General features: G+C 40.8%; 3 protein-coding genes and 1 long non-coding RNA gene across 19 annotated transcripts; 3 read left to right on the top strand and 1 right to left on the bottom strand.

Annotated features, from left to right (window-relative positions):
* Positions 1 to 47,790: 47,790 nt before the first annotated feature.
* CDK8 (cyclin dependent kinase 8) lies at positions 47,791 to 127,622 on the bottom strand. 7 transcript variants are annotated; one of them, XM_051617934.1, is made up of 13 exons: positions 127,289 to 127,622; positions 99,264 to 99,339; positions 88,205 to 88,315; positions 85,287 to 85,427; positions 70,034 to 70,091; positions 67,168 to 67,299; positions 64,093 to 64,236; positions 62,060 to 62,129; positions 60,535 to 60,607; positions 55,441 to 55,538; positions 53,994 to 54,072; positions 53,716 to 53,874; positions 47,791 to 49,079 (listed from the first exon to the last, which is right to left on the bottom strand). In XM_051617934.1, the coding sequence occupies exons 1-13, from the start codon at positions 127,414 to 127,416 to the stop codon at positions 48,954 to 48,956; spliced, it is 1,395 nt and encodes a 464-aa protein (XP_051473894.1). In that variant the 5' UTR covers positions 127,417 to 127,622; the 3' UTR covers positions 47,791 to 48,953. The 7 variants fall into 7 exon arrangements, 5 of the variants coding, with proteins under 5 accessions (XP_051473894.1, XP_051473902.1, XP_051473912.1 ...); XM_051617942.1 differs by having other exon boundaries at positions 53,716 to 53,871; XM_051617952.1 differs by having other exon boundaries at positions 127,339 to 127,411.
* A 314-nt stretch (positions 127,623 to 127,936) lies between these two features.
* On the top strand, positions 127,937 to 132,400 carry LOC127380004 (uncharacterized). Its single transcript, XR_007888405.1, has 3 exons — positions 127,937 to 128,088; positions 128,966 to 129,266; positions 131,390 to 132,400. It is a non-coding gene; the product is annotated as an uncharacterized LOC127380004 (long non-coding RNA).
* Positions 132,401 to 134,642: 2,242 nt separating this feature from the next.
* Positions 134,643 to 143,188, top strand: RNF6 (ring finger protein 6). 5 transcript variants are annotated; one of them, XM_051635747.1, is made up of 4 exons: positions 134,643 to 134,657; positions 138,273 to 138,485; positions 139,097 to 139,204; positions 140,351 to 143,188. In XM_051635747.1, the coding sequence occupies exons 2-4, from the start codon at positions 138,293 to 138,295 to the stop codon at positions 142,057 to 142,059; spliced, it is 2,010 nt and encodes a 669-aa protein (XP_051491707.1). In that variant the 5' UTR covers positions 134,643 to 134,657; positions 138,273 to 138,292; the 3' UTR covers positions 142,060 to 143,188. The 5 variants fall into 5 exon arrangements, with proteins under 5 accessions (XP_051491707.1, XP_051491687.1, XP_051491677.1 ...); XM_051635727.1 differs by lacking the exon at positions 134,643 to 134,657 and adding an exon at positions 134,669 to 134,919 and having other exon boundaries at positions 138,278 to 138,485; XM_051635717.1 differs by lacking the exon at positions 134,643 to 134,657 and adding an exon at positions 134,669 to 134,919.
* Positions 143,189 to 158,972: 15,784 nt separating this feature from the next.
* On the top strand, positions 158,973 to 492,181 carry ATP8A2 (ATPase phospholipid transporting 8A2). Of its 6 annotated transcripts, XM_051638602.1 has the most exons (38): positions 158,973 to 159,027; positions 197,213 to 197,357; positions 211,316 to 211,415; positions 211,991 to 212,089; positions 212,879 to 212,924; positions 216,955 to 216,995; positions 218,814 to 218,887; positions 221,623 to 221,692; positions 222,938 to 223,065; positions 225,508 to 225,619; positions 226,279 to 226,444; positions 228,776 to 228,903; positions 230,106 to 230,183; positions 231,776 to 231,864; positions 232,626 to 232,670; positions 233,969 to 234,044; positions 241,205 to 241,310; positions 242,695 to 242,777; positions 244,832 to 244,881; positions 246,994 to 247,063; positions 248,759 to 248,843; positions 250,087 to 250,226; positions 253,030 to 253,168; positions 258,848 to 258,912; positions 291,608 to 291,780; positions 344,257 to 344,440; positions 348,630 to 348,740; positions 384,441 to 384,515; positions 387,162 to 387,284; positions 388,324 to 388,402; positions 391,479 to 391,540; positions 391,885 to 391,941; positions 396,131 to 396,238; positions 455,219 to 455,307; positions 461,181 to 461,285; positions 476,423 to 476,514; positions 484,931 to 487,090; positions 491,603 to 492,181. In XM_051638602.1, exons 1-37 carry the CDS (start codon positions 158,985 to 158,987, stop codon positions 485,026 to 485,028), a joined length of 3,534 nt encoding a protein of 1,177 aa, XP_051494562.1. In that variant the 5' UTR covers positions 158,973 to 158,984; the 3' UTR covers positions 485,029 to 487,090; positions 491,603 to 492,181. The 6 variants fall into 6 exon arrangements, with proteins under 6 accessions (XP_051494562.1, XP_051494581.1, XP_051494571.1 ...); XM_051638621.1 differs by lacking the exons at positions 396,131 to 396,238; positions 491,603 to 492,181 and having other exon boundaries at positions 484,931 to 486,487; XM_051638611.1 differs by lacking the exons at positions 476,423 to 476,514; positions 491,603 to 492,181 and having other exon boundaries at positions 484,931 to 486,487.
* The last annotated feature ends 6,916 nt before the right edge of the window (positions 492,182 to 499,097 follow it).

Below are 499,097 nucleotides of genomic sequence, written 5' to 3'. Positions count from 1 at the left end.
CGGCTGGCGGGCGGGCGGCGCGGGGGAGGGGAGGTCCCGCCTGCTGCCCGGCCCGGCGCCCCCCCCCTGCCTGGCTGCCCCGCGCCTGCCGCGGCCGCCGGAGCCTTCGGCGTGTGGAGGCTGCCCCGGGGCTCTGGCCGCCCCACCACAGCGGGGCCGCCCCCCCAGCGTCTCCGTGCCCCCTCAGGAGCCGCCCGGCGCCGCTCCCCAGGAGGCGGCTCGGCAGCCTGAGCCCGGCGCCAGCTCCCCAGCGGGCACCCCCTTCTCTCAGGGCTGCGGGGCCGGGCTGCTGCCGCCCCGCCACACCGCTCCCCCCGCCCCATTCCCGACCCAGCGCCCTCGCTTCGGGACGCTCGTGTCCAGCCCGGGCGGCAGCGGGGGCCGGCCGGGCTCCCCCTCCCGTTCCCCCGTGCCCCCGCCAGGGCCAGGTGCCGCCGGCAGCCGCCGCTCCTGCCCTTCGCCTGCCCTGCCGACCCGCTTCCCCCTGCATCCCGCTTCCAGCCACCCCCAGGCCGGTGCAGACACCCACCCTCCGGCTGGGGGGTTCGGCGGGGCTCGTTCCGGGCGGGGTGTTTGCGGGGGCCGCAGCTGCTGAGCCAGCCCGAGCCCGAGCCCCTCCTCCCCGGGGGTTATCCCTGCCAGCCGGGCTTTTGTGGCTCGCCGCAAAGCCTTCAGGAAAGAAATCAGTCGGACTTTATCATGTGAATGAGATTTTAGGGGGGGTTGGGGGAGGGTGGGACAATCGCCGGACGGACTTTAATGGCCCAAGGCGCTTCAATAAATAGTCAGAGCTGAAAGCAGAGGCTGCCGAACGCCGTCTGAAGTCCATCACCTTTGGCAATTGAAAGTTTCCCGAACTCAAACCCAGTTCTGCCACTGGCTTCAGTTCACCACGCTTTACTTACGGGGGAGTGAAGCAAAGACTCGGGCCCACAGGCACCTCTTTTTCACAAAACAATAGTATGCAGTATTGCTACTAGATTGAGAAAAATTACGTGTATTTAAGACACCAGCATCGGTCGTGGTAAGAAGTAGCAGCTGAGAACCACTGCTGCAATCGCTCAGAGTCGCAGGGCAGGGAGCAGCAAGCCAGCCATGTGGCTTTCCTACACTTTGAAGTGCAGATGGTGACAGCTTTATGATGGCTAGCAAAGCAAACAGAGAAGGAGTCATTAAATAACATAACCCTAAAAGAAGGAAGTGGCAGTCTTTTTCCTCAGCGTAAGAGCCCACTAGGACAAAAATCGTACGGGGAAAATGATCCCTAGGTTTTGAGAAAAAGTCACTCTATTCAAAAGAAGAGGATTTTCCCTTAAAACGTGTATGCAGCAAGAAAGAGGAAATTCTTCAGAGACTGTAAAATAAAACGGAGGAAAACGACCTGGCTTTCTTAAAACACAGCTGCATTCGTGCTCATTCAGTGATGCTTTTTTCATACTGAAAATGAGATCTCGATGTTTGAAAAAATACTAATTTCAAACAGACCTATCACTACCAGTATTTTTTTCTGCTCCATGAGTTCAAATAAGCAGCCCATGTGATGCGAGGTATTAATGAACATTTATTTCATTCCAGCTGCTTTCCAGGCTTTTGAATTCCTTTTCAGCTTTCATTTTTCTCCTCTGTATTCATGACATTTTTAATGCTATTTTTACTACTACCTACATCTTGTAAAAAAAGATCTCAGGCAGAGCTTTATTATGGTCATTTTGACCTTGCCTTAGAACCTGCAAAACCTGTTTGCATTTAGTATGTACTGTTTTTATTAGGAGGTAGGGGGGGAAAAAAAAAAAAAAAAGTAGTTAAATTATCTGCAACTAGTGATTCAATCCGTTTTTGTTGGAACCATTATTTTGTTTTTTAAGTGAAATCGTGCTTCGGAAAAGTCCTCTGTGGCAGTAGATCCAGGTTTGGACTAATACACCAAGAGATGCCCATGTCCAAGATTCATCTTTCTCCTATTAATTTCACTTGAGGACAGAATCAGGCTTCAGAGGTTAATGAAAAGAGGACTGAAGCCGAGTTAGTGGAAGTAAGCATGACATTTTCTTAATAACTGCTTCTGATATCACCAAGATAGGTCAAATCTATAAGGATCTGATTTTCTTGAACAGTTAATTTCGTAAAAAAGGTACAGCATATGAAGAAACAATATTTTAAAAGTCTTCCATAGTGCTTGTTGCTTCCTACTGAAGAGCATATTTCACGATACAGAAATCTTTTTGTCTTTCAGAAAACACGGAACTGCTGAATAGTGTTAAAATAAATAGCGTTGCACAAATGATTTACAACACCACTGATAATCATTGCAGCATCTCTGATTATTAATGGGACATTGATGGGCCCTTCAAGAGTGTCTTGCTGAATCAGCTTTTGAAACAAATTGCTTTTCCTCTAGCTGCAGCCGCACCCCAGAGGAAGGGGAACCATGTCTTGACTGAAGTCATTGATTCAGGACAGTGAGTGGATACATGCAATGCACAACATCAGATGCTTTCTGAGTTATTATGTCTCTGTTAATGGATTTCATTTTCTGTTAATTTAAACTATTATTTATGTTATTATACTCTTTGTATTTTCAATATTGATATTTCTATGCTATTCATATTTTTCAGTAATATTTTCCTGATACTATTAAATATATTACCTTTTTTTTTTGTCTTCCTTTTCATATCCCTGGATCACTGGAATACTGAAAGGATAGCAAAGTATCTGAAACCAAGATGCAAGGAGATCCTCAAAGGAAACATTTAATATAAGTTCAAAGAGGCACTGTGTAATCAATCCTGAGGAAAAAAATGCAGGCAAACAAGTACAAAAGGAAGCCTAATAACTTTTCAAGACAGCTACTTTCATCGACTCAGCAAGAGTTGTAATTCTGCCAATTAATAGTAACGTCCATTAACTGTAAGTCATAAAAAATATTTGCTCTGCCAAACACTCTTTTTTTTTTTTTTTTTCCTGGCTCTGACACTTTGGTAGAGCAGTGTAGTAGGATATCCTACAAAGCTGGGACTGGTGATCTACAGTGGGAGCAGACATAGTCTCTCAGTGGTTTTACAGCATCACCAGTTGAGCTAGCATCCTTTTTAAAAATAAACACACAAAAGACAGGATTCCAGGTTCCTGGGAAGATTAAATAATTATATACAGAATGCTGTAATTAGTAACAGACTGTTGACTTAGCAGTTGTACAGTGCAGGGCACAGCTAGCACTAATGGGATGAAGGTAAAGAACAAGAAACATGGAGTGAGTATCTAGGCTGTGAGAAGAGAAGGTCAGCTCACGTAGATAGCTGGGGTTCTACAAACAGGACTGTGTGAAATGCTTCAAAGTGTGTTGCACCAAACTCTTCCGTCAGCTAAGGATGAGCAACATTACAGGCTCGGGAAAGAGTGGCTGGAAAGTTGCCCAGCAGAAAGGGACTTGAGGGTTCTGATTGACAGGCAGCTGAACGTGAGCCAGCAGTGTGCCCAGGTAGCCAAGAAGGCCAACAGCATCCTGGCCTGTATTAGAAACAGTGTGGCAAGCAGGACCAGGAGGGTCATACAGTCCCTCTGTACTCAGCATTGGTGAGGCTACACCTCAAATACTGTGTCCAGTTTTGGGCACCTCAATACAAGAAGGACATTAAGGTGCTGGAGTGTGTCCAAAGAAGGGCAACAAAGCTGGCAAAGGGCCTTGAGAAAAAGTCTTATGAGGAGTGGCTGAGGGAATTGAGGATGTTTAGTCTGAAGAAGAGGAGGCTGAGGGGAGACGTCATTGCCCTCTAGAACTACCTGAAAGGATTTTGTAAAGAGGTGGGCAGTGGTCTCCTCTCACAAGTAACTGGTGATAGAACAAGAGGAAATGGCCTCAAGCTGCACCAGGGGAGGTTTAGACAAGACATTAGGAAGAACTTTTTCACTGAAAGGGTTGCAACAGGCTGCCCAGGGAGGTGGTTAAGTCACCATCCCTGGATGTGTTTAAGAGGCATCTAGATGCGGCTCTTGGGGACATGACTTAGTGCTGGACTTGGTAGAGTAGGGTTAATTGGACTTGATGATCTTGGAGGTCTTTTCCAACCTAAGTGATTCTATGATTCTATGAATTTTATTCTCCTGTTTGGATTCACTATAGCCATACAATTTTTATGGATCCAGCAGTCCTTTCCTAAACATCTGTGCCTTGTCATATGACACCAATCATAACAGAGTTATAATGTCAAGGGGAAAAATAAAATTTCTTGCTAGGTAAAAACAGGCTCATCTGGATAAAATAAAAGAATAAGGAATAGCAACATGTTGCTCAGTGTCAAAAGATTTATGTAGTCAAGTTCTGGGAAGTCCCTAGCTGCTTTCTCACTCTAATGAGTCCATAAACAGACAAGGATATTGAAAGATTTATGATAACTATGTTTGGTTGCTCCCAGCCTGATGTCCAGTAGTTACTGGTAGTCACTGTATCTGATTTGTCGGTCTCTTTTGTAGCATCATGAGTAAACATTAACTGTAATTATCCATTTGCACCTGACTTCCAGTGAGAGATTATTATTTAGTTCCATTGAGTGTCGTTAGAAATCTCTCTTCTCCTCCACAGAAGCACACAGAAGACTGAGTGCATCAAAGTGTACTCCACTAACATCTTTGACTTCAGGAAGCCAAGGAAACAGACACAACCAGAGCATGAAGATAAGCTATCTGTCCATCATATGGCTTTGGCTTATATTTGAACCTCTCTTTTTTTGCCATAGATATGAAGATACTTGGAATGAGTTTGGATGTGCAAAACTTCAGAACCAAACCCAACCTTGCTCAAGATCTTGGAGTGTCTCAGAAACATCCCACATCTTTGGCCTAATGTTAGCTGCAGTCTAGGGTGTAAGGTAGGCTAAGGGAAGAATAATGAAGGAGATGGCTGTGATGAAAGGGTTAGTTACATTAAATTATGTTGGTGGTGGTTTTTTTTTAATTCAACTAAAAAAATCACAGTGGGTGCCACTAAATATGTGCTCCTGGAATTGTTGGGAGGCATATTGCAAAACAAACAAACATGGGGACTACAGTCAAAAATGAAAAAAGATATAAAAAAATATGAAAGCATCCCAGTCTTTCTACCATACAAGTGTATGTAACTCATCAGTATAAAACTGTCAGGGGAACACCTTAATTACTGACCTCAATGTCTACATCACAGGAATCAGCTTCTCTATATGCACAGCCACTTATCAGCCAGCTCTTAGGTTACAGTCTTTTCATGGCAGAGAGCAAATGTGTGTATAATTTTGCAAAACAATGAGCACAAAATGCTTCTGAACTTTCCCTGGCACAATGTATGAGGCCTCTTCTTAGTAGTCCTATGGCAAGTGCACTGTTATATCCTGTTACTTGGCAAGACCATCTCCTTTCCTCCAAGCACCTTACCAACAAGGATATTTTCCAGCTGGGATGCCCTTCTCCAACTCCTTTACCCCAGCTGCTAGACACAGCTGGATCACAAGTTGAGACGTGGCATCTGGTGTCACAAAGTAGAAGAAACTGAGATGTAAATGACTGAGATATGGAGGTAAAAGTAGGAGAGCACCGGAAGAAAATTACATTCAAGAGTATCATATAGTTTGGATGAGATGAGGCAGATTTGTCTTGAGACCACCCTTTAAAAATAAATGTAAATAAACTACAAATAGAAAAGTTCACACCAAAATTAAACCGAGAGAGTAGTGATACAGAAAAAGGGGGGAAAGTTACATCAAAAGGTCTCTTCCTCCATTCTTTTGTGCCAAGGCTGTATAAATTAAAGCTACAAGAATATGGACTGATGTATATTTTATTATTTTAAAGTACTTAATCTAAAGCAGAGAATTCCGCAATTTCCTCCTGCCCTGTTGCCTGGTGTTTATTGTCAGAAAGTTTTACTAAGGTCTAATGTAACTCTTCCCTGATGTAATTTTAGCACATTCTTTTCTTGTGTTGTCCACAATGGGCTTGGAGAACAGATGACAGCCTGTGTTTATCTGAAGGCTTCCCACGTCTCTCCAGTCACTCATTCAATACCCCTGGCTCTTTCATTCTTGCCTCATAGGACATGATTTCTAATCCTCTGGTCATTCTCCTTTCTTTCTTTTGGACTGCCTGCACATTTGCAGAAGTTCACTGTTCAGAACTAGACATGCAGAGCTCAATAGCAAAGCCACATGTTTGCTTTTACTGTAATAGTTTGACATTGTTGATACATACTCCACTTGTGAGTCACTGTAACCTCAACATCTTTTTTCAGCAAAACTTCTGCCTAGTCAGCTGTTTCCCATTCTGTGTTAATGCACTTGATTCTTCCTGATTAAGAGCAGACCTTGCATTCTCCTTTTTGATGTTCATTCTGGTATTTTTTACCAGCTGTCCCATGTGTCAGGACCATTTTGATTGCTATTCCACCAGGCTTGTGACATCTGTAAATGTGCTAAACATACTTTCTACTTCATCATCCAGGTCACTGAAATAAATATAAAACATAACCAAACTTGGGACACATTCCTGGAGAATATCAGCTCACAGTTTTCTGTTGTAACAACAAACCTTTGGTAACTATTCTCTGATTACTGCTTTCCAAACAATCTTCTCCAGCTTTGTAAAAGAATGTCATTGAGACACATCACATAGTAAAAAAAAAAAAAAAAAAAAAGCAACAAACCCTATCTAAACCAACATTTTCAAGGGAGTTGAAATTAAACTTTTCCTTAAAATTCATGTTTATGTTAAAGTTGATTACATATCTTTTGTATCTAGTAGAGAACACTTATATTTGTGCAGGAGACACCAAATGGTGTTTCAGAACTGCCAGTGAAGGCTGGGCATTTTGGACACCAAGCAGGGAAGTGTTTGGTTTTCACTCATGTAAGGTCCTTAGATTTTGAGCATTGGTACATAATTTATATTGGAGTGTTTGCTCATACAGCTGAGGGTCAACATCCCTGCTACACAGATGAGAAGGCCTCCTTCCACCTCTGATGCTGCAAATGGTCAGTTCCCTATGCTTCTCCAGTACTCCTCAGTGCCGTATCTGGCAGTATTGCATTCATGGAAAATATTAGCCTAAAGATGAGCAATGAGTTAGATAATATTACAAAATTTTGCCTAGACCTTATTAGCAGTATAATATTATCATGGTAAAAGCTGGCCGTGGTACCTGCTATGAGAAGGAGGGACTTTGGCTGTCTTCAAGGGGCTTTGATACCCAGCCTACCCCCTCAAATAGATGTATTGCTGTAAATATATTTTTCCACCATAAGCCCTCCAAAGGTTTCCTTCTTTGGTCTCTCCAGCTGCTACAGACTGAGCTCTCTTTTGAGCAGCCCTCTGGTGAAAGAAGATGCCTTGATTAAGGCAGAGCTGAATGAATACAAAGATTAAAAGCAAAGTTATTTCCTGCTTCAGAAGTAACTGTGATTTAGCTTGATCAAAAAAGCCACTAGATACTAATTTTGAAAAATAATCAGAGCAAAAGTTGTATCTTCATCAAAGTACTACAATAGTTGAAATGCTGTCACTTTGAAAGACCAGCTCTAAAAATAAATAGAGATGAGATGGGTATTTGAAAATGGACCAACTTTTTTTCAAGGCAAAGCTTTATGCATAATTAATATGTCACTGGGGTATTTTTCAGCAAATAAATATAAAGCTAAACTGCTCAATTATCAAGATAATTTCACCAATTTAATCCTGCCTTTTCTGGCAGGACAGACTTCCACAGGAGTCTGTAGTGTTACTGAAATTAGCTAAAGCTGAGATCCAGCTGATATTTTAATATGCAGAGCTTGAAAACAGAAGGGGAATTAAGGCTTCTTTTCATAGACACACTTTTAATCTTGAAAACTACAAGATTTCATTGTAATGAAGTTTGGAGGTATTATATTTATAGGATTTCTTTTGTGAAGCATATTCTTTAATTGACCTTAACAACAGAGCTTCAGCATATGGATTCTCTACCTTTTATTCTTGTTTTTGGCTAAAGTTAATGCAATTCATCTACGGTTTACATTTGAAAACAAGACAAATAATGCTTTTCCTCAAAACACAGTGCACATTTCATTATGCAATGCTGAAGAGCAATCAGTGTGTTAGGTTTCCATCTTGCACATTGTATCCTGAGCCTCCTGTTGTCTCCAATTACACTTGTGTACTCACAGAGCATGAAGGGTGAGTCTCTTCAGCTATCAGTCATGCATTCAGTCCTGCTGACTGCAAAGCTCCTTTGCCCTGGTGTTACTGCAGGACCTTTTGGCTGAGCTAAGTGGGGTTTTAAAAGTTCTACCCGTACTTTCTGCATCAGTATGCTCATTTCTTTGCAGTATGAAACCTTATATTAAAAGAGCATGAAAAGTACCATCTTCTGTGGGTCTTAAGTCTGGATGCCTACAGTCTTCAGGGAAGATGTCTACAGTCTCCATTCTCATATAGAATTCATATACAAGTGCCCCAATGCACAAGCAAATCTTATCCATGTGCATGCAAGCTGGAACAGGCAAGAGGCATTGCAGTGCACTCTGAGTGCTTGATGTGTCAAAAGGAACAGGAATGCAAGCTCCCAACGGTAATTAAGCCTTGCTGGGAAATCGAGCATATGTCATATAGAATAGGCTGTCTCTTCTGTTTTCCTTCACTCCCTCCCTCCCCCCCACCTCAGCCCTATTTTGGGTAGAAAGGAATCAAAATACAGAATGAGGGGGATATCTTTAGTAAATCTTAACAGCAGCTTTTCAGTTTTAGGAAAATCTGTTGTTTTAATAACAGCACTAGGGAAGGAATTCTTAACTGACACAGAAGAGAAACAAGCAGCTACAGCCAGACAGGATAAAAACTCGTCAGAATAAAAAAACCTCAACCAACCCACAGAAAGGGCAGTTGGGAGGCTCTATGAGAGGAAGAGAGTGGCAGAGCCCTTATGCAATGTAGATGTTCAGGGAGGCAAGGCAGAAGGGAGAAATAGAGGCTATTTGCTCATTCAGTGTTAGCTGGAATCAGAGATGGCTGTCTTTCCAACCATACATCAAATTGAGCTCCAGAACTCCGGAACATAAACAGTTCAATACAGCCTGTCTGCAGCTATGTCTTTTTCATTCTCCTTTTTCAACCAATGCCTCATGGGAAACCTCCCCTAACTCCCAAAAAAAGAGTCAGATTAGAACCAACTGGCATTCATAGCACATTTCCTTCATTATAAGGCACTTAAAGAACAAGAAAAAGCTATCTGCAGTAGCTTGGCTACCCTTCCTGTATTAGGTTAATCCACATTTCTGGCTTTTTCATCATCATTCCCAATTAAATCCTTCTCCAAAACAAGTTTAGATGGCTTTACAATTTTTATTTAAACCTCCTTATTCGATTCCAGTTGTTTTGGCAGGGTATCTGTCAAAATCATCATATCGTATACTAAATATTTCTGCCTAAACTTTGTACACATCACTGGTTTTCCCAATTTAGAATGATCTCTGGGGAAAAGGACTGCAAACTCCCATGTGACTAATAGCCCATTTTGTGCTGGATGCTGGAGCACAATGGCATCGTACCATACCTTGAATTTTACATACTTCCTTGTATGGAGTTCTTGTGTGGAGTTTTCTGTTCACTTCCATTTCTAGGAGGCTACTAGAAGAAGCTTTTATATTGTGCTCTGTAGAGAAAGAGAATTGCATGGTGTCCTGTCTCTTGAGGAGACATTTGATTCTTGTTCTGTCTAGTTCTGTTGTGCCTTAATCTAATACAGAAATGTCTGTGTAGAGAACAGAATGATGGGAAATGCTCACCCTGGAGTTCTAATGCTGTCTCTCGTATTTCAGTCTTGTTAATGAACAGCAAAACAAACAAGCCAACAAGTCTGAGCTTCTCTGAGATATCACAGCAGGCACATGGAATAGCTTCTCCCAGGCACACTGATGGCTTTTACCACATTTAGAGTACTCTAATAAATGCTTCTTGGAGACATTCCAGACAATTGTGATTAATTCTCAGTAGGATGCTCATAGTGGTCACCCCGGATCAGAAAGGTCAGGACTTTGTCTGTGTCTTTACAACAGCAGTAAAAATTAAATACCCGCTTTCCCCAAAGGTCATCACAAGACAAATACATGAAAAGATCAGTCTCAATCAGTTTCCCATTCTCTGCTGTTTCTCATTATTTCTGCAGTTACCCTAAAAATTAGAAGTAAACATATAAACAAATGAAAGCAGAGGCTGTCTTCAGTGTTGATCTCACTCTCTGTCTTACACAAGCAACTGATAAAGATATAAACAGGAAAAGTGAGCGAGCCCCTGAACATGTGAAGAGCCATTCACCTATGGGGACTCTGGCTTTAATTAATCTCCCTGACTTCTTAGGATGGCTAAAAGAGGAAAATCCAGGCTGGCAAACATCTGTTGCACAACACAGACAGCAGCAATGCAAGGTAAAAGCCTACGTAACCTGAAGGGAAGCGCTTCCCCCGCGCCATGGGCGCGGTGCGTGGAGCTCGGCGCCCTTCAGCACCGCGGACAGCGCGCTCCCGAGCCGCCCATCAGCACCACGGACAGCGCGCTCCCGGCCCCATCAGCACCACGGACAGCGCGCTCCCGGCCCCGATCAGCACCGCGGACAGCGCGCTCCCGGCCCCATCAGCACCACGGACAGCGCGCTCCCGGCCCGATCAGCACCACGGACAGCGCGCTCCCGGGCCCCATCAGCACCGCGGACAGCGCGCTCCCGGCCCCCCCACCCCGCTGGGGCCCGCCCGCCGCCCCGGGCCGGCGCGGGGGGACCCGCCGAGGCTGCCCCCCGAGCCCGCCGGGCCTCCCGGGCATGGCCCCTGCTCCCGGTGCTGGCAGCCGGCCCAGAGGGACAGCAGGCTTGGCAGCAAGCGTCGTTATTTACCGCGTGGGTTTTACAGCCGGGGCTTTGTTTCCCATAGCTTGCCATGCCCTTTGAAAAGGGCAATGTGAAATAGGTTGTGAGTTTGCTTTCTGTCGTTTTTCTTTCCTCTTTTTATTTTCTGTTGAGAAGGCTCCAGAGACATCTCTTGCGGCCTTTCAATACTTAAAGGGGGCCTATAAGAAAGATGGGGACAAACTTTCTGGCAGGGCTTGTAGTGATAGGTCAAGGGGTACTGGTTTCAGGGTAGAATTAGACTAGATATAAGGAAGAAATGTCTTACAATGAGGGTGATGAAACACTGGCACAGGTTGCCCAGAGAGGTGGTAGAAATCCCATCCATGGAACCATTCAAGGGTCAGGCTGGTTGGGCCTCTAAGCAACCTGACCTATTTGAAGAGGTCCCTGCTTATTGCAGGGGGGTTGGACTAGATGACCTTTAAAGGCCCCTTCTAACCCAAACCATTCTATGATTCTCATCCTATCATTTTTCCTTTCCCTTCCCTTCCCTTCTCTGTTCTGTTCTGTTCTAACCACTCAGTTACTCAAAACTATGGTCTTCTGAGGGGGAGAACATCAGTCAGCTTTTCCTCGGTGACACTGGTGTAAATCCAGGTGTCTCTTTTCAGTATCATTGGTCTCTCTTTCCAGTGCTAGAGAGGTCAAAATTAACCTCGTTGTTTTTATAAAAGAAAAAACTAAACATATTATTTTTACAGCTATTTTTTTTCCCCCTCTTCTTCCACTATATTGTTCCTTTATTTGACAAATATTACCTACTTTCACTGGCCTAGTGGAAATCTTGACCATGACACCACTTCTGTCAGAAATGAAGTAATTTTTCTTGTAAATGTCAAATCCCATTGTTCATCATGGGAAGAGCCAGCCTCAGGGCCAAGGCAGCCAGGTTGGCTTAAACAAGTGCAAGAAACAGTCTCCAAAGACTGTCAGACACAGGGAGTCATTACACTGCTATTTTGCCTTGGGACACTCTCCACCTCTGCTTATGAGCTTCTCACAAACCCCTGCAAATTCTGAATCTCAGCCTCACTGTCCTTATGTCAGTCTCTGCCTCCCCCTGCTCCACCCTATTCTCACTTGTGTGCATCTCTCTCACTTTGTTTTTCTGTTTAGTGACTGTGCAGTAGTGACTATTAAACCAGCCAAGGAAGAAGAAAACATTCAAGCCTCACTGTCTTTTCCCCACAGATCCACGTGCCTCAAAAATCCAGGGAGCCAAACTAGTGTGGATACCATCCCCTCCTACATGATGTTTTACGGGGTATCTCATATATTTTATTTACCTCGACTGCAACTCATCAGGCAGTCAAACTCTGAACATTACAATCTTGATAGATCTTTGGCTGCTGCAGAAGCACAAATGAGAGGAAACTATCTGTCTTCAACTTGCACACAAGATAATTTCATTGTCCATCAAATGGTGGTCTTGTAAAGATGCAAACAGATGATTGACTCTGGCTGGTGATTAATACATGAAGTGCAACAACTCCTATGATGCAGCCCTCCCTCTCTGCTCTATCTATTGATTCCCATCACATAATTAAATTGTGAACCCTGAAAGGGAAAGCCATCTTTCATTTCAAGTGCTGATCAGCATCTAGCCCACCGGGGCTCTGAGCCCTTATTAGATCTCTGGTAATACTGCAATGCAAATAGTAAGAGAGCTACATCTGCCTTCTCACTAGCCCCAAGACTCCACGCTTGCCATATGCAGGGGATCTTATATATCCAACAACACAATATCTGGAGTGACAGATCATTAGAGTGCTATTGTGCCAGAAGTGTTGTTATGAGTATAAAGGATTGAGCTGGTTATGAATCATCTCAAAACGTTTTACTCTGGCACCAACATAAATCACAGCACTCCATCTAGTTGGGTAATTACATTCTGCCATAATAAATTCCTTCTGAAATTTCCACCAATAATAGTATTTTTCATTTATGGTCCTAAACTTTGTCCTTTGTTGCTTTACACCACTAAATAGCTGATGTATTTCTGTTCTGTGGCCTTCCATGGAAATTCACGCATATACAGAGCTGCACTATGTTCTTTACATAGTCATCACTGAACAAACTTTTATTTGTGTTAAATTATGTAAAAATGCACAACTTTCTTACTCTAAAGAAAATGCATGAATGAATTTTAGCAACAGAGCTCTTCAGGCAGCTTTTTTTGAACGTCAAAATAGTTAGCACTGGCTCCTAAATCATATCAATTCCTTGATGTCCTCAAATCCAAAGGCAGCCAGGAAGGAGATAAAATATGCTGGTCTCCTCTTAAAGCACCTTTCAAAATCTCCACATTATTTGGACAGTTCTGAATATAAAATAGCCATGTCATTTGCAACTGGCTATTCATTATTTAGTATACAGGGCTGTGTAGCTGTGCATTCCTTTATAATACATGAAGGGAGCTTTCAGTTAGTAAAGCAAGGAGGATTTGGCCCTTTAGACAGCCACACTTGTGAACATTTGAAAAGCCTTGCTCAGCCACCCTTTCTGAAGACTTGCTCTGCTATTCACGGATACCACTTGTGATTTGTTCTTCAGAGGCAGAGGACAATCCCCCCTGACCTCAGTAAAATGTTTGTGAAAATGACACACTGGAGCACGTGGTGCTAGTGGCAGTGCATGTCATTTCCTTTAAAAACCAAAAGAACAAAACAAAACCTGCAAAGCCAAACAACAAAACACAAACCCACCACTTGCTGTTTGCCTTACAGAAGCCCTGAGGCACTCCTTCCTTAGATCACCTTCCGAAGAGAGGATAAATGGATCATGTTTTCAAAACAATGCCTTGAAATTATGTATAACACCTGATATCATCAGTTTTGCAGCTATCTTTGCAAGCTTCTCTGGTTTAGCAGCAAACTAAAGAGATAAGCAAACAGACACCAGGATCTGCATCGTTGCTTGGAAACAATCAGTTTGGGAATGGCGTGATCCTATTAGTCTAAAGAAGACCAACATTTTAATAGACTTCATGCAATTCAGATGTAAACTCTTTCTCTCAAATAAAATTTTACTACACATATATAACAGTTTTTTCTCTCTTTTCCCCCCCTCTCTGTTAAAGGTCATACATAGATAAATGTCTCATGGCATCACAACAATGAATAATGATGTGCTAAACCTTTATTGATTTGCTTGGCATTCTCAGAGGCTCCCCACTCCCGAAACATATGCATTGAATTACACACTCACGTGTGCAGTATAAAAAATACATTACATTCAAAAGAGAAGACTGAAATGCTTAAAGGACTGCTAATGGTATATAGAAGTCTGGATTATTCAAGCTGGACTGAGCACAAGAGCATATCTGGGAGCAGAGGAAGGATGCTCATACCACAGTTTTAAGCAATTCAGTTAGTTAGATTAGCCTAGTTAGAGTCCTGCTGTTGTAAATGGAGAAACATCAGCATCTTCTGTAACTGAGCCAGACAAGGGGTCTAACTTACTGTCCTACTCTTTCTCTGCTGAGTTCCGAAGAAACCCAGTTACCTAAAAAGATCACTGAAATTGTGCAGAGCAGTCTCAGGCCTACTCTGATGTGTTTTCAGCTGCCTCAGGAGTCAGGTGGACACTCTGGGACTGCTGCAGCACAGGGAAGCCCTGTGCTCCAGCTGTGATGTCATCCTGGAGGGTGCTGGAGCAGCAGGGAACTAGAGAGAGCCCAGTGGAGGGCAACAGAGATGACTGGAGGATTGGAGAGTCTCTCTTATGAGAGACTGAAAAGATCTGGCTGAAAGATCTGGCACTCTTTAACCTGGAAAAGAGAAAGCTGAGAGGAGGCCTTACAAATGCCTACAAGTATCTAAAGGGTGGGTGCAAGGAGGATGGAGCCAGACTCTTTTCAGTAGTTTCCAGTGACAGGACGAGGGTCAATGGGCACAAGCTGGAACAGAAGAAGTTCCACTTCAACATGAGGAAAAGCTTCTTTACTGTGAGGATGACAGAACACTGGAACAGGCTGCCCAGGGAGGTTGTGGAGTCTCCTTCTCTGCAGATATTCAAGACCCGCCTGGATGCAGTCCTGAGTAATGTGCTCCAGAGGATCCTGCTGTAGCAGGGGAGTTGGACTAGATGATCTCTACAGGTCCCTTCCAACTCTGACAATTCTGTCATTCTGTGATGACTTGGTTCCTTATCCCCAAGATGTAGGTAGTTCTAGTAGTAACTTAAGAAGGCAACTTTCCACCAAGTGGTGCAGAGCATCATGAAAGAGAAAATGAAGCCTGTAGTCTTCCATGGCTAGAACTGCATTTTCAGAAGTACTGAACTAAGCACTGAAATCCATCTTTATTCAGAGGAGCTCCCATTTACACACTGAACTCATATCTGCTTCAGTGGAGAAACTTGTGTAAAGTGTACCATACACACAAGTACTTTCCCACTGAGATTGCCTCCTGCCTCATGGTCATGGCTGCTGGCTTCAACCCAGCCAAGAACCATAGTCATCTAACCTTACTGCATTCAGGTGAAATTTGCTTATTGACCATAGGCAGCTCCTTGTGAACAGATATCAGCATCAGACTACCATAACCCAGGTTTGTTTCATACCTAGGCAGCAGCAAGGCAGAGGATGGGAACAGCCCTACAAGCAGGCATGCTTTTTCAGCTCAAGGCACTTCTCTTCAAGGCAGTGTTGACACATGCAGGGCAGAAATAATGCTAAGGCACCTACTGAGATTGATGGGTCTGAACTCCGTTCCCTCAGGCCATGAAGCAAGCCTGTTGTGCTGGTTTGGTTTGGTGGGGTTTTTGTAGTGGGAGAGGGGCCCCAGGGGTGCCACCTGTAAGAGGCTGAGAAGCTCCCCCTGCTCCAAAACTAGCCAAGGATCCATTAGAGGGACAATAGATGCACCTCAGCAAGTAACATATGAAAGAACTTATATGAGACCAGAGTAGAGCAAGCAGTTAGAAGGAGCTGAGCTGGAGAGGCAGAGCGGTGCTGGTGGTCAGTGAGGAAGAAGGGGAAGAAGGTGCTCAAGCAGAAGTTTCCCTGCGACCCCCATGGAGAGATGGCAGGATGTCCCCCTGCGCTTCCTGGCTTGTATTAGAAATAGTGTGACCAGCAGAAGTAGAGAGGTGATTGTCCCCCTGTACTCAGCACTGGTGAGGCCACACCTGGAGTATTGAGTCCAGTTTTGGGCACCTCAATTCAAGAGAGGTATCAAGGTGCTGGAGCGAATACAGAGGAGGGCAACGAAGCTGGTGAAGGGCCTAGAGAATAAATCTTATGAAGAACACTTGAAGGAGCTGGGAATGTTTAGTTTGAGGAGGAGGAGGCTGATGGGAGACCTCATCACTCTCTACAACTGCCTGACTTTGTAGAGAGGTGGGTGCTGGTCTCTTTTCACAGGTAATCAGTGACAGAACAAGAGGGAATGGCTTCAAGCTGTAACAGGGTAGGTTTAGACTGGATATTAGGAAAAAAATTTTCACAGAAAGAGTGGTTAGACTCTTTAGTGGAATAGGCTGCCCAGGGAGGTGGTGGAGTCACCATCCCTGGATGTGTTTAAGGGTCATTTGGATGTGGTGTTGGTGGATATGGTTTAGGGGAGAACTGTAGGGTAGGGATGATGGTTGGACTCGGTGATCCCAAGGGTCTTTTCCAACCTGAATGGTTCTACGATTCTATGGAGGAAAGTGATGGAACATTCCCTGAAGGAGCCAGGAAGGGTGAACTTGGATTTGCTGCCAGTGGACTTGGATTATGCAGCTGTGAAAGACCCCGGCGCCAGGCGAGTTTGTTCCCGAAGCACCCGTGACTCTGTGGGAAGCCCAGGCTGGAGCAGCTCTGGACCTCGTGGGAAGGACTCATGAAGGAGAGGTTCGTGGAGGACTCTCTCCCGTGGGAGGGACCCCGTGGGGAAGCAGGGAAGGACTGTAAGGAATCCTTCTTCCTGAGGAGGAAGGAGCAGCAGGAACCACCAGCCTGTGAACTGACTCTAAACCCCATCCCCTGTCCCCCTGTGCCGCTGGGGGGAAGGAGGGAGAGAAACCAGGAACAAAGTGGTTTGGGCCTGGGAAGAAGGGAGGGGTGGGGTAACATATGCATGCCCTGCTCTTTGTGTTGTCTGTGTCCTGTGTGTGTTTGATTATTGTGAAATTAAATTAGTATTTTTCCTCAAATTGAGTCTGTTTTGCCAGTGACCTTAATCGGTGAAGAACCCTCCTTGTCCTTTGTCTCGACCCATGAGCTTCTAGCTGGGTTTGTCCTCCCCATCTCAGTGTTGGGGGGGGAGGGTTTGACTGAGCAGCCACATGGCTGGTTCTTTGTTGTTGTGTTAGGCCCAAACCACTGACATATGTGCTTTCAATGGGTGCAATATTCTTATTAAAAGCATGAATTGTTAAAGTACAAGTGGGACATGATTGTCAAAAGGCGTTTTTATAGCCAGCAGAAAGCTTCATGCCAGTTACTTTAAAAGGGTTTGAAAGTTTTCCAAGAAAGCACAACACAAGCCCAGATCACTCCTACCAGTTTAGCTCCATAATTGCCTTCCCTTTCAATACTGATTTTTGTCTTCAGCCAAGTGCCTCCCTGCCTGCCACCCAAGTGCCCTCTCACTGCCAGCATTGCTTCAGAAAGGCCTGAATGGAGCTTCTCCTCCCACCCTGAGGACATGGCCCAGCTGTGCCACATGTTGCCATGGAGAGAAGCACAGGGTGCATTTACCCAGGTTTGCATTTACCCTTTTTTTTTTTTTTTTCCCAAAATACTTCCAAATTTCCCAGCATGAAGTATTAGGGAGAAAGTCCAGCCCTCAGGCCCAGCACAGCTGACTGCCAGCTCCTGGAACATGGAATGATCCCACAGCATTTGGCAATTTCTGCTTTGCCAACACAACTCTTGCAAAGCTTAACCTATTCTGTCACCAAGAATTACATGACCAGCTGAGAGAAGAAAATATTTGTGTTTCAGCCAGCCCCTCTGAGTGTTGGGTTTTATAGGTTTCTGCAAGAAACCTGAATAAAAGATCATACTCTGAGCTCTAACACAAGTTCCCAGAGTTTCCCAGAAGCCTTTTTCCTCTATATAATGTCTATTCTCAGCCAGTGCTGAGTATCCCATCAATTTTTAAATGCTGTGTTTGGATCAGCTGTCATTTCTGTACAAATTGCAGAAGAGCTAGTCTGACCTGAGCTCTCTGAGACTGTCCTCGAGACCTTTACTTCTTCATTAACTTCTCTGCTGACATTAGACCTTGTGAATTCCACTTTGAGATCTCCAGTGATGCTGTCCTCACTCCTCTACCAAAGCACTGAGAAATGTTTGAGCTAGCTGCTTCAGAAATGCAAATCAGTGGCTGAGAAGATAACTACCTTTTCTCATTTGTGTTCCTTAACTGATTTTTCTGTTAGTAAAAAATCTGCTTTTCTACACCTTCAGCACTTCAATGATTAGTCTACTTCTCATTTCTTCCTCTTTGGATTTTTTAAATATATTACTAACACATTTTTATTTTATAAAGGTTTCCTGGGTTCTTCAGTGTCTAATAATGAGATTTTTCCTTATTAATGTTATTGTTAGATGGTTGTGTTATAAATGTCTATGTGGGATACTGCTGTTCTTGCACCTGACTGATCCTGAGGGTCAGCTTTTGCTGGGGAGAGTGATGATGTCAAAGTAGCTCAGCACTAATTTTTTTAAAAATTTTCTTCTCTGTTTTTTCTTAGCCAAAGTCTGCAAGGGCCTTTCTACTCCGAACTTGTAGCCTCCCCCATCCCATATATCTACAAGGACTAGAGGAGTCTTTCAACTCTGTATTTGGTCTGAGCTCTTTTCTTTGCTTGCCTGTCCAAGGATTGCTCTGGATGCAGTTCACATGGAAATGTCTGCAGTCATCACAGCACACATTTTGGGAATATGGGGCCACTATACAGAGCAGAAGCTGACATCAGCAAGGAGACACAGATGAGGCAGTTGCAAGGAGCCCAGCTGAGTGAAAAGGGGAACAGCCAAGGAAGTGAGCCTGGTGTTACCAAGGGGAAAATTGCCTTTACAGTGAGGCTGGAGGCAGCAGATCATGGCAGAAAGCAAATGTCCACATGCTGAGGAGTTAAGAGCTTGCCTGTTCGTCACAAAGCATGATGAAGCTGAGGACGAAGAACAAGAGCTAAGCTTTCCTGAGAGGCTTACACATTTCAAGTACCAGTGCCCATAGCCTTGTAACCACGTAATTACAGCTCTGCCTCTGCGTGTAACTACCTGTTCTGTGCCCTGCTGAGTTTGCAAGGGCTCAGGACTGAATTTGATCAGGCTTTTTTTTGTCTGAACTTGTCTTAACCTGCCTGGTGCTTTGTTTTAAGCCTGATTAACTGCATCTGCATTTATTTCTAATATCCAGGCAGCTGCGCTTGATTTGCTGTCCTTTTGCTTATTTTTGCATGCTATGACCATAATGTTTACACTGATGGTAGCAACAAATAGCTCTTTCATGCAGAATGAAACCTTCATGCCTAACACGAGGAGATGGTGTAGGGGAAGGCAGGTTGGACATGATAGTGGAGGCCTTGAACGTTGGGACACAGGACATGGCAAACAGGAGTGGGCTGATAAGAAAAAGTGCAGAGGCTGACATGGCAGAGCCCAAGGCTATAAACTACTTATCAATGGTCAATCAAATAAATTAAGATGTGGGAGATGGAAAAAGCATGTTTCAGTGGTAGCAAACAGAGAAAAGAACAAGTATCTACCAGAAGCAGAAGGTACTACATATGTTAATTTAGTTGCAAAGCAGAGTGGCAAATCAAGATGTGAACCAAATTAGCAAACTCATAGGAATGATCCCAGGGAGGAGGAAGAAACAATCAGCCTGGCAAGGGACTCAGGGGTGCTGAAGCATCACCTCCATCCCCCCAGCTTGAAGCCATCAATCTGAGCACCCAGAAGGGCAACAGAAGGGCCTGCAAAACACTGGAAAAAAGACCAGAGATTAGGACTGGATGTAACAACATTAGCTGCACTGTTATTATTCAAGATTTTTCTATAGTCATATACCTTTTTTATTTATTTATTTTCTTATAAAAATTAGATCTAGATTAGTAAGAATTATTTGATTAGATCATTTAGATTTCAGTTATGCTAACGGTAGATTCTTAGCTCTACATGTGAAGTGTGTTTCCTTTTTTTTTGTCCATAACAAGATTTTGAGCTTAACATATTCAATAAATCCCTGATGCTTTGGGGACCAAGGTGATTTCTGATTTCTCTCTCTCTATTAACAGTTATGCACACCAGACACCTGAAGGCACTAACAGTCCCACCATTCTCCCAGAACAATGTGAATAAGAGCAGGAAAGAGACACTCAGCAGTCGCAGAGCATCCATTACAGCCACTCGGCCAGAGCAGCAGTTTCACTGAAGCCCTACACAACTGCCTTAGTATAAAGGATTTCTAATTCCAAATGCAAGAAGCATTACTCTTTCACATGACTCTGCAGTGCATGCAGGTAATTCCCATCACCTCCTCGTATCTTTGTGCTATGTGCTTTAATGTGCTCTCCCTGCTTTTCTGAGTATGATAGAATGAAGTCCTGAAAAACGTGAGATCACTCCCAGTATCTTTTTTTCTGCACTGTGACAAAGGAGCTGTAGGATTCTATTAAGACAATATTTAGCCAAGCATCACAGAGCAGAAGAAAGCCCCAGGTGATATTGGATGTGTAGGATTCATTATACTGGTTTCTTGCCCACAAAGGCACAGTCAGCTTTTACCTGTGCTGGTTTTATGGTCATTCTGCTCAAGGAGAGCAATTTAAAACAGGTGCAGCATCACCAAGAAATGAGGCCAGTGACCTGGAGTTTCAAAGGGGTTTGAGTATCTAGATGGAAGCACAACCTTGCTGGAACTACCTCACACTCCTCAGGATACTCCTGCCTCTACTACTGACTACTTGGAGTTGCTTTTCTCCTGGTTATTTCAGCACTTCCGACATTTGCTCAGAAATTCCCAGATTGGATTAATTTAGGAGATTAAATGTCAGGTTTTCCTTCTAGAATCATCATGGTAATCCATTGAATTTCCAAAGCTGTTACCTGCAAGTCTCACTCAATAACAGGAGCTCCAGCAGAAAGCAAGTGTCTCTGAAAATACAGCAAGGAAAAAAAACAACAGGCTACAAACCAGAGAGGATATCAGTGAATGAATGAAATGGAAGAATAATGCTCTGAGAGATGTGGCGCCCCCTGGAGAAGAGGATGCCTGTCTGGCTGCTATATGGATTTTCAGGTTGCTTTCGAATAAAAGTGTAATTATTAATATGTTTAAAAACAAATTACATTGGCAGATTAGCACCTAAATCATTTGAAGAAGAAGTGAATTAAAGAGGTATTTGAGTGAGGAAAGAACAGTTTTTGGGGACAGGAGAGCAACCCCCTACATACAATGTATGTGTTCTTATGATGTTCATGCATTTTCTTTGCATTTCCCAACTTTCTCTCTGCCCTCTAATTTAAGGTTTCATGTTCATCATATGCATAAACATCTCACAGCTGCAGAGAGGAAGTCACAAACAGCCTGTAATTTACTGCCAAACATCACTGGGAAGAAGTTTGCAATTTGTGATAATGGTATGGTTCCCTCAGTTCCGTTCTTGTAGCTCCTCCTTCATTACACATCATGCTTTCCAAAGCCTTCTGTGATGAGCAGCATTAGCCCCTCAAGCAGGAGATTACAGTAAGAATATTTAAAATTTTATTACTGCAGCTATTTTTTTAAGTCCCTAGTGGCAGTAAGTACAAGGTATGAGTGGGTAGTTACAGGAAAAATCATTCTTGCTTGTATCAGGCAACAAATAAACCCCACATGTCCAATAAAGTTTGACATAATAAACCCTCAGTGCAATTAGTCCTTAGATTACTAATGTTGTAATTCAGCTGTTCAGCAGTGACTCAAACTTGTTGTGTGTCATCTTTCAAGTAGTGGTATAAATAGCTTTAACAAGCAAACCAGAGACCTGCATTTTATTGCTTCAAAAGGTACTTTCCCATTACACATCTCCAAGCTTTTTCCTGATAAAACTGTCTGAAGATGATTTGGATTAAATGGATGGGCTTTACCCAAAGCAGTCTGAGGCTCAGCTAAGAGTGTATAGTCTGTGTCAGCACTGAATGGACTGGGAAAGCATAGCCTCACCCAACAATAGGCCATTTATCTGCTAAAGAATTTGCATTTTACAGCTTTCCCAGGCAAGATACATATCATCTCTTACCTCTGAGTGGGGGTGGGGGTGTGTACTGAGAATTGCTGCATGGAATCACACAGGCAGGATTCAAAGCAGATGGGTTTGCTGTTTCTTTAGGCTAAAGGCTGCGTGAGGTCTGCTTCTAATTATGATACTAGTAAATCCACAAAGGATTCAGATTTGCAAAAACCAAGGGGTTTACATTGGCTGGTTTTTTGGGTTTTTTTTAATTTGTTTTGATTTGTGATGTTGGTCTTGTTGAGTTTTCCCATCTAGGACTCCTCCCAGAACAATTATTTAGTGTCACCAAGGGCCTCCTGAGGAAGGAGGATCATTCAGCTCTGCTGCAGAGCAGTTATTCACCAACCATATGCAATTGCTCAGGATCCATGACATTGTACTTTGCTCCCAGATTATTCCTGTATTTCTGGATTGCATCAGTACCCAAGGTATCCTCTGGAGTGTTACTGCTTCCTTTTGAAGAGCCTGTGTTTTAGCCTAAATATGATTTTACCCTCTGGGTTTATAAATCCACTTTTTAATAAAATGTAAATTCCACTGCCTTGTACCCCATGTCTTTCTTCTCACCTTAGTATCACGAGAAAGAGGGAATCATACAGGGTAGACCACTCAGCTACTTTATCAAGAACTGACACAAACTGGTAGCTAAGGAGTTGTACTCTTACACATGTCCTCTATTCAGTAGATAAAAGTTTTTTCTGTCTCAAGTAATACATATCAAAAGGAACAGGGCTCCTGGGAGACCACCATAGTAGACTGTTTCAGTTGGTAAAAGAGAAACAGGAGTATGAATGATCTATCTCTTTCATAGTAATCATTAGCTACATTTAATTGAACACAAAGTCAATAAAGCTTGGGATCTGATAATTTCTTTAAGTGGAATGAACTTTGACTAGGCAGTCAAGTTGATATGCTATTTGTCAATTTGGATTTACTTATCAAAAACAATTTTGGTAAGGTTCTGTAGGGCTCATGTTTGTTGATGTCAGATCCTATTGATATTGGATCCTAAGCTGGTGAAGGGTCTGGAGCACAAGTCCTGTGAGGAGAGGCCGAGGGAAATGGGATTTTTTAGTTTGTAGAAGAGGAGGCTGAGGGGAGACCTCATTGCTCTCTTCAACTACCCAAAAGGAGGTTGTAGGGAGGTGGGTGTTGGCCTCTTCTCTCAAGTAAATGGTTAGAGGAAATGGCCTGAATTGCACCATGGGAGGTTTAGACTAGATATTAGGAGGAATTTTTATACCGAAAGGGTGGTCAGGCACTGGAACAGCCTGCCCAGGGAGGCAGTGCAGTCACCATCCCTGTAGGTATTCAGGAAACATGTAGATGTGGCACTTCAGGGCATGGTCTAGTGGGCATGGTGGGTTTCTTGTGCATTGTGTGGTGGTGCTGGTTTTGTGGGGTGTGCAGTTATGGTTTTGTGTGGGGTTTTGTTGCTTGTTTTTGGTTTGGTTTGTTTTTTTTTTCTCCTGGGTGGACAGTTGGTCTCGGTGATCTTAGAGGTATTTTCCAACCTCGAGGACTCTGTGATTCTGTGATGTTAAATATAGATGGAGTATAATTAGAAGGTAGTTCACAGTTAATCAAGATTATAAAATTCTTCAAATGCTTTGGTGGATAGATAATGTTCTATAGTTTTAAATAAAAATTAAAATATGTTGAGTAAAGGTCATATTATCAGAACAATTCGTTGGCTCTTTTGTTTTTTATTTTTAATGCATTGTTGTCTTGTTCTGCCAAGACAAGAAGTGCAGTTGCACAAGAGAGAAACTGCTCCAAGAGTGTGCTTTGTGAGAGTGCTTAAAAATCTGCTAACAGTAAATGCTTGCTTTGCTTTCTGATTTCTTCAAGAAATCTGTAGCCTCGGTCAGTAATTTATGTTTGATTGGCCAGGAGTAAATCTAGCAGAAGTGTTACCCAGCCTCTGTCGCATTGCAATGTGACATAAGTAAGAAGTATCATCTGTGTGATTTTTTTCCCCCTTTTATTATTAATATTTATACCTTAAAGTAGTTTAATAAATACAGTATGTTTTATTGCACTTCTGCCAGGTCCTAAAATAGAACTTTTCCTTTGTTTTTTCAGGGTACGGTGTCTGTAATTTTCAGGAATATGTAGCACACAGAGCCACATGAGACATCTGTGGGAAACCAGGTCTGTTTTGGCAGCCCTTATGTCCAGACTATTGTCCATCTTTCATCAGTTAAGTAAGCAGCACGAAACAGCAGAAGACATTGTGGAACCTGCATGAACAACATATAAAACACCAGTTGCAGAATAATTACTGTCCTTTCATCTTTGCATGACAGGCCACACGCAGTCTCCTTCTGGTGACCAACAAGCTGCGATTTCCACCTCCTATGTGAATAAAGATTGCAGGTCTTGGATGCAACACGAGGTCTCAGTGGAACACAGAGAGACCTTCAGAATGGCACTGTGCACATTTCTGAGACTGGACTGCACAGGCTTCTGGAAAACCTTGCTTCACAGGCTGCTGACTTCTGGGACCGTGATTGAGAATGTGGTGTGACATGGTTAGATAGGGTGATAGTTCAGGCTTGCTAGTAACAGTGGGAGACATTTCAGCGAGTAGCTCCTCATGAAGAAGGGAGGCTGGGAAAGATGTTGCTTCTGCTTGCTGACAACAGGTTTCCATTAGAACTCAGCATTAAGAGATATCAGCCCTAGGAACAGCCTTTTGCAGATATTTTGTCAGTCCTTAGGGGTGGATCACATCTCAGGGTGAAGGCTCCTTCCCATCTCTCTTTCTTTGTGAAATCTGAAGATCAGCACCTCACCCTCACATGACCAGCCTCATCCGAGCCCACCTCAAGAGTAAACACAGGCTCCCTAGCAAGACAAAGCCACATTTACCCACCCAGAGATAAGGTCAGGTTTATGTTAGAAGACTGCAAATTGAATTGCCAGCAAAGCATAAATACAGTTTTAATCTCAGCCCTGCAACACAATGTGTTTATTTGCTTAGACTCTCTTGCCTAGGACGTATCTTGGCTCTCAGAAGAAAAGGATGAATGCACAATCTCCTCTGCTGTGCAGAAGCAGAGACCTGCTCCCCACCATGGAGCTGATTTATAGACCTTAGGACTGGAGTCAGAGGTAAAAAGGCAAATGCTGAGGAGGATATTTAGCATTCAGGCTGGAAATTAAAACTACCTTCAGTATCTACAAAGTATCTTTCCTCTGCTCTCTGGAACAGACAACATAATACGTTGCTGTCATGTACTTTACCTGTAATTCATCCCAGAAAAAAAAAAAAAAAGTGAGGCTTATGTAGTTTGCTGCATATTTCAGCTCAGATGCCCATTTAAATATTGCCTGATGTTTATCCTTCTCCCTGCAGCAAATGTCACAGCGAGCACAGCAGAGCTTCTGAAGGTCTTGTTTTTCTCCAGTAGCATGAAGCAGCCCAAGTAATATCAATAGGCTGTGTCTAAAAAGCATTGCCAGGGAGGAGAATTAACCCAGTTGAATGAACATGGGTCAGCTTTGGCTAACACCTCAGGGTGAAATCTCTAGGTCACTTGAGCTGGAAATGATGGTATGAAATGGGTCAGACCTCCAGGCCTCAGCTCTTCCTGTTTTCCAGGCTCTAAAGTCAGTCTTCACAGGCAAAGTAAGCAGGGAATGGTTTCCTGCTGACCCAGTGGGGTTAATGTACACTGGGTGGGCAAGCACTGAAGCCTCTGGAAGAGAAGGATGGAGAGAACCATGCTCCGGAAGGGTAGGACAGTAGAGAGGAGGCAGAAAGGAGAGCATTGTTGCAGCAACAGTGAGCTCCTGCAGCACCACCCAACTGCGCCTCGGTTCTCTGCACAGTTGATATACAGATAATTGTGTTTTGAAAAGGCTGGTTCTAAAAGACACAATAAATTTCCTGGCTGACACCTCCCTGGTAAATGTGTATAAATTCCCCTGGATAACATGCTGCTTGGACAATTACAGGCTCTGAGTGCCTGGGTGTTTTACTGCTTCGGTTTCTGTAGGCTGGCTAATGGCTGTGAAATTCCCTGCTAGCTCTTAGTTTGAGCACTGATTCCACGATTTTAAAAGCACTCACGTGTTTAGCCCTATGTTAAAGAAAGAAGCTTCATGGGCTATATGGTATATTACTCTCCTTGATGCAGATAGAGGGACAACAGAAAGCCCAGCCCATCAGCAAGGCTATAAACTTAAGTGAATAAATACACAGAACGGCTTCTTTGTCAAAAACCAGCTTTGAGCTCCAGGAAGAATAAAGTCCTAATTCTGCAAAGATATTATCAGCAGCCACCACAGCACCTATTGTTTCTATTCATAAGCTCCCTCCTGTATCTTTGCCTCTTTTACTACATCAGTTTCAGGCTACTGAGAAATTCCTCCATTCCTAAAACATTCTCAAGCTACTGTAACCCCTGGAAGCTGATTGAAAGCAGCTGATTCTGATTTGTTTCTTTCTTTATTATCTCCAGTTTCCTCCCTCGCCTTCTGGAAGAGATACCATTCAAGCATTCTGAAAAGAAACTCAGACTTGCTAGTTACATAAACTTTCAAACAAAAGACATGCATAATTAGATCACCCAGTTCAGTGCAGCAGCAGAAGCCTTATTAACAGGCAGCAACCCTAGAAAAACGTGGGGGTTTTTTCTCAACCAAAGCAAAACTACAGTCCGCTGAGGCTGTGATGCTGAGAAAACAGACAGTACTCATCTCCTGCAGTCTCATAGATGCCGTAATGCTGCTAATTAATGGACTCCAGAGAGTTTTCTTGGTTTATCTTTGTCTACAAACACATTTTTTTTTAAAAAAACCTTTTCTGTCTCTGTCCTGAGCTCTCTTTTTTAGGGACCAGTTCTGCTTTGTATTTGCTATGGAGACAAACACCCTGTACCTATGTAGAACACAATAGCTCTGCAGCCAAATGGGGTTGTAGGGAGTTCACTCAGCACAGGGTAACAACTCCATGTTCCTGTCCCTTAGCCATGACAATGTATCACACATCAGACAGCACTAGATGTTGCACACACTTGCACAAAGCAAAGTTAAGGCTCAGTTAACTATGGCAATGGTCATTTGGTTGTTAGACAACTGTTGTTACTGCTCAACAAGCAAACAGGAGCTCTGGGCAGATTATTGCTCCTCCAGACATGGCTGTTGTTAAGTTTATAAAAAGCCTGTGACCTGCTCCTTGACATGGGACTACCCTGCTTGCTGGGCTACTTGGCCATCATAGGTAGCAAACAGCATCTCTTCATGTTTTTGTGAGGCCATAGAGCAATTTGTATCTTTACGACTCTTTCCAAAGAGACATCAAGTGAAGCTGACACTGTCCACGGGGCATATGGACCTAGCCACCGTCTGAGGCTGTGAAAGGCTCAAACAGCTTCATTGAGAAGCCTGTCCTCTTCCATGGGAAATGAGGAGAATGGAGGCAAGGAAAACCATCCTGCAGAGCTCAGCTCCTCTGGAAGGAATCCAGTGGCCTTGCACAGGTGCAGCATGGTGTCTTTGGAGGGTTGAAGAGTGTGTTTGGTTCTGATCTTGCATCCCTGCAGATGCATAGCTTTGGTGTATTCTGTGTGAAAGCTGTGGGTGCACAAAATCATAGAATCATAGAATGCCAGGTTGGAAAGGACCTCAAGGATGATCTGGTCCAACCTTTCTAGGTACTACTACAGTTTACATGAGATGGCTCAGCACCCTGTCAAGCTGAGACTTTAAACTGTCCAATGTGGGGGAACTTACCACTTCTTTAGGGAAACTATTCCAATGTTTGACTGTCCTCATGGTGAAAAATATACATCACAAAAGGATGAGTTGAAAGCACAGCCTGGCCCAGGCATGTGCAGGGACATGGAGCGTGTTGGTGTGTGCAGGATGGTGGAGGACTATGGCATCTGGGTGTTCCCCTGCAAGGTGCTTGCTCAAGGCACTCTCTGGCTCTTGAGGACGATTTTACTCCTCTTAAAATAGACATTAGCTTATCCAAGTTGAATGCTTCGCAGTTGCAAAACAAATGTCCACTCTGATGTTTTGGTTGGATCATGAACGAGCTTTAGAAGTGATTCTCTTGATCAGTTACAAGGAGATTTCATGGACACTGAGAACAACCTAAATACTCCTCCCAGGATCCTCCTCCGTGTTTTAGGGGGAGCTTCAGGCAGACAAACAATTGTCGAATTTCAATGCTTGATAAAAAAGCTATTTCAATGCTAGAAGAAAGTAAACTTTGTTCTTCCTGAGCAAGAGCCCTGAAGTCTGATTAATGGTGTGTGACCATGGCAAAAAAGACAAACCTGAACCAGGGTGTCAGTGGCACATGAGGTGAGGGTGGATTTAAGCCCCTGTGCACCTCATGGCTCTTGAGCAAGTGCAGACCTGACTGTTGCCTCATGGAGAGGAGATGAAGGCCACGGTCACTGGAGCCCTGGTCCAGCTGCCAGACTAATGGGCAGCTCCCATCATTCCTTAATTCGGCCAAGGGCAGAGCTGGGAAGGAGAGTTTGATCTGAGCACTGCAGCTTGGTGAGGAAGTATTGATTCCTCATTCCCTTGTATTTCTGGGCAAAAATTTGTCACTCCAGCCTATTTTTTGGTGGAAAAGAGAAAGTTTCAATGGATATTCCTCTGGAAGTTAAAATGAGAACATTCTCATGAAAAGAAAATTAAATTATTTGGGATCACTGGAAATTAATCTCCACCCAAGATGCAATTCAATGTCAAAAGGCAATAGGTGTTGAATTTTAGATTTTTTTAATCTGTGTGGGTGCTGGGGAGATCCTCCTTCTCCCCCTTTGCCAGAGGGAGATGGTGCTGGGGCTGTACATGAGAGCTCTGCCTGCACTGAAGGGTCAGTCACCCCTATTTCCTCCATCCAGATGATTCAACTTTCTGCAGAATGACCAAGCGCTGCCACCTCTCACTGCTGCTCTGGGCAGGTCCTCTCCAGGGCTTGGACCAGCAGTTCCATCTTGGCCACGTGTTTTGGAAAATGGTGTGTTTCTGAGAGAGAAACGTGGTGCTGGTGTCAGCTCCCAGGCAGCCCCAGCCATGGCCCACATCAGGGGCTCTTCAGTGGGCCCCTGGAATGTGTTTGTGTGTTGTCGCTTCTCCCGTACTGTGAGCACCTCAGCATAGGCAGCAACTCTTTACACCATGAAGTTTAGGGTGGTCTGTTTGTTTCTTTTTTATATTATTTTTTTATTTTCCAGATGGGAACCCAGAAAGCAATACAAAAAGAAATACAAGAAGAAAGCAGAAGGTGATATTGCAAGCCATCTGATGCAAGCTCTTACTCCATGGAATCATAATGAATATGTTTTACTGAATTAAAAAATAAAAATTAAAATGGGGATTTTCTCAGCTGGCCATGGAAATGAAATACAAAAGTGAAGTCAGTAAGAGCTAAAGATTTGTTACCTCATCCAGTCAGACCATGGAGTGCCAAGAATATTTTTTCTAATCACTTAAATGAAGGAATTGTGTGAGCCATGGGACTAATAAATCCTGATGTCCTGGTCCTTCTTCTGCATAGGTCTCTACTGTCAAATGAGGGGACAGTCGTTATTTTCTCCTTCCAGAAGGGAGGGAAATTCACTCAGACCACTTGACACCACTTCATCACTGGTTGCTGAGATAAACCAGGAGGGGTAAGAGCTTCAGGAGCTCCCTGGAGGAGCCTGGTAAGTCTGGAAACACCATCTGCGATGTAGGCCAGTGTCCTTCCATCTCTTTGTCTTGCCTAGAGGAACTGCAGTTCTTTGGAAAAGCAATTGTGCTCTTGCAAAGCATCTAACATAAAGGAGTTCTGACCTGAGTAGGTGCTTACTAGAGGAATGGGGTGATCCAACCTTTTCAGAAACTTCCCAGTAGGCTGCTCACTCTGCCACTTTCTCTAGGGAGATATTAGAAGTGGCACTGCTCGGGGGATCTTGGTTTTTAGCTGTATGTTCACAACTCTGCCTTCTTGCCCATAAAGAGAAGGCAAGTCCAGGCCTGCCCTTTGCTGATTTATTCCCAACATGATGAAGTAGAAACTTCTTGTGACCTAGTGAAACTCCTGCAGGGAGATGGCAACCATTTGGAGAGCAATCTGATGAAGGGAACAGATTAACAGCATGTTCTGCAAAGCCTGTGGGAGTATCCTGGAAAGCTTCTTCTCTCTGAGAGTCTTTGAAGAATCCTACCTAGAGTCCCATTTTTTGGCAAAATACACTTACAATTCCTGTTCCTTTGTCTTGTTTGAGAAAGAGCCAAGGGAAACTGCTAGTCACTCTCCTTTTGCTCTCCAGAAGTCCCATGTGATGTCCTGCTTGGAGCGTGGTTGTTCCTAGACTCATCCTCGAGCTGTTCTGTTTCTTCTTTTGCAGCACCAGGAGAAGCAGTGCAGAAGTCTCACTTGACTGACAAGTCAATGAACACTGAACTACTTACCTTTCCTGCAGGGTTCACCACTTGTGACAGCCAAAGTGCTTGGGGAATACTTGTAGCTGATGGATCTCTCAGGAGTGATTAGGCTTGTCTCACTCTTACCTCAGGGAAAGGGAAAGATGAGGACATGCTGTCACTGCTGGTTATTTCCATCTGTCCTGCTGCTCCAGTCAGCCTCGTTTGTTGTTTTCTTTCATTGTTCTTTTTTAAGGTGCAACAGAAGAATTGTGAAGTGCTGTGGGTGCTGTCCTGGTGTCTCTGGTCTGCTGCCACTTCCGTTACATCACGTAGGAGCTGCAGGGTCATGTGAAGCCCTTGGAAGAAATCTCTGAGTTTGTCTTTGTTACCCTGAGCAAACTTGCTGCCAGATACAATGTTTCAGTCTCCACTTCGTGCTTTGCAGTAATGTACTCTGAGAGCTGAGAGAATCATAGAATCACAGAGTCATCCTGGTTGGAAGGGACCTTGAAGATCATCAAGTACAATCATAACCTAATTTACCTGTTCAGATCCCTCAGTCTCCCACCAGTGCTCCATGTTAAACTGAAGGGCTGCAACATTATCACTGCCTCATCTCTCATTGTCCAGGACCTGCTGCACTCTGCAACCTCCTGGCACAAGATCCCAGGCTCCCAGGACCTGCTCCACTCTCTCCTCCCTGTCCCACCCTCAAGCACTTCCCCAGTCCCATCCCTCTTGCTTGCTTGGCCTGTTGATTTTTTCCAGCATCTCTTGAAGTCTCCATTGTCCTGCTGCCTCCCCCCAGAGGCCTGGAAGCCCTAAACCCTTGCCCAGCAGAGATGCTGAGAGGTTTCCACTGCAGCAGGCTGCTCTCCTTCCCTCTGCCCTGTTCCTCAAGGCTTAGGAGGCCATGCAGATCACCCTGAGCCAAGCAGCCAACAGCAAGCAAGCTTTTTAGTGGCTGCAAACATTTGCTGCTAGTGCCAGGGTGCAGAGGGCGGAGAGGTGGGTGTCCCATGTTGGACACTACAGCCTGTTCTCGGGCTGTTGCAGAAACTTCTGAACTTGGCCAAGTTCAGGGCCTTTCCAGCTTCAGTCTTGGCAAGATCAATGTCTGCAGTTCAGGAGATTGATGTGGGCTGGAAGAAAAAGGCAGTTCATGTTATTCTGCTCCTTACCCTCTTGAGACAAGGCTTGAAGAGAAAGAAAAAAACAAAACAAAACAAAACAAAACAAAAAACCAACCAAACAAAAGAAGTGTGATGGAAAGAGGAGGAGGAGGTGGGAAATAGTTCAGCACTTTAATGAACGTTTTTCAGAATGTCTCACACCTTGTCCCTGAATTCAAATCTTCCAGAAATGAACACTGGGGAACATGGTGCCATTGCAGGAGACAGCCAGGGGTGACAGGGTGATAATGCAAGATATCTGCACTGGTACCTACTTCTTGGTTGAACCTTTTCCCCTTTTCATTCAGTTCAAGTTTAACATGATTCAAAATGTGCACTTCAGATGTTACGAAAAATGTTCCTCCCTGTGGAGGAGGAAGGCTAATTTTGTGACAATTTTAATTTTTTTCTGCTGTTGGGCTATTAGAGACTGGCTTCACAGAGAATCATGTTTGAAATAGTTCGGTTGGAAGTGTTCAAAACCCTTTTTGTTCTGGAACACACTGGAATACCTGAAATTCTCCTGGGGGTGTAGCAGCCTTTCCTAGACCCACTGACAACCTCCTCCCGGGATAAACTCACAGAACAACATCACGCTCCTCAGGTGAGGGATCTTGCAATGTCTCCTTCTTTTCTCTGCCAGACCTCCGTGCCCGCCATGGCCCACCTTTCCCACGGGCACCCACTGCTCAGCACAGGGCTACGGCTCCCCCCGCAAAATCCACAGGGACTCATCTCCCTCTGACGGTGCGATCCCGTACTACACCCGAGTGCTTCTCTCCGGCTTCCCCAGCGTTTTTGCTGCCCCGACGGGCGCTTGGAAATGCCGAGCAAAGCGGTGGGAGCTCATCTGCCCGCGGGGCAGGCAGGGCAGCAGGCAGGACACATGGGCACCAAACCATCTCAGATGAGGAGGTCTCCAGTGGGGATGGGCTGGAAATTAGAAGGGGATATAACTGCCGGCAGAGGAAAAGGAGGACAGGAAGGTGATGACAAGGTTGCTCAGTTCATGAGTGAACCTGGAGGAGCTGATCACCTGCAGCTGATGAGGACTGGAACCAGTGAGGCAGAGCTCCCACTTGGTGCTTTACACACCAAATCCAAAAACATTCCTTTGCCCTGAAGCTGTGCTGGCTGTGGCAGTGCTGGGACATGTGGTCCCTCCTCCAGGAGAAGATGCCAGGGGTGTGAGAGCACGGGTCTGTTTGCCCATGAGACAAGCGAACACTGGCCTGGCAGGACTCAGGGCTGTGGTGGTACCTTCACCACAGTGTCTTACAAATCCTGTACAGGTCTTGCTAGCTCTAACCTCTTGTGATCACCATAGCAGACCTTGTAGATCTCCACCTGATGTCTGCTCTGGGAAGAAGTTCCCAACCAAACTTGCCAAACCAAGAAGCACAGAGAAGGCTGGGTCTGCACTGGCCTGCTGGGACATGCCCATGTCACTCCAGGAGACCCAGCTGCCTGGTTGGGAAATGCTGCAGCTCCCAGCTGGCCAGGGAAGCAGCTCTTCTCCTGTGGCACCCAGCCTGGAGAGAAGCCGGTGTGTGCCCGGGTCCTGCCTAGAGCCCCTTGCCTGGGGCTGCCAATGTGCTCTGATGTTGCCTGCCCAGAGCCCCCAGCACAGCCATCCCAGACCAGCCTTGCACAGAGGCTGATCCTGCTTTTCAGCACCAATCTGGGCTGTAATTGCCCAGTTTGAATATAGAACAAAAGTAAACAGCACTGGCAGCTGAGTCACCCAATTGCAGACCTGAAGCACTTCAAAGTTAGGTCTAAAAATATCTTCCATGCTTCTAGAAGCCAGACAGTTTTGTCTCCAGTTTGTTCCATCAGCAGCCCTGGGTCAATCTTCTTGTTCATCTCACCCTTGTCTTCTGATCTTTTAATGCATTTTTGTGTACCCCTTAATGGGGCTACAAGTGTCCACTGACCCCTTTTAGATGAGGACTCAGCAAATCATTTGTCTATAACACATTTTATGAACATCCTGAATATTTTTGTGTTCCCAAAGCCAGAAGAGGTGATGGAGGAGGCCTGGGAATGGCAAATAGGCCATGACCACTCACTGCCTCTTCCAGGTGAATGCCTTGGAGATGTCAAGTGAAAGCAGCTTCAAACTGGAGAGGTGCTTTCACATAACTTTGTTACATGATGGAGCTCAGCCACAGGAGACAGTCAGTGCTGGACCACAGCTTCAGAACATGGCAGGAAAAAATATTGAAAGAAAATTAACCTAAAGGCTATTGCCTACAGAGACATTAACTTGGGTCCCTAGAGGTGGGGAGGAGAAGCTGGGGTGGTGCTGCACCAGGTTCACCCAGTCCTCACTCTCCTCCCATGGTATCTGCTGCTGGTAGGGACAAGCTGTGGGGTTGGAGGGACATTTGGTCTGGCCAAGGGTGACTGCTCCTCTAAAATAGGAAGTTTCATGTGGCTGGGGGCAGTTCTCCCTGACCCACCACATGAAGGTCACCCTGTGGCTGCAACCTGTCCAACCCACATGCAGAGAAACACACTGTGCTCACCCCCCCCGACTCCTGCAGCACAGCAGCACAGCTGGAGCCTTTTGATGTGAGATGCATTTGTTTCCATTCACCTTGACAATCAAAGCTGAAATCTTTAAAGATTCAAAAATTAGCAATGAAGCAAAGTGAGTGAGCAGAGACACCAAGCAGGGTTAGAGGAGGGGACAGAAGAGGCAAAGGTGCCCCAGCCCCTGGGGCACCTGCTGTTTCTAGCGCAGCTCCTGCTGCTGGCAGCAGTGTGGCAAGAGTGTGGGCAGCACTGGAGGGAAGGGGCTGGGGAGCTGTAACAAGAACTGGCAACAGCAGAAAGGAGAGCAGATGGAGGAGAGGATGAAGATGAGCAGGGAGAGCACCCCACCTGTGCAACCCATTGTGGTACACACAGCACCAGGTCCTGTTTCTTCCTTCTCTCCCCAGTATTTGTGTCACTGGAATAAACAAGCCAGGTCTTCTCAGCCCTTGTGGAGGCTCCAGTGCTTCTGATGCCCACAGCCCTCTCAAAGATCCAGCAGCCAGTGCTGGAGGATGTACTGAAGAAACTGTATGTCTTAATTCTGTTCCAACATATCACTGCCACAGATGGAGCTGGCACCAAAAGCTTGGGCTGAGGCACAGACAGATGCTCAGCTTGTCTGGGATAGAGCTCTTGTGATGACTGGAGCACTGTGAGGGATTTTCCAAAGCATGTGGCACAAAGCTGTCAGTTTTTGTTTTTCTGGCCACTTTTAGAAGGGACTTTCCTTGGCGTTGAGCTCATCTGTTTGTAAGGTTCAGCAAGGGCAGCCAAATGGCTCACCCCACGTGGGCTGCACGGCAGCCTCCCTGCCCCTTGGTCCTCTCCAGGGCTGAAGGAGGAGATGCCTGGCCCTGGCATCCCACACCTCCTGGCCCAGCCAATCCAAGGAGCCAAGCAGCTCAGCAAGAACTCCAAACATCCTCAATTGGGTGGGGTGAAACTGTACAATTTGGAGGGACATGTTACAGCACCACAGCTAAATGCAAACGAACAAGTCTGCCTGAGCCCTGGGCCCAGGACAACCTCCCAAGGTAATTTTTGTGCCTTTTGGCACAAATGGTTTGGAAAGTACATTTTTCTCAGCTCATTCAAACAAAGACTAGCATTGATGCTTTCCCAAAAGGTTTCCAAATAGGTTTTTGAACAAAGCTGTACAGACCAGGAGGGGAAACAATAAGAGAGTGCAAAGTCCCTGGAGGGTAGAAAACCTCTTCTAGGTCACATTTGCTCTTCAGTCTTTCCAGAAGGTACCTCACTGAGAGTTTTTTTCCCTTTGGTTGTCTTTCTCTTTGGTTGTTGAAATGTTTGTAGCTGCCATTTATGTAAAACAACCCCCTAATGTTTGTCCCAGCTGCCTTTTCACTCAAAATCCACAGAAATAGTGCATGTTGTATCCAGTACTGATCCTCTTCTCGGTACTTTAAACTTGCCTTTTTAGCATCTCTGTTCACTATTTTGCTAGCACACACTATTGTCACTATTGTCACCCCACTTGCCCCCAGCAGCAGTTCCCCAGTTGCCTGCACCAGCCGAGTCCAAAGCAAAGGAAAAACCTGAGGGAATATGAAAGACACAGTAAAAATGGGAAATCTCTCTCCCTCTCTCAACGGATTTGAATAAACCAACCCCTATAAATATGTAGAATAATAAAATCCTGAATGCTGGGTGATTAAAGAGTTCTGGTCCCTCAGCAACCCACACCGAGTGTCTTTCTCACAGATTCACTCCCACTTGGGCACAAACTGCCAGGCTGGATGTGGGAGCTCCCAGCTGTGGTTTTATGGCTGGTTTTATACCAGAGGTCAGAGCGGCTGATGGTAATGGCCCCCTTGGCCTTACAGTTTATGAATCCATGAATTTCAAACTGCTCATTCACTTGTAACACTTGTAATTTATACCAAATTAAATGTCACCCAGTCAGTGTCCAGAAGCAACACCACGTGGCTGCTGCCACAGCCCAAAGCAGCTGGGAGAGGCAATTTGCCACCAGTGTGGATAGGACATGGAGTGTGAACAAAATACCAAGTGACTCTCACAAATCACTTTACAGGTATTTTTCCTCCCTCTCCATCACCACCTTCCCTTAGCAGTAGGTATCATTCTTGCTCTTCCCTTAAGCTTTTTTTCCCCGTACTTCCCATGTTAAATTACAACTTCAGTAGGACATGTCTACCTCTGCTTGCTTTCCTATGTCAGTCATTCAATTTCATAATCTCCATTTTATTTTCAACCATCTCAGGGATTGTTATTCCAGAACAGCAAATAAATTCTCAAGGTTCTTTTTTTCCCCTCCCATTTCCCTATAAATGGAATGTGACTAGGGATGTACCCTGTACCAAGTAAGTGAGAGGTCCTGTATAACCTTCCCCCAGAGGGCATGGGGGAACCAATACGTGGCAAAGTTGGCAAAGGGGACCTTTCTTCTGCAGGAGACACGTGGTAGTGAACACTGGTGTTTCACTGGGATCCTGAAGAATTCATTACAAATGAGGCTCCAGGATTTATAGACACCTATCTCCTGCTTCCTGCCCTAGTTTTGCAGTGATGAACATGTCTCTGGGCCCAGGGATTTCACCAAGAGAACAGTAGGGCCAGGGCAGTAGGGGTGACCATATACAGCTTCTCCTGGAAGCAGCAGAGGGGAGGTACCTGAGCAGTTTGGAAGTGAGTAGCTCCCAACTGGTTCTCTGTGTCCGTGGGAATTCAGGAGCTAGGTTGCTTTTCCTAGCCCATAAATCCATGCCATTGCATGAGAACAGCAGCTTTCACTTTTGCAAAAAGGGAAATAATTAGGGAAAACTTGTAAATGGAAGACATCATATATATTGGGATATCCTTTTAAATTAATTACATTTGTTGGTGATTTGTTGAGCAAGGTCAGGAGCCTTCACACTGTAAAGATGTAACTAAACAAAATGAACAGCATCAGAGAACTCGGTCACCCTTCCAGTTGGGATTGTGAAGGGATGGCACAGACAAAATATAAACCCAGCTTCAGCTGTGCTCAGCTTTTCCTCTTCACTGCTGCTGCAGTGCATCAAGGTGATTTAATCTGAGGGCAAAATTTGAAGATGAGGTCTGGACATGGGAGCAGCCCATGAAACCTGGCACCAGCCAGCAGCACTGCTGGGAAGCAGGAGCAACCTGTGAGTAACTCCCAGGTCCATCTCAAAGGATAAGCACCTGGCTTGTAGTGTATTTAATGAGCTGTCACATTAGCTGAGCTGCAGGAGATATGGATGGGAGGTGGGAAGGGAGAGGAGCTCTGTGGAGGGGCAGCAAGTCTGCCAGGAGCTGCAAAGGGGACATGTGCCAGTGTGTGAGGCTCTGGCACCTGTGAGTCCCCCCAGGCTGCTGCTGAGCACTGCTCTCACACCCCCTTTTTGGGTGCTGCTGGTGTTAACTGGACACAAATTGTCCAGCTTAAAAGCAACCAGTCATGCATTCATAATGTTTATGAAAATCACAAGGTGTGAAGAGCAAAAAGGGGATAGCTTGATTGTTTCAATTAATGTGGCCAGTCTCACTGTGAATTCTTGTTATTCTAGGTTGGCTTTTCTCTCTGAATATTTACCATTAAGTGGGACCTCCCCAGGTGCCCTGGACTCTTTGAACAACACAGTTACCTGAGCACAGGGAAGCTCCTGCATTCCTTGTTTAAAACTGATGCATGGGCATAGCAGAAATTGCTCCATGAAAGTTTCCCATTGGGAATCTATTTAAAGACCATATTCCCTTGTCTTGCCATCACATAGTTTGCATGTGGCACTGTCTGTAAAGAAGCACTTTGTGTGTCTAAAGGTTTTCCAAAGCAGGTGGAGAATGAAGCTGTGGGCTGTTATACCTCTGTCCTCTGGCTGCTTGTAAACCCACCTGCCTGTGCCCTTTGTAACACCACCTTATTTCAAGATGATCCGGCACACTCTGCCAGGGATGCTCCCCAAGATAACAGCTCACAAAGGATTGCTGCAGGATTTGGGTCATGGATGGAGCGCAAGGTGGCGTTTTCTCCCTAATGAAAGTCTCTCCCACAGCTTTTTCCTTTCAGATGAAGAAATCTCTGCAGTTCACAGAACCATTTGTACTGGTTTAATGATCCTAAAGCCATCTATCCTGGGGAAGGGTTCTGCTTGAGCTCCCTGTTTACTTCAAACCCACTTATTTATAACATCCTTTCCTTCAGTTCCTGCATCCTTCACCTGCACAAACATCTCCTTTAGCTCATCTTTATTGAATACAGTTAAGTGTAGCTCATGGGGTTATTGAATTACAGGCATGAACTTCAGAAAATTAGATAAATCACTCACATATTGGCCTCTCTCTATTAAACACATCTCACCCTGAGGCATTTTCCCACAGAACAGATACTATATATCAGTGCTTGGATACCTGAAGTAGCTAAAGCGGGTTTCTCCCCTGGAGAAGGCACCAAGGGGAGGGCAGCAGCCCTCTCTGAAGGAAGCTCTACTACCAGAAGTATTTGTTAGGAATAACACCCTCTGTATGAGACTTGAATGTAAGAGCTGGAGATGGAGCTTGAGCTACATTTGTTGATACCAGATCCTCCTTCATATGGTGCAGGATCCAGCAGCAATGCATGCTGGCCTTTTTTCAGTGGCAAGACAAGAGGTAATGGGCACAAACTTGCACATAGGAAGTTCCATCTACACATAAGGAGGAATTTCTTTACTCTGAGGATGATGGAGTACTGGAACAGGCTGTCCAGAGCAGTTGTAGGGTCTCCATTCAAAACTCACCTGGACGCCATCCTGTGTAACCTGCTCAAGGGAAGGGGGGTTGCACTAGATGATCTCCAGAGGTACCACACTGCAGTGTCACCACCCATCCTCAACACCTGCCTCTGCCCAGCCCTGGCACGGGGGGACAATGTTCTCCCTGGGGTCACTTACTGATGTGCCCCTGCCAGGCACTGCACTGCCCCCACAACTCACCAGCTGTAAGAGAGATGGTGATTGTCCTTGTGAGATATTTGAGTGTGATTGGGAGGGGTGGAGGACTGGGAAATGGTGAAGTTATTTGGGGATGTGAAGGGGACCTGGCTGCATGCTCAGCCCCCAGCATGGTGGGGAGCAGCAGACCCTGGTGCTGCCCAGCACCAGCCCATGCCACTTTCTTGCCTGCCCTGCAGCACCCTTGGATTCGTGCACCTGAAGAGCATCTCCAGACCACTCATTTGCCTTTTTCTCTAGTTTATTTTCATGCTGACACTCCTTTTAATTTCTCTTACCTCACCTTTGGTATTTTCATCATACCTGCACATTTCTGTCCCTGCCTTGTGGTTTGACAGGTCTTGGGTTTTTAGCGGATTTTTTTTCATCTAGCAATCACCCTGAGTTGGAAGTCTGAGGGAGTTTGATGATGTTTTATCCCAAACCGTATCTGCTGACTCTAATCCACTGATGCTGTAAGGTAACAGAGCTTCAGCCTGAGGCCTGTGAGATTAAGGTACAACATCATCCCCCACAACTTGGCCAGGAGTGTGCACAGTCTCTCCTGTGGGTGCTGGTCTTCTGCAGGGAAAGCAACACAGAACTACCTCCCCTTTGGTGCGTTTCTGTCCAGGTACAGAACTCAACAGGAACCATCAGTGGCCTCAGATTAGAACAGATGCATTTAGCTTGTTTTTCAGCCTGTTGAGAAACGACCAAAATCTCTGCAAAAATCCTGTTTTGCTAAATCCTCCTATTTTCCATTATTTTCAGTAGGTCAAAGTTTGAATTATTTTCAGATAAAAGGTTCACTGAAATACAAAAAGGAAAAATCCCATATATACAGTAATTTGCCCTGATACATCACCATGAACCTAAGTAACCTTTCAGGAAAAGGCATATTCACTGTAGCATTGCTGGATCCCCGCTCCTTATGCACAGGACTTTTTTCTGAATTGCTTTTGGATATTAATGAAAATTGTATAAATAACTAGCATAATCAAGACTTTAAAATCCTGGTATTGTTAAGTATTGCTAAGGATCAACACAGGTGAATTTGTAAATGCAAGGAGCATGAACTACCCTGTTTTAAGTAAGTTGTCCCTCTCAAGGAAAGTAATTTTTACTATCAGTGAATTAGGTTTCCAGTGGAAGTGGTTTTCAGTGTGGATGTTTAACGTTTTTTGTCTGAAAATGCCCTTAATTAAGGAGTAAGTTGTAAATTTGATAACAGTGACATCTATATATTACTGCCTGCTGTCCACAAAACCCTCTTTTGGGAAGATTCTGGTTGGACACAAGAATAAGATTTTTCACCATGAGACAATCAGCTATTGGAGTAATCTCCCCAGGGAAGTGGCGAATTCCCCAGCATTGGAGACTTTTTAAGATTCAGTGGGACAGGGTGCTGGGCCATCTTGTCTAGATCACATTTTTGCCATGAAAGGTTGGACCAGGTGATCCTTGAGGTCCAATCCAACCTGGCCTTCTATGATTCTGTGATTGATTCCAGCTTGGATTTTCCCCCTTCCTTTGAGGTATGTGCATGTTGTCTGTTTATAGACATCATATGAGTTACTTCATTAAACCTCAGTTACCGTATTTCTTGCTCCAAATGAACTGATTTCATACTTTCAAATTTCTGTTAAACCCCCCACCCCCAAAGAAAACCAATACAGCAGACAAATCTTCATGTTTGTCTTTTATGTTGATTCATTTTCACTGTTTTCTCTCCTGGTGGAAGCTAAAATCACTCCAAGAGCCAACTCCCACTCTCATACTTTGACCATTCTCCATCCTACACACACACACCCCTGCTCGCTGCTTGTCAGAGCGAGGTTTGGTGCCTGTGTCACCAGTTTCCCCAGTGGCTCCATCTCACTGTACACATTTGGGGTGCTGCACTCCTGAGAATTTGCCAGACAAGGGCATGAAGGCTGAGAACAGGATTGCAGCTCACAGGAAACTCTTAACTTCAAGCAACACAAGCAAGCAGATGCTCAGCCAGCCAGCTGTAGGCCATCAGGTGGTCTCCTCCTTGAGTCCCCCTCTGGGCAGTTTGATCTGCCTTTGAGCATCCACGTGCTCTTCAACTTCCCAGTTGGGGAAAATGAGGTTTTCCAGCAGATTGGCCCTTCTGCCAGTGGGTCCCTGCAGTGTTTCAAGCCGTGGCCATCCCGCTGTGCCCCAGGGTGCAGGTCAGCCAGCACAACTCACCAGCACTTCTCTGTGGCTACCACCCTCCCTCAGACCCCACCAGTGACGCCCGCGCCTCCCGGGGAGCCGGAGAAGCGTGACAGCCCCAGCTCCTCACCCAGGGAGTAAGGGCTGGATGAGATGTAATCCAGCAGCTCCTCGTCAGCCCCAGGCACTCAGCAGGCACAGGCTGCTCCACCTCGCAAGTCCCTGCAGGGCTCTGCCAGCAGAGAGAGTCCCAGAGAAAATCCCACCCCAGAAGAGTCTCCAAATCAACTGGGGTGGGGTTTTCCAACCAGCTAGTTTTGTCCGGTGTGCAATTAAATTGTGTGGGTATCTTACATACCTGCATGGCTGGTGGCAGTGGAACATTTATCAGGAGTTTATATCAGGATTTTTAAGTTCCTGGGGTGGGACATGATACTCCTCTCACCTTTTTTTGATTTTCTGAAGGAAGGACAAGGCAGAGAGCCATGGCAAAGCCTGAAGCCTGTGCAGAGAGGACATCAGGAGTGCCATGGCTCTGTATAAGCACGCCTCAGAGCACACAGCTGCCCCTATGACCATCCCTGCCACCCAAACTCAGAACTGATCCCCAAGGAATCCTTCTTCAAAGCTTGCTGCTAATCTCCATATTCTGATCCAGATCTACAGAAATACATGGCTGAAGTGAATGTGAATCATGCCAAACAATTTATTCTATTGTCTTCACTACCCAGTTAACGGGAAGAGCTCACTACGGTGGAACTTGGCTTGTGTAGGAAGCCTTACAGGTTCCTACATACATTTCAGAAACACCGTAAACAGCAAAAGATGGTCCCCCTGTGCTTGGCACTGGTGAGGCCTTACCTCGAATCCTGTGTTCAGCTTTGGGCCCCTCACGACAAGAAGGACATTGAGGTGCTGGAGTGTGTCCAGAGAAGGGCAACTGAGCTGGGCAAGGATCTGGAGCACAGGTCATATGAGCAGCTGAGGGTACTGGGGTTGTTTAGTCTGGAGAAAAGGAGGCTGAGGGGAGACCTTATCTCTCTCTACAGGTACCTGAGATGAGGTTGTAGTGAGGTGGGGGTTGGTCTCTTCTCCCAAGTAAGAAGAGACAGAACAAGAGGAAATGGCCTCAAGTTGTGCCAGGGGAGGTTTAGATTGGATATTAGGAAAAAATTATTCACTGAAAGGGTTGTCAGGCACTGGCACAGGCTGCCCAGGGAAGTGGTGGAATCACCATTCCTGGAGGTATTTAAAATATGTGCAGATGTGATGCTGAGGAACATGGTTTAGTGGGGTCTTGTCAGTGCTGGGGGAACAGTTGGACTTGATGACCTTAAAGATCTTTTCCAACCTAAATTATTCTATGGTTCTATTAAAAGAATATGAACTTAAAAAGTTGATCAATAAGAATAGTTCTGTGCAGACCCTGCCAGCGTCCTGGGGGAAGACCAGCCAGTGGATATTAAAGGCAACGCTGCATAAACTAGAAACACAAACACAGGACATGGTCAGATTTTGGCACAGTGACTTGGAGAGGGATGAGGTCCCATAAGACAGGAGTGCTATTTACACCTTATGGGGTAAGAAAATACTGCTTTGCCTCTCATATAATGCCTCTAGGAAAGACACAACAGTGCCTTCCATAAGCATCTGCTCAAGGCTTTTCTGTGATCTCAGCAGTTCCCTAGGACCTCTCCTCACACAAATCCCTATTTCATCTCCCTCCCTTCCTCAGTCAGCTGATTGCTTATGTAGCTGGTGGGGTGGCAGAGGCTGCTGCTCCTCAGCCAGTGGGTGAAGCATTGTAAAAATCCAAAGCTCCCACAAATATTAATCAAGGGCACATGGTGGCCTTCCCACATCCCAGGCTCAGGAAATAGAAACATTTCCTTGAAGTGGATGCTGTAAAGGCTATCATTGGTGCTTCTGTGGGCATCTTGTTATGGGTTACATACCAAGATGTGCTGTGCTGCTTAAATAACAAGCACTTCTGAACCAGCTCCTTCTCCATCTCACCTGGCTCAGGTGGAGTACCCAGCCCACCTAAGTAAAACCAGAAATGGAGAGGGAGGGCCAAGGAAAGACACCCTAATCCTGGCAGGCTGAAAAGAGCAGTGATGGAGCTTGTCCAGGTTCCCACCCTGGGCTGGAGCTGGTGTGCACCACCCTAGGGCAACGGCTTCATCGAAGTCAGTGCTAGTGCCAAGGTCTACAGCACAGGATCCTTTTTTCTAAAGACAGTCCTCTGGAGAGAACTGCTTTCTGCCAACATTCAAGCCATCCACCAAGATAAAGGCTGCTCAAAATCCTCAAGCAGAGAAACTTATCACGAGTCCTGATGGGAGGAACAGATTTGTTTCTGTTTTGCTTTCAAAATGCAAGCACCTTTTCCCACTACCTCTTCTACTGCTTGAGCAGTTTGTACATGCCTGTCATTCAGATGTCTGACACACCATTTCATGAAGTGTTCTTTATCCATAGCTGTGACAAGCAAATTACACTGAATTAAGCTCATCTGCCTTGGTCTCAAGGGACACTAGCTATTAAACTGTCTCAGAACTGGCATCCTGAAGCACTGAAACCACTCAGCCTGGAGGAAGATGCTGAGACAGATGCACTACCCAACAAAAAAGGGCTGCTCTATTTAGGGGTGTAACTAAAATAGCATGTAGGGAGCTCCACACTACTCAGTCCTTCTGCAGAAAATAGGCTCAACATTTAGTCCAAATGGCAGGTCTGCAACTTCCCACTGGCTCCAAGAAATAATCTGTCTTTCTTTTCTGATACACAGTAACAAATAAGAGATCCTGCAGGCTCCCTCCCACTGCCATTATCCCAGACGGTGGCAGGCAAACTGCTTAACCATGCTCATAAAATCAACAGCCATTATACATGAAAGGCAGAGATTACAGCTTGCCTTGTAGGGAAGCCAGGATGGGGTGGGGGACATACAACAGGAGATGCTTATCGTTTAAAGAGCAATTTTAGAAAGAAATCAATGGACTCCAGGGAACAGCACAAGTAATTTCTTCACATAAAACCTTCAGTTGCAACTGACTCCAACCTTTGTTCTCACTAGCTGCCACCTCTGATGGGTTCTGAACAGGCAAGAGATGTAGAGCAATGTGAAAAAGATAGGAACAGCTTCCAAGATCTTTGCTGACAGAGCCTTAAGGCCATCTCGTGTGACATGGCTAACTCCTGCATGCTTCACACACACTCCACTCATGCTTTGCTGTCTCCTATACCGTCATCTTCTTGTTTCAGTTGGAAGACAAGAATTGACAACATTTAATAAAATAATACTTGATAAAATAATATCCTAGTGGTCAGTCTCACAGAAATACCTGCTCCATGTTGTGGAGAAAGCTTTGTGCAAAGCTACCACGGGCATGGTAGCTGATGAGACATTTGGGACGCCGATGGCTCTCAGCAAAGGAACACAGAGGAACTTGCTTTTCTTTTTTGAAAGGAGCCCATCCAGCAAAAAAGAGACACCAAGGGCTGCAATAGTGTTTGAACAGGCAATGGCACATCCCTGCCACCTGCATTAAGTATCTCCCCAGAGAAAACAAAGCATGGAAACAAAAATCCCATATAAATTAAGTATTGCATAAAGAAAGTAAAAAGGAATTGAGAGATGTGTTTTGTTTACTCCTCTCCAACTCAGGCCAACCTAACTGCTCAAGGAGTTTGCCACCTTGAGGTCAATCACTCCAGACCCAGGAGAGACTGCCCAGCAGTGGCTTCAGAAGAAGGAAAAAGGAAGCTGAAGGAAAACCTGCACTATCACCAGCCTGCCCCTCAGCTGGGCATTGCTTGGGCACTACCACAGGCTATTCAGTGAGCACTTTCCGATTTACATAGATACACAGGGAAGGACACAATCAGTCCCATTTCCTTCCTCAGACTGCTCTTCCCCACCAGTAATGCCAAAACCCTTTTTGGAAGATTCTGATTAGAGAGAAGAGGAAAATTTTTCACCATGAGAAAATCAGCTATTGGAGTAAACTCCCCAGGGAAGTGGTGAATTCCCCAACAATGGAGACTTTTAAGATTCAGTGGGACAGGGTGCTGGGCCATCTTGTCTAGATCACATTTTTGCCAAGAAAGGTTGGACCAGATGATCCTTGATGTCCCGTCCAACCTGGTATTCTATGACTGCAAAACTTACTCACGTCTCCTTAAATAAGCTGGGTTCTTATCAAGTACAATGCATTCAGAGCTGCCACAAGCTAGGCTTGCTGGGAATGCCAAGGTGAAAGTGCACAGCACATTTATCCTCACAATCAAGTTAAGTTAAGCTTGTAGCCCATTTTCAACATAAGCCTATTCTAGAAAAACAATGTGTTCTTTAATCATAGCAACAAAGACAGGCTCCCAGACTCCAGCTATTTGGAATTCACTCAGCTTGGTCCAGATAACAGTTGGTGAAAAATGAAAAGCTTTGAAGTCCTTGAGCCTAGTAACAAGAGCTGAGAGAGGCGAGGAAAGAGGCTCAGCTCATACACTGGCCGCTGCATCCCAAGCTGCCAGCTCCCTCATGGGAATCTACAACTGCTCTAGGAAATGTTCTCAAAGGTGCTTTCTTTCTCCTCCCCTTTCAGTGACCCTCACCTAAAAAGCACAGAGGAAAAAAGGAACAGGATTATTTTATTTTTTTTTAACAATTCAGGATAGTCATTCAGAGCCTTGCCCTCAGTATTCCTAAACCAGTATTAAAAAACTTACTTGATGCAGATGATCATTTGTAATTATCATTAATATGACAAGATTACCTTTATCTGCAATAAAATTATACCCCATCTTGAAGGTACCAGAGGTTATACCAAGCACTGAAAAACCTTTTCTTTCTGCAGTTCTAGAGAAAGAAACCCAAAAAATCCTTCTCCCAAAGGACCAGCTGACTCAGACACCAGAACAAGTCAAATATTAAAACTTCACTTCCCTGTAGGAGCTCAGTCTGTTAAGGTAATCTGCAATATGTCTACTAAAAATGGAGTAGAATGAATGAAATTACTGCAAACGGAGTAGCAGGCTATTTAGAACTAAATGTAAATATAATTTAGTTTTATTATAATAAGTTGATCAGCTGTGTCTCCATCTCAAATACCTTCTTAACAGGAAAATTAAATTCAAGTGCAAACTAATGGCAAGAGTTTTTTTTGTCAGTTGGGCGCATTTCCCTTTGCAAAAACAAAATTAAAGCCAGTCTGCTACTTTTAAACAAAGTATTGGAGACATCACAATATACTGGTATCAAATAAGGTTTGCATTAATACAAATAATATTAACTATTATGCATTAATATGAATAAGCATCAAGAGATGAAAAAATCAAGACCAACAGTATTTTAGCCCCAGAAGTTACTTTTGTCACACTCTATTTAAATATGAGAAAAAACTTCTTTACTCTGAGGGTGACAGAGCACTGGAATAGGCTGCCCAGGGAGGTTGTGGAATCTCCTTCTCTGCAGATATTCAAGACCCACCTGGATGCAGTCTTGAGTAATGTGCTCTAGGTGATCCTGCTTTAGCAGGGGAGTTGGACTAGACGATCTCTAGAGGTCCCTTCCAACTCTGACAATTTCAGTAGCTGGTAAGAGTCTAGAAATACTAAACAGGAAAGTTCAGAGTGTATATATAAAAATTAAGAAAAGGATGAAAAAAAGGCTTTCATTTGAAAAACAAACCAAAAAGAAATTTAAGGCACTCCCACCTATATATTAATTTTTATTCCAGAAACTAAGGAAAGTCAGATTTTGACAACACCCCTGTCAAATTATCTGATTATCAGACATTATTACTGAAGCAGCATTAACTGCACTCACATTTTTTGTTTAGTTTTAAGTCTCCTGAGTACTTAAACCTCTATTTCATTCAGACAATTTCATCTTCACCTCACACATGTTGGTTTGTGTTACAGGCTGGCTACCAATTTGGCTTTTCTTTTGTCCCCATCAGCAGCTCAGTGCATCTGAATGACTCACACTAATTGATACTCACGCTACATGAAACACTTGCAGGAGAAAAACCCTGCATATATTTGTCATAAAATTATGGTGTGATATTAGATACCAAGAGAAAAATGAGTAACAGAAACCTTAGAAGAACTATTCAGACAGGAGCATCTCTAAATTTTGCAGATGAAAAGGAGCCAGCTGATCTACAAAATGTAGATAATAATAAAGCCACGTTCAGTGTATCTCCAGCTGATCAGGTACATGTATGCAACTAGGGTAATGACATTTTACCAAGGCACTGGCTTTTCCTGCTATTTAAAAAAAAAAAAAAAAAAAATCCTTCACAACAGTTAAGGGAAGCCTGTCCACTTGCAAGAAAAATCCATGTTAGACACTTTCTCAGGACACAACCAGACAGAGATGTATGATGGGGGAGCAGGATGGTGGTGTTGATAAAAAGGAATACAGGCGAAGGTCATATGCAGATTTATGAAAAATAAATTTATTACATAACACCTTGTTTTAACAATGTTTGATTTTTTTTTTTATTCAGAATACTTGCGTCATTCATGTAAAATAGTTTGATACAGTACATTGTATGTAAGTTTTTCCTCATAAACTCTAAGGCTTTCCTAACACCTTGATCCTCTGCTGTAGGAATGGCACCCCTAAACAATGTGTGAACATTAAAAAAGAAAACAACTAACTGAACAAAATTTAAAATCCACTACACCAAGCTGGTTCTCAAAATCATGACGAAATATCTGAATGGATGCCAAACCTTTTTAGGAAATATCATTCATGCTTTTTAAATCCCAAAGCATGCTCACAAATCATTAACACCAACAGGAAAAAAAAATAGAACACTGTCTATGACAATCATTTTCGTTTGTTTGCTGAACCAAACATGTTTATATCAATGACAACATAATTATTTTACTATCAAATAGCAGCTTTAATACCAGTCAAGTCATAGATTTAAAAACAAAACAAAATATGTTGGAAATAAATCTTTGGGACACTTGTAATTGCTGGAAAAAAATACAAATGTTTTCATGTCCTTAAAAAAAACCAAACCCTCATCATAGCAATCATGTCGGTCATAAAACATTTGATCTAAGTGGAAAATGAGCCAACCCACAAAAGTCACTAAAAATAAACATCTATCAAAATTGTCTCAATCGGAGTCACGGTTAGTTTGCTTTTTTGCCATGGTAACATATAGTGTATGCTTCAAGTACCAGTTCAAAGATGTTGTGTATTATTGGTCAGATAAAGTTGTTACATCAAGAGAATTCACCACATACGACAACAAAAATGCTTGCCCCTAGCACATTTCACAGCTTCAACTGCTACAGACTGTCACTGAAAAAAAATGCATCGATCAGTCTGAACCATGTCAAGTAAACTATGGAAGTAGCATATCCACAACACAAACCGTGCTAGCACTTTCTCTTCAAGTCTAACCCCAACAGGTACAATTTGGGAGCCACTGCTCCGCTCTGTGGAAGGGGGTGGGTCGTGGCGACCGGCCGGGTTGGAGGGGTGGTTGTAGAGGGCATCCCGTGGCCCAGGCCGGGTTGCAGGCAGGCAGGGCCAGTCCTGCAGCATCAGCAACAGTGCATGGACGCTGGGGCTGCAGCTCAGTACCGGTGCGTCTGGTGCGAGTACTGTGGCGGCTGCTGGGAGGTAGCTGAGTAACCCATGCTGCTCTGGGGCTGGGATGTGCTTGGTCCGGGGTTGGGGTAGGCAGCGTGGGGGTTGGAACGCTGCAGAGGGGTAAAAGCAGAGGAAACACAATCCTTTGTAACGCGTACATTGCAAGACACTGTCACGTACTGATTTGTTTCTTCAAGAGGTACCAAGCACACACAGTCTCAACTCAGCTTCACTTCCAGGCTTCCTTTCACTTAGTCTGATTACAGCAGATGCAGGTACGAACATCAGGAATACCAGATAAGAAAGTGACAGTGACCACCCTGCAGCTGTCCATCCCAAATACCTCCTGTGAATCTACATCCAGCACAGTCAAACCTCCAGCCAACCCTGCAGATGGCTGTGGTACACACACCTGCATGTTACACCAGGCTAACACCACTCATGGCAGTGGTCTTCTCCCCTTGCTCAACACACAAGAAGGTGTGTTGCAGTGGAGGCCCAAATGGTGCATCCTACCACTGGTGAGCCACTCTGCACTATTCTGGAGATATTCCTATACACAGGGTGCATTTGCCACCCTTCTGTATGACCTAGGAGTAAATGCTGAGAGAGCTGTGATTAGTTAGGCTAAGGTGTCATCTAGCAGCAGCCTTACAAATATTTGAAGGAGAGCTATGGAACAGCTTCACACTTCTCAGAGAAACCAGCTATTTCAGGGGGAAATAGCCACAGGTTGTGACTTGGGAGGTTCAGGTTGGACACTGGCAGGGAGTAGGTAGAGAGGGGAGAGAGAGGACGAGTGTGTGAGGAAATCACAAAGAGGCCAGAATAGCACTAGAAGAACTTGCCCAGAGAGGCTATGAAGTCTCCATCTATGGAGTTTTTAAAGACTCAGCAAAACAAAGCCATGGCTGACCTGAATTAGCATTAGCAAGAGTCCTGCTTCAAGTGGGAGACTGGGCTAGAAGGTCTCCGGAGGCCCCTTTCTACAATTACTTATTGAGTGAAGCATTCATCATTGCAAGAAGCTCTGAGCAAACCAGCAACTGCCTACTTCAATTATAAGCTGAAAGTTATTTACATGCTGTGCATCACAAAGAAAAAAAGGACTGCATGTGAGATTTTCAATCTAAGCATACGATCATTTAGCAGAATTTAACTTTTAATTAAAATAACAAAACTTTGGTACGTTACTGTGCTGTTTTACATTTATTTTAAGATTTACACACACACAAATTCTGCAGTGTTTAAAAACTGCTCTGTAACTTCTGAACTCTTCATATTGCATGATAATCAGTATTTGTGGCAAAAGCAGCTTCAAGTAAAGGTCTTGAAACTTCTCAAAGGTGACTATGCCAGGACTAGGGTATTGCTATCGAGACCTAAATATGCAAAACTATGGTAACCTAACATCCTGAAAAAGTAAAATATTAAAATAGCTTTACAGAATTTATCAGTTGCAACATAAAACAATAAATAACCACTCCATTTTTTCCTGCCATTCAGCATTTAGAACAGAAGCTATAACCAGGATGCCGAGATGATTGCAGAAATAAAAAGGCAAACTCTACTTGTTACCATAAGCTCACAGGACTAAGCTAATTCTCTTGGGGTGTAAAGTGACAGAAATGGCTGGACCAGCACTTAATGCCAGAGGGAACAAACCAGCACTGCTGAACTGCACCGTTAACAGAGTGACTGAGCTTTTGTGACATGTGCCTTCAGTCTTGAGAGATGGACTAAGTCACTTGTCAACAGAAGCACACCACAGTTCTGGGTCACCCTTCACCATGTAACAAATCTAGGATGTACTTCAGAGAGCTAAAATCCCTGAATGCTCTTTGTGCCCAAGCATGGCTCCTGTATGTAGGGAACTATCACAAGTTTAACCATTTAAAAACTGACCAATCATGTAAATTGTAAACACCTTCTGCATGCTGACTTCTAAAACAGCTCTGACTGTAAGATGGAGTCAATTAAAAACCACCAGACTCTTTCATGACTCCCAGTACAATAAATAGCTTTGTTTAAGAACATATGTAAATATCCAGTCCTTTGTAAGTGCCATTAAGCACCCAGAGGGTTATGACAAGCAAAAGCTTGAAGTAGTGGAACTGCTCCAGCCTATTTAGTCACATTGCCTTTGGAAGTGTCACACTGCAGATTTAAATGAGAAGGCAAGGAAGTCTGTGTGCCATGTGCCTACTATTTTATGCATGACAGGAAAGGATACAAGGTCAACTTGCTCTGCAGAAAGTAATTTGACTTCTGAGTGCATGGAGAAACTGTCTTAGTATGCCTTGCCCAGGAGATGGCAATCCTTCTTCACAGGCTTTATATGGGGAACTTGAGCAAATTAAACGAAGAACAAAGGAACAGGTGTTTGATTGAAACAGAGGGCTGCATTGTAATATTTGTTTGCCATTTCCTCAAGTTGCAGGATCAGAAGCAAAAAATGTGAGGAATTTTTTTCAGGGAGACCTGAAACCACCAGTAGGTAGCTTTTAAGTGCTTTTTAAGTTCTACTGCCATCAAGTTCAGGTCTCCTCTCTTTGATTACCTATTTTCCAGGTCCCTTAATCAGAAAAAAAAACTTCTTGCAAGACTGGGGGGAAGATTTTTTTTTATCTACTTTTAAAAACCAGGCATTTTGCCTCCTAGAGAGACAGGAAAAAGATTAGTCAGGAACAGCCAAGTTACCAGTAAGAGCTCCTAAGATAGCAAGGTAGCTGTTATCACTATCTTAAGGCAAAGCTATTCTGAAATTATGTTTGTTGATAAGGGCTGTCCCCAGCTACAATCCTGGGATGGGTATCTGAGTGCACAAAAATTTTGATGAGGATGAGCTGAAAACAAGCCAGCATCAGCTCATGCTGAGGCAATTTGAGTCTTCTGACTTCTCAACACGCAAACCTCAGCTCTTGCTCACACAAGTGGAAACTGAAGTTTGCTGAAAATGCCAAGCTGCAGCAAAACGAGGTGAAGGGCATTTAATCAGGGCATGTAAATGGGGCTCCCTGACACAGAACATGCAACCTCCGTGTCAGTCTCCTTAGATATGACTCAGCATGAGGGGAAGATGGAGATTTTTCATCTGCATTTGCCTTCTTAAATATATACACAGAGAAAAAGTGGTAGAAAGAGCCAGCTAAAAGGCCAAAACAGTGATTGGCTGCAGATTGCCAAATGGAAAGGGATGGATCTCATGTAAGAGAGTGGTCTGTGATGCATAATCCAATTAAAAGAACGATGGTGTTTATACCTAGAGCCATCCCACACTGCACACTGTAGCTAAGGCTGATCACTGCTTCAAACAGCTCTAAAAATTTACATTGTTCAAGGCGAATTACTTGAAAACTGATATGCTATTGATATCCTGAGCAAAGGAACTTTGAGGACTACATAAAGGGTCTCACAATAGAGCTCCTGAAAATGACCTTATTTTACGTTTTTTAGTACTTTAAAGTTTTGGCCAATGCTGTAAGGGTAAGGGTAATGCTCCCAAGCAGCTTTTGAAGATAGCTGGTACTCTCAGGAACAAACTCAGAAATGCAAGATTTCAAAGTCCATTGGTGTTTATGGAGAAACACTGTCAAACTGATAAGCAAGTTGACAGCAGCACTTTTATTGACATCCTTCTTCAACCCTCCCTAAATTTTGCTATAGAATACAAGCATAGCTAAGTGTGTTTCTAACAGCAGGGTCTCAGATGTAGATATTAATCTTTGACTGAAAACATCATCAGTAATTTCTGACTTCCCCATCTTTTTATTTCATCCATGGCTCTCTTCCAATTTGCCTTCTGTACTATGCATTCTATGTGAACCAGTATGTAACAGTCCCTGCAGGCTAACATTTCCACCAGCATGCCTCCTCTTGAAATCTTCTCTTCCCCAGGCATCCAAAATCTGCCACCTCTCTAACTGCTCCTACGCACACCATTTGAAGTCTTCCTTGCTCCTCTTTTGTAATTTCTTAGCTTGCATCAACTAAAGATTCTGTCCTTAAGTCTCTTCTCCCCATCCTCCAGGAGTAACCTCATCCAGACCCACAAACTAGGGTATCATTCCCTGGAATGACTCTCAGATATTCTTCTGCTCAAGACTCTTCTGAAATCTGAATGTTTGACCACAAGCTCAAATGCAAGAAGGCTAGAACACAGTTTTCAGATTTTCCTCAAGCTTTTTTCATACACTGCTCCTCATCTTCCTCACTCATCGAATGCCACCATCTCACCTGTCTCTTCAGATCTGTAATACTGGGCTTACTCAACCAGGAGTCTCCCTTGGTCTTCAAAACAGAGATTATGACAGGATTATGTCAAGTCTTTCTGTTTGTAATCCAAAATACTGCATTCCCACCCACTTGCCCAACTAACACTCTTGTTCAGTTTCTTATTTCACCACTTGTTTTCTGTGCTATCCTTTGCCTCCTACCATTACAGGCTTGCTCAAATAAGGAATGGCATTTTTAGGTGACAGAACAAAAGGCTCCTGGTCCACGATCAGTATTTCCTATTATGAAGGCAATACATTTGTAATTGTAATAATCTCTGATCCTAGTCTCCTTATTGCTAAACTGAAGAGCATCAGTGTATCAATTTACAGGCAAAACAACAAACAGATCTAAAAGACGCAAAAAGCCTCCAGTCAATACAGTGACATTTACAAAAATACTTCCTTAGCTTAAAGAAACATTTCTGTACACATGAGAAACAAATTCACAATGTATAAGCAGAACAAATACCTGATAGTCTGAGGTCATAATAAGTCCACCTGAGGTAGTGGTAGGAGGAACAACTCTCACTTTTTTCAGTGGGGGTCCCTGCGTGTGACTGTTGTCTTGGTTCCCTGGATGACCAGTTCCATTAGTATGGTTATTGCCCTGCTGCTGCTGCTGGTTCTTCTCAATTGTTTAAACACAAAGAAAAATTTCAACTCAAAAGCAGTACATGAAATAACATGAAAACAGGAAATAGTGTGAAAGCCAGTAAAGCATGATGATACTGTTCTTCCAGTACTTACTTTGTCTCCTTTATCATCTGGTTCTTCTTCTGTTAAAAATTCCCGTTTTGGGTAAGGGATTTGACAACCTGCAAAAACACTGCCCCCCAAAAAAGTCTCTTTATCACTGTTTTTGAACAGGAGGGTTAGACCTGTAAGTTTCATACTTCCCACGCTAGGTTTAAGTTGCCTAAATCTAATACCTGTAACTGATTAGGAAGTTTTCCCTGTCTTACTTTCATATATTCTAAACTTAGTAAACCTATTCACACTTATTTTTTGATCTTCTTACACACTCATTTAAACTCCTATTAGTATTGATGGTTTCTGGTAACTGATGACCAAACTGGTGGCTGGAAATGTATACCACCTGTTAGATATCCACAATGGCACAAAACACTATCTTAATCCAGCTGTTGTGTAATTCAGTCTCAGGAGTAACTTAAAATACTCCTGGAAACTCCACTGAGTACTAAGAAAACCATCTGAACCAAAATTCAAAAATAACTAGACATTTCATCTGTCAATTCATATCTCATGGTCCACATGAATTTGCTACTGCTAGTGCAAGCTAATATTTACCTGCCCTTAATCCGTAAAACCTGTTTATAATGAAGTCTCTGTTAGCTTTACTTATTGTGAATTCACATTAAAATGCCAGTCTAAAGTTGATAAAAGAGCCAAACAAGATCCTAAAAGCAGTTTTTGCAAACATAAATAATTCACATGACAGCATTAAATCATAGTCAGGAGCTGTTATAAATAATCCAGTAGGTTTTAGTGAAATAACTTCATTTTTAATTAATTGCTTACATATATACATACCATATTTTATACATTCTACTCTAGATAATGGTAGAGAATCATAAATAGAATGAACTAATAGCTTTCCTAAAAAGGTGTATGGTCATGCTTACTGGCTATTCTTTTAAGAGGGGAGCTTAATTTTTAACAAAATCAATTAACTGTCCCTAATTTTTCTTCCTTTTGTAAATCTCCCTGTGCAAACAAAAAAGCAGGAGTGTCTACAGAAAATTGATGTAATTTGTTAAGGACGACAGCACAGAGACACAAAGTTGACTTCCCCCACCCACTGAATTTACAACAAAGCCCAAGACAGAAATATGTAAACTAATTAGTGTCATCTGGCATTCTGGAGCAGAGAAGTGGACCTGCAGGCACTTAGCAGTTGTCTACAAAGATCTGTAGCATGCATAATCGACCTGTCAGTGAATAACGAGATTAGTGTTGTGACTAATAGGATCAAAGTTCCATAAAGCAAGAGATTAATAAGAATGCTACTTAATTTTAAAAACCACAAATGGCATTTTAGTGGTTATAGCTTTCTTTGGTTGTTAGACAGTAAGTATTAAGCTTAATATTCACAAACATACTTATGGTAGAGAGAAAGCACTAAGTTTTAAAGCATCTCTGGATGTGCAGATAGGTTAATAAACTGACCACTTACTCAGATGTGGGAAGAGGATCTTCTAAGAAATAGGGATCCTGCATAGCCTGTTCTGAGGTAATTCTCTTTATTGGATCCATAGTGAGCAATTTCTGAAGCTTCAAAAATAAAAGACAAAAAAGCCATGCATTACTAAAACCATTTATGAAAACTCTACTGTATTATCCCTCAAAGATGAGCTGATACAAAGGCATCTGAACTTAAAACCCTAACCATAAATGGCATAACCACATTATTCTTTCTCTCTTGTTAAAATAGTAATTTCCCATTGAGGAACACCTATTTTCACTTGCAAAGTCCAAGACACTCAGTTCCAATTACAAAAATGCTAACAAAAACATTCAAATAGTTTCCACAACGTATGAGGAATTTTAATCATAGAAACAGACTGGTTTGGGTTGAAAGGAACATTTCAAGGTCATCCCCCCTGCAATGAGCAAGGACATCTTCAACTAGATCAGGTTGCTCAAAGCTCCATCCAACCTGGCCTTGAATGTTTCCAGGAATGGGGCACCTACCACTCTCTGAGCAACCTGTGCCAGTGTCTCACCACCCTCACTGTAAAAAATTTCTTTCTTATATCTAGTCTAAATCTACCCTCTTTTCATTTCAAATCATTACCCCTTTTCCTATCACTACAGGCCCTGCTAAAAAGTTTGTCCTCATCTTTCTTTAAGGCCCCCTTTAAGTACTGGAAGACCACTAAAGAAGTCTCCCTGGAACCTTCTTTCCCAGACTGAACAGCTCCAACCCTCTCAGCCTTTCCTCATAGGAGAGGTGTTCCAGCCCTCTGATCATCTTTGTGACCCTCCTCTGAACTGCTCCAACAGCTCCGCATCTTTTCTGTGCTGATGACTCCAGAACTGGACACAGTACTCCACGTGGGGTCTCACAAGAGCAGAGTAGAGGGGCAGAATCACCTCCCTCAATCTGCTGGTCACACAGCCCAGGATACAGTTCTGAGCTGTGACGGCACATTGCTGGCTCATGTTGAGCTTCTCATCCTCTAGTACCTCCAAGTCCTTCTGTCTTTAATGGTCTGTTCACCTCCCACACTATGACTTAATATGAATATATTTAGCCTGGTTTCTTGAACTACCCTGCACGTAACAGGAAGCAACATAATATCCATCTAAATTCAAGTAATTCTTAGCAATGAACACACAAAAGTGATTCTGTGTCTGTTATTGCTCATTTAGTATTTTCATATTAGTACACCTCCATCAGTACTATGTCATCCATAGTATTTTAAAGATGTTACATGAAATCACTCCTTAGAAAGTCTTTATGATGTAAAGCAAAGTAGCAATCAGCACGCCCAAAAAACCCACCTGGCCAGATAACGTTTTATCACCCGCTTGCGTATGTGTCTGTGGAGCTCAGACACACCTGCTGTGTGCTACCTGCTCTTCAAAAGAGCAGTTATGTGCAATATCAAATTTTTGTTCATTTTTTTTACAGTACAAAATACAAAATGATATGATACAAAATAAGCTGCCTCCTCTGTAAGCATATCTAGTCTGAGTGCTGTTCCACCATCAGCGTTAAGACCTTCACAACAATACCTGACAAATCAGGTATTAACTACATGGAAAAAAAAAATCTTTCCAAAATGCCCGTGTTGGTTACAGACAATGAAAATGACCACAAAGTATAAATACGCAGGAGACAAGGCAAATCATAATGTTTTACAAAACAGTTGAACTCAGTTCAATTAAAAATCCAGCAAATCCCTACCCTCCGAGAATGCATCGCTGACTCTGAAGGGAAGTGTTAACTGAGGGCTAAGAAGCACACAAGGTGTTTGCTGCCTGATGCCCAACTTTAAAAGAAAGGCATCCAAGATGTTTCAGTAACAGCAGAGCAAAAATCTTAAGATAATACACAGATGAAAAGAAAATAAAATTGACCTAGCCAAAGCCAAGTGAAAAACTGATACAAAAAGTTACAAATATTCTTACTTAGATGGACACACCATTAAATACTTAGGATACATAGTCAAGAACTCCTCTTCAGTAACTTCAAATATCAGTAACAGACATGAAGTTTAAATACGGGACAACATAAAAGACAGAAAGATAATTGTAAAACCTTTTTTATTGACTGTACTGTTTTTTCTCTTCCACTCTCATTTTGCACTTATGTAAACATTTCAGAAGCTGGCTGGACTTTATACATTTGTCACCATCATTGAATCTCAACAGTGAGTTTCAACAAAAAACACACTAGAAACATGCAGTCTCCACGGGCCTGAAGATTTTCCTCTGTTTTAGGAACAGCAGACCAAAATGATTTTATTTAAGTCTAGTACTGAACTGCAGTGGTGCATTCTAAAATAAGTGTGTCTTACTCCAAAGGTCTGGTGTAGACACATATACTTCTCCTCATCCACCCAGTAGTTTTCTGGAAAACAGCTGTGCTGGACAAGCAATACATATATGGGCAGAGTAAGAGCCCTCAGATGCCACACAGAAAAATTAAAATAGCGAGTCTTCATGTTTCACCATAGGATACAGTGTCCAAGGCAAAACTACACCACGACATATTGTAAAAAGAAATTATCTTTAAAAAAATACTACCTTCCATCCTATAGCTTTTTTCTATGATGGGTCTGCCGCAAGCCGGTACCGGGGGGCTAACCAGATATGTAGAGACTACATATGCACTTATTAATTTTACATTTGCTATTCATACTTCTCATGGGATTAAATTCACCTTCTGATGCAGATAGCTAAACTTAGGAAAGTGCATTTTCTCCCCTCAGCCTCCAGTTTTAATGGCATGGTTAGAGCATAAATATGTATTATCACCAATCCAGTTTTGTTTTTCACATCATCAACAAGGACAAATAAGTTTTTTTTAGCTCTCTGAGTCTGCATGTAGTCTTTGTAGCATATCAGTCTGAAAAGAACAATTCTTGTTCTCTCAAACAGCTCAAAAAGCAATCCCAGGAGCCAGAAAAGGGGAAGGAAAAAAATGAGAAAGATCTGCCAAAATGCTGAAGAACATCACAATGAAAAAACATTGCAAAATTCTGGCATCATTTCTGGCAATTAGTTTATAAATCTGTCTGTCACATGCTGACAAGATGTGAGCAAACTTGGTCATAATCAGCAACAGAAAACAGAAACCACAAGTAAGTTTAATGATTGCATAACCATTATCCCACAGGGGAACAAACTCCTAATTTTGCCCCTTTGTTCAGGTCAACAGAAGTCAATATTTGATTTATTATTCAAGTATTTTCTATTTTAAAAAGTGTTCAATTAAAATATCATCTGGCTGAATGACATAAAATATGCAGTAAACTTTACAAAACATCAGTGACTGGGACAATCACTGCAGTTCATTGGAACCAAAGTAACCAAATGGAAAATGAAGTATCACTTAATTAACCAGGAGCAGCAGCTATGTACCCACTTTCTTGGGCATAAACAAGTAAGAAAGAAAAAAAATCCAGAAAGGGGGGCAAAGTAAGCTGCTAAAGCAGGATGGGGCTAAAGTTGCCTCACGTTAACGTATCAGCTCTGCATGTGAAAAAGGAAAATACGCATGAATATCAGCAAAGGGGAAAAAATTCTGGTTAATCTGAGAAATCAAAACATTTATTTTTTGGCAATGACAACAATATCTGGATTTACTAGTTCTGGAATTATTAGTTTTGGCATATTTTACAATAGTACACATAAATAGATTTGTAATCCACACAGGGTGTGGAAGAGCAAGATCTTGGAGTACTTCTGGAAGACCCAGTACCAAGAGATTAATTGAATCTGCTCAGGTTCTGGTGGAGGGGCCCAAGACATTAATTAATCTGTAGTTCTGCCTCACCTCAAATAACACAAGTGGAAACCTAAGGAACCTTCCTTTTTGACAGCACCTGAACAGTGTTTTAAGATGTTACTTCAGAACGATCAGGGTTTTTAAAAGTGATTTGATTTTCAGTAAATTGCTCTGACAGACAGCAGTTAGCAGAAAACTGAGAAGCTAATTAACTATGAACTTAAGAGTACTTCCCTCACAATCCATTTCTGTGGGATATACAAAAGTACATGGCTATGCCTACACTGCTAAATACTGTGCTTTTTAGCTCGTGTGACACTGACCGACACCCTGCCAATCGCGCAAAGCTCGCTCTCTTGCTATCACTTTTGTCAAGGGGAGGTGGGTGGAGGTCCAAAGCAAAACAAGAGGGTGAGGCAGCATCTGAGAAGTGTGTTCAGTGAGAGGTCCACAATCAAACTCCCATTCTGCTCCTCTTGCTCAGCTCATAATAGAAGCTAATTCATTCTGATAAAGCCTTTTCATTGACCACCAAGGTGCACAGCAAAGCCTCAACTACTCACGTGACCTGAGCCTGGCGTTAACCCAGAAGACTGGTGAGTAAGTGAGAAAGAAAGTTAAGGAATCAAAGAAGGAGAAAAGTACTTTTATTACTTGAAGATGAAGTCTCTGGCTGTGTTATTCAGGTTGTTGCAGAGAAAATAATTTTACCTCAGATTGCCTAGGTACTACATGAAAATCTAATGCATGTGATTTAAATAGGCAGAACTGAGTTTTCTCAGCTACTCACCAGTAGTGATAAATTGGCTGCTTTTGGATTTTGTAGAGCAACATACGCTTAATTTTGAGAGCTTTAGACTCCAATTATGTCACAAGTCAATTTTGTAGGTGACAAGAAACATGTTTGTTTTCAAAGAAGCTCGAGTTAGAAAGTTAAGTACTGATGCACACAGTTGCATAATTTTATAGAACACCAGCCTGTTAAAAGTATGCAACAAAGCAGCAAAATGGGTAAGAGGTGCAGCAACTCTGCAAATATAACTACAAGCTTAACATGAATTAGATTGAAAACTTCTGATATACTCCATACAGAAACTAATCCAGTGAATGACACTCAAGACTCTTTATCAGCATAAGAGGATAAACTGTTTTTGCACTTTCCAGATTAGAGAGTATCAGTTATTCCTAACTTTATTTATAAAAGAAGGTATAATATTTATAAATTTAGCCACAGAACACTTGACACCAGCTCAACTCAAATATCTGTAACTTACAAGACTGTTTTGATTCCTTATGCATGCAGGTACTTACCAAGTGGAATGCCTTACTATCTGGTTTAACTTTATGTTTTTCCATATATTTGATAAGGCTGCAGTTGGTATACCTAGAGAAAGAAAAAATGTGACACTTCTAATATGCAAATCTGATGGGGTAAAGCTCTCTTAGTTGCTATGAAACATTGGTAATATTATTTGAGTCTCCATTGCTAATCCACTAAGCAGGGAAAAAACAAAACTACCATAGAATCATAGAATCACAGAATCATAGAACCATAGGGGCTGGAAGTGACCTCTGAAGATAGAATAATAGAATCATTCAGGTTGGGAGGGACCTTAAAGATCATATAGTTCCAACCCCTCTACCATGAGCAGGGAACCCTACCACTAGACCAGGTTGCACAAAACCTCGTCCAACCTGGCCTTAAAAGCCTTAAAAGGGATGGGGCATCAACAACTTCCCTGGGCAACCCATTCCAGCTCCTCACCACCCTTATAGTGAAGAATTTATTCCTACTATCTAACCTAAATCTCCCCTCTCTCAGTTTAAAACCATTAGCCCCTGTCCTATCCCTATCTTCTTTGATGAAAAGATCATCAAGTCCAACCCCCCTGCTGCAGCAGGAACACCTAGGGCAGATCACACAGGAATGCCAATACCAGGTATTGCTTAAAATAATTCAAACACTACAGAAATGCATCTACTTCCCTCACATGCTTGTAAAACCACATCACAATCACACAAAAAGCACACCTGTAACCCACATGCAGACACCAAACTATTCCTTGGATTTAAACTGCCTGTTAGCAATTTTACTACTGTACAGTTTCATTCTGTATATTTCTATTAACAGAAAACAGGAAGATAAATACTAAGCCAATCTTAACACTCTCCTGTAATGTACAGGTTGCTACAAGAACATTCATGAATTCACTTTTTGCAGAGAAGCTCAGATATAAGGTTTCTAAATGGTTGCAATAGCATGGCAGATGCAAGAAATGTAACAGTACAATCTCAAATCCCTCAGCATGGAAACAAAGCAACAGCATAGGGTCTTAAGTGCAGGTATTACACTCCAGCAACGTGACAGGAAAACTGAAAGGCATTATTTTCTTCAGCCTTCATAAGCTACTCCAGACACCAAACCTGACAATTACACAGTTTGCTGGAGACAGTAAAAGCTTATCAGATCCCTTTTATGCAGCTATCACAGAAAAATAATTATCAGTACCACAGATTTGGAACCAGCTGTGACAAACTACACTCAGCAATGTTCAGAGGTGTGTGGGGTCTTGCTCATTTCACACCTGCCACCTTAGCATTTACAGTTTATCTCTGGCTACTCTTCTGATTCACACTACCTCAAACAGGCCAAGCTCACCACTATGAAACAACCCTAGTTTTGTTCTGTTTTTCCATCCCCACAGTCTAAGTCATAACCATTTCATAGTTCTTGCTTGGCATCTACACAGAAAACAATCTGAGCTACAAGAAATTTAGGGTAGTAGAGAAAAATAAATATGCTTTCTTAAGAAAGCTCAACTCAAAGCAGACTTACGTGTTTCTCCGGAAATCTTTCATTAAAGTTGAATGTTCGGGCATCTTTTTTATGTCTTCCCAATCTTTATCTGCAAAATCAATATTTATTAAATCTTTTTCTTCCCCCATGCCTCCTTTGCTCATATTCCTTCATCATCTCTTTACAACAGATTTTTCCAATACCAACATCTAAGAGGTTCCAGTGTGTGCTGACTGACTCAAGAACTTCAAAAAAACAGCTGCCAGCTACAGTGAAGATCACCATGTGCCCAAAAGACAACATGGAAGAAAAACACGTCAACCACTGTACTTGCCCCCTTCTGGATTATTTGATTTGTTCAGGCACAGCTGTGATCTTGGGACAGGAGTACACAAGACTCCTGCAAACGCTGTCTGCTTCTAAGGGATCTTCCACTCTGACAGCACTGTCTGCAGTTACAGAAAAATGCCCAAGGGTACTGTGTAAAATGTCTACTGTTTAAACTCCTGTTAGCCAACAAAAGGCTAAGAAAAAGTAACATGTGCATACTCAAAGAATATTTCAACTTCTCCGTGTAGGCAAAGCCTGAAAAGGATTTAAAAATAAAACAAAGAAACGCACTACCTGCACTTAACCTCAAATGTATTGCACTCTGTAACTCCTGAAAAGGCTCTGCAGGCAAGTAGACTGATACAAGTCAAATCTTTACTAAGTCTTATCATAACTGCAGAACACTGGGAGCTTAGAAATATTAAGTGAATAAATAAAAGAGTTTATTTATTTCAGATTCTCCTTTCTCTACCTCCTATTGCAAAGACATGGTAAACTGCTTCAAATATAGCAAGCGTCAACTAAAAAGGAAAAAACTTGCTGCAATTAAAAAAAATTTATTTCTTTGTAAGAACCAAAGAGTTAAAAAAAAATCAAATGTAGACCACTAGAAAGGATTATTTAAACCAATCAGAAAATAATACTTTAAGTATCATCTATTTACGTAAGCTACACAAGGACAATGTAAAACCCAAATGAAGTAAGGAAAGCATAAGAAAAGTGTACAATTCTAGACTTAAAGCAGAAAAGGACAATATTTCTTAAATAAGAAAAATTAAGAGGGATTTTCAAGAAAATAAACGTATTTATTATGCAAAAGCAACCCTTCCACCAATCTCATACAGCAGTATAGAAGCAATGAAGTACATAGAGGACAAAAAATAAGTCAAAGGGGAAAATAAGAGTGAATTTAGTAACAAAATCCTAGAATCACACAAACAAAAAGACCACAAAATTCATGTGATAGGAAGAAGAAAGACCACCAGAATAGTAAAGAAAAAAGTTATTAATAGTGAATGGACAAACAGCAGGAAACACAAGCAGTGAGGAGAAAGATGACCAAAAAGTAAAAATAAGGCCCCCACTATTCTGACATCCACAATCATGTGAACACCAGAAGACAAAGCATTAACTGAGAAGATACAAGACAGCCTGCAGAAAAACAAGATATGAGCAACACTGAGGGGAAAATGCAACAAGTGATATCCACATTGTGATTTGTTTTGGTTCATGCAATCAGTTCTTTGTTCTGGTTTGGAATAAAGAAATTTCGTCCATATCACAAGCCTCCTATTAGTGGGGGGAGGGGGAGGAAAGACAAAACAACCTCCCCTGCTTCCAAATGCTGTGTTTAATTTAGCATGATTTTAACATCTGCATAATATTCACTAACTGCACAGATTTTTGCTTGATTCCATACAATCATCCATACAAATCACTTTCCAAATCTACAGTCAGTACTGAAGAAATGCAGAAACATTCCTTCTGATTTTTAATCACCCACCATTAAACATGATCCTTTAAAATTAAAAAGTATTGGTACATATACATGCAAAGATAACCCTTACAGTCATATAATTGGAAAAAATATCTAGTATGACCATTAGATTCTACATTCATAACTCATTAAATAAAGGTTGTGTTCAAACAGCTTTGTTACTCTGATCAGCTGCCACCTTTATATGCAAAGAAACCAATAAAGGTATCTTTCTTTGAACAGCAGTGATTAAAAAAATATGTACCTGCAGGAAATCCCATTACATTGAATATTCTGTCCAGCTGGTCATGGTGATAAGGATTACTAGTTTTGATATCTTCTTGTCGACAATGGAATATTGGCTCTGATGTTAGCAGCTCTGCAAATATACACCCTATGGCCCAAATATCTTGAAAAAAGGAGAACAGACATAACAAAAAAAATCAAATTAATCTTTCCAAAAGCATTTTGGTGACGTAGAATGTTATTTTTTTTAGCTTATCAGAGATAAGGTCCCTTTGAAAATTTCAAGTTTCTGATATAGAAGTGCAACACTTCCTCAATTTCCTTTGTATCTACAGATAGAGGTACACAACTCAGTAGCTACAGGGGTTGTTGATTATCATACAAGTGTTTGTGGGGTTTTTAAAGTGTAGTTAACATTTAGTGCTGTAAAAAATTTGATTAAAAAATAATAATCAAAGCAAACTGTTTGTGTAACTGTCCATGCATTAAATACAAATGAAGAGCCCACCAACATCCTGCCCATCCATTGCTACACTGTCCCAATGAATAAGTGTGCCCTTTCTGATCAGCCACTGGATTTAATAAGTATTAAGTGACAAATAAAACCACAACAACAACAAAAAGAGCAAACTTAAAGCCATGATAGTAGAAGAAACCAAATGCTAAATGCTATCTATAAAACCTTCCAGAAAGTCAGCAACAAGAAAATCACTCCATGCCCACATACCTCAGCCTTTTTTTGTAACATTCATTTTTAAAACAAACAACAAAAAACCAAAAACCAAAGAACAACACAAACCCATTTCTGTTTTAACTGTTTTGTCCCAATCTGCAAAGACCAGATAGCCTGAATTTTCCCAGTTGTTTTCTCATTTTTCTAGTACATACAAATGCAATTTTTAAACTACATGAAATAATGCTACACTGAACCTTAAATGAACAAGAACAGGTCATGAACAAGGACAAAAGGAAACGATGCAGAGAGCACAGCCCCATTACTCAGTGTTTGTATATAGTAATTTTTTATCTATGTTGAAAAATTCTATGTCCTCGAGGCTATGACCATCCATGCAGTTCCACATGCTGCAGACAGAAGAAAATGCTTGTAAAGTGAAAGAAAGTGTCAACACAACAAAAAAGTGGTTTTTGTATTAACAGAAAAGTAAATGAAAATACATTTAAGTCATAAATGTTCGCATTTCTGACAAAAACACCGACATGATCCTAAAAAAATAATGCTGAAGGTCTGATGAAAGAATTTCAGGTTACAGAAACTATAACATACATGCTGACATACAACCTCCACATCTGTGCAAAGTAAGTGGAGCATTGCAAGGGAAGTTATTTCTCCATAAAGGGTTGCCAGGCTTTAACGTATCTTTAAAACCAGCCAGCATGAAAAAAACTTCCCAGTGCACTTTCCTACAGTCTCTCTCCCTTCCATGGCAAAGCTGTTCACATCCACTGAAGATGAACCACCTTCCAGCCTGCTACTGGGCTATTCTCAAAATCACAGAATCATCATGGATGAAAAAGACCTCCAAGGTCACCGAGTCTTTTGGTGAAGATATTCTTCCTAATATCTAGTCTAAACCTCCCCTTACACAACTTCAGACCATTTCCTCTAGCCCTACTGCTATTCTCTTGGGAGGAAAGGCTCTACAACCTCCTTTCAGGTAGCTGTAGAGAGCAGTACGGTCTTCCCTCAGCCTCCTCTCCTCCAAACTAAACGATGCTAGTTCCCTCAGCGTCTTCTCATAGGCCTTGCTCCAGCACCTCGATGTCCCTCCTGTAGTGAGGGGCCCACAACTGCACACAGTGCTCGAGGTGCAGCCTCACCAGTGCCGAGTACACAGGGGCCCTACTCCTGCTGGCCACACTGCTCCTGATACAGGCCAGGATGCCATTGGCCTTCCTGGCCACCTGGCACATCGCTGGCTCATGTTTAGCCGGCTGTCAGCCAGCATCCCCTGGTGCTTTTCTTTTCCCCCAGCCTGTAGCGTTGCCTTGGGTTGTTGTGACCAAAATGCAGGACCCGTCACTTCGCCTTATTGAACCTCATACGATTGGCCTTGGACCATTAATCCAGCCTGTCCAGGTCCCTCTGCAGAGCCTTCCTACCCTCTAGTAGATCAACACTCCCACTCAATTTGGTGTCATCTGCAAATTTACTGAGTAAGCACTCAATCCCTTCATCTATATTATTGATAAAGATACTAACCAAGACTGACCCCAAGACTGAGCCCTGGAGGACACCACTGGTGACTGGCCACCAACTGGATTTAACTCTGTTCACTACAACTCTCTGGGCTCGGCCACCCAGCCAGTTTTTCCCCACATCCTACGGCCACAGCCGCCCCTGCCATCAGTGATCTCTTACCCCAAAACTGGCAAGAGTAGAGACTGGCAGAGCAAAGCCAACTGCACCATGCCAAAGCCGTTGAAATTCAGTCTGGTAAGAATGAATGAAGTGGTGAGGAGGATGGAGCTTTAAGCTGATGTAACTAACGCCATCCTTGACAGTGTCTGCATTCTCTGAGGCTTCTGTTTTTCTGGATATGCCTACTGCAGCTTCACAGCTTAGCCTGTTGCTAAGTTGTGACCCTGATCTCGTCTCACTACTTCAAGCAATTCCTGTTCACACTTGTGCTTTGAAAAAGACACAGAGAAAAGCTACAATACAGCTTATTTTCAGTCTAGTTTCAGTGCAGCCAGTATGCAGTCCATTCTGTACATCCCTTATTTCATGTATTTATTACATCAGGTAAATACCGCTGAAATAAAATTAACACACTGTGCCTCATCATGATCACACAGATTCTACTAATGGTTTGAAGATGCATCTAAATTTGGTATAACCTCTAACAGCATTTATGAAAATCTTATGTGAAAGCCATACAAAATTATACTGCATCACAGGGCATTTGAAGTCAAAACTTGTAAACATTTCATTCCTATATTTAGCCAGAGACCATAATGTGCTAAACAGTTTGCCAAAGTTGAGTAGCTCCTTTGTGCTATTTATCAGTGCTTCAATATTTGGGTACACTTTGCATAAAGAACAAAATAGTACATTTTTATCCAATTTACTTACCAATAGCTTTGGTATAATGCCTTGCTCCAAGCAGCAGCTCGGGAGCTCGATACCAGAATGTTACAACTACTGGATCCAAGTCTGCTAAAGGCTTCAGAGGTGAATTAAATAATCGGGCAAAGCCCATGTCAGCTGAAAAATTCAAGAGAGATGCTTCAAAATTTTAGGAAAACTATTACATTTTTTTTAAAATGAATTGATTGAGTTTACTTGTTAGTGCTACCATCATTGTGCTAAATAAAACACAAACGCAGACTGTAGCAGATATGAGTTCCATAAGCAGATTTCTTAAAGCTTTTGTAGAAGTTACTGGATGTCATTACCTATGAAGTATATCATTATAAATCATTACTAACATGAGCCATTTAGAACAAAGAATTAACCATTGTTCTCAAAAAGCGCATCAACTCACTTCTCTCAGGACACTCATAAATCCTGGCTCATTTTACCCAATATTCTCTGGTAAAATACTCTGTCATTACAGGCTGGTCTTTCAAGTAGCAGCATTTTAAATGTGAGCAAAGCGCAAGTTCTGCAAAGGTTAGAATGATTTATAATACATACATGCATATCACAAAAGCTTCCTCCTCAAGAAGTTAGCTGTAGCAAGGTTTCCTTCACTCAAAAAAGCAACTGAGCCTACAGCACCTGCCTCCCTGCCAATTTTCTGTCAAGACATATTTCCAGTATGTAGATACCAGCACTAAATACCAATTAGGGTATGATTTTAAAATTCTGTTTGGGGACATTATATAATTAAAAACTTTTTTAGAAATGGTGGAATACAACTGCCTAGCAAGCTGTCTGAACCGCCAAATGTAAGTGACACAGGGAAAAAAAATGGGCAGCAACTAAAATATGCACTTTCTCCCACCAAATCTCTTTACCCACCCACCACTCCCAAATCCCAAGAAAAGGGCCTCTGGTGCAGGAATATACACATGTTGAGAAAGACTCAAATGGAATGAGATGAGGGAAAAGGTCCTATATATTACAGCTCACTGGTTGAGGGAAAACTGCAGGGTAAATATGGGTCTCTAACTTGACTACACAATGTGGGTTTTTTTTCATATGCATTCCTATTTATGATTGTTTTAATGCATTTAAAAAGAGAAACATTTTACAGTTTTCTTCATTAAAATATTGATTACTCAAGATATGATCAAGTCAATAGGAACTATAAAAAAAAGAAAATTGTTGACAGAAAGTGAATTTATGACTCAAAATGACACAGAAAGCCTATAAAATTATTTTAAGTTAAATACCAGTTATGTATTTTTTAGAAAAATCAGTTACACTGAAAAATTGGAAGCCCTTGGTATGGGTGTAACTTCTGTATTCTTTTCCTGCTGTGGTAATATATTAATAAAATAAATTTAAAAATCTACATTTTGAGAACACACTTAGAAATGCAGGGTCCCCCTCCCTCTTTCCCCACTGGGAACGGATGGCTCAGAGGACTGGTGGTCCGATACAGAATCTTTCACCTGTCCATTAATAGAGTCCGACTAAATTTAGTTGTGCTCTAATTTATTCCCAAATTAATTCAAAACTATCAATTAAGAAAGAAATGGGTGGTCTAAGTGCAATTACTAGCAAGCAGTTGTATACAGCAAATATCACCACCACAGTTGAACATGAACATGCCCAGAGAGGATGACCCACATTATCAATTTTGGAAGCAACCGCTCTGTCAAGAATAAAGGAATAGGAAGAGGTTTGCCCTTCTGCTGTCCGTGCTGTACCTGATTTGTACAAAGACCTCAATTGCTATTGTCAGCCTTAAACCTCAGAAGGGTTTCAGGGTAGGATCTGCAGAAGTGTTCAGCCCTGGCCCATCTGCTCCTTGGATTTCAAAGGGAAGCACCAGAGCAGCACTGAACGCCCTGAGAAAATCCTACCCCAAATTGTTATACTAGTGATTAACAATATAGTTCAGATAAACAAAACAGTAAGAGTACAGAGCAACAATGCAGAACAATCTCAAAGAAAGCCAGAGGGAAGTGAAAAAGATGAACTAGCTTTAAAGAACCCTTCCAAACAAGGATGCTTTACCACAAGAAATGTAAGTAGGCTGTGCATTAGCAGTCTGCTATCAAAGTACTGCCACGCTGAAGCACAGCACAGTATTTCTTATTACTGTTAAGACTACAGTTAATTTTAATTTATTTATTTGCTTTAATTTAAAACAACTGAAGTTCTACAAATTATCCTCTCAAAGGGAACATTAACTCCCACCAGAAAAAGTTAAGAGTGGGGAAAGTCTTGAGTCCTTCCTACCCTGGTACACCCCAGTATGAGCATTTAGCAGTAGTTCAAACTAAGCATTTTGGCTGAATTACGGTGCTCTCTGAGCTTTAAAGATCCCTTGTGTTTATCTCCAAGGGACCTGTCTACCCTTTCACAAATATTTTGTAGGCTAAAAGCCACCTTTGATTCCATTATAAAATTTAAGGTTTGCAGCAATGAGTAGTTCCCTATTTAGATTTTATAAGCAGCAACAATATAATGTCATGGCATTACTGGGGGAAATGGAGGAAATTTTAAAAACCCATTTCTTTATCCTCCTGTCCCCTGGCTAGCTCTCAGCTTTGTCCCCATATCGAAACCCCCACCCCACACAAACACCCATTTAAACAAAATATAATAACATTTTCCACTTTTCATTGATGAGGCTACAGCATTTCATCGTCAGAACTGGTGCATGGGGCTAGTGTCAACAAGCCAGTCACTCAGAAAACAGCATTTAGGCAATGTGCCTGGGCACATACTAGTATTACAGTGACTATTTTAGGTGGTACAACTGCACCTTCAGAACATTCTAGCTTAAATGCTACACTGGGACTTATCAAAGATATAAACATACCAATTTTTACTCTTCCTCGCTCAGGACCTTCACCCATAACTAAAATATTAGCAGGTTTCTGTGGAAAAAAAAATAAATACACAATACATATACCACGATAAACCTAAACATTAGTCTCTGAAAAGTTAGTTACGCTTTGTTTTGCCAGTTTTAAACCAACTTTGTTTTGATAAAAATGACAAGTTTTTCTGTCACAGTAAAGCTGTGCAAGGACCCAGACACAGGCTCTCCCTGACTGCATCCTCTTCACATTTCTTTTTGGCACTTCTGTGTTCCAGCACCATGTTCACTGACACCCTGGTGTCTGTCCTCAATCTGCACAAGCTGGCAGTTGCTGAGCCACCAAGACTTCTATCAGAACTGCCCTAAATCCCTCTGGCAGGAGGCAGTCCTGCTGCTGTCCACCACCCTGCACCCCCAGCACCAGACAGGAAGCCAGCTCTACAATGTTTTGCCCAGAGTCAATAGGCACATTTGCAGACACATTTTTCATTTAAAAAAAAAAAAAAAATACCTGAGTGAGATACAAATTCAACATTAACATAATGCTTTATATTGGAGAGAAAAATCATCTATATTGTTCCTATTTACAAGTGTATACCAATTCAGACAGCTGCAAAACTAGAACACATTACCTTTTCATTATTTTTCCCTCCATCTTCCCTTTCTTTCTTTTACTAGGCAGGTGAGCTATAAAATTGAGCTAGAGTTCAGCTGGCTAGAAACATAACCACTCACTTCTTAATCCTGTATTTTCTGCTGTCCTGTTTCTCATAATACATTCTTGGCATCTGCAGTCAGAAGATTCCTCAAATGCTAACACTTTTTATATAAAAAATCAAACCCACAATGCTAGTTTTGAGGGGAAAAAAAAGTAAAGAAACTCACAACTAAAGTTGAAAATTTACATTAGACTTGTTTTTAAACTGAGCAGTTTAGATCTATCCAGTTATACTGTAAATCCTGGACAGACCAGGGGCTCCTATTCAGTTGTGAACTGCTAGATTTACAATAAGGCTGAATTACAGCTCTTAGTTTGCTTTTCCAGTTTAAACTGACCTGAAGAAAAAAGTGCCCAGCAAGATAGTTTAGGCTACCTAAAAGTTAATACAATAAATCCTAATGTCTTAGTGTGATTTACCAATCATATATTCTAGGAAATTCTTAAGTCTTCTTGAATCTATCAGGCTCTGGTGTAACACACTCAAAGAGACAAAAGACCACGATCTGATACCAATCTACTAGTAATTGATACTGTGCAAAAATTAATAATCTAGCAGAAAACTTCCTTGAGAAACTTAATACTTATGAAAGGCTCCAACATGGGTTTCTGAAACTGTAGAATCCACCTACAAAAAATGTAAAAGGAACTTGAGGTGTTCCATCTCTTCTCTGAGAGCAGATTAAAGATGGAAGAAAATGTTATTGCTTGACGATATTCAAAGAAGTAAGATAAATCCCATTCATTATCTTTCCAACGGCCATAACAACATAACCTACTTATGCTGCATTAGCTCAGCAATATGCAGAAAATCATTTCACACCACCACCACTCCTTTTTGTTTTGCTTCAACATAAAAAATGCAGTATGTGGGAGCACAGCTCACAAAGCATTCCATTTTGATTGTTTCTGGAAAAAGTGCTAGAAATAAGTAAGTAGCATAAATCTTTTAAGTTCGGAGTTAATGTTGAAGTGTAAAGCAACTGAAACTGCTAGGCAAGAAAACACATCATTTCACCACAGAAACCATTTTATTGCTGTGCTGTGACCCAAAGAGAAAGTATGCATATCTTTTACAAAAGCTGCTTCAATTTATCTGGGATATTAATAAGCTACATACCTAATTAATACTTTTTGAGTAGAATTGATATATTACACAGGCACTAAAATCTTTAAGATAGATAAAACATTGACTTAAAGATTCCCCCTTGCATTTTCACTGGTTGATAATACTTCACAAAAATGCTTGTAACATCCTCATGATATTTTAACCTTAGAATATTTTTACTGCTTGGATTTTGATAGGGACAAGAAGTCATATTCACTCCACTATGCCAGATGATTAATCAGCACAACACTAGGTAATAATTCCTGCCTCAAATACCTTCTACCCTAAGTTCATGGCAGGTTCAGATGAGAAGAGAAAGCACAAAGATGACACAGTACTGGTTAGCAAATTATGTACCAACAGCTTCATTCACACTGAGATTCTTTTTTTCTTCCCAGGCTTTACATAAAATGTTTTAAAATGCAGTCAATTTAGAAATCTGTGTAGGAGTCTTGCAAAGCCATAAAATGAAAAAGAACCCAAAAACCACTCAATCAATCTGGAATAACCATTCACAGCAGTTCACCTCTTTTCTAGAATCCAAGACCTTTCACTGAAACAACTCTGTTTGAAACAGAAGATTCTTCTTACAGACAACAATATTTATAGTCACATCACTGTAAAGAGATACATCATCACAGCTAAAGATTTAATAAAAATAAAATTAAAATCAGATGTCTTATTCTGAATTTAAGTTCAACAGAGGAGTACCTATCAGATTGTAGTGCAGGGACAGTACTGGTGTCCCTAAAACATGCCATTTTGAGGACTACCTGAGAAACATTCAAGTCCACTAGCAAAAAAAAATCTAACAAGAAACCCTGACCCATGTTTAGACATCTGACTCAAGTCCACCATGTGGAGAAAGAAAAATCTCCCCAGATGTGTTTCTTTGGGCAACTCATTACATACTAGAAATCTTTTTGCCAAGAAAAATAAGCAGTCATTAAAAAATAAAGGAGTAATCTGGACAAGCTCCATTTTACTTTGTTACATTCCAGTTTAATTTTAATTATCCAGAGAAAACAAAAGTTTAAAGTGCTTATTCAAATAACTTGGGCTGAACAAGTGAAGAAAAAAAATCTTCCAGCAATTTGCATGTTGTGTTCTGAAAACAGACTACTTTTAAAACAGCTATAGTTTAATAACTACAAATTAACAACTTTTTTAAGTTACTCATTTTTGTTCTAATAGAGGCATATTTACTTTTGCCTTCAAGTAAAATAATTTGCTTGTGCCAGACAAATGCAAATGAGAAAGCTGTTCTGTTCCTAAATCAAATGTGAAGAGCCATGCAGTGATGTACAGCTATGTACTCCAGAGACCAAGAAAACAAATTTCTGACAACCCCAAAGAACAAAATTGAAGAACAATCACCCTCCAACCTGGCCCCGAACACCCCACCTCAGCAGCAACAGAATCATTAATTCTCACAGAAGAATGGCCTTTTGACCACGGCACAGCATTACATTTGTCCTAGATCTGGTTGTGTAGGGCTCTTTGTGCAATTCCCAGACAAATCCTAATCTTGTGCATTTAATAACTAGTACCACTGAAGAGAGAACAAAGATCCTCACTGAAATACTTTTCGGTAATTCTAATTTAATCATTATTTGCAAAGCACAAATAGAAATCCTATGCAGCAGGCTAACTTCAAATAAAGAAGTTAAAAAAACAGAGGCTATATTATCAGGTTCATAGATCTACAAAGAACGGTTTGGGTCGGGTTTGACCTTCAAAGGTCCTCTACACCAACCTCCCCTGCCATGGGCAGGGACACTTCCCACTAGACCAGGTTGCTCAAAGCTCCGTCCTATCTCTCCTTGAACACTTCCAGGGACGGGGCTTCCACAACCTCCCCAGGCAACCTGTGCCAGTGTCTCACCACCCTCACACTAAGGAGTTTCTTCTTAATGTCTAACCTAACTCTCCCCTCTTTCAGTTTAAAACCATTAGCCCTTGTCCTATCACTACATGACCTCAGAAAAGGCCCTTCCTAGCTTTCCTGTAGGTCCCCTTCAGGTACTTGAAGGTAGTTTAAGGTCTCCTTGGAGCCTTCTCTTCTTCAGGCTGAACAGCCCCAATTCTCTCAGCCTGTCTTCATAGAAGAGGTGATCATCTTCACAGTCTTCCTCTGGACTCACTCCAACAGCTCCATATACAAATGATACTCCAGTACTTTTCTGGAGTTAATTTATTTCCTTGAATTCAAAGATGTGCATTCACAATTAAAAAAATTAATTTCAGTCACATCTATTAGCTGATTTTGGGGTTTAAATTAAGTTATCAATAAGACCACCAAAAACACTGGTGAAAACGATGACTCTGCAGAACTCAACATGTATTAAATCTAAACATTAAAGTCTTATTTTTAATTAAAAATACATTAAACAAAAAAGCACTGGAAAATTTTAAAAATCTATTTTAATGTAATAGTTAATGTTAGTTATCTTCTTATAAAGACCATTTCAAGGTTGTTTGAAAAAAAAAAAAATCAAGCATCTAAATAAATTCTCATTAAAATCAGGAACCATTAAAATTACCAGTACCAGACAAACAAAAACCTAACTTATCAAAGCACACATGCTCAAAAATTTTCAAAGGACAGAAAGTATTTGGATAGGGCAGAAGATAGAGGGATGCCATATCCATGCCAGGAACACCTTCTGCCAGTTACTACCATCATATACTATCTCTGTTCCAGCCTGATGAAATGTTGGCTTTGCTCTTACATTCTTGTGCTCTAAACACACTCCAAGAATTTCTTTCAGTTGTTGTCACTCAATTACTGCCAACTTGGGGCAACGTAACTTATTAAAGTCTGTGCATAGCCTAATACACAGGGGTTTCGATTACTTCCAGTGGAACTGAATTAAGAGTTGAAAGAAAAAAATCTAGTTACACTTTACAAGCCAAATCTCCCCCTCTGTAAAAAAAGTGTATCAGGACAAGCTGCAGGGTATGGCTTTCTGTACTAAGTTCAAGGAAGGAAAGGTGAATACGATAGGCAAAAACTTACAGCAACTCTGCAGGAAAATCTGCTAGCATGTCAAAGATCATTAATATGTCATTTAAGAGTGTCATAACGAACATAATAAATAACAAAAAAAAAGTCTTGCAGAAGTATATTTCCTGTGTGTTTTGCTACATGAGCAATTCCTCTGTTCATAGGTCAGGACAACTCTGGATTCTGGGGACACATGATCACAGCAGGATCAAATGCAAGAGGAGAGTGTGCACTGAAACTGGTTTTTAGGTTATTACGAATATAATTTTATCTTCTTTTTCAATTCAGAGTTCTGCCTCAAAAGTGAGGATTTTGAATGGGTAACAAAAACACCAACTATCTTTTTTGCTCATTTATTTTATTGTAGCAGCTTCCACATTTTGACAGGCATTCAGCAGTATTGTAATCTCACTCTGATTTTTTCAGTCAAAGGAAGAAAACTGCCATATTTACTCTGTGGTTTGCACGCAGCTGCAGCAGCCCATATCATCTTCCTTAACAGCCCTGTTTTATTTTTCTCCTTCATGTAAATACTATTCTCATCACCATCTCTTCCGTATCACCCTACTGGAACTGTTGACTAATATGTAATTCCTCCTGCTTTGGATGCAGAAAAAATAAAAAGGTGAAGAACCTAAGCAATTTATTTCTATGCACTTCCCAGGGGTTGCCTGGGCTCTGTTCTTGATTACTTGTTAGATCACCTTCGTGCACATAGTATTTCAAACAACACCCCAAAGATTAAGCTTTGTGTCACTCATACTGAGAGGAAGTCAGATAAAGCTGGTAGTTCAGACAGAGTCAGCTTTTGTAAGGGATAAATGTGCCTTACGTATAGAGTGAATTTTTCACAGGCTATTTTGAAACTGCTCAGATTTAGGGTTAATCAAAGGACTGTTTTCTTGTCACCTTGCCAATTTAGCCTCTAGATTATGAATACAGGTCATTCCTATAGATCATGGCATGTTCTTCCTTACAGCAAGATGCAAAAAAAATTGTTATGGCTTTTTCCTGTACTTTGAACAATTTATATTCATGTCTGCTACAGCATTTAATGCAGTGGACAACTTTGCCACAAACTCAACAAGTTACCTAGTACTAAAAAAACCCCAAAAGAACTGCATCCAAGTGTTTCTAAAATCATACTCTAGGGTTTTTACTAAATCCTACTGCAGTGGTTTTATTGACTAAGCTTACTTCAAAGGTACATTAGTGATCAAAGAGCTTCTGGTCCTCCGTCTCTCTCCTATGTCAGAATTAGGAGTTATGTTGATACTTTTCCATCTGGCTAGTACAGCTCATTACCTTTCTGATGGAAGAGCTACTAGAAATTAGACCTGAAGTTTCTAAAATGTTACTCCTCTGTGTAAGTCTTGCTTCTATATTAATGTATGTGGATATGAGAGTTATTTCAGCCAGTTTACCTTTACCTACCACTACTGTGCAACAATGCATCAGATCACTGAAGGATTACTTATGTTACTCTCTTTCCAGGCCATAAATGGGTATCTGGCAATCTTGGAAAGCCAGCATATTAAAAATCAGACTAGTAACATGAAAACAAGTTTAGAGCTATAGGTAAGAAAGAAATGTAGTACAGGCTGCCCATCAGTTAATTAATTTGCATCCCAAACGCTTCACTTACTTCAGGCAGGATCTTTGCTATTAAAAAGATAAAAACGGATTCAAAATACTGTAAAAAAAATCCTTGTATGTATACAGATATATAGGAGTTGTTAACAGGAGTTGTTAAGTAAGATGAGTTGATTTAATCTTATAGGCACCAAGATATCACAGTCTGATCAGCCCTTATTCTCTTGGGGAAGGGGTTAAAGGGCACTTGTGAGGTTTCAATAAGGAACAAAGATAAGAAATATTTGTTAAACGCATTCACTGAAAATATATGTATTTTTTAAAAATCTCTTACCTACTTAATGTGTTATTAATGCCTTGGTTCTCTTTTTTATCACGAAATCTTTCCATCTGCAGAATATTAACAAGACGAGATGTTCTCTGATGGGTGCAGCTTTTGAAGCTCACATCCTCAGCCTCTAAGTCCTCGATCTTCCTTCTGCATTTCTCACTGCACATATTCCAACTCCCTGCTATGTCTTTCTTTCCCACTTTCAAAATCCTCAAGCTCCTTTTCCACCTGCCATCTGTTCTGATGCCCAAGCGCACTGGGCCAGCGGAGAAGTAGCTTGCACTAGGAATAACCAGTGAACCACTATCTTTATAGAGTACCAACCAACCCAACTGAAAACAGCCTTAGTGCAACTCTCAGTACACTTCTCCCAGAACGCCTGTCCTCCTGTATCTGCCATCTGCTTTTAATGAAATTTGAAATAATTTTACTGTTTTGATACCATATGTTTTTATGAAACATATCAGCAATTTGCTAACAGATAAACAACTTTTTGGAGGGAACTAGCAATAAACCAGCATGTCCAGGTAAGATGTGTCTCCTTAAGCAGCCAGGTTATGCACACACAGTATCAGCAGACTAACATAAAGGTTTTTTATTGTGGAACAGGCAACACCATTTGCATTTTTTCAGCTACTTTTCCTAGAGACTGAAGTAGTCAGTATCATTACTCCTATCTAAAATTCTAAAGCACCATCTTGTTTTCAGTTTAGAAATCCTATGCAATATGTGGACAGATGTTTTTTCTGGTACTGGCATTAAATGTTCCACCAAACAAGGACAAACTTTTCAAAAGCCATTACAATGACACTGATCCTTGATGAAAGGCACCAAAAAGCCCTGCCTTGATTTGATGCCCTGTAAGGTCAAGATGCAAATGGTTATAAAGACCAGTCATGAAACATTCCATCTAAGGAGGAGAGAAAAAAAGGCAGTCCTCTTCACAACAGCATTTATAGCCATATGAAGAAAAAGTACAAGTCATTTTCAGCCTCAGATTTGCAGTTCCCATTTTGCAACAGTTCTTCACTACCCACTAACTGGCCCGAGATCACAGGCTAAAAATTATTCCGTTTACAAAGACCCAGAAATGTCAGGAAAAAGTACTCGGCTGCCATTGCTTCTTGTGTCCGTTCTGCAGCAGGTAAGTGAAAAATCTCACTAAAGTATCAATAATCATGTAATGTAACTTCATGTCTCCAAATACTCACCTGTGTTGCAGTCATTTGTTCCTAAGACACTTGGTGGTTAAACAAGTAACCTTACTTTTTCCATTTCTTTTTTGCACTTTGTACTACTTTCACAAAGTTTTCAGTCCCTATGGAACTCCAAATCCAGAAACTTTTACCTGCATTTCCTCTTGCCAGTAATAGTCTAAAAGCAAGTCTGCCTAGGTTTGATCACATTAACGGCTAATGACCTTGCACTTGCTTAGAAGATCGGAGCTTAAAGACAATAAACCTGTAAAAAGCTATGAAAGATTATATTAATATTCAAGAATGGCTTGAATGGAGATGGCCTATGTGAATGAAAAAAAATCTGTTCACGATCTTTAAAGATGGGCAATTTACAAAATCACCAGGAAGTCTTGCAATGAAGACTCAAATAGATCTGGAGAAGCAGACTGAATATTGTATTTTAATTTAGCTCTTCCAGTTGATTTCAGCGGTTTAGCACGATAGGGACAGTATTCTAACTAAGAACAAAAGATGTGGGACTAATCCAAGATAGGTCTAAAAATATGAATCTTTGTTAAACTTCAATCCTATAGAATTGAAAAATCCCTCAAGACTTGGGTATTCCTTTCTAGACATACTGCAGTTACAGAAGTGTTTTATAACCAAAGCTGGTTACAATTTGATGATCAAGTAGAGCTGTATCTTTCATTTTATGACCACACAGCTTCCAAAAAAATTTTGCAGATACATGATCTTTTTTATCTTGGTCTTGGGAAAAGAAAATGGCACCATATCCTCGCTCCCATCAAGCTGCAATCAAGATATATAGCAAAAATGTCCTTCACTGCAAAGGTTTTATATTTCACTGCTTTCTTCACATTGTTCCTAATTCCATATGAGCCCTTTGATCTTTCATGTTCTTCTTACTCACACCTGCTCCCACTTTTTTTTTCTCCTCCCGCACAGCTTCTCTTCTATTGATTTGTCATGAGCCGGATTTTAGATTTTGAAAAAGCAGTAACTGAGTTTTTCAAGACAGACCAAATGGTGAAGATACAACACATTTACAGAATGGCTGAGGTTGGAAGGCACCTCCTGAAATCCTCTGTCAACTTGAGTGTGCTCTGTCCCACTGTTCAGGTTTTTAATGATAAAAAACAGCACTGAACCCAGTATTGGCCCTTGTGACACTCCACTAGTGACTGGTGTCCAGTTCAACTTCGTAGCACTGATCACAAGCCTTTAAGCCCATCAAATCAGCCAGTTTTCAATCCATTTAACCAACTGTACACGTACCTAGTCTGTATTTCATTAGTTTGTCTACAAGGATGTCATGAAATACAGTGTCAGAAGTCTTACTGAAGTAAGCAACATCCGCTGCTCGTCCCCCATCCATCCAGCTAGTCATTGAAGGCTTTCAGGTTGCCTAAGCATAATCTCCCCTTCACAAATCCACACTGACAACTCCCAGTCACCTTCATATCTTTCAAATGGCTTCCAGGAGGATTTGATCCATCGCCTCCCACTGAAGAAAGAAAGAGTGACTGACTTGTAATTTCCCAGATCCTCCTTCTTGCCGTTCTTGAAGACTGGAGTGACATTTGCTTTTTTCCTCTCAGGAACCTCCCCTGATTGCTATGACCTTTCAAAGAAAGTGGCCTCACAGTGATCTGCTTATATGAAGCAGATTATTTTATCTATCTCTGTAGGCTTCTCTACAGTGAATTCAAAGATGTCTAAGCAGTACACCTTTTACTGTTGTGAGTGAAAGGCTGATAGTACTGCAGCAATACACACTGTATTTCTAGCTTCAAATCTGCATTTGTACAAAGTTGACAGACACTATTCAATCAAGAGCTCGACCTAACAGGCCATTGCCAAAATAACGTCCAAGAAGAAAGCAACCCACATGGATTCTCTTTTCCACAGCAGTTCTTAAAAAAAAACAACAAAGCGTTTACTTTGGTTTTCTGGGGCTGTGGTTGATTTTTTTTTTTTTGTAAAAGTCACTGGCATGAGCATCAAATACTTGGTTTTACAGTCTCTTCTGATCATTTCTACACTTTGATTAGTTACTGGTTTGAAAGGTCAATCTAAACTATAGATAAAATGCTCTGAAAAGCAGGCAAGGGAGTAGTCATGTTCCTTGTAAATGGAAGCATAGAATCATAGAATCATAGAATCATAGGGGTTGGAAGGGACCTCGAAAGATCATCTAGTCCAACCCCCCTGCCAGAGCAGGGTCACCTAGAGTGCATCACACAGGAAGGCGTCCAGGTGGGTTTTGAATGTCTCCAGAGAAGGAGACTCCACAACCTCTCTGGGCAGCCTGTTCCAGTGCTCTGTCACTCTCACAGTAAAAAAATTTTTTCTGATATTCACCTTAAACCTCCTATGCTCCAATTTGTATCCATTACTCCTTGTCCTATCACTGGTCATCACTGAAAAAAGCTTAACTCCATCTTCTTGACACCCTTTACGTATTTGTAAACATTGATGAGGTCACCCCTCAGTCTCATTTTCTCCAAACTAAAGAGACCCAGCTCCCTCAGCCTTTCCTCATAAGGGAGATGTTCCACTCCCTTAATCATCTTTGTGGCTCTGCGCTGGACTCTTTCCAGCAGTTCCCTGTCCTTCTTGAACTGAGGGGATTGCATTAAGAAATGCCAGATAATTTTACTTTAACTATAGAATGTAACTACAGAATATAGAACCACTCTGCTTTCAAAAGATGGAAACTTCTTTCTAGTAATGTGCACAGCTTTTCCTACTATTGTTTTTAAGCATTCCGGTTAATTCCTTCACTGACCACAGTTTTGTAAGCACTACAGCAGGATGGAAAGGCATTCCTGTATTTTTGAAGTAATCCTTCAATACTGATGAAGGAGAAATCCTTGGATTCAAGAGCTCTAAATGTGGAGAAAAGTAAATCGGAAGAGTAAAAGTTCCATGTTTTTAATTTTGCCTAAAGCACGTACTTGAGTGATTCACTGCCAGATTCTGGAAAGATGCTGTCTACAAAAAATCACCCTGGCAGTGGCTTCTGCTCATTTATTGTTAAAAGAATATCTTTAATGTTCCTGCTAATCCCGAACCTGGCAGCAGGTACCCTTGGGAAGAGTCCAGGTCCCAGGAAGCTACCTTCCAACTGTATTAGAGCTTATCTGCCTGAAAGCTTATTAAAAAACAGTGCTCATCCCACAGCAGCAGTTTAGCTGAGCTGCACACCAGGAACACACTCAATAGGCTGCAGTAGTATCCTGTGCTAGCACTGGCTTGCAAATGCTCATATCCAGAGCAACGCAATCCCAGACTAAGTAGGACATGGATGTTACTTGTCAAAGGCTAGAAGACTGTCATTCCTTTGGCAAGAGATAGGAGGAGGGAAATGGGAAGCAGGAGCCCAGCTCCATACCTGGGTTGCCAAGTGGCAATTCATCTCTTAGGCACCCACTCACACTGTGTACAAAGAAATAGACCAGGGAATTTCAGATGAAAATTTCAGAACAGAAGATGCTTCTTCATAGTGTCTCAGCTGCAGTATTATAAATAAAAAACTGTGAGATGTCCTCTGGGGTCTGTTGTTCGAGTGAGGTTTTTTGGGGGAGCTGGTGGTACGTTTTTTAAGTATTGCTGCACCACATGAGCACTTTAAGTAGTTCAGTGCAAAATACATTATTGCATATTATGCTAAATATTACTAATTTAAATTGCAGACTAATCTTACCACACAAAACTAATGGAGTGGTGCTCATCTCTTAAATGAGACTGGATCCTGACTATGTGGACAGGACTGCTACAAACCAATATTAATAAAAAGGCACTTTTAAAAGCTAACTAGCCTGGCATAGAAGTTGCTGCACCATGCAAAGGGACCTCTGTTTCAAGTGCATAACTTGAAGAAATCTTCCAAGTACGCTGCAAAGTCCATCCTCTCTTTTCTCTCACTGTTGAAGCTGCAGATAGATGAAAACAGATCAGTCTTCTGCTGATTCTCATTTTAAGTGTGGAATAAGAACTTGGAGTAAAGGAAGAAGTCCAATAGCTGGATATCATAAAGTAGAAAAAACACTAGGAAGTCAGCAAAATGCAGTATGTTTCAAGCATGCTTGATAACTAAATTCAAAATATTATTAAAACTATAATTGATGCATTTTATGGTAATTATATGGAGTGTTCTTATTTCCTTCCTGCTACAGTCAGAGCATGAATAAACAATCTGCTTTCAATCACTCTCAGTCATGAAATGAAAAAAAGCTGAAGAATATGCAAATCAAAGAAGAAGTTTTAAAAGAACTGACATTTATTTCTTGAAAAATTTCACTGGTCTGTTTCAAAGACTTATGGAAAAGCTACGTGCTCAAGGACAGCACTTTGCAAAGCTAACAAATACAATCAACATCTCTCACTCTGATGGAAATGGTGAATTGGCTTTCATGTAACCAGTGATAGAAAAAAAAACAGCAGGGAATTAATTATTTAAATAAGTGAGTTATTGCTAAGATTTGTAAAAGACAAACCAGGATTAGAAAAAACACAATAGACTATTACTGTCTTCCTACAGTTTTTGCTGTTTCATACAGAATATACTCACTTTGCACAAATGTTAAATGAATTAAGATTCCTCCATTCCACCATTATGAAGACAAATTTCAGCCTAAGTTTGTGATTTTAATAGCCATTAAGTTTTACTGCCTGGCTTGTGGGTGCTAGCAAGGATGTATTTATGACTTATTTTGTTTCTGATTATAAAATTCAAGGTCTTAAAATACACCAACATTACCTACCTAAAAGCTAATTTCACTAGGACATCTTAAAAAAAACACACCAAAAAAACCCCCACAAAACCCAAAAAACAGAGCATTGCACTTAGATGGAGGACAATTACTTGCCCAAGAGATGAGCATTCTTACCCTTCAAAAAAAAAAAATCCCTCTCCTGTGAGAGAGATGTAGCAAAGAACAGATTTTTCTGCCAAGGCATGACATTCTTTAGCTTCCTGCCACCCCAAGAACCATTGTTCTTACAATAGCTAGAATATAAAATTAAAGCAAGCATGTTACTTTAGCAGCTCTGTATGTGTATCTGTGCACACCTAAATCTAAGGAAACATAAACCATGCAGAAACTACACCTATCATCTTAAAGGCACAGTAGGAGAAACATAATAAATCTGTCCAGCCATCTAGTCAGGAGTTAAAATGTATGATTTTACTACTATGCCTGGAGGCTAGGAATACCAACATCAGTTATTTTGCTTTGGATCAGAATACACATGCTAGTGAAGTCTCAACTTGCAGGCTTAACTTTGCACCATATGCCCCTGCCTTGCTAAGACAAAACACCAGGTAGAATCCTTTCTGCTACTGAGGCTACTTCCAGGGACACTGATAAAAGGAAGAAAGTATGCAACTGACACAACTCTTTTTCCTGCATGAAACATGTGCCTTCTAAATTCAGCTTAAATGGAATGCTGTCAAGATTACAAACACAAAGGTCTCCATGGAGGAGGCAGCACAGGCAGCCCCTGCACAGCTTTTATAGGAGTCTCACCAACATGGCTTGACAAGGTTCTGGCAGGAAGACCTCTCAAAACTCTGCCACAAGCTATTGGTCTCTTCCTCAGATTATTGAAAGATAGCCAATTGTGATGGTGGTTTTTCTGCTGGAAGAAAACTTTATGCTGGACTGAGACCACCAACTCATTTCACATAGGTCATAAAATGAAATGGTAATAGCTTTTCACAGTTGCCAACTTAAACTGTATTTGAGCTACAGACCTAGATGTGAAAGGCTCTGTAACAAATTACCAATCTCCTGAGCCATCCAGTTAACAACGTGAACGTGTTTTTTTTTTTAAACTCAACTATGTTTCAGTTCATAAATTTGCTGAAACTGTATAAAGTAAAATATCAGAAAAATTTAGATTCTTGATGACAGGTCATTTGTTTTCTGTATGCCTCTTAAAAATATACTGAAGAGTACTATTGGTGGCAGAACACTAGAGTAAGACATTACATTTCAGTTTAAAACTAAGTATGTCTAAGCAGTAACAACCACTATATATTCCTACATTATGTTATGCTCCACTGTTTCATGAGTCATGACAAAGCCACCGCAATCTTGTTGACTTTGTCCCTCAGTGCTGTGACTTTTCTTCCATTTCTAAAACCAGGAGCAAATTAGAAACAATACCCATACAATTATTTTAATAAAGCAATGCTTCCTTGTATTTTGGTCCTGAAAATGCTATTTATCAAAGACAAATCTTTTCCCAACAGTTTAAACAGAGACTGGCATTCTGTAAAACCATTTATTGGCCATGAAAATAGAAGACAAGTAACGAATTATTGACTACATTTCCAGGAACACTATTAAAGCTATTTTAAAGACAAAAAGTGACTCTGGAAGAGTAACCAGGAAGCCAGGCTTGCTGCACCAAGCATAGAATAGCACTGGTAGTACTGACCCATGGGAATGAAATGTCAGACTAATGATATTCTCAAGCACTAATGAAATTCAGTAATTAGAAGCATCATATATAGATAGTATCATACTTCAATAGTGTTTTTTTCAATTTACTTCTAAGAACGAGAGTTACAAATAACCGGGTCAGGAAAACTACCCATTTTTAAGACAATAAAATCAACTCAGCCAGCTATGGGCAGGTTTCAAAGGCAAATATATAAACATTAGTGAATCTCACCTATTTAAAACATTTACTAGAATTTGCTGGTTAAGAAACACTAACTCAGGTCCAAAATATTCTATTTATACTGTATTTTGGATAAATATTGGTTTACTTGCAGAAATCTTCAAAAGTTGGCATGGCTATATTTCTGATACATTATACATGTTAGAAGATAATGGCCTTAAAAAGTCATCTTTGTAAGTAAAACTGATAATTTTGGGGAGTTTTTATTTTTTCAGCAGTTCATACAGCCAATCATCTTCTCCCCCACCTACATACATGCTGTATTTAGTTATTTATCTTGCCTACAGTGATACTACCAGAGGCATTTTCTGTACCTCAGCATGCCTGTTATTTAAATCAACACATTTAAAAATTGCTTATTTAGAAAACCAAAAAAGGAAAACAGCCATTTGATATACTTTGTTGTCATAAGCATATCAAATCATAGCCAACTTCTAAAATTCACTCTATTAAGCAAGGCTGTCTCACTGCCATATAAATTATATATTTATTCGTACATGCCCTTAGCACAAATGTTTTTGTCTCCCAGCAATTTGTATAAAAAGTAATCCTTGCCCTCAATCATCAACCCAGTGCTAACACCCATTGTGGATCCACTTACCAAATCCCTGTGTAACACCCAGTTAGCATGCAGGTAGTGAATACCATCTAGGATCTGATATAACAGTGACTTCACCATTCCCCGAGGTAACTGAACTGGTTTCTTGTTTGCTTTAGAAGCCCTGTGAAACTTGATTATATGCTGTAAAGGAGAAAAAGAAATCAAAATTTTAAAAAGGTAATGTTTTGATCTAGAGCATTACACAAAAAGATTGCCAGCAATTCCTTGTACAAACTTCTTATATTATTTTAAATCTTTTATAATTCATTTTCAAAACTAGAAACATGTACCTTCAGTACTTATAAAATACTATATGAGGTAAAGTGATGACTGACCCAAGGAAATCTGTCAAAAATTAAATGAGCTGTTGCTGTGGCTTAACCCTGGCAGACAGCTAAGCCCCATACAGAAAATTGCTCACTCTCCCACAGTGGGATGAGGGAAAAAAACCAAGAAATCTGTCAAAGCATATCCCCCTGAAGATCACTGATCTTGGAGGTTTTAGGGTTATTTTTGTTTAGGGGTTCTTCTTATTAAGATAGGCTGATAATCTTGGATATAAAAGTGAATTACTTAACTCCTATATTATTTTACTTTTGGTTTTCTCCTAGAGTAATTACGACATTGTAATATTCAACACCTAATACCAGACAACTCTTACAAACTGTATTGGGAGTTTTAAATGTTTAAATTAGAAGCACAGATTTATTTGTTCTTTATTTACTATACCCTTAAAGGACAGTACTCTCAAAACAGAAGCTGTTGACAGAGCAAAGCTATAAATCCATCTATCTGAAAGTCAGCTACCAAGCCAGAAACAGAAAAGTCCCTTAACAATTGGAAGTGTGTACAAAGGCAATGACATCTAGCAACAATGAGGAGTCCAAAAGGACACGTTGTTTTAGCACTTGGGTCCCAGGTGCCACTAACTTGAATAACACAAAGGTGTGCCACAGTCATGGTAGCTATTTCCATGTTTGCCTCCTTTTGAGAGAGGTAATTTCTAGAAGAAACTTCTTCATGCATTCACAGTTCTTTTCTGTAATGGCTCACACTCATGTGATCATCAAAACAGCCCTGATCTTGTCCATCTAACACCTGGCACTAAACTTCTACCACATGCTCATCCCTATGTTCCTGAGCTTTCATATTCTGGCAGCCAATTAGGTGCCTGACAACTCAAACCCCTTCTGGAAATTGCCTCTCCCCTCTTGCTGCCTCCTTTGCTTCAGGCACTGAGCTTGGCTTTCCTGGGAGGAAAAAGTACATCCCTGCTCTGCCAAAGGTAAAAATGGAGCTGCATGGAGAAGTGAAACATCGATGAAAAGGTGACAGTCCCTGCCCAGTCAGCCAAGCACAACGTGCATGAGCATCCCCCAGCCTGGGCCATAGGTTTCACCTCCTCTCACCTTCTACTTGCACTGACTCCAAAGCAAACATCATTTTTCATGCAGTAGCCACAGAAAAGTGAATCTTCAGGGACAGAAAGACAGATGGCTCTACTGGACCTTTTTGTTCCTGCTCTAATATATTTTGTGTCCTTTTCCCACTCTTGTTTGAGACCTGCTGTGCTAGATATGCTCAGCACTTGAGGACTTGGTCCACAGCCGGCTCTCCAGGGCACAGAGCCAGCCTGGTCACTGCAGCTTAAAGTCTCTTGCATCCAGATACAGTGAAAAAAACAGAAGGTGGTACAGCTAGGGAGTTCTGGAGTTTATACAGGTATGTGCATGTAAATAGAAAGGTCAAAACTGAAGGTCATTCCCTTACATAGAAGCCAAAGCTTTATTAACAGAAATACTTCTGCAGTGATTTTAGTTAAGTATGAAGCAATGCAGAAATGTGTAAATACACACAAGGACAGGTCACTATTAGTCACAATCATACAAATACAAACTCTTGCAGCACATTTTGAAATACAAAAAAAATAAAAGTCACAAGAAACCACAAACTAAAACATTCCTAAATTTCCATGGCTTCCTGTATAACAAATATGGCAGAGCAGTGAAAAAAAAAGAATGCGCTTTAAAAAGTGCATTAATAAAACCTTTTACTCCATTTCCTCAATATTTTATTTCTTTGGTTTTGTACATCAGCCTTTAGAACATCTCAGCATTTCAGCTGTTCAGTAACTTTTTTTCCCCTCTAATTTTATTTTGGTAACAAAATCTTAATACCAAGTATCAGAACTTCCAAGACACTCAACTGGGAGATAACATCTTCAGTTCAGCTTAGCTGATGGAAAATTGACACACTAGTTCTTAGGCAAACACTGCTTAATTATTCCCAACTGCAAGGAATACCATTTTCAAAATAAATTATTTTTACTTTGGTTTGTGCTGTCTGTCTGAACTACACGCAGAGGAAAAACCAACTCATGAATCGTACTGCACAAATCTTACATGAACACATACATCAAAATTTCCATCTCATTCCAACTTGCCTCTGTTGTATCCTTTGATCTGAATCTTCTGAATACCTTTTAAAGTTAGGTTAGTATTAAGATACTTGTTCTATTGAGAGCAATGCTCAAAATGAACAACATGCAATGTAACTAAAACTCCAAATTGCCGTATCCAGCAAATAAGTTTGTAATTTTTCCAAGGGAATCTACCTGCATAATCAATTACATTTTCCTGCACCCTACTTTAGCTGTAATGGAGGGTTATAGCTGCCTTTATTTAACTGCATTTCTAGCCACTGAGAGCTGAATGTAGATTTTTATGTCCTTAAAGAAGTCACAGATAAACTGTGTAGTGTGCTCGCCCAACATTTTCCATTCCTTTTCCTTTGGTACCAAAAATGCTTTCAACTAACATGAGGTGAAAGGCTACCCTGTTCTTATGCATCTTCCCTGACCTTGCCCCTTTTCTCCAAGTAAAATTCTAAGCCTGGTACTTACAAAAAAATCACCTTACCCAGAGGTCATGCTCAGCGTAGTCAAAGAGAAGCCACACTTTCCTGTCAGCATGAGAGAGAAACACCTTTTGCAGAGAAATGACGTTTGGATGCTTGAGTTCCCGCAGCAACTGCAAAATAAAGAAAGTCCACAACAGTTACATCCACACATCCAGAGCTGTGAAAGGGCTGGAAAGATGAATACTTTAATAGTCTTTGCTACATACTCTACAATACAAACAAAAGAAGTTGAAATCTGCAAGTCATGGAAAACAGCACATTTTTCTAATTAAAAACCAGCCACTAGTTTGAAATCAAAGCTGAAAGCAGGTCATAACACCCATAGGGCATTTACTTCCTATTCATTTCCTGAAAGCTGAAGTCTATGTAACCCTCACTATTATCCAGGATCAAGAATACCCTGCAAACAGCCAGCTGTGGCATCTGCCCTTTCCCATAGGCTGTAATCTTTGATAGACCCATTCGGAGTGTCAAATTTTCTCCTGACTCCCAATTACATGAAAACCCTGCATTTTGTTTGCAGTCATTCAAGGCTGAGTGGGATGACTCACTCAGAGCCTGGCAATGCAGTCAGCTAAATGAAGATGTCATTTGTAAGATGGAGTCAGCTGCTCTACAAGGTCACCACCACCTACAGAAGAAGGTCCAACTCCCTCCCACAACATATATTACACCAGTTGTGGCACTCACAGAAGCCATGCACGAAACAGCTCCCAGGTCAAGAGAAAACTAACCCCCCCACACAAAAGCATTAATTTTCTGCTGAGCTCCTGAGCTGAAATGACTCACAGCACCAACAGCAGACCAAGTACTAGCAGACGGACACAGCCAGGAGCAAGAACTTCTTTCAACAAGGGACAGCCATTAAACCAGTTTGGCTGCTTTAGAAACTGTATCTTTAACCACCACCATAAGGAAAACAGCACAAAAACTGAATGCAGACAGCATCAGTCTATTTGAGCTCTACTGGACATGTTACAACTATACTGTACTCACATAATTGCTAAGAAAGACTAAATGAGTTATTGCAAGCTCAGTCTGCCAGAAATTGTGACCTTTTTAATAAAAGAAATGTCTAGGGGTGTTTTTAAAGCCAAGGACAATTTTAACTACTATTTGAATACAGAATAGAATATTAACATTTTATTTCTGAGATCAACTCTATTTTCAATAAAATACAGTGTTCCCACTACATAACAGAAGAAACATTCATTCCTTTCTAGTGATACCTTTGTCACAAGTGGCAACATTTGAGCTGCTACTGAGATTGCAAAATTGGAGTGGGCATCTGCATGTTTGTTTCCTTCTTTTCTATTTCATTTGAGAGAGCTGCCCATCCCTACTCACTGACGAGTCTTCAGTGTGGCATTTCTTGAGCAAGGACCTACCACCTCATAGAACTTTCATCTCAAGTATGAGGTCATGCAGGGAGACAGACAGTTGAGGAGACAACGCAACATTACAAATCAATGCAGAAGGTAGTATTTTCAGCATGTTAAATCTCTTAAGATTTATTAAAGCATTACAAGAGGAATTTTGAGGCAGAACATGCAAGAAATAATGTGGAATTTTGTAAATGCCTGTAATCCCTACAAGGCATAAAATCAGTATGGGGAAAAACCAATAAATGCTTATTTACCATTTTTTAACAATAAAAGGTGGGGACCACCTGCAGCAGACTGACCCCAGCCAGCAGCTAAGTGCCACACAGCCCCTTGCTCACCTCCTCAGTCGGATGGGACAGGAAGAGCAAAAAAAACCATGAAAATTTGCAGGTGAGAGTAAGACAGTTTAATAACTGAAGGAAAGAGGAATTAAAAAAAAAAAACAAAACAAAACAACCACCACCACAAGTGATACAAAGTGATACAATCACTCCCCATATCCCAGTAGCAGCCCAGCTGGTAATCCCAGCAAGGCTACATTCCCAAAGGGAGGAGGGCAGAGTGGGAAGGAGAAAAAGCATAGACCACTCAGCAATCTCCAGACCAGTGGTGAGTTATCAACACCCCTCAGTCACAGATCCAAAGCACAGCACCATACAGGCTGCTCTGGTGTCAAGGTTTAAGGCTGAACTGCATCCCAGCCAGACACAGTACAGCACCAGACCCTGGGAGTCAGCCTCTTAACAGCAAATGAGACCACAGGTTTTAAGGATATATTGAACCAGTCTTTATAGCAAAGGACTTTTTGTTGAATCACTGTAAATTCACAGCTTAAATTCATGCTAAAAATGTTGATTAATTAACAGTACCCAGAATACTGCATGACAGTTGAGCAATCGTGTCTGTACCAAAGCGTTATGAGATTTCCTGAGGCCTGATGACATTCCCACACTAGACACAACAGATTATTCCTAGATCAAAGCAGCAGACACTAGTAGAGCTCCATAAAATAACAATTTTCCCCTTTCCATCTTCCTGTTCCATTTTAAGTCCACCTGGACGCCTTCCTGTGTGATGTACTCTAGGTGACCCTGCTCTGGCAGGGGGGTTGGACTAGATGATCTTTAGAAGTCCCTTCCAACTCCTAGGATTCTATGATTCTTTGACACAGTCCCCCACAATATCCTTCTCACTAAATTGGAGAGATATGAGTTTGATGGGCAGAGTGTTCAGTGGATAAGGAACTGGCTAGATGGTCGTGTCCAGAGGGTAGTGGTCAATGGCTCTAAGTCCAGACAGAAAACAGTGACAAGTGGTGTCCCTCAGGGGTCAGTGCTGGGCCCGGTGTTGTTTAATGTCTTCACTAACAATATTGATGGTGGCAATGAGAGCACCCTCAGCAAGTTTGCTGATGACACCAAGCTGGGTGGTGCAGTCAATATGCCAGAGGGACAGGATGCAATCCAGAGGGACCTGGATAAGCTAGAGAAGTGGGACCAGGTGAACCTCATGAGGTTCAACAAGGCCAAGTGCAGGATCCTGCACCTGGGCTAAGGTAACCCAAGATACAAATACAGGCTGGGGGAGGTCACGCCTGAGAGCAGCCCTGTGGAAAAGGACCTGGGAGTACTAGTGGATCAAAAGCTGGACATGAGCCACCAACGTGCAGTTGCAGCCCAGAAGGCCAACTCCATCCTGGGCTGTATCAAAAGAAGCATGTCCAGCAGAACAAGAGGTGATTCTACTCCTCTACTCTGCCCTGGTGAGACCTCACCTAGAATACTGCATCCAGCTATGGTGCCCCCAGCACAAGAAAGATCTGGACCTGTTGGAACATGTCCAGAGAAGGGCCACACAAGTGATCAGAGGGCTGGAGCACCTCTCTTACGAGGACAGGCTGAGGCAGTTAGGGTTGTTCAGCCTGAAGAAGAGAAGACTCCAAGGGGACCTCATAGTGGCCTCCCAGTACCTGAAGGAGGCCTACAGGAAAGCTGGGGAGGGTCTTTTTACAGAGGCTTGCAGTGAAAGGACAAGGGATAATGGTTTTAAGCTGAAAGAAGAGAGATTTAGGTTAGAGATCAGGCATAAATTCTTCAGTGTAAGAGTGGTGAGACACTGGAAAAGGCTGCCCAGAGATGCTGTGGGGGCTCCATCCCTGGAAGCGTTCAAGGACAGGTTAGATGGGGCTCTGAGCAGCCTGTTCTAGTGGGAGTGCCCCTGCCCATGCAGGGGGGTTGGAACTTGATGATCTTTAAGGTCCCTTCCAAGTGAAAAAATTCTGTGATTCTGTATATCCAAGTGCAAATGCCATCAGGCCCTTTCATCCAGGTTCCAGCTCTGGCCTTGGGTCTCTCCAGACTTCAGTCTTCTGCTTACTGGTTCTGCCTGCTTCAAGTTCACTAGTAGGTCACACAAATAAGCTACCAGGGAGAGCTGTGTGAGTATTTATCTCCTCACCTCCGTCTCTCCTGTACCCTGCTTCTACAGACCTATGGAGGTTCTAGCCTTTGTTAGGTCACTGATAGGAGCTGTTGTGGCTTGTGCATTTCTGTGCTCCATTTACCATTCTTGCTGGTCTTTGCCTTTTATGCTGAATAACCGTTAACTACATTTTGTTGAAGTCTGCCTAAAAAAACTGATGGGTTTGGTCAAAGCTAGACAGCCACAAGCACCCCAGTGAATAGGACAGCTAATATACATCAGCAAAACCATCAAAATAAGGAAATGATTGCTGCAGTGGTGACAGATGATCCCTGAATCACTGTCGTGGAAAAGCTGAAATGCTCCAGGACAGTGATACAAATTCAAACACTGTCTCAAGGACAGAAAGAGCTCATGCAGATGATAACACATTACATGGGCTGTAAACAGCATTTCCAGCAGCCTCACTCTCCATGAACCAGGCTTCTCTAGTCCATATGCCACATGCCTTTCCTACCAGATGACTTGCCTTGTGTCCAACAGCTGACCAGAGTTCACTGGAGACAAAGCAGACCACAAGAAACACAGTATCCTCATCAGTATATGCCTGCTAATCATAAATAGCACTCTTTGGCCTAGTGACTCTGATATCTAATTGCTTCTCTCCACTTTAGTTGAGTTCTATAGAAAACAAAGAAAGGAGACCAAAACTACTTGGCTCTCACTTAGATACTGTTCTTTTTATTTGCGTATCACACAATGATTCAAGAGCAATTCCACAGTCAGAAAAAGGCATCCCTTACGTTAGCTGGCTTAGATGCCCTTTATAAGGAAGGGTCACTCAATTCACCTTCAAAAAAAACAGGAATCAGCAACTGATGAAGACGCTGATTCATCTAGTTTGACTTAAGTCTTATAACCCCATGTTGCCCCAGTCTAGTCTAGCCCTCACTTTCATAAATACTGTACAATGCACAGCAAAGAAAACAGCATCCCTATGTGCAAGTCCTGGGTTCACACTAAGGTTCCTCTATTTCCCTCTTCAAATGCAGAAATAATCATTCCACAGCCATGAGGCTGTTGGGGGAGGCACTACATGAAAGCACCCTATCAATGCATAAAATTGTTAAACTGCTTCGCAAACAGGGACAAAGTGGAGTAAGACAGGACATGATTAAATAATCAACTGCAGCATTAAGGCAGCCTGGCAAAGTGCTGCAGGACTAAGGCAAATCTTTTCTTGCACAAAGACACTAACAATACTTACCTTTCACATAAAATATGAGCTAAACTCAGCATCAGTCTTGGTGAACATGATCTCCTTCCTCCAGTGTTATTCTCTCATTTCCTCTGCAGCTCTCCACCACTAAAGGTGCTTCTCAGGAGCCAAGACACCACACTGAATGAGCAGGTTCAACAGACTGCACTCTTCGCCTAAGTGAGTATTTCTAGCTCTACTGCCAATGTCATTCCACCCCCCCTTTCAATGCTTGCTACTACTTGGGGTTCACAGAAAATGTAACCTGCTTAGTGTTGCAATACTACCACTCTTACTCCTATAATCAAGCACAGACTCTCTAGCTAGACCAATTGGCCAGGTGACCTGAAACTCCTGAAGGAGCTTCTCTGCTGTCCTGTCTCAGGACATTAGCTATTTTAGAAAAGGCAGCTTTCTTGCTCTTATTGCCTTCCCATGAGGGTGAAGCAACACATGTTTCTCCCACAGCTTAGGACAGACAGAAATCTGGGTGGACACAAAGCCATGGACAGCATCAAGAAAAAACACTACATCAAGCAAAAACCACTATAGTGTCATCTTGCTAGATTCAAAATCTAATGATCATCTCATGCTTCAAAAAGGTTTGCATCAGTTCCACCAAGTGGAACAACAAATAAATCAGGTATTAATAGTCCTACCATGGCCTTAATACGGCAAGTGGGCAAATAGGGACTTGGAACAGAAAGTAGATGGCACTTAATGGAGAAAAAGGTGATTTTCAATCCAGAAGTCAACTGATTAAGATTTAGTCATCCTGTAACACAGAAGATACCAGGGGAACTACTGCTCCAACAGATGACTATAAGCAGTGTAGCGAGACATTACCTGAAACGCTATGCGCAACTCTGGCCAATTCAGGGAAGATTAATTCCAGCAGCAACAGGGCAAAGAAAGGCCAAGCCTACACCCAGGGAAAGGGAGGGCCTAGTGGACAACAGGAAACTGACAAGCCAAGCCAAAATCCTTATACCCTGACAAAACAAAGGCAGAGAAAGAAACAGTCTCTCTCTGTAAAATGAAAGAGGGAGAGAAGAGATATTCTAAGTAACTGACAATATTATCGTAAGTACAAATGAGTATGAATTAGTCATGATTCCTTTTGGCTTAAAGGCTGAATCATGTTTATAGAGTCATTATTAGAATGAGATTCAGGAACTGCCTTCAGAGATTTTTCTTTTCTTACAAGTTTAATTTACAGTTTGCTAAAATTTTGAAAGTGTACTTTGCTTGTCTGCAAGATTGGGAGCAGAATATGAAGACTCCAGAGGTTTAATCCAATTCTACATCCATACACTTCTAAAAAATACAAATTTTTTTTTTTAGAATCACAGAATCACCAAAGCTGAAAAAGACCTTTGAGATCATAAAGTCAAGCCTATGACCTAACACCAACACATCAGCTAGATCATTTACCCTCGACGCTTAACCATAGACTTATTACAGTAGACCCTTACCTTAACCTTAGACCATTTAATCTAGACGTTTACACCTAGACCCTTGAACCTTAACACTAGAGTCCTAATCCTGGACAGAATCGTCCCAGACCATCATCTAGTCTAGTACAAGTTCTTAAAACCCAAGTTGACTTAACTCCTATCCAGTAGACTCAAGATCTGTTTTCAATGTAAATATGATTTTACAGTTTTATATTCTCATCAGTCAGATATTCCACAGTATCAAAAAAGAACCATATACCTGTTAAAAGTTCATTTGAACATTTTTTAAAGGAAAACAGCATGAAAGCTGACAAAAGCAATGTAAGAGAAGAAGTTACAATACTGCTCACTACGAATTTATTATGAAGCTGACAGTACATTTTTGAAACTCCAGTTCTTCAGACATACAACGTGTGAAATTGTCGCTTTTATTCTGTTGTTTTTATTTTTGAAGTCCTGAATGTTGCAAAAAAGAAGCCTGACAATACAAAATTTCAAGCGGGGGAAAAAACAAGCAAGCACATTTCTGGCTTTAACTTCTGTGGCTTCCAACACAAATGAGTCTTACATGATCACACATACAAGTCAGTATTTATTAGCACTTCTTATGTGCAAACACATTCAAAGTATTAAAAGAGGTGTTACTAAAGGTTCTCTGAAAGTCAGAAGATGAAGAACCCTGCTGAGACAGATACTGGATGTCAAATACTGCTGTTCACAGAAAACATTATGACTCCTAATGATTCCAATTTTTAACATGCCATCAGCATCAGGAATGCTCAAATGCCTCCAAGGCACACTTTAGGAGTGGAAATGATCAGAGAAGACAGCTACTTATTCTGTAGTTTTCTGTCCCAAGCCAGGCAGACTGAAGGCTGTTCTAGCTTGTACCAACCGACTATGGTGATTGAAGGACACTACACAGTCAGGAGACAGCCAGAGTACAGCATCATCCACCCCAGCTCTGCTTTGTCTCATTCAGCACTTCCGTCAGTGTCTGCCACCATATCTAGCACTTCTCCAGAGCCAAGTCAAAAATTGAGTGCTATCACATAATACTATCTGCTGTTTTTACATACAAACAAGCTTTCCTGGGATATTTCTGTCAACCAAACCAGGCATCAAAAAACAAAGCTACATAGGAGTCCTGCAAAAAAGTAAAAAAAAAACCACAAAACAAAACACAACCACACAACAAACAAAACAAACAAAAAACCACCACCACCAAAAAAAAACAATGCAAGGTGAAACACAAAAAAATAATCAACCCAAGCAACTTCTCCCTAACCCAAGGAAGCACAGGCAAGTGAGGTACTGTTAAAAGTTGAATGGAAAATGCTAATTAAAACTGTCAGAAAGTCACTTGATTACTTTAAAACCTAAGACTCCTGTATAGGAAACTGCCCAACTCAAAATCCTGAAGCCCAGTTAACTACTCCAGCCTCCTACAGCCTTGAAGAATTCTCCTGCTTTGTGAACTGTGAAATAGCATTTGCTGCACTACTTCAGGTGCATTGGCTTTAATTACTTTCTTCCTTGTGATTAAATTAGAAGAGGAAGAATCGAGTGTTTGGGCTTGTATGTTTTGTAAATTTTTACACACATCCTCTCACTATTCTGTCCCTCTGATCTCCCACCTAATACAAATCCATCTCTCAGTTTGATGAGTGTGCAGTTTCAGTGTCTGCTTAAATCCTCAGAAGTGAAAGCACAGATCACAAAAAAAGATATCCCAGGCAATACGCAAATCTGCAGAGAACAACAGATTAGCAGCCAAACGTTCAGTTAACGTTCTGGAAGAGGCAGGATTCACAAATACTTACCATGGTGGATGAATCAGGGTAAGATGAGGATGGATAATCACACTGTAACTATCTTGATAATAAAAATACTGATTCAATTACCACAATTAGCACAGTAATTGTTAATACTACCAGTTAAACAAATGTTTTACATAAAATAATGGGGAAAAAACCCTCTAATTTTAATAGAGTGTGAAAGACTAGCTAGGTTCTTCAACATGAGTTCTAAGTTCTCATACTACAGGAAGTACTGAAACACAGAATTCTTTCATACACATATATATGCTGATGTCACCCCATAATTGAGTTCGCTGCTTCAACTCAGGTCCCTAACCCAGTTCAAGCCTTTCCCTGCAATTGATGTATTTCAATAATGATTTTATTTTTCTCAAGATCTGACACTGTTCTTCAGCTTAGGTGTCTGCATCAAATAGATGTCTTAGAAGAGTAGGCTACGGGCACTTTTAAAACACGTAAATTACTCAACAGTGCAAAACTGCAGTTAGTTGTCACAAACAAGACAAAAGTTTTAAAAACAAGGGAGAGTTTCACTGGAATTTATATCAAACTGCATTTTTTCCACATAGTCACAGAGTAATATAGACAAGCTTGAACTCTCCAGAGAAAATTAAATCCATTCACCTCTTATGCAAAAAAGTCATCCTGGTTCCTTTTAATACCACCCTGCTCACAAAATGCTTTAACCGAGGAAGGCCAGAACATGTTGTAACAACGTCTGGCATTCAGCCTTTTTACATGACAACAAATAATTTTATTAATTAGATGTACATATGACATTTTAAGCTACAACACTGCTGATTAACTCTGTAGCATTTTCATGTATACATTACACATACTCACATAATATAAACAGTATGGCTACTATCCTCAATTTGATCCAGCTCCATAAGAGGTACCTTTTTTTCCCTTTACAATGTTAATTATTAGAAAGAGGAAAAAAAGATCTATTTAATAGAATTAAAACTAACAATACACTTCAGTGAAAAAAATTTCCTATGAACTTCAAACAGCAACAGCAGAAGAGCAGTAAGGAAAAGATAATCCAACCCTAGAAGTCCACGGTGAATTATTAATTCAACTTCAAGGAAAATTCAACCACAGTATCAGTACTTGCAAGCCTGAAAGCATAACCAGAAGCAAAGTTAACAACAGCTCAAGAAATAGTGCTTCAGGTTACTCTTTTGATCCCTACACTTGCTTTTGGATTCCACTTCCCTCTTTCTCTTGGTGCCTTTTTTCTTGGCATCTTTGGTGTCTTTGTACATTCTCCTCCCTTTCCCCACTAAGCCTGTTCCACATGAGTACTGCATTGTACTGCTGTTATATTAAAAGGGTGCTGCTGCAGCAACTCAGAGGAATGAGAAAGCCTCCTTGCTTCTTGCTCCTCCACCACCACTACTGGGGACCTTGCTGCCCAAGAGGAACAACCGCACAACACTCCTCAAGTCCTGCAATGAGGCCAAATCCTTCCTGACCATCAGCCAAGTTAGGGGTCCTCTTTCAATAGAGAGAAATAGAGTCAGGGTCATATCCAGAGCAGAGACACCTCCCTAACACTGGCCAAGCTTCTCCTGTCAAATTCAAGCAGAATAAACTCTTCAAAACTCTTTAGGTAAATCACTGCAAAATGATTAACAAAAAAAATTCCCAAATCCCTCTGAAATGGTAGCTAACACTTCCCAAAAACATTCAGCCTGAAGGAGCCACAGTATTTGGAAGTTTTCTACCAAAATTGTTGAAATCAGCAAAATTTAAGACTGTGTTTTCAGTTCCTTCAGTTCACTGTGGATGTCCACAATGGCAAGGAGGCTCAGCTTTAACCAGTGGACAAGAGCTTCTCCTGAATCATATTCTTTGTGCTTTTTTTCACTTCACTCAGTTCATAGGCTAACATGCTTGAAATTACAAAGACAGCTGCAAGTTGATCAAGTAGGAAATCCTGGTACTCACTTCAATCAATAAAAATGAAATTGGGGTGGATCTCATTTTCCACTCTTGAGGAATACATACTGAAAGTGAACTATTCACTTCCCACATACACATAAGTTAAGTGCATATCCTTTTAGTAAGCAATTCCAGTTGAAACATTAAGAAAAATAAACCTAAGCATCAGCATAACATATGACCATAAGAGTTAAACTTCAGTGTGGGTTTTACCAGTATTTCTTTGCAAGCTCGTCACAAACCATACCTAGACCACATGATTTATCAGTTTCTAAGAACACCGATTATGCAAATATGAAACTGAATAACCTAAAAAACTGCTTGAATAATATTCATGAGTGTATTACAGACTCCGAGGCAACAACGTCAGTTTAGTTTGAAATCTTCACTTAAATAGAATCTAACACATTTTAATTGTTATGAGCCAATCAGAACTAATCTCTTTAGGAAAATAACCTAAGTACTAATGCAAAGATCAGGCCAAACATGTACTTTAAGCCACTGACTCTAATAATGTTTTTAAACTGCCACTTTCAAAGTTAATCTGTCCAAAGACAGACAGTAAACTGTAACTTAAAAGAAGTCTTTTTTAGACAGCAAACATAACAGGTGCACAAAATCTTCCATGACACATGTACTTATTTTATACCTCCATGATAAAAATATAGCACCCATGGTAGAAAAACATAATTCAGGAAACAAAAACCAGCATGCACTCAAATCAATATTAATAAGTCTGTTTACTAGTAGAAAGAACTAATGTTACTTACTGCTATTTCTCTGCATGCAGACATAGAAATTCCAGTACCTTCTATTTGCTTTAAAGCATAATCTTTATCATCTTTCCTGTGAAAGAAGAAAATAAGTTTTTTTTAAAAATTGCACCATGAATTCAAAGTGAGCTCTTTACCACCATTCAAAGGACAGTTTCTAATTAATACAAATTCTGCATCTTATTTTAATGGCTGGATACCCACCTAAACTGTAAGCTTGATAAAGCTAAAATATAAATTTGCCCTTCACTACATAGAGGGTGGGGTTTTTACTGCAATTACCAACATTCCTTTCATTCCTTCCTTCTCTTATTAAGAAGAAAACAATGCAAACATTTAGTACCAACTAGAATTAAATCCAGCTAGGACTACAGCTCCCATAAATACATTACTCTGGGACACAGTAAGTCTTCACTATATTTTAATGAATTCTTTAGTAGCCCAGAAGCAGCATCACATCTTTTCCTTCCTCTAGGTCACAAAAAGTGCCCTAAAATTTTGTTCCTACCAAACTAATAAAACTACCAAGATTAATAAAATATCACAAGATATCTGTGCAAGCTGAATAACCCAGAGAAATGTTTGTTCAGCTTTAAACATGTATAACACTTAAAAACACCACCACCCATACTTTAACTAGCATATACCTTATAGTCATTTATTTAAAATGCAAGCCTATTAATGATTCCAGCTACCAAAAGCAAAATTAAGAAGAGATACATTGCAGCAAAGAAGACATTGACCTCTCGGCCATCCTCAGCCTCAAAGAGCTCAGACTTCAAAGAGGTGGAGTGCACGACCTTTCCACCTGTGTCTGGCATCCTCAGCACTTCTGGGGGACATGGCATTTAACAGTATTGCCTTCAATATTTGGAGTACTTCTATAAGCCCCAAATCTCCAGGTTACATAAAAATCCTTATTAATTTTTAATGAAACCAGCTTTCACAGCTGTGAAGAGCCAGCCTGAAAAAGCTTCAATTCAAACATCCTAAAGGCAAATAAAACAAAACTGTAGTTAAGCTATTAAAATATAAGCACTTGTTTCCACCGGCTCTCGAGAAAAATTTGCGTGGCTTTGAATTGCTGCATTCCTACCTGAAACATACACTTTCCCCTATTCATCACTACTTATTTAATGCCTCAAAGTACCAGGTCTGCCTAATAGATTTTTTCATAAGGTTCAAAGGCAACCCACTGTAAGCAATAACCTTTCAAAACAGCAAAGAGAGAAAAAGTGGGAGATTAATGGACAAAATCTGAACACAGTTATTGAGCAGAAAGAATGAAACAGCAAGTGGGAGAGAGCACATTTCAGTAAGACGGCAATTACGTGGATTCAGTAGGATAAAAGAGGAAAAAGATACAGGATCTATCACAAACAGGAAAAAAAAAAAAAAAACCACACCAAAAACCTAGGGAGCACAACAACACAAGGCATTAGAAAGCCTCCATATGAAAAAAACCTAAAACCTCCTTGTCTGGAAGAGAAGGAGTAAATGCTGAGCACAAATTCATACACAGAATCATAGAATGCCAGGCTGGACGGGACCTCAAGGACCATCTGGTCCAACCTTTCTAGGTACTACTATAGTTTATATTAGATGGCTTAACACCCTGTCAAGCTGAGACTTAAAACTGTCCCATGTGGGGGAATCTACCACTTCCCTTGGGAGACTATTCCAATGCTTGACCATCTTCATGGTGAAATATCTACCTCATGTCCAATTAGAATCTCCCCAGGAGCAACTTGTGCCCATTACCCCTTGTATTTATTATATTTGTAAATAGGGAGTCTCCATCTTCTTGGCAGTCACCCTTTAAGTACTGGAACACGGCAATAAGGTCTCCCCTAAGACTTCTTTTCTCAAGGCTGAATAACCCCAGTTTTCTCGGCCTCTCTACATGGACAAAACAAGGTGGGGATAGGCAACAACAATCCTCTGTTTCTCACTTTAGAGAAAAATAAGTTGCATGAAGCCTGAAAACAAGAAACCATTAGGGTACTAAGCTGAACTGCACAACTCGTGATGACACAATATTATAGGGAACAAAAGTATAAATAGATTTCAAAACAAATAAGAAAAATTTGTGGTGAGTTACGTGGGAAGTTACAGACCACTCCATGAGAAACTACTGAACATAACCGTAATCTGGTTTCCAGCATAGAGACTTTCTATGCTGCTGATAGATACAGGGAAATTTTCTCAGCTAAAAATCATCTTACCTTCTATCTGCCTTAGCTAGCAATGGCTCATGGCCATTACTGGACACAAACATGAAGAAAAATGCATTGGACCAGAGGTTATTCTCATTCCCCTTTGTGCTCATCTACTTAGTCTTTGAGGTGTTTGGAGAGATCCTTTTTCATGACAAGTGCTACCACACAACTGCTACCGTTACGAACATTAGCAGGGACAAAATATGGAGCAAACGGGTCAGACCAAAGGTTATAATCACTGTCCTGTTGCTTATCTGCTTAGATTTCAGGTACTTGAAGGTGAATTCAGCATAACAAGAAGTACTACCATACAACTGGTATTGTTACAAGCATTTCTGGTAGCACTGTCTACAATGAAGCCCGTCTTGCATTTAAGATCCTATTACTATTTTTAATTGATCAAGTTTTTGCCAAATTAAGTCTGGACTAAAATTTTCCATACCAGATGGCAGACTTTCTCTGGAAATTTTTAGAAAAAAAATACTTCAACTCTGTCATAGAAGAAAACTGGAAGAACACACTTCCAGTTGCATATGTCAACTCTTTTACAACCATTGCTTTAATACTGAAATTTGACAGCATGGTTTAAGAACATACCATTTCACAGAACGGTTTGGGTTCCAACACCCCCACATGGGCAGGAACTCCTCCCACTAGACCAGGTTGCTTAAAGCCCCAACCAAACTGGCACTGAACACTTTCAGGGTTGAGCTATCCACAACTTCTCTGCGCAGCCTGTCTCTGTGTCTCACCACCCTTACAGTCACAAATTTCTTCCTAATGTCTAATCTAAATCTACCCACTCCCAGCTTAAAAGCATTACCCCTCATCCTATCACTACACATCCTGGTGAAAAGCCCCTCCCCAGCTTTCCTGTAGGCCCCCGTCAGGTACTGGAAGGCTGCTATAAGATCTCTTCAGACTCTTCCCTTCTTCAGGCTGAATAGCCTCAACTCTCTCAGCCTGTCTTCATAGGAAAGGTATTCCAAGGCCTCTGATCATCGTGGCCCTCCTCTGGACTCACTCCAAGAGCTCTATGTCCTTCTTTTGTCGGGGACTCCAGAGCTGGACAAAGTACTCCAGGTGGGGGACTCACAAGCACAGAGTAGAAGGGCAGAGTCACCTCTCTCCACCTGCTGGCCACACTTCCATTAAGTCTCCTCAAAACAATGAATAAGAAGTCTCTGAAAATTCATCTTCTCACATTAAGAGGTACCTAAAGAACTGAGATCCAGAGACCCCATGCCCAGCCTTGCTCTGCCCTTACAGCAACCCAGCGCTGTGGGGGAATTAACCACTTGCTCCTTTGCTCTGCGCAGGCACTGCATGAAGGAACTCAGAGAGCAAGTGGCCTCTGCCCTGTCCTCAACCCACCCAAGCAGTTTAGAGGAAATCTAAGCATGGTGAAAAGAAGGAAAAGAAACTGCAACATAGGGACCAACCACATTTTAGCACCACACTACCCTCTCCTCCAGAATCTGAAAAATAACCAGACTTCAAGGCTTAAATCTTCTGACCTGTGCATGCACAGTTCAGATACAAAGTAATAAAACAATTTCTAACCCTCTCTAACATTTGTTCTACACTGAGCTGGTAACACAAAAGGCCAGAATAATCAAGCTTAGTTTAAGCAACTTCCAAAAATATTTTGCCCATAGCCTGTTTACATCATAACACTTGCCTTCTGCATGTTTTGGATATGGGGAATTTCCTTCTTTAAAGACATGTTCAGTGAAAAGAAAAGCAAAAAATAAGAAAAAAAGAAAAAAAAAAAACTGTTTATCAACATCTTCCACAGCTAATTGAGCACTAGCATCAGCCACTTATCAACTTAAGTTATGAACTTATAAAGGGTAAAGTAAGACAATGCATAATTCAAGCAAATTTATCTGTTGAAAGGTCCTGTCCAGTTTGCTACCTGGTAATGAGGCATTAAGTAACTTTCACAAATCCTCCACCTAATAGCAGGCTTTGAAACCTGGTCAGTCTGCAAACTTATTTTCATACTAATATATTCATATGTTCCTGCACTAAGTGCTTGCCTCTTCAACACCGTAATACTCCCTGCCAGTAACAGTCAGTTGTGGGAGCAGTAAGAGAACTTGTGGTACACAGCTGCTGGGAATAGCTGAGTTTATTGCATTCACAGGCAAACTACACAACCTTGTTGTCATTTGCTCAAGAGGGAAAACACTAACATCAGAGGCAAAAGCCTGAAAAAGCTGGGTAGCTGCAACATCACTTAATGACAAAAACAAATCTAGTTTTGTTCTTACAGCTGGAATAAACTAAAACAAAAAATGCCATCTTTAATGCTTCAGGATGCCCTAATATTACTTTAAGTTCTACTAAATTTGGAAGTGCAATGGCATCATGAGAAACATTCAGTTTATCTGAATAAAAAATATATCCAAATTAGTAGGAACAGATGCCTGCTAGATGTGAGCACATGGCAAAGCTTCAGTATTAAAATGCCTGGTATTTATACTCCTCATTTAGAAGGATACTTTAAGCACAAATCTGTTCAGCAAGTGAGAAAAAACACCCTACACATAGATAAAAAGGAGGCTTATTCCATAAAAGACAGTTAAAAAACCCCAGTATTTCATCTCACACATAATAAATTCTGTAGAAATGAATTTGCATAGTGTTACAATATAACCTTTATTCAGTTCATTTGATTAGTTTAAAATTCAATTGAGTAGTAAAAACAGCACAATAAAGTACCTAAACCTTAAAATCAGTAGTCATAATTCTAAATTTATATTACAGTTGAAAAAATATCTCAAATTCAAAATTAGCTGGTCACAATTTAGAAACAGTTTTGTCATTATAAACAAGGAAACAAAATTGAACCACAGTTAAACTTCTGAGGGGAACAGGCTCTACAGGTTTACAACTATCACAGGGAACTGTAAATGCAGCATCTTTTCTACAGAAAAGTCTAAGGAATCTGTTAATAATTTATGGTTCTTACTCCCTAAAGAATATGAAAATCCTGATAATTAAAATATAAGCTTACCAATAAAACACGAGTTGGTTTTGGTTTTGGTTTTGTTTTAATTCTACCCTTAAGAATTCCATTAACATCAATAGTAGTGAATGTAACACATCCTGAGTCAGTACAACTGTCACACTACTGCTGGAGTGATTCAGCCTCCGCAGCACTAACTCAAAATTCTCTGAAGACATTAAAACCAGCATTTTGATTTTACCAGCTGAAAACGAGTTTGTGCAGTAGAGCACCTTAGCTTTGAACAACTCACTTAGATGAACACTGAGTAACTCCAAGCCCTGAGTAGTATCTCATCTTCACTATTAACAGCAAAATACAGACAGGAGCTATAGTAGCCAGGTAAGCAAAAAATATTAAAGCTTTATTAGCTAGCAGAGCATTAAGAAAGGAAATAGATGAATCAGAGGTTTTATAATAGCTTACTTACAAATACTACACATTAAAATAAAGATAACATGGAGAGAAACTGTGGTATTCTTACTAGTTTCCTTTGTCCTTCCTCCCCTATGCATTTTACTAAAATTTGACACGGACTTACTCCACATGTAGATTTGAGATGGAAGGAGAACATAGCAAAACACAGAGGTATAGGCTAAAATATGAAAACACTTATGACAGCAAATTATGACATATAGGAACCCTGGCATTTTCACTTTGTGATGTTATTCCCTGCCTCCTCCCCCAAGCATTTGACACTGTCTCCCACAGCATCCTCACAGATAAACTGAGGAAGCATGCTCTTGAGGGTCAGGTAGTGAGGTGGATCAAGAACTGGTTGAAAGGAAGAAGTCAGAGAGTTCAGACAGAATCTAGTTGGAGGTCTGTGACTAGCAGAGTCCCTCAGGGGTCGGTACTATTCAATATTTTCATCAGCGACCTGGATGAGGGAACAGAGTGTGCCCTCAGCAAGTTTGCTGATGACACTAAACTGGAAGGAGTGGCTGACACACCAGAAGGCCGTGCTGCCATTCAGTGAGACCTAGATAGGCTGGAGAATTGGGTGGGGAGAAACTTGATGAAAATCAACAAGGGCAAGTGTAGAGTTTTGCATCTGGGGAAGAACAACCCCATGTACCAGTACAGGTTGGGGGCTGACCTGCTGGAGAGCAGTGTAGGAGAAAGGGACCTGGGGGTCCTGGTGGACAGGAGGATGACCATGAGCCAGCAATGTGCCCTTGTGGCCAAGAAGGCCAATGGCATCCTGGGGTGCATTAGAAAGGGTGTGGTTAGTAGGTCAAGGGAGGTTCTCCTCCCCCTCTATTCTGCCTTGGTGAGGCCACATCTGGAATATTGTGTCCAGTTCTGGGCCCCTCATTCCAGAAGGACAGGGAACTGCTTATGAAGGGAGTGGAACATCTCCCTTATGAGGAAAGGCTGAGGGAGCTGGGTCTCTTCAGGTTGGAGGAGATTGAGGGGCGACCTCATCGATGTTTACAACTACATTAAGGGTGAGTGTCTGGAGGATGGAGCCAGGCTTTTTTCAGTGATGTCCAGTAATAGGACAAGGGGCAATGGATGCAAACTGCAGCATAGGACGTTCCATGCAAATGTGAGAAAAGAACTTCTTTACTGTGAGGTTGACAGAGCACTGGAACAGGGTGCCCAGAGAGGTTGTGGAGTCTCCTTTGCTGGAGACATTGAAAACCTGCCTGGACACGTTCCTGTGTGATGTACTCCAGGGGATCCCACTCTGGCAGGGGGTTGGACTTGATGATCTTTTGAGGTCCATTCCAACCCCTGAGATTCTGTGATATTATACACCAATCATCCAGCCTCAATTCTTAAAAAGATTATGCAGCAAATCCTCCTGGGAAGCTGTTTTCAGGCCCACAAAGGAAAACAGATGACTGGGAACAGCTCACAAGCATTTTCCAAGCATGAGCTGTGCCCGAGCAATCTGCTGGTCCCCTATACAATGAAAGGACTAGCTCTGTGGACAGTGGAAAAGCACTGGACATTACCCTGACCTTAGGAAAGCTTTTGACGTGATCTCACAGTCCATCTGTAGCCAAATTAGACAGAGAGCTTGGACAGCTGAATTACAGATTTAAAAAAAAAACAACATATCAATTGGATTGCCAGACTTAATTGCTTATAATCAACAGTACATAACCCACAGGTTGCCAGTTACTAGCACATGCCTCAGGGGCAGATACCAGGGCTGATATGACAGGATGAAAGGCATCCTCAGCAAATCCATTGATGATGCTAAATTGGGGACAATGGTTGATGAACTGAGGAACTGAGCTGCCATTTGGATAGACCTCAACAGATAGGAAAAATGGTCACACAAGAAGCTCAGAAAGTTCAAAGAAAAGTGCAAAGACCTGTCTCTAATTTGAAATAACCCAACACAAGCGGACACACTGTCAAATGGGTCAAAAGTAGCCTTAAAGAGAAAGATGTGGGGATCCTGGTGGAGAAGCTGAACATGACAAAGCAATGTGCTCCTATGGCAAAGGCAGCCAGCCAAATCCTGGGCTGTATTAGGAAGACTGTACCCAGCAGGTGGAAGAAGGCAGTAATTCCTCCATATTCAGCACTTGCAAAACTACATCCTCAAGTTCCATGTTCAGTTTTAGGCCTTCCAGTACAAGAAAGACACTGACATACTCAGCAAGTTGAGCAGAGCACCACAAGGAGTCTGAAATACATGACACGTAAGGAGAGGTTGAGAGAGCAAGTGAGGTTTGTTCAGCCTTCAGAGAAGGCTAAGAAGGGATTCTTTTGCTGCCTGCAGTTAGCTAATTAGAGAGGCGTGCAGGGAAGGAGACAGGCTCTTCCTGGAGGTGCCTAGCAAACTGATGAGAAGCAACAGTCAAATGACAAGAAGAGAAGTTCCAATTTAATATCATAAAGACAAAAAGTAGGCAGCCAAAAAGTGGAATAGATTTGCTAGAATTCTTGGCGCTCAGAGATACTTAAAGCCCAGCTGCATAAGCACCTGAGCAGCCCAAGCCAATTTCAAAGTTGATCCTCCTTTGAGTGGAAGGTTGGGCAAGATGCATTCTAGAGATCCCTTCCAACCTAAAATATTCTATTTGGGATTGTGAGATAGAGTACTACTTTGTTGATAATTCAACTGTAACTAGTTTCACAGCTCTGCACGACATTTATTACACACTTGCAAGACATACAGTTATTCCTAATGCTGTTTTTCAAGTCTGACATTTCCAAAACTTAGCTAGAAAAGACACAGAGCTATTGTGGATGCCTATGTACATAACTCTGAGGATGATTTACTATAGAGAGATTTAAAACTTTTCACACTTTCAATATAATTTAGATTACTGTAAGGACACAACTTTGAAATTAATGGAACAGTAATCTTTATTCAGTATTTAGAGTTTGTTCTAGTATTTACTATGTGTGCAATGTTAATTGTCTCCTAAAAAGAAACCCAAAGGTTAATATTTTGTATGAAAATGAATAATCCTTTATAATTGTATTTAGACTTAAGAGTATAAACACTGGTAGCTGAACCTCCAGATCTTAACACAGACTTGTATGGATGCCACCCAAATCAAGAATGAATTATTTCTACCCACTGTATTTCAACAGATCTCACACAGATTCCACAAACTCACCCATGAGCTCTGAGCTTTTACACAGAGACCCTTTCACTGCGAAAGGCAGCTGACTTTGTCCCCAAAGACCACTGCCCTATGATATGATCAGTGTATTCCAGCAGCAGACTTGCTACAGCACTGTACTGATTTTGGCTGGGATGGAGTTATCTTTCTTTACAGTAGCTCCTATGGAGCTATATTTTGGATTTGTGATGAAAACAGTCTTGATAAGGAACCCATGTTTTGTAGTTACAGCTGAGCAGTGCTTTTTCTGCTCCTCAGACTGCCCCACAAGCAAGTGGAATAGGGGTGCATAAGAAGTTGATAGGGGACACAGCCAGGACAGCTGCCCCCAGCTGACCAAAGGGATGTTCCATACTGTAAAATGTCATCCCCAGCAATAAAAACCGTGGGTAGGAGGAGGAAGGGTGTGCATTTGGAGTTACAGTGTTTGTCTTCTCAATAACCATTACATGTGATGGAGCCTTGCTGTCCTGGAAATGGCTGAACATCTGCCTGTAGATAGGAAGTAATTAATTCTTTATTCTGCTTTGCTTGTGTGCACAGCTCATGCTTTACCTATTGAATTGTTTTTATCTCAAAGTATGAGGTTTTGAACTTCTACTTTCCAATTCTCTCTCCCATCCCACTGCAGGGAGTGAGCAGCTGTGTGGGGCTGAGTTGCCTACAGGGTTAAACCTCAAAAAGCACATCCAAGATATAGCCCAGATAACCAAAGAATGCAAAGTATTAAGTTTACTCAGGCTTATAGTCACAGTCCAACATACTTTTAAATGTACAAAGCTGGACAAACATAAGCCAAAACTTCTGTCAAACTATTTAGTATACACAGTAGGTCTGATCACTGACCTTCAGGTAAACCTATTAAAAGGAAGTATCTATTTATTGATTTTAGAGAATAATTTATAAATATGAACTAACAGTGATACAACAATAACAACTTAATCTTTTTGTAATTCCAGTTTTAAAAAACCTGCTGTGTTTCATACATTTAAATGTTTTACAATTATGTGTATTAAAAGAACTGAAAGCTAATAGTGAAGCTTTGCACAACAGCTTTGAGTCAACAGTTTGCTGCTCAAATGACCCCATCTTCATCCTCACACATACCCCTATCCTTCATGCTAGAAGGCCAGAAACTTATTTGCAGATGCAGATGAGCTTATTCACAGAATGGAAAGGTATTTCCAGCCTTGTTTGGTATGCTTTCTGACACACTAGTAAGTTGAAGTGACCTGCTGAATGCTCACTGGAGTTATCTAAAGGCAGAGAGCAGACAGCAGAGACACAACAGTTTCTGTCCACACTGGGGGTGAAGTTAGTTTATCTCCTAGTAAGTACTTTCTTTCCATGTGAGCTTGATGCAGTACATTCATCTTTGCCAGAAAGCCGCAGGTAAGCGCTACAACCACTGCAGAAACAAGCCTGTTCACTGGAGAACCTCCCCATAGCTAAAGTAGTAGACTTTTCCAAAATATGAAAAATACATAAACTAGAATGATGTCCTTCACTTCTAGCTCTTTGAGGGTCACTTTGATGTTACTTCACTTTCACTGATGCTCTATGAATTTTTATATATATATATAACTTCCAAAATGAGATTACTCTAAAAATACTTGAAATAAAAAACACACTTCAGTTTCATTGGCTAAAACAAGTTGGATGAACCAAGACTAGAAGATAAACATTAGCTCAAACTACTGCTTCTTCATTTAACGGAATTTAAGAACATTCTGAAAAAGGAGGTGGTCCTAAAACATGCATTAAATCTAGAAAAAAAAGGTTAACAATCTTCTTTACTATAAACTGCATGCTGCACCATCAAAGCATGCCTATTTTCAAAAGTCTGGATTTATTCAAGCCCAGAGTACTTAAATGTATTTACAACCAGCTTAAAATTTATCCCATCAGAGATTCTGGCTTGTTCCTTTCATGGAAGAAATCTGCCAAAAATCAGACGAAAACCCAGATTCTGTCATGAAAGCCTCTTATGTATTAATAAATGAGGAAGGATCATGAATAATGTAACCCAGCCATAAAAGCTGAGCGTCCAATGTACTTTGTCAAGGATTTCAGGTTATAACAGTAGTTCACACCTATTCTCTCTTCTACAAAGTTACCTGAGAAGACTTTCCAGCAAAGGACAAATAAATTAAAGAACAATGGGTACTAGTTAAACTGCAGATGAGGATAAATACAGTTCATAAGGTAGCGTGACTTCTTATATTTTTATGGTTGCCACAACAAGCACTGCCCTGCATTCATTCTAATGCAGCTGCTGACACCAGTACATGCTTTACAGTTTCACACACTTGTAACAGTGCTCACTCCCAAAGGGAAAATTTCAGAGCGTTTCCATATTTCTACAGTAATAAGTGTTACCTACTTTTTATCTAACTTCAAACATGAGATATGCAAGAAAAACATGAATAAAAAAAATACATGGAAGTATGTGTAAAAATAACATAGCATGCAGCTGCGTAGAATCAGCTCAAGCTGGGGCCTACAGATTACAGAGCACCCCAGCCACACGGGACGTCTGTGCACAAGCAGGCGCAGAGCCGGGCTGGCACACAGGTCTCCCAAAGACCCCAGGCAGTGGCTGGGAAGAAGGAGCAGCCAGCGCAGTCCTCTGCCAACTCCAGCAACCACCTCAGGAGTCAGCGCTGGTCTACACCCATAGCAGCACAACCCCTGAGGAGCTCCTGTCTTCTCCAACAGCCACATTTCCATGGGCATGTCCTCATTTTCTTAAGTGTTGCTATTGGGCAGGGGCTCTCAAGTTATATTGGTATTAACTATTATCAGGAAGATCAGCTACATCTTGCTTGGTGTCACAGAGAGAACGTGACAGACTAAAGCAGAACAAAATTAGTGTAAGGCAAAAAAAAAGCATCACATCCTTGATGCCATTAGGTTGTTTTTCCTTTGTGTTTAAAAAGTGCAAGAAAAACTACAAGTGAACAATACAACAGAAACCAGAACCCCAAATTTTAATTTCACCTTAGGACAGGAGGTTCTAGATACCAGGTGAAGCAGAAATGTGTCAGCAGGAAAGCAGTGCTACATGCCTGCTGTAGTCTTGCTTCGTTTCCTAAAGATCTGCTGAGTTCACTGTCAGAGACAGCTGGATGGACCTTCCTTATGATCCAGAGCAACCACTCCCTTTAATCAATACAACCCTTAATTTTACAGACATGTCATAGATTACAGCTACACTGAACCATTTCAATCAATGTGCTGTATGATCACACTAAGTTTGGTGAGCCTTAGCAAGTGCTTGCATAGTCATATCATTAAATTTAAATAAATAGTAGAATTCAGAGAGAAACTTCCTATTTAATTTTCAATACTCTGCTGTTCTCTCCTTTCCCTCTTTTTCTTTCAGATGGGTAACAAAAATATACTACCCTACTGCTAGGCAGCAATTTACCTTCAAGTTTGTTAATAATTTCTAGCTGAACTGAAATTTAATTTAAAGAAAGTCTAATAGAACGATCACATATAAATAGAAGTACTGAAAAACCTAGCAGTAGAAAGAATTTAATTATTTACTTCTAAGGTAACATTTCAAAGAATTTGCATGGTTAGGGTTTTTTTTTTTTTTTCCCTTTTAAAGATATGTATATGATGCACAGAAAAGCAAACAGGTAAAAGAAAGCATATTCACAAGAAGGAAAAAAAAAAGCCAGTGTGCTCTCTCTTGTCGCTGTTAGCCTTCCCCCTCAGAAACACTAATTTTATCCTGAAAGAAGAGTAATGCTTTAGCATTACTAAGTCTTGAGAACACTTTAGTATAAGATTTTTAGATAGTGTCCTTCAAGAAAAAGACAAAAAAACCCTTTGCAAAAGGATAGAAGGGTACAAGGAACACGGTTTGTGACTGAAACACATTTCATGGACTAGGATCTGAATTTACAAGGTGTCATGTGAAAATAAAAAGCCCTATTATTCACCAAAATGTTAACACAAAGAAGTTATTGCAGGGGACGACACACTAACAGAACAGAATTTATTAAGGGTTTAACTTATTCATTCATATTTTAGCCATCCCCAAATACTCACAGGACATGGCAAGATTACTGTGCCAGAAGAGCATCATTATTCTTACCAGATAGCAAGGCTTATGCTGAGAGTATTTTCTAGTTCAGAACAAATCCTTCAGTAATCAAACCTTGTTGTGGGTAAAGAAAAGGTCATTGCCCACAGCTGGAGGAAAAACCACCAACAGCAAGCCAATAAACACTAGCACTTCTGAGCCAGCTGATGCTATGTGGTAAGTGGCAATTACTGATTCACTTTATTCCTTTTGTTCTTTGATTTTTTTAAATTAACACCTTTCACCACAACATGTAGTTTGGCAAGAAGTTCAAAGCAAGTTCAAAGCAGTGACAGACTGTATATGTGGTTCTTCTGATCTAAAAATTTGCTGCTGTCAAACAAAAAGCCTTTTCTTGACATCTCTGCCTTCCTGCTCCTAGCCAGAAAATCCTGCCTTACATCAGCTCTGATTTGTGCCACGCTTCTTCATGGCGTGGTTCACCACCTGCACCTGGCAAAAAGTTACCCACTTCTTTTTTCCCCGAGTTAAAAAATTCTGTCTCCAATGGAGTATGATGAGTATCAAAACCAGCACCAAGGTACCCGGTCAAAGGAAAAGACAATGAAGGGATGGAGAGAGGAGAAAGAGAGAGAGAGAGAAATGGAAGAGAAAAAGCAAGATGCTGCTCACTTCACTCTTTGCTTTGTGGTTGTAAAACCACAGGGAGCATGTTGGGCATAATTTTAAAAAATGAACAAACAGAAGTAAAAAAAATTAAAACCAAACCACCACCACATGCCTAGCCCAGCAATTAACTTAAGTAGGGAAGTTCCACAGAAGCAAGAAGAATCCCTGGGATTTTATCATCTACACCTCCCATCTCCCACAAAATTCTAATTTGACAGCCAGTCTAAAAACTAAGTTTTAAAACCACAAAATTATGAAGATCATTCCAATGAGGAGAGTAGTTGATGGACAGCAATACCCACTCCAGACTTAAAGCTCTGTGCTGCTTTATTTAATGGACACAGAAGAGCCAGACTCTTCTCAGTGATGTACAGGGATAGGACATGAGGCAATGGTTGCAATGGAGCACAGACATAAGGAAAAACTTCTTTACTGTGAGAGTGACAGAGCACCGCAACAGCCTGCCCAGAGAGGTTGTGGAGACTCCTTCTCTGGAGACATCCAAAATCCACCTGGACTTGTTCCTGTGTGAGCTACTCTAGGGGAGCCTGCTCTGGCAGGGGGGTTGGACTAGATGATCTTCTGAGGTTCCTCCCAACCCCTAACTTTCTGTGGTTCTGTCTTACTGGTACTTTTATATAAAGCAGTACAGTTGGTACCTCTACAAACTGTCTATAAAGGAAAAGACTGATGTATTTCATTTGCACTTTCCTTCTTCTCTCAAACTGATCTGGAGTCACCTCAATATTCATACCACTTCAGAAACTAGAAGCTGCATAAAGACTATACAGCATTTCCAAGCAAGCAAACAATAAATAGGGCCAAAGCACTAAACTTCAGAAAACCATAATTTCATTGGGTAACTTCTATTTCTAGTACATTTTTCTTCAGTAATCAAATCTATGAAATCATTTGGCTTACATTGAGTAAACAACCTATTTGCTGCTTTAAAAATAACTCTGTGATGAGAAGCTTTTCAAGTCACAAATCTGCCTAAGAGACAAAAACATTCTTCACTGTGACAGTGGTGAGATACTGACACAGGCTGCCCAAGGAAGCTGTGGATGCCCTTTCCCTGAAGTGTTCACAGCCAGGTTGGATGGGGCTTGGAGCAACCTGGTCTAGTGGGGTTGAAAATAGATGATCTTTAAGGTCCTTTTCAACCCAGATCACTCTGATTCTATTATATGATTCTATGATACTACTGTAGGTGCTAAAGGTTCACAGATAATTATTTTCTCATTTAATAGCCCTGAACAATTTATCTTTCATTCATTTATCCAGTCACTGAACAACTGTTTGCTATCTTCTTGATAACACTCAGGATTTTAGAGACTTCCCTCATCCCTCACAGACACAAAGGAGTCCTCAACTATGAGAACAACTGAAGTTTTTATACAGACACCGCTCCGTGTTGGAGTATCCTACTTGGCCCTCCTTAGATGTATTATACTATGCCTGGAATTAAGGGATTAGAAGTGCCTACAATAATGAAAATAGGATTCACAGCAAAAATGACCCCATGCTTTGCACTCCGCTCCACTGCCAGCAAGTCCTGCAATCATCTCTGCTTTTCAGCAATTACTTGCTCTCAGCTGGTATTGTCACAAAACTGTCACTATAAACTCCAAAACCTCTTTATTAAGTAATAATAAATTCAGAATCCACTATTGTAAGAGTAAACAAAGGATCATTTTCCCATACTCACCAATTCACATCAATGAGCATGATATATTACTGGGAAAAGGGGTTTGCCATACTGAGGGCCAAGCTTTCACAATCACTCCTTGCCTTCACTACCCCAAGGAACTCACTCTCATCAGCAAACCTATTCCCCAACAATTTACAAGTGATTTCCAAACAAAACTTTTGAACACCACAGATTCCCAAGAAATACCACTAATGACCCCCTACTATCAACTTACATCTTTAACTAGATTCTCTATCCAGAGAAAGACTGTCTCTATGTCCAGCTTCAGTATTTGGTAGGGAACTTCACAGAATGCCTTTTGGAAATCTAGACAGGTTACATCAATTATATTACCTTAACCCATATGTTAACTCCATCACAGAGTTTTAATTGACTTAGATGGATCCAAAGCAGCTTGCAACATTCTACCTTCTCAGGTTTCTTTCAACTTTAAAAAGCCTCCTACCACCACCTTCCTTTTTCCTTTTTTTTTTTTTTTTTTTTTTTTTAACTGAAGTGGTACTTCAGATTTCTTAACTTTATATAGATTCAGCATCACTCCAAGAGCAAAGTATAAACCACATCTGTTACAGACAGCCCTCAGTAGTAAAAGTTTGAATCTGCTCTTTCATCTCAGACCCTGTTATTCAAATCCTCCCATTGTGGGTGTCCTGAGTAGCTGTTTCAGTAAGTAGCTACTCACTGTCCTGAAGTTTTACCTTGGCATTTCTCCCTTGACAGAGCATCCACCCAAATGAAATGGTGCTAATGAGCCATTCATTGCCATCTTTTCTGCTTAGTAGCCTCTCTGATCTCACACAGCAGAGGCAACCTAGTCAGGCAGATGGAAATGCAGTTCTAACATTACTTTTGCCCCTTACATATGCCTGGAATTCTACCCATAGAGCTTTCAGTGTTGCAATATCTACTCTTCGAGTCTTTTAGTATCTGACAGTCATCTGGCATCTGACATTCACTCAAAGAGAGTTTGAACTCCCAGCAGCTCAAGTACCAGAAGTTATATAAGATTCAAATTACACTTGGGGACAAATTCCACACTTTGTTGTTCTGAAGTCCATCCAGATAGAGCTTGCTCCCATTGTTTTTGTTACGCATCTTGCACAGTAGTTCCGTGAGAAAAACCCAGTTGATGAAACCTGACTTCCCAAGACTTGGTTGAGCAATTACCCAGTGTCTGAATGCAAACTTGTAATTGAAAGCACACCTGCAGCTCAGGCTTCTCCTCACAGGGTAAGGCTATGCCTCTCCCAGAAAACACACCTTGGCCAGAAACACAAGGTGGAATCGGGTTTGCTGCAATTCAAAGCTTTTTGTGTTCCAACTTCTCAACCACAAGTATTATTCACACAGACAGTAACGAATTGAGTCTTCTTTTTCAGTGCAACTCTCAAGTGTCCTTTATTCAAATGTCAACATCTTGTATGCAAGGTGTTACAAGCACAAAGCACAGAGCCTTCCCAGAAAAACAGGCAGATTGTTTCAGTGACCTTTAGTTGTGTTCCTCCCTGTTCACAAAATGTGCATTTTTTCAAGACTAATTTTAATTTTGGATGTTTAGGTTATCATCTGTTTTTGAGAGAACCACTACGTTCTCTTGAACATTTTGTCCTTTAAAGAAAATATCTACAGCTTTAATCCTGGCTTATAGTTCTTTTCCTGTACATTCTAAACAGACTGCACAATATGTTTTGCCATACTAGCACTTAATACTCAAGGTAGTTAAGATGCAGTTGAAGAGAAACTGTTGCCTTAACAGCAGTATCTTTTTGATCAAGTATTGCATACAACTTTACGACAACTCTTCAGCATCCCAATCTTCCTATGTTTAAGCCAGTTGTTCACAAGGACATGCAAAACACACACAATAGGGCAGCATCAGTAGCATTCTCCGTAAAAAAGCAAAATATTGAATTGTCTATGCAGTACCTTTCCTCAAGGACTTCATATGCTTCTGTGTAAAATTCAGTATGTTTATTCAAATAGCTATTTCTAAAATGGGAAGCCTGCAATACACAAAAATTAGCAACTAGTTCACAAGTGGCCTTGTACTTAACAAAAAATTGTAGCTGTGAATAAAGCTATGCTGTAACCTACAAATGTGCTATTATGGGAGCTTGACAAGCTCTCAGGAACCATTTGTTGAGCCTCTGAGGAGACGAGAACAGCAGGCTAGCTAACCAGAATACAAAACCCTCCTGAATGGTTATCAGCCTGCACATAGCAGTAACATGCAGCATTACTTGCCAAGCTCACAAAGAAAAGATGGAGGGCAGAGGGATGGAGAGAGCACGAGAGTCAGAGCACTGGCTGAGTCTGAAACTGAAACCTTATTCCCACCCATTCATGACAGGTTTCTCTAAACTCAAGACTGCTTTACAGTGAAAGGAGACCAGACAGAAAAAGCTTTTTTTTTAGCAGCAAAGTTAAGTAATTTGATGTTCCTGCTTCAGCTTCATTACTTTAGCTGGACATACTTAGATGAATTTGGCTGTACTGAAGCTTAAAGGAAATTTCCAAAACTTAAATTAATAGAGGAGGGTGAACTGATTACCATCATCTATATAAAGTTAGCATCCACCATTTTGAGTATTTAAAAATATTACAAAACAAACTGGCTGTCTCAGTTAATACTTAAAACAGGTATAAAAGAAACAGCCGATTATATATTGATTAAACAAACCTAACACACTTACTCAGTTCCAAAGGGACAACTTTGAATGAGATTTGACATCTCTTTAGCCTGGGCACTTCTGTAATATTTATTGGGACTACCGCTGTTTAGCATCTTTGTCAACATCGTGGACAGTGGCATTGAGTGCACCCTCAGCAAGTTTGCTGATGACACCAAGCTGTGTGGTGTGACCAACACGCTGGAGGGAAGGGAGGCATCCAGAGGGACCTTAACAGGCTGGGAAGGTGGGCCCATGCCAACCTCTTAAAGTTCAACAAGGTCAAGTGCAACGTCCTGCACATGGGTCAGGGCAATCCCAAACACAGATACAGGCTGGGTGGAGAATGGACTGAAAACAGTTAAGAGGAATAGGACTTGGGGAGTGTTCGTTGATGAGAAGCTCAACATGAGCTGTTAATATGCACTTGCAGCCCAGAAAGCCAACCACGACCTGGGCTGCATCAAAAGATGCATGGTCAGCAGGGCCAGGGAGGTGATTCTCCCCCTCTGCTCCACTCTCCTGAGACTCCACCTGGAGTACTGTGTCCAGTTCTGGAGTCCCCAACACAGGAAGACCAGGGAGCTCTTGGAGCAAGTCCAGAGGAAGGCCATAAATATGATCAGAGGGCTGGAGCACCTCTGCTATAAAAACAGGCTGAGAAAGTTAGGGTTGTTCAGCCTGAAGAAGGCTCCAGGGAGACCTCATAGCAGCCTTCCAGTACCTGAAGGGGGCCAGGAAAGCTGGGAAGGGGCTTTTAAAAAGGGTGTGTAGTGATAGAACAGGGGTAATGGTTATAAACTGGAATAGAGGGGAGATTTAGGTTAGACATTAGGAAGAAATTCTTGATTGTGAGGGTGGTGAGACACAGAGACAGGCTGCCTAGAGAAGTTGTGGATACCTCAACCCTGGAAGTGTTCAAGGCCACGCTGGATGGGGCTTTGAGCAACCTGCTCTAATGGGAGGTGTCCCTGCCCATGCAGGGGGATTTGAACTAGATGAACGTTAAGGTTCCTTCCAACCCAAACCAGTCTATGATATATTTTAGATGTCTAGAAACGGGCAGTTCCTCTTCCCTCAACACATGCCCAGAAAGCACAACATTTTTATTTCAAATAATTTGAGCTGATCAAATATAAAATTCTTCATGGCAGCAGACTAGCAGATGACACATAGATGATAACTTGTGCACAACACACTATCTCATCTTAGGAGAGAACCCTAGCTGTAAGTACACTTCTAATCTGAACTTGCATTTATATAGTGGATAATTCCACAATAAAACAGACAGCTTTTTATGGAGAATAAATAAAACCAGGTTCTTTAAGTGCCATTACTCACACAACTACTATGCAAGCTACAAAAAGCTGCAGCCAGAACTATTTCAGCCTGTGTGACTTGTAAGACAGCAAGGGTGCAAGTCCATCTTCAATTTTCCAGTATCTCAAAAGCAGCTAATATCTCAGATCTCTTCATACAAGGACTCTGTACAGCATCAGAATTCCCTGTGTTTTAACAGTTTTAGAAATACAGAGGTCCTTGGTATGGCTAGCTATAAAATCAATTTTATTTTTTTTTCCCCTTATGGTTAAGACATATCTGATGTTTTTGCAGACATACTTGAAAGCAGTAGTTTCCATAGAGTAGTCATCCCCTGCAGAGACCGCGAGCAACACTGTTTAAAGTCAGCAGAAAGGTTAAAGAATACATCCAGATATTAATGCACTTCACATTACTCTTTTAGAATTTGTACTAGCCCCCAAAGGTCCTGCAGAAGCATGAAAGGTGTTACAATCTCATCACACACACCCTTAAAAGAGAGGGAGACACCACCCTTAAAAGAGAAGAGGACACCACCACACTCTCCCTCTTTCTTTGCCCCTGAGAATGAATCCAAATACTGCTCTATGCTGATCACCACTTTCACACCCAGGAAACTTCCCAAGTCTGACATTTTTCTGTGTCTCCAGATTGTTTGTTAACACAAAGAACCCACTGTCATAGCTCACATCTAGTCTTGCTGTACAAACTGGTGCTTTCCCATGCAGATATTATGTTTAAGCTCTGAGCTCCTGAACCCTGCTGAGCTTCCCATAAACCTCACCTCTTCTCTCACCTTCACCTGAACAACTGTTTAACTGCAGGTTCATCTCCACTTCCTTAACAACAGACAACTTATAACATCCACCACTTTGCTTCAGTTCACTAAACAGGTGCACACATTCTGCACTGCTGTCACAGAAGCAGACATTTTCAACAGTAGTTGTTTCTAGCATGCCATTACACATCTTGGTATCAATGGATAGCTCATGCTTGTCTTTCACCTCCACAACTTCCAGCGCATACTGTCATTCCCAGTTTCACTCTTCCAGGCACTGCTCATGACTACATGCAGTCTTCATGCAGGCAAGGAAATGGAATAGTCCCTTCTGCCCCGAAGTTCCCTCTGAATCTTTCAGAAGTCTGTGAACACAAACAGGATACAAACCCCCACAGGAATCATTCTCCCAGGTGACTAAGAAATGCAACACAATAGTTTCTAGCACATTCATTTGCCCTTCAAAAAAGCTTTTGCATACTGAGAAGTACATGCATGAGGGTTCATTTTTAGCACAAGAGAGGGACAAATAATCAAAACAAACACAAGAACTAACTCTCCACTACACTTTGCTGTCAGTCTTGACATTCTGCAGTCAGCCACGTTTACCAGCCACTTCCTTTCCATTCTTTTCATATCCAGTTACATATCAACTTAATGTGTGCAAAAGCTAGGATGGCATGAGGCTCTCAACACTGGAAATCAGTTGTCTTATGTATATAAGGAGTCTAGAGGGAAAAGGACTGTTTAAGAAACTTAAATTGTCTGTCTGTAACCAATGCTACTTTTGTTTTAAAAATTTAAGCAATTTTTTTCACTCTCCATACAGAAGACACCACCAGACCATTCAGCTATTCATGTCCCTCCTCCCTTCACCCATTCCAAATCAGCACACTCTATATGACCATCACTATGAAAAATAACTATCACACTTCTGCTGCTTCCAAGGCAGCCATGAGAAGAAGCTAGAGAAGTCCATCTATCACTCATATTTCAGACTGTTGTAGGAAAATTCAGATTAATAATATTCTCTGAAATTAAAGGATTATCCTCCAAAATTAAGAACTGGAGCCAAGCTTGAAAGACAGGCTGCATCACAAGAATACAGACACAGCAAATGTTTTATTCTAAGTACATCAGACAAATGGTGAAGACTGAAGACAGCACTAATTTTGCCAGCACAGAACTAAGGAGATCTGTCAAGGACATGAAGACACCTCTTTTCAAGGCTGGAGCCCAGCACTCCAGTATTCTTGCTTAAAAAACCCACACTGGTATCTAATTGTTAGGACCAATATTCACGATCCTGTTTTCCAATTCTCACTAAACTAATTTTATGTTTAAATGCAAATAAAAGAAGATGAAAGGAGACTGCACCCTTCTGGAACTGGACTTAACTATTAACTAGAACGAAGGTAAGAAGACAGAGACATCAGCAGCAAAGCATGCTTGATTCATCTAACTACAGCAGCACAGTCTCCTTCCCAAGTAATCACAATCCACAGTGATAAGGGTCCACAGTAGAGAGAAAGAATCCCAATCCCAAGAAAGCTGTTGTGGGGGGGAGAAAGAATAAAATCATTATTTTATTTAGAAGATGCTGCTATCCAGACCTTTGCAATTGATGTCCTGCTACTTGTCTGTGTAAAATTATTTTGGTCGAAAATGGAAACATCTCAGTATTAACCCGCTATTCAATTATCTGCTTCTTCACTGTTTCAGGCACACCAACTAATGGCTTGAAAGTCAGAAAGTTCAGCCAGATTTTTATCACCATTTTGATATTCACAGTTGCACAACAATCACCTTTTAATGCCAAAACGGACACATTCAGGCAGTATAAACTGGAAGTCCTCTGAAATGCGCATCACCATGTCTGCTGTGTGTGGCAAGGCTGTACTCCAACAGTGTGCAACAACAACCCTGAGTCACTGTACCTTCGTTATGATTCCACTGTAGTCTGCAAATTTCAGCATAGCTAAAAGAACCTATTCTTAAGAAACAAGAGATCTTTCACAGCTTCTGCTCCAGCAATCTGCAAATTAGAGCTCTTCAGATTCCAATGGTAATAAAGGACATCTCTGTTGGTGTGTTGTTGTTTGGTTTTGTTTGTTTAAAAAAAAAAAAACAAACAACTTCTAAAAGACTTCAAACAGAAGAATCAAAGAATACCTAAGAGCTGTAGTGAACATACTACCTCACTACCTTTATAATCAGCACCTTCAAAAAGTATCCCCTATTTCCTCCAGGAAAACAAGCACAGCAGTACATGCCCCCATTATTTACATGTATTATTCTAAGTTATAAATCCAGAATAAAAGCAAATACAGATCTTTGGTGTTTGGCAATACTATTCTCACACCCTCCTCCATGCACTTGCCAAAGGCTTCAGTCAGGAATGAAACAATAACTCCTGGCTGTGCCAGCTCCACCTCTGCTGCTGACTATGAAAATAAATCAACACATTTGTGACAAGGTAACAAAAGAACACACAAAAAAAGGTCTAATGGCCACAGAAGGATTTGCTCAACTACATGACCTTAAAAGCCTTTAAGGCTTGGAGCCACCTAACTGGGTGAGAAGGGAAGAAAGCAGATGGGAAGACAGCTATGCGAGTGGTTAACCATAAAAATTAAGAAGAACAAGACTTCATGCAATACATCATGCATACCTCATTATGTAGATATAGTTTAATTAGGAACTTTAACTACTGTGGTAATGGATCCAAAAAATACTTAGGGCATATATTTTAACAAGATAATACCACATATTACATACATAAATAAAGCCTGTGGCATTTAAAAATTCCATGCTATTGTTCACAGGAGTCACAAGCCAGAGGCTTGCATGTCGACTCCACAGCTCTCACCACCTGCCTGTGATCTGCACCAACTGCTTCCGTTCAAAAGAGTTAAAATCAACACAGATGAACATTCAGCCAAAAAAACCCAAAACACTCCAAAACCTTATGTCTAGTAAGCTGAGAGATGACAAGAGTTGTTTAGGAGCTTTTCTGAAAACTAAAAGCATGAACTTCACAATACAACACCTGCAAGGTTTGGTATGGAATGAATCAAGAAGTTGTAAGTCACAGAAGTGGAGAGTCGTTGTTTCACTTCTTGCCAATTAAAATTTCTCATTAATCCAGAACTAATCTGGTACCAACCTTATGAAAGGTCAAGTGTTCAAATAAAAAGAAACCTAAATTCCTAAAGTAAACAAAGGTGGGCTCTTCTGTATGCATTACAGAGCTTGGTCTGATCTCTTAAGACAGCAGCCTAACTTAAAGAGAAGAGCATTCAACTTGTTAAAAGTTAGCCAGAAGTTACTCTTTTTGTTAACACGACCACATGGACACTAAGCTCTTGCCTTTTTTCCTTTGATAACAGGTTATGCAGTTTATCTATGTTGCAGTAAAATATTTCTTAGTTGATCACCACAAGAAATCCATGCCCCTCTTCAAATATTGTGAAACAATAGCACCAGCATCTTTTACACTACCCAAATAATTAATTATTATATCTAATTTAAACACGTTCTGCCCTCTCTTTTTTTCCAAGGGAAATACTCCCAGTCTCTTTGTTTTATTTCTATTCAAAAGTTTTTGAGAGATAATCATCATGATTCTTGTAATGTCCTTTTAACCAGTAAGCAGAAACTACGACAGACTCAATCAGAGATTAAGCAAACCAGTAGTTTTTGGACATCCACTATTTTTTCCACCATTCTGTTTCTTATACAACTCACACAGACCCTCAAGGAAAAAAAAAGTGGATATAGGTTGGATTGTTTAAAGCCTGCAAGATGAAGTCCAGTATTTTCATCATTTCCATTATAATGTGCCAGTATGTCTAAACGAAAGAATCTGTCCCTGCACCTACAGCAATACCTCCAACACAGAACTATACTAACTGAAATAAAATTTAAAAATAGCTCCAACTGCACTTGTGTTTGGGACCTCTCACAGTTCCCAAGAGTGACTACCAGAGCACTAGTTTGCTTAGTGTTGGTTCCCAACCAACAGACTTTCTGAGAGACTAAAAAAATCTTCCAGTAAAGCACTGGGGGGTCTTAGCACAGATCAAGATCTTCAATTATCTAATTTTTTGCTGATGTAATTCAGAAGCCAGATGCTGCCTAACAGTGACATTTAATAGTTTCTTATTCTCATCGGAAGTACATTTGATAAACAGGAAAAACTAATATTTGGAAACACTCCAAATTGGCACTGAAACAGTGACAAGGCAGCCCTGCTCCACAGCATAGGCTTCTCTCTCAGATCCCCAACCTGTAGCTGTTTCATAAGAACAGAAGGGACAGAAGACTGAACAAAAGAAAGCAGAGCAAGATCAATCCACTGAAACTGGGTACCACTACAGTTAGCCCAGAACCAGTTAACACACTGTCAGCACAGAGAGTCCAGCCTGGCTCCAGCCCCCTCATGCCCTGCTACCTCAGCCTGCTCATACCTGGCACTCAGTTCCCAGTGAGCTTTCAAGGAGTCTGAGCTGGTCAATTAAAAAAACCACACAAAAATGTATGTTAACCAAACAGACTGAAAATTGCTGGCAAATTTGCCAAGTCCAGCATAACTCAAATAAGTAGATTTAATACCTGGGTTGAGCAACATTCCTGAGGGAGCATCAAAATAGCACATAAAGCAGATTCTGTGCAGGAAATAACTAATATTTTCTGGGCCCAAAAAGAAGTAAACTACCACACTAGCAGTACAGATGAGCAACAGCTTCTTTATCTGAAGACTGATGTTCAACATCCCATGACTGTGTTTCCTTCCTGGTATCTGCCCTTAAGAGCTAACTCCCTTCTTGCACACCTTTCTGCTATAAAAATATACCCCATCAATTCACACAGTTTGTCCTAAGTAGGTTTTAGAGCCCACTACAGGTGTTGCACTGATGAAAAAAATGACAGGGCCACCATTTAATAAAAAGCCAGAAAGATTATTTTCAACCACAGAGACCACAAACTTAAAAACAAGAGAGACTAAAGTAAGCATTTGAGAATGGAATGCAATTTTGCTGTGGGTAATGCACAAGGTAGAGCTCAGCTTTAAGGCTTGACATTGTTACTCAGCCGATCTGACGTTCATTTTTGGCAGCAAATACATAAGAAACCTCCATGGAGCTGTACCTGGTGATCCTCTAAGACAGACCAGTCCAGACGTTGTGCCTCAACACGTGGCAAAGGACACCCCAGGACTGGGCTGGTTTTCTTGTTGGAGAAGGGCATAAAAAGCATGTCACAGCCTCAGCAGGTCACTAAAGCCCAGACTATAGAACATCCCTTCCACTCACTAGGAGGATTTTCACTCCATCAAGACTCCTGTGTCACTGTCCCCCAAAATGCTGCCGTATAGTTTTAATGACATACAATTAACTTCTTCAATTAGGTCACACATCTGCTATCTAGTTTTCAACTGCCACACTGCATCTCAGAGGCAGCTGTAAGAGGAACAAAAAAAAAAAAAAAGGAGGGGGGGGGAGGAAATTGCAGTCATACTAAAGGCATTAACTCCTACTACTATTAAATTAGATTTTTATCACCAAGGGCTTTTAAACATACTTTGCACAAACTGAATTATTAAAGTATAGTTGTTTTCTGTGCTTATTCTATTCATGAAACATACATTTGTAGATTAAGTCATTTAAGAAAAAACTGCCCCAATATTTTTCAACAAAATATTTACAGTCCTGCAGTCTGTACCTCAAAGTACCCTAAAAAATTTATGGTGTATATTAACACACTTTAAATACTTGTGCTATTTAAAATAAAAATTAGAATCATGTAACAAAGTTTGCTTTGAACTTAAAAGGTTCAAAGGAAAAAAACTGTGAAAATTAACTAAAACACGGCAAACAGTATGTAAAGAAAGCTATACATACTACAAACGACTCAAAAAGCAGGTTATTCATCCATCAGTATGTATCATTTGGAGAATACTGAAACAAAGAATATTTTTTTCAGTATTTGCACAGTACAATACAAAACCACTGAACTCTGTTTCATACTCCCCCCAGTGCAAGATATAACATCTACCCAAATGTTACCACAGCTTCAGAGAAACAAAATGTTATTACACATTTGCTTTTGCAATTTAACTGATTCCTTTGGATAAAGGGATATAAATAGAACCCTTAACTTTAATCCTAATTCCATCCATATAATTTAAGAGCAATATATACCAGTATACTACAATCTACAAAAGCATCTGTTTCTTTTTTAAGTATTTTAGTGATTGTCCAAGGGCAATTACACAGCATATTTAAAAGTTTTCAGAAATCTGGTAGGTAGACAGAAAAGAGAAGGGAAAGGGAATGGAAAGGAAGCACTAAATGAACAAGGCAAAGAAGAAGAAGACGATATACATTGTTCACCTTTTTTTTTTTTTTTTTTTTTGCAAACTAATGAAGTATCTCACACTCACCAAGGAGTGAGAGGATTTAAAATCATAAATTTAAATCATACCCGCTCAAGAACTGAGAAGAAATTCTACTTTAAAGCCACCTTTGAGTAACTATCCATTTTTAAAGCACACAATTCCACTTCTTTGAAATGTCTCAACACTACTACTAGCCACTCTAAACACACTCAACCCAACAATATCAAGCAGACTGATGATTTCACCAAATACATGTTTGAATATATATGCCTCCCCAGAATCACAGGCTGAGCTCCCTACAGGCTGCTGCAGTCCAACACACTGAACAGCTGCAAAGATTAGATGCAAAACCTGATGCAAAGATTAGAAATGGACTCGTACCTTTCAGTATCTCAATCTGATTTTCCTACTACAGGTCTCCTTATCAGCACTGAAACCAAGGCTGGCTGTCCCAGCAAATGTAAAGAAGATTTGAGCTTGTCACACTCAAACCAGTTTCTTTCTCTTCTCCTCCCAGCAAAAAAAACAGAATGTAGGCAAGATAAGAATTTCTCCTATGAACAGGTTGAAGGATCAAAATTTCAGTAGAAAGGTAGTTGGCTGGCTCATACCAGCAAACAAAATTCAGGCTAACGTAACTGCTGCAATTAATATCAGCATGTTTGAGACACAGACAAGACAAGGTGCAACGAGTCCCACTACAACTCTTCCACAGGTAAAAACTGAAGCATTTCTAGAAATAAAGCTTATGTAAACAGAACCGGATCGTATTTCAGTTATGACTGACCACAGCCCGCTGTAAGAGGTTTTTTATTTATCAGATGCAAAAATAATACCCAGACTTGAACTACACCTTATTTGAACAACAGCACACAGAGTACCCCTGTGATGAGACTGTAACAGAATTAATGGATGCTTTTTGAAATTTAGATCCTGTTAGAAGAGCAGCCCGTGCCTCTCCCTGCCTCTCCTGCTGCCTACTTCTTTTGTTCTGCTGTTCAGCAAGTGGTGCCATGTCATGGACGAGGGAAACCGAAATGACAGTTTAGTAAATCTTTCTTCAAAAGGTTCATGCAAATAAATTCGTTTGCTCAGGTCTGTGCTGAAAACTGGTCACGCAAAAAAGCTTTTTTTAAAGCACACTAGAGCCCCGAAGGGCCAGCACACTTCGGCTCCTGGAGCTGCAAGCACAAATACCCAAAATGGTGACTACAAGTAATAACTCAGAGAAAAAAGGCATTATAAAAAAACGGAAAGAACCAAACCCCGTTCTGCGAGGCCGACGGTCAGGCGGAACGAACACAGCAAGTGGCTCCCTGCGCTTTCACCATCCCTTAACTTCAGCCTCTTCCTCAACTACCTCCATTTCCTCCACGACCTCCCCGCACCCAAGCGGGGCTCCCGCGCTGCCCCGAGGGACGCCCGCCCGCAGGGACCCGCGGGAGCGGAGCACGGCCCGGCAGCCCCCCCGCCGGGCGCGGGGCCGCAGCCCAGGCCGGCACCGCCGGGGGGAAGGGGCGGGAGGCGCCGGGCGGGGCGGGAGGCCCCGGGGGGCCCCGGGGGGCGCGGGGAGCCCCGCTCCTCACTCACCCGTCTTTCCGCTTGGCTTTGTAGACGTGTCCGTAGGTGCCCCTGCCCACCTTGCAGCCCTCGTACTCGAAGAGGTCCTCCACCCGCTCGCGCTCCCCCGTCAGCTTCACCTTGAAGTCATAGTCCATCTTCAGCGCCCGCCGCGCCGTCCCGAGCCGCCCCCGGCAGCCGCGCCCCGCCCCGCCGCGCCCGCCCGGCGGCGGCAGCAGCAGCAGCAGCAGCAGCAGGAGGGCCCCGAGCCGCCCCGCGGACCATCCAGGGGCGGGCGGCGGGGCTGCTGGCTCCCTGCCTGCCCTCCCGCTCCCGCTGCCCGCGCCCGCTCCCGCCGCGCCGGCCGCCCCACAGCCGCTCTCCCGGGCGGAACGCGGCGGCCGCGCCTGGCCGCACTGCCGCAAAGCGCTGTCGCAAACCGCGGGCGCCTCCCCGGCCGCGGGCGGCGCCCCACGTGGGAGGCGGCGGCCCCCGCCGCGCCCCGCCCCCGGCCCGGCAGGCCCTGCGGCGCGCAAGGCACGCCGGGAGGTGTAGTTCGGCGGGAGGGGCGGGGCGCAAGGCACGCCGGGAGGTGTAGTTCGGCGGGAGGGGCGGCGCGCAAGGCACGCCGGGAGGTGTAGTTCGGCGGGAGGGGGGACGCGCGGGCCGTGCCGGGCGGGCAGAGCCGGGCCCCGCGTGCGCTCGTTCGGTCCTTCCGGGCCCGGGGACCAGGCCTCCCAGGCTGGGCTGCCGGCAGCCGGCGCAGCACAGGCCCCCCGCAGCCTGCCGGCTGGGGCCTGGGAGCCGGCAGTCACCGCAAGCAGGTTATGGTGAGTATTCGGGTCCCCAGGTAACTCCAAAGCGGGGAACAGACTGGTTGGCCTCACCTGCTCTGCCTGCCTGTCAACGTCTCTGTAATCAAGAGAATGCCGTTACTTCGGGCACAGGTGCTCACGGATGGCTGCAGGGCTGAAACACCAGCTCTGTGTGGCTGTGGAGACAGGGAGAGGTCTCAGTGCCTGATGCTGGGTGCAAAAGCATTGTATTTAGCATTATTATATTATTATATTTAGCAAGGCCTCTGCATGTAACCCGTAACCAGACGCTTTCCAGTTCCTCTCCTCGGCTGACAGAGCTGAGCTGTGGTTACCAACCCAACACAAGCCAGCTAGTCATTTTATAGAACAGAGACCTTGTAACTAAACTAAAGCTACAGCAATCTTTCTAATTACAACCCAGCTTTGGGCATTTTTAGTAACCATACACATACATTTCACATTGCATCTCGAGAACACAATGTGGGTAAGTGGGCACTCCAGTCCCTAACTTAGGCACAAAATGTCACACTGTGTCTTTCTTCTGAAAGAAGAAACAGGCTTTTCTGGCACATTCTGAAGTCATCTCCATTTTGATTTAGAAATCCCAGTTTTCGTTGACACATTGAGGTTGATTCATGAGCTTAGGGGCAGGGGTGTGCCAGCCTCCTCAGCTGGCATTAATCAGGCTGATGTCAGATGCCCAGTTTGCCCTTGCTATGGTATGTTGCTCTGTAATTGTAAGAGACATACATGAGATAAAGCAATTAGGCAGGTGTAAGGAAAATTACACACAATTGAGAGAAGCAGCAAAACTAAATTTTAATTGCTCAGCAAACCAACTAAATTATACAAGAATATTGCATAGTGACTCACTTTGCTAATCGAACAGGAGCAGCTCAGGGCAGCCCAGCAGCCTGTAAAGGTCAAATAGTCTGGAAGATGTTATCCACCTCACAGAATTCATCCACCTCAGCCCAGAGCAGACCAGCACGAGGCTGCCCTTGGGTACACCCGACTTCCGGGACTTCTAAGGACACCAGGAAAGCAGCTTGCATGGCCAAACGTTCAGCACCTCCTGCCGGCCGACAATCCTCAGCCTTGTCAGCAAGGAGTGGGGGAGCAGAAATAACCACACTTCTGTAACTGTGTGCTCTCTTCTTTGCGTTACTAACCACTCTTCCATGGAGGCAGTAAGTATCTAAACTCATTCACACAGATCCAATTATTGCATGGTAATTAATGGTGAGTTTAGTCTGTCCTGACCAGAAACACTGCAGGGTGTGGAGGAAGAACAACGTCTGCTCAGAGAGAAAAGAGGGCATGAATAAAAACAAAAATACCAAATCTAGACTGGTTTTCTAAGTACCTGTGCTGTGTTTTACATGGTTACATAAACTGCTTAGAAAGAATTCCATACTTTTATAAATATGCTCTGAGAAGTCAAAACTATAGTAGAAATAACTTTTTCCCTCTTTCAGATTTTGGTCCTTTGGTACGAATGTTTAGAAGTCTGCCTTTCTGCAAATGTTTATTTAATTAGTTTTTCATAACATTTGGATTATGTGTCTTCCAGATCAAGTGTAGCTGTAAATCTGCTGCTTCTTCATTTTATTTTCACTTCATATACTCACACTGTAGGCAATGTTCAGTTTCATCAATTCAGATAGATGGTCCCCAAGTCCCAAGAGATTTGAAACAGAGAGCACACCTTGATCTTTAAAAATGTTAAGCAATTAATATTGATACTTCAAGGTCAACTTTTAATTCTGTATCATGGAAAGCTGCATACCTTCTGTGCTTTGTTTTAAAAATCAGTCTCAGTACAATATAATTTCAAGAAGAAGTATAATTTTGGTGTCCATTCTTAAAAATAAGACATGACCAGGCCATGACTGCTCTTACTGACTTCTGGGTCCCCACCATAGCCATTTTAAATGATAGGATTTCTTATCTCTTAATGTTTGTTTTGTACTCCCTTCATTGTGCTGTATCAGAAATCAATTTGAAAATACATGCTTAACGTGTCCTGCTGAATTGGACTCTTTGGAGCTTTCCTCTTTCTCTTTTTTCCTCTGACATTCACGGCTCACTTTACACTATCTTTCTGTTACCAGTCTGTGTTGTTTTTAGTGTTTCCTGCACACACATACTTTTTACATTTTTTGTTTGAAATCACTGCACCTGTAAGGAAAATCCATGTCCTCCACAGGAAAGTGACTGTTAGTGTGTTAGCAGCAATAATGTGCAGAGGGCTGGAGACAGTTACCAAAGAGAGCCGTGAGGAAACTAGTCAAGGAAGTTTCACATCATTAAATGTCTCTGAATGCAGGGAACTGTATTTCAGGTGAAAGCCCTGGCTTGTCTGAGAACCAGCTGGGTTGTGGTCATAAGCAGATTCTGCCTGTTGAGGTCCAGCACCAGATAAAGCAGGTTCTGTACCCAAGCTGGAGCAGCAGTACCAAAAGCAAAGGTGGTTTTGTTGTATGTGTGTTTGCATACTGATGGGCACAGCTTCAGCACTAGAACCAGAGTTTGTGAAGGAAAGCTTACAGCAAGCTACTTACTCTGTGTTTTGCAGTCTTCATAAATAGGAAAAAAAACCAACAAAAAACCAAAAACACAGAAAAGTGTATCTTTAATGGCTCAGCTTTCTCATCTTTCTAAGTGAGTAACCTACAACCCTCAAACACATCCCCATGCTGTTAGAATATCCACTTGCTCTATTTACTGATTTGCAAAATTTGAACACAGTTTTGCTTTTCAGAGAATTTTTCATGAAAGAGTCATTACCTGCTAAAAGTTCACCATATCCCAACTCCTCAGCAGTGTTACTAAGGTGTTCCCAGCTTGGTACTGAGTGAGAAAGGGTCAGCCCTGCCAAGTGCTACAGATTTTCCACTGTGCTTTAAACTGGGGAAAGCTGAAGGCAAGTGAATCATGTGGGGTTTGTTTTGTTTTCTGTATGGAAAGAGAAAGAAGCCAGCATGCTTGCAGAGTTTGAGCCTTTTCCAGAAACCTCACAGTTGTTCATGTGCAGATGAGTTAGTTAGCTGAACACCGGCAGCATTTAAGAATGCAGTTTACTTAAAGCAGTTAAGTCAAGTGCTGGTTCTACATATAGTTTGTATGTAAAGCAATGTGGTTTGTTTGTTTTGGTTTTGGTTTTATTTTGCACTTAAATGTACTTTACTATGAAGTTGATCGATTAGTATAAAGTTGATCAGACTAATGAGGTGCTTGATCTAACAAGGTGGTTTAGATTCTGGCAGGAATGCCAGTTACTAACACAAATAAATCACTTCTTTGGATCCAGGTCCTGTACAGGAGAGAATTGAGCTTGCAGTGAGTGAAACATCTGTTTGCCAAACTCAGGACCACGAGCAGTAACCATCAACCTGACTGTTTTATGCTCCCAAAGAAGCAAGAGAATTGGTTGTCAAGTCACCACCACAGGCCTTGAAAATTCATCCTATGAACTCCTGGTTACTGTTGTTATTGAAAAAGAGTCCAACCTGAGGGGAAGTAAACCCTGATATTTAATATTATTTTATATTATTTCAGTAAATGGAATCACAGAAATATTCAGGTTGGAAGGGACCTCTGGGGGTTATCTGGTTTAGTATCCTGCTCAAAGCAAGGCTATTATTAAATTCAGGGTGCTTAAGGCATTGTCCACTTGGGTCTTGAAAGCTTCTGTGGAGGGAGATTCCACAGCCTCTCAACCTGATGGTCCTCAGGGTGGACAGTGCTTTTTTTTTCCTTCTATCCACTCTGAATCTTCCTTCTTTCAAATTAATGATCACCGTCTCTCCTCCCACTGTGCACTTTTTTGGTAGAAATCCTGGCTCTGTCTTCTCAGTAGCTTCCTTGTTGGTACTGGTGGGCTGCCTCTTTTCCCAGTGCAAGAAGACCCAGTGCCCACAGCCTCTCTCATGTGGCAAGTGCTCCAGCCCGTCACCAGCTTGATGCTCTTGGCTGAACTCACTCCAGTTTGTCACCAATTTCGTATCAGTATTGTTCTACTGGAGACCCCCAAACTGAGCATTGTATTCCTTTCCACCAGAGACAGGAAGTAAGCCCCCATCCAGTATTGTCCCACAGGGCTGGTCACTCCCAAATGAAGGACCCTACATTTTTCCTCATGGAACTTTGTGAAGTTCCTGATGGCCCGCTCCTCCAGCCTGTCAAGGTTCCTCTCAAGCACATCAACTTAACATCATGTCTTTGGTGTCACATGCACGTACTCAGAACCAGTTTAAAAAAAAATGATGGTCAGGTTCTGCCTTATTTATATCAAATAATAAAAAACAGTATAATTAAGTTACTTGCTAAAGAACTTCAATGACTGAACGATCAAATTAAAACCAGGGTTACAGATTTCCAGTTACTACAAAACTTTGTAATTGCCTGAGGTTTGCTGCCCTCCATCGGCGATTTCTATTACAGTTCCAAAGACAGTATGTTATTGGGGAAAGCACTGCTACAGTGAAATAATGATATTCCAGGGAAGACCCACTATTGTTATTTTATATTAAGAAGACCGCATAAAATAAACAAAGACTGTACTCACAGTGCCCTGCTCTGAAACATCAGTTGGAACAGGAGGTGAACACAGAATTCTGCAGTGGGGCGCAGGGCAGCAGAAAATGGACTAATTTGGTAAAGGTTTGCAGTAAGGGAAGTGTAGATACACAAGTTCAAGGCCAGGCTAGATGGGGCTTTGAGCAAACTGGTCTAGTGGGAGATGTCCCTGGCCTTGCACGGGGGTTTGAACTAGATGATCTTCTAGGTCCCTTCCAACCCAAACCATTATACGATCCTATGATTCTATGAATATGGATTCATGTATCTATCTAAAACACATGACAACCTTCTTCTGGATGAGCAGCCCTTATGTGGCCTTGATACCAGAGAAGTTGTGTTTGACTGTGAAAAGATGGTTACTAAAAACAGACTATGAGAGGAAATTATTTCAAAAACAGGACAAAAGATAATTGTGGGAAGAAATGGACTTTTCAAGGGATCCAAGCCCTGCTTTATTTATTCTGACTTTTATTAAGACAGAAAAATTAATGTTCAGGAAGGACATATTTTAAATGCTCATTAATAGCAATGAGGGTTCCAATTTTTTAATCTGGTGAACAGGAAGGAGTAGTCCCTGGTCTGGCCTCAGTGCCAAGAACATGTCCCAGCCATCAACCTGTCTCATGCAAACCACATACTGGCATAGAAGCAGCATTAACTGATGCAAAACTTAAATGCAACACTTTTGTAAACTCTATTTCTCAGCCAGAGTAAAGAAATCCTGGGGTGTGTAGTTGAAGTGGGAAGTGGCGGAATCTTCCTGGACACCAGCTGGAGCCTCACTTGTTAGTGGTTTGCCTTTGCATCCAGACCAGTTGCACAAAAAACACACAAACTTTGTTCTGCTAGTGAACAGAAGAATGAGCAGTTCAGGTATCTTAGGGGTGAGGTGCTTTTAGAACATCCTTTTCGTGAAATGCTCTCAATTTGCTGATTCAATTAGTTTATGTAAGATGAGGGACGTGCTCCTCTGCCACAGCCTGCCAGCTTCCACCACACCTTCAAGCAGCCTGCAGAAGCAACTCAGGAAATAAAGTTTGTGGGTGCTACCAATGCATCTGCAATTATCGTATGTGAAATTTGTAAGACGACTCACATCCCATGTGAAAACTGAAATTACTAAAATCACGGCTTTAAACACAACAGTTTCTGTGATGGCACTGAGCAATTAATGGTTTGTTTTAGGGATCTGAGAAGGTGGAGGGGGATTCCTGCAGAAGGAAAGGTAAGCAGACAGGAAGGAGAGTCTGAGAGTCATGGAAAAGTCAGAAATGCACCTCATCTAAAAATGCAGGCCTAAGAGGGAAGAACAACAAAAATTATCTTATTCCTTATTAGATTTATTCTAAAGTATCAAGCAAGCAACTGAAGCTGCAATCTTATGCTGATTTGGCAAAATGTAACATTTAAATTTAAATGAAGAGGTTAGAGATGCTGGGGTTGCTCTGCAGTTGAGCAGCAACCTATGGCGAAATCCTCCTTTGTTTATCTACCTCTACAAAGGTTCACACCTACCGGGGCAGGGATGACCACGGGAGGTCCGACCGACAGTGGGCCTGCCCGTGCAGGGCTGTACCTGCAACGACTGCCAGTCCGTGTTTAAAGGGGAGACGGGCTGTGAAGAACGACAAAGAAGCAACCCCCAAAGCTTTACTGAGAACCCACCGAGGCAGAGCACACAGTGCCCAGGGCAGGCTCTGGGGGCTGCCCGGGGGCCGCGGCAGGACCAGCCCGGGGCGGGGGGGGGGGCAGGCCGGGGGGGGGCAGGGGCCCCCTCAGGCCCGGCGCCGCCTGCGCGCTCCCGAGCCCGCGCGCGTGGCCGCCGCCGCGCGCGCCCCGCCCCGCCCGAGGCCGGCCGCGCCGCCGCCGCCGTGCGCGTGCGCGGGGCGGGGCCTGCCCGCGCGGCCGCCCTGACGCGCTCGGAACCTGCGCCGGCGGGTCCCGGCAGCCGCCCGGACCGCAATCGGGGCTGGAGCGCGCCGCTCGCACACCCAGGGGTCGGTCTCGTTCCGGCGCAGGCGGCGGTTGCACCTGCCGTTGGGAGGGGAGCGGAGCGGGGAGCGGGGCCGGCCCGCTGCCGGGGACACTCGGCAGGGACGGGCTCTCGGGGCTCCCCGGCTGCTCTCTTGGCAGGCTGTCGCGGGGTAGGCGGCGGCATGGAGGCCTCCCTGGTGCGGCGCAGCCGGTGATGCCGCTCCCCGCGGCGCGGGCAGACGCGGGTGCCGGCAGCGCTGGAGGGAGCCGGCCCGGCCGGTGGCGGTTAGTGCGGGGCCCGGCGGGGGGGGCGGGGCGGGAGGGCATGGGCTGCCCCGCCCCGCCCTGATTGGCTGGCGGCCGCGAGCGGGCCCGGTGATTGGGCGGGAGCCGCGTCAGTCACTCCCCTCCCCCAGGCGTCTGGCAACAGGCGCTGTCTGGGCGGCCAGGCCGGGGCTGCCGGTCCCGCCGGGGCTCCTGCTCCTGCGCCCGCCGCGCTCCCCGCCCCTCCCCGCCCTGGGGGCGCCCAGACCGGCCCCTGGCCTCCCGTGGGGCAGGGACAGAGAGCGACAGCCTGCCGGGGGCTGGGATTCGCAGCCCCTTCTGCTTTCCTGGGGGGAGGCGAGCGGCTCCAGGCCCTGGGCATGGGTCGCTCAGGGTGTCCTGCGGCCTGTTCCTGAATCACCTTCTGATTCTTCCTTTGTCTTTCCTTCACCTTCCTTTCCTTCCCCAGGCTCTAGGGTTTTCTGGGCTTAATTTTTTATTATTATTATTTTTATTTTTTTAATTCGGTGAGATCATCTCGCCTGGAGGCTGCAATGTGACAGAAATACTAAATATCCCTGTCGCTCAGGGAGGCTTCCTCATCGAAACTCTGTAGTCGTCTTGCTTGCAGTCAAGTGGTAGTCTTTCAGAAAACGAATACATAATTGAATTGGGGGTAGTAATGAATGGAAAGAAGCCAAAACCTAAAAGCATGAGGTATATCTTGCTTAGATAAAAGTGAATGTAAGTCTTTGAGAATGGGCTAGGGTAACTATGATTTAAGAATTAAAGGAGTTAGTCTTAAATTGAAAATTCTAGAAAACGGAGATAAACTGTTGGCATATGACACCTGTTTCTTTGCAAAGGAAGAGTAATCCTGAGTCATAACTGGATTTCAGTTTTTTATGTCTTTGTAGTTAATGCCCTTCAGCTTGTCAGTACTCTGAAATATTTTACCTGCCAAAGTGCCTGATTTTGATGCAGTTAATACTATTCAGCTTTCACTACTCTGAAACATTTGAAGTGCCAAAGAACTTAGTTTTGATGGCATTTGATAAATTTGGATAGTAGCTGTCATCCGTGCAATTACACTAAATAGATGGGACAATGGAACACTTCACACTTCTTACTGTTTCTAAGTGAGTCACTAACCATCCTACGGTACAGTTGTCAACAAAACAGTATCTTTTTTCTAACACCCACAAAATCAGAAGATTTCCAGATTCTCTGTGGATGAGAAATGAATAGTAAAGAATATCTCTTCTGTGCAACAGTTCAAATTTAGGTTGATGGGGACTACATCTGATGGTCTTTTCATCTTAAGAGTGTATATGTCATTTTTTCAGTGCAGCAATATATCCAGAAAGTCGATTAACTTACTAAGGTCATTATCAGGCAACATGTTAGTTGTCTTAAGGCTTTCATCTAAATAGCAATATTATGTGAAACTAAACGAATTTTAGCTGTTCTCTTTCCCTTCCCTTCTTTATTTGTCTCCAGTTGTAAGTAATCGGGGACTCGGGCACAGAGGCACTTCACTCTTCAGTGCCATAGGGATGGGACATTTTCAATATAATAGTCGTGATGGTCGTCATCAGGGTCATAATAGTGCTACCTGTGTGTTGGGAAGGGGGGAATTGCATTTGTTTTGAGGAAACCGGGGTAGTAAAACAAAGAGCTAGCTGAGAAATTTGTGTTTAGACGTGTAATGAGAAGTGACCTGGGAAATGGGAAGACAGCAGTTGCCTACAGCTTGTGAGGCTGAGCCAAGAGTACAGTAGTAAATTTTAAATTCCCACAAATACGAGGGGAGCAGAACATGTCTCAAAGAGCAGATACTCAGATTTTATTTCTTTTTCAGGTAAGTGAGTTAACAAGCTCGGAGGGAATTATTAAATACGTGGAAATGCAGTATTGGGCACGGGAGGCGAATGAGAAGACTGGGGGGGGCTGTTTACAAGTGCAGCCACCTGTGGGTGGGAAGAGGTAGCGTATGGGGTGGAAAAGGAGGAGACCAAGAATGTATCAGAGCGGATCCCACAAAGAATGTAAGAAAGGTATATTGAATGTATGCCTGCTTCTGCTGTTGGCAAGTACATTTTCTGATACTTCATATCTGTTGGCAGCGTTGCTAAAGATTTACTTGTTATTGAATGTATGTCTAATAGCTGGTTTGGTCTGTCTGTAATCACCTTTCCTGTGAAGACTAATTACTGATCGGGTGTGTGCTGCAAATGCTGTTCTGTGTTGTCCTCATAATTAATACTTGAGATTATTTCAATAAGTTTGTTAATTGACAAAAGAAAAAAAAAGTATTTACCCAGTAGCTTCCTCTCCACGTGTAAGCAGGATGGTTCCACATGGTTGCTCTTTGGCCTGGTGATGCACTTCTTAGGGAAGCAATCTCCTCTGTCAGGTGTCTGCTTCTTTTGCTGAATGAGCAGCCCCATTGAAAGGATAATGCTTCACTTTCTCTTCTTTCAAATTGGATGTTGAAGAACAAGTTTTCTTTAGAAAATAGAAAAGTTGGGGAGTGCTCTGAGAGCCAAATGGACCAGGATTGAGTCCTAACCAGAGAGGTGGTGATGTCAGAGAAACCAACAGATGTGATGCCTTTTTCTGCCACTAGAAGGTTATTCATGCCTTCTGATAGTGTGGTCCCAAGGATTCAGTATTTGCAAAGTGATGAAGAACGGTGGCGTAAGGTATAGCCTGTTGTCTTTGACACCAGTTTTCTGGGAGTGGGTATCCCTTTGCTAGCTAATCCTTGGGATTAGAAAGGGCAAGGAAAATATGCAAGTTCTATCAGGATGTTGAAAGAGTCAGTTTTGCCAAAACTGTCTGTACGCGTTGTGCTGTGTGAGGGGTAGCCCTGACTGAGATACTAATGTAGTCTTAGGTGCCTATCAGTAAGTGTTTCAAGTGAAAGGTAGTCGTGTCTAAAGCAGTAGTTGTGGTTGTCAGAATTCTACACTGGATAATTACAGTCCAATAATTAGAGAGCAATATTTTCAGTGATATTTTAGCTTTTAAAATACTCTTATGTTGCTGTTTACGTGGAAGAAGGAAAATAGATTTTGTTAATTCTTCAACTTTCTAGAGCATTTAGCAAAAAAAACCCACCAAAATCTGTCATTGCTTTTTTATTTTAAAGTTGCTGTACCAACTGGTACGTCCTTTCAGTGAGTGAAGGGGACTCGTAGATATTTTTCAGCAAAGCTGGAAGCAAAATAATTGCATAGTAAGCTACACTCTTGACTTGGCAAATAACAGGTAGCTTGGTTCTCCTTAATCCTCTTCAGCTATTAATAAACTAATTTCACTGAAAATTCTTACTGTAATTACTGTGTGTTCTAACCTCTGGTTTTGTTCAGGACAGCCTGGCCTTGTTATTATGGATCGCTCTCGGCACCGCGCGGGAAGTGGCCACGAGCAGGCACCTTCACGGGAGCGCAGTCACAGTGAGGGTGAGAGGCAACGACAGCTGGAGCGCCTCAGCAGGGAGGAGGCCTATTACCAGTTCATTAATGAACTCAATGAAGAAGACTACAGGTTAATGAGAGACCACAACCTGCTTGGCACTCCTGGTAAGATGTGAATACCTTCAGTAGAAAATATGTAATGGGAAGTAGTGCTACTGCTGTGACACACTACACGTGGTTTTGTGACTCAAGGAGCCTTAGGTCTGTGACTCTGAAAAGGTAGTGACTCAAGGAGCCTTAGGTCTGTGACTCTGAAAAGGTAAAATCCTTAATTTCCCTTCCAAAATGTATGAAATGCAGTAAAAATAACAACTTAAGGTATTAAGGCTGGAGTAAAAATGCAGTTCTTTCAAATGCAACATCTCCTTAAGACAGGTAGTATTCAAACCCAAATAATTAACATTTGGTACACTGAAATCTATCTCTTGTTATGTGGCAATTTTAGGGGCCTCTGAGTTGCTACTGAAATTTGGCATACTCTTGGCACACATTCAGCATCTTTTTTCCCCTCCAACCTAGTACCTACTTCTTCTTTTATCTTTGTACCTGCCTTAGAGTCTCACACTAGTGCTGTTTTCTTTTTGATTTAATTAATTTTACCTTATTTTTGAAGATTTTCTTTCAAGATAGAAAGTATTTTTATTTCTGCATGGCTGTGTTGAGGCAGTAGTAATGTCTATTGTTTAACAGCATGATCAAAATGTACATTATTTCAGGGGAAATAACAGCAGAAGAGTTACAGCAACGCTTGGAAGGGGCTAAGGAGCATCTGGCATCACAGACTGATCTGGATAACAGAGAAGGTGAAGGTAGAACTGTTGGAGGTAAACATTCTTTGTTCATGTACATATATATATGTACAAATAGTGCAAGATGCATAAATATTGTTCTGTACAGATATTGAAAAGAAATGCTGATGGATTTCAGTACCAGCCATTTCAAGTCTTGTTTATTTCATTGTGCCTCTGGATTGTTTGAAAAGTAAGAGAGGAATCCCAGTTATAAGAAAACAAACTTTAAATACTTAATGAAAAATTGCTGATGTCAGCCACAAATTATTTACTCCTCTTTTCCTAGTTTCCCTTTGCTAGTAAACTTAATAGCACAAAAATAATTTTCATTCTTCTAATTCTTTAAAAGGTTTTATCATGTATTAGAGAACTTGGAACAGAGGAGATAATTGGGAAATAGTTGGCCTCTCCACTGTGGTGGGTTTTTTTTATTGTTTCATTTCACTTTGTTTTAATGGCATGAGGCAATGTAGAAACAAAGGTACAAGACTTCTTGCAGCTTTCTTGGAAATAGGGAGATGATGGAGTTACAAGAGATTAATTTTGATCTCTTCAAGGGAAAACCTTCGCTGTGATCATGACCACTGACTTTCTTTATACACGTAGTTGGCACTAACCACGACAATTCTATCTGTTACTGAGCTTGTAGCTAGAGGAGATTTGGGAATGGAGCTGTGGATATGGTAGTAGGAGAATGGTCTATTTGCACAAAAAGGTCAAATTTGTCAAAACCACACACCATTTATTCCACTCCTTACAGAATACATTTTTTGAAACGTTTTCCAAAAGAGGACAAGATCTGTCACACTTTTCCTTGCTTTATCATTGGCTAGGATACCCTCAAATTGATAGCTTAAGTGAGGGACAGGTACTGGACAAATAAAACTGACTTTGGACTGCCTAAATCTGACCACTTTCTCAGAAGAGGCCATCTGGGCGTATTAATTTCTCTGTGTATCTGCTGGTGAGACAAGAGTTCTAGGTTGAACTGCTGAGGATTGGTGATGTTTTCACAAACAGCATATTTTCAACAAAACTGCATTAGCATAGCGAGGTAACTGGTCCTGCTACTGGAACGTTTCTGAAGTCAGGGCCTAGCAAGCATGGAGGATTTGGAGTGCCTCCTAGTATCCTGAGCATGCAGTTGTACGAATGTTTGCAATTCTTTGTTTTTCTCAGATTCTGATGTTCTTGGAGAGAACTCAAGTGGTGACTCCTTGCTTGAATGGCTGAATACATTTCGTCGCACAGGAAACGCCACTCGCAGTGGACAGAGTGGGAACCAAACCTGGAGAGCTGTGAGTCGAACAAACCCGAACAGTGGGGAGTTTCGATTTAGTCTTGAAATCAACATAAATCATGAGCATAACAGTTTTGAAACTGCTGGTGAGGAGTATGTGGGTATAGATAGCAGCAGAATGTATTTAGAAAGAAGACATCAAAGAGCTGTCAGTCCATTAACCCCACGAACGAGGAGCAGGACTGCAAGAGAGGCAAACAGTGAGACTTCAAGCACTGCAAGGACCAGGTCTGTAAGAAGTTCTGCAGCACAGAGCTCTGAAGCAGCCTCTCGTCCGATCTCAGGGAGGCTCAGGAGTAGAACAAGGGAGTTGAGAGGCCTTTCCCAAAGAAACACAACACGTAATAATACTGCAGCTGCTGGTGAACGAAGAGAAACGCCAGAAAGAGGTAGAGCTAGAACTAGTGTTCGAATGAATACAAACCAAAGACTAGAGATTCTGCGGCTGAGGTCTACTTTAAGTAGTCGAAGCCGCTCTCCCCTGCAAAGGCAAGGTGATACTGCTCATTCTGAGGAACCTGGGCAGAGGCAGGATAGAAATGCACAGCAGGTCAGAAGTAGAAGACAAACAGCTCAGCCTTCTCCACAGCCTGCCGAAGAACAAGCAAGAAGTAACACTCAGACTCCTCAGCATTCCGGTGTAGCCCCATCCTTAGGAATAACTTTGGAGGAGGAGGAAACTAGTAGGCCAGTAGCTGCTGTTAGAAGGCATCCAACGATTACATTAGATCTTCAGGTGAGAAGAATTCGTCCTGGAGAAAACAGAGATCGGGACAGTATTGCCAGTAGAACTCGGTCGAGGGTAGGAATGGCAGAAAACACTGTTACCTTTGAAAGTGACAGCGGGGGATTTCGGCGTACAATATCACGGTCAGAACGTGCAGGTATCCGAACCTACGTTAGCACTATCCGCATCCCTCTGCGTCGGATATCGGAAACTGGGCTTGGGGAACCTTCATCAGTAGCTCTTCGATCAATCCTTAGACAAATTATGACAGGCTTTGGAGAACTGAGTTCTTTGATGGAAACTGAATCTAACTCGGAAGTGCAAAGAGGTGGTCATCGCTTACCAGATGTACAATCAGAGCAGAGTAACTCAAGTTCAGCAAACAACAGCAGTGATCCGAGTGAGGTTTCATCTAGAAGTGGGCACGTAGTAGAAGGCAGCAGGGAAACAAATGGACAGAGCGATGATACTCAACGCTACGGTCGCAGTAATGAAATCCAAGATAACAGGCAGTCTCAGGATGCTAACAACCTAGTGGAAAATGGAACACTGCCCATACTTCGACTTGCCCACTTCTTCTTGCTGAATGAAGATGATGATGACGATCGTTTAAGAGGTTTAACCAAAGAGCAGATTGACAATCTTTCTACCCGGAACTATGGGGATATTCACACTGAAAATGAAATAAGTAAAACGTGTAGTGTTTGCATTAATGAATATGTAACAGGGAATAAGCTAAGGCAGTTACCTTGTATGCATGAGTTCCATATTCATTGTATTGATCGCTGGCTTTCTGAAAACTCCACTTGTCCAATTTGTCGGCAGCCTGTTTTGGGGTCTAATGCCACAGACAATGGCTAGAATCACTTATACTGCTCAGTGCTCAAGGATTTGCTTCTGCTCTATTTATGATGAGCCAGATGGAATTAATTGACTTACATAGGGGTTTGTTTGTGTTGGGAGTTTTGTTAAACTTCTTTTAAAAGAGTAGGAAACTTGTCTAAATCTAGCAATGTAAATACTATTTTTCTCCAAGTTCAGACCTAGGAGTACACATAGAACCAAATGATATCAGTAAAGTTTATATTTTTTTAGGTAATTTTGTTATGCTAAGCACTTTTGTAAATACAGAAATGCAATAGTTAATCAGTCTTGCTTAATGTATGTTTTTTTTAACAGCGTAATGGACTCACTTTATTTAGATTACAAATTGTTTCACACAGGCTTACCACTGTGTTGAAAAATTAGTGTCTAAATAGCCATTCGTTAGCTTTTTGTTCTAAGAACAATTTCTGTTACAGAGAGTCTCTTGCTGGACATGTTTGCTAAAGATATTTAAGTTACTTGAAGTGCTCATTTTAATAGACAGTATATTTTTTTTAACATTGAAATATCCTTTCCAAAAACTTGCGTATTTGGTTCTATTAAAAAAATTCTATGGCAGTTTTTGCATGTGGTTTTACACAATGCTTAATGCTGATCAGTTCATATTCAAAAGCAGATGGGTTAGTGACATTATGAAATGTACATTATTAAAGGGTGTCTCTGACAATCGCTGTCTTTTCAATGCAGACAGCAATCACATCAGTAATCATCCCAAGAGGGCATGTCTTACTGAACAGGATATTTGCTCAAAGAATACATGAGCACTGAGGAAGCCTTTTTACTCTTCCAGTTAACTCAATTGATATTCATGGTTTTTTAACTGCCTTAGTTTAAAGAGGGAAATATTTCCTTGACCATTATATTGTCTACAATATGCATGATTTGTGCATCCTACTCAGAAAAAAAAAAAAGGCTTGAAGTGGTTTTGTACAGAAATTTAAGGTACACATATAGTAGTCCTCTTAAAATCTGCCTGAGAACCAAATGCCAAAAGACACTAAAAAGAACAAAATAAGCTTCCCTTAAAGTCCCCAAGTTACTGTATAATTAGATATTAAACTTTATACCAATAACTTATAAAGAAATAAAGTTGCAAACTAAAGAACTGAGGCTTTGTGTGAATTACTGTTACACTATATCCTGTAGATAGGTAAGAATTACCATTCCTGATGTTCAGTCTCAGTTTCCACATTTTTACCCTGGTTTTCCCCAGCTGTGTAATTGTTTCCACAACGTGTGTGAGCTGTTATGGTAGATAGAAATGCAAGGCAAAGCACTCTTGGGGCTTCTGGAAGTAAGCTGGATGTTAGAAAACCCATCTTCTGAGCAATGTTAATCTCAGTCCTGAGAAAAAGGCAGAATTGTGCAGTACTCTTACATGTGTGTATTCTGAGGGTTAGAAAGAATAACTGAAAGTGAAAAAGTCCTACTGACTTTCTCTGCCTACAGTTGGCCTTGACAAATGTGCTTCTGTGCCAGGTGCTTCAGTTAAAACATCTGCTCATGGCATCCTTGAAGGGAAACTATAACATCCTGTGTTAAGCTATTGGATGTCTGCTTCAGTTTTGCAAGTGAAAAACTGGTGTCAGGAGTTCCACAGAAGTGCTTCTATTCCTGAAAGTAGCTCTAAGAAATTATCTTATGAGATTTAGATGAGTTTAAGGATATGACTTAAGATTTCTTCTGATGTTATTTGGGCTGCTAATTCTTGCAAGCACTTGACACCTTTATTGAATTTCTCCTTAACTGTATTGAAGGGTGAGGAAATTTAAACATGATTGTCAGAACTAGCTTATTTTTTGTAATTTTTTTTCCTTTGCTCCTGTTAGCTTCTGATGGTGATTCAAGACAACATCCTCTATTACAAGGTGCTTGTAACTGAGCTGCTGTGGGAGGATATCCATAAGTACAGTGAGAGCTTTATGTAGAAACTATAGGCTATTGGATAGGACATGTGAAGTCTCCTCTGCTGTATTCCTGTCCCACTGCATGTGAATTGTCAAGTATTTCTCTTTCATTGGAGGGGCATGGCATTTTTTCCTCAACTTGGCTTCTGTTACCTGAGTTCCTGTGATGCTCCTTCAGTTCTCCACACACACCTCCAAATACTATTTTACTTTGCCTATTTATGTTCCAACAATCATATCTCTGTGTTTAAGAGCCTTGTTAATTTATTCTCCATGCATTTCCTATTGCTTTTTAAACCCATCTGTTTCAAATCTCTGCAGCTTCCTATTGCAGAGCAATTGGCTTTTGAGAAGTATTTGTATTATACTTTCTTTTTGGTGTCTTAAATTATGATTTCTAGTTGCACTGTAAATAACACCTCCCCATTCACTTTGCTAGCATCTCATCTCATTCTCTATTTAATAACTGAGAAGTCCTAATTAATATCCTTTTACACAGAAACTCTTATAACTAATTGCTCTTTTGAAATGGGGGAACTGGTGCTTGTGCAGAATTCAAGATGTGGATGCACAAGGCATTATGTGGTGATATCTTCCCTGCCTGTGCAGGGGGTTTGGATGTAGATGAATCTTTAAGGTCCTTTCCAATGCAAACCATTCTATGATATAACAACTGCTTTTTTCCTCTTGGTGATCTTCCAAATAATTCCTAAAATTCTGGGTTTGTTTCTGATTGCTGCTCAACACTGAGCTGTTATCTTAACAAGTTCTACAAAAAGATTTCACAGTCACTTTCTAGAATATTAACTGCAAATTTAGAGTTGATTATTGCATGCTTTTTTGTGTGTACTATTGTGTGCAGTTTTGGTTTTTTCTCTTGGATTATTTTGTGTTGTGCAGGTCATTTTCTCTGCCCTTTTATCATCCTGCACACCCTGCCTCCTGTGATTTGTCCCAAATAATTCTGTACCTTTTACAGATTTTATTACTTGTTTATTTCTTTTTTTTGATCACTTATATCAGGAGCAGTCAACATGGATTTACCAAGGGGAAAGCATGCTTGACCAGTCTGATAGCCTTCTGTGATGGCATGACTGGCTGGGTAGGTGAGGGCAGTGGATGTTGTCCACTTCGACTTCAGAAAAGCTTTTGACATGGTCTCTCAACATTCTCATAGGTAAGCTTTGGAAGTGTGTGTTAGATGAGTGGACAGGGATGTGGATTGAGAGTTGGCTGAATGGCAGAGCTCAGAGGGTTGTGGTCAGCAGCACAAAGTCTAGTTGATAGAATCAAAGAATGGTTTGCGTTGGAAGGGACCTTAAAGATAATTTAGTTCCAACCTCCCTGCATGGGCAGTGACACCTCCCTCTAGACCAGATTGCTCAAAACCCCATCCAGTCTGGCCTTGGACACTTCCAGGGATGGGGCTTCCACAACCTCCCTGGGCAACCTATGTCAGTGTCTCACCACCCTCACAGTGAAGAATTTTTTCCCTAATGTCTAACCTAAATCTACCCTGTCCCAGTTTAAAGCTATTACCCCTTGTCCTATCACCACATGCCCTTTCAAAAAGTCCCTCTCCAGCTTTCTTGTAGGCCTCACTAGGGCAGAGTAGAGGGGAAGGATAAAATCCCTCAACCTGCTGGCCACACTCTTAATGCACCCCACGATGCCTTTGGCCTTCTTGTCCACATGGGCACATTGCTGGCTCATGGGTAACTTGTCCGCCAGGACTCCCAGGTTCTTCTCCCCAGAGCTGCTTTCCAGCAGGTAGAGCCCTAACCTGTACTGGTGCATGGAGTTGTTCCTCCACAGGTGCAGGACCCTACACCTGCCTTCACTGAACCTCATGAGGTTCCTCTCTGCCCAAGTCCCCAGCCTGTCCAGGCTGAATACTGCTCAGCTCTCTGCTGTATCTACTTCTCCATCTGACTGTCTTCTATTGAGGTATTTAGTAGAATATAGCCTACGTGAACATAACTGTATGGCATGAAAGAAAGCTAAAACTAAAGAAATGTTAAAGATTAACAGCATTTTCAAACTTAGTATCCTTAAACTATAGAAAATGTCCTCGGCCATCTTTGGTTGATACCCAATATACATTTTCTGCTAGTCATCATTTGCTCCAGGGTGAGTGTACAGCTATTGATACTGGCATCAGGCCAGCTGTGTTTCTAGAAGGAGTAATTAAAATTACTTTTATTGGTGACATTAAGAAAAGTAGTTAATTTTTATGGTAATAAATAGAAAAGTGTGGGTAGACATTTTAAAAATAACAATTTATTTCAATCAAAATACTAAATCCAGGTCAACTGGTAGCACTAACCCAGAGTTTCTTCAGAAAGCCTTGATGTGGAAAACGACCTGGAGGGCATGATTGGACAGGGCACTTGAAAAGAAGTAGAGAACTATCAGGCTGAGTTAATAGGTTTTTCCATTTCTTAAATCTGTGATGCTATCATTTACTTTCTAGCTAATATTATGGCCCTATATGCCTCTCTAATAGTCTCTTCTTTAATAATTTATGATGTAGAAATGGATTCCTGTGTCACCAAATAATTGCAAACTGGGCAGAGTTGTTTAAATTCCATCCTATTCCTCAGACTGTCTCCAACTTACTTTTTCTTCCCTTCTGTATTCCTTAGATCTTTTTGTACACCTGTAACCATTTCTGAGCTCTTTTTCACTCTCTCATCTTATGAACAGACTATTTCTGCAAAATACTTTCCTCTGGCACTACTGAAAATTTAATGAGTCGTGTACTTGTCTAGGAAGGGGATGAAATTTGGGATAATTGGAGCACCATTCCTGTTTTTTAGGGTTTATTGAACACAGAGTGTCCCAGAACAGCTCCAAAACTAATACAAGGGCATCATACTGGTTTGGTATCATATTTGTACCATAACAGCTATATTTGCTTTATGCTGCACCATAACCCTGAAAAGCCAGACCAGAGAACTGTGAATCAAAATGTACAACATACATTTGCAGTGCTGTGACCCCAAAGGTTTGCTAGACACTCTCATCTGAATTAACCAAAATAATGGTTACAAGAAGTTACAACTTGTGCAGTGGCATTGCCATGAGAGGCTGCACAACCCCTCTTGGCTTGCCTCAGTGTTCAGTCGTCATGTTCATTGAATCGCAGAGTTGTTTAGATTGGAAAAAGCCTTTAAGGTCATCAAGTCCCAACAGCAACTCTAACACTGCCAAGTCCACTGCTAAACCATGTCCCTAGGCACCACAGCTATATGTCTTTAAAATACCTCCAGGGGTGGTGACCACACCTCTTCCTTGGGCAGCCTGTTCCAGTGCCTGACAGCTGTTACGGTGAAGAAATTTTTCCTAATTTTCATGGTTTGGCTCTAGGTTGTCAGTCACACCAGTAACAATAATGGTCTCGATCCCCCCCTGTCCCCCAAGGTAGGGAAAGAGCGAGAAAAAATGAGAAAGAGGCTTTCTTGGTTGAAAAGTGAAACAAATTAATTTTAATTATTAGTGATAATATTCATGATTTTGTGGCAGAGCCACAAAAAATGATTAAGGGAATGGAACATCTCCCTTATGAGGGGAGGCTGAGGGAGCTGAGTCTCTTTAGCTTGGAGAGGAGGAGACTGAGGGGCGACCTCATCAATGTTTACAAATACACATCAGGAGGATGGAGCCAGGCTTTTTTCAGTGATGTCTGGTGATAGGACAAGGGGCAATGGGTGCAAACAGAACACAGGAGGTTCCACGTAAACATCAGAAAAAACTTCTTTCCTGTAAGAGGGACAGAGCACTGGAACAAGCTGCCCAGAGAGTTTGTGGAGTCTCCTTTGCTGGAGACATTCCAAACCCACCTGGACAAGTTCCTGTGTGATGTTCTCTAGGTGACCCTGCTCTGGCAGGGGGGTTGGACTAGATGGTCTTCGTGGTCCCTTCCAACCCCTAGGATTCTGTGATTCTGTGATAGGGGAATATATACATTTGTAAAGGGTTGTGCAACACCTGATCCCCTCCCTCCTTCCCCAGCAACTCTCGCAGACTTCAGGCTGAAGGGGGAGTGTCCAGGCACACGGACAGGGTCTTTGGATGTCAGCTGTGAAGAAAATGGGAATAAAATAGAGCCAAAGAGAGGGCGATAGAAGTGACAGCAGAAAAAGAGACAGAGAGAAAGGAAACAAAAGCTTGACTTCCATGATGTCTTAACCTATACCAAAAGCCAGATAGAGAAAATACTATGAGAAAGGAATAGTCTGATTTGTTGATCCTGTCTTCAGTCTAGTCTGCTCCCCCATGGTGGGGGGAGGCTGCAGACAGGAGCTTCAGAAGTGCCCTTGGTTGTTATCAGTCCACTGGTGCTGGTAAAAAAAGTTCACTGAAAGAAAGAAAACAAACAAAAAAAAACCAGCAAAGAAAAAGTTTGCTTCATCCTGGCTCAAACCATGACACTAATATCCAATTTAAACCCCTCTGGCAAGTTGAGGCCATTTCCTCTTGTTTTATTACTTGTTACTTGGGAGAAGAGACCAACCCCCATCTCACTACAGCCTCCTTTCAGGTAGTTGTAGAGAGCAACGAGGTCTCCCCTCAACTTCCTCCTCTCCAGACTAAACAACCCCAGTTCCCTCAGCCACTCTTCCCAAGACTTGTGCTCTAGACCCTTCACCAGCTTGGTTGCCTTTCTTTGGACATGCTCCAGCACTTCAATGTCTTTTATGTTTTTAGATTTCTAGAAATACAAGGAGAGAATTAGTTACTTAGGTGTTTTGTTGTTTGATATACAATTGAATTATAAATGTAGCCTTTTCATCTAAAAACAATAGCTAAATGGAAAATGGAACATGAAATGTGATAGTTTGACTGGAACATACAGGATAGATTATCAGGCTGGTTTTGGCATCAGTTATCTTGCTAAGTCACAGGCATAATTAAATTATGTTAATATAAATATCACAATAAGGTTTGGCATAGACATTGTTGAAATTCTCCAGCCAAGCAGAGCTGCACCACCTCATTCTATTAATATTAGGTGGATTGTTAATCAGTATAAAACATACGTAAACACATACAGAAAGGAACCAGAGGCATGTGTGAGAGTTAAGTTTTCTGGAATTAGTAACATGACAATTGGCAATGTGCAAAGTTGGAAATAGGAAAGGAGATGGTGAATTATATCAGGTTATATATCCTGCCACTTTCTGCTTTTGCCTTGGTGGGAAATAACTGCTTTTAAAAGCAGATTCTGCTTCCGCACGTCTAAGCTGCTGCTGAAGTAAGTCTGTGCAGTCTTCTAGTAACTACCAAGCGATTGATCAGAGCCAGCCAACCTAGTGAGGAAACCAACCTGACCACCAGGCCAACTAGGAGCGATGCGGGGGTTGACATGACAATCTACAACCAGGTGAGTGAGTGGTAGACCAGGTTGAGAAGCAGAGCGTGCAATGTGGACAAAGAAACCTCCTTATCGACAGAAGAGAGTTGAAGTGGGGTAACTTCAAGTGTGTGCATACAAATAAAGAAGGGCCTACAGGCCAGCGTGGTGGTGACAGCTGTCATGCCTTCTCTGGGAAATCAGCATCTTGGCTGCCTGTAGACCAGTCCACATAGTGTGGGGAACAAGCAGAAGGAATGAGAGTTCTGTGTGCAGTTACAAGGCTATGATCTCATCAGGGTCACAGAGAACTGGTGGGGTAGCTCTCACCACTGGAGTGCTGCAATGGATGGATACAGGCTCTTTAGGAAGGGCCATCCAGGATGGTGATGGGGTGAAGCTGCTATTTGCATGTAAAAGCAGCAGGAATGCATGAGCTCTGTCCTGGGATGGATGAGGAACCAGCTGAGAGCCTATGAGTCAGAACTAGTGGGCAGAACAATGTGGTCAATGTTGTAGTAGGTGTCTGCTATAGACCACCTCATGAGGAAAAAGTAGATGGGATGGGACCTTCTTCAGATAACTGGAAGAAGCCTCATGTTCACAGGCCCTGGTCCCCATGGGGGACTTTAACTACCCTGATACCTACGGGAAGAGCCACACAGCAGGGCACAAGTCCAGAGATTTCTGGACAATTGTTTCCCAAATTACAATTAATATTCTTGACAGTTTCCTCATCCCATCAAAATGTAAGCACTGTTGCTTTCAACGTGCACCCCTGAACAGAAACACTGACATTAAGTTGGTTGAGGATTTCTAGGAATTGCAAGTTCCTGAAAAGGCCTTTGAAACCTGAAAACCTGACCCTCCTTTTGAGTGCAGTGACCATACATCAGTGGAGTCGGCAGGATTTTAAGGGAGAGAGGGAACAAATGGCAGAAAGCTGTGTGTTGTCCAATGGTTGTCATTCCAGAGCTGTGCACACCCAGCTTTGATCAGAGCAACATACACAACAAAAGAAATGGACACACAGTGCAGCACTCAGAGATGAGTCTTTAAAATTAAATGTACCATTTGCTCTCCTGAGACACTATGCAGCTAATCTGAATTCAGCTTGTACACAAACATCGTCAACAATGGGCAAGTACCAAAAGGCACCCTGCAGTCTTCCCTCAGCCTGCTCTTGTTTACAGTGGAAATAGGGTTAGCCCACTTTTGGGAGGTACAAGGTACCTGAAAGCAAAATTTCTTCTGTTTTCTTTCTTTCCCTGGGCTTACACTGAACTTTGACTACTCTAAATGAGACTTGGGGCAGGTTCACCAAGTACCAGCTCGGTGCGAGTTGCTCCTTGGCATTCACACTTATTCCAGAAGGTGTTTATCTCAGTACTAAATTAATCTTTAGTGTAATGTAAAATTGCCTGAAGTGCAAGAATGAAATGTACACAATAAACCAAAACAAACACAGCTTTGATTTTCTTCTACAGGTTGAACAGCTATAATGGAATATGAGTTCACTTTCTACTATTATTTTAAGAAGTCCTTTATAAAGATCTAACTTCAGGCATTTATGAAGCAAAGTCAGGGGAGGAATGTCAGACAGATACAGTATAACCCTTACTCCTGCTTCCAAGAAAAGCACTTTATTTTTGTTATCTTGAACTTTTCTGTCTTATCTTTATTATTAAACCTTCATATAGGCCAGTTCCACTATTATGTATTTCTTGATGCAACATTAGTTCTACTGTGCTGAGCATTTGCCATACCTTATGCAGCCTGTAAGCTATTTTTGCAGTTCACACAGGTTTGAGCTACATCAGTAATGTCTCACCCCTTCAAGCATGTGTGCTCAGGAAAGCATACCATGGTGCTATTTTAATACACAGGTTTTGCCCTTGGCTGAGCGAGTGGTGCATGAACAGAGAACTTTGGCATTTCTTTTTCTGATTCACAAACATGTTTTGCATGCAGTTTATTCCATTTGTTCAAGGTGAGTGGTGTACATATAAACATTTAAAGAACAGGAAATGCCAATATGTGCATGAGCATACAGTTAGTGTGAGCACCAACATGAACATGCATACAGTGAGAATAAAGAATCATGTTCATTGTAGGTTATGTCCTGTGTATTTGTGTGTGTGTGTATATTAAATTCTGCAGGAAAAATAATGTTATCAAAAGGAAAAAATATAAACTTCATAGTGTAGTGACTGTTAGAATTACTGCATGTCTGGGTCTGGGTTCCTTTGTGGGGCTACTTTAATCTGTCATCATACAGACACTACAGTTGGGGGCTGTCTCCAATATCATGACAGCTGAGACCTTCTTCCGATTTAGGTCGATTATATTGTTTCTTTAGTTTGTTTTTCTTGACATTTTCTGTGAGATGTGTCACTGAAGTAGAAACCCAGGTTTGCGGTTATTTCAGGTAAAGGTTTCTAAACTTTTGGCTCTTATTTTTTTTTTTTAAGGCATCTCCAAGTCTATTTCAATTTTATACTTCATTTTTTTCTTGTACCTGGATCTCAAACAATGATTCTAGTGTCCCAGCTGTTGTCACCCACTCTGCTTACATTATTCTCTCGTGTCCGTGCTGTGCTCTGGCCCATCACATGAATCCAGTTACAGCTCCTTTCCCACCTCACCATATGAACCCACCTGCCAGACGTCCCTGGGAGAAATGCAAGCTGAGAGACCCAAACCCGCAGAAAGCCCCGTGTTGTGATTCATTCTGGCTTTGATGGTGGCAGCCGTGGGGGAGGCAGAACAATTCGAACGAGACAGACTGTTTGGGACAGAAGCGTGCTGAGAGGAAAAGCCCGGCCCCGCGCCCCGGAGCCCGCAGGAGCCCGGGGCTGACCCCCCTGCGCTGCCGGGGCTTGCTCGGGACCGAACCTTCGCTTCCAGGAGGGAGCCGGCAGGAGAGGGCGCCAGGAAACAAGGAGCAAGCTCCGGCCTCTCAAAAGGGGGAGACGACGCGGGGAAACGGCCCTGGGAGGTGCGGGGTGCCCTGGGGAGCGAGGGGGCCTCGCTGCTCCTCCCTCCAGCCGCGACTCCGTCTGTAAAGGGAGGGGGGAACAGCATTTTTGGGAACACAACATTTCCCCTCCCGCTCTGCTGGCCCGCGCGGTGCCGGGCAGGGCAGCGCGGCCGGGCGGCGGGAGGGGAAGCGGAGGGTGACACGGCATCCTCTCTGGGGCTGGAAATACCGGTTTGATGAACATCGCCTTAACTGAACGCTGCTTCTGAAATAAACTTAAAACAAAACAACTGCATTTTAAGCAAGACTGAGCAAAGCCAACCGGAAAATCAACCGACGGATATTTTGCTGGCGCAGCTTTCAGGTTCCTTCTGCTCTTTAGCGCTCGGACCCCTCTGGCCTCTGCGCGCCGAACAACCAGCGACCGCGCACGAAGCGAAGCGGCCGAGGCCCCGGCGGGCAGAGCCCCCGGGCGGGCAGAGCCCCCGGGACACACGGGCCAGCAGGGCCGACGGGCCAGCCCCGCCGCGCCGCCCGCGCCCGGCGGGAGGCGGCGGAGCCCGGGCCCGCCCCGCCCGCGGAGCTCTCCGAGGTGCTGCAGGACGCGGCTCCGCGGGGCCTCTGGGTTCCCTGCCTGGGCTTGGTTTGCCCAGACACCCAGGAGAAATCACCGTCACTCTCTCGGTCTCCTCTTCCCTGGGAATGATGATGCTGCCGTCTCCAGCCGGCAGAAACCGCTCTCAGCAGCGGGAACAGCCTGTTGGCAGGGCAGGGGTTGGACCTCTTTCCTGTGCAGCAAGAAGGGCAGAGAGCAACGTGCCTCTTACCCCAGTCAGCCAAACAGCTGCAAACAAGGAGTGCCACGAGTTCGGGTTCCTCGAGAACACAAAATGCTTCTCTGTTATATTAAAGAATATTGCAGAGGTTTAAAACCTATTTTTTCTCTTATTCTGTATTGTACATGGCATTTTAATTTTTCTGATACCTAAACATATTAAATAATCTGTAAGTAACAGATACACTATAAACTGATTCACATCAAAAGATGGCTTGGCCATAACAGCCGGTTCAAAACATATTTTGGAGCATTTATGCACTTGCTGCAGGGTATGGCTTAATCTTAGGAAGTGTGTCAGTTTTCTCAAGCTCCCTTTCAGCCTTTCCAAACACATCTGATTGGGACCAACTTTTGCTTTTCGGCATGTTTTTACAACAGTACAAAGTGAGCACCACCAAATCAGCACGGCACTGTCATATGCATGCCTTGGATTCCCTTTGCACCAGTCGTATTGATAACTTACTCAGGCCAGAGAACACTGGACTTCCCTCAGCTAGCAGCCTAGCTGACAAGGCTGTGGGACAAGGCAGTGAGTGAAAATAATGAAAATTCACCTCATGCATTCTGAAAACTATTTCCATTCTGGAAATGAATCTCATCTTAAGCATTTCTTCATTAAGCTTTTAACTTTTTCAGTATTGCTCTTCTTTGCTTAACAATACAATTTTTTTTTTCATTACTAGTTCATTATCAACTCGGCTCAGTATAAGCTGAGGGAAGGTCTCAGCTATGGTTTACGGTCCTGTATGTCCTCTCTGTGCAAAGCATTTGTAAGGGTTGTTCTACACAGGTTTCCATCACCTGCCAGCCTGATTAATTCCTTCTGTGGACACCATTATAACGGAATCAAAATAACTCATTCTGATTTTGCTTACTGCATTTTGAATGTATGTTTAAAAGCATACAAACTTGGACTTCTTGTGGTAAAGTAACAACACTGATCTTTGTTTCCTGAATTAACTTGCAGATTCTAGAAAGTCCCAACAGCTGTAATAATAAGAACTTAGCCTGGAGTATACTAGAAAAAAATTACATTGTTTTTCTTTATTTAGTTTCACCGGTTTTATTTGTGTCAATTTAGAAAGGGTCAGTATTTTTCAGGCAAAGTAAAGATCACTTCCTCCTACAAAATGAGTTCCAATTTCAGTTTCCAACATCAATTTGATTATTCTACTCACTGTAATTTTATTTACATGTGTCATTATTCAAAAGTCATCTGGAAAACCCTGATGTGCCTGCTGCTGATTATTTTCCATTGGATAGAAAATATCCACGGGAAATAAGAAGAAAAAACTGTATAGCCTTGAATGAGCATTGAATGGGACTTGAAAAATGAAGATGCCTACATTTCCAAATCTTTGTCTTTTATTTCCACCATTGCACTGATAGTAATGGTGAATTCCTCCTCCCTTCCACCTCCCTCGCATGCACCCATTGCATGTGCAATTCATCATCATTTTTTTCCACATTCAGGTTAAATCTGTGGACTATAATTAACTGTAGGAGCAGTGTAGTGAGTGAAGCCCCCTCTGCACTAGGAAGTATAGGAGACTACTAAATCCTTTAAAAAGTTATGTGTGAGCCATGCATACATTAACACACGTTAATGAAATATCTTATGGCTGATCAAGATTTCCGTATCTTTGGTCACATCCCATTTCTCTCTACAGAGACTCAGCATCTTGGCGAAGAAAGTCCATAAATTATTTCATAAATTTTCTTAAGTGGAGTGATGCTAAGCACACTTGCTGAATCCAGAAGTAGCTTCCTCTGTGAATCCAGAAACAGCAAGTGCTAGCTTTTTGACCTTTTTAAAATTGTCATGATGAATGACAGGCACTTCCCAAGTATCTCAGCAAATAATTTGCATCATGCTGCTTTTGATCCTGTGCATGTAAGCCAGGGAAAAGCAGTACAGCACAAAGATTTGTTTTAAGGCCAAGACAGTCTGTTGTATTTTTTTTAAGACAGCAGTGTTACACAAGCAGAACTCTAAGCCTGTAGCTCAATAACACCATTGCCGGTAGGAGGCCACAGGCTTTGTACTGACTTTGCAAGGCCTCAGGAATCATAGAATCATTAAGGTTGGAAGGGACCTTAAAGATCATTGAGTTTCAACCCCCCTGCCAGGAGCAGGGAACCCTACCACTAGACCAGGTTGCACAAAACCTCGTCCAACCTGGCCTTAAAAACCTCCAGGGACGGGGCATCAACAACCTCCTTGGGCAACCCCTTCCAGTTCCTCACCACCTTTATAGTGAAGAATTTCTTCCTAATATCTAACCTAAATGTCCCCTCAATTTAAAACCATTACCCCTTGTCCTATCACTGTCTTCTCTGATGACTGGGACTTGGTATTTTTTGAGCTTTTATTGACCTCTCTGTGGATTTCTTTCTGCTTTCTTTAGCTGTAACAGCAATTTGTCTAACAAGCAAGCAGGTATGTCTAACTGTTTTACCTTTGCTTAACTTTGCATGGTACAACTGTAGCTTTTATACAAATAGTGACAAGTTACCCTGTGTAGCATGAGATATTTATAACTAACATAATGATGTAGTGTAGATGAACACAGGCCTGGTATGACAGCAGAGTTCCCTGAACACTGCAGAGGAGGCATAAAAATAGTGGCACAGCCTTGGCATTAGAGGACCCAGGGCTATGAAGAGCACTCCAGTAGTCAGCTAAAACAGAACAGACCTGGAAGCTGGGCAAAGCTGGTTTAGGGATAACAAAAAGAACAAGCATGTAACATGCATAAATGGCATTGAATATAGTAAAATTAGATGTAATGCGAGTCTGTAGACAAATGAAAAAGAGCAAAGTGTAAAGGTGTGCTAAAAACATATAACAATAGTCACATAATAGTAATTCACTTTGCTCAGCAAAGAACTTGTTGGGATGACACTGATGACCAGCTGAAGCCCTGATACCCACTGCTTGAGTGAGGCTGGCACTGTCAGCCCTGTGTCCCAGAGGGGCAGATGAAGGGCGAGCACAACACCAAAAAAAGGACAGATGGGAGGAGTGTGTCTACAGAAAAATGAACTGCACTATTTTTTTCTGATATTTTTTGTAGGAGCATTCTTTAATTTATTTCCCATTTTTTCTTTCTTTTTCTGTAATCATTAGCTCTCACCTATTAGTTCTTTGATTGGGCTGTTAAGTTTTCCACTGTACTACTCATAAATTCTGAGTAAGGTGTGTTTATTTGTTTGTTTCAGAACCAAACTCTGCGCATAACACTGGAGTAAAGGATGCATCTTTCAGAAATTTAGGCTTAACAGTCTCTCCAAGCTTCCAGACGGTATCTGGCACAGTTAGAAATAGAACAAAAATATCCTGTCTCCTGGTACATTAACCACAGGACTATTCTTCCTGAGTTTGCTTTATTTATTATATTGAAATAATTATTATGCATACTGAGCTCTTTGAAAGTACATTGCTATAAATACTAGAAAAGCAAGCACATTATAATTTGAAAAATACCAACTCCTGTTTTTTGGTACATCTTTCAAACCATGGAACCATTATGAGAGACCTCAGGGAATCATACTGCCATTACTCATGGTCTGATAATATACAATTTAGCATACCGCAGCACTATGACCAAGACTGGTGCTTCATAGTAAAATGACAAAGGTGAGTCCTGCACAGCTGAACCTTGTTTCTTTTCTCAAAACTCAGGGCTAACCTGCTACTTGTCAGCTGGTTACTAATGAACATGAGCTTTCAGAAACTCAGCCAACTCACATTCCACACTGAACTGCACACTTAGCTTTCCCGCAGGTCCTACTCTTAAGCCTGCTGAGCAGGACTCAGGGTCTTCCTCAGTTACCGAGATTATCCTGCACACTTGATTTCCTTACAAGACACTTTTACAGTCCACTTTCTTCTCTCAACTTCCCATTACACTAAGGTACTATTATATCAGCTTGTGACTGGGCTACAGGAAAGCTGGGGAGGGACTTTTGACAAGGGCATGGAGTGATAGGGAAAGGACTAATGGCCTTAAACTGAAAGAGGGAGATTTAGATTAGATACTAGGAAGAAATTCTTTCCTGTGAGGGTGGTGAGACACTGGCCCAGGCTGCCCAGATGGAGAAAATAATCTTCATGAAAATAACCATCTCCACATCATGGGCTTAAAATGGGAAAGGCATGCAGGAACACCAGCATTTAGCATTGTCCTTACTGGATTATTTCATTCACAAAAGCTCTTGGGCCAGCTTTGTCCCAGAGTGATAAAATTCACAAGAGTAAAAGCTTCTTGTGGGCCAAGAACTACGTGTCTGCAGTAATCCTGTCCCAAAGCAAACATCTCCAGGTGGATAATGGTGCATCCAATGAAGTGAGTGTAAAAGGCCACAATTCTATAATACTTTGCATTTACAAAACACAAAGCAATTGGGTTTTATATTACTATTTGCAACTTTGTAGCTGGAAAGTATCAGTTCCCATACTATATGTGAGGACACCAAAGTACAGCAAGATTCAGTGGTTTAGCATGATTTACAGGTTTTGAAATAACACCCAAATTCTCCATCTTGTATGCCAGCCAAATCCATATGGTAGAGTGCTTTAGATAGAGATTTAAGGGCCATTTTCACAGACCTTCAGGATACTGGGGACCATTTCTTATCCAGTAGGTCTTCCCAAAATTCAATACACCCTCATTCTGTGGGAGCTTCTGCCTCATTTAAGCCATCTTACCCCCAAGCTCACCTCTCAGAGAAGGCAAACCCTTAATATGTAGCAACCACTGGTAGCTATGGCTAATCAAGACCAGCATCTTTAAAGACTGAGAGGCTTCTTTTTAGTTAATTTTTTGCCCCTCAATTTCATTCCTTCTTTGCTTGTCCTTGGTAGGTAAATTATCATGCTTGCAAATGTTTTACATGGAGAGGCGATGTGCTGGAAGAGTTAAGTGGTTTATTGATTAAGCTTTCCTCTATTTCTTTTTTTATCCTTGACTTACCAGATTTACCAGATATTTTGAGAAGGAACGGTATCTTTTGTGAAGAGGCTGGCAGGATGCCACAGTGATGAAAGATGCCCTTGTAACTGGGACAAAGAAGCCCAGTTAGGGATCCTGATCCCAGCGAGGGCTTTGCTGGGATGCTTTATGTGCCTAAAAAGTCAGCAAAACACTAGTTTCAGACAGACAATAAAAAAAAACAAAAACAAACCGTAGGCCCTGATGTTATTGTACCTGATGTAATGATTCACACGGGGGTAAATGGCGTTGTGAGACGCTGTTACCAGAAGAGCCAGCACTTCGCTGGGGTACACGAGGCTGCAGGACAAGCGGCAGGGGGGAACCACCGCGAGTCCGTCAGTCACAGGCACAACACGCCCGGGCCGGCCCCCCTGCCCGGGGACGCCGCCGTGTCCGTGAGGAGGCGGGCGGGACGCGGCTCCGCATCCCGCACTGCCCCGCGGGCCTTAGCGGGGGGGCCCGGCAGGACGCGGAGCCGCGGTGTGCGGGGCGGCCGGCGGGGCCCTCCCCGTGCCGGGCGGGGAAGCAGCGGCCGCCCCCGCTCCTGAGGCGGCGCGTTTGACCTCGGCCCCGCGGGGAGCGGGGGGGAAGGACGGATCTCCCGCCGCGCCGCCGAGGCCTCCGCTCGGCAGGGCGGCCCCGCGGCGCCCGGCAGGGGTTAGCGCCCCGCCCGCCCCCGCAGCCCGGCCGTGCCCGCGCCCGCCGCAGCGCAGCCTCTGCCGGAGGGGCCCATGGCCAGCCCGCCGCCCTAGCCGGCCGCGGGCCTCGCCTGCCGCCCGGCCGCAGCATGCCGAACCGGGCCGGCCTGGACACGGCGCTGAGGATGTCCCTGCAGCGGAAATCCTCCAAGATCCACTCCTCGGCGGGTGAGGAAAGGGCGAGACGAGGCGGGAGCGGGAGCGGCGGGGGGAGGAGGCGCAGGAAGAAGCGCGAGGGGATGGAGACGGCTCCTCCATGTCCCGGCCGCCCGGCCCCGCCGCCCGGCCCCCTCCTCCTCCTCCTCCTCCTCCTCCCCGCCGCCCGCGCCGAGGGGTTTGGCGCGGCGGGGGAGCCGCGGGGCAGGGCAGCGCTGCCCCTCCGGTCTGCGCGCCCCGCGGGCAGCCGCGCATCCTGCCCCCATCTCCGTACCCCGGGCCCAGCACGGCATTTCTCGGGGCCGCTCCAGGCCGCAGGCACTGCACCCCCGGGGCCCTTGCATCCCGCTGGGCACCCACCCCACAGTGCCCCGGGCTCCTCCAGCAGCCACGTCCCCCAGGGATCCCAGCCCACGGGGCCCAGCAGGGCGCGGGTCGGGCCCGCTGCTGCGGGGGCCCTTTCCTGAGCCCCCGGGGCGGGGCGGGTATCGGACAGCCCGGGCGCTGCCAATCCGTGACAGCACCGCGGAGGGGGCAAGGTGCTCTGTCTTGGTTCTGATCGTTTCTGGCAGGAGAATTCCTTGGTGGTCAGACTCGAATACCTCTGGCAGATGGGGGGGAGGCAGGAGTGCCCCACACCCCGCCGGCCTGCTCAGGGCAGGAGTGGGGAGAGCAGCAGGCGATGTACCTGCAGAGAGGTCGATTGTAAGGTTTGTCAAGAAATCAATTTAAGAAAACGCTCTTCAACTTGTTCATAAGAAAATAGAAAAAAAAAAAGTGAATATTTTGAAGGTGCAATTCTAGTCCCAAAGGATTTCCACTGACTTCAACAGGACCCCGGTGCATTCAGAATTCACTTGTAAAACCTGTTTTACTTAGGGACCTCCAAAGGGTCAGTGATGTTTTCTGTGACTCAGGGACAGGTCCAGTAAACGGCTGAGACATTTGTTCCTGTGCAAAATATTGAGGTGCCTACAACAATCCTTGTGGTGAGTAATGGTGCAATATGATGCTCCTTCAGCACTTTTTTTTTAGAGCACATTTCCTGATGGGCTATACTTTGGATTAAATCTCAGAGCACCTTGGAGAGCATTTGCTGGATTGCCTTTGGATGATGCTGAACTGGAAGATGTCTTCCAGCCGCTTGTTGCTGTTCAGCCCATGAAACCAGGCTAGAGGTAGCTTTCAGAAGGAGCCACCTTCCCTTTGGCTCCTCTGCACAACCTGATTGCCCTACTGATATTCCCCTGTTTGGCCTCACTGCTGGCTAGTAAGGACAGAACCTCAGGGACCTCTGCAGAGCTGCTGAAGTAAGCAGGATCCTGATTACACATCTCTATGTGTAATGGTAGCTCATAGGAAATGGTAAGGCTTCTGACTAGGATTTAGCACATTACCAGCTTTACTTATCTTCAGTTTAAGCCATTCAGATTAAACAGTTGCAGTTGAGCGTATTCCATCCACTCTCCAAAGTTTGGGGTTGTGTCTGAGGCTCCTTTCCCAGAGTTGCAGTTCTTGAGATCTGTTTGCAACCTAATGTTTGGAATCTAAACATGCTCCTACCCATAACCAGCCCTTCACATGCTGAATGCGTGGCACCTGGAGAATGTTTATCTTGAACATGGGATACATAAGGAATTTAAGCTTCAGTTTTTGTAAATTGTACTTGTGGATGTTGGTGGTTAAGTTGCACCTCAGTCATGCTCTAGATGCCTGAGGCATCCAGATCTTATTGCTGGGATTTATCTATACATGCTTTAGACTTTTACATGTTCCCTTCATTTTGCATAAGTGAAATTAAAATTAAATTATACTTTCAAGAAAGATGAAGGTTGCTGGTTAGCATTAAGATCACTGCTCCTCAGTTGTTGAGCAACGTATTTCCGATTTAGAATATTTTCCTGAAGTATACCAGAGTAATATCTAGTATAGGTATATATGATGCCTATAAAAATCATATAATAGAGATTTGTGAAACTTATTACATGGACTTATTAAAGGACATGATTGTAGTTTGCTTAGGACACCAGAGGCTTAGGACAACTAGAATCAATCTCTCTGCCAGCCAGGTGAGGGAGGGTCCTGCTTTCCCCCTTCCTGGGTATTTCCATGGGCATCAGCATTAGCCATCAGGGGGTTACATGGCCACCTGGATCCATGCTGGTACGGCTCTCAAATGGCAGTAGGGAACAGACACGTAAGGGCAGGAGTGCTCTGTTTTTCATGGCATACAGTGACTTGGTGTGCAAACCTGCTGTCTGTGCGGACTAGACAGGTTCTTACTGGGGGCTCTGGGCTGTGTGAGCCCAGCTGTAAAAGCACACCTTTGGGGAGCCACTGACAGCTGGAAAGCAGTTCAGATGTAGTTGTGTGGTGGCATTGCAAAATCTGAAGACCGTTCCTGAAAATGGCGTGGAGGGGGGATTGTCACCCTTTTGTCATTCTTAGTTAGGGCCAGGTAACACTGTTTTCATCCACTGTGGATTTCTTGGCATGTATGTATCAGTACATTCTACCTTTCCTTGCTAGAAGAGACGACGTTCCCTGCTTTAAATACTTGTAGATCATTTGCTAGTCCTGTTTACTTTTGAGGGAGTTTTGGTAATCTTGAAGTATTAGCTTTCAGTTTGGGTCACAGAGATTTCTTTTCATGCTATGTGAAGTATTTCAGTAGCTTATAGATGTTCTTTAGTCAAGAAGAACAGTACCTCTGTCATGGTCTAATTGTGTCTTTTCACATCAGATCCAGTCGTGATTTTCTACCCTGTTGCATTTGGTGGTATGGCTTTCATATGTGCTAGCACAGTGTAAAATGTAATTGGTTTATTTGTTAGAGTTTTAAACTCACTTAGCACTGGTACAAAGGACTTCACAGAAGGTCAGATGATGTGAAAAGGAGAATATAGAGATGACAAGTCATCTCCTGCCACTCAAATGATCAGTCCTTTTTAATGCATTTTCTCATTAATCGATTTGTTTTTTTCTTTGTACAACTAAATCTTTTTGTTGCTGTAATGTTGTACCAGCTGAGCTAAATTGATTAGATTTAAATTATTCTCAAAGAAGTCTCCAGATCTTTACTGTTGGAACCACAGACATCAAAGACTAACCTGTTCTTCTCCTTCCTGTCTCCTTAAAGTCACTAAAAATAAGCAACTGTCAATAACACATTGGATGATAACACAATAGCATTTTTATTTTTAGAGAAAAAAAATTTGAATTCCAACTTTAGAATGGATTAAAGGTACAAATGATATTGATGTCTTTTACTGTGGTCTTTTTCAATGGCTCAGTGGTGCACATCAGCAAGAAGAAACATTTTTGGTGTAAAAGTAGTGACAGAATCTTCTCCCAGGACATAAGGAGCTGAATTATAAACATTATTTCATGATATAAGCTCTTTATATCTTTTCTGTCCACATTTGCCTTGAAATATTTGCTACATTTTATGCTGTGTATTTGGTCTTAAGAATAAAGACTGTCTCTTCCAGTCCTACTGCCTTCTGATTGTAAAGGATCCGTCGTTTTCTGTTGTCAGAGGAATGTTTATGTATGGACTTCTTTGGGCTATGTCCTATTTTTGTGTTGCAATAGTACATTACCATGATTGCAACTGTTGGGAAGCGTCATATGGAGCAGTTTTAATTTTACACAGGCACTTCTGTTTTGCTCAAAGCTTTCATCTGTAGTCATTTACAGGTTAGACATAATTCCTATAGATAAATGAAATACGCACAATAGCTATAGGCGAAGCACTTAGTATTTCACAGGTATATATATATATTGCTGTTGCTGCTTCAAATAAGGTGTTTTCTGGTATTGGGGAGGTCAGGTTCAGACATTATAACAAGTACAGTGAAGGCTAAAGCTTTCACTCTGAAGCTTACTTAAGTCACCTGTACTCATGGGATACCTACATCATACTTGGCAGGTAGATCAGCAGTTGTCCTGAATGCATTTTTAAGCAAACAAACCCTATAAAAGGGGTCAGCACAGTGCTGAGTTAACAGTTTCCTAAAATATTAACATTTAACTGTTTAACTAAGAGCAAAAGCCCTGTTCTGCTGTGAGAAATGTACCTGGCAGGTACAGTGACAGTGGGCACTAAGCAGAGGGATGTACTTCCTCAGCAAATTAATTAAATGCTAATTAACGTTACCAAGAGCTACAGAAATACCTAGGAAGACACTTGCAACCATAGTGTTGGCACATAGAAATTCCACTCTACGATGATAAATATTTCCAGGTGAAGACTAAGGGATGTGTGTTTATGCACTCAGACTGTGTGGTGGTAATTACATATAAGTGTTATAGAGCTCCAGTTTCTTTTCATCCATGTTTAACTGGCACATAACGCAGTATAATGTGCAGCTTATTCAATCACACCAAAGGCCCGACCCTATTTCCATAAACATCAATGACAATTATGCCTTTTCAGCAAAACCTCATCACAATAAACCCCATGTTTTACTTTACCATGTTTTTATAGTAGCACAAAGTGGAGTCTTCTCAAGCCATGTGAGATCTTGCTCAACTGTGAAGTGAGGTGGTGACAGTGATGGGGCTAACTGGAGGCCAACCTGAGCTTCTACTGTCTTGTGTAACACACTTAAGGCTTGTCTGGCTGTGAGAGTTAGTTTTTATTGGGATAGGAGGGGATTTAAAATACATCTGCTTATGACACTGAATTAGGTCTATGTGCAGTTACTGTGGAATAATTTTATATATAAACAAGGTCCTAAGTAGTGTGCCAGAAGAAACACTTCTGTGGCAGGGGAGGTGAGATAATTAATAAATCCATTGAAGGTCAAACCACTCAGATGATGGGGAACACAATTATTTAGAAGTTAGTTGAAGAAATTTAGCTTTCAGTTTTTAAGATTAAATTAAATGAAATTTATTTAAGAAAAATTTAAGTTTCCACTCCACTGTATAGCCAATATATGAACTTTCATGTTATTTGCCTGTATTCATAACGCCATTGAAAACAGACACATGTACTATCTATTTATTGTAACTACTTCATTCCTTCTCTGCTCTGCTCTCTCTCCACAGGACTTTTGTTTCTGATTTCAGTTTACTAGCATTATCTGCTTTTAGTGTAGTTTCCTTTCCTTTGTGAGTCAGGCCCTCTCGTTTTCTGGGTGGATCTAAAAGTACTGCCCTGCTAGTGTGATTTGGCAGTAATGCTGTTGGAATGCAGGATTAAAACACTTGGCAGTAAAATGATTGCAGAGTAACCTGCTTGTCTGGTCAGGGTCCTAGGATATCTCCAAGACAATTAAACTGTGCTTACTGAGTACAGAAAGAATAGGTGTTCAATGTTCCATTTTCATTGCCACGAGCTTTGAGTACTGTCTCGATCTCTGCCATCTCTGTAGGGAGTTTTAATGTGGAAATCTATGGCTTCAGAAATTATGCTGATTTTAAAGTGCTGGGGGTTTTTTGTGTGTTTTGTTTTGGGGTTTTGTTTGTTTGTTTGTGTGTTTGTCTTAAATAATTAATTATTCCTCCCTCCCCAAGAAGTTCTAAGCTGACAGCTTCTATTGACTCTATATGATGTTTTGAATGATCATCTGAAAATTGATGGCAGCTAATGATCACTATCTAATAAGTTACCGATTCACAAAGTATTTTTATTGTAGTGAAGACTTGCCGAGTGCCGTGTAAACCACCATGTCCTTAGTTTCTGCTCTTCTGGAGGGTTTTCAAGTGATACTCTGTAGACTTGCTACATGGTGGTACTTGTTATCTGTTTCATTTCCCTTTGACCATTCTTCTCTGAGTTGTCTAAATAATTGTTGAATCTGAGAGGACTGATTTGCTCCTTGTGAATGAATACTCTTAAGTGCCTAGGTTAGCTTTATTACTATAATAGATTACTGTTTCATATTTGTTTTCCTGCACCATGTTGCAATGTGGAACATTTTAATTAGTTTGTAGTAGTACAAATACCACAATATCTGTTACTGACAATATCTATAGAGCCTGATTGCTGACAGGTTCTTTTAAGGAACAGTTAATCACAAAATGTCTCTTGTGTATATCTGGTACAGAAGGGCAATGTATTACACTTTGAAAAGGCAGTGAGCATCTCTGCAGCAATGGCTTTCTGCTTCTAGGACAGCCATTAATTAAGTTTGGCTTGGTGTTTTCATCAACATAAATGTTTTCCTTTCAGTCTCCCATCTCTTCTAGCTAAGCCTTTTGGAGCAGTTGCAGATATACGAGACATGACATCTAAGAGCTTTAGATAACCAGTTCTCAGCTGGTACACTCAAAGGATAACTTGTGAAAGATTGTTGACCTGGTGGAAGATGGAGGAAAAAAAAAAATATGTATAAAGGGTTGGGTTTTTTTTGGTTGTGGGTTTGTTTGTTTGTTTCTTTGTTTGGGTTTTTGTGTGTGTGTGGTTTTTGTTGTTTTTTTTAAATGCAAAATAAAAAATGAATTATCAGTATTGAAAACGTCTTACTCAAACAGTTACTCCAAGTATGTGTTTGGAAAGCTCTCAGATTTTTGATTAGTGTTATTGCCACCTTTTCAGAAGGAATTCAGTCTGCTGGACAAGTTCTTGGGCAGTTTCTTTCCAGCCTTAGGAACGGATAACTGCTGGCCTGTTTGGAAGCTCTCAGACCACTGGTTGAGACCCATGTCTTACCAAGGTAGTAATTCTTTATTCTGGACATTTTAAATTTGAATACCAAAGCTAGAATGGAGCAAGCACACCTGAAAATGCAGATGCTAAGTTTTGTATTTTGAGCCAAGACATAAGGCAAAGCTACACATGATACAGATTTTAATGAGTGACCCCATCAAACCACCTTATTTCCCTCAGAGAAGTGACCTAATAAAGATAGACTATCACATACGTGTATATGACATTCAGCAGAGGGTTTTCATACAGCTAGAGGTGTTAACAATGTAGTTGTCTGTGCAGTAAGCACTAAAACCAGTTTGAAAGAACATGAAGTGCCAGTAAATTAGTCTCAACAGCTTCATGTTATGATGAAGAATCACAAGACATACTGTATATTTTTAGTACACTTCCACAGCTTTCCAGTCTCACATAGGATATTTTTGTTATTTTTAGTTCTAATTAACAAGTTGTAAATTGTTGTGCTGGAGCATTAGTGCAAAGTGCAAATGAATGAGAACTTGTATTCCACTTGACTAAAATGGAAGAGCCATTATTGGCTCAGACTTGTAATATATAATAAATCCAACAAAGTATGCAAATTTATTTTAGCCAAGTGTTTGGTCTGATGAATTCACCTTCTTTTAGAGTGTTGAAAATTGGTATTAACACTACTGAAAATGGTGTATAGGTTCTGCTAGGGAGAGAAGGCAGCTTTCCATCTTGTTTAAAACTGATGGAAAGGTCTTGATTTTTAATTCCTAATCTCTTGAATGCAGATGACCAAACTCATTTATTTGATTTCATTAAATAGCTGGGTATTGTAAATAGTGAAAGCAAACATGTTTATCTCTTTACAATAACACCACCCTGACTCATTTGCTGCTTTGAATAGAAGGAGGGCTCAAGTGTTATCTCCTGCTGACCCAGCACTGCTTGGTCTATTTATAAGAAGCACTGTGAAGCTAATCTAACATTCTGTGCCTGTGAGATCTAGGGACCTTCAGCCTGATTCTTACATATGAAGCAAATACCCCAGGTTTTTGTGTGCTTTTAAAGACTCTAAGCAAACATCACCGTAACTTATTAGATGCATTTTGTTTGTAAATGAGGGAGGCAAAAGATGCTGAAAGAACATGTGCAAAGTCAACAGCAGCCATCATAATTCTGAAACAGATACAGAGGCTTTGTCTCTATTTGTCGTACCAGTTGCACAGATGGGAATCAGGACTTGACCTGGAAGCTTTTTACTGAAAGCCAGTTGTCATTTACTCAACATTTCTGCTTCACTGGGAAGGCTCAGCATTGTTCCTGCTTCAGTGGCCCTGTGCTTACTGAACTGAAATACGTTGACCTAAATCCTGGTGCCTTGTTTTGAGGAGGGGCAGAATGACAGGGGAATTAAGATTTGCAGGTGCTTCCCAGACTGGGGAGAAGAGCAGTCCTGCTTTACAGATTAGCAGTCAATTCTTGTTGACAGAGTTTCACTAATACAGATCTGCACTTGGAAGACATCCTGGTGCCTTTTGTCTGCTTGGTTGTAAAGGGGAAAAAAGCTTTTATAAGAGTTTACCAGACAGACAGGAGGAGAGAGTGCTATCCTTCTCCCTCCTTGTCCCCAGTCAAACTCATCCCAATCTTGCATGGCCTGAAGAGCAGGGATTATTCTCTCTCTACTCTTTAACAAAAATTCTGACCCTTGCTGAAGTTTTCCCACAATCTTGAAGTAAGTAAAAAGGTTCTAATCCTCAGTTTTTTATGAAAGTAATCTTATTTACAAATCTGAAACTTGCTTGTCCTTTCAAAAGAATGTAAACCCTACAAATCTTCATTAGGATAGCAAAAGGGGATGATTTGTCTTCAGAAAAAGAAGTGGTTAGAAAGAACTGAAATATTTAAGGAGAAAGAGTTGATTGCTTACAAAAAAATCAATTCTTACAGAAAAAGAAAAAATATGTTGGGGTTTGGGTTCCCAAATTAAGACATTTCAGGAAAGTGCAATAATTGGTAAATTTAATAACATGCAAATGAGCAAATTAATTAATTATTTTAGAGTTATTTTAGATATGTTCTGTCTTGAGAAGCTGGAGTTGTATATAATTTCAGGTGTTTATATATAGCGTTGAGCCCCTATAATAAGGATTTAAAATACATTTTCTGGAGGGTGTGAGGGCAGTGTGGTCTCATAACATACGACATAGATCCGTATTACAAAGGAGGCCACTATTGTTGATATTTTGGTTGTGAGGAAGCTGTTCAGGACAGAATATGGGCCAACACTTCTGTATTTACTGTGAGCTTCACATTCTTTTGGTATTATACTTGCCAGCTACCAAATGCAAGCTTCTGTCAGCCTACTTACCATCTATACAGTTAAATTTCTGCATGTATGTTGTCAAGACAGAATATTGCTGGTGCAAGAATGAACTTTCAGAGACATTTATTCTGAAAGTAATAAGCATATTTCTTAATACCAGACAACTGTTGCAGAGGGAGCGGTGGAAAAGAAGCCTAACTTGATCTCATAATTGAATTTGATTGGTATATGTCAAGGGCTACAAAATAATAATCTGAAATAGGAGGATCTGAATTTTGAATGCAGTTTATCAAGAGCTTCCTACTGTGAATTGTAATGGATGCTGTCAACCTAAAATTGCCCAGTTACACAGATGATGCTTTCCCTAAATACATGCCAGGGAGCCCTTCTATCGCAGGTCTCTGCTAGCTGGGACTTCATGTGCAGCATCTTCCATAAACAGCATCTCCCTCATAACCATTTTGTCTCTCTTGGCAGAGTATCTCATAGGAGATCTGCAGAATCCCAGATCCCACAGTAAATCCAACAAGGTCTCTAGTTGCAAGATCTCCATTGAAGGCAGCTGACAAGGAAGTCTTATTTTGTCTCACAGTAGAAGCACCTGCCATTTCAGTTGCTATCGATTTCCATCACTGACTCCATGCCATCTGCCTTAAGTTTGCTCACCCACCTTGGTTGTGGTAGGAGTTTGAGTTAGATGCAAAGGACAGTGTGTGGCATGGCATGGGAGAGAGCAGTATGTGTTCCAAGCATGAAATATAGGAGAGACCTTGACGACCCTAAACTTCCACCATCAAGAAAGACTGTTCATCCAGGGCTCCAAAGAAGAAGATTCTGCAGTCCTCAACACTGGATGGTTTTGTTGAAGTTTTGGCCTGCCTGCTGATTACCTAAACCATTTTCTTTGAGGGCTTTTTGCCAAAACCCCAAAGAGAGAAAAATGGGAATAAAGTAGCAGTAATAATAGGTCTGATAGGATTTCGTTGAGACAATGCAATTTTGTGTTAGTGCTAAACAGCATGAGATTTAAATAATTTACTACTCCTTTTCGTACTTTTTGGTTCATTAGACAGGCAGTTCCCCGGCTCTTTGTACTAACTGTTCCTATTCCTGCTATGATGGCTGTTGTTTAAAGAGGCATTAAACTTTTATCAGGCTGTCACTGCTATCTCCTGTGTAAGAGATCACTGACAACCAGAGGCAAGAGTTGATCTTACACCTTCCTACCAGACCCCTTTAAAAAAAAAGAAGTCCCTTATAAGACACCCAGCGCTTTACACACAAGCATGTTGCTGAATTTCTGCCTCATTCTGTTACAGGCTACAGATCAAATCAGGACATCAGTTTTGCCCACTGATGAGATGATACAGGATTTATATTTCTATGTCCCACTTCATGTCTAGACAGGGCAGATGGTACTGTGGGAGTATACAACATCATTAATTTGGGGTGATGCAACTGTAAACAACCATATATTTTATTTGCAGCAGAATTACTATATGAACTAGCATTCAGTAATAAAATATTAGTACTCTAAGGAGAAGCCACAACATTTACTGAAGTGGAGGACAACAGTGATGTGGTGGTTTCTGTCTTCACAGGGAATTAAAACTGTTTCACTTCGGTTCCAAGTATTCCAATTATTTTGTCATTGGTGTCTCCTGAGCAATAATTTTAGTTAGCTACTTCATAGGGTCAATATGAAGATTACAGGCAGCTGCACAGTATTTGTGTAGTGCAGAGAAAGAGAGGATGGTAGATTAAAAGGTTTATTTAGTCAATAAAGTCTGCAGCCATTAGGGTTACATTTTTTTAATAGTTGCCATCTGTCTGGTCGTGTCAGACCTCCTGAAACCAAGTCCTCATGGATATTCTGGAACAAACAGAGCATGACCTTTAATTTAATCCTTTATTTCTTGTAAAGGTTTATTTTTATAAGGGCATTTTATAAGCTATATTTCTGTATTTTTTGCATTATTTCATGTTATTTAAATACCTTATTAGCAATGATTCTACTCCTACATAAATGATTCTAGTTAGAAAATTGTTATATCGGGTTTTATGGACTAATATTTGAGAAGAGTGATTAATAGCCTGAAGAAGGGGAAGTCCTACATTAAGAAGATTGGCAGACCTTCAGCTAGAAGACTATGCTGTGACTGAAGCCATAGCCAAAAATAGAATTGGATTAACAGAAGAAAAGCAAGTGGCTAAAACTAAGGTCAAAGCAGGAACAGATACTTTAGAATTGTCTCATAGACCAAAGTATAGGAAGAAATATTTAAGGAGTTTTATTATTACATACACCTGAAAAAAGGAAAATCAGGTCACACTAGGAAGAACTGTGAAAGAAGACTCAAATAAGTCAATTAAGAGATCAAGAACTAAGCTTTAAAATATGAAAAAGCTAAAATAAGTTTTTTTGGGTTGTTGGTACAGGTTTTAACATGTATACTACTACAAGTAAATAAAAAACTATCTGTAAAAGACAGCTGTAATAATACAAAGAATTAAAAAAAGGAATAGTAAAATTAAGTTGTCTGAAAATTTGTGTTCAGGTGAGGCAACACAGTCACTATTCAAGCTGAATAGGTTGTGCTTTCACTTCTTACTAGAAAGTAGGCTTAACTAGATACAAGTTATACCTGATGCCAATTATTACAGCACTAATGATGCCCAGCCCCCTACTTTGTGGGTGTCAGAAGATAATGCACACAGATAAGAAGACTTTAAAAGAGGGGAAAGAAAGTGGAAGGTCATATCTGTAGAGCTTTTAGTCAGAGAACCTGTAGCATATAGGAGGTTTGTCCTTTTAGCTTTGGATTTCAATCAGGTAAGTTTATTTTAAGGTTTGAGGAAAGGTTGACCTTATTTAAAATTCTATTTTTAATGTATTTAATACACTTTGTCCCTAGTGCTCTGAGGTAGATGCTTACTACCCTTATATTTTCTTTGTTTTCCTCTGTGAAAAAGCTGAAAGCCTATTTACCTGATAGGAAGATCTACTCAGAAGTACAGGGAGTCTTGTAGTAAGCAAAGCCTATGTCTGCTTTTACTGTAATGGCTTTGTTCTGTAACTGAATGGAAGGGATTTCTCTCTATTGAGTAGCTCTACTATTCACAGCAAATTAGATCAGCTATGTGGAAATAATGTGGTAGTGGTATTTCTGAAGACTGCTAAACATGGTATAGCAAACTAATGCTTACTCGTTGGGACTTCTGCTCTTGTATGAGCAAATAGCTTCTGTGAAGGGAAAAGAAAGAAGGCTTTTGGAAAAACAAAGCAAAACAAAACAAAACAAAAAACAACAACTGCTATATGAAATTTGTTCCCAGTAATTCTTTGAGAAAACTGGCTGCTTGCTTTCATCTTATGATAAAAAATAAATAAATAAGTGAAGCTTACGCTGGAGGTGGGAATGACTATTTCTCTTTCAGGAAGTGTTTCCTCCTTCATGAAGGGATGAGAAACTTTTGCAACCTGAATCTAATCTAGGAATGGATATGGCTCAGCACACTCTAAAGTCTTAAATTCTTGCCTGAAAAGTTTAGAACCACTGTTGGACTCTGTCTTAAACCATTCCCTGCACTGAAGAGAAGGAAAGAGAAGAGTCACTGAAGTCTGTCTGATAAGACTTTCTTAGGAATGAAACAGCAGTGTTCTCTGTCCCTGGGTGGATACACGGCCATTGGAAATTGAGTCAGCTAGGTGGTGGTGTTCAGCTTCCAGCAGTGGCTCATTGGTTTGGGTTTTTTCCCCTCTTCTCCCTAGGGCTACTTTGTTTTGAAAAACTCCTTCAGTACTAGCATATGAGTCATAAGCATAATTTCCTCTAAATCTACAGCAGCCTGTGCAATGCTAGATAATTAAATATTGAAAAGGTCTGTGATTTTTATCTTTGCTTATTCTGGTAGCAGTGCCAATAAAACTCTGCCTCTTGCAGGCAGGTACTGCAATGTCTCAAAAGTGACAGGCAGATACAGTACAAATGTACTTAATCCTCAGCAATAATGGAATAGGTCAAGCTTAATCCTGATCTGATAGAAAACAAACACTTAATGTTTTGGCAATGACAAGCCTTGCATGAACCCTAGCAGAAGACCTGTATGGTCATAACCCCAGCTGCTGCATTCAGCATAGCTCTGCATAAATCAAATTTACTGTTGCCAGTCTGCAGCAGTTCACAATTTGATCTACAGGCTTCCCAGAAAAATTAAGCACCACAACATATTTTTTAGATTTCAAGCCACTGAGATTATTATGTGTTTTGACGAGGGGGGAAAAAATAAAGTGTGGCAGGGGAAAAAAGAGGAAAGAATGCTTCTGAAACTCATCCAGTAGAGATGCTGTAGACAAGATGGCTATTCCAGAACAAGTAGCATGAGGAGACTTTAGAGGCTGGGATTTCTCCAATAAAAGTATTTTATTGGGGAAAATATTTCCAGCTATACTTACAGGACAGGACTTGAGCATAACAGAAGGTGGATAAATACTACTGATCACTGCAGCATTAAAATAACTGGTAATTTTATTTTTTCATATCATGTGCTTCAAAAGGAAAGATCCACATAAGGTTCTAGCTCATTAGGCTTTCTTCTCATCCCTGATCTGACTGACGCTGTAGAGCAGAGATAAGACTGGCTGATACTGTGAAACTTCCTCTCTGATCTGTCAGTCGTGCTCTCTTCCTGCGGGGGGCAGGCAGCTTTTCTCTTTCTTGGTTAAACATGGAACTGCTGTTGAATATTCTGCTTTGGAAGTCTGTCTTATGCATCCATTAAACTAAAAGTAATCTTGTCATACACTGAAGATTTTTATTAAGTTCACAAGTCTGTCCAGAGCTCTGTGCAGATTTATGCCTTTGTTAAGCTGCCTTTAACATTATATGTGTTCTTTTTCTGTTAGTGCTTGATGATACAGAGAAATGCAAGTGGTTCTGCACTGGATTTTTGAGTCCAGGAACTACTTTTCTACATCCAAATATAAGAAACATGAAATGCAGACCCCCACTTCTCCTCCCCTTGCTATAACTCTTCTGTTGGGGAGGTGGGGTTTTGAATCTAACCTCTAAGTCTTTTAGGTACTGCTAGGTGGTGGAGAGGGCTAGTAATCTTCACATCAGCATAAATTCTCTTGTTTTAAGGTGTCTTAAAAGGAAGAGATTATTGGCTAGTACCAAAAAATGAGTCTGAGAAATGCGCTACCTCTCTGCATGCTGTATCCATGATGTGTTGGTGATGTAGGATAGCAGAGTCATTCTGTGAAGTGTCTTACTCATAGAGCTTCAAAAGAATTACCCTGAGGCTTATTTCTTCTTACTGCTGTTAATAGTCAACTCTGTGTTCACTATGCACCAATGATGGTGTTTCTTGTTTCTCTTGCTTGTATCAGAGAGATGGTCTGCTCATGGCTCTGGGATTCAATGCAGTCCTTTACATGTATGTGGAGTGTCTTCTCCACCATGCTGGGAGTGCTGAGTAGTATTTGGTCTGAGGGTGGAGAGCTAAAATATTCTGTCTGATTAAAAAGACAGTATTAATCTTGTTCCTGCATTATGCCCAATTTCAACATAGTAGGTATTACATTAGAGTTAAATAAGAACATGATAGCCTGATTTTATTAGTTTCTACACTAGGCAGTTACAAAGATGCTTTCTTCTGCAAGACATTTGGCTGCTGCATAAGATAGCTGAAAGTATATTGCAATTAGTGAGAATGAATTGGTTGCAAATTTCCTCTCTTGAATGGTTCCATTAACAGTCCCACTAGCAGTTCTAGTGAACCTTTAATGAATACAATAAGCCACATAACCCACATGAGTCTGTGTGGCTTGGTACATGGTGTGTTCTTAATGTTACCATGCAGTCAGGTTTTCCATCTGATTTAAAAGACCTTCATCAACAACTTAGTATGATTTTTATTTTTAAAATGTTGCCTTAGTGAGGAGAACAGACTATAACTTAATTTTTTCCCCATTGTTTCTTTAATAGCTATTTTTTTGTGTTAAGCACACTTGAAGAAATGCAGAACTATGAGAGCAGGAGTGAGGATATAGTGGATTAATTTTGTGCTCTTCTTAGTTCAACATTTTATCATCAGAACCTGTATGTCGCAGAAGTACCTTCTTGGGTAGGATCAGTGTGTTACAGAGGCATTTTGGTGGCTTGTGCAAGCAGTGAAACCCTTCAGCATTGGAGGCAGAATCTGCTCCGTGCCTGTTCAAAGGTGTATCTGTGTATCTAAAAGATAAGTACTTGGATGTGTAAGCCTGTACTGAAAAGGAGGTCCTTCTAAAGAAGGATAAGGTAAAATTAGGCCTTTTTTCTGCAACAGCTGTGCCAAAATGAACTTAAGAAGATTCTAGTCTCATCTTCCTGCTAGGAATCCTTCCCTGTTGTCTTCTGCAATACATGTAACACAGCTGCCAAGCAGAGAAGTGGTTTGTAGAAATGCTGGCAGGGAAGATTACAGTTGACTGCTTAATTGGTACTCATCAGTCAGTTCTTAATGATCAAACAGTTATTTCTGATTACTTCTGGATCAGTCTTGGTAGGCTTTCTTCCTCCCCCTTACAGAATAAGGGATATATGGATTTGAAACCCTGTGGTTCAAGGGAAGTTGTATAAACCTTAATTCCCAACTTTGTAGTCAGATGTCCCCTTGAAAAGACAGCCTTAATTGTCTTGTGGGCATATTGGCATGCTTAGGGTATGCCCACATGGTCATGCTGTATAAATGTTTTCCTCAAGATTGGTTTTATGGTAGCATCCTCTTGAGTGTGGATTGGTTGGGGGGGTTGGGATGTTGCTGTTTTAGACAAATGAGGGGGTAAAATGAGACATGAGGGATTCTGTAGCAGTGAGTTGGGAGTTGACCTTAAGTGCTGAAGGAGTCCCACTGTCTTCCAAAGCTGGTTCCACTTTGTGCAGGGCTGTCCCCTTACCATGCTATAGCTCAGGTCAGCCTTCAAGATGTGGCTCTGTCCCAGCTGTTGGTAGCACTAGTAAGGAAACGGAGTTCACTGGGACATGGCTGGCTTTCTGCTGGTTGAGCCCTTTCCAGTGACAGCAGTCAGCAGTGGTGGGATGAAGACTTGGTCAGACAGATTGTCTGCAGTTGCCAGAACATAGCTATCCTCACCTTAAAACCTGTCTGCCCGCTGTGGTTTCCTTTGATTTTTTTTTTTTTAAGCAATTGTTTCTGATATGTAATTTCTGATATGTAATGAGCTGCTCATAAAGGAGTTTCTATGGATCCATTAATTGTTACAAATGTTACGAGAAGATTCTCAGGGCTGCATCAAACCTGTCTTGAGAACCTGTAGGGAAATGTCTGTGTTCAGTTTCTGTGCTTAGAACTGTAGCATCATTTTTGAATCCTTAACTTCTCAGTTGGACTTTGGCCAAAGGCTGTAAGTTAGGCCACAAGGCTTTGTTAGGCAAGAAGTGATGCAGTTCTCTCAACATGAGGAAAAACTTCTTTACTGTGAGGGTGACAGAGCACTGGAACAGGCTGCCCAGAGAGGTTATGGAGTCTCCTTCTCTGGAGACTTTCAAGACCTGTCTTGGATGCATTCCTGTGTGATGTGTTTCTGCTGCAGCAGGGGGGTTGGACTCTGTGGGACTCACTTTTGGATTAGTGCATGGCATTTAGTTTTAAAAGGCATTTTTGTACAGTGTTTCAGATAGTAAATGAGTTCTCTTCTGGCCTGGTAAAAGGGAGTGGTGTCAGGCGTAGGCCAAGTTCTGTGAAGTGCTACTGCCACAGGTTATGAGGAACGCATTTAAATGTTGCCACTCTGCTCCTCTTACAGTCTAGTGTTCTTGCCTCTAGAAATGAAAAATTAACTAAATCAACTCTATATCACTGTTAATGTTGGATTAGTGTAAGTGCAAATAAATGCAGAAAGCTGTAGGGGCTTCAGGCTACTTAAAACGAACTAGAATTATCTGGACATAGTGAATATTTGACTTTACATGTTTATTCAAGAGGCTATTAAGAGTAAAAGGATGAAAGAAAAATGCATGCTCTTTTTATTGATAGTATTTCTTGTTTGCAAGTACTTAATCTTCTTTATCTCCATCAGTATTTTTAGCTTTCTGAAGTAGAAAGCCTATTTAATATGGAAGCAACTGCATTAAAAAATTGAGACAAAAGCACTGAAAACTGGTTTGCAAGGATTATATATTAGTACTGGTGCTTCTTTAGTTTACATTTTGGTGGTCCAGAGAACAAGCCAAGTGTCAGGATACTAGGTCACAAAAGCTGAAAACAGTTCACTATAAGATGTATTGCTTCTGTTTACTTAAGGTCTTAGTTTCTGTGCGTTTGTTTTATGTTAACTGGAGGGCAGTTCCACCGTTGCAGTTGGGATGAAGAAGAGTGAGAGTTGCTTTTCCTGCCAGTGAAATCTAAGACCTAATTTGCCAGTTTTGTGGTTGTGTTTTTGTTGTTGTTGTTGTGGTGGTTTTTGCTTTTTCTCCCAGGAGTGTTTGTAAATTAGTATTTGAAGAACTGTCTTGTGGTAGTCCTGAATGTGTTTCATGGAAGCCATAGATTACTTCAGCTGACAAAGCTGGGGTGGTCTTGCGGCACAAATACAAAAGCATCTTTGGAGGTGCAACTAGCTCCTGTATTGTCATATGTTGGCAATGCTGCAGATGTGGACACCTTTACAGTGAGAATAGATGTGATCCTGCATCTCCTCCATTTCAAGACTGGAAGACTGCTCTGCAGTAATGGGAGAACCGAGGGTCACTCTGTGGTAACTATTAATGTGTGCCTCAAGTTTTTCCAGCCACTAGTACAGGAATATGAGTGACTGCTATCCTCTTACAGATTTTCCTTAAAGATAAAATTAATGGTTTGGACTTAAATTTTGACTGCAGTTGCTTGATGGATAATTCTTTATGGAAAGGAGAGTACTTTGTAAACATCAAGGGTACTTGCAGTAGGTAATATCAACATAATTTAGGAAGACATGGCTTTATGGAAAGGTGATTCTCTCTCCTTTGCATGCCAAGTATCTTAGGAAACGCCTTTTATCAAAGATGCCTACACAGGAGTATGGATAGATGGGACAATGTTTAGAGCTGTGTGCCACAGGACACCTCTAGAGATGCATACTTACACAGTAAGTGGTAAGCAAGGAGCACAAATGTGGTAAAAGTTGGAAAAGATTATTCTTGTTGCTATTTTGTTTACTTAATTTTGTGGTGTGCTTCTGTTTATTTGTGAATAAGTGTGAAAAATCATGCTTGAGCAAGCTGCTCCTATTTCAGACAAGTTGTGGGGGCTTCAAGTCAAAGAATTATCTCTGTGAGACTTGGCATGTGCCTTTGCTGTAAACCTTAAGATCAAGGCCTGAAGTCAAACTCTTGATGAATTAATTTTTCAGTACCTTGCTGGATTTCTGGTCAGAGATGTCACAACTTGGAGAACTAAGTTCTTGAAACTAGAAAACTTCTCCAAGCTGCTGTATTTTGAAACATACTGACTGAAGTGTCAGTTGCTTTTGGTGTTGAACCAATTGATAAATACGAACCTAAGAGAGTTTATGAACTGTCAGTCCAAATTTTCTGACACCACTGAAAAGGTGAGTTATACCATGCCAGGGGCAAAAAGGGAGAGAAAGAAAACCTTTTGGAATGTGCAAACACAGAAACATTGTCAAATGTCCTATATAATAAGACAGTATCTCAATAACTGCTTTGAACTTGTTTATATAACAGCATGATTTCTCACAGAGAATCTGGGAATGTGTGGATAGCATGAGGTAATTCTGCTGGTTTGCAGGTTGGGTGCATCTTAATTTTGTGTGTGTGTATATAAAAATCATAGAATCATACAATGTTGGAAGGGACTCAAGGGTCATCTGGTCCAACCTTTCTAGGTAATACTGTAGTTCATATGAGATGGCTCAGCACCCTGTAAAGCTGAGACTTAAAATTGTCCAACATGGGAGAATCTACCACTTCCCCTGGGTCACTATTCCAATGTTTGACTGTCCTCATGGTGAAAAATTTACCTCTTTTGTCCATTTGGAATCTCCGCAGGAACAACTTGTGCCCATGACCCCTTGTCTTTTCCATGTGACGCCTCGTAAATAGGGAGTCTCCATTTTCTTCATAGCCACCCTTTAAGTACTGCAACATTGTAATGAGGTCTCCCTGAAGCCTTCTTTTCTCAAGGCTGAAAAAACCCAGTTTTCTCAGCCTCTCCTCATATGGCAGGTCCTCCAGTCCTCTGATCATCCCTGTGGCCCTTCTCTGAACCCTCTCCAGACTGTCCACATCCTTTTTTTTTTTTGTAGCAGGGCCAAAACTGAACACAATGCTCGAGGTGTGGTCTGACAAGTGCAGAGTAGAGTGGGATGATGACTTCTTTATCTCTGCTGGTGATGCCCTTGTTGATGCAGCCCAGCCTCCTGTTGGCTTTCTTTGGTGCTGCAGCACATTGTTCACTCATGTTGAGGCTGTTATCAACCAAGACTCCCAGGTCCCTTTCTCCAGGGCTGCTCTCCAGCCAGGTGGATCCCAGCCTGAACTGCACTCCTGGGTTATGTGTTACACTTCTCTCTGTTGAACTTCATAAAGTTCCTGCTAGCCTACTCCTCCATCCTGTCCAGGTCATCCTGGAGAGTGGCTCTCCCTTCTGGAGTGTCAGCCTCTCCACTCATCTTGATGTTGTCAGCAAACTTGATCCCAATATCCAGGTCACTTATGAAGATGTTAAACAGCATTAAGCCCAATATCGATCTATGGAGGACCCCACTTGTGACTGGTTGCCAGTTTGAGGAGAACCCTTTAGAGGGGATGAACCATTTTTGCTTATCTAGGAGAGTGTTCTTGAAAAACTCCCAGGACTCATTTGCTCCTTTACCCTCCATGAAAACTTCCATGGGATCCCTTCCAACTGAGCCCTGAGAGAGCTGAAGTTTGCTCTTCTAAAATCTGAAACCTTTGTGCTGGAATTAACCTTCATCGTGCTCAGCAGTATCCCAAACTCCACAATACTGTGGTCACTGCAGCCAAGTCTGTCACTAACCAAGATATTACAGCACAGGTTTTCTTGGTTAGTGAGTAGTAGTAAGTCCAGCTGTGCCCCATTCCTGGTTGGCACATTTGTATGGGGAAGCAGTCTTCTATACATTCCAGGAACTTGATTTATGTCAGGTGAACTGCAGTGTTGTTCCTCCAGCAAATGTCTGGGTAGTTCAGGTCTCCCTTAGGACCAGGTTTTGTTGACCTGAAGCTTGCCTGAGCGACCCAGGTATAGCTTCATTGGTCACATCGTCTTGATTTAGAGGTTGGTAACAGGTATCTACTGTAAGGTCTCCCTTGGAGACCCCTCTGATTTTGACCCAGAGGCATTCCATAGGGCTACCACAATTACCATAGTTGACTTCTACACATTCAAGGTTTTCCTTAATGCAGATTGTGACTCCTTCACCTCTTCTTCCCTTCCTGTCTTTATGAAACAGCCTATAGCCATCTGTCACAGTCCTCCAGTCGTGTTAATTGTCCCACCATGTTGCAGGTACTCCTATGATATCATAACTATCTGACTGGGCATGGAGCTCCAGATCCTCCTGTTTATTTCCCAGACTGCGTGCATACACTTTGGGTGGCTGATCTTCTGGTTCTCATTTTTTGAGTCAGCTGAGGTGTATTTTACACTACTCTGGTTGGCCTGGTTTATTCCCAATCAGTTGTAGTGGTGATGGTGGTATCATCACTGAGTTTTGGATCCCTCCCCCTGGTACTGGTGTTCTGTTCCTAGGCTCCTCTCTAGTAAGCCCAGTTTTACCCCCCACACCCCCTTCACATCTAGTTTAAAGACCTTTTTATGAGTGCTCCTAGCTCCTGACCCAGGATACTTTTCCCCCTTTGGGATAGCTGTACCCCATCTTTTGCCAGTAGTCCTGGTGTCCTGTAAAGCAGCCTGTGGTCACAGAACCCAAAGTTGTGCTGATGACATCAGTCATGTAGCCAGGCGTTGATTTGGAGTCTCCACCTGTTTATCCCCTCACCAATCCTTGCAACAGGTGGGATAGAGGCAAATGCTACTTCTCCTCCTGATCCCCTAACCACCTGTCCCAGGGCCCTGAAGCCTCTCTTCATGACTCTTTTCCTCTTTGCTGTAAATAAAAACAGTTAAATAACTTAAAAATCTTAATGTTTAAGTCTTGCACATTCTGGTTGGTCCTTCATTCTGTGATTCTTTAAGTGTTCAAGGAGAGATTGGATGGGGCTTTGAGCAACCTGCTCTAGTGGAAAGTGTCCCTGCTGATGGCAGGGGTTTGGAACTAGATGATCTTTAAGGTCCCTTCCAACCCATTTTGTGATTCCACTGGAGGAGAAACTGTAGTTCTTTCCATCTGTCAAATCAGTGGGATGCATTTTATGCTTTTGGGCTACCTCTGCTTTCTTCTGAGCAGAACCTAGAGCAGCACTGGGTTTTTCCTCCTGGGCTGTGTGTACTACATATCTGGGTGACTGAATTGAGCCTTTGTCTGTAGAAAAAAAGATCAGCAATCTTGCCCTGAGAAATTGTAGCTATTCCATAAAACTATGGAAACCATATAGTGTTTATCACAGCTATAGCTTTTTGTGATCAGATTTGACTGCTTAGTTTAGATGTCAGAGCCTGAAGTAGTGGCTGAAGGGAAAGTCATGCAGAAAGATGAGTGGAGTTGCAATGAGGGAAGAGGATGATGTAAGACTACAGCAGGTGTTACAAACTGTGAGAAACAAGGCAACCCAGGTCTCCCTCCCGCTTGAAATTTGGCAGTCTAGGGAACAGTCAGAAGTGCTTGTAGAAGGATGCCTCTCTCACAAACAAGTGGTAGCCCAACCTGGTTGTCTTCTAAGGCTCTTATTTTGTGCTGAAAAACACACTTGCAATTACTTTGTCCCTTGTACCTTTTGAAAAGGAAGTAGTATCTGAAGTAATTTTTGCAGGTCAAAGACATAGCATAAAAGGGAATATAGGAAGGTTTCCTGTAGAAGGTTACTTGATGATGAATCTCATGTTTACTGATTTTATTATATACATATCACTTTGCTTAAAATACATAATATTAAAACCAGAGTCCTTTGTAGATGTTGTGGCAATATGGGCTTTGGTGCACAATTGAGGAATCAAAATTATTAGTTACAATTTTTCCCATTACAGTTCCATAAATAGTAATTTACTCATCATTGGAGACCTTAATCTGACTCAGATAACATTAGAGCACAGAGTAAGAGGCTGGAAATTGATTTTTTTTCCTGTTTGTACTGTATGTGTTTGCATGTGCTTACTGTTTGCTGACTCTGAGATATGATATTAGCAGCTTGGAGATGATCTGATAAAAATTCACTGGAAACAGGAAATTCTCTTACTAAATTACTAGAGGTTGCACTGTGGTCTCCTTAGCCCTTCCCAGTCTATGGTAGAGAACACAAATCTTTTATTATACAAACTAGGCAAACATATTTAAAAGAGAACCTACAGCTACTGTTTCATTATTAAAAAAAGCCAGTTAGAAGAATTGCCTTCCTGATGCTGCAGGCAGCTCTATGCACATCTGTCCATGTGTGTATCATGGAAACATAAAACTGGTGCATGATACAAGTGCTATCTCAGGAGTCTTTTGAGTGGGTACTTTATATAAATCTTGAAGGGCTGAATCCTGGAGGAGGGCAAAAAAAAAATTTCTGTACTTGAGCAACATCCAGCCAAGAACAAATTGGTTATTAGTGAGCTTTTAGCTGGAAAATACTCTGAAATGCAAATGGCTTTAGCAGTTACTGTGCTGCTGTTACCTGCATTTGAAAAGTTGATCTCATGATTGGGGAAAATGAAGCTTGAAACAGTGGGGTTTGGTACACCAGTAAAATCAGCTTAAATTACTGGAATATAATGTGTGGCAAACCAACAGTACAAGACCTGTGTTTTCAATGTTCAACCAGTCTGTTCTCTGAACAGCAGCCTCAGGGAGAAGGGATTAAGTCTTTTTTAATCAGATGCAACCCCACCAATCTGATATGTTTCAAGTTAACATGCTAAAGCTTTTTAACCATTTAGAATGAAACAGAAGGTAAGCTAATATTGGGTGGGAGTGTGAGGTGTAATGAGTGGAAAACTTGTCAGTTCATCCCAGCAAAACTTCCAGGAACATCAGCAATACTGGATCTATCTTGAAATTACTCAAAACTCAGGCTTTGCAACTTGGTGCTTAAACAAAATGACGTATTTCTATTGTGAGGTACTGAGAATACAAATTTTTATAAAACAAATATAATTTATGTCTAAATAGAGCTGCAAAGGACCACATTCAAGACTTCAGAAGTCATTAGATGCTACAAGACTTAAGTAATTGCTAATTGCTATGGATTTGGGCCAGTACTCAGGAAGTTACCAGAGCAGGAACAAATGCACTCGAGCCAGTTGTGCTGTCTGGTTTCTGACTTGGTAGTCCTTCTCACTGGCTTGCCAGAAAGCTGACCTATGCATCTACTCACTTTCCACATTGAAGTACAAAGAATGAAGAGATATTTGCTAATTCATTTAGTGGAACTCTAAGTTTTTAATAACTTGCTGTGTTCTGAGCCATACTTGAGACTGGGTGCTGGTCTGGCTTCCAGTGCTATTCTCTCTTTCCGTGTTCCCCTGACTGTGTGAAGACGAGGTGCCTCTTTGGAAGCAGGAATATTGGAAACAAGTGGGAAAAGCCTGGCCCTTGATATGTGAGGCATTTCTCCTGTGCTGCTGAAGTGCTGCCCAGCTCCAATTCTGACTTTAGCTGGCTGTGCCCAATGCCCTGGCTGCAAAAAAAAGGAAACCTGGTGGTGAATCATAGAATCATAGATGCAAGGTTGGAAAGGAACTCAAGGATCATTTGGTCCAGCCTTTCTAGGTACTACTAAAGTTTATATGAGAAGGATTAGCACCTGCTGAGACTGAATTAATGTTTCTGAATTAGGTGGTTAGAGATTTCCTTGTGGTGTGCTTGTGCTGGTGACTATTTAAAATATTTGCTGTTACCTGGTACTTCCTCAGTAAATAATTTAGCTGTGCATTCCTGGCTTATCCTAGCATGTAGCTCTGATTATCAGGATAAACAAGATGAAGATCACAAGATGGCTTTATGAACAGGTATAATTGTGTATATATAGTACTGCAACCAACCTGGTATTCAGTCACTCTCCATGGTTGTTAATAAACTTGTTCAAGTGTGAGTGGTTTCCCTGGGGAAGGAGGGAGCTAAGGAACCATCTGTTGTTCTGTTTGTAAGTTTGTACTTTTAATCAAGTCCTTCTAGTCCTTTCATATGCACGCTAAGTAAGTGAATACTGAAATTACAAGAAACTGGGGAGGAATTTTACACAAAAATGGAAACTTCTTTTCAAGTTTGCTATTATACTAGAATAAATGTTGGACTCAAATACTTGTACTGAGTGTATGGAGTTTAGTGAGAACAAAAACATGGTTTATGTCAGGGCTGAAATTTATCTTCAGCATTAAGACAAATTCCAAGTACTTCCAGCTTTCATGATACTTCTGATCAGCCCTGTGTTGAGCCTGCAGCTCACTTTTGAGGTAGCAGGTGGTGAGGGGAAGCTGCATTGCAGAACAGTCCACTTGTGATTGCAGACTATCCTGAAAATGTGACACGCGTGTATTATAAAGGGCTAGGGGTGATAAGATGAATTTTTTTAAATGAACAAAAGCAAGCCTCAAACCCCAAGATTCTAAACATCATGATGCCTAATAAAAAGGGTTTGTAATGTTTTGCTGTGCAACTCATTTTTGTCAATGCCTGGAGCTGCTGATACTTTGCATTATGTGTGGAATCATTTCCAGTAATAATACTAATACACAGCAGTTCACAGTTGATGGTAAATACACCAACAGTACTGTCCTTCATGGGAAGTACTGTGCAATTTGGGTGGAAAGAACATGTTTTGTATTTTGTACAATTTTGGAATAATTAAAAAAAATCCTTGAGGTTATTGCTAGGTATATGTTGAGATACTCTTGTTTTATTGCTGTTTTTATAAATAATGTGTAACAAGTTCCTACTTGTCTTCAGGACAACAAAGTAAAACTAGTCAATATAGAAAACATCATGACAGCATGGTTGGTTGTCTCTCTAGCCGCTTCACTGAGTATACTTGTCTATTACATCTGTCAAGGAAAAACAAGTGATTTTTCAAAATTAAGTTATAGTACCAGTGCAGTGTAAGTGTTCAGATGAGGCTGAATAGATAGCTCAGGCTTACTGATCCAAAGGTGGACTTGTCTGATGTGAGTATGATCTATGAAGTTTTGAAAGATCTGAGGGGGGCTTTTTTAGGGAGCATGCAGTACAAATACATTAAAAATGCTGTGGCTAATTTGTGTTGTGCTTTCATCTAGAACAATGTTAGGCAGTTGTTACTGAGACTACATTTCAGCAGATGAGCCTTTGAAATAAGGTAGATTGAGGGGTGGCTATGGTGGCTGTGGCGAGGTGGCAGAGCCCAGGACAGAAAGCAATGGGTGCCTTGCCAGACTGATTCTAGGCCTGGCCAGTCTGGTGCTGTTAGCTCACTCACCTCTGGCTGTGTTAACAGTGTCTCTGCTGCCAGAGCTCACTGGCCTGGAAAAGGTGAGATAAGCAGTTTTTGGTTCAAGGTAGGATATATGAATAACCTATAATAGGGACCTGCTAATCTATGCTAGCCTAGTCAGATGGTGAGCTTTTACTGCTTTAGTAAGAAAAAGAGTTCAGCTATATGCAGAGGACAAATGGATATGTTACTGTCTGTTTCTGCATTCATCTGTGTGGGGAATAGATAATGTTCTCAAGCATTGTTCTCAGATGTTTTCCTCATGCATTATGCAATACACTTTCCTAATGAAAGCTGGATGAGAGCAACTAAAATTTTGAGTTACCTTCCTCTCCTGAGTAAAAAGCACTTACTTGTAGCTACGCGTGTCTTCCATGGTTTCCTGTTATTGTCTTGCTCATATATAATTCATACCCTTTATGTGATGATCTTTTACCAACCTTAGTTGTGCCAATTGCCAGGTGATGTTCTGACTTTATACTCTGCCCAGCTTTCTGTCAGTTGTAAGAGATGGGCTTGGTACACCTCTCATGTGGAGTCTGGCTTTATGTTCTGACATAAACAAAACTAAACTCTGAAGTTGCTGGTGTAATGTTAGTGTGCTGAAATTCTGAACTGACCAAGCTGCAGTTGGTGGTTAATAGCCAGTGGGGGTCCTGGACCTTTAGTGTGGTCTGCCTTTCAGAGCACAAAGGTGTTGTAACTGTTCTCTGTTGCTAGAAATAGCCACTGGATTACTGAAGTGGGCCTGAAGGCCATAGTGAAGTGTTCTGCAGATCCAGTACTTCATTGGGATGGTAACTTCAGATTCAGGGCAAAAAGCCAAGTCTTTGCTTCCTCATATATCCTTCTTCTAAGGCTTTAAGCATGCTGCTGTTTCCTTTTCTGTTCCACATGCACAAAGCAAGTAGATAGTCTGGAGGCAGGAAGTAGGAAGGGGGGCAGACAGACTGCTAGGGAAGTCAACTGAAAAGCTGCTGTAAGGGCTGTATAAGCAGATGTGAGTCTAAAGAGAGGCTTATGTGAACTGGGTTACTACAGGTTAAAAAAAATGGAGACTATTCTCTCCTTTCTTAAAGGAGAGAGATTTTTAATAGTTGAATTAATTTTTAACCTTTTAATTTGAGACTCAAACCACTTTGCTATTAAACCTATTCAGAGGCAAGGAAAAGTAAGTTTAAAAAAAAATCTTCTATACCTGCAAACATGAGTGGATCTCGTGACCTGTAACATCACAGAATCTCTAGAGGAAACAGAACTTGAATTCTACTGTGTCTTTCTACTAGGATTTCACTTGAAGTTGTGCTTTGAAACTTGGTATGGGGGGGAGGGAAGGGGGGAAGAGTGACTGAGGGGTGTCAGAGTCCAGGAACTAGTCAATGGTTGTTTCAAGTGCTGAAATACTACATGATGCTGAATTCTTCTTTTTGCTAAAATGTATTAGAATGTTCCAGTGAAAGCCACAGCTGTATTTTTGTGCATGGGTCTACACAGACATCTACTGCACACTTTCCTTTTGTGAATCCATTGCAGAGCAGTTTGAAAGTGCAAAACATATATTTCACAGATTACCATGGGGATCACTTTAATCAGCTTTGAGACCTGCTAATGCTGTAGAGAACTTTGAAGGACTACTGCTGTTCATCTTCATGCAGCCAGTACAAGAAGGACTGAACATCATGTCTCTGTGCCGTCACTGGAAGAGATGCTTCTCTCTAGGTAACTGTATAATGGGCAGTGGCTTTTGTTGGGCATCACACTGAACTATGGGTGCACAGAAGTAAGAACAGCAGCTTGCGGAATGCTTTAGAGCAAAAGGTCAGTATGTATTTGGTAAATCTTTCTAATCTAGTGTTGGCTGTAAGCTGGTGTTACAGGCCTCTGGGCTTTTAGTAGAGGAATACATATAACTTTACCTCATGAGCATATAAATGGGAAAACATTTCTGTTGTTCTCTTAGAAAGCAAGCTCAGCTGTGCTTGCAGCTCATAAGCTTAGAGCTGTTAGTAAATTGTTATAGGAACAGATGCATTACAGAAATGAAAGATGCACCTGTATGCCAGAGTACTAATAGAATTATGATGTGCCAAAGATATTTTTAGCTTCAACCAATATTAATACAGGGAAACAAGTGGGAGGGTGGAAGGCTGTAAGTGCTCCGTTCTGAGGATTAGCTGTGACTGTCAGTTGTGCTAAGGAGATTTCTGATGGCTGTTTCTGAAATATTCCACTAATCACTTAACGGATCCAGTGTGCTTGATAGTTATGTACATGCCCTACAAATAGGATTGCCAGTCATGGTTATCCAAGATGTATCTGACACAAGTGCTAGAATTCCACAATCTTCCTTGAGCAGTGGGATTATTCAGAGGAGGTGTTTATTCCTGCTTGAAGCAGCAGAATCCAGTTTAGCTGTAACTCTTACCGCCTCATGTTCACTTCTGAAAATTGCTTTAACTATCAAATCTCTGATAAATCCCAGGAATTACAAATAGCAATACTGGAGGAAGGGAGTAGAATTGCTCTTGTGCATTGTTGAATGCTGTGGTTTCACGGTTAAGCTATATTTGTTAGCTTTTTTCCCCTTCGCATAGGAAGATGCCTTGAGCTGAAAATTCAAAAGGAGCATCTTTGTAAAGTTATCTTCATCTTGGAGGCTGAAAGTGCATGCAGAATGGACACAGTATGTGTTTTGATATGTTTGCACAGTGGAATTTGCATTTGCAGTGTTCCCTTGTACAGAAAATGCTCTGAAGTGATGTTAAATAAGAAATGTCCTCCAAACTGTATCAAACACTGAAGACTTGTTCAGTGCTTTCTAATGAGTGCAAATGTGTTTTGAGCTTTTCTGATAGCTGCTAGGCCATGCTAGTCCAGGAGTTTAAAAACAAAAATTACAAAAAGAGCAGAGAAACGTCACCAATCATCTTGAAACTTGTAAGCCCAAACAGGGAACAATTCTGCCTAATACATCAAGTTCTCACAGAACCAGTGCCTCCATTACCACCTTCAAAGCTGCCTTGTTGCTGCTTATGTGGCTTCTTAAGGTTACATGCTGTTAATTGTAAAAAATTGACAACAAATTTACCATAGGATACCTTGGTGCCTTTATAGTATTTACTAAGTTGTTGGAAATCTGGAATATATGGAACTCATAGGTAGTTTTCAGAGTTGAATCCAAGTTCTTGAGAAATGCACATAATTTGCACCAGCTCTTAAAAAACCTATTGCATATGACGTGTTTGGATTTGGACTTGCAGGATTTCAGAGAGCTTGGAAGGCTCCTCTGGCTTGCTGGAGTACTTCTTGCCTTTTAAAAATTCTGATGTTGAACAGTAGCTGCTGAAGCTGAGTATTCGACTTTGTGTCAGGCTATAAGATCTAATTTATCTGCTGCCTGAAACTTATTTTTTTAGGCCCCAGATGTATCATTTATTCTCATAAATCAGACACAAGGTTGTATACCAGGAAGAGCCTCCTTGAAGTCCAGGTTATGGTGACAAGCTGCTAGCAAATACACAAGTGAGTTTGGAGAACAACTAAAGAGAGTGGAATAGGAGTGAAGCTTCTAGAAAGACCATCTTTTTCCAATCCAGAATGGGAAGCTAGAAGCAACAACAAACTACTTGTTTTAATGGGTGTCAATCACTAGTGCCCCTAACTTTTTAATAAACTTAACGTGGAAGCTGGGGCAGGGAAATAAGGGACTAACTTCTTTTTAATTAATAGTGGTATAGGTTCAGCCTTGGAATTTAGTTGACAGTTATGGCTATGAAACATAAGACAGAATAAAAATAGATTGTATTTGTCTCATGCAGCTTTATTAGCTCCGTGTTATCAGCAGAAGCTGCTTGGTTTTGACATTGTGATCAGGTACAAAATTACTTGGGAGATGGAGAAGAGCTAATTTAGACAAAGTGCTCTTCCCCTTGTGGTCTCACTAAGGCTGCATATGATGATTGTTAGAGGGAGTAGAAACATCAGACCTTTACTTAGCCATTCAAAGAAGCAAAAAAAAAAAAAATCACCAAGGAGACCTTAACTCAGACCACAGCAGCCTTAGGCACCTTTGTTCTCCCATACCCATATATTTTGCTGCTTCATTTTTGCTTTGAATAATATGGCTGCCCTCTATTCATACAGAGGGAAGTGAATTTTATTGGGTAGACTTGTTATCCTTTGCCTCAGTAAGACTTCTGTCTCTTGAAATACACAGTATTTGTGTGTGATCTTCATGCATTTGAAGCTTCTTCGCTGTATATAGTTTCTGCTAAACTGCATACTCTGCTTCTACAGTAGCATAATCCTGGTTGCTGCTTTTTAATGCTCTGAAATGTCTCTAGTGATCTGCTGGGAATCTGTTCTGGTCATCAGTGGCAAGATTTACCTATTTCATCTGAGTGAATTTGGGTAAATTAATAAAAATCCAGGCTCCAGCTGTGTCTGCTTGTGGTATGCAACTCCATTCAAAAGTTTATCAAGGCTGCTCTTCAAAACTAGATGTGCTTTGTGCCTTGAAGTTCTTGCAGTTAAGAACCTTCTAGTTAATAATTTAAGATTGCTCAGAAAGACCTTTTTCAGTGTCATGAACCTTAGCTTAAATCAGGGATCAACACAAGAAAGAAGCGACTTAACATCACAAGTCTTAATTTCACTATTCCTGTTCAGGCTAACATTAACAGGGCCAAGGAAATTGAGGTTTTTCCCCCTCATTTCTGTAATCTCATGAGTTGCTTTTGATTCAGCTTTTGGGCTACAGGAAATCTTTCATGAATGTGTGCAGTTCTAGTTTTCCACTGTAGGTGAGAGCTACTGATGTTGCATGTCTGTTGACATGACGGATCAATATCCTCCTATACTGTGAGTATCTGCATCTATCATAACACTCCAGTTTGTCTGTAGCTACATCAGACTGGCAAATCAGCCCTCCTTGGATTGACCAGTATATTCAAGCTTTTCTTTTTGCTTAGTTGAGCTCCCAACTTACAGCAGCACTTTTTCCCTGAAGTGCATAGTTAGGTGTTTGTAACATGGGATTTTTGACGTTTATGTTTCTGAAGACCAGATTAATGCATCTGTTTAAGACTAACACTTGTTCTAAACTGCATGTAGCTCTCCAGTCTACAAACTAAGCAAGCCCAAACTAGTGACCAGTTGTCTGTCTTGAGTTTTTGACTGATTAAAAGAAATGATCCCTAAAATTGGTCTCAGATTAGGTTGACAAGTGACCTCTTTCCAGCATGACAGATAGAAGTGCCTCCTGTATGGCAGCTTCTCTTGCAGAACAACTCACAGTCTCTTACAGGCAAACACTCTTTGAGTTTTAAGCAAATTCTGAAATCCACGAGTATTAATTGGCTGCCCAACAATACCCTTCTTAGCCTTGCTAATTTTGATAACCTACACACATTGCATAACTATCAAGAGAAAAGGAGAGAAGCTACAGACCTGTGTCTCATTTCCTTTGCAATATTTGGGTTAGCTTGATTGATGACAACTTTGTCCTTGCATCTTAGAGTTCAGAAAATAAGCTTCCTTTGCTCAGTCCTCTCTTTTCATGTTTCTGAAGCATTATTTACCCTTAATATCCTTTTGGGGGCTGCTGTCTTCATCAGATTCTCAGGTTTCTTTATTGGTCTGTATCTAGCACAGAAAAAATTTCCTATCTTCAAATCCGATTTTCTGCTGTGCATGAAATAGCTTTTATTCCGTGCTGTGCATCTCTAAAACATCTGCTGCAAAGGTATGGATGTCTTTTTGTATTCAGACTTGAACAGAGGGGTTATCTGGGAGCTTTAATTCCCCCTCCCCCAAGTTTGACTTGTAGTAAGACTTTTCCATAGCAATTTCAAGTTGCTTGACCTGAACACAAGGTTTTTCCACTATGTCTTTAGCTGTTGGCAGACAAATTCAAGTTAACTTTCAAGAAAAAGACCTTATTGAAAAACTCTGAAATTGTTTTGCTCACTCAGTATCCTGGTTGTTGGGCTGAAATATGCAACTACTTTAAAAAACCCACCCCCCAAAAATAAAAAAAGATCCCCAAAAAACCAGCTACAAGCATTTGGAGAATGTGCCTACCAGTTAGTGTCTGAGCTGAGTTAATTCCCAACTTTTCAGTTTTGTATGGTCTCTAGCCTTTAAGAAAAACAGTACCTTCCCTGGGATTGCTTCTGTGTCTTGCTTGTCTTACAAGCTGCTAACTGGAGGGCCTTTATCTGAGTACTCACCCAGTTACTAAATGCTCATATAGACAGCTGACTGTACTAATTTGATGTCCATTTTTAGTGTTGCATGGTAGTAAACATTTCATCCTATTAGTGTAAAAGACCGGTTGCTTGGTTCCTAGCGGCAGGAGACGGGGATAGCTTTTAAGTCCAGCACCGCAAGCATTTCCTGATGATACTCTGAAGGTTGCATACATGTGTTCTCCTATGTGTTACATATGTTGTGGCTAGCAACCATCTTCTGTCACTAGAATTTGTCATGGCCTCCTTGTTATCCTAGACCAAAGCACTGAATGTTAGTTTTCTAGTCTAAAAAGATGTTAACCACTTATGCTTAGCCCTTGTGTTATCAGAACTGACATTATTCCTTTTTTAGGTAATGCTTTGCCAACTTGATTAGACACTCCTAGAGCAGATGCTCAGTGCTAGTGAAGTCCTAGGCTAATTCATACAGTACTTTCCTCTCTGCTCCTTTTTCCTACTTGTGATTTGCATTCTTGTGGAAGTATTATACTTGTTACTATCACATATAAATGAATGGTTTTGGTAAATGGCCTCAACAGGAGTTCTGGTTGGCCTCAAAGCCCAAGGAACTCCCTTGGGAAAGCTGAGGAGAAGGGTGTCCTTTCCTGCTCTGCTTTCTAAACGGCCTGTGAAAACTGACAAGATTGTTCGTGTTTCTATGGTCAAAGTTAAACGAATATCAGACTACTTAGCTCTACCTGCTGAAAGCTTTAAATTCTTGAAAGAAGGATGTTAGTAACATGGTAGAGCTTACAGAATTTGAAAATAGCTTGAAGTAAAACAAATATTTTTTTTTTAAAAAAAAGACTAAACACATATTAGCAATATTTATTGCATGCAGATGACCTAAGGACATCTTACTTTGCAGGACATACATCTACAAAGAAGGAAGCTTGTTCAGAATTATCCTTTAACAGAAGAGCTAGAAAATAAAAGCTCCACTCTGGATTGTTCCAGCACTTTCTTTATTCACACTTGACTATGTCTGAACAGTTGCCTACAATATTAAACTGTTAAACTCTGTAGAACTTTTCTACATTCTAAAAAAAACGCCAAACACACACAAAACAAACAAACAAAAAACAAAACAAACAAACAAAACCAAACAAATGAAAAACCAAAAAAAAACACCCAAGAAACACCACAAACCCAACAACCTTAATGCTGCTGAGGTTTTCACATGAACTGGTTATAACTCAAGGTTAAGGTATCCCAGTTCTGATGGGAGCAAAGCTTTCCTGGAGAACCTGGTAGCTAAGTTCATGCCCTGCATCTCTTGTGAGAGCATGCTGTGCTCTGCCTGTTTGAGCTCTTACTTTATGTACTTTTAGGTTCAAGTGCAATTCTGTTGAACAGTAAGGGCAGGTAATGATATAGTGCATGAAAGAATGAATTTCAGGTAAAACCAGCTCACTTAGACAAGCTTCAAAGTCACTTTTTATATATGAACTTGTTGACAATTCTCAACTGCAGAACTTCTGGCACTCTGTGAAGATAATCCTGTGAAAAGGATGTTACTGCAAGAAAGTGATGGTGAATCACTGAATCTGGGGTGGCTTGTTAAGAGCAGACTTTGTATTTCAGGGCAGGCAGAAATCAAACTTGTCTGCCACCTCTAAATATGGGTATTAACTTCTCAGATGTTCAGTTTGCTAACCCTTCTCTTTAAGGCTAAGCCTGAAACAATAACACCATGTGTTATGTAAATTACAAAGTTGGGAGGCTTTTGGTGACTGTTTTTCACCCTGAGGGAAGCTGTCTTTCAGATGATTCATTATTGAAAACTGCCTCTTAATACAGTTGGGGGGACACAAGGAACTCTGGCTGCTTAAACTTTGACTTGTGAGTGTCTAAGCTTAGAATCACAGAAGTTGAGGTTAGAAAGGACCTCTGGAGACCATAGTCCAACTTTGCTCAAGCACAGTCAGCTTCTTTAGATCAGTGTCCTTTCTTCTGTTAGACCCTAGTCCTGCAAATAGTGTGCCATGATTTTTGGCAATACCTTAGTATTGCTTTAAGTTTTAAACTTGACATGATGAAGCCTATCTGGTAACTTCTCCATTACAAACCTGCTGTTTCTCATATCTTGTGGCTCTGCTGTCTTGGTGAGTTGCTCAGTTGCTCTATTATCACTTGTTTCTAAAAATGGAACAGATGTTAGAGCAATTGAGCACCTCACCGGGGTAGAAGACAGGAGTAGTAAGTAGCTGGCTAATCTACTTAAGAGAAAAGTGATAAAATTTCAGTAAGGTTCTCCTGTGAATTCTCACAGTTGGCAAGCATCCAAAGTGACTCATCTATTAAAACACTACAAAATTCACACCACTTTATTTACTTAATCATAAAAGCTATGATTATTACTGTGCAGACATTAAGGAGACAGATATACATGGAAAATGCCATCTTTGCAGGCCCAGTGAAGTAAGAGTATTAAATTATAATTCATTCCTTTCAAGTGATAACAAATGCAATGTGAATTTGTCAGGGCATCAAGCCTGGTTTAACGATGAGAGAAAGCTATAAAATCTCCATTTTTGTCAGGCTTTAATCACATCTTTTTTTAGAAAACAAACTTGTTAAATAGTGTGAAGTAAGAGCCTTGAAGAAACAAATGGGCTTTATAAAAGGCAGTAGATAACTCAGGTCTGACTTATGGAACTTGTAAAGCACAATGTGAAACAGTATTAGACTCCAACACTAAGTATCTTGTGCCTTAAAGTGAAGCCAAATATATTGGACACTTCAAATTCTGTAAGGATCTAAGTTCCATAAAAATAGATAGTAATCATAGTGTGTTATTCTAATAATCATGCTGATCCACCAGCTCTTTCATACTTTCACAGAATACCTATGGGTAAACTGGCTTGCAAGTATCCTCAGGTTTTTTGTCAGGCTCCCTTGTTTACTTTTTTTATCTGTTCTGCTCTAGTCTATTGAGATGCTTCAAGGCTTCTTTCCTGAGGATGAGTGGGAACAATCAGTCATAGCCAGTACAAAAATTCTGCTTTCCCTTTTCCCTGAGGTACAAGTTACCAAGCTAAGAGAACAGAGTAGGTTGTGGCACTGAAGATGGATTTTCATTATTTCAGAGGTGGGCAGGAATACTGGGAAGAGGACTAGGAAGACCAACACCAGAGCTCTGGAGATAAAAGCTGAGACAAATGCCATCTTCAAGTGAAGAGCTGTTCTACTCACACACCAAAACTGTGCTATGTTGTTCTTGCAGAATCAGCTTCCTTTTATCAAATTGTCTTAACTTCTAAATGTCTTAAAATGAATACATAAATTTATATGCAGGGTGTGTGAGATGATATAGTTCTTAAGATTGATGTAGCTGGAAGATCCAAAATCTGATGTTGCTAAACACAGTAAATAAACAGGCTGTGAGGTACAATGGTCTACCATTAATATGCTTTTCTGAGCATCAGTAGTTTTATCCAAGGTAAATTACATAGTGTTGCAAGCCCTTGGGCAAATAACAGGAGATAAAGGTCTTACGGGATAGAAACCTTCCCAGAGTAAAATGTTGGTCTGCCCTAAAGTGAAGTCAGTGAGTCTGATCCCTTTGGATACAGGGAAGTAAACACAGCTGAGTAAGAGCTGCTCTGACTTCAGTTTTAAGTCTCGCCACTGCTAGAGTTGGTTAAATGTGTGCTGTCTTTATCCGTAGCCTTTCTCAAGTAAGGAGCAGAGGTGCAGTTGCTTTCATGTGGCTGAAGTGATGGTCTATATATGGTCGGGTGGTCTTGAGGGGGATGCCTTTTGAAGGTGGCATAGCCTCTGGGACTGCTGCCCACCAGGAGCCCTTCAGAAGCTCAGGACTCCTTGTTTCTAAATGCAGGGAAGTAAAGCATCTACAGCCATAGCATTGGTCACTGTGCCTGCAGGCTTCTGGGTGTGATCTGCTTAATAACAGGGGAGGGAAGTGGAAGGCATTCCTGATGGGCAGGATTATAGGATAATCTTCCAAAATGAGGCTTATTCCAGTAAAAGTTGAAGCAGCTGATTCGAGCCACTTGGAAAAATGAAGACCTTATTAATACAGATGTTTTCTATGCACTTACAAGTCTGCTCTGAAAATATTTTAGTATATTTAAATAGTAAGGCAAATGCTGCTGTACTAGGGGCACTTATCTTGGAGAGAGCAGCCAAGAGCAGAGTGTCTTAAGTAAACCTAAATACCTCTGAACTTTATCAGCTGTATTGACTCAGTTAATCCTTAAAGTTGTGGGACAGCTTCATGATGCTTGGCAGCGAAGAGAGCTAATAAGCAGGAGGATTTCAAGCATGAGAGGGAGTAATGAAAAAGTGAAACAAATAAGGTCTTTAAAAAAAAACCACAGTTTTTACAGTGCATTTGTCTTAGAATAATTGCACTTGTGTTTGGGAGCTTGACTAGGAAAACAGATGAAAGCTGCTTCCTTGCACTTAATGCTCTTAAGGGTGCTGTTGTTTTATCTCCTTTGCAGTTACACAACATGAAATCAATGGGAAAGAACAGAGAGTATCCAGTAGTGCTCTTAGCTCTGTTTTTCTGAGGGGGAAAATACCCACTCAGCAAGGTTGAGTGGTCCTCTGTGTTGTGGCGAGTTTCGTCAGGCTGAGTAAACTAATTTTGCATTATAATGGCATAGTCTTGCATAATGTATAGTCTTACATATTCCACTTCCTAAATTTGTCCTTTTTCACAAGGTAAATACTAACAATTGAGCATATTTTTGCTGTCTGAATTTGTGTCAAGTGAAATGGAACAAAATCAATTCATTTGCCCCACACTTAAAGTTCAGCTTAATGTCTCCAAAGTATGAATTCACAATGTGCAAAATTTGCTTTGGGCCAGAGAAAGTGCTCTTGAAAGCATATTAGTTAGTTAATTACATTAGCCGTGGCCCTTTACTAGCATTGCGAAGTTTTTTCCTCTGTTGGACTATCTTGTAAGATGAATGGGTAATGTTGCCCTCCAGTGGCTGATGTCTGGAGGTTGCAGAGCCTGTTTGCACTAGCAATAAAAGATCAGTCACTTGGGAAGTCTGGGATGGAAGAGTAGGATGTTAGCTTAGACCTATAAATCTCTTTACTGGTACTTGTCTCTATTAATGTGTGAGAACGTAAGTGCCTGATATATGATGGTTATATTAGGATTGAAGGCTTTTTTTTTTTTCCTGTAGTTAAAGACATAATTTAAGCCTCCTCTTCATTGAAAGAGTCCTTTTTAGCCACTGATTAGATCATGATTTTTTGCAGTATGATCTTAGCTGGGTACAGAAATAATAGCTGCTGAATTTGGCTTTAGTACAGTTGCTTCTCAGTGTTATCTCTGAGTGGGCTTTTCAAATAACCCTAAATTAACGTTTTAACTAGCTTCTTATGAGACAAGTTGTCTTATCTAGAACTACCCATGCTAGCTTGTAAATCCATGGCTTGTTTAATAAACTGATATTCTTATCTAATGTATTTACAGCTCAAGCAGTGTAAAGTATCTTCATGGCTCAGAATGGAAGGGGAAAGCAGCAAATCCTTCAACAACTTTGGTAACGTTTTGAGGCTTGGCTGAGGAAAGGGCTAGCTCCTTTCCCCTGTAATTTGGCTTTCTCTTAAGGCAAAGCTGAACATTGTTTCATAGAACTGAAGCCGCTCCAGACCAGCTAGAGATGAAAATTACTTTAAGTGGAAGATTTGAGCTTTGAAGCTGTGGGTGTAAAGAAAAATGCGTTGCTCTTCTCAGTCTAAAACCGGTTCTTTGACGGCTCTGCGGCCGCGCGGTGCGGGTGCTCGGTGGGCAGGGGCAGGGGGCAGTGCCAGGGGCAGGGGGCAGTGCCAGGGGCAGGGGGCAGTGCCAGGGGCAGAGGGCAGCTTGCCGAGCAGAGCCGCCCGTCACCTGCCCTGCCCGCGGGGGCCTGGGCCCGCGGGGAGCGGAGCGTCCCTCCGGTTTGGGCTCGGACGCAGGAGCGGAGCGGCCCTGGAGGCGGTGCGGTGGCTGCCCCTGCCGCTCCCGCGCTGTCCCGCACCGGAGCCTGCACGGCCGGGGCACCGGCCGCGGGCCCGTGGCGAGCATTAGCCCGGCACAGCCGGTGGCGGCAGCGCTGCCGCCGCGGGGCCCGGGGGCGGTGCGGGGTCTGCGCCCCTCCCCGCGGCGTCGGGGCGGGGCGGGGGGAGCGGGCCCCGCGCTCTGCCCCTGCCAGCTGACTCCGGGCGGGCCCCACCGCCCCTCTCCGGCCGGCCGCTATTTATCAGCTGCTGCCGCGGTAGCGCGGGGGCAGGGCGCGCCCGCAGCTGCCGCTCGCTGCCCGCCCGGCCCGGCCCTTCCCCGCGGCGCGGCCCCGCCGGGAGCTGCCGCGGCCCCGGGCGCTGCCGGCCCGGCTCTGATCGCCTCCTCTCGGCGCTCTCCCCGCAGGACCGGTCTGTTCCCCCTCGGGCTATAAGAAGGCGGATGATGAGATGTCCGGAGCCACGTCCTCGGCGGATCTGGACGAAGCACCAGCCCGCACCATTTACTTGAACCAGCCTCAGCAGAGCAAGTTCCGCGACAACTGGGTCAGGTACGGGGCAATCCCTGCGTCCCCCTTCCCGGCGGCTGCGGGCAGCGCGGGCTCCGCTCCCGGCCCAGGCCCGCTTTTCAGCGCAATAAGTTGAGCTTCTGTCGAGGTTTGTTGGCTGGCGTGTGTGCTCGGGTTGTGGCAGCAGTACAGGGGAGGGGCAGCGAGGAGGGATCCAGCAGCGAGGGGCAACCTTCCTGGGTCAGCAGCGGTGAGAGCTGGAGCTCGGAGGAGCTGTGTGCGCGGGATGCGCGGAAAGGTCTTCACCTGCGGCTCTGGTGGGACCACCGGGTTTTTTAATAACAAGACCTTTCACACAGGGGGCATCCCATGAATACCGTTTGTGAGATTTAGATAGAATTGAGTATGTAAGCCCCACGGAGTGTCCTCTTGGAAAGCAGCAGCAGCTTCCAGCTGTAAGAATAACTAGATGAAGTAAAAAAAGAAGTAGACTAGGAAGGAGGAAAAGAAAGTAATTCCAACAGAACAAGAATAATTAAGAGTTTACAGTCCCACGTCCCCATGCCTACAAGGTTGTGGTCCACTTGTGTTCTTCAGTTGAAGACCAAATGGAGTTGTCTTTGGCATTTGGAGCCTTTTGTTGTAGGGGTGTGTGTTCAAGACTTCTGTTGGTATGATTAATGCCATGTTATTGCAGTTTGGAAACACAGATAATGTGCTCTGAAACATGGAACATGAGGATGCATAATGCAAGTGAACTGTGGCAGTGCTTGCCACACTTGCCCTGGGTTAGCTAGGTGAACAGATGGTGCCTGTCATGACTGAGGAGTGTTATTTAGCAGGCTTCTGTTTGTTAGTGCAGATGTTTGTGTTATTGTTCAAAGGATGGTTTACACAATGAGCGTCTTTATGAAAAGAGGGGAACTTTATATCCTGCTGAGATGGTGATTTCCATTAGCTGGTTTATTGTGTGTATTAGCAAACATAATTCTAAGAATAAATACCCTCCGGAAGGATGTTGGTGTTCTGAATAGTGCAGCGGCTTGTATTAACATGGGATTTTCTCCTCAACTTTGACTTACTATGTACTTGTCTGGGAAAGCCTGTGGTCTAGGAGCAGTTAAAATGACAGATTTTCTTAGTGCCTTGCTTTTCTCTATGTGGGCAGCAACGTTTGATGTTTTCTCACTTTGTTTTTATTATTGATTGACAAATTTTGAGCTGATTTCAACCATTTTCTGTACATAGACTACTTCTGCTTTTTCTGTTTTACAGAAAGAAAAGCAGAGCATAGAGGATTGGAAGAATCTATAGTTCAGGTTTTCCTGAAGGGGTTCTGTTCTTGTCTGGCTCAGTCTTATGAGCAAATAGTGTGTGGCTTTGTTACCAAGAACTTAAGAGTCACAGAATTGGAAGGGCCCTTAAAGATAATCTAGTTCCAAACCCTCTGCTGTGGGCAGGGATGCCTCTCACTAGACCAGGTTGCTCAAAGCCCCATCCAACCTGACCTTGTATACTGCCAGGAAGGGGGCATCCACAAATCCTCTGAGCAACTTTATTCCAGTGTCTAACCACCTCATAGTGAAGAATTTCTTCCTAGTATAAATGCAGCCACTCCATTTTAAAACCATTACCCCTTGTTATATCACTACAAGCCCTTGTAAAAACTCCCTCCCCAGCTTTCCTGTAGCCCCTTTAGCTGGAAAGCAGCTATAAGGGCTCCCTGTAGCCTTTTCTTCCCTAGGATCAAGAACTTCAGCTCTCTCGACCTGTCTTCATAGGAGGGATGCTTCAGCCCTGTGATCTTTGTGGCCCTCCTCTGGACTTGCTCCAGCAGGACCATGTCCCCCTTATGTTGGGAACTCCAAAACTAGACACAGTATTCCAGGTGGGATCTCACTTGTTCCCATTAGTGCTATTACCAATACCTGAAAAAGCTGCTGTGTCTGATTCACAGTCCAGAAGCCATCTCTTGGTAGCTGTAAATGTTTTTCAATATCTTGCAGCTTTGCCTTCTGACAAGGGCAACTTGAGTTGAGTTGGAAACCCTAACCCTTGGTGTGTGAGGGATAGGATAAAATGCAGGTGCTGTAGTGGGAAAGTTACCTGATGAGGGATCTAAGCTCCGTAGAGTAACTTGGAAATTAAGTTCACTTTATAGCAACTTGCTGCTCCTTATTAAGAAAGCTTTGGATCACTCTGACTTTAAAAGAGTGACTGGCTTTGGCTGTGCTCTATCCATCCTTGGGATTAGCCTTTTTCCCTCAGCCCACTGGGAATGAAGGCAAAGGCGACTTGAGCTTGTGATATCCGAGTAAGATTGTCTTGTGTGGAATGTGAGTGGTGGTCTATTTATTCACTTGCTTATGTGTATTGGAGATTCTCTTGAACTGCAGTTCTGTGTTGCCCTTGGACTTCCTTACTGTGTTCAGCTTTTGGAATTCTCAGTACCATTGGAATTCAAGGTTTGTTGTCTCCATAGGAAGCTTCAGTGTACAACAGCACAAGGTGGTGTGTAAGCAGATAATACCTGTACATATGGGCTTATGGAAAACTGAACTGAAGGAGAGAATAAATCAGTTTGTAAATCGTGTAACTTCTGACTGTCACCTTTTTGGTAGATGCTGAGGGTTCTCTGAATGAGTAACAGTGGAAATTGGAATGTTCGTGAAGTTTTCTAAGTGAAGGAGAAGTGTGAAATAGCTTGCTCAAAACTAAGCAAAATACAGCAAGAAATGGAGGTGCAGAGGGGGAAGGTAGGTCAGTGGTATGGCTTTTTTGTTTAAAATGTTCTAGTCACCTTGAGCTCTAACTTTTTGAGGGAGAGAGGCACTGTTAAAAGTGAATTGCTATGTTTGTAGGAGCAAATTGATAAGTAACAATGGGTTTTTAATTTCTGACGAAGTAAGCAAAATAGATAATTCCCTAATACTACTTCTAAATAGCATACATATAGTGCTGTTGCAAAAACTGGGTGAAGGGCAAGATGGGATAAGACACTGACACTTCCAAAAGCCTTGAAGTGTGAGAGTGAAGATGTAGGAAGGAGAATGGTTTTTTTTTTTTCCCCTGTTCCCAAGCTTTCTGGTGTAATAAGTGAGATTATGAGAACTCTGTAGAGCAATAGTGATAATTTTTCCTGCTCTTTGCATTTTGTCAGAAACTATTTCAAAACCTAGTGCTGTTAAAACTGTGTGTTGTAGACTGAATTTAGCTTGGTCCTTCGTATGTGTGTATATTTGGCTGCCACCATTTGTTGTTACAGTGCTGCAGCAGTGATTCCTTCTTGTAGGAACATGTCTCTTCTACCTGCATTAGAAGCTGCTTTTATTCCTACTGTGTTCAATTTGAAAAACTATGTGTATTTGTAACTCTTTGGACCTTTTATTAAAAGGTAAATTATGTTTCGTTTTCAGCTGAACAATTTTAGAGGCTTAGAAATATGTAAAAATGGAACAATTTTTTTTGTCCGACAGAGAAGTAGTTGTGGTATTGGTATGTATGCTTTTATGAAAGTTAACTAGCACCTGTTTTGACTTATACAGAACTTAAATATTTATCACTTTAATAGGAGCATTTCTATACTTTATTTTAAAATTCTGTAAGAACCGAGGCCCCTGTTCTGAAAATTGCCAGCCACTCTGTACACAGCTCTGCAGGCAATGATTGCAACCTTCTACTCGTACATTCTGTATTTGAGGACTGAAGTCCGCTAACAGTGGTCATAAACTGAAGGCATCCCTGGCTACAGGCAGTGTGAGATAGTAGTCAGACTTCTATAGAGACCCCAGCCAGGAGTTGTTTTTTTTTTCCCCTTGCTTCTAATATGCCCCAAGAAAACGTTTTCCTTGTTTTTATGTAAAATACTGGCTTTTCCTTCTAATCAGGTGTGAAGCACGAAATGGTAGTGAATCATTACTGTTTCCAACCTCTAGCTATTCTGCTGTTGACATGATTCAGTGTGAGTGATATGGTAGTCCATATGCTTGTTATGTACCAGATCAGCACAGTATGAAAACAACTGTTTAGCAGAAGTGCTAAATTGGCTGGTAGTGGTTTTCACTTGAAAAGTTTTTTTGTTCGGTTTTTTGTTTTTCTACCTGAATTTCTGATTGTTTGAACCATAACTCTTTATTTACTAAGTTTGATTTATAATGTTATTACATGAATGATGGAGGAGGAGACTCAAAATGTCTTTACGTGACAGTTTGAAAATAAACATGCCTAGTGCCTTGTAAAATACAGATGAGGTGTGAAAGTGGTTTGAATGCTCTGACAATATTTCTGAGATCACTAAACTAAGGGCATGAATAGTTTTCCTAAAGTACACTCAACGGCATGTGGAAGACTAGTTTATTTTGCTTAAAGTGAGCATTTTCTACAGATCTGGCTTTCAAGTAAATATAATTCCTTGATGTTTCTTACTAATACAGGAATCAACTCTGATATTACTGGCTTATATCGAATGCACAACAGTACTGTACTGGAACTTTCTTCCAGTGCATGCAGTAAATATCATCAGTTAAGGGATTTGAGCACCTTATTGCATATATACTAAATTTGATGTAAAATAGTTGGAACTTGTAGTTTCTTGATCCAGGAGGAGCAATAGTGCCAGAAAAATTTATGTACATTTACAGTTCTCTTAGAATTTTCTAAGTGCTTTACATTTCCCTTTGTAACCATTGCTTTATGTAATATTCTTAAATTCAAAGCCTAGTAGTACATCTTGTGCAAGTCTGCTTTACATTTGTATCAGGACTCCAGCCTTCAGCCTGGATACCTGGCTTGAGGGGAAGGGTCAGGGGCAGAAGCAGCGGTCAAGGAAGGGCAAAATTTTACTTGTATACTTTTCATGTATCTTGAATCCAGAAATCTGGTTGAAAACTTATCAGGGCAGAATTTGGTGGCTTGATCTTATTAGGGTGGTCCCAAAAGGTGCATTCTGATATCCAGAAAATCCTCTGTTCTGAGACTTTTATTCCATACAGGCAAAAGTTAAATTCTGTGAGGATAGATAAAGACCGAGAAGCCTTCAGCTTTCACTTTTAGGCTGTACAAGATGTGAAAACTTAAGTAAACTGCTGAGAAGGAGTTTCTAATTTTGCAATACAGAAGCACTAGGAATTTGGTACTGAAGGGTGTAAGAAGGCTTCTAGTAGCACCACAAGCCCTGTGCTAAACACTATTTTGTATCTCTAGTTCCAGACTCTCCCATCAGTGTCTGCAGGATGCTTGCTGATGACAGAGTTGTAGGCACAGTCTGGATTTCTTCTTTAATTTCAGCTCTGTGTCACAAATGAAAGTAAAGTGTTTCGCTTTCTTGGCTTGTACATAGATACCGTAGAAGCCACTTGTATTTTAGAGCAGTTGGTGCTTTTTGAATATGCGGAGAGGTACTCACTGATGCTTTGTGAGTCCCTCTTGCTGAAATAGGAGTTGCTGGTGTCACTAGCCAATTAGTATTGACCCTTGTAACATGCAGATCACAGTGAATGCTACTTGGGGATATTCAATTGAAAATGTGAATAATATTCTATGTGCAAGTGCATTTATCTGCACTTATGCTGTAGGCCAGCATTACTCTTACACTAAAATGTATTCTTGCTCTGTAAGTAAAACTGCCCCTACTTGTGGTGAGTTCTGCTCTTGGTAGAGTTGAGAGACAGTGGCCATTTTTACTAGTGTTTCTATTACATCTGGAAATCTCTTCTGTTGTAATGTGAACAGATGGCTTGCCTGACTGCAGAAAAGCATTTTGGAATTCTTGAAAGAAGGGAGCTTTTATTATATTCTGAATGGTACAAGTGAAATAACGTATTAAACTAATCTTCTAACTTTTTAGTTCTGGGGTAGGGACTGTTCTTAACTGGAGAGAAATACTCAATGCTATAGACTTCTCATAAACATCAAGTACTTGTTTTTTTCTGCAGTTGAGCTGTTGCTGATTCCGTAATCTATCACAATGAAAAAGGCTTGAGTACAGCTACAGAAGAATTATTTTAACAGTTAAAGCTCACTACAAGTAACTGGTATCATGTGCCTTGTGTTGGATTTGTTTCCATATTGTGACAGTTTATTTGAAGTTGGTGCATCTTTGGTCTCTGTGTGCTACTCTTGGGGCCAGAGCTGTTGAACTCCACCCAGATAAAATGTCTGGATGAAAATAAACAGATGTGAGTTTTAGTGCTCTTCCACCTGGTGCATGCTGAGCTCTTTGGCATCCTGAAATTGTTTTTTTTTATTTTGGCAGTGTAGTGGATTTCATAAGTCAGCAGTAGCAATCAGCAGGAGAATTAAACTGCATCCTTTTTTTTTTTTTGGATAAGGTCACTGTTTAAGCAACTTTCAGACTCTGGAGCCGAAGCTTAAATGCAATCTGACTTCATGCAAACAAAGTTGCTTTCCCACATTTGTTGAATAAATATTGGCCCATATTCAGCAGTGTCTATTTCCTTGTGACTCTGCATTTCTACATACTCAAAACAAGTGTCTTTCAGAACTTGGAGGTGGTGTGTACACTAGACCACACTTTATGAAGTCTCTTGCTGTTTACAGTTGTGTATAGCCTTCTGCTCAGTGCTACAGACATCACTGACTGCTGGTGGTCTATAGAAAAGTAAGAAATTATCTTAAGTTGACCTAAGTGGAGCTTAAATACTGCAATAACTGCTTTCTGTGTAGTTTCTGTGGAGGGTGAAGGTATTTGTTCATTTTTGTGAGAAATTAAAATATTAATTTCTTCTACCACCCCCTGCTTGTCACTCGAACAGCAGCTGCTTAAGTTGTGGTCACCCTTGGAATTAATGGCTTTAAAACTGAAGTTAGCACTTGGGTTTTAGACAGCTAGGTAATTTAGGTGAGTTGTTGAGATTTTTTTTTTCAGTCATCCTTGTAACAGTGCTGTTTGTTTGCTGTGAAGCCTGTTTGGGGTTTGCACAATAACTGCATGGGGTACTAAACTTCCTTTATTAGACAGTAGCATTTCTAGGTTAACTGTTCCAGTCAGCTCTATTCTATGCGGTTATGTTTGCCAGCAGGGCTTACTGAAAAGCAAGGGCATATTTCTGTAGTGATGACCTGACAGTATTGAAGCATGCTGAAACAACATATTGCCTACAGAGCTTTTAGTGTTGTTTCTAAACAGTCTTTGTTTAATGTATTTGTTACTGCAAAATAGCCGGGAGTCTGTTCCTGTTTCTGTAGGTATCTTATGAATAGAGAACAAATGGAAAGGCCTTTTCTGTTTGCATGCTTTAGGAAAAGCCTCGAGGGTACAGGACTTGGAAGCAAAAATGGTTATCACTTCTATTAAGTGCAACCACGAGGTCTTGTTTTCAGGTTAAACTGAGCATAAACATAAGAAGTTGTACTAATGCCTGCTGTGGATTAAGACTGCCATGAGTAACTACTGTAGGAGGTCTTTCTTGTGGCAACATCCATTACATCAGTTTTTGCAGTCTTTCTGTGCCTGTTGTATGGCAGAAGCCCTGCTGATATTGGAGCTTTTTGGTACAAGAGGTTAGAAATTTTGAAAAATCCTTGCCTGGTTAGGAGTTGATCTTACTGAACTATAGAGTAATAAAGCTATTGTGCTTCTGTGAGCAATGTATTTTCATGTACTTCTGTCTTAACAGTGATCTATACAAAGATGACAACCTAAATGCAGCACTTGAAGATAAGCTTGTTGCTGATGCATCATCTTAGGAAGTGCAGATAGCTTAGCCAAGCTGGGTTTGTCAGCCTAAATGTCTTGCTCCTTAAATGAAACTTGTGCATGAAGGGCAGATAACTTCTTGCCAGCAAAAGCAATGGTAATCAATGAATATTGAACTTGACACACTGTCTTTATTAGGTTTTGGTGTAGGACATGACACCAGTTGTGTATTACTATAAAATTACGTAAGAATATATTTGGAACGTATGCACTAATGTAGATCTCCTCTGGTGTAAAACACTTAAAAATCTCATTGGTTGGTTATTAAGCTCTCTACTTCTTTAATTTGGTTAGGCATGAGGTCTTGAATTTAACTTAAAGTAAACTCTTCTACAGAAGATTTTCAGCATCATATTACAGCAGACCCAAACTGCTCTAGTCCATGGAAGACAAGTGCTGGTGGACTTTGACCTGTGGAAGAGCTAGTGGGCTGGCTTGGAAAGTCCTGAGTCTTAAATCCATGTGAAATTATTTTTTTTTCTCCTCAAATAGTATCATTTGAGAAAAGAGGGCTCAGAGATTCAAAGATGTGATTGGACCCTCCTGTTACAAAACAAGGGAAGAACGAGTCTTCCAAACATGCGGTGGTCTTTAATTGCTTCTGGTGTGAGCTCATAAAATAAATGAAGGAATCCTTCCACTAAGAAAGGTGGGGAAGTGGTCCCACGTGTAAGAGTCTTCACAAGTTACCAGGCGTTGCAGTTTGAAACCTCTAGAAGTGTTTTTTGCCAAAGTTCAAATGGTTTAATTCTAATACATGTGCATGCTACTAATCAGTATCATTGTGTGGGTATTTTAGGACAGCAGATTTATCCTTTTTCTACAGTATTGTAACAGCTTTGTTGAGAGATCTTTCAGGGTTTGATGTTTCTTTCAGTGGCTAGGGAGAAGAATGTGCTGTAAACAGTTACGACCTGTTTCATCTTTTGGCAATATATGAACTTGTAAGATGCCATTTTAAGATGTCATTACAATTATAGAGAAACTGTATAGAAGTGCAGGAAAAGATGGAAACAAAACAGGCATGTGGACTATAGACAGTGGTTGCTCCATAGCTGGGTGACAGATACCCTTACATGTTGACTCTTGGTTCTTTGCCTTGCTCTGGCAAGCTTTAAGCAATAGTATCTTGTAGGATTTAAGTCTTGCACTTTTTACTATGCAAGAGCAAGTGTTGCTCCTTTTACACTCTATTCTGACCTCTGCTCAGAGTCTGTGTCAAACTGTCTAGAATATTTAAGCACCACATACTGTTTTCTCAGCAGACAGTATGGTACAGGCCATGTACAGAGCAGTAAAACCTTTATTGTTTGGTATCTTCCTCTGCAGGAACTGTACTCTCAACGATTCATCTGACAGAGTGAAGCTCTTGGATTAAATTGGGGGCTGCATTGGTTCAGGCAGAAATTGCTGCCCTCTGTAATAAAGGAACACTAGTTGTTTAGGACCTAGTTTCTAGTCAACCAACAGTAATTGCATAGACATATAAGTAATTGCTTCTTATAAGCCTTCATTGTGTGTTCTTTTGGAATTTGTAAACAGTTGATTTTATGTCTAGCAAGTTTCATGATAAAAATACACCATTTTTTGCATGTGCAAGGAGGTAGGTGTCTTTTCACAGTCATATATGCAACTGTTAAAAACTTTGTTTGTGATGCTTGGATTTGTAACAACCTAGCTGGGATTCTGCATGGCACTGGTGTTTGTTGGTGAGATGTTCCTATGAATGAGCTTTCTGTGTACCCAGTGTAATAATTGCCTGTTGGTTTTTGAGTTAATGTAGTTAAATATGACTTGAAATATATAAAGCTTGCTGCTGTGCCTGTCACAGCAGTGGTGACTGTCTGGAGCTACAGCAGAACCTCTGAAGCTGATGTCAGTCTTGCTGTTAGAAGAAGTGTCATGTGCCTGCAGGACTTCAGCTTGCACACACAGTTCCACTGAAAACAGTATTTGAGCCCTTAATTGAAGCAGATCATCTTGGTTCTTTATTTTTTCTTCCTTCTCTGTTACAGAGCATCTGATCTTTTGTGTGTGTTAATGGAAACAAAGCCTGCTTGGTGAGAGAAGAGTTCAGGTCCTTAACCTTCGCTCTAATTACCCAGCACCTCTGCTGTGGTTCAGATGTCTCTGCCTGGCTTTCTTAGTAATTGTTCCTGTGAATTAATGTGTGTTAAAAGCACTAATGTCAAGCAATACTCATTCTTCAGATGTATGTCAGGTATGTGAACAGTGGAAAGGATAGCTCTGAGTTTAGTTAGGAAAGGGCAGTTTTGTTATACTTAGTGTCATTGGAAATGGGATCACGTGTCTCAAGGAGATCCTAATTCTCAAGGAAGGGGTGGAAGTGTTTTGCACGGCTGACTGAGAAAAATTTAGAGCTGGATTCAGCTGCATGTTGCCAGCATGCACACCTTTCTCAAGGAATTAACCTCCCTGCCTATACTGCTGGCAAATTTTGCCTCTTCAAGGATGATTCAAGAGAGTAAAACTTGACTTTATGAAAAGTTTTGGGGAAACTGGAAGGATGTAAACTGTGGGAGTTGCTATGCAAAAATTCCATGTTAATAAATGGAGGAACTACACTGGAAGATAATTACCAAGTTTCTCAGTGTACTGTTAGCTCCTTTTATTTTGAGTGATGTCAAAATAATGAACTAATCCTTGGTACTTTAGGAGCACGGTAGTGAGTTAAGGTATGTGAACAACATTAACTTCTTTCAATTTATACGGTGATAGCTTTCAGAAAAATCTCTGCATTGCTCTAGGAACAGTGGGGCCAGATTCCTTCACCTGTACTAATGTGTATCCAAACACATTTAACAAACTTTGGTCGTGTTCCTCCTGACTTGCACAGCGGTGTAACCTGATAGCTTGCATGGATTAAGCTGCAGATATAGAGGAGACATATTTTCTGCTGTTGGCACACCTGTTTAAACATTGAGCTTGTGTAGTTAAGCAAGGCTTGCATAGTTAACAGCTGTCACTTTGAGAAAAAAACAGTTGTTTGGTTTCCTGGATGTGTTCCCCTCCTCTCCCTGCTGCAACCTATTCAGTGAGCTGTAGTGCTCTGGTGTTCTTGTAGCTGGGTACCAGGCACTTCTCTGAAGACGGCTCTGATTTGGGCTGGTCAGAGGGCTGAACTTTGCAGATATTTATCATTAGTGACCAAAAATTGTGCTGTGAATGAGCTGCTTGAATTTTCTACCTGTGGATTTTAACTACTGTCTGAGATTTGATTATCCTGAAGTCTATCTGCATCTATCTGTTGTGAGGGAGTACAAAGCTTTGTTATTTCTAACTATTGTATTTGTCCTTTAGAGAGCTGTTCTTCACAGCCAAATGAATCAAATACTGCCCAGCTTAAGTATTATTTAGCTTGTCATAAGAAGCTTTCTTTTGAATAATAACATGCACTGCCATTTTATACAAACATACAATTACTGTTCTGGGTCTGCATGGGAACAGCTGAATATGTTCCTTTCTAATTAGAACTACCTGTTTTCTGTAGGCATCTGACAGATTGCTTAAGCAGTGGAGGGGGTGACTTAATATGTATAAAGCTTATTCAAAAGAGCCTTATTGTGTTGACATTAACATAGTCATTAGATTAAGAATATTTTTTGCACCGATTAGCTGTAAAGTTGCTAAATGGTAGAATGTTGTTTAACAAAGTTTCAGCACAATTGCCATTAAACAAATTCTTGCTCTAATGTAGTCATAGTAATGTGGTATCCCTGGGAATACTGTTTTGATATAAGTACCTGCCAACTCTTGATTCCTATTTAGTATTGCTTGGGGAATTCACTTGTAGGGTAACTCTAAACTATTAACTTGATTAACATATTTCTAAAGTCACAAGGTGCTTTTGAGACATGTATGTTTAAATATGTTCAGTATTGTTACACATGGGACCAAGTGAATGTGGCTTAAAAAAACCCCTCCACTTAGTTGGAAGAAACTAATGGCATTTTAAGGAAATAATTTCATTTATGCCATAAGTGTACTACATAGAATCGTAGAATTGTTTGGGTTGGAAAAGACATATAAGATGAAGTCTAATAATTAACTCAACACTGCAAAATCCACCACTAAACCATGCCCTAAGCACCACATCTACACATATTAAGTGTCTCCAGGGGTGGTGACTCCACCACTTCCCTGGGCAGCCTTTTCCAGTGCCTGACAACCTACAGTGAACGTTACATGCTGTAAACCATGGGTGCATGTTTTCACTCACTTGGCCTGGTGTAATTTATGTTGAAGTATGACTACCTATCACTTTTGTAAAATACCACAATGAGTATTTTAATACATGATTATGCTGAGGAGTAGCAGCAATAGGAGGTCTATAGGCTGTAGTGCTAGAAATGCTGTCATGTTGGGGTTTTTAGAGCTCTGATTAAAGTAATAGCTGATTTGTATCAAACCTAGTAGGAGTTTGTAATTGTTCAAATATGAAACCAGATGAAATTGAAATGTAGGTACTACAGGCTGATAAGCTGAAATATTTTTTTTCAACTGATAGTTTTGTTTAACTTGCCCCACTGATTCTACTCGTAGTGTCCATAGAGCTTCATATAACACATTGTGTCATGTTAACCTTTGTTGCTGTTTGATGAAAGATCCAGCAGTATATCATTTATGGGAGAGGGAGAAGAAAATGGTTAAAGCAAATAAATGGTCTTGGAGAATACAGTTATCTCTAACCTTGTATGTATAAAGATAAAAGAACTGCACTGAATTTAATCACCTGTGGGTCAAGGTTGTAATAAGTTTTGTGCATAACAGTCAACTGTGAAAGGTAGATCGTTTAGGTAGAGCCCTTCATGTATGTAAATAGCAATGCCATGGTTTTCAATTGATGTAGAAGGCTTGTTGGTGGGAGGGAACATAAAAAGTGTTTTACATAAAGGACCAGCCTTATTGGAAAGGTGCTCTTTGACACTTACAGGAAACTGCCATTAAAGAGCATATTGTCTGTATTTGAGGAGTTGTTATTAGTGCTTCAGGAAACGATTTTTCTTATTTTTTTTGAGAGGAGTATTTTAGGGTTCTCAGTTCCTTGGAAATATAAGCCTTCTTAAAAAAAAAAAACAAAAAAACAACACAAAACCCCAGACCAGAAAACCCGTGATCCCTCTGCCCCTCCCCCAACAAAATTATACCCCAAAACAGAAAAACTCCTGTCCCAGGTTGTCTGGTTCTTGCAGAGCTTACATTCAGTGTCTGGGGGAAGACACCTGAACTACAACTGCAAGCACTTGGCCCTTAGATCTCCAACTTATGCTGATTCCCATTAATTAATAGTGGGGAAAGCTGCTGTGCTAATTAGGTGAGTGAAAGTAAGTCAGTGTTGCTCTTCTTAATCTAAACATTGGGGTTTTTTTACCTGTATAATGAAACTCTACATACTACTAGATAGACTCAGTGTCTCATGCTGCTCAGATAATGCAAGGAGACTCCTCGTGCTGCAGAGCATGCAGATGACTGGGTTGTAGCTAATGTGTTCAGAGAGCAAGGACTTGGATGTATGAGTCTAAATCTTTAGGATTTTTAATTAACTTGACAGCATGGGGGTGACTTACAGACCTCATTAAAATAATTAGTTGTCCAAGATTACAAAATTTAACTTTTTTTTACCCTGAAGTTACACTTGTGACCATCATGGATTTTGATGTAAGGAAGACAAGAAATTACATGGATTGTTGAGGCTAGTTAGTATGGTATACTGTTTGTTTTAAAATAGGAGTAATAGTAATATAACTACTCAGGGAAAATAGCCAGGGAAGATTAATGTAAATAAAGTGTATATTGTTCTGGAGGATTATTTGTAACAGTTTAGAGTGGTTCTGAACTGGGAAATGAAGCATCTTAAAAATAGCACTGCAGAATTTCTCATTTCTTGTATGTTCAGCTCTGCACTTAAGTGGTCTTTTGTTAAGGGGTAAGCACTTGATCAAGTGCTTGGAACTGAGGTAAAAGTTGTGTTTGTGGTGTTGAAGTTTGGAAGGGTAGTAACTTACCTGGTGGTTTAACCAATACGAAAAGTACCTGTGATGAAAGTGGGACTGTGGGTCTTTTGGGTCGATGTGACACCTTCCTTGTTCTGTACAGCACCTTCCTCATAACACAGGCAACTTACTTCCTCCAGGTTCTGTATTTGTCTTTACCCTGTGTTCTTTCTGACACTCGATTTTAGAAGCTTATTTTAAACTTTTTGGTTATAATTCCTATGTCACTTTCCAATGAAGTACTAAAATCAAAATCTTGTAACCTGCAGCACGGCCAAGTACAGCGTGGTGACATTTCTACCTCGATTCCTGTATGAGCAGATAAGAAAAGCTGCAAATGCATTTTTTCTCTTCATTGCCTTACTGCAGGTATTGTTTTATTGGTTTGCCTTGCTTATAAAATGAAATAGTAATGCAGTGAAAGTTGTTTCAGTTGTTATGCTAACTGTAAAGAAATTCTTAGGTATATTATCAGTAGTAATGCTAATGAGGTGTATATTTTGTAATGGAAATTAGAAGGCAATTTAGAGACTTTTTCCAATGTAGTCTGTAAAATCAACTCTTAAGACGTATAAACAAGAAGTAGTATTGTAAAACATGAAGCTTTTGACCATACTGGGAAATACGTGGGAATTCCTGTGAAGCTGCTGACTGTTTAGATGGTCCAAATTATCGCTGCTTCCAGTTAGTTACATCAGTTGAATTACTTGCTTGTGAAGAGTGGAGATACAGAATAAAAGTCATGTCAAACAATTTTATTTTCTAACTTTATATTAGTAGTTTTATTCCAATCTGCTGAGAGCTTAGGGTAGTTTCCCCAATTAAATGGGATGTCAGTAAGGCATAAATTAAAGCTTTGCATTGTCTCTCCTGAGACAATTTCTGAATTTGCTAGAAAGTAATTATGAATATAAAACGGTTATCTCTTCTTCCTCTGTTCACAGCAAATTCCAGATGTCTCTCCAACAGGAAGATATACCACCTTGGTGCCATTGCTATTTATTTTAACAGTTGCTGGCATCAAAGAAATCATAGAAGACTATGTGAGTATGGTTATGGGGATGGCTGTGCTGAAGACAACATTTCAAAAAAGCCACATGTCACAGAGTTGTGGATCTCTGAAGTCTCTTGAGTCATTGCTGAACAACAGTAAAAATACCATTTTTGCTTTCAAAGTTCTGAACTCAACTAGAAATTTCAGTAGCACACTAAGATAGTTTAAGTATTTTTACTATAGGTGGTGAACAAGGAAACAGTAGAAGTCAAGACACTTGTTTCTACCTCTTCAAGCTTTTTTATTGCTTTTGTTAAAAATTACACTGTAGAATCCTGACAGGTGATTTTTTTCAGTTGATTTTGCAAATGGGTGGAAGGGAAGCATCTTTAGCATAGAGCAAACTGTTCTGGGGAAAATATGCACTAACTTAATACCTTTTATAATAAAGAGGTCTGTCTTCTTTGCATAGTTCTGATGAATGAAATAATTTACAAATCAGTCTAAAAAAAAAACCAGTACATGCCATAGATAGTGCAGCTGTCACCTGAATATACTGTTCCTCTTGTTTTTCTTCCAAAAATCAGTTTTGGAGACTTAGGTTTTTTGCTCTTGATCAGGCTTGAACCTGACTGCCAATGTGGGGACTCTCACTTTCAAGTTCAATTATTTTTTTTTTACAAACCGCTTAGATGATCTGTAGTTGGGTTTTTTGTTTGTTTGTTTTGAATAAGGGCAAAAATAACCCAATATATAATCTTGCAATTTGTCATGTTTCTAGCTTTAATGCTTTTAGAATCTGTAGTGAAGTGTAACGGAATGCTTTGTTTCCTTGCAGAAAAGGCATAAGGCAGACAGTGCAGTGAATAAAAAGAAAACAGTAGGTAAGACTAAACAATCCTTAAGTTAATTATTTAATACAAATAGTGGGTAAGAACACTTTGGAGGAATTCTGTTGCTTAAACAGTCATGACAGTGGAGAATGTTTATCTTTTTGGATTGGATAGTTACTGATTTGTTAGGATTTTACTGTATTCAGTGTTTGAGACTGATGCTGATAGTGTGGCACTTGGGGGTGAGGCATGGGGGGGGAGATCATAAGAACTTATAAGTTCATATAATGTCAAGGTTGTCCAAAATTATATGTTTCTTAGCTTATACAGTTTCTTCTCCAAGAAAACCAAGCAATTTTATCCCCTGCCAAACTGTATCCTGATCGTTCTTAAAAAACCCAAACTACCCCCAACAAAAAGTCCACAAAACAAACACCCCTTCCTCTAAAAAAACCACCAAACCAACAAACCCTTGAAACACTAAAATTTGGTTTCAAAGAAATTTTAAGTCCTTTTTGTAAATGCTGCTGTGCTTAAAATAGAGGAAGAACTCTGGTGATTTTGTGTATTTGCTTTCTTTAAGTGTCACTGAAGGAGAATTTGACATTTGATATCCTTTGAATGCCTACAAGTTTGATGGCCTCCCTATGATCAGTGTGTGTTGCACCCATGGGATCTCTGTTCCTGTGTCAGACAGCTCTGCACTGCTCCTTCCTGGAGATGTGTAAATGAAATGGAAAACACAATGACTTAACCTTTGAGTAGAGCCCCTGCCTCCAAAAAAACACATCTAGCTTTGCTGTCAGGAAGCTAGAGAAACACTTAAAGGATCATGAGGAGCTGAGCAACCTGCTAGCTCCATGCTTCAGTTAACAGACAAAATGCTTGTACAACTATTTTTAGTGAGTTGTTTTTCCTTCATGCAAACAAAAAAAGCGTTGCTTTACCAGTTCTTCAAGGTATGCAAGAGTCTGGGAAGGGGCTTCAGGGGCAGGAACACTGTATTTATTAGTAATGAAAAATCTGCAATTAACTGACTAGCACAACAGGCATTATTATAAGTAATATGAAAGATTGGTTGTGCAAAGGTCACAGAGGCAGTTCTAATTCATTTGTGGTTAGAGAACATGTGCTAGCAAACACTTCAGGGGAGGTTTATCACAGTAATTGTGGAGAGTCAACCTTAAAGAACACAAGGTATTCTTGCAGATTTAAGTGGAACGTAATGCTTTAAATTATTTGGTTCAAGTTTTATTATTTTCACATTTGAATACTCTAAATAGTTTTCAAAATTGTACTTAGAGTTGTCCTTACATTTCTTAACAGGAAGGCTAAAGAGGCTCATTCTTGAGACCTGTATGATGAGAATGAAAAACTAATTTATGCTCAGGCTGGAATTAAGATTAATTAAATTTAGGTTCTATAAGTACCGTTATCTTCCTTGTATAACTGAGTGAGGTCTAGTCAATGCAACAAGAACAAAGAGTTCAGCTCAGTCAGAAGTAGACATCTACCTCCTGCTTAGCTATGGTCTGAACTAAATTGACTGCAATGACCAGGTGCTTGCTTTAGCAATACGCATGTGGACTTCGCATTTATCTTCATGTGTAGTTTTTTGAGCAGTACTGTATCTTCAAAGCACATTTCCTGTATTGAATTTCCCATTGAAATTATTGGTTTGCTTTGCAGAATGGCTTTGGTATGTAGAAATTAAATTCCCTTTGGAGGAAACTAAATTGAATGTTCTGCTCCAAGTGAGCACTATACGTCTCCATTAGGAGCTGGAACGTGTTAGGCCCTGAGCCAGTGCTTCATTTCTTGGACAGCTACACATAGTTTATGTGGAGATGACATTGAATCTGAGGTCCTGAGTAAATGTAATAATCCCAAGTGGAGCTCCTGAGCAGCATATTACATAGACATAGAGAGCTCAGTATCAACTCTTTTGGTGTATTGATGCTCTCATTGTCAAATTGTAGAATAAACCACAAGCTTTTACTACTGTATGGAATGCCCTTGAATAGCAGACAAGCTGAGGGCTAGTGACATGTTGTACAAAACTGATGGGAAATGCTTCCCCTTCAAATGGCCCTGCACACATAGGTGTGAGTAACAGCATTAAGGCCCATATATAGAACATCAGTACTCTGTGTTTTAGACTTTAAGACTTTTTATGTTGAGACTCTTGTTTTTGAATGGGAGCAGTCTATTTAGGTTCTTTGTTACCTTAATAAAATACATTTGACAATGAATAATGGATCAGTTTTGCCCTCCTACAAATATTCTAGAGAACACTATCTTTTCTGTCCTTTGGAGTATTCCTATAAGGCTGGGGTAAGCAGAATAGAAGGTGTAGAATTGCAGTGCCAAAATATCGAAAGTTTTGTCTAATGGAAGGTTTCTCTTTAGATTGTGGGGTTATGAATTGAAAAAATAACAGCTGCTTCAGTAATTTGCTTGAAATTAAGTAAGCATGAAAGCTAAATTGATTTCTTAAATAAATTGTCTGCAAGACCAAGTTTGTGGCACCTGAAGCTACAAAATACCTTCCTTGCATGTGAACATACAACAGTACGAACTGTTCTCTGAGATGTCTCAATTTTTTTTGGAACTATTCAAAGCAAGGCACAGGAGATATGCTAAGTGTTGCAATTCCTCTCTGAGGGCTTGGGCTTTGAGTTAAGGCTGCAGGTATGTGGCTTTTTCACTTGAAATTCTGGGTTCAGGCCATTGGTCTTCTGAATCAAGCAGAGCTCAATTTAAGCACAGCTTATGAGAGGGAAGGAAGGGGTGCAACAAAGCTGTTCTTCCTCTGAACTGCTTATAATTGTTTGGGTGGAAGCTCAGCAGTTTAGATGCATCGCTAGCAGTGCTTCTGTTGGTGCCCCCACATTTTTTTATTAAATAGTTTACTTCACTGTCATGCATCTGCTGTCATATTAAATCTCAGGATTCAGTACTCTGAAATGTGTTGCCTGAGGACAGGAGTCTAGAGATGGGTTTGTTGTACTTGATCTGACAAATCTTACATTCCTACTTGGGAAGTGCCCGAACCTGAGTAGGGCAGCTGAGGCTGTATCCAGAAGAATTGTCTTCTGGGAATTTGTATTATTTTCAAGTGAGCTACATGTGAGAATTGCATAGAACTGAGGAGAAAAATTAGGCTGGCCTCTTCAATTTACAGGTGTTGAACACTACACTTTTTGAGCATATTTAACAACTGGCTGCAGCTGCTTTCAGTGAAGGGTTTGAGTTTGTTTAGGTGTTCATGGACTGGATTTAGTTGCTCAGCAATGATTAAGCAGAAATTTTTTACTGTACTCTTGCAGCTAGGGTTGTATTAAGTATTTGTAGAAGCATCTGGAGGAACTGCTTGGGTGGAAAACCATGTTGCAAAGTAGATTATCAATAAGTACATTAAAACAATTGTTTAGGACTTGCGCATTACAGAAGCTAAGGCCTTTTTCAATGCCTTTTTTGCTTTTTTTTTTTTCCAATGTGAGCTTCAGCAATTGGGATTCTTCTTCTCCCAAAGCTTATATTTGCTTTTGAGTAGGACTTTGAGCCTGCTTGACAATTAAGTCTCAGCCCTATGAGACCAATATATATGGTAGAGAGATTGGATGTGGTAGAGTCAAAACAATGAATAGAATGCAAGGGAAAAGGTGAGAAGTGAAAATCTGTGGTTAAGTCATATGTAGAGATGCTTCCTGGTATTGATTGTCATTGGGCAATAATATAATGCCCTTTGTTTTAGGGAAGGTCACTTTACAAACAAGAAACACTGCCCATCTGCATGTTAGTGTGAAATGATGCCAAGAAGAAATCAGGCCACCAACTGTTGTCTAGTGGGTGACAAAAATATTATATAATTTAGCTATTAAGGGCAGATTCTTCCTCTTTGTTGGATGCACATGCCTACAGTTGTTGGCAAAAGTGTGGTCCCAACTTTAAAAGATCTTTTTGGATGCGTGTGTTAGTTCTCATTCTGGTTAACGTTCATTACAGCTGATACAGCTGTTTTGAAATTTCTCTAAATTTTGGGCATTCCTTCTAATCTAACTCTAAGCTTTCTTTCCAGTTTTAAGAAATGGGATGTGGCAGAACATCATGTGGAAAGAGGTAAATAAAATGGGCAATGGGAGGGAATGTAAGAAGGTATTCAAGAATTATTTCTGCTGGAATAAATTCTGGGGCTAGAGTTAATGCAAACTATGTGAGAATTTCCTTTGACTTGGGGTGGGAGACTTCCTCTCTGTTGCAGTAGTGAAAATTGCCCTGAGCAAGGCACCAGAGAACTCATCTGTAAATTCTAGTACCATGTTTCTGTCAAATGCTAATGAAATGTTAGAAGAGTTCTTGCTTGGACAGTTAGTACGCTCCAGGTGTAATCAGGAGTTTTTCAGCCTACATCCAGAAGAGTAACTTTCACTGTAATGCTTACCTCCACTGGAAGTCATAGCAGACTGCTACATATGCTAAAAAGTTCTTAGATTTTGAGACTAATTAGTAAGCTGTTGGCTCAAGTAAGGAACAGAAGCCCTGCTGCAACCTCAGGCACTCAAGACCTGTGTTCTGTGAAGCCCTGTGCCATGACCTGATACACTTTATTTCTAGAACTTGCTGAAGTATCTCAGGATATTTTGATCTAATCATGGTTCTTAATGCTTTTTAAAGGAGAAAATCAGCCTTATTAACTGATAAATGAGCAAAAAGTAGAGCCTTTTAAAATCTCTGGGAAAGGAGACCTGCCTTGAGACCTAAACCAAATCCTGCTGGTGTTAGGCTACAGTAGAAACTTAAGTTTGCCAAGTCTTCTGATGGCTAATGCTGAATGCCTGTGCATACTGTTTCATGTCCCCTTTGTAGTGAGAACACTGAACTGAAAGATATTTAAAGGTGGACCTGAAATATGGTTTTCTTATACCCTTAAGCACTTACTGAATTGGCCTATCTGCATGTTGTCTAGGTGTGCGTTTATTTCTAGGGATAACAGTTCTGTGCTGTCCACCTGGATTACATTAAGGCACTTAAGGCAGACTTATGGTGGTTTTTTTTGCTGAAATTGTTAGGGAATTAATTTGCAGTGAGATTAGAGTAAGGCTAATGAATCTGTCTGTCCAAACATGCCATCTGTTTCAATTTTGAAAAGTTAATGAGTTAAAAATATTTCAAGCCTATTTCAGGCTCTCAGGAGTGCATTGGTGCTAAGCAACCTGGTACCTGTCAGGCAAACCTGGCTGTTTGGAGAGTGCTGTGTGGTGCTTCATAGAATGAAGGTCCCATGTATGTATGACTCCTGTTAAAGGTGCCAGAAACTCTTAGGTCTTAAGTATTCCAGAAATTAAGACTTTGCACATCTCGAGTGACTAAAGGTTAGGGAAGAACTGGTCGATACTATCTATCCGTACAGACAATGCTCCTTACTAGTGACTAGTACAAGCAGAGCATCTGAAGAGAGCTAAGGGAGAATGATAGTGATGACTAGGTAGGCAAGTAATATGGAGGAGGAATAGGAGAAACTCTTAATTCTAGAGGAAGGTAAAGCTTTAAGAAAACCTTTTTATTAGGAAAAAAATCTTTCTGAAGGTTAAATAAGACTAGAGAAGAAAAAACAAGCTCAAATTTGAGTAATGGCAAAATTATAGAAAACTAATTTTTACAAAATAAGCCACAGAACTTCACACCTTCTAATTGAGTGTATCTGAGTTGTTTTAATAGATAATTGTTTACTTTCCATTCAGAAAAGGGAGGGCTTTTGAAACTTCCAAAGTTGCAGTGAAAAGTACTCTTGACTTTCAGAAGCACTGTCTCTGGCTGTACTGTGCATGATCCTGTTCTTTTGACTGGGTGAAAGAAAATAACAAACTAACATTCCAGGCAAGCGAACTGTTTGTTTTTCTTTTCCATGCTACTGTACTCCTGTCCCTGACTCAACAGGTAGCAGTAGGAGATATTGTGAAGGTCACCAATGGGCAGCATCTTCCAGCAGACATGATCATTATATCATCCAGGTATCCTGAATGGGTGTGGAAATGATGTGTCTGATGAACTGAGGTGCAGGGGACTCTGATATTAATAAAAACAGACATCAGATGACGCTAATCTAAATCTCCACATCTAAATTTCAACAATGTCAAATTTGTGCTTTACTAGGCAATGATTAATGTATCATTGTAGGTGGATTCTTAAGAAAGAATGCTTCTTTAAGACTTAATAGTATTATCTATTACCTATAATTCACAAAGGATATACTTGAGTTTGCTGGAAGGCTGAAGGTCTGGGGACACAAGCTTCATGCAGTCAGTTGCTTTATGGCCTTCTGAGATCCTTCCATTTAATTAAGGAAGATTTTTCTTTCAGTTATTCCACTGAGTTTCCAGCATATTTTTCTGTCCCTCAGGAAAGTTTTCTTTCAAACAGTAATTCAAAAAAGGCTAGTGCAGCCAGCATATCATAACTAGACTGCAAAATAGCTTTTGAACTTTATATGTTTACTTCTTGTCTCTTGATATACTGCATGTATAGCCCACCTCTAGTGTGGTTGCAGCAGTAAACTGTTGAGTTTGGATTTTTTTTTGTGAAATATGGGACAATTTCTTTGATACCAATGTACTGGCAAACAAAAATTGGTCACTAGTTCCTAAAAGCTTTTGAGTGGTACTTTGCTACTAATCTAGATCCTATATTGTATTAAAAATATTGAAGCCAAATAAAGACCACTGTCCACTTAGATTAGATTTAAACAAGACACAATAGTGCAGTTTTTGTTCTTGAACTTTGTTTTCTTCTGTCAAACCGTATGACACTTTGCTCTTCTCCATAATTTCGTACTGTTCACATGCTTTTCAACAGTGACTGCAGGTTGCTCTGATCTTCAGTTTACAGTTCTCTTAGATGACCCAATTTCTAAAGGAACTTGTTTTCTAAGCTACTGCATTTTCTGCTTCATTCTTCTTGTCTGTTCCAGGAAGCTTAATTTTCTTTTTTTTTGAAAGCTGTATGAGGAAGATTAGTCTTTTTGAACTGTCACATGTTGAAAAACAGAGGTATCTTCAGTGCATTGTATGCGATATTGTATTTTTAAAAACAAATGCCAAATTTTAAATAAGCAGAGGCCAACCTTAATGTGCAGTTAGGCTATACTTTGACATGAGTAACTTGCTGTTTTGGCAATGAGGAATATTTGTTCTACCTGAGAACTTCTCTAATGCATTACGCTAAAAAACCTTTTAACTTGCATGGGTCAGCTTTTTGTTCTACGTTATTCTACTAACCTGCTGTCATTGATAATCACATAACTGGATAATTTAACCCAAAGTATATTCAATTGGGAGAAGCTTTGCTTGAAGTAAATAGCAATTTCTAGACAGTTCTGCTTTACAGTTGATATTATTCCCATGGTTCTTTTAATTGATAGTATTAAGTATCCTCAGTTCACCAGAAGGCTTTGCATGCTCTGAAGGAGTGGGGTCTTTTGTGTGTTAAGATTGTGTCTGAGCTGTCTGTCAGAGTTTAAATAGTTGTTTTTGTCTTGATTATTTCCTCCCCCCCCACAGAAGAAAGGTGACATCAAATGAATTTTATGTAGAGAATACATTTGCATGAAGGGGAAAAAATATTTGAAGTTGAACAAAACTTCATATGGAGACACTTAAACATTTCTGTGGAAATTAAGGGAGTTGTATTGCAAGATGTCTCCCTCCTGAGTTGACAGGCTGTAGTAGGCAAGAGGTTATCTGGAGAGAAAAATCTAGTTGGTTACTGTGTTATAAATGTACCTGTCTTAGTTTTTATCCTAAGGAGGCTTTATTGCTGACTCTCTGGCTGATTAACTATGTTTCCTGTAAAAGCAATTAGTTTCTGTGGGGGAAAAAAAAATTAGCAACATATCAGGAGTATGGAAAGTGATATGCTGAAGAAGCACATGTTTGGTTCCAGATGGTAAACTGATAGTCCTTAGCAGCCTGGTAAGACAGTCAGGAAAAACAGTTTTGGTGGTGCCATACAAAATCTTGAAGTCTTAAAGGGGCATGACAGGAAAAGATCCACAATAGAGGTATCCTTAATCATCAAATGTGCTACTTAAGCAGATCTCCTTCATGTTAGGTGTCGATAAGAGAATGGAAAGTTTGCAGTTCTGTGAGGAAGACATCCACCTCTCCTTTGGCAAGGGCAGAAGCATCTCTGGAAGATGCAGATTACAGCCCTCAGTTTCAATCTTATGTACCTTTTCTGATTCTCAGCACCCCCTCTCACCCAGCTGATTAGCAGTGACTTTAGATGTACCTCCATAAGCCCTTCAATTTTAAGGTAATCTTCTGGCCATGAACTTTCATGGGTACAGTTCACAGATGGAGTTCAATAGCAGAGAGAACTACCCTCTTCAAGCACATCCCCCTTTTTAGACTTTCTGATACTTAGTATTTTATCTATGGTTCTTGCAGTCTGAAGCAATTTTAACATGGCAATCAGTCCATTTTGGGTATCTGAGTTTGACTTGTTGAATTATTGTAAACATTCTGATTTAGATTTGTCTTTCACTATCAATTTTTGGACAAGAATGTTATATCTAAAGATGTCTCTAAAATGTGTACTTTTAGCTGGCTTATTCATAGGTGTATATCACCAATGTGGATTTTTGTCTTCTGCAGTGTCTTGAAAAAGTGTAGACCATTTTAATGAAAAAGTAGTGTAAAGTGAGTACTAGTACTGTGTTTTAATAGTGAGAATCTTATGCATGTTACAGTGAACCACAAGCCATGTGCTATATTGAAACAGCTAATCTTGATGGGGAGACGAATCTCAAAATACGACAGGTAAACCAAAATTAATTTCACCTTTTTTTCTTTTTTCCATATAGGTATCTGATATTAGCTACAAAGCAGAGTCTAGCCTGCATGATGACAATATAAGTACTTTTTTTTTAAAAAAAAGCATTATTTCTATCCAGGTGGCTGTAGGCTTCTTTTCAATAGATACAAACCCAAGCAATAGTGTCATGTGCAAGTGTAAAAAGTAATCTGGAGGAAGTGTTGTAACCTTACAGAGGCAGATGAAGCAGATCTTGACCGTGTTTTGTCAAAGTAGAACTGAAGTATTAAAAAAAAAACCAGCATTTGTGTTTGTAATGAGAGCTGCAGTTTCTGCTGTCTCAGATGCTGAGTTGTCAGTTGCTTCTGCCTCTATGGAGTACTCAAAAGAACCTTTTTATGTCCTTATGTAGTTCTCTCTGTGGTAAAAAGTAGAATTTATTTGGATGTGTCTAGTTTTTTGGAAGAAATATTGTTCATTATTATTTTAAATAGTTCAGAATCCTTGCCCTCTTTCATTACAAAAAAATTTGGATTAGGATTTTGCAATACAGATTACTTTTTTTAAAAAAGCTGTACACTTGCTGCTTGTTTGCCACCTTTGTAGACATGTGACTGTTCTGGTTCAGCCCAGTAGATCAGATCTTGAGTTCTGTCAGATTTTAATTGCTTCAGGACTCTTATTAACACATAAAGATAAGGTTGTTCTGGCTTGCGGTGCTGCAGTCAAAATCTGGCAAAAGAAACACTAACCAGAACACACCCAAGTGGAGGTGTTCATAGATGAAAAAGCAATGGAGTGTTGTGTGTGTGGGCTGGAATGGAGTAGCAATATGATAGGGTACAGTTGTATGATGGATTGATAATTAACCTTGAGTAGGAACAGAGAATAATGGCTGCAGTGACCCAGGAGAAACTACACTTAGGAGTGACTATATTTAGCAGCAGTAACGCATCAGTGGAGCTACACTTTGAAAGAAAAGCCAGGCATGTTTATGCTGCTTTTTCTTACTTTCTCCTGCACATGTGCAACTCCATACTTGAAGGATGCAATTTTCCTCTTGGTTACAGAGAGATCATGTAGTATAACTTTATCTTGTAGAGGGATTTAAACCAATCCTATATAACCAGCATCATATGTGTCCATAATGAATCTTCTTTGCAGGAAAGAGTTATTAAATAACTGTTAAAATACCCAAATGAAAAAAAAACCCACCAACCAACCTGACAGAAAACTTCTGATCTCTGCAGGGATTGTCTCAAACTGCTAGTCTACAGTCAAGAGAGGAATTGATGAAAGTATCTGGAAGGATAGAATGTGAAGGACCCAACCGTCATCTTTACGACTTCACTGGAAACCTGCGCTTAGATGGTCAAAGGTATTGACTTGGTGACAAAGCCATAAATTCATTTGGTTAAGAAAAATGCTACCTGTGTGCTTCTAGTGCTGAGTCATAAGTTTGTATTTGCTATGGAAGAGGAAGCTAATAATGAAGTTGTCAGTTGGAGCATCTCCCAGTATAAGAAGACATATTTCTGTCTTCCTGTTGAGTGTTCTGCTTGTTATGGGAGGGTTGGTTTCTTTGGAACGGTAGAGCTTTTAGTCAAAAGGAACACCTAAAGAGTGGCAGAGTGGGGGATATGGTTGGGGTTTTTAGGGACTTCTTGTTACAGGGGGATACACATAAGAAATAGAATCATAGAATCATAAAATGTCTTGAGCTGGAAGGGACCTATAAAGGTCATCTAGTCCTACATCCCTACAATAAGCAGGAACATCTCATGCTAGAACAGTTAGCTCAGAGCCCCATCAAGCTGACCTCCAGGCATGGGGCCCCCACCACCTCTCTAGGCAACCTGTTCCATTGATCCACCACTCTTATTAAATAACTTTTTCCTAATGTCCTACCTAAATCTACCCTTCTCTAGCTTGAAACCATTACAGCTTGTCCTATTGTTCCATGCCCTTGTGAGCGAGTCTTCCCCAGACTTCTTATAAGCCTTTTTCAGCTATTGGAAGGTCATTGTAGGGTCCCCCTGGAGTCTTCTTTAGGTTGAACAACCCCAATTCCCTCAGTCTCTCTTAAGAGAGGGCTCCAGTCCTCTGATCAATTTCTTTGTGTTCTTCTGGACACGCTCCGAAAGATCTACATCCTTTTTGTGTTAGGGGCTCCAGAGCTGGATGCAGTACTCCAGGTGAAGTCTCACCAGGGCAGAGTAGAGGAGCAGAATCACCGCTATCCATCTGCTGGCCACACTTCTTTTGATGCAGCCCAGGATATGGTTGGCCCTCTGGGCTGCAATTGCACATTGGTGGCTCATGTCCAGCTTTTGATCCACTAGTACCCCAGGGTCTTTTTCCACAGGGCTGCTCTCAAGCATGTGTTCCCCCAGCCTGTATTCATATCTCTGGTTGGCCCAGCCCAGGTGCAGGACCCTGCACTTGGCCTTGTTAAACCTCATGAGAGTCACCTGGACCCACTTCTCCAGCTTGTCCAGGTCCCTCTGGATGGCATCCTGTCTCTCTGGCATATTTACTGCACCACACCATAGCTTGGTGTCATCTGCAGACTTGCTGAGGGTGCTCTCAATGCCACTGTCAATATCATTAATGAAGATATTAACACTGGTCCCAGTATGGACCCCTGAGGAACACCACTTGTCACCATTTTTCATCTGGACTTAGAGCCACTGACCATTACCCTCTGGATACAACCATCCGGCCAGTTCCTTATCCACTGAACAGTCTGCCCATCAAACCTGTATCTCTTCAAGTCAGAGAGCAGAATGTTGTAGGGGACTGTGTTAAAGGCCTTGCAGAAGTCCAGTTAGATGACATCCATTGGTCTTCCCTTGTCCACTGATGCAGTCACTCCATTGTAGAAAGCCACCAGGTTGGTCAGGCAGGATTTGCCTCTAGTAAAGCCATGCTGGCTGTCCTGGATCACCTCCTTGTCCTCCATGTGCCTTAGCATGTCTTCTGAGAGGATCTGTTCCATGATCTTCCCAGGCACAGAGGTGAGGCTGACAGGTCCGTCATTCTTGGGGTCCTCCTTTCTACCATTATTAAAAATGGGCGTAAAGTTGCCTTTCTTCCAGTCACCAGAGACTTCACCTGATGGAAACCTTTCCCTTCCAACTAAAGCGAAAGGTTGTGCCAAGCTCAGATCTATAGAGAAAAATCATCCTTGAATCTGGAGTCTTTATCAGTGGGACTTTGATCTTTTGCAACTCCTGGAAGAAAATACCTCAGTTTTAGTAGTTGAATTCATAGAACTTAAAAGGTTGGTAGGATCATATCGACTTCATCTTGCTCTACCTGTTTTCATGCACAAAAACAGCACCTTGGGCAAAAGAGCTGAATACTGACAGATGTAAGAGTAGAAAGAAGATAACTGCCATCTCACTTGAAAACCACATGGGTAATAGTTTTCTCAAGATGCTTGTTTAATACAGGCATATGTGAGGTTATAGTGTGCTTGGACTGGATAGTCTGTTTGCAAGTGTGATGCTTCTCTGTCCTTGAAGTGAGAGAGCATATGAGCCAAGATAGTCCAGAGTAGCCTTAGGGCTGCCACATAAGCTTTCAAGTTTTGGGTAACCAGAACAACTCCCTTGTATAACCTTTGCCCTACTGTGCTTTAGTTGGGGTTAGACTTACACAGGTTTCTGTGCTCTCTTTAGTTGTGTGGACAACATAAGTTCATTATATTATTTTTTAATGATGTTATTGGGTTTTTTTTGAGGGGTAAGTAGGGGTGGAAGGTATATTACTTAGTGTTATCTAGAACTGAAAGATACACATACTTCTTGCTTTGCAGCCCTGTTCCTGTTGGTCCAGACCAGGTCTTGCTAAGAGGTGCACAACTGAGAAACACTCAGTGGGTCTTAGGTATTGTCGTGTATACAGGACATGATACAAAACTCATGCAGGTAAAGTTTTAAGGAGATCTAGAGCATGTTCTGATAGAAAATGGTCATCTTTCCTTTATGGTTCTTGTCTTTTGAACCTGAGTTTATGAAATGTTTTGACTCATTATAGTTGTTTAAGACCTGGAGATTGAGGAATACAAAGATACTGTTGTACTTGAGGTTGCATGTGTGTACGTACAAATACTTATTGAGGTATTTGTCTCAAAACATTTCAATATGTAAGCAAAAATGACTTATCTGGTAGCTGGACAGTATTTAAACTGAGGTTTAACAGCTGAAGTAATGACCACCTCTTATTTTAGCACTTAAAGATAATGAGGTTAACACTATTGTCTCTGTATGGCCTTAATGGCAGAAAGTGTCTGGAGAGACCAGTGACGTGCTCCTTCTGCTGACTGTCAGTGGGATGGACAGACAGGAGATGAGCATGCTAGGTCTTGAGAATTGAATGGTTTTCTTAACTCCAGTCTCCTGTCAGTTTTCGAGTCATCAGGAATACTGACTCCTTTTATTACCTTGTTGACCTTTGCATACAATACTGAGCTACATCATATTGAAGTAGAAAATTCTATATGGACTCTAAAAATTTAAAACTGAACTTACCATTCCTCTTTTATAAGGCACTGCTAGCCTCTTTTTTTTTTTCTGCTACTGTTCAGAATTCAACCAAAGCACCCCTGAAGAGATCAAATGTGGAAAAAGTGACCAACATGCAGATTCTGGTTTTGTTCTGTATTCTCCTGGTGATGGCCCTTGTGAGTTCTGTAGGTGCCTTATTATGGAACAGAACACATGGTGAAGTCACCTGGTACCTTGGCTCCAACAGTGAGTATGCAGACAGCCTGCTGGGGATGTATCAGACTGTAGGATTGGCCAGGCTCTTAGCTTTCCTAAATGAATGCATAAAATAAGAAATGCAAGAAACAAAGCCTGTGGATAACTTTTAATGGCCTATTTTTTTTTTATTTTTTTTAGATTTGGCTGGTGTAAGTTAACTTGCCAGTGAGGCTTCTGTTAATAAAACCTTCTAAAGGTTAGGTAAATATCACTGGGCTACCACCCAGTGAGCAGCTAAGAAACAGAAGATGGGCAAGAAATATTCTTGGGTATTTGGTGTTCAAGTTGTTGCAGCTCTTTGGAGATGCCATATGTGAATTTTTTCAGAGCAGGTCATGTACTGCTGCCTTACATATCAGATTTAACTACCTGACTGCAGGATAGCAGGCATCAATCTGATGGTACTGACTTGAGCTTTATGCGTATGTACAGAAGAAGCACTAGCTCTTATTCAGTCATAAATGCTGATCTATCTTTGTAGAGAGAACTGTTAAACACTCAATGTTATGATTTCATATTTATTGGGTAGTGTTTCAGTTGTTTTCACTTCTGACTTCTGTTACTTTGTAATTAGAAAACTGATCTTTTAGCATGCGTGTTAAAGGGGTTTATTTAATTTGTACTCACTGAATTTATTCAGATATCAGAGATGGGCTTTATACAAACACTTAAAGATTAAATATATTGCTCTCCAATAGACTTGTGACTTGAGTGGTTTGTTAGCTAACTATAAAATGTGTTGTAACAAACATCTAGAGATGCAGATCTGCAAACAGTTCTTACAAACCATGAATGGTCTTTCTGCTGATGACTGCAAAACAGATGGCAAAGCATGTCTCCTGGCAAAGGGTGAAGTTTAAGAACTGCAATTATTATAGTAATGAAAAAAAAATTCTGGTAGGAGAAGCATGAAAGTACTTCATCTTTGAGTTTGGTTTTTTGGTAGTTGTAATGTCTTGCAGTAGTATCAGCACTTTCAGAGCATCTTCCCTACCTTCCCTTTATTTTTTAATGAGGCAGTTTATTTTTGTTCCTCTCAATCACAGAAGTAATACTGGAAAAGGTGAATGGAGCAAACTCTTGAACTTATGCTAATAAAATACACATTACCTGTAATGAATTAGCATGACATAGTAGTCTGAATAAATTCTTTTTTGTAAATAGAACACACAATTTCTATCCATTCTGTAACTGCCACATATGGAAAAGCATTTTTTCAGGCTAGGCAGGTAGATGTTAAATGTTTGTTAAATGTCCAATTTCTGTTAAGATGGTATTGGAAGAAACCTTTTCCAATCAAGTGTGCTTGTAATCTTTCTACGAATGGACCAAATACATGGCATTCATGTGTGCTCATGCTTAGAGGTGCCTGGGTCCAAACTTCAAGTTTTAGCTTTTGTTAGGCTTCAGCAACAGTCTTTGACTTCTGTCTCCTCCTAGTTGGCTCCCCTACCTTTTTACTATCTTGAACACTGAAAACCCTTTAGTTGTGGGCAGTGACTCTGTTGTGCTGGTTGGTCTGCATTCTGACTGAAGTGCCTCCCTAAGGTTCAAGAACAGAGGAACACAGACTTTGGATGTAAGAGAAGCTGTGGGCAGCAGTATGAGCAGGAGCCTTCCTCCTGTGTTTCTGCTGAACTGTGTCCATTCTGGCCTGCTGTTTGTAAATGCTTCCCTTCTATTTAGAAGCAGTTGTGCTTGCAGATTTTTTGGGCAACTTGCCTGACACCATCACCATTAGTAACAGGTCCTGTGCCTAAGCAGGATGCCTTAGCTCATTTACTAGGTGTCTATTTAACAGTCAACTTGTTTTCTTAGATACCTTTAGTGTAACTTCTTAATTCTGCCAATGCTGGTAGATTTTAGAAGAACAAATTTTAGTCTATTTTTTTGTTTTCTAGCTTTGCTGAGCCAAGTAGGCACTTTCTGAAAGGTACTAGTGATATTGATTCCTCTTAATTGGGGCAATTGACACATCAGATACATCTCTAAATTTGGGTTATAGTGTGGAATATCATGCTTGTCACCATCTGTTTAGAAAAAATGGTTCAGAAAGTGTTTTGTTCCCTAATATATATCCTCCCCAAACTTGCCCTTCACCTGGCATAATCTGCTGTGTATCTGGGCGTTTGTTCTGTGGGTGTTTTATATGTGTACTGTTGAAATCAATATTAAGGCCCTTGTACTAGGCCTCAACACACTTGCTGATTATTTTAGCGCTACTAAATCTGATCAGGTCAACTGCAGAAAGATGATGGCCCTTATTCTCTACCACTGAGACTGCCTTCTGTCTGATGCCTTGTATCTTTTGTCCCACAGAAATGCTGTCTGTCAACTTTGGATACAATCTGCTGACATTTATAATCTTGTACAACAACCTTATTCCAATCAGTCTTCTGGTGACATTGGAAGTTGTCAAGTTTACTCAGGCTCTTTTTATAAATTGGGTAAGTAACAAGAATAAATGTGTTAACATCAGTTGTGCAAAGTATTATTAAAAACAAAATCCACCCTCCAATCTTTATCAGATTTTCTGAAAATTTTTCTGATAAAACTTCTAGGATGGGAGGAAGAAGTTCAGAGGATTTAAGAATTTATTCTGAGTCCTGTGTTCCATAGGAAGTGAAAAGATTTTGTTGTAGGAAGATCCCTTGTGCAAATGATAATTCTTGTATATTTTAGGCTTTCAGGGTGAGAAGAAAGGCTTAGCTCTTTTGGCTAAAGGAGGTGTCTCAGCTGATGCATGTTCAGTAAATATCTTTTGAAAGCTCTTCAGGACTTGGTAGCTTCTCTCGGCCACAGCAGAGGGGAAGACTAGACTTGAAGGAAAGGGCTTGGGTGGTTTTGTTTTCCTTTTTTTTTTTCTTAATCCTCAGGGTGCCTTAAAGGTCAACTGTGGTGTGAATCATAGTATTTCTGTAAGGAGATGAGCTGATGGTGCCTTATGCAACAAAACAGTGATCCCTCTGTTCAGGCAGCTTTGACATCAAAGTGTGTTTCTCTTCAGTTGCAGACCAAAAATACTGTAGTAATGTCTCTTAAGCTGAACAAAACCAAGAAGAATATTTTGTCTTTGTATGCATTAATCCTTGGACCTTCAGTAAAGTTCTAGTGGTTCCTCTAAAATACAAGTAAATAAGGTCTAACATGTCTATTCTTTGAACTGCCTGTAATGTATTGGAGGTGCTTAACTAGCTTATCTATGAAATTGCTGTAGTTCATGTAGTAGCTGTTTTGTTCACTCTCCCAAGTAAACATAGTAATACAAGGAGTTGTTTTCAGAATCTCTTGGATTGTCTCTCCAATCATGGATGTGACTTGAGTGAATTGCATTGTTGTAACTGAAGACCTATGATTAACAAGGCTGCTGCCTGTTAAAATGTATTCCTGCTGTACTAAATTCTTAGACTAGAGATGCAATGAAGAAAATTATAATTACCTCTGATTGGATCTGGTTTTTTTCCTGTACATGTAGTAGTGAGAAACTTTGGAAGGGAGGCACCCTTGTTCAGCCTGGGATGCTTTTTGCCTCTCAGGCCTTCAGAACCTCTCCCAGTGGAGTTAAACCAATCAAGCCAAGTTGGAACTGACTAAAAGAAGACGGGAGACTTCAGTGGATAGCATAGGTCTAATTTTGTTGTCATTTCAGGACATAGATATGTATTACCCTGAAACAGATACACCTGCAATGGCCAGGACCTCAAACCTTAATGAGGAGCTTGGGCAGGTAAGACAACATTTTCTTAAGTGTCATGTTTGTGTTATGTTCTGTGAAAGTTAAAGATATGAGAGCATGCTGTACAAACGTGATTTATTCCAATGCTCTGTGGCTCAGGTTAATGGAACTTCTTTACTTTCGTTAGTCTAGTTCTTCGAAGTAAAATAATGAGATATGACCCTAACTTTTATCCTGTGGTGTGGGCAACTTTAAGCCTGGGAATGGAATCTTTATTTCTTGTGTTCACTCTAAACTGACTTTTTCCTCAAGTGTGTTGAAGAGATGCCTCAGCCTCTCTGTTCTTAGTTCTTTGTATTTCTGACCGCCTCACGGGAAATGCAAGTAAAAAAGTTCAGTTCTGTTCCAAATTTAGGTTGTGTTCTTCTGAGCTTTTCCATTTTCCTTTCAGATAAAGATAGCTGTATGTTATCTTGTAGTTTTAAGAGATTTGTTTTAAATTCTGCAAATGGGATTTTTTCAAAACAGAAGGGCTTCCCATAAAAAGGTTACTAGAAAACTTTACCAGTGGAATTTTGTAGTACCACTGAGAAATCCTAGCTTTTTTCCTTGCTGAAATTATTAATGAATGTCTTCAAGTTCTACAAATGTTTAGGTATTCAGTTTGGAAATGCAGCCTGTGCAAGTTTAAAGTTAGTGCTGTATTTGGAAGCAGTGTAGTGCACAGCTAAAGGATCACTTACCTAGTGATGTAGTGCTCTGTCTTGAACTGAATAACAAATATTGAAGGAAAGCTTTTTTGCAGCTCTAGGCAAAGTATTCTTGTGTCTAAATTGGCTGACGGACTCCTATGCTATCACAGTCCCTTCCTACCTCTTGCTGGTTTAAAATCTTACCTGGTGGAGAGGTAAAACAGTGTGGAATTTAATTTGTAATTAATACTGGTCTGTTGTGGACCACTGAAGTTGGGAATCTTAAGTCTGCCAGTGCTCCAAGAAGTCATATTGCTGTGTTTGGGTCATCTCCAAGTTCTAGCTGAAAGTCACTGGTTTCTCTTGGGGATGATTACCTTGGGCAGTGCTGACTGTGGTGGTGCATCTTGCACTTCAGGACTGTTCACCTGGATGCCAGAAAAAAGGGTGTGTTTGCCTAGAGAATACTGCTCAGACTTTAGGATATGCCTTGCACTGTGCTGTTTATGTGGAAAAAGCCTCCCAACAGATTCCTGGTGATCTCTGGAACACACAATTTCCTCAGTGTGCTAAATTCCAGTGTTTCTTCAACAATCTTAAAATTCTGTGCTTTAATTTCCAGCCTTGCTGTTTGAGATTAGTACATTTAAGCATTTGGTGAATGTTCCACTAGCACAAGCAAGTACCTCTGTATTGACCACACTAGAGCCTTGGCAATTGATACTTTCTATTTGGGCCTTCCTGCATTTAGGAATAAAGAGGAAGTAATGCTGTTAAATAACTTTCCTGATTATTTTCCTGTAGCTTTTGTAAGACAAACTAAGCTGCCCTGGCCCATACTGTAACACTTGAGCCATATGCCTCTCAGAATTTTCATGATATTTAATCAGTTTTCCACTTCGAGAGTTGTTACTTTGAAGATAGAAAATCACAATTTTTTTTTTCTTTCAGGTAAAATACCTGTTTTCTGATAAAACAGGTACCCTAACATGCAATATCATGACCTTTAAGAAATGTAGTATTGCTGGAGTGACGTATGGGTAGGTATGACTCTTAGAAACTCCGTAGCTTAATGCGTGCTTATTAGTGGTACATATTTCTATATCAAGACAGGATTAGAACAATTCTGTTCTTCGATTTGTATTTTAGTATCTTGTGGTCTCAGTTACTAGCTTTCATTTTCATGTTGTGCAACACAAAGTATGACATGCAGACCTGGTGAGTACTTCAGATCAAGTAAAGAGAAATAATTGCATGCTTTCTAACTTACCTAATCATGATTAAACTAAAGCAGGAGTGCTAAAGAACCTTTGGCCTTTCCAGAGAGAAAGAAGATGCAGCTTAGGGGTAGCAATTGTCAATCCAGGTTTCTGTTACTTCAGGTGAACCAGAATTTCTTGACAGCCATGTAGCTGTAAATGTAGTTGTATATTTTAATATTCCCTGCATGGGAGGGATACCCCCCTATTGTTTCTCTTCTGTTTCTGTCCAAAGGATCCCTCTGAGGCAAGAGCGTGTTTTGTAGCACTTGGCCTTTTGAGTCTTGAATACTAAATCTTAGTCTTTGCTTAGTTTTAAATGGGTAGTCTTAAGATCTCTATGCAAGTAAGCTTTGAGTTTCATGATAGCTAAATTAGATACCTCAAAAGGCAGAGAACTTAGTTCAAATGTGTGAACAGCTGAACCCATGGTTTCAGCATATGTTTGTATGTGTGACTCATTGCTCTTTACTTTATACCTACTTTTTGGTTTGCAAAGTGAAATAAATGTTTGTTTTGTTGTTGTTTTTTTTACCCCTCAGCCACTTTCCTGAGCTAGAAAGAGAGCGTTCATCAGAAGACTTCAGGTAAATAGATATTTAAGATGCTTATATTCTGCATAGCAGAGTGGGGAAAATATAAACACTGCTTTCCAGTTTGGAACTGGAAGAAGCCCAAGGGAGCAATGTGTTTGAGTAAAATGCTCTTCCAGCAGGAGTCTAATGCAAAGCTGGTGGGTGGATCTTCTGCATAGGGAGATGGTAGATAAAGGGGGTTAGAGGGATAGGCAGTTGCTGGGGTGGCTAGGATTCATGCTAATGTAGTGCTTATTTATAACTGCAGGCAACCAAGTTGCAAGCTACAAGTAACCTCCTTTACCTCACCTCTAGCTGGAAGACTGAGTGTTACTCTTGGCAATCACAAAGTTCAAACCTGACAAGGAAAAGAAAGGGAAGTTCTTTATTAAAATGCTGTGCTTTAATGATTAAGCTGGAAAAGAGCTTGATATGGAGGTATCTCATGTCAACAGAACCTCTCCTTTATTCAGGGATTTAATGAATAGAGGTGATGGTTCTGTCCCATTCTACAGAAAGGAGTGAAGTGTTACATGGGTGTTGCTGTAGGGTGTTCAGATTAGTAGGAAGACGGAGAAGAGCCAGAGAGGGCTGTTGTGGTTTTGGCAAATACAGGTTAAGAAGTGAGTTCCCACTGAAGAAACAGACACTGACTGCTGTTAGCCACTTTCTGATGAATTAAGTTAGGCTTCTCCACTGGTCCGTCTCATTTCTATGATCACCTTTTCAGAAGGTGATACAGTATGACAGTAGGTTGCTACTTTGGCTGAGATGTGATTTCTGTGGTGCTCCTCTTTTTGCTCCTCTTTTTTTCAGTAGTTGCTGTTTCCTTCATTGATGTATTTTCTGTCCTTATACACTTCTAGTCAGTTCTGTGGAAGAGTTTCTTCCATGTACTAATTTGTGGTACTCAAAATCTTTTGGGGATTAACTTAAAGCAGAACTGGCTGACTAGAGGGAGCTTAGGCATACTGATCTTTTGCCTGTCTGGAAAGCAAGTCACTTGAAATCCATGTATTTCAAGTAGGATTAACAGCTTCTGCTGTCTCTGTCCTGGGAAGTGCGTTGACATTTGAATCTTTTCACTTACATTTTCAAGTGTAACCATTTTGGATTACTTGCTGCAGTTCTGAAGAAGCAACTGCTCATTTTCATCACTTTGTGCATTACTCATTTGATCTTTTCTCAATACTTCCAAAGACTGTGGAATCTTACTTGGTTTTTCCTTTGCTTCCCAACAAAATAGATGAAGTATTAAGATTGGAAATTTTGCCACTGTTATGTTTGAGTATGCTTGTCTTGCTCTGCAGCCAGCTACCTCCTTCCACCAGTGAATCATGTGAATTTGATGACCCAAGACTTCTGCAAAACATTGAAAATGACCATGTAAGTCTACTCTTCGAATATCATGTCTCTTAAACACCTTATTCTAGGCGTCTTTGAAACTGGATACTAAACAAATCTAGTTGTGTGATCAAGTCTGCTCTGATGGTGTGTCATGTAATCACAGATGCAAGGATAGAGTGGGGAAAAAGGAAACAAAGTAGCTGCTACAGCCCCTTTCTGTTCAGTTGTCTTACTGCTGGAAGGAAACCATGAGCTAGATATGGGTACCAGGTAGCAACAAAACAGCTTCCTATAAGCTAGTGTATAGGGAAGATAGTGTCTTACAGCAAATGATGGTAGAAATTACAATTCTTAAAGTGAAAAACTACTTGGAGTGTTCAAACATCCATACTGTTAAAATACTATTTTAAAAAGTAATCCAGAACATTACAAGGTGGTTCTGGAGTGAGACCTGCTTTAAATACTGCAAATGTTGAGAGTTTCAATGGCTTAGAGGATGTAAGATAGACTTAATTACCTGCTTAGGCTTAGCCTGAGACTTAGTGATCTTAGCCTAACTGCTTATGTCCCTGAGGGACCTATTCCTTAAGAGAATGTCAGTTCATTGCTTTTTCAGAAACCATACAGCTAGGAAGGTCTGACTGGGCAATGGACAATGTAAGTCAATTGCTAGAATTAGAACCCTTCTATTCTGCACAAACTTTCTCTCTCAGTAGGAGATCTGAGTATTGGCAAGTACAAACTCAATTAGCTGATTGCTCTCCTTAGACTGTAACTTCTAACTAGACTGGTTAGGTTTGAGATGAGCATCTAAAGTACAGTTAGAACCTACTGTTAAAGTGCATCAAAGCTTTTCTTTTTGTTTTGCTTTATGGTACTTCAGAAGTTGAAGTGCAGCATGGTGTAAAGGTCTGAAGGAGTATTTATTTTGTATGTCACTACATATTCCTTTTGGAGATAGAGCCTGAAGATGGCTCCTGTGCTCAAACCTTCAGGATGGTGGCCCTGCCAGGACAATGTGTTGGTTTTCCGTGTGGCTTTTGTAATTGTGTGTTATGGGAAGTGCTTCCAGTGCAGATTACTTGCAGCCAAGGCTTGTGTTGGCTGTTTCTTTTGTGTTCTATTTCTTTATATATGGGTATAGTTACGGTTTATGGCAGTTGCTGACTCCAGGTACTGATTCTGAATGGAAGGCTACTGGTTTAAGGGTAGACTACAGATAAAGTGTGTTTAAGCTCTTTCTCCTGATTGTTGCTTTAGGCATATACACAGAAAAGTGCTTTGGTACATTTTAATAAACTTAGGAAAGCAGACACACTAAGTGGACTGTGAGATGGACTTTCTCATCTAGCCTTGAGATGGTCCTTTAGCTTTGGGGTAACTGTTCTTTGATCTCCTCTGGGTAGAGCTTCTACTTTCGGAGATAGAAGGACTATTTGCTGTTGTATCAGGCAAATAAAGGATTTTGGTAGCTTCCTTTAGTGCCACATAGTCTAGACAGCTTGGATAGAAGTCTTTGTTCTTTACATGTTGAGCACTTATGCATCAAGTTTCCCTTTGGCTGGCAACTTGAACAGAAATGCTGTTGTCACTGTACCGCTGACTGTTGGGCTGAGCACGCTGTTAACTTGGCCCTTTGACAATCAGTGGGAAAACTTCTGGCTGATAAGACTCAAGGTGTACCTTGTGTAGGTCAAAAACATCTTTCGGAGTCTGGCTGTACTGGAAGGATGGATGCCACCCACTGACAAGTGGTGATTTAGCACAGACACAAGAATGTAAGGACTGTGTGTCACAGTTTGCTTAGGAAGCTGAGATCCATTTGTAAAACTGCATCAATGTGTTGAGGTCAGCTGTTAGGCATAAGGAAGCAGTTTATGCACCTTAAAACTCCTTAGTGTCTTAGTTTTCATAGCTAGTAGGTAGTTGCATTTACAGATGTCTGACAGTCTGTACTCATTTAGGGAACTGAAGTGATAAAACTAAAGTGTTCTAGCACAAGCTGCTTTGTGGGGTCAGATGATGCTGTACGCAGCTGGGCAATGAATTCCCTTTCAACATTTGCCCTTTGGCAGCTGAAGTTGTCACTTTACTCTCTCACAATCACTCAGTATGTGCTTGTTGCTCTGGTCTTGAAGATTGTGTTTTTTTCAATCCAGTCACAAGTGTTAAGAGCTGTCACAGTGCCAAGTAATTTTCTTTCCAAGTTGAAAATAAAAATTAATGTGCTTGTCCTCATGAGTCTGTCTTCCATCTGCTAGGAAGATTTTTAACATCCTGCATTGCCTTTAAATTTCATAGCTCTTCTGGGCCACTGGTGACTGATGGCCAAGTCCACTTTTGATTAACAGTCAAAGAATTATTGCCCTGCAGGAAGTGTTCCAAGGAAAAATAACTTGTCTTAAAAACATGTGGAGGTTTTTCTTGGCTTCTCTGGGATTTTAATGTGGAAGAAAGTACCCAGGTTTGTCTGCCTGTGCTTTCTCCTTGTAACAGCTTCTGTTGAACAGATTGTGCAGAAGTGCCAAGACCATGATGCTGGCTTGTTTCTGTAGGGAAAATGGTGTTAACTCTTAGTAGAATAAGAAAAGAACAGTTAATTCCGAAAACTTAAAAGACAGTTTGCTGAATATGTTAAGTGGTCTTCATCTTGTGCTTGAGAGTTGCTCATGTGCTGTGAATAAACTCAGAATGGAGATGCGTGCTTGTTTGGTGTGGGGTTATTTTTTACCCTGATGAAATGAGAGTGGGGAAGAAGGTCAAGAAGTGAAAGAATTAGTAAGCTTGGTCCTGTCCTAGACTTCTATTATCTTCCTGGATTGTCTTTGAACTTCCTCTATTTCCAATTCACATAGAAACTCTTCTGTGGCCTGCAAATTACTGCTTAGGCAAGAAGCAGCAAGTTGTATAGGTACAGATGCATGAATTTATTCAGTAGTTTGTGTGATGAGTAGTTCAGCAGCTGGTCAGGCAGAAGGAGTAACTGTTGTGTTCATGTTGAGCCTTTACCTCAATGAAGGTGTTCATTTAAATCTCCCATATTTCTGCTTATTTTCATTAAGTGTTGGGAACTAAATCTTATCAGGCTTTGTTGAAATGACTGCTCTTTTCTGCTGATTCTTAATTCCTTAGGAAAGCAGGACAAGAAAAGCATATCACTGCTAAAATGAAAAACTGGAATTTAAAATAGAGTAGGGGGAAAATACACTCAGGTGGTGAGAACCTCTGGGAGGCTTCAGTTCAAACAATAACTGTTGCCTGAAAACTGTCAAAACATACTGGTTTACAGATGACTAATTGTTATAGCTTGATGAGTAATACTTTTTAGTCTTCTACTTTTGCCCTTATTGCACATGGGACATTTACTTTTGCTCAAGTACAAGGCAATATCTTTAATAGTAGATCCAATTTGGTGTCTTTGGACAAGATAAACTTGCATTTAATTATATTGATTTTAAAATGCTATTGAGTCTGTGCTTGAAATATTCTGATCATCTCCAGCCTTACCAACTTCAGTGTTTAGATATGTCCAACATACCTGTGTCCTCACACGGTTCTTCAGGTATTTTAACGAACAAAACAGTGGAAAGTTCACATCTTTTTGAGACAGTAAGTCATAATTCTTCCTGGTAATGAAGTAGGTAGGTATTTTACTAGCTGCCAAAATGTGCTGTATTTATTCATAGTAATAAGTAAGCTCAGGTTGTTATACTCTACCTTAATATCCCATTGGCTATTTCTAGGCCACATACTCAAAAGCCTCTCACTTCTGCTCATCTGCATGTACTGTGAATGGAAGCACTCATCTGATACTGCTATAATAAAAAGGAGAGGTGAATAAATATATTTAACTTCACATGCAACTTCCTTGTAACTTTATCAGGCTGTGAACATCTGGCTAGAATAATGCATTTTCTGTCTCCAGTGAGGAGGCCCAGATAAGGACACGTGTGACAAATGTGCAGATATGTAGCTCTGCAGAGTGCAGTTTGCTAACCAAAAGACCAAGTTTCAACTCAGGAGTTTAGAGAAGTTTCAACTCCTTTAAACAAGGGAGAACTCAAAGGGATGAAAGCTTGTCATACAGCTGCCTGACCAGTGATCAGTGCCTTGCTCGATAAGGGATAATGTTGTGCCTCCTAGACAGGGAGTTTCGCTTTTGGGGTAGATAATATTTTGTAGATAATCCAGAAACTGCTTTCAGAAATACGAGACTATGTCTCAATGTGTCTGTAGCTCTCTGCTTGTAGGGGCAGAGTGCAAAGTAAGTTTAATCAGTTGTGTATGTTGCCTGGGATAGTTGGTTGTACACCATGTGTTCCATGGATCTTTGCAAAAACATTAAGAAAGAAGCAATAGCTTTAGAGCTGTTGGCACACAGAAAGATATGGGGAAGGCACTTAGAACGAGAGCTACCTGTGGAGAGATGAACAAGAGACTAAAATATGCAAACTTTGTGTCTGCTACAGATAAATAGAGAAGGGGAAAATGGGGTGGGAAGAAATAGAGCTGAACTTGACAAACGAGCAGGCAAGGAATGTCTTGGATGCCATCAGTAAGAATTTAAGTATCTTTCTTTAACAGAGGAAAATAAGTAATAAAGCAGAATCAGGTAGCCCGTGGGACTTCTGTTTCATGCTGTGGTTAAGCTTGGTCTGTTTTGCCATAGAAGCCATTAATAATTTTCTATTCACAGCTCTGAAGTAGGAATTTGAGTTCTCTGTCCTGATGCATTCCAGCACTGACAAGAAATATTGTCAGTGCTGGAACAATATAGAAAGGAAACAAATGACAGCTGTGTGGAGGAGCTGACATGATAAACTTTGCCTCTGTCTGGTGATCTCTTGCTATAGAATTGGAAGATTGCCATGTAATCCATTGTGAGCTGTGAAAATACCAAGACAGCAACAAATTACATTGCTAGCTTGAAAGCAGAAATATGTATGTAGGAAGGATTAAAATCTATTACATGACCGGAGACAGGTTGTTTCCAGCTGGTGGAACACGTGTTATGAAAGGGTATGGGACTAGGTGGTACATGTGTAGGAAGGACATCAAAGGTCTGGAGCAGTGGATGCTGAAATGAGAATCTGGCAGGCTGTGCGTTTTGAGATGGAGTTACGTTCATTACTTTCACTGGAAATAATAGAGCAGCAGTAACCTCTTGACCAGCAATTTGCTGTGGACTTAACATTTCACACGCCACTCTCTGGTTATATTCTGTTAATTTTCTTGAACACAGCATCTGCTCTCCAGCATGTCAAAAGCTACAATTTGTTATTTTAGTGGCATGTGAGCATACAGTTTGGAAGTTTTGGTATGCAAAGATAAAGGTCCTGTGTGAAATAGTTATTTTGAAAATATTAATGTCAAAGCACATTAAGTAAAAAATATAAGTAGTGGATCTGCAGTCTCTTTATTATGCTTCTTTCTGGTAAGCTTTATTTTTGTTTACATGCTTTAATACACTTGCTGGTTGACATTGTTTTGTAGTTTTATTGTAATTTACTTCCTACTAATTAAACCTTGCTGTTGTGAGTGTGTTTCTGTCCTACAAGTATGCTATGTGCACCATATTGAAAAAACCCAAACAAACTCAAGTTTTTGCCTCTTCTTGGTGTTGTCCCTGACATAGGACCTGAGATGGACCAAAACTTTGTTTTTGTCACACAGTTTGGCTTGGGAAGAGAAACATTAACATGGCTGATAGGCAGTTGTGGATGCTGCTGGCTTAACTGTGAGAAGTTGCATTTTCAGTGCCCCTCTAAGTGGGAAATGAAGGAGTCTTTAATGTCTCAGTAGTTCTGTGTAATTAAATGGTTTTGTAAAATGATTGTGTGGTGCATTTCAGGTAGTAATGCAGCATATATTTCTAGAAAAATGTATGTAATACAAGTCTCTAACATAAGAGGATTTTTGGAATCACGTAGCTCTCACAGGAAAAAGTTTCTTTTGAACATTGTAACCGTTTTATGTTGTGAAACATGCCAAATAAATTGTGTAGAAGCATCTTTTAATTCTGTGTTTGAAAGAATTGGATCCTATTTTACTAGAATATTCTGTCTGACCTTCAATTTACTAATACAGTAGTGGGGTTTTGGCCTGACCTTGCACTAAGAGCTCTTGTAATGCTTTTGATTTTGTAGTGGCTCTGTTAAGGCAGAGTATATATAAAGTATTCTATGCTAATGAAAACTTTGGAAACTAGATGGTATTTCCATATGCAAAAAAATTCTGAGTTCACAAAGTCAGCCAAGGCTTTCTGCAATTCTGTAGAATTGCTAAGTTTGTCTGACTCAGTCACTGAGTAAATGGCTGCTGTGACTTCAGATTTTGATGCTACCAACTGTGGATGCTACAGATACAGCAGAGTGGAAGGGGAACGTGTTCACTTCAGCTGTTTCAGCCAAGTATCTGTGTGAACTGTGGATGAAGTTGTTAAAGAAGTTTGGGAGATGGGCAGCTGAGTATCATTCTTGACGCTGTGAGATGGGAAATGCTGTGCCAAGGGCAAAGGTGGAAAGAATGGGATGGGGGACTCTGTTTCAAGTCACTGTAGCTACAGTCACCAGAATTTGCTGATTAGAGGCCTGTGATTTAAGTGTCGTAGCGTCTTCATTGAGTTGTAGACCTGGTGTCTCTTTTAGCACTTTGGGATGGCAGTTTGTGAACAATGTTTTATATTGTGTGTTCTCATGATGCTAAATGTGTAGGGACCATCAAATTTCTGCTTGACTGGATAATGTATGCCTGTGGAAGAGCACGTGATGTTGCCTTCTACTGACTAATAAACTGCTGAAAGTTCTGAATGCTCATTACTAGGAGTGCAGTGAAAGCTACCAAAGTAGTATTTCCTATTGCTTGATTATGATCAGTGTCTTGTGCCAGTCATCTTTGCCTATATGAAGTTTTGGGATCTCCAAAATGAATGCTTTTATATTTGAAGGTGGGTGAATATTCTGGCTTCCCAGCTCTCTGCAGCTTAAGTGGGGTCTTGATCATTAGCATGCTAGTTTGCTGCTGCTGGCCCTTAACTCTGCTGTATTGATGTTCTGTGACCAAGACAGCTACTATAAATAGAGGACAGAGTTGTGGTGTTTTTTTGTCTGTGGTACCTAAGAGGTCTTCTCAGGTTAGTGAACAGCTGCCTCTCAGTATGTGTGTAATACTAAACCTAACTCTCCTGATGTCCTGTCTAGCCCACAGCTGTGCACATAAAGGAGTTCCTGACTCTGCTGGCCGTGTGTCATACTGTTGTTCCTGAGAGACAAGGAAATACAATAATTTACCAGGCCTCTTCTCCAGGTTGGTTGTTCTTGTCTTTCAGGGGAGGGAAGGAGTGAGGGGGTAGAAGTGGATGGATGGGGATGAAAAGCAAGTCCAGACATTTTTTTAAAAGTGATTGAATTTAAAACAGGATGTCCTCCATGACGCTAGCAGTAGATCTGTCATCTTCTGCCACTAGCACACAACTGCCTTTGAATACTTCATACAAAACTTTCAAATCCATGATGTTTCTGTAGAGCTAGGCAAGGCTTATGGTCTCTTCTGCTGTCATGAGACTGTCTACTCTAGCCTCTTTCTGCAGGGGTGAAAAGCAAAAGTAAAGCTTTCAGTGACTTGTCTTCCTACATAGACCTGGCCTATGGAAATACTGTTGGTTTTTGTCTTGGTTTTTTTTTTTTCTGCAGAGAACAGTTACTTGCTGCATTTGGCACAAGTACAAACTTTTTCTTCATCTAGAAGCTTCCCATGTTGCTTTACACAGATAGAATACATTTATACAACAAAGAGCAGAATCTTGGCTGTATTTGGGCCTTCTCTTCACTCATTTCTTCTTTCAGGCAACACAGTGGTACAAAACAAGAAGGGCCAAAATGCAGAACAGAAGGCTATCCCTGCTCCCCATCAAATTTGTTCTATTTCTGGGGATGTTTTTAGCGTTGTGGTAGTGATGTTTTGAGTCATAAAGCAGCAGCATTTCTGTTTGTCTTAATGGAAAGTCTGGAGAGTTAGGTGAGCAGCCCATGTAGGGTAGCTCTAGTCTGTGTTGATGAATTTGATGAGCAGTGTTGATGAGAGGAGACTTAAGGAAGCTGTAGAGACATTATGGTTGCTTGAGCTGAGCACTAAATACACTTCTGTGGTGGTTGTTCTTAATGCCACTTGCTCTTTAGTGAAGCTGTGTAACTACATACTAGGGACAGAGGTGTTGGCTTTGGTTTCAGCTTGGTTATTTAAGCTCTTAAAGACATTGGCCAGTTTAGTCTCCAGAAGATAATTACTATTTCTATAGCACCTGAACTTAGTGCCTTTACAGCAGGAAATGGATTAAAGGACTATTGTAGAAACTGAGAATAACACAGCTTTGATCTTGCTTTCAGAACAGGTATTTCTTTTTCATGTAGAAAAGTATGAGTCCTCCACAACCATAGGGTTTAATGCTTCAGTAGTTACAGGATGTTTTATACAGATTATGAAGTTTGTGTAGTTGGTATGACATGGCCTTGGTAGTTCTCAAGTGTGAATATTATTGCAGAAAAGTGTGCAGAGCTACTCTAGCAACCCTAAGGTGTGAAAGTATGTGGGGAAGAGGGGCCTTCTGTGTTTCAGCAGTGTGGCATATCTAAGTGTTTTGCTGACCTCTTCTACATACCAGATTACATTTAAGCTTTTCTTGTATTGGCAGATGAAGGGGCATTAGTGAAAGGAGCAAAAAAACTTGGTTATGTCTTCACAGCACGGACTCCACATTCAGTTATCATTGATGCGGTAAGTAAATGTGCATGACACAGGCTGCCAAGCTCATGCAGAGTGTGAATGTCTCCTGTGTGGTTCTTGTGAGATTGCCTTTAGGATGCTACATGCAAAAGGCTTTTTCATACTGGGAAGAGTTTACTCTATTTTTAAGTCCTCTGACCTTCTGTGTGGGACGGGCAATAGGAAGCTGCAGGTTTTACTGGTACATTTCATAGACCAGAATAGAAAATAGTTCTGGTTGAAAAAGACCTTCAAGGTCTTCAAATCCTACCCTTAACCTAATACTGTCAAGTCCCCCACTGAACCATATCCTTAACTACCACATCTACATGTCTTCTAAATACCTCTAGGGATGGTGACTCAACCACTTCCCTGGGTACTACCAGTGCCTGACAAACCTTTCAGTGAAATTGTTCTTAATATGCAATCTGCCCACCTCCACTGGTGCAACCTGAGGCTGTTTCCTCTTGTTTTGTCACTTGTTATTTGGGAGAACAGACCAACACCCACCTTGCTACAACCTCCTTCCAGGTAGTTGTAGAGAGTGATAAGGTTTTTCTTCAGCTGTTGCTTTTCCCAGCTAAACAGTCCCAGCTCTCTCAGCTGCTCCTTGTAAGATTTATATGGGAAACGATAGCAGTTGTGCTTGAAGATAATATCCCTTGTGTGGCTAGCACAGATGTGTCTGGAAGATTTTTTAACTGTTATGTTTAATCATTACTGAAAAATGTTTGATTTCTTGTATTAAAATGGAATTTTTCTTCTGCATAAGATCTCCAGTAGAAGAAGCCTAGCAAGCTCTGTGCAGGCACGTGTAGCTAACGGGTTAGTGTTGACACTGGCAGTCTCGAACTCATGGGGCCATATTCTGACTTAAATTGCAGGCTAAGTGAAAATGGCTCTAGATTAAACAGGTGCAACTAGTATGAGAACTTCGTCTCTGGAATACATAGTAAGGAACTTAGTAAGAATAAGTGATGTATTTTTGTCTTCTCAGTGTTCACTTTCAAGCTTATTGGTACACTGCCAAGCTAAGCACTTGAAACATCTATCTTTCTGGGACTTGGCATAAACTATTTAGAACTACTCATAAAACTGCTGCTTAGTTTAAGGGGAAGAGTTGAGGATGAGTAGTAGTGCAATCTAGAAATACCTAGGCTCTTCTGTCTTCTGCAGGAAGACCCAGGGACACCTCACCTTAACTCTGTGCTCCTCATACAGGCCAAGCTGGGAGCATGCTCAGTCTTTAAAGCTAAGAAGAAAAGCTGTTGCTCCCAGTGGTTCTTGTCTCTCCTCATTGTCTTGCATCTGTGGTAGTACATGCAACATGGGTTGGAAATAGCTTTTGTCCTTGGGGATACTGCTAATTGGTATGTGCCTCATAGGACACAACTCTGTACTGTGATTAGGTTTTGCTACAGCCCTTTCTTTAACCACATGCTACATATATATTGGAGTTCTGAGACTCAAATAACTCCCATTGCCCCGACTATCTGTTGTACATTAGGAATGGCAAGGCATTTCTGAGTCCTCTGCACTCCTCAGGCTCCTCACACTCAACCCCAGCAAACAGTTGTTCATGATAACAGGAATAACTCCTCAATTAACAATTTTTTTTTGCCGCAAAAAATAACATCTGATTGTAAATTCAGGTAAAAGAAATATTAAGGTAGTTCAGCAAAGGTTATTGTCATACCAAATCTGGACAGTGTGTTTATTTTAACTTGGAATAATCCTCACAGTCTGTAATATGCCTCTTAGTTGACAGCTGTTAGGAAGTAAATATGCAGTTTAACTTTCAGAGCATGCTTGTACGTCTAGAGTAAGGTATTAGTTCCTTAAAAGAAAGTAAAAATAGTAAATGGAGGAAACGATATTAGACTTTGAAGTTATTAGAATGCTTTCATTAAATAGCGCTCTGTATCACTTTCACCAGAAGAGGGAGCTATTAGCACATTTATTTACCCTGGGCTGTGTAAACAAAGATGTTTAACCAACTTGCATGTTTACACGTGGGTGAACGTACTGCAAAGTATACCTATAATAGTACATGCTTTCTTTTGTAGCTCGGAAAAGAAAAAACGTTTGAAATTCTTAATGTGCTGGAGTTTTCCAGGTAAGTTTTTCTCTGATACCCTGAATGCAGGGTGACAAGAAAACCATGTTTGTTAATATATTATGGAGAATAAAAAGATTCAGCTGATGCAGTACAAAAGCTGAATTTCCTTAATTTTTTTTCTGCTCCTTCATCTCCTTGTTTCCAATATAGGGCTATAACAGAGCTTCTTACATACTGGTGGCTTTTGGCATGTGAGCGTGAAGCTCTCTTTGCCACTCCAGCTCTGTTGGCTTATTGAGAAATTCCTGCCCTGAAAGTGTCATTCTGTTGATTTTCTGGTATGTCACTTATCTACTTGAAGGACATGGTTTGAGGTTGCTGTTGCACTTTTTTAGTGCTTCTGTAGATTACTTGGTTTTAAGTAGGTGGAATCTACAACTGGAGGGCTTCCTGGTGCCCCTTCTGAAGAATCACTCCAGCTATGAAAAACTAAACTTTGCAAGCACTTCTAACTTGTTAGGATGGGTAGCAAGAAGCTTTATGTGATGAATTGGGCCCTTAAATGACTGGAGATGATAAAAGGTGCTTGGTCTTTGTCAGTTGATAAAGTTTTGTCAGTTTGGGTAGTGGTAGTCAGCAGGATTTCTTGCTGGTTTTTTTGACTTTCTGTGGCTTCAACCCTTGAAGTCATTGTTTTTTGCCCTCTTCAGATTGGCTTGTTCTGCTCTAAAGGAGTATGTAAAACTGAAGTCAGGGAAGAGTTGGGTAGCCAGCTTTTCTTGTGTCCCAGCTTGCTTTGAAGATTATTGGCTACTTTCCCCTTTTCATTCCAAATGTAGCTACTTAGGCTACTTGTGGGAATATTTAAAAAGGTGTTAGAAGGGTACCTTTTAGGGTTTCTAACAAGTTGACCACTACCTTGGTGTCCATAGTAGCTGTAGTCTGCATGCAGCAGAAAACAAGCTATCTTACCTCTTCACTGTGTGTAGCAGCTTCCCACTTGACCAGCAAGGGAGCCCCTATAATTAGATTTCAAGAAGCACAAGGAGGTTTCTCAGTGTCATTAGCTTGCTGCAGAATACCTGGGCAGAGCTGATTACTCTCCTTCCAGACTTTCTTTAGAAAGTCTCAGAAAGGATTATTTTATCTGATCCTACATGCTAAGAGCTTAATTTCTTACCCATGGCTTTTGAACCCTGAAAAGGAGCTAGATCTCCCAGAGCAACTTCAGAGGAGAAGGAGGAAGATTGCTGCACACTCTGATCATATTGGCAAGAAAGGAATGAGGGAGGAGGATGCTTCCGAGTTCTTCTTTTGCTAAGGAAAATAATTATAGTTACAAATAACTTATTTTGAATATGAAACCACATATTCTTAAGGTTCTCTTGATGAAATTTGACTTGCTTGCATCCTCTTACAAGGTGCATTTTCCACTGGCCCTTTTAAAGGAGAGATAAGTGCAATGCCAAGATTGATCTTTAAAAAAAAGTAATATATTCTTGCCTACCTTCCTTTGTTAATCATTTATGTACAGTATGCTACTGTTTACCTTTATTTTAAAAATATGCCCCAAACTTGACTGTTTTGATATGCAGCCTTGCTCAGAGCGTCTTACTTTGTTCTACACAATCCCAAATATGTATAGATCTTGTTAGACCAATATAAAGAACCTATAGGGAAGAAAAGAACTGGTCTATACCATAATTCCTTTGTATGGCATTTCTGCATTATTTTGAGTTAAGATATTAAGTAACTGCCCTTGTCAGTGGGTTGTTATTTCAATGTCTGTAACACCTATAATAAATACATATTCAGCCATAATGATTCTGTTTCTAACCTGACGCCCCAAAACAATTTTGCTTTGAGGAATAAGGAAAAGTTATGCATAAATGTGACTGCCCTTCTTTTAAGGAGATATTTTTACCATCTTGCTCACATTTGGGTGCAAGTCTGTGTTCTGTTTGAGTGCTCAGGAATGGGAGCCATAGGGCTGAAGCTGGAAATGGGCAGTTTAGTATTTCTCCTCACTGTCAAGGACTGTGGGATTTTAAGTTACTACTGTTATATCTTACCTGCTCTCAGATGCACTAAACACATCTGAAAGAAATTCACTGGCAGAGCAGGACTCTCTTTCATTAGTCATAGTGATGAGTATTTTTCTTTCAATAGCAACAGGAAGAGAATGTCAGTGATTGTTCGAACTCCAGCAGGACAGCTGCGTCTCTACTGCAAAGGGGCTGTAAGTAATTATGGTATCTAATGGAGACCTAACACTACCAGTTACTGTTTCAACAGCTGTGACTGATGCTGGCATTTCATGTCTCATACATAATACCTGTTGGCTTTCTGTGTAGGGCCAAGTGATGGAAAAGATCTGTCATTCTTCATCCGACTCTTTTTGCAGGCAGGAGGATTGCTCGGCTTTCTACTGCCCCGATGAAATCCCGAAACAAATGGGAGCAGTGCTCTTAACTTACACAAAGGCAGGGTTTCACCCAGCCGTGCAGCAGCAGTTCAGGAGCGAGACCAAATGCTGTTGTCTCAGCCTGTTACACTAAAACCCATTCTCAAGTGGTTGACTCTTGATCTGGCTCTGTTGCATCTCTGTATGTGCTGCTATTTGTCATTGTGACTTGCACCATGTTGTGCTTCAGTTTTCCCTGACAAGAGTAATAACTTAAAGTACAAAGGCTGCAAAACTAGCATGGGCCACAGACAGAGACTGGTTCTAATTTCAATGGAAAACTGTGGAGGTGGCTTTTTGCCACTAGGAGAACTATATTCTAATTTTTGTAAGAATGTGGTTTACTTGAATTTGTCCTGACATACAGTTCTGGGTGCACTGCTCTGTTGCTTCATTTTAACTCCCCTGATTTGGTAAAGGTGTGCCAGCTTCACGCCGGTGTGGCAGTAGGACTGCTCAGGTCTTCAACTGTTGATCTTCAGTCACTGCTCATACCATGCTTGTATGCACAGTTTATTGAAGTGCAGTACTGGAAGGGATGGTGAACAGGAGAGTTTATAGTAAAAAAATGTCATGCCACCCTCCATGTGAGCAGATTTGGACTTTTAAAAGAGCAAAAGGGTTGTAGTAGTAGTAGTAGTAATACAGTGTTTTGTCTTTTATGTTCTGCTGCATCCACCACTCATTAAACTAAGTTAATTGCCTATTCTATATGAACTCTTCAGTGTTAGAATATTTTCCCATGCTGTTGCTTTCATTATAAATTACTTTTTTTGTGTGCCTGTCTCTAGTCAGTGATAGATGTAGGCATGTTTATTTTACTTAAGAGTACATTTTTGAGCAAAACCAGGCTTTATCTATTTTACATGTATGTAGCAAGTGGTAGTTGCAGAATAAAATCCATCAACTCTAGATACATGGGTGATGGTGCTGCCTTTTGATTTAAGCTGTTATCTGTGCCTTTTCAATTGCCCTTTTATTTAGAGATCAAGAAAGTCACTGCAGGACAAAGGTTATTTCAGAGAGGATTTTGTGGTAGAACCTGTTCAGTGTTTCTGCCTTCTGTTTGTTAACATCAATAGGAATCTTTTCTAGAAAGGGTTGCAAGAAGCTTGTGTACTGAGTAAGACTAGAGACTTATGTTATGTGAAAATCAATATATCTGCTTATTAATTAGGAAGTGTTCTGTACTACCCCGCAATGGAGACCCCTTTATGGAAAGAAGGGATGAAGGAAGAAAGTGCTTCTGTCCCCTTTATTTGAAGTGGATGTAGTGTTTCTGCCACTGGGCACAACCAAGATTACTTACTGAAACCAAAGTCTCTAAAACCCACATGCGTTACTTGTAAATATAGTCTTGAGTTCTTATATTGGCAAGTCCACTCAAGTTACTTCACTTGATCTTGTAAATAAGAAAATCAGAACTTCTTATGTAGACTTACTCTGTTGTAATGAATTTGTTTTTAATAGGATAATGTAATTTTTGAGAGGCTTTCAAAAGATTCCCAGTACATGGAGCAAACACTGTGTCATCTTGAATACTTTGCAACAGAAGGTAAGAGAAATAGCGTGCCGTGAGAATTCCATTGATCGAATTGCTTGCAGCATATTCTGCATTGTCTAATGTTTGCAGTGCCAAATATTTATGAAGATAAAGTGGTGTGTAATCAGCATTAGCAACTCTAGGCTAATTTTAAGCCTAAGGCAGTTCATGCCCTACTCCTGTGTGCTTTTGAGTAGAGAAGTGGAGTTTGGAAGGAAAAGGTGGGATACTGTGTGGCCATGATGAAGGGACAGGGCATGAGATCTAGTACCCCAAACACCTCGGTTACTTTGTAGTTAGAGGTGGTTTTTCTTGAGTGGTCAAAGGGTAAAGTCCTTGGCTTTATGAAGCAGAATGATAGCCTGAATGTGCTGAGAAGCCTGGAAGACCAAGCCATCAAAAACAGTTTGAAATGGTCTCTAGTGTCTGTTACGACTAATGTAGCACCTCCATTTGCAGTGAAGTACTTGGCTTTGTTCCCTCTTCTGCAGAAGCAGATAATATTCGTATTATAGTAAAACCATGATCCCTTGGTTTTCTTCCTAAATCAGAAAACATTATTTGTACAGCTTCTTAATTTTTTAGCGGACTCCCGCATTATCAGTAACTGAACTCTTGTATTTTATGGCACACACTCCTGTTCACTTATGCCAGGAAAAAGTCATTACTTCTGTATTTTAATTTTTGTCAGTGATCTAATAAAATTGTTTTCATAGTTTATAGGCCCTGTTCTCTGTTCCTTTGTGCATGTGTAACTCCCATTATTAGTGTGAATTATGTGCATACATTGAAGGAAAAAAGTGTCTAAAAGGAAGTGTTGGTTGTGCAGCGTGTTTGACTAAGTAATACATCCAATCAAAATATGTAGCCAGTTCTTTGTTTAATTTGATCTTCTTAAAAATACATGATAGCCAAGCTTGCTTTCCTATTTGACTTAAAAAGATTGAAGGTGACCCTTTTGCTGCTCTGGTAAGACCAGACTGCAATACTGAAACTAAAGGTAAAGCCATTAGGCTCCCTTTATTCACACCAACATTAGCGACCTAAATGAGCCAGGTTATGTTTTTACTGTTATGAAAACCCAAATGCTTAAAAAATGTACAGGGAGTTCTTCTGGAATTCAGAATTTGAGTGTGCATTTAAAGCTTCTGTTGGCTTCAGCGAGTGGGTTAGAGTTTATCATTCATTAGGGCATTAATAATTTGCTGATCCTCGGTGTAATTTTACTGTGTAATGGTTGTCTTCTGTTTTGTAGGTCTGAGAACTTTGTGCATTGCTTATGCAGACCTGTCAGAAAACTCTTACAGAGAGTGGTTGAATGTCTACAATGAAAGCAGTACAGTTCTGAAAGACAGAACTCAGAAGCTAGAGGAATGCTATGAAATAATTGAAAAGGTAAGATGTGTACTTCTTAGATTAGCAGATACAGATTCCCTTACATGTGTCATTTCCTGTGGAATTTGGGCTTCATACAGTAAACCAAACTGTTAATTTAATTCATGGAAAATTGAAAAGGCCTTCTTAGTTGGCAGCCTGTTCTGACATCTCAAATTTTAGTTTGTAAATCGGAGGCTAACTATAAAAGGTCATTGCTACTTATAAACTATTTTATCACATTTTTATCTTGTTATATTGTGTAAATTAATGTAAATATAATGTATAAAATCACTGTGTTGTATCAAGTTCCCATGTACTAGTGTATGAGGAGAAATCTGTTCCTATTTGTATAGCACTTACAGTTCAGGTTTTCTCAAGACTGTTGTAGACACTGTAGACAAAACGAAGTTCTCACCAAGACCTGGATTTGCGTGGACTGAAAAAAGCTGAAAAGCTGCTCTCCATGCAAGATGTGAAACTTGTAATTCTGGAAGAGAGAAGTAGATATTGGAGAACCAGCTTGAAACTTTGTCATCCAGTACCGAATGAAGTGTTAGAACATCAACACTGGGGGCCAGTGTTTCTTTGGTACTTGTTGGTCCTACTGCTTTCTGAAATGTTGGTAGGCATGCTTCTCATCTGCACTTTTTCATGCTTTTTCCCCCCACTCCAGTTATTTCACTCTCATTTTATTTAGTGGCTTATTTAAAACTCTCTTTAGACTTCAGTTTCTTTTAAAAATTAATATTAGTATTAGTACAAGTTAGTATTAGTAATATTAGTAATATTAGTACAAGTTAAGTTCTGGAGTGCTGTTGGTTATTTAAGTTAGTTGAGGCCGAAGAGGGAAGGAGGTTGAGTCTAGGATGGGAGCTAACTTTCTTTTATAGAGTAACAGAACTCCAAGACCTCTAAGTAATAGCTGAAAGATTTGGTCTTGCTTTTTAAACAAATACCTGAAGTAATCTTTCGTGTTGGTCAGTAGCAGTGTGATTTTTCTAATCCTAAATTCTGTATTAGCTCCAACCTCCTTCCAGCTTTCTGCTTCCTGTGCTGTGTTATCATACTTCTCATCTACTACCACCCCCAAATTCTTCTCAGGACTGCTCTCTAGCCATTCTCCCCCAAGCCTTTATTTATGCCTGGGGTTGTTCTGACCCAGGTGCAGGACCCTGCACTTGGCCTTGTTGAACTTCATGAGGTTGGCACTGGCCCACCTCTCCAGCCTGTCAAGGTCCCTCTGGATGGCATCCCTTCCCTCTTGGGTGTCAATCTACTTTGCACACTTGGATTGCATTTGTAACCTTCAAATGTTGTTAGCTTATATTTCATCAGGAGGATATTTTTTATTATGAAAGTAAATTATTTAAATGAGTTGATTCTACTACCTTTACCTGCTAAATATATCATAACAAGAATTAAGCTTTATCAAGACCTGAGCCTAATGCTCAGCCTTTCTACCTGTGGGAATAACAACTTCACCTTCTCTTTATGCATACATAGATGCATACAGGCAGGAGCTGCACTAATGCCCTCTTCATAGAATCATTGAAGGGTTTGGGTTAGAAGGGACCTTTAAAGATCCTCTAGGATGTGGGTAGGGACATCTTTCATTATTAGTTCAAGCGGCTAAAAGCTGCATCTAGCCTGGCCTTGTACACATCCGGAGATGGGGCATCCATAGCATCTCTGAGCAACCTATTCCAGTGTCTTACCACCCTTAGAAAAGTTCTTTCTCTGTGTTCAACCTCAGTATACCCTTTTTCAGTTTCAAACTGGTTTCCCTTATCCTACCACTACAGGCCTTGATAAACAGTCTTTCTCCATCCTTCTTGGAAGCCCCTTATATATATTGAAAGGATACAGTCGTGTCCCACTGGAGCCTTGTGCTCAGGCTGAAAAACCTCAGCTCTCCTAACTGCTCCTCTTAACTTCCTCTGTTTTCACTTGTTTTGAGTAATTATAGCTCCTACAAAGAATAGAAGCTGTTACTCTTGTTGTGCAATTCCTGAAATTATTCTGTATAACTAAAGTAAATTTGTATCAATGTGTTTTAAATTGAAGATCTTCGCATGTCTTGGCAATCATTAAAGTGCTTTTCAAGTTAAAATCTGCTGAGTAGATTGTGCCTTTTGATAAGGTTTATTTTGTAGGTATTTTTGTCTGCCTAACTTTATTTGTAACGTGGCCAAATCTCTTAAAGCAGTTGCTTTAGAATTGCAGAAGAATATGGCTAGCTTTTTACTATTAAATTTGTTCTGAGACCAGATTTTCTGGCAAACATCTGTATGTGGACTAGGAATACTTGGATTGATTAATGTTCATACCACTTGTATTACATAAATGTAGTGATTATATCCATAAATAATTGCAAGAAATTTTGCTTTGAGTGATTATATCCAGTCTGTATGTACATTTTATGGGAGGGAATTTAATTTAAATTGTGATGCCAGGTGACTTTTGTTTTGTGAGCTTAAATATATAAACTGTGACCACTCATCATGTTGCTGTGGTGATCAGTGAATACTCTAGTATATATGTTCATCTATAGGGTAGCTTTGGAGTTGTGCAACTTCAATTAATTGCACTTGAAACATTGCCACCTTTCTGATCAGAAACAGTTCTGTTCTCTACCTCTTGAAATGTGAATTGTATGCAGAGGAAGTAGAATAGCCACACCAGAATCTTATTGTAGTGTCTATTGCTTGTCAAAATGCTGTATTAGCAATGATGCACAACATACTGTCTTTAATTCCTTTTTGACTGTGTTCCAAACAGAGGTTTATCTTAAGACAACCATCCCTCAAATTCTTTTTTCCAGGATTTACTGCTTCTTGGAGCTACAGCCATTGAAGACCGCCTGCAAGCAGGTGTTCCAGAAACAATAGCCACACTAATGAAGGCAGAAATTAAGATATGGATTCTGACAGGGGACAAACAGGAAACAGCTCTCAATATAGGTATCTGTTTTTCTGGTTACGTTGAATTTGTCTGATACATGGCAGGTTACATACAAGATCTGCTGTGTGGAGTTTTAAACAAATTCAAACTGTTTTTTTTTTTTTATAGAATGATTCCTTGGTAGCAGACAGGCATGTGGTAGCTTTCACTTTGGAGAAGGGAGAAGTTCAGAGTAGAGTCTTTGCTCTGAGTGTCAGGTGCTGTTCAGCTTTTTTTAGGGCAGAAAAGACACTTCTCCTTGCTTAAGTGCAATTCTTGTATGGAGTGAATATAAGTAACTACATTCTGATGAAAACTGGAGAGCTCAACCAGACTGTGGTGTGTGCATTATATCAAACTCTTTTACAGCTTTTTTTCTTACTGACTGCCTTTTCTAGACTTCAGTGGAGTTTGGAATATAATGGGACATATGGTAGTACAAAGCATATAGCTTACAATTTTTTGTTAATCTTGTCTCTGAAAGTAAGTGGATGCTTGAGTAACTTCCTGCTGTCACTTTATGGCACATCTGTTAGCTGAGTATGTTGTGATTGTTTGTGGAAGTGTTGCTGTTGTTAAGTGTACTGATAGTTTAATAGGGGTTGTTTTATCAAGGCACAATATGGATATCCTTGTCTCAAGTTTGTTTGCATCTTAACTTACAAACCACACTCTTCATAATGCAAAAAACACCTTACAATGATGTGAACAAAAAGTAAAAGTGTTCTTGGGTTCTGATAGAATAGGATGATAACCTACTTAAGACATAGGTATTTCTTTGACTTCCTGTTTTTGTAGCATAAAACTGGAATTTTTAGCACTGGAAGTTTAGTTTTGTTGTTGCAGGTAGCCCTTAAGCATGGTTTTCTTTTAGGCCATTAAAGTATCTGATAAAATCAATCTATATACCCAACTCTAACTGTAATTTGTCAAATACAAAGTTTTTACTATAAGGCTGAGCTGAACTGGAGGTGAACTCTGTCATTTCAGTCCTGTCACAAATAGATCTTGTGCTTTGTAGCACTTGTGCTATTGTGCCAGTCTTGGACCTGATGTGCTGTTGCTGAAATTAAATTACATTTAGCAAAACTTGGGGTATTTGCTGGTTTTGCTTGTTTATTAATATTTTTTGCTTTGGTTAGTTAAGTGGAATTTCACATTTTGGCCTGCTTTACTGATGAGAATTTTTGTTTACTTATCAAAACTGAATCAAGTTTCATTTATCTTTGTATATCAAGGTTGGTACTAAGTGATGAAATTACTTACTGAACTGATACAGTTGTAGAAATAAGGTGGATGGCTTAGGCAGACATTTGATATAAATGCTAGTTACCTGGTTTGAATTACTATCTGCAGCTTTTGCTTTCTTTAAAAGCAGTCAACTTGAGGAAATGAACATTTTTCAACAAATTAAAAAGTAGCTACAATTTTTGGTATAAATACCTGAAATAAGTTGTAACATTAACTGGCAGCAACTAGCGTGAACACAAGTACTCTGAAAATTAGCTTCATGTTCACGTTGGCTTGAAAGTGGCACCCTTCCAGCTTTTCTATTAAAGTTGTAATAAACATTAAATTTAAAACCCAATCTACATGTACGCTTCATGCTTCAGGTGTAAGCGTACTATCCGGGGAATAAAATGTATTTTCACTTCCTCATGTGTGGAGGTTTTGCTTATGGACTCTTGCTTGCTGAATGCATATGTATTGAGGGACATTTATGCACTTGGTAGTGGCCCCAAGGAGCTGGGGTACTTTGTTCTTCCAGCTTCCTCTTTATTTGGCCTGCAGAATTTGCGTGTGTCTCTGTCACTTGACTGCTTTCTTGACTTCTCTGAAGACTAGTGATTGACCTTGCTGTGGGGTGGTTGCATGCCTTCCACTCAGCCATGGTGCCAGCCAGTAGTTTTGCAGGTGAGGAGGGTGTTCCTGATAAGCCTTAATACTTATCAACCATTTGAACTCTCTACCTATAACAGGAGTTCTGGGTTCTGAAACATGTTTGAGGATGACATGGTGTTCAGCTTTCATCAGCCTAACATGTCCTTAGCCAGTGTCTGCAAACAATTTGAGAAGGCTTAACACAGTTCTCTTCGTTCTTTTAATAAAAAATCTGAAGGCTGAAGGCTTTGCCTTTCAGTGATGCAAAAAAACCCCAACATGGCAGACTTGTACTTGCCACCATCCTGGTGCTCAGCAGGCTCCCAAACAATCAGAACTGATGTCTTTCCTTTCTTAGTAACATTTTTTTCTGAGAATGGGCATGTAGCATTTACTGATCTGCATCCCTCTCTTGGAGCAAGGAATTGATCCCTACAGTTGAGCTACATGCACTTGAATCAAGTATGGATTCATAGCTGCAAGCACTGCCTTACAGTTATAGCATCATAAAATGGTTTGGGTTGGAAGGGACACTTAAGATCATCTAGTTCCAGCTCCCCTGCATGGGCAGGGACACCTCCCACTAGATCAGGTTGCTCAAAGCACCGTTCAGCCTGCCCTTGGACACTTCCAGGAATGGGGCCTCCACCACCTCACTGGGCAACCTGTTGCAGTGTCTTGCTGCCCTCGCAGTAAAGAATTACTTCCTAATGTCTATTCAAGGTCCACTCTCCTTCAGTTTGAAGCCATTACCCCGTATCCTGTCACCATATGCCCATGTTAAAATGTCCTTACCTGGCTTTTTTGGCCCGCTTCAGGTACTGGAAGGCTACTATAAGGTCTCCCAAGAGCCTTATCTTTTCCCAGCTGAACAACCCCAACTGTCTCAGCCTGTCTTCACAGTAAAGCTGCTTCAGTCAGCTAATCGTCTTGATGACCCTCCTCTGGACTTACTCCAACAGGTCCGTTTCCCTCTTGTGTTAGAGGCCCCAGAACTGGACACACTGGACACTGCCAAGCATGCTTGCCTGTATCCCTGTGTGAAGTGTGAGCAGGGGATGGTATGTGCTCTCCCTGAATGCAGCGGATAATAATTCTTGCCTCAGATGCTGGATTCTTTATGCCTGCAATATGAATGTGCCTGTGGGCTATGATCTTGAACTCTGGTTCAAGCAACCTTTCTCCCAGGACACTTGAAGGGAAATAAGTCCCAAAAGTACCCGATTCATCTTCTTCACGGACTTTTAGTCAGACTTTTAAATTAGAGTCAGATATCAATTTACAGGTGTGGACTGACATTTTATACCTGGCACTGAACCAGCAGTTGATCTCACTCTGCTCAGAAGCATTGACAAAAATAGGCCTTGATCTTAGTATATTTTTGCTTGCTATGTTAGTACTGCCAGCAGTAACTATTATAGAACTTTAAAATATGACTATAAATGTCACTTCTAATCTTATAGTTGCCAGTTACTCTGCTCTATGCTAGTGCTAGATTAACATCATCATAGTCCTGAAGTTGTACATAATGTCTAGATCTCTACAAACTGTTGTTAGATGTGAATTACATTCTTCTATTCCAGTCTTGTTCTTTCTGTTTAATGTGGTGACAGGACACAAAAATACCTCAATTGCAGGATTAGTAGTTCTGACTCCATGACTTCCAAGATGCACAGCAGAGCAACTATTTTCCACGGTTTGTTTTTATTCACACCTTCACTTGTCAAGCAGCATCTTGTTCATTTTGAAAGAGGTAAAATGAAACAGTGAGCAGGCACTTAGAAATCACAGCTTGCTGTTGCAGCTGCTATTCCAATCAAATGCTACAAGAAAATCCTTCTCAATTAGTTCTACTGAATTTGTAGCAGCCTACTGCATAAAGCTGTTGCCATTCCCTGGAGAAAGAATAACCCAAACATGGAGGGAAGTGCTTAAGTTTGTAATAATGTCCTTCTACTCAGTAAAAATAAGGTGATTCCTCAGTCTGGGACTAACTTTTAAAAATGGTAAACTGACTTTTTTTCCAAGTCAGTGTTTGTTCTATACCTGCTGAACCTTCATCCCTCAGTTCTGTAGTACTGCCTAAGACTTATGCAGGGCAGGGTCAGAGGCTATCTGCAGATTTTTTTATGTTGTACGTTGCACTTTGAATGTATTTAATCCTTTCCCCACACGTGTGCATGAGTTCAGTGTCATTCTGTATTGTTCTGTAAAGCTGAAAGTAAACCATGGCTCGTTAATACAAATAAGATGAAAATATACCCGCAAGGTTGCACCTGCTATTCATATTCCACAGGGCAGTGAAAATGGAAGAAAACCTCTGCAGGTAATCAAACCTGATGCCTGCATGTCTTCCACAGGGGAAGATGAGGAATTTGCTTTCATGACAGAAGTCATTCATGCAAACTGGATTATACCTACAAAAGTAGCCCAATTATAAAAAGTTCTGTAGCCTGAGGAAGTGATTTGCATTGCAACTGATGAGCCAATATGGCATTCCTAAGGAACCAAGAATCTTAGAAAATAAACTCATGCCTCAATTGTTCTCTTGCTGTTATGAGACATGGGGAAAGATGCTTAGTCTCTTTACATTGGCTATAATGTTTTGCTTTTCAGCCTTGCAGTGGTTCACCACTGGGATATTACTTTTACATTGCAGGAGCTTCCTGTCTCCATTTGAGAAGAGTAAAAGACTTACTGAGACCTTGTTTTATGACAGCAATTTATTAAACTTGCTGTGATGCACTTCTATGCAAAGGCATAGTAGAAATGCAAAATTATTCAATTGTATTTCCTTTTCCTGTGTAACTTAGATCAGCAATAAAAGGCTTCTGCTTCAAATAAATTAATTTTCTGCTATTTTATGAAGCTACATGGCTGTGCCAATCCCAAGAGAATTTGCATGAGCTCTTAGGATAATGTAATGATGTCAGTCTCCTAAGAGTTTACATTTGTCTCTTGTCATTAATATGAGCTGGAATTAAACTTTCTTCTGTAAATGCCAAGTATATATCCCGGATATTACTTTGTCTCATGTCAGTGCCAATGGTGTGGCAGAGGAACTACCACTTCAGTGGCACTGAGTAGTACTGCAGTCACTGGCTTTAACTATTAGAAAAATAAGAGGATTTTTTTCTGTGTTGAGAATTTTTGCTTTGAGTTTTGATGTCCTGGCAAATGTAGGAAACTGCCTTTCAAGTCCTGCTCCAGACTACGGTAATTTGCTCTTGTTCTTTCATGCCCCAGTCCTACATTAAGAATAATCCAATATAAATATTTGATGCCTATAGGAGTTGGTAGGGGCTCTGTGTCATGGAAGTATAGCTTTTGATGAATCTCGGGACATTCCACGCTCAACTCTGGGAAGTAAAAAATGCTCATTTAACTCCAGTATGGACTAAGGGGACTGGGTAGCACCAGTGGATTCAATGCATATGCTTCCAGAAATGTGGCCCTGTATGTTCAGATCTGTTCCTGTAACATGTTGTAGGCTGTTCAGCCTTTATGTATATTAAAAAAAGTTTCGATGTAGAAATATTTAATTTTGCTGTAGGACTGTAGCCTGTATTTACTGCATGTAGTTCATATGGTGTTTTCTTTGGTTTCATTCAGAAATGCAGATAAAATTCAGCCCCTGTTGCTGGTAACATTGTCAAGTTGAAGTGTGTCCTATACCTAAATCTTTTCAGTAGTCTACGTGATAGCAGTAACTGGTCTGACAATAAATTGGAACCTGACCTATAGGTGCTTATCTTAAGGTTTAGCTAAACATTAAATCCTTTTCCAAAAATAAATCTTAATGTTTTTTTCTCTTACAGGGTACTCTTGCAGGCTCATTTCACAGAGTATGTCTCTCATCCTGGTCAACGAAGATTCACTAGATGTAAGTGAGCCAATTTTGGTGTAAGTCTTGACAGAAAGAGGTGTTGACAAAAGGGGAAGTTGTTGAGCTTTCTAATTTTCTTTCTCTTGCTAGCCTTTAGAGGTAGAAAGATAAACAATTCTTACTAAAACAGGGATGGGTTTTGCAAAATGTACTCCTGAGATCTCTGGTCATAAGCTGCAGAGATCAAACTAAAGTCTCAGAACAAGGAAGTAATTAGGTTCACAGGTTGGATTCTATTCTGCTGCCAACTGATGAATTCTGCAGTGTGCCATCAGAAGTATAGTTAGGTTTAAAGGCATAGGTATAGGAGTAACATCCTTGAAGAAAGAGAAAAGAAAACCAAGCTGAGACATTTATTTCAACATAATAAACCATCTTGATCACTGCATGGAACAGCTGTAACCAAAGCTACACCCGAGTAAACTGCAAAAAAAAGGAAAAAAAAAAGGAAACTTTGGTGTTTGTTTTGTTTTCATGAATGTATTGTGAAGTCAACCCCCAAGAAGGAAAATGGTTGTTCTTTGTTTTAATCAAAAAAACCAACCAAACAACAAAACTTTACACATTCTGAAGTGTTTTTTGGTTTTTTTTGACCCTAGAAGTAAGGCTTTTATTTCAATCTGAATTAAAAGTAGGTCCTCTAAATTTTCCAGAAACAAACCATTTGCCTTTTGTGATGCTTGTTCAGAAATAATAAACATTCTCTATGGCTAAAGCAAGGAGTGCAAATTGAAGATGGAGCAGAAGTTCTTGCAAGAACATCTGGAAATTGGATGAGATAGTCCTCCAGCCATGTTAACTTGACACTTGACTTTTCATGACTTCCGGTTTTGAGTATGGTGATACAGGGAGAGATTTTTGACTACCTCTGTACTGAGTACGACCTAACAGCTTTAGCACCTGCTTTTAAATTGTGACTTCAATAATTGGCAGAAAGGACCATGAGAGGGCAGGATGAATCATGAAATGGCTTGTTACGTGTGCCCTAATAGGGAATGTTTTAAACCATGGGGTTTTTCTTTACATGTCAAACAGCAGTGTATGTAGAATGATTCAAGGACTTGCAATAAGATGCAAAATGACCTTGCCTCTTCTAGGATGAAAGGCTGTTCTTAAGTAATAGTTGAGAAAAATGTGCCTAGATCTTAATCCTTTTTTTTCCTCCCTTCCTGTCTTCAGCAGCAGGAACAGCTTGCCCCTGGCCTCTGTGCAGAACCAGCTCTGATCTTCTTTACAAAACTGACATAAACTCACTGAAATGCATATCATGTAGCAGTACAAAGTAATACACTTAGATATATTACTGTAGGGTTTTTAGACTCCAAAAAGGCTTCTGCATTTTATTTTTAAAACTCTGTTTTTCATTGCTTTCGGGAAGTAGGGGGTTTACAAAGCTTATCTACGCACTTGATATTCTAAAGTTGTATTAGATCCTTCTGCTTTCTGGATCACTCTACAGTGCCTCTCTTGACACATGAGAAAATGGAGGCCTATGACAGCTGGTCTTGATTCAGTAGATCCTGTGTGTTGTTTTAAAAGTGCTGCTTTAGCAAGAACTCATGAGACCATACTACTTCAGCTTGATCTGCTTGCAGTTGGTGGGCTGAGTATGTGGGTTTTGGGGAGGGCATGCTGACAGTCTCCTTACCCCCCTCTTTTGAGATGCTTTCAGAGGGTCACCTGCCTCTGACATCTTCAGTTGACAACCCCCTGCCTCAGTATATATGCTAAATGCAAAACAAATTTTAAAGTGAAGCAAAAATGGCTACCAGAGAGAAAACAAAACTGGAGAGAAGTAAGGGCTAAAGAATACAGGTTACAGAAAATCCTGAAAGGCAGGAATGAGTGTACTCTGAAAAAGTATAGAGGGACTCTTCTACTTTAAAATACCTGAAGGCGTATTTTAATTCCTTTCTGTACTTAGCATATGCACTTTGTTTTTATAAATTCAGCTTTTGCCAAGAAGTATGAAGGGTAGATAATGGGAACTGAACTGGGGGAAAATGTCATTGACCCAAGCATCTCATCTCGCTTTTCCCACATGCCAGCTTTGCAAATACTGTAGAGTGCCAAAAACTTCACTTGGTGTGATAGACAGGACCTCTATGTAAAGAAATTAAACAAGTTAGTAGAAGCTAAATACTTTCCTTTTGAAAGGAAGGGTAAGAGGAAAGGTGACAGATCTACCTACCTACTTGCTGAATCTGAAATTCGTTGCCCAGTGTCAGATGGAAGTCTTCTGAGGCAGTAAGGGGAGGGCAGGAATGTAGATCCATATCTGCTGCTTAAACAGCTGGAGTACAAATAAGAAAATGGGTACAGATTAAAAAAACCTGGACAGGGTCATAAACTGCCAAGCTGAATGGACTGAACTGTCTAGGAAGATTTGAGGTTGTATTAGTCTTCATTATATGGATTAAGATAAGGAAAAACTCTTTATTGATAATCTGTTCTCTTACTATGTTGAAAGATTGGCAGATCTAACTAATTAACAATCTCCCCTATGAACACTAATCAAAGGAAAATTGACAGACCCTATGATAGTATAGAGGGTTCATTGGTCACATGTAAAACATATGACAATATTACTGGAGTCTCCTGCTGTCTTGATGCCAAAAAGGACTTTGGATATATGGGGATGTGGACCTCATTTTAAATTCCTTGAGGACTCTGTGTTTGTCTCTAAAGATTGTGTGGGGATGGGACACTTTCTGACTCTACAGAATACTGGCCAGTAAGATGGATCTGTTCCTTAAATAAGAACAGATAGTCATACTTGTAGAGCATGGGAGGTCAAGGATGACACCATCAGTACCATAAGCCATTTTATATGCATCTTGCCACAAGGCTCACTCTAATGACAGACTAGAATGAGAAGCTCTGATCAAACATGGGTTGACAGAGAAAGAAACCCCTCCTCTTTTTTTGCCTGACCTCTGTGTACATGGAAAAGAAATATCCAATCAATTTTTTATCAAACGTACTTCAAAATCCCTAAATGCAGAGGAGACTTTTAGAATCATCTTCTCTCACCTGCTATCTCCAGTTATGTAGTTGAATAAGTTCTGTGGAGTACAGAGAACATAGCAGTTAATCCTAATTTTTTGAGTTGGGATTTCTAGTGTTGCTGATGATTCATGTTGAATTGAATGCCTTATGCCTTGACTTTGGCCTCAACTGTGTTGACCACTAGTATCACAATACACTTCAGGATTTACTCTTGCAGATAAGCTGAAGATACTTCGCAGAACTCAGTGCTAAACAGTTGGTAGGTTCACGTTACATGGTGCTTGGTGCACATGATAAGGTAGTGGTGGGACAATGGGGAGTGTGAAGAAACAATAGAGGGTTTCTACCTGCAAACAGCAGTGTATCTTCCACACCTTCTCATTTTAGCTCATTCCTTCAGGTTTTCTTTTCATGAGCCAAAAATGTGAGCTAATACAATAACAGTTCTAAAAAATGTAAAAGATGGGTGTCTTTATTTTTCATTTATGTAGCTTTGTCTTTGAAATAACGTCACTTAAAATTTGCAGTTATAAAAAGCTGAGAATATCTTTCTGATCCTGTAACTTCAGATAAATAAGAGCTGGAGATGACAAACAATCTCAGCTGTACGCCTTTCTGGCAGGGGTTCTAAGGAAGGGGTCATGGCTATTGTTAGAGTTGAGTTTGAAAAGTGATAGTTGCTGAACAACATCCCCTGTGCAAAGTTGAGAATTTACTTCAGACGTACCACGCGTTGATATTCTTGGAACATTTCATTGTGAAGTGAAGATTTTATAATTGAAGTAGCCTTTAAAACATATAACCATGGCTGATTCATCTTGAGTAGTACAAAGCCATTAACAAGTCAGTAATAAGTGGATAGGTTGTAGTAAAAGCAGCAGGTGAAATCGTATCAATTCTTAGTTTATTCTCAGTTTTCATTAGGCACTTTCCACATTGTGGAAAATGAGTGTTGCATGTTCTCATTTTCCTCATCTAGTAGATGTTCAAATAATTTAATGTGTGGAAGATTTTGGTTCTAGAATCCACCTGTAAACTAAGACAACAGCACTGGAAGATTTTTCAGTAAATGTAAGAACTATTGGAAGCTTTCACAGCATTAAAAAAAAACAACAGAGAAATAGAGAACCATGGCATGTCAGATGAGTGAAAAACCTTCACTGATATATAGTTGCTTGTCTTTTAAGTGAAGAAAATGGGTGGTTACAAGGTACATCATGAAGAAATATCTGCTATTGAAGGTGACAGTGATGCTTTATCTCAGATAACGTGTTTTCGCATAATAGGAGCACAAATGTGTGGAGCTTCTGCACAAATGCTTTGTATTACATAGACTTACTTTCAAACCAAAGTGATTCTGTTTTTTTCAAGTGTTTTTACCACTATTTTTAATGTAGAACTGAGTTTTGCTTAAATGTAAATATAAAACTAATGGGTGCTTTGTTAATAATTGCCACTGATTCTTTTAATTTGAAGTTAAGTGTCTTTAGCTGTTTACTGCCAGTTCTTCAGAGTTAGATCTCCATAGTAATACTTATTTTTGTATGTTGCACCTGTAATGGAAGCTGACTTCTGTTCAACTTGCCCATAATTGATCTGTAGGAGATTCTCACACTGAAGTTCTGTAGCATTATAATTAATATATTCCACCTCTGAAATCTGTTACTGCAAAAAATGAATTTTTACAAGATCCAAGTTAAGCTTAGAGCCTTTAAATATTGATACACTTTCCCCTTTCTGCAGTCCCTGTGTGACTTTTTTCCCCCACTCCTGCTCCTTGGCATGCAGCAGCATGTGAGATGTGATCGAACAACTGTCTTGGCTTGTTCTTGAGAGCTATTTTTTTTTCTAAATCATGCACTTGAGGGAAAAATCAATCGTTTCTCTTCTCTTCAGGGAACTACAGGGAATAGAAAGGGCTAATCCCTAGTTTGATTCAGCTGAATTCTAGAAAGTTAGCATAATCAGCAAGTGTTTATTCCTTGTAGACTTAACTGCATGCATACATATGCACAGTTGGTTTTTCTTTCATTTTCCTAATGAAGCGTTTTCAAGTGAAAATATTTTGAGCATGAGATTTACTTCAAGTGTAATTTTTGGACTCAGTTTCTGAGTAATTTGGAACACCATAAAGTCTTATTGTGCAGCTCTTAACCTGGACAAATTTCTTTCACTTGCATCTTGTAGATGTTGAGTTATGAGAGCAGTGAGGGAAGGCTGAAGGGGGGAAAGCAGATGGCCCAGGAAAGCCTGAGATAAGTGTTGGTATTACAGCCAAGGAACACTGGGTGTGTTCTCCCTCTGCAATGCTTCAGAAAGAAGAGCTAGGATCTGTATCGGTTGGTTATCACACTGGGTTGTATTTAATGGTAGTGGAATTGCAAAATCAGAGGGACCCAATTCTGAAACTGGGGATAGTATTTTGCTGTAAAGTAATTCTTTTGATATAAGTGGAGCTACACAGTGAATATGTCCTGTAGAACTCATGCCTGGACTGACAGTCACTGTCCTGTGTTATACATAGACATCTAAGTAACCACAAACTGATACTCAAGTATAAGAACCCTCAGTGCTGGTGTCTGAGGATTATCTGACTAGAAGTATAAACACAGAAGCAGAAGCTGGCCTCCCTCTCTTCTCTGCCTGCTTAGCTGTATCTTTTTCATGCTTCACTCTTTGGCTGAGCGTCTTTCAACTTGAGCATGGATAAACCTGTTTGTTATTGTGGTATTGTGTAGTATTCTTAAAAACAGACAGAACTTCACAGTGTATTGTCTGTAGTCAGTGTATTGACTTCCCAAACTGGGTCTTAAAGAGAAGCTTTGTGTTCTGTACTCTAGTGGTGAAGAATAAGGACCCAGAAAACTTGTTTATTTTGTCGTTATTCTGTTTTTGGATCATGATGCTCTTGTTGTTGGAAGTAAGGGCATCTGTGCCTTGTCAGTGATGTCATGCTGATTACTCCCAAGGAATAGGAGTACAGTAATTGTCAGCTTCTTAGACTAAAACCAAAGTCACCGACTACTGTGAGCTCCAAAGCATTGGTATCTTGCACTTCAGCCCTAGTAAAAGGTAATAAGGTATACAGCTAACTGCTGGGAAGGTGAGAACAAGTCTTGTACTGCTAATGACTTGTAGATGCTTAGAAGGATTACATCTTGTGTGTTGTGCAGTAGAGGAAACAGGGATTTCTTTCTCCCCTGCTATCATCTGCCCAAATACTTTAAGACAGAATTAGTGTTCTGGAAAACTGATCAATGTGGACAAGCTCAGTTTTAACCAACCATCAGCTCTCTTTCAGAGAGGCATCTGGGATACTCCTCTGGTGTCTTGTGGCTAATAAGTTAGGCTGGAATTGTAATCAATCAACCCTTCTGTCTAGTACTGGGAATTTGCTAAGGAAGCTAATTAGGAAAACTAGAGAAAAAAATACACTTCTGTTGTACTAAATTCTTTTTAATACTCACCTGTCTGTCTTTCTTAATCTAGACAGACATCAAGCTAATAAGTAGCTACATGGGGAATAGTGTCCAGTAATCGGATAAATTTTCAAATATATTAGGTAGAAGAGAATTAATGTTTTCTCTTGTTTATTTTTGAGGAACAAATAGAATCTTTCAGAACTTTGGGTGTTTGATAATCTGCATAGAAAGTTGGTTGTATGGATGTGGAAAATACACAGCTCTTCAAATCAATGCAGCTTTTCACATGAGCCTACTGTGTAGAAGTACAAATGAAAGAATATAGGTGTTACCTAGACCTGTAGGTTTATGTACACACAGGACTGTGTACCTTAAATATTAGATTACCGTTTTTTCAGGAAGTAATACTAATAGGTTTGAGCTGTGAGTGGTGAATGAGTTGGGCTGGTATTTTTGTTTCATCCGGCTTTCCCTTTTGAGCGTTCATTAATGGCTGTTTTTCCTTATCTGTGGAGCTGTTTTTTTCTGTTAGTGTTTTCTGGCACTGGGATTATTAGTTTGGATGAAGTGGGGGCACTTGGACCTTAAGGAATGCAAGGACCTTTAGGGGTCCTAAGACCAGGTTTCTCAATTACTTCTCTTTCCATAGCTGGAAGGGGGCTGTTAAAAACAAGCAAACAAAAAAACCCACAAAAAACCACAACACGAAAGCCACAATCAAACACTTTTTCTAAGTTAATTTTCCCTTAATTTCTTCAATTCTAATAGTGATCACACTTGCAAAGACCCAGAAAAGATCTTTCAGCTTTAGGCTGCAGGTACTGTAGCTACTGGGTGCTCATTCTGCTAACGCCTTTCCGTGCTACAGGACAGTAGATCCTGTGCCAGTAAAACTGCAAAGAAAGTGTTCCCTGAATTCCATCTAAAGTTTGCTGTCTCATTTGTAAGAGTTCTCATATGACTGGGAACAAACACTCTTTCTCTTAAAACTGCTAATGATCTTCACATCTGTGCAGGCTTCTCTCTGTGGTCTCTGAGTGTTATCCAGACTGGTTTTGTCCTGTGTAAGTAACAATGTAATAATGGCATCAGCTGGATGATGAAGGAAATACATGTTTGTTTTAAAGATGGAATTCTCTGCAGCATACTGATAGACCTCTAACTAACAAGCACGAGAGACCATAAAAACATAAGGATACATAAAGAAGTGAAAGCAGCTTTTTGTTAAAAAGAGAAGCTACCTGTGATAATAATGCAGTTTTTGCATACAGAATCATAGAATGGTTAAAGTTGGAAGGGACCTTAAAGATCATCAGGTTCCAACCTCCCTGCTATCAGCAGGGGCACCTCACACTAGACCAGGCTGCACAAAACGTCATCCAACCTGGCCTTGAACGCTTCCAAGGAGGGGGCTTCCACAGCCTCCCTGGGCAACCTATTCCAGTGCCTTACTACCCTCATGGTGAAGAGTTTCTTCCTGATATCCAACTTAAATCTCCCCTCTTTCAGTCTTGATCTATTACCCCTTGTCCTGTCACTACCCTCTCTGATGAAAAGCCCCTCCCCAGCTTTCCTGTAGCCCCTTCAGGTACTGGAAGGCTGCTATAAGGTCTCCCCAGAGCCTTCTCTTCTCCAGGCTGAACAGCCCCAACTTTCTCAGCCTGTTTTCATAGCAGAAGTGCTCCAGGCCTGTGGTTGTCTTGGTGGCCCTTCTCTGGACCCTCTCCAACAGCTCCATGTGTTTTCCTGTGCTGAGAGCTCCAGAGCTGTATACAGTATTCCAGGTGGGTTTTCACTAGAGCAGAGGAGCAGAATCACCTCCCTTCCCTGTTGGCCACACTTATTTTGGTGCAGACCAGGATGCAGTTGACCCAGACTGACTGGCTTGTAGTTCCCCAGATTTTCCTTTTCCCCTTTTTTTGAAAATAGGGCCTATGTTCCTTTTTTTCCAGTCAGTGGGAACCTCACCAGACTGCCATGACCTCTCAAATATGATGGACAGAGGCTTAGCAACTGTATCTGCCAGCTCCCTCAGGAGCTGTGGATGGACCCCATCAGGTCCCAAAGACTTGTGCACCTAATGATGATGATGTGTATTTTAGGGGAATGGGACACATCTGTAGTAACAACTCAGGTCTGTCTTTTATATCAAAACTGAACACTCCTTTTTTCTGTCAATATACTAATTTTTATATGTAATCCTCTCCTTTAATTGAAGGGGTTGTAGGCCTTGTTAATGCAAGTTTGTGTGGGTTTTTAAAGCATAAGTAGTCTTCCTTTCTTGGTGTGGGGTCAGTCTAAACCCATGGGATTGACTCACCTGCACTGTTAATAAAAATAGTGGACTGCTTCAGTGTAAGAATTAGGGTATGTCTGATCATGTCTTCAGAAAACGAAGGTAAAGAAATACAGGTATCTACAGTCCTATTTTTGTGGTTCCCATGATGCTGTCTTACTACTTTGATTAACCCTTTTGTGATCATTAGTTCCTTTTTCTTAAGAAGCTGAAAATCATTATTGCAGCTGAAGTTTGATTACTTCAAGCTTGCTCCTCCGTCACATAAAGGAATAAACTTTCTTTCATGTGAAAATTCAGGAAGAATTTATATTTTTGATTGAAGCTGGAAAAATTCCCAATTAATTTTTCTGGGCTGATTAGTTTGTCAAACTAGAATTAAGCAATCCTCTAGCTGTATGAAGTTAGTAACTGCCTATGTTTGTGTTCCTTCTGCCTTTTAACCTTTGGCATAGAGTCAAATAAATCAGAAATCTTTTCTGATCTTCTGGACTTCGTGTGCCTTTGCAACAATGAGGTATGCTTATTTTTTACTGAAAAATGCATCAAGATGCATTTTCACGTGTAACTCCAGTCATTAGAGGTAGTGATGCTAGGGAGTCAGTTTCAGTCTGTTTTGTATTTAGAAAGTGATTTGTTAGAGATAAGCTGCATGAAGTTAAAGAGAGCAATCTTCTCTCCATAGTTTAAAGACAAAACTTGAGTATCTTGCATTTTCATATAATTCCCAAGTCTTTAATTTATCTTGACTAGTGTTTTAAACAGGCTTCAAATTACAGTTCTGAAGTGTTGGAACTTAATGCTTTTTTGGAGAGCTTTGGGAATGAGTGTTAATCAGAGCTGAGGTGATTCCAATGTCGTCTTGAAGCTTCCGTCATTTTAGGTTCTGTTGGTATATATGCTTGTTGTATATATTTTTTTCAAACTAGCCAGGCAAGGTACGAGTGCACTTGTGAAGTGATGTAACAGTTTGCAGAGTTACTTACCAAGTTCTGTGGGTAACTGTTCTGCTGTTGTCCTAAGTAGAACCACAATAGGTTCCATAAACTAGATGACAACAGAGTTCTCTGCAAGTAGGACTGCTGGAAGGTGTGACTGCACCAGTACTCAAGGGATGGTTGGGTACATGCTGGGATATTGAGGCCCAGAGAAGTCTGAAGAAAAAAAAAGTTTATATATAATGGTTAAAGTGTTGTCCTTATGGTGTCCTATATCCTGGAAGTACAGTGACCCATAGACAACCTGTGCTGTGCAGTCACTCATGACAGTTGTTTACTGCATCCTAATAATTGAGAGCAAAATTGTCAGTTGCAAGCTCAGTTTTAATAGCTCTTATTCCTTATGGGCTTTGGAGAAACTGCACCAGATCCTCCTGCTATTTACTCCAGAATAATGCTGTTGAAACAATGGGGAGTTCTTCAGACACAGCCCTGAACTTTATTAGTTTTCTTTTAATTGCACAAAACTTGCTCTCACTTCCTGTGGCAGGGCTTCTGTTAGATACTGGTGCAGATTGTGTTCAGATGGTAACATGTTCATCCCACAAACAGAGGGCAACCTCTCAAAGGACTAATGTTTTCGGTTGTTGAAATTACTAACCATTGATAGCTTCTGCTGGCTGAGATGAAGACTGTAAAATGTTTCTAGTGTGTGCAGTTATTTCACTCTACACATTCCCATTCCATTGGGAGTTAATTTCGTGCGTGTCTCCTGCCTTTCTTGAAAACCTGTTTTGGGAAAGCTGTTCTATGAAAATGACTGTAAAGCCTTGATTTTACCTGCCCTGTAAGCCTGGTTTGTTCTTTGCTTTTGATCTCCTGATATGTTCCCAATTTATGATGTCACTGAGGTTAAAACTTTGTTTTGTAACTAGGGGATTTCAGTTCTAAATCTGAGAAATGGGGTTTAAATAAATAACTCTGTAGTGAGTAGATTGGTATTTGGGATCAGTGTGTGCTCTTAGAGGCTGAGTTTTATATTCACATTTTATGAACAGCTGAGAAGGGGGCATGTGCATGGAATGGCCAGCTTTTTGTCTGTCTAGTTGTATCCTCAGAGGTTCTGGAAAAGCTAAACCACGATTATTATCTAGGTGCTGTGGACTTCAAGTCTTTCTCAGGGAAACTGCCTTTCTTGTGATGCAGTGCTTCATAACAAACATTTTTGCTGGTTTGTCTCACCTGAACTTGAAGTCTGAAAGCTATAGCTTTCATGTAATTAATGGATTTTTTTTTTAATTAGAGCTGATTATGCTCTAACTTCAGCGTTTAATATGCTCTTCCATGTGGAACTAGTTGCTGGTCTTTGATTAAAGGCTTTATGGAAAAAATCTTTTAAGCGATCCAGTATGACAATTCACATAACAAAGCCCTCAAAAATCAAAAAGGCATGTGTCTTTGGTGCTCCTTTCTGGTCAGGTAAGGAGAATTGTTCAGGTTGGCTTTACTTTTTCTTAATTATCTGAAACTTTAAAAACAAGTAACTTCATCCTAGAAGGGTGACCTAAACATGAGCTCAGTCTGTTTGCATGTCCCTCTTATTTGAAGTGTTTCCATAGGGCATTGACCTCTCTCAGAGAAATCCCTGGATGCAAATCTTGTCTGAGGCAAGAACTGTTCAGCTGTGGAGGATTCTACTTTGGGGCTTCTGCTGGCTCTTTTAACAGTGCCTGTAGGGTAGAGTTAATACTCCTGCAGACCTTCTCCATTTAAGCACTTGTTTCCTCTTTTGGCTGTTATGTATAGTATTCAACTCTGATCTGCTGTGGTATTCCAGAGAGAGAAAGTGACCCCTGAGACAGATAAAGGTTGAAATGTGTTTTAGCACAGGATCATATTGATAATGGATTAACATCCAGATTGCACCAAAAGACTGAGGAATGGTGATGAGTCTTCAGGCAGAAATTGGACATAAAAGTCTTTGTTTTCTGTGTCCAACAAAACCAACGCATCACAAGGAAGCTTTCATCTGTTTTGAGAGATGGAGAAATTTGGTGTCTAAGTCAAGTTCCTTTAGCTAACAGAGAATTCACTGAAAAGGTACTGAATTCCGCAGAACAACTGGGGACCATTTGTGTGTAATGGTGACCAAAGTTGTCTTTCTGGCTTCAAGAATTTTGTGTTTGTGGAAGGGAAAAAGGACAGTAGAGCATGTACTTCTGCATGTGAACTTTAGTAGTCTGTAGACATCTGGGAAAATGTGGATGAATAAAACAATATGTAAGGGGCTTTGTAAGATCTAGGTTGACATGGTAATATTTATGTATTTATTATAGAATTAATATTGCCCAGTTTATCTGTAAATAATGTAAGGGAGGGGGATTCAAAGTGGGTTCAAAATGAACTAGCTGATTTATTTGAGGAATTCTACTTTCTTTTCAAGTTATTAAACTTCAATTGCTCTGTCTATATTAGTTTTAATATCATCAAGTTCTCAAGGGATTTATAGTTATCCAGAGTTTGATAGACAAACTCTACAGTTCAGTAGATAGAGTTAATAGGTTTAATAAATACTAATAAAATAAATCTATTGTACAACTAAATCTTTAGGGAAATGACTCTGGTGGTTTAATTTTAAAAAAGAAATATGATCTTGATGATTTTGTGGACTTTTCTTATTAAAATTATTTTTAGTAATTGAAGTGGGTATCATATTTATTAGATAAACTTTAATAAAAACTTCAGATGTACACATGGGGTAAACTGATAGGGAACTAAGTGGTGTGTTTTTAAAACTCTGGAAAAAAAGGTCTTTGAAAGTTAGTGTTCACCTTAGGGAATGGTGTGTATTTGACTAGAAACGAGAAGTTTGCCTGGGGGTTTCTTCCATAGCACTTTTATATTCTTTGCTTAGGTAATAAAAAAAAGTAAAAGAACAGGAAACCATTAGGATGAAAGCGAATCAGGTGTTGTGTCCATCTTCTTAGTTTAGTGGGTACCAGTGTCTCTGCTGCTCAGCAGTTACACAGTGTCAGTTTTTTTCCAGTTCTCTCTGAATTCAACTAAAAGCTGTCAGATGGTGAGCAGTGCAGCAGCAGAGCTGCTCTTGCTTCCTGAGATACCTGTGGATGTTAGGGAAATGTCAATTTGCATGAACGATATACGGGAATAGAACAGTTATTTGTTAGGACTGGGATCAGCAATGTTAAAACTTGGCTGGTTTTGGATGCAGAGATGCACCTGAGCTTATCTAATGCATTGGAGTAGTTAAAGTCGAACAGAATCAGCATCTACATAAAGGCTGCCCTGTGACCTTTCTGCATCATGCAGTGTAGTAATTCCTACCAACAGCAGTTGCCAACAAATGTATGGCAATTTTGATTTTGTTGTTGTTGCTTTTTCTTCTACAATAGCTAAACAAACAAGTCTGCACAGGGACATAGAATGGGTTATTTGTGGGAGTCTGGCAGGGTATGGAGTATGTGGAAGATGATATTCTTTTGTCTATGGTTCTGAAGAGAAGGCTCCAAGAAGACCTTATAGCAGGCTTCCAGTGCTTCAAGGGGCCTACATGAAAGCTGAAGAGGGACCTATTATAAGGGGAAGTAGTTATAGGATGTTTTCAAACTGAAGGAGTAGAAGGTGTCCCTCCCCATGCAGGGGGGTTGGAACCAGATGATCTTTAAGGTCCCTCCAACCCCAACAATTTGATTAGCAGTTTTATTGGAATTTGTGTTGCAGGTGGACAGCATTTTGGAGAAGTCAAGTAAGAATATTGGAGAAATCCACTGTGCTTGTTTTAGAGGGCAAAAAGGCAGCAGGTTTGGGGTTGTTTTTTGTTTGTTGTGGGTTTTTTGTTTGTTTGGTGTTTTGTTGTTGTTGTTTTGATATGATGAAAGTATATGAAACTAAGAAATTGAAATTATTTAGCTACTTGAAGTTGCAAATAAAATAGACCTTGTAACAGATTATTTGACTCAGTTTGTCCAGTATCTTGGAGTCCCATAAAGCTTCAGTAAGTAAATCTGCAAATCAGAAGGGTTTTTCTGGTTTTAAAAAAAATGCTTAGGAAGTATGCTTGCCAAGAATGAGTCATTTCTGTTTGTCGTTATGCTAGGAGAGTGCTGTGCTCAAGGAAATAAAATGTTGTTGCTGTGGCTGTTGTACAAAAGTGTAATAGAATTATTAATCTCCCAAGAGCAATATAGATCTTCAATACAACTTTTTGAGGTGGTCACCTACAGGAAATTCTCAAACTAAACATTATTAAAAATGCATCTGAAAGTGAATGGTAGTCACGTAAAACCAATCGTGCATTCAGCACATTTCTTACCCTTCCAAGAGATGAAGCAGTCCTACTTGTACTGCCTTAGTCTCTGTGTTAGAAACTTAGATCCCTACACAGGAAAGGTAACTAACTGCTGGGTTCTGCCTGCTCAGTGAACATCAAGTCCTGGATTGCCTCTAGTTTTCAGTCACAGCAGCGTCTACCAAAAAATAGCATGGTTTCTTGTGGAGATTTTTGGCTATTCATATACGTACTGTCATTATTGCAGTCATCAGTATCCTAGCATTTGTTTTTCGATGAAGGGAAGATTGTTACATATGTGTGATTAACAGAAGCCTGGTGTTAATAAGGACTAAAGTAGATTGCATATTTTAAGGACTAAATAGTCTAAATGATATGGTTTAAAATAGGAAAAAAACCACTTTTTTTATTCCAATATGATATCAAACAGAAATACATTTTGCTAGAAAAATTGTCAGTATGGTTTTAAGACCTTGTCTACTGCCTCATAAATGCAGCTTCAGTAAGTCCTGAGTTTAGGCTCACATGTACAAAGGACTGGTTATAATATTCTTTTCCATTAACCATTTTTTAAATGTATAATGTTTTATGAGCAAAGGTTAACTACGGCCTGGAGGAAGCTCGCAGCAATGAGGACCATTGGCCAACCTCAGAATTATTACTGTTAGATATTATTTAAAGGTAGGCTGTAGCTCAGCTCTGCCAGTGTCTTCCAAAAGATGCTGTTCTGCCCTTGCTTCTGTCTAAAGTAATTGTGCTAATCCCCTAATTACCATGTGATATGATTTCAGTTCACGTAGTCAGAAAAGTAGCCAATATAAGAATGAGTATTTTACTCTTAGAGTTACGAATATTGTTACAGGCTGAGAAGGTTGGGGATGTTCTGGAGAAGAGAAGGCTTGGGGAGACCTCATAGTGGCCTTCCAGTACCTGAAGGGACTACAGGAAAGCTGGGGAGGGGGGCTTTTTACAAAGGCTTGCAGTGAGAGGACAAGGGGTAATGGATCAAAGCTGCAAGAGGAGAGATTTAGGTTAGACATTAGGAGGAAATTCCTTAGTGTGAGGGTGGTGAGACACTGGAACAGGTTGCCCAGGGAAGTTGTGGAAGCCCCATCCCTGGAAGTGTTCAAGGCCAGGTTGGATGGGGCTTTGAGGAACCTGGTCTAGTGGGAGGTGTCCCTGCCCATGCAAGGGGGTTGGAACTAGTTGATCTTTAAGGTCCCTTCCAACCCAAACCATTCTATGATTCTATGAACTGTGTTACTCTACACTGACGTTAGAGCGCTGAAAATCTTTATGGTGCTGCCTTTTGAAATTGTACATTTGTATTGAATTTTGTTTAGTAGGTGATCATAATCACCTTGTCAGATAGTGGAATCAGCTTTGGAGGCATGCAGTGCCTGGAGCCTGGGGAGGCTGCAATAGATGACGGCTCAGCATCCCTGGGAGTCACAGGGGTCTTGCATACAGTCTGAAAAACTGTTGTGGTAGATTTCATTGTTTTAGGTAATTCTCATTCTTGTCAGGTAAAGCATTTATTTACTTTGGCTGGGAGAAGGCTTTATGTGAGTTTTGGTTTATGTCTAAAGTATTAAATTGCTGAAATGGGTTGTTACATGATGTTAAGATTATATATTTTAACACTCCCTCAGTGAGTAATTATCTGTTTGAGAGCTCTTCGTATATTCTCATCAGTACTGGAACTTCAGGATTACTTAAATGGTTGTGTGAAGTGATTTTAAATTTGACATTAGTGTCTGACATCAGGACAGCTCTTACAAAATAGTCCTTGGATGAACTGTTCTGTCACTCAAACAAGCAAATGTCTCACTTCTATCCATCTCAAACATGCTACTTGGTATTTTTGCCTCCTGGGTAGCTATAAAAATATGAAGACACGAAATTGTCTGCTAGACACATGTAGGTTTTCAAGTTTGCAATTTGTTTGAAATATCAGTGCTGACTGTGTATCATGGCTGGTGAAGAAATTGCCTAACCATTGCAGGACATGATGGCAAGGGCAAATGTAATTTTTATGTCCCTTAATGTAACCTTATGTAGTATTAAGAAGGACTCTGTTTAGTAAAGGCCCTTTTTTATTTCTGTGCAGCTTGGAGGTGCTTGGAATGCTGAAATCTTTACTATATTTTTTTAAAACAATCTTAGTTAACAAAATAAGTAGGAATGTTGTCTAGGGAACAGCTGAATGGAGGCACTCGCCTCCTTTGATCTGCGAGGAGGCCAGTGGCCAAGCTGGCCTCGTTGTGGCTTGTATCCTTTTCCACACTAGGTGAGGATGTTGCAAGGCCAGACCACAGGCAGGCAGTGCCTCTCTGAAGCTCTGTCAGGAGTCCTGTGCTGCTTCATGCATGTCACACTTCCCCAAGGGTAAAGCCTGTGCCAAGTATGTAACACTGTTTGAGGGAGTCATGTAACATAAAATAACCTTGGGCTACTGACTGATATCCAAGAAAAACCTTGGTGCCTTGTATCATCAATTTTTAAACCAATTTTTTTGTTGTTTTTTTTTTTGCTTCTTTTAAAACACTCCAGACAAGGCCTCAGACTCTTTAGGGACATCCAGCCATGCACTTCTACCATTAAGTTAAAGCTGTGGTAGTAGAAAGTGTTTTTTTTTTTTAAAAAAAAATATTAAAAAAAATATGCACAAATATTAGTTGAATTGTGGCAATTTTATTGCAACCTCTAGACTAGCTATGGTGATCTGGTCGATACATCCAGGCCCCACTTCTCCTGAGACAGTGAACTTCAAGACGTGGGTTGTGGCTGTGCCCTGCTGTTGGTTCTTCACATGCCACATGGCAAGAGATCAGTTGGAGGAACTGGCTGCCTTGTGCCCAGTTTCAACAGTAGAAGTGGAGGCAGAAGGCGAGATTCGGAGCTGTGCCACATCATATTTGATGTTGCTTACACGTGTGCTGCCAGTTGAAGTAAAATAAGCTCTTCTAAGAAAGCTTGTTGGTATTTGCTTTTTCAGAGCTTTCTATTTTTATCCCTGTCTTGCTCATTAATCTGCTGGACTTGAGTTGCAAGACAAAAGGTTTGCATTTCTTTCGGTACTTTCAAGATAAGCAATAGCACCGAACATTAATTGATCTTGGTAGAACTCTATTAGCAAATCCACTGTTCAGAATTCCTCTGACTAAAGCATTAAAGCTGGACAGTTTTACTTGATACTATTTGCTGTGTAGTACTAATCTTGTCATCAAATTGTAGCAGAAGAGTTGGCATCTTGAACAAATCTTACTTGAGGAGAAGTAGTAACTTGATTCAACAGACTGGCTTGCATAAAAGTGGTTGGATAATTTGCTGTGCTTTTTTTGTTTAATGATGTAATGCTTTGTAGATAGTTCAGCTACGGGTCCTGTATAAGCTGAAGAAGTATATAGCTATCTCTATTTCCTGTGTATGTGCGTAGCACTAACTGGTTCGGTTTTTCTGATCTTTATACATTCTCTGCTAATGTCAGTGTTGCCCGTTGCTTGCTGAAGGGGTTAGCTCAGGCAGGAGGGGACACTGCCTTGTGGTCTGGTTGCTGGGCTCTGTTTTATTAGAAGTCCGGAGAGGACACAGATGGGACTGAGGTCACAAACTAAGTGGTGAGAATAGCCTTTTGCACTCTGCCTACTCCCTTGGGCATCTGCTGAAGGGTAGGAAGCCTGAACTAATTCTTTAATGAGTCAAAGTGATGTCCTGGGACTGTAAATGAGCTCAGGAGTCCTTACAGCAATCCCAGCTGGATGGGACCAGCCAACAAATGGTCGTGTTCCCCATTTCCAGGAGACTTGGAAAAGAGGTGAGGTCATGGGAGTACAGCTTCTATCAGATCCTTCTGAAAGCATTTCTGTGTGTTACTTTATTGCCTAGTCAACCATGGGTAAGAAGGAAAAATACATAGTCCAAGAAGCATGAGTAACTTATGCTTTTCATGCTTTAAAGGTAGAAGTAAATCTCAAAGGGTATTTAAAGAACTGTAAGTTCTCTCATATTTCTGTTCAATACCTGTATTGTGTCTAAGTCAAAACCAAGGCTTTAAGAAAACAACTTCAATTAAAAGCAACTTGCTTCTTAAAAGCCAGTTTTATTACAGGGCTTGCCTGTGCTAATCAGCCACTCTGGAACTTTGTCAGCCTCACTTGGAGAACAGAATTGATTGTACACAAGCACTTGAAAAGAAGACTAATATGACAGGTTGGCTTGTTGCATGCGTGGGATTGTCTTGAGTAGCTTTGCGTTTATAGTTTGCTTTTTGGCTTAATGCTCAAAGCAGTTTCCTTTTACTAAAGTACTGGAATAACTTTGGCTATGAGCTCTGACAGAGGTATGGCCTCTGTTACTTACACTAGCATGCAACTGAGCAATTAACTACACAGATGCTAAGTCTTTTTTTCAAGAGGGATTTTGAAGAGGAAACTGAGAATGGAAGACTAAAAGTAATTGAAGCTCTGGCTTTCCCTAGCCCTTTTTAAATTTTATTAATCTATAGAGAGGAAAATTCTGTCCTTTTAACTTTATTTTGATGTCTTACAGATTGATGCTACCTTATATGAAAAAGTAAAACCAAAACTTTTTCATGGTACAAATGTATTATGACTTGAGAATAATAAATGATTTTTTTCCTGGTGAACACTGTTTTTGGAACGAGCGTGTGTCTGTACTGGCAAGATACTGCAGTCTAAGAAAATCATGTTGAAGCAGTCCTGTCTTGTACAAATCAATCTTACTCAATACTCTGTTTCTTGCATATAGCATTCTTTTGGAGAAAAGATGGCTTCTGCCATCTAGTCTGCATTTTGTTGTGGCTAGTGTTCATTCTTTTACAGACTAATAAACATGGATTCCTTATTTGCTAGCAGTGATAAAGCCCCTTGGGTATAGTCTTGTTTACATTGTTGGCTGGTCTTTGTCTCCCTTTCAGGAGAAGTTACTCTAATCTCATTGAATCAGCATGAATATATTTTATATAGATCAACCTAAGGTACTGTAATAGAGATAAGTACATATTACTTGGCTTTTTATATACACACAAAAAAGTTGATATCCCTTGCTGAGGGCACCCTACATGCATATAATGAGAAAACACCACTATTTTTTTTCCTGGAAGTAAATTGCAGGCTGATTTTTATGTCCACACACAAGTGTAGTTTTCTTGGCTGAATTCTTACAGTTTGTGAGCATCTGTGTACTAACAACTTAAAATACAGAAGAATGTGGTTAACACACTGTAACACAGAATCCTGTATCTATCTTCATGATCTAAAGTGGAAAGTTGTGGTACCTTCTTGATCTTAAGATTTACCCAGTGAGCTGAAAGGTTGGCTTTTATCTTTGGGAAATTACTTAGCAGAAACATAATCTCCTTGGAGGTCTAAACAAGAGCTTGTTCCTGCTCTGGAAAAGCTGGACTGTTATACTAGAAAGAGAAAAAGCAATTGGGACTTGTTTGACAAACGTAGAAGGAAATAAAACAATAAGCCTATTCTGTTAAATGAATTTAATAAAGCTAAAATATCAAAATATGAAGAGACTGAGGCATTCTAGTTTGTTAGCCAAACTAACAGACTGCTTCCTCTTGTTAGTTTTGTTGTTTTAAATAGTTACACAGATGTATTAGTGTCCAGAGCAAGCATTTCTTTCTTGCCTTTTCTGTAGTAGGAGTTACAAACTGTCTTACGTGTACTGTAAACTAGTCTGTGGTCAAACATCTAATATGTATTGAAAGCAATAGAGAAACTGCCCTATGTAGAGCATTCCTGGAGTAAATGAAAATCATGTAGTAAGCTTAATCCTTTTCCTAATGTTACGAGAACAGGGGTTTAGCTATACTATTTGAAATTCCTGGTCTTCCCAGGGTACATGTGTTTCTTGCTAAAGTTAGAAATATTGAAAAATAATGTCAAACTGAACAAATGTGGTATTGTCTTTCATAGCAGTTGAAGAACATCTGATGTTGATGAATTGTCCCTTTGACTCCAGTTGTTTCTACAATTGTTTCTTATGCTGCAAGCTTTGCCCTCTGAGAAGGGTTGCAAAAGGCTCATGGCTTTCAAGATGGTGCCTTTGGCAGTTGTGTTGCACTGGATGACTACTCAGGATGTCAGTTACTTGGGCTGAAATGTCACTTTTCTGGAGTTTTAAGAAATAAATTCAGTATTTTAATGAGAGTTTACAGTGAAGATTGGCATTTTGAAGATGCCACGCCTATAATCAGTGTATTTCTCTTTAGTATGAGGAAGAATACTGTTGCAGGAATCAAAAAGGCTACAATACTAGGACCACCACTTCTGGCAGCACATACTGCTGTGAATATTAATCTGCAGCATGGAAAATGACTGGTTAGGGAAATCTTGAACAAATCAGTTTTACCTCTCAATTTGCGAAAAACCTTTCTTCCTTGCTACTTCTTCCTCTTCCCCTTGAGGCCTTAGCTTATGGGATGCAAGGGGATGTCAGACATTCCTTGATCAAGACACCACTTTTCTTAATTGAGAGTCATAAGTTTAGCATGCAGCCATCTGGCATTCTGCATTAAATTTGATTTTAATACTTAACCATGTACTTTTTAAGTGGTCAGCTGTTCAGTGCTGTTCTTCACTGTGATCTTGAACTACCTGCAGTGCTTTGTACAGGATATTTATTTGAGGTGCTTCATCTTACTGATGTGTTTGGAGATGAGTTTTTTGTGATCAAAGCAAGCTTGTAAAAGATCTTTGTCATTTTTCTTTTTAAACTATGTGGAACATGCTTGGAGATGAATGTACTGCTGACAGGACAGAGATGCCTTCAGGGTATATTTTCTTTCCTGTTTACCAAGTTCCCCAGCTCCTGCATAATCAGTTTGTTACAGAACTGAAAACATCCTTCAGTAATTACCTACAGCTCTTGTTATAGCTCTTGATGGTCCAATTCCTCTGGACTTTCAGCTGCCACTGGAGGCATAAAAGTTACGGATATGATTTATCTAATTTTTTAAGGCAAGATTTGGTCTGTATGTGATAACCTGAGACTTGCTATGCAGATTAAGGACCCTTTGTATATAGATGTTTTAGATTACTTAGCTTACTGTGAAGGGATTTCACGTTTAAGTTAGATTTAAAGCTTTGAAAATTATCTGAGTGAGGCCATCTAATATCTCTGGGTTGTCTGTATGATATTTTTCTTGGCATAGTAGGAGACGATCAAGTAGAAAATCATGGTGCTTTAAGTAAGCAAGTACTGCTGTGTGGAAGCAGTGACAGTCATTTGATTGACATGTTTAAAGAATGAGTTCTTGTCTTGCCTTACATTTTTAGTGATATTTGCACTTGCTTTATAACAGTATTTGCCTAATATTTTATATGTTATGGTTCTTTAAATATCATGGTGAGCTTATTCAAAAGTGAGTTTGTGTGAACAGATGACACTGCTGGGGCTGTTTGTGTGTAACTGTGGTATCTGAGCTTATTAAATACTTTAGAAAGGTAAATGCAGCTGTTGCTTGATCAGCTTCTACAGACTCTCATGGAAAGGCAGACAATGACCATAATGACATATTTTGGAAAAATTACCAGCTTATACCACTCAGTTAAATTTAAGCTTCCAGGGGCTTTGAGAGGAATCCTGTTGGGAATTATTTGAAAACTGCTGGTTTTCTGTATGGTACCCAAAGAAATTGTAGAGTCATAGAATGGTTTGGGTTGGAAGGGACCTTAAAGATCATCTAGTTCCAACCCCCCTGCATGGGCAGGGACACCTCACACTAGACCATGTTGCTCAAAGCCCCATCCAGCCTGGCCTTGAACACTTCCAGGGAGGGAGCAGCCACAACTCCTCTGGGCAATTTACTGTGAGAGGGGTGAGACACTGGAACAAACAATTTCTTCCTAGTATCTAAATCTATTTTCCTTCAGTTTGAAACTGTTGTTCCTCATCCTATAACTACATGACCTTGTAAAAAAGGGTTCAGAATACACTTTTTTCCAGCTCTTGTACATACAAGCTCTTGTTCTCACCAAGCTCTGGGAATATTAAGCTAGTTTGGCGCTCCTTTTCGAGGAATCAGGTATCAAATGTCTTAAACCAGTTCAGGCTGAAGTTTTGTAAAAATCATGCTTATTTTATATTAGCAAGAGAATATGGGACACTGTTAGATCTTTCAGTCTTTCTTTGGACGATTGCTTCTAAGTGGTTAAGTCATGTAATTGGGACTTAAAAGATCGAGTTAGTGTTTACTAGTGTGAAGTGTTACTGGAGTGCTCATAAATTGTTTATTCTCACATACCTCTTCAAGTCAGCACCTGACACAGGCTGAGCACTGCAGTAATACCTAGCAACAGCTGTTGATGAGCTTGCATTTTTTTTGTTAAACTTTGATCTTACTGAACTGAGTTAACTGAAGGTAGTCAGCTGTGATCTGATCTTGACTCATCATCCTTTTGCTGAGTAGTTTTGTGTGTACGGATTGAATTTTAAGTGAATACTGTATTTTGATGTACTCAAGGCTTCCTGAACTGGGAGATGCTTTTAATATTTCTTTTGAAATGTCAAGTGGCCAAGTATTCACAGTTAGAGTTTCCAGCTTTTGGAAGTTCTCTTGGTGTTGGAACTGGAGAGTGTCCTTACAATTTGTTTTTCCTGTAAGGTTAAAGAGTGGATGGGCTCTTAAAATTGTGTTTTAGAAATGTGTAATGTTCAGAGGCATCTCTGCATAGCATTGTTTTCAGTTAACTAGAATCTAAAACCACTTCACCACTAGTACTTCTGCTTTTGGTTGTGCAAGAGCCCTACAGGTAATGAGTTTTCATATGGAGCTGCGTAGTGTGTCTCTTGGCATGTATTACTGAGGTATTTTGGTGCATAAGCTTCTTTTTTAGTAGTCATCGTAGGCTGATTTCTCATTCCGGCTTCTCTGCTGCTCATAGGTGCTAATATTACTGCTCTGCCTTCAGATATGTTTGTCTTGTGAGACTTTCAAGTCCCTCATGACTCTCAGAACTTGTCTGAGCACCTGACACCATGTTCCTGTTTTTCTAGTCTTTTATCTCACTGCTTCTAAAAGAAGCTATGGAAGAATGGTTCTTCTCATTTTAGGCAATGTTTTGTCATTCACATTCAAATAGGTAAAAAAGGACTATTCCTGCATTACTTGATCTTGACACGCAACAACATTCAGCTTATCTAAATGGTATGTGCACTTGGAAGTCTTCCTACAACAAAAACTGATTTAATCAGTATGTGCCCCACCTGATTTACTCTGTAGTTGTGCAAGAGGGTCTGATAGTCAAACCATGAAAATACACGTGGTCTGAAACATCTGGAGGCAAGAAGTCCTTGCAGTTCTATAGTTCCAGGAAAAGGAGGAAAAAAGTATGTAGAGCCAAACACTTAATGGCAGAACAACTTCAGAAACAAAAATAATTGTGTAATCTCCTGGTACCCTTCTTATATTGTCACAACCTGAATTGAATCCTCTGTATGTGAATTAATTTGTACATTAACTGTTGTACATTCTTACATCTCCTGATCTGAATGCTGCTGCAGTATCTGAAAGTGGAATTCCACATATCTTTCTTGCCCCTTTGCATTGCCACCTCTTTTGCAAAGACCCCAGAAAGCTAGAGAAGAATTTGCAACAAATCTTAATTTAATATACAGTAGAAGTAGCAAATTCTTAAAAGTAGTTGTTCATTCATCAAGAGATGATGGGAGAAGATCTGGACCCACATAGCATCCACTATCTTTAAAATAAAAATAAATCTTTCAAGAAGGCTGTCAAAGCTTTTTAATGCTGAGCAATCATAAGATTCTTCAGAAATGTGTATTGGTGTTAGGGAATGGTTGCATCATTTTTTATAGGTAACTCATATTTCACAAGTACTTAAGTAGTTCTTACGTAGAGCACAGCACTTCAGGTTTCTGTGTGAAGAACATTAATATACATGAGCACTTTGCCTTGAATTCTTATCTTACTGTGGAGGTTTGTAATCTGTTGGTCACTATATGCAAGATGCTTCTAAGTGAAGTATATTCAAAAACTGCTTTGGAAATTGACTGCAAACAGGAAAGTCTTTTGCTGAGGAGGGACAATCCTTGGCTGAATATTGTTTAGCAGCCAAATGAGTAGGCAGATGCTACCAAGCTGTGAGGTTCCTTGTGCCTGTTGGGGTTTCCAGTGATTTGGATTAGGTCTTCCAGTGATTTGGTCAGACAGTGGCCTGAATGAAGTCAGATGCAGCTGAACAGGAAAGGTAAGACCATGCTATTACACAGAAGTTCTCAACCATTAGAACACAAGATGACAGTGTACTTTGCACCCTTGCTTAAAACTGGGTCTTTGGCAATTGCTTGTCTCCTTTCAAAAACTGGAGTTGTTTGCTGTCCTAGTCGAGTTTCATGCAAAACTTGGAAGGTTGGCAAAAGTAAGTATCTGTTCTGGGAATGAAGTGGTGTTTCTTCCTTGGTTTCAGGCGAGGTTTCAAGATTAGCACTTGAACATGTGCTATTTATTGTGAAAACTTCTGCCCAAGAGGTGTTGCTCTAAATGCTTGTATCATGTTTCACCAGCTTATGTTTAAGTGTTAGTTTGTCTTGCCTTTATGTTCGTTATCCCTATTCTCCTGTAAATTTGCTTCTGCTGAATGTCCTTACAGATCCCTCAGGCAGAGCAACTAGATGGTCTGAAGTGAAACACTTCACCAAATATGAGGTGAAGCTTCTAAGTTGCAATTAAGATACAGTGGAAAATTTCCTCTTAAATAGGGCTGGCAAGTGCTGTCTTGGATGGGTTATGCAGTGAAGTCTTCACTTTTTTTAAGTCCTCCTTGGAATATTTTTTATTTCACACTGGGGAGGTAGGGGGCATGACTGGTATTTTACTTGAAACCACTTTTTTCAGCACAGTAAAAGAATTGTTGCATGTGATTATTCACATTATCCACATGTAGAAAGGAAACAGCAGAAGCTATAAAAAGTAAATTCTTGGATTGGTAAAATAGGTTGAGCTGGCACTCCAGAACAGGTTGGCAGATTGTGTAATTTACATCATCTCCAAGCTTTAGTGGTTTGGAAGTGAATGACAGGATGATGGAAGAACTTGACTCGGAAAAATCTTTAAAGTGCTGAAGCAAGCAGTACCTTCTAGATTTACAACAAGTAGTGTATGCAGTTGAGTCAGCTTACAGTTAAACTAACATCAGTGTTAGTTTAACATCTCTTACTGCAGGGGCTTCACTCTTCTGCTCCTCCGAGATGGAGGAAAGGCCATGTAAGAAGAGTGTGTGAAATGTAGATGTCCAAGAAGGCCAGAACGTAAGGCTGATTTAGGCTTAATGACTGTGTGTGTCTCAGAGGTCCAGATCCAGGTGTGAGTAATTTCCTTCAGCTAAAGAGGCTTTCTTGTCTATGTGATGCTACTTGCTGTTTAGTTTTCTTCCCAAGACCTTCTGCCTTGTGGGCCACATATCACTCTGTGCTTTGAATGAAACATGAGGGAGGTTGCTGCACAAATGCGGCTTCATTTTTTTTTTTTCTCCTACTATCATCTCAGTGACTTTGTGAGTCTTTCCAAAGGAAATCAGGGGTGGAAGGGGAAGGAGGAGATTTGAAGCTGATGATCTTACAGCAATTCTCCAGTTCTTCTCTGGTTATCAGCTTGTTTGCAAGTTTAAATTTAGGGAATTGCTGTTATCCTGCCAAAGTCTTTTGCACTCCAGGTTTTTACAAATCTGACTTTTTTTGCCTTAGGAAGTGTCTGATACTGTTGTTCTGTGGTAGATACCAAATTGCCCAACATAGTAATATTTCTTGCAGTAATATGCAAACTTCACAAGCTCTCATGGGTATGAATGAGCTGTATGGTGTGCTGCTGTTTTTAAAAAAACAACCAGAAACAGAAAACCAACAAAATACCCCCAAAACAAACACACCCCCTTACCTACCGAAAGTGCCACAGTCAAAGGCACACAATCTTCTTTCTCCTTATTTTTTTGTTATATGCTTGTGATAATGTTTCTAATGTTTTTATTACGGTGTGAGGAGACAACTCTTATTTTCAGTGAAGTTAGCAGAGCTTTATTTAACTCTGTTTACATTTAATTTCAAATACACTGTAAGCATATATGTGAAAATTATTAGTATTTGCTCTGTTAAACTACAAAATCATAGCCTGGGAAATTTGTCAGTTTTGTTTCTTCAATACAAAGCTGGGCGTAGCAGGGTGATTTTCTGAGGCTTGAGGAAGTGAGAATATACAAACATGCTATTAAAAGGTTTGTTTAAGACCTTGAGAGTGCAGTCCAGAGAAAGACCACACAAACTCTGCTTCAGGATGTTTTTATTTTCTGCCTGTCAACAAATTACACTCTGCTGTGGAGATTTACAATAGTGTACTAATAAAGTGACTCCATGTTCTGGATGGAAACTATGCTCACACAGAACAATAAAATCTGAGAGTTGGTTTTAAGACAGTCATGCAAGTAAATCCTCTGCTCAGGGTTTGCCTTTGGGACTGTGACTTGTTAAATTGGAAATGGGAAAACAAACAGGAAGAGCAGGTGAGGTAGGTTTGTTATGGAAAATACCGCCATGTCTAGAATTTAACTCAAGCGTAGAGACCATAACATTAACCCTTAAATACATTTTTGTGAGTCAGAATTGATATTTTTAGAATCAACTTCTGCAACTATGTCAAATGTGCATGAGTAGAATACAAAAGAAATGAAAAGCTCATTTCCTTAAGCTTCCTCAGTTTGAGGTCTGCAGTTAACTTTTTGCATTACAATGTTTGTGCTTTGATTCACTTGGTGGTCTTGTATGAATGGATTCCTAAACCCTTGTGAAGCTCCAGTTAAACTGATGATGTTGCTCTGACTGAACAGACAGCTTAAGCATGTGCTCATGTTCTACTGCCTAATGAAGTGTCCGTGTTTATTTGAATAGCCCACTGAATCAAGACCACTACACCAACAGACTTCTCAGTTGATTCACCTTCTGACCTTTAAGGCAAACTGTATCTGTCTTTTTAATATTTGGTGGAAACTTACCTGATATGCCAGTACAAAAAGATCTAATTGGCAGGCACCTCTCCAGATTTCCCCAGAGTAGCTGGATGCTCTGTATGTCTAAAGGAAATCTTGAGGGAGGTAAAACCAAGTTTATTATGGGTAAGCAAAGTGCCTGTGATATTCTTTTCTGTAATATTTAATTTTCATCAGAACATCTGACAGACTTTCCATTTACTCCTGAGGGGTACTCAGTAAAAATGGCAGGGATATTCCACAGGTCTGAGTTTATACAGAGACTTTCTTAATATCTGGCTAAAGTAGATACTATACTTCCTTATCATTTTTTTCTGCTCCATCATGCTTGTTCTAGTAAAGGATTGATTTATTCTTGCTTGATGTGACTCAAAGAAGAAACCTATCCATTGATGTCTAACACAGGAAATGCTTAGGTATCAAAATAAAGATTTTTACTCTACTTATCAGTAATGAGTTGCCCACAGAAGGGTGTAGTTCCTTGCGGTTTCAAAATGTTTGTTCATCTGCTTATTTAGGAAGTCTTTTCATATACCCAGTGAAATTTGGAGCTAGTTTCTTTTGCTTAATTGTGCTGACCTACAGAAGCAATAGTTTGGTTTCTTTTTAAGTCATACTATTTGTAAGTAGTTGGAAGAAACAGGAAATAATATTTAGTGCTTTTCTACTGTATAAGTTGTTAATCTGTACATTAGCTGTGCGTATGGAAGAGTATGTTGAGAGCTTTATGAAATGCTCTTTAAAATGCTTTTTAAGTGAGGTGCCTGATTTCTAATCCTTGATTTGTAGCTTTTCTAGGTATTGTTAACCCTGTTACTAATTCTGTGACATCTTATATGTAAGATGAGTAAGTTCAGTGACCAGGACATGAACTGCACGAGGCTTATGCATAACCACAAATATAAACTATGGAGAGACTAGTAGTCTTATCTATGAGAACCGTCACCTTTTGTAAGGCTTTGCTTCCAAGCGACATTTTCTTCTGGGCAACAAATTGAATAACCTTCCTGAACTTCCCTCAGGTTCTTGTCTACCTCTGCAGGAAGGGTTTGTTTTGGGCCCTTGTCCTTCACTTTCCTTTGGGTCAGATGGAGAAGCAACAGGAAAGTGAGGGTCTTTCCTATTAAGTGCTAGAAGGGCTAGACAATGAATAAGGAGAGGTGCTGTCTCCCTTGGTTTCAAATAGTTGTAGAAGCTTTTAATCCTGTGAGTGGACTTGAGAAGGAAAGGGGGGTAATTCTGCATTTGAGAGCAAGAAAAAGGTTTAAGCAAGATAGAAGCAGCAAAGAAAAAAATTACACTTACTCTAAGATCATGGGGGCAACGATTCTTGGGTTAAAATTCTGTTCTGTTATGTCCAAACTGTATTCCTTACACCATTATTGAGATTTCTGTGACTTTTATCACTACACAGTAGTGTTGAAGGTAGATGAAACAACTTTCTTCTCCCAAGAGATAGCCTTGTTTTCCGTGTAGTGCTTTAAGCATAGTCATCTGTCTTGGCAGTCCCAAGCACAGGTACAGGCTGGGTGGAGAATGTATCAAAAACAGTCTGGAGGAAAAGGACTTAAAGAGTAATGGTGAGTAATGACGAGAAGCACAACATGACCTGGCAATGTGTGCTTGCAGCCCAGAAAGTCAGCCCTGTCCTGGGCTGCATGAAAAGATGCATGGCCAGAAGGTCAAAGGAGGTGATTTTCTCCCTTTATTTCACTCTTGTGAGATCCCACCTGGAATATTGTGTCCAGTTCTGGAGCCTTCAACATAAGAAGGACATGGAGCTCCTGGAGCAAGTCCACAGGAGGGCCACAGATGCATCTCTTCTGTGAGGCTGAGAGAGTTGGGGCTGTTCACCTTGGAGAAGGGAGGGACTTTTTGCAAGGGCTTGTAGTGAGATAACAAGAGAAAATGGATCAAAAATTGAAGAGGAGAGATTTAAGTTAGACATTAGGAGGAAATACTTTAGTGTGAGGGTGGTGAGACACTGGAACAGTTTGCCCAGGGAAGTTGTGGAAGCCCCATCCCTGGAAATGTTCCAAGGCCAGCTTGGACTGGGGCTCTGAGCAACCTCTAGCAGGATTTGACCTTGCCCATGCAGGGGGGTTGGAACTAGTTGATCTTTAAGGTCCCTTCCAACTCTCAAACCATTCCATGATCTACTTTGTGTTAACTTTCTCAAGTACGGTGCAAATAAAGCATACCATGAAGTAATAAATCTAATCCCTTGCATCTTAATGGGGAAGCAGGGAACGATGCAGTCACTCTTACAATGAAGAAGGTGAAAATGTAGTATGTGTCTGAAATGGCTGAATTGTGCACTCTGTCATACTTACTAAATTATTCTGTAGATTTACCTCCAGTTTGGGGCTAGTTTCTTAGTGATTCAATGAGTTTGTTTTGACTACCATACCAATGAGTGGGGTGAGAGAAAATAAATTACAGAGCAGCTTCTCCCTCTTTTTTTTTTCCTCCACTTTCTGTGAAAGTGTCTACTTCCACCTGTTTGTCCCAGGAAAGCTCAGTCATTCTGGCTACCTGATCTTTCCTCTCAGCTTGGTAACGATGTTTTGACTGCTGTCATGTCCAACTTTTTCAACACCCAAAATTCATTAAATCTCCAATGTTTCTTGGGATTTCCTCCTTACCTACATGCTTTTCTGCATCCTGCTTTACTCTAGAGGAGAGGTGACCCCTGTCCCCTTGCTAACTTTTTGATCTGCTTCCCACATTTGATAATGGTAGCTGGGAATCAAGAGCTCTGGCATAACAGACCCTGCACCTGTGTTAGTAGGTCCTTGAGCTGCCAACTGTGGGGCCCAGAGGCTCTTCTGGGAGTGCTGGTATATGCTTGCTGCATTCTTGCACTCGTTCCCAACTGGTTGCTTTTGGCCGCAGACATGGTCTGGTTTGAGTGTGGCTATTTTTGTCTTTTTATATTACTGGCTTTGTTTGTGTAAAACTAATTTAGTCAAATTTCAGAACTTTATGCAGCAGATGGCTGGAAGTGCTGCCATATTTAGCAGTTTTGCCATACATTTCAGACTTCAACATACTTCTTGAGTTTTGTACGAGAAGCATGGTTCAAGGCTAGAAAAAATAAGTAGCCTCTAACCACCACAGTACAGTCAATCTTGCTTCTTGGTTTGTACTGTGGTGTCTGTCTTGATAGAAAACAGATTAAGTTCACTCTGTAATGCACATAGCATTTTTTTTAATTATTCAACTTGGGAAGCTGTTTTTCTGAAACAACATGGTTCTTCTTTGAGCTGGAAATAAAAAGATAAAGGAAAAAATAATTTACCTTATGAACACGGGCATCTAAAGATCATTTATATAATCCTGTAGTAGGAATCTGTCAAAAAAATGTATATCCTTAAAAGGGGGACATGTGTTGCTGGTTATTGGAATGGTCAAAGTCCAAAGTATTTGGGGCAATCCTGCTGTTACTGTGACGGAAGTGACATTGGGACTGGTTGTGGTTGCTGATGGCTGCAGTCAGGATACCTTAAAACTTTGCTGTGTGACTTTTGAGCTGCCATAATTGTGTTGGCACTTGGCCTCTAGCAAGCATGAGGTAACTTAGGTTAGTTTGACAGTTGGACTTTACTGAACTGTAGTAGTAAGGGGCCGGGGGGGGGGGGGGAAGGAGGTGGGAGGAGGGATGGGTGAGGTTTTCTACTGTAGTGTAGAACCACTGCATGTGGTTCTTTGTCCTGGTGGGTGTGGAGTAGCTCTCAGTCTCCAGCAGTTTGACACACTGAATTAATTTATCTCAGCTTCTCTGAGCATTGTAGTAGTGCCCATCTGGTTCCCTGTTCTGGGTGTCCACAGGAAGGTGCTGGGAGCTGTGGGGGCATCAGTGGGGAGAGGCCAGGGCTGCCCTGTGCCAGACACAGCCAGTTCCACAGGGCACAGCTGGGCCCCTCAGCCAAGATGGCAGCACCTTTGGGAATGTGTATTTAAGAAAGGACAAAATGCTGCAGAGATGGTGAGGACTGAGGGGTAGGGGAAAGTGAGGAACAGCCCTCCAAGCACCCAGGTCAAAGGAGTTCTTTCTGTTCTTCAAAGGAAGTGCAAAAACAGCTTGTGAAAGCTTACATCAAGAAATTAAGATGTGGAACTAGGAAGCTCTTAGTGTTGTTTTTTCACATCTCTTTCCTTCATGTTGAATGCTGGAAAGATCAAGTATTTTAGGAATGTAAACGTTTCCACTATTTTAGTAGTATGATATGGAACCTGAGCTTTTTGGCTCACGTGTCTTTGACATGAAAGAGATGAGCTTTAAATACTACTTTTGCCATCTTTGTAAGGGGTTCACATATGCATGTTTCTGCATATCTTTGGTTTCCTCAGCTGTGTGCAAAAGATCCTAACTCAGTTGAATGTAGAGAGAAATCCAGACTCCGCATCAGTGCTGGCCTTCAATGAGGTAACCTGTTCCTCAGGACCAGCAGGTCTGTAGTCCAGAGTAACTACTTTACCTACCTTAGTTGGGTTTGTTTTTTAACACCTGTCTGTTAATCTGGAGCAAGTAGGAAAGGCATCACTTAGCAACAACTTGTCACTTTGCAGTCTTCTAGAGAAATCTGGACCTATAAAACAATGGGTTGCAATGAGGTATAGCGTTTTCATTTCTGACAGTTATAGCTCCATTATAGTGTTTTATTTCTTTTTTTATATAAAGGCAAAAAATATTTTGTTTAGGCCAATGCAAAGAGATTGCAAAACAAGTATCTTTAAATATCAATAAGCAGAAGGATGTGTAGCACTTGAGCACAGTTAATTCAAGGTTTTGCAATTAGGAAGAGCAGGAGTGCATTTTCTTTTTTTGGTTGGTTTAAGAGTGGAGATAATGCTAGACTGGAATCTGGATGGGGATTTGCTAAAACAGAAAGCAATTATTTTTGTCTGTGCCACTGATACTGTTTTTTGAACAAAGGGGAAAAACTGAAAAATTATATAATCCAGCAGTTAGGGATTGTTTGTCACCTAAAACCAGGGTTTGACTGGTACTGAGGTGTGCTTTTCATGTTCTGCCATCCTATGTCTTGTGTGTCAAGGCTTTCTTTGTCCAGTGTGTGTACACTTCAGAGCATGAGCAACTTCTTGAACTATTTAGTGGTGGTTAACTGAGCTGGAACTGATGGCTAAGCTAACCTGCCTGGGAGTGGAACAGATTGCTTTAAGCATGAATTTCACTGCAGTAAGATGGTTGAAATATTTGGGGTGACAATGAAACATGAACACTTGATTTATTTTTTTTTTACCAGCGGCAGCTGTCAGTGAAAATATTTTCAGGGTAGGCAATACTGTTTGAATAGATACTAGTACTCTGAATGGTGTCAGAAGCCATGAAAGGCATTAGGTTATACCTGCCCCACAGCAGATGTATCCCAACTACTATAGGCACATAGATCATGCAGGGGAATGTAGTGGAGATGACAGACAGAGTCTGCGCTGAAACAAGACATGCCCTTCTAGGCAAGCCAGTGCAGCTTTTGCTCATTTGTGACCCAAATTAATGTACCTGTTCGAGGTCCTGTTAAAACACTAACTCATGTCAGTGCCAGTTTGGGTGCATGTATATTGTGCTCCATTGTGTAGTCCAGAGATGCCTTGCTCATGTTTGGATGCACTTTTCTTATACTAAGAAGAGACATGATTTATTTCTGTTTATTCTTCAGGCAACAAGAGCCTCACTGACTCAACATTGTACCAGTTTGGGGGAGTCACTGGGCAAGGAAAACGATATTGCTCTGATTATTGATGGCCACACACTGAAGTATGCCCTTTCATTTGAAGTCAGGCAGAGCTTTCTGGACTTGGCACTCTCCTGTAAAGCAGTCATTTGTTGCAGGTAAGAAACTCTGGGACTACTGGTAACAAAAGAGGTACAAAGTCTGTGAAACTTGACCTAGTATGTTAACTTTGCTTTCCTGCTTATAGTGATTGCAGGTAATTAGGGGAAATGGTGTGATATTCAAGGAGAAGCAAGCTGCAGTGGTGAGCCAGTTTGTGTAATTGATTTTTTTACTGTGTAACTATTATAAAGTGAGGCTGTGCTGGAGGAGTAAAGGAGGACTGTAGAGAGGTATTCTTCCTATACCACAGACAAGTGAAAGTGTTTGTAAAGTTGATTGTAACAGGCTAACAAAAGTTTGACATTTCAGTTCTTCCTGCTCTACAGTGCAGCAGTAGACTGTGTACATCTTCAAGGTGAGCATTCCATCAGCTGCATGTCCCCTGCTGCTGGTAGAACTCTTCTATTTCTTGGAAGCAGTTTTGTAGGCTGGAAAGAAACTTGGGTGGTAGTTTCTTTCCTGCTCCTATGGAAGAAGAAGCACTAAATTTAAGTGTCATCTAATAATGCAGTTCCCTCTGCCACACAGTCCCAATGGAGACTGTTTTATAAAACAATGAAAGATGGTGGGAAAATATAATATCTAATTTCCTGAGTGTAGTAGACACTGATGAGATGGAGTGGTATGGAAGTGGTCATTTTCAAGCAATGGAAATTGGCTAGTAAGAAGTTTGTGTGACTTGAATTCAGCTCTAGAGAGGGTCTCTGAAAAAAATGTAAGTTGTCTTGAATTTTCAGTTATGATTGCTATGCAAAAATGTGTGTAACAGTGCAGTTTGCCCTATGTTAGAGTACCACTTGCTTTACTAGGTCACAGCAGATTTTGATGCTGTTTGTGTTGACCATGTGATGTGGTGACCGTAAGCCAGCAATGCACCCTAGCGGCAAAAAAAGGCCAGCAGCGTCCTGGATGGCAGTAGGAAGAGCATTGCCCGCAGGTCGAGATAGGTGATCCTTCTTCTATACTCAGCACTAGTGATGTCACATCTGGAGTACTGTGGCCAGTTCTGGGCTCCTTAGTGTAAGTTACAAACAGGTTTAATGGAGAGAGTCCAGTGCAGGGACACAAAGATGATTAAGGGACTGGAGCATCTTTAATACAAGAAGAAGCTGAGAGAGCTGGGACTAGAGAATAAAAGGCTCAGAGCAAACCTTGTCAGTTTGCATAAATACAGAGTAGGGTGAAATGCAGATGAGGGAGCCAGGCTCTTCTCTGTAGTGCCCAATGACAGGACAAGATGCAACAGACAAAACACTCATGTCTGTCTGAGCACAAAAACTCTCACTATTTTAACTGTGAGGATGATTCAGCACTGGAATGGGTTTCCCAGAGTGGTTGTGGAGTCTGTTCTTAGAGACATGGAAACCCAACTGGACAGCATGGTGCTGGACAACCTGCTCTAGCTAACCTTGTTTAGCCAGGGATGTTGGGCTAGCTGATTTCCAGCAGACTTTTCCAACCTGGATGATTCTAGGATTCTGTGGCTGGGGTCAAATGTCTCATTTTCCTCTGCCCTTCTCAAGTCATGTTGGAAAGGGTTGTCGACTACAATAACTTTCCTAACTTGGTCCTTCGGTAGCAATTATTTTGCTATCACTGATTGAACTGGGGGGACAGAGGGACAGAATAGAAGGAGAGTGGGTGAGTTATTAGAAGATGGATCTCACTTTTGCAACTGTTTCCTGGGAGTGAAGAAGAGTGTCTTACAAAAGGTGGCTCTCACAGTTGTAGCAGTCTCCTTTTGAATGCATCAGGCACAGATGTAGGGCCAGTGAGATCAACATTCTCCTCTTAGTGCTTTTGAAGCCCAAGATAACTTTGCACTAAGTGCCCAGGAAGGGAATTGACCCTTAGTTGCTGTTGTATTTGAGGGTGAGTTAACAAACACTGAGCAAATAGAAAGCCCTTTCTTTCAAACTCTATCACAGTGCTTTGATAGAGATCATTCCAAGGCAGTTTGTTAGTGTATTACTCAAAAATTTGGCAAGCTAGGTCAAAAACCTATGCAGCTAAAACAAATTGTAGTTATTAACATTATATTGCGTTAGTATATGTAATTTACTGAATATAATGAATGGTCCTGTTTTGCAAAAAGATGTATAATACTGGACACTTCCTCTCCTGTTAACCTCATGACCAAGCCAAAAGAAATTTTAATTATTATTGAATTAGTAAATGGAGGAACAATGCAGAAAAAATACTGTAAAGTGTAAATCAAAGGGAAAAAGATGATGTAATTTCAGAGGCTTAAAAAGAGGGCTAAAAACAACTGGGTTTTAAATCCCCAAGGAAAAGGAGGAATGCCTTTAATAGCCTTTAAGGTTTCACAGGAACCTTCCATTTACTTGCCAGGTGCTTGATATTGAAGAAAGAAAAACACGTTTTTTTTCCCCCTACTTTGGGCAGTTTTTAATAGCACTTTGTGTGTCAAATAAGACAGTGCATTTAAGCTTTACAGGAAAAAAGTTTTTAAATGTAATTGGCATAGCAAGGGGAAATTTCAAATTAAACAGAGTTAGTCTTCAAACAAAAATGTTACCTGGGAAGGGGGATCTGAGTCTTTAAACTTAGTGGTATGATGTTTAACTTCTGTAGGAGCTGTGTTGCTATTCTCAACATAGCATAAACTCGTGGGACTGAATATTTCATAAATTTAATATAGCATTTTCATCTTCTCAGGGGAGACTCAGATGCATTTGCCACTTAAAGATTTTGAAAAATATACTTAAGATATACTGTATATTCATTTGCTGAGCTTAGGCATAAACTGTAGTTGAACTTGATCCTCACGGGTAATCTCTAAAATGAAACTGTAGTAAACCTGGCCCCATTTTGCATTAAGAGGGAGAGATGGTATCTTCTAATGGGGTTAAGTCTTTTGCTGTTACAGTGTCTAACAGGGCACTGGCACAGTGGAGGAAAATAAACCCCTCAGGAGACTTGGTGAAGCTTGCAAAATCAAACCAAACAATTCTTTAAGAAAAAGCTGTGTTTGTTAGGAGTTCTTCCAATGACTGTGGTGGGTTGACACTGGCTGGATGCCAGGTGCCCAGCAAAGCTGCTCTATCATTCCCCTTGTCAGCTGGACAGGGGGAGAGAATGCAATGAAAGGCTCATGGGTTGAGGTAAGGACAGGGAGGGATGCATGACCAGTTAGCATGACAAGCAAAACAGACTTGACTTGGAAGTTAATTTATTACCAATCAAATCAGAGTAGGATAATAAGAAATAAAACCAAATCTTAGGAATGCCCTCACTTCTTCTTGAGTTTAACTGTACTTCTGAACTTCTCTGCCTCCTTCCCCCCCAGCTGTACAGGGAGATGGGAAGTGCTGGTTGTGGTCAGTTCATCACATGTTTTTGCTGCTCCTTCCTCTCCTCCCCATGAGGGGAGGACTCCTCATGCTCTTCCTCTGCTCCAGCATGGAGTACCCCCACAGGTGACCCTGCAGGGTCACAGTTTCTACCAGCAAACCTGCTCCAGTGTGGGCTGCCCACAGGGTCACAGCCTCCTTTGGGTGTCCATGTGCTCTGGCATGGGGTCCTCTGTGGGTTGTAGGTGGATATCTGAAAGACATTGGGGTGCTGGAACGTGTCCAAAGAAGGGGAATGAAGCTGGTGAAGGGCCTTGAGAGCAAGTCTTACAAGGAGTGACTGAGGGAACTGGGACTGTTTAGCCTAAAGAAAAGGAGACTGAGGGGACACCTCACCGTCCCTGGATGTGCTTAAGAGTCGTCTAGATGTGGTGTTTGGGAACATGGCTTAGTGCTGTACTTGGTAGAGTAGAGTTAATGGTTGGACTCGATGATCTTAAAGGTCTCTTCTGACCTAAGTGATTCTGTGATCTGCTCCACCGTTAACCTCCATGGGCTGCAGGAGGACAGCCTACCTCACCATGGTCTTCACCATGGGCTGCAGGGGAATCTCTGCTCTAGTATCTGGAGCACCTCCCCCCCTGCTTCTTCACTGATCCTCTTAAATACATTATCACACAGGTGATACCACCATCACTGATGAGCTTAGCCTTGGCCCGTGGCAGGTCTGTCTTGGAGCAGGCTGGCACTGGTTCTACTAGACATGGGGTAAGCTTCTGGCAGCTTCTCCCAGGAGCCATCCCTGTAGGCCCCCTGCTACCAAAACCTTGCCACACAAACCATGTACAGACTGACAGATCTTAATATCTTCCCTCACACTGTCTGGGATATTAGTATGTCAAGAGCAAGCAAAGCTTACTGTTCAGTGGAAGTAAATGTTGATTGGAAGGCAGCTGAATTCATGATTTCATATTTGGGATCTGTGCTGTTGATTGCTTGTGTCTAGCTGTCAAATGTTCCTTTAAAGGACCTGTTTTTATTGGTGTTTTGTAAGAGCAGAAGAATGTTAAGGCTTGAGTAGAAGTGAGTTTTGTTTGGTTTTTTATAATATTTTTATCATTCATCTAGTGTTTATACCTCTGAGAAAGGTAGATGGCTGTTTGGCTTTAAATATAAAAGTAGCAGAGAAATATGTAGCTTGCATGTTATAGCAATATTTAATTTTCTACTGAAGAGGCTGTCTTGACTTGAAATATTTCTACTTAAAATATGTCGTGTTTCAGAAGTAAATTTTTATGACTTTGTATACTTTGGGAATAATTTTTGTTGTTGCTCAGAAGAACTTTCTGCAGGTGACAGTGATTCTGCCTTTGTATGGGTTTAATTCTGTGTTAACAAGACTTGCATCAGGAAGAAGCAATTCATTGACATCTTACAGATTAAATAACTAAGCAGTTTATAAGGACTTCCATACTTTAAAATAATTGTTGGACAGCAGAAGCAGTCCTTTAATATCTCTCACAGATGGAAGCACAATGAAATAAGCATCTCCAGAGATGTGTGGCCTGAGACTGGGACTACATCCCGTCTTGGGCTGCCTTAGGGTGTTTTTTGTTCTTTTGCTTACATCACTGGCCTTTTCTGCAATACAGCTTGAGGTGATGGTGCTGGGATGTTGTTTGAGCAAGAGTGTTAACTCTTTCCAACACGTATCTACAGAGCAAGAATGTTGTATCCTGCACCCCTTTCAACGGAGTGAACAGTGAGTTCATGCCTTTGTAGGAGAGGGCTTGGGTCTTTGTAGCAAAAGACCCCCATCTCCTTCTACTTTCCCCCATCTGATTGTTCAGAACTTCTGTATTCCTAAATGGAGATCACCTGGCATACAGTGTTTGGATGGTAGTCACTCACCTCAGACATCCATTGCATGTGATTTGAAGCAGATGCCAGTCCAAGTTTTATTTAGCTACTTCTTAGCAAGTTGTGAGATTTGCTTGTACAAGGAAATTCTCTTGCTCTATCCTGTCCCTCTGAAGACACTGATGCTTCACTGAATCTGATTACACATTCCACCTTAAGTTAATGAAGCCACTTCTTTTCCTACACTAATTGCATAATATCTCTATTGGAACACCTCTTCCCATTCATCATGTGTGTTTTCCAAACCACTGCTCATCTGCTTCTGCTGTTCATGTTTTGCTGGTGGAAATCAGTATAGCCATGGGGAATACCGTGAAGCTACGATGACTTCATCAGCCTGCGGGCTGTTCTAGGGACACCACAAAAGTTGTCTCAATTGCTGTACAATCTCTCAACTTCTCTGCCCTTCTTTTATCAGATGTGCTGTTCCACAGAGTTCTATGAAGTGGCACAGCATGAACAGAAATTGAGGAAATCCAGCAACAACAATTTCCAAGGACTGTCTGCAATTTCCACAGCAGCACTTGCCATTTCCTGGCTACTACATCAGCATAATTTTGCTGGCTTTTAGGTATGAGAGGTGTGCAGTTGTTGCTCAGTATCTGAGCACTGACTGGAGGACTTTTCTGCCCAGCTTCACCAACTACCTTGTTGGGTGGTAGTGACACAAACTGTTGCTTTCAGTACCTTAAGCAATAGTGGAGCTGTAGTGATAATGGTTTGGAACTGAGGAAAGAAATTAACAAGGTCAGAAAATTCACATCCTCTAAACAACCTCCACAGAACAACCAAACTCCCCAACTGTTTTCCCACTTGTATTGCTGTTTAAAATAGTGGGTGGGGTAAGGACGTAAGCCCACAGAGGGAACAGACACTAAAAGACAAACCATTTGACTACAATGTGTCGGTTTGGGTGTGGAAAGGGAGGGGATATCACAAACTGAAAACAAAAAGTGGGGGAAAGGAAGGAAAGAAGCAGCCTATGAAAAGTGCCTGTTGCTAATTGCTAATGTCACTTTATCAGCTACATAAGAGGAAGAGGGATGAGTAGAAAAGTTGTCACTTGCCTCTCAGTTGTAAGGCCACAGCTTGGATACTTCTGGTCTTCCATCATCATTTAGAAGCAGCATTAATAACATAGCTCATGAAGTGAACATCTGGTATACCTCTTAAATATTTATGCCCCGAAGTCTCATATTGTTGCTGCTGTTATTTGACAAAGTGATTCTTCTGTGCTGTAGTTCAGAATGCGTTTCTGAAATGAAAAAAGGTGTATGTTTGCTTTCATTAGAAAAGACCTCCATTCTCATGGCAGAAAATTGCAACACAGTTGTGATTAAGAGTATGCAAACCAATTCTAGCATTAATTGGTTCCAAGGAAAATTATGGTTGTGTTATGTCTTCTTGTATGTACATCCTGTGTTTTCCCTTATCTGTCATCTACTACATGATCAATGCTCATTCTCTTGTTCTATTTCTGACAACTCATGACAGCAATATTCATGTCATGATTCTGAAAACCATGAAGGAAGAACCATTCTGGCAGCTTTAATGTTTGTAGATAATTGAAGTGGGAGGAAGGTTTGGGCATTGCATGATGTGATGCTCTCTGTTGCTCTTTAATAAAGAATATTTACAAATGATGAGAAACGATTGCCTAAACTGTCCAGTGTGTATGTAGGTGTGTGTAGAGCAATCCTGGGATCCTGTCTCCTGATTGCTCTTCCTAAAAGCTTCTTTGCTGTTTGCAAGAGCTAGGTAAACTTGCAAAATGCCACCAGTTCTGTGTTGGAAAGTCAATATGGGGAAACTCTGGGAGAAGGCTGGTCTTAAAAATTTTGGCAATTGTGTTTTGAGTGACAGAGTGAGTTTCTGCTGAATGTTCTGGCTTCTCTTTTGTTTTTCTTCATCAACGTCCTGAACTAGGACAGTTCCTGAGCCTCACATTCATAGTTCAAGTCATTGAAACACATAGCTAGCGTTTAAGGGCAAGAAAATACTGTTAATTCCAGTCACTTGTCTGGTCAACTGAGAACCCAACAAGCAAAGACTGGACTCTAATCCAAAGTACATCGATGTTACTCAAAAATGTTGCACTATCAATTCGATACATGAACCAAGGTAAATATCCCAGACTCAGGGTAGTCCTCTTAGAAGGAAGTAAATGCTTATCAAGTCAGAAACATCTGTGAATCACTTTCCTAGGATTATTTTTATTTACACTAAAACAAGTACTTAAAGGTACTGATTTTAATGGTATTGTTTGGTTTTTAAATGACTAGGTGAAGCACGTTTTTAGTCTTTTTCCTGAGTAGCTATTCCATTGCCTGACAGCCTGGACTTAAATGAATCCTTCTACATGGCCAAACATTTCTTTTGCTTAATGTCATCTTATTACTGTGACTATGATTATACTTGGAAATATTTTTATTTTCTTCTTGTGTATCTGAGATAAAGAAATAATTCAGATGAAGTAATCTCTAAGTTGAACACTACTCCAGTTTCTATTGTTATTTACAATTTGGCAGAATGTTGGCTTTTTTGAAGTTATTAATGAAAAATAATTTAATTTGTGTTGTTTTTTTGATCTAGTATGCTTCAGATTGGGCACATGCTTTACTGTTGGATTTGGTTTTATAGTGGATGACTAATGGAGTGACTTCTCATGCCCATAACTGAATGTGAACGAAAAATTTGTTCCTGAAATGTTCCACTACATTCACCTGAACTTCTTATTTCTATAACCATTCTTACTAGAAAATTCACTTATCAGCATGTATTTGGAAAAAGCTGGAGGAAAGGTATGAATACAGCTAAAAGCAGCTGACCTTTTAATTTTTCTTTGGGAACAATTTTGTAGGAAAAATACCGTATGTTCTGATAAAAATTAACAAGTTCCTCCTTCAAGTACTGTCTGCCTTACATGTTGTTTTTAAAGTTAATTTTTTTCTTTTTTTGCATTGTAAGCCTAGTGACCAGAATCTTAGTATTTTGTTTGACATGTTTCATGAAGTGCAAGTGAAATTTCCATCCTGAGCCGTGATGTGATAACTCTCACAAAGAGTTCCAAATGGTATTGGTATCAGTTTCTTCACCACAGCACCTTGTCCAAATTGCTACCAGCCTTTGCAGTTTCTGAGCAGCAGCAGCCAGCAAAGGTATGTTTAGTGTTACATTTCCCAAATTGGAAAATAAACATTCCATAGATACTGCACATGAGAAAACACTATGCTGCTGGAACGTATGCTGTTTTAGAAGAAAGATAAAACTGTGGTTTGGAATACCTTCTGTTCCCTGAGAAGTTCATAGTACTGGTGTATTTTTCTTTCCACAAGTGTTAGTGTGTTAACCCCTGTGTTTTGGCCAAGTTCCAATTTGAACAATTACTTTCTTTTCACTGAAATTCCCACTGCCTTCTCTATGGAGTATGATATTCTTCACTTCCTACTCAAAGCTTGTAGTGAGGGTGTCAGTGGGAATGCTGAAGATTGCCAGGTTTTTACCCAGAGATACTACAGCAAGGTTCTGCTTGAAAAACCCAGCTCTAACTGTTGGTGAGCCTTGGTTTAAGCCTTTTGGCTTAAAATTTCTGAAGTTAAAAATAATTTGTGGGGTTTGGGAGTTTCTTCGAGGGTGGAGGGATTCTTGTTTGGTGGTTGTGGTTCTTGTTGGGATTTTGTTGGTTTACAGTTGAGAGACTGGATATTTACCCTGGGATTACTAAAGTCCCCCCATTTTGCCAGTGCAGTTGTAAATTAACTTTGTAACTGAACTGCCATCAAAATCTTTGAGCTCTTGGAAGATGCCTTAAGTTGCGTATCTAGTATATGGTCTCTGACAGGATGTACAAACACATTCAATGGTATATACTTCTGTAACTGTTAAAAACAGTTTCTTAATATGCTGAAGCATGTAGGCTAACTGTCCTGTCTCAACTGAAGCTTCTCACCAAACCAAAGTTTGTGAGAGACACTGATTCTCCATTGGACTTTATTAATGCAGAATTTTTCCAGTTCAGGCATTCTGGCACGATTCCTCTCTTGACATAGTTCTCTTATTTCTTACTGTTTCTTGCACCAAATGCCCCTTTCCTGAGTTCCTGGAACAGTATGTTTCCTGCCGGGGAGTGACTAAATGTTTCCTCTCAGGGAATTCCCTGTTGGTCCATCAGGCTGGATGGAGGCCAGGGGTCTGGTGTCTTCATGCAACCTTGCAACTGGTTTGTAAAATTTTCTGACTGCATAGAAAAGATACTTAATTCCTTGTTCACCACGGTGCAGCTACAAGGAAATATTTTCCTTTTTCTGTGCTCTTCTAATGGTTTGGAGAATGTTTTGAGGGAATAGGTAATTCTCATTTTGATAATGGCTTATTATTCTGAACCTGAATTTCCTTGTTTCAATATTGAATAGTTTTGAAAGATCTTAGAACTTCTGGGAGGAAAGGATTTGAGGATACTCATTGCTTTTCTTGAAATACTTATTTTTTTTGTCTTATGAATGTAATATTTGAGTTTCGCCAATACCCAAATGTGTGAATGTACAGAAGATGAGGGCCTCTAAAGAATATGTAGTGCTGCACTGCATGCAGAAACAAGATACTCTTTTCTTTAGATTAGCAAAGTCTTATGCTCCATCCCACTTGACCAGCTTGTATACTGTATTTTCCATTGTTTAAAAGTTAAGGATATAAAATTATAGAGATAGAAACAGTCTGTTCTGCAAGCTTTTTAGTGCTGCTGGGAATCAACTTGATGAGAACTCTGAGCTTTAGTGCACCATAGTAATCCTGGGACGGTGTGCTGGTAAAATGGCTCTGGTTGAAGGTTGCAAAAGTGCTTAGTGTTGGTGGAAGCTGACTGGAGTATGACTAAATTCAGTAGGAGCATAGCTGAAAACATACTAGATACTTGGAAAATTGTGGCCTTGCACTGAATAGAATGGCTAAGCTTAAACTTCTGCTGTTCATACCTCTGAAGTAATGGTAATTAAAAATAAAACTATGCTTGAGGGGAAATGTAGTAAACCTGATTTGATTAATCAGGCTAGAATAGGAAGCCAACTCTTCTGTTTTTTTCATGTGAGCAGAAAGGTGAAGAGGCACTGGCTCCAGTGGGTTATGCCTTTTTCTTTTTGGCATGCTTATGTGCCTGAAAAGTGTCAAGATTTATGGACTTGCCCTTTCTTTAGATGTGTGAGTAAATTCCACCAGTTTGCAGGGCAATCAAGGCTGCCTGATTGGAAGCAATTTTGTAAAATAGCCATCCCTAGCTGTGGTGGTATGGTAGCTTCTGGGGGATTTAGACTTGTCTTGGCACAGTTGCCCAAAAACAGCAGAAGGAATTCTTTGGAGAATCTCCTATGTATTGGAATCTGCTGCTTGCTAGCAGTCTTCTGTAAGTGATGCTCACTCTCCTTATGCAGAGCAATACTCAACTCATCTTTCAAAAATGAAAATATTTTTCTCCTTGCCAGTAGTACCTTTTTACTTAAGAGAAGTCAGTGTTCTGAAAAACGCCAGTGGTCTGTTGGATACGGTGTTGACCTCTAGGCTCTTTTTGGTGTTTTCTCTGAAAAAACAAGTTTAGATGCCTCTGCCCTATTCTGGGAAGGCTGGTTTGCTGTCTCCTTTTGGTGTCTGTGTTGCCTTAAGGGTTTTTTTTGTACCCTTTTAAACTTGCTTCTCCCATAATATGTAGACCAGATGATACAGTCATAGGCATTGAAAATTAAAACTTTTTTACATCTTGCTCTTTCATATCCCCCCTTCTTTTACTGTTTAACATGTCACTGCACACATTTCAACTTTGAATTGCTCCATCTCATGAGTCTTCTGTGTGAAGTGTCTCACTTTATAAAACATTCTGTGCATTTCTAGTATTTTTACTTATGCCCTGCATATAATTCTTGTATACAAACAAAATCTCAAGTTCCTACAGGGATTTCTTTGATCAGAGCTTCTAAACCTGGGTAGGATGTTACCTGTCATTGTCTGTCTACATTTGATCTTGAAAGAGCTCTCACTTATGGCCCTAATACAGAATCAAAAAGTCTTAAAAAAAAAAAGCCAGTGATGTTAAGGTCTCAAAATGAAGACAAGCTCCTAATTGGATGCAGGTGGGATGAAAACATCTGTTTAGGAACTCAAATACCTATCATCTTTCTGAAAAGCATCATCTTATTTTTCAGAAGTGTGTGCTGAGCATTCAGAGGCTGCTGGCTGAAGAGCTGGTCATCCTGAGCAGAGAGGCAGATCTGGCAGCCTCTGGAGGCTGGAAGGTCAAAAGACCTTTCCTGCAGTTCAAGAAAGGTTACTTTGGGATGTATGTAGTATTGCTGTAGTGCACTTCTCTTTGGGGTCTCTCACAAAGCTTTAGTCTTTCATCTGGTGAAGTGTTAAGCTCAGAACTGTGTGTACTTCGAAGGTGGATATTCAGTGTTCAGGTTAGTGCTGAGTTTCTCCAAAGCTTTCTACCTGTAAAAACTTCCTATCTCTTTGTTCCTTACCCTGCAGGTGGGGTTTTTCTGTATGCCTTGGGACTGGGTTGTACAAAACCAGATCATCCAAATCCTGTCTGAGTTGTTTCATTGGTCTTGTGGCAGTGTGGTAGGTCAGTGATTTTTGTCCAGGAGGTGGAATGACTCTGAACACTGCCCTGGGGATATGAGTGTGACCAAGGCTGAACTGTGATGACATTGAGATCACTGCTCAAGGAGCAGATGGGTGCATGTCTTGACTCTGTTGAGGGATACTTGTGGGACCTTTGTGTGTTCTCCTCCCATCCCCCAAATAGTATTCTTAAAACTGACAAAAGTAGTATCCAGTTCATAAAATCATTAGAGTTAATGTAGACATGTTTTGTGACCAAGATTTTGCTTTATAATTTCTGATAAATAGAAAGCAGCTGCACTGTTGAATTTTCTGCTGTTCAGATCAGGTCTTTATACTGGTTGGTATAGCAGTAGCCAAAATGTAACCAACTTAAATTCAGAGCTGGGGACAACCCCCATTAACAACTGCTTGATTATTTTGATCCTCTGCAACGTGTTTGTAGCTGCCTTACTGTTGGTTAAGAAGTTCTAATTGCATCTCAGAAGGAAAGAATGGACAACACTTGTAAGCAGTTGTCAAGGTACCTGATCCTGTTGCTGTTAACCCTGGGTTGTGACTGTCCCTGCACTGGTGCTGGATGGCTAACTTGGCTTTATTTTTTCAGTACAACTGGTTTTAAGGAAGAAGTGTGAGAAGACTTTCTCCCTCATTGTTTCTTGTGTCTGTTGCTTTTGATAACCATCTTGTGTGGGCTGGAAATCTGAGCTGTGCAGGGATATTTTGTTAGGGTAGGCTTTTAAAGGCAGCATAGAACTAAGTTTTATCCTGCCCAAGTGTAAGGATCTAATGAATGTTTTCATTTAATTGCTGAGGTCGGGAGTTCTTATATCCATGGGATTTTTTGGTTTTGTATGGCTAATTGAATGAATGAAGTAAATAGTGATGATATAAAAAAAGGTGGCTGTGTAGCCTGCTTCATGCTTGTTCACAACAACAGAGCTGTTCTGGGAGACTGTCGTGTTGTACCTGGTCATCTAGAACCTTACTGAACTGTTTTGGCCATGTCTGCTTCTAATGATGGACTTGGGGTGATAGCTGGTGACTCTGTCATTTAATTGACTACTGCAGCCACTAACTTTTCTGTGTTTTGGAAAGTCTAAGATACGGTGAAGTAATTTCTACCTACTGAAGAGCTATTCTGAAAACTGTGCACTGCTTTTGTGAAAGGTTCAGTACCTCATTGTATGGTAACACTTAAACTTTGACAACATTTCTTCTACCCATGACAAGGTGACTGGTATTCACATACCACTGAGCCTGGGGATCAGTGGTGATGGATGGAAGGAATCCTCCCCAGATGCCAGCCATGGATGGAAGAAGGGAAGAAGAGGCTTGACTTCCATGATCCCTGACTTTATACCGAGTCTTTCATAAATAGATGGATGTAATATTTGGTTAGTTTTGCCATCTGTCTAGTCCACTCCTCCCTACATGAGGGTTGCAGATACAAGTCCTGCTTTAGAAGTGACTGAAGTAGCAAATCCAACAAGTAGAGCAAAGTGTCTTTGATCTCTTAGTAGTATCTATAAACATTCCACTATTATCAGTCCACTAGCTGGAAAACTTTCTGCTAGTTTTAGCAAGTATGCTGCTTAGAAGAGAGTTCACTGAAGAAAAAAAAACATCAGTAAAAGGAAAACTGGCTTCATTCTGGCTCAAACCAGGATAACAGTTAATGTTTTTTGTGACTAACCTGGAGATCAGTAAGGACAGGATGCAGCCATCCCATTTAGGCTGGTACACCTCGTAAAAGCAGGGCATGTGCCAGTGGAGGGTGGTAAACCCAGCAGCTGTTCTGCTGTGGCACTGAGCTTGCTGTGCTTTTGGAGGTCCTGGGCTGAGAGCAACTGTATGCATTAAAAAGTTGAATTCTGTCTCTGCCTTCCTCTGCACAGTTTCTAATATTGAACTAAATGTTTTGAGGAGGTATGTGAATCTTTATTGTTGTGGATTCAGGTCAACCCTTGGGATACTCCTTGCAGAGAAAAGACTACTTAGTTCCTGTCCTTGGCTAAGAGATCACAGAATCACAGAATGTTAAGGGTTGGAAGTGACCTCAAAAGATCATCTAGTCCAACCCCCCTGCCAGAGCCAGGATCACCTAGAGCACATCACACAGGAACACATCCAGGTGGGTTTTGAATGTCTCCAGAGAAGGAGACTCCACAACCTCTCTGGGCAGTCTGTTGATGAACTTGCCTTCAAGTGCTGTGTGCTCCTTGTGTCAGTGCCTACTGTCACTTACTAGGCCTTTACCTGGATTTTTAAAGCATTTAACATGATGTCCTGATGGGATTGGAGAGTGAAAACTACCTCTGTCAGAGCTGATAATCTAAACTAAAGTGGCGGAGATGAAGGACATTATAAACAATATCCAGGGGTTGGGAGCCCCTCAAGCATCACACAGTAGTTGTAGCCCTCCACAAAGCAAGCATTGCTTTGTGATTTCAATTGATTTCAATTTAAAATAGAAAGTAAAGAGCTGCTTAAACAACTATTCAGTTTTTATAAACTTGTTCTGTATAATTACTGCTGGTGTAGTAATATATATATATTTATACATACACATAATAGTGGTATTTTTTAATTGTTTTGGTCATCCAGAAGACTAACATTTTACGTGATGCAGACAAAATGTATTTGGTACCTAATCTATAGTATGGTTAGTGGTGTCCCTGCCTGTCTCAAGTCTCCCAAATGAAGATTTGAGGACCAAAGGAAATCTAAAATTTGACTCCTCAACCACCACCTCTGAATCATTGTTTTAAAACAGTAATACATCTACTTCAAACAGCAAGTAGTAAATGCGTTCACATTAAACTCAAAAGAAACCACATGCAAAAGAAATTGAGTCTAATTTACATGACAAAAGGAAATGCGGAGTTGAAGTTCAAACTCTACTACAGCACAACTTACTGTACCACATGTTGCAAAGTTCTGGAGATCCTTGCAATATGTAGAAAGAGTTGAGACTAAAGGATGCAGTCCCAGTTTAAATTGTTCTGCTTCTAGTTTCCTCTTTTGTCTCCTTTTTACGGTATTCTAGAGAATAGTAGTTGGTGGGGGTAGGGAGAGGATTGTATAGAAATTTCAGAGTCCAGAAAACAGATGGCAACAGTTTCTTTAGAGCTTTTGTGGTTTATTATATGAATAAGTATTTAGGGACCTTTTAAAAGCATGTAGCCTGGACCCAATACCATATCCTTAGTCCTGAGAGCTTAATATTAATGTTTTGATACAGTTGGGATCTATTACAGTATATAAAAAGCTCCAGTTATTTGGAGCTCTGAGTAATGCATATTTGTGCCTATTATCAAAGGTTGGCTCCTGATGTGCAGCTCATGGCTGTGCTGAAAGGGGAAGAAGCATTCCAGGAGCTCTGGCTTTTTCACAGGCATCTCTTGGGGTGAAGCCAGTACTTGGTCTCTGCAGTGCCTTGCTTAAAGGTGTAATGGGAAGTACCGCAAGTGGTACAAGGAGTCAGACTTGTTGTTCTTTCAGTAGTTGGCAGCTTGCAAGAAGTCTATTTTAAAAGTATATGAAGCACAGCAACATTCTCTGTACCTTGACATTCAAGAGTCAGATGAAGTTGATGTGTGAAGGCAGGGAAGAGGCTGAGCATTTACTTGTGGTCCTAGGTGTCCTGTGATGTGATAAAGGCAGGTCTGTCATATCAGCATGGGCTCTACAGCAGTGCAGGTTTTCCTGGACACTCTTCATGGCCTTTCCTGGCCTGTGTCAGAAGTAGTGTGGCCAGCAGGACTAGGGAGGTGATTTGTCCCCCTGTACTCTGTGCCGGTGAAGCCACACCTCAGATACTGTGTCCAGTTTTGGGCACTTCACTACAAGAAAGACATTGAGGTGCTGGAGTGTGTCAAAAGAAGAGCAGTGAAGCTGGTGAAGGGTCTGGAACACAAGTCCTGTGAGGAGCAGCTGAGGGAACTGAGGCTGTTAAGTCTAAAGAGGAGGCTGAGGGGAGACCTTATTGCTCTCCACAATTACCTGAAAGGAGGTTGAAATGAGGTGGGGGTTGGTCTCCTCTGCCAAGTAACCAGTGATAGGACAAGAGGAAATAGCCTCAAGTTGTGCCAGGGGAGGTTCAGATTGGCTATTAGGAAAAATTGATTTACCAAGAGAGTGGTCAGGCATTGGAACAGACTGCCCAGGAAAGTCTCTGTCCCTGGAGGTATTCAGAAAAAGTGTAAATGTAGCATTTCAGAACATGGTTTAGTTGGCATGGTGGTGCTGAGTTGACAGTTGGAGTTGATGATCTGAGAGGTCCCTTCCAACCTGAATGATTCTATGATTCTGTGATCCATGTAGAGGGTGTTCCAGAGAGCCTGGGGAGGTTTTATAAAAGATATAAGTTGCTGGGGTCGCAGCAAGGAGCTTTGAGAGTGGAGAATGCAAGGGGGAAGAGATTCCTTCAGCCAACCTGGGAAATGTGTTTTGCTCAGGTTTTATACTGGCTCAAATGTTTTTGGTTCATGTACAAGGCCTTATACCTCTCTGACCCTCATCAAACTTTGCCTGTGGTTTGTATTTAAGAAGGGAGCATTTTTATTCTGTGATGGGTTCTCCGAATTTACACTAAGTTGTGCAACCATTTTACACAAGCCCTTGACTATTTTCTCATCCTTTTTTTAAAATTGCGTTTTTGGTTGTTTATACAATTATTGGTTGTATATGTAACTATTAAACTGTTTCAATGTGTATGCTAAAATTTCTCAGGGCAGATGTGTGATAGAATCATACAGACCATCACTGGTGGTCCTGTAGAAAAGCTGATCCAGGATACTGCTTTCTTGTAGCACCCTTGTAGTAAGAATTTTAAAGATGTAACAAACTTCATCATTCACAGTCTTCTTTTCTTGTCTGACTCTCCTGTAGCACAAACCCTGTTTGCATTCCCATTTCCCCATACACCTTCCCACCTTCATGTTGTCTCTTCAGTTCATTTTTGGATGCTAGTCTTGCATCCCAACCTGACAGGCTGATCTGTTATGTGTTTGTGTTTGCCAATTTGCTGTGTCTAGTGGAAAATGGATTTTTATTTTTTTCTTCTTTAACAGGTATATACTGCTGAATTCAATGTTTTATGAGATAGTGGAGAGCAGGAACAGTGGCGGCAGCAGCAATTTAGCTGAAGTTGCAGCCAGCAAGCCCAGTGTGCATGCTCAATATTCACAGTCCAAGCCCAGAATGGGAGAGTTGGAAAGAATTTTGGGTTTGGCCTGAAAACAAGAAAAGGATTAAAACACCAGTAAACTTATTTTAAGTTTGCTTTTTGAGAAAGAGAAGGAACTGAGTGTAGAATGGAGTACAGTATAGTGTTTTATGTAGTGATGACTGAAGATCATAAAAAGACTTCTATTGTCAGTCCTAATTGATGGCTGGCACTGATTATCAAGAGGAAAAAAAGTCTAGGAAAAGAAAGACAAATGGGGGATTTTATTGGATGGAAAGCTGCAGGACAAAAGAGGACTTCTGTTCCTGTACATTCTAGTGGTGTTAAAGAAATGAGCTTCATGACTTTCAGTCACTTAGAATTATAGTTTGGTTAGCATCATGCAGAGATCAGATTCTTTAGTTGTTTTACTTGTTTAGTTAAGCTTTTAATGCCTTGATCTATTTTGATGCCCAAGTGTTTGCCTACAAACTGTTGATTATTCTTTCTCTGACTTGCTTTAAAAAATAAGGGGGGGGAGGGGTGGGAAGAGGTATGAGAGCAAGGTAACTCTTTCAAAGATGATCTTGTAGTATGGTTTGTTAGGAATTCCTATACTGTGAGCTTTTGTCTTACCATTCATGCAGTGGTGCCACTGACATGAATGAATATTCTGCCTTGGACTCTGTAGCCATGTAATTAGATATCTGGGACCATATCTTCTGGCATTATGAGAAGATCCTGTCGGAATGTTGAACATTAAGTGCTAACAGCATGAAGGCTGTATTTCTGAGTGCAATACATTTTATAGGCCTGTGAATTATTTATATTTGACTCTTAAGTCAGCATAAGTTGGCCTAGATCTTCTAATTTAATGCAAACTTGTAGAGGTTGAGTCTGCATGTGGCTTAGTCACTTACACCTTAATTGAAAAAAAGAATCTCAACAATGATGTGAAAGTCAAATTGTAATACTGAAGTTGGCAGGCTGCAGGTGCACAGGTAGTGAGGCAGAAATTACTTACCTGGAAGGAGACAGGCTGTGAAATCTATTTCAGGTTTTTGCCTTCCACATTCTGAGGAGTTTTCAAGGAGCTGCAGAAGTAACTGGGTGGCTTTGCATCTGTGATTCTTGTTTTGGAAGGCTGAGTACCTCATTGGTTTTCCACATTTCCTATGGAGACTTGAGACACCTGGCCTTCCTGTAGCTCAGGCCTCTAAAATCAGGGTTCTGTATGTGATGATGCCTGTTCCTGCAGGCTTTGCGTCATGGGAGGTTGTGTTAAAAACTCAGTTTTCCAAGATGGCTTCAGACAATGGAGCAGTTCTGCAGATACGTGGGTGGGAATCTGTTTCACAGCAACAGTGAAAGAACATCTGTAAATGAGGAGTAGCTTTATTTTTAAACAAAAGTGATTAGCTACTGAATTAATAAAATTAGCAAGTGGGTTTTGAAAGGCAGGTGATAGTAGCAGATAGGAAAAAGCACCAGTATCTTGAAGTACAAGAAAAACTGCTGTTTGGCTGTGGATTTAATTAAATATCTAGCTGGCTTAGATGCTGAAAGTAGCTGCAGCTGCCACCAGCTTTTTCAGCAAGATAAACTACATAGTGTGAAGTCTAGGCTCCTGTAGCCAGGCTCTGTGTATCTGCTCACCGGAGTGTCTGCGGCAAAGAGATTGGCTCTGTGTATGTATGTTAACAAGAGTCCTCAATGTTAATTCCACATCCATTCTTACATAAAATGTTAACACCACCGACACTGGAAGGTAGATCTTTAATAGACTTGAAAATAATAGAACTGTGACTGATAAACTGCTGGTATGTATAAATCAAAAAGCATACACTTTCCTTCTAAAAAAACAAGTTACAGTATTTTACAGATAGAGGAATACTTTATGCAGGGAATATTTCATCAAGCTGTTTGGAAGAAATTCTACATAAAACTTGGGGAAAAAAACCCAAACTTTATTTGCCTAAATTTTGCATGGACTGGAAACTTGCTGAAGGGCCTTTAGCAAAAATAGTGGATACGGCAATAATTTGAGCTGCAGGGCAGGGAACAAACACTTGTAGGGTAAGTATCGGGGTCAGTTAGATTGAATATCTTTATTAATGATTTAAAGGAGGAGGCTAAACAGCTCATCAGGTGAATTCAGAACTCAGTACTAAATGGGGATTTTTTGCAAGCTCAGATGGAAAGAAAACATGAGTACAAAGTACGGAGTGGTTAGATCTTAGGGGAGGCAGTATAAAAGGCTGAGAAAGATGTGTGTTAGTGAAGAGAGAGAACTGGCATGTTTTTATATGAAAGAAGTTTGTTAAGCATGTTTTATCTGGCTGTGTTTATTCCTCTGCTCTACTAGTTCAGGGACGGACGTGCTTTGGCAACTGTAATTAGTGTTGAATTCTTATTCTTGCTGAAGACTATGGGTAAGAATTAAAATTGGGTCATAAATACTGTAACAAATTGGAGGCTATTGTTCAAAAGACTGTGCTTCTCTAAACAGCTGTCTGATTCTGCAAAGATGCTGAGGGGCCCTATCCCTTAGGACTTATAACAAATGAGGGCATTTAATACTTTATAAAAACTCATTTTTAAAAATTTGTCTCACAAAGAGGTCGTTACCGCAGTTTATGCCCTGAGCTAAGCTGTAGTTCAGCCTTTTCTGACTTGATGTTTATGCAAACTGCTGTCTTTCAAAATATTTAATAGTAAATGACTCAATGAAACAAGTTGTCTCCTATGCTGACTGTAGGGCATTCAGAGGAGGGAGGAAGAGGCCAAGTGTTCCTTCCCCAGAAATCTCTGTGTTTGTGTATGGTGCCTGTGAGGTATTTCAGAGAGGCAAGTGAATGATCTCTGGTGTATTTTTACATTACAATACACTTCAGCTTTGTAGGCAAGAAGTAGGTGATATTAACGTCCTGTTCTGTGATAGGCTGTGTAGAGGCAAGAGCACTGATACAGTTTCAATAGATCCCCAGTTCAGAACTTCATTAGCTTTCAGGGAACAGAGCAATTCTGCATCTAATAGTGCTATACTTGTCAGTCTTGCCAAAAACATTTTACTAGATGCTGTTGTAACTGATGCTTGATATTATTACAGCTTGGGGAGTACATTATTTTATAAATTAATAAAATAAGTAGTAATAAGAAAATCCAATGTTAGCAATATTTAAATTGGTCATGCTACGTATAAAGAAAAGTTTACCCTCACTAATGGAAAGTACTGAACAACTTTCTTCAAAAAGTCCACTGATGTTCTGCTTGATTTAATGTAGATAGGCAAGACAGACAAACATGAAAAAAAAACCCTTAACATTTGTTGTTACTCTTTTGAGTAATTACATTATATACAATTTTTTTCAAAGCCCTCCACACTTCCTGTAACAAAGTGTTTTGAGGAGTTATTCCTATGTTAAAACTTTCAAATTCCTGGTTAAATCCTGATATCATCACTCTGCTTTATGATTGGCTCAGAATATCTTCAGAATAATTCTTAATGTCTTGCATTTGAAAAACTGTCCAATAATTTTTGTAGCAGTACTGTGATGCTCAGAGTTTTGCCAGTACTGAAGAAGGGAAAAATCCTTCAGCTAACAAAGGATGGAACCTGGGTGGGCTCCAGCAGGAAACGTTGCATCAGGCAGCTCATAAACTTCTGCCAAGGAGCTGATCCTTGAAAAGAGACAGCCATTGGCTATGGTGGGTTTTGTGCTGCTTGCAGTTGTTACAGGATGACTCCAAATGTTGTTGTGAACCTTAGTTACTGGATGCTTCATGACTCAAATTTTCTGTGCATATTGCCACAGACTGGTTGCTGCACTGAAAGAAAAAATCTGGAGGATAAAGTAGATCGTCTGCGGAGATCTTATGGGGAAGTACAGAGAGCAAAAAGGGAATAAGCTGAGACAAAGTGTCTTCTGGGGAACTTGAGAGATTAGTTATGAACAGCTGAAGTTAAGGGTAGGCCACTTCATTTGTAGGCAAGATATAACAGGTAAGCCAGGAAGGATGTTGAAAATTAAATGAGTCTTAGTTGAGGACAGAGTTTGATAATGAGTAGTTTGATCATGAATTTCTTAGCAGCACCATTTTATGTTGCTTTGTGGGAAGGCAGGTGTGTAGAAGTGTTAAGGATTGCAGTAGCTCATGGAAGGTTGTGAGGATTGGAGTAGGGGTTCCTATTTTGTCCTCAGACTTGGAGGTGTTAAGTATGGCTCCTACTTGAGAATCCAGAGTAGATTTGAACTGAAGAATTCCATGCTACTGCTTAATAACCTTTCCATGCTGAACAAACACTTCTTGAATAAGCTTCCACAGTTGTCTAGTTTGTACACTCTTACAATGGGCAGGGGTGTAAAAAAAAAAATCAAACTGGAAGAATATCATAGTTACGTGGAGTATTGTGCCTGGAATCTATAGGGGACGTCCAGTTTCTACAATCTGGGAGCTGTCGTAGATGTACCTGACCATCAATCACAGGAATCAACAAGAGGAGCATGAAGTGTGAGTTGTTGTACACTGGACATAGCTTTTCTCTGACACAACACATGAGGACAGGCCTAACACAGTTTTCTTGTCTTTTCAAATGAAATTTATGGCCAAATACGAGTGTTCCTGTTAAGTTGGAAGGAAGAAAACAATTGAGGTTTAAATATGGATTTACTGTCAAAATGTTATCCATTCTCTTCATGCAGCCTTGTGCAGGTGATGAGTAATTACTGAATTGAGTAACTGAGTTGGAAAGCCTCTTGGAGAAAATTTAGTTTGACATTGTGGATCTACCACAACCTTAAACAAGTCTTTCTAGTGCCTTCTTAGACTTACTGTTCTTAGAAAGAAAAGATCTTATGCAACTTCACCAACTAGACAGTGATTCTGCTGTGACATTTGCCAGCCTAGATCAGAAAGTGGTCAGCTTATACAGTAGTAAAGAGGACTTGTCCAGTTGTGTAAAGACTAACTGAATGGATATTGATGCATTAAAATTACTGAGCTCCTTAAGTATCTCAGTGTAAGGAAAGTTCTCCGCAGACTGCTGTCTCTGTGATTTCTGCATTTTCTTTTGTATCATTAACTTTTTAACTCGACAACAGATACCTTTGGAAGGCCTGACATAGAGAAATCTCTTGTCTGCAGTAAATGGTTATTGGTTTTGGGACTGTAATCAGATCTGTTGGCTGGATTTTGCTGGCTAGTAAATCCTAAGTTGTAAATTGGGGTCTGTGTTTTGGTGATGGTTGTGGTTTTGGTGTGTCAGTAGATAATTTTGAGTGTCAATAGCTTCAGAGGTTGCCACATGAGATGGTGGGAAATTTATCTCTAACAAATGGTATAGTTCTCTGGAATTCTGGAAGTGGAATACTTCTGAACAGCCAGTCTGCTGCGATGCGTGTGAGCACATCTTTTTTCTTGTGATCAGCTTTTTTAAGAGGTTTTGCTTGCTTGCTTTCTGTGGTTTTCAAACTTCCATGCTACACAAGCAGCATGAAGAGAAGTAGCATAACAGCTTTTAAATCAAGCTCATGGGGTCTCTACATTTCCCCCTCCTGAACCAAAAGCAGCAGTAGTTAGTGGCGGAGACTGTCTCTGTATACTGAAATAAAAAAGCAAACATCCATACTACAAAAGTTTTTTTTTTAAAAAAACCCAACTATTTAAATTTAAAAAAAGTTAATTTAAAAAGAATCTTTAGTGTGAAGGGTATACTAGATGTGGAGTAGTCATTTTAGGAAATAAACCAGTGGTTTGTGTGTAAGACTGTAAATGTAAGAACTAGGCATGAAGTTGTCTGCTACTAGAAGTGCAGCTCAAGCTGGCACCAGAATGCCTTGGGGGAAAGGAGCTCTGTGGTGCAAGAAGCTGGATCAGTGATGGACAGTCAAGAGAAGGGGTGGTTCTTCCCAGAAGGCTGATCCCAAATCATGACAAGGTATCAGTAACGGTTGGAACAAATTGTCTTATTTCTTGTGTCCTGTCTCCCAACTCAGGTAACATTTATACCCTGATCTGGTAAAATTATGCTAGTGCTAATTCTTGCAGTTGAAAGAGAAAGCATTACTTGTACCTTTAAAAGTAAGAAGCTTCTGGTTTTTTTCTATTGCTTTACTGCTGGTTGAATTGTGTACATAAGTGTCAAGACAACATGTTAAAGAAACCTCGTACTCTGAAATGTACTGGAGAACTTTTTTGTACAGCATTATGACTAGAGGGCTTTAACGACCCTGCAATCTAAATTTAATCTTACATCTGAAAACGACTATGATTAAGGAAGATAACACTGAAAGATAATTTGAGGCATCCTTATATTTTGCTTATTAGCCAATTCTTGAGCTGTGAATTTTCATGAGTTATTCTATAGTGATCCAGGCATGAATACTCTAGAAGTCAGCTGCAGTAGCTTCCCAGTCCCCTGAGGATGGCACCCTTGTCATGTATACTGAATTGCCAGGCATGGCATTTATCTGGAAGTGGTTTTACAGGTGAGAATTAATCTCTCCCCTCCTGCTGGCCTTGTCTTGGCTTTTATTTCTTTGTTTTCTTAGGATCTCTGGGCTCAGTTTTCCCAAGTTCTGTGTCTTTCAGAATATTTGTGTACTAAGCATCATCTTTGTAGAAGAAATAAGTATAAATCTATCTTGATATATAATCACATAAGACATCAAATTGCTTATCCACGTTCTTGTCATTTAACCCTACCGACCTAGCTTTATTTCCCAGATGTCTGAACAAGAGCAGCTACTCAGTTTTGGAAGTTTCACAAAAGTATTTCCCAAGAGGTTTGGTATCAGAATGCTTTGATTTTATCAAAGTGACTTGAAAGGCTGTGAAGGAATTGGTGCTTTATTAAGGTTAGTCTTTGCCACATGTAGCTTTAAGATACTGTGAAGGTGGAGGAGTTTTTCATGAACTCAATAGAACTAGTATGCATGCTGGTGTGATTGCAGCCACTGAGAAGTAATCTCAGACATGGTTTTCCATACGTTCTACAGCTGTCAGGGTCTAAGGAATGTTGAGAAAGGTGATTCCCTGAAGGTAACTGATAGAGAGAAATATATGAGTAGGTGAGCCTCTCTGCTGCTGCACTAGAAAACAGGGTGAAATGTCTGCACAGGTAAGGGCTGTTGTGTTCTCTCTGGAAATGCTTCAAATTTCCTTCATCTTCAGAATAGTAAAGCTCTTAGAAACATCTGCATCTCTGCCCTTCGCTTGCTTCTGTGTGGATAACACCGGAGCTGTGCTTTCTTTGGGTGGTAATGTGTTGGGGAAGAGACCATGTTAGTGGTGGTGGGGATGTGAGCTATTACAAAGTAGTAAAATACCTTCTGGTTTTAAACCAAGTCAACAGAAGAAGGAAGGAAAAAGCAGATATTGCCTGGTGGTGCCTTTGCCCTTCCTTTTTCTCCCCAGTAATTTTTAGTATTTTCTACTTAATTCTTCTTTACCTACCAGGTGTCAAATTATGTTTTCTGATGGTATAAATTTGACCCTAGATGTGGTTTAAAGACTCTATAATAAATTTTTTCTTTACTACTTGATTCTGTGAGGTGCTAAATACCTACTGTGAGATGCTAAGTACTAGACACAATGTGGGATTAGGATTTTAAATTAAGTTTATGCAGTGATGGTCCTCTGAGGCTTTCATTAATAGCAACCAATGATAAAAGGCTCTGTAGAATGTTTGAAGTGGTAAAAAGATAGTGTTTAAGGGATAGTGAAATTCAGGAGTAATTTCAAGGGTGTTTACACTCGTGAAAATGAGATTTGACTTTATTGTAAAAGTTGATTCAGCATCTAAGGTGTTACATGGTTTAAAAAAAAAAGCCAGAATGAGCGTAAATACTACACTGTCCAAGAGATTGGTGTTAATTTCTCTTACTGCCTTTCTCCCTAAAGCAGAAACATGTCCAGGGGGGGCTTGGTTCTGATTTTGGGGTGGTTTTGCAAACATACTGTGTACTAAACTTAATGAGTCACACTAGATTGAAATGTCAAAGCGATGCAATAATGGATATCTGGTTAAATGTTTAAGAGCAATCTTAATACATTTTACTGAAGAAAATTCTGGACACCAGTTTAAAAATAAGCATGCAAAGCAGGAATACCTTCAGATGATGTTACAACTTCCCTTGAGGTCAGATACAGCAAAGCATTGGGCACCTTCAGGGTAAATCTGAATATTCCACTAAGAAGCATGGGAATTTGATTTGGGGAAGTTTCTTATTTGCAGGCTTGAATCTGTGTCTTTTCTGGATTTGGCATAACTGCAGTCTTTGGGCAGTTGGTTACTTCAGCCACCTAAAATAGCCTTAAAGACTTTACTGCTTACTCATTTGAAAGCAGATGGCTCATCTTATAGCTTTTAATTTAAATATTTGACATTGCATTCTTGACAGTAGTGGCAGGGGTCCTGTGGTGTAGAGGACCAGACTAATTCAGAGACACTAGCCATACAACAACAGTAGCTAACTTTAGGTACTGCTTAAGTTTTTTCCTTAAGTTTTAAATTATTTTGTCATAAATACTTTCTTTTGTACATCAGTATTTTGTACTTCAGAGTAGGTCGTAACTTTGGTAGAAAACAAAAAGTTCTATAATCCGTTAATGAATAAATTGCCAAGAAATTCTGATAGGCTCAATTTCTTATTGTAAATTCCGTCTTTATCTTGTCATCAGATTTTTAGTGATATGGAAAACTTTGATAAAATATTCCATTATATTCCATTACTGTGCAATATAAAGATGGGTTTTAGTACTATATTATGTCTTTGCCAAGCAAAAGCTTGGCTTTTACACAGGTATCAAATATTTTAATTGCTTTTATGGTGAGGTTTCTTCAGCATCCTGTTGTAGGCAGGAGTGTATAAACTCCAGTTGTCTTGTTTGAGAGTACTTGCTGTTTAGATTATAAATATTTGCAAAATTACTTGCATTGTGTTTTTTGGATTTAACTATACTGCTATTTCATGATGTATAGGAATTAAAATAAATGCATCTAGTTATCTAGTTATTTTTCCATGTAAAAATACATTCAGCACTTCATACTCTTCCCATGAATGATGATGAATTAAGTATGTTCTCTTGTGGGATTGGCTGGGTTCCTAATTTTTTGATATAAAAGTGGTTTGAGAGTCAAAGATGATTCTGCTTAGTGGATTACAATAATGGAAGAATTTTGTTGTTGCAGCTGTATTAATAGCAACTTACTCCGGTTTTCATAATGATGTTATTAAACTAATAAGGTAGAATGTGGCATGAAATTCCTGCCTTCCTACTATTTGTAACCTGTTATTAGAATTGGTTGCCCTACTGTATTGAGTTATGGGAGCATAATAGAATTTTTTGAGTAGTTGTTTGTAGGTCAAGAGAAGCAATCATGTTTTTACCTGTCCTTTCAGGATGGTGAAAATATCTTTGCTTCTAGTATAATGGAAGCTTGTGGCCCCTTTTATATCCATGAGGAGACAGACTAATTCATAAGGTGTGTTTTGGGAAGGAAGACAGTGAATCCTGTTTATATGCAGCAGAGGCAGCTCTATGCTACAGGATGAAATTCAGAGCACTTGAATTTTATTGCAGCAGTGAGAAGAAACAGTGGGGGGCTTGTTTTTCTTTAGTTGGGAAGTTGTAGTTCACAGTACAAAGCAATGAATTTGAAGCACAAGCTACAATTCAGTCTCCCTTTTTTCCACTGCCCTCAGCCCTCAAAAAGTCCAACCCCAACAAAACCCAAAGGAACCCCCCCAAGCATTGTGGTGTGAGTTAGTAAAAACAGCATCTGTGCTTGAGAGATGGCCAAGATGGAATTAAAGTATTACTTGAGAGTTAACGTTGTTTTGTTACCTTGAGGGAAATAACCCTCAGCAGAAATGTTTTGCTTCTTAATTTGAACAATTTACACAAAGCAATGTAATGTGTATTTTGCCCTTGCTGTGACACTTGCATTCTCAGACACAGAAGATCCCCACCAGCCAGGGGAGGGATGCTCAGTGCCAGCTTCAGATACTGAGAAATGTGAGAACTGACATCTGTCTGAGACAACTCTTCTCAAACACTGTGACACACAGAGCACTGCTCTGTGGGATTTAGCAGGGGAAATATGTTATGGTACAATAATACCTGGTTACAAATATGGGTAACAAGCCTGGAAACACAAACGAAAGAGCTCATGCCTAGGTCAAAAAAGGAAAGGGAAATAATATGTTAGAATATGTTTGCGAAGGTAGCTACTGTTCTCTTTCTAATATTTTTGTAATAAACTGTGGTTAAAAATTAGGTTTTTGGTTACTCCATTGATGCTTCTGGTATTTACACTGTTAAACTTTTACTTCTGCAATTTTTGCACTTGGTTCATTACAAGCAGCTATCCCTTTTCTTCCTAACTGGAATAACTTGTGTATTTTTGCTTCTAGGTTTTTTAAAAAAAACCAAAAAGTTCATATTTTACTTTATGTTGTGGTAATGCCATTGAGTTAATGAAGATCAAGACAGGACGTAATCAGTTAAAACATTCTGAGCTTGGAAGGCACCAGAGATTAGTCTAAGTATCTTGTTGTCATGTAATCTTTTAGCTTATCCTTGTTTTGTGCTGAAACAGTCTGCCAATTCCTTACCTGTTCTGTTGAAAAAAACATTTTGAACATATTGTGTGCCATATCCTAACCAGTTTTCTTCCTTGAGCATGAATAACAGCTTTGAAAAGTGTGGAATATTAAAAGACTCCTAATAATTTTCCATTTTAAAAAGTAACACATTTTGCACCGTAACAGCAGTCACAGATTCTGCTTTGGCAGAAGCAGGGATGTACTCCTGGGCTTAGTGCATGCGGATGCATGGAGCAATAGAAAAAAAATTTGGTTCTAGAAATATGAAGATTGAGACTGTTCAGTCTAGAAAAGAATTCAGGGGTGTAAAAGCTGTTGCAAAGAAGAATAGAATTATTTTGTTCTCCTTGTCAAAAGTGAAGACTTAAATTGTATTGATGTAACTACATAAAATGCTGGAGGAAAATGTTAAACCAGGAGGTAGTGTGAAGGAGAAATCTGGTGCATCTCTTAATGCATTGAATAGTGTTGGTCCTATGAATTTTTCAGTCATCTTTTTGGCCCAAGAGCCAAACCTAGTCTGCCACCCAGGAGGATCTAGGTGAGGAACTCCTTGGAGAAGGAAGGAAGCATAGCCTTCATCAAACTTTTACAGCCTGGAACCAGAAACTGCCCTCTTAGGATACATTTACCACCAGTTTCTAGCATATTAATTTCTTCAAATCACATGTAACAGGTGGGGTTTAGGGGGAGGGTGTGTGTGTGGGGTACAAAGTGGACCCCTACCAAATCTTCACCATTTCTTGCTCCTGTCCAACTCAGGTAAGTCTTTAAGCTGTGGCTTCACTAGATGATCCTGCTATGCTTTTTGGTGTTTTGGGATAGTGTGAGACTGGGCTGGGTAGCTGTGGAACATGATTCTTGAGCCACTGTTTCATGAAGGTAGATGCAATCAGATGGCTCGTCTGAGCTGTACTGAAGGGTCAAATAGTGCTGATAAGAATTTATGCAACTGTGCAGAAATACTGCAAATGAGGATATAAATTTCACACCGCTGGGTTAGTGTCCCTTGTAACTGATGATTTGAAGCTTTTCACAAAGATGGAGATGAAAAGCTGTGAGGTAGCCTAGTCAATAAAAAATAAACCAGAGGAATCTTAGCAAGGTGGGGGGAAAAAGTGTATTTGGTATTCTGCTGTGTCAAGTCCTTGAGCCTGGGTGATGGGCTGGATGAAACACCAGGCAGTGTTCCAATGGACCACTTGCTTTGGATCCCCTATTTTATATGTATAAAAATGAAAGTTGGACAAAGAGGTTTCAATTTTTTTGTAAACAAAGCCTGATTGAAACATTAAGAGATGTGAATACATTCAGGTGAGTGTGAAAAATATCTATTTGAGAGCTGAAGAACAAAGAGCATGTGTTTTGAGGGTTGTATTAATTTCTATTAAAATGTAGCAAGGAGATTTCAGTAGGGAATATGGGAATTGTAAATGCTTGTGGGGGTTTTGTTTTATTTTCATTTTTTTTGAGGAGGTATTTAATCTTGCAAGGAACAAACATTGCTTTACCAGAACTTTTTACTTCCTGGGATGGAAAGTGAAGGTGTAAAGGCTTCTGAAACCAAAGTACTTAAGGAATCAGAAACTTGCCCTTTTTAGGTCTGCAGTATTTGTAATGTATCTGTTCAAGAGAACTTATTAGCCAGGGGAGATGTAAGTTGGACAGAATTCCTGCCTTTCCCCCAAATCTGCAAATTACTGAAGAACAGATTTCTCTCCACATACTTAAGATGTGGATCCATGGTGTCCTTAAGTAATGTGTTCACCGGTGGTTTGGTTTGGGTCTGACAAACTTGCTGGGCTCAAGCTTTTATTCCAAGTATTCTTAGAGGGAAATAGTAAGAGGCAAATAAGAGGGAAAGCAAACAACAGAACTGAAGAGGTGATGTGCAGGTCAGACATTCATGTGGGGTGTATTGTGTTGGGCTACTGCACAGCACAAGACAGGAGTGTGCTTCCACAACTAGAGGTCCCAAACACATCTCACCTCTTCCATGAAGATCTGCCAAAACCGGCTTCGAGGTGCAGTGGATCAGAGCGGGTTGGATGTACGGCAGGGATTAAAGGCAAGAGCCCACAGAACTGTGTGTGAGAGGAGGATTCTTGTCAAATATGTTCATAAATATCACTGTGTTTATCAAAATGAAGCAGTGTCAAGGGAAAACAAGACTCCTCTAGGAAGTTGCCTCCATTTGTGAGAACTGGGGCATTCATACAGGCTCAGTTCAAGCCCTGTTAACCAGCATATCATCTGGTAGCCTCTGTTGGCTGGTAACAGGTAACAGCTTAATAAGGTATGTGATCTTAAAGCACTGCAAGATAAAGACTGAGACAGTGACAAATGCATTAATGAAAGTGTTGTCAGGCCACGAGCAGCAGAGAACAAGAGACTTCAGTCAACTGCGAGGAGGCCTGTGAACATGCTGAGGTAATTTTTGCCAAGACCAATGTTTTACACTGTGCTAATAAGATGGGAAGGGCTTGTCTGAGGAGAGTTATCTGCTGTGACTTATCTGATAGACTGGAGGCTGAGCTAGACTATGAAGGCATAGCTTGTTTTATTCTCTTACAGCACTACCTATTGCTCAAATCTGAGATTACTTTGGGACATTTCAATTTGATGTTTCCTTAACTTTATATTAGCAGGTCATGTAGCAAGGCTCTGAGCTCCTTCTGGAGTTATGATATAGAAAAATTTGAGAGTTAATGAAATCACATTCTTAAACTGAAGAGGAGTAGACAAAACACCTCTTTTTTGTTTATGTGGGGGGTGATGTGCAAATGAATGGGGCTAAAATGATGCTGTTGTTCAGTGTATAGTGGTGACTTGTAGTGATTGAGGAAAGTCTTCAGTACAAAGCACGTTTAACTGAGGCAATCACTTTTGCTAGAATAAATGGGCACAAGCATTGTTTTATGAAGAGGACTGGCATAACATGAAAGCTGGACAATAGACAGCACATTCTTTTAAAAACTAAGGGGATGGGATGCAAAACAACTGTATGAATTTAGTGTTTAGAACAGTGTTCAGAAAACTTTCAATGTACAGTTATTTGCTTGTGTTTAGTTCTTTCTTAATATGCAAGTGGACCTAAGGTGAAGAAAAAGAGGAAACAACACTGAACTTAAAATAATAGAGCACCACTTGCCTGGAAGAGATTTTTGTTGTGTTTCGAGGTTTTTTTCATTTCACGATGAAATTGTCTTTGGGCTCAGTGTGATCCCAAAGTGTCTCTTAATCATATCTTTGACACCAAGGTACTGTCTTTCCCCTTGGGGAAAAAAATCTCACTCTGTTTTCTACTTCTGTATTAGGCTACCGGTGTTTGTGCAGAGCTTTTACTGGGGGAAACCCCCTGCCCCAAAAAAATAACCCTTGCCCTTTTCTAAAAGCGAGAGCATTTTTGGCATTTCAACTCTTGGAAAGTTTGATTTACATTATCCTAAATCAGTTCCCTTGATTTTAATCAATACTTCCAGTTTTAAAACAGGAAATAGCTTCAGTCTCTGTTTAAACCCTGCAATGTCTCATGTCATGACCTTTTAGTAGTTTGTTCCTTTTCTCCCCCCTTCCCCTGTTTTTCCTTCTTTTCTTTCTCACAAAGGCCCCTCAGCCTGTCTTTGGGCTTTTCCTGAACTCTCCCTGAGCAGTTGGAGCTGTGGATATTTTCAGTTCCTGCTTTGGGTACTTGCATTTTACAGGCTTCAGCACCAACTTTTTCACCTTCTTTGGTTTTTGCTTTCCTTTCCCTTTCATATCATGCTGTATTTTTCCCAACTTTTCAGCTTCTTGCACCTTCAGCCCTGGGGTGTAGATAGGTTTCTAGTAGTCTGAAAACCCTCTGCTCCATCTGTGGAGATAATGAACTTCTTGACACCAGCTGTATAAATCACTGTTGTAGATGATAGTGTCAAGTAGGTTGGAGCTTATGGGAGGCTAATCCTGCTGTCCAAACAGGCTGTATCAGCACCCAGTGACACTGTGCATTAGGAAATGGAAAGGCTATATTTCTTTGTGGCATTTCTGTTCGGTAATTCAATAGTGTTAAATCCGTTCCTGAAGGGGCATGGGTACACTTTGTGTCTCTCCATTGGTTTTCATTTGTTTCGTTTGGAGGCCTGACAAACCGAAAGTATAGGAGGGCTGTTAGTCTTAGCTGAGTAGATGTATTGAAAGAGCCCTGTACATAATTTTTACAGACCTCGGCGTAATTAGTAGGATCTTCTAGGAGGGGCCCCAGGGCTAAACCAGGCAGAGTATCATGCTTAGCTTTCGCAGACATGGAGAGTGAAGGCTCCTGGCAGGGCAGCTAGCTGTCTGACAGCCGGTGCAGTGAGGAATGCTGTTAACTTACCCATTCATGTACCAGAATAAACAGATGGCACCATTAGACTTCTACATATTTTCTTTCCGTTTGGTGCAGATATTTAGTGTCTTTATGAAGAGAAAGTTAAAAAAAAAAACAACACAACAAGCAGAAGAAATGTATGCTAGCTTACTGACTACTTAATTCATTTTTCCTGGCCTGCAAGACTTTTTTTTTTTTAAAGAGCCAAGTCTCATGAGTGCTCTCCTCAAGTTCAGTTTCCTGGTTGCAAATCTGCATACGGTAATGCAATATTCTTCTCCAGGAAAGATTTTTATGGCATATGTAAATGAAATAAGACCAGCCCCTGGTGGTATTGACAGGATGCTGAGAAGGAAGCTGACTGTGTATTAACGTGCTTGCAGCTGAGGTCATTCTCACCGAACCCTGCAGCTCTGTGAGGTTCAGCTGCTTCGTGGAGATGACTTCGCATTCTTTCAGTGACCCTTTGTGAAACATTGTTTCATTAATGAGGAATATTTTTTTTACAGGCACCTCTCCCTAACTGTAGAAGATACCTAATTGGACTTGTAATAGTTCTAGTTATACAGGCATAATCAAATAAATATGAGAGGGAATCTGGCCAAAACCTAATGTAAACATACTACAATGGGAATAATCACTTTCTTTTGTGATCACTCAATTCTCTGGATCAAACTGGTCTCTCCAAATTTTAATCCCTTGGGACTGGTATGGTTTCCTTTTCTTAGACTGTTCAGAGGAACTTTGATTTTGATCAATGTCTTTGTTTCAAAAGCAAAGACTTTCACTAGGAGTAGAATGAGTTTTCAGCAGACACAGCAAATGATGGGTATGTGGGTGTGCTCACTGTGGCATTAGATATATTGCCCTTTTAAAGAGTCTTCATTTGTGTCTATAAGTTGGATTGAGGAAACTTTACAGTTCTCTTTCAGGAACAGGAAAAAATTGTGGGCAAAACTGATCCTTAGTGCCTTACTGTGTACTTCCTAAAATACAGTGTGGGTGCATTTTTTGAAGAAGTCATCAAGTTGTCTTATTTCTCAGCTGGAAGCTTCCTTGGGATTCTGGAACACTGAGAGTATTTATTTCCTGTGTTCAGGAAGCAGTAAGTTTTTTTGTGCTTTCCACACCGCTGTGTTGAAAGCAAAAGCTTCATGCAGGTTCTTTTCCCTTTTAGCAAAGCTGGACAGGAGAAGGGAAAATATCCTTTAATGAATTAATTAGTTATTTCTTCCAAGTGTTCTCTCCATTGCTTTGTCTTTGCTGTTTGGTTTGCTTTCTGGAAGGGTGTTAGGTGAATTAGGCCTATAAGAAAAACTGCTACCAAAGAAAACAAGGAGCAAAATACAAATAAATGCTAAATTATGTGGATGACAAATTTAATTCTCCTTGTTAGATGTCTGAATTATTTTAGGAATGGCAGTAGCTGTGTTGTTTTTTTTTACCAAGCTTCTTATTCTTAAGAGGATTTCCTTAATACTAACCATTAAAGTCTGTAAAATCCTCAATATTCTCCTTAAAACTTCCCATGATAGTTGCATGTTCTTTGTTTTAATCTGTTAGCACTGAAGCAACATAGCTGTGATACAAATGCCATGGAGTAAAGTTAGATCCTTTAATTTCTGTATTTGCAGTTAATTTTCTGTTAATAATCATTAGCATGGGATATTTTTGTGTAGATCTAGATTATCCTGTTATAAGATTTGATACCTAGAGGTTACTGCAACCCTCGGATATGTATTTTTAACAAAATGGAAGAGTTGCTAAGCCTGGAACAGAACAAGAGTGAAAGGGACCCTATACACAGGAGCATAAGAACTGACCTATGCTCTGCCAGATGTAGAAAAGGCCAAGCCAGAGGCAAGGACATGGTCAAAGAATCATAGAACTATTCAGGTTGGAAAAGACCCTTGGGATCACAGAGTCCAACCATCATCCCTACCCTACAGTTCTCCCCTAAACCATATCCACCAACACCACATCCAAATGACCCTTAAACACATCCAGGGATGATGACTCAACCACCTCCCTAGGCAGCCTATCCCAGTGTCTAACCACTCTTTCTGTGAAAAAATGTTTCCTAATGTCCAGTCTAAACCTCCCTTGTTGCAGCTTGAAGCCATTCCCTCTTGTTCTGTCACTAATTACCTGTGAGAAGAGACCAGCACCAACCTCTCTACAATGACCTTTCAGGTAGTTGTAGAGACTGATGAGGTCTCCCCTCAGCCTCCTCTTCCTCAGACTAAACATTCCCAGCTCCTTCAAGTGTTCTTTCATAAGATTTATTCTCTAGGCCCTTCACCAGCTTTGTTGCCCTTCTCAGTACTGGTTCCAACACCTCAATATCTCTCTTGAATCTAGGTGCCCAAAACTGGATGCAGTACTCCAGCTGAGGCCTCACCAGTGCTGAGGACAGGGGGACAATCACCTCTCTACCTCTGCTGGTCACACTATTTCTAAAACAAACCAGGATGCCATTGGCTTTCCTGGCCACCTGGGCACACTGCTGGCTCATATTCAGCTGCTTGTCAATTAGAACCCCAGGTCCTTTTCTGCCAGACACTTTCCAGCCACACTTCCCCAAGCCTGGAGCGTTGCCTGGGGTTGTTGTGGCCCAAATGCAGGACCCAGCACTTGGCCTTGTTGAAACCCAGACCATTAACATCAGCCCAACGATCTAATCTATCCAAGTCTCTCTGTAGAGCCTCCCTGCCCTCATGCAGATCAACACTCCCACCTAGCTTGGTGTCATCTGCAAACTTAATGATAATACACTCGATGTCCTTATAAAGATCATCAATAAAGATTTTAAACAATGATAGCAAACCAAGCAGATTAATCCATACTGCTTATGAAAAAACTCACTTCGTGTTCTGTTAAATCCCCCTTTCCCCAGAAAAAAATGTGAGTATATATCATGGCATAAGCCCAGCTGTTAAGAAAGAACCGTGTGGCCACTCAGCTCTCACCCCACCATGTGATAGGGAGGAGAAAATCCAACTAGAAGCTCGTGGGTCGAGACAAAGGTGAGGGGAGGGCTCACTCACCAATTCTGGTCACAGACAAAACAGACTCAAGTTGGGAATAAAATAAATATAATTTACCACTAATCAGATGCAAACAGGACATCAAGAAAACAAAGACCAGAGCTTTAATACTTCACCCCACCCTTCCTTTTTTCCTGGACCCAAATTATTTTGTTTCTCATTTCTCCCCCTTCTCCCCAGCAGCACAGGGGGACAGGAAAGGGAGTTTATGATCAGGATGTCACATGTTTAGTGCTGCTCCTTCTGTCTCAGGGAAAAGGATTCCTCACAGTCTTCCCCTGCTCCACTGCAGGTTCCTTCCCATGGGAGAAAGTCCTTCACAAACCCCCTCCCCTTCCCATGAGGTGTAGTCCATCAGGAACAGACTGCTCCAGCACAGGCTTCCCACGGAGCCACAGGCTGGTTTGAGAACAGTCACCTCCCCTGGCACGAGGTCCTCCACAGCTGCAGGTTCACATCTGCACCTCCATGGGTTTCAGGGAGACAGCTACAATCTCGCCATGGGCTGCAGGGGAACCTCTGCTTTGGCACCACCTCCCTTCCTTCCTCACCAAAAGGGTATCTCTGCTCCTCCATTGTTCTCACCTCCTGCTTTCCTCTGCCCTGAGGTCTTAGTTCATTTCCCCTTCTTGAACACGTTAACTACAGAGGTGCATCCACTGTCACTGATGGGCTTGGCCTTGGCTGGAGGTGGGTCGGATTTTTGGAGCCAGGGGAACTTTTCAGGAGCCACACCTGGATTCCCTCCCCAGCTACCAAAACCACGCCACATCAACCCAATGTGGTAGAAAAAAAACTTGAATTCTGAGTCCATAGATACTGTTTTTTCAGAATCTCAAACATTTAAGCCTTTACTAATTTTTCAAGTTGTTATCGTACACTGTTAATAACTGATTTATTTTTGTCTAGAAGAAAAACTTGTAGAAAAGCAGGTGTACTGCTGTCAGGATTTCAGTTCAAAGCAGTAAGAGATCAGTTACCTGACATAATGCATCATGTTTTCTTGCACAAATTGCTCTCTAGCTGATTGCAGTTGTAGAAAGAGAATATGAGTTGGATTCTAACTTTTCTGTTCCAAGAGGTTTTCAGTAGGATATGTCCAAATTGAGTGGCTAATACATCAGTAGAGCTGTTCTTTGACTAGTGTTAAGTCTGTATAGGAACTTGCATTTTTTTGTAGTAGTCAGCTAGTGATCTTCAGCCTGATTTCATATATTAATGTCTGTGTTTGATCAGAACCAATCTAACCCAATTTTCCATTTAAAAATGACCAGTAGTAGTTGCCTGGGGAATGTGTCTATAATTAGCAAATATGAGATCTTTCTTGCCAGCAGCTGTATCTGCATCCTGTTTCCATAATCCTTGGTTATTTTTTTATTTCATGAGTTTTAGATCTTTTATCCTGAATGTGTTTAATCTTAATTAGAGATTATAGACTAATCTCACCTTGAACAGAGGGTGGTATGTAATGTGCAGAGAAAGTATTTCCTTTTGCTTTCAAATCTGCCTGATGATTTTATTGGATGTCATAAAGGTCTTGCATGTTAGAAATGATGAGTAATTATTCCCTGTTTGCTTTTCTTCCCCCCCCACCTCATCAAATTAATCTCTTGACATACTGACTTTTAGTTGCCTTTTTCAGCTAGAGGATCTTTTTTCAAAAGCACCTTCACATATTTGGTCTTCCCTGCCTTACTGGTTTTAGACCTCTTCTATCTTACGTTGATAAAAACGTAATTCTGCCTAATATGAGTGGCTGCACCGTGGATTTATGCACTAGTACAGTGAGGGAGTTTGTAATTTATATTTTCTAGATGTATGAAGTTATTTTCGTTTTACACATAAGTGAATAATTTCCTTACATGGAACTGAGATTCCTAGATCTGAAAAATAAAACTTACTCCTAACAACTAATTTGCTGAAGGTCTGTAAGCATCTGACTTCTAGCTAGTCACAGGCAAGGCCAGAGGCGCTGAGACAAAGGGCTTTTGGTAGAGCTGACAAGTAACTCTCATGCCAGAATTTGAGATGCATGAAATAGGCCTCCATATGTGTAAATGCTTTTAAGGGCTAGCACAAGTATCTGTATGTACTGAAGATACCCCATGGGGCAGACTTAAGCCAAGTGTCCTCTTTAGACTGTTGGAGCTTAAAACCATAGCTACCCTGTATTTTTTTTTTTCTTTTGAGACCAGTTTTAGGTAAGGTGTACTGCCCACCCCCTCTTGGGCTACTTAAAGAGGACAGGGAAGTGGATCTTGATTTCTAAATCCTATTTCTGTTGTTGTTTCTACCAGTTACTCAGAGGGCAAAAGTGTCTTCATCTCCTCTGGACTTATCCCTGTCCCTTGAAGAGAACTTAGTTATCTTTCTGCAGCTAAAGGAACAATTCTGTTATCCTTATGTGTTATGCATCTGGGACATGGTCAGTTAAATCTAATGAGAGATTTGGTTTTCTAGCAGTTTAATATCTTCCACTTACAGATTGCACTTCAGAAAAAAAAATAATTAAAAAAAAATGTGCTGAACTCTTGAGAGGATAAAACATAACACACTGCATCCAGAGTTTGTACTTCTTGTGACACACTTGGAAGAGTGTTAGACCCTTTATTCAGATTTTTTTTCTGCATGTGTCTTAAGTGTTCTTCTGTAAGCACTGTAGCAGCTTTGTAGAAAAAGGGGATATTTGGACTAGTTGAGAGCTGAAAATGTTTTCACAAAAGTAATGCCAGAGAAGTGTGTCGCTGGAAGCTCTCCAGTGAAAAGATGTTGGAAGAAAGGTGAGTCAGTAAAATGAAAAACAGAAGGAGTTTTAAGCAGCATAAAAAGGAAAGAGGGAGGTACATGTTTGTTTTTCCTAATTATCATTTCAGGAGAGTAAGTGCTTGCAAAATTACTTAATTATCTTGTATTTATTGTAAACTCTTATGCTTTTTCTGGAGACACCTGAAGTGCCTTTGCTTCATAAATCACATTCAATCAAAGCACTTTCATTATATTACAGAGCTCTATAAATTGATGTCCCAACTCAAGAAAAACACTTTTATCTGCAAGCACTTAAGAACGCTGCTACTTTCAGAACAGTGTAAGACATTAGTAGCTGGCTTGTTCAACTCCTCTCAGCTTTCATGCTGACACATACCATATTGAAGACATTGGTTGTTTGTATAATACTTGGTTTGATCTTTTTTTCCTGGTACTTTCAGTACTGTTGAATCAATCAAAGGAAGTTATTGCTCTGTTGGGCATTAGCATACATTTAGATGTTTCTGCATTAAGAACTGTTCACAGAGGAAAAGGCTTTTATGTCAAAAAGGAGAGTAAACAGTGTGACCGCAGCTGCTTTGAGCTGTGCTGTTATTTCTGACCCATGTATATTTGATAATGAGCCTGTTTGTATTAGCAATTACTCAAGTTCAGGTCATGTGGTTCTGGAAGTTCCTTCCTCCCCCTCCTCTTTTTAAAAATTTTTATTCCTTTAGTCTTTCTAGCAACTAACAAGTGCTACAGATGGGGAGAGGAAGCGAGTGGCTCTTGTGGTGGTTTGTTTCATACATTGGTTAGCATGCACAATTAAGTTAATTTCTTCACTGCTGCATGATGTACTGGGAATAGTAATGCAAAGGCAATTACTAATGTTAAATATTCAGGATTTCTGCTTGACACATGGGTGTGACTTTGCTTGGAAACTTTGTGTAGTGAACTTGTTGGGAGAAATGAGTCTACAGACGACTTGACTGATGATGTGGACCTTCTTCAAGCCTCATTACAATCCATGGAAGGCTTAGCTTAAGATTGGGCTCACAGTGATTGTCAGCTATTAAACTGAGTAAAGCACCACTGAAATATATCTGTGGCTTTCCTAGTAGTCTTATTTATGTTGCTTTATATATGTCACATGTATGTAGAAAAACATGGGAAGGGGTAGAGAAGAATAAAGTTTCTCAGATATAAAAGGCTGAGAAAATGTAGAAGTTAGCATTGATCATGATACTTCTGGTGCAATGCAACTGTAAATGATTTTGCTTTTCTGAGAACCTCCATGTCTTCAGTCAAACCTGTTCTTCACTGTAAAACCCAAATATGTGACATAGTGTTTAGGAGCACACCAACTCTAATACATAGCAGCTGTTATCCAGTAAGGAAGCTAATGGTCAGTTTTGCTAATTCTGATCAGTTTTCTTACATTAGAATTAGATCTATTTTTTGCTAGATTTGGAAATAGTAATGTGGAGAGCATGTCTAAAAATTAAATCTTTGAGAGCTGACCCTTTTGGAAAGAATCTTTCCCATGTGGATCAGGGCAGTTTCTGTTGAGTCTACACTGGCTGTCTAGCTTTCTCAAGAGATCTGTTTATTTCTTTTGATGGATTGGCTTTTATGCCAGATGTTTGTTTTTTTCCTGAAGAGCCTGTGGCATAAAAATAACCAAGAATGTTTGTAGTGTCTACCCAAAGCCTTGTTAGCATGAAGTTGCCAAGTCTGATGTATCCACTGTTAAAATACAAAAATCTCAAGTTAAGGAAATTATGCACAAAGATGTATGAATAACTTGAACACTAGTGGGTTATTCGGGTAAAAGAAAGGGGATGAGTCTGAAGTGCTGATGGATGAGGAAAAGGTAAGGTTGGAAGAAGACTGTTTAGCTGAGGAAGGTGCCCCAATAACATGGGGTGATGACTACATACAAGGGGGAAGAGATGAGATCACTTCTCTGTTGAAGCACACAGTTACACTGTTTGTCATTGGATACCTTTAGCACACAAGGGAGCATGTGTACTAAGCACATTAGCTTGAAATCCAGGTCTCACTGTGTGGCAGAACCACATAGGAACGCTCTTCAAGAACATTGTCAGTCCTTTGTTAGGAAAGTGCCTCTGCTGTCACTAAACTGAGACTCATGCATAGAACAGTTTAGATGGAATGGACCCTTGAAGTCCTAGTCCAAAGTCCTGCTCAAGGCAGGGTTGTCATCTTCAGTAGATCATGGGAGATAGGACTTCTGTAGCTGAGCAATGGAAAATGCTTATGGGCAGAGATTCCTCAACCTTTCTAGCAAATTTTTTCCACTGTTAACTTCTTCAAGAAAACATCTGATACCCAACCATTGGCCTTTATTTTACTGTTAGATGTGAATGAATTAAAGTAACTCCATGTTAAGCAGTAGTACACTGTTGTTAAATTACCCCTTACCTGCACAAGCCCAGGTGACATACCTCTTCTTACAGGTTATGTATTTTAGACTCCTGACCATCTTAGTAATTCTCTACTGGATTCTATCCAGTTTCTCTTCTGTTTTCAGCCTGGGCTCTAAACCTGAGCTGAGGAGAGGGCTGATAATAACTTCTGTACTTGTCCTGGTCAGACTTGTGTACTGGGTCACTACCCAGCACACAGGATGACTTGATCACACTGTTGTGATCATGCCTTGTTTCTCAAAGTGTCTTTGAGTAAAAGCCCTGTGGTTCCTTGTAATTTAGTCCTCTTAGTTCAGTGTCTTCTGCAGACTTGCTGAGGGTATCCTTTTTGTTAGCATCTGGCTTACAGCTGATGTTAAGCAGGTTGGATACTCATAGTACTCTGACCAGTGCCATTTGGACACTGAATATTTGACCTTATTCCTGTGAACTATATTTTATCCAAAGAGTAATGTATTAGTTATGTCTCAAATACATTAAAACAGTTGGATCCTTACTTGGGCTAACAACTCTGCCATGCTCCAACATGTTGGCTTGCATTTAGAGTGTTATTTGTACTGGATATGAAGAATGTGAATGAGAATAAAATATCTATTCCTAAAAACTAAGCAGCAGCACATCTACTGTACTATTATAGCCAAATGCATTCAGAAAGTAAGCAGGTTTTCTATTCCGTGTAAATTGTTTGGGATTTTTTACATCCAGAAGATTTAGTAATTTACTTTTTTTGGCATTCAGTCTGTTTTTACGGAGTTTTTTTAAGCCGCAGTGTTAGCTTTCATTTGTAAGTCATGATCAAGTGTGAGTGTAAGGCTATTAGTAGTCTGTAGTGTTGACATTTTTCCATTATGCTCATGGGAGAGCTGGTCATATAATATCTCTCCATCTTCATGAACTGAGTGTTTTGACCACTTTCATGTTAGATCAGAGTGGCTGAGTCCATCTGGAATTTTGCAGTAGTAACCTTTGACTATACCTTGCAGATCACTGCCAGCAGCCTTCCAGCAAGGCTGCCCTGTGACCCTATTTGGAGAAATAGGGTATAGAGATTTGTATAGATAGATACAAAAAGAAGTGGCTTTTCGAAACTTAAATTAAGAAAATGTAGTGCCCTGAAGATGAATGCTGGCAGCCCAGCAAGACAGCCAGCTGCTTTGGCAGTTAGAGTGCAAGCTGTTCCACATGAACTCTGCCACTCTAGTTGTCATCACCAAAACAATTAGCACATCTGATTTTGGGAGACTTATCATCAGCCTCTTGCCTATTATTCCCATCTCCCCCTCATGCCCCTTCTCTGGCTGCTCTTGGGCAGAGATTGTTGAAAGATAGTATGTATGTTAGTATGCCAGGTATCCTGCCTTGCAGCCTGGCTTATGGAGCTAGTAGGAGCTTGTAGAAGGCACTGTGTATCTGCTGAGTCCTTTGAACATTTCAGCTTTTCACATGATCACATCTATTTTCAGCTTCCACAGCATGTCTTAAAAGCTTATGAGTTGCTATGTCATATTTGAAAGTGAGACTCATTTCTTAAGTCAATAACCTGTTTGGCTATGGGATTTTTCTGTGTTTGAAAATTAATTGCTGTTGCTTGAATTTTGCCAGTGTGCTAAATACACAAATTCCAACATAAACAGGTTTATGTGAACTTAGGCTTCCAAGTCTTAACTTGTAACTAAAAAAATGAAATAAAATTTACTGTGTAAGTTGAGAGTAGACTACATGCTGCTACAAAAGCCATTTCATTAAGTCAGGTGAGCATGGATAGGCTCTTAGCTTTTCTGTAGACAGAATGCTCTGTAAGCTGACTTGCTTTTCATGGCTGGATTTTAAAAAGCATCAACTTAGCCATACTGTTGTGCTCGGGTATGTGTGGAGAGTATCCCATCTAACTCGCAGAAGCCACTTTCCTCCTTCCTATAGAGCCCATGACTTTTTCAGCACTGGGCAAGTAATGATTTTTCCTCCCAGCTGTTTGGTTTTTTTTACTTTTAGTCTTGATTTCATAAAGAGTGCTAGTGAATACAGTCCAACTCCTACCAATTCCTTTTTTTCCTCAGTTTCCATGGTCCATGGTACCGTTTTAAGGAGATGTTTCATGTGCTCTCACTCATTTTTTAATTCCAGTTGTAGCCTGGGCTATGGATGATCTAAATTACCTTAGCAATATGATACTTCAGATTCTGTTGGCACTAATAACTTGGATGTGCTCAAGTTCAACATTACTGTTAATTAAAATAATTCTAGCAGTGGGAGGGTCTCTCCTTTTCAGACCTGTCTGATATAAAAGTGGACACAGAAGAGATCTGCTCTCTTCTCCCCCTAGTAATAGGCTGATAATTTATGCTGCCTCTCAATTGCCCAACAGTTCACCCTAGAAGACCAGAAGTTAATAGAAAAGAAGTAATTATAATGCCTGTGGAAATGTTTCAAGGCTTGTTTTCTCTCCAGGAAAAAAAGGTCCTTCAGGCAATGTCCTCTTCACTTCAGGAAAAGGTTTAACTTAAGTGCACCTATCTTCTCTCTGCACTTCTAAAGCTCCTTATTTGTAGCTGTTCAAATGTCTCTTTCTCCTTTAGTAAAGGGGATGGTAGAAGGGGGATAATCTGTCCTGGCGTCTATTACTTAGCACAAACCAAGGCTGTTCTGTGAAACATGGGCATGGATATGTTACCAAATTGTAACTGCAGCATTTTGTGTCCTTTCTATAAAGATGCAAAGGTTTGTCACGATGAAGACTTGGCTCCTAGTTCTGAATTTTTAGTTTTATTTGGGAAGTAAAATTGTTGGCCTGGTTTGAGCTATTAAGCAAAATATTGGTGCTTTTTTTTTTTACTCTATGAAATACTGTCCTGTGCAAAGCTCTATACTGGTATTACTGATCCCTGTGGTCAGAAATGTGGATGAGACTAACACTAAAAGTCGTATGTGCAAAAGAAAATCAGCTCAGAGTTGAGACCCATGCAGGAAATGAAAACTGCAGTTTTTTTCATGCATTTTTTCAAAAGCCCTGACGACTTCTTTCAATAATAGCAAGGTGACTAGCTTGGGGCTTTGAAAAGAGGCAGAAGTGAGTGAAATTTTGGAAAAAAACAGAGGGAGTTGAGTTTTGTGAGGCTTTTTCTTGTGCTAAGCACTTCAGGCTGTGCATGCACTGTGAATAAGAGCAGTAAGGAGTAAGTGCAGACACTGGACTGTAATTGTCAGTCCTGTAATGTTAAAGTGTACTACCTGATGACTCTGCCTGGACTGCTGCAAAATGACTGGACAAGCTTCAGGGGACAGTCAGCTCAAGCAGTTGCTTCCCAAGTTTGCAGGGGTGAGACTGGACAAGGATGGCCTCCTCTTGCCCCACTGTTGCTGGTGCTTTTACAGGGAGTGGTGGGGCTTGTGCCCTGTGGGACAACCGGTGATGTGCAACTTTGGTTCCACCTGCTCTGCTGTAGCAGGGTCCTCACGCTTGAAAGGTGCTTGAAAATCAGGAGTGCAGGGGATTGATAGATATTGTGCTCTGCTGTTCTTCTGTTTCTCTGTTACTGAAGCAGCTGCTGTTAATCACCAGTGATCTCACAAACCACAGAGCATTTCTGTGCCTTAATTCTGAATGTAAAAACAGTCACCCAGATACACAGATGTTGGAACTGTGTATTCAAGGATTACAGGTACCTTAGCAATGTGGCCGTGTTAGTGGCTGGCCGTGGGCGGAGATGCTGCTGAATTTTCTTCATGTAAATTTGGTCATATTAACTTACAGTGTATGTGGTCACTGAACACAGCAAAAACACTCTCTTACCCAAGATGCATGTTTTGGTGCTTCAGATTAATTATTGTCTAGTTTAAAACTGCCTTTGCTCTGCAATATGATTCCTTTTTCCTCCTTCTCTTCCCCACTCTTTTCTTAGCAGTGGTGCTTGTATTGAGTCTGGTGTATAGAGGTTGATGTAAAGATCCTTTCCTGCAGCTTCTGTTTCAGAGTAGTGAGCAATGGTGATTTTTTCTGTAGGTTAATACTTAACCTAGCTTTAAACAGAGTGCAGGTTTAATGGCTGACTAACACTAGAGCTGGTTGCAGTCAGACTGTTAGTGGCCAATGTCTTTTCTATCTAAAATTGGTCTGAATTTTTCGTATCTTTTCTAAACACCCTGGTGCTCAGCTTTCCTAGCTGTGAAGAGACTGTGAAAACCAGAAATGAAGTTTTTTTTTTTTTCTAAATGTGTAAGGATTTAGGGAGTTAATCTCAAGCATTTTGTTCCTGTTAAATAGAGACTGGACTTCAGGGAAGAGTGGGAAATAGCTTGTTTTCCTTTGGTGTTGCAAAAAAAATATTTCATAGGGAAGCTCACCTTTCTTTCCTAGTACAATATGACCCTGACTTTTGAGGTGTGCTAATAATTCTGAAATTGGAAATCTTGCTTTGTACGAATAGTCAGTACTTTCATTTTGGGTAGTGAGTTTTCACCATGATATACTGGTTCATTGCAGCCCTCTGATATTTACTGGGGAAGTTACCCTGCTTTGGATTGTGTCTCTCTGTTCCAGGAGTATGTAATTCAGAGATCCTGTGTCTTTGACCAGTAACATGTAGTTGCAAGTTGATAATTTAGATGTGTTCTCATTTAAAATTCCAGGGGACTTGTTTCCCAGAGAGGGAGAAAAATAGATCTGAGCAGTTATTAGAGGACAGAATGAAGAAATAAAACTGCCCGTGCTTGCTGCTGAAATGGCAAACTATCTCAAATCTGTTAGCTCCATCTCGCTTCATCTTCATGTCTGTGGGGTTTTTTAGGTATAAGATCCTAAAAGAAGCAGTTGTTTACTATGCAATGCTGTATTTTGTATTTCTTAGCTGTAATTAGTGTGGAGGAGCAGAGCACCTGTCAGCTGCCCACCTGGTGTGGCTGATGCTACCGCAGTGTTGCTGTTGTGCTTCTAGAGGCTGAGACTCACCCTGGCTCTCCCACTTAATTTGGTGGCAGCACCACAGGACAGAGCCTTGCTCAATGGGCTGAAGTGCTTATTAATGGCCTTAGTCTCAATTGTTACTTAATTTCACCATGTGTTGCAAAAGTCTGAAACAACTCTGCTCTGTGAAACACGAGTGCTTTGCTCTCTGCAGGTCCTCAGGGTCATGAAGGCACGAATCTGTACATGTTACAGACTGATTTTTTTTTTTTTGTCTGTTATTAGAAAAAGGCAGATTTCTGTGCTGCATGAGAACTGCTCAGGCTGATTAACATGGAAATGAATGTGCCTTAATCAGCTTGGGGTGAGGGAAGCTCAAAATTAATTTGATACATTCGTTGCAGTTTAAAGATGTATAATAGCTGTTGCCACTAGCAACCATTATAGTTAAAAATGCAAAATAGTCTCCCATTCAACACTGTGTTTATGCCAACTCATCATTTTCCAAATAGTTCGTTTTGCAAACTAGATTTTTCCTATTTAATCTTTACCCTATAAATCAGGCTGGGGGAAGGACAATTGACAGAAACACTGAGGGAGGCATATCAAAGAGGAAGAAGATGCTGATTTGAAACTTAACCCTGTGTTCACTGGGGTGCTGTGTATTATATTGCAGTGCTTAGCACATTGAATCCAGCTTATGAAGAGATTATTTCATAGTCCTTTTCCTCCGGGGATCATTTCAGTGGCAACTGTGAATGGCAAATGAGTTGTCAAAATGTGGAATGCAAGGGAGAAATTCTCTAGTGATACATATATCAAAAAAACCCAAAGGAACATATACAACTAGGGGAAAAAAAAAAAAAATCTTTCTTTTTGTGATTAAAGGTACTAAATGAGTTCTTCCTCTTCAGAAGACTGTGTGAGATTCAGTGGCTTTATAACTCCAAAGAGAGCTTTATATTAAGAAGAAATTTCTGGTATACCTGAAGCGATGCAGAAGGAACTATTTTGGTGACCTTTACATTAAAAGTGCCACATGCTCTGTAAGCATGTATGCAAGGATGTATGCATGTGTTTTGGCTTAGAGCCTTACTAGGCATCAAAAATACCCTGTTCTTGATAACCTAAGTGCAGAGGTAATATAGGCTGCTCAGAAAGTCAGATGTGACTAACACATCAGTAAGGCTGAAAAATTGGAATTTTGAGACTCCTGATAAGGAAAATAGGATGTAAAACTTTTTAAAATTAATTCATAGACTTGAAATCAGTCTGATAAATTTGGGACTACAGAAGGAGTTGGGGGGATGGTCTGCTCAGGAAAAAAAAGAAAGTATGGAGAAGTGAGAATGCAGCTGAAATGACAAAGGGTGATGAAGCTGTGATGTTTTCTGCAGAAGCCAGTAGAGGTTTGATAATACTTTGAGTTGTCCGTGTTCAGAAGAGATGTAGGTTATTGTAGAGAAGAATTAGCAAGAGCTTGAAGTGCAGTCAAGAAGTGAGACTCTTAAGAGAAAGGAAGGAAGATGTTGTGTATCAACCAGTTTCAGCATCAGGTGCCTGTGTGGGGGGAGCAGGCATTCTGCCTTCCCAGAGAGTGAGTGCACCTGATTATTCTGAAAGTATTTTTGCACTGCAGTAATGCTAGACGGTTTTAATCCTGTGTAATTTTAGATGTTAATAGTAGGCTTCTTGATGTAAGCTAGTTACCTTCAGCCCCCTTTACCTTGGTGGAGAGAGAATGGCATTTGTAAGAGGAGATGAACTATACCCTTGAAGTACATGTCTAAAATAAGCCAGATGAATTGCACTCCAGAAGCGCCTGTTTCTCTCCGTTGACTATAAAAGGAGCATGGTGTGATTAGTGCAGATAGAGATGTCTCCATTGCAGGCATTTATATTTAGTTGGATGAATTACTTCGGTGCTTTTTGTGAACATTAAACTATCCATCAGTTCACTCAGTGCCTTCTCCAAAGTTGTAAGTACTGCACCAGAGGCAGTCTCCATGAAATCATGGTTGTCAGCAGGTAAAGGAAATTTGGAGCACTTGGTAAATGAAGAGCATTCAATGTAAGTGCACATTTTGAGTCAATACAACTTGTGGGTGCTTTTGCTCACTCTTCTTCTGTGTGGGTTACTGCATCATTATAAATCTATCCAAGATATCTCAGAGCACCATGACTCTAATTCAAAACTAGCCCTTGTTTGGATGATAAATAGTTTAAATCTGCTCCCTGCTGTGTGTCAGGAGAATCAATGTGTAATTAAAAACTGCTAAATATGACATCATGGTAACGTTTCTTGCTTTCTGAGCATTACTTTTCATGGTGTGTTCATTTATTTTGCTGCTTTTTCTGGGAACCAATGCATATGCTTAAATGTCAATATTATTGATAGCTCTCAGCTCTTTCTGGACCGTCTCCCATCTCTGCCTTTTCTGAAGATGAGGTCTCTGAGCATTTTGAAGTACTAGTGTATTTTACAATAGAACTGGGTAGAATCATGTCCGCTACAGTAAATGTATGCTCTTAAGGGCATCTAGAGTTGCATTAACAAGGCATTTTAAGGAAGCAGAATATCAAATTAATGTTTCATGTTAAAGACGTTCATGTCTTTAATACTGGTTACAGCACGGAAGCAGAAGGAGGTAATACTTGAAACAGCTCCCTTCCTTGCGTTCCTCTTCTCACAATAAACATTAAAATTTTAAAAGTGTGGGTAAGAATGTCCTCAGAGTATTTTATGTTGATGTGGGGGTGGGGGGAGTATACATCTTCAACAGAAGTACTCTAGTCTACTTTTTTTGGGGGACGGGACCCACAAAAAAGTCCTCACAAACTGTGACGTATGTAGAGTGAATAGGGAGTGCTGAGGCTCAGCATCAAGCTGTGCCTTGCTTAGGTGTGGAAGAGCTTGTGGGGCTGCCTTCCCTTCATGGCATTGTAAGACAGTCTGGATGTAAACTGATCTCTTATAAATTACCTCATCTTTTTCTGCCGATGTCTTATAGATAAAAGGACTTCAGTAAAGTTTACTTATCTTGTTCTTTATTAATCATGTCTCTTTGTATATACAGTTGGTATTTTCAGTCTTGGTTGCTAGTTCTCTAGCAGAACTCTTTTCTTGATTGGGTCCTGTAGACTCAAATGCAGTAAGTAAAACTAATAATTTCCTGAGATACTGCATATTTTTCCATCTGGTTTATGTCTGTATACTTTGAAGCATCTGCAATGATGCAGCTGTAGTTTAAGGGCCTGTGTGAGTCGTATTATTTACAGTGGTCATCAGTTGCCCTCATGCATCTGTAACTGTGCAATAAATACAGATATGCATACGGACAGAATTGAGAAATATGTTCTGCTTGTGTGCATATGGTCTTGTGGAGTGTAGCAGACCTATGTGACACAGGACTGGTTGTGCTGATGTATCCTTCCCATCTCATTTGTGACTGCATCCATCTTTAGTTATAATAGATGGAGTCTGGGAATAAGAGGGATGACTTCCTTGCCAGATTGTAAGAAGTGCAGTAAAGGAACTGATTGATTTAAATCAGTTGCAGTTCATTAAAAATTGAAGCTAAAGTTCTATTGCATTGCTTTGCTTAGTTAAAAAGGATGTTTTAATGTTTTGCTTCTACTTCTGAGGTTTTAAAAACATTTCTGCCAAAATGGCTTTCTAAATATTTTTATTTTTAAAACAAATATCACCACTGTTTGGGTTTTTTTCTGTGAAATCTTTCACTGAAAGATGTCAGAGCTGATACCAATTTGTGAATTGCTCTGGTTGTCCCATAAATATTCCTGACGAAAAAAAAAGTGAACTGGAAATCCTCTGTGCTTGAATTCTCTTCCAAAAGAAATAAAGTAAGCCTGTTCAAACTTTCCAGCAAAATGCTGAGTATAATCACAATCTTAAGTTGAAAAGGACCTGTAAGGATCACAGCAACCAGCTCCTGGCAGGCCTACCTAAGACTAAACCATACGAGTACAACTTTTCTGAACAGGCGAAACATACCAGGTAAGAAATTCTCTCATATGTGTCTGTACCCAGGCTAAAGAAGTAAGTGCAAACTGAAGGTTTAAAGCCACTGGGAGCTGATCTGTAGAAGTCTGTGGCAAGCCACTCTACAGCATCCTCTGTGGAAAACAGCTGTATTACTGCTCTGTGCTGTGCTCTGGGCTATTTTTTTTTCCTCCAAGAACATGCCTAAAGGACAGAGTCAGAATAGAGGAGGTTGTTGGTATCTGTTGTCAAATACGCTTTTGAGCAGCAACAATAAAATGAAGATTTCCAGTGAACTCTTTTGAGTTGTACTCTGAGAACCTTTGTAAGAAGAGTTGCTGTCTGACCAGTGAATGAACATGAGTGAGCAGAAGATTTTTATGCAACTGATGTGTTGCTCACACTTTAATTCTTATTTGGTTGTATATAAGGGCAAGGCTTACATCTCAATAATTGTTGCAGTCAGCTCTGCAGCGAAAGCCAAGGAAGTTCCACACTATGATAATTACAAATAGCTGCCTGTACCTGAAAAATTTTCTTCAAACTAGTTAGTTCTTATTAGCACTTTGAACTTACTAATTTGTCCAGGAATCTTTGTGAACCTGGCTATTCTTCCTCCCTTTCCAAGGTATCACATGGGAGAAGCTGCAAGTTAATAGTGTCCTGCGCTTTAATCTTCCAGTTATTAATGTAGACAGGATATCAAATGTGCAGAAATGAACCTCAGCTCTGATCATCTGGCTAAGGGGATTAATGTCATCTAATGTAGTGTGTTGGTATCAAGTAGATTACAAGGAGAAGGAGTTTGGAGGCTGAGAATGTGAGTTAAGAGGGGAGACACCTCAGGAAATCAGTAGCCATTTCAGTTTGCAACTTTTGTAGTTAATATACTGCATGCAGTGAAATAAGTTCTCTGGAGTTTGAGGATGCACTTGATGGGGAGGTGTCAAAGAGGATGCTTACCACCAACCTTCTGTTTAGAATAAACAGAATCAGGTAACACTTTATGCTGATGTTTTGTCTTAGAGTTAATCATCTTGAACCAAGTGCAGAAATGTGGGGTTTTTTTGTGTTTAAAGCATATATCTAGTGTTTCCTGTAGCTTGTTTAGTCTTACTAGGTATATAAAGATGTTAATCTTTAACTGGGTGTTACATAACACTGGATACAATTAACTTTATTTGGTCAAGACAGTAAAAACACGCTCCGTGTACATTATGTAAGAGTTGATAAATGTATATGTATCTGGGCATTTCATTGATTTGAGAAATAATAGGTCATTAATGTCAAAGTTGACTTAAAATCTGAAGGCAAACCTACACTGCAGACACAGAAGGGAATACAGAAGTGAGTATTAGCTTGCCTGACATGTCACAGCTAAGGTGCACGAGAATAAGCTCAAGAACCTCTGCCGCATTCCAGTCATGTCCAAGTGTCTGCAGACAAGCTGCCAGTTTATACTACAGTATCAGAGGTAGTGTGCACAACCTGTCTTTTTTCATTCCCCTGTTACTTTAAAACCAGGAAACTTCTTGCCTGTTTCCATTGCCATGCAAATTCGTGCAAACTGGACTTCTGAGAGAAGTGTCTGTCTGAGGAGGACGTTTGCAGATGTGCACAGTGCTCAGGTGCAGTGAAATAATTGCATGACGGCACTGCCAAAAGTATATGGGCCTCTGTGTTAGAGGTGCCACTGGGGCTGGTAACTGGGGGTCTGTGCACTTGTTAGTCCCATTCCTGAACTGGTTCCAGGGACTCCTCCAGAGCTCCCATTTTATGGCTTGAAGTCCTTGTTGACTGCTTGCTCCATGGTTTAGTATTTTATCATGCCAAGATTGGGCTGGGGAAGAGGGGAGTGCACGTGTGTGCACATGCGTATGAGAGAGAAGTTAAAATTTGATGCAGACCATATTCAGAGCTGCTTTATAGTAATAAACTGACACCTTTTGTGCAGCATAGGTTGGTTAGTGTGTTAGGGGGTATGTGAATTTTCGGCCCAGCAGTTTTTTCTTAGGAACTCTTTCTCCCTGTTACTCATCAAGCTATTTTAAGATGTGGTCAACGCTAAGCAAAATGAAGGTCATAAAGCAAAATGCTGAACAAGATAACTCTGCTTCTTTTGATCAGCAGTAATCTAGTTGGCTGTATTAAAAGGCTGTGTAAGCTGTTCCCACAGGATGTAGACTCTGGAAAAAATGCCATGTAAAAAAGCTGTCTCCCCTGTTCTCCCCCTATTTTAATAGTAGAGCTTTTAGATATCAATTACATTCTTTTTGTTGAGTGTTTTGTGTCTGACTTGAGATGTGGGAAAGTTTTGTCTGAAACTTTATTCAAGGGAATATAAAATAATTTGGAACTTTAAGTAAAACTGATGGGGAAAGGAATTAGGGTTGTTTGTACAGATGGGGTGAGAATGGAAATATTTAATCTACATGTAGGTATTTCCAGAATACCTCGTATTATTTGGTAATCTGATCTACCTTTTCTATGAAAAGAGGGCATTTTGGGTGTCTTATCCAATTTAGCAACCTAGTCCTGAGTATTTTTCCACTTCTTCCTGGTTTGGACTAGTACTCTATTGAATTCCATAATTTTTTATCAAACTGGAGCCGATTTAAAATGAGAGAAGGATCAGGTTAAAGTAATTACCAGTAAAACTGATAAAAATATTCAGATGTTATGGAGTCAGCCTTTTGTTTTGGAATGGGAAATTGAGTAATATCGTCACTGAAGTCAGAGTTGTACCAGCATGCAAGGTGTATGTGAGATCAGGGAGAGGCCTTGCTCTTTCTGATCCTAACTGTGTGGCCTGAGGTTGGAAAATGGCCTGACAAGTGGAGAAGTAAACTGAAGGAGGTAATAAGGTAAGCCTGCAGTACCTTTTGCCACACCACTGAAAATGTGTCTGATTTATTCTCTAAACGTGTTAGTGGTCTTCCACCTCCTGTGTTGAGATGCACTGTTGACAGCAGACAGGGAGGAGCCTGCACTGTTCATCCAGAAGCTGTCGTGGTGGAAGAGGAAATTCCCTTCTGCAAGTGTTCCCAGTATAACATCACTGGTGTATGCCAAAACGTATAAGGTTTGGGCTGAGGGAGGAAAACAAGGCTTTAAAACCTTTCGTATCTATTTGGCCTCTTTTGCACAAAATATGAGCCAGTAACGATAAATGTGAAACTATTTTTCCTTCTGAAATGGTTTGGCACAGGTTCTGCAGCTTAGTTGTTGAATAAAGAAACTTCCCAGGAATTGCCCTTTGATGACTTCTAAATGTAGATGACAGCTGTCCTTTTGGGAAAGGCACATAGCTCAGCGTGTGAGAAACTGACACCTTTTTCTCTCCTTTTCAGAGTATCTCCTCTACAGAAGTCTGACATAGTAGACATGGTCAAGAAACACGTCAATGCCATAACGCTTGCCATTGGGGATGGTGCCAACGACGTGGGAATGATCCAGACAGCTCACGTTGGAGTGGGGATCAGTGGCAATGAGGGCATGCAGGCAACCAATTGCTCAGATTATGCTATTGCACAGGTCAGAGGCCAAAAAGAGCAACTGCTGTATCCTGCTGTCAGAGATGTGCTGTGTGGCTGTGTAGTGCTTGATGGTTTCTCCTAGCCTTCAAGCTAAGAGCATCTCTGCTCATTTTCCTGGTCAAGGCAGCTGTCTAGAACAGATATCTTGGATGTATTTTGAGGATTTATTATTATGTTTTTGTTATTTAGCTCTATTGTCTGTCAAAGTTTGTTTCCTCCTGACAGCTGCACAGTGTCTTGGCTCTTCAGTAATCGGGGAGAAGCACTTCATGATGCTTATGTTAACAGGCTTTTAAGTGTAACTTATCTCTCTTGATGCAAACATGTTTTGCTTGCTATGAGTAGGCATTTTAACCAGATGTGTAAGAGTTTGGCTGTTTGGAAATTCTTTTTTTGAGGTGCTTCCTCTTTTTTTATTTCCCTCCACCACCGTGATGTATCCAGGAATTGGTCGCAGATCTAGGGAGCTAGCTAGCTTTTTTTCATTTTAGGTATGTTATTTTTGAATGTTATTTGGGTGAGTACTCCTAAACTATCCCATTAAATTCAGCAGTGATTACTTCAGCTAAGGAGGAGAGTAGAAGGCCTTTATTTTACTGAAGAAACCAAGCTGTATAATAAAGATTTAAAAGTAAGCATAAGAAAGGAAGGAGATGCTTCAGTTGCTGGTCATCCTCTGAATACTATTTACAGTTGAGGTTCTCTGTGTATGTGTTTGAGACTTGATTGCAGGGCACGAAACAGATGGATCTGACAAGAAGCAGAGACAATCTACTGTTTCTTCAGTGATCTGTGAGCATCAGCCCATGTTCCCTGCTGGCAGGGCATAGGCAGATATGCTCTACCAAGTAATACGAAACATGATCTTTTAATAGTTACAGTAAAAGGTGAGGTTTTCAAAAGGCATTGGCTAGTGCTGCTGTTTGCACAGATCGTTGTTTATTATGCTAACCCTTCTGTGAAGCAGAGTGGTGATCTTGTCTTGTTGCTCTGTTCTGCAGTCTAATGAAGCACGTCAATAATTGAGACCTTTTGCAAAATTTATCTTGAAAAATTTTGGCTGTTTTATTCTGTCATAAACAGTAGCATATTCCAAATACATAGCATCACAGGAACTGTCCTAATTGTGAAGTCTGTGGTATCTTGTAGTGATTTTTCTCATCTTTTACTTGTGTGGATAGATGTATTGCTTCTGCTGAATAACTTAATTGAATGTTCTTTCCTTAGACTTCCTCAGATAATTTATTACTGCCATTTTAATAAGTAAGCATCAACAGTGAGAATTTTGTACATAGAGGACCCTGCACAATTTACTTTGTGTTAGTTTCAGTAACATTAAATCTGAAGAAGTAATTCCATGTTCATATGTTGCTTCTGCATTAACAAAATCCCCTGTTGTTGGGTTTATGGGAAGAATGTGGAAGTAAGTTGCTCTTGGTTTAAATTCCAGTCAGGGAGTTATTGACAACAGCAATGAATCTTCATACTTCGGTATGAGATAAAAGCTGGTCACACAGAATTTCAACTTTCAAAAATTAGTAAAACACTATGGAACTGTATTTTTGGTGGTTGTGCAGAAGAGCTTTGTGCTGGTTATAAAACATTTAAAGGAATCCCTTCTGTAAAGGAAACTAACAGTGTATGGTAATATGTGTTTCAAAAAAGAGTGTTCAAAAGAAAAACTGGATCACCATGGGGTATGTTTCTTTCAGCAAAGACATATAACTCCCACTAAAGCATTACTGTGTGTGCATGCCTTGAAGGCAGAATATGTTCTTATTGAGTAATTTAAGACAACCACTATAATGTAGCATCTCATGTTCAAATGGTATTATAAATGCAGTGGTGCCAGAAGTAGGCACTTATGGAAGAGAAAGTCTCTATGCAGGCTTGTTCAGGATTCCAGGGGGAAATCGAAGCATAAACCAAACAAAAATAAAAAGGCAACTTGTGTCTGACTCTACTCCAAATAGCTTCCACAGGTGCAAAGAGCATCTGTTTGAATCATCCTTTCCCTTGAAATGATACTGTACCAGTGATTCATATTTAGCAAATTCCCAAATCAAATAACCTGTTTAGAGACAGTAGTAGAATTTAATAACTTTTTTATTCAGTAAAAGGCTTTCATCTTAATCCAGAGACCATCTGGTGGTTAGGGACTATTTCCTTTTCTTAACTAGGGGAATGTCTTTCTTAAAAAAAAACAACTAACATTTCTCTTCTCTTCTTTGGAAAATTTGGCTTGTGTTTTGGATACATTTTCACTGCCTTAATGCTTCCCACCCCCAACATGGCATAACTTTGTCCTTCAGTCAAGATGGGGGGGAATTGTTCTAAAATGCAATCTCTGTAAAAAAAAAAAAAAAAAGTTATGCTAAGGTTCATACAGAGACAACTGTGAAAACTTACAGAAACTGTTTCACAGGTAGGCTGGCCAGATAGTCATAATATTTTCTTCTGATTGAAAACTCAGTGGATAAAGCAGTGCCCAAATAAGGGCAGGGTCTTAGTAGAGCCCTATCCCTACAGTCACTCAAGTCTGCCAGTAGCTGTGCACTCACATGATTTCAGTGACCAGCAGCAAAATAAATGTAATTCCTTGCTGTATCTTAATGGGACTCTTCACCAGTGTGAACAGGCTCAGAACGGTGTTCTTTAGGTTATAGTATCTTCCTTGTTGTGCTATGCAGTGCACCCATTTTCATAAGAGTACAGGTGAGAGCAGTTAATGGTAGGATTTTTTCCTTGCCTTCAGCTCCAGAAAAGACTACATCCAAGATGGTCACTTGCTAGATTCAGCAGAGAGGATTTTCAGGGTGTGTCTAACAATCCTCTACAAGGGGTGTTTGAGGTGACTTGTCAGGATTTAGTGGAAAGTTTTCCATCACTGCTGATCTGTTTTGTCAGTGAATTTTTATGGGAAGGTTGTAGCTGTGCTGCATGTTAACTAAGGCATTAGGTGTCTTGCAGGTCAACTACTCCCTTGTGAGTATCCCACTCGCAGTCCTTACTCAAGTTGGGCAGAGACTGAGCCGTGAAGCTTGGTTCACTGTTATTTTCTCTCCTTCCTTGCTGGCATATCTGAACAAATCTGAGTTACTGATGCATGGAAGAGAGGCTGTTCTTACAGGATTTGTGGTTCAGTGATTTCAGTGCTGGAAATCATGGGAGCAGAGCTATCTCATGACAGTCCTAATTCATTACTGTAGCTTTCAATTTCAAATAAGTTTTGGTTAAAACAAATCTAGATTCTAAATTTAGCAAATCAAGCTCTTCCTAGCAAGTAACTTTGTGGAAAAGGAAGCAATGCAAATAATGATTCTGTCTTAGTGTTCAAGGACCTTTTAGGTACACACATCGTGAATAGTAAATCTAGTTACTGGTTTGAGCTTGTCTGTAACTGGACAAAAGAGGAATGTTTCAGCCATAAAAAGGTTCACTGACAAAGCCAAGACTGGAAAATTATGCATTTCCTAGGCTACATTGTGAGACTGTTTTTATAAACGTCCGTTTTCAAAACTGCTGAATTTGAGTTCTGTGGTTCAAACTAGCACTTAAAAGTATCAGTTTTTCACTTGGCCTTTTTGGCAGATGCTCTTTCTTTCTTACACAATATTTCGGGAGCTTTCTATAGTACACAATTACGTGCATTTTGTGGGCTGAAAAATGTAAGTATTCATTCTCTGTGAAAGACTTAAGCATCTATTTTTCCACTTGTTTTCCCCCTTGTGCATTTTACTTCAGCTCAAGACAGTTCTAATTACCAGACTGTTCGTTTAACACAGAGGAAGGAGATTCTGCATCTTGTAAGCCCTCAAACGCAGGAATCGTCTTTGACCCTGAAATGAGTTTGTATTGTCAGTCCACAAGGCTGCATTATATTAACCTTGTTTAATTTTGCTATCAGGATAGTCATACTAATTGAAGACTTCTTGCTGTTTAAAGTCAGTGAAGATGGCTTAAAAACACTCAGAGGTTTTGCTACCAAAAATACTTTTCCTGTAAATATTTTAAGTCTGTTTTTTTGCATGAAGGTTCTGCTAAGCTATTTTAAAACTGCACTTGAGGAACAGCTTTCATAACTGATCTGAGGTTTTATTTCTGAGGGCAAGGTTTTACTTGAACTAATTTATGTTTTTAAAAAAACATTTCTTCATATTTGTAAAAACTTGTTTTCTCTCTTTCAGTTTTCCTACTTGGAGAAGCTGCTGTTGGTACATGGAGCTTGGAGTTACAACCGAGTTACCAAATGCATACTATATTGCTTCTACAAGAATGTGGTTTTGTATATTATTGAGGTAAGAGTAATTAAATGGATGGGTCTTGCGAGTGCTAACTTGTCAAATCATCTCTTCCTCATCCAAATGGATTTAGCTGAAAGGGCTGATATTTTTTTCCATGTTTAACAAATGCAAATTCTGTTGTTTTTTTCTCAGATAAGTTAGTTCTCTTACATCCTTTGATGTTTGTGAAAGAAAAACTGGAGGTACAGTGAAGCCTTAGATATGAGATGTCAGGCACAAAGTTCATTCCTTCTGTGCAAGTGTTCTTACTGAAAGTTTCTTTGTATTCATGAAAACATTTTAATTATAGCTTTTACTTATAAAACCTTTATTTTTGGGGTCAGTTAAGTTAAAAGTTCATTTAATAAAACTATGAAGAACTCTGTAGGCGAATTATAAACTAGGCAAAAACTATAGCAGTTGCTTCCAAATTAGCTTAGCTGAAACTGAAGTTAGTTTGCCTTCTTTTTTGGAAAGAGAGGATATAATTTTGCCCTACAGTGCCAGCGAAAATATAAAATTAACTCGGTTATGTGATTTAATAATAATTAAAATGTAGCTAAGTGTTCTGAAAAAATTATTACCTGAAGGTCAAGTAGTGAAATTGGATCTTCAAGAGCGCTAAGTACTGTTATGAACAATAATATTGCATTTCAGCCTGCTTAGATGGGAGCGTAGTTCTCATGCTTCGGGATATAGTCTTGAGTTTAAGAAGGTTCAAGAAAGGGTGTTTATTGTGTGCTGTTGCCTAGTTAAAAACACGGGAGGAACTTGAACTCAATGGATTGGTCACTTGAGTATCAAGTGGTCACTTAGCACAGCAATTTGCACATCTGTTCTATTTATGTGTCTGTGTGTATCTATTAGGTTTTCTATTTCTTTCTACGATTAATCAGACATGAATGATGTTAACAGATAAGAAAATAAGAACATTTATGATTCAAGGGGCTAGTTATATCAATTACACAAGAGAGTGGGTAGGTAATGTTTTACTATTCAGTGAAACTTATCATGGTCAGTGTGTGCATACCTGATTCCCTCGGGGTCTGATCATCTTTTATGCATGATGTTAGGCTCTTAGAGAACAAATGCTCTCCACTAAGCTTTCCCATTTTTCTTGTGCTAACTATTTCTGAATTAGTTGTTGGCTGTTACAATTTCAATACAGATTTGTCCATATGCTGCAGGAGTTACACTATCCCATCAAAATAATGGCAGTGCTTTGCTGTACTGGGTTGAGAGCAGGACGACTGACTAATCAACAGTATGATAGATCTGTGAAGCAATACGAGGAGTTGGTATTTTCCTAAATTTTAAATTGAACCTTAGTGGGTTTCTTACTGAGTATGGGTTTTCCCTGAATTGTTCAGAAAATGCTTAACAGCTTAATGATTGCCTTTGAGGATACTTCTCCCCATTTGAAAATTAGTTTTGAAAGTCCTGCTTCTCACCCATTGTAGCAGTTTATGCTTTTCCTTCATTTACAAGTGGGTAAAGTTCTGTGTCAAATGTTTCATGGCAAAATTGTGCCATCCTATGTGAGTGGCTGTGGAAGGGCTTGAAGACAGGTGCAGGCCCCTGGGACCTCTGGACCTCCAGCCTGAGGTAACATAATCATCTTACAATAGGGAGGGATTTTATTAGCCAGATATATCACTATATGATACATAAAATACAAGTCTGCTCCAAAAATGTGAGGTCAGATGTTCTCTTCACTGTATTAGTCTGAGTTCAGTTCTTTTTGCATTCTGTACTTATCCAAATGAACTTTTGTGTCTCCTGATGTCCATGACTAAAGGTGGGAATCAGTTCCATCTAACACCTGAATACTGAATAATGTCTAATGAGCTTCAGCCCTGGACTTGGGTTAGCCCTCTGTGCTCACACTGCATAGAAACTGGGTGCAAGTTTAAGGCTTAAGTGAGGTGGAGTGACAGAAGAAATCTTGTAGACCTGCAGTAATGGGAGGAGCTCAATTTGACTTTTGTTCCCTCGGTGAGTTTGCTTTGGGGGCCTTGTGGAACTCCCCCTCCAAAACTGTATAAAACTGGCCAAATTGCTTGGAAACTGAAGAGACACCAATTTTGGTATCAGAGGAATGCAGGGGAGAGAGAGGAGAGGTCTCTAATTCCCTTAGCTTTCCACAAAGAAAGCTGGGCTGTTTTGTATTTCTGCTGTGAGGCTCAGGAGTCCTGATGAGTTTTTGGTATGGAGTGATACTCATGAACGAGAAGCTCCACAAGGGAATAAATCCTTCGGCTTGAGAGAATGGTAGATGAATGCCTAGCACTCTGGCACTGTTGCCTGTGCATATGGTGTGTTCCTGGTTGCTTCCCAATGCACTGGACAAGCTTAATATTTACCTGAAATTCCTGATGGATGTATGGTGTATGGGGAATATTCTTTCAGCATCATAATGAAACAGGGATTCGAACTTGAACTACTTTCTTAAGTTAATCTTCTGAAGGATTGTAAATATTTATAGAATTGAATAAAAAACTACTCATAATCACTTTTACTCCCTGATATTTTGCAAATATCAGAGAAACAAGAGATGGTACTCAAGCTTAACACACGGAATGTCCAGACACTGCTTGCAGAGGCATACATTAATCTTAAACTTAATTAAACAGTGATAAATGCTTAAGGAGTACATACTGCTGTCTCCCTTCCTAGCATCTCAACATTGATGTATTAAAACCTCTAGTCAGCTTATAAGTGCATCTTGATACCAATCACTCTTAACAGCAGGAGGATCCAAACTGTGGCATCTCTGAAATGTTACATTTCATCCACTTTCCTTCAGCTTCTAGGAGAAGTGGTAATTAAGATACAGAATTTGGGATTTGGTGAGAAGTGTACTCATGTGACTGGCATAATGAGCTTTATTCCTAAGAGATGCTGCTGGGTTAAGGCTGGTGCTTGCCGTCCAGCAGTGGCTAGTTCTTTGTGGAGACACAGAACTGTGTTTTCAGCTGCTTTAATGACTAAAATGTGTGCCCATACTGAGACAATTTCATGCAGCTGGAGAACCAATATGGCAGAAGGCAATCCTTGTAGTCTAGTGATTGCAGGGGAAATGGATATGAGTGTATTTTCCCTCTCCCTTTATTAGGTCTTGCGAATATTTTTCAAGAGGTGAATGTTAAGTCATTATAGTGATAAAGCTCAGTGAAGTCTAAGAAGATTATGGTTTGGCTTAAGAGCTGGTCACTTGATGTTACTCTCCTTTCTCTGACCTGATCTCTCCTGCCCTTTGTATTTCATCCTAATTGTCCTACTGCCATTCTCTTCATTTTCGCCCTTGATTTTTGAAAGTACAAAACTCAACGAACTATAAATGAAAACCAGAAAGAAAAGCAGGTCATGGAAATTCAAGTCCTTTCAATGTGATTCTTAGCCTGATTCTTGAGCCCTTGCATATCACAGCCACCAAGGTGCTTCAGGGTATGAAGCTGGGGTTCCCTCACTGCTGGCCTCACCAGCAGAGAGGTACAGAATCAGGACTTTCCATCTGTAGAGGTGGTTGATAAAGGAATTGCTGCTGCTTGCCCTCTCCAAGTGGCCCTGCTGGGTCTGTCCTAACAGCATCAAAGGAACATACATAGAAAACTACCAAGACGGCTGCAGGAATGAAATGTGATTATATAACCCCCATTCCCATATGTCCCACGTCTGGCTGCAGTAGCAGTGTGCACTAAAGCCATTGCTGGGGAAAGGCAATTGTTCAGAACCATCCTGAAGGAGGTCAGTGACAGTTCTGGCTTTTAAAGATTTGACAGACAAACGCTTGGGCATCTTTACAAAACATTATCTCATTCAGTTATTTATGTAGCTGACTTTAAACTGACTAGTGAAACAAAAGATCTGTTTCACATCTGTTGAGTAGATATATTTCACTGGAGATGATATAAGGTTGTCCTGATGACATCAGAGCTTTGAAATATAGCTGATTTCAAATGTAAAAGAATACAGGAATGTTGCTTTCATGTCATGCTTGGAGAAGTAGAAACACAGCACGATCAAAGGCAGTATCAGAAATATCAGGTAAGAGTTCAAGGCATTTGGGAATGGTTTTGTGGAAACAGTAGCATGGAAGATAGCTTTCAGGTCAGCATAGAGTGCAGGGACAAATGGGCTCAGTATTTCACTTTAGCATGTTGCTTGTCTGAAATGTACTTCATATGAAGCACTCTTACATTACATGTTGCAGAATTGGGGGGTGAGGGAGAGTAGATGGTCCCTGTGTCAAGCTATGGTAGTGCAGGGCTATGACAAAGGAACGAATGAGAAGGGGGCAGGGAAGAGTATAGTGTACATACCCTGATGCTGCATTTTTTTCCTCTTCTGCCTTCAGAATCCAGAGATAAATTTTAAGTCCAGATTGGAAAGGTGTTTCTTTGTGGAGACTGAGAAGGTAGTCTCATATGTGACCAGTGTTAAGCAAACAAAATAAATGTGCTAAACTAAAGGGCAGAACAGCAGGATCATAGTTTCACTTCTGGAGCTGAAAATTCAAGTCTTAAAAGCTCCAAGTAAACACAATGCCTAGATAAACATACTTTTAAGTAAGTGGTGATTTTCTGAGTCCAGCAAAGTCTGGCAATGAGAGCTGTGGAGTGCTCCACACACTCTTCGTGGTCATCACTTCAGACTAGCTGATAGCACAGGGCTGTGTGAGCACACATGAAGTGTTGCTGCATGAGACCTTTCAGATGTGTTTTCCTGTTTTCATGCTTTGCTGTCAAAACACAACAGGTATTTTTAAAAATATGGAAAGCAGACATGGGAATTTTAGTCTTCTTACCCAAATGGCAAGCAGAATTGAGTATATATGATAGTAACAAATATAAAGCTTGAATGCTTCTGTGTGCTTATCCCAGATTTATGTAATCTGACTTTTACCTACATCCCTGTGCCTTCTGTTTCCAATTGACTTTGCATCTTGGAGAGTTCAGCCAGGTAGTAGAAAACTTTAAGTGTGGGGATTTTTGCAGTGAGTTGAGGACTGAAATGCAATAACTTGTCATAAAAAAGCAACCTTGTTAAAAGATAAGAGCAGTATTTTACCCCAGTGTTAAATTAAGAGTAAGAACATCTGGTTGTAGAATTCTTGAACAGGGATTACAGCTTGTCTTGTCATGCTTGTGTTCAAATTATTTTGTTGTCTGTTCAAATACTTCCAATGCCAGTAGGCATTTAATAGCCACTGCTTTTGTGTGAGTATACCCAGTTGGTGTGGTAAGCTTGTAACAATGCTGTATCATTATGAAACAGGTAAGAAGGTGTGTGTGATTTCCATTTTATACAGTTTGGAAATTTGGCTTTTCAATTCTTACACCTGCATGCATGTCCTGGATAAGTAACTTATTCTCTGTGGGCAAGTGGTTTCACATAAGCGAAAGGTGGAATTCCTTAAGATTGATATCAGGTTTAAATTTAGGTGCCTGAGAGAAAGCTGTCTAGTATCTATGTTGATGGCCTTTATGGATGCTCTGGTGTCGTGGAGAGCAGTATGGGACTGGCAGGTCTGCCATGGGACCTGCCAAAGACCTTCACCTCTCTGAAGCTGCAACAGCATTATTCATACTAAGAGATCTATGTTGAGGTAATCAAGCCCTACCCAGAAAGTGAAGGAATCCTTTTTTCTTTTTTTTTTCCTGTTGTTAATTTGTTTTTGAAACATGTAAAAAAAAAAGGAATCCAAGCCCCCCAGTTTAGGTAATATTCATCAGTTAAAAAAGTGCTGAATATTTCAGAGTATTGATAGAAGGTATAGTACAGAACCTGCAAACCTGGAAATTGCAGTAATGGACACAGTGTGAGGGGCACTGCAAATGAGACTCAGCACTATCTCTCTTGATAATTTTTGCAAGCATGGGTCTTATGTGTGCTAATTTTTGTCTTGCACTGTTTCTTACCAGACTCATGCACAGGTTTAGCATGCAGAAGTAGAAGACTGAAGGTAGCACAGAATGTTATTCCCTTCTTGCCCACCAAAAAAAGCTAGTCGTAGGCTCCAATTCAAGAAAACATTCTTTAGTAGCAGTAGTTACAGAAAACAGATCACTCAAATAGCCTGCCAAACTTCTTGGAATATCATAAAATACAGTTGATGAACCTAATCCAAAATCGTCCAGATAGTGCTTTGCTTTTTTGTTCTTAAAAATAGATCCTAATTCTTTCTTGGCTAGGATTTACAGTGCCTAGTCTATATTGCTACCACTGGCTATTTCTGCCATATTTCAACCCCATCAGTTGTCTAAAGAAATTCAGGATTTTGTTCAGGCTGCTCTCACCAACTTTAATCCTTGATTGACTTCTTGTTTTTTTTATTCCTAATTGAATATGTTAATCCCAAGGGTTTCCAAGGAATCAGTCACAAAGGTAAATTAATGCTAATTTTCCCTTCTTTTTTAGTGCTATGCACTGAGCAATGAATCATTAGAGAGCAGTCCATTCTCCCTGGAAACAAATCAACTCAACTATTGACTCAAAACTGCTAGTTTGGTGTGTTTTCCAACCATTTTCAAAAGTGATTGAATGAGTACAAGTATTGTTCTGACTTCTTAATGAACGCGCCTGGAGTACACCTTACAACCAACACAGCTTGTGATTTTTCAACATTCCAAGTATTATAAATTATAAACTGGTTTCCTTAGTGTGATCTCAAATATTTAGGTGAAATACCTACCAGGCTCAGTACATGCTGCAATAGACTGCTTCGGGAAGAGATGTGTTGTGGTACTTTTGATTTTATCTCAGTTTCCTATTTGGAAGACTTATAGCAAACCAATAATAAATAGTTGTGTTCTGAGAGGTTAGACATTAGGAAGAAATTATTTACTGTGAGGGTGGTGAAACACTGGAACAGGTTGCCTGGGAAAGTTGTGAGTGCCTGACCCTTGGAAGCGTTCAAGGGCAGGTTGGATGGGGCCCTGAGCAACCTGGTCTAGTGGAAGGTGTCCCAGCCCATTGCAGAGGTGTTGGAGCTAGATGATCTTTCAGGTCTCTTCTAACATAAACCATTCTATGTTTTGAGGTTATTGAATGTGAAATATTAGCCATCTCCTGAGTAATGTGTTCATTAAAGCCAGAATTCTGTCATCAGTAAATGTTTTTTCAGTTCAACTTTGTCACCAGTGAAGTAGCCATTTGATGTTTACAAGAGAGATACCATAATGTGAGGAATCTTTGAAGAGCAAAGTTAAGTCTGTATTATGAAAGTTAGGAAGATCCAAACCTAGGGGTTTTTCCATCAAACAAAACAGGCTTTGAAATTTTAGAGTTTATCATTCTTGATTTGAACCACACTTTCTTTCCAAAAGCTGAAAGTTCTCATATCAAGTGTAACTCTTCTTATGGCTTTGAATATTGACTTTGAAAAACATTGGCTGCTCTGACTCAGTAATATTGGATAACCTGTTTTAATAATAATAAGGGGAAACAGATCCTACTTTACCATCCACATAGGCCAATTTAGTACATAAAGCATTACTCATGGGTACAGAGAAGGCCGAATTTCAAGTTTGTATTAATGTTAAAATAGTGCAAATAAACCTTATCAGGGAGTATCTTGTGCTTAGCACATTTGTGCTGAATTTAGCAATGTGTGCTCTACTGCACTGAAGAGGGTAATTTTGAGAAAGCTTTTTTATAATCCAATACCATAAATATATGGTAATACAGCTCTTCACAAATATATCCTTTGGGCCTGTACAGTTTTTCTTTATATCTGGGCTCCACCCCTATAAATAGACTTCCTTTAATAGAGACATTCCTGATTTAAATGGGAATAACTGATAGCAGAGCAAGGTCCTGTGGATATTGGATGTATGAGGAAGGGGGGTTTGTCTTGCTTTTTGCTAGACAGAAGCCATGGGGCTGGCATGTTGAAGGTGTGAGGGATGTTTCTCTTTTTCACTTTTACCTCATAGCCCTAGATAGCTATGTTCCAAATGCATTTCTACAGCAATTTACTTGCTTTTGAGACTGGTAATAGATATGCTTACAAATGAGGCTGCATTTTGCCAAAGGGCCCTTGGTGATAGACCCTGGCTGCAGTGTCTGACTGGCAAAGTGGAACAGTGAGTTTAATTCTCCAGTTGAGAAGCTCTGAGCTCATTTTAAGATGGCCCTATAAGCGGGCCTGTTCTGTAACTTAATGCAACCTAAAAGATTCTCTGCTTTTCTCTCCCTCTAGAAGACTAATTACTTTTACTCAACTAGCTGCATCTGCTGCAGTTTTAACTCAGATGTTACCCTGTTGTTCAAAAACACAGCTTAGGTTGAGGACGGGTTTGCAGCTCATGTTGCATAGCTCTGTGTAAAGCCTGTTTCTGTAGTGCCAGAGCATTTGGACGTATGGCAAACAAGGCGTAGTATCTATTAACGAGTCATGCTTTCATGCAATTTCACAAAATCCACTAATTTTTCATTTAATCCCATAGTAGTCTGAAATTTAACCTGAGGCATGCTTCTGGAAATGCGTGGTGGCTTGCCTGTGAGCAGTCCCACTGAAGTATCTGCATGGTAATTAAAGACATTTTTTTACATTTCTGTACAGTACATTTGTACATTTCTGGCAGTTCTTTGGACTAAAATTAATTTATTTGTTCCAAGGCATGTGCCGAGATTGTTGTTGTGTGCTTGTGAACAAGAAGTGGGCTGCTCTGTGTGGGCTGCATTTCACTTGTCTGAACAGAAGCCTGCCTAGCTGCCAGCTGCTTGCCCAGCAGAAAGATCAGCTGTACAGCTGTACAGCTGTACAGTATTTCTTGAGCATGGGTAACTTGGTGATAACACTGAAGCATTTTGGTGTCTAGTTTTATCATACTGAAGCTTTTTACTAGTACTTTGTCTCTTTTTTTCCTGGAAAGTCAAGCAAAAAAGCCATCCTTACCTGAGCTCCTGCCCAACAGCAGTCTCACTGTCGAATTCTCCTTTCTAGTTGTTGATCTGGGCATTTCTCTGGTATGTTTGAAGGCACCACTGGAGTATGTAAGTCTCTAACTGCCCCATTTTCCAGTGTGTCCTGTAGTACAGATGCAGGCAATCAATGAGTTCATAGCTCTTACTGTCTTAATATTGCTTCACAAGACAACTACAGAAACCTTTTGAAGGCTCGCTCAAAAATGTGGTATCGCCAGATTTTGGAATACAAAATTTCTTTCTTTGCAGTATCTGCATCATGAACTGAGATGGTCCTGATGATTTTGAGGTTTTTTGTTTTCTTTGGGTCATTACCTAAAGAAGCTAGGTCAGAGAACAAATTTAACTGAATGCAGACTCCATTTTTAAATGCTGCTAGAAAATAATTTTGCCATTTCACTTGGATGAGCACTAGTGATAAAAATACCTCTCTCCAGTTTTGCTGATTAATCACTAGAGATTGTTTTATTTTGGAATTCGTAAAAGCAATCAGTCTGTAACTTAGTTCAAGTACATGTACAGGATTTAGAGTAAAGTGTACCTTACATTTGTGAAAGGAATAATCTAGAATATAGGTTTTGAGTTTTTGTTTGCCTGAGTTCAAGGTCTTGAACCAATTTTGTTATCGCAGCAGTGTCAGAGGTAAAAAAATACACTGTATCCTCCATGGTTTATCCAGTTCCCAGCACAAATCTAGAGCAGCATAGGCATTTTTTCCAAATGTGCTTTTACAGCCTCCTCTGCTGTAAAACCACTTCAGTGGTTTGACTCTTTTTGACCCAAGGGATGTATCTGCCTGGGGAGGAGCTAGAGCTCTGTGACTGGGGACAGGAGAAAAGGAGTTACCACTCTGTGCCCCAAGAGGCTCCCTTCCTGTGAGGCATCACTCAGTTGAGCTGGTGTTGGGGTGCGCTGGACTGTGTGACAGCACACAAGTGTAACAGCTTTGAGTAACCTGCCCAAAAAAGGCTTTTTTTCACTCTCTATTGAGATGCTGAGCAAAATGTAGATAGCTAGGACTATTTATCAGCTTTTGGTTATTGGTATGCTCTAAAGAGCTTGATGTTGCTTTTTATATCTCCTTCCTCTTCTCAACAAAATCGTTTAAAACATACTAAAATGCAGTAGCGTCACACTAGAAATAGCAAATGTGTTAGAAATAAATCAGTTGAAGATTATTTCTCTCTAGATATTCTATTGTTATTCCATAATGTTTTCCATTAATCCTCCTCCTCACTACTTTGAACTTGATTCTTTTCTTGAACCTTGCAGTTCACATTCAGCTGCTTGGAAGTAGGAGCATCCTGGGCCGTGGTTTTTTGGTATTTCTGAAACCAGGATTAACAGTTCACTGTAACTGGGCCTGTGTCACACAAGGGAGAGGAGAATTGGGACCGATACATTAAGGCTGAGTCCACTATAAGCTTAACACGTTTGTGGATATGTTTGCATGTTGAATGTAAATATCAGTATAGTCAGTAATCATGGGCTTGAGCTCAAATCCCAGAACCCCACCCCAAAAGGCACAGGGGGGGACCTTCTGTGGAAAAGAGAGGTCTAAGTGGTCTTGATGCATGTTTGTGTGTGTGTTACAGTCTGGTTCTGTCCCATCAAGACAAATACATGGATAACCACTGATGGCTTCAAGTTGTCAGAAGAATGAAGGAAGCCAAAACATGTTCTACCAATTTTTAAACGTGACAAAGTTATTTTACTTACATTCTTCTTTCTGGTTTTCTCTGTATTCATGCAAAAGCAATCAAGGATTTGGAAACTAAGAAGTTGAACTGTGTTAGCCCTAGCTGTGTCTAAATTCTGTAGGAATTCAGTGAAAGCATATATATTTTCATATAAACTGTACAGATTTTGTGTGTAAGAAAATGAATTTAATACTGTATGCCCTCATCCAAAACCAAATAATGCTGTTTTTATTTATAAATTACAGTGCAGATTGATGTTATTAATATTAACTGACTAAAATACATACACAACTCAGTAGCAGAGGCATAAGATAGCAGTAACCAGTAGCACCTGAACGTCTCAGCATTTATTTGTGATGTTGGTTCCTGTCAAGTTCAATTTTGTTAGGAAAGTGAGTCTCCCCTTTGGGTTTATGAACAGTGCCTTGACCTTTTCTCCCTTTTGTTGCCAAGTATTGACAGGTGTCTGGAGCAGCTAAGCAATATGACAGTCAGCCTGTTCTTTGTATCAGCTGGCATTCATTAGCCTTAAAAATGACATTTGATTTTGTACTACTGGAAAATGTTTATTCCTGTTAATACATACTGCTTTGTGGACAAGATAAGGATAGACTATTATCTATTCAGTCTGTTCAATGCCAGGCTGGATGGGACTCTGAGAAACCTGGTTTAGTGGAAGGTGTCCTTGCCCATGTCAGGGGGTTGGAAGGAACCATTCTGTGATTTGAGGTCATTACATGTGAAACACTGACCACATCCTGAGAAATGTGATTCTGTTGAGCTCCTTCACTTTCATTGTTTTATTTAGTGTTGTGATTGAATAAGTAAATTTCTGATGTGTAGGGAATTTCAAGATGTGACATATATAGTGGCATCATTAATCTTTGCCTGCTGCAGGGAGCCTTGGTGGCAGCATGCCATGCTGTGTGGGTGGGTCCAGCAGCTTTCTGCACTGGGAGCTTTGTGCACCTTCAAGGTGCCACTTCCCTTAGAAAGTCCAGGTCCCTCCAACTGTGCTATGCATGTTGCTGTAGCCATTGCTGGTGTGTACTTGCACCATCGCTTGGATCCACAACTGTGCTTTCATCTGACATAACTGCGCCCTGCCGTTCTAAAGGGCAGTCTCATCTTGGTTTCTCCTTAGGAGTATGTTCCTTTTCCCCTTCCTTACCAAGGCACTAGTGTTTGCACAGCTGCAGGATGAGCTGTTTATGGTTAGAGTGCAGCCAGATCACATTCCTGATGTACACAGAAGCTCTTGGACAAGAGGTAGAACCAGCTAATCTGATAGCAGTGTAGGCTTTTGTGAGACTTAAGTACACATAGTATTTTAATAAGCTGATGTGGGAGATTTTACTGCAGAAAAGACAATTTTTGGAGGCAGAGCAAGTGAAGGTTATGAATTGGTATTCATTATATCTCTAGTAATCTCATGGCATAACTGCTTGGGGACTTAGAATCAACCAGTTTTTCCCTTTTGGGTTGTTTGAGTATCTGTTACTCAAAGACATCCCAAATACAGAGCTGGGGAAGAAGGAAGGAAGTTGAGAAGTGGTAGTTGATCCCAAAGGCACATCTGAACAAAAAACCCTTTCCCCGTGTCTGTCATGTGTTGTTCATGTGTGCAGAGGCTATGATTGCTCAAAAGCTGAGAATACATTGGAGACCATAATCTTAACAGAATGTATGTACAATTACTGGATTTTATGGTGTGTGATTTGTGTTATATAGGGGGAGGGGGATCTTTAAGAATGTGCATTAGGCCATCTGGGTAGCAAGGAGGAGCTGGCTTGTGCTAAAATAGAAGGCATTCCTGCAACAGAGGAGTGATAAAATGATAGCAGTGAAAGTCCTGGCAGGCTTTGCTTCTCTGGAAGCAGTTATTACTATTTTTCAAGCAGTTCCTAGTTTATGCTGAGTTGAAATAAGAAAGTGGGAGCAGTAAATCTAGGGGAAGAAGCAGGAATGTGTTACCTGAAACCAGGATAGTCCTTCAAGGGACGTGAGATATGAGAATTACCATTTTCTTCAAGTTGCCTGACGTTGCTGAGAAAGCATTCTAGGGAAGGCATGAGACAAAAGTTAGAGCATTTTAAAATATTATATTAGGATTAGAAATCTGTTTGGCTTTTGACTACATAAAAAGTTAAAAGTGAGCCTGGCAAGCCCTCTGTTCTTGGGCTTGGTGAAGAGAGGGGAATGTATAATGGTGGTCACTTGAGTTGGGGAGGGGGGAAGGGTGGCATTTGGGTAGGGGCAAAGCTCTCTTTTTAACCTACCTCTTTCCCTGTGGAGGCCTGTTGTCTCTTCAGCAAAGAAGTCAATACCCTTTGCGTTTTCAAAAGGGTAACACAAGGTAATTCGACTTAAAGCATGCTGATTTTGACACTCAGATACATTAGTGGTACCTGCATGGTTTCTAATGCATGACACTTACTTCTATGACTTTCGTCTGCTTACTGACAGGATTGATATACTCAGTGAGAACTGCTCCTGAGCATGAAGGTGTATCTGCCTGGCAGCCTGAATTTTACATGTATCTAGAAGCTGGCTTCCCCCCACCCACTCTGCCCACCCCCCAGTCTAACTTCATTCCCTATAGAGCAGATTGTTGGATGAGTAAGTGATGGTCTTCTGAGATCTGCTCCTCAGAAACTTGACACTTGACAGAGGAATCTCTGGTCATTGACAGTCACTCTTCATGTAGCTGACTGCACTGTAACCTGAGAGTTGGTGACTCACTGGAGTTTTCTGGGTGGATTTTTTTGTTGTTTTGACTGAGTCTCTCTTCCTACTTATTTTACTGGAGCATCAGTGGGGAACTGAGCTCCTGAGAAGTTTTCAATGCTTCCTTTAACCACACTGGTATTCACTTGAGATTCATCACTAAATTTGTTATTCCTTTTCTTACAAAGAAGCAAATGTACAGGATTTTATTGCAGCCCCCAAGTAGCAGTAATTGATACGCATGCTGGATATGCTGTGCTCCTCTTGGGGTTGTGCTCAGGCACTTGTTTAAATTTCACATTTGCAAGGAGAGTTGGTGCTGCATACACTTTAGCCATGCTCCCACATCTACTGTCACATTAAAAGTAATGAAGATCGATTAAACTTTAATTATCATATTTCTCCATTTGGAGGCATAGCTGAAAGCCACTCGGGTGGGCAGGAAATGTCTGCTTTCTTCTGTTTGAACAGAAGTAATTACTATTTAATTCTAGTAAATGGGGAGAAACAGACCTTCTCCTGCCTGGTTTCAGTTATTTCCCCCTTCTCCCCCTGCTGGCATCAGTCACAGTATATTCATGCAGTGAGTATGTATCCAGTTCCAAAAAGCAATTTTGGCAGGTGGCTGCCTGCTTAGTGCTGTACAAAGAATGATACCCTGAAAAAGTGGGTTTCTATTGCACTGAAATGGCTCCTGCTTCCATTTGCAAATAGCAAGCTCTCCAGGCCTTGTGGAGTCTGGTACTGAGAACAATCTTTTGAGGTGTCATTGTAAAAATAAAATTTAAAAAGTATTGTCAATTCTTGTCAGCATTTCTGGAGCTGGTATAAATTTAGGGTTTGTAGTTTCCTCTGCTGGGTGCCTGGGTCATGCAGCAATGTCATCTTTTGGAAGAGGTAGACTCATTCCAAGCCATCACTATTACGTGTCTGGCTCCTGTTCTGGGACCTGCAAGACCATACTGGGGATGATCCTCCTTAAAACGTTTTTTCTCCAATCACTGCTTAGACAGTAAAATACAGAATCCCTTTTTATTCCATGGCTCTGTCTCACCACTGAGTCTTTCAGCTTTGAAAAATAATCACAGAAGAGAAAGAGACTTCTGACATGTTGCAGAAGCTGTGTGAATCCACATTTGTTTTATAAAAGCTGTCTTAGTTCTAGTTGCACTTTGGTATCAGTAAGGGGAGTGGTAATGGATCTTCTTAGAAGATTTCATGCTCAATTCTTCTGGTTTGTAGCAATAGACAAAATATGATCTAACTGATCAGTTCTATCAGCAATAAACTGCTTAGTATAGAAAGCAAAAGCATCTTTTTACAGTGCAAGTTTGTTTGAAATATTCGCAAAAATCCTGAATCACCTGGCTTCACCAAAGTGTTCTAGGAACTTCCATCCCTGAAAAATCAATTGGTGTAATATCGACGTTGTTTGATTGCTCTCTGCTGCATCATCTCAGACCAATTGCGACTAAATCAGAGAAGAATTAGAGGTGTTAAGGCATTTTCCTAGAAATGTGTGTGTTGTTCTGTAGCACTTGTAGGTTTTCCCTTCCAGTCTGTGAAAGACTGCCTTCCAAATTAAATGTACATGGTTGCATATGCACCACTTGAAGGTGTCTTGCTTTACTATTCGTAAAGATGTTTTCTGTCTGCTTTGAAGCAGAAAGGATGCTTTTATAAAAGAGATTGGTCATAGCTGTTACACTGTTGGAGGAAGAGTAGGGGGGAAAAGGATAAAAATTGTAGTAGTACCAAAATGAAAACACATTTCCAGGTTTCTTTTTTTGCATTCCAAACAGCTGGAAATCCAATATACTTCCATTTGAGAATTAATAGTTTACCATATTCTAGTAATGATCCATGAGTTTCAGCTATTTCCTGACAAGCTTGTTGAACTGATTCACTTGGACTTACTTAAGCTGCACACTTGAATGCACACATCCCTTTGTATCCTTGATGTAGTTCTCAAAGAGGAGCCTTTTTTTGTGTTTCCATTATTCTTGCCTAAACCTGTTTCTTAAACTATTTTGAAATCCCCGTTGTATGTACAGCAGGATACTATATTGTTGCAGTGTGTCAGAGTTGGTAATTCACAATATCCCTTATATTTAAAATGAAATCAGTTGCTAATGAAAATTGAAAAGGAACAGAGAAGAACATGGGTATTGCAACTAGTATTTTGTGGCCACTGTTTCTCAAAATCTCAATCAGTGATTTAAGTCTTTATTGAACTTTGTGATAAGAATAAAATCTTCTGAAATAGTATTTATAGCCTTAGGAAAATGAATCTCATGGAACCAAATCAATTGCCTTTGTGGTACGAGCATAAAATATTCTCACTTGGTGCTGCTGAAAAGAAAAGGTTAAAAATTCAATCATGTCATTGTTTCCTTTTTCCAGAGAATGACAGGGTCTTGCAGCAACAAATAATTTGTGATCATTTCTTCAATGTATTGATATCCACTTTATGTAGCAATATAAATTTTAAGGCAAACTGCTGTCACTTTTAGAAGGTCAGTAACAGCCTCAAGATACTGCATTTTGCTTTTTCTAGCAAGTGTTCATGTGAGTGGGATGGCGTTGATTTAATGTTGGAAGGCAAAATTTTGTTGAAAGGCCTCTTTGTTGGTATACACAAGAAAACCTGCCCTCAGTGCCAGTTGTTTTCTGTGATCACTCTTAATCTGTTCTTGGAGCTGCCCCTAAGAAAATCAAGAGTGTATGCAACTTATACTTAAAAGCCAGGATTGACAGCAGAGTTGTTTATATCATTCTTTTCTGCTCCTATTTCCACCTCTACTATTCAAGTCCCCTTGGTTGTTTTAGCATTGAGATGGCTGAACAGACAGAAATCTCCTATGGGTCAGTAAGGGTGGGAGCAGCAGTGGGATCTGCTATGAAATAGCAAAACTGAACTAGTTTCAGATAATCGTGTTCCTATGGCCCACTTCTGGATAAAGTGTGGAATCTCCCTATCCTTTTAAAAGAAAAGGCTGGCCTTGCCATGATTCATACCTAAATGAAACATGTTTAAGCCCCTCTATTCAGCAGCAGTGTTGGTGCCTTCTTGCTGCCCAGAGTAAGTCAAGTGGATTGAGCTTCAGTACCAATTGTAGAAAGTATTCAAAACTGCCACTGGCAAATGTGAAAAGCCCCAGGTCTGCACCAGAGCAAGGCTTTTATCTAGACAAAATGAGATGGACTGAGGTAAGTGTTAACTAAATACAATCCAGTTTTACTTTCTACAGAGAACATCCCCTGCAGGTCATGAACAGACCTCCTTAGAGAAAACTCAAGCTTGAAAGATACTGCTTCATGAGCTGACAACTTTTAGCTTTCCCAATCTAGAGGTTTAGTGTGGCATTTCTGGCTCCTGTGAAAGTTGGTGCTCTTTGTTGCAGAGTTAGATGCCAGCCTGGGGACTTGACCCTGTATATTTTCCTTTCCTTTCTTTCCTCCTCTTACTTGGACACATGCTGGCAACAGCAGTCAGCTGGGGCTTTAGGCATCACTACAGTTCCAGACATAGTAGGAAAATGTCAGATTTATAATTGCAATAATTTCTTACTCACAAGCCAGAGCAGAAAAGCTGGCAGTGTGATTGGAGTGACCTTAGTTCTGTCTCACTGTTCCTAATTTAAGGAGCAGCTCCATAAACAGCAAACAGTGAACTAACTCCTACAGCTCTTCTAAAGTATGTTCATCCTGTGCAACTGTCATTTGCTTAATGCATGGAACAACAGTACTACTAGAAGTGTTAGAAATGATTCATGTTTGTTGGAATAAGAGTAAAGTTATTTATCCACTGACTGATTACCTGAAAGCAAAATGGCTAGGAAACAGTTAACAGGTTTTTTGAGAAAATAGTGCTGAGTCTTTACCTGCATGGGCAGTGTTGCCCAGCAGTTCAGCATCAGCTCAGCTTCACCTTTGGCCCTTCCTGATTAATGTACTGAAGATACAGCTATGATTTACTCCCAGACTTTGAGTATACCTGTGTTCTTAAAGGTTTTTGCCATGAGAAGCCATGTCTGGCTCCTAGGCAAAGTCTGCAGCATGGTGTGTCACATTATTCATATGTGCTCTTTAGGAAGACCAGCTATATCCACAATGTGTAGCTGTGTGCTCACATGTGTAGCTTCCAGGAATCTAGCAGGTCTTGTAAATCATTTCTGGGGTATTTTTAATGTAAAAAATACCTGGAATAACTTGATGGCTGTGTCATGGCTGTCAGCATGGTGATTTTAGCCTGATTTTGCTGCACCTTGGGTACTGTGTTTAGTTCTGGGCCCCTTACTTTAAGAAGGACATTGGGGTCCTGGACCATGTCCAGAGCAGAGCTACCAAGCTGGTAAGGGGTCTAGAGAACAAGTCATACAAGGAGCAGTTGAGGGATGTGGAGTTTTTTGGTCTGAAGAAAATGAAGCTGAGGGAGACCTCATTGCCCTCTACAACTACCTGAAAGGAGGTTGTAGGGAGGTGGGTGTGGCCTCTTCTCCCAAGCACATAACAGTAGGACCAGAGGAAATGGCCTGAAGCTGTGGCAGGGGAGATTTATATCGGATATCAGGAAAAGTTTCTATACTGAAAGAGTGATCAGGCACTGGGACAGCATGTTCAGGGAGGTGATGGAGTCACCATCCTTGGAGGTATTCAAGAAACAGGTAAATGTGGCACTTCAGGGCATGCTCTAGTGGCTGAGGTTGTGGGGTTTTTGATGGTTGGGTTTTTTTGTTTGGTTTGGGGGTGGGGGGAAGGAGGATTTGTGTGTGTGTGTGTATATGTATTTTTCATTTATTTTATGGTTGAACTTGGTTATGTCAGAGGTCCTTTCCAACCATGACATTTCTCTGGTAGGTATGTGTTGCATGCAGAGGCATATGGTACCTACCACTTGGCATGTTTTTTTTCCTGCATTATCTGTAAACAGTAATACCTGAAGCAAGTTGTCCACAGAAGTGATACTTAGTTTTTGCTATTAAGGTAACAAATACTTTTTTGGCAATGATATACAGCTCTGAGTGTTCAGGTTGTTTTGACAGGACTTTACCAGAAATGTCTAAGTTTCTTAACTACTGTTACCACTCTCTTTCTCAGGTCATTAGCTTGGAACATGAGGTATGGGTGGTCACCACTATTGCGAGGAAACTTCCAGCTGTAAACTAATTCTAAATTTAGAAGAATAGTCCTTTATTACAGTCAGACTCATCTGCATTCTGGATAAAATTAAAAATTGCTGGGGCTACAATGAACAGCTGTAGGATACTGCCTGCAGAATTGCTCATACTGTGTCCAGAAGTGCAGTAGCCATGTTGGGAAGGAGAGCAATTGGAACCTGGCAGGAATCTGATTGTGGGCAGTTCCCTGCTTCTTCCAAATTGCTCTGCACTGGTGACATACGATTTCTCAGAGCTGCCTGCCTGTCTTTCTGCCCCATTTTAAATGTTTACCTGGAACCAATCTCCTCTGAGAATAGTATAAAAACCTAATGCACTGGATTATAAGAACATCTTATTCCCTAATGTGTTTCAGTGCACTGAAGGATTTAACCAACACTGTGCAAAACTGACAGCTGGGGAATGCCTGAAGGATGACAGATTGTCACCGGGGTGGCACAGGATGCACCCTGTGTGTGTTTTTAGTTGGAATGAGTCTCTCTAGAGCCCAAGGGTCTTAAGAAATGCAGGAAACTTGAGAAGAACTGTCATCCTGGCTAAACTCTATGGGAAAGCAAACTTGTCTTGTTTGTGATGGTCTCTATCATGTTACTCCTGGTCAGGATCAGCAGGTTGTCTAAATTTCAGGAGGGAGTTTTCCAGGGGGTCATGGCTTGTCTAGTGATCATGAACACACTTCAGAGGTGTAGTTTATGAATATGTAGTGTTGATCTTTCCTATATGAAGCACAGCCATCCTTGCACTGCAATTGATTTTTCTCTAAAGTTACTCTTGCTGACCTACCACAGGTGATCCTTTTTTCTTCCCACTATTTATGTTTTCAGATCTAGATGGGTTTCCCTGGAGTCATCCTGTTTGTCTTGCATTCTCAGGAATCCTTAAAAAGTTAAGGATTTACAAGATTTCTTGTATAATTTTTTTTTCTATAAAATGCAAGCACTGAAAATGGAAAAGTACCAATCTTTATTTTCCCCTTTAGACATTTGCTGAAATGTCGCTGCAGAATTGAAAGGTTAGAGTAAAGTCCAGATTCTTGCTCAGGCTCAGTCTGTTTAGATCTGAAGGCAGATTTGCAAACTGCCAGCTGATGTGGGGGGCTCTTGTTTAAATAGAAAATCCATAAGCTCTGAAAGATAAGGATTAGCACTTGCTTAAAGAAAATAAAGGAAATTATTTAAAACTATTCAAAAATATGAATACAGTAAAGTTATTACTACATCTTATCAACGCAAATATAGCAAAATATTTTTTTAATAGTTTGTAGTTGATACATATCATAAATGGTTCTCTTTTTCCTTAATCTACAATGTATGGCATGACTTTCCAATAGAATTTTGAGTGGTGTGTAATACAACATATATACTGAATTTTATATTTGAACCTGAGCAACCTATATTAAGGCTGATCACATGTGGGTATTAGAATGGTTTACAGTAAGTAGTAATCAATCATAATAAATGACATATGTTGATACCAAGCTGTAACTCTGCTCCATGTCCATAGCAGTGTTCCCATTTAAAGTAACCTATTGCGGTTAAATTAAGCACATAAACACAATCAGCTGAATTTGATTTCCTGCCTGTTTACTGTTTAGTTTCATGGTACCATGCAAGCTCTCTGAGTACTGGAGTCTTTAAAAATGAAGTGTCCAAAGTTTTCAGCTGTTTATCAGACATGGTGACTTGAAGTGTAGAAGACCTTTAGAGAAAAAACTGAGAGGAAAAAACTGTTAAATCACTCCAGGGAGAGCTTCAGAAAAACAGAACCCAAAACAGTGCTGCTCTATTTTCAAAGCAGCATATGCAGGCATAGCTGCATGACTCTCATTAAGTTCATCTGAGTCGTGCAGCTCAAGCCCCATGCAATGTTTTGAAAATGTAGGAAATAAAAATTGTGTTAGAACAGACATCTGGGCTTCTATCCAGTTTTCCGGTGATAACGTCTGATGCATGCCGTTAATAAAGCATCATCCGTGGGCTAAATTATTAAAATATAGAACTCTTTGCAGAAGGCTTATGAGCTAGTTTTGTTTAAAAAACAAAACAAAGAAAAACAAAAAAGTAAAAAACTTTGGTGTGCTCTTCAGCAACCACTGCTAACCACAAGACCTTTTTCCTTTTGAAGTGTATTAACCTTTTTTTTTCCTCATACTTTTCAATTGTCTTTTTGACTTTTTCCCCAAAAAGTTCACAAGGTGCCCATGTTCTTCTATTTTTTCCTAGTAGAGTGAAAGTGCCTTCTCTTTGCTGGTTTCTTTATCTCAGTGAAGTTCTATATAATACGAGTGTAGGATGGGGAAAATGCACCTTTTCAGAGGTGAAGATGCTTTGCTGGCTCCCTATCTTTTGTATTTTGATGCTGATGGGAAGATAGTGGTGTTATTAACTCTTTAGAAGCTTAATAATAATTTTTCAACAGTGAGAAAGATGATTTAATTAACTACTTCTATAGATAAAGCTCTTCATGAGTGAGGTTTGGTTTTGCCTCCAAATACGAACAGCTAAGATGTGTGTAGTTAATACACAGGTTACTTTAAGAATTCCAGAAATGTAGTAACTTAATCTTTACTATGCTGTAGTCTCAAGTATGTTACCTATTTCATAACGTTTATCAGTTTGTCGAGGGTTCTGTTTTGCCTTAATGTAGTGTGGGAAGAATTACTAAAAATAGTGAAAAGATGAGCTGCTAGCTCGGCTTGTACACAACTCTCTTCCGTGGCTTTTTGGAACACTGGAATCTAATAACTTGCCTGTAATATCTGTATTGTTAACAACCTGATGGCAATAAATGCAGAGCAAGCTAAGAGAAATACCTCTGTGATGGCTATGGGCAAGCAGGAACACTGTCAGCCATGAGAAATAGCTTGCATTATGATTTTGTGACATACTTATGGGTTGTTTTTTTTTAAACTGGTCAAGGTATAAATTATTTTGCTGCACTGGATTTTCTTTAAGATATACAATTCATCTTTGTAAGACATTGGAGTTGTTGGTTATGACTCTGAATCTAGTGCTGTGTTGAGAAGAAGCATTTTCCTGAATGAGAAATCACCTTGACAGATGCTTAGATTTCTGTATGAAGCAAAATAACTTCTCCATGGGGTGCATGTTATGCCTTATCTGAGAAGCCTTGGCATTGAGTGTAGTTAAAAACCTGTAGTCACCAATATTTTTCTTCCTCTTCTGTTAATTTTTGAAGAAAACTAACACAGCAGCTTTGAGTATTTTGTTTAAAATACCATTTAACCTGCAGATTTATCTGAGAGAATGAAGGTGAGTTGATTTTACAGTTCAATAGTGTATATACATATGTGATACTGTGAACTTGCCATATAAAATGAATACTCTTTAGTTCCCATGTCAGGTGCCTTGTTCTTAATTTTTTAATCATAGGAAACTCAAGAGTTCCCAATATTCAAAATTATTCATATAAATTAAGCACCTTGTTTTATGAAAAATTACCAGTAGTAGCCATGGCAACTTCACTTCTTTAAGTGTCTGATTGCATTTCCAACACTGGGCAGAAGGTAAAATCTTTTACAGAATAAAATCACCTGGTTTCTCACATATGATCCATTTGTGCATTGGTATCTAAGCTTGAAGTTTGAAAACATGCAACATGTTAAATGGTTGCATGATAGTTCTCGGAGCAGGGTGGTGATTTCAGCTGAAGGTTCAAATAACTTGTGCTCTGTTTCAGCAACATGAAAAATACTTTTACCCCAAAGACTGTATGTTTATTGTGGGGTAATTGAGAGGATGTAAGTCCAGCAGTTACAGCATTTACCGTAGAAAATACTTCCGAACTTGTCAAATCCTCTTCCCTTCAAGAAGATAATACTCAGTAGTCTTCAAATAGGACATGGTAGTGTCTGAGCAAAAGATACCCATATTCATACTTGAACCTGATACTAATAAGACAAACGAGGTAGAGAACAGCTCCCTGGGAATGACTGAAGGAGCCAAGGAACAAACTTAGCCACATACAAGGGACTTCCAGCTTAGTGCATCCCAGAAATTAGCTGCATCATACATAGGACAGTTCTGAGGCTGGGGCTTTTTCTCTGTGTTCTTTTCAGCACTGACAGGGCATAAAGCCTTTGAATGGCAAGATGACTGATGCAAGTAACTGTTTGCTATCTTAAAATTACCTGGAGAATGAACACTATGGCAGTGAAAATGGATTGGGTGGTGTTTCTGGGAATCAAGCAAGATTAAAAGATGGTGTTAAAACCATGATTTTTTTTTTTATCATTTACCTGAAAAATAGCTTACTAAAAGTAGAAGATGTGACATGTAGATTCTGGATGTATTTCCTCAGAAGTGGTTGGATGTGGCTGTATGTGGTGTTACATTTTCTGTTGTTAGAATTGAGCAACTGAGACAGATCCCAATGTAAAGTAGTTTAAGGTTTCTTCTAATACTTGAATTGTGCAAGGAAAATAAGCTTTTCCCCCCCACCTTTCAACGTTCAGTGCTGAAATCCCCAAGCAGTGAAGCAAAGGCTATTTCTGTCATCCTCTTTCTCCTCATATAGTCATCCAAGCTATAATCAAATGTTCACTTGCCTGCCATACACACATGCCTACACAAGGAAGTTACAGTGGTTTCACTGTGATGTGATTGTAAATCCACTTAAATGGGTTCCAAATGTTCTGTGAGCACTCTAAACCTGATTTAAACTGAAGTGATAGTCTTGGTAGTTTGTTCTGCAGACTTAAAACCTGCACTTTAAATTAACTGAATTGATTGTTGTACTGCACTGTGGAAGAGGTAGTCTTAAATGGAACACTAAATTGCTGTCTGTTGCGATATGCTATCTGGAGTTGAAATTACTCTTTCTGAGAAAGTGCTCCTGAGTAATGAGGCTGGGAGAGCCACATGCAGAAAGAGGGTTGCTTGCCTGGTTTAATTTCAGATGGGTTTCTGGTGTCTTTTGAGAGAGCAATAGCTATGCTGTGTTTCTCAGTTCTTCCAGTGAGCTGACTACCAGGCTTATAGATGTGGACTGGCTTGTGTCCATATCGGTCAGTGTTAGCACCTGGAGGAATAGTTGGCTGTGTGTCTTGTGACCCTTTGTACTTGCTCTGAATAGAACAATTATGTGGAGTTTTTAGAAATTTTGAAGTGCTGGGAAGAATGAGGTCTGCGTTTCTAGCCTTAGTGAGGTCTCATGTTGTGGATATAGGGCAAGATAAGAGGATATTTGAGGGTGCTGAGCCTGCCAAGAGAGCTTAAAGGACTGCATGAGGTGAGGGTGCCAAGTTTCAGACTAGATGTGGGCCATATGCAGCAAAAGACTGACCATATGTTAAATGCTTTTGCTACTGAAATACTTTGATGCCCACATGAAAAATGACTTCTCTTACCTCTTAGCAGCATTTTTAGAACAAGTATTTTTTTCCCCCTCATCCTGGTCTGCAGGCATCTGTAGGTGGTCTGGGGTGCCACTTCTTTTAAAATGTTGTGGTCACTATCCCCATTCTCTGAGTAGAGCTGGTAGAAATCTGTTGAGCAAAAGCTAAGTGTTATTTTATATTAACCAATGAATACTTGCTGGTCAAGTTTCAATTTGAGGAGAGACACTCTCAACCTCACTGACTCACTGGGGTCCTGTTCATAATGCTCCTTCCCCTTGCTAGTCAGGTCCTAAAATTAAACCAAGCTTCAGCTCAGCTTCACCAGCTTTCTGCCTTATCTAGAGGCTTGAGCTTGTTGTTTTCAGCCTTATGTAAAACTCCTTATCAAAGGTTGTTGTTGCTAGATGTTTACAGGGGCAGGAACAAGAAAACAGGAAAAGCACCAAGAGAACAGCTGTTAGAGTATACTGCATAGGCAAGACAAAGGAAACTTGGAAAATCCACCGAGCTGGGTACTTGAGAATACTGGCCAAGTACCTGGGGGTCACCTAGTCAGTACACTTCCCCAGGTTGGCATGCTCTGCTAAAGGCAGGCAACTAGAGGGGGTGAGCCACTGGCCTGGATGGGTGTGACTGTCCTGATACTCTTCTACAGACTTGCTATCTGCAGTTCTTTTTGAAGGTTTCTGGAATAGAGGTGTTCCTTCAGATAGCTGAGCACTTTCTCCAGAAACCAAGATCATAGGAGGGCTGCTTCATGCTTCTATGGAGAAAAGAAATGATGAGGCACATGACTTGAAGAGAAGTCTGCCTGTACAGCTGATTAATCTGGTTCTTTCCTTACAGTTCACACCATGTGCTGTGCTGATTTTGTTGGTTTTGTTTTGTGGGGTTTTTTTTAAGGGTTTAGTATGTCTCAGCTCAGATATTATTTTGCTGCGTTCTGCACCAAGGAGAACTGCTTTTCTAAAGATGTATGCTGTTCCTCTCTAGAAATTAGGGGAGAATGCTTTACAGAGAATACAATAATTAAGATTTAGTTAGATTTTCATATGCTGCATAGTTTTCTTAGAGAAGAATGTCTTTTTCTTTTGGAGCCTCTGCTGTGTTCTGAAGAGCTCACTGTCCCAAGAATTCATTAAGAGGTAGTAAATATGCATGTCATCTGCCTTTCATTCCTTTGGTTTGCAAATGGAAAACATCTATTTATCCCCTTTTGCACTCTTGCATCCAGCAGGCAGGTGATGGTGCAAGTTAGCTTGCTCTAATTAAAAAAATAATGATTTGCAGAATGCTGTGAAACTGAGAACTGGTTTCTAGCAAACACAGTCAGTCTGCCATAGTCTCCTTTACTATCCAGCCTTGTAAGGAGAGTCATTCATAAATAGAAGCAGTCTCTGCTGCTTGCTTGGTGCAGTGGGTGTGAGTGTACAATACCCTCCCAAAGCCACATAATGAAATCTTGGACTGGATTCAGGAATCATATGAATGTATTGCCCCTGTCTATGAACTTCCAGGTTTTTCTTGTCTAAGGTATTTTTTCTAGCTGCTTTGATTTTTTTTTTACACAGCTCTATCAGAAGATAGATACAGCAAGTGCTTTAAAGGCACACCAAGAATGCCTTTGTATGTGTTGCAGTGAAACTAACTGCTTTCCAGAAGTTCAAGCATTACTTCTTTAGTAAGAAGTACATTAATAAATAATTTACCAGTGAAGTGATTGCACGTGCTTACAATGTGCTGCATATTTTGGCAAAAGGTGTTTAGGATCTAAGTCTCTGAGCCAGCATGTAAAGAAATAAATTCAGACTTCAAATTCAGACTTCAAATTTACACTTCAAATTTAGATCCAATTACCAATATTGCATGTATTTGCCTCATGAGAGGAGTGGCAAGGAGAGCAGAGTAGGGACCTTTTGTGAACAAGTCTTGGAGACTTTAGGTAAAGGTAGCCTGTTTAAAAGCAGCTGTGTAAAAAGAAAATGGTAAGTCCTGTCTGTTTTTAGATTGTCCCACTGGCCAAGAAAATGGTTGTGTTAATAGATAAAAATAGAACAAATCTAAGTACTAGGGGGCTTTTTAGATTGCATCATGTGTCCTGGAAGTTTGGGGCTAGGATGTTGTCTCTGTGCTGTAATGCTAATAGAGTTGTTGGTCATGAGGAACACGGGCTGCTCCTGGGATCACTGCTGTAGAGGTTTACTCTTGTCAGTATGACAGAAGATGAGCTGCAGTTTCTGTAGAGGTTTGGCTTTTCTGTTGCTAATTCTGCCATTTTCCTTGTGATCCAAGCTGTCAGAAAACTTTATATAAACTTCCTGGATAAAAGTAGCTTAATGCCAGGGCTTACAGAGACTCAGTTTTATTTCATAGGGAGGAAGGGGGGAAAATGGCCTTGAGAGGGTAACCTGGCAGCTCTTGTAGCCATAATAGGGAATCCTAAGGGGACTGTGGTGCTAGACCTAAAATGACCTTACTATAGAACTCCTATTACACTTAATTCAGCAGCTCTGCAGAATGTTTCCTGTATGTGGTGACAAGAAAAGCAAAATCTGTGAACCTGAGCTTCTAAGTATAATATAAGGGACTTCTGCAAATAGAAGTAAGAAGGGAAAATACTGAAGTGAAATGTCCTGTAAAACAGGAGCTGAATAGTGACAGACAGAGTCTCAGTCACCATCAGCTTTATTTAGTCAGTACTGGGAATGCATTTAGTCCTTAGAAATCTTAAAAAAGTTTGGATTTCTGTATGACCTTGCCTAGGATGTGACCAGATGTACTCCACTAGTGTCCCACAGAGGTATGTTTCCACAAAGATAGAGAGTCCCCGTGTGGGTATTTAGATAGTGTTTTTTGACATTTCCAATCCTCTTCCCAAATGCACACAATAGTAGGGTTGTTTTGGGGGATTTTTTTCACATTTTGTATGCTAAATTCTGGAGACAGATTTGTGTTAAAGCTTCTGGTTTCTGTATGTTCTTGTTTTAGTGTGAGAGGTCTGGGGTGATATGTTTTATTCAGGTCGTTGTGAGCCCTGTTGCACACCCCAAGAGTGAAGAGCCTTGGTGAGTTCAGCCTCACTTTCCACTCATGGCATTATGAGGCTGCAGTCATGGAGCAGTTTGTGTTTTGTTGGCTTTCCTTCTGTTTGTGTTTTCAATACCAGCCTTGCTGACCTGTTGATCTCTGTAGCCTTTTCTGTGTTTTCCTTCCCTTTCATTGCCCTTACTTGGATAATGGGAGTAGCATCCTTTTTTCTAGCTTGCTAATCTTGTATTTAAAATACTGTTTTTTCTTGCCTTCTTACATAATTTCTGTTACCAGATTCAAAGTGCTTAGCAAAACTTAAGGTGGGTAAGTTATCTGAAACTGCTGATGTTTCCTCACCTATTAATAAGTTAGACTTATGTCTTTTCTTCTCCATTTATTTCAGTGCTAGAGAACAAGCTAGGAACAACAAACCCAAAACACTTCTATTACTTTGTCACTGATTAAAGACACCACTTAGCTTCAGAAAAGCCAGCAGGTCCTTTAAAACCATGTAATAGCACATCCTTATCTCTTCTTATGTGAGATGCGGGTCAGTTACATAGGTATGACAGTTATATCAGGACCTGTCTGGAGTGATTACATGTTGAGGAGATAACTTCTCATTAATATATGCCATGCTATTGAAAGTCATATTGTACTTAGTTCCATAGTGATGGGCTAGTATTCAAGGGCAGTTAAAGACGTTGATTCCACGAATCTGGGAGGTAAAAAAAAAATTTAAAAAATCAAAGAAGTTACCATTACTGAATTGGCTCCAGTACCACAGTCACTGCTGCTGTGTACATAAGCACATCTTCCATGCAAATGGTAACCTTTCTTTATAGCTGCTCACTTTTCACTGAGGAAAGGAGCGCTAGGAGTAGTGTTTGTTTTGTAAAAGAAGGCAGATGTTACTGGGAGTTCCTGCTGTTGAGTTTCCATTGCTCGACAGCAGACAGTTGCCTGGTGTGATGTTTCCAGCTTGCCAACCAAGCAGCTGTGTCCACCTTAGTCCCCAAGCATGGATGGAAGGAGGATGTAGCCGACAAGTTCTTGCTTTGTTTCCTCTCAGCTGGCATCTTCTAGCCATTTCAGCCTGGCTTCCAGTCAGAGCTGTACCCTCTGGTACACCTCTGGTGGCTTTGTAAGATAATGATGGGCAACTTCCCAGTGTCATCAGTCTTGGACAGCTGTGTTCTAGCTGTGGTTTTGGAATCCCTCGACTATGCAGTAGTGCTGAAACTCTGCTTTGTGATGGGGCATGACTGAACTGTCCTGAGCCATGTTGTTTTCTTAAGTCAGTATGAGTCCTCTCACCTCTAAGGTGTTACATACATATATGATGAGACAATCCTAGTGGAGCAGTGTCAGCTTTCTTGATGCTCCAGAAAACCTAAGGAAGGATGAAAAATAAATTCAGAACAGAGGTAGCTCTTTTCTAAAAGGGAAATGTGCTGAGGAACTGTGGAGTTCCACATCTTTTGGCAAGTACATCTGCCCTTGGGCAACGCAGACCATTTCTAATCACGTTATTGTAGGCTTGCTTGCTTCTGCAGCAGTTAATGTGCTGAAGAAATACTAAGTCCCTGGAAGACATCACACCAAAAGAGCTGGAGAAATATCTTGCCTTTTCTCTAGTTGGTTTTGTAAGGTTAAAAATTTGTGAGATTACAGCTTTCTTCTACATTTGTTCTAATGGGCTGCATGTTCATTTTACCAGTGATGTAAATATTAAACACCTAATTTGCCATACAGATCAGATGTTCACGTAACTCAAAGAACAACAACAAAAAATACACCACCCCACTGTTAAGAAAAGGAGTTTTCATGGCATGGTATGTTTTGTTAGTTTTTTAAGAAACAGATTAATCAATATATCAGAGCCACATGGTGCTGGAAGAGTTTTCACATGCCTTAATAGTTTGATCCTTTGATATGTACTGCACAGTCATCTGCAGATGTGGTATCTTTCCACAATACTCAAAACTCCTGGGGCAAGAAACATAATTGTTATCTAATTGTAATCACTGAGGAAATGTTCTGGTTTGGTGGATTTTTTGGTAGGGGGGGAAGTGCCACAGGAGTGGCTCCGATAAAAAGCTGAGAAGCTCCCTCTGCTCCAAACTCAGCCAAGGAGCCGTTAGAGGGACAATAGATGCACCTCAGTGATTCAGATATGAAAGAACTGATAGAACACCTGAGCAAAGAGGGACTTGGGAGGAGAAGAGCAGTGCTGGGGAAGGAGAGTGGTGCTGGTGGTTGGTGGGGAAGAAGGGGAAGAAGGTGCCCTGGCAGAAGGTTCCCTGCAACCCATGGCGAGATGGCAACTGTCCCCCTGCACTTGTGGAGCAGCCCATGACTCTGTGGGAAGCCCAGGCTGGAGCAGCTCTGGACCTCGTGGGAAGGACTCATGAAGGAGAGGTTCCTGGAGGACTCTCTCCCATGGGAGGGACCCCATGGGGAAGCAGGGATGGACTGTAAGGAATCCTTCTTCCTGAGGAGGAAGGAGCAGCAAGAACCACCAGCCTGTGAACTGACTCCCTGTGCCCCTGTGCTGCTGGGGGGAAGGAGGGAGAGAAACCGGGAACAAAGTGATTGGGCCCAGGAAGAAGGGAGGGGTGGGGTAACATGCAAGCCCTGCTCTGTGTGTTGTCTGTGTCCTGTGTGTGTTTGATTAGTGTGAAATTAAATTATCGGGTTTTTTTCCCAAGTTGAGTCTGTTTTGCCTGGGACCTTAGTGGGTGAAGAACCCTCCTTGTCCTTTGTCTTGACCCATGAGCTTTGTCCTACTCATCCCAGTGTGTGTGTGGAGGGGGGGGCAGGGAGCTGAGTGAGCAGCCATGGGGCTGTTCCTTTTGTTGTTGTGTTGGGCCCAAACCACAACAGGTAAAAACAGAGGTTTGCTAATTTTTATTAAATTTTAAAGTCAGGATTATTCTGAGATTTAAACTGTAAGAATTGCTGCTCTGTAGCTGTGAAGTGATGCTCCACTTGCTGCTCGTGTTCCTCTCCCTTCTGTTCCGCTCTGTGCTTGCCTCTTGTGTTGAATGTCTCCTCTGCTTTGGAGGACAGGTAGTGGCAGTTGATCAGTTAGAGAAGAGGAGCACAGAAACAAGATTCATAAGGAAGAAATCAAGTTTTCTGCATGTGCCGCTTCTATAAGCAAAGAAAGATGAAGCTGATAAAACTGTGCTCTTTACTATGCTGAAATACAAGCTGTGGATCTGTAGTCAGCAATAGAAGAAATAGCCGCTATTCAGACTTATTTAATAAACTACTATTTAAAGCCAGGAAATCTCTATTTTATCAGTTGTTTTAATATCTGTTTATCCGACCAAGCTTTGCAGTAAATGTATAGGGGCTTTTAATGAGACAAAAGCAGCACGAAACTAGAAATAATTAGCACTAGCGTAGAAGACTGGAGATTATTTTTAAGCTTAAGTGGGCACTTGTTTGGGCTGCACAGGCCTAAAGCAAACACTTTTCAATTAAAAAATATCAATCTGTTTTCAGTAAAGATTTAAGAAACAGTGGGGGGAATAAAAGGAGCAAAGGAAATATGCCTTGGCAAATGAAATGAGTTTCAGGCAGCCATGCCTACTTTGTCAGAACTTAATAAGGATCTTTACCTATATTATAAAATTGGTGCTGTACATTCACTAATGAAGAGATTATTTTAAGGTTGTGTATACTTGGGTAGGAATAAAAATCCAGCTTTCCGAGAGGGATCTGTAATGAGATGTTTTTAATCAGGATACATTATTAATGAATTGCACAGGAGACACAAATCTGCTTTATTAGGCAAACTGTAAATGTGCCTGTTTGGTAAGACCATGCAAAATGTGTGTATGCTGAGAAAGGATATTTTGAGAATTTAACTCATTTCTGAATAATAAAGGCATCCACTCTGGCTGTAATTGATGCCTGTGGCAATTGTTGATACCCAGACTACATTAGCTTTCTGTGCCCTTTAGCAGAATTGGGAAAACATTTCTAGTACTCGTTAAGCTGTCTGTTATCAAGACATCATAAATGTACACGTTTAGAATAGACGATTTGCTATCCCTCTGCCTTAGAGCACTTAAATAAATTTGTTCCTGCTATTTCAGGCATTAATGTTGCAGTAATTATGCATGAAGGAATAATGCAATTAAAATCGCCTTCCATCTTCCTCAAGTGGGAGTATTTCTTGGATATAATACTTGATCTTTTCTCAAAGTATGCTCTAAAACAGGTGGATGGGCTGTGTGGCTGAAAACAGCAGTGTGGGACTGTTTTACCTCGAGATCCTCAGTTTGCCTGCAGCTCAAGTCAATATTAACCAAGTATTACCATCTGTTGGCTTTTGTTGACCTCTGGAACAAGGCAGCAGTCTGATTTTTTTTTATTTTTTTTTTTCCCCAACCCCCTTCTCTAGTGGCAGAGTGCCCACATCACAGCTGGCATCGAGTGCTTCAGCAGTGGGGTTTCTTATTTAAAGAATGCGGCCACACTTCAAGGCAAGAAACATGGGCTGGTTTTCAGTTTGCAACATGTTCCATGTTCTCTGTGCACTGGTTTCATACCTTTGCAGTATCTGCTATAATGAAGCGCAGCAATATATCAACCCGGATTTCATCCTTAGGTCTGAATTTCTTTACATTTAAATTAGACCTCTTGTTCCTTGGGAGAAAAATATATACATTGTATCTGAGTTACAAATAAGCTTTTCCAGCTTTTTGGCAGCCTGGTAATAGTTAAAGTGAAAATGTTTCTTTTTTTTCAGCCAGAAAAGCGATTTAATAACTCGGGTCCATTTGTTCATAGCAGTACTGGAGTTGAGCCCTGCAAACCCCTGGAGCTTGGCAAGCCAGGCAGACTTGGCAAGTTTTCCTACCAGCTTACCAAGTCTGAGTCAAGCATGGGCTGTTGCAACTTGAAATATATTTAGTACACTTTGTTAACAGGAATGTTGAGGTGGAGCACTGGGCTTTTTTTCTTTGCTGCCCTTAAAGAATACCACACTCTCTCTAGAAACAGCTGGTCTTTAAACTATGCGTGACAATTTACAGCTTGTGTTACATTTGAAATAAATGCATATTTTACAGAGACTGTCTGATTTACTCTTGACATTAAGATATTGAGAAAGCATGTGCCATTTTTTCTGTCGATTAGCCTTTGATAAAGTGAATCTGTGGAGAAGACAAGTCTAGCCATCATTTTTCAGTGCATTGTAACTGTAACAGCTTTTGCTCTCTGTTTGGAGCATGTGGTGCACGCAGACCTGCATAAACATTGGGAATGTGCTCACTTCTGGTTTTCACCTGTGTAGATCCTGCCAAAAGAAAAGTAGTTCAAATTTGGCTTTTGAAATAGCAGAACATTCAGCTTTCTTGCCCATCTAAATCATACCGGCTTTGAAATAAAGAGAAAACGTTTATGCCGAAAATATTGTGAGTGTTGAAAGATACTGCAGAAAACTGAAGATGGTCACACATAGGTATCTATTTACCACAGCCAGACACATCCATCTGAATATTATCCTGTAGTGATGGACTAATTTCAAGGTGGTTTTAGCAGAGTCTTTAATGAATTTTGCAGCAGCAAATTGTGGTAGGGCAAGAGCTTGGAGTGGGAAGAATCGAGTTGTTGAAAGCATATTTTTCACATGTCCTTTGACAGTCTGTTTTCTTCTTTGTAATGCATCTTGTCGCAAGCGGGTACCGGGGGGGCTGCCAGCGGTCAGGATACTTTTGCGACAGTTTCCCACACATCTTAACAGCTTTGCCTTTTCCAAGTTTTATATTATTGTGTCTTCATTACTGCTAATATTTTCTGTTGGGCAATGTGAATCTAAGATGTTAGCTTTGCCTGGTTTGGGACAATTTCTAGCCAGGGGCCAGCTACAGAAAGAGTGGCTGTTTTGTTTGGCCCTCTTGATAGGATTAGTTGTGGGATACTATGGTTTCAGAAAGCAATGGTTTCCTAAGTAGCATGAGCCAATGTCATAAAAGGCCTCAACATTTGCTACCAAACCTTTGCCCAGTGGGATCTAGAAAACTGACTAGGGTGAAGGCTGAGGTTGCCAGCTGGGCAAAAAGACTTCCAAGTTGTGAGCAAATTGTTTTCTAGGATTGCTGCTCTCATTCAGACTTGCAATTAATTGCAAGAAGCCTGGAGATGATAAATGGCTAGATCATCATTGCTAGATACCTGGGAGTATGCTTGTGTAAAGTTCTGTTTGTTCCTAGAAGAAGCCCTCAAGTTCTTCTTCCTTACCTGACAGCCCCAAATTAATGGTAGGGTTTTTTTGGGACCTCAAGCTTTTGTGCCCAAGATGTTTCATATTTTTCAGTTGAAGAGCTGAGGTATACAACTGGTTGAAACACTCCAGGTGTGGGAGTGTGACTGGTCAGCATGCTGCTTCAGACCGTTAATGGAGTCATCAGAGTGAGGTTTAGAGAGCAGTGATCATTCAAGGTATCAGTACAGCAGAAGTGATGAAAAAAGTTGGGATGTAGAATGTGTCTTGCTTCTGTCCTTTTTTTGGACAAAGCTGAAGACTTAAATGCTTATTTAATATAAATGAATGCGTGATTGATGTGAAAGACAGGAAGAATCTTTTTGGGGGAAAGTGGAGAAATATTTTGCGATTTCCACTGTATGGAAATTTAAGGAAACTGCTGGCCCTTTAAGGAAGCTTACAAGGGCACTTCTAAACTACAGGCTGCAAAAAGGGAAGCAGGTACAAAAAAAACACAAGCTTTGGAATAATGTAGGGTGAAATCAAAAGCAAGTCCCTGCCAGAAAGAGTAGCTGAAGGTTTAAAAAGAAAAAACGTAGTGGAAAAAAGTAAATAACTGGCCTACTGTGAAAGGCATAGCAAGTGAGTTGAGATCAGTGTCATTGTTTCTCACTGAAAGATGAGAGTGCGTTAGAATGTTGATTAATTTTAAGCAAGAATGGTGATATAGTAGATGTTAGAACAGCTGTATAGGGTCAGGATAAAGGTTCAACTAACCTTAGTTTCTGATCTGTGAACAGTGGTAGGTCTCTGGCAGACTCATCTACTCATCTGGTTCCCATCTTTTCAACCGTGATATTTTTCTAATTGCTTTTTGCATCCACAGCATCATCTGCAAGGCACTTCCATAGATCAGCCATGTGTTGCCTGAAAACGCTGCACTTTGCGTAGCCTGCTAATCTAATTTCTTGCCACAGTGCTGATTTGAACAGCTTTTCCTTTTCCTTGTCAATTTCGTAAATATTTTTATCTTCTCCTGAATTGTTTCTGTCTCATGCTGAAAAGTCCTAGCCCGTTTAGATATTACTCCCATGAAGAGAACTTGTAGCTGTTGATGCAGTGTTATCTTCTCTCCTCTTTCCTAATTATTCTAGATGCATTTTGGGTGGGAGCAGAGAAGAGGCCAGATGAGACACAGTTAACTACTTGCTATCTGAGGTATTTTGTTAGGATACTAATATTGCACAGATGAGCAAGGGAATAAATAAAGCTCGTAAGAGAGTGTTGCTATATGTGAGTGACAGAGTGGTGTCAGAAAAGATGCCTGGCAGTGTGTGCTGTGAAAAAGGAATAAAAAAGACAGTGGAAAGGGAATAGGCATGGACATCGCTTGACTATTTTGCAACACCTGGTGCATCCAGTACAATGGGAATTTGTGAAGTAAATGCAAGACAAAACAAGCTAAAAGTGACTGGGGAGGGAGAGTGTTCCTGCACACAATGTTGCAATAATTTTTAATTAAGTGCTGTAGTGCACTGTGGGTTTTGAAAGGGTATACAGTCATAAATGCAGAGAAATCCTTTTATATCTGTTAAGTGCAATGATTCACATGCAATCTGTTTTTGGATGCCCACAAACTGCTGATTATTCTTCCAGTTTCAAAAAAGATAATTCCCTCCTTTTTTTCTTATATTCTTTCCTAAGCTTTTTCATTGCCCCCTGACTGAGAAGGAAACTTTGTTCCAACCCAGTAAAGCAGTTCTTGTTTCAAAAAGCTCCTTAAACAAACTAAGAAGTAAGCTTAAGGCAGCTAGATCCAAGGAAATGCTGGAAAGGGCTTACCTATACACTGCTGCTTACAGGAATCTTCTGGGATTGTGGCTTTACAGTCCCATTCAGTTGGAAGGCAACCCAGAGGGTGTCTAGTCCAAACACTTGATTAAAGCAGGGTGAATGCTAAATTCAAACCAGGTTGTTCAGGACTTGCCCAGTTGGGTTTTGTAAACAGCCTCTTTGGGCAGCCTCTTTAAATGTTGAGTTATTAAAATGATAGTTTATTAAAAAGTAGTGTTTACATCATGTAGACAATAAAACAAATATAATTATGTAACTGGTAGGTTGGTATCACAGTAATTCTGGGACTATAGAAATAAGACACAGAAGTCAAGCAGAGCATCCATCAGAACACACCTTGAAAGTTCTTGTCATTGCTGACCATGATGGAAACTGAGCTGGCTTCTGGCTTACAGCATGTTAATTTGCCAGCAGTACGGATTTTGAAGTAGTTTGAGGCCATATATTTTTTGAGTAACGCTGCAAATACAGCAAGCTACTCCATCACCTGAGTATTTTATTTTAAATAAGTAGTACTCTGGCAGTATTTAAAATGTAGGCCTTCAGAAGAGAAGAACTGCCTGGCACTGCTGATAATAATCTTCAGAGCATGACAAGCAGCTGTTTCCAGATGGTGGTCTGTGTTCCAAATCCTTATCCTCTACTGTAAGTGGAAACACGTACTGCAGTAGTCATCTAAAGCTTCTTGTAACTTGTCTTTGTTTGTTTCAGCTCTGGTTTGCTTTCATAAATGGATTTTCTGGGCAGATCTTATTTGAGCGATGGTGCATTGGTCTGTATAATGTGGTAAGTGCTACATGTTTTAACTTAATGGTGCTTAGGATTTGTCTGTTATTTTGTGGTGTCCCACTGGTCACAGGTAACTTGTCTTGAATGTGTGTCAGGAAAGGTGGCTTCATGTGTAAAAGCTATTTTGAATACACTCTGACGTAGATAAAAAGATTCACTTTGGGTGGTGGTGGTATTGCAAAAATAAATTTGGGCAAATGCCTTGAAAATACACATTTGGCCTAATCTAACCTGTGTGAAACTCTACAGCTTTTAGATGTGAGTTAGTTTCTTCTTTGAAAGTATCTTCAATCTTTGTACAGAATATTTTGCTGACTGTGTTCAAAATGGATACAGAGTCTTAATCTTGGAGTTTTGAATTTATTTTTTCAGACTCTGTAGCAGATGCTTAGAGTAAGTGTCATGCAGATTCTTTGAGCTGACTCACATTACGTTATGTACAAAAAAGGGAGTATCATCACTGTATCACCAGCATTTTTCACTTGAACCAAGACCGGGATGTGTCAGTCCAGGAATGATTTTTTTATTTCTGCTGTGCTCTGCAGAGTGCCACACTGCCACGTGGCTTTATCACTTTAATCAATAATGCTGTTTAATCAATAATGTTTATTACATTTGGAGGATCTCTGGGTCCAAGTTACATAGCATGTGCTGGTGTTTTCAACAGTGTTACCTTTGTAATGTTTCTGGTGAGTGGCCTGGTGTATGGATTTGTAAGCCCCTAGGACACCTTGTCAGTGCTGATAAATCCTCTGCATTTCACTTTGGAGGGAGAAAACTTACTTTTTAGTTGAAGCAGACTCATTCCAAATATATGATAATACAGAAAAAGCCAGCAAGTTACCTTTATCACTGAGTAGTATTAAAAGAAACACTTCTGTCACATTAATCTCAAAACTGATAGGACAAACCCTCATATTCCATAAGATTTGGTATTTTTCATGAAAGATATTTATTCAGGGATTCTCCACTCCCTTGATTCTCTTCATCCTAATTTCCTGACTCCTGCTCAGTCTCTGTCATTCCTGTTTAGATATTTGCATCTATTATCTTTAAACCTGATTTGATGAGTCTACCTACCCTAGGTGAAGCTCATCTTCTAGAATCCATGAAGTAGAAATTAACTCTTGTTTTGTAAGGTTGATATTCTCTAAAATTAGAACCAGTGCCATAGACTCCTGAAGAATCAAGTGGGATTATGGTGGGATGAGGGACTTCCACAATTTGAAGAGGTTAGATTTTGAAGTGGTTTTAGCTTTGTCATTCTCTTCTGTGCAGATTACCCTTTATTTCATTAGTAATCTCATTAAAATATTAATATAGGAAATCATAGTAGCATTTTAATTCCTGCTTTTGCACTGGTTTACCTTCGTAAACAAAAATACTAGAAGATTTACTTCAAGTGAGAGTGTAAATGCCCCAGTGAACACAGGAAACCTGGGGAAATACCTTAAAGCTGTATGAGAACGTGGGGTTTTTTTAATGTTTTGGACAAGTAGTCTTAGTTCCCAACCACCAGCCTGCTGCCATATTAACCATCTGGTTTGTTACTTTATGGGTGAAAGAAGCCCATTCGCAGTGGGATCCAGGGGTGTATTTATTGGTTCTCACTAGTCTTTAGTCCTTTATGTGAGTCTTTATCTAGTCCCAAACTGTCAGCTCACTGCTGGTGGGAACCACAGCCCAACTTATGGGAGCATGCACACATGCTAGAAACAGTTTGTAACTTCATGCTGCTTTGTAACTTCAAGAACACTTCTCAAACTGTTAAAATATAATCAATGTATAGGATTATAAATTATTTTTCCAATATAAATTCTTATGTAAAAGGAAGTGAATGAAGCTCAGTATTCAAACATGCACACTGGTATTATTTTCATTCTGTGCCTGAACTGCAGGCTTCAAGAAATGTGGATACCCAAGCTGGCTTGAAATGAGCTGCCTCAGAGCCTGGAAACACTTCAAGAGCAGCAATGTGGGACTCAGCAGAGGCTAATTTACTCTGCTTCTGGCAATGTGTTCTGCCTCTCCTGGAAAGCTTCTGAGGCTTGGTCATCTAAGTGTCTGCCTATAGCACAGACAGACACTGCAGTTAATTTGTTCCTATCAGTTTGTTCCTGCCTGGAGAACTCCCGAAGTACCATAATACAGAATGTTCTTTGTTTTTCTGTAGAGTTCTGTTTTTTTAATGTGATTTCCATATTTGCTTTGTCTGTAAATGTAGCTTTGGTTAAGTATATTGCATATTTAATTACAGCTACAACTATGACTATTTGAACCCATTCCCACAAGGCTTTTTAAAAAAAATTCACATTGTCTTTCCTTTGCAGTCTGTTTTACCCTTGCTAGATTAGCTGGTATATCAGAAACTAATGATGGTTAACTTTTTGAGTTTTAGCTAATTAAATTAATTTCCTTTCATGCTTCTTTTGTTCATAAGTCAGTATTGGGGAGTTAAGAATTGCAGAAATTCATGTTTGGACTTACTTGGTCATTAGAAAATTATGTCAAATAACACGCTAGTTAGTAATAAGTCTTCACTGAAGTCTGTGGGAAATTTACTATTGTCTAGATACTGAAATACTATCTGAGATCCACTTGAAACTAATAGCTGCTTTTAATTAGTATTTGCTTTCCTTACAGATTTTCACAGCGCTGCCACCCTTTACTCTGGGAATTTTTGAACGATCGTGTACTCAAGATAGCATGCTTAGATTTCCACAGCTATACAAAATTACTCAAAATGCGGATGGGTTCAACACAAGGGTAAGGGAAAATCTGATTTTTTAAGAATAACCATGAGCATATTCTTTTCCGGATCTTTCTCATCAGAAAACATCCCCCACTGTTACTTCTGCTTTATGCTAGCCACTGAGATTAAGATTGTTCTGTGTCCCGGTTCTTTTCAAGGGATGAATTTTTTTTATTAAAAAAAACCTCTTTGTTTTTAAATAAGCATTTTCTAGTATTGTTTCAACTGAAACTGGTCTTGAAATATCTGTAAACTATGATTCAAAGTAAGATTTGTATCTGAGTGTGATTTTTCAATTCACAGCTACAGATAAATGATGAGTTTACCCCTTTCATAGGAACTGGATAACATAGCCTACATTTTCTTCAATATGCCAGTTATAGTAATGCTCTACTAGGGGGCTTTTTCACAATTTGTGTAGCTTTATTTCCATAGTTCTTTTGGAAAATAAAATTTGAATTGGCTTATTTGGACTTTGAGTTTTGAAGAACACGTTTTACCTCATTTTGCTGTTTAAATGCTATAGAGAATGCTGGCAGTTGGAATTCTGTCTTTATTCTATAACAGACATATCTCAAAGTACTTCTAAATCAAGGAAATTATATTGTTTTGTTCAGAGGGAAAATTATAGAGTAGGTAAAGTTTGTGCAAAATGGCATTATCTGCAAGTTAAAAGTTGTGGGATACAAAGTATTTGCTCATTTAAAAAAAACAAAAAATTTCACAGTACTGAGTCAGTCTTTTAAAATAATTCTTTGAGATAATTAAAGAAGGATTACTCCATCTCTTTGCTGGATTTTGATTAAGATCTAAAATTGCAAGCATGCTTGTCTATTATATTTTAAGTTATTAGAATAAAACCATCCAACTGGACCAGAGTTTTTTGTGAAGGAGCAGAAACTGTAGGAGGAAATAGATCCTGCAGAAGTTTAGGTATTTCACTTCAAGACAGACATTGTCTGACTCTAAGCTATACAATGAAGTGTTTGTTGGAAGTTAGAGGAAGGTCAAGAGTTTTGGACTTTACTGACAACTTGGTTTGTTTTTCCTCAGGTTTTCTGGGGTCACTGCATCAATGCCCTGATCCATTCCTTCATTCTCTTCTGGTTTCCACTGAAAGTGCTGGAGCACGGTAAGGGCTTCGTTATTTCCTACGTCAGTAACTGATGTTCAGTCTGTTGCAGAGCCAGTGTGTTTGCAGAATGGGAGGTCATGACGAGTCCCAAGAAAATGCTGGCAGACAGTTCAATAGGCTATTGCTGCTGAGCTTGGCTAGTTATCTAGTGGCTTTCAGAGCTTACTCTAATTTAATGTGATTATTATTCATATAGGGACTTTAATATGTGAAAAATTAAGCAGCTGCTTTGCCAAAATGTCTTACTGGAATACTGAAAAATGTTCTGTACATGCCTCATTTATTATTTTTTTTTTGGTAGTGAGTTGAGATCTAAACTTTTTGCTCTATAATGTTCTTACAGCAGCTGTTATTACCACCATTTGCTTTATATCTTGTTGGATCTTTCCCATTCTGTAACACGGTACTGAAAAATGTAGGATAAAATACATTTCAGTACTGTGGAAAAAATGAATTGGCTGGAATGGAAGTAGACCAGATCAGCAATTGGAGATACTGGGGAAATGAGACATCTTGTTGTACAAATTAGGCTTACTGAGTCTTGCTTTCCGTGAAAGGTAATGCAGCTACATGGTGTTTCAGGGAACTGTTAAATCCCATGTGGTTCCTACCTAGCTTTACAATAGAGTTGTGTAGGCAAGGGAAACCATGGGGAATCTGTTTCTTTATTATTGTAAGAAATAGGACTAGGTCAGATGAGGAATTTTGGGGTGATATAGGGTGGGTGGGCAGGTGAAATGCTAGTAGTTACCTAAATCCATACATTTTTCAAAACTGAAATTGTTTCCTGAAAAATGCTATTTTTGAGAACAACTCTCAGCTCCAGCGTGGTTTAATTGAGGAGGAGGTGACAGAAAACGGAAGGGGAGGGAAGATGAATGCTCATGTCAGAGACATGACGGTAAAGATACTTGTGGGAGGCAGGTTTATGTTTTTCTGCTTGACTGAGTAAAGCATCAGTATTGTATCCTTAGTGGCAGCATCACATGCTGTCTGATGGACTTTACAAGTAGGGATGTCCCCTTCCTCTATATGTGGGCTTGGAGCTTGGTTCAGTTTTGGGGGAGAGGGCTGGGGTTTTTATGGTTGATTTGGTTTTGGTTTGATCTGAGGGTTTTGTTGTTCTGTTTCACTACCTTTATGAGAAATGAGCTCTTTAAATCCAACTAAAGAAATATTAGGCTGATGTCTGTTGTGATTACAGTTAAAGAATAATACAGTCTTTGTTTTAGTATTCCATAAATGTTTTTCTAACTAATTCCTAAATAGGTAATGTACTTTTAATTTCAACAACTGAAATGCTTGCTGAAATGGTAACTTCTTTCTGAGGTCCTTTGAATAAGTTGCTTAGTTTGCTTTTCAAAGAGGAATGAATACTGAATTTTCAAGTTTCTTTGTATTTCCAAGTGAAAAAGGGATTTCAGTGCCAGAGACAAAACTGTGGCATTCACACTGGCATGTTTTTTAACCTCTCAGGTTCCTTAGAATGTGAAGTGCATGTTGTCCATGAATGGGCACTTGTTTATCTTTAGAAATTAATGTTCTCTGAGTGTCCTGCTGTTCTCATTAACAGAAATATCATTCCTTTCAGGACTGCTTAGCCTCCCAAAGTGGAAGATCATAGAAATCACTGTGAAAAAAACAAACCAAAACTTACTACATTAGAATATAACTTGAAAAAAAAAGAGACTTACACCAAAAATTATTCAGTTACTTAAATGTGCATTACGATGTTGCACTAGAGCAATATACTGATAGTAATAGGTCAGTTTATTCTGGACCTGTCAAAACTGATAAGCATTTAAGCATGCCTTTTTCTTAATAAACTGACTTCTGGCATCAGCTGTGTTAATTGGACACAGAGGGCTCATTTGTCTAGTGCTCTTCACAGTTTTCATTTACACAAGAGGAAAGAGCAAAGTTTTGGCTGTTGTGGAAGAAAATCATAGCAAGTAGCTTGGGTTAACTCCACTAAATGCATGGTCTTTTCATCTGTAAGCTGGGCAGAGTCTTCATCACAGAGGTCAGGGCATCAGCAACTCCTCTCTATATACTTAAAATTCACTGATCCCAGAGACCTGCGTTACAGGAGCATAGTTGACTGAGTAGATGACCCTACTTAAAGAATGTCAGATGCAGTTTTGCAAATAAATCTTGCAAAGTAGTACCCTCGTAGTAGAAGCACTGTGCTAGGCAGTATGTGTTTAGGAACAGGTCCAAGATTTTATCTTAAACCTTTTTCATCCGGTTCTGTATTTCTCTAGCTGTTGTCTTAAAACCTGTGCAAATATCAATACTTTCCATACTTGAGTAATGCTTGAAAGCCTCTGTGAGTACGAGTTCATTTGGCATTAGCGTGGCTGTTGGATGTGCTTTCCTGGTGTTCCAGTTTTTATTCAACAAGGGTTAAAGAAGACTAAACATACAGTTGAAGTAATGCCAAGGTTGGCACTTTCAACTGATAGATTAACATGTACTTACCCTTCTGTACACTTGACTAGAGAAAGGGTGTGTAGAGACCAAATGCTACTTAGCTACTGAATTAACCTTCAGTAAGATGTTACATGTGTCCTTTATAGATTAAACTTCAGTAGCTCTTATTTTTTGTTCTCTATTTCACTACAAATCAACTGGTGTTTTACAAGCCTTTTCTTCACAGGCACAGCAAGTAGGGTGATATGTTAGAGGTGTCAAAAAGTAGTACAGAACAGATAGCAACAGAAAAAGTGATGCTGACATACCTACCTCAGTTCCTGTAGGCAAAGCACACATTAGGGTCTGGCAAACATTTGCTGTTTTGCTAGGATGGCTCCTGACAACCAGGATTATGGATATACACTCTTACCTGAGCATCATACCATTAGGGGTCCCTTCCAACTGAGGACATTTTAGGATTCTGTGGTCATGTCTGAGGCCTAACATAGAACAACTTCTGCATCTCACTGCTTTTAAAAGGGCTTTTAGATGTTCTGAAAGACAAGGTTGGGACCCATTACTTTTTCCTGAAAATCTGTTATTTCATTCATTCTGTTGATAAACTGATAACAAATACGTTAATTTTTCTTTCTTTCAGATGCAGTATTCACAAATGGCCAGGGAACTGACTATTTATTTGTTGGAAACATAGTTTACACTGTAAGTTTGTGTGTCCTAGCAATTTCTGAATGGTAGAATTTCTTTAGTTTTATATACCATCAGAAAATGGTGTAAACCAGAAGAAAACATACGAGTAAAATAAAATCAGACTTACGCTGTGTGCATGATTTCCCCCTTTTTAAATTTTTTTGTTTTGCTTCATTCCAGACGTGCACCAACAATATCTTTTGCCCTGTCCTTCCCCCGTCCCACACTGCCAAGGCCCTGGGTTGGTACCTAAATGGTAGTAACTATTTGGTTGTATAGGGGAGACTAGGCTGTGAACACCTTTGAATTTGAGAGTGTTAGTACTGAGGTTGTCTTTTCTTCTTCTTTCCTTGCAGTATGTTGTAGTCACTGTTTGTCTGAAAGCTGGCTTGGAAACAACTGCGTGGACTAGAGTAAGTAGTCTTCAGTGTCTTTTGTTTTATTAGCACACTTTTTTCTAATGAGTATTAATACAGAAGTACTAAAAATCATTTGAGGCTTCAGTGTTTTAATTGGATCTTTCAAGTAAGGGTGAAACTGCTAAGCCTTCTAAGTACTGGATATGAGAGGAAAAAGAACTCGTAGATCACACGATGTGTGATGAAAAAGGGCAGCCTGTTACAAGTGGGAAGAGAACACTAGAAAGATATTGACAACATTTTGTAAATACTTTAAATTGAGACAATTTTGCATTAAATCAACATACTATTGTAATCGCTTAAGGAAATAGATCAAGAATGTAGTCTTTGTACTCTGTAGCTCCTTTAAAATTAATGCATTAGGGAATGAAAAGTGCTGCCCATAGATAAGCAACTAGCCTTTGAAATCATCTTTGAAGCTAGTAAAAAGCACTAGTTACTTCACATTGGATGAGATTTTTTTATTTAGAAACTTACAGTAATAAGGATTTTAGTCAAGCAGTTATGTTGATTCCTAGATTTGAGTCGTTTACTTGCAATGAGTACTCTGTTACTGGTAGGTGTCAGAATCTGGCAGGGCAGTGACCTCCAAAGAATATGGGGGAGGGTAAGGGGACTCTTGTGTTGATGAACCTTCAACACCTTTCTCCCTTTCCGCCAGCCCCTCTGAAACACTAATCGCTGTTTCTCCACACTTATGGGAGACTTCTAATTTTCATGACATAAGACACACTGCCCTCAAGACCAAGCTGTTTTGAGGGCTCTCATTCTTATTTTATCAGTTTCTTGGAGGTGCTTGGCTTAAATCTTGTAAACTCATTGCTTCTGCTACTTGTAGAAAGTTGTCTTTCATTCCTCACAGAGGAATTGTTAAGATTAATGAGCTGATGTCTGTTCTGAATTTTAAGCATGAAATACTATCTGTTTGGGTTATTTAATTCTTAGGGAGATGCTAATAGTTTCTGCCTCATTCTGTCATCTAAAAATAAAATCTGTTCTTTTGCTGCTGCTTATGTGTAAGTTCTGTGTTATATCCCAAATTTTTTAAATGCAAAAATATCTGATGTTTTATGTACAAGAGGATATATCGAACTCTGCATTTGAGGCTTGTGAACCTGTTTAGATCCTGCTATGTTGTGAGTTATTTGATGCTTCATCTTCTCTTGCCTTCCCTGAGCAATTATTATATTTTCAGTCACTTGGAGATAATAATGATCCTCTCTTTTCTAAATTTTATTTTAAAAGATACCAGAATGTGTATTAAGTCTCAGTGTTCTTTAAAGCTGACATTTTTTAGAAAAAACATTATTATGCACAGGAAAGTCATTTGTAGAACTAATTTTTTTTATATATATATATACACCTATTATTCCTGTCCCGTTGTTTGGACCAGTGACTCTCATTATCTTGGAGTCTGATGTTGGCTACAGCTATTGTTTCAGCTGTGAGTGAATCAACAGACAGAAAATCTTTAGGTTACTTGAAGAGTATTATGTGCAACATTGAGTTAAGCCTCTTCTCCATCATCAAGTGTATTGGTTACGTGAAATTTGTTCTTGAGTGTGAGAGGGATGTTGCCACTTGGGAGAACATGGGGAGTTCAGCTGAAAGCTTCAAATAAATAATGCACATTCAAAGTGGTTGGGAGCCTGGTATATCCAGTAGGCAGTGTGGCAAGAAAAGCTTTGGTAAAAGTGGCAACATAATGCACAAAAAAGCACATTGGAGCTGTGTGGGGCAGCTTCATGTTAGAACCTGGAACACTGCAGCAGGCTTGTTCCCAAACACAGCTTTCTTCACTGTTTTATGCCACTATATGAACTATTTTGGATAAATAGGATGCACAGGACAGCCATGCAGTATATCTAGTTTTTACACGAGGGCACCTTGATTTCTTTTTCCTGACATTTATTTAACACCTGATGGACTCACTTCTGCTTTGCACATGAATTCTCCAGGGGTAAATGACAGAGATCAGTGGAGAATCAACAGAGCAAAGGTTGGTGGGAAGAATATATAAGAAACACTTTTGAGCAGGGCATGGAGGACTTTTCCTGAAAATAGAAGTTCTTTTAAAGGTAGAGAAGGAATTTAGGTGGGTACAAGCCTGAGATGTAGAGATGATTGGGATAACCATGAGAAGAAGATAAAGGCAACATAAAATGAGTAAAGTCTTTGCTGAGCTGGAAGGGGCAAGATGAAGAGCTGCAAAACTTGAAAACTATCCTACCAACAGACTGGAAAAAAACCAGGAGGGAGGAAAAAAAATAAGTTGTTTCACCTGTGTAAATACCCCTCCTACCAATTTAAGAATGTCCTAAACTGTTTTCCCTGCTTGCTTTTATCTTTACTGGTTTTAATCATGAAGTCACGAGTTTGCATCAGTCCAAGCTATCCTGAGTCTTCAGTCCACTTCTTTGGAAGGAAGGCTGTCGCTCAAGAGTGAAAAGGTGTCATGTCCTTTTGAGAAGGCAGTGCTGGGGCTGTTCTGCCTTTGCATGAGGCTGGCTTTTCTTAAACATGAGTTCTTGCAGCAGCAGTTCAGTGCTTGCTCTTTGGGGAGCTGAGCCCTACAATTCCTTACTGTGACAGGGCCATATTTTAGGATCTTGACACAAACTGTCCGTAATTTTCAGAAAAGCAAGTAGACTGAAAGGATGAATTCCCCCCCTCCATCCTCCAGGTGTTAAAAAAATAACCCTTCCAGTCTCTTAGTTTTATTCACTTTAATGCTGAATTAAAAGACAAAAAAAAAGGTGTTTAGGTTTTTGGTTTTTTGTTGGTTTTGTTTGTTTGTTTTAAATTAAATAGTTGCTGGTCAGATCTCCTGGGTGAAGCAGAATTTTAAAACACATCTTCCTGCCTACTGTCTCTCCGCAGGAAAGGGCCTGTCCTATGTCCTGCTCATTAGTCCAGCACCTTTTAGGGCTGAAGAAAATTCCAGTTTTCTGAAAGTGCCTAGAAGAGTGTTCTTTCCATTGCCTCTGACGTTTTGCTGTATGAATGCTTCTCCTGTGAGGCAGCCTCCAGTTGCTCCCAGCTATCTGCCAGTCAGCACTGGTGCTACAGACTCCTTGCTTGTTTGTTTTCACTGCCTGTGCTGGAGAAAGTTCTCCCTTCTGAGGATGCTTATTGCTTCCAGAGGAGCAGGAATCGTCTTCTCCTTCCAGAAGTTTGTGTCTATCACAGTGGGCAGAACCTAGTGCTCAGACACTTCTTTGGTTCTCAGATGTACTGTTCCAAAAGTCAACAAATACAGTCATCAAATAGAAAGTATGAAGCTGAGAACTAAACAAACACACTGTGCCCACCACAGCAACCTGTGTGTGAATTCATTCCCATGTTCCTAAACCCATATGTAATTAGTAATTAAGATTTATGCAGGTACTTCTCTGAACTGGAGCCAAAGTCATCAGTCACAGGAGCTGTTGATATCCAAAAAGGCTGGAGCCAATAATGAGCTCAGTTGATTGTTACAACTGAAATTACTGATTCCATCCACTGCAGTGTAAAAGCCAAGCAGTTTAAATCATCTGAGCATGCAGGAAAAATTACTTGGTCAGCTTGATGCTCCTTGTATTTACTCTTGAGTATACAGACTAAAGAAACAGTTGAGATGTCAACTGCCTTGCGTGTCATTAAATAGCTTGGGACACTGTGGGAAACGGTTGTTCTTCCCCACAAAAGCAAAGCTGATCAGTAGATGTTGATTATGGTAGTGTACTGCACAGTGCTGAGTCTTCCTCTAGGAAGGGAAGGGTATGCCAGTGGTGCACATGGCTCGTATGCGTACACTTCTGCAAGGGACTTGTCCATGTGAACTTTAACCTGAGCCTTTGAAAATTTCTACGTTGATGTATGTGTTGAACCTGGCATGAGCACGACAGGAAGCAGGAGCTAGATGAGAGAAATCAGAGTTCCAAAGAAAATCTGGTGAGTTTTTGGAGCTCCAAGTAAGACAGAGTGACTGAGAAGACTATCTGTCTGCCCTGTCGTGAGGCAAAGATCAAAGAGGAGAACTGGTTTATGCTGTTTAAACAACCTGTTCTACTGGCCTGAAACGAAGTGTTGTAGACAGGGCTGAGTGAGACTGACAGAGACCTGAACAGAGAAATATCTGTAGGTTAGAAGGATGGAGGAAGTGCCCTGTGTTGACTCTGCTTCTTTCTTTTCTCCTTGGCAGTTCAGTCACCTGGCTGTCTGGGGAAGCATGCTGCTCTGGCTGGTGTTCTTCGGTGTCTACTCAGCCATCTGGCCCACGTTTCCCATCGCACCCGACATGCTGGGGCAGGTCAGTAGGAACACTTGGCTGCAGGGGAAGCTGCTGAGCACAGCATCCCACTGTCGCCAGCACTGCTGCAGGCTGATCCCTGAACATTCACACAGTGCTGGGAAAGGAACTGTGCTCTAGTAAGAGCTCTTGTACTCGATTTTAACCTTTTTTTAAACCCTGAATTCATTTAGCTTAATCTCCTCATTAGAAGAGCTCTTTTTCTCCCCAAAAGTGACATCATACGTGATTATATGCACTGTGGATACTATATGACAACTCTTGGTTCACTTGGGTAGCAGTGAGACTGGCTCTTTCATTAGTGCTTTCCTAGTAACACTTTGTGTGTTTGACAAAATGCCAGGCAGAAGTTTAGTTTATTTGTTTGGGGATTTGGGCTTTTTATTGTGATTTCTTTCTCTTCCATATATTTTGCTTTTGTGTTGTTAGTCTTTCTCCTGCATTTGTTTAAAATAAACCAGAATATGTTTGAGAATACAATGAGGTGGTCAGAAGCAAAAGGGAGGCTTTTTGTTACTGGTCCCTTTATAATACTGGAGGAATTTTGGATTGGTTCAGTGTCAGCTGAGTTGCAGGTGGTGAAATTTTCCCTTCAGTGTAATTATTTCAACCCATGGTGAGAAGATTGAGTCACAAGCCTGTCAAAATCACTGAGAGCCTTGTCCATATTTAAAATAGGGGGTTACATGAACAATGAATGACTTAATAAATGGATGGTAAAAAGTTACTCTGTGCAAGTGAACTACTGTCAAAATGACCAGTAAATGGTATTTGTGATATGTTTAGTTTTCTTTAATGCAAATATGCTGTTTATGATACAGAAAGGAGAGGAGCAAAGTAATGATTTTAACAGAAAATGTAAGCATATTTCACTCATATCACCCTTATGTACTAGAAAATAATAATTAAAAAAGCTACGTGTTGGCAAGCTAATTTGAGATTTTCAAGGTTACTCTCACGCTTGTGCTCAAAAAGAGCAGTCGGGGTTTTATTGCTGTCCTGGCCTAATACATATTTTATTATCTTGTGCTGAGACACTGGGGATAATGGAGGCTGTGGTAGATTTTCATGGATAGCTTTTTGCAGGAGAGAGTGACAGCTGACAGGCTGGCATCAGCAAGTAAGTGACTGACAAACAAAGCCTCCCTCCTCATAGTATTTCATGGTGGTCTTTGTTTCACAGCACATACAGAATCAGTAGGTCTAATTCTTACTTTCACATATCAAACAGAAATTTGACTTAAGTATCATGCAGAGCCACAAACTCCTTGTCCTCCACAGCAGACTTGTAGCCCTGCCATTAGCATGTTCTGCCTTCTAAAACACAAACAACAAGGTGAGCTATTCCTCTGTACAAGAAGGGTTGGACTATCACCTTTATCTTGGTGTTGCTGCGTTTTTGTTGTTGTTTTTTTTTCAGAAGTAGCTCTCATTTTTTTAATTGCAACTGCAACAAAATTCATACTGTGTTGGTCATCAACATTTACTCCGACATAAACAACAGGTCTCTGAACAAAAGCTTCATGTTGATAAGGTGTTGGTTTTGCTTGAATATATATTTTTAGAAAGTGTTTTTATTTAAACTTTGTTGTTATGCTTTAGTTTTCTGACATTGTGACTTGAGAAGTGGTACTAATATCTTGCTGAGATGAAAATAATCTAATGTACTTCTTTTTTAATGAAGAACACATTTACTTTGAGTGTCTAGTCTAGTACTTGCAGTTCACCCATCTAGAAAGCCACTTTTTGAATACAAATAGTCTGAAATAATCTGTTATATGCCTTTCAATGTGTGTGTCTAACAACAGCATTCTATCACAGTTTTCTTGTCTTTTTGAGAGGAGGAGCAGCAGTAGAAGAGGGGATTTTTTTTTTTGGTCTGCTTTATCCTTTTGTAAAAGCAAGGAAAGCTCCCGAAGTAAAGGGAACTTGATTACCACTTTACATTAACTAACGCGAAGTCTCTTGAGTAATCAGTTGCTCTCATAAAATCAGCTCATGCTGAAATGAGCTAGGATCATGCTAGGCTCTACTCAGTAAAATGAATTGCCTTCCTGCTTCCCAGACTTAAGCTATTCGTTTGGTCCTGCTGTATTCTTTTCTGCACTTACAAGTAATCAAGGTATTTCATAAGCAAAATGACACAGTGAAAGACAGCTTACTTTGATTTGATGTAAAATCTTGCCAGTGTATTCAAATAAATTGAACTCCAGAATATTTTAGGTCCTCATGCTATGCAAATCCAACAGCACGTGAAGGGAGCTGTTTTTGACTGTAATACTCATCCAGCATGCGTGCCAGCCTGAACTTTGGGCCATCAGTAGAAGGCACAGTTGGTGCAGAGCATTTTATTCCATCCATTCATCAAATGTCAGCATGGAGCCTTGCAGACTTTTAAGTATGTGTAAAGATGCTTTGTTTCTGCTGGGATTTATGAAACCATTTTCATTAAGTATTTTTTGCCCATTTTGTCTTGAGCATTCTCGTGGGGAAAATAATACAGTTTTTCTTCCTCCTTGAGGGCATAGGGAAGCAACTCTAGTTATTCTCTGCTGTCAAAGAGTCAACATATTCTGTTTCCCCTGCAGTATTCGTAGCAGAATGCATACAGTAAGACAAAGCTGTGGTAACAATCTCAATGATAGAAGTTTTTCAATAGTATGGTATCTGGTAGTTTGGAGGTAAACTCTCTGACTGCTTTGGGGTAACCTTTTCAGATACACAAATAGTATCTTCCTTTAATAATATCAGAAACAATAATGTAAGACCAAGGAAGCCCTCTGATAGCTCTCATGGGTTTACTGGATACTTACTTTTTAAGACAAGTTCTTTTTGTATTTGCAGAGAACAGTTATACTGAGAAAAGTTAGTGCCTGTTTTTTTCTGTTTTGCAATTGGAGCCAGGATTCTTGTGTAGGAGCTGACTGTTTTTGCATGAGCACTTCCAAATTACAGCATTTTGTGTAATACGTAAATCCTTTCCCACCTTCTCCTAGTTATGACTTAGCACCACTGATTACTGGAAAAAAGTAGATGCCTATGTTTTTAAAAAGTGCTATCCACTTTGATACTCGTTAATTAAGAGGTGGTGCAGAAATGCACTGCTCCAAGGGGGTGAGTGCTTTCTAATTATCTTTTTGCTCAACTTCTGTGGCTTGTGGCTTACAACCCAGTGGTGTTTTGTTGACCAGCATATTAGCCATAGTCCTGCCCTCAAGCAATCTTGGGTATTCTGTTTGCCTGGGGGATGGTGATTTGGTGTCCCAAAGGGGGAACAGTGAGCAGTAACATTTGTGATCATTTCTTGCATATGTCATACAGGTGGTATGAGTGAAATGCTGCTCATATTCTTTTATTGCGTGGATTTCTTCATAGGAATTGTAGCATACTTTAGGTTTATGGGAATAAAATTACACTGTATGAGTTCAGTCTATGTCCAGGTATTACTACCCACAGACATACCTAGAAACCTGTACCCGAAAGCATGTTTATATACACAAGAGGATGTTATTTATGTGTATGAAAGTGATCACACTTTGAGTCTTCATGCAGACATTATCCAAGATGAAGAACAGGTATCCTCTGCCCCACCCTGTACTAAAATGCTGTATTTTTAGTGTTTTTATTCAGGGAGAGTGGGGGTGGCAGGGAAAGGGTGTTCCCATCACCCCGCTGAAGCATCTGTTATTGGTTGTGGATGAAGAAAGGGCTACTATTGAGCTGTGATCACCCCCACACCCCCAATCTATTTTCCTTAATGCAAGTGTTGTGTTTTTTCTCTGCCTCATTAGTTGCTGTTACCATTAAGTAAAGGAAATGTCTTTAGGAAGACTAGTATCAGTCTCATTTTTTCAGCTGGGAGGAGAGAGGGTAAAAGTGTAGATTGAGAGGTCACACACTGGCATTAATATAAAGTGTGGGTTAGTCATGTATAGGTTTTACACTTTTGTTGTATGCTGTACCCCTCAGAACTGGGGTTTGAGAATAGGTTTGAGTTTGGAACCCATTATTTTGATCTCAGGATGACCTTAGGAAGCACTTTCTCATCTGATGCCTCCAGCTTCCTCGTGGCTGGAGGTATTGAAGTTGGAGCTCCTGCACTTGCCAGTTTTGTACAACTGCAATTGAGAGGAGATTCATCAAAATCACAATCCAAATAATTGTTGTACCACCAGCTCTGCTTCTGCATAGTGGAAACAGCTACACGTAAGAACCATTCTCATGCATTCACAGCTCTAATGGCAGGCTTGCTTTTAGTTTCCCATTGCTGCCCACGTCCTTGACAGAAGATATTTCTCTTTCCAGCCAAACTGTCAGATTCTTGCTAGATTATTTGTCTACTTAGACAAAGACTTCAAGGAAGCTGCAAGTCAGCTCTACCTGGATTAAGGTGCTTTTTAAAAGGTCCCAGGAAGCGAGATCTCTGGCTGATCTATGTAATATGACAGTAGGAGGACTTATTCTTAGTAGTGATTTGTCTATCCCTCTTTTAGCAAAGCTTTCCATTATTCTCTTTGTATACCATTAGCAGGACAGGTTCACCTTAGCTATTGAACTAGGTTGTTGGCTTTTGAGGGCAGGAGGTGATCTAGAAGGTCTGGTGGACTCTGGTTGCAGGGGGAGTTTAGTAGCTAGACTTCAGTCTGAAGCTGTCTTAAATCTTGCTGATTCAGTTACTGCCAAAGTGTGTGAGAAACCTGCGTGGTTTGGAAGATTTGGAAACAGCACGAAACAAACCAAAAAAATCCTGGAGGCAAGATAATAGTAATTTGTAACATAATAAACAGGTTTCACATTACTGGTCTTGTAAATCCACACTGAAATATTGACAGCTTAATGCACATTTTCTTGCTTTCCAGAATATTTTTGCCTTTCTCTCTACATTTCAGTCTTTCTGCCAGGGGTCTCAGTTGTTCTTTCTGGGTTCTCGTATTTCTGCAGTTTGGTGATATTTAGAAAACTGGCTATTCTGATTGTGGTTGATTTGTCTGCAATGGGTTGAGCATTATATTGTGGTCAATGTTTTGGTCAGTGGAAATGCTTCCTCCAGCTGTTAGGCAGAAACCAGACTTTGCTTGCAGATTGAGGTCTTTAAGGCCTGCTGATCATGTTTGGTTTTGTTGTTTGTTTCTATGCACAGCAGACTCCATGACACTTGATGTGGTTTTGGAACTTTTTCTGCAGTTTTGGGCTAGGCTCTAAGCAGACAAATTAGAGTCAGGAAGCATACATACATTTTTGAGCATCTGTTGAATGAGTGGTTGGTTGGTTTTATGAGCCACACATTTGCTTTCAGAAATGAATCTGTCACTTGAATCTCCCTGGTATTCTGTTGTTTGGTATCATACACCAAAAAGATGAAAAGCATTGAAATAAATGAAAATAGATATTTTAATAACTTCTGAATGTTAAACTAGTAGATTAAAGATAGTTACTTTCTGGAGGCTAACCCCCAAAACATGCCACTTTACTTGTTTGGCAACTCTGCAGCGAATTTGTCCTAAATATATCATAAAGATATCCCACATTATTTTCCCTTTAGAAGTACTTTGTAAAGGCTTTAAGGCAGGACTGTATATGCAGGTGTGCCCAGTGCTGTGCTGGCATTTCCTACATAGAGCCATATGAAAAGGTTAAGCCATGAGCATAAAAACTCATTGTGGTTTGGGAGCTGGCAGTGCAGAGCAAGGCAGTCAGCTGGCCTCCAAACTTCCCTGAAGTCTCCAGGTGCCCACCTTCACTTCCCTCTTTATTCCTGCCCTGCAGAAGAGCTGTGGCTAGCAGGCCTCTGTGTTAGATTGAGGAGCAATAGGAAAGAGAATGGAGAGAAATGTTACCTGCAGGTTGTACAGATGGTGCCTAGGGTTGTCAGCTGGTTTTCCTTTAGTGTTGAAGTGGAACCTGGACACTAGCCATGCTGTCTGGCCAACCTCTGTCTGGAGATCAGGTAGCCTGAAGTTTAAATGCTGCTCAGTAGCTTAAATAGAAATACAGGGCCACATACAGAACATTTACACTTCTGTGTAATTGGCAGATTGTCCAGATTTATTGGTTTTGGAGTGGGGTGGGTATAGCAGTGTCCGGGAACAAACTCCTTCACTCAGGACACAATTATCATTCCATGCTAATGGACTGTGCTTGAAAAATTGCATCTTTTTTTCTGTTTGGAGTCCAGGATTGCTCAATGTCCTTCAGAATTTCCCCAAATCGTTTTTTTCATACATTTAAAAGTGGCAAAGTCTTGTTGCATGCTCGTGGAAAGCTGTTTGGAAGATTTCCTATTCAAGTATTTCCTTAATTAGAAGCAGCTGGCTTTTAAATTCAGAAAAGCAGCTACTGTATTGTACCAGAGGCAGTGTGTACTAATAGTTATGTCTACAAAAAAAGTCTGTGTTGTAAGCCATGTTGACGAGCAAGGACAAACTAAGAACGTATGAGTTGCCATACTGCATCAGAGCATTTCTGATACAGGCTGTATTATGCGTTAGACACTTGAGGAGGAAAATGAGACAGCTCTGCACTGTGGGTTTGTCGTGTGTAACAAGGGTTTGTGTGCATTTCAGTAGAAGAAAAAAACTTTTTTTCTGGTAGATAGCAGAAGTGGAGAGTAGCCGAACAATTTTTATGGTTCTTGTGAAGCGCTCGGCCTCTGTAGCATCTTTTGCAGATCAGCTGTGCAGGCTAAGTGTGCTACATGGGAGGTGGGTAGGCTGGAGGGCAACGTGAGAGGCTCCAACCAGAGATTTGGTTCTGCCTCAGCATGTGTTCACTGTTGGGCACCCCTGTCTGTGGTTGTACATGGGGAACCATCCACATTTCCAGGCAGTGTGAAGATACTGAGCGATATCCTGCTCCTATGTGGAGTTTATTGCCTAAGATGAGCCAGAGAGAGAAGACATGAAAGTAGAGACATCAATATGCTGTTGTTCCTATAATCTCTAGGAAACAAAGAAAGGAAAGTAGTAGGGTAACTCTATGTAAGAGCTATTTTTTTTTAAAAAAAAAAAAAGCATTTAAGCTCATAGCAATGAAGCTGTGGCTCCTTTAGAAAATAAGAGGAACAGCAGATGGGATCTATTCCAGAGGGCAGGAGGTGACTGGGTTGGAATTAGTGGTTTTATAGCTTGCTTTGGTCACACTTAAGTCGCTTTGTTTTCTGATGGATGCAGGAAAGCCCAGATAGGAGATAGTTGGGCTTTGGTTGGGTGTTTTTTTTTTCCTTCATTCCTTGGGGACAGGATGGTCATGTTGTTTTTATTTGAATTTCCTTATTATAAAGGGGTTTTGTTTGTGGGGCATTTCTTGTTTGTTTAGCTGAATTTGTTCTCCATGCCACCATTTCTTACTGATAGGACTGCTTTTTTGTAAGAGACAAGAATAGCTATTTCATATGGGAAAATACTTTGAGATCAATTTGAAACATACCTTTATTCCCTTTCCTCCCCACAGTATATGTTTCATGAGATCATTTTTTCCCAATTGTATTATGTCAAAATTTGATCCAAAAAGCCCTGAGGACTGGAAATGATCCCTTTTATATTTTTCTAAGGCGAATGTGGGTACACAGGCTTCAGGAGTAGTGAGGCTGGAAGGAGCACAGTCCTCCCAAGTACCTGTCCACTGCCATGGGTCAGTCAGTGCAGGCTGTCCCCTACAGGTTTCCTTTTAACTCCACAGCTGGTGGCAATGATGGGATCTTGTGGTGCTTCTCTTTTGGTGGACATGGCCAGCAAAAGCAATTGGAAACTGAATGCTCTTAAGTTTTGGGAGTGCCTTGGAGAGTCTGTGCAAGAAGTCAAGCTGTGTCTAGTTGGCTTTTAGCTTGGTTATATGCATCACTTGAGCTGGTGTTTCTATACCAGTAACCTTGTCAGAAGGCATAGAAGGGAGACTTTGGATAAAAACAGCATTACAACAGTGGTACTAAGCAGATACACTTCTAGAGAGCTGTATTTTATTTCAAGTAGCATGTGATTCAATAGGATTGATAGGAAACAAAGACAGCGAATAATACAAGTGTTGTCCATAAAGTGTGAAGGAGCCACTCATTATGACTTGTGCCACTGTTGGTCTCTGAGGCATAAAACTCAATGTTGATGTTGAGAAACTTGTTTGAGAGGTGTTCGTACACTGTGGTCACGAGAGCTCTGTAAGTTCCCAGAGAGGCTGATTAAAGGTCTGGCAGGAGATGTTTCTGACTATTCCCAGCCACTCCCCTGGTTAGCAACCCATTATTTAGGTTTTAATGGGTTTTATTTGAGCGTTTCTTTTCTTAGTCTTGTGGTTCCTGTATTTATGTAAGTTCTTTCTTGCAGTGTTTTATTCAACAGCATATGTACATACAGTAGACGAGCCAATGTTTGTCATTTCATTTTCATGTGTGGAAGAAATATTATTATTATGGGGTTCTGAGAGAATTCTTGAGAGATGTACCAAAAAGTGTTATTTTTAGGCTATTTCTGTTTCAGAGAAGCATGACCACTTGAAGCTTTGCTTCAATAGAAGCTGCATTCAAGGAAGGCTTTTCCAAATCTGAATTAAGTTTCTCTCATAGTACAGAAGTCAGAGGAAGTGATGGTGACAGTAACTTCTCTTCTTGGACCCTTGCTTTTGGCATGGAGCCCCAAGCCCCTGGTGTTCCTCATCTAAATAGTTTGTATGTGGAAATACAACATGTAATCATTCCTGTAATTGGGGGTGTTGTCTCATATCTCTTTATTAGTCAGAGGATTCAGGACATGCCACTTATGTGTAGTTTAAATGTTACCAAAATTTACAACCAACCTGTACCACTTGCAGCTTGAACAGGCTTCTGCTCCAGAGTTTGAAATGTCAATTTTGAACATTGAAAGATGCACACACACTCTCCCCCAGGTGTCTGCTGCCTTCACACTTCAAATTACTTTCTGCAATATGTCAAGAAGTTCTGTATGTGTTCTCTTCTGATGCTTTATATGCAAAATAGAATTGACATCTGCCTCAAAATCAGTCTTACCAAGAGTAAGTTTTTCAGGAGAAGCTCATTCTGGGATGATCCTTTGAACTCCTTCCATCCCAGAGTTCCTGCCTGCTTTATGATCATGGTGAGTAGCTGTCTCTCAGACAGCCCTAGGGATTTTACTGGAACTACCTGAATAGTTTGTTTGTGGGGGTTGCAAACGCAGGTCCATAGAATTTCTTGTGGTTTCAACCACAAGTCCTGGAGTATGCTGATTTCTCATTGAAATATTTTTAAGGACCTTGTTTAGAGCAAGGAAAATCCCATCAATGAATCAACCGAACTGGATAGATAAGGTTTTGTGGGAACTTCTTAAGAGAATATTCTTCACAGAAGGCCTAACTGCTGTGTGCCAAGCCATCTGTTTTCTTCCTGTAAGTCTAGGGGTTTAAAGTGTAGCAGAAATGTTCTTGTCCATGATGCTTGTGAAGTGCTGATGTAGCAAATCTATTTCTTATTAAAAGTTTAGTTTCTTTTCTCCCACGCTCTTCTAGTAGAAGTATATGGCTTGTGTTGTAAGGCTTTCAAACCTCATGTAATAGAAATACATAGTGTGTGAGAGACCCACACTGTACAGGATTATAATAGAGGGGAGGATGGGCTTTGTGTAGTCACATGGGTGTAAATATTTGAAGTATTTTTGTGCTCCATCATAACATGTGGGTAACACTACATCAGTCTGGTTAGTGGCATAACAGGAGCTTACTGTATGCAATGTGTCCATACAGCACCTGCAGGGCTTGTTAAAATGGGCACCCCTTATGCTGTGGATGCAGAATTTCAGATTTCTGAGAGCAGAAATGGACTGGAGACCTGGGTAGAAAAGGTTTACTAAATTTAGCATGTGAACTTTAACAACTGTAGATACGTTGTAGCATCAGCTGCTCTTGTCTTTTGCATCAGAGCTCTTTCCAAAGTTGAATCTTTTGTAAGTGATTAAGCTGGAAGCTCATTGCTAAACTGACAAAATTGGATTGAACAGAGCAAGTAAGTCCATGTTAACCTTATGGATAGTCATTAAGGGGATGCTGAGCTTTCCATAAAGAGGCTGTAAAAAGATATGTACAAGTTTATCAGCTCTAATGGGAGATACAATGCATCTGCAATTACTTTTTACTCCAGAATCACTTCAGATGCTGCTTTAAGACAGACTACAAGAGGGGTTGTGTGAGAGAAAAGAAATGTCAAGAGGGGCAAAGAGAAACAAGAGCTGTGGAGGACATTGCCTGAGTTAAATTATGCTCATTAATTCAATTTGAGGCAGGAATGTGTGTAAATAAACCCTGGCAGCTGCAGCAGCTCTCATTTCTGCAGGGCTTTGGCAGGAATGCAGGGGCCAATGGATGTGAAATCCTGGCGCTTTTTTGAGAAATTGCAGGCAGACAGCTCTGCAGCCAGGAGAGAGAACAATCCAAGATTTACTGAAAAGACGTAATCACTTTAAGCAGACTTGAAGAGTGTGGAGTTTCAGACATGCAGATTTGGAGGTAAAATTAGTGCAGACAAAAACTAAGTCACTGAAGACCATCGAACTTACCTAATGCTCTTGGGTTAATGGCATTTTTCACCTTCCAAATGTCCAGCCTCAAAATGGAGCATGAGAATTGTAGCTGTACCATTTGGTGTCTTCAGAGTAACCTCAGTGTGGGGTTTCTCAAGCAATTGTCTATAGGTCATGTAACTGTGCTGTGTACAGAAAGTCGGATATGCTGACCACATGAAGCAAACTGGCTTGTGTCCTGGGGAGCTGTCTTTGGTCCTCTTCCTGCATTGGATCCCCATAGTCCTAGAATTTGTCCATCCTCCCCCGCTTCCCAACTACTCAGAGAACAGATACCTCATCGGGTGCTGCAGACCTGAGGGTGGGAGAGGGACAGTTCTGCAGCAGTTAATGAGTGATGGGTTTTGTGTAGTACATTTTGCTGGTTTTTAGTAGTAGCCATTGCTGTTTGTCAAACTGGTTTGAATCTGAGTACTTTATTTTAAAAAATGAACAGTCCCTGACCAAAGAAGAATCCTTGGTTTTGCCAGCTTTAGTCTAGGATTTTAAATGAGAATGTCACTTACAGCGAAGCACTTTGTATTTTAAATGCAGATGACCATTTTAATAACAATATTTGAAGTAACTATGTATTATGTTTTACCAAACATTTGAAATTTGATAGTTACTTTACTGATGTATGAAAAGCAAGATTATTTTCCTCAATTGAAAACCACATCCAGCTTAGGCCACCTATTCTACAGATTTTGGTTTTTATCTCAATTCCGTTGTCTTCAAATATTTGCATATCTGAAATTTTTTTAAATGCGTGGTGGCAAGGGAGCCTGTGTGAAAATGAGATGTAGTAAGGTCAAATCATAAAGCAAATGCTATAAATGGAAGAACTTGACATTAGTAGTAATAATGGTACTTAGTATTTGGATATTCATTGGGTTATGGAGTAGCTTTTTTGCTTTGCACATTAGATACATTAGTGCATACCAAGAGGTGTATGTATTCAGCTGTAACTTTTTAAATGTAACAGAGGTTGTCAGTAGCACTCCCTGATTTTAAAGCAAGTTTTTTAAATAGAAGTTTGAAATGCGTGTACTCTTTTTCTGTTGGATGTAGTACAAGCACCTTTGTATGGCTGATGATAAACCAGGAAGCACTCAGGGAGTTTCATAAACAGATTAATAATTACAATTCTGAACTGGCCACTCTTTTGTTAAATAGCTGTTTCAGTAGCAGAGGCAAAGCTGCATCACATTGACCATCATGTCATAAGTTTTTCTTACTGCTTTGTGAGAGAAGAACACATGAACAGATCAGAGATTTTTTTGTGCCATTGGATTTGGAGCACTGATGGATATTTGAAAGTGTAGGTCAGAAAAACAGGGTATTGAGGAAAGGCAGCGCAGCAGTCAAACAAGGATAGACACAGTCATGCGTAAAACTTGCATTAATTTTGTTGAAAGTGACATAAAAACATCTAGAAGTTTACTAGTTCTTCAGACAGTTTAATTACAAGCTTGTCTTAAATCTAATTATTTTAGTGTGCACAGTATCTGTCTGAGCAGTGGTGGTCAAAACTCAGGGCAAACTGCTAAGACTTCTCTTTCTTATATCTTCCCCTTTTCTTAAGCTAGTTTTACATCCATTGTTGTTTTTGCCCCTTTCAGCCCAGCTCACCCAAGACATTACTAGCTTCAAACATCTTCTAATGTGAGATGTAGCAATAGCAGCAAGGTCTGCTCACACCTGCTGTCTTTCAATAGCTGCCTCTAGGTCAGTAGCCTCTGGCTGGCTTTGCCGGTCTTGGGGAACTTGAATTTTAATCAGTTACTCCTGTCAGGAGCAGCATAAGGAACACTCTTTCCTCAGTCTCCATACAGTGAGTCTGAACACATGTACAGGTCCCTTGGAAGTCGCTGCTTGCTGCTAGCTTTGACTAGAAAAGAAACAATTGTGATTTGTATTCCGCCTCTTGTGGTCTTCCCTGTTGATGTAGAGAGACATCCAGTGTTTAAAATCTACTCACAGAACACTCTTACTCATGTGGTTGCTTCCCTCCAGCTTCCCTACCTACTGCTGCCTAAATGTGTACAGCCAGCACCCTGACATCCCTGCACAGGTGACCTGGGTGCAGCTGCACTTGTTCCAACTCACCAGGGCTGCTCTCCCCACCCCCTGCCTTTTGTGTGTGCTCAGAGGCATGCAGGGCCCCCAGACATTATTTTTATTATTGCACACATAATCTGTAGATAAGATTTTCTGTTTATTTCTCAAAGATCTTGGATTTACATCTTGGAAAGACCCGAGGAGCAACTTTTGCAACTCCAGGTTTGACTCCTTTTCTCTTCAACTGGCTCCTTGCAGGGCCCCTGAGCCTCAGTCCTGCTTCCTGCTCCTTCACTGGGCCCCCTGCACCTGCTCGATTAACAGCCTCCAGGAAAGTCCCATCCAGTGAAAGCTGCTCCCTTACCCCAGACTGGGTAGTGCATATTCCAGTAGGGCTTCAAAAGAGCAGAAGGGACTTGAGGGAGAAGTTCTGTGAGCAGTCCAGCAGTCACAGCTGGGGATCGAAGGGCATTTTCCAAAGTTCTCTCCATTAATTACTGTTGCCGTGGCAAAAGATTACTGGAGCCCAGGTACAGCTTTGAGTGTCAGTGCTGCAGGGAAGGCCCTGAAGAGTCATTTCAGCCAGTTCTTTTTATATTTGGTTCCTTCCATTTTCCTTTTTCTTCTGAAGGGTCTCAATTAGGACAGGAGTCATGGCCTCACTGAAAGGGAATTTATCACAGTAGAATACATACAGAGTTAGAGCCCCTTCTCCCTGCTTAGCTACTGCTGGCCATTTGTGTAATCTGTTAAACAGCTTGGAAAGTTTAAACATCTGTGCCAGAACTCAGTTATGAAGCATAAAAAGCAGCTAGCACAGTCTTAAGCTGAAAAATCAATTTGATAGTCTGAAATGTGGCTGCATTGCTGTGCCATGGTCATCACAGCAACTTGCAGAGCCTTTGCTTGCCACACCTGCACTCTGCTCTTAGGGTTTAGATTCCAAAGCCCAGTCAGCTTCCTACTGTCTGCCTGTTTTGAGAATTTTTATATATTAAGTCAGACATCCAAAGAAATTTTTTTTCCAAATGTGGAACTTCTTCCCTTTAATCTATACTGGCCAGCAACTCAAATTAAGTGATTTTTAATTGTATTTTTTTTAACCTGGAGCCAGCAGTGAGTTTGAAATCTCTTAAGGTCATAGAGCAAGAAGCTGAAGTTTATAGCAAGGGAGAAGGAGGAGATTCCTAGATTCTTACCTTATACATGGGCCAATATGTGCCTTCTATCATGGTGTTATCAGATATGTTGTTTAAAACATTTGATAGGGATGTTTAAAATTAATTCCATTAAGAGTAGTCTTCAGATCTGCCAGGGTAGGTGGATTATTTTGGATTTGCAGCCTGGGGCTGGAAGACTGTGAGGATGGGAATGTTAGTATGTTAGATTAATTATTGCTGAGATTTTATAGAATAATAGGTTGTGACCTTTCTTTACCTCCCACCGGAAAGCTGAGGATTTCCCCCTCTGTTGTAATCCAAATCTCCTATTGTTGAATTCTAATGGTGAAAGTATCCCAAATAGCCATCAGCTTTCCTGTAGAATCTTGCTGTGGGTTTGAGTAGTGCCCCTCTAAGGCTCGAGTGGGCTTTAATATGACTTTGTTTCTGCCATCATATGTGTGCTTTACAGTATGACTGCTACTGTAATTGCAAATTTGCCTTCAAACAATACCTAGCAGTGCAGTGTCATTTCATTCGCGACTTGGGTGCATGTGTCATGTTTTGTAGTGCTGCTCACTGTGCTGTGTGCAAGGCTATATAGTCCTTGAAGTCTTGGGGGGGAATACAGTAGCAATTTCTGTGTCTTTAAGGTCCCTTCCAACTCAAACCATTCTGTGATTCTATGATATAATTCAACACCAAATAATGTAAACTGAACACTAGAACATAAGATTTGTGTGGAAATGTGGTAATTTTAAGCCCATCTAAATTAGCTTTCTAGCCCACGATATCATCCCCTGAAATCAAAGAAATGGTGCAGTACAGAGCTGCCATGTAATTTATTAAAATGTGTTCCTTGGAGAAGTATGTGTGTATGTAAGTCTAACTCAATAAAGATTTCTTGGATTTTCCGATAGTGGGAACTGAGTAACTAGATGAGAGCAGAGGGGTGGGAATTACAAGGGACTATATACCAGGATCAGGTGGCTAAAAAGAAACCCTTGTGATGAATAATATTTCTATTTAAGAAATATGCATGAAATATTTTAATGACAGTATTGGAATACTGTACTTCAGCTGTACAGTACTATTCCTGTAGAGGAACTTCACCAGTACTAGTTCAAGGTCATTTTTTCCCTGTCTGTGCAGTTTCCCAGCCTTGAATTACTTGAACTACTGCTTCAATTCCCAGTTATTTTCCCAACCATCTGTAGTCTACCCATTTGTCACTTGATTTCCATGTAGTCCCTTCCACTTGCTGCAAGATCTTTAAGGAGAGGAGAAATAGAGGTCTAATGTAGCCACTTTTTCTTTTCTGTTCTCAGCAGCATTGTGCTCTTTTGCTTCTTCCAGCAGTCCTGTCCCCAGAAAAACCCGTGTAATTTGCTGCATCTCAAACTCTTTTGCACTATTAACCTTATTTTGTGCAATAAGCTATTCGTTTCCCCTGACACCTAGCAAATAGCAATGGTTTTCTTACCTACCTCATAAAATACTCCCCCATGTCCTTTTTTCCTGTTGTTTCTTTAGTGGCTGTAATGTCAGTAACCCTTTGCACAATTTCCACTTCTCTTCAACCAGGGTGTCTTCAGTTCAGTTCCATTCTCTCCTTACCACAGACTAGCACATTCTTGACTAATTCTCAAGCCACTGCCTTTTTTGTCTGTTTTTTGACAATGCTAATATCATCTTCCTTTCAGAAGACACCTCTAGTCCTAAGCTATCATGTTAGTGTTTTGCCATCTCCATTCCTATGGGAAAGAAACCAGATCATACAGAGCAAGTTGTTGTTATTTTTTAATTGTACAAGACATTGCCAAAAGAAAGGGAAGCAAGTCCTGACTAGAATGTTCCAACAGAATAGTGATAGAGTAATGGCCAGAGCAAAAGTTTCCCAGAACTATTGACTGAGTCTAAGCAGTAGTGATGTTTTGTTCTGAGCACATGGCAGATACTAACTACTGCAGTACAGGGAACTGGTTGTATGAGTAGTCCATGGCCACAGGTACCCTACAGCATTGTGCTGATGTCTTCCAGTTACACAGTCTGATCGAGGAGAAGCAGGGCAGTGGATTTTAAAACATTATTTCTCTGTATTTAATCTCTTAATGTACATGCTAGATGGTTCTCCATGCAAATGTATGGCTGACAAGTACTTACAAGCTGTTTTCAGAATACATGTGCAACTGTGACATCTTACTGATAGTCTTTATCCATATTTTGGTATAAAGATGTGTGCATAAAACTTTGTTAAAGAAGTACATCAAAAGGGTTAAGAATTCATAAAAGAGATTAAGGATCAAATGGCTCCACAGAGGAAGAGGGAACTCAAGACTGAATAATGCTGCTAGCTTTCTTGGAACTGAGCACTGTCAGCTGCTGTTATAATCCCATCACTCTCAACAGGCACACAGTGAGTCTGGGACAATTGTGTCTGCAAGTTCAGTATTAAATTAGCTACTTTTGAAGCTAGCATGCAGAGTTATGTCATCCTCTTAATGAAGTGACCTGCAGTGTGCATCCTTCCACATCTGTAACCACTTTGGAAAACTTTAAGGGCATTCCTAACTGTTACAAACTACATGTAGAGAAAGGATAGAGAAGAAGGAATACTGTGCATTTTATAATGAGTAAGCATCCAGCACAGAAGACAGTAAATAGCTTTGGAGAAAAGATTTCTGCTCTGACTAAGCACTTTCTTTTTTTTCTTTTTTTTCTTCTTTTTTTTTTAAGCTGATCTCTTTAATACCATGTCTCTGTCACTGTATCTCCCTTTGCATGGCTTGTACCAGGCAGACATCTGAACTCTCACAGACAGCATGTGTACTGTGAACTCAGCACAATAGCAGTAGATGCAGAATATGGCATTGCTAGTTATTGGTCTTCTCACAGTTACACTGGGATGAGAGATATAGGTAGTGATAGAAGGAGGTGTGAACACCTGAAGGGTTTGCATGTTCTTTTTGAAAATCTCTTCTCTCCTACTTGATCTTTCCCTTCTCCACCCCTCATCTTCCCTCTGTCCATCCTGGTGACTATCTGCATCTTCTTCTGCTCAGAAGAGATGAGAAAACAGTTTGCCATTTCCATCACACTTAAATTATAGTCTGGTCTAAGAAGTATAAGACAGGTTAGCCTGTTAGTCAAGCTTGCCGGCCCCACTGGAGCTGGATCGTGGTCCTCCTTGTAGTTCATTAAAGTGTAATGCAGGAGGCAGACAGTGCAGAGTAAAGAATTTAAGAAAAAGTTCATACTTTTAGGTAGGCCCTAATAGTTTGGCTGAAACTATCCCAGTGTACTGTATAGATCAGAGTCTTTAACACCAACTCTTCTTGAAAAAGTAATATTGATCTAGTTGATAACATTGTTTTCTTGATGCTGAATCCTTTAATTCCAGTGTGGCACTAAGGGTCTATGTCAGGAACTGCTAGCAAGTTAAAGGGCTTTCAAGTGAGCTGTGAAAGGGAATCTGGCACTCATACCATTCTCCTCTCCTGTAAAACCGTAGTCTCTGCCTCTCTCTGAAGTGCCAGCCTCTTCCTAACATGTTTTTTGCCCTGACAGAGTCCTGTTCTTTTCCCAGTACAGTTACAAAAGCATCTTGCTGGTCTTGTCTGAAGCCATCCTAGGTCTCTGCATGCATGGGCTGAACTGTGCCAGCATCCTGTGTGCCAAAATTTCTCTTTCTGACACACAATCAGTCAAAAGCAAGGATGTAGTCTGGCAGCCAGCTACTCCTGTCCAGTCTAACTAACTTCCCACACCTATTCTTTCTAAAACAGTAGAATGCGAAGGATTAATTTTCAAAGGGGATTCAGGACGTCGTTCTTGAGGCAAAATAAGAGTTTTAACTCTGACTTGTTGACTCTAGGATGCATTTGCAAGTGCCTTGTGTGTGTTGGTAAAAGCTGTACTATTTCTATGCTAATTACTTCCTCCTTTGGTTACTCCAAATGCCTCTGTTTTGGTATCCCTAATTCCCAAATCATACTTTCAATCTTTCCAAGCTTCAGCAACTGAAATTCTTTCTAGCCCACTAATCAGACCCTGTGTAATTTCAAGTTCCTTCTCAAGATCCTCATGTGTTCTTTCTAGTGCTGCCAACTCTTGCCCATTTATTACAAGCAGTGTGATCCTGGCTTTCACTCAGGAGGCCATAGAAGCAGGACAAAGTTCACATTATATCCCTTCTGCTTTCATATGCTTTGGAAATAGAGTAAATTTCCACCTGATGTTCTACAGCATGAAGGAAACTTCTCTATTCTTTGGGCGAGGCTCCTGTATCTTCACAGTTGTTAGTGACAGACGTGGAATATATGTACCTCTCTCAACCTGTCCTGTTATTTGGTGTTACTTTGGGCAGGCAACCCCTTTAACATAAGACAATTAAGCTTTTAAGGGTGGCTTTGAGCCATGCTAGAATAAAACCTGTTTGTATTAATAGAGGAAAAAATGTCATTCGTTGCCATACTGCCTAATGAAGCACCAACAGCACTGGTTTTGTAAAGGCATCAAGTCATAGAGGAGAAGAAAACAGCCAGCACGAGCCAGCTGTGGGCCAAAGATGGAAAGGCAATAGACTGATCTCATGTAAGGTTTAGTGGAGCTATTGCTTTGGTTGAACAGGAGCTGTAGCAGATACCAAATGAGAGCCAGCCATCCCCTCCAATGTAATTTCCAGTGTGGTCAAACCCCTAATTCTTACTTGGATCATACTCCTGTGGGTTATTTGTTCAGCACATGAATCTACCCTGCAGCTTTTCCCTTTTCAAGGCACTTTGGGGGTCACTTGGAACCTTTCTTCTCTGCCACTTTAATTCAAGTGAATGTAAGCTACTGCTGAGACATGATCTTCTGCCAAACTTGTTTGAATTGAGCCAATGTATTCCAAAGTTTAGAAGTCAGAACAAGACGTGATAACCTAATAATTTCCCTTAACACAGCGGCCAAAAAGACACTTCTGTTACTTGTTTGGCACAAATTTCTGCTCGTACAATTTGCAGTGATGATGACAGAGTAGTTTTAAGATTCGCTTTGTTACACCAGGACAGTATGATGTGTGATGAGGAGTCAGCCAGAAGAGAACATCCTGCATCCCTGGAAATTAATGCTCTTAAACCCCCTGCTACTGTCATGCAGCTGGCCTCAGCATACCTTGTTACTGTTTTCATCTTTCTAGATTGGGGTTTGCAAAGGAGATAAATACCCAACTTTTGCACATTCCACATACTTTTACTGATACTTTTGATGGCTTTTGAAGCACAATTGCATTGAGGGGTTCTTGTCCTCTTGTGTCCTGGACTTTCTGTCAATCTTCATGTTGTTTACAGATAAATATGTTGGTGGGAAGTTAGGCCAAGCTCCACAGACCTCCAAGGATGGGACAATCACTGTCTGAGTCTGAATTGTGGATCCAGTTGAATGTGTTGCAGCCCAGATTCCTGGGAGGTGCATGAAATCTATGGGTTCCAGCATGAGCCAGGAGAAAAGCATGAAGCAAGGGCAATAGCCTGTGGTGCAGAAGGAGGACACACGAACCATCGAGGTCCTTTCAACCATGACTATTCTGTGATTCTGTTCTTTGCATACAGCTTAGGACACAGCTATTACCTCTAAATAGGGCATGCTCTTAAAAGTCACAGGGTGTCTGAGGGATACTTTGTTTTCAGTTTGACAGAGTAATTCTGCCTGTTCCTTTCCCTATATTTAACCCAGCTGAATTGCTCCTCAAGTAGAGGTGTTCGCTACGCTTTCTAACAGTGTGTAACAGAATTTTTATGAGTGGTATGACAGAATTCAGTTACTGAATCTATTAGTAGTGCCCCAACTTGGGGAAGCACTTCTTTCTGAATAGTTGGAACAGCAGTACGGTAAAGAGGAGCATATAATAATTGCAGCCAGAACCATCTCTGGAGCACTTCTACAATCAGAGTAGGATCTTACTCCAGTAGCAACAGGATCAGTTTGCTTCAGGAACATGTCATCTGCACCACTATACAGAGCAGTATGTCTTTTGTTAATTACTGGAGTTAATCTTCAATTCCATCTTGCCATTTGATTTTTCATGCAGAGTTTTCAGTGGCAATTGTTAGATGTAGCGATTTAGTGGCACTGTTTCTTCAAGAGGCTTTGCTTTAGCTGCAGCTGTCTTCTGTGAGCTATATTTAACTATAAGTTAGTCTGCATTGATTTTGAAGATCTTTTTTTGGAAAAAGCATTTTATACTTAGTTTTATCATTCTTTGTAAAACCTCAGAAAACTTTCAAATGTACTTAAAAATGTTTCTGCTTCAAAAATTAAAACTCTCAGGGCCTTATTTCTGCTTAATGCAGGCAAGATATAAGTAAAGTCATCTGAAGATTCTTGTGTTGTTTTGTTTTGTTTTTTTCTTAAATCTTCTGTTTAAATACAGAGAACTGAGAATGAAAGGATTTAACTGGCTTATTGTTGAAGTATACAGACCTATTGAGTGCAAAGTCAGTAACCCTTTCAGCTCTGTGCCCTGTGCTTTATGTAACTTCCTAAAGACTAGGTATCATCTAGCCAACATCCTGCCCTGGAAGAGGAGGGCAATACAAGAAGATGAGAGGTGGGGTGAGGAAAGCAGGGGGTAGCCAAGTGTCTCTGCCATTGCAAGCAAGCTTCTGCACAGAAAGTTTCCTTAGGAACCTTCCCTTAGGGGTGGCTTTAAACAAAAGGGATGTTTTTTGCTTTTTAACTGGGAAATTAACTATCAAGTCTAATACAGTTGGTTTGCAGTGAGCTTTGATACAGGGAATCCTCTTCTAAATAGTTTGCACATTGTGTAGAGTTGACTGTGGTTTCTAATAAGCCTTCAGCTATTCATAAGGCCTTTCAATTGGTGTCCTCTCTAATTGCATGTCCTCTGTTAGCATAAGGCCATGAATGTGGACCACAGAGCTTTTCTCTTTCTGTTCCTGGGCTACTGTATTTAGAGTTGGAGCCGAAAAAGGCAGCATAGTTTGTGATCCCTGATTGACTTACTTCTGCAGACAGGCTGGGATTGAGGAATTTCAGCCCTTAGTGCAGGGCTGAGCAGTTCCTCACTGGTGGATGAGTGCGCTCACCATCTGGGGGTGCTTCTGTGCTATTGTGGCCCTGGGATTTCTGCGGTTAGACATGGTGCTGGCTCGCCTCAGTTTGACATTGTCACTGTCAATCTTGATCTTCTGCTCCAGAGGGGCAGTGGTGACATCTAGCTAGTCGACACACTGACATTGCATGCAGTTGTGTAGGCCTTCTGCAGCAGGGCTAATTGTGTCCATGAATGCACTTACACTAAGTGGGAGAAATACCTCTATTGTGAGAGAACCTGTTCAGATTTTTGATAGGTTTTTGTTTAATATGGTATTGTTTTCAGTTTGCAGATCTATTTATATAGTGCTTTTCATAGCAAAGAGGAAAATACCTTATCTGTTTTACTGTATATTTGTTCTTGGGATGCCTGTGATTGTTTCTGGCTAGAGTTAACAGGTAAGACCTCAGGAAAAATAGGAAAGAGTTAACAAGTAAAACCTCAGGAAACAACTACTTCAACATTTCCAGAAGTAAAAGAAATAATTATTTGGATGCCAAGGAAAATAACTTCTTATTCCTGTTAAAAATAAGAGTTTCTAATAGAAATAATTGAGTCCCTTGGCAAATCTGAATTATTCAATCAAGTTTGCTTAATTTGATCTTCAGTACCATTTCCTTTCCTACTTGCCAGCTGTCAGATACAGAAATGCTGATGATTTTAAAGGAAGAATTAATAAAACCCTGATGCAGGACAAATGGAGAAAAAAGGACTGGAGAACTACAATTAATACTATTAATGGTTTTGCATTTGAAATTCCCTTGCATAGCTTATTTGTGGTTTTGCTACAATAAGAAAAAATGTTATAAACCGAAAATCAGGATTCTTGAGAAATAAACCCTAATGCAACATGATAGTGTTTTATTTTTCCATGTTATGAAGAAAATACTGTGAAAATTGGAATTGTGTGAGTTAATGACACTTTCACAAGTAAGTTTTCATAAAGAAGCTTGCTGGTTAAGCCATGGAGTCATGGTCTGAAGAGCAAAAATTGTGTGTTGGCTTGAAAAATGTCTTTCAATGGGTTACATACAGTGTCTGCAAATTATAATTTCTCTAGCTGGAAATAGGTTACTACTGATATACTCCAGGGGCCTGATCTTTGTAGTACTACATATATAAAAAACTGGAATGAGAACACCACATGTAAGATCAGAGTAAGTATTAGCTGATGATACCAAAGTTAGAGGAAGGGAATAGCAAACACTTTAGAATTTATGCAACCCTATTCAGAGGGATTTGAGACTCTTTTAAGTGTCTGAGTCATTCAGCGGAAAATGCACTTTAATGCAAGCAGATGTCAAACAATGAGCCTAGTGGCAACCACAAGAAACAGAGTACATATCAAACAAAACAGTCCAGACAGGAAATGGAGGTTTGCCATACAGTTATCTAGCTGGAAATATAAGCCCAGTATAGCTGTGCAGGAGAAAGTAAGAGGGGAGATTAATACTAAGAACAAGAGAGAAAGAGGAAAATGCAGTACAAACCCAAAGGTGAGTGTTGTGGTTGTACAATGTGTTGCTGTATCACAGAAAAGGAGACTGGCTGTGGGATTCCACAGGACAGATTTCAGTCAGATGACACCAACAGAGCTAAAAAAACTCGAGTTACAGAGTAATGAGCTCACAGGATTTGTCTTCAGGGCTTTGTTTCAGTAGGAATTTCAGTGTGGTAGGGCTGGAGGAACAGCTGTAGGCAAAGTCATCCCCTTTTGTTATCAAGGGATAGAGCTCTAGCCAGTTGGGTTTTGGGTTGTTTGGTGTGGGGTTGTTTTTTTTCCTCTCCGCTGTTTTGAATCTTTGACTTAGCAATTCTCAATCATGAAAACAGCTCTGGGAGATCTCTACAAATGAGAGGCTGAAGTGTCTGGATACCAGTGGAGATGGTAGGGTAACTGAAATAATGGTGAAGCTAAAGAGTGCTTAGAACAGCAGTGGGAGCAGCAAAAATACACAAAGCAATCAAAGCTCAATAGTAGGGAGTAAGAAAGATGATTCACATTCAAGTGTCTTGTGGGACAAACAATATTGAGATGGAGAATAAAGCTGAGCTCTGGAGCAGAATTCAATATTGTCTATGGCTTGAACATATCTGTGCAATAATGAATATCACTTTCTTCTCAACCCTGTTGCAGCAAATACTACTGTCTGTATGCCTGGCTGTGTTTTACCCCATATTAGTCTCATCTTTCCCTCCTTCCTTCTTTCTTCTTCACTCCTTTGGATACTCTTACTGTTCTGGGACTCCCAATTTCTTACTCCACCTGCAAGAGTAGGTTATTTGTGGGCTTGGAAAATAGCTACTAACTCTTAGTGTCCCCCTAGAGAGCGTGTCTCCGGATATAAACTCCAGGTCACAACATCCCACACAGAAGGTGGGACTGTATGCTGCTGAGAATCATATCTTGTTGGAAGCAGTGCAAGGAGATTTGGCCAACATCCCAAAGGCATGTGGGAGAGGTAGAGAATGGGATTTCATTGACACAGCCAAATAACAAGTTGTGATTTGGTGAAAGAAGCATCTACAAGATGATTTTTAAGGTCCCTTCTAAACCAAACCATTCTGTGATTCTATACAAGCCTGTATTGAGCTTTGACTGAAGCAGGACTGATGCAATTATAAAAATGCTTATGTAGGCAAAAAAGTTTTCAGAGGCAAGTATTTATTGTCTGTTTACACACTTATTTAATTTCTGCAACATAGAGTTTAGACAGAATTTTCACATATCAAAGAAACTTTAGCAAGAAACAGTACTTGTCTTTGATGGCAGAGTCTGGCAAGCACAGGAGAGGGTGGAGGTGGAGGGTAGAGAGATGTTCTTGGAAAAGTGCACCTTGTGATGACCCTGGGCTTTGACCAGCGCTGTGCATCTGTAAAAAAATGAAGCTTTTTTTTTCTTTTTTTAAGTAGAAGTAGTTCTTACCATTTTCCCACCGGAGCTGGAACTTACCATGGTTGTATGGTGGCTAGGCACTAGTCTGATTTATGAACACAGTTCAGTCACAGGTACAAACTTTGCAGATGCAGAGTGCATTTGTGAATAAGAGCCTGTCCTCTGATTGCTTCTTCTTTGTATTCTACATTTGGTCTTATTGGTGTATCCAATGAAATCAGTGGCAAATCTGCTGTTGACTATGATGTGAGCTCAGACCCTTGGGTCTTTATACTGCTGCTTATTTCCACTCCTTAGGTTATAAGAATTACACAAATGCTTCTCTTACAAAAATATTCTTTCTGGCAGTGGTAAGTTCTGTTTCCCCTGAGAGCTATTTTTACTGTATTGCTATTGCATTCTGATCCTTCATGGCCGAATCCTGGTTGAGCCCCTCATGAAACTAGTCTACAGGCTGTGTAGTCAATCAGAGGGAGGGAAGCATCATGTGGCCCAAAGACTGTCTTACTGCTTTGACTGAAGCATGAGGAGAGGGGTGGGTAGAAATGAAGATTTCTAAAATGTGTGCATTTAAAATGGGCGTATAAATCTGTTAAACTGCATAAGTACATTTCAAAGATGTCATTAATTGTGCATAGGATTAAGCCAAGAAAAGGAACAGAGGCTGTACAGATTATGACTTTACTGAGCAGAATACTCTGGACTCTTACATCATGTAACTTTACACCTAGAGATGGGAGCAGGGTAGCAGCAAATGCTGTTCATATCAGGTTGTAGATAAGGGAGCCTTTTGCCCCTTTAGGTGTCTTGTAACAGACTTTCACGACAGCTGTTCCATTTTAAGGATGAGTGCACACAACAAATTCCAGACATCCCGTGGCCGGTGCAGTTGCTGAATGGTGAGTTTAGGCTTCATTTGATGCAGGCCTTGAGAGAGCTGAGACAGAGTTGTCAGGGCTTATTGTTCAGCCTACAAGGTCTAAATGAAGAAAGCATTTCAAGTTTCAGTTGACTCTATTGTTTAACCAGAGAGAAATAAATATTGAGACCATGGGTTTTTAAACTAGTCATATCCCTGTTGCATTTATGTTTTAACTACTAACATGAAGATCTTGGTTTAATATCTTTATAACCTCCAATAGTTATATAAAGGAATTATGAAAGCAGATTTACCCAGTGACCAGAAATAAAGGAATATTCATTGTTGAGGATAAATTGACCTGTATGCTTTTGTTCCTAAATTGTCTTCTATCTTGCAGTTCCATTTGAGAGCTCTAAGCATAACTAATGCTGCTTTTTGAAGTATGCTTTTAGTAGGTCTGCTTTTGCTCATATTAGTAGTTTGTATGTTTATTACTAGGAAAACTTCTAGTGGTGGGTTTCCTTTTTTTCATTACTTTTTTTTTGGGAAAAAAAGACCAACTGTACTTTTTAGATGAAATAATAGAACTCCAAATAATAAAAGGACAGCCTCAGCTGTGATTTCTACTAATGCTTTTTCCTGTAACTTCTTACTGTTTGTTACAGGGCTGTATTTTTTCTTTCACAAACTCTTGTGTAGATGAATCCTCTACAGTTGTGGGGGCTTTTTTAAAATGTGTTTGTTTTGGTCATTTGGGTTTTTTTACAAGTAACAAAAAAGCCTTTGAGATGTTTCCCAAGAAAACAAAAAGCTACAGAGGAATGTCTGGAATGACTGTCACACATGCTGGTAGAGTAGCAGAGGTGGTCACTACCAGTGGCCTTATATATTGCAGCAAAGCAACATGTCGATTTGTGACATGAAGATTAAGTTTAAGAAAAAAAAATGTATTAGTTGTATCAATTTCCCCATCTCCCTGCACAGCAGAACCAGTCAGAAAACTGCATCTGTGAGTTTGTTCATGATGGTCATCCATGGATGGTTTCAGTGTTTTCCAGGGAGTTACACCCCTGTCTCAATCCCTCTTCAACCATCAATCTTTGTGATGCACGCAGCTACTTTAGACGTGTCCAACTTGTGTTGCTGTCTGACCAAATGGTAGCATAGCCCTCCCAAGAGAAAGAACACATTGTTTCTGCAGTTTTAAATAGACCTGAAAGTGTAGTTGTAGGTAGCTTGGCTATTGAATTACTTTCTCAAGTGAGTTAGGAAATACACTTGATGGTGGGGAATGCAGAGGGAGTGTGTAGTCTAGTTATTGGAACTAGACAGAGCTATTCCCAAATATCTGTACCAGAGAGTACTTTAATGCTAAGACCTGTAATCACTTTATACAGCAGTTATTCTCTATACAGTACTAAGAGAAAGTGGACATGGTTTATCAGGAAAATATGATCTTTGTGTGCATGCATAAAGCTGCAAAGGTAAAAAGAAATACTATACGTTAAGGTTAACTGCACATACATATAATGGTGTCAACTATTATATCTGAAGCACTCCCAAGAGATACTAAGCAAACATGCTGAAGACAAAAGGTCTATTTTTTTTCCTTTGCTCCCCTGTGAGGCGGTGTGGGATTATAAATGCTTTGATTATTTATTTCCTTCTCCCTCTTTCTTCTCCTGCTGTTCCTTATGTTCTCTCTTCCTTCTCAAAATGTTGTCTTCCTCACCACCTTCTTCCCTATATTGAGTTAAACAAAAAGAACTTGAGTCTAAAATAAAACTAATTTTGTTTTATTTACAAGCACCCTGTCAGCTTTTGTGTCATGGTGGGAAAGAGTGTTTCTTCCCTCCCCATGTAAGCTTTGCTTCATGGTGTAATAGTTCTTTGCAGTTGTATGAGCTTGGTTCCTGGTATCAGTGGCTTGTTTTAGGAACAACCTATGGGCAAGTAAGTAGCATGCTCTAATCATTGAGTATCAGTAGATCTAGATGAAATATGCAAATAAAAAATATTGTTTGTGGGCATACTCCTATAGAATAAGTCCTCTTTTTTCCTTAGGTGATTCCCTGGGACATACTGGACTTGCACAGTTATTCATATAAGATCCTAGTGTTCTCTCTCCAAAATTATGGTCTTTCCCACTGTACTGCAGCAAGTCCTGCGAACTGTAGGTGGCGGCTGGTCTGGTCTGTCTTTCAGGATTTCTAACACGTCCTGTTTCATACTGCTTGCTGCCACTTGGAAGGAGGAAAAGATATTCCCTTGTAGCAGTGTTTCTGTATCAAGATAATATTCCCCAAGTAGGATGTTGCTTCTCCTGTCACCTCTCTTAGGCAGAGCTGTGGAAGTGTTTGAGCCGTAGCTCTAATGATCTGTGATAAGGAGATTCTCTGACACATAGAGATGCTGAGTAAGATATTTTGTATGTTTGGGGTTTTTTCCCTCTCCTGCTTTGTAATGTTTTAGATCTGAGGAATCAGGAGGGAAAAAGTGCATTTAGGTGTTGTAAGGTCAATAATAGTGGCCAGACATGTGGCTGCAGTGTGTTAGTGATCTTGTGAACTGGGAGCAATTTGTGTTCATGATTCTACAGTTCTACCAAGTCAACTGGCCAAGAATGAACAGTGGTGGCTGAGTCCTTGCCTTGTCAGTCTCTGTTCTGTAGTCACCATGGATCTTGTTTGTGGTATGCTAAACAATTGGTAAAAGGGATTACATTCTTGTCTCATAGTTCATCTGTCCACAGCTACAGAATGAGAAGCACTGATCTAGCAAATGATCTGCACATAAGGCTTCAAACTGACTTTGTCCTTTCATTTTTCAAATAAGGTGGACATGCCAAGTGGATCCTACTTTTTTTAGCTTGTGTGGAATTGAGGTGGTAATTTCAGCTTAACGCTCTGCTTTGTGTAAGATGTGCCTGCATCAGTTGCATCTAGAGGTATAAAGTATGCTAGAATCTCTAATGAACAACTTCCAGTAGAACCTTTGCGTGTTGGTATTGAGCTCAGATCTACTGTTGAGCTTCATAGGTTGAGAAAAAGTTTAGTAGCTGGGCTGAGAATGCTACAATGCTTAATGTTTGGTCTTTTTTCCCCCCCTGGGGTCAAGTTGGCCTCCCTGATGTTTATTTTCTCCTTAGTAGGAGGTTGAAGAGGACTGGTGTTTGAGAGGCTGTATTTTCATGCAGTTTAGTGAAATGTGAAATATCCAGAGAGTAATATAATTGCTTAACCTCTGTGATGACTTCTCAGCTATATCTTTTCCCAAATCTTGTACAGAGATCAATTTTTTCAATACCTAATTAAAACTGAAAAAAAAAAAGAGCTGTCATTACCTTCTGACTTGTCCCTATTGTTTTCCTTCTACTTTGCTTTTGTAGGGTTACCCCAACCCAGAGCAGAATAGCTTTCCAAGAATAAAAATCTTGTGTTCTACGTGGAGGTGAATAGTTTGTCCATGATATACATTAGGTCATTGTCAAGACAAGGCTCTTTACCCTGTGCCCTACTGTCTCTGTAGTTTGAGTTTCCAGACTGTAAGAGGAACCTTTTATCTTTTATATTTATTTTTGTTTTCCATGAAGCAGTGGGAGGTGATTTTCTGTTCTTTAAGTACTGATGGTTCTAACTCCTTACAGCTTTGGAGAATGCAAGAGGTGGATATATTAAGGTGCACGATATTACTTGTTAGAGGTTGAGCCTGCAGTTGTGTGGAAGAGCTCTTACTGGAAAGCATCCTAGGAAGCAAAGTGCCATCTGTGCTTGTGCAGGATTTGGTGTGGGTTGAGTGTGGGGTCATTACACAAAGTTTGTAGGACTGGGATTCCTACTGTTGTTAAAGCTGATGCCAGTACACCCTGTTACCTTTCAGAAGTGGATGTTCATATTTCTTTTGTAAAGGCAACATTAAAAGGACAGTCTTAAACACCAATATCCCCAAATATTATACATTATCATTAAATGAGCTTATAATAATAATAATGGAAAACCTTTAGGAAGCACAACCTTTAGAATAATTTGAACCGTCTGCTCTCTGTCAGTTTTTGCCTTTTAGAAAGTGCTAATTCTTGTTAAGTCCGCATGAGAGACTTGTTTAATGAGCAGATTAAATGGGTGATTATATGTCCTTTAAAAATGGGGTTTGTGGACGGGCTTCATGATGCCACTTTCCCATTTGGCACAGCAACATAGAGAAGTCTTTTTAATTACCCCTGCAGGGTCACTGGGACCCAAGCTGTTCGCTTTATTAAACCCTGATGGCGCCTTTGGAGCAGCTCCTTCTAAACTCGGCTGTCACAATTGTATCTAAATTAGCATCTGAGTGACCCTTTTTTCAGGCTTTCCAAACCCCAGTTGACAGGGATTGCCAAAAGATGCTAATTGCTTGGGCTGGGCTAGGGACAAGGGTTTGCCAAGATAACAAAAGGACTAATGTAGCTTTCAATATGCATCCAGATTCACCTAAGTACCTCTTTTAATTACCAAGAATTATTGTAATGCCCAGTGAATGGAATAATTGACCCTCAACAGCGAGAGCTTATTATGTAATAAATAATGGCATCGTCTTGTCAGAGTAGCAGGTACTAAGGTGGTTTGCTGAACTGAAAAGAGCTTCTCTCAGTAAGGGACCTGAGACAGACCAAGGCGTCCCAGTAGGAGTGCAGCCGAAGGGACTAATTTGAGTTTAACTGGGAGGAAATGCACTGAAAGCTTTTAGACTTATCCTTATGATGACAAAGGAGGAAATAAAAAGGATTGGGTTGGTAGTTTCTCAGCTTACATTGAGGGATTCTCTCACTGATGAGGCAGACAGTCAAGCATTGTGCAGCTACTTCTAGTCTGTGGGGGTTTAAAGAGCATCATTTCATTTGGGACAATGAGAGGGGTTTTACTGTCTGTTCCTAATTTGTATCTTTGTATCTCAGCATTACATATATTATATATTACATACATCAACCTTGCACAGGAATAATATGCCACATTATTAGAAACAAGCAATTGATACATGTAAAATATCTAACGGTTTTTATGCAAAGAAACAAATCCAGCATGGTTTTGCCTGCTCTCTTGGTCTTAGACTTGCCTTCCATTTCAACTCCTAAATCCCAGGAGATGCTGCAGACTGGAGGGGTTAGATCTGTTCTCAACAACACTGCAGTAAAACCAGGGTTCATTTATTTTGTTGGTGTGCCCAGAATAACTCAGAAATCAAGATCCGGCCTTCTATTCTCAAGTCTCTGTGTTCATAAAGAAAATACAGTCTACAGTAGAGCAGTTATCCTGGTGTTCAAAGTAGGCTCTGGGGATAATCCAGCAACTGTTGGCAAAAATATATGGAAAACACATACAGACATGGAAAATCCCTTCCCCTCCCCCTTGCAAACACGGAAAGAGGCTGTACCCACAGCATGCTCCTGGGGGAAATGTTTGTAGTGTCATTTATGACAGGCCTCTTGTCCTTTTAGGTTGGACTGTTTGCAAGTTTGGCATGAGATATGTTGGCAGAGCAACTTGGGGAAATCTGCATAGTGCCTGCCAAAACAAGTTTTGGACCAAAACATGCTTTTTAGAGCCTTGCTTTTATGATTAAGGTCACTCCTGCAAAGCATGCAGAAAGCAAGAAAATAAATATTGACTTGGCTAGGTGATATATGAATAGCACTTTGTGTTTATAAGGTCAGCAATAAGATCTGATGGAATTGCCGCCTGCTGAATTTAATTTCAGTTTATCCACTGTTTTATCATTTGGGAATATTTTTTGGTGATGTATGATAAATCTTAAAAAAATACTTAATAAAAAAATATTCCAGTTCAAAGATGTTTCCCATGTGATGCTCCTTTAAGCAGACACTTCTTGCTTTGCATGTTCCTTAACTAATAGCATCAACATCCAGTTTAGCATAACAGAAGAAGTATTTCAGTCAAAATCTGATAAGCTGAGTAAGAATGGAAAACGAATGTTGTAGATTAATTACACATAAGTCATCTTAAGCTCTTTCCATTTAAATATGCTCTTCTCTGTTCCTTCTAATCGGTCCTTACATGTCGCTCAGATTCAGTGTTTTCAGAAAGTCAGTGCAGGAGAGAGGAGCAGGCCTGAGGATAAATTTTGTCCAGTAAACCCAACCAGATCCTTTCTAAGGACTTTGTCTCCTTTGAAGAGCTGTTCAGATCAGTATGGTCTGGCAGCACAGCAGCAGTAGTGGAACTGGGAGCTGGTTGTACCTCCCATCATGTGATCACCAGTTAGAAATATTTTCTGAACTGTGAAGCAAATTTAATTTGTACTTTTAGGATGTATCAAGCTCCAACTGAGGCTGGGCATATTCTCTCAATGGAGAGTTTGAAGTGATACAGGACACCTGAGAAGTCTTGAGAGCATTCTAACTATTTCACCTTTCACAGTCTAGGAGGTTCCTCCAATGGATTGATGATAAATTCTTGATACAGATGGTGGACAAACCAACCAGGAGAGGAGTGCTGCTGGGTCTTGCACTCACCAACAAGGAGGGTCTGGTTGAAGCAGTGATGGTCAATGGCAGCCTTGGCTGCAGTGATCACGAGATGGTGGAGTTCAGGATCCTGTGTAGGAGGAACAGAATACCCAGCAGAACCAGAACCCTGGACTTCTGCAGGGCCGACTTTGGCCTCTTCAATCGTTAAGAGAAGTCACATGGGACAGGGTGCTAGATGGTAAAGGGGCTCAAGATAGCTGGTCAATGTTCAAGGACCACTTCTCCCAAGCTCAGGATCAGAGCATCCCAATGGGTAGGAAATCAAGTAAGGGAGCCAGGAGACCCCCATGGTTAAACAAGGAACTGCTGGGCAAACTCAAGTGGAAAAGGAGAATCTCTGGATCATGGAAGGAGGGACTGACCACTTGGGAGGAATATAGGACTGTTGTCAGAGGATGTAGGGAGGCAATTAGGAAAGCTGAGGCCTCCTTGGAACTAAACCTTGCAAGTGAGGCCAAAGACAATAGCAAGGGTTTCTTCAAATACATTGCAGATAGAACTAACACTAGAGGCAATACAGTCCCCCTGCTGAATGAGGTGGGTGCCCTGGTGACAGAGGATATAAAGAAGGCAGAGGTACTGAATGTCTTTGCCTCTGTCTTTACTGCTGCAGACTCTCCCCAGGAGCCCCAGATCCCTAAAGCCCCAGAAGAAGCCAGGATGAAGGAGGAGTTTGGTTTGGTAGATGAGGATTGGGTTAGGGATCAGTTAAGCAATCTGGACACCCATAAATCAATGGGTCCAGATGGAATACACCCGCGGGTGCTGAGGGAACTGGTCGAGGTCATTGCTAGGCTGCTCTCCATCATCTTTGGTAAGTCGTGGGCAACAGGAGAGGTGCCTGAGGACTGGAGGATAGCAAATGTCACTCCAGTCTACAAGAAGGGCAGGAAGGAGGACCCGGGTAACTGTAGACCAGTCAGCCTCACCTCCATCCCTGGAAAGGTGATGGAACAACTTGTTCTTGGCATTATCACTAGGCATATCAAGGATGAAGGGGTCATTAAGAGCAGTCAACATGGTTTTATCAAGGGAAAGTCATGTTTGACCAACCTTATAGCCTTCTATCAGGAAGTAACTAGGTGGATAGATGATGGTAGGACGGTAGATGTGGTTTATCTTGATTTCAGTAAAGCATTTGACACTGTCTCCCACACCATCCTCATAGATAAACTGAGGAAGTCAGAGAGTTGTGGTCAATGGGACAGAATCTAGTTGGAGGTCTGTGACTAGTGGAGTCCCTCAGGGGTCGGTACTGGGACCGATACTGTTCAATATCTTCATCAACGACCTGGATGAGGGAAAAGAGTGTGCCCTCAGCAAGTTTGCTATGACACTAAACTGGAAGGAGTGGCTGACACACCAGAAGGCTGTGCTGCCATTCAGCGAGACCTGGACAGGCTGGAGAAACTTGATGAAATTCAACAAGGGCAAGTGTAGAGTCTTGCATCTGGGGAAGAACAACCCCATGTACCAGTACAGGTTGGGGGCTGACCTGCTGGAGAGCAGTGTAGGAGAAAGGGACCTGGGGGTCCTGGTGGACAGGAGGATGACCATGAGCCAGCAATGTGCCCTTGTGGCCAAGAAAGCCAATGGCATCCTGGGGTGTATTAGAATGGGTGTGGTTAGTAGGTCAAGGGAGGTTCTCCTCGCCCTCTATTCTGCCTTGGTGAGGCCACATCTGGAATACTGTGTCCAGTTCTGGGCCTCTCATTCCAGAAGGACAGGGAACTGCTTATGAAGGGAGTGGAACATCTCCCTTATGAGGAAAGGCTGAGGGAGCTGAGTCTCTTTAGCTTGGAGGAGACTGAGGGGCGATCTCATCAATGTTTACAAATACATTAAGGGCAAGTGTCTGGAGGATGGAGCCAGGCTTTTTTCAGTGATGTCCAGTGATAGGACAAGGGGCAATGGGTGCAAACTGCAGCATAGGAGGTTCCATGCAAATGTGAGAAAAGAACTTCTTTACTGTGAGGGTGACAGAGCACTGGAACAGGCTGCCCAGAGAGGTTGTGGAGTCTTCTTTGCTGGAGACATTCAAAACCTGCCTGGACATGTTCCTGTGTGATGTGCTCTAGGTGACCCTGCTCTGGCAGGGGGATTGGACTAGATGATCTTTTGAGGTCCCTTCCAACCCCTAAGACTCTGTGATTCTGTGGTTATAATCTCTGAGCTAGGCACTTACTCGTACTGCTGGAACTCCTGAGAGCCTTCATGGTCCTGCCACAAAGGCAGGCTTTTTATGGAAAAACCTCTATCCCTGTGTTGTGCTGTGTATATTCAGCACCAGAGAAAGGAAGAATCAAAGCGGCTGCACGATACTGCACAGAATCAGAGGCATCTATACACTACTGAGGCAAGTGCATAGACAGGGAAAAATGGAGATCTGAGGTGGGATAGTGAGGGGAGAGAGTGAAATGGCTTTGGTGGTGTTTTCCACGGATTAACTTCAAACAAATTGAAGACATTTGGCTGGAAGTGGCAAGTATACAACGGGCAACAGCTTCAGATATTGTTGAAATCCTTGTTTGAAGTTAAGCCTTCCTTTTCACCCTTTTCAATCATGATTTCTTTGCTTCCTTGATTTCTGTATCCTTCCCACAGCTCTTTTTTTTTTTCCTCTCCTCCTTCCTCCCTCCCCTTTCAATGGGGCTTGAATCAGTAAGGGTGACTGGGATGTGCCCACTCTGATGTTTGAATGAGGTGGCACTCACAGTGAGTTAAGGCGATCAGTATTATAAGGCTTTATCTTCCTTCCTATGTGCTCTGAAGGCAGAAATATCAGCTGATCATTGTCTTCCTTTTATCTAAATGTAGAGCTCCTCGCTCTGGAGCACCAAGACTTGAGTGATAGCTAAAGTAGATGATGAGGTGGCAGGGAAGTTATGAATTATTTTACATATATTTTCTTTAGAGAAGATGAAGGGGTAATTATTATTCCAAGGGCATTTTTTAATGGAAATCAGTGTCTGACCTTAGCAAATGTTAATGTTTTAGGAGAAACTTAGATCTATTGGAAATTCGAGTGCAGTGAATCACTCAAATACTGTAGTGGAGATAATGACAAGACAGACCAATAAATCCATACCCAGTAAATTCCTTGATAAAATAGTTATTGTATGAATGGAACATAGAAAGCACTTTCAAAATCCTTTCCTATTCTTTTTTAACAACTGCTCCTGAAAACCTTAAAGGTATGCAAATGAAGTCTGTCTTCAAGGGAGAGCCTAAGCATTAGATACAACTTAATTTTGCTTCAACTCTTGGAAACAAAATTGAGAAATGAATTTTCCTATTAGGACAGCAGTAGCCATGGATAACTCCATCAATTATTTTTTAAATTTTTCCTGATACGGTTTTATGTAAGTGAATGTGGAGTTGGGCCCACAGAGATTTCATACATGAAGAGTTTAAGGGGAAAAGTAGGTTAATGTAACTCAAGTCAGAATGACATGACTTTGGTGAGGGAATTGTACTTATTTAAATTATTGGCATTATATAAATTGATGGAAGATAAAGGCAGCATGGATGAGACAAATGACTTGGGTTTCTGAAAAGCTTTTCAAAATGCCCCTCCTGAGATTCTGTTGAGGAAAATAAATAGCCATGTAATCCAGGGCCAAGTGCTAGTGTGGATTAAAAACTGTTCAGGCAGGTGTGTACATAGGAAGCAGGATTGAGAAAAGGTGAGTGAAGTGACCTAAACACAGAAGTGCTGTAAGGTAAACATGATAGAGGATGTAGAAAAAGAAGGGAGGAAGCTTCTGTCAAGTTTATCCAGAGGGAAGGCTGATGAAGGAGATCCTGGAATAGAAATCACCTCTTCCTGAGACTGGTGTAGTGGAAGAAAAATTTAGTGTTTGGGGAAAACAGCAGATTTCAGAGGCCTTATGAACCTCTGTAACAGAGAAACTGAAGAATGGGAGAGAAGACTGAGCAGAGATTTGTCAGGGACTTCTCAGGAGGAACTATTAGACTAGCTGACAGTGACGTGCAGTTAGAAGAAGCAAGTGGGTTCCAGGTGGATTTAGTTGAATAATGATGCATAAAATAATATTGAAATAAAATAATCATATAAAGGTGCTGAGAGGATTATTTGACCTAGAAGAAAGCTTTGAAGAGCATTTGACAAATACCACACTGTGTAGTATGAGGAAAACTGACCAGTCTTCTGCCTGGCTTACTGTGCAGAAATATGGGGATGTTTGATGAGATTAAAATGCTAATGAAAGAGCCCTTTCCCATGGAGTGATGAAACTACCCCAACTCTGTGATGCACTGAGAGATTGTTATAAATAAAGAAAGCCATCAATGATAGTGCACCTAAGCAGTACTGCAATGTCAGCTGTGAAGACATGCGTAGTTCATGTCTGCATAGAGTAATATTTCAGTTCCCTTCAGCCTTCTACAAGAATTACCAGTGTTTCTCCTCTTGCAGCTCTTGTCTAGTGCCGGTGGCCCCTCCACTGTGTCTGGTTGCTGTGCTGTAGTGAGGTCTGCTGCTGGACATCACTGAGTCATCTACCTGGATGGGTAGCCCAGGTGTAGCATTGCTTCATCAAATGTTAAAGGCAATGCTATCAGAACACAAATCTTGCTTCTCTTCAGAATTAGCATGGATACTAGGCCATAGCTCTACCGTTGCCACCACTTAGTTGCTGTGGAAACATATTTTTGGTTGTGTTTTCTTTGGAGACTGGCTCATTAGAAGTTAATTGTACTGCAATAAAATTTCTAGTGAATTGGTATTAACTTTAAATGGTCTACTTACTAACTCTGGCTGAGAGAGCATGGTCAGTCTGTGAATTCTTGTGGGGATGAATATTTGTCTTGAAAAAAAGACTCTCAAGAATGTATTTCATTATTTAGCAAAGGGGCTAGCTGTTTGTTCTGCTGCTTCCTTTGTAAACAAAGCTAGTGAAACTGAAGCTGTAGTGTGGCAATTACAGTTACACATTATACAGTCGAGTTTAGAGAAATCCTGGACTACTGCTGGCCTTCAGTTATACTAGCCTTAGCAAGCACAGGAATTCTCCAGCCATCAGTCCTTTCACAGTCCTTGACTAGTTTCCAAGCGGCAGTTGCCTCAGTCTTTCCCTTTCCTTCTATACAAGCTGCATAAATAGTCTAGTACTTATTTTAGACAATGTCCCAAGCAGACTTCAAACTTGAGCAATTTCTGTGGTAGCTGTCTTCAGAAAAGCCTGATTGGATTATTTTCTAAAGACAGAAAAAGTAGTTCTCATTCAAGCACGTATTTTCAAAATATGGGAGATGTTGCTTCAGCTTTCTACAAGTAGCTTATTTTCTAGCAAATAAAGCTGAAAATGCCAGAAAACTACTTGGAATTAATTGTTCCCTATTGTGATTGTGTTAATGCAGATATTATTGGTTGACATTCCTTGGTTTTCGGGTTTTTTCCATACTGTGCCTTTACAATGTAAATTATTTCATTACTTGGCTACCTTGGTAGGCATGTTGGCTTGTAAAGTCTTGGCAATACATGAGAGCTCTGAAAGTAGGAATGGATAGGTTTTTCTAATCATACTGATTCTGACTTTTAAAATCAGCATTTATTAATACTTATTTAATTATGTTGCCTGACTAAACCTTTTGAAGAGGGGATGTCTTTTTTTCATTCCCTGAATCTTTAATTTTCCAGAAACATAAAATAATTTCCAAACTCAGGGAGCATGCCTGTATTACACCTGTATTTTTCAGGTTAAAAAAGGCAAATTTCAAAAAAGAAAACCCACAAATTATTAAAATTTAACTACATGTTTTGGAGAAAGGAAGTATTTGTTAAAAATTCACTAAAGAAAATATCTGAGCTACTCAATCATTTATCAATAGTAAAGGAGGCTATACATAGCAGAGATTGGATTACTAGGATCACAGAAAGGCTTTGTTCAATGGGAATAAATCAAGATCTTTAAAATGGAATGTAATGAAGTGAAGAGACTTGCTTTGCAAGTCATCTTTTATACTGGTAACCCATCTCACTAATTCTGTGCATCAGATATTTGGCTCATACTGAGAAAGCAGGTGAGCACAAGGCAGTTGCTCCTGTCACAGGTATTCCTTTAGAAGGGGAGTAAACTGCCTGTCACTCTGTTAAGGTGTTGATACGAGTTATTTTTTAAAAATAAAACTAATTCTGTGTACAAGAGAAGTGCAAATTGAATGGTAAGTAAACCATCTGCCATTTATGTAAAAACTTGTTTGCTTGCCTGCTGAGCTGTACCAGAAAGGCTTAGCTGCAAAAGCTGGCTTGCACTGTTCTGGACTGATTAAGTGATGTATCACTGAGCACTAGAAATATGTGCTATATTTACAGTCTGGAAAATATTTATTTCATAGCTTATTTGGGCAGATGTGAGCAAGTGTGGGAAGTATGTTAATATATGGAAACACATAACTCTCTAAGTCAAATGTTTCCACAGTTGGTAATATCCCCAGCTCAGATTAAATTTCCACGTAGAGCGCAGCCATGTTCTTCACTGCCCTTCTCAACCTTGCCAAGTGAAGGCATGTCTCTTCAGCAGGCAGGGATTTGGTTTACTCAGAAGTGGTTTGCTCTGGTCACTTCCATAAGAAGCCAAGTGGGCTGAGGGTCACTGACTGTCCAGCTTTAAGCAAGAGGATAATGTTTAAGCAGGATTTAAGGCAAGCCAAGCCATACAAATTGTTGCTGTATCAGGTCGCTAATCCTGTTAGTTCTGTCTTCTCTCAGGTTACACGTAAGAGTAGTATTTTTAAAAAAACAGGAATTGGACCATTAAGGAGTGACTGAAACATTAAAAGCTGCTGATGCCATAGTAATCTGGGTGGCAGTGGGGAGCACCTTACACCTTGATCCATGAGGATTTATACCCTAAAACTGTAATCTCCGATTTGGGAATCCCTTCTTGTCATGTCTAAGAGGTTACATGGCTGGTTGGTAGAGCATGTGTTACTGATCCACACACAGGTCAGCTTGATCACACAGGGTTGGCTCTCTTTGAATTCAGCTGCTAAGCTACAATAAAAGAAAGCTAAAAATATATCAAATATTTTCCTAATACTATGCTGCCATGAAAGCAACTGGGTAGTCGTAGAAAGTCATCATAGAGCTGCAAGTGGGAGGAGCTGCCCCTTTTAAGCAGTCCTTCTAATTATACAGTGCATTCCAGTAAGAAATCCTAGGGTTGGCTTTGCTATGTGGTCTCATACCGGAAGAGTCAGTGGGGGGAGGAGGGTTCCTCCATGGTTCAGTAGGTTGTTGCCTTCAAAGAGATCTTGTTGCAACGCATACTTCTGGCTCTGCAGCAGGGATTTCCGCTTTTAAACCTGCTCCCCCCTTGCCTCGGAGCATCCCCTTGTCCTTTCTTTCGTCCTGCCTAGGGTGATTAGCCGTGGGAAACACGAGGCAGGCTGGTGATCCTGCTGGCTGGTGATGTGCTTGTTCTGGTTTTGGACACCTTTGAAGTATTTGCCAAGTTCCAGGACTCTCCTTGTGTTCTCAGATCCTCTCATGGTGATGGATTCACATCCAGGCCTGTTACTCAAGCTTCATGTCCGTTTACGTCTTGATACAGTTTTATGACTGTCAGGATGGAAAGTTCCAGGTTTTTTGTCAATAAAGAACGTTCTAATTGGTAGCTGAAAGGGCTTTTCAGATACACTTATGCATCTGGGTGGGCTGGACTTTCACACTGCCTTTTATTTAACACTTTTTTATTGGAGTTGGAGATATTGTTTCTCAGTTCAGCTAAGGGTACTGCTAGTGGGTCTGTCTGCATCGTATCCACAGAGAGACTGGTCTTGGGTTTCTGCCTTCCTACCAGGTGGATGTTTACTGAGCCCCTGAATGTTTCCCCTCTGTTCCTCCTCTGTGACATCTCAGTCTCGTGCAAATATACCTGATGTGCCTATTTTGTGAACATAACCACTTGCTTTCCCCTTAATCTTTCTGTGGAAGTGGTGCTTTTGGTGGTTTTCAATCAAGACGATGGGAAATACAGGGAGGAAAGTTGCTTTTGGAACTGTAGTCCTCCACTGAAGGACACAACTATTGCTACAGTTTCATTGTTTGATTTCTTTTATGATAAAATAAACTATCCAGTAAACTTCTTGCCTTTGAATGAATGAGAACTTCACATCTGATGCTGTCATCAACCAATTAACTCTAAGTTTGAAAAATGAAAGCAAAAGATTTTCTAGAAAAAGTATCAGCTTTTTCAGTTTATAATGCTGTTCATGATTCTGAGCAGTCTCATGAAAGTAAAGTTAATTCAAAGGCTATGAAGGATTATTACTCAAAGGCTTAGGGAAGGCAGAGAGACTTAAGAATTTGCCTTGTACATTGCAAGAGAGCAAACATAGGGGGAAAATACTACTTAAAATATGGTTCTACTATTATTAGTTCTACTTTATATATATCTCTATATGGAGATGGAACAACAAATAAGGAAATGTGTTGGTAATGCTAAAGGATGGTGTTGGGATCTAAATGAACCCTGTGTAAATTTCAACTGAAAAGTACTTATGAGGAGCTGCTTTCCAGTGTGAGGAAATTCCAGGACAGCTTTCCAGTAATAGTAGCAGTAGTAGAGCAAGAGAGAAAAGAAAAAATTACATTGGAGGGACGGAATTAATTATTTTCATGAGGTGACAAACTGTCAGTTATTTCATGTTGGAAAAAACCAAAATGTCTGCAGGAACCACAGGAGTCAGAGCAGAGCACTTTGCAGCTCTCAGAGCAAGCTTTCTTCATGTGTATTTGAAATGACATTTTCCTTGTGAATTCGGTGACCAACAAGATAGCTTCCAGTTGGAAATTCCCATTAGTCTGTCATAAATTTTCAGATATAAGCCAATTTGGCATTTTAATATGATATCTTTGGTTTTATCACTTTAGAAGAGTTGGCTTATGGTTATACACTCTTTGTCTTGTGCATTACATGCCCAAGTAGTGTGATGACAAGAGTGAAGTATCCTGGATTAGTAGATCTAAGACACGTTTCTTCTCTATAACAAATCCCACATGCAAAGAATGTGTATTTATTTCCCTGGTAATTTCCTCTTTGCATCAACTCAGATACTTGGGGATCTAATAAACAATGAAATATGTATGTAACATCCTATTCAACCTCTGCTTCAAAACTGTCATGGTCAGGAAGATTCCCAGGAGGTGGTGATCAGAGTTGTGCCAGCCAGTCACTTTCAGTAGGTTTGGTTATCCTGTCTTTCCAAAGGATGCTCTCAGGAGCCATAATTGTTCTTAGGAGTCTATTTGCTGTTAGAGCAGATTCTGATTGTTCCATTTTGAGCAATGTCTAGAAAGCTTTTTGATAACTGTGTTGATATATACCAGATCACAAGAGTAATTTTTAGCAGTCCTTTCAGTTTAACCACTATTGTAGTGCATAGCCAAGCAAAACTTAGGCTTTTTTTATCCTACAAGTATTTTCAAAATCATAAGAGGAAAACTAATTCCATATAGCTGACTGAGGTTAGTAGTATTTAAACTTGATTAATTCAGACCACACAAACTCCATTCTATCTTGGAGCTGTTTAATTACTAATTACTTCAGCCTTTTACTTAAATTATAGTAGAATTGGAAATCTTAACAATTTAATGTGTTACTGAAATTGATCCACATTTTTCATAATGCAAGTCAGAGAGGGTGTTTAACATGCATATCAGATTGTGTGAATTATGTTCTATTTCATTAGTTATGTGTTCTGTTACATTGGAACTGGGGTTTTGGGGGAGGGTTGGGTTTTTCTTGGTTTGGTTTGTTTGTTTTAACAGGAACTCATTAAGGTGAATAACAAAAGAAAGCAGGGACACCTGTGTCTCTCTCTGTAGTTCAGCTATTGTGGAGTTCACTCTGCTAACTTTGGGGAAAGGAGGCAGGGGGTGTTATCCAAATCTTTTGCAGAAAAGGTCTCCCTGTAAGCATTAAGAAGTCTTTGACAGATAGCAGCCACATGTTGTCTTTACTGTGGTTTTTGCAGTGTTCTCACTTTATGTATGGTTGAGTAGAGCAGCTGTGGGTTCAACAGCTAAGTGTAATTAGAAGCGAGCACCAGCCTGGAAATGGATTAGACATGTTAGTATGGAAATAAATGTACTACTGCTTGTGCCTTGCTACCAGTTTGCATCTGTGCTTATGTAGCTCCTGGCTACCCATACATGAGCCTTAATGGTTTGTTCCATAGGAAGCCTGGTCACTTAAACCATATAAATTGAGGAAAGATGGTTATTGTTCTTCTTGGGAGGACTTTTTTTTAAAAGAGGGTTGGGTTTTTTTCATTTGGAGACAAGACTGGCCTGTGCAAGACTCGTAACAGTGTGTATATTTTTGTACTGCTAGACTGTCCTCACTTTTGGTTTGGGAAACCTCTGCACTTTCTAGATATGTCAGATAGCATGGGTATAGATTGTGTATCTTGTATGTTGGGTCTTCTACTGCAAAGCTCTGCTGAGAACCTGGGTGGTCTTGGGACTCTTTGTGTTTGCATTACTTTAATTGCTTCTCCGACCCTTCTTCCTCTGTTGGCCTTTCAAGCTCTGTGGGCTCTTAGCCTCACTGATATCTCTCCACAGGATCTTTGTACCAGGAAGCATCCAGGCTTGCCTGGAACTTCTCCAGCCCTGCTGGCCAGTTATATCCTGCAATTTCTCTGACTTTTATACTGAAATTCTGGTTTTGCATTTTTAACACCTGTAATTCACTTCCTTCTGTTAAGCTACAGATGAGGAGTTTATTAGTTTTAGCTCTCTTCTTAATACATCTGTTTCAGCATCTGACTGCTCTTTCATTTCTTTCAGAAGCATGGTATTTAGTTGCCCTCTGAGAAAGGAGAGTAATTTATAAATATCCTTCTAGACCACATCTTTAATGCAGCACTTACAGTTATTTGATCGCCTCCGTTAATTTATTTTATTGTTTCCTTTTTTTTTTTCCCCCTCTGGGTTACTAAGACTAATTACTTCTCCATACTGTAATTCTTCTGAGTACCCATCCTAGGCAGTGTGTTTAAATTTCAATTTTTATCATGACAGTCAAAATAGAACACATTTTCTGCCTTAGCAGCTTCCAAATTAACTTCAGTCCTACATCAGGAAATTTTTCAGCCTCACTGTATCTCTTATGTAAAATCCAAAGTGGTGACCCATGAATTAGAACAGCAAGAGATACCCCAATATGAACAGACTGCAGCCGTGTGACATTCCACTATTTTTTGATTTTGCTGCCTGTGTCTAAATGAGCTCTCGGGAGCATCCTGCAGGGAATCCTGACTGTTAAGGTCAGGAATATGTTGAAATAAGCTATGGCTCCATTACTGGTCTGTGGGCTCTTCAGTGGCTTAATGCTGCCGGATCAGGAAGAATTCTAAGGATGAGAAAATCTACAGTGGGTCAGATCTTCCCCTTTTTTCTCTGAAATGTTCTGGTGTTGACCGTAATATTGCTGGACTGTCTTATCTCTTGGTTTGGATTCTTAAAAGATCTACAAAGTCTGGTTGATGTCTTGAGTCAGAATGGGGTAATGCTCTTAGCTGAAAATAGGGCTATTCTGTTTTGTATTTGTTTTTTCCATTTTAGAACATTAAAAAAAAAAATTGAACCACATTTATCTTTTAATTTCCATACATATGTGAAGAAGTTCTTGTTCTCAGTAACATGGTCCTGGGGGAATAATGGCAATGTATGCCAGGAGTTGGAGGGGCACGCTGGAGAATGGCCTGTCGGAGGGGAACTCACTTCTACATTGCTGAACAGTGAATATGGCAGGAAAGATCCTAGGCAGTTTGGCTTCTCTGGGCAATGGTGTATTGGGATTTCTCCTACTTTCAGGTACATGAAACTTGCTGAACATATGAACACTTAGTTGATCAGCTTCTGTTGATGGAGTGAACTAGTTTAGATCTTGTTTGAGCCTTTCCATGCAACACTGTAATAATGGTGTGGTACACAGACCTCACCAGGGTCCATCTGACATCTAAACAAGTGCTGAATTCTGCCCCAAGTTAAGAAAGGTTAAGAAAACCTTGACACTTTCAGTTGTACTCAAGACTGGTAAGTTTTTAACAGCAGCAGCTTTGTCAGGGATTGAGAGCAGTGATGTCTCTAAAGGAGGTAGCAGCTGTTTTCTGGGCATTTTGTATTTGTTTTAGCCTTGGAGAGCTCCAGGTTCGCTTCCCTTTCATTTGTGAGTTCCTTTCAATATGTGAGCTCCCCTACATTGCACTTCCCTGGTTGTTCTCTAAGGAGCATTACACTTGTAATAGTCCTGACATGGTGGTGCTATTTTACCTTCTCCAACCTACAGTGAGATCTGTCTTCTCGTTTTCACTTGTCAGTTGAGTGAAAGGCTCTGAGTTGCATTCCTAGATTATTTTTCTGGCATTGGTTGATACCTGATAATTAATTTTATTTTTTGTTTCTTTTGTGCTTGTTTTCAGAGCTTTATTTTCTGATGACTAGTTATGCTTCGTAATGGATTCTGTGTGTATATGAATACATATAGGTACAGCTTTATTCTGCTGGTTTTAATTCACTTTGCAGAAAGTTACTTTTTTTTTTTTTTGGTGAGCTGCTATTTTGTTTTGGCTCTCCAGACTTATGAGTATTGAATGTGTAGAACTTGAAGTTTCAGAGAGTGTTAGTCCTGGACTATCATACTTCAGCTCTCCAATTAGTAAGTAAGATGCAGCTTTTTTCTCCTTGGTAAAATAGCTTGGATATGGTCTTTCCAGGCTTACAGGAAATACCTTGTTCTTAGGAGCATGCTCTGGACCTTGATTGCCACATGGCACATGGGGTCAGGTTATATTATTTAGTTTGCCAGTTTGCATTTGGGCTTGATTTCCTGCCTTTAAAACTGTGTCAGGTAAAACAGGGTGTTTGGACTGGAAAACTAACAGAAAGCACCTAACACTTGAAAACGCCTACTCGATATATGGGGCTGAGATCATTTGCAGGAGCTTTATTGGCATGATAATAGCTGTCTTAGACTGTAACCATGCTAGTCAGAGCAATTGGATGTGGAAACACCCCAAATCTGTCAAAGCAGCTAACAGTATGTAGAAATAATTCACCTGATCTTCTTGCTCAAGTGATGTGTCTGTGGTGCATTTTAATAAAAGTAGGCTTGAACTCCATAACTAAGGTACATGTCCATATCAAAAGTAAAAGTACAACAGAGCACCCTCTCCTAATTACTTTTAAAATAATGCTTTTGCTAATGAAATTATAGTTGCAATTTTAATCCAGTAAAATTAAGAATTTCAGCCTCTGTGTCAGAGGATAATATAGTAATAAAAATAAGCATTTATGTAGCATGCTTTCTTGTTGCATTGGAAATAATTTAGAAGCAAGTGACTGTCTTGATCGTTGTATCACAATTTCTATTCTGTGGCTAGGATACAAAATTACAGAGGGAGGTATAGCCAGTAGCATGGCTTTCCAGTGAAAGTTGTGGAGCAGTTGATATACTACAAGTAACTGTGTGCCTTGTCCTCTTTCAAATCAGCATAAAAGCCTAAAGTTTACATTGAAGTTCGTCCCTGGCTACAATTCTTAAAAACTTGGAAAAGGACCACAAAATGCATGCTTATCAAAATGGTGGGGGTGGGTGCCCCTCTGTATTAGGAATTACAAACAGGAAACTGAAGTGATTTGTCAGTTGATTTTCTTCTAAGGCTGCTGTTCTGCTGAGACGTGGGAATCAGACACTGAACCTGACTGAGGCAGAAGTGAGGGGAGCAGCGAGTTTCCTGTGCCAAAAATGAGTATAAAGGAGAAAGGCTAAATACGGGTTAGGAAAATCAAAACAATGGAAATACACACACACACTGTTGTCAGTAATGTGGGTTAAAAACAAAATAAGCAAAGACTGTTGTGTGAGGAAGCGCTACTGTCATGTTAAACTGGGAAAGAATTTGGCTCATTAATGTCACATCACTCATTGAGAGCCCTAAAAATAGTGTTTATAATAAAACCCCTGACACAGCCATGGCTAGCATGATTCAGAGGGCCCCTTTCCTTTTTTAATTTGTGAGCAAAGCTCCTCCTTTGAAGAGATGTATTTGTTTACAACTGTTTATCAGAGCAGGAAATGGATCAATTAGATGTAACTTCTAAAGTTAATTGACTGCCACTACTAAAACCACCTGATGTCATGCTGATGCCAGCAGTGCCAGATGAGAAACCTCATCATTGTTGCTGTGGGAAAGGCAAGGACATGATGGGAAATGTTATTCTTGGCACTCAAAAGATTAATAATTGTAAATATTTATAGAGTCTTATGTAAACTACTGATTGGTTATTAGTGCCTTGAATTGAGGCAGGGATGTGTGAATCCCTAGAGCTTTTGAGCCATATCCCATATGAATGGATCTGAACGATTAACAGGGAATTGGCACTCTAAATCTTCCCATAGCTGTATCCTCCTTTCCACACTGCTCTGTCTTTATGTTTATTTTTTTTTCTCTTGGATTGTTTCATAATGATTTAGAATGGATAACATTATATTAAAAAAGAAGTCTTCCCTCTTTGTAATATTTGCCCTCAGACCTGTATTCATATCTTTTTTTTTTCCTTCTCCTGCTGCACAGGTTTATAATACTACTTTGTCCATGCAAAAAAGCATGACTTAATTGGCGTTGTGCTACTTTGTTGCTATACTGAGTTTAACAATCTTTTCTGCTTCAACAATACTTTTCTGATGATTTAAGGAGTTTATGGAAGGGGGAGGGGAGAGGTTTATCAGAAATACTCTGGATTATTTTTTCCTGGCAAATTCCTGACCTGTTTGGAGACTTGAGAAGCTACTGAATGCATTTGCTGGTACTACAAGCCCACATTTTTCCTGTCAGTTGCAGAATAGCTCCAGCTTTTAATGATTCTAATAAGGTCTTTGATAATGCTTCTGCTGCCTGTAGCAAATAGGCTTATAGTGGGGAGCCAGGAGCCCTTTCTGAAAGCCCCTATTTCAGAGCTGAGACAGAAACAGGAGAGCACAACCTATACGTCAGGACTCCTATCTCACCTGATCTTGAGCGTCGCAGGAGGACCCCTTGAATTAACAAGTGAGGTTGAAGCTTGTTTGGTGTAGCTAATGTTTATTAGCTAGTAAAAAAAAAAGTCTTTGGTATAATTTCCATTTTGCTGTCAAGCCTGTGGTAAAAAAAAAATAAGCGAATGAGCTTTGGGCATACTTTAAGGATGGAACAGGCAGAAAAACTCTCCAGGTCAGTTATATTAAAAGTAATTCTCAAATTCAGTAGAGTTGTGAGCCTGAAGCAAGCTTAATTGAACTTAAAGGAGAGCAAACATAAGCATTTAAAATGCTGTTTTGGTTCTCATAAACCTGAGTAAGCCAAGAATTCAGTTACTTAATTATGAATGGCTGTGGGATTTGTTTTGTGAGCATTTTCTTGTGCAGCTTGGATTCTAAGCATCCTCTTCGTCTGTGTGGCTGTCTCTGGAGAGAAAGGGACTTCAATTTTTGATCTGGGGGCTCAGGATGTGCTCCAAAGCACCCCTATTCATACCAAGCTAGCCCCAGTTATGCTGGAAAGTGTGTTTGTAAGAAAGAGGTGATACAATGGTACTCTTTTGAATATTTACCCCAGACTGCAGCTGTGCTCACTCTGCCTTGGAAAGGGAATAAATAGTTCCCTGGAAGGGAGTGTGAAGACTTACTTTGCAGTACAATTTCAGTAGTAAGGTGCAAGCTGGCCACAGTGTGTAGTTTTGTGAGCAGAAAGTATGTCAAAGAATCATAGAATCATTAAGGTTGGAAGGGACCTTAAAGATCATTGAGTTCCAACCCCCCTGCCAGGAGCAGGGAACCCTACCACTAGACCAGGTTGCACAAAACCTCTTCCAGCCTGGTCTTAAAAACCTCCAGGGATGGGGCAATTTTCCTGGGCAACCCATTCCAGTTCCTCACCACCCTTATAGTGAAGAATTTCTTCCTAATATCTAACCTAAATCTCCCCTCTCTCAGTTTAAAACCATTGCCCCTTGTCCTATCACTATCTTCTCCGATGAAAAGCCCCTCCCCAGCTTTCCTGTAGCCCCTTTCAAGTACTGGAAGGTGCTATAAGGTCTCCCCGGAGTCTTTTCTTCTCCAGGCTGAACAAGCCCCAACTCTCTCAGCCTATCTTCATAGCAGAGGTGCTCCAGCCCTTTGATCATCTTGGTGGCCCTTCCATAATGGATTTAAGTATCACCAAGGCTGGTGGCTACCTTGTCTCACTGTGAGAGGAGTTGGTTGAATCCCAGTACATTGGTCCCCAGTTTCCTGCATCTAAGAGTGAGGGGGAAAGGACTGGTGTGTAATTATGCCGCATGATCACTGTTTTGAGACGGTGGGTACCATGCAGAAGATCTTGCACATGCTCAGTGGGTTAGAAGAAATTGATGATGTCAGATTAAGATGATGGGTAGGGGTCAGTGCTGTGTCATATCCTCTCAGTCTTGCCCAGTTGATTTCATGTAATGATAGCAAAAAGGAAGGAGCTGGCTTCATCTGCCTTTGGCCTAAAAATGGCTATGTGATGTAAGGAAAGCTGTCTTAATTGCTATGAATGTTGTTTTTCCATACCTACAGTACAAGAAATAAAATTTCCTACCTCATAGGCATGGTGTAGTGCTCAAATTAGTAAGCAGCGTAGTTCTTACTGGAGAGTCCTGGGTAGAAAGAAACTGGGAAGTGCAAAATATTGCAAATGTTTGATGTAGCTGTACTTGAACATCAGTGTGACCTGTGCTCTGAAGTAGCTTAAGTGTTCTTGAAAAATACCACAATCAGCCTGTGGTATGAGCTCTGGTCAGATGTGTATACAGGGAGGAGGGGGAGGCCACCATTGGCCTAGGTAAAGCTCCAGGGCCCCTAGAGGGGGAAAACAGGGGTTTAAGATGAACACTGGCAAGCTTTTGAAAATGCTAGTTGTGTCTGATACTCAAGGCTTGAAAGACTTTGGGCTTGCTTCCATTGTCACTGACATGGCTTTGGAAAATCTCAATATTTGTACTATTGTAATGCTTCTTCTAAAATTACTGGTTTTCATTTACTGGACCTTGCAGGCTTTAAGTAGAATTTCACCATCCACCTTTTTCATTAGCCAGGCAGAAACTATTTAAAAACTGGTGATATGCTGCTGATGTTATTTTAAAGCGTAACCATATGGGAGTATTTATTTTAAAACTACACACAACATGGCATTGTAGGATTTTTGCACACAGAAGAAAATAAACCGGGTTAAAATAGGTCAAACTTGAGTCTTCTAGTATAAAGAGCATCTATTTTAAGTGGAAGATGAGAAATGAAATAGTAACTGTTACCCTGAAATGAAAAACGGTGCTGTTTGTGTATTTAATTGGTCAGGGTTTTTAATGGGGCTTTGAATTCTGCTGCTGTCAGATCTGGTACCACTGCTGTCAGTCAGGTTTTTCTCTTCCTTGAAAGCCTCATGGTAAATTTATTTTGGGTAGTCTCTTAACAGGTGTTTCCTCGATGTTACGAACGCTGTAAATGAGAACCGTGCGCCATGTCCGGAGCGCTCAGCTGCAGTCACAGGGCAGCCTGACACGGGCACTGGTGTGTTTACTCATCTGTGGCGGGGCTGACGGCGGGGCCGGCGTGTCCCTGCGGCCTGCCGGGATGCAGAGCAGATGTCTGGGATTAGGGGAAGGATTCGGGGAGGCGTTCGGCCGGTGCCTTGCGGAAGTCATTCATTGTGGAGACGCAGGCAGGGCCAGCCTGGCCTGCGCTGAGGAGTCTCAGTGGGTTTGAGTATCCAAATCAAAACCAAATGTTTTTTGGTCATTTTTAATTAAAGGGAAAGTGTACATCGATATAATAAAGTTAGTGCACCGGCGGGTATGGTACGTGAGCAGCGTTCTTCCCAAGGCAGAAGCTGGCAGTATGGTTTTCTTGAAATAGCACTGCTCGCGTGGCTGGAGCAGCCACCGGGTCTGCCTGGCTGGGGAGGCAGGAGCTGCCACCCTGGGACTGGGCCTCCAGGAGAGCCCCTTCACCTCAGGCTAGTGCTTGTGGTCTTCTTGCCGTTTTGTTGATGTTTTATGATTTAGAGAATGTTTCCTCTGGGGCTACCTGTTTTCAGCTGTTAGGTTGGTCTCTGGCTCTTGTGCTTTGAATGTCATCTGCTCAGAAATCTGCCATCTGTGGAGAGATAGGGGTGGCACAAGGTGACCAGGACTGAGCAGTGCAAAAGATCTTCCGTGGCACAAGGTGTCCCCTACAGACATCAGATACTACACCAGACACCCTTGAGGCTTGGCAGGCCTCTCAGTGGGCTGGGAAGCTAAGTCTTGCCTGCAATTCATCTATATATAGAATTAGAGCAGGCATCTGTATCTGTAGCTGTGATTTAGAATGTGATGTGGGAAAGAGAATTTATGTAAATCCATGCTATTATCATACTGCTGTTATGAAGATTTCAGCAAAGGGTGAAAGGAAGAAGGGAGGGTTTGCCGAGAGGATGTGGTAGAAATCATTGCAGATGTACTTTGTATATGATGATACAAGGCTCAAAGGGATGTTGGCAGTATGAAGAGGTTGTATGTTCTCAAGCAATGAAATAAATTGCCCTGGGAATGGAAATGAAGGAAAGAACCAAGGTTTGATGGAAAAAAACACCCATTTGTGGTAAGATTCCATTGATCTGAGTTGAGCTGTAGTCATGCTAAAATAATGTAAAGGGCCTTCAAGAGAGACAGTTTGAGAGTGAAGAAAACTCTGAGCTAACTGAGTTCAGAGTATTCTTTAACAACATAACCATTCATTGAAGATAAAATTCTAGGTGAGTATGTAGTGACTGAGCTGGTAAACTATTCTTCCTGGAGGAATATAGCATGGGGAAGTAATAACTGTTATCTTATTCAAGTCAATCATTGCTATAACAGATTAAGACAGATGAAGATCTATAAAAGTGAGTTTACAGGGCAGTTCTGAAGAATGCAGAGACCTCTCTAAGGAAGTGATGTACTTTCAGCTGCTATTGGCATCCATAAGAATTCAGCGTGCTCTTTGATTTATAGGACAATACAGGTTGCCCAGAGAAGCTGTGGTTGCCCCCTCCCTGGAAGAGTTCAAGGCCAGGTTGGATGGGGCTTTGAGCAGCCTGGTCTGGTGAAAGGTCTTCCCTGCTTATGCAGAGGGATTGGAGCTAGATGATCTTTCAGATCCCTTCCAACCCAAACCTTCTATGATTCTATTACCATATTTCCTGTGTTTTCCCTGACTTTTAAACACATACCCAAATTCATACCATGAAACCTTGGCAGAGATGAAATAAGACCAGGGTTTCTGAAAATTACCTTTCTGCTCTTAACAGAGCACCTTTTTACTCAGGGATGCTACTTAGCTAATGCTGGGGAGGACGGAGTATCTTGAACCAAATGTGTTTTATGTGAAGAAGCCAATGCTGTTGCAGTAGCACAGTTGGAAGATTTTAACAAACAAATCCAGGAAATATGAAGGTTCTGCCTCTTTGTAGGTATAATTTGGCAGGTTATACAAATATCTTATATCTTCATTGGCAAGGAATGTCTTCTGCTAAACATAATTACTTCTTTGGCATTTTAAATTAAAAGATGGGTTATGTAAAGTTTAAATCTTTTCCCCTACTGCTTTCATGATAAAGGCACAGTTATTTAATAAGGGCAGCTACTATAGAAGAGTGGTTACTATTAAAACCGGCACAGAAGTTGTTAAAGGCACCAGACAAGAGTGATTACATGCTGAACATTACTTCAAAAGGAGAAACAGCATGTAATGTATTAGCTCAGACTAGTGTAGAATGATATTTGTAGATTTATTTTTTTAAAAAACTAGAAGGACAATTAGCACCTGGTGTCATTTCCCTAAAGATGTACAGAGGTATTTCATCCACTTTTAAGTACTTTTAGTAAAATTTCAGGAATCCACTTACATTCATTTCTGTGGAGCATGATTTTACTGCAAATTTTTAACCATAAGTCTTCTCAAAATGACTTTGAAGAAGCATTCATTTACACTTTTAGTTGAGGTTAATGTAACCAATAATGAAAAAGAATTGATAGACTGCATGAAATTGCATTGAAGTTTACACTGCCGGTGAACCATAAAATCAAATTAAAACACCACCTGATTAATTTTCTTAATTCTCTGCTATCAGAGTAAAAATGGAGAGTAACATGGGCAGGTTTCTTGTTCAGTTGGTACTGTTGTATACTAATTAAGTAATGAGATACAGTATTTTTTCTCAGGCAAGGCTGCTTATGTAGAATATGTTTTAGCTAACACAAAGCAGAGGTTAGTAACACCCTTTGCAACACGTTTGGCCAGTGATATATATTTATGTATCAAATACTAATTTCTGTACATTACGTTAAGAAATTGAATAAAAATAGTTTGCTAACTTTCCATATTCCTCCATTATGGAAAAACAGTTCCTAACAAGGCAAATAAAAGGAAGCAGAAGATCTGAGGGTTGCAGTGTGCTCCTATAGTGTTACAGCTCTCGCTAGTTTCTCCACAATCACGGAAGTGAAGCTCATTGTTTTGGTTTTCTTTTTCCTTTTGAATATACTGATTTTTGGTTTTGTAGCTTTGTATTGCCAAACTGGAATTTTCTGATCATGGAAGAGCATCAAGCAAGTTTTTGTCTTTTTTGAGTTGCCATTTTATTTTTCTGGGTTTTCTGTTCTTTAGTTTGTGTTTCCGTGCTTTCTTTTAAGCCTTTTAGCTAGCATCTTCTTTAACAAAAAGCTTCTTGACCAGGACCCATATTTCAAAATACTTTGGGCTTTACTAGGAGGGCAAAGTATGTAACTTTGTGATACTGTGTTGCCATTTTTATTTTTGCTCGAAGTACTGCTCCTGTCATCCCTCCCTACATATACATATCCAGGTATTACATTAAAATTACCAATAACTGTGATAACTATGTTGTGGAAGCTAGACAGTGGATAGATTTCTTACTCTAGACTTCCATATGGTTTTAAGTATGACTGGCAAAATAAAGGGGAAGGGGTAAAATATCTGAGTGAAGGATCTGATTTTTTTCCTTTCCTCTTTTACTACTCTCAAGGGGATATGGCTGTATGAGTGGAGACTGGGAGAGGGAAGAAATAGGTTGGAGACTGGACCAATGTGTCACTGTGTTAAATCCAGCCAGCCAGTGAGGTCATTGTTTTCATCTGAGTCATTTTAGAATGAAAACTCTTACATTATGGAAAACATTGCACATCTTTATTTCAGACATGGAAATATTCAGCCAACCTTTCAGAGGTAGAGCTCCACTGATTTCATTTGAGGTACTCCTGAATCCCAGTGGTGTAAGCAGGAGTGGAAATAAAATTCTTTTGCCTCATTTTTTCAACGCTTTGCCACTAATCCAAAGGGGTCATTCTTTAGGCACATTTCCAGCCAAGATGCATGTTGAAGAGGGAGCTGGTAAATACGTTGATCACACCTGTCAGTCCTGATTCTAGTAAATCTGTCCAGCCTGGAGCTGGTCACAGTTATATTAGGGGAAAAAGTTCTTAAGCACCGACTCATGTCGAAGCTGGATTATGTTCCAACATGCACAGGAAAATTCTTGAGACTGCATTCTTGGATATTGATTGTATTTCATACTCAGGCTCCAGTAGGTGCAGTCTCTGTGTAGTGTGATTTAACTGAGGGACTTGGGCAATTGATTTGTGTGACCATGAGTAAACTCTTGTCATCTTTCTGCCCTTGGGTTTTAATATATTTGGTCTTTAAGGTAGGTCTTATATTTGTAGCACTTCAAGGATCTCGTATAATACAGTAAGTATAACAAAATTTGTGTGTTTTGTACAATGTAACATCATGGGGAAGAGATAGTGATCATTCCCTATAAGCTGATAGACACAACAGGAGGTTTTGACTGAATCTACATAATGCTGTTTTATTATTTAAAGTGGGAGAAATCCATTGCTGGTTGATGTCTTCAGAATAGTTTATGAAAAATAGATTGCTCTATGACACAATGTATTCCAGTTGTTGCATGGCACGTGCTTACGTTGTTAGTGTGTGGCAAGTCCTTTGCTTCCTTAAGATCTACTCAGCCACTTGGTTGATAAAGATTTAATATTTTTGTCCTTTCAAGTTAAAACTTCAAGATGTTTTAAAACAAGAAAACTGTCCAGTGCTGGCACTGAAACACTTAAGACCTCAGTCTTAAGAGGACCCAGAATGCTCAGAGGATGCCATTTCCTAAAGGAAAAAAGGGCTGGGTGCTGGTCTGCAAACTGTATAAATGCATCAGATATTTGCAGGTTGCACAGGGATACCATTCATATCTATTATAGTTTTTCTATGCGTGGAATCTGTTCCTCTTCCTACTGAAGTTAGACTTCAGACTTACTCATGAAAAGCATTGAAAAAATAAAACCACAACAAAAAGCCAATACCTGCAGCAAAGATGTCAAAGATACAACATCACTAGAAGAGCAACAATTTCAAGATTAGTGTGTGTTTAACTTTCTACTGCAAGTATTTTCTGGACCTTTAAAGCAGTTTCTGAATCAACCCTGTTGCTGCAGAGCAAATGAAAGACAGTCTTTCCCAGGAATCAAGGAGTTTCCAGAGTAAAGTAGGAGCATTGCTATAATGTGTCCCAGTGTTAATGCCCAATCACAAAGAGTAATATATTTGTACACACACCTTGCCATCAAGTGAGGCACTGGGACTTCAAGATACATGGAGTGGGATAGTTTGCCCAAGCTAGCAGCACCCTCTCATCAGTGGGAAAATGACAGAGACCCTAGGAGTGGTGCATCAGAGAGGTGGACTGAGGCTGGCTTTGAAGAAGACTGTCCTCCTTGTACTCCTTGACTGAATAACAAATGTGCTTTCAAGTCACTTGCCTAGCATGGGATGGGAGCAGAGTCACCAACCGGGATCCTCCTCCCCCAGCTTTAGCCCTTCTTAAGTGGTGAGCTCAGAGTCACTGGTCTAGAATTGATGGAGGAGAGGTACTAGCAGAGATGTCTACCAGGTGCATCTCAGTTGACTGCCTTAAGGTGGGGTTAACTGCCTCTTGATGATTCACTGCTTTCTGCTTTGGTTATCGGGGCAGTGCAGATGAAGCAGCAGGACCAAGAGTCCTGAAGTTGCACCTGCAGCTCCAGCCACATCTGTTGTCAGCTGGATCCTTCAGTGTCATAGATGTCTAGATCAACAGTATCTCAGTGATGGCAGTGAATGTTTCTTTTGCTATTATCATGTGTCAACACCTCACAATAATCATGTAGCCATCCTCTACCTGTCTTCTTTCCCCAGTGCTGCCCAAGGCAGTGCCATGCTATTGTCTGTTTGACTAGTGAGGACCAAAGTGACCTGACTGTGGTCACTTGACTGCAGGTTGGACTTGGATCTCTAGTGTATAAAAGTGGCATTTGACATCATAATTGAGGAACCTGTTGGGTCCTTATCCATGCCTTGTGGAGAGAGCTACGATCAGGATCCAGGCACACTTGCAATAATAGTTTCTGTCACACTGTCAATATAAAGCCAGCTGTTTCCATCATGATCTTATGCTTTTTCTATCCATTTTTTATTAGTTAGGATGCATGGATATAGGAGAAAATGAAGTAATAAAAAGTATTTATTATTCAATATATTAATTTACATTTTATCTCACTTTTCATGAATTATGTAAGATGATTGAGATCCCTGTGTGGTTTGTCTGAATCATGTACTGAACCCTGGTTGTCCAACCATGCTATGGTAAGGCTACCAAAACAGTGTGGATAACTGACTTCCCACCCCTGAGCCCTTCTGGCCTTGTTTTTCCCCTTTCAAGTTGTGTTGAAAATAGTGTCACCATCTATTGGTAGAGAAGTAAACTTTGAATGATGCATATTTGCATATTAAGAAAGAGTAGTAAAATGGAGAAAAGAGTTTGAAACTTATTCTGCATTGTAATTTAAGATTTTTTGAAGCAACCTATTTCCTGCTGGTTGATAGGCTTTTATAGAGCATGTTCTTGACTTAAAGCCAACAAACAAAGCAGAAGAAAACTTAACCTAGGCTTTCTAAAATAATAATACAGAGCAGATCTTACGAGTCATTCTGATGGGCCAGTACTATTGCTTTTTTGTTGCTGTGTTTAAAAAAAAAAAAAAAAGAAACTACTTACCCTTACAAAACAAGTTTATGAGAGGTTAAAGGTACTAGGACTTAAATTTTCACTCCTCAGTCGGAATAACTGAAGCAAAGGTTTTTTTATTTCTTGTTCCTAGTATTTTGTTTTAACAAATGTTGTCACTCCTCAGTGATTTTATTGTGGCAGCCTTGTCAGTGCTTGGAAGTCAGTCTACTAATTGTAGTAGTATTTTAGGCATCTTCAGCAGGAGGACTTGCATTAGGTTTTGGGGTGCCATGTGATTAATGGTTTCTGGTAGTTTGCTTTGGATGTGCTAGTCACTAATGTTTACAGCAGTAGAGTAAAAATTACTTAGCTGCGTATCATGGGGCCTGTGTGATGACAGAGCTGGTCAAATTTTGAATTTGTTTAAAAAACAAACTATTTCTTCTCCTCCTCCCTTTGACCTTCTAAAAAAAGATTTTAAATTGTGGTGGTTCCTGCTCAGTAGCTCCGCTTTTCTTATCTGGACAAGATAACTGGTAGCTGAAGGGTGGGTATGGCAATGCCATGTACTTCAGCCCTGTGTTCACTGCTCTCATGAGTAGCTGAACAACTGGAATGGAGCACAGCAACAGCTGTGGAGCCTGAGGAGTGCTTTGCTGTGATATGTAGGTGTTCTTACTATGGCTCCTGTTCGTAAACCCTGCCCTCTATCCTGCAAGTTGGAGAATATCCTAGGAATACTGTCTGTGGGTGTCCCCAGAATGTGTTAGGTGATTTCTGTCCCGTGAGCAGATGGTGGAACCCTGCCGGAGAGGAGGCAGAGTTCAGAGGCAGAGCTGTGCATGCAAGACAAACCAGTTCCCTGGCATGCAGCATAGCAGTCATGCAACTGAGAGGAAACCAGAGATGAGCAGGGAAGGAATCTTTTAGCAGAGCTCAGGAATGGAGTAAAATCTTGGAGCGGGTTATGTGGAAAAAGACTTGCCAGTAGTGAGTGTCTGACAGGGTTCAGAAGAGATGGATAGTTTTACTGTTACGGTGCAGGTTTTGGACTCTACTGTAGTAAAATGTATAATTGCAGGCAAAAAGTATTTGCCTTGACATTTTTTTGGTGTTGAGCTGGTTAGCATGTGACATGTCCAAATTCATAGCCATTGACCGAGATGTCAACATTTATAACAACAGTAATAGCATTTAAACTTCTACTGAATGCTTACTCAGATTGTTCTGCACTTTGGAAGTGTGTTGGGTTGCTTTCAGCTAGAAAAGCGAAAAGTGGAACATAAAATATTTGAAGCAAAAATAGCAAAAAATGCATTGAGAACACTGTGGCCGTGTTGAGCCTTTAATCGCACAGTCGATGGAAGGATGGTCAGTGGAAATGCTGATGTAATTAGATTGCTAGTGCTTGCAGGGTCACAGCCAAATAAAAGCAAAGCATGGGAATAAATCTCATTATGTTTTGCCACTGTGTTATTACAGTTCAGCTTCTTGGCTAACAGTAAGTTTAAGATTTCCCTCTTATTCCTGCATATCCTTTTCCTTAAATAAGCATAGCTCAAAACTGCCTGTATACTACTGGCATTCTGATATGAAAATAGGCATGAGGGCTCACAAATAACTGAGAGCTGATTCTGGGACTGGAATGTGTTTGCATACTGTCTGTATGGGTGGCAAAGTGTCCATAAATGTTTTAGCACAGTCTAGTTTGCTCTTGGTTTCAGTACAAGATTTACCACTGATCTGTCAGACCAGCAACAACATGGAGGATTTAATATTCAAAAGCCAAAAATGCTTTTGGAAGTACTCGCTACTTGGCAACCTGAGGGCAAGTTGCTGCTAAATATGACTGAGCTGGGCTGGGCAATTTTAAACAGAGATCATCATTGGGAGAAGATGCTAGTTGCTAGTGGTGGTCATCCTGGCAATGCAATGTGGTGGCTTTGCTCAGTTTCAAAGCTTTGCTGTAGAGAGTGGTGGAAATTCCTTCTGTTGCGATCTATCACGTATGTCTTACAAAGGGTATAATCACAAAAGTTGTCTTCTCACAATGTATTTTGAAGGCTAGTAGGTGTTTTGTTTGGTTCCATGTTCTGTAGCTTAACTTCATAGAATCATATAATGGTTTGGGTTAGAAGACACCTTAAAGATGATCTAGATCCAACCCCCCTGCATTGTCAAGGACACCTCCTACTAGACCAGGTTGTTTGGAGCCAACCTGCCCTTGAACACTTACAGGCATGGGGCAACCACAACTTCTCTGAGCAACCTGTTCCAGTATCTCACCACCCTCACAGAAAATAATTTCTTCTCAATGTCTGATCTAAATCTCCCTTCTTGACGTTTTAATCCATTACCTCCTGTCCTCTCACTCCAGGCCCTTGTAAAAAGTACCTCCCCAGCTTTCTTGTAGGCCACTTTCAGGTACTGGAAGGTTGCTATGAGGTCCCTCTGGACCCTTCTTTTCTCCAGGCTGAGACAAACTTTTTTTTTCAGACCACCTTTGTTTGTAAAATGCTCTGACACTTGAGCCTGATGGACTGCTACTTTCTTGTGTGCTGCAGGGACAGCTGAGCCTTTATGCTGGGGAGGCAGCTGCTTTAGTTCAACGTCCATGGGTATAGGCCTCCCTGCCATCAGCAATGTCACACATGGATGTCTGTAGAGTCATGTGTATTGTATGTGACATACAAAATATTGCCAAGTAGAGTTTTGGGGAAGGGATGTGGCAGTGTCTGTAACTGGCAAGGGAACCAGATGTGGCTAACCACTGGAAATGCTGTTGACACCTTTCAGTGCCTGTTTTAATTGTGTGCTGTGCCGGGGTCATTACAGAAAAAAAAAAATAAATCCATTTCTAATGTGGTAGAGAACCTAAATTATTCTTATAGGAACTGTGTGTGTGGATGCAAGAAGTGGTGAGGCTATCTCAAGTCTTCCTTGTAGCAAACCTGGGCCTTAGTCATCATTATTTTATCTGTAAAAGATTCTAATTACCTAAGATAGCAGTAAATAGTGCTATATTCCAACATTGTTCCATAGCTATATGTGTATCCTGAGACTTCCAGGGCTTCCAGATATCTTCCTTCTCAAATCCTACTGAGCTTTTTCTTCGAGCATTACAACAATGAGAAAAATGCAAACGTAAACTTTGAGCTCTTTGTTTGTAAAAAAAGTCATTTGTGGGACAGGAGTGAGTCTTTCCCACTCTGCGTTTCAGGCAGCAGTAGTTTGAACAGGAAGTGCTGTATTTAAGTGGAATATGACTGAAACATTTTAGTGTAAAGTGTTTGTGTTTTTCAGGTCAGTCTGTTGCTGCTCTGAGACTTAGAACAGTGGGTAGAAAGAGAGTAAGCAAAGAGCAAAAAAGATAGTTAAACGTGCAAGCTGAACATATTTACGATGCACTTAATGAGTGAAAATATCTCTGCCTGGATCCAAAAAGTGGACAGTTTGGTCAAAGGAATTATTTTTTTAATTCTAAGGAATTTGAGAACATAAAGAATTACCATGATGAGAAATGGCATTGCTGTTTGTTAATTATATGCCTAAATTCTGCTAGGATTAATGAGACTTACCACCACCATGTTTCAACATCATCTAGATCATGGCTGCAGTACCTGTTTGATGCCATTACTCTACCTTTTCCTTGTACACAACCACTTAACACGTAATGGTTTGAATATGCTAATGATTTTTGTTTGTTTCACAGGCTGGAATGGTGCTAAGATGTGGATACTTCTGGTTTGGCTTGTTTCTCGTGCCCACTGCGTGCCTTGTTAAAGACGTGGCATGGACAGCGTAAGTCCCAAACCAGTCCTCTTGGTGTTGTAGGAATTATTCTGTGTGCACAAGTTGTCCTGTCCAGCATTGTTCTGTAACGAGCTAAGAAGCCTTTCAGTGAATGCAAACTGGTGATATTAATTTGAAAGATCTCTGAGCAAAGTCAAGTGAGAGTCATTTCTCACCTGCCAATGCAGCCGGCAATGTGAGAGAATTAATAGTGAGTCCTGAACCTGAAGGAGGCAGTCTTGTCTGAGTAAAGATGATGATTATTTGTGTTGTGTACCCTTTAGCTGAAGGCAAATTTTAATGAGACATCAGAGATTTCCTGTTTCTACAAAGGAGCAAATAATTAATTCAATTTGACTAAGGTTAGGTAGAAAGTAAAAATGTTGCACTCTAATCCATACCAGTAACCTCCCAGTTCTTTTTAAGCTTCTTTTTGGTTTCTCCTTCCACAGTGGGTCCTCCAGGACTTAACTGAGAGAAGAGCAATGCTCTGCACTCTATGTTTGAAATGAAGTCTTAACAATTCCTTCCCTGCCCAGGGAGGAGGAACAAGCCTTGTGAAATACAAGCCTGTGTAATCCCCTTCCCTCAAAACTGTGGTTTCAAAGCATTGCAGAAGGAAAGCAATTTCAACAATTTGATTTAAAGAGAAGCAACTCACAATCTCTACCATTGCAACTTGAAATGCAGAAGTATGACTTTCATTTAGAACTTCTCATGTTTTGTTCAGCTTGCTTTTAAGTGTCTTAAGCACCAAAGCTTTCATCCTTTCCCTTGGAAAGCTGTGTTAAACCAAGAAGGCTTTATTGCATGGATATGTAATAACTTCATGCAAGGAGGACAGAGGACCCAGGCCATTCCAACTCTGGGGCAAAAAGGCAGATCCTAGGTGGTGTTGAAAAGGGAGTATGGGTTAGCTTGTCACTTGTCACAAAGGCTTTAAGTGAAGATTATTAGAATCATAAACTCATTTTGGTTGAAAAAAAGCTTTAGGATCACAGAGTCCAACCAGAAACCTAACACTGCCAACTCTGCCGATCTTCTTTACAGAAAAATGCAGAAAATACAGGAGGGAGGAAAGCAGGAAGTTTCCCAAACACAGGTGTAAAAGGATAAATCAGGTCATATGCATATATCTGAAAATATTTTTTTCTTCCTACGGGGTTGATAGTACAGCTAAATTAAACTGGTAGTAGGCAAATCTACCAATCAGTAAATACTTCTTAAATGTTTTCCTAATTTATTCCTCAGCTTAATTTTCACGAGCTACGCTGCTAAAATTAAAACTAGGTGCCATAGTGTAACATTTCTGTTGGGGCCAAACCAAGACTTAACAGTCTAGCACACTAAAGGGTTTTTTGTTACACTCATTAAAATTCTCCAATAGAAAATTACTTTAAAATTCTAAAGCTGAGGCTAAAATGTTTAAATGTATATATTTAGCTGTGTCTGTGATCTGATTTTTAAAGCTCTGGAAAAAAAAGTCTTAGGATTTGTTCAGCATAACAGGCCCTGCTCCTGTGTCAGGCATTCTTTAAAATTGCCTGCTTAGAAGCCAGTCGGACTACTTTTGTTATTAAAGCTGAATAGGTGCTGAACTGTTTGCAGCATTGCGGCTCATATTTAGATGGTCCAAGATTATGCTTTAGTTCTTGAGATGTTTTCATCATAGTTGAATGTCCCAAAGTTGTCCTCTGTTCTTATCAGTTCTCGACAGAATTACACAAGAATTGTAAAACAGGCCAGACCAAGGCAGGCTCATCCTCAGCTATTACTCATTTAAAACTCTGTTACTGACTCAGCCTGCTTTTTAATATTTCTTAGAGAAATCTCAGCAACATAATCCTTTCCGTGGTTTAGACCAAGAATGTACAGAGATTGTGAAGCCCTCAAGACAAACTTGTATGATTGATGTACTGGATATTTTCCCAACAGATTTTAAACAGGCGGCTCCTATCAACATTAAGTAAAAAATCTGTTCTCTGAGCAGAACTTCTTTTTTTAACCCATCACTGAAAAATTAACACCATTAACGTTTTAACTAGGATAAATGAAATGACACCACTATCAGCATTGCCATATGGAAGGAGTAGAGGTCTGTTTCCTTTCCGAGAGGCTTGCCATTGAAAACTTGAGCCCAAAGACACTGGAAATCAGCCAGCAGATTTCCACAGCAGTGGTTATACCACATTGCTGTCTGTAATTCAGCAGAATCTGGTTTTGGCCATAAAATTCCAGCAGCTCTGACTTCTCATGGTCATGGAATTTATCCCTTTGAGTTTCTTTTAGACATGAAGCATGTGTCCCCAAAAAGAACATCCATGTAGCCCAAAAGGTACATACCTAATTTCAGTACAAAATACTGCCATAAAACCATAAATACAGTACAGAGTTTTCTTCTGGAAGAAGGTTACGAGGGATACAAAAGTGTTTCAAACCCATACAGATTTATTTTTGTAAACTGCTGTGTTGCATCCACTATCAAAACTTGTAATGCTGGAAGCAACAGCTAGTTTTACATGATCCCTTTGTTACACAGGCTACAGTTGTCAACACACCTCTTATCTCCCATGTTCTCTGCAGCTCCAGGGTTTATTTTTTTTCCTTCTTTCTTAAGTTGATCGGGGAAATGCGAAAACTCTTTAAAAAACAGAAGGAAGCTTATTATTAATACATGGCTGCAATACTACATTGTTAGCTTTGGTCCACTACACTGAGTTAAGTGGATTTGTTTTGGTTTTTGCCTTATAAAAGTCCCAGTTGTGCTACCACTGAAATGAGCAGAGTTTAATAAGGTGAGTGCTTCCTCACAGTTGGCACATGTCACTTGAATACATACCACTGGTGCTAGGAAATACCAAAATAACTGAGCCACAAAGCTATGTGGGAATCATAAAAACACAGAGCATATTCCAGCAAAATTAGGCAAGAATTCATTAATAATTGATGGCTCAATACTTAGTGTTACAGCAAAAAATTTCCTGAGCCTTCAAATTTTTGTCAAAATCTTCATGATCTTTACTTTTACCATTGGGAAGAGACATGTTGCACTTGATAGGTTTGCAGTGTGAATAAGAGAGAAGGTACCAGGAGCTCTTCCCATCCTCGCACACACTTGCAGTCCCTGGAACACAAGACTCCTAACATGGTGTTGAGGTTAATGAGCCAGAGTAGAGGTGTCACCATGTTTAAAAAAAGTTTATGAATGTAATTGCACATCTCCCTGGCAGATTCCAGCCTCCTGAACCCCCTAAATATCCACCTAGGGCAATGAAGTGAAGCTACACACTTTCCTGGCTTGGAAGGCAAAGGGCCACCCAAAATACAAAGATAACCTTTTACCTGTTCTTATGGTCTGGCATCTAATATCCCAGTCTGTGAGAGGAAAGTGAGTTTGTCTTCGTGTAACACGTTGGCTTTCAGCTGAACAGGAGCATTGAACATGAGCTAATAATTTGTTGAGGGCTGATCATGTATCCAGGGCTGCTTATAAAGTACAAGGTAAAAGCTAAGACTCCTACCTGTCGTCTTCTGTATGAAAAGTTAATAATGTGCTGTTGTGAAAAAAATTATGAAGTATCCAATCCTGTTGCCAGCAGTCCAAGGAATATTTGCAGTTGTCTTTGATGGGAGCAAGCCCAGACTCTGAGGCAATTGAAATGCTATATTTCAGTATTTGTTTTTGGAGAAACACATGGATAGGTTAGCTCAGGCCCTTTTATAAATATTTAATTACTGACTTTTCCATGGATGCTCTTGCTTCTAAGTGAAGGAGTGACTCAATGCATAATATTTACCTGTGGGTTTATTGTTGATTTATGGATAGCCAGCCACAGCAGAGCCCATATATTTCATCATTTCACACTACTTACAAAATATATCAGTACCCCTGACATCAGGACAACAGTATTTTTTCCATATTATGAAATACCAGTGCTATGTTTCCTTGTGCTGGGCTGCACTAATTGGACTTTGTTGCTCAGACTCTATTCTGTTAAATTTTGAATTCAGGATTTACACTAAGGGAAAAGGAAAACATCTCTGATCTCTTCTGCTGGATGGCAAGATGAACATACAGTCTTGGGAGAGATTGGATATCTTGGGGATTTGTGTTCTGATCTATGGGAAAACTTGTTATAAAGGATTTTTACAAGTTCCAAACGTGCTCAGTGTTCAAATTTGCAATAGTAGGTATAGCCTCTTTAAAACGTAAGATATGAGTTTAAGGTCAAATTTTCAATGTATTTACTCAAGTTAAAGAGTGTGATAGTGAAGTCAGCTGTAAAGATTGTAAGAATTAATAGCTCAAATCTTTCTTATTTTAATTGCTGTAGTTTTTCTTCCTCAAAGAGGAGACCAATCTGATCATTAGTCTATCTAGTTATAGGAACTTGAATCTAACTAACTTCTGTGCAGCTATTTGTAATCTTACATTCTTGAAACATTAGGCATTTAAAAAATACCCTTGCTACAGATTTCTTCCATCATAGTACATTGGCATTCCCTTGCAAACAACACACCTTTGGTGGTTTGTTTTAATAGGCTGCTTTTCTGACTACAACCTGATACTGTTTACTTCCAGAGTTTGCTCTGCTTTGTTTTTTGTTGTTCACTTCTTTCCTCTTAAATGCAGATGTGTTTTGAAAGGTAGTTTTCATTTTAGTTTCTCATCCAGCAATGCAAACTCCAGAGGACTTGGATAACAGTATTAATATCAAAGCACAGTAATCTAAAATAGTATAGGCAAGGATGTTATGGTCTTTGTTTCTTATTCCCTATGGAAGTAATAACAAGAGTACTGCTTTTTAAAAATGCATCTTCATTATATTTTAATTACGTATACATTAGTTGCTATTTTCCTGCTAGTGGGAGTTTGATGTTGTTTTACATCACTGGTGGAAAATTATAGTGTCTCCATGTAAGGTTTTTGTAAAACATGTAAAGAAGTTTTTGCCATCCCTAGAGTTGAAGAATGTTATTTTAATATCGTGAAGCAAGTGATGTCTGAGCCAACTTGGGTCCATCTTGTTTTTAGGTTTACTGTGCAGTCACATGCAGATCAATATTATCTCTTGGGACGCTTGTCCTCCTTCGAGTGACACAAAAGAGGAAGCTGATCAAAAACTGCCCATTGGAGAAAGATTCCTGTGTTCTTTATTATTGCTTTGTACATGTTGAGACAGAAGGAACTAGATTTTCTCTTTAGATCAAGGTAATTTAGGTATACTAGCACTGGAGCAGAAGGTGAAACTGGGAAAAAATGGTCCAGGTCTCTTCACAGCAGACGTGGCTGTCCAAATTTTTGTTGTGTGTGTGGTACACAGATTGCTCTTTGAATTCCCAAGCTGAGAAAACAGGACACAGCCAGTCTTGTTGCTGTCACTCTGAAAGCTCAGCGGGAAAAGAAGTGCCTTTCCAAGTCATGTGAGACTGATAAATGAAAATAAAGGGGCTTGAATGGCAATTATCATCTGAGACTCTCCTCAGGTTTTCAGAGGAGTGCCATGCATAGCTCAAAAGACAGAGTGGAATCATGTTTTACTGCCATGAATATTCAATGAATCCCAGCTCTTTTGTTTGAACGCTGGGCCCTGAGCAGTCCCACGGCAGCAGTGTCAGGGCTCCACAGTCCTGCAGCTTTGCTGCTTGCTTGGAGCGTTGTGTGGAAGCTGAGTTCTGCTGAATTTGAAGTCCTTCTGGTTTCTCATTTCTTATGTAGTATTTCCCAGGTTTTTTGAACCCAGACTGACATACATTGTGCCATGTTTCCTAAATCCTCCAAGGGAAGGCTCCGTGCCTCTCAGAGGAGAAGTAAAATGAGGGGTTTGTAGCAAAACAAATGTTCACTTGGCTTTTTTGTTTTGTTTTTCCTTGTGGTACAGGGCCAGGCATACCTACCATAAAACTTTGCTGGAGCAAGTTCAGGAGTTGGAGACGAAGACGAGAGAGCTGGGAAAAGCCATGCTTCGTGACAGTAATGGAAAGAGGTGGGGCAAGTCTGTGCTAATGTTTAAAACAGACCCTTCTTTTCCTCTCTCCTTACTATTTCTCATTCACCATTGAAACCTGATTCCAGATGGGATAAGAAGTCTTCTCTCCTATTCATTTATTGTTGTTCCTTTTCATATATGTCTGTTGCCCCAGCTGAAATCAGCCCTTCCAATTTCATTTCTCCAGGGTTATTGCTGTGAGGCTGTATTAGAAACTGTATGTCAGTTTCCTGCCTGGTAACATGTAGTGCTTTTACCTGGCCACTGGATCAGACTGTTTTTGAAGAACTTTGTTGCTTGTCATCAAAAAAAAAAAAAAATCTGATAACCATGTTAGGGGAGAGAACTGTCCGTGACTCGGGATATGCAGAGAGTTAGACTGTAGCTAAAAGGAGAACTGGCCAATCCAGTGTACCCTGCAACCTCATTCAGGTTCACCTAAAGTGTTTTTTTATGCTTTTGCTTTTTTCCACTGCAGCTTACAGGCCCCTGCTTTCAGAGTTCTCAGTTTCTCGTTGTGCCTCTCCCTTACATCCATGCCATATGGACTTGAACATATTGCTATTATTGAATCTTTCATTGTAAGGGGAGAGTATGTGTTGTGTGGGAACTTTTGTCTCTTCTGAAAGAAGCTAAAGAAAACAATAGTGAGGCTTTTGCATCCAACAGTTTCATTTACCATCTCAGAATACGGTTCTGCATCAGCTGGTCGGAAAAGCTCCCCAAGTTCAAAAAGGTTTTAGAACTAACTCTTCTGTTCCTTATACAATATGGCACCACATGACTTGCTAAGAAACTACATGATCATTAAACTGGATTTTAGCAAACCTTCTAAACTAGCAAACTGAGTGGAATGGGGCTTTTAAAAGATTTTGTTCTTCTGGGGCAGGGTCATCCTTTGAGCCTTTGATGTCTATTCTAAGGTAAACTAATTGCCATATTGTAGCTGTTGCTAAGAGGAGCAGATAGTAGATTTTTTTTCAGCTGAACTCATGAGTTAATAAGCACTTTTTTTTTTTAGGGAAAATTTTCAGGACAGGAATTTACCAAGATTATAGAAAACTCAAAAGCTTTAAAAAAATGTTTGTGTGAACTTTAATGTGTTTATAAGATTTCTTTAGTGACCAGAGTTCACTTCTTGGAGGCCAAGATAAAGTAAACACAGTGTTATTGATTAGGATCACTTCAAAACACTCGGTATGTTCAGTTTTTATTATGAGTAATTTTTCTGCTGTAACTTTTGGATCCTACAAAACACAGTTTATAAATTGTGCTTACTTGCAAAAGTCACAAACTGCATGTCAAATAATTTTAAAAGAAAAGGCAAACTTTGCAGCACTGGTCAACAAATGCAGTCTTCTATGCCACAATTCAAACCAGCAAAGATGCCTGAAATCAGGCATTTTGTTTAAAATGAGCTTTGTTTTTGGAGGGCTGAGTGGTCACCTTGAAATCAGTTGGAGCCAAAGTGCTTGGTTCCAAAATCAGGTCAGCCTCCTGGGCAAGAAATATGTAACTTGGTGTTGTGAGGTCCTGACTAGCAGACTGGTGAGATGCCAGGCGAGTGGAATCCAGGCCAGCAGAAACTGGTGGTTCCCAGGCACACGACTCCGGTAGTATGAGCTACTTGGCTGTTGGTTCCTATCCATGCATAGATGTAAAGTTGCATTGGTGCTAGTTGGTAGCATTTTTGTTTTCCTAACAGTATTCAGTGCCAGTTCTTGAGAGCTCAAGAGGAGAATGAGTCAGCTTTTTGCCTGATGAGTCTCTGGGTGGGTTGACATGCTGTTAGTAGAGAGACAGTTAGCATTTGATCTGTTTATATGTGCATGTGTGTGTCTCCAGTAACTTGATGGGTTTTTTCTCTGTTTACACACTGTCCTGACTTTCTGTAAATGTAATGGCCATGTTGTAATTCATTCATACACTGCATGTTTTCATAGCCTTTGATTTTATTGCATTCTCACTGAAAACTTTCATCTGCATTCCTCCTCCATATAGCTTCACTTCATTCTCAAAACGTTTGCATGGAGATGATGTAAGGAATCTCTTCTGGCCCTCCTTCCCATTCTCCCTCCCCCTTCTTTCCATGCATTTGTTTGTTCTCCTTCCTAATTGCTCCCAGATTTTCTGGGTGGTCCATCTGTGAACTAGATAATGGTAGAGTGCCTCTGCCTCTAGGAGCTGGTGTGCTGTGCTTGTGATGTGGCCTCCTGAGTGCTCTTCAGAGTTGTTCTGTCTTTTATCTCTTTTGTTTGTCTCTTGGCTCTTTCACACCTGCTAGAAATCGTGTGCTTGTCCAAAGGGAAGGGTGAGGGTGGGAAAGAGGCAGAGTGAGAACTTTCTGCAGTTAGAGCCTCTCTGGTTCATGTTCTTAATTTTTAAAAAAATTTCCTTGAAGCTAGTGGAAATGAGGACTGCTGAGATGGTCTCCCCTCCTGCCCGCAGTCCCATTGCTCTTGAGATTTGACCCTATGCAGGAAAGGAAGGTAACCAGTCTTCTGATTTCTATTGCAAAGTGGAGAGTTTGTTAAAACTGCAACAGTTCTGTCCATCACCTCCAAGTAACAGTGTTAGCTCTTGGTTAGAAGTGTTCCTGAAAACATATCCATTAGGTGTTGGTTTGTTCAGGCAGCTGTGGAAGATGAGCTGGCTGTCGTCAAGGTCTATTTTCTTGGCCCACATCGCGGATGCTATTTTTGTTCAGTGTTCTTCACAAACAAACAAGAAAAAAATCACACCCAATTACAGATAAGAGAAGGATTTAGGGAGCTAATTGCTTTTATCATTGCCTAGACCTTAGACAGAAAAATGAGGTGCAAGATCTGGATGTTTAGGATTAATCTGCTAAATAAAAAGCAATTCACAAAGGCCAGAAAGCAGTGAGTGCATCCAGGCTTGCACAACAGGGTGCCAACAGTTTTCTGTGGCTCAGCTGAATTTCTAGGAAATGTGAACGGGGTAGTACCTGGGTCTTCATTGCACTTGGGGAAGGAATGTTGGGAGATGTACATGTGCCACTTAATACCTAAATACACCTGTAGGTGTTCACCCTGCCAGCTGTTCTTGCTAGACACACTTCTTCAAGTTAGTAAAAAATGTCTTCGCTAGTGCTCTTTATATCCTTCTGAATTTTAGCCCCCTGAAACAGTTTCTAAAAATGGAATTTGCTTGTATTGATCTAAAAAAGTAAGTGCCAATTTTTGCCTTTCCCATGGCAGGGAGCAAAAGCAAGGCAAGTGGTAGATCAGGGAGTGTCTGGTCCATGCAGGCAAAAGTGTCAGCACCCTGAGAACTACAGCTGAGTCCCAAAAACCTTGCAAATACCATCAGGGTGAGGCTTGGAGGTTATATCAAGTATATTATTCTGAGCTACAAAGGGTCCTGTTCTCATTTCTCTATCTCATGTGGCAGCTAAAAACTTCCATGAAAAGTAAGCTGGAATGATTGCAAAATCAGGTGGTTCCAGGAGCAGGGGGATTTCATCAGGGGAAACAAGTATCTGGAAAACTGGCAATGCCACAAATAGCTTGAGAAGCAGAGGGAGTGTGCAGTAAGGGGCTGGTGATGGATCCCATGCCATGCTTGCCTGCCTGCTTGTGGAAGATGAGTACCTGCACTGCCCCCCCCAAGCCTGGCACCCGGCACGCTGGGCTGGACTCCAGCCCAGCTGTGATGTGAGCAAGCCTTGGTGCAGGAAGGGAGAGCAGCTCCCTGCCACTCTCAAGTAACAAAGAGCAGGATTTAACACTAAATTTACGTGAATTTGGAGAGGTGAGAGGGGCAGCTCATGTGCCAAAGCAAACATGGACATGTGGAGACACCTGCCCAGCAGACCTAATCATGTTAACATGCAAGATTTACAGAAAGAAAACAAACACTGTTTTTTCTACAGGTTTGTATTCAAAAGTGGCTTTGAGTTCAGCTGCAGAGATTTTTGTGTCTTTAAATAAATTTACAACTAAATCTTGGCTCATAAAGGGCCAAATCTTCAAGTCCTCATTCACTTTTCACTCCATCTAACCTCTCATTGAAGTCAGCAGGAGTTCAGGTGGAGTAAAGCCTGATTAGGGACCAAAGCAAACTTTACTTTGGAAACTCATGTCACTTTATTGCTCCACTGCCCAACTAATGGAGAGCAAGCAAAGCTGTGCAGCACTCTCTTTGTGACAGTAGATTTCCTGTTTCAGAGGGTGTCCCTGTCTTGGAATTGCCAGAGAGCTGCCTTTGAAGTAGCTTTTTGGTTGTTTCTCTGTTCTATTTTTAATCGGTCAGTGGCTGAAATTAGAAGATTAGATACTGAAGAACAATGTAACTTTCATAATATGCAGATTTCCCAATGAGCTGAAGGGCCTGTCTGGGGTGCTGCAGAAAGTGCCTACATCACTGAAGTACTGGGAAGGATTTCTTTGAATTATTCAAAAATCTGGGAGGCAGTGTCTTTTCTTTAACAAAGAGGAAGGGGAAGGACTACAGAACCAGCAAGGTCCAGCTGTGAGTAACAAGGAAGGGCTGCAATGTACTTTTGCCCAGCACTTTTCAGTATGCCTCTTCAGTCTTGCTGTTTTCAGATGCCCACTGCCACCTCTTTCATGTCCATTTCATAAACAGGTTTTTGATGTACATAAAACACAGTGGAGAGACCTTGGAGAGCTGCCGTCTTCAACAAGGAGACCCACTGGTAGAGATTCTTTCTTTTAAGTGCTTTTCACCAATCTAACTCTGTTGCTTTAGTGAAACATGCACGACCAGCTCTCACCCTGAGAGTGAGCTGTCTTATTTATCTTAGCCTTGGTTTTATTTGGTGGAACAGGGCAGATGTCTATCTCATTTCAATAGCTGCGTGACCTGGTGGGAAATTAGTGGGCTGAAACTGGTACAGATGGAGACTTGCTCACTGCACAGGTCCCTGGGAAGAAGTGAGAGGAGAACGTGGGAAACCTGAGTTGGGATTGTGGCTGTGCGCAGAGCTGAGAGCAGCAGAGCCTCAGCCTTGTGCTGACAGGAGCAGAAATGGTAAAACAGACTTAACTTTTCTCTTAACAAACCCATGAATGAGCTGAAGGTCTGATCTCATGGTTCCTGAAGAAGAGGCAAGCTTTTTCATTAAGATCAAGAGAAACAAGGCTTGGGCTCATTATATATCAAAGCACTTTGTCTCTTTATTGATGCATTTCAAATTGCATTCACTTGAATAGGGAGACTGTGCCAGTAAGGCCCCTTCATATCAGAGGGTACAATGCATCTTATCTGAAACAAACTGTCTTAAATTTTCAGCTGGTTAAATGGCACTGGATGTTTGGAGCCAAATTCTTGTTTCATGAATGTGTTGACTTCCACCTATTTACTCAGGATATGCAGGACTGTGATCTGAATCCGGCCCATCCAGTGCAGCAGAGCATAAGATGGAGTTGAAGAAGGGAGAGCTGTATTTTGGTTTTGAGGTTTCAGGGTCTTTTTATCAGTTTTTCCAGATGTTCTTCACACTATTTCTGGGAAGCAAAGGCAAGATATCTCCACCAGCATACACAACAAAGTGACTGGCATATTTATTATTTTTTCCTTGCAGCTTTTCTAATAAAAAGAGGTTAGAATCCTTTTCCTAGCAAAAAGCATATAAACTTGTATCAGTAGGGCTTTTTTAAATTATTTTATTCCATATGGCAAACATCCGTGTACAGTAGGTGGAAAACGCATAATTTTGTTTTATTTTACACTTGTCCCTTTCTCTTTCCCTCCTGTCCCATGTCAGTAATGAATCATCATGTTGTTTTCTCATTTTAATATGTATTGTTTAATTTCTGGCATTTCTAACTCTGGTGTGTGAGGTTCTTGAAGTTACTAAGTTTGATGTTGCTCTGAGCTGAGCAGTGTGGAGGCTGAAGCAGAGGTGGGATGGCACTAGCACTGGGGACCCAAGTGCCCCAGCTTTTAGTGCAAACCAGTTGGAGCTGACATGCCCCTTCTTCGGTGCAGTTAATTATTTCACATCCTGATTGTGCCTGTCTCATAACCTTGAGGAAGATCCAGTGCACAAATAGGGTTAAAACTTGGTGACCTGGAGAAGGATTTAGAGCTGTGATCAAATCTGCTAGCAAAGCCAGAGTTGACGGAGGTACAGTATCAGCACAAAGGCCAAAACAAAGCTGTAAATTGAAAGGAAAGATTAGAAAAAAGAGAACATAAAATGAGAGTTAAAACTGATTAAGGGGCCAGTCTCCTTGATGACTAATCCTGAGCTACTGGGTTGGGCACCAGGGATCTCCACAGGGGAGAGGAGAAATCTTCACTCCAGGCTGCACAGCAGGAGAACTGCTCCGTAACAGCTAGTCCAGCCTAATGGCTTCAGCAGTCTGCCTTGGCTTCTCCACTGGCTAAGCCAGTCTGGGAAGAGGGGCAGGACAGCCTGCATTCACACCTCTGATTTGTGGCAAAGAATGAGGTACAAAGTTATGTGTACCAAGGACGAAGAAAACCAAACTTGTACTAGGTATTATTTTTTTTAGTGGACAGTTAGAAAATAATTAAAAGCTTAAAGGAAAGAAATGCATTTTTTTTACAGATCAACCAAATGTCCTGGGATTAGCTCTAAGGTGTATCCAGATACTTGCAAAGTTTAAGTTTTTATTGTTGCCCTGAACTGTTTTCTTTTTTCCCTAAAGAGAAAGAAGAAAAAACTTGATGGGAGTTTTGAGTTTTTGAGCACAGAAGTAATTTTTACTTCCATCAAAGTATGTAAGTAGACTTTTTAAAACTGGAAAGTTGGATTTTAGAAAACAAAACAGAACAAACCACTTTACATAGAGACCAAGCATGGAAAACTTCAACCTCCAAGGTGACTACTTCTGAAAAAATTAGTAGGAAAAGAATGTCACAAATGCAGCTGTATTGCCACCTTATCTGTAGAGGATATGACCAAGCACCCACTAGAGTAAGTGCAAAGTGAGGCACTTACGGACAAGAAGTAAACAGCACTGATACCAAAAGGAGGGTAGCTGGAAAGCAGGAAGCCACATTTAGCCTTTTCTGCTTCTCAGGCATTTATATTGAGTCAATTTCCACATTTTGGAAAGGCTGAATGCAAAACTGGGCAGCTCTAACTTTGTGTCAAGTTAGTTGGCTTTGGGACAGCTGACAATAATGCCTGCCCCCTCTGTATAATGAAATGCATAAACACATGCTTAATGTTTGCAGGGTTTAGAAATGGAAGGCACCCTAAACAGAAAGAGATCTCATTTATTATTTTCTTAGGGTTGTTGCTTTTCTGAGAGGCTTGTGATGTTTACTATCTGCTTTTTTATATGCTATTTTTAAAAGGTGCTTGGTAATACTGGCTTCTGTTTAAAAAGGTAGTCTTGGAAAGAAGTTTAACAGCTTCAAAACTGAAGGCTTGAATGGATGGTCCAAGTGATTTTAGGAGTAAAAGGAGTGATCTGTTTGGCTTTCTGCCTTGTTAATATCAAAAGAAAATGTAAATAATGCTTTCTTGTCACCAGAAGGAAAAGCTTTGTCCTGTTTCCAGCTGTACAGCTTTAAGGACCAACTTCCAGTAGTGAGACACTGGAACAGGTTATGCAGGGAGGCTGTGGAAGCCCCCACCCTGGAAGTGTTCAGGGCCAGATTGGATGGGGCTTTGAGCAACCTGGTTTAGTGTGAAGTGTCCCTGCCCATGCAGGGGGCTTGGAACTAGATGATCTTTTAGATCCCTTCCATCCCAAACCATTCTATGATTCTATGATATGGTAACTTGAAGCAGATTTTTTGGGATTGGAGTAGAGAATTTGGTCCCAGAACTCTACACTCAGCCCAGGTGCTGCACACAGGGCTGGCTGAACCTCGTGACACCATGGCTTTGCCTGTCTGCTGTTGCAGGATGGTTCTGCCACTGGCATGAGGTGATGTGGCAACATGGGTAGACTTGCATGCACCTGACAGGGGACCTGCTGCTGAATGCTGGCTGCAGGCTGTTCTTCGTGCTGGGGCCCTGCATTCCTGTAATAAGAAAGAAAAGCTGCTTCCATGCCAAATCACAAGCTGTAACAACACTGTTTTTCCAGGGGGGTTGGTGAGGGTCATGGATCCATGGGGTTATGTTGATGTGGCTGCAGGGCTGACTTGAGAGTTTTCTAGACTATTCTTTACTAGCTGTGGTCATGTTGGCCCATCTTTGCCCTATCTCCTCAGTTGGATCAGCTCAGCTGTTTGTGGGTCCATGTGATAAACAGGCTGAAGGAAGTGGGATGGTGTGGGGAGAGCACTATCAGATTCTCTGACCAGTTGGTGAGGGAGGAACCACTTTAGCAGTCAGTCACCACTGAGGATATCCATGGAGCTGCTGCTGCTGAAGTTGTGTGACCCTCAACCTTTTCACATCTAGGCAGGATAAATGACTTGCAGCCATCTGTGAGCTGAGCTCAGTACAGTGCATTGCAGGCTTGGTGACCTCACCACTGCATGGCTGCTTAAAGTATGGTCCAAGTCAGTCTTGCAGGGCCATACATCCAGATATGTTTGATACTTAACAGACAAACGTTTGGCTGGATAATGTCAAATACAACTCTTAAAGAGGCAAAGTTCCTTAAATAGTTGCCTCCTCTCTAGGGCAAGGAAGTTCTCCCCTGTGGCCCTGGCATTTACTTGGGAAGCAGCTGGAGGGGAGCTGCTGCACTAAGAAACAAGGCCTGGAGTTGTTATACCATGGCAGGGCATAAGACCTCCAGCTTCCCTGGAGAGTTGGCTGTTGCTGAAGCCTCAACAAGGATGAGGTACTCCATAAAGCCTGGTTGTCTTGGTGCGGGAGTCACCTCTGACAGGTAACTTCTTGCACCTCTCAGCCTGCAAGTGCCACAGGCCACTCTTCTGTCTGCATTGCTCTGTGGTTTGTGCCTGGTGACTTTGTGCCTGTGCCTTTGGTCTTCTAGCTATAGTCTGGTACTTTGCTGATGGCTTACTGAATATTTACAGAAAAATGCAGAAAGAGCATAGATTTGTATGTCTCTTTATTTCAGCTAGATCCTGAGTGATTAAGGAGCAGTGTGTGGAGATGCTGACTCTGCAAAGAAAATGCTAATTTTTGTTTTACTGTTTATATGCCTCAGACACTTCCTTGAGAAATGCTCTGGAGATTTCCTTTGATTACACTGCAGCTTCATTATCAGTAATGCCTGTTTGCCTTTTAAATTAAAAAAGACCACCTACCCTGATTGACCTCATAGTAAAACATTCCTGCAATCCAGTGCTAGATAACCAAAAATAACATCTCCCGTTTGTGGACCAAAAGAGAGAAACCAGCAGAAGGCTGCTGTTGCCCCTTACAGGAGGGTGATTCCTCACTGTGACGTTTCCAAAGCCCAGAGGATGGAGGTACTTTTGCTCACTCAGCCAGTCAGGCCTCTCTCCCACAGCACTGGGTTGTTCTAGGTATTTGAGCATGCAGAGCCAGGACCATGGCTGAGGCTGTAAGCCTTTAATCAGTGTTAAGGCTGCGTGAAAGGTGTGAGGTGGAACTTGTGAATAAACCCTCAGAAATTTTTGGTGTGTCCTTGCAGCCAGAGAAGGACCAGTGAGTCCCCTCTGCCAGGTGACATGTTGGGAGAAGTCATACTGCTCAAACCTCTGGTTCTTCTTTAGAAGAAACTTAATGGAGTTTGAGAACCAAGAGACTGAAATGAAAATCAACAGTCTGTTTATAAACGTTTTGGTGATTAGAATGGATCAAAGCTGGAGAAAGCTGTTTCGAACAGTTTTTCTTGCTCTTCCTATTTTATGTTTTTTTTAATGTATTTTATGTACATTTCAGTGACAGAAACATGTCAACAAAGAAACAGCAAACTTTTGTACAATTTATTATTTGGAATGTAGAGAAGAAATACATTATTATGTTTTAATTTTAAATTTTATAAAGGGGGAGAAGAGTATCCTCTACTCTCATAAAAATCTAACCCGCAGCTAAGAGAGAGAGGCTTCTTCTCCTTTCTCTCCCTCCCTCCCTGCTGTGACAGTGTGAGGACAACACCTTGCAAGACATTTCTTCCAGCAGGAGAAGGAATATAGGCCAGGCAGGGCTTCTCAGGCAACAACATATTTAATGGAGTATGTGACAGTGGAAAGAAAGAGGCTGAAAATGCATATGGGTAGGAGTGAGGCTGTGGAGTTAAGGGCAGAATTTCAGCCTAAGCTTTGGTGGATTTTCTGTTTCAAACCAAGTGGTACAATTATTTACCTGCAGCATCACCATAGCATAGAAGAAATAGTGACACTGCACCTGCAGGCAGTAGAGAGAGGGGTTGCATAGCTATTCAGATGACAGGAAAAACAGCTGCATGCTTTCCTGTCCTGAGGGCTTACCCATGGACAGAGGTACCTTGCTTGCCCTCTGGGCTTACCCATGGATGCTGGGTATCTTTGCACTGTTCATTGTGTGTTTTTAAGGCAGAGGGAGAGCAGCTGTGATATACTTCTGTGCTCTGTGTCATCTTCAGCAGCTCTGGTAAGGCTTCACTAGTAACTCGGTTCTTCCTTCTAGTAAGTGAAAGAGCAGATACAAAATAAAAATAGTTTCATATGTGTGTATCTGGCTGAATTCTGAATAATCCAGAAGGGCAGAGAGTTAAAACCAATGGCAGCTAAGTGTCTTTCCCCCTTTGGTGTGCCTGTGCTCTATCTTTTCTAGTAATTCCTGAAGAAACACAAATTCATTTCTGAGGAGTTCAGTTCTTGTAAATGAAGTGAGGCCCTGCTTTATTTATTTTTTTAACTGGGCTATGTGTGTGTTTTTTCAGGGAAGATCCAATTTAAGAGACACCTGCTTCCACTTTAACCTTCCCTTTGTGAGCCCTGCTTTTGCCACCAGCCAATTAGTAGTCTTGGGAGGACATTCTGGGTCAAGCTATACCAAGAACTGCAAATCCTCATTAATGCTAATTAGTGCTCAGTAGGTTAATTGGTGGTGAAGCTCATATTTTTTTAATTACTTGAGCAAATGAGCCAGTGGGACCTTGTGGTCAGCTTTGAATTATTCTGTTTGTTTTGATGCATCTCATTTGAATGTGTAAAGCCAGATGTTTGTTGCCTAGATTTAAGGGCTGTTTGCTTTTGTGAGGGATGAGAAGAGGAGAACACAGAAAAATAAAATTAAGGTCTCTGTTGACACCTTAGAGCAATTCAGATATTTAGATGAAAGTCATTTTATTAATGGAATGGAAAAAACTTGCCTTTAATTTACCTTTTGATTTGTCATTCACTTAATGAATTTGTGTGATGCTGTTAGTGCAGACTTCCAGGCAGACAAATCATCTTGACCCTTTTAGGAAGCCACTGCAAAGTTATTTCTGGCCCAAGGTATTCTTCATTAGTGATAGCAACTAAATCTGCTTTTAGATGACTTGAGTAATGACTTCTTTGAATTGTTTTTTCATAGTAACCCTCAGAATTGGGTTGTTTTTTAATAGCTTTTGTTCTAATCTACTATTTGTTTTGTTTAGTTCAAAGCGTTTTATCTGTGTTCTTTGTCCATGTAATTACAGATGAATGGTGTCTCTCCCTTGCCCCTTCTGAGGTCACTAACAAACCATCTTAAGCATATTTCACTGTCACTCTCCAGGTCACTGACTCCCATAAGGATGTCCGGGTTTGTGATTTCTTCCATTCTAAGACCATTTTTGAGGTCCTGATTATAAACACAGCTATATCCAATATTCAGAGCATGATCTCATGTTCTCTTATCCTTTTGCCTCAATCCATCCTAAGATGCTATCCTTAGATCCTGTGGTTGGGCTTGAGCACTGGTTCTGAGTCACTGGAAAGCAGAATTAACACTTGGTAGTGGTTAATGCTTGGGGTTGTTTTACAGTGTGAGGGTGGTGGGGCATTGGAGTAAGTTGCCATGAGAAGCTGTGGGTGCCCCATCCCTGAAGTGTTCAAAGCCAGGTTGGACGGGGCTTTGAGCAACCTGAGCTAGTGGGAAGTGACCCTGCCCATGCAGGGAGGCTGGAACTGGATGATCTCTAAGGTCCCTTCCAACCCAAACCATTCTATGATTCTGTGAATAAGGCCTAACATAGCACCTGTGAATCTGACATAATTAGTTTTGCATCAGTGTGTGTTGGAGACTGAGAGGTCTTTGCTTTATCTGTTGGTAGCAGACAAAAACCTTTTCTGAGAACAGGGACTGCTTTGGTATTCCATGCAGACACTTCCATCTAGCTAAGAAATGCACTTTGCTTTCCTTTCAGGGCTTGTATTGGGTGATCTAATATCTGCTGATAAATCAAATACTCATCCATTTCAGAAGAGCTATGTTGCATTTACTTCTATGTATTAAGAGCTCATTTTATAGTACTTGACTCATCTTGACTTACAGTATATTTAATCATCCCTTGTGCTTAAACCATGAGTCTTGTAATTCTTCTGTGGGTTTTTCTTTTTTTGCATAGATATGATCCAGTATAATTTCCCAAAGGGGAAAATCAGATGTGCCTTCAGTTTTGAAGTTGTTCGTTATAATTACCAATATCAAAGATAGTCTAGCTTTGGCTTCCTTAGAGCTGCACTGTGTCACTCCTGGTCAGAAGTCCCTTGACAGCACACTGTTCTCCACACACTGCATGTAGAAGCCTGAGGAGCTAACCATTATTGGCCTATAGCAGACACCATCCTGCACTTCTGTGCCTGTGGTGGGCCAGCAGATGAAGAATGTGATCCTCATGTCTTTTGCTGCTGTGAGTAATTCTATTCTCAATCTAAGAATTTTGTCACAGATGTTGCTTATTTGTCCCTTAAAACAAGTATTTTTGATCCCTTTTTTAAGCCATCTATCCAAGTCTGGTCTCCAGTTCTACTGAGACAGGGAAGACTGTACCTGTATGTTCTTTACCTGCAGAAGATGAAGTATTCCCCTTCTGTCAGCGTACACCAGTCAATGTACATGCTAGTTACCCAGCAGTCCCAGCAATCAGCAGGATGTTGCACAATATAGCATTGCTAGTTTGCACATGCACTGGTAACCACTGGTTCTGCAGGCTGTTGACTTTGTAAGCTCATTAAAGGTTAGAGAAACCTCATGTCTTGCCTGCTATCCCCTTACTGGTAACTCTTTGTAGTACATGCTTTCTATTTTGCTGCCTACTTTGAACTGTTGGAAGTTTCTTTGTGTGTGTACTTGGTTGTCTTACAGCCAGCTTTGTTTTTGTAGCCAGTTGGATCTTACAAGATTTTTAGAAGCTTCCATGCTGTAACCCTGGTTTTAGTGGAAACCTGTGAGCCTTTCTTCTTTGAACACATGCAGATCAAACCAGGAGTTGATAAGATGATAAGACATTTGGGGAAAAAAAACTACCTATACTGGCTGAGTGTGTCAATCAATCTTACTGGTTTGTTGGTTGCTGTTGTTTGTAAGTTTTTCGTCCAAATCTGTTATCAGCTTCTGTTTTGAGGGACTACTAGTCACTGCTGGCAGGGAAAGCAACCTGGTGAATCTGTTGCAGGTGGGATTCTGAGGTGCCAAGGGAAAGAGGGGAAGGGACCATGTGTCTGAAAATGCTGGCAGTTTGTAAAGGTTTTAAGGAGGGGTCCATAGTCTGCACAAGTTTCTAGTTCAGGTGTTGGAGCTTACAGAGCACAGGAAAAAGAGAAGGATTCTTCCGTTTCTTTCATGGACATCTCATTATGCACTGAACAGAGGACTCCGATATCCAGAGCCTGGATATTACCCTAATGGACTATTAAGTGGAATATAAGCCTACAAGCCTGGATTACATATTACAGGCATCTCAGAGATTCTTTGGTTACTTACTTGTTTGAAGTTAGCAAACTGCTTCAATGAAAGGGAGTTGTTTGTTTAAAGCTGTTGTAAGCTTGTTGACAGCAGCAGCTGTACTTGCTAGGGTTTCCATTCCATATACCAAATGTATATGAATTTGTAATCTAACCCAAGACAGATATCAGTGTTGGCATTCAGGTCTGTATCCATGTTTGCAGCAAAAACAGTGGAATTACTGCTTGTGAATAAAGACATAAAGGAACAAGCAGACTGAAAATGGAAGCACAGTGTAAATGTGGTGCAAATGGGATAAAGATGTCCAAGGAGCTGCACTAGCAAACAGATCCCTTCTGTGCCCTGGCTTCATCTCAGTGTTAGGAGTAAGGGTGAGATAGAAAAAAAAAAACAACAACCCGATTGCAGATAAACTTTGAAATAACATAGACCTGTAATATCTTTTTCAAAATAATCTGATACATAACATTTATTTGAAGCTCCAGTGCTATCAGATTTGGACACCTACTTTATTTTAAAACCCCATTGAACTCAGTGGCATTGTGTACATAATTAAATGCTGTAAAAGATCAGGATCTTAGGCATCGTTTGTTAATTCTGGGCATAAAGTTCTTGATGAAATGGGTTGTGTTTTTAATAAAAATGAGTGGAGAGTATCTCTAACGATTTGCATACTTATGTTAAACCTATTGTAAGCATACTGTGCTTTTGCACCTTAGGTTTGTATTTTCGCTTTCTGCAAATTCAGTAATAATTTTTCAAACCTTTGACAGGAACTGTGTAAGCCAAAGTGGTTTTTAATCAGGAACTGGATAGGAAGTTTTCTTTCCAGTATGGGAGGTGGAAATGAAAGTGTTCTTTAGAAGACAGAATTAACTGTAGGTCCCAACTTTGATTGCTTCAGGCTGTTTTGCAGGTGTGATAGAAGCCTTTTACTATGTGCTAAGCCACAATGCTTTGCTCTGCTCCTTCTCTCTAAGGCAGTTTGTGGGTGCCATGATTCACGTGCATAATACCAAAGAGAAATCTCATTTTTAATACTCCATATCACTTGATGTCAGACTTCTGATATGGTTTGTAATAATTTATATGCATTGGGCTTTCAGAAAGCACAATGTTGGTAATATTAGGGATGGATTAACAAAATGTAAACTTACACAAAATAACCTTAGAAAGGAGGAGTTTCCATTATTAGAGAGTTCTCCTGATAATGTGCAGTTTAAAGAAAGAAAGAAATATTTTTCATCCTACAGCCATCTTAAATACTGACAAAGTCAAAGCTGCCAAGTTCATTAAATACAGTTGACTTTTACCTTGAAATTATCTGGTCACTCACTGGTGTATTTTTTCTCTCCCTCAGCGTGAACGAACGTGATCATTTGCTAAAAAGGCTTGGCAGGAAAACTCCTCCGAGCCTTTTCCGTGCTCATTCTTTCCAGCAAAGTGTGTCACGTAAGTAGTGGATCGTGCGTGTGTGTGTTTCACAGCATTCAGTCCCAGATGAGGGAAGCAAAGGGTGATTATTTTTTAATTAAATTGTAGGTAGAGATAATCTAGCACAGAGGCTGAGCTGCCAAGCAAGACATACACGTTTGGAAGTGGAATTAGTGTATTTGGCCCCAGGCAAGTGGAGCTCAAATGTGGATAATTCCCTAGGATCCAATCAACAGGCCCAAATGACAGAATCCCAATAGGCAGTTTCTCTAACTGTAAAATTCTGGTAATCTCAAGAATCCTGTAAAATCAAAAACTCTGTGGGATAAAATAAATGTTGTGATAGAGCCTAGCTTGAACAGAAATGGTTTCTTTGTGAAAAGTCACTTTAGCTGTGTTTAGCTGAGAGCACAGTGATGTTTCAGTTGTGCCACTTGAAAGGTTCTGTGTGTTTGTGATGAGGAAAGCCATGGTGTGCAGAGCTGCCTCTCTCCTCCCCTTCTTTGTCCTCTGCTGTGAGAAGAGATGCAACGTCACATCTTACAACTGCTGCCATTTGGAATAAATTGCATTTCTTGTTGATGTAGAGGTCATCCATTTCTTTGTCTTCCTAGAGGAATGTGTGACAGGCCTTGATCTGCTGTGGCTGACTTTTTTTGTCAGTGTCAGAAGGGCTTCCACAGCCTTAAAAATAATCTAACAGCTCCTGTAGGACAGATACACAAAAGGACCATGTTGTCTCAAGGGACCAGAAAGTCAGACCAGTCAATCCCTTTCTAGTGGTAAAATGCAGTCTCGTGATTAAACTGGTGGTCAAAATATGCTCATCTTACTAAAGAAAATAACCCTCCAACATGCAGTATTTCTGCACACAGGGCAAGGAGCAGGCACTCAGGATTTGGGTTTCCTATTGCCATTGCAGTGAGAAGTGGCACGCCTGACTGTTCAGGAATTCTAGGGAAGTCCAATCTCATTGCTGGCTGTGTCATCTTCTGGAATAGCTGTTGCAGTTCAGGCCATGGAGACACGGCTGAGATTTAAGAACCCAAATGCCTAAGGTATTCCTGTTTTTCATGGGGAATTTGACTAGGAGCGGAACAGTGATGGATCTGCTAGTCTTTGTCCTTCACAGAGTCATTGTGAGGCCATCACTATCAAGGGATGTAGGATCTTCTGAGATCTTGGGAAGAGAGACCAGTGCACAAAGCAGCCCTGTGGACCATGTACTTCTGCCAGGATTTAATCCTTTGCATCAAGGAGCCAGGGATACTGATGGCAGCAGAGCTTTGGCATGCAGACACACTCTTTGAGGAGATTCCAAAAGTGATGATTGGTAAAAGAAATCTGTAAAGTGCATAAATAAATTGCTGTCAAAGTAGTCTGCTGTAGAGACTTAACAGAGTGCAGACGGGAGATACACCAGTGGTGACTAGCCAGACTTGATACATGCTAGTCTGGTAGAACTCATCATCAGGTTGTTAGTAGTTGAATAGCTACTGGGAAAGAAAAATTGTATCAAAATAAATGCTAATTTGGATAACTAGCTTTCATATTAATGCAAGTGATTAAGTGCTAAATGAGTCAGACCAAGTTACAAAGTGCCGCCTGTTTTTCACATGAACATAAATTTTGATTGTGAAGCTGTTAGGATTGAAAGACGCTTTTTATGGCATATCCATGACTCTTTTAAACTTCTGTCATCTCTTGTCAAATGTTATTTTCCAATGTTGCATAGCTGCTATATGTGCAAGGCCATGTGAAATCCAGGGAACACATGCGCTGTTTTCACAACCCTAAATTGTACAACTGTTTACTAAATGCTAGAAATCTTCAAAGCAAAGAGTTGATGAATGGGGCAGTAGCCTTGACATCCTGGGCCAATATCTTAAATCACAGTACAAGCACTCTGTTTGAAGTCTTGAACTGTTCATATGTTTCCACCAGGTTCCAAGTTCCCAGACTGTGAAGGCCACTTCTTCCAAAAATTGCTTGTGTGACTTCAACTCAGAAACTGACACTTGCATATAAAGCAGGAAAATGGTTTGTTTAGTTGGAGCTGACAAAGGCTTAAGGAAATCAATTGCCTTGGTCCCAACAAGGAAGGAAAATTGGATTAAATTCATAGCACAGATTGTAAAGGTGCAGTACTGCTTTGAGACTAGCACTTTTTTTGTGTGTGTTTTGGGTTTTTTTTACAACTATTTCCAAGTTTTTTGAGAGGAAACAATGCCTAAATAGCACTGTTTCCAATTTCATGGGAAGGAGAAAAATCTCATGAGGAGTTTCAGGGCTGATACTACTTGTCTGTGGAGGGGAAAGACAACTGAGGTAAGTCTGCAGAGCTCTGTGTCAAAAGGCAGAACCTCACTCTGATTCCTTAGCTCTTTTTGGAGCTTTTAACACAGCACAAGACCTTCAGACAGGATGCATGGCTGGTATGTTTCTGTACAGTACCAGGCTCTGGCAGATCCAGCCTCCAAAGTCGGGGACAGCCGCACAGCCAGTACCATGTCGGTGCCATACAGGGGTGCCAGCCAGGGTTAGTCTCTTAAATGCCTCCTCCCAGTAAAGAAACTGGCTCAGGGTGACTGTCTTAGAGAGTAGCCCCTGTCTACCTGGAAAGGTGTGCCCTTATAGTCTATAAGACCTTCATGGCTCTTTTTCTTGCTCTGGCTTTGTTTTTGTGTTCCTGAGTCATGTAGAGCTGTCAGAAGCATGAAAGAAATCTCGCTACTAACTGTACTGTCAAAGATCACGTGGTTCCTTCCTAACAGTATAATTTCTGACAAGCTTTATGAAAACTTCACAATCTTTTTATTTTTTTAACATTCCTGGTTGATGGCATTGTCATGAAACTTTAGTGGAATGGTTTTACGTAGTTATCAAGCCTGTGTGCTAGCATAAAACCATCTCAGAGGAATCTTGTAGGCAAGAGTGATGATGCTGCCCTCCAGGCTTGGTACAGCTTGTGGTGAAGGTGCCTTGTGTGACTGGAGGTTGCCTGTTGCCATCTGCTTTCTAAAGGCTCTTAAAAGTGAGCAGGAAGTGCCACCAGACTCTTCAGATGTATCTTTGGACCCTTCCTTTTCGTGTGCTGTGGGTTTCACACTCAAGGGAAGGAGAAGTAATGGCTCCCAAAAGCACACATGCTCAGAGGATTTGCTGGCAATGAGCTTTTCTCCAAGTGAGCTTTCTCCAAGTCTCCTTCCAAGTTTGTCTTTTCTTCTTGCCGTGAGTTTGTGAAAGTAGCATCTCCTTTGGACAAGCTCTGTAGACACAAAAGATGGTTCTTGACCTCCCCTTTCTTCCTGCATGGCTGGCCTGTGTCACCTGTGCCCCCAGAGCTTCACCAGCAGAATGGGAAGGGTGATGCTCCCCACTTGCTTGGTACCCTCAGACTGTCTGTGTTTAAGGGAAGTCTCATACCGTCCCACCAGTGCAGTTTTCTTCCTGTAATTCAGAATACCCCCTGTCAGCATTTAGTTGTCATTGTCTCAGCATGCTCTTAACAACTGAATCCCTCTCTCCTTAAGCACTGCTCCAGCAGAACTCAGCCTGAAGTGCGGAGAGCTGTGCCTGAATGAGGATTACTGCACTTGGCCCAGATTGCCTATGCTAGAAATGAAAATCCCTCTTCCTTTGACAGAATATGGTGGTTGCATAGAGTAAATTTGAATGCAGAGCGTATGGTCTGCACCTTATTAATCAATGGAGAAAAAGCACCTGTCATCTAAGGTTCATTTCACAGTACGGGGGCTGGTAAATAATAATAATGTGTTCATGCTGAGGGCTCTAATCCCACCATTTATTTTCCACTAGCAGACACCTTCTTCTTCTCACTTTCTGCTGGTGCATTTTGATTTGAAAAACAACAGGGTAGCTACTTGAGGTGCTTTTTAAACTCAGTTTCCTCTTATCTGGCACGTATTTGAAATAGAATATACATTCTATATTTTTTCCCAGCTTCCATATGTGTTGAGTGTCAAGTGGAGTTGCAATATTTTAAAATCAATGTAAGGAAAAAAAAAATAGGAATAACCAGTTTAGAATTGATGCTGTGGCATCTGGCTCTGTTTTCTACATGCAAATACCAGTAGGTTAGTATCTGGGACAGAAGAGATGTGAGACCATTTGTCAGGAATTCCTCTTGGGTCCTTGAGAAAACATAGGCATAGTTTATCAGCAGAGAAAGGAATGATTTCTGTAAGCATCAGTCAAAATGTTCAAGATTTAAAGCAGCCCTCACTGTGGAAGAGGGTTGCTGGAGAAGTCAGTGCTGAGTTAGCATTTACTGTTTAATTGGTGAATGTGAACTGCAACATCATAGCAAATCTCCTTTAAAACTGAGCAGAATCAGATGCTTGGGCTGAGAGGGAATTTGCAAGTGATACCCTAACTTGTTTTTTATTATTTCAGAAAGATTTTGGTATCTGAGAGGCAACATTTCCTAAAATAATAAACCAAAAAAACACAAAAACCACAACCCAAAACCTCCCATTCCCCCAAACCCTAAAGCTTAACTTTAGTGGATTTGAATCTGGGTGTTTTTCTCCAAAGGCAGACATCATGATAGTTACATGGATTTTTATACTTTGGACTAAGCTAAACCATAACACCACGGCATGTATGAAATAGTGAAATGCTGCAGAAGGCAAGGTTTCTGTCAGGCTTCCAGTGAGAGCTGCCCTCTTGCTGGCTGGGACAGACAGCTCAGGTGTATCAGAGGAGAGTGCAAGGAGTAGGAGGCCTCTAAAATAATCCCAGAAGTTATTAAAATTGTATACAGCCCTTCCATTAGCAGATTTTTTGGAACAAAGAGTGCTCTGGACCCTTTCTCGTCCTGGTCTTAAGAGATGATGTGTGGGCTGTTGAGCTGGTGCATCATTACTGTGTTTAAGACACATGCATGGAGACAGTTACACTAATCCAGCATTGCACAGACCAGAGTAGTCATTGCAGTGAAAAGAAAAAGAGTGTGTTAAATTAGAAACCTAATGGGAGACTAGACTCTGAATTTCTAGTAGAATATTAGCTTTACAAAAAAACCAACAGGATGCTTTTAAAATTCAGTAGGTTTCCCGATAATATCTCTGGTATGAGTGAAACCTTAGATTTGATGAGAACGTGAATCTCCTCTTAACAAATGAGCCCCACTGGCAGATACTCAAAAGTTCACCTTTCCTCCCTAGTAGAAAGTCTCTGAGCACAAAGGTCCTTCCTTCTTCAACAGCCGTGAGTGGGTTGTGCCCAGAAAGCCCCAAAGAAATGTGCTCCTTCCTTGGGCTGCTGCAGGACAGCTGAACAATGAGGGCCTTGTTCCCAGGGCAGGCTCGTAGGTGTGGTTTTAAAACTGGAGTTGGGGGAAAAGTTCAAACTTCCAAAAAGCTCCCTAGTAACTGGCAGATGGAAACTTTCATTGTTTTTGAATGGGGTCTGAAAGTAGTGGAAATGTAGAGCTGCTTGGGGAGTGTGGATGGGACTCGAGCATTCACAGCATTCTGACTCCACAAGGCACAGTCAGCTGCCTGAGCAGCTTAAAGCTCAATTTTAGTTGTAATGTGAATAATAATTTTTGAAAAATGTAATATGAACTCATCTTCCTGTACAGAGAACAATAGGAAAAGTTATAAATAAACTGCCAAAAAGTTGAACTTCAGCTAAGTAGGGCAGTGTGCAAGTATGGGAGGTACAGCCTTTCCCATGATGTACACACAGACCCCTCATTACTGATATTTCTGTGTGGATCAAGAACATGAGGATGTAAGGGATGCCCCTGGTATTGTTAATCATTGATCGTCTTAGCCTGATTTTTTTTGCCGTGTGCTGGTGTGAGAATGATGAACATATTGATTGGATTGCATTTTGCATTTGCTTTGCAGAGTGCTTGGGTTGCCTGGCTGTTTGTAGGTCTTTGCTAGCACTGGAAACAAGCAGGCCATGGGAAGGTACCTGAGGTTGATGGGCTCCACATCCTTGTGTGGTCAGTGCTGGATTTGCAGTAGCTAATGTCAGCTGAAGAATTCACTGAGCTAAATGATACTTCTGGATAAGTAGATACAGCAAAGCCATCTTGATGCACACCAGGTTATGAGGCATGGGCTTCAGTGTTTTAGAGCTGAAGCTAGCTGTCTTTGACCAAGTTGACTTTCCACTGAGGATCTAGCCAAAAAAGCAACAGTATGCTGGCTGTTAGTGTGGAACAAACCCACTGGAGGTATTTAAGTGTGAATCTACCCTTTTTTAAATGAAAGCCTGTTTTGTATATCATATTTCCCTTGCAATTATCCAACATGTACATACTTTATTTCCAAAAGACTGCATTTTGTGAGTGTATTCTGTGAACCTTCAGCTAGAGGCATGAAAAAACAACCTGTACCTCTGTAGCTCTATGTATATAGGAATGGAATTGCTCAGGGAAAATAAAATGGGATGCTGGGATGATCAGTCACGTAATCAAATCAAAGTTCATGCTGTCCTGCAATCACTCCAAGAGGGAAATGTGACTGGAATTAGTTCTGGATGATGTATTTCTGTTTGAATCCCCTCCATTTACTGGCAAATACTTCCTACCATGCGTGTGACTCAGCTCAGCTAAGCTGCTGGTGGTGTGTGTTCCTGCTAAGGGAGCCTGTGTTCTGCCTGAAGAGCTCAAATCTGCAGCAAAGTCCCTGCAGCTTCAGGGCTGACATTTACCTGCATTCTGTGAGAGAGAAGACCTTCCACATTAATTGAACAATGGTCATCCCTAGTGTTGTGAGACACTCTTCCCAGCAGCTTACAGCACTGTAGGAGTTGCTGATGACCTTCCCTATGCAGGCATCAGCCAGAGGAAGAGATCTAGGAGTGCTTGAGCATCTGTGCTGAGCTTACATGGTCCCGACTTGGGTGTCAAGGCGAAGGTTTAACAAGCTTCACTCAAGGGATAGTTAATTTCTGACCACCTTGGCTTCTCCTGGCTACCAGCATCTGTCACCTGCTTCAAAGCAGGCTGCATTCAGGCCCCTGGGGAGCAAGTTCATTCTACAGCACCAAGCTGCTTATGGGCCTCACATCCTTCCTGCTTTAAGAGGGTGTTCAGCCCCTTGTGCCTTTCTGTCACAGAAGCCCTCTGTGTTGTGCTCCAGCCTTATCTCACCTTGGTGCTTGATCTAGGAGAGGAAATACGCCTTGAGCCTGTTAAGGTAGGACTTCTGAAAGACATTTGCTAGGTCTGTGCCTACTAATTGGGACATCATCCTTATCTGATACCGAGTCTTTCAGCCTCAGGTGGATCTGGGGCAGGATTTCAGACTTCACAAGCTCCTGCTTCCAGAGTTGCTTGGAGGAGATGGAGAGTTGCTCATGAAGAATTAGTCATGGTGTAATTCTTGTGTTCTTCAAGGCAGTGTTTACATCTGCCGAATCTTCCTGGCATTCTTTAAGGTCCCTTCCAACTCAAACCATTCTGTGAAAGCATTATCTGGTTCTGTATAGCCTGTGACTTTTCTCATTCTCAGTTTTTGTAACTATGCTAATCTGCCTCTCTTTTCCTGTTACCCATTTACACCTGATAATCACCTTTCCTTAGTGTCACAAAGTCTGTTCTCTTTTGCTACAGTTTTGCATTCAGGATTTTCTGCAGGGTCATGTCTGCTTTAAATATTGTTTGGTGTTTCACCACATTGGCCCATTAGCTTTTGTGACTGTTTTACCAGTAACATGTTTTGCAGATTATGTTAGAAATGCCACTTGCCTTGTCCACAGTACTTTAAAAGAAATTAGACACGTGGTTATTTTCATTTGAGTAATTTCTAGAGTCCAAAGGATTGTGCTAGCTAGCAGGATTAACTTGTGAAAAATACGAGACCTCCAGAATATGTTTAATTTTGCTCTATTGAAGATATGGATGACTGGCCAAGAGAATTTATAATTTCTTGGTGTGATTTGTCACATGTCACCTGGAAACTTGTTTTAAAAATTCCTGAATGGAGTTAAGAGATAGCCATGAGTCAGATACATAGTTGTGGTCTAGACATCTCCATGTTTCCCCAGGGAAACTGCTGATACCAAGCAGACTATAGGGGAGGCGAGCCAAAATGCAAATCTCTACCTGTCTGTTAAGTCTCTGAGGAAGCTCTGCCACTATGGGAATACACATGGTGTCCAAATCAATCAGTAGCTCGTTAGTCAGGTTAACTAATGGGAAGTGTTGACTGTGTACACTGCCCTGGCCTGGGGAGGAGAACAGTGAGACAGAGCTGGCAGCAGATGTCCTTTCTGTGCTGCAGGGGCAAAGTAGTGCCCAGCTGCAAGTGTCTGAAGTGCAGCACAGAAACACAGATCCTTGCAGTCTCGGTCATGTAGCTTTAGTGATGCCTAAAACTGTTTGAAAAAACAGACTGTGCCCTTGGGTTGGACTCCAGTGATTTATTTTTTTCTTCCTTTGCTTTTTCAGATGGGTATGCATTTTCACAAGAAGAACATGGTGTTGTTTCCCAGTCACAAGTTGTTCGATCCTACGACACAACCAAAAGGAGAAGAGAAATAGAATAAATGGTTCTTTACTTGATGGGTGGCGGGAATAATGGGATTTGGATCAACACATCCACTGTTAACACATTCTCAACTAGGGTTGGCAGCAGCAGCCAAAACACCAGAGAACTCATTTCTGTGGCCTTAGCCAACAAGTTCATGTATTCTCCCTGCAAACCTTGAGTACATATTGTGGGGGGAAATCATTGTTTGAATTCAGTCGCAAAGCTTTGCCTAAAGTTTTGTTTATGTTATTATGAAGCATTTGACTGTGCTATGTGAGATGTGAAATTAAAAACAATGTTTTACCACTATTTAAAACATCAACAATGTTCTGGAGGAAAAGTAGAAAATTTGTTCCATGAGAGATCAGCCTTTTCTTAATTAGAATGGGGTGCTGAGATTTTCTGTTTTGTTACACACAAACCCAGTGCACACAGCTGCATGCAGATATTACTCCCTCTAATATTCAATGTTTACTAATTTGGCTGAAATTTTTAACAGACAATGTGGCATACAATTTTTGATTGCAACATAGTCTGTAGCTAAAAATGCTTATTTGCCTTCTTATGACAGAGTAACACAAGTTAGCAGTGAATTACTTAGAATATTTCTAGCCCTCTTACAGGATGTGCTAGGGCTCTATCTTAGCTTTCTAAAACCCAATTAATAGCTTGCTCACAAAGCTAGGACATGGAAGTCAGAACTCAGCAGGGAAAGCTGCCTTGAGAGCATGGCATTGTGCCCAAAAGTGGACTCAAATAGGTGCCTCCTGGTAACTCTTCATGATGTATTCAGACGTGCACTTGAAACGTAGCCTGGAACTTGCCTCCATAATCCCATTCCCACTTTAACAGTAGAACAAAACAGGGAGAACTTAAAAGGTACAAGCTTGTCAGGTGTTCAGAAAGATGTGCATCTTCACAGGAGGCTGATACTGTAAACCTAAAAAACATTCCCCTGACCAGGTAGGATAGGCTTGCAAAGGAAAGTTAGGAAGAGTTTACACACACGCGTGCACATACATGTACACACACAGAGCTGGTCATTGTGAGAGAAGACTTGTTTGTTTGTTCAGCCAAACCAGTCCCTCTTCTAGGTCTGATCCATCAACGGGCTTCCTGACACACTTGGACCCACGAGCCCTGGAAGGAATGCTGGCTCCTCAGCCTCGCTGTGCCAGTGGAACAGGCATGCTGCTGCATAAATTGGAATTCTGAAAAAAAAGCAAAAACTGAGGCATAAGTTAAAGCTGAAAGAACTCTTAGAAAGCTTATGCTGTCCTCCAGACAAGTTCTATTAATTTTAGTTGCCAAGCCATGTTTCTGAATAGCATAAAGTAAATATTGCTGTTTCAGCCAGGCTTTGTGGTTAATGTATATACTACATCTGTGCATTTAAGAAGTTGGTGTTGTTTTTTGCCCTATTGACTGTCATCCAGAATTTTTTATTGATTTAAATATATCCGAAAGCAATTTGAGTATGAATATTTATGCTTAGCAAGGAAAAGGAAAACGCCAGCCTGGCCCACTGACTTAGTCTTCCTTAAGGGCTGTGAGTAAATGCCAGTGCTCAAGTGTTGTAGTTCCCGGTGCCACCTCGGAGGCTCCAAGTCCCCTTCCATGCTAAAAAGCAAATTTGGCTCCTGCAGCACCCGCAGGATTGCTCTTGAATTAGGCCGGTGGCACAGAGGGAAAAGTCGTCACCTTCTTTCTGCAGTGCTAATGAGACAATTATGCAATAAAGGAAACGTGCAAATAATTTTGCCATAGGCATGAGTGTCAAGGGGCCAAGCAGGGGTGTGTGTTTTCTGGGAGATTAATTTTGTTTAAAGGCATGAATACTAGTGCAGAGAATAAATAAGGGGAGGATAAACCTGATCCCAGGAGCTTTTAAATCTTAACGCTAATCTAACCTGTTAAACACTTTCTTTTATTTAGAAACAAAATCTATTTCGGAGATGTGTGGTGTAAGCCTGCCCTCAAAACTGCTGTTTCTTCCTTTTGTAACACAAGGAAAATTAACTTCCCACTGAGATGAGATCGGCTTAGTCTTTGTACTCTGAGCCACACACTAAACATTGGTATGTAAACAATTTGGAGGCTTTTCATGAAGATACAGGAAAAAAAAAAAAGCTTTTAAATATCTCTAGATAATGAAGAAGGGCAAGTAAATGTGTTGAGAAGAGAATAGAAAGGTTCCTGGAGTCTTTTCAGTTCTTAGTGCAACAAAATTTTACAGAACAGAATGAGAGATGCTGGGGAGGAGCAGCTGTCATCTGACGTGATTTATTTTATTAGTGCAGACTATGGGCTGTATCATTTTGACCTCTCTGTAAATTGAGGTCAGTGTGTGTCACAAACAAAAAACCCTCCCCAGAGTGAGCAGTGGCTTAGATTGAGGTACATGTGTTGGATGTCAGCTCAATGGGAATTACACATGGGGTTTGTCACAGGGCTGTACAGTATGTGACACTGGGGCTAGCAGGTCAGACTTTATCATCACTGTAAGGCCTTAATCTCTAGCTGAGCTAATCCTGTAGAGCCCACCCAGGTCAAGACCTGGCATTCTTCTTGTACTTTGGAGTCATTACGGGAGTTAATGTATTGTAGTATGCTGTAGTCTGACTGTTGGAGTTGCTTGTCTTGGTGAGCAATGATGAGGTGTGTTCCGGTGGTGCGTTAGCAAAAGGAGAAGGGCAGCTGCTCTGCATCAACAGAATTCCTTGTTGGTTAACCCACATGCATGTAGCAGTAACAGCAACCTTTTGAAAGAGCTTTGTGAAAGTGTTATCAACTAGACAGGGCGCTGGAGCAGAAGGAATGGGAGATTTCTGCATGACTGTCCAGACTTAACTACCTAGGGTTGATCAGAAAAGTGTTTCTTGGTCAGCTCTCTGCATCAACCAAAGTGGTGGGGGTGCTTTTGAATATTCAGAAGGAAGTGGTGATTTTCCTGAATTAAACCTGGATCTGGTTGCTTCTTTTTGTAACACCATAGTAGCTGCTTGAATAGAAGCTGCTGTTCCTTTAACGGTTGCCTAGTAGCAAATTAAAGCTGGTGAGTGGGAGCCTGAGCTGAGCACTGCTGAGAAGTCTGTTGACATTTTCTTTTCTTGACAGGGCTTCAGGTCTTGCTGTAGGGAGCTAGCATGGGAAGTCAGTAATAACTTGTCAAGGAGAAATGGCAAATAACCAATAAAAGTATCTGAGTCAAGCTAAGCTGCTAATGTATCTAAAAATGTGTGTGGAGTTAGCATGAACTATATGGGCTGTAAATTAAGATAACAGTCAAGCCTCGCTAATCTGCACTTCACTAGACCACACGCTTCTTAGTGCATGCCAGAAATGTGCAATCTCTTCCCGTGCCTCAGCTAGCAGCTAACAGCAGATGCTGCAGGGAAGTCTCCTGTTACCAAGATTACATTATTTTTGCAGCATGTACTGGGGTGTGTTTGCTGGGAAACCATCAATGCTTGTAAATAAAGACAAGAAAGCTCAGGTGGACCAGAATAAGTGAAATGCGAGGACCTATGCCATGGTCGGTGGCTGCACTGGGTCTAACTGTGGACAACCCCAAAAGCTTGAGAGGTGCTCAGTCCTTACCCTGTCCCTGTCCTGCAGACTTATTTTGCCCTTTTGGGCTAACTCACCCAATCTGTTTTGCATTGCCTCCAGTCATCAGTGCAGACTAGTGATGTCCTATTTACATTCGCCCTTGGTTTTATAAATACTGACTTAATTTCATTTTTCAATAGCTTGAGGACTGTACATTTGCTGTTACACCTCAGCTCAAATTTGAAGCAGAACAGCCCTTGAGCAGTGTTCATCCCCGAGAGCACTTCGGGTTTATCACGTTTCTCCCTAGTTTTAGGGCACTGAGGATGTTTTACTTAAGTTTTGGATCACAGTATCATTGCCTTAAACTTCAGTCAGTTTGCAGGGAGAGCTCTTTGTGTCTTTTTGAGTCTAGCAATAAATGGCAATGATAAGAAGTTCCTGGTGGCTTGGAGGAAATTTGGCTATGTCTGTGCTATACTTGATGCATCAGGCACTGACCATGCATGTTCCCCAGTTGCCAGACAGTTGGGCTCCTTCTGTCCTGTCAGGAAGGACCCTTGTACTCATCTCTTCCAGAGCCTGTCTATGGTGCACTCCACACCTCCTCAAGAATACTGAGCACCAAGCAGATCCGGAGCCTCCTTCCTATCTGGTACCTGCAGGGTCCCCTGGGCACAGCCCTGAGGCTCTCCCTCAGGCAGCTCTAAGAGGCACAGCCCAACTGCATATCAAGTGCAGTTTTTTAATTCAAATCTAGGTATTGTTCCTAGCTGTAACTCATGATTGTCACTGCAGACAGGGTAAAGAGGTACACAAGATGTAGACTCAGCAGGTTATTAATCTGATAACTCAGTTTGTACATGGCCCATTCCCACCCTACCAGTCAGGCCCTCTGTGAGCAACTGTGTCACTTGGCAAGGGAGTGAAGAGGCAATTACACTCCTCTTGAGCGTGTTGCTTCTTTGCAGCCACATCACTGTTCCTCAGAAGCCCTCCGTGCAGGACCTCTGTCCCAGATCCTGCTCTGAAGGGTGGCTCTCCAGCCAGGCTGCCAGAGGCAGTCCTCAGGAGCTGCCTGTTCCCTAACTTTGTGTCATGGGTGTCCATCATACCTAGTTGCCGGTGGGACTCTGCCAGCAACAGCAGGGGTAAAACTAGCTGTTCCAGGAGCACAGCCTCTGCTGCTTTGGAAATGACCTGTTAGTGCTGATGAAGTCAGGCCTTTGACATGTCCTGAGCTTTCAGACAGGTCGTTTCTTTCTGGAGCTTATTCTTCCTGATGCTGAGCTTTCTGGGTCGACTGCAAGCAATTCCTGTTAGGTAAAAGCCCCTTCACCTGTTCTGTTTCCTGCATCATACACAAAGGCTCAGTGCTTTGCTTGGTGAAAACATGCACATTGATTTTTTTTTTTCTTAGTGCTTTCTCCTTCTGTAGGGGGTTGGGACAAGACTCCTCATGTTGATTACACAGTTAGCACAGCCCTGTTCCCCTTTTATTTTCACTAGTTTTATTATATTGAACACACTGGCTTCTCAGAACTGAATGGCTCCAGGAGGAAAAGCACTCAGATCCTCTTACCTGAAAGCTTCATTATCCTCCAGACACCTAAGAGAGCCTCCACTACTTTTCAGTGCTTCTGACCAGAGCTGTTTGTCTGGAGAAGGCCATAGGACAGGTCAGTACTATAGATGATAACAAAATAAATCCATATGGGTACAAAGAATAATTCTTTCCATACCTTTCCCATACCTAGCAGCAAGATTAATAGAGGCTTTGAGCCTTGTTGGCAAATGAAAACCAGAAAGGGCCCTGTCCTGCTTGGCCACACAAGTGAATCCCAGAGGTGATAATTTCTCGGTGACCTGCAGAAAGCCCAGACAGCCTGGCTGGGTTTATCTGGCTGGGAATGTGCTCTCAGATGGGTTGTCTGAAGGGGTGAAGGGACAGGGAAACAAAATAGCTTGGCCAAAGCTACTGCTGTTAGAGGCAAGGAAGGGGAGGGATTCCTCAGGCTTTCCTGAAGAGCTGTGATAAGGCTTACTCCTCTGGTTCCTTCCTGCCGCTCTGGGAAGGGAGGAAGGGAGCAGTGTTGTGAGCTTGTGAAGCTCCGTTACCTCCTGAAGTGGAGCTTTCTCTGATGCCAAGCTTGGAGAAAGGGAATGTGTGCCTCGCCTCTAGCAGGTTTTCTGGGTTATGACAGATAGCTGAATTGTTTACTGGCTGCTGTTTGCCTCATGGACCCACAGGAATTGAGCACTGAAATAACTTCAGTCTTAACAGGGAATATCTTTCACTGAGAGTTAATGGGACTCCTCCTTGGGTTCCTGTTCCCTAGACTGGTGGAAGGGGCTTGTTAATCAGGGGATCAAGGTCTTTTTGTGGTAGAGTGTAAAGCTGAGTGGTTGTTTCATTTGGATTTGTTGCTTGCTTATTTGCAGTTTGGAGGCAGAAGGTAAAATAGCTGAGTGTGGGTGTTTCTCCAGAGCCTTCCTTTATGTATGAAAAGGTGAGACAAATTCTTCTGAAGTCTGCCATGAGAGGATCATTCTCCCTAAGCATCTCTGTAGCTACTAAAGAGAAATAGAAGTGGGTAAATGACAAACTCCGTGTGGGCAAGCCCAGCTCTGGGCAGTCGTGCAGAAGTCTTAACAATGACGAAAAGACTAATATATTGCCAAACTGTCACTGAGCATAGCCAGGAGGTCAGCACCCTTGTAATTATGAAGTGATGAAGCCAAGAGAAAAAGCCAACATTAACAGAAAGACGTGATTGTTTTAAATTCTGACCACCTTGCTGGGTGGCTTCCCTGCGAAGATGTTCCAGATGTTGTCTTGGCATAAATTAATCAATTTCAAAACATCTGTGGGGTTCCTTAGAAAACATGGAATTTAACAGACAGTGCATATTCTCTCCTTTGCACTTCTGGTTGATACTTTGATTCAGAAAGGAAATGCAGGCACTTGCTCTTCGTACTGTCAAGAGCTCTTAGATTGGAAAGTTGCTCAAAGTTATTTCTTTACTCTCTTAAAAAAGGGACTCAAGATATAAAGCAACGAGGCAGCCAAGGCCTCTGGGACTGTACGTGCATGTGTGTGTTGGAAGATTCGTCTGACTTGGAAACCTTCCCCTGTCCCTCCTCCTGCCCCTGAAGTGCAGCCCGTTGTGCTGGGAGGTCAAATATTCAACAGCTTGAGTGACAGGATCTTTAACAGCATCTTTTTCATCAGCAAGCCAAGTCATGTGCCCACTTGTCTGTCATATCTACTCAAATTGCTTAAATATTGTTTCAGATGGGGAGGTTTTAATCTGGATATGCAGAGAGGAGTAATGCTGTGGGGGGATGTTAAATTGGCTCCCAGCAGAGCAGTGGTGTGTGGGTTTTTTCCTCTAGAAGTGTTACCATTTTCACGTCCTATTAATGTCCTCTGGTAGTTTAAATACAGCGTCACATTACAGTGGAGTTTGTTTCCCTCCCAGACAATACAAATGAAGGTCATTTACTTGTATTTTTAGATGGTTCGAAAAACTTAGCAAATTTGTAGCTTTGAACAGCATTGTTGACTGTTGTATGTCTGCACAAAAATATTTCCAATAAACCTTTTATTAAGGCAACCCAATGGACTGAAGCTTGTTTGTTTTATCTCACCACAAGTTTTGCAGCATGGGTTCAGTGTTAAATGTGTTTGAGATTTAGCCTGCAAAGCTGACAAGTGGATTATTTTCTGTTTTCATGACTTTTCGGGTGTGTTTTAAGGACCTGTTTCTGTTAGTGCCCAGGACAAAGCTTGGGCTCCTTAGTGGGTCTCAAATTGGGCCCCAAATGCAAGGCTAGTATGGTAAAACAAGAACAGTACTGGTGAGCTTGCAGCAGGTACCTGGTGTTTGTATAGTGTCCCCAGGGGGAAAAAAATCACCTTTTTGTATAAACTAGATGAACAGATATTCTCCTAAAAATTTTACATTTGATCTCACCAAGGCTTCACCAAAATAAACCTTGGAAATCTTTTGTCCGAGCTAAGTCACACAGACACACGAGTGCCCTTTCTTCTCTTCTAGCAGCTACATTTGCAAGAGGCTTCTTTGGCGCTGGGCCTGTATGCTCTTGTGTTTGAGTGGGGAGAGTGGTCTGATGATGCATTGAGGTGCAAGGTGATGCAAGACCATGAGAGATGCCTTTCTCCAAACCATCCTGAGTGCTTGGGCAGAATCTCACCTGCTTCTGCCTGATCAGGAATATCACCACCAGTCTGTGCTGATGGTGCTCAGCTGACACCACTGAGCTCACTCACCTTGCCTTGCCTGGAAAAGTACCTCTCGAGCTCACTTGCCTCAAGCAAAACCGACAGCATGAAGCACCACACAAAGGCTCGCCTGTCCCCGGTAGCTCTGCATCCATATGCTCCAGGGGACATGTGCTGTGATCCTCCCTGCTACAGTATGTTCTTTCCATTTAACAAATATCTTTTCACAGCTGTGAACTCCCTTGTCCCTCACACTGGACCTGCTGGGAAGCTGGGGTGGCACACTGGAGGGCCTCAGCAGCTTGGCCAGGCAAGCCTGGGCGTTAAGCCCTCAGGGCACAGCCAGCTCAAGGCCAAGAGCAGCATCCTTCCTGAACAAACCTGTCATGTGCACTGAGTCAGGAGTGATACTCAAGCCACGGCTGAAGTTAAATTTGCAGAAAAGATTGGCCTTATTTGATTTTTGGTGACCATGGGGGATTAGAAGATCTCTATAGAAAGTAAAAGTGTATGAGCCTTTAACAAAGAGATCTTTTTGTCCAAGTATTATTAGATACTGGAATTAAACAGATTTTATCAGGAACAAAATGCAAATTTATATATAGTCTGGCTAAAACTTTTCCTCCTTAGGGTGCTATAACTTGATGAATGTGTTTTTTCCTTCTAGGTTGCCGACAGAACCACTTTTAAGAGCACAGAGAGACTTTTTTAAAACAGCAAATTACTTCTGGATTTTTTTTAAATTAGGAAACAAAAAGGAGGTGTAAGCCAAATTTCCCCTCTTCCTTTTATGAGCCCTTACTTGAGCACATTTCAAAACACTTTTATCCCAGAAGCCAGACCTAGCTTTTCCTTTGCAGAGAAATAAAAAGCCAGCGATGAACTCCTTGTGTATCCCTGTTGTGCTGCGGTGAACGCCTGCTCCTTCCCTGGGCCTCCCTTGCAGCAGTCCAGCCTGCAAGCGTGTAGCAGCAGGAACCTCACTGGATGTAAAAGCTTCTCACACATATGGGCAATCAATTATGCCAAAGTAAAATTAATGATAAACTTGAATAAGCTTTTTTCAGCTGGCGGTGGGAGAACTCGATGCTTAGCCGGCTGCTCCCTGCCTGTTGTCTCTTGCACAGTGCACTAAAAGGGAAATGATTCTCAGAATTGTTAAATATAATGGATTGCTGCTTAAACCCCTTATTAGATATATTAGTTGACTAATCACCTCAGAGACTTTCCCTCTACTGGTTTGACAGACAAGGCTGTGAAAGCAGCTAGTCCTCACGTCCCAGAGCCACATATTTGCCGGAGCAGCTGTTCAGGCCGTTGCCGGAGGTTTTCTCTGCCTCATACCAGACCAAAGGAGAATCAAAGTCCCTAAACCCACCCAAGTCTGAAATGGGAGCATTAAGAAATACAGGTGTAACTGAGAAAGGTCCAGTTGAGGAATGTTAAGCAAGAAGATTTTAGAAACATAATCCCTTTCTGTGAGTGGAGCTGCAGCAGTACCCAGTCTCCTAGCACCAGCCCTCCAGCACAGCCTCTTTGAGCTCCCCTGACATTTGGGGTACAGCAGGTCCTCAGAAACTTGGAGCAGTGGGTTTCCTCTTGCTTCTTCCTCAGCAGAAATATGGGGGCACAGATAAACAAGGCTTGAAACATCGCTGAAAGCCACTGCTAGTTGATGGCTGCTCTGGGGAGCATCTAGGGAGCTCTAGGGCAGATGTTGAGTGGGCTGCATCCCAGGTGGGGGAACGGTGAACCGTGCTGGTGAGTGCTTGCTGTAGTGGCCACACTCAGCCAGGACACATGCCATCAGGAAGCTTGACAGAGAGGAGCTCATTGCATTTTTCATGCCATGACTGATCTGATGGACAGTGGGATGATGGTAGAAGAGGTGGTCATTATTCCTCTGCATTTCCCATGGTAACAAGTGCTGTCCCTGAGGGTGTTGTGTTGTTGGAGTGCTGGGAACACTGAGCTTTCTGGAGCACATGAAGCAGGCCCTTGGGTGATGAAGCTGCAAGTTTTCAAGGTGTTTTGGCACATAAACCCTGCAGTGAAGTGCCTGGGAGCCTCAGCACTCGCACTGCCTTGTGTCTGATGGCTTAGGGCTGGCACTGACCTACAGCCTGATCATAAACATCCAGCACAGTTGCCTCAGTAAAACAAGACTGGTTTGTTGGTCTTGAAATGGTGGTACTTGCTGGTAACTAGTAGAGGCAGCAGGAGCACCTCCTGGTCCCTCAGAAAACCAGTGTGTTATACAAATGCAACCCACAGTCCCTTTCTTCCAGTTTTCTTTCTTCTAAGTGTGCTTGTCCACCTCCCCCATTCCTTTATCCACGATGTGGAAGGAGCTGTAAGCCTGCTTTTGGCTGTAAAAAGTGTCATATGGCCCTAGTGTCAGTTAACTTGGATGTGCTGAGTTTGAACTGCCTACCTCTATCGTACATGTTAATGAAATCCTGTGTAACAACTCAACATAATTAACCATACATGGTGAAGGTGGCATTTTAGCTTTTAAACTGAGGACCTGATCCTGACTGCACAAATCTACAACAGTTGCTTTTGTTTTGCACTGATGTAAACTGAGAGTCACTTTTTCCCCCGTGATGAGACATTTACCATCACGCACAGACTGTCAGATGTGTGAAGTCAACAGGATTCTTTCTCTCAAAAGCAAATACTGAGGGAATTTGCAGCTGCATAAGCTAATATTTACCATCCAGGTAATAAATCATAGCAGAGACCGCACAACACGCTGGTGTCCTCATCTCAGAGGCGTGATGTGCTGTCAGGTCAGGCTTGTCCTGGTGCAAGTGGCCACACCACCAAGCTGCAGCAGCATGAAACATCTGCCAGACTGTACCCACCAGCTTTCAAAGTACTTTCCAAACCTGACTGAGGGATGTTGCTCAATATTTTGGAAGATGGCTAAGTAGTTTTGTTTTATCACTGCTTTGTTACCACTGTCTGACATTATATTCATTTGCACCAGCTTAAATGCATTGATAGGATTCCTGCTTTTTTGTTTTCAAGTTAACCTACAAAGACAAACCAGTGTGGGCCATGCCCTCAGGAGCTTCAGCATCAAACACAAGGAAGGCTTGGTGGAAAGCGACTCATCTTTTGAATTAAACAACATATTTCAGCTTGATGCATCATTGTTTGCTTTGATTTTGCTGGAGGTTTTCTGAAGAACAGGTACAGCAAATAAGGGATTGCTTACCTGAAAGTGAAGGATTACCATGTTTAGGAAAAAGGATGCTGTTTCTACCCTTTCTTGAATATTTGTATTCTGCTTTTGCTATTATAAGCCTACTAAGTGAGTGAAAAGAGTCTGAGATGGCAAGCAAGATTGAGTTTTCAAAGTTTAAGGTGAGTTTTCTTTCATATTTCCTGATGTACCATCAACACTGCAAATAAGAGAAGGAAATTGCATCTCTCCTTAGTGAGCTGCACTTACCCACTGGGCTCTGCCCCATGCAGAAGATGACTGAGTTGTTAACTGCGTAGTTTCATCCTATGATAAATAATCACCAAAACTGGTAAATATTAAGAAAATGTAAATGAGATTAACCGTATTTTTCCAAAGCCACCAACCAGTAAAGTGCTGGAGACTCTTACAGGCTGAGCATTGCAATTCACTTCACACTCTGGAGAGGTTTTTCTCCCCTCTGCTAAGGAACATTGAGGACTAAGTGGATACTCAGCCCTGACACAACTTGTCAGCTGTGCCTGGTGAAACATTTGCCTTTTTACTTTCAGTAGTTGGAAAATGAGGATGGCATCACCTCTGGTAAATGGGCACATAGTCTCCCACCTGGGCTAGTGTGGGGGCAAGGAAGAGATGGAGAAGACATGAGGCCCAGAGAAAACGTTGTGAACAAGCCAGTGCGGGGGAGCTGGAGAAGGTGTGAGGTGTGGAGTCATGAGCCAGGTGGAAAAAAAGCCTGGGGTCAGTGTGCTGAGTTAAAAAGAACAAACTGAGCCAAGCAAATACAGCAGTGTTTCTGTGAGGAAATTACTAACTGGCAAGGGTCAGGGTGGAAAAGGAATGTGTGCAGCAAGGAGAGAGATGCCAGCCCCACGCCACAGCTGTTGTGCCTCCCCATGAGGCGGCTGCGCCCAGGGCTGGGTCCAGCTGAGGAGCTGTGGGCATGGGTGCACCCTGGGGTGCTGAGACATCGCCCTGCTCAGTCTCACCTCTGGAGCTTGCCACAGCATTCAGCTGGTGCGAAGCAGCTGCACCACGGTGTTGGTGAAGGCTTTCCATGGGTGAAACCCACACTGACATCTTTTGCCACGCAGGCCTGCGTGGTGGACACTGAGACACAGGAGGCTTTACAGCACCAGTGACCAATGTTATCTGGCCACTCAGGTTGCACAGAAATAGTGTTACAGGGATTAAATTCTCTGCTACAGGACAGGGGACACTGTGAGCCCCCAGGGAGGGCGGGGTCCCACTAAACTGGCTGCATTTAGTGCAGATGGGGAAGAGCAGAAAGGATGGCACAGGCTGAAGTGGCTCATTCCGTACATTTGTGAGTGATCCTGGGCAGGAAAACGTTGCAAACCCCACTGAGAACAGAAATAATACAAAGGGACCTACAGAGAAGCAAGAAATATGAGCAGGAAACAATAAAAATGAGATTCAGCTTGGAAAAATACAAGGGAATACATATGGGGAATAATATTTAGTAACAACTTCAGTGGGAGGAACAGAGCAGGAAAGCAGGAAATCTGGAGGGGAAAGAAGAGTTCCAGCAAGACTGAAAGTGAACAGCAAATTAGATATTTTGAAAGGGAGGTGCTGAAGTTAATGTGCTGAGCTGGGACCCAAACCCCAGCTCACTCTCCTGTGGCCATTATGGGCCACATTTAAGCAACAGCCTCCAATTGCACCAACCTCCACTTTCCTCTAATAAATGCCTGGGAACAGCCGTGCGGGACATGCAAAAGCCCTGCTAGTGGGGAGGAATGGCATTTGTCCTCTGCTCATGCCTAGCTAATAGGTGAGGCACTTCAAGGTGGTTCTCTCTGTGCATGTTAGGGTGGTGGGGGGGGTTGTGTTGCTGGTGGTGGTTTCATGCTGTTCCCCTCATGGGTCAGTCGTTTGGGCACCACGAGGCTGCCAGGCCCCCTCTTCTTGCTCTGAGCCAGCACTGGTGGGTGCAGGCAGAGCCTTGGGGCAGGGCTGCCTGAACCAGGGGGTTTTCCTACAGCTGCTGTGGGGGAAGCCCCGGCCCATGGTCCCCACCACTGCACCCTGTGCAAGGGCATCAGCAGCATGTTGAGGTGCGCTATGGACAAACCAGTGCCAGCCCAGCATATGCAGCCTTTGCTGGCTTCTCCCCACCCTCATTCAGGCTCCCCACCTTCATTTGGGCTCACCGTGCACACTGGCTGGGGGACAGGGCAGTGCTGAAAACTTCAGTCCCTTAAACAGGCAGCCATAGTTCAGGCAAAGGCTCTGAAAAAGCACTTGAAACTGCAAGTGAGGGAGAACATAAATGTAAGTGGTGTAAACAGCAGGAAAAAAGAGGAATTGTTTAGAGCAGCCTGGGAAGATGAAACTGAGTCATAGGCTGAAACTGAGCAAGAAAAAAGGTGTATGGCCTTGCAGGGCAGGTTTCCTGAGCCATGATTCAGCCCACACGGAGCTGCAGGACCTGCCACGAAGAGCGAGCTCCATGGGGAGCTCTCGGCCAGGGCTGCAGGATGGGGTGAAGTGACTTCAGGAGTGTTTCCATCACTTCTTACAGCCATATAAGGCCAAAAATGTACTTACGGGCTGCACAGCAGGTTTAGAAGTGTGGTTGCACTTTATTTTTAATCCTCAGATTTTAAGCTCTTGTATTTAAAATAAAAAAAAAAGCAAGCCAGCCCTCCTACAGAGCAGATGCAGGTTCTTTGGTAGCATCTCCGGGCGGCCATGCCCAGTCTGATCCCTGCTCCGAGCTGGTCCTGTGGCTGAGCAGGAGTGGAGCACCCCACAGCAGCACCAAACCAGGTTCTTGCTCTTCAAGTCAGTGTGTTACGTGTTACTAGACCTTCTGAATAGCAACTACACAGACCTTGGCCTCAACAAGCACTATAGCCTATAAAAAGTAGATAAAAGCAACTTCTCTCCACCAAAAAAAAACAAACCCCGACAACTCACCATTTGCACTTGCTAGCATGAAGCTTCCATGCTCTTTCCCCATGTCAACACCGGTCACCAAGTACACTAGAACCAAAACCTCTCCCCCCCTCTCAACCACCACAAAGGAAAAACAAACAAACAACCCAAC

The sequence above is a fragment of the Apus apus genome, chromosome 1 (assembly GCF_020740795.1).
Source record: "Apus apus isolate bApuApu2 chromosome 1, bApuApu2.pri.cur, whole genome shotgun sequence".
NCBI lineage: Eukaryota > Metazoa > Chordata > Aves > Apodiformes > Apodidae > Apus > Apus apus.
This window is presented reverse-complemented; position numbering and strand designations above follow the sequence as displayed.

Bases quoted from the DNA above. Each gene is read 5' to 3' on its own strand.
- CDK8 (XM_051617934.1), bottom strand. From the start codon at position 127,416: ATGGACTATGACTTCAAGGTGAAGCTGACGGGGGAGCGCGAGCGGGTG. The intron at 67,300-70,033 runs GTATGTTTATAT...TGAATTTTTCAG, and splicing joins GCGAGGAAGAGTAAAAATTG to CTGACATGGGCTTTGCCCGA. The intron at 54,073-55,440 runs GTAAGTGGTCAG...TTTGGGGGGCAG, and splicing joins GATCCTCTTCCCACATCTGA to TGTTTTTGCAGGTTGTCAAA.
- RNF6 (XM_051635707.1), top strand. From the start codon at position 136,892: ATGGGGTGGAAAAGGAGGAGACCAAGAATGTATCAGAGCGGATCCCAC. The intron at 138,486-139,096 runs GTAAGATGTGAA...ACATTATTTCAG, and splicing joins CAACCTGCTTGGCACTCCTG to GGGAAATAACAGCAGAAGAG. The intron at 139,205-140,350 runs GTAAACATTCTT...TGTTTTTCTCAG, and splicing joins TGAAGGTAGAACTGTTGGAG to ATTCTGATGTTCTTGGAGAG.
- ATP8A2 (XM_051638602.1), top strand. From the start codon at position 158,985: ATGTCCCTGCAGCGGAAATCCTCCAAGATCCACTCCTCGGCGG. The intron at 228,904-230,105 runs GTAAGTAACAAG...TTGTCATTTCAG, and splicing joins AGGCTCTTTTTATAAATTGG to GACATAGATATGTATTACCC. The intron at 461,286-476,422 runs GTGGGGCAAGTC...TCTCTCCCTCAG, and splicing joins CGTGACAGTAATGGAAAGAG to CGTGAACGAACGTGATCATT.